The following is a 576716-nucleotide window of genomic DNA, read 5'->3' on the forward strand; positions in this document are numbered from 1 at the left end:
CTCATTTAAAAATAACTTCTCTATAAAGACTAAATTGATATTTGTCATTGTCTTGATCTTTACAAGTAGCTGTTACTCCTTTTTGTCATTTACACCATCAGGTACTTAACACAGAATTGTCTCAAATCAACTATGACATTCCATTGTGTTTGTTTTTTCATATGTCTCTCTCTTATTAAAAGAGAGTGCACTTAATACGCTTCTCAAGAATAAAGATAATGCACTATTACCTTTGTAACCTAGCACAGTGGGTACTCTATATGTACTAAATAAGTATATGTGGAATAAACCAACACATAGACAGTTAGGACTCTGATGCAAATCAATTTGAAAACTGGTTACATGATCTTACCAATATCTATTCTAAAAAAAATAACTCCATTAAATAAGAGCCATATTATCAGAGTCTCTAAAACTTTGATAGAGAACAGTATCTCTTTCAGTTTATAGGATATATAAAAATAAAATTTGAAATTAGTTGTGTTGATGCAGAGATATGATCATAGTTTCCTTTAAATTCCACCAGTGTATCTCTATGACTATATATATGAGAGATTATTTGGAGATCATAGTAAAAGTTGAGATTTGGGAAACTGTGAATCTCAAATTCAGTGTTAAATGTTCCTACTACACCTTGCCTCCATGGTAGACCTTGATTATCATATATGGAAACATAAAGGAAAAGGAATATATTAATCTTTGCACATGTATAATTTTTACTTTTTGAAACTTTTATAGGTTTTAGTGAGAGAATATAAGAATAGATAGGTTCAGATATTTCTTAACACTGTTTTGAACAATTGTCATTTTAATCTAAGATTTCCAAAATTTCTTATCATTTGATTGCCTTTTTACCCCTCATTGTTTTTTGTATGTAATTATTGATTAAAAAACCTGGTTGTTTGCTAAAAGAAATTCATTTTCCCATAATGTTGCATGGAATATAGAGCTATGAATCATAAAGACACATAATTTATGTATTTGGAGGAATGCATTACTGCATGTTTTCACTTGTATTAAATTATACCCCGAAGATAACTGTAAATATTATTCAAGCTGCTTTTTTCTGGTTGACATGAAAACACAAAATTCCTTGATTTATAGTGTGGATGAAGATTAGCATTCAGAAGTAATTTTTATTCTTAAGAAAAAAATAGCTTGCAGAAAGTAATTCATTTGTTTTAAGAGAATTTCCATCTATGAACATAAGAAATTGCAATAGCCATAAAACAGCTCTGCCAGACACTTAATTAAGTTTACTGTTATGGAAATTAATTTCTTTAGGGCCTAATTATTCTCACATTCATGCATTTAAAGCAAAATCTGTTGACAGCTACATATTCTACATGGCATGGTTAACATTATCAATGAGGATAATATTCATTAATCACTCAAGATTATTAAATCTGATTTTGTATCTGTTTCCTCACTCTCTTTTAACCACTGCAAATATGTGTACATTGGTTTTACAAGGCTAATGAGGTACAGCTACTCTGATAAAGCAGAAATTTTCTAGGTAAATTCTTTATGGGAGGGGGCAGGACTTGGGCATTTGTTATTGTTATAACAAATGCCTAAAATATTGGGTATTGAATTTGGGACTAAATGGTGGTAGCCAAGAAAACAGATTCTTTAAAAGGCTCACAAATGGAAGGGATAATAATACAGGAAGCTAGAAAAATGGCAAACTATGCTACCCACTTATAATAAAAATTTACTGCTATAAATTGGAAGATAGTAAATGGACTCAATGAACTTACAGATTTGGGAAGATGACTTCCAGGCAAAATGTTGAAGCAAGAACTAATGGCTTTATGCAGCTTATGATTAGTTACTACAAGAAAGATGGTCTTTTGTGTTAATCAGACCTGAATATGAATCATAGTTTCACTGCTTCACAGGTGAGGCACTATGAGCAAGTTTTCCTCTCTGAGACTTGGTTTGTAAAATTATGCTTAAAATAAAGAAAATAATAACCCCCATCCCAGAGAATTATTGTTCGGCTTTCACATTTAGATAGGTGTGCCTAGCACCTGAAATATCATAATTCATTAATAGTCCCAAAAGCCACAGTATGTTAAATGAATGAATATACTTCAATATGATCGCATGTAGCCTTTACAGTGAAATAGAATAGAAGAATCTATTAAGCCCCACCAAAACCTCCACAAACTACAATGTACTGTCCATGAGGGCAGAAACATGTTCTGCCTTGTTTATTGCTCTATCCCAGGCTCAAAATGATGTACATAATAGACACTCAATACACATATAAACATTGGGTAAGTGAATCAGAGAAAATTTTAATTTCTAGAATTAGAAAAAAGGGGACTGGTGGGACCATCTTTTTGCTTGAAGATGGCTCACGTAATTGCATTTGCCTACGTTGAGTTAATTGCAGAGACTGTGGCCACCTGAAAGAGACATGTTTTCTAAAAGAGTCACTACTACTCACCTCCAACACTCTGGCACTGTTTTAAAATAACAAACAAAAAAAAATCTGAATTTTTATAGACAATCTACCAACTTAAAATATTTGCTTAAAATTCTTGGGGTACACTTGAAAGTCTAAACAAAACATAACACTGGGAACATATGCCACATAGTCCATCAGTTTGCAATGTCTGAACTTTGCCTTTGACTTTATATTACAATCATTTTTATATTCTCAGCATGGCGTATATACTATTACAAGTGTGCATATTTTGTGTCTTAGAGTCTGCACTTGAAAAATGAGAAAGCAACAACTCCTTCCTACAATTGTTAGGAAGATCTGGTGAAATAGTGACTTCAGAGGGAAAGGTTTTTATAAATGATAAAGTGCTCCACAGTAGTCATTGATCATTGGTATTCTTCCACAGCACTTTTAGTTGGCCCTTATGGTTCACCAAGGCTACTAACACTTATCTCTAAGTAATTAATGTGGTGTTTTTGTACTTTCTCATTTATATAATACTTTACATTTATTGTCTTTCCATGAGCCAGAGGCTTACCAGCATATAACAACTTCTGTTTGCATGACAAAAGAACAAAGCAAGTACTTCTCAAAAGTCCTTTTAAGAAGTGAAAGCAAATAAAGCACTTATTGGGGGTTTACTTAGCAAAGCTTCTAGTTGCATTTCGACAGTTTAGGTGCTGGCTCAGGGTGTCTATACATGGGTGAGAGTGACGGCTGAAATCCTACCTTTAATCTGCCTTTATCTGCCCACGGGGTATCTTTTTTTTCTCTAATTCACCTGCCTAAAATGAACTCCTTTTGATTTCCCACCAAAGCTCCCTTCACAAGGCCTTGTGCCAGTACTGAAAGTGATACTACTACTGCTCATAAAAGCAACTTATGGCTCTATTAAAAAGAAAAAAGATGAATATTTTAGGTAAGTCTAGACCAAATTAGGGTATTATGTTATTATTAAAATAAATTAAAATTTAATTCTGAGACAACTGGGTCTCAGCATTCTTCATTTACTTGAATTAGAAAAAAAAAATCTGTAAAAGCTTATAAGATGATCTGAAAAGCTATGTTCTCTGAAACTGGGCAATACAAGAGCAGAGGGTTTGTTGCCAGTAAAGTTAGTGATTAATGTCAGAGAAAACGGTCTTTGCCTATATGAAAAGAGATTTCATTTACATAGAAGGAAATCTGCAAGTTAAAGATTTAAAAATACAAAACCCATGTTTAAAAAAAACCTTGCAATACCCATGTGCCTGTTCTGAGTAAGGCTTTCCTGGAGCCAGGAGGCCATATTTAAATTTCAGTTCTTCAGAAATAGCTGTAATTTTGTGAAAACAACCTCTTCTGTTTATTAATACTACCTTTATTTATACTGCATGTGTTTTTCCTGGATGATTACTCAAATTTTTTGAAGCGACTCAGTGAATGAATGCATAAGAAAATATTTATTGCTGATCACATGCACTCACTTCAGGGAATTTGCATTTCATAGAAGCATGTGTTCCAGATGTGTTTTATAAATTGCTTCTCTTAGAAATATTGGTAGGGAAACAAATCTCAGACCCTTAAGTCACCACCTCAGGACTCCACGTCGTGACTGAGGGCGATGGTACTGGTCTTAGGAGGCAGAAGCTCTTTTGAATTCTGCGTAAGTTCTAGCCTCAGACACAAAGGAGAGCCAAAGGTGGTCAGATGTGAGTAAGTGAGTGGGCAAGACGTGTTCTGAGGATCCAAAATTCTGGGTCAAAGCATAGCATGGCATCTTCCACAAACTATTTCTTAAAAAGTAATGAAAAAAAAATATGGCATGGACAAACTTAGAATACATTGCTATGTATTACCATGAAGAAAACAAAGGCTGATCAAAATTATTTACAATTTCCTAATGCTCCCTCACTTGAAATCCATGGCCGTTCACATCCTCTGGTTGGCACTGGTTCCCTTGCTAAGTAGACCCCAAATGAAAGGCCCAATTTATATCAAAAGTAATAGCAAAAACCACAATTATTTTTGCACCAACCTAATCTAATACAAAATGAAGTAGGCATGTATAAGGCCCTCCAGTTCAGAAGGACTGCTTCTGTCCCAAAGGCCATAATTAACCTAAACTACTAATAGCCATTTTTATTAGTTTCTAAAATAGAACAAGTTAGACTTAATTTTTGATTTTTTTTTCACAACATGGTTTGGTTTAGTGTTAGATTGAAAGGTAGAGTTAAATGGACATGATGCATTGTTTTGGAGTAATATTTATTTTTGTAACCAGTTTTTACTGAGGGAGCCACAGAATGACTGTGTGGTTTAAGATTGCATATGAAGCACAATGTGTCCATGAAAAAAATGTTATAGAAATGTTCTTTCTTTGCCATTTTATTCAATTTCTCCAAAAGCAGGCACTTCACTGAGGTAAGAGGGTTCACTTACTCATACTTCTCTCTTTAAAGTCTCCTGTGTTATATTTTTCAAAGTATATCTGTGGCAAATTACCTTCCATTCCTGCACAACATCTAGAATTTCTGCCACCTCCTCACTTTCTAATCCAGCCCTTAGATCTGAGACTTTGATTCAATCCTTTCCATTTGGATACAGAGAGACAGTGCGGTGTTGGGGAAGAAGTGTTTGTCTTTGCAGTCTTTATTAGTTTTCTATTCCCCCATAAATTTAGTACCTTGAAACAACACAAATTTATTATCTTACAGCCCTAGAGGTCAGAAATCTGTCACTGGTCTAAAATGAAGGTGTGGGCAGGGCTGCATTCCTTTCTGGAGACTAAAGTGGAATCTGTCTTCTTGCCTTTTCCAGCTTCTATAGGCTATCCACATTCTGTGGCTCATAGCCCTCGTACTTCTTCAAAGCCAGTGACAGCTGATGTCATCTTTCTCACTGCACATTGCTGTGACACTGATTCTTGTGCCCCTTTCTTCTACACTAAAGAACCCTTGTGATTACATTGAGTCCACCTAGATATGCTTCCTGTTTTGAGGTCAGCTAATTAGCAACCTTAATTTCATCTGCTACCTTATTTCCTCTTTTCTATGTATGTAATATATTCACAGTTTCCAGGGATTAGAGCATAGGCATCTTTAGGGAGACCATTTGTGTGCCTACCACAGAGTCTGATCCAGATTTGAATCCTTATTTATCTGATACTTGGATAAATCACATTATCTATTGAAGACATAGTTTTCTGATTAGAAAAATTAGAACATTCGTGCCTTGTAGTAATAGTAACTACCACATATTAAATGTGTTCCTGGCATTGTGCACAGTTAGAAGGAATTCAAGTATTTCAAGTATATATGCACTGAGAGTGCTTCTCTATTTATTTCATCATATTTCCCTCCCTCTTTATCTCAGAGCTGGAGGAGGCAGTGATCATTGGTAAATGTGTTTGTCCTCTACAGATTTCAAACATTTCTTGAGTGGGCTATTCTAACACCTAAAGTGGGAATAGGAATGGATATGACAAACAGACAGTATTATCAAATCCAACTGGTCATTCACCTAAGCCACATCTTCCAGTCTAGGTTTTATTGACAATAAATCTGACATATATGTTCCATCACTTTATTTTCTTTTTTTTATTATTATACTTTAAGTTCTGGGTACATGTTCAGAATGTGTAGGTTTGTTACATAGGCATACATGTGCCATGGTGGTTTGCCGCACCCATCAACCTGTCATCTACATTAGGTATTTCTCCTAATACGACCTCTCCCCTAGATCCCCACCTGCCAACAGGCCCTGGTGTGTGATGTTCCCCTCCCCATATCCATGTGTTCTCATTGTTCAACTTCCACTTATGAGTGGAAACATGCAGTGTTTGGTTTTCTGTTCCTGTGTTAGTTTGCTGAGAATGATGGTTTCCAGCTTCATCCATGTCCCTGCAAAGGACATGAACTCATCCTTTTTATGGCTGCATAGTATTCCATAGTGTATATGTGCCACATTTTCTTTATCGAGTCTATTATTGATGGGCATTTGGGTTGGTTCCAAGTCGTTGCTATTGTGAATAGTACTGCCATAAACATACATGTTCATGTGTCTTTATAGTAGAATGATTTATAATCCTTTGAGTATATACCCAGTAATGGGATTGCTGGGTCAAATGGTATTTCTGGTTCTAGATCCTTGAGGAATTGCCACACTGTCTTCCACAATGGTTGAACTAATTTACACTCCCACCAACAGTGTAAGAGCATTCCTATTTCTCCACATCCTCTGCAGCATCTGTTGTTTCCTAACTTTTTAATGATCACCACTCTAACTGGCATGAGATGGTATCTCATTGTGGTTTTGATTTGCTTTTTTTTCTACTGATGAGTGATGATGAGATTTTTTTCATATGTTTGTTAGCTGCATAAGTGTCTTCTTTTGAGAAATGTCTGTTCATATCCTTTGCCCACTTTTTGATGGGGCTGTTTTTTTTTCTTGTAAATTTGTGTAAGTTCTTTGTAGATTCTGGATATTAGTCCTTTTTCAGCTGGTAGATTGCAAAAATTTTCTCCCATTCTGTAGGTTGCCTGTTCACTCTGCTGATAGTTTCCTTTGCTGTGCAGAAGCTCTTTAGTTTAATTAGATCCCATCTGTCTATTTTGACTTTTGTTGCCATTGCTTTTGGTGTTTTAGTCATGAAGTCTTTGCCCATGCCTATGTCCTGAATGGTATTCCCTAGATTTTCTTCTAGGATTTTTATGGTTTTAGGTCTTACATTTAAATCTTTAATCCATCTTCAGTTAATTTTCGTATAAGGTGTAAGGAAGGGGTCCAGTTTCAGTTTTCTGCATATGGCTAGCCAGTTTTCTCAACATAATTTATTAAATAGGGAATCCTTTCCCCATTGCTTATTTTTGTCAGGTTTGTCAAAGACCAGATGGTTGTAGACATGTGTTGCTATTTCTGAGGCCCCTGTTCTGTTCCATTGCTCTATTTATCTGTTTTGGTACCAGCACCATGCTGTTTTGGTTACTGTAGCCTTGTAGTATAGTTTGAAGTCAGGTAGTGTGATGCCTTCAGCTTTGTTCTTTTTGCTTAGAATTATCTTGGCTATGTGGGCTCTTTTTAAAGAGTTTTGAAGTCGTTTTTTTTCAACTCTGTGAAGAAAGTCAGTGGTAGCTTGATGAAGATAGCATTTAATCTATAAATGACTTTGGGCAGTATGGCCATTTTCATGATATTTATTCTTCCTATCCATGAGCATGGAATGTTTTCCCATTTATTTATGACGTCTCTTATTTCCTTGAGCAGTGGTCTATATTCAAGATGAGTTGAATTTGTGATCTCCTAAAACTTTAACACTCCTTCTGTACAGAAATTCTGGATTCACTCTCTAGTCTCCAGCTGGAACTCAAATACAAGCCTGAGACCAAAGGCTTTATTCTTAACTGTTAATAATCTTCACCTTAATGCTAAAATTATCTTAAGGTGTAAATCATGTTATAAGCCAGTGTCTCACAAATACTAAATGTTCTGTAACTGTGAATTCCTTCACACTGCCCTATGAATGAGGGGAAAATCAAATAAACTAGAGATTTTAACCAATTATACAAGGTAATTGTTAAATTAATTAGCTTCCAATGTATAGGGCAAAATAATGTTTAGTTTAATAGGTGATTTGTTTGTTCATTTTATCATTGGTTCCTTCCTTCATATGTATATTAATTTTTATTTTTGAGAAAATATGAGGTAAAATGGATAAGACTGAATTTGATTTTGAGCATGGTGTTCATGTTTTAAAATGAACAACATAGAATGTAATTCAACTGTGCCCTGTATCTCTCAAAACTCGTGTTTCCTTCTTTTTTCCCCTGATACAGAATAACACAATCAAAAGAGATGAAACTGCCTGAAATCTATAATAAAAAATTTTTAGTACCCCAACTTGGTAGTCATGATTTTTACTGTATTGTTCCCAATACAAATTCATCCTTATATCTTATAACAATAACATATTTTGACAAGACCCTAACAGACAACATCTAATTATTACACTCCCTATGGTAATAAGTGGGCAAGGTTAAAATAAAATTGTATCAGTTTTTAAAAAATATTTTTTAGTGGACAAGATAAATCTCCAGTATTATTAGACTTTCTTGGAAAAGCTAGCTACTAACACTTAGGAACTAATGATACATTTTCTCTCTTGAAGCTGGTGGTAAATTTTACAGATCAGTAGATATTTTTCAGAACATCATATGCAGGGCGAGATCAGCCTTCTGCGGAGGGATTAATCAGCATACCTATTGGCGTTTTTGAGAAAAAACAGTGACAGATGTTGTATCATTTACCCTTTTGTTGTTGGGCAGATTTATATAGGCATTGCACTACCACGTAGCTAATGTTAAAACCAGAATTGCCACATGCAGAAATATACACTGTTAGTTTAAGAAGTGTGAATACCTGCTGTATCATCTTATGCTGTAATAGCTAAGTATAATGTGGAAATTTTACCCTTTTGGAAAAATAACTTGAAAAGCCAGTCCTGGTTTGATTTTCTCAAATGAAATTTTTCTAGGCTCTTTCATACATAGGTTCCTTTGATATTTGCTCAAGGGTACTATCATTTTTGATGTAGGATTGTGTACTGATGAAGGGTTTAGGCTCTGAAGTCAGAAAATCTGAGCTTGAGTCTTAGTTGCATCCATACTAGATGCAAAGTCTTGGGGAAGTCATTCAACTTCTGTAAAATTCAGAATATTTACTGTAAGTAATGTGTATCAACCTCAGACAGTTTCCATAAATTTTGTGTGAGAAAAGTCATTTTAATTTCTTAACATAATATGTGGCATATGGTAATACTTATTAGCTATTATTATTACATCTTATTTGTTGGGATTTGAACAGAAACTGCACATTCAAAGTATTGAATTTAAAGGATTAATAAAGAGACTATAAGTTTGTGGCCAAACGATAAAGAAACCAGGTTAGCTGGGCATGGTGGAGTGTGCCTGTAGTCCAAGCTATTTGGGAGGCTGAGAAGGGAGGATTGCTTAAGCCTTGGAATTGGAGGCTGCAGTGAGCTATGATTGTGCTGCTACACTCCAGACTGGGCAACAGAACAAGACTTCATCTGTGGAAAAACAAAACAAGAGGAAGTTGTTGATCATCCAGGAACCTGCAACAGTGGCAAACAAAGACCATCTCTGCAGGGGAAAAGGGAAGGGACAAGGGTTATCAGAATCCAGGGAAAGCTGTAATCTTAGAGGCAGGTGGTGTCACTGAGTAAGTGCTGGTAACAATGGAGTAAGTGCTGGTAACAAAGCTTGATATAATTTGAATCACAGTTGCTGGGAAGAGGAGGTTGAGGCCAATAAATTCCCCCTCTGGCCCTGTTACTTCTTCACAGTGCATCCCATTTTTTAGACCCAATGGAAGCCAGAGACTAAGAAAGCACCCTGACAAAATCCAGAGAGGTCAGCCCTCAGGGCAGAGGACAACACAGATATTAGAATGAAATGATTAGTAGGAGCAAGGAGAGAATAGCCAGCGTGGTTTTGGATTTAGCAGTTTTCTCTTGGTCTCACATCTTCCCATGCATGGATTGGGACAATCTGGGCCTGCTTGCCAAGCAAGCCCTTGCTCTATCCTGTCCAGGATGCAGCTGTGACCTCCACTCAGCCTCATTACTTGGGACACCAGGACTCTCTCTTAACCACATGGAATTATTCTTTGAAGTGAGGGGCCTTAGGGTCACAAGTCTACGCAGCTTCCTTGTACTGAAAATCTTCTCAGCCTGGCCTGACAGTGGAAAACCATTGCCAAATGTGCTTTGATGTAAAGACAAGGCATAGGCCTACTTGTGTGATTCTCTTGTGTCATTTCTGATACCAGCAACTCTGAGACCAGCATCCAAAACATCATCACATTCTCCTCTCTACAGTCTCTCCCAAAGATATATTTTTGGGAACACAAGTAGTATTTAATCTCTTTTTGGGGGTCTTTAATAGAAAACTCTGAATATAATAGGAAACATTTATGAAATATAAAATATTTGTCAATAGTTTCTCTCTGTATCAGTAAATTTTATTTACAATCTCCTTCTATGTGAAATGGTTGGTACATTTAAATTGTTTCATCCACCTAAAAATTTCAGATGGAACAAGATAGTGTCATGGTATGTGATTAAACAGAAAACACATTTTCATAACATCTCTTCTTCATTGCTTTAGAGGCAGCTAAGTATAATTTGACGCAGAAGATTGAAGTAGATTTTTAAGTCAACTATTCGCTAGTTCAGAGAGTGCATTTCACTTCTTTGAGTGGTCATGCTTTCACTGGTAACATCATAATACTAATACTTACCTTGATCTAGAGATAAAATTGCATAACATATAATACTTTTTATGTAAAATTTATTTGGTATGCTCGTTCTATTTTTTCTCTCTTTCTCTTTCTCTCTTTTTCTTTCCTTCTTTTTCTGGCAACATGAACCCTGCCATCTTTTATCTCAAGGAAGACCTGGAGTTTTGGTCATGAGTTATCTGTTGAATAGCTTTGAGGCTTTGAAGAAGATGCATACTACTAGAAGATATATTTTTTTAAAGCATATTGAATAAAATACATTTTCCTTTCGTTTCTAACTGTGAAATTTACTTAACTATGGTATGCATACTAATTCCTTTTTGAGATATGCTTTTTACAGCTCCTTGCTAAGTCAGTAAAGAATGTTATTATTTCAAATAATTTGACTGATTACAGTAAATGACGTTATGCTGTTAGTATAACTTTAATATTTTACCCTCATCATAGAAGAAAACTGATATAATATACCAGGTGGAAATCTACTTACTTCTTGGGCTTCAGGAATGCAAATAAAATAGCTATGTAATAATAAGGTCCAGCTGCACTTTGGGGTTTAGCAGAGGCCCCAGTTGGGATATGACATCTGAAAGATTTTTCACAGCATATTTTTCCAGCTGAAATTTGTCATGTCCAGATACAGGATCTGCCAAATTACAAAACTTTACACAGATGCTAGATTTTGAAAAGAAGAGATTTATACAAGTTATGAATTCTTCAGTAAATGCCACTCCCTAACCCCCTCCAAGAAAGCAGTCCAGCAACTGAAAGAAGTATTGTTCAATGAACATACAAAATAAGCAGATTATACCTTGCTCTAAGAATTCGTCTTTATTTTTCATATGAAACATACCAAAAGCTCCTGATAGAAGGTATTGCATATATGAGTGCATATATATATATATATATATATACACATATATATATATACACACATGCGTGCATGCATGTGTTTGTGTGCCTATTTTCAAAATATGGATGATATTAAAAAGACCAAAAACATTTAGGAAATGCCCATTTATATTTTCACCATTGTTCAACAAACCTTATGCTTGGTGATTCTACATCATTGACTCTTTCATACCACCAGATCAGTCAATTGGTGTAGTGAAAAGTGACAAACTGAGTCATGTGAACTTAGTTAAATCTACATTCTTCCACTTGCTTGCTTTGTGGCCATGGAGACCATCACTCAGCTGTATGGAGTTAAGCTTTTAAAATGAAACAAGATATATAGAGAATCTTTAAGAACACTTTAAATTCCGAAATGTGTTGGGACTTATTATTCTAATTTTAGAATTCAATTACTCTTGGCTTACATTAACAAAAAAAAAGTCTCTAAATAATTTGTTCAAATTTTTGTGGACTTCATTTTATTTTTTTTTTTAAGAGGGAGTCTCGCTCTGTCACCAGGCTGGAGTGCGGTGCCACCATCTCAGCTCAGTGCAACCTCCACCTCCCTGGTTCAAGGGATTCTCCTGCCTCAGTCTCCCGATTAATTGGGACTATAGGTGTGCGCCACCACGCTCAGTTATTTTTTGTATTTTTAGTAGAGATCAGATTTCACCATGTTGGCTGGGATGGTCTCCATCTCTTGACCTTGTGATCTGCTCGCCTTGGCCTCCCAAAGTGCTGGGATTACAGGCGTGCTCCACCACACCCGGCCTGGACTTCATATTTTTAAAAATTTACTTTAGATTCAGGAGGTACATGTACTTGTTTGTTACATGGATATTACATGCATAATGGTGGGAATTGGGCTTCTAGTGTATCCACCACCCAAATATTGAACACTGTACCCAATAGACAATTTTTCAACAATCAACCCTCCTCCAACCCTTCTCCATTTTGGAGTCCCCAGGTTCTATTATCTCAACCTTTATGTCCATGCATACTCATTGTTTAGATCTCACTTATAGGTAAGACCATGCAGTATTTTATCTTCTTCTTCTGAGTTAGTTTACTTAGGATAATGGTCTGCAGTTACATCCTACAAAGGACATGATTTCATTCTTTTTTATGGCTGCATAGTATTCCACAGCATAAATATTACCACATTTTCTTTAAGCAGCCACTGGTGGACACTTAGGGTGGTTCCATGACTTTACTACTGTGAATAGTGCTTTTTATAAACATACGAGTGCAAGTACCTTTTTAGTATAATGATTTCTTTTCCTTTGGGTAAATATCAAGTAGTGAATTGTTGGGTTAAATAGTAGTTCTATTTTTAGTTATTTGAGATATCTCCTTACTGTTTTTCATAGTGGTTGAACTAATTTACATGCCTACCAACAGTTTATAAGCGTTCTCTTTTCTCCACATCCACGCCAACATCTTTTGTTATTTGCCTTTTTAATAATAGTCATTCTGACTGGCATAAGATCATATCTCAGTGTGGTTTTAATTTGCATGTATCTGATGATTATTGGTGTTGAGCATTTTTCGTGTGTTTGCTGGCTGCTTGTATTTGTTCTTTTGAGAAATGCCTGTTCATGTCCTGTGCCCAGTTTTTAATGTTTTTTTATTGTTGATTTGTTTGCATACCTTGTAGTTTCTGAATATTAGTTCTTTGTCAGAGTTAACAGACAACCTACAGAATGGGAGACAATATTTGGACATCTTTTTTTTAGCGAAGTCATAGATCACAGAAAAATTGTGTATAGAGTACAGAAAATATATTCTGTACATATTACTATATATTCTCTTCCCACATAGTTTCTCCTGTTATTAACAAGGGGCTTGATGAATGCATAACACCATGCATCCACCATTACAGTATCATACATAATAGTTTGAACATCTTAAAAATGCCCCGTGCATAGGTAAAACTATCTCCACTTACTCATTCCTGTTTCCCTCTCCCTGAATCTTTGGACACCACTGATCTTTTTACCATCTCTGTAGTTTTTTGTCTATCACAGAGTGCCATATGGTTGGAATCATTTGGAATATAGCCTTTACAGACTGGTTTCTTTCTCTTAGCAATATACATTTAAGGCTCTTCCATTTCTTTTTGTGGCTGATAGCTCATTTCTTTTTATTGTTGAATGATATTCAGTTGTATGGATATATGATATTTTGTGTAACCATTATCCTACTGAAGGACATTTGGTTGCTTCCAATATTTAGCAATTATGAATAAAACTGATTTACAAATTATAGGCAGGTTTTTGTGTAGACAAAAATTTAACTCATTTGGGTAAGTACATAGAAGAATGATTGCTGGATTGCATGTGAAGCTTGTGCTTCATTTTGTAAGAGACTGTCAAACTGTCTTGGGAAGTTGACATATCCTTCTGTATTTCCACCAGCAATGAATGCAAATTTCTGTAAACACATCTTCATTTTAAGAAATACAATCTAAATAAAGTCATTCAAAATAGCTTCTGAGTATGATAGTTTAATAAACATCAATTAAATTATACTTACTTCATGTTACAGAAATTCTTGTTTATACAAGTAAAAGGCATTTGATATACGTCTCCTTGTATTGTTTTGCAGTCTTCACCATCCATTAAAATAAATATCTAAGACATTCCATTTACATGTGTATGTTTTTGCATAAGATCCTTTAAGAATACTTAGCTAAATTTGATAATGCTTAATCCATTTCATGTATATTTATATTACTATAAATTATGTATATGATTGGTGAGTCTCTGAATTTCTATACTTTTGAGATAATCATAAATCATGTTGTTATTATTTAATCTCTGTACTTGGCCTATACTTGGTATGAATATTTTCTCATGATCAGATATGTCTTAGAGAGATTCAAGAATTATAGCACTTAGGATTCCATTTAGTAAGAAATTGAATTTTTTTTAGCATAAAACCCTTTTACAATATAGCCCATGATCTCCTCTGTATCTTCATTTATTTCCACCCATCCTCATACTAAATGCTCCAGATAAAAAGAACTACTTAATAATCTCCACTTACAGTATATTTGCTTTAGTCTCTAAGTTCTAGAGGCCAGAAGTATACAGTGGATTTGAATCTGGGTCCTGCAGTCAAAGAGCTTGTTTTGAGTTCCCTGATTCGTAACTTTGATATTTGAAATTGGGTAAGTTATTTCACTTTTATCAGCCTCAATTTCCCCATTTATAAGAAGTAGTTCATAAAATTGTTGTAGAGATTAAATGACACAGTATCTGCAAATACTTCAGCACAGCAAAGACGTAAACACAATACATATTGAGTATTATAATTATTAATAGCAGACCTGTTTCTTTTGACTGACTGCTTTTCTCTTTCTTTGCCTCAGTTATTTAAAAAAGACACCTCAAGTATTATTTCCTTCTAAGACATTTTCCTTAGAAACCCTTCATTAACAGGCTGAGTTCTTGCAAGGTGGATCCTTCTCTTTCCAATATCCTAAAACTCATTTCCCTTTTATTATTTTATTTTTAATTGTATTTTGTCTCTGCCACTAACATGTAAATTCCTTGATGTTACAGACTCTGTGTTACTCCTTTGTTATGGCTAGCACCAGGCATATAGTCAGTGTATCCCTTAGGAATCTTCAGTAAAAATAACAGAATGCTTGACTCATTCTCAGGCTTAAATAGCAGAACTTAATGGAGCAAGTAACTGAAGACCAGAGGCACGTCAGATTTTAGGTAATATGTAACCCAATGTTGTGATGACATCACAAAAGACTCAATTCCTTTCCAAGTCTCCTTGGCACCTTTCTCAGTGCTCTTTCAATCTAAGGCTTCTTTCTCTTGGGGTTACAAGATGGCCGCTGTCATCTGCCAGTGGTTAAAAGACTTTGCATTCATAGTAAGCAGAAGGAGAATTTTCTTTTTTTTCTGAGGAGCTCTCTTGGGAGAATAAGAAAGTTCTTTCTCAAAAACCCTCAGAAAACATCTCCTCCCATCACGTTGGCCTGATTTGGGTCATGTTCTCATCCCTGAAGCCAGGAACATGGGTTGTGCCTATTACATTAGTTCAGTTAGAACATACCTAAAACAGAAATTATCTTCCCCACATTTATAGGAGCTCCATAGAGAAAAGAAAATACTAGAATAAAAGTAGAATTACTATTACCGAGAAAAAGGAGGGACGAGTGTGCTAAATATAAGAACAATATCCTCTCTTTTCAAAGGCACAAAATAGGATCTGAAAATATCTTTGACCTGGATGTTATAGAGTCTATGAAAGAGGGTGATATACTAAAGCATGATTTGTCCCATTTTTATCTTTTTGAAATGAAATTTAAATTGTGTGCATGAGGGTTAGCCTTCAATATGTACAGTTTATGTTGTATATACTATTTGAATTTTAATATGAGCTTTATGAAAGCAGTGTCCTGCTTTATTTTGTTCACTGCTGAATCTCTAAGTCATACAACGGTGCCTGGCACATAACAGACATGCAATAAACATTTGGTAAATGAATTGATATTTCCAATGTTTGGGATTTACTAATGGAGAGACCACGAATGCGGAAGTTGGGGTAAAAAGAAATTACATTTGTTCTGTCTTATTATTGGGATGGCCAAAGCACTGTGTTTATGAGTAATTTACATGGCACTAAAAAACAGGGATCAAATAAAGACAATGTGTTCCAAAGAACTTGTTCAAATCATGTGAGCAGCTGCATCATAAGATGACTAATGAAGAAATTAGAAGCACTGAGGCAAGGACTTTAGACCTGTGTGATGGCAGAGAGCAGAGTTAACCCATGCTAGACTGTTCTTAGTACAGCAATCTGAATGTTAAAACCTAATGTTCAACATAGCACTCTTCTGCACAAATACTGGCAATGGCTCCTCATTTTCATTAAAAAATAAATAAATAAATAAACATCTCAAAATTCTTAAGAGGCACATGAGGCCATCAAGAACATTCTCCAACATCGTCACCACCACTGTAACTACTACTTCTTCTTTGTCTTCTTCTTCTTCCTCTTCCTCTTCTTCTTCTTCATTTTGTATTACTCGCACACTTATTCGCTCCTGCCTTCTCTTTGACTGAAATACTTTTCCCTTACATTGTGCAGTTGTTTCTTCAGTTACCTTTACAGAAGGTCTAACATGACCACCCAGTTTAACACTGCATCCTATCCCTCCCTTCCACCTTGATACTTAATACCCTTCACTGTATTCTACCTTTATTTCCATAGCATTTATTACCTTCTCACATACTATAGAATTCACATTTATTTTCATTTTATTTTCATTTCATTTTGTAACTTCCCTATCAAAAAGGAAGCCCCAATCAGGTAGTAGTTATTATTTGTTCACTTATTTGTTCTGAATGCATAGAACAGGACTTGGCCCATATAATAGTAACTTTGATATTTGAAATTGGGTAAGTTATTTCACTCTTTTAACCATTTATTCAAATCAGGAGTTCAGGCTTATCCTATAACAGTACCCAAAAAGGCAAATTTAATCTCCTTTATCTTTCCACATGCTATTAGCTTTCTAGGTCTCTTCTATGTTAGAAAACATTGCTGCCAAATAAAATGTATTTTGAACATATTTAATACTCGGATTGTTTCCCTGCATTTTAGTGAAATTCAACTGTCAAATGGAATTAAACAATGATATAATAGGTTAATTCATAACAAATTTTGGATTTCTGAACATTTGTCCAAGTTCCAGACTTAGAAACAATTTTGGGTAGAAGCTCAAATATATGTTTAATTACTTTATTGTATGATCTGTTATGTTTGAAACTTGAGTTTTTCTAGAAAGATCCTGGTAGGGCTTGGGGATTGTATGTTTGACTCTAGAATGGCACATGTCTTTTTCTGTATTACAGGTATCTCTAAAAACTTATGATCCTACATTTATTTTTTTAAATAGCACTAGCCAATAAATAATCCTTACTTTTATGGAATACTAATTTATAAAAACTGTTGCCCAAATAAGAGATACAATTTCTGCTTCCTGGTTTTTTTCTGATGGAAGCCTTTCTTTCTTTCTTTAAATTTTATTTTATTATTATTATACTTTAAGTTTTAGGGTACATGTGCACAACGTGCAGGTTTGTTACATATGTATACATGTGCCATGTTGGTGTGCTGCACCCATTAACTCGTCATTTAGCATTAGGTATATCTCCTAATGCTATCCCTTCCCCCTTCCCCCACCCCAAAACAGGCCCTGGTGTGTGATGTTCCCCTTCCTGTGTCCATGTGTTCTCATTGTTCAATTCCCACCTATGAGTGAGAACACGCGGTGTTTGGTTTTTTGTCCTTGCAATAGTTTGCTGAGAATGATGGTTTCCAGCTTTATCCATGTCCCTACAAAGGACATGAACTCATCGTTTTTTATGGCTGCATAGTATTCCTTTCTTTCTAAATTTATTAAATGATACTAATGATAGCTTCTTATTCAAAAACTTGTCAACTTTTTCATGATTGATGATTATTCACAAAATCAAGTTTTGTTATTTTGTTCTGCATAGTATTGTTCTACAGAGATTCATTCCCTGAAGACATTAAGTGTTTTGTTTTGTTTTATAGGATTCTTGTTTTTCCTTAGACTAGGCCACCATTTTTCTGGGTCTGGCTCTTGGACAGCCTCCTGTCTTCCCTGTGACATCCCATAGTTCTCAGAAATCTCTCACCTGAATTCATCCAAGCTTTGCTCCTCAACATGGCAAACTTTTAATTGTCTTATGTCACTAATCTATTTAATTCTTTTCCTCTTTAATTACCAAAATTTTTCTTATTCCTCATATAATTTACTCATTCCTTTACCTAACATTTCAATACATATTTGGAATAGAAAATATGTAGAGAAGTAATCATATTAAGAAGAGATCATACAAAAGTATTATTCATCTCTCCATGATACTTTATATATTCACATAATCATGTGTATACACATTTATTCTTTAACTCATGTAATATTTATTTTAGTAACAATTGAGAACTTGTTTTATGTCATGCACTAGGCACATGAAATACATTAGTGAAGAAGACGTATTTTACAGAAACTATGAAAGATAATACATGTTTGTAGTGTTATGCTACTTAGTTATGCAATTTGTCTCTGCTGGCCATGATGCTAGCGAGGGTGGCTCATTTTGTGGTAGGGGAAGCAATGGAACATACACTTCCCAGATGGCTTCACTCATATGGTTGCTTTATGGGGCTAGATTATCTTTATCACAGCACACAATGGTTTCAGGATACTTCAAAGCCTTATGTGGTGTGGAGCTTTCCCCAGAGCACCACAGCAGAATTTCCCATCTTTCTTAACCTTTAGACCAACACTGGCATGGCATGACTTCCTTCCACTAAGTCTTGGGTAATTTGTGACACAGCAATAGATGACTAATTTAGGATCTCTACTTCAGACTATTTCCTGCCAATTCCCAAGCTCACATTGCTGCTAGTCTCAGGACTCATTGACAATTTGGTGGCCCATAAAACTGAAGTCTGAAATAAGATAGACCTGATTTCTAGTTACAGATTGATAACTTTCTAGTCATGTGTCTTTGAGCAAGTCAGGCCAGTGGGCAGTTTCAAACAATCTATTTCTTCATCTCAAGAAAGGCCAATGATGTTTATTTCATTTGGATGCTGTGAGGATCAAATAAGACAGTAATAAATGTAAGCTCTGTTGTCATTTCTGTTCACATGATCACATGACCCTTTAGAAGAGTTTCTCTACCTGCTAAGTTGACAATAGAATTAGGGAGTGGAGTGCAAAAGCTGATGTGAGAAGACAAGTTATTACCTGCTCTTGAAACTCAGACAGGTCATGATAGTAGCTCGGAGAGAGAAGGATTAAAGTAAAATATATTGTAAATTTAAAAAGACAGAAATTCCCTTTGATGACATCCACAGACACATAAGTTTTTTATAACTTTTTTTATTTATAACTTTTTTTATTTATAACTTTTATATCCTTTTAACAAAATTCCACATCTCTAGGTTAAATATTTCTCTTTCTTTAAACATTTCTCATAAGCGATGTTGTGTTATTCTTTTGTAAATATATTTTAATCCATCTAAATCCTTCTAAATGAAGGTACTCAGAACTGAAAGAAATAGTCCAAGAATTTACCAACCAGTACAGAGTTGGACTGTGCCGCCCTAGGTTTACCTGTGGTACTGTCCTTAATGAAGATGGATATGATATCCTTTTGGTCATGAAATCATCTGATATTGAATGTTCTGATAACCAAAAAAGGGGCTAAGATATGACCCCTTATTTTGTGACAGTGAATTCAGTTGACTATACATGAGCAAAGGTGTCATAGTTATCCTTGATCAGTTTCACCTCATAACACATCCTATCTCAGTGCATTGGGATCTTTTTGTATATTTTTTGCTTACAGATTTTGTCCACAGACATATTTGTTCTTCTTTACAAATTCCGATTATTTTCAATCAACTTAACCTTATGAAATTTATTGCTAAATGCATGTAAGACTTTATCCATATCTAAATGGAAAGATAGAGATAGGTGTAATATAATCAGCATCAAAAATGTATTAGAACATATGTGAAAAATCATATCAATATGTCTAAACCAAATAACTAGATAGACATGATTCAAATTTGTTGTATTTATGTTTTTTTCATAGCATACACTGATCTGAAATTCATTAATTCATAAATTTGTGTGTGTGTACTATATACTCTGCTAGGTGCTGGGAATACAGCAATGGACAAGGCAGAGTAGGTGTGTGGCATTACAGGGTTAATAACAAGCAAACAATGACAACCCATGACATGAAGGTGATTCTATTTCACTGACTTATTTTTTTGCATGGATTCTACATGTGTAATCAATTTTAATTGTTAGATTTATTGAAACTTCATCATATTAAAATGAATTTCATAATATTTTGTTTTACCACCAAGATAAAACAATTTTTAAAAATAATTTTAGACTGCTTTTGAAATGCCATCAGCCTATTTCAGAATGTTTTCTTTTTACAGCACATGTATAATATTGGAAGTTTTTTCATTGATTTTATATTTATATAAAATATATAATCAATTTAAATCTAGCCTGTACCTCTTATTGTGCATCAGCATTTTTTAAATGTTGACATCATTATAATGGTTGCATAACTGCGGCTAGTAGAACTATTCCATTGCAAGTTCTATTTTATTTTTAAGTTGGTTATAATTTTGCCTTTGTGGTGCAGATAGATTATACCTGCACCAAGAGAAAGGTCACTGAAGATGCAGAGTGCATTCACTGGACTACACTGACCGAAAATATACTACTACAACTTAGTGTGTAAAACAAGATGACAAAGAGAGATTAAAGGTATTTGGTCACACGTGTCCCATGTTGTAGGGGATGTAACTGAGTTATGACTAAATTAAATGCCTTCTACAGGGTAGAGCGAAGACTCAGACTCAGACCTTCTGCCTTCTGTTCAGTGGTGTTTCTACCATTTAACATTTATACTAGAAATGCATAAAATTAAATAAGTGGACAGATAGAGATGAAACAAGATTGGCTGTGTGCTGCTCCTGGGTCACAGTTTCATGGGTTCATTATGCTATTCTCAACTTTTGTTTTTGAAATTTTCCAAATAAAAAATTCCATACAAAAAATTAAGACATAAGCACAAAGAGCTCATTTCTAATTTAGTATGCCATTATAATTTATAACATAGAGGTAACAGAACATAACATATTTTTGAAAAAAATAAGTACAGGTTACAAATATTTACCAATTAAAAACCCCCATAATCATTCCAGGATTAAGAAAGTAGAAGCTATTCTAAGAAACTGTATGCTATAAAGTCACCATTTCAACTTTTAAAGAAAGTTATTTTTGTTTTTCATGTTGGTGGAATTTCAATACTGTTAATAGTATTATTTATATAAAGTTTAATATATGGACATATGTGATTTTTTAATATCCCATATTGGTTTATTTTATGCTTAAGCTGCTAAAAGAACAATCCAACAGAGTTACCTAATTGGGACCCTATCTGGGCAAGAATAGAATGAATCCAAACAGATCAATAGAAAAGACATATTCGTTGAAAAGTAAATTAGAAGATATGACTTGTGATGTCTACAGATTTGGTACAATCTCATACAAAAACTTACAAGAACTGATGGCAAGTTGAATGGTTCTAAGGTTCTACATCTCTAAAGAAAGCTCGGGCTTTTAGGGACCCTAAATTACGCTAAGGCCACAAAGAATATTAATGCATTTTAGGAAGTTACTAGAAAAAAGATTTTAAAAAAAGAAGCTTTTGTATATTTTAACCAACTAAAAACTTTAATAAACAGAACTAATTATTCTCCATGAATTAGGGTTACTCAATTTGTTTCAGTATAACAATACTGTAGAAGTAAACATCTGACTCACACAAATCCCATGCTGATAATAGTCCTGAACACTGATAACAGTAACAGAGTTTTCCTCATGTACCATCTGATGTCTATGGTAGAGAACAAAGGAATGGAAAAAGTTTTGCCAACGATTTTAAAGAAAGTGTATTACCGACATGTCTTTTTCCCAGAAAAAGGACTATTCTTGTGGTATAAGTCACCAGCAATTCATATTATTCTAATTACTCACTTTTAAGAACACGATGTGTCATGAAACCTGTGGCTGTAACTTTGCAGACTTATTTTTTCCCCAGAGTTTACAAAATGAGCAAAAATATACAAAGCCACTGAACATTACTGACTTTGACTTTCCAGAATTATTCTTCAGAACCACAAACCCTCTGTATGTCATCTGAAATGATCCAAAGGTTGCCTGCCAAGTATACACATCCCCAAATTCTCAGTCGCAAACACAGATATTTCATGAGAAGCCAAACCCGGGACAGCACTTCTGGGTTCTTTAGAACATGGAACTGCCTAGAATTGAAACTAATTTTTGCAGGGACTCCAAAACAGGTTACAGTTCTTTTACTCTTCTGGGTTCTCTTAACATTTGGGAAATAATTGTGTTTATTCATCCATTCTTTTATTCATTTTATTCATCTAACAAGTGCTTATCCAGTCCCTCTTCTATGCCAGGTGCAGATAATACAATGGAGATAAGGCAGAAATCAAAGACATTTGTCTTCATGGAATTTATATTCTGGTGGGTGTGGCAGAAAAATAAGCATGTGAGCAAATAAATAAACAAGATTTCAATTAGCAGTAGGTGAAAATGCAATCTCAACTCCCTTTGTATCAGTTGAGTGAACTTGATAATGTTTCTTAACCTTTTTGATATATTAATTTTCAAGATATCAATAAAGCAACATTGATCCTAGACTTTGTGTGAGGATTAAGCCAGATTATGCAGCAAAGTGCTTGAAACATAACCAATGCTTCACTTGCACGTTTGCATAGGATACGTGCTGAGATGTCTGACATGCTATTTGCAACATGGAAAAAAATGAAAATAACCCAAATTCTCTCAGAGGGAAATGGATTAATAATATATACTATATTTATTTGGTCGAATGAAGCCCAGCTGTTAAAAGACAAACCCTAGATTTTAAAAATATAATTTGAGTAAAAATAAAGTGGCAGAAAACATGTATTATGATGCTATGAACAGTGCAACATTCATGAACATATATGTATGTATGCAAAAATATTTTAATGGGACAGGAAAGAGGTATTAAATTCATGATAATGAATGTACGCTCAGGGAAGGAGGAGGCAATAGATAGAACTGGAAAGGTGCTAGAAAGATTCAAAGAATATGGCATCTTTATCTATAATGTGCTATTTTATATTAAAAATAAGGCACATTGAAAAATCAAATGAATGACAGAGAATGTGCTGGAGAGATAATATCAATTGCATGGATAACTGAGATTCTATATTTAAAAATTGTCTGTGAAAGGGAAACTTTCTGTACATTTGTGGCTGTCCTTTCTACATGGCCGTTACTTTAAGTTTGACAGTTCATTTTCCCTGGCTCAGCAAGCAAAGTCCTGTGGAATGAATACGCCATGGGCTTTCTTTAGCTCCTGTTTTGGGGGTAAAACACATTTACTTAGAATAATCAAGTATATTTTCTAAATAGTTCAGGTCTTTCTTTCTTTTTCTTTTTTTTTTTTTATTTTGTGTTTTGTTTATACATTTTTTTCAGCTAGGGACTTCTTCACATCTGGTCACATCTGGGATACAGAACAAAATTCCTGACCGCTGTTTTTGAGCTTAATTCAAGAAGTCAGTCTGTTCCAGGACATTGCCACAGAATAGTTGACAGGATCTTTCCCCTTCTTACATACTACAAAGACTTGATTGACTTTTACAGACAGCAAGTGGTTGTTTTTGGTGGGCTCTTTAAATTACTAAATACACACATTTGTTCAATGTTGTCAGCCTAATTTTTTTTCAGTTCTGATGGTTTTTAACTTTTACTGAATACTCACAGACTGTGCACATAGTCACTAAATGAGGTTAAGTTTTCATTTTCCATCTCATATAAATAGCTACTCAAGTAGATGTGGACTGGGATAGGTGTCCCCCAAACCAAAGCTATTTGGCAAAGATCTGACTTTTCTTTCACAAGCAGAATGAGAGGCTAACATCTTAATGTACCATATTCATTGCAAGAAAATTATATCGTGCTTTAAATATAAGTCATTAATCTCTCATTGCTGTTAAAAGTAATACTGAAATTAGGCAAATCAATCTTTTTTTTTTTTGGTGCAATATCTTTTCCTTGCTGGGTTCTTATCAATATCCAATGGAATACATTTTTTCTCTTTTGGAGGGACATTGCTTATATATATTTTTGATATATCTCAAAAGATTCAGCGAAAATAGGAATATCACTAGGGCATATTCATTTACTAAAGCAAGTTTATAATAATCTATCTAAGAGGAGTGAAAAACTCTTCTCTGTTTTCTTCCAATAACTATAAGACAGCTTCAGACTCCTGACTGTGGAACTGCTTGCAAAAGATTAAGGGCAATATTTAAAAGTATTAAGTTTATTTGCTTGCATGGTTTTTCATTCCACCTCCCCAAGTCACATTAGCCATGCCACACCCAAGACCTTAGTTTTGCAATCACTTAACTCCTGATGTAGCAATTAAGATTATAACAGCCTTGAAGAAGATTCCAGAGCCTTCTGAAACCTCAGTTTCAGACCCTAGTTTTGCAATCGCTTAACTCCTGATGTATCAGTTAAGATTATAAAAGCCTTGAAGAAGGTTCCAGTTCCTTCTGAAACCTCAGTCACACTTTAGTCACTGGAATAGAATTCACTATTAGAAAATAAGCAGAACTCTCTCTCTCTTAGCTCCTAGAACTTTTTAAAAAAATGTTCTATTGAACGCTCATTTCTATCTTGCTGACCCCATATTTTCTTAACTTTCAACATGACTTCTCTCATCAGGCCAAATGACTTTGCTTGTTCTTCCTTATAACTCTTTTGGTAATTCTTACATTCGTGCTATAAACCCTCATGGAATTCCCTCTTCATGATTTTCCAGTAATCCTGATTCAAGAGAATGTTTAAACCCATACCTCATAGAAAATCCTAAATCTTCCTCACTTCTCTAATAAATTCAATGTTTTGCATGCCCACAGCACTTTATATGTACAGATTTCAACATATTATCTGATATTTATTCATCTTGTCCTTAATAATTGTTCTGTAGCTTAATGAAGGCATGTTTGGTTCAACCTCTTATATCCTCATTGTCACCATTAACTTGAGACAGATAGAATGTATTTTTCTTCTGCATAATGCCATTCAAATCACAATTATTGAACACTGATAATCTGTGAAAGAGGCAAAGAAAAATATAATTAAAATTATGAAGAATTTTAAAACTTATAGTCTGAGGAAACAAGATATAGTCTTTATTTAAAAAATAAAATGTTTAAATATTTCCTAATAAATATAGAGAATATACACAATGTGGCCATACAAATCTTCTTAAAAATAAATACTTGGGGGACTCAACATAGGGAGAAATTACTTCTAGATGGAGATGAGGACATACCATATGAAGAAAGTAGAATTTGACTTGGGAGAAGTTTTAACTTATTCATTCAACACATGTTAAGTAGCTAGTATTCATCAGATACTATGATAAACTCTGGGCTGAACAGAATTTTGCTAGATGGAGAGAAAGGAATGAAAAGTTTATTAGCAGACATGTAGTTCATAAAGGTGCTTGAACAATGGTAATGGAGCCAGTCTAGTGTCCATTTATCCATTAAGATATTCAGCAGTTATACTATTTCTATATACTGGAAAAATTTAATCATAGGTTAAAGAGATTGTGGTTAGAGACTAGACTACAGAAGAACATGGGGGCCAGGTCAGGGAGGCCTCATGTGATATCATAGGGAATCTGAAGTTCAGGATACATCTAGTGGGGAATCTTTGGAGAATTTTAAATTGGTCTGAGATTTGATCAGAATGGCCGACTTCAATGGTCAACTTGATCCTTGAAGTAATGAAGATGAAGAATGAGACAGTTAGATAAAGTTAAAAGGTTAGCTTAAAAATAGAGTTAAAATGTAATGGAAGCTACCATAAACATAAGACTAAGCAAGGGAGTCAACAACTTGCTGAATACATGATTCAGTAATTCTTTCCTGGTTTCTTGCCTTTGAGGGGAAAAGCATGAAACTTGAAAGATTATACTTTTGTGTCTTCATCCAAATTCCTCTGAAGAGGAGCAGTGACACAGGAGCCAGGAAAGGCTCCCAGCCATACCACATGGGCACCTGCTGTCTGCAAAGCTGTGACCATAGCTTTGCCCAGATGGACAAAGGGGAAATTGGTTGGCCTAAAGTGATTATAAATTGGCCCTGGAACCCCTTAGTCAGAGTTAAGTAGTAATTCTCTTTTGGGAAATGTACCTGTTATTATAATTGAAACGTAGTCAAGTTCTACAAACAATGGTTCATAGATTCACAGTAAGAAGTTCTGTTCAACATTTAAGAAAGTTCTGCTTTACTTTTCCTGTGCTTCCATTATAGACAATGTTAAGAGATAATTGAAAGTTGTGAAATCTGCATTCTGAAATTCCCTCTTCCTAAGATTTACTGTGAAAATGCTGGCACCTCAAACTGTGTTCCCTTTTCTCCTCTGAAAGCTTCTATGTCACTTTTAAGTTTTAATGTCTAATAAGTCTCTTAATATAATACATCATAACCATTTAATTTGAGGAATTGAGTAACCCCAAATGTTTTAACGTGTCTTTTGTGTTATTGTCATTTTATCACCTTGATTTCACTCAACCTAACTAGTCTTTTCAGTTAGACTCATAATTCTAGTCTTTGATTGTTTTCCTCTTGCTTTTGCCTTGTTTGATTTGTAATACTGATTTCCCTTCACCACTGACAACCTCTTTTAATTACTTTTAGTATATACTGCATTGGGTCCCAAATCACTGTTTTTTCTTTTCCCTTAACTCCTAGTAAAATTTTATCCTGTTAAGTAGCTGTTTCCTAATTTTGTATAATCATGTAAAACTATCTACCAAAACATTCCACCTGAATTCATTCAATTTGACCCAGTTAGGCCAAATGTATTATGCAATTAAATATATAATCTAAGATACAAACACATACAAACATATCTGATATATTTGTAGTCAGTGGTCTTGTTTAATCCATCACAGTATTACCTGTTTAAGGAAAGTAATTATATCAATTTTAATTATCTTAAAGTAATGTAGCACTGATCTATAAATTTCTCATAGATGTGAACTAAATATGAGATAAAGATGATATCATAACTTGGTACAAGACTTGTGTCTCTTTTTCAGTTACTGAGCTAGCTAAGCTTTTGTCTAATTTCTTCTGTAAACATGACTAGATAGGATTACATTTATGAAGGAGAAATATACAGCCAAATTAATAAACATATACAAAAAGTCTCTGATACTACAAATACCATTTTTTTCTGAAAAGAATAGCATATTTTTGAAGGAGTATCTGATGAATATACATTGAATGAGATGAAAACATTCAATTTAGTGTTTCAATGTAAATATTGTAGCACTAAAGAACTACATAAAGTTTTAATTATAACATCCATTTGAAGAAATGCCATTTTATTTTGTTGTACCTTGCAGATGTCCAAGGGGTTGATAAAAATGTGTCAACACGATAAGGGAGACACTAAAATGTTATGCCAAAAATAGACTTTTCCCACTAACACTGGGTTAGTGAAACTCAACATGCCAACATCTATCTCCAACTACAGATTTGATCCATTTTATTTGTTTTTCTTTTTGTTTTTCTTTTTTGGAAGTTAAAGTTGTTATTGACCCTGGCATAAGTATACATTATTGGGGTTTGGTTCATTCCAAACAACATACACTAAGCTTTTCTAAGTAGAGGTTTAACTTGAAAATGATATAGAAATGCCACTTTGGTTATAGACATGTGAGAGAAAAAAGAAGATTCTGCCTTTCCTGTGACAGTGCCTTCCACATCAAGGGCAGTGGGTCAGAAAGGTTGCTGGTGTCTTTCCTTTTTTGTTTTGCACCTCAGAAGACTCCCTCTCACCCTCTCCTTTCATTTTCCTCCATAAATAAAGAGGGTCACAAAATCACAAATTTAAGATGTTTTAGTTTGAGTAATTGTAGGCTTAATCTGTGTGTGTGTGTAAATCCAGGAAGAGGTGTGGCATTTGGCGAGACACCCTACGTAGACCTGATTTCATGAGGATCATGATAGAGTCATCCATCCTGCTGAGATAGTAATCTGTGTTTTCTTCTTGTTCAATATCCGCTCCATTTGAAGAAGCTAGGCAAACACTTCATACTCAGGAGAAAGCCGTGTAGTGCATTCTGCTCCAAATTTCTCTTTCTGACTTTCTTTTTGGAACCTAAGATATGTCAAAATAATATGGTGAGCATCAAAAAAAAAAAAAAAAAAGAAGAAGAAGAAGCATCAGGACAGAGGGGAGATAATTTTGCCTCAATCCAAAGTAGAAGCTAGATGCTCATTGGCTCTGTGAGCGGTGCAGACCAAGAGCCATGAAATACCCAGGGAAATAAACAGGAAACAGATCAAGGAAGACTCTACATTGGCGCTAGTATTCTCAGCCCTATCAAACGTCTCTTTGCTCAGGAAGCCATTGAAAAAACTTTTGGGCAGCAAGGAACCCCTGGATCTTGGACAATTGATGTCTAAATGGTAACTCAGCATAGACAAAGGGCCCTTGGACCTTGAATAATCTGAGTGGGAAGAGAGAAATAAGCTAATAACTAAAACTTAATTTTTTGCCAGAGACAGAGAATCAATGTCAGACTTATTCTGATTTAAAGGGAAACATGACATATGATATTTCTTAACATCCAATTTATGGAGAAAGTATCACATCAGATACAATAATAGTATGTGTCTCTATGCTGAACCCATTGGTAAAATCATAATACTTATTTATAATTATTTGTAATTAACTCATTAGTTCAGGCTAATTATCCTGAATTTTTTTAAGAGGAACAAACACCATGATCTTCCAGTTTGTCCCATGTTAAGGTAGACAATGCCACTACAGTGTGCATTCCTTATGGTAGATACAACACATATCCTGCTTTGCCAGAGGCAGTCCTGGTTCATGCAAATTGTCCTGGAATAATTATTAATAGTATCCACTTTCACACTCAAGAGTGTCCTGCTTTGAATTATAAATGATTTGGTCATCCTACACATAAAATATTCTGGCTTTGGAACAGTTACTTTATTATTATTTTTTTGCTGGATATATGAAGTTGTTCCTACTTCTTCATAGTATGTCATTAGTATTTTCTAACTCTCCCTTAAGCAGGAAATGTGTACTAGTCTGTTATTAATACGTTTAGATATTTATAAGAAACAAGAAAAAAAACAGCCAGAATAGAGAGGCGAAAATGTTGTTATAAATTTGTTAACCTACTTTTTAAGTTTAATAAGAATTAATTTTCTGATCTGTAGGAGAACACAGAAAAATTAATGAGAAACTTCAGCCTGGTACATTTTCTGATTTTACATAAATCAAGTACAAAAATGAAAAAAAGCTTGAAATGTCATTTGATACTATGCACAAATTAGTACAAGACATTGTACAAATTATTTGTATTTCTCCGATAACATAGAACTTTCAATTACTTAAACAAACAAAAGTAATGGGTGGCTTTTTAATGTCAGTGCCAAAAGGGTTAGATGCAATGATACCTTGTGCTCCCATTATTAGGAGTGAAAATTATGAAACATAAAATAATACTGTATAGAAGAGCTATTAACCAGAGGTATACACCAATTTAACCAGAATGATAATCATGCTTCATGAAAGCTCTTGGGGAAAATAAAGAAACATTTAATCATTGGTGGGGAAATTATTTTTAAAAAAAAGCATTATAAAACTGTTTTACAAAATAAAGCATTTAAAATAATAAAAAGCAACAGAATATTTTATCAAAGAGTGTTGAAAAAACAAATGAAAAAAAAACTACTACTCTCAGAATGTTTTCCACTATTAATTATAAAGTTAAAAAGAATACCAATCCAAATGTGTCATCACAGTCTAGATTTATAGTGTCATTTGAACTATGGAATGAAAAAACATTTTGCAGCAAACTTTTGAAATGAGGAAATAAAATGTTGATTATCATTGGCAAAACTTCAACTGTTCCACATAATAATGCTTTAATAATTGATTTTAAATGAAAAATTCATGATTTGGAAGATAATTTAATAGTTTTGTTGAACTTGTGAGCTACAAGAAGCAATATCTGCAATAATATATCAGACTCAACTCATCATTAAATAAACAATGTTATCAGTGAAACATCACTATAGGAAAGCCTCATTATTGTCTGTAGAGGGAAATATGTAATACTCTGGAGAAAGTCTGGAGCTTTGTCAAATTTTTGAAAATAAATTATTGATGTTTTTATTTCTACCGACGATTATTGCATTCAATTATAGAATAATGTAATAAAATACATAAATCAAGTAACTCACTTTAGCTCCATTTTTATGAAAAAACTTGTATGTGTATTTGCTATTATACATCAGATAAACAGCAGAGATAATTAAATAATGTATCTGACAATATGGGAACTGAAATAATGAAAATTGAAAAAATATTAAAATCTGACACACAATGATCTCCTGCTCTCCTGAACTCTACAGATTGCCATTTATTTGCTACTAATCATTTATTACCTTGCATAATTCATAACACATAATATCTTGTTCATTTTATTTACCAATACCAGTAGAGTAAAGTACAATTTATAATAGAAATGTTATTCCAATAGTTCTTTGATATGGTATTATTATGTTTCATCAAAGGACCTACAAAATTAGTTTGCTGATACAAACGTAACTTAGTAGAAGGTGGGTATCATCAAATATCCCGCAAAAAGTCATCTAGGAAATATGTAATTCATATAGGTAGTCTTGCACTTGACACAAATGGGGAGAAGCTCTTCAATTCAAAGGTATCCATGATTCCACTTACAACATTTAATAGATAGAAATTGGAAACAACACACATTTTCAATGACAGGGTTGAGTTAAGTAAATTATGATAAATCCAGACAATACAACAGCAAACCCCCTTGACACAAGTTTATGTATGTGAAAAACATGCACTTGAACCCCTGAACTTAAAAGTAAAAAAAAAAAAAGATGGCTGATAAGAATATTTTATAAAAGTTAACACCCCACTGTCAACATTAGACAGACCAACGAAACGGAAAGTTAACAAGGATATCCAGGAATTGAACTCAGCTCTGCACCAAGCGGACCTCATAGACATCTACAGAACTCTCCACCCCAAGTCAACAGAATATACATTCTTTTCATCACCACACCACACCTATTCCAAAATTGACCACATAGTTGGAAGTAAAGCACTCCTCAGCAAATGTAAAAGAACAGAAATTATAACAAACTGTCTCTCAGACCACAGTGCAATTAAACTAGAACTCAGGATTAAGAAACTCACTCAAAACGGCTCAACTACATGGAAACTGAACAACCTGCTCCTGAATGACTACTGGGTACATAACGAAATGAAGGCAGAAATAAAGATGTTCTTTGAAACCAACGAGAACAAAGACACAACATACCAGAATCTCTGGGACACATTCAAAACAGTGTGTAGAGGGAAATTTGTAGCACTAAATGCCCACAAGGGAAAGCAGGAAAGATCTAAAATTGACACCCTAACATCACAATTAAAAACTAGAGAAGCAAGACCAAACATAGTCAAAAGCTAGCAGATGGCAAGAAATAACTAAGATCAGAGCAGAATTGAAGGAAATAGAGACACAAAAAACCCTTCAAAAAATCAATGAATCCAGGAGCTGGTTTTTTGAAAAGATCAACAAAATTGATAGACTGCTAGCAAGACTAATAAAGAAGAAAAGAGAGAAGAATCAAATAGACGCAATAAAAAATGATAAAGGGGCTATCACCACCAATCCCACAGAAATACAAACTACCATTAGAGAATACTATAAACACCTCTATGCAAATAAACTAGAAAATCTAGAAGAAATGGATAAATTCCTCGACACATACACCCTCCCAAGACTAAACCAGGAAGAAGTTGAATCTCTGAATAGATCAATAACAGGCTCTTAAATTGTGGCAATAATTAATAGCTTACCAACCAAAAAAAGTCCAGGACTAGATGGGTTCACAGCCAAATTCTACCAGAGGTACAGGGAGGAGCTGATACCATTCCTTCTGAAACTATTCCAATCAATAGAAAAACAGGGAATCCTCCCTAACTCATTTTATGAGGCCAGCATCATCCTGACACCAAAGCCTGGCAGAGACACAACAAAAAAAGAGAATTTTAGACCAATATCCCTGATGAATATCGATGCAAAAATCATCAATAAAATACTGGCAAACCGAATCCAGCAGCATGTCAAAAAGCTTATCCACCATGATCAAGTGGGCTTCATCCCTGGGATGCAAGGCTGGTTCAACATATGCAAATCAATAAACGTAATCCAGCATATAAACAGAACCAATGACAAAAACTATATGATTATCTCAATAGATGCAGAAAAGGCCTTTGACAACATTCAACAACCTTCATGATAAAAACTCTCAATAAATTAGGTATTGATGGAACATATCTCAAAATAACAAGAGCTATCTATGACAAACCCACAGCCAATATCATACTGAATGGGCAGAAACTGGAAGCATTCCCTTTGAAAACTGGCACAAGACAGGGATGCCCTCTCTCACCACTCCTATTCAACATAGTGTTGGAAGTTCTGGCCAGGGCAATCAGGCAGGAGAAAGAAATAAAAGGTACTCAATTAGGAAAAGAGGAAGTTAAATTATCCCTGTTTGCAGATGACATGATTGTATATAGAGAAAACCCCATCATCTCAGCCCAAAATCTCCTTAAGCTGACAGGCAACTTCAGCAAAGTCTCAGGATACAAAATCAATGTGCAAAAATCACAAGCATTCTTATACACCTGTAACAGACAAACAGAGAGCCAAATCATGAGTGAACTCCCATTCACAATTGCTTCAAAGAGAATAAAATACCTAGGAATCCAACTTACAAGGGATGTGAAGGACCTCTTCAAGGAGAACTACAAACCACTGCTCAGTGAAATAAAAGAGGATACAAACAAATGGAAGAACATTCCATGCTCATGGGTAGGAAGAATCAATATTGTGAAAATGGCCATACTGCCCAAGGTAATTTATAGATTCAGTGCCATCCCCATCAAGCTACCAATGACTTTCTTCACAGAGTTGGAAAAAAACTACTTTAAAGTTCATATGGAACCAAAAAAGAGCCTGCATCACCAAGTCAATCCTAAGCCAAAAGAACAAAGCTGGAGGCATCACGCTACCTGACTTCAAACTATACTACAAGTCTACAGTAACCAAAACAGCATGGTACTGGTACCAAAACAGAGATATAGACCAATGGAACAGAAAAGAGCCCACAGAAATAATGCTGCATATTTACAATCATCTGATCTTTGACAAACCTGACAAAAACAAGAAAATGGGGAAATGATTCCCTATTTAATAAATGGTGCTGGGAAAACTGGCTAGTCATATGTAGAAAGCTGAAACTGGATCCCTTCCTTACACCTTATACAAAAATTAATTCAAGATGGATTAAAGACTTAAATGTTAGACCTAAAACCATAAAAACCCTAGAAGAAAACCTAGGCAATACCATTCAGGACATAGGCATGGGCAAGGACTTCATGTCAAAAACACCAAAAGCAATGGCAACTAAAGCCAAAACTGACAAATGGGATCTTATTAAACTAAAGAGCTTCTGCACAGCAAAAGAAACTATGGTCAGAGTGAACAGGCAACCCACAGAATGAGAGAAAATGTTTGCAATCTACTCATCTGACAAAGGGCTAATATCCAGAATCTACAATGAACTCAAACAAATTTACAAGAAGAAAACAAACAATCCCATCAAAAAGTGGGTGAAGGATATGAACAGACATTTCTTAAAAAAATACATTTATGCAGCCAAAAGACACATGAAAAAATTCTCGTCATCACTGGCCATCAGAGAAATGCAAATCAAAACCACAATGAGATACTATCTCACACCAGTTAGAATGACGATCATTAAATAGTCAGGAAACAACAGGTGCTGGAGAGGATGAGGAGAAATAGGAACACTTTTACACTGTTGGTGGGACTGTAAACTAGTTCAACCATTGTGGAAGTCAGTGTGGCGATTCCTCAGGGATCTAGAACTAGAAACACCATTTGACCCAGCCATCCCATTACTGGGTATATACCCAAAGGATTATAAATCATGCTGCTATAAAGACACATGCACACGTATGTTTATTGCAGCACTATTCACAATAGCAAAGACTTGGAACCAACCCAAATGTCCAACAATGATAGACTGTATTAAGAAAATGTGGCACATATACACCATGGAATACTATGCAGCCATAAAAAATGATGAGTTCATGTCCTTTGTAGGGACATGGATGAAGCTGGAAACCATCATTCTCAGCAAACTATCACAAGGACAAAAAACCAAACACCGCATGTTCTCACTCATAGATGGGAACTGAACAATGAGAACACATGGACACAGGAAGGGGAACATCACACACCAGGGCCTGTTGTGGGGTGGGGGGAGGGGGGAGGGATAGCATTAGGAGATATACCTAATGTTAAATGACAAGTTAATGGGTGCAGCACACCAACATGGCACATGTATACATATGTAACTAACCTACACATTGTGCACATGTACCCTAAAACTTAAAGTATATTAATACAAAAAAGAATATTTTATACAAGTTTTAATAACACAGGAATATGTTGTTACTCTATGATGTTAAATTGAGCAACCTAAGATACAAAGCCATGTATACAGTATAATGTTACTTTTATATATAAGTGGGCGTGGGGGCATGTTTGTAATTATACAAAAAGTTTTAAATATTAAAGTGAATGTCCTATAGCTGGTAGTTATCAGTGACCATATTATTGTATTTTTCTGTTTGTTTTCTCTTTTATTTTCTACCTTTTCTACAATGAGTATGTAAAATTCCTAATCAGAAATACACATTCATCGGTCATAGACTCTTTTACACACCTATTTGACAAAGCTGGAAAATGAGATGTTATGGTAGGCTGCCCAAGGAGAATCCAACCCACAGGCCAAGGTTATAATTAACAATATAGTTAAAACCTACTACCCACTGTTACCACCAATTATTATCTCATTGCCAACAAGAAAAAATATTTGACCCAGCTCAAAATGTCCTCCTAGGTTTGAGAGCTTGACACTGTAGTCTCAAAATTTAATATGTATTTTCTCTGTTGCTATTTAGATACTTATTGGTGATTGGAATCCTACCTTGCATATTTTTTTGAAAAGCTTAAATAAAAGAACATAGGAAACACACATAGCTAGTGGCTGCCTTATGATAGATGATAAATAAGTGTTAGCTAATCATTGATTTTCTAAAATTTATGCTTAATTGCAGAAAGCTGTCTGATCTCTTAGGACTGAGACTTGGGCCTTCAATGGACCATTTGTTTAGTACCTTTTACATTTCCATTGATATGGCCTTGGAGTTCTAGTAGATGATATATATCAAGCCTGAACACTGATTAGTCAGTGTTAAGATTTTGTCAATTCAGAGTACTCTAGCACAAAGCTACCAGATTGTACTACCTGAGAGTAGTGAGTAGAGGAAATTTCAAGTAACCTCCAAAAAGTAAGGTAAAATGTACCCAAAAGTTAAAGCAAAACTTCTAGTAAAATAACAATAGCAGACTGTATAGTTATGAACTGTGAAAATTAAATAGCCATAGCGTACTTTATCTCTTCATTTAATCATTAATATTATTCATTTTATCATTGATTAAACAACTATTTACTAATTATTAAAAGTGAGGAACATTTGGGATATATTTCTGAACAAAATAGACATTGTTTCTGACTTTGTGGAGTTCACAGTCTAGGAGGTGAATTATCAATAATAAGGTACAATTTTGAGCATGCATAAGAACACTTAAGAACCATGAGTCCAACAAAAAACGATGACAAACTGAAATAGCGAAGAAGAACCTAATGTATTCAGAACAATGTATGCTTGTTTGGACATTGAACTTTTGAGCTGTACCCACAAATAACAAACATTAAACATTCTTTATGCAAACATTTATTAAATCCTAACAATGTACCAGCTGTTATAAAAACAAAAAGATAGAGTTCCTCTGCATTAATCCATTCTTATGCTGCTATAAAGAACTACCTGAAACTGGGTAATTTATGAAGAAAAGAGGTCTAATTGACTCACAAGTTCTGCAGGCTTAACGGGAAGGATGGCTGGGAGGCCTCAGGAAACTTACAATTATGGTAGAAGGACAAAGAGGAAGCACACACCTTCACATGAGGCGGAAGAGAGAGAGGCAGGGGGAAGTGCCACACACTTTTAAACCATCAGATCTCGTGAGAACTCACTATCTTGACAACAGAAAGGCGGAAATCCACCCCTTTGATTCAATCACCACTCAACAGGCCCTTCCTTCAATTCGACATGAGATTTGGTCGAGGACACAAATCCAAACCATATCACCCTCCAATATAGACATAATGGGCATATGGAATAATCATGATTGTTACTATTAGTTTTGAAGATCAAGAATAAAGGTGATGTAGAAAAGAAAAAGATATAGGGAGAAAAAAGGGAAACCACTTTTTATGCATTAAATACCTTGGGCCTGATACTATGCTTAGCACTTTACATATTATTTCACTTAATACCTATAATGGCTAAGGAAGTTATATATAACTATTCCATATTCATGATGAGAAAACAGGATAAGAAGACAGGTACCTTGCCAAAAGCTATCAGCTAATTAGTGTTAAAGCTAGAATTTGAAGCCCAGGCAGGATTATTTTTTCACTTACATTTTTTTTTTTTTTTTGCTTTTTACATTTCTATTTTTATTTTACAATTAAAATAAGCAAAATAGAATGTTGTTTTGATTGCACTTCTTTGCTTATTAGAAAGTTGAAAATTTTTGAAATATGCTATCAGCCATTTCTACTTTTTCCAATGGAATTGTTTGTTAATATCCTTAGTCTCTCTTTTATTGGAGTTGTTAAGGGTTTGTTGTTTTTTTTTTTTTTAATTTTACTTTAAGTTCTGGGATGCACGTGCAGAATGTGCAGGTTTGTGACATAGATTGTATGTGCCATGGTGGTTTGCTGCACTTCTCAACCCGTCATCTAGGTTTTAAGCCCCACATGCATTAGGTGTTTGTCCTAATGCTCTCCCTCCCCTTTCTCCCCACCCTCCAACAGGCCCTGGTATGTGTTGTTCCCCTCCCTGTGTCCATGTGTTCTCATTGTTCAACTCCCACTATGATTGAGAAGATGCGGTGTTTGGTTTTCTGTTCCTGTGTTAGGTTGCTGAGGATGACGGCTTCCAGCTTCATTCATGTCTGTGCAGAGGACATGATCTCATTCTTTTTATGACTGCATAGTATTCCATGGTGTATATGTACCACATTTTCTTTATCCAGTCTATCATTGATGGGCATTTGGGTTGGTTCCACGACTTTGTTATCGTAAATAGTGCTGTAATAAAAATACATGTGCATGTGTCTTTATAGTAGAATGATTTATATTCCTTTTGATATATACCCAGTAATGGGATTGCTGGGTCAAATGGTATTTCTGGTTCTAGATCCTTGAGGAGTTGCCACACTGACTTCCACAATGGTTGAACTAATTTACATTCCCACCAGCAGCGTAAAAGCATTCCTGTTTCTCCACAGCCTCCCCAGCATCTACTGTTTCCTGACATTTTAATGATCACCATTCTCACTGGCATGAGATGGTATCTCACTGTGGGCTTGATTTGAATTTCTCTCATGATCACTAAGGATGAGCCTTTTTTCATATGTTTGTTGGCTGCATAAATGTCTTCTTTTGAGAAGTTTCTGTTCATATCCTTTGCCTGCTTTTTGATGGGGTTGTTTTATTTTCTTGTAAATTTGTTTAAGTTCCTTATAGATTCTGGATATACTTATATCTTAAACCATAGCAATTACATCATTTCCTTTGTGTCTTGAAAACATAAAAAATGTCTAGTGTAATGGAGTGAAAAATTACATACATTGTAAATACTGTGGATAAAAATTGCCAATAGATATTCAATTTCAAAATAATATCTGAGAAACATAGGATCTGTTATAGTTCAGTGGACAAAATAATGAAAGAATAAATGAATGAATGAATGAATGACCAAATACTGAAATTTAGGTAATTTTAAAATGTCTCCACAACTCCCAGCTTAGTTTTATATGGGTTGTCTGGTTTTCACATAACTTTATACTATAGTAAGCCAATTAAAAATATATATTAATAGCACCATTTACACATCTTAGGGCAAATCAAGTATTATTTAATGACCAAGTTAAGAGTTACATTTTTAAATCTAAAAAAATATGTACACCTTTAGGTCATCATTTCCCTTGGAGGAAGAGAAATTAAGCTAACCCCTATATAAATGAAATGTTTTATAATTATCCTATAATTTTCACTTATTATGTATTTTATATTTGAGGCTTTAAACTGGATAAACGAAAATATGTCAGTAGTTGAGGGTTTGAAGAAATCTAAAATTTTAGAGCCTGTTAGTTTAGGCGTAGAGCTATGCAAAATACTTTTTGCTCCTGGCAAAAACAATGGGAAAAAAAGCATTAGTCTCTCCAGTGTGATTTTTTTGGTACATCCCACTCTAGGGAAGTCCAGAAACACAAAGTGAGATCAGAATTTTTTACTAATTTCTTGCCCTTCTGTTTCTCTCCAACCTGGCAATGAGCTGTGGAAAACATATTTGTGCAAGGCCAATGTGAACTTTTTCTGAACCTCTCAAGACATCCACTCTTACTCACAGAAAAACAGTACTTTATGGTTCTTTTTTAACATCAACTATTGAAGCCACGAATGAATGGTACAATGACTTCTCCCAGTCCCTGCCCAATCAAAATTCATTTTCTTTTCTTTACTTATCACACTTTAAATAATATTATGCCAATATCTAGATTTATAGGATGCTTAACAGAAGACATGAAATCAGTTTTGTTGTCAGAATGAAATGGCTGATACTCCTAAAAATGTCTCTTTTCTGTCTCCCAAGCTATTTATGCCAAAACTACATTGAAATAGAATGATGCTTAATTGACTGAATACAATGAATTCTTTTTTAAAAGGTCAATGTCTTTTATCGTGTTTTATCTTTCTTAAACTCCAAAGTTTTTTGATCATTTGAGAGTGGCAATGCAAAAGAGTTAGAGATTGTTTATTTTATTTTATGAATGGAAAAAAACTGAAATGAAGACAAGAGGCAGTATTTGTTTGCACTATGTTTACTAGAGTCCCAGGAGTTTTTCAAAGATTTAATGTTTTTTTTCTAATACAGTGCTCCCCAAAGACCAGTTTGGTTAATAAAAATGATAATCTGCACAATAGCTAATGCAAAATAATTTACTCACATATAAACTAAAAAGAAGGATCCTTCTAGGAAGAAAGTAATACACTGAAGGCAAACCAACAGTATCTCTGAAATTAAGGAAAGGGCAAAGAAAGCAAAGAGGAATTATTCTCCCATCCATCTCTCCACAAATCCTCTGCTGCAGTGCTTGAAGGGATGCTGCATAGTTTTCAGGGATTATCTCTTGACGTTACGGATTTTCAACTAAGGGTATTATTATGCTCTGGAAAAGAGAGGCTTAGACATAGGAACTGTTATTTTTTCCACTCAATTATTTCACAGAAACCTTGGATTTTTAAATTTTATTTTTAGAAGTCATGGGCTGATAGCATTACAGTCAGCATAGTTATTTGTTTGGAATATTTTCAGAAATATCTTGAGATTTATATTATTCTTTGATTTTTTTTCTAAACAAAATGAGTTTAGAGCTTAACATTATAGCACGTAAAACATAAGCTACATGATTTGGGCACCACTGATCCAGACCATATGTTCTACTCAGCTTAAATGTGATATGGGCTGCTGTTTCCATTGTGCTGTGCCTTGAGAAACATCAGGTTTCCATTCCAATTTCCTTATATATTTTCCAGTGCTTACAAGTACAAAGAATAATTGCTTTGGAATTTTTTCTGAAGCTCTCCCGTTTGCTTTCCTATCTTCAAGATATCTCTAAATTCATCCCTTCCTGATACAGGAGCATATATCTTGTTTTATAGTGCATCAGAGAAGATTCCTTTACTTCCTAGAACATTACAAGGTTGAATATTTCTTTATGCAGTTCAATACAGCGTGGAATATCATAATGCAGGGATTAGTAAACTTTTTCTGTAAAAAAATATTTTAGGCTTTGTTACCTCATATAGTCTCTGGTGGGACTAGTCAACTATTTGAATGTCATGCAAGTTTCACATGTCATCAAACATTATTTTTTAATTTTTTATACCTCTAAGTGGTTAAATATATTACAATCATTCTTAGCTCATGGGTCATACAACAAAAGCCTAAGACTATATATTTTCTTGAGTCGTAGTTTGCCAACCTCTGATCTGGTGCATTGGTTAGAAACCGAAAGACTGAAATTAGCCATTCTTGATTAGAACGAAAATTCCACCATTTATTGTACAGCCTTAGGCAAAAAGCAAAAAAAAAAAAAAAACAAACAAAAAAAAAACTCTTGAGCCTTAATGTATCCTTTTTTAAAGGCACGACAATGCCTATTTAATAATGTTAAGAGTTAAATAAATTTAAGTTCTTAACATGTACTCATTGAAGTCACTTTATTGTTGTGCTAAAATGTTTTCAGGTAGAGAAGTAAATCTGTGTCACCTTGTTTCTTTCTCTGTGTAAACAGACAATAGCCAATTCCTACCTTTGGTTAACAACTTTCAACAAAACTTGAAGCTTCTTCCTGTCATTCTCTTTTCTGCCTCAAACCATGCTGATTCTTCTAGCTTTCACTTAAAGAGATGTTTTTCTCCAACTCTTTAATAATAATCTGAGATTCTTTCAAACCCTCTGAAATGTTTCATATTCCTCTGAAATTATGGTGCCAAGAACAGACTGAGTTTTATGACAAAGTCTGCAGCCATGTATTCAAAGTTTTTGCATAACCACATGAAACATTCCCAGAGTAAGCATCTCTGATTAATATTTTCTGAAAATATGAGTATCATACCTAACAATTTCTCTTTTCCGGGGGTAAGGTGCTTTGCATATTATTAAATATTCATCTCGCTATTTATGATTGTAGTGGTATTTACTGTTTTATTTAATTCAAAGTCCTGTTGATGTTTTACAGGCTATACTGTTTGATTTCGTATTTCTTCAATGACTTACCTCAGCCATAATCTTAAGAACTGCCCTTTAGATGGGGTGGCAAGATGGCCAAATAGGAACAGCTCAGGTCTGCAGCTACCAGCGAGATCAACGCAGAAGGTGGGTGATTTCTGCATTTCCAATTGAGGTACTCAGCTTATCTCACTGGGACTGGTTAGACAGTGGGTGCAGCCCATGGAGGGTATGCCGAAGCAGGGTGGGGCATCACCTCACCCAGGAAGTGCAAGGGGTTGTGGAACTCCCTCCGCTAGCCAAGGGAAGCCGTGAGGGACCATGCCCTGAGGAATGGTGCATTCCAGCCCAGATACTATGCTTTTGTTCTCAACCTGCAGCAGGAGATTCCCTCAGGTGCCTACACCACCCGGGCCCTGGGTTTCAAGTACAAAACTAGGCGGCCATTTGGGCAGACACCGAGCTAGCTGCAGGAGTTTTTTTTTCATACCCCAGTGGTGCCTGGAACTACAGCGAGACAGAACCCTTCACTCCTCTGGAAAGGGGGCTGAAGCCAGGGAGCCAAGTGTTCTAGCTCAGCGTATCACACCCCCATGGAGCCCAGCAAACTAAAATCCACTGGCTTGAAATTCTTGCTCCCAGGAGAGCAGTCTGAAGTCAACCTGGGATGCCAAGCTTGGTGACGGGAGGGGTGTGAGCCATTACTGAGGCTGGAGTAGACGGTTTTCCCCTCACAATGTAAACAAACCGGCTGCGAAGTTCAAATTGGGTGGAGCCCACCTCTGCAAAGCGGCTGTAGCCAGACTGCCTCTCTAGATTCCTCCTCTCTGGGCAGGGTATCTCTGAAAGAAAGGCAGCAGCCCCAGTCAGGGACTTAGAGATAAAACTCCCATCTCCCTGGGACAGAGCACCTGGGGGAAGGGGCAACTGTGGGCGCAGCTTCAGCAGACTTAAATGTTCCTGTCTTCAGCCTCTGAAGAGAGCAGCAGATCTCCTAGCACAGTGCTCGAGCTCTGCTAAGGGACAGACTGCCTCCTCAAGTGGGTCCCTGACCCCTGTGCCTCCTGACTGGGAGACACCTCCAAGCAGAGGTCGACAGACACCTCATACAGGAGAGTTCCGGCTGGCATCTGGTGGGTGCCCCTCTGGGATGAAGCTTTCAGGGGAAGGAAGAGGCAGCAATCTTTGCTCTTCTGCAGCCTCTGCTGGTGATACTTGGACAAACAGGGTCTGAAGTGGACCTTCAGTAAACTCCAGCAGACCTGCACCAGAGGGGCGGCCTGACTGTTAGGAGGAAAACTAACAAACAAAAAGGAATATCGTCAACATCAACAAAAAGGATGTCCACACAAAAACCCCATCCGAAGATCACCAACATCAAAGACCAAAGGTAGATAAATCCACCAAGATGATGAAAAACCAGTGCAAAAAGGCTGAAAATTCCAAAAACCAGAACGCTTCTTCTCCAAAGGATCACAGCTCATCTCCAGTAAGAGAACCAAACTGGACAGAGAAAGAGTTTGATGAATTGACAGAAGTAGGCTTCAGAAGGTGGGTAATAACAAACTCCTCTGAGCTAAAGGAGCATGTTCTAACCCAATGCAAGGAAGCTAAGAGCCTTGAAAAAAGGTTAGAGGAATTACTAACTAGAATATTCAGTTTAAAGAAAAACATAATGACTTGATGGAGCTGAAAAGCACAGCACAAGAACTTCAGGAGGCATACACAAGTGTCAATAGCCGAATCAATCACGGGGAAAAAAGGATATCACAGATTGAAGATCAACTTAATGAAATAAAGCAAGAAGAAAAGATTAGAGGAAAAATAATAAAAAGGGACAAACAAAGCCTTCAAGAAATATGGGACAATGTGGAAAGACCAAACCTATGTTTGATTGGTGTACCTGAAAGTGATGGGGTGAATGGAATCAAACTGGAAAACACTCTCTTCAGGATATTATCCAGGAGATCTTCCCCAACCTAGCAAGACAGGCCAACGTTCACATTTGGGAAATACAGAGAACACCACTAAGATACTACCAGAGAAGAGCAACCCCAAGACACATAATCATCAGATGCACTAAGGTTGAAGTGAAGGAAAAAATGTTAAGGGCAGCCAGAGAGAAAGGTCGGGTTATCCAAAAAGGGAAGGCCATCAGACTAACAGCGGATCTCTCAGCAGAAACTCTACAAGCCAGAAGAGAGAGGGGGCCAATGTTCAATATTATTAAAAAAAAAATTTAATCCAGAATTTTATAACCAGCCAAACTAAGCTTCATAAGCAAAGGAGAAATACAAATTTTTACAGAAAAGCAAATGCTGAGAGGTTTTGTCACCACCAGACCTGCCTTACAAGAGCTCCTGAAGGAAGCACTAAATATGGAAAGGAAAAACCAGCACCAGCCACTGCAAAAACATACCAAATTGTAAAGAACATTGACACTATGAAGAAACTGCAACAACCAACAGGCAAAATAACCAGCTAGCATCACGACAGGACCAAATTCACAAATAATGATATTAACCTTAAATGTAAATGGGCTAAATGCCCAAATTAAAAGACACAGACTGGCAAATTGGATGAAGAGTCAAGACTCATTGGTGTGCTGTATTCAGGAGACCCATATCACATGCAAAGGCACACATAGGTTCAAAATAAAGGGATGGAGGAATATTTACCAAGCAAATGGAAAGCAAAAAAGTGCAGGGGTTGCAAAAAAAGAAATCAAAGACCTAAATAAATGATGAGAGCTACTATGTTAATGAACTGTGATTCAAGATATGAACAATCTTCTAATTGATCTATATGTTTAATGCAATTTCCAGCAAGATTTGTATAGACATAATCAAGCTTATTCTAAAGTTTATATGGAAACACACAGATTCAAGAATAGTTAAAACAATCTTGACAAAAAATACAATGGAAGGAATTACTCTACCTTGGAACCAACCCAAATGCCCATCAGTGTTAGACTGGATAAAGAAAATGTGGCACATATACACCATGGAATACTGTGCAGCCATAAAAAGGATGAGTTCATGTCCTTTGCAGGGGCATGGATGAAGCTGGAAACTATCATTCTCAGCAAACTAACACAGGAACAGAAAACCAAACACCGCATATTCTCACTCATAAGTAGGAGCTGAACAATGAGAACACATGGACAAAGGGAGGGGAACATTACACACCGGGCCCTGTTGGGGTTTGGAGGGTAGGGGAGAGACAACATTAGGATAAATACCTAATGTAGATGATGGGTTGATGGGTGTAGCAAACCACCATGGCACACGTATACCTATATAACAAATCTGCATGTTCTACACATGTATCTCAGAACTTAAAGTATAATTTTAAAAACATTTTGCAAATAAAAAACAACTGCCATTTTACTTGTTTCTTTTGATTTTTAATTATAAACATTTATAATTTATAAATTATCACTTGTAAGGATACCTCTGATTGTACTTTTATAACAATATCTACCTTCCTCTACCTGTCCCCCCATTCATAACACCTGGGCATCTACTAATCTGTTCTTTGTCTCTACCATTTTGTCAATTCAAGAATGTTATATCAATGAAATCATATATTTCAGCATTGGCTTTTTTTACAGAGCACAATTTCCTTGAGATTTATCTGAGTTGCTTTGTATCAATAATATAGTTTGTGTCTTTATTGCTGAGTAATGTTTCATGGTACGGTTGTATCAAGCTTGTTTATTCAACAGTTGAAGAACATTTGGATTGCTTCCAGTTTTTTTGCTATTATTAACAAAACTACTGTGAACATTCATATACATATTATTGTGAGCATTACTCTTCATTTCTCTAGAATATACACCCAAGGATTCAATTGCTGGGTCACGAAGTAACTATATATATTTAGTTTTATAAGCAAATGCTAAACTGCTCCCCAGAATGGCTGTACCATCTCACATTCCCAGCAACAATGTATGAGTGAGCTAATTTGTATGTCTCCTGACCAGCATTTGGTGTTGTAACTATTTTTCATTTTATTCATTCTGATAGTCCTGTAGTAATGTCTCATTGTGATTTTAATTTGAATGTCCTTAATACATAATAATTTTGAATATCTTTTCTTTTGCTTATTTGCTATCTGCATATCCTCATTGGTTGAAATATATTTGGCTATTGCCCATTTTCTAATTGAATTGTTTTCTTTTTAATGTTGAGTTTTGAAAGTTCATTATATATTCTAGATACTAGTCCTTTGTCAGATAGGTTTGCAAATGTTTTCTCCAAGTCTGTGGTTTGTCTTTTCATACTCATAAAGGTCACTGTCAAAGGAAAAGTTTTTCATTTTGATGAGGTTCAATTTATCAATCATTTTGTTTTACATTTAAGTCTGTGATCCATCTTGAGTTCACTTTTAGAATAACATGTAATTTAAATCAAAGTTCATATTTTGCCTATGATATACAGTTGCTCCAGCACTGTTTGTTGAGAAGGCTATCCTTCATCTAGCAAGTTGTTTTTGAACTTTATTGCAATCATGTCGGTATTCCTTTGGGTCTATTATTGGATTTTCTACTCTTTACTATCGATATTTGCTTGTATCCCTATGCCATAATATACCCTCTCATTTATTATAGCTAAATAGTAAGACTTAATATCAGGTAGAATAATTCCTTCTATTGTATTCTTTGTCAAGATTGTTTTAGCTATTCTTGAGTCTGTGTGTTACCATATAAACTTTAGAATAAGCTTGATTATGCCTATGTAAATCTTGTTGGAAATTGCATTAAACATATAGATCAATTAGAAGATTGTTCATATCTTGAATCACAGTTCATTAACAGAGTAACTCTCATCATTTATTTAGGTATTTTATTTATTTCAAACAATATATTGGGATATTCAGTGTAGAGATCCTGTATGCATTTTCTTAAGTTTATACATGAGTTTCATTTTATTTGGAGTGATTAAAAACGGTATTGTGTTTTTAATTTGTTTTCACATGCTATTTTTTAACATATAAGAATGAGTTTCTTTGTGTTGGTTTTGTATCTTTCAAACTACTGAACTAACTTAACAGTTCTACTTTTTAATTTTTATAGAGATATCTTGGAATTTTCTTCTAAGACAATCGTGTCATCTGCAGATAGGGACAATTTTATTTCTTACATTCCAATCTGTATAACTTTCATTTCTTTTTCTTCCCTCACTGGAGTGACCAGAACTTGTAGTACTATGTTAAATATAGGAGGTAAGAGTAGACATCTTTAATATGTTCCTAATCTTAGGGGCAAAGCTTTCAGTATTTCACTATTACATATACTGTTAGCTATAAACTTTTTTTTTTTTTTACATTTTGCTATCATGTTCAAGCAAATATTCTGTAATTATAACTTTCTGAGAGTTTTTGTAATTAATGGGTGTTGGAGTTTTTCAAATGCTTCTACTTCAATTAATTAATTAATTATATATATATATGTTTCTTTTCGGCATTTTGATGTAGTCAATTACATTGATTTTTGAATTTTGAACCAGATTTTCATTACTTGAAATAAATCTCATTTATTCACTGTGTATAATTGTTTTTATACATTTTTGGATTCAATTTGCTAAGGATTTTTGCATATATACTCATGAGGGATATTGATCTGTAATTTTTCTTTGTTATTTTGGTGTCAGAGAAATTCTGACCTCATAATATAAATTAAGAAGCTTTCTCTCCTTTTCTTTGTTCTGGAAAAGATTGTATAAAATTGGTATTCTTTAAATGTTTGTTAGAATTTTTCACTGGAACCATCTGGACATGTAATTGTTTTCTTCAGAAGACTTCTAATTATGAATTGAATTTCTTTCATAGTTAAAAACTAATCAAATGATACATTTCTCTTTGGTTGGGATTTTACAGTTTGTGGCTTTCAGTGAATTGATCCATCAGTCTACTTTGAATTTATGAGTAGAAGCTGCTCATAGTACTGCATTTTAGTCTTTATATGGCTGATATTTTTGCCTTGTGTCCTCTCTTTTTAAATTTTGGCCAGTCCTGCCATAAGCTCATCAATTTTATTATTTTTTCCAAAGAATCAATTTTTGTTTTGTTGATTCTTTTCTATTGTCTTCTGATTTCCAATTACATAGATTTCTACTCTTTTACTTATTATTTCACACTTTACCTGCCTTGCATTTATTTACTCTTGGTTTTCTAGTTTCCTAAATTTTGCACAGAGGTAATTGATTTAAGACCTTCACACTTTTTTTTTCTTTTAGCTAACATAAGCATTTTGTGCTATAAATTTCCCTTTCATAACAGCTTTATCTACATCTCTACATCTCACATATTTTGATATGCTGCATTTTTTATTTTCATTCAGTTTTACGCATTTTTATTTCGTCTGATATCCCCTCTGAATCATGGATTATTTAGAAGTGTATTGTTTAATTTTCAAGGTGCAGAGATTTTCTTCTTATTACTATTAGTTTTTAGTTTAATTATGTTATGATTAGAGAACATACTCTTTATAATTTCAAATTTTTTAAAGTTGTTGAGGTTTATTTTATAGCTAGGACTTGATGTATCTCAAGGAATGTTCCATGCATGCTTGAAAAAATGTATATTTAGCTGTTGTTCAGTGAAGTGTTCTATAGATGCCATATTTTTATAGTTGATAATGTTGTTCAGGTCTTCTATATTTTTGTTGATTTGGTTTTTACCTAGCAGTTCTATCAAGGTTGATAGAAGGTTTTTGAACTTCCCAATTATCATTGTGGTTCTGTCATTTTATGAAGATCACCTAGATACTATTTTAATTACTTCACAATCAGAAAACTTAGTGGAATGTGATCATGAAAGTTTTTCTTTCACTGTTGAAAATATCCTTCTCAGAAAATAGAGTGAAAAAGTAAAAGAACGTTGATATATTCCACATAGTTAGTGACAAAGTCATTTGCAAAAATTTGGAGTTAATAGTAAATTTTGATGAGGGGAGAGCATTTGGAGGTTTCCTGGAGTCCAAGAAAATGCTGAAGAATTAAGTTCTGTGTAGTCCCTCTAGTCCTCTATAACATGCAAATATTATGTGAAAATTGCACCACATCCCTTAATAGACAAAGTTGGCTTGACTTTATGGGCTAAGTATTGAGTAATAGTAGTTTTACTATGGCATATAGTGAAGCAATCTAAATTATGAATGGAACCCAGTTTATCTAACTTTTACATTCTGTTTAATAGGTCCATTGGCCTTATATATATATATATATCTACCATTACTATTTAATTATATATATTTCTATTAAATTTAAAATGAAAAGGCTTTTTTTTTTTTTTTTTTTTAGTTCAGGCCTGTGTGTTTTACAGCCACAAAAAAACATTACTAAGGGATAACTTAGAGCACATTCTTCCTGATAGTGTTATTATCTAATGAATCACAGCTGATTTTTTCTTGGCTTAATAGTCTCAGAAGAAAGTTTTATAATGTGTCCCGAGTTCAATAATTGCTGAATCAGTTAATCTTTATATAATAGAAAAATAAGAAAACTCCACTGTAAGCATGTTGAACAAGGTTTTAATTAAAAGCAGTTCTATGGTTGGCAGCAGCCTCTGTCCCAACTGTGTTTTTACAAAATCCTCCAAAATATTTTAAAGTAATCTCTATCTTTACTTATTATAAAGAGAGTTATATTCTTCTGACTAATATGAACAAGAATTGTTTTCAGCTCATATAATTAATAGGGTAACAGATTTCTCACATGCTAAGCTCAGCCAGCAATGGGTGTGTGTGAAATAAAAAGTTCACCCCTCTCTCCCTAGTGTATGACCTCAGCTTTGGACAAGATAATAGAAATGGCTTATGTAAAAGATTAGTTCCTGATGTTAATGGACCTAAAATCTACAGAATGTGCTGTTTGTTCAAAAACAGACATGGAATTTGCTCCTATATTCAGTGTGTTATTTACTTGTATACATTGTGCTATGTTTTTGAAAATGACCTTAAGCATAAACTTTATTAGTAGCATCCAACTTCCACTCCACTGTTGTCTCTGGCAACATTTTCTTTTCATCCTCTCTTACCTATATTTATGGTAAATGACAAACTGGCTTTTTAAAGAAATGGCCAATCAAAAAAAGCCTGCAGCAATTTCAATTTCCAAAAAGAGAGCACTAAGTTTGAGGTTTTACGACCATGGTAAGTGTCTTCAGTTCTGGGGTGACTTTGATAAATTACTTTAAAGGAGTTTTGTTATAAAGAAACAAATCCCCAGGATATATAGTTCTCTCATTGCCTCATATCCTTATTTTTCACATGATTGTCCTGGGACTCTTTGAGAACATCTGGGAGAGCTCTGATTACAAAATGTGAGCTGTTTTGAGCACAGCGCAGTTTGTAATTTTGATTCTGTTTCATGCTGAATCTTGTTGTGCTCTCATCCCCTTTTTAATCCATTCAGATAGATAACATGTTCTAAGATCTCTTTTAAATGGGTTAAGTCAACTTCAGTTCCATGTAGAAAGGTTTTCTCATCACGTAAGGGAAAGTCTGATATAACAGTTTTTATTACAACACAGTTGATACACAGGGCAAGGAAATTTAATATAAAGAAAGACAAGAGATACATTACAGGGATCTTGAGTTGCACAGGCTTTTTTTTTTACTTTATTAATTCTTTTATTGTGGTAAGAACACTTACATGAGATCTACTCACTTAACAATTTTGAAATGCATAAGCTTTTACTGTTGATGTTGTATAGCTGATCTTTACAACTTATTCTTCATGAGTAACTGAAACTTTACCCACTGATTAGTAACTCCCCATTTTCCCTTCCCCTCAGTAATTCCACGACTATTTTAGATAACTCATGTAAGTAGAATCATGCAGTATTTGTCTTTTTGTGGCTGGCCTATTTCACCTAGCATAACATCCTCAAGGATCATATATGTTGTTGCACATTACAGAATTTCCTTTTTTTTAAAGGCCGAATAGCATTCCATTGTATGCATATATCAGATTTCCTTTATTCATTTATCAGTCCATGGACATTTAGATCCACATTTTGGCTATTATAAATAATATTGCTATGAATATAGGCATGCTAATATCTCTTCGAGATCCTGATTTCATTTCTTTTGGATAAATACCCAGAAGTAGAATTGCTGGCACATACATTATTGCTATTGTTTTTTGAGAAACTTCCATACTGTTTTCCATAATGGTGTCACCACTTTGCATTCGCTATTACAAGGATTTCAGTTTCTCCACATCTTTGTCAACACTGTTGTCTTTTTCAGTTTACGTAATATGCATTCTAACAGGTATGTGGTGATATTTCACGTGGTTTGAATTTGCATTTTCCTGAGGATTAGTGACATTGTGCATTTTTTTCATAAACCTGTTGACCATTTGTCTGTCTTTTATGCAGAAATGTCTATTCAAGTCAAAGGCAATTATACCACGAGGTATAGTTCCTGTAGAAATTTGTTCATATACTTATTAGAATCTTTTACTCAAAATCTCAACTTGAAATTTATCAAAGTTAGAGCGTGGATCTATTTATTAATGTACGGATTTCCAGTGCTTGCCACAGATATTATTACACATTTCTCAATAAATTTTTCTTCAACTTATGATTGATAGATAAATAGGATATAGATTAATTCTTAGTAGGAGATAGATAGTAGTAGGAGGTAGATATTTTTAGGTTGGAAGCTTCATTACCATTTCCAAGATATTAAGTAAAATTTAAACACCAAAAGTTAAATAGGCAGACATAATTTTTAAGAATCTGTTTTTGGCAGTTATATATGATATTAAGGAAAAATTACTATTACCAGCTTGATATGTTGCATCCCAGTACTGACTGTTACAATAATAATCATAACTCTCACTTATCTTTTTTCTGTGTGTCTAGAAGTTTACCACTAAGACAATGAGGCAGCAGCCAGCTCTGTGCATTCTCACTTGTGGATTATGTAGCAAATAAGCAACTTATAAAATAAGGCACTTTTAGTTGTATAGGAAATAAAGAAAGTAAAACAGATTTGGGGAAGTAAGAACCTAAGAATTCACCCCTGATATTGCAAATAACAAGGTTTTGGTCCTAAAAAATTATAACTTGCCTAAGCTATATGATTATTTTATTGTCAGAGATGGGACTACATCCAAAAACCTTAGCATGTTTTTCTTTCTATAAAGCAATGTTGATTCCCTTCATGAAGATCTTAAAATTAAAAAGAAGGAATATAAGCCTACATGTTGGTGCACGAAAGCAAAAAAACACTGAAAAATATCTATCCAAAACCAACTCAGTTTATTTGTGCATTCATTCAGCCAGAAAAACATTCATTAACAATCTCAGTCTCAAGACTGCTTACACAAAACATCGTTTCTGGCAACAAGAGCTTCCTATTTAGTGAAGGATGCAGATAAGTAAATAGACTGTTACAAAAATGTTGTAGCAAATTCTCTGATAGAAGGAATCACAAGAACTACAAGATGGCACATCTTATCCAGATTGGGTGGTTAAAGCAACCTCCAATCTTTTTTTTAAAATGGCCTCTAAATTTTTAAAAATAATGTACTACCACACGTCTTTTAATTTTCATATGTAAAATTGGCAACATGGAGTCTTCATTTCATATCAGTCAGTTCTGCATCCATGGATTCAACCAACTGATCTAAAATATTCAGAAAATAAAATCAATAGTTGTATCTATATGGAATACATGCAGACTTTTCTCTTGTAATTATTTCATAAACAATATAGAATAAAACTGTATATCATTTACATTGTATTAGGAACTAATAAGTAATGTAGAGGTGACTTAAAGCATACAGGAGGATGTGTGTAGGTTATACGCAAATACTATATTATTTTATATCAGAGACTTGATCATCCTTGGATTTTTGTGTCCCTAGGGTGTCCTGGAACTAATCCTGCACAGCTATTGAGGGATGACTGTGTACAGATCCATAAGATTTCATTTTTAGCATAATATAACTTTAAGAAAAAATAAAATTATTATATATCTCTTTTAAATATTTCCCCTGAAGTGTAAGCCTTAAAGCAATTCCATATCACCATCATTTATTAAAATGTATGTAAACAAGCTCTTCTTTGGAAGGCAGAAATTGCCTATCATTTATTTTAATCCTTGAACTCATCTTTCCATTTCAATTATAATGCACTTTAGCCCTTGAAAATATTTTATTGATTGTCCTAACATCATTTCTGTGATAAAAATATGTATATAGATAATACAAATTTAAAGTGTAATGTAAACATATAATACATACATAGACTTTGATATATAATATGTAATATAATTGTTACTATAAAATTTATATTAATAATATAAATAAATTTAACTTACTTTTCCAATTTTCTGGAATCATATGGCTCCAGCTACTAAAATATTTTGTCTAGAGTTACCATTGTAATGTTTATTACTGCCAACTGATAAAACAAGAGAAATATGTGACTAAATGAATGAAATATATGAGAATTGTTTTTATCTATTTTTAATGAATACTGTTATTTGAATAAAGCAGATTACAATATTAACTTTATTCCTCTTTTTAAAACTGTTTTCATGAGGTTAAAGCTTATAAATTATTTTACATAAACATATATGTGTGAATGAAAAGAATATTCTAGAACAAAAGTACCAATTTTTAAAACTTCTTTTAGCTTAATATGCCAAAAATTATGTAATAGTCTTCCATCAAATATTTTTAATGAATCAGCAGCTCAACTAGGCATTTCCTCAGTTTTGTTTAAGGCAAAAATTTAAAGCTATCAGACATAAAATGGATTTGTTACCAAGAGAAAATTTGTTACCAAAAGAAATTCTCTTTCTGAATTTCTGAAAACTATACATATGAGGATAATTACTAATTTTGCTTACTATCCTTTCATTTAGAGGATTTATAAATTAGGCTTTATAAATTAGGAATTGGGCCCCTAGTGTCAAGTTTATAATGGTTTATTAATTGTATTAATAATTGTTTTTAATTGTATTAATGGTAGAATTTACAACATTCTATAAATAATTAATAGGAATGAATAATAAACATATATCTGATTGCAATGAATTTGGGGAGTATGGAAATTTCCCTAAATTTAAAAATGAAGATAGCAAGAATATGCTTACTTTTATAAGAAACCACAAAACTTGTTTTCCAAGGGACTCTAGCAGCTTGCATCACCACCAGCAGTGCATAAGAGTTTTAATTATTCCAAGTCCTTGCCAATACTTGCTATCATTAGCTTTTTAAAATTAGTCCTATTAGCTTTTTAAAATTAGCCCTTCTAATAGATGTGTCATATTTTATATTGCATCTTAATTCATATTTTTATGATGACCTATAATGTTGAGCATATTTTATAATTTATTCATAATTTATTTTCCTCTCAGATGCTTTATTTGATCATGTATGTGTTGAATTATTTTGCCCTTTCTAAAAAATATCAGGCTGTCTTATTACTGAATTTCAAGAGTTCCTCATGTATTCTAAAGAGTTCTTTATCAGATGTATATTTTGCCATATCTCCCAGTTTGCAGTATGCCTTTTCATTTTCTTAAGAGTATCTTTTGAAGCACAAAAGATAGCTAGTTTTTATGAAGTCCAATTTATCAATTTTTTAGCAGTCCACACTTAAGTGCTTACCTAAGAGTTATGAAAAGACATTACAATGACTTGTACTTAAATGTTTATAGCATTTTATTTATAATAGACAAAAATTGGAAGCAACCCACGTGTCTACTAACTAGTAAATGGATAAACAAAATGTTGCATATTCATACAATGGAATAATACCTACCAATAACAATAAATGAACTATAGATATGTGCAATAACAGATAAAGCACACATGTATTATGCTAAATAAAAAATGTCCACCAGAAAAGACTACATTCTGTATTATCTATTTATATGAAATCCTGCAAAAGACAAAACTATGTTATAGGAAGAAGGCAGATAATAGCTCCTAGGGGCCAGAGGTGGGGAAGGGAGATTGACTAATAAAGGGCACAAGGGAACTTTTTTGAGGAGATGCAAATATTCTACATCATGACTGTGGAGGTCATTACATGAATGCATGTATCTGCCCAAACTCATTCATTGTATACTGAAAATTGGTGAATTTTATGTTTGTAAATTGAAAAACAGTTTTTTCTTAATTGGTTAAAAAATTAGTATAGATTTACTCATTTTTTATGAATTTTAATCAAAAACACGTATCTTACTTTCAGTATACGTTCCCTTTAATCAAAAAATAAAATTGGTGGAAGCGAATGTATACAGAACTAGAGCCAAGATCATTAAAAAGTCAATGTTTTCACTACCCCTAGTCTACCACATATTAATTTTTAAAAATTCATAGCCCCACTTTCCCCAGAAGAGAAATTTGAAATAAAAGACAAAAAAATTAAGCCATATATCAGGTATTAACCTTGACTAAGGAGGCTTCACTAACACCAACTCTTGTAATAGGTTTTTTTGGTGTTCTAAAGAATCTTATGCCCTGGAGCAAGATGAGACGGATGAGTGACTGAAATTGTCAAAAGCTCTTTTACTAAAATTCCTTACTGGACATCAGATGTATAGAATATCATTGCCTCTGCAACATGATGGGGCACAAGAAGAAAGACTGTGTGTCCTGTTGAGGTGAAGTACCCTGACCTGAATGTCGATTTCTAACAGCTTTCATCTGAAATGACACATCAGCAAGAAGGAGCACAGAACCCTTCAGGACGTCAGCAGAGGCAGAGCTGAAACCACATAAAGCAGGTGTAGAGAAGAGGAATGACATCTTACAGTCTTCAAAAAACTAGCTGCTAAGATGTTTGAAAGAGCATGAGGATACACAATATTGAGCAGAAGATGATACTTTATACTCATATCATTTAACTTAAAAACCATGTATATTCTTTCCTACAGTCATTAATCACTAAGGAAAAAGAGATAGCCCTCCAAATGATCATTAAGGGAGAAGGAGGAATTTCAGCTAAGAACATCACCTGTCCTATTTTCTCACAATTTCAGTGTCTCATCAATGACAGCAGTGTCAAACTCCTATAAACCTTAATAGGGAAGGTACCAGGTTCAAGAGGCTGAAAAAGAGACCCAGAGCAGCAAACCATACATGGGGATTTATTAAGGATTTACACACAGGACACAGAGTCCAGTGATGACAGGTCAGATAGGAGAACTGCCTTACATACAGAAACGGTCCAGTGGCAGCAGGCTAGTCGAGACATCTGCCTTCCTACAGTTCAGTGGCAGCAGGTTAGGCAGGAAAATTGCAACCGCTTTCAAACAGCAGACAGTTTATATAGCCTTTTTGCTTAGCACATTCCCCTTAATGATCTCCACCTGGCAACCTTTATTTAACCCAAAACTCAGGGCCTCAATCCCCTGTACAGCTCACATTCCGTGGGAAAAGCCAGGGGTTCAGTTATTCCTCATAGACAAGGAACAAATCTCCGGGCTGGACATTCCCGGATTCCCTAGCTCAGAACACACATTCAGATGCGTCTACTATACAGGGTCATTCTAAGGGTATGCTTGTTATTGCTTTCAGATGTGTTTACCCTACAATGACCCACATAATGCTGCATTGCTTCCAACTTCATAAATAGAGCAGCCTTCTCTACCTATATCACGGCCATCTTTGGGCCATTTTGAATTAGTTGCCTTAGGGATTTCTTTCTGTCTTTCAATTCCCTGAAATAAAGCAGTTTTTCTGACAGTCTATGCCTTCTGTTCTTTATGTCCTTTAATGTGATCCTTTCTCTTAAAATCCTGTCATGAGAAGCTTAGACAATCTTGCCTTCCCCAGATTCTTTTTCACAGTTATCACAGCATACATGTACTTTATATCTGAGGTCAGCTTGTACTATTCTTACCCCTTGTATCTGTTTTGTTGCATATTATCAGGAAGTAAGTAGATCCCTTTCCAAGTTGAATCTTTATCAGTTGAACACCTGCAAGGATAACAATCATTTGCAATTAACCAATTTTGAAGCACTCTTTCCTCCGTGGGTTAGCCTGCTATGTGAACATAAGCTCAACCCAGTGGTTATGTTTTTCTACTCCCTACCCAAGGTTTGAGTCTGTATCTTCTCCATATTTTCTCACTTATATGCTGTGATTACTTAAGTTAATTTTAATGATTTTTTTCTAATATTTTGGGGATTAAATGAACATTAACATTAATGAAGAATCTAATTTGCCAAAGATTTTGTAACCATCTAATATGTGTAGGATCTGGGTTTACACACTGTCCAGGATATAAAGATAATCAAGATGGAATTCTAATCTTCAAGGGAATATCTAGTACAAATTGGAGAGGACATGTCAAAAATAATTCTAACATGAAATAGGTGATGTATGTAGTAAAAGTATGAAATTCCATGTAAGCAACTAAGAAAAAAGACATCGTAGAGAGGGCTTGTTCAAACACAGATTTCTTTGTCCCATCTCCAGAATTTCTGATTTAGTAAAGGTGGGATAAACCTTGAGAATTTGCGTTTCTAACAAGTACCCAAGTGATGCTGATGCTGCTAGCTGAAGGACCACATTATGAAAACCTCTGATCTGGTTTATGCCTTCTCATTATACAGATGAGAAAATTGAGTGAGAGAGAGTGAAAACCTGCCCAAATGTGCATAGCTTGTTATAGTGGAACTGGAATTAAGATCCAAGTCCCTTGGTTGCAGTTGAGGTTTCCTTTTCTTACTATATGCTTTTTTGGAGCAATACCTGGAAGGAGGGAAAACATTTCCAAAGAGTAAAGTTAAGAAGGGCTTCCCATGCCTAATGAACATGGGCTTTCCTGCAGGTGTGTCAAGTGATTCAGTTTGTCTAATGTGTCAGCTGTGGGTAGAGGCAGACTGTGAGCTGTAACAGTATTGATCAGTTCAGCTGTTGTGTCTTGAGTGAACTTTGGGAAGAAGGCCAGCAGACAGCTAGGATGTTGCTATAAAATCCAGTTCAGAGGTAAGAAAAGTCATAGCTAGTGTTAATGGAGTAACAGTGAAGTAACAACTTGTCTACTTGTGATTAGGAAGTAATCAATTCTTTACCTTTTTTAAGCTAGAAAATATCCTTCGTAATAAACTCAGAATAAGGAACTGAAATTCCTGACTGCAAAAGAACACAAGTGGAAAGGACAGAACAAAATACTTATTCAACCCTATTTTCATTATCAGGATTAACTCTTTAATGTTGCATTAGAAATACACTGTGAATATTCCAGCATCAAAATGAGTTGGAATGATCAATAATTTGAAAAGAAACAGTAATTCTCTAAGCAAAGTCTTAAACCTCTTTATTAATAACTCAAAACAGATAAAAATCATATTCACATCTTCTGGCACCTGATATCCATCTTGATAAGTTACCTGAAAAGAAAAAAACATTAAGGAACACTGAGTTTAAAGATTTAAATATATTCTCATTAAGAGGTCAAAGATTTTTTAAAAATTGTCAGAGACAATTTTTAATGAATATATAAATTTTCATGTTTATACTTTGGCTAAAACTACACAAAGGATTTTGTCCGAGAGGAAATTAAAGGAGGATTTTGTTCAAGAATTTAATTTCCTAAATCTGACTTTTATTCTTTTTTTTTTTTTTTTTTGCCCAGAAAAGGCCAGCAAAAGATTTCAGAATCAGACTCATCTGGCATTTTTTTCTGGGGAAAAACTAGAAACTAAAGGATCCATTGTGTAACTGAAAGCCTGTTTACTTAAGGGGCTTGAATTCATGCCTGCAGGATGGTATCTTGATATTCTATCCCATATTTTGAGAAAGATCAAGGAGTCAGAGGGAGTCATGAGATGGAAATAAGTATCTCTTATATTCCCTAAATTTAATTGTTTTCAACTTTTCTGCAAAACTCATATAATTTCCGCTTGCTCTATGGATGAGGAAGATTTTGGATTTGTCTTTTGGGTCAATTCAGATCCTCCAGATAGAAGATGTCAAGACAGAAGTGCTAGAGATTTTTTGAGGGAAACACTTGTGAATGATAAAGGGTAGATGGAGCAGGAGTAGGCAGGTAGAATAGGCCTGATACTTGGAAAAGGAGAGAGTAGAAAGAGCTTCAGATTATAGTATGAATCCGAGAAAGTCTCAGCCATGCTGATAGGAAATCCCAAAGCAAAGATTTTCCATTAGCAGAATCCCGCATGGGTTAGAAATGGCCCAGCATCTGACATTCTCTATTACTGACATAAGCCAGGTAAAGTATGACTTTGGTATGATCCTTGTTACTGATCACAAAGGTTCAGCAGCTGAAACAACGAACGAACTAACTATACTTTTAGCAGGTTCGTCACCTACAGAGCTGCCCCAGTACAACCTTCACTTGACACAAATCTTCTCCGCATGTATTTGGGAGTAGATCCTCCATGCTGTTCCTGTTTCTCTCAAACTACAACATCTGTTGCTGCAGTGGTCTCAGGGTTGTAACTTATATATATCATCATTTCCCCCCTCCACCCTCCATTCTAAATGTCCCTCTACCTCAGCTGTTGCCTGAGTATGTCTTAGGGAATTCCTGGCATTTTGACCTAAACCCTAATTCTTAAGGAGGCTGAGCCTCTGGTAATCTCAAACTAGTATTGCTGCAAGTGGACATTCATAGTTACAATTAGACATGGGAACATAAAGGGGTATGCAAGTGAATCATCTGAGTTCCATACATATTCCTCTCCACCCTCACTATGTGAAAGCAGACTTAACTCCTCCTGCTAATCAATTACCCTGGCCAAGATGGTAGCCCCTCTCTTCACCTACTGGACCCTGGACACAAGGAGTTCAAAGTGCACAGGGGGAAGCAATGGTTTATAATTCATTGGGGGCAGTGTTGTATGCCTTGGTAAAATATGCCACCTTAAAAGAAATCAACATATCAAAGGGATAGCTGCACTTGCTTGTTTATCGCAGTACTATTCACAGTAGCAAAGACGTGGAATAAACTAAATGCCTGTCAACAGATGAATGGATAAAGAAAATGTGGTACATATACACAATGGAATACTATTCAGCCATAAAAAATGAAATCATGTCACTTGCAGCAACATGGGTGGGCCAGAAGGTCATTATCTTAAGTGAAATAACACATGCACAAAAAGACAAACATCACATGTTCTTATTCATATGTGGAAGCTAAAAAATTTGACCACATGGAAGTTGATGGGAAAAATAGATAACAGGGACTGGCAGAGTTTAGTGGGAGGGAGAATGAAGAGAAGTGGGTTAAAGAGTACAAACATACAGTTAGGAAGAATACATTCAATGTTTGATAGCAGAATAGGATGGCTACACTTAAAAACATGTATTGTACTTGGGTGATGGATGCCCTAAATACCCCGACTTAATCACTACATATTATATAGATGTAAAAATTTTCTCATGTGCCCCATACATTTGCACAAATAAAAAATATTCCACCATTGGGAACCAAGAATTATAACTACAGAGTCAAGAGTTGTGAAGTTGTGAAGACAGGGTACACAAAGTTCCCCAGTTGGTCACTGGGAAGAATATTAAGTGGGGGTCACTCCTTTCTTTTATCCCTTGGTTCCTGGACATATATTTTTCCTAATGGAAACATAATATCACGCATGAGACTCTAGTGTGTATGCTGTATTTTAGAGAATGGCACCCTGTCTTCACAGAGTATTTCCTTCAAGTTGGTGCTTCAGTTGTGTCTTTACTCATCAATTTCAATGCTCTGTCAGGCTAGCTGCTTCTACACAGTATAGGAGTGGTATGTGATTCAATGCACACTATGTGAATGCCACAGTTACTCCTGTATCTATTTTGCTATGAAGTGGGCCTGTTGGTCAAATGTCATTCAGTGTGAAATTCCCTGTTTGTAGATCTGGCTACATGAGCTTCTGGATAGTCATGCTGGTTGAGGCTCCCCTGGGAGATAATGCAAACTCATATCTAGAAAATTATTTTATTCCTATAAAAATCACCACTGGCTTTTCTAGAATAAAGGGAGACCAAAGTAGATGACTAGCCACCAGTAGCAAGTTGGTCTCCTGAAAGAATAGTGCCATACCAAAGTCTCAGCATTAAGTCTGGCTGGCAGTTTGGGTGATTAGGGTTATCTGTAGTCTTAATAAATGAGAGTCCATTGAGCTAGTGCAGTTTCTACCTTTGCCACAGTGCTATTCTTCTCTGTGCCCATTTGACCAGTTCCGGGTTAGCTGAAGACAAAGGTTGGCTGAACCATTTTTTCTATTCATTGCTCACTGCTTCCTCTAGCGTGGATCATTTTTGATAGATAGTAACATGATGACAAAAACCTTCACACTTCAGGCCGATCTCCAGTGTCCATTCACATGACCCCACTCCAGACATCTCTGGCCTCCCAGTTCTTGTCCTTTCAGTGTACTCATCATATAGCCCCATTTATTTTTGGCTTGTACCATAAACCATGATAACCTCTACATAAAACAAGCTTATGCTTTTTCCTCTTCTTTCATCTGGGTGTACCCTGACTCATATATGGTCATAGGTGAAATGTAAACTGAAAGAGGGTCACTGATGCAACTCTGGCAGATACCACTGGGATCTGGGCTGCCTGTCCATGAAGGTTACTCAGGACTTCTGATTCTGCTCAAGCTCAATTCCATTTTCTTCAGAGAGTGATCAGCTACTGAGCCCTTCTGACAATCTACTTGGCAAGTCAAGCAGAACTCAGCTTATAATGAGGAGTTGCAGAGACACAGTCACTTGGTACCATGTAGTCAATTGTTCTATGTCTTCCTGGATGCAGTATTTTCCCAGGAGCTATTTTTCAAAATGAATGTAATTATCTGCTGATGACATGGCCATAATCCAGAACCCCAGAGGCCTCTGTTATGCTTCTTCCACTGGGGCTTGCCATAAGGCCACACTGCATCTCTTCTGACAACTCTTCAAATTCAACTGTGCTGGATTACATGACCCAAACGGCAGAGCTGTTTGCACCGCAAACCAAATTCAATTCAGAACCTTTACTTCTCTTGGCTCTACTGGGAGGTGGTGGCCTTTCATGTCATCTGGCACATAAGCCAGAGCAGTAAACCCTGGGGTCAAATCTGTTGCTTCTGGAACCTAATAGCCCTTCCAAGCATTGCTTCCTTCTCCGTGGTGAGGTATCAAAATACAGAAAAATTATATTTTACTCTTTAGTTGTATCAGCCTGTCCCTGACCACTGGTCCCTTGAAAATGTTGCTGAATTTCTTGGAATCTTCATAGAGTTTATCTCATTCCCTCTGGAGTACTTGGGTCTTATCAAAGCCTCCAGAATCTTCATAAACTCTTGCTCATGCTGACTGAACAGCAAAATGTTATCAATATAATAAATCAGTGTGATGTTCTGTGGAATACCAGATGGTCTGTATCTTTTTGGACTACATTATGACAGGTTGAGAGAATTAGCATAGTCCTGGGGCAAAATTGCAAATGAATATCATTATTTGTTTCACATGAATATGAACATTCTCTGTTGTTCTTTATTAATTCATATAGAAAAGAATGCATTTGCCAAATAAATGACCATATACCGTATACCTGGGGCTTTATTTACTGGCTTTTGCAAGGATTACATGTCTAGTATAGCAACTCTGATTGAGGCAACTGCTTTGTTGGACTTTTAGTAGACTACAGTCATTCTTTAGGACTTGTTCAGATTTTTGCAGAGACAAGAATAGCATATTAAATGAATATATGAGGAGCAACATCACCACTGTACCATTTTAGATCTTCAAGGATAGCATAATCTCCTTCTCATCCCCACCCTGGGACACAATCTATATATTTTTAATTGAATAACTTTGTGTGAAGGCAGGGAGGGGTTGTGGACTTTCACGTGGCCTTCCTTGCTATCATAGCTCTTATTTGAAAGGCCTGAAACCCAATGTGAGGTGACTCTAATTGTCAAGAATGGCAATCTCAATTATCCATTAAGTAACCAGGAAAATAAACCCGGCTGTCCTACTGAAAGCTGTAGTTTATCAAGACTCCATCCTTTATTACCTGGTCCCTGTATGTCACCTCTACAATGGGGGGCTGCAATGAGGTTCCAGATTTCCAGGTATCATATCCACTCAGGATATTTTTCTTAGACTGATATATAGACACCGAAGTAAATGACCATAGTTCCCTTTTCAGACAATAAGAAATGGAAAGCATACAAACAGAAGCATAATAACTATCCCGGTATAAATGGAATAATAACTCATGTTACTTACATTGCTTACCTTAGAAATTCATTTATTCATGCAGAAAAAAACACTAAGAGTCTAATTTGGAATAGACTCTGTGATAGATACTTGAACTTATATGAAAACAATGGAAAAAAGTACAGACATGAGGCCTGGAGGTCCTGAAATTTGTCCAGTTTGTCATTAGAGCGTACAAGTTTAAGAAATAATTTTTTAAAATACTTTTTGGTAATTTAAAAGAATAAAAGCATATTCTATGCATAATATTGGTTTATATTCCCTTAATGTGTAGCAATTTCTCACTTATGTGAATACTTATTTTTTGTATAAAAAAGGACTAATGCTAATGACTTTATAAAAATAAAGACAAAGATACTTAAATAAATGAATTAAAATAATATGGATATTTACTTGTGACTACTATACATGGCTCTGCACCACTTCATGAACCACCATTCACAGGAAAAGGACTACGATGCACTTAGTATTCCCTATGGTTTGCAGTGGCCTGCCTGCACAATTATAGGTAAGAGCCCTACAATTTTGTTGCCTGAAATCATGGTGTAGTCAGAGCCTATTATGCAGAAAATAGTGACAACATTTGCCTCATTCTCACATTTTAAAGTCTGAAGTTTAAAATTTTGATTAATCCAGATGAGGTAATATATACCAATTTTGTGATATACGAACTATAAAGCATGAATTTGTTAAATGAATATATTTAAAACTCATAAGGATTTTTCAAAACATTACTATTGTGATCTTTAACAAACAGAACATAAACAAAACAGAACATAAACAAAATTAAACAAAGCAACAATAAACAAAAACAGAAAGGGTCCAGGCTTCAAAGCATGCCAGTGAGATAGAGCAATTATTACTATTATTATTTCCATCTATCATTTTAAAAAGTCAATTACTTAAGACCATATGCTGAACCACAAAAGCAGCTTTTTTAATGTTAGCTGGAGGTCAAATTACGTCTCCATGGAGAGATAAAGAAAGAAAACAAAAGAATGTTCTATCCTGACAAGGAGGATGCCAGTGTATAGTTTCATCGGTACTTGTGATATAGAAAGACATGCAATTACCCCCTTTTTCATGAGATTCAGACTGGTGAAGGAAGATGTAGTAATTAATTATAATTTTAATGTATTATGTACATAATATAACATGTATTATATACTTTGTACAGTATCATGATGATTGCATAAGCCTACATAAATCACATGTCCATGAAACCAGCACTGCATGGGGGATTCTTCCCTGAAGATAAGCTAAGGATGAGTACCATTGAGCCTATGGTAGCAGGCATCTCATTGGTGCCCTAGCATTCATCCTAGCCCATCTGCTTTGTATAGGATCCATTTTGGTTGACGTGGAACTGACCTCTTCTTCAGATCTAAATGGATCCTACTTGATATAAACGAATTCATATAATCTTATCTCCATCACCTCAGTGAGATATGCAATAACCCAAGTCTAAGCCAAACAGGGTGAAGCCCAGCTTCTAGATTAGACTGATTTATTCAAATTATATTGACGCTCGGAGCTATTATTAATTTGGGAAAGAAAGCCTTTCTCTCGGTGGTATGGTATTTGGAGGTGAAGCTTGGAACTTCTGTATGCCATTTTTCTACCAAGAAAAATCTGAGGTGAACAGGCCCTGAAGAATGACCATGGTCTACTAAAAGCTCAACAAAGTAGTTGTCCTGATCAGAGTTGCTATGCTACACATGTAATCCTTGCAAAAGCCAGTAAATAAAGCCTCAGAGGCCAGTTTGGGGACATAGCTCTCATATATCTGCATGGTTAACTCATTCAAGTCTTTTTTTTTTTTTTTTTTTTTTTTTTTTCTGAGACAGAGTTTCGCTCTTGTTGCCCAGGGTCTCTGGCTCACCGCAACCTCCGCCTCCTGGGTTCAAGCAATTCTCCTGCTTCAGCCTCCCGAGCAGCTGGGATTACAGGCATGTGCCACCACACCTGGTTAATTTTGTATTTTTAGTAGAGACGGGGTTTCTCCATGTTGGTCAGGGTGGTCTTGAACTCCCAACCTCAGGTGATCTGCCCACCTTGGCTTCTCAAAGTTCTGGGATCACAGGCATGAGCCACCGCGCCCAGCTCAAGTCTTTTGTTTTAAGCCAATAAAAATCCACTATGGTGGCCAGGCATGAGGAAAGATGTGAAAGTGTAAATTGGACTACTAAGCATTTTAAAACAAGATTTCAGAAAAAAAAGAAATGAAAAGGCAGAGTATTGGATGATCAATGTAGATACAGGCCATGCGATGTAATAGAAGAAGGGGAAAAAATGCTCTAAGAACAAAACAGTAAGTGACAACTGTTATTTGGCCATTCTCAGGCCTGAGTATTCCCATTTGTCCCCTATTAGGGATGTGTTGAATGTTAACTGTTGAAGAATTTTGAAGAAGAGGGCAAACAGGCAGTCCTAACATTTGGGTCAATGTGGAAAAGGACAGAGGAAAACAAAGAAAGAAAAAAAAATAAGAAAGAAAATGACAAGAGACCACTCAGTTATTTAAATATACTTCTATAAAACATAGCGATAAAAAATGACATAAAGATAGACAAATTTATAATGATTTTGAAAAGAACACTTTCTCTATTTATCATTGATAAACTTTTTTAACATTCTTCCATTAGATATTCCAAATCTGTGCCACCTCCTTAAAGCCCCATTCAGTTCAGGAGTTGCCCATTTGAAGCAAATAGTTTCTTCTAATGCAGAAATGTGAGACCACCGGAGATCAAAAGACTCAATATTCTACAATTCCAATTATAATAGTACCTCCCACAAGAATCTTGTGTCTCATCTCTTAAGTCTCTAAAGAGAACTTTCCCCACATCTTGAGGCTAAAACCCTCATCTGCTCTTTTCATCTCATGTCTAAATCTTGATTTATCCATTTTCCTTTCAAACTTTTATTTTGTACAGGATACTTTTCATCAACTTAGATATATGATTAATCTTCAATTTTAATAACTTTTCCCAATACACTATATTTTTCTAACCAGCATTTTGGGAAAAAAAAAGTCTTCACCTACTTCTTCCACTCACATAACATTACTGAAGCAACATTGGCAGGGATAATAAATGACCTGATGGCTAACTCTGAAGGACTTGGCCTATTATTACATTGTTTTAAATTATTTGTTCTATGCCCTTAGTTTCTATTTTTTTTGTTTTCTTCTTACATGTCTGATTAATTTGCTGAAAATATTTTGCCTATTTAAATTTCTGTTTCTGAATCCAGATCTCTTGAATTTCTAAAACCTATATGCTAACAATTTTCAACTTTGCTTCTCTACTTTAGACTTGTCTGCAAAGTGCCTGACCCATAAAACCTATTGTCTACTAGGTATTTGCAGTCTAATATTAGGTTGGTGCAAATGTAATTGTGGTTTTTGCCATTACTTTTAATATTTCATTGGAAGGTATGTTGTCTCCACTCATCACTGAGCTTCTGTCTCTCATTTTCTCTCTCAGTTAGGGACACTTAATCTCCCAAGCAAGAAATTTAGGAATCAAATAAGCATCTATTCCTCATTACCTATCTTCAGTTAGTTACTAAGCTTCTACCATTTCTTGCATGTTCTACTGCAATAGCTTCTTATTCAACTGGTCTTTTAGTTTCAGCCTTACCTTCCTCCATTCTTTCCTTCACAGGCTGCCAAGAGAAAGCTCTCTAACAAGTGTAAAATGTAAGTCTGATCATGTCATTTCTCATTCAGAATTCCCCAACAGCTTCCCATAAATGAAGGATTGAAACTACATTTTTGCTAAACATCTCTGGCAGGCATACAAGAACCTGCATGCCTTGGTTCCTACATACCTGTCCAGCCACATCTAACTTATTAAATAAACTGCTTAAAATTCTCCAAACACTTAAAGCTGCTTCAAGCACTTGAATGTCTGTGCATGCAATTCCTTCTGGAAAAAAACTGACCACCTTTTTATTTTCAACCTTAGAAAACTTCAGTACATCTTTCAAAATCCAGCTAAACTCATCCAAATATGTGTGATGCTTGTCCACTTTTCCCCCCAACTGTATTATCACTGGATCTTAAACCTACTTCTAGTACTTTTCAAATAATATTGCAATTTTTGTACACTATCTTTCTCCCCTGCTACTCCATGACCTTCTTGAAGGTAGGGACTGTGTCTTATCTAGTTTCTATTCCCAGCACCTATAATAGTTTGATCCATATTTCATCTTAATAAATATATGTTGAAATCAATTCAATTCAATGCATTCAAGATTTCTTTAGAAGAAGACAGGAAGGAAAGAAACTCCCCAGTAAAGGTTTATACAGGGACCTTGATTATTGTGTCACATAATTGAACCAAAGACCATATATGTAGACCAGTGAATATTTTACGTAAGCTTCCAGGGAAGCTTTTATGTAAGCTTCAGATGATGGGAGATCATGGATTTGTTTTGCAGGCTATACAAAAGGATTAGGATTTCTGCTATAAATAAATCAAGAATATAAGCCTCTGTTGCTCATTTTCAATAATGAAACAGTGCATGAAGGCTAAGGAGTGTCCTGGTAAAAACATATCAGAATATATCAACAGCTACAGGAAAAGTAGCAGATGAATTGAGGGTTTGAGCTAGAGACAAAGTATAGGAAAGAGATTTGTTATAAGGAGAAGATGATGCCTTTAACATAGATTCCAGTTATTGTTTTAGTCAACTGATAGTGAGCAATTTTGGTAGAAACTGGAACTAACTTATGAAACCCTACAAATATTGTAAAAGGAGTATACACAAAACAAATTAAGTGCAGGGACTTTTACCTTGTATTATAAAAGTGTTGTCTTTGGGAGTAAATTCTAACTGAATTTTGGTAGAATTTGATAGGATTGAAAATAACAAAATCACATATTATATAAGCAAATAGAAATTAAGGACTTTTCTCCCTTAAAGTTCAGAAATTGAGGATTTGGATAATTAAATATACATTTTCAAATATGGAATTTAAAAAGACACCTGCAATAATATTTATTTTGTATGCCCACGCGCTAAAACCCCTTCCTATTTTTGGTCATTTCTTTGTCTGGTGGGTCTTGGTTGGGGCAGAGACTGACTTCCACAGAAGTGAAAATCTTTTTTTCCTGGCCTCCCTTGCAACTAGAACACTGGTTCTGTTAGGAAGATGCAACCCCACCAAGTTCTGACTCTTTGACTCAAAGGTATTGAATGCAAAGAAGCAATACTGGTCGGAAATCCATTCTTGCAGGAGTAGGGCAGTAAGTGAAGCTACATCAAATTCCAGAAGAGGCAATGGTGGTGATTCTGCTAGCCTGTGCAACTTCCAGCATCCATGGTTTGTGGGGTACAACAGCTGTGCCTGTGCCCAGTGGTGGCTGCATAGGGATTTGTATAGAATCAATTATCTGACATCATTTTAGAGATTGTTTCTGATGGTGTGGCCTCTAAACACAAGTTGTGTAAGTATTCTAGAATACAGTTCTTTCCTGCATAAATTAGCCTGGGTTGGTTCATGATGCTTAAAATTAAGAACTTTGACTAGCCATCTACCTTTCTAACAAATCCAAAACTTTAATCTACTGATATTCACTGAATGCAAGAAACTATGTTATGTGCTTGAGTGAAGGGATAGCGTCAGGGGTAAATACTGAAATGTAAGCCACAGGCCTGCTCTCCAGGGGCAAGCAGCATAAAACAACTGTAAACTGAGAAGGATGATTGTAGGGCTACATCAAAGCACAAGCCTTGCAGTACAGAAGAAGTAACAACCATTTTTCACTGATGGGGTATCACATAAGTCTTCATGAAAAAGGTATATTTTTTACTAAGTCTGGTAGGATGAATAGGATTTTTGGTAGGGCAATGCATGGAATGAAGGAAGTGAAGATTTCCACTGGGGGATGCTGGACTTAAGGGACAACATAATCAAAAGCGAAGAAGAGGAAGTAAAAACTGAAAGGACAAAAATATAGACTACTGCATCACTCAACCCTAATGAAGTACCAACAATATGGTCCATTTTAAAAACAATTAATGGTCCAATTATTTTTAGAATAGAGAGAGTTCACAGGCACACACATGGGGGGTCCTGAGTGTCTCCCACAAGCTTGAGTACTGAAAAAAATGTACAATGCCTCTGGGAAGTGAAAACACTTTGATTCTTTGCAGACCCCAAGCTCCTTGGGTAGTATCAGGTGTGCTAAGACTGCCTCAGCCTGGTCCTTGTCTCATGTTGTCCAGAGATACAAAAGTCCATGGGTCATATAACCATTTTCCACTTTTTCTGGAGTGGACATAATTTCTTCAAAATAAATAATATTAAGGATTCCAGTACTTAAAACAGAACAAGAGAATCTTCTCTGGTGGAAGGGGAGGCAGGGACTCTCACAGCCTTCACCTCTGGGTTCCCTCTTCACCACACATAAATTTAGACCGTTTACCTTGAAACTTCTAAGAATTTGGAGAACCAAAGTTCATAAAACACTGGGTTATAAAGAAAAAAAATGAAATAGCATAGCAAGAATGAGAGCTTGCCTTAGAAAGAGACATAATGGAGGAATCACACTGACATATGTTTGCTTTCTAAATGGGCTAGGTCGAGGACTCTTTGAGTCACTTCCTCTATATTGTGATATAAAGGGGAGAGGGTGAGCAAATATCCTATATATATAAGGAGTTTATGGAGACTAAGTTTAAGAAGAAAATATAAAATATATGTTACAATTGGGGGATAAAGATATTTTTAGACATAAACTATTCAGATTGAGGTAAGGACTGCTCTGAAGGTAATAAGAAAAAGTATGATGTTATTTAGTGTATTGTTAAAAACCAAGATAGAAATGTGGAAAGTTTGTTTTCACTGGTTATGGAAGAAGAATTAAAAATATAGGCATAAATATATTTTTCTTTCATAATAAAAATTATGGTAATTATAACTGAAACTACTTTTTAATGATAACAATGTAATAATATGAATTTCTTTGGGTTCAGGATACTATGAACATTATGAACAATACACTGAGCAATGATTTTGATGATTCTAGTGCCAGACCACCCAGGAGCTATTTGGACTCAGCAAAGGGTGTGTACTCTTTGGATGGTATGTCTGCATTTTCTGGGAAAAAGAAGTTTTCAGAGTGTGGCATCCTAATCTATACACATTTTCCCTGAAGCGTGTAGAGTCCAAGCATGTTTATTTGCTCTTCTATGCCAAACCAGGGAGGGCAAGACATTTCTAAATCTCCTTTAAGGCAACAAATCAAAGGGCTTCCTTGGAAAGGGTCTTAGATTATCACCCAAGAACCAAACACAAAAAAAACTAGCTGTGCATTTTCCCCTTCTGCATTAAGTCTAAGTTGTTCTTCTGCTCAATTCTAGAAGAAATTAGGGGACTAAAATATGATGGTATAGGAAAAAAGGGTGTCAAGATGACAGGGATAAGAGATACTAGTTTTCTCATTGTATTAGAATTCTATTTTTTAAAAAAGTACATGTTTCATGTATTATGTAACAAACCTGCATGTTCTGCACATGTATCCCAGAACTTAAAGAATATTAAAAAAAAAAAAGAAGAAAAAGAAATCTACTCTTTAAGGACCATTAAGCATCCCTTATTTTCCATGGCATTTTCATTAATTAAAAGAATTAAAAGGAAAAAAAAGTACATGTTTATTTATTTAATCTTCTCACCATGTTGCCAACCAATGTTTCAGTCCCAGTCAAAATCCCTACCTTCTAGTAGGGTGAGAAAGCCAGTAAACAGAGAAAGAGCTAAGATAACCTTAGACTTCAATAACTGTTACAGACAAAATAAACTCAGTGATACAATAGTAAGTAGGAGAGGGTTTTCTTGTTTTTAATGTTTTAGCTGATATAATCTTACCTTCATTATAAAGAAGGTTGCCAGGGAATGCCTTTCCAGTGAGGTGCTATGGGAGTACAGTGCTGAATGAAGTTAAGTTTCACGTCATGTGAAAGTTCTAGGAAAAGAATAGTTCAGTCAGACACTTGGCAAATATAGAGCTCTGAGCAGGAAACAGTTGGGCACATTTGAAAGCAGAGAAAGGAGTCCAAGGTAGTGGAGTGGCGTTGCGGAATGTGGGCATAGAGAACTAGGCAGGGGTTAGACCATGCATGACCTTTTGGGTGTTCGTAAAGGGGATGAGTTTAATTCTTAGATTATTTGGAAGACACTTAAGAATTGTAGTTGGGAAATGACTTAGCCTGATTGGCTTTGTAAAAGGACGCTTTGATTGCTGTGTAGAGAATGGAAAATGATAGCCAAATACATGGGAGCAAGGAGATTTAACTAGAGGGTACTGCTAGAAGCTCAGTGAGAGGTGATGGTGGTTTGGATTGGGAGTGGCAGTGGAAAATGAGGTTTATTCCAGAAGTATAATGCTTTGAAGATGAGCTTGAGGGACTTCCTGGAAGCTTATATGGGGCAAATGGGCTAAGTAAGGGCTCAACGGGGGAAGGGGAGAACTCTTAAATGACCATAAGAATTTTGTTTTAAACAAGTACGTGTACTTAGCTACCTTTACTTAAATGGGAAAAGGTATGGAGGAGAAAAATATTTGTAGAAGAAATCAAGAGTTCTGTGTTAAGCCTGAAGATGTTTCCAGAACATTTACCTCAAGATGTCAAGCAAACAGACAGATATCTCGCTCATATACTCATGCAGCCAACTCATAACACAGAGACACCCAGCATCATCCTTCAGGCTCACACCTGTAACTAGAGGGTACTGCTAGAGGCTCAGTGAGAGGTGATGGTGGTTTGGATTGGGAGAGTGAAACTCCATCTCTAAATAAATAAATAAATAACACAAATATTCAGGACATGCTAGAAGCAGTGCTGCCGTGATTTGGGTCCAAATTTTGCCTCAATACTCAAAAGTATTTTCCAAACCTAAACTCCACTGATAGTCTGTAGGACTTATCAACATTAGAATTTTTCCTCTTTTCATGCATCCTAATCTATAACATGTAGCATAGTTCCATTATGTCCAATTGGAGCTACTTTATTCCTTACACTTCACCTCAGGTGGCCTGCCTGCTGTTATTTTCAAAAGATTAATCCTGGTGGTTATATTGCATAAGACTGCTCTTTATTTGACCTGAAACATTCCTTCACTCCTGACAGACAGACAGGATATGGCCTAATAGGAAAGGGTTCATGAAGCTCCAGCCCTAGTACAGCTGGCGTCCATCCTCCGCCTGTCGCTGCCAACAGGGCTGGGAGATGGCCACTCTCCTGAGCACACTGGACTCTGCAGCTGGGAAGGTGCAGTTCTCTGGGAACAGTCAGAGTTGAGCCCCCATGGTGGGTGGCATGTTTATCTTTTCCCTTGAAAAACAAAAGGTCAATGAGGAACACATGTTTCTATGACAACAAGAAATTCAAAGGGGATGCTAAATCCAAGCAAATGTGAATGCAAGGGAAGAGGAAGAGAAAAGTTGGCCCAGTTTGAAAGGAAGTGATTTGGTAGTACATTGAGTCTCTTTTTATTTCAACTTAATTCCCATCTGAATTTACATGTGATGAAAGGCTGGTGAAGAAAATATGTGAAAATAGGAATAATCCTCTAAAATAATGTAGTCTGTACGCCACTGATGAGGGAGGTCTGAATTTGGTAAAACTAGTGGTCTCAGGTTGGTAAATGATACCCTCAGTTTTCAAAATAGGTATTTTATTTGTTAGCATTGGAAATGACTTAATCTAGTCTGCCTTCTGCCCTGTTGAAAAATCACATTTGCAAATACTATCTTTAGAAAAAGTGTATTTTGTCACCTGTGTTTTCAATGGTCCCATCCATTTTATCCTTGCCATGATTTTGTCATGTTTCAGTGTAGGGCCACCAATATATGACATGGGGGAATACTTCACTGACATTGCATAGTGAGATGGGAGGAGGAGAAAAGAAAAAAAGAGTAAAAATGAAAAAATCAAATGGAAGGAACATCCTATTCATAATACTTAATATTTAAAAGAAACAGAGAGTGTGTTATAAACATGAAGAAGAGTAACACCCGGACAGCATTTGGTGTCATTTCTTTCCATGCATAAAAATGGAAAGAAGTACTCCACGGAGTATTCAAAAATATTCTTCTCTAAACTGTCTTACGAGTAGCAAGAAAGGACATCAAATAGAATTTTGTTTTTTGTTTTAAACATCACAAATCCAATGTGTACTTATTGTGAATTATTAAAAGAATTCACAAAAATATGGAAAAGTGAAATTCCTTTCACTTTTGTGCCCTCATTACTGCTCTAGAGAGGTAATCTCTGTTCAAACTTTGTTGTGTCACACACGGTTATTCCAATTGCACTTTACGGGAACTTGGAGAGGAGGCATATGAGGTAGTGGAAAAGTACCAGGAAGGAAAGTTGCGTCTCAGGTCTGCCATTCTGTGGATTTTGGAAAATCTACTAACTTCCTTGGGACTCTGATTCCTGATGTGTAATATGAAGTGGCTCCCAGGAAAGATGGAGTAGAATTTACCACCATCTGAGCGATTGCTGGAAATCCGGAGGGATATTTTGACAACTTTGTTTGTCACTGTGACTATGAGAGCCTTCTGATGCCTGTTTCCCTCAGAATGGGAATGCTACACATCTCCAAAGCACAATGAAGAATTTTCCCACTTCAAGTGTCAGGAGTACCCCTACCACAAAGCAAAACAAACAAACAAACAAAAAACCTCGAACATTGCTATGGTCTCTTCCAGCTGACAAGATCTCACAAAGTAAAGTTGTTGGTGATATTGACCAATACTAACATTTACAAAGCAAATTTTCTTTTTAAAAGAAAATTGTAAATCCCACAATTATCTAGATTAAAATGATTTTTCTTTGTGCTCTAATTCAATAGAAAAGGTAGTTTTTAAGTCTATAAATCGCTTTATTATTTTGGTGATTTCTCAGCTTGCATTTTGCTATAATTTGCATTATTAAAATATTCTGCTGTGGAACCAGTTTTGACGATTTCCCTTTCTTTTTTTCTTTTCATATTATGTACATCTTATTAGTTTCTGAATTTTTCATAGAAGTTTGCCTCTTTTATCACACAATACTAAAGAAAACACTATAATAATACATATAAAGGTACACTGTAGCCTAGAAGCTTCAAAGCTGATACTGCATCCAAGTGATTTTTAAATGATTATTTAATACTTAATTTTTTCTAAATTGCTTCACATGTTCCAGGGAGGCCCAATAGTCCAATCCTTTTCTATTAATTTTATTTCAAAAAAGCCAGGTTTGTACATTGGCCTTATGATAGTCATGATAATAATCAAAATATATAAAACTGTTTTACATTTGTACAGTATAAATGGAAAGTTATAGCTTATTTCTTCACATGCTTTCACAAATATTATTTTTTATGATCCTCCCAACAAATCCGAGAGACTGCGTAGGCCAAATAGTATTATTTTCAATTTGCAGATGAAGAAGAAAAGAACACTGCAGAGTTAACTTGGCTTCCAGAGAATCTTCTTATACCAAACTCATTTTCTTCAGGGGTTTAAAAAACACTCATGTAAACTTTATTTTTTTTTTCTTCAAATACACTTAATCTGGCAAGGTTCTTTCACACAGCAATAAATAGCATTTGCTATCTTTGAGAGAATGCCAGCTGGTCTCCTTCCTAGTCCTGAGGTAAACAGAAGGCTGCCTGCTTGTCTTGAGTCTGCTCTTGCTAATTAGAGGATTTGTGTTCTGTTTCCCTTTAAAAGGCTTCTGGAAAATGGTAGTTCCCTTTTTTCTCAACCTTCCACGCAGTTCAGTGTTAGAATCTTCTCCTTGAGTGCCCTTCTTTCTTTCATGGGCATGACAGTGAGAAAATCCCCAAGAGCTACTGAGCAAAAGCAAAAGAATATTTGGATAAGAAATTAATCCATATATGGAATGAGAGCCATGAGAAGTTTTCATTTCTATTTCAAATCTAAACTAAAGCAAAGACCCAGCAAAATCTTTTTACTTTGGAGGCTTAATGTAAATATTTTTCTAACTGGTGTTTTTAGTTGGAAATCCTGAAGATCAAATAAAGATTTTTCTTTCTCACTCACTTCTGCTGAACCCCTACTATAACTTATTTGGCCAGGGCTAAAATATTAAAGCTTGAGTTTTCACAGCCCATCGTTTCCCCATTTCAGCTAAAGAAGGTTTGGTCTCACCAACAGATTTCTGGACAATTTTATGTAAATGGATGTCACAGCAGGTCAGGGGATAGAATAATGGCAATGGGAAAAAAAATTTGTAAGATCATCATAACCAAAGGTCAAAAGAGAGTTTGGAGTAGTTTAGAAAGGAAGAGGAGAGAGATTTGGGATAGTCACTTATTTGTGGGAGATAGGTAAAACTAAAACATATAAGGAAAAGTTATGTATTAGAAGTTTTTCTATGTGTTAAGAATATATTCTTTATTTTACCCTGTGGTAATTTCAAGAGAGGCTTCATTAAAGATGCAAATTACTTTTAATTCCTTGGGTAACAGGCTGTTGCTTGTTTGAAAGTGATATTGGCACTAAACGCTAAGAAAGCTAGGTTTTATGTGTATTACATTTGAAGATTGACATTTTCTTTGTGGAAGAGTCATCGGTGTATTTATCATATCCGTAAAAACATTAACTGCCTGATTTTCGAAGTTGGATTGTTCTTTTTTGCATGACTGCTATCAAGCAAGACTAAGAAGTAAAATATGTGACAATGAAAGACAAAGACAAACCAGAAAAATAGTTATTATTTTTCCTTTTTACCTTCTGAAACTTTTCTTGGTACTGGTAATCACATGTATTTAAAAATGGAAAACTTGGAAAATAAGAACTATTCATTTATTCGAGCTAATTCAACATTTGAATATTCATTCTGTTTCCAAAATGTAGATAATACAAAGGTAAGCTGAAGCATTCTCTGCCTTTAATAAAAGAAGTTGTATAAAAATTTATTCACACACATTGTATAAAATAAAATAAGGAAAATGCCTGTCACACACACAATAATATAAGTCTGCACAGGTAAGAGAGCTCAAATAAGAAGCCCTTCTGAATTCATGTTGTTACCTTAATTTTTATTCACTGAGTACTGAAAGAGTTTGGGAAAACAAGACAAATGCCCATTTCCCTTTTACTCCATGAGAGTCATCTTTAGGTAATTAGGGTTTTTCCAAAACATAAATTATTTATTTCTTCCTACAGTCACATATGCAGACCAGAAGTCTCAAGTATCCCAGAAATGAAGTAGCTTTCAGTCATCATCATTTCTACTAAGAAAACTTCCTGGAATTTAGGAAAACTGGGTAGAAACTCTCCAAAGTCCTCTCAGCGTCATTTTTTGTCCTGTCCAGATGGATATTCTTGATGAGCATTTTTTACATCATTCCCTCAGGCAGTTTGATAAATTGTTGCTTTTATGCCTGCTATGGCCCCGTTCTGAAAAATGAAGTTAAAATGATATTTATAATTATTCCCATAATTGGAGCAAGGCCAGAGCTCTGTGTATTTCACATTTAGACTAGTTACAAAAACTTGGCATTGATTGTGTCTCCACCTCTAAATCTGAACAAATAAGATAAGTGATTAGCAGGTATGGTTTTAAAATTAAATCTTAAAGGCCAAATCACAAAAACACTTTTTGAAGCTGACAAATCACTGAGTATTTTGTAACTGATTAACTGTCAGTCATCCACAAAATCCCCTACCTTTAACTTTGACTCTGCATTTATTTTATTGCTTTAGTTGAATTGAGTCTCACCTCTGAGAACACTGCTTCCTCTGCAGCCTTCTCAAGTGGTAACTGTTTCTCCCACATCCCTCAAAACCCTAGACCAGGCTTTTTTCTCTCCCCCATCGCTCCAGCCAGTTGTCCTCTCTGCTCTTCTAGAAGCTGCTCATTTCAGGCTATATTCCCTTTCTCCTCCATGAAAATACCTTCCTTTGAATGTCATTTTATCAAAATATAAACATACAGTCAGATGTAAGGATTTCTGATATTCAATAGCACAGTAGGGTGACAAGAGTTAGCAACAACATATTGTGTGTGTGTGTGGGTGTGTGGGTGTGTGTGTGTGTGTGTGTGTGTGTATAAATACACATTTTTTTTTTTTTTTGAGATGGAGTCTCGCTCTGTCGCCCAGGCTGGGGTGCAGTGGCGTGATCTCAGCTCGCTGCAAGCTCCTCCTCCCAGGTTCACGCCATTCTCCTGCCTCAGCCTCCTGAGTAGCTAGGACTACAGGCGCCTGCCACCACGTCCGGCTATTTTTTTGTATTTTTAGTAGAGACAGGGTTTCACCGTGTTAGCCAGAATGGTCTCGATCTCCTGACCTCATGATCCACCCGCCTCGGCCTCCCAAAGTGCTGGGATTACAGGCGTGAGCCACAGCGCCCGGCAACATATTGTATATTTCAACATAGTTGGAAGAAAGGATTTAAAGTGTTCCCAACACAAAGAAATGATAAACGCTTAAGGTGATGGATATCCTAAATACCCTGACTTGATCATTATACATTCTGTGCATGTATCAAAATATGACATATACCCTATAAATATGATTTCAATATCCACATCCATACCCTTTCCAATTTTCTGACCTCTTTCTTCCCTGACATGCACTCCTCCATTCACGTTGCCCTTCACACTATCTCAGACCCTTATTATCATCATACTCACACTAGCTTCCTTGCAATTTCCCAAACACATTAAGCACAACCTCATCTCTGGGTCTTTGTACTTGCTCTGTTCTGCCCTTAGAAATGCTCTTCCTCCTCATATCTGATGGCCACAGTCTTACCACTTCAATTCTCATCTAACTCATTCAAGCTTTCCTCACATTCTTTTTCAAACAGCAACTCTTCCACCCACTTCTCCTGCCCTACTTAGTTACATTGTTTTTATACCATTCAAGACTCTCTGACATATGATTTATTTGCATATTATTCATTTCTCCACCCATATTAGACTTGAACTGCAGAAAGGCAGAGATATTTGTCTGTTTTGTTCACTGCTGTATCCTTAGTAACTGAAATATACAACATATATATGCCACATAGTAGACATATAGTAGATATCTGATGAATAAATTATTTCCCCTTTTTTGAAAAGTGTGGTATGATATATTTTCATGGTTTAAATAATTCCATATTTAAAAATTGGTCTAAAGGTGTGATAATTATAGAAATAATTCCAACCTAGACATGTGAGTGACTAAGATATTTTTTACTCAGATTCAATTGAACATGGTTTTTGCCCTTCACCATGTAAATCCTGATCTCAGATTTTAAGTAAAGTGGTACTTCAATTGTGTCAGATATATAAAATTATTTCAGCATTTTTGCCAATTTATCGTTTATAAAATAGCTAAAATTCTGTCAGTTTTTTTGTTTGTTTCCACAAACAAGTATTGTCTTCTTAAAGAAAGTAAGACTGATTATTCTTTTCCATATCATGTATTGTCTTCTTAAAGAAAATAAGACTGATTATTTCAGAAGAAAACCAAGCATATACCCCATTGTTCCTAAGACTATATTTCTTGTTGAAGTCCGTAAAATAGGATTTTGCTTTGAAGCTGTCTTCTCAAATAAACAAAAGCATGGATTCCTACATGAAGATACTCACTATAATCAAACCATCACTGTCCATGTAATCCACTGCCCCACTACATCTACATATTCTCAAAAGAGCACACAAGTACCTTTTCTCTCTTTCGGAGCACTCAGGATATGTGCATCACTACAGGGCCTGTTAATCATTGCAAACTTTCAATAAATAACAAATCCTTGCTGTGACAACTGTTGGCCAAAATGTTTAAAAAGAAAACAGCAAAGTTAGCCAAAAAAAAAAAAAAAACTTTCATGTCAAATTTCTTAATTACTGCTTGTATACCTTGACTGTGAGTCAGATGTGGCTTAAAACTAATAAGAACTTGGTTAATACTCTAGAATCCCCTTCATAGCTCAATAATAAATTTTTGGCAAAAGCAAAACATATTTCCCTCAATCACTCTAAGTATTATATAAAGATAACCACTACACCAATAATAATATTTATTTTTAATTAGTTTACACTATGTACCAAAAACAATGTTATTTATATACTGCCATAATGCTAATCTTCATTGGAGTACTATGAAAAAACACTTTCAGAAGAATGTAAGATCTAAGCTGAGATACATGGTTTAGTAGAAAACAGTTCAATCACTTGTTTGAACTTTGGGAAGGGAGGAAAGATCCAGGCAAAAGGAATAGCATTTTAAAAGCCTAGTAGTCAGAGATAATATAACAAATAATACAGATTATTTCCTATGCAATTAATGCATACAGTTTTCCAGGGCTCGAGTGTAGGCTATAGTGCAAGAATGTGTTGGAGTGGATGTGGACCAATGGCCAGACGAGAACTACAAACTTAGTCAAAGGGTAAATCATGTGTACCTCTTAGTCAAGAGGCAAATCATGTGTAATCATGGTAAAGCATGTTCATGCATGTGTAAGCTACAGATAATTAAAGACTTTGGATTTTATCTAGGAAATCTGGTAATTGTTGACCTCTGTATTTGTTTTTATGTTTTCTTTTTCTACCCCGCCTTTTGTTTCTCTTCTTGTTCTCTCCTCTGCTTTTTGGCTCTTCCTTTTTTCCCCTTATGTCTTCTTCCCCTCACTCCTATATTTCATTTAAGCACAAGAAGTGTTATTAATAGATTCAAGAAATCATTATTGGACATCTACCTCATGTAAGCCACTCTGCTAGATACTGAGGAAGTTTATTCAGCAAGACAGACCTGATTCCATCCCTCATAAAACTTACAGTCTGGTGGACAAGACTGGCATATTCAGAGAACTGAAATAAACACAGTGTTACTTGGAGTTCAAAGTAGGGAAATGCCATGAGATGAGCCAGAGAAGAAAGAAGGAACAGGTCAGAGGGTGTGTTGCAAATTAGATAAGGAATTTTGGGTTTTATGCTAAGAGCAACGGGAGGACGTTAAAGTACTTTTCAAATTTCCTCTCCTCTTATTCATCCTCTTCATTATGGTTTCCATTCGTTTATGTCACTGAAATCATTTTTAATATGGTTTCAAAAACCTTAATAACACTCAAACTACTGGACATTTTCTACTCTTGACTATGCAGCATCATTAAATTGCCTCTTTCCAGAACACTCTATTCTGTTGACTTTCATGACACTAGATTCTCTTGCCACCTCTGTGGCCACATTTTCCTTGTCTTTTTTTGCCAATTTGGCTTGCACTTTTCTGCTTAGACTTTAAATGTTGCAACTAGTCATGGTTGAATCCTAGGCCCTCTCCTCTTCTCACTCTATACAATATTCCCATGCTATCTTATCCAGAATCATGCTTCTTTTACTTGTAGCTCCATTCCAGACAACTTTTCTGAATTTCAGTCTCAAATCTCACTGCATATGGTAGATCTCTATTATAATTTTACACAAACACTTCAAACTCAACATGCCTATCCGTAGAAAAGGAAGAGAAGAGGAGGATCAGGCTGGGGGTAGGTAGATATGTGTGATTGTGGGTGAATTGCCACTTTGAGCTAGATACAAGGTTTGATATCATATATTTTCTACTATTGATCCTTTTGAATTGAGAAAAGAAAAGAGATGTGGCTGACTGCATTTGAGTACTAAGAGAGAAAACAAAATAAATGAAAAGTAAACAAAAAGTTTTTAAATAAACAGACTATTTAAAACAAGACGTAGGGTAGCAAAATGATCAAGCTATCTAACTTAATATTTCACTAGTTCCATCCATTTAATGATCAATGGAGAAATTAATTTACAAACTTAAAAATGAGATTTTAAGTTTATACTACATTAAAAATAAATTTTAAGATTTGGAGAAAGTAGCTGATTTCCTAAAAATGTAATATACTATTTTTAATTCAGGTAGAAAAAAACTTGAATAAATCAATGACCATAGAAGAGGCCAAAGAAGGAATTAAAAAACAACTTTTTTTGAAAGAGTCACCTGTTGGTCCAGTTGGTTTTACATCTTATTTCTTTCTTTTTTTTTTTTTTTTTTCAGATGGAGTCTCACTCTGTCTCCCAGGCTGGAGTGCAGGAGTGCAGTGGCACCATCTCGGCTCACTGCAAGCTCCACCTCCCGGGTTCACACCATTCTCCTGCCTCAACCTCCAGAGTAGCTGGGACTACCGTCGCCCGCCACCGTGCCCGGCTAATTTTTTTTTTTGTATTTTTAGTAGAGATGGGGTTTCACTGTGTTAGCCAGGATGGTCTCGATCTCCTGACCTCGTGATCTGCCCGCCTCGGCCTCCCAAAGTGCTGGGATTACAGGCATAAGCCACTGCCCCCAGCCTACATCTTATTTCTTAATAACTATATTAGTCTGCTCAGGCTTCCATAGCACAGGACCACAAATTAGGTAGCTTAAACAACAGAAATTTATCTGTTAAAGATAAGACCAAGATCCTATCAAGTTTGGATTTTAGAGAAGCCTCCCTTCCTGGCTTGCACATGGCCACCTTCTCGCTGTGTCTTCAATGGCCTCTGCTCTATGCATGTGTAGTGAAACATCTCTGATGTATCTTCCTCTTCTTAGGAGGACACCAGTCCTATTGGATTAGGACCCCATCCTCATAACCTCATTTAATCTTAATTATCTCACCAAAGAGCCTTTCTTCAAATACACTCACATTGGGGGTTATGAAATAAACACAAAAATTTGGGAGGAAATAAATCAATCTGTAACAATTGCCTTTATAAACTAGGTAATCCCTGTTACTTACACTACTATCAGCCACAAAAGAAAAAGGAAAAAGAGAAGGAACATCTCTATCAAATAACAGAAAAGAACGGTTCCCAACTTCTTTCATGAGGCCAGCATAAACTTAATAGCAAAACCTAACAGAGTCATTAAAGTAAAATGATAGTACAAACCAATCTTATGCATAACTGTCAAAGCAAAATTCCACTCCAACAAAAACAGCAAACTGCATTCAGCAATACATTAAAAACATATACTCAAAACACTGCAAGATTAGTTAACATTTAAAAATGTGTAATAATTCAATTCATTGAAAATAAAAAATATCAACAGGTCAATAGATGGAATAAAAACATATGAAAAATTTCAGCATGGATTTATGATTTTAAAACTCAGCAAACTATAAATAGAAGGAAATTTCTTACTCTGATAGTGATTATGTTAGTTGATGGAGAAATGTTGAAAGCTTTTCCTTTGAAATTGGAACAAAAGGACAATAATTATTTAACATTGTTTTGGAGATCTTGGCAAATGCAAAGGGCAAGTAAGTGAAACAAAAGGGATAGTCACCAGAAATAAAGAAATAAAATGTTCATTATTCGTGGAGAACTTGATTATGTTGTAGAAAATCCAAAATAGTTTACTGAGAATGATGATTTCCAATTTCATCCATGTCCCTACAAAGGACATGAACTCATCATTTTTATGGCTGCATAGTATTCCATGGTGTATATGTGCCACATTTTCTTAATACAGTCTATCATTGTTGGACATTTGGGTTGGTTCCAAGTCTTTGCTATTGTGAATAGTGCTGCAATAAACATACGTGTGCATGTGTCTTTATAGCAGCATGATTTATAGTCCTTTGGGTATATACCCAGTAATGGGATGGCTGGGTCAAATATTTCTAGTTCTAGATCCCTGAGGAATCACCACACTGACTTCCACAATGGTTGAACTAGTTTACAGTCCCACCAACATTGTGCACATGTACCCTAAAACTTAAAGTATAATAATAATAAAAAAAAAGAAAATCCAAAATAATCTAAAGAAAAACTATCAGAATTACTAAAAAAATTTGGCAAGGTCACCAGATACATCAATATGTAAAAAAAATCCATTGTATTTTTTAGTCTAGCAACAAACAAATGGAAAAAAATTAATAAGATTTTCAATAGTATAAAAAAGAAATAAATCTTTAGAAAAGTGCAACATCTGTGAAAGAAACCAAAAAATAGTACTGACAGAAATGAAAGAAGTCCTAATAACATAGAGGGATACAGAAGACTTAATGTTGTTATAATGTCAGTCCCTGAAATTGATTCATAGATCCCATTCAATCCCAATAAAATTCTTAACCAGTTTTCTTTTCTAAGGTAGATAAGCAATTTTCATGACTTTTATATGGAATATAAAGGGCCGAGACACCCAAAACAAGCTTGTAAAGAAGAACCAAGTTAGAGAACATGAACTATGTAGTAAGTCTTATTATAAAGCTACTCTAATTAAGAGTTGCAATATTAGAGCAAAAATAGACAAATCAACAGATGAAACAGAATGAAGAATACAGAAATAAACCTACACATTTATTATTATTCGTTTAACAAATGTAGCACATATACACATATACAGATACATAAATAAACATATATATCCATATATAGATACAGCTAGATATTTCTGTGTGTCTATATATGTGTGTGTGTGTGTATATATATATATATATATATATATATATATATACATAGAGAGAGAATGCTATAAATATGTAGATATAGATATATCTGTCTCCTATTGGTTCCATTTCACTAGAGAACCCAGACTAATACATTTATGATCCCATTTATATTAAATTTAATATTATAAAAATTCTTCCTACAGGGTTATAAGTCAGTTAATTAAATGAGACGAGCCCAGCATATGTTCAGGTCATGTTTTTCTCACCTAGAATTAATTTTTGCATTGCTCTCTTTGTGATAATTAATCAAGATGTATACTTATGATTCATGACTTTACCATATGCAGGTTTACTTCAACAAGAAATATTTTCAAATATATAACTCTTGGAAATAAATAATCAAAACTGATTTTATTTATGTATTATGCTGTCTGGTGTATACAAAATCTAAAAAATCTATAGATAATATATACAAATAGTTTGTGGAGTTTGTTGGTTACAAGATCAATATATAAGAATTTTTTTTTCTAAAAATAAATATTTGCCTGGGCATGGTGGCTCAGGCCTGTAACCCCAGCACTTTGTGAGGCCAAGGAGGGTAGATCACTTCAGGTCAGGAATTTGAGACCAGTCTGGCCAACATGGTGAAACCCCATGTCTACAAAAAATACAAAAAACTAGCCAGGTATGGTGGGGTGCACCCGTAATTCCAGGTCCTAGGGAGGCTGAGGTGGGAGAATTGCTTGAACCTGGGAGGCAAAGGTTTCAGTGAGCCTAGATTGTGCCACTGCACTCCAACCTGGGCAACAGGGTGAACCCTGTTTCAAAAAAAAAAAATCAGTCATAATAACACAAAAATATCAAATATATCTAGGAAAATGCAACAAAGATGATCATGACTTCTTCACAGAAAAATATAGCATTATTGAAATAAACTAAAGAAGACCAAAATAAATAGAGGGATAAATTATACTTATACATTGGAAAACTCAGTATTTTTAAGATTTCGATTTTTCTCAAACCAATCTATAAAAGCAATGTTATTCAAATAAAAATGCCAATGAGTTTGTGTGTGTATGTGAATGTGTGTATATGTGTGATTTGAAAAGCCAGTTCTAACATATATGTGGACGTGAAAAAGGGCAAGAATGGTCGTGACACTCTTAAAGTGGAACAAGGTGTGAAAATTTACTCTGTTAGATCAAAAGTTTGTATTAAAGCCTCATAATAAAGACAATGTGATACTCTTGCAAGGATAGACCGACATGCTGACAAAACCAATGGAATAGAGAGTCCAGAAAACTAAATATTCTTCTATAGATATTTGGTTTATAACGAGATGACACTGAGAAGTAGAAAAACAACTATCTTTTCTTTAAGGGGTAATTGTCAAATGTGTATCCACTTGATCCCTAACAAATACCATACTACCAGTCCTAGATGGTTTGAAGATTTAAAAGTGAAAGTAAATTAATAAAGTTTCTCAAAGGTACTATAGGAGAAAATTCATCAGTTTAGAGTAAGAAAAGATACTTCCAAGAGAACACAAAACGCGTAGTAATTATTTTTTAAAAGAATTGATAAAATTGACTACATAAAATTAAGAATTAATTTTCATCAAGAGACAGAAAATAGAAAGGCAAGCCATGGGGTGGGAGAATGGATTTGAAAAATATGTAATCAATAAAAGAGTTCTTTTTATAATATACAAAGAATTTCTAGAAATCAGTAAGAAAACACAATTGAATGGACAAAAGTGCAAATGAACTTCAGCAGTCCCCTCAAAAAAGAAGTTCGTGTCCTTTGTAGGGACATGGATGAAATTGGAAATCATCATTCTCAGTAAACTATCGCAAGAACAAAAAACCAAACACCGCATATTCTCACTCATAGGTGGGAATTGAACAATGAGATCACATGGACACAGGAAGGGGAACATCACACTCTGGGGACTGTTGTGGAGTGTGGGGAGGGGGGAGGGATAGCATTGGGAGATATACCTAATGCTAGATGACAAGTTAGTGGGTGCAGCACACCAGCATGGCACATGTATACGTATGTAACTAACCTGCACAATGTGCACATGTACCCTAAAACTTAAAGTATAATAAAAAAAAGAAGATATCTAAATGGCAAAAAGGAAAAAAGAAAGAAAGAAAGAAACTCACCTAACATACAAACCAAATAGATATGAAAAGGTACTCAACCTCATCAGTAAACCAAAAAGTTCCCATTAAAACCTCAATTAGACTTGAGGAGTCTGGGAAGATGGTGAAGTAGGAAGCATGATAATTCAGCCTCCCCACCTAGACAACAATTACACTGGCAGAATCTGTCTGATATAATTATTTTGGAATTATAGAGTCTATTGAAGGCTTGCAACATCCAAGGGAAGGCTTGCTTGGTAAACTGCAATTAATTTTGCTTAATTTCCGAAGACATAAATAGGTTTAAAATGAAAGTATGGAAAAAAAAATTCTGTGCAAATAGTAACCAGAAGAGAGCAAGTGTGGCTAGACTAACATCAGACAAAACAGACTTTAAATAAAATAGCTTATAAGAGATAAAAAGGACATTATAAATTAATAAGAGATTTAAGACAGCAAGAAGACAATTATAAACATTAACACACTAATAACAGACTGTAAAATATATAAAGCAAAAATTGACGGAACTGAAAGAAGGAAATAGTTCTACAGTAATATTTGGAAACTTCAGTGCCTCACTCTCAATAATGGATAAAATGACCAGACAAAAAACAAGTAAGAAAATAGAGGACTTGTATAACACAATAAACCAACTAGATCTCACAGATATATATAGAATATACTAATTAAGAACAACAGAATACACATTCTTCTCAATTGCACAGGGTAATTTTCCAGGATACAGCATATATTAGGTCACAAATTACATCTCAATAGATTTAGAAAGATAGATATCATACAAAGTATGTTCTACAAATACAAGATAGTTAGAAATAAATAACACAAAGAAACTGGAAGATTAACAAATTCACAAAAATTGAAAAATGCACTCTTAAAATTAAATAACCAGTGTATCAAAGAAGAAATCAGAAAAGAAATTAAAAAGTATGGTTAACAGTAGAATATTGTATCTTACAAAATAGCTAGAAGAGAGGTTTTTGAATGCTGCTGCCACAAAGAAGTAACACATGCATGAGGTGATGGGTACATTACCCTGAATGGATCATTATACAACATATATATGTATTGAAACATAAAATTGTACCCCAGTAGTAAATATAATTGCAAAGTGTCAATTGTTTAAAATTAATTTAAAAAGAGATGCATCTAATTTCATAAAATGACAAAAACTACCAAAATTTATGAGATATAGCAAAAGCAGTCCTAAAAAGCACATTTATAGCTATAAACATTTACATTAAAAAATAAAGAGGCAGGTGGATCACTTCAGCTCAGGAGTTTGAGACCAACATGGACAACATGGCAAAACTCTGTCTCTACCAAAAATACAAAAAAATTCGCCAGGCCTGGTGGTGTAATCATGCCTGTAGTCCCAGCTATTTCGGAGGCTGAGATAAAAAGGATTGCTTGAGCCTGGGAGGTGGAGGTTGCAGTGCGCTGAGATCACTCCACTACACTCCAGCCTGGGTGACAAAACAGAAAACAAAAAAAATAAGAAAGATCTCAAATGAACAAACTAAGTTGACAACTTAAGGTACTATAAAAAAAGGAGAAACTAAACCCAAAGCTAGCAGAAGGAGGGAAATAATAAAGATTATAGCAGAAATAAATAAAATGGAGAATAGAAAAACATTGGATAAAATGAATGAAGCCAAAAGTCAGCTCTTCAAAAGAGTTAACAAAAATTGGCTAAGCTTTAACTAGATTAACTAAGGAAAAAAATACGAATCTCAGAAATATAAGAGATTATAAGAGAGTACTATTAACAGTTATATGCCAACAAATTGGATAACCTAGATAAAATAAACAACTTCCTAGAAACACCCGGTCAACGTAATACACCATATCAGCAGAATGAAGGAAAATAAACCACATGATCATCTGATATATGATAATGTTTTGTGATCCCAAATTTCTCAAAATGGAGTCACTTATGATAAGTGACTCAGCCTAAAGTGAAATTACTGACCCCTCAAAGTGATGTGCACATGTATGGTAGACTGAGGTTCTAAGATAACATCTGCTGTGGACAGACACCCCCAAGGCTTGACAAGAAAGCAAGGCAACTGAGATCATGGCTATGGACATTCCTGCAGAGGGTCATAAAAGCTTCACATAAATTGACCACGGCCTAGATGCCTGCAGAAGCTCTTGGTGGGGGGAGAACTGTGAAGCCTCTTTTCTATGGGCAGTGGCTGCTGGAAGTTCTGCTGAGCACTTGCCTCCCTACATCTCCAAGCTACTCCCTGTGATTGGTTCTCCCTCTCTCTTATTACTGCCTATGTGTGTTAAATAATGTATGTACACCTATATATTTGTATGTATGTTGTATACCAATAATGCCTATGTATAATTTGCATGTTTGTTGGCTTCTGACAGCCTCAGAATAAACCATGAATTCAAAAGCATTTAATTGGCCATGGAGTCATTATAAAACCTCTGGCCCTGTGGTCAGAATTAGCACAGCTAGGCTGATTTGAACCTGACAAACTATCATCTCATTTGATGCAAAAAAGAAAGAAAGCTGACAAAATTTAACACGCTCTCCTAATAAAAACGTGCAACAAAATAGGAATATGACAAAACTACCTCAATATATTAAAAATTATATGTAAAAACCCACAGCAAACATGATGAAAGTTTGAAAAGTTTTCCTTTAAAATCAGAGACAAGGAAGAATGCCTGCTTTCCCCACTTCTATTCATAGGAAGTCCAACCCAAAGCTACTAGATTCATGCAATACATGAATTTAAACACACAATGTTGACCCAGGCAGCTAAACACAAATAATAAACATTTTATTATTCATTCTATAAGTTGTTTAACAAAAGAAAAAAATACATAAAAAGCAAATATAGAGAAAGAGTTTGAAGTTGCGAAAGTGGCTACTTTGGGGAAGGATGGAGAGGTTGGAGGTGGCATGGGTTTTTGGTGGCGGGCGGCTTTTTACAGTGCTGGCAATGGTCAATTTTCTAAACTAAAAAGTGGTTACTTGGGTGTATATTTGGTGCTAATTCATTGAGGTGTATATTTACATTTTCTAACACTTCTTTAGGGGTACTCTACTGCTAAATTAAAAAGAAAATATTCTACCTGCAAAAAAAATTACAAACATCTAGTGACAAAATTGGTAACACAGGTAAACTGCCTATATGAAATGAACTATAAAACAAAGTCCAAATATGTTGAGAGATGACCTAAGTTTCAGAATATATAAAGGCATCCTACAAATGATGAAAAACAACTAAAAAGGAAAAAACATTCATAAAAAGTGGCCAAAAAGATGAATCAGCAATTCAAAAGAGAAACAATAAAATGGATAGAAACGTTTATTTAAAAGCTGTCACCCACACTCCAAAGTCACAAAACTCAGGAAAAAGCAAGTTAAAACAACAGAAACATATTTTATTATTCATATTTGGAAAATTTTATAAAATACCTATAATATTCAGATCTAGTTACATGAGAAACTTTTTTTAACCACATTGGTCATGGGAGAATGTATAGCTAAAACTTATTTTAAAATAATCTGGCATTATCTAGTATAATTAAAGTTCCATAAGCCTTTTATTTGACTGTACTGAAATGACAGCACTATATATAAAAATACACATACAAGATTTTTGTTTGTTTGCACCATTGCTTATAATGACAAGAATTGGGAACAATCTGAGAGTCCATTATTAATGGAATATTTTTTGTCTATTCATCTGAAAGGCTGTCCATAATACATTACAAAATGAGAATAAAAAATTGCAAAAAGAAACCATGGTAGTATATTGGTTCTGTAAAAAAACATTGCCACACAGTCCCATTTATCTATATAATAGTTTGTAAAAGACACAAATCTGTTATTCTCAGGCATATTGGAGTGGAGGAGGCTGGGAGTCAGCTGGAGATATTTTTTAAAACTTGTTTTCTTCCTCTTCATTTGTTACAATGAGCAAGTGTTTACATTTCTTAAAACTAAGACTATTTAACAAGAAAAATGTTTACTTCATGGATCAAATAGATGGCACTTTTCTTTCTTTTCCATGTAACCTCATTCTTTCAGCTTCACTGATTTAGAGCTCCTGATACCAGTTGTTTCCTGTCGACTTCATTAACTTCCCTTGAAACCGATCTAACCATGCCAGCTTTTCTTTTATTATAATAGGTATTTACATCCTACAACTATTTAAGACATGTTAAGATGGCTCTGCAGCCCATGTTTAAAAGGGAATTCTGGTAAATCCTTTCCACTTACAACACTTTTATCCGCTAATTTGCTGTAGTTCATTGCTCTACTTTTGTTTACTTAAATATTTAATCTAGGTTCTTTATACTTTGCCAGCACCCAAAGGCACACTTTTCTCTTGGTGCATTCCAGTTTCCATAGTACTATTTGCTGGCTTGATTCTTTAAGAGACAGTCCTTTTATTGAATTACAAAAATTCTAGATTTAACCCAAGATAAATGTTGAATATTGCTTGGGGTCCTGGAAAACATTAGATGCTCTGTAAAAGAGTGGCCCTACCTCCAAGTTAAAAGCAGCCTGTTTGAACTTTCAAATACACATTCCACTTCAGTGTACTCTGTCACCATAAGATTTCTGTACCCTGGGCTCACCTTGACAACCTAAATCCTATGCTTACTGGATCAGCTGCTTTCCTCTGGGAATTCAAGTAGAATACAGGCTCTGAGATCACCCATTTTTCTCTTTCTGAAAGCAGTATTATTATTTCCTTTCTATTTTTTCTTTCCAACTTTTATTTTAGGTTAAAGGGGTACATGTACAGGTTTGTTAGGTGGATAAATTTTATGTCATGGGTGTTTGATGTACATATAATTTTGTCACCCAGGTAGTCGGCATAATACCCAATATGTAGTTTTTAAATCCTAACCCTCCTTCCACCCTCCACCTTCAAATAGGCCCCAGTTTCTATTGTACCCTTCTTTGTGTCCCTGTGTACTCACTGTTTAGCTCCCACTTATAAGTAAGAACATGCACTATTTGGTTTTCTGTTCCTGTATTAATTCACTTTGGATTATGGCCTCCAGCTCCATCCATGTTGCTGCAAAGGTCATAATCTCGTTTTTTTAATACCCACGTCATATTCCATGGTGTATATATACCACATTTTCTTTATCCAGTCCACCATTAATGGGCATCTAGGTCAATTCCATGTCTTTGCTATTGTGAATAGTGTTTCAGTGAAGATACTTGTGAATGTGTCTTTATCGTAGAACGATTTATATTCCTTTGAGTATATACCCAGTAAGAGAATTGCTGGGTTGAATGGCAGTTCTATTTTAAGTCCTTTGAGAAATCTCCAGACTGCATTCCACAGCAGCTAAACTAGTTTGCATTCCCACCGGCAGTGTATACATTTTCCTTTTCCTACACCACCTCACCAGCATCTGTTATTTTTTGACTTTTTAATAACAGCCATTCTGACTGGTGAGACATGGTATCTCATTGTGGTTTTGATTTGCATTTCCCTAATGATTAGTGATAGTGAACATGTTTTCATATGCTGTTGGCCATATTTATGTCATCTTTTGAGAAGTGGCTGTTCATGTCCTTTACCCATTTCTTAATGGAGTTGTTCATTTTTTGTTAATCTGTTTCAGTTCCTTAAGATTCTAGATATTAGACTTTTGTCAGATGCATAGTTTTCAAATATTTTCTCACATTCTGTATGCTGTTTTGCTCCTTTGATAGTTTGTTTGGCTGTGCATAGCTCTTTAGTTTAATTAGGTCCCACTTGTCAATTTTGGTTTTGTTTGCAATTGCTTTTGGCATCTTCATTATGAAATCTTTGCCAGTTCCTATGTCCGGAATGGTATTTCCTGGTTTCATTCTAGGGTCTTTGTAGTTTTAGGTTTTACATTTAACTCTTTTATCCACCTTGAGTTGATTTTTGTATATGGCAAAAGGTAGGGGTCCAGTTTCCATCTTCTACAAATGGCTAACCAGCTATCCCAGCACCAGTTATTGAATGGGGATTCCTTTCCCTGTTGCTTGCTTTTGTAAGCATTGTTGAAGATCAGATGGTTTTATTTGTCAAAGATCAACAGCTGTATTTCCAGATTCTCTAACATGTTCCATTGGTCTATGTGTCGGTTAGTGTCGTCCTGTAGTATAGTTTGAAGTTGGGTACTGTGATGCCTCCAGCTTTGATCTTTTTACTTAGCATTTCTTTGGCTATTTGGGCTCTTCTTTGGTTCCAAATAAGTTTTATATATTTTTTCTAATTCCGTGAAAATGTCATTGGTAGTTTGATAGGAATAGCATTGAATCTGTAAATTGCTTTGGGCACTTTAGCCATTTTAACAATACTGGTTCTTGCTACCCATAAGCATGGAATGTTTTTGCCTTTGTGTTGTCTCTAATTTCTTGGAGTAGTGTTTTGTAATTCTCATTGTAGAGGTCTTTCACCTCCCTGGTTAGCTGTATCCATAAATATTTTTTTGTTTGTGGGTTTTGTGAATGGGATTGCATTCTTGATTTGGCTGTCAACTTGGATGTTATTTGTGTTAGAAATGCTACTGATTTTTGTACATTGATTTTGTATCCTGAAACTTAGCTAAAGTTGTTTATTAGATCTAGGAGTCTTTGGGTAGAGACTATGGGATTTTTTTTAAGGTATAGTATCATATCATCTGTGAAGACAAATAGTTTTACTTCCTCTCCTCCTATTTGAATGCCTTTTATTTTCTTCTCTTGCCTGATACTCTGGCTAGTGCTTCCAGTACTATGCTGAATACGTATGGTGACAGTGGACTTCCTAGTCATGTTCTGGTTCTCGAGAAAAATGCTTTCACCTTTTGACCATTAACTATGATGCTGGCTGTGGGTTTGTCAGAGATAGCTCTTACTATTTTGAGGTATATGCTTTCAATGGCTAGTTTGTTGAGGGTTTTTAACATGAAGCAATGTTAAATGTTATCAAAAGCATTTTCTGCATCTATTGAGATTATCATGTGGTTTTTGTTTCTAGGTCTGTTTATGGGATGAGCTACATTTATTGATTTTTGTACACTGAAATAACCTCACACCCAAGGAATAAAGTCTACTTAATCAAGGTGGATTGACTTTTTGATGAACTGCTTGATTTGGTTTGCTAGTGTTTTACTGAGGCTTTTTGCATCTATGTTAATCAGGAATATTGGTCTGAAGTTTTCTTTCTCATTGTTTCTGTGCCAGATTTTGGTATCACAATGATGCTGGCTTCATAGAATGAGTTAGAGAGGACGCCCTCCTCTTCAATTTTTTGGAGTAGTTTCAGTAGGATTGGTACCAGCTCTTTTTTATACATCTGGTAGAATTTGTCTGTGAATCCATCTGGTCCAGGGTTGTTTTCTTTTTTAATTAGTAGGTTTTTAATTACTGATTCAATATCAGGACTCATTATTCATCTGTTCTTATATTCAGTTTCTTCCTGGTTCAATCTCAAAAGGTGAAATATTTCCAAGAATTTATCCATTTCATTTAAGTTTTCTAGTTTGTGGGCATAGAGGTGTTGGCAACAGTCTCTGAGTGTTTTTTCTATTTCTTTGGGGTCAGTGATTATGTCTTTTGTCATTTCTGATTGTGTTTATTTGGATCTTCCCCCTTTTTTCTTTATTAGTATAGCTAATGGTCTATCAATCTTTTTTTTTCTTTCAAAGAACCAACTTTTGGTTTCACTGATCTTTTGTACGGTTTTTCTTATCTCCGTTTCATTAAGTTCAGATCTGATTTGGTTGTTTCTTTTCTTCTGCTACCTTTGATGTTGGTTTGCTCTTGTTTTGAAGTTCCTTGAGGTATGATGGTCACTAATCTGAAATTTTTCTAACTTTTTGATGTGGGTGTTTACCACTATAAACTTTTCTCTTGGGGGAAAGGCCAAGATGGCTGAGTAGAAACAGCTCTGGTCTGCAGCTCCCACTGAGAAGAATGAAAATCGTGAGTGACTTCTGCATTTTCAACTGATGTACCCAGGTTCTCTCATTGAGACTGATTAGATGGTTGGCGCGACCCATGGAGAGTGAGAAAAAGCAGGGTGGAGTGACACCCCACCTGGGAGCTGCAGGAGACAAAAAGATCTCCCTCCCCCAGCCAAGGGAGGCAGTGAGTGATTGTGTGCTACCCCACCGGGGAAACCATGATTTTCCCACAGATCTTTGTAACCCATGGATCAGGAGATCTCCCTGTAAGCCCACAATACTAGGGCCTTGGGTCCCAAGCACAGAGATGTGCAGACTCACAGCAGCCACTCAGGTCAGTGGCAAATCTGGCAGGCACTGAGAATGCAGGGATTTTTGTAGACTTTAGCTCCAGGAACTCCAGTGAGACCACAGAGCTGTCCACTCCTGTAGGAAGGGGGCTGAAGACAGGGAGCCAAGCTGCCTCACTCAGTTGGCCCCACTCCAATAAAAGCCCTCAAGCTAAGACCCACTAGCTTGGAATCCCCACTGGCCAGTGCAGCAGGCTGTAGACTGCTTAAGACAACCGAGTTTCTGTTGGGAGGGAAAGCCACCATCACTGTGGCTCCATTTAGCCATTTTCCAATGCTGGTGCCAGCTATACTGGGTGGTTTCGTCTGGGAGGAATTCCACACAGTGCAGCACAGTGACTATGACAGATCATGTCCAGACTGCCTCTTTAAGTAGGACCCCAGCCTATCCTCTCTCATCGGGCAGGGCCTCCCTGCAGGAATTTCAGCATCTCCAGCCAGGGGTTTAAGGACAGAACTCTGATCTCCTTGGGATAAGCCCCTAAGGGAAGGGGCAGCCAAGGTATCTGGGAATTAGCAGTCTTAGTCTTCTCTTCCTGCTAGCTCCAGAGAGTCAGGGCAGTCCAAAAGAGGAGGATTCCCCCCAATTCAGCATACCTGCTTTGCCAAGGGGCAGCCAGACTACTTATTTAAGTGGGTCTCTGATCCCATTCCTTCTGACTGGATGAGACTTCCCATTAAGGGTCTCCAGGCATGTTATACAGGAGTATTCCTGCTGGCATCAGGTTGGTGCCCCTCTGGGATGATGGAGCTCCCAGAGGAAGGAGCAGACAGCCATCTTTGCTGTTCTGCAGCATCCAGTGGTGATACCTCCAGGTGCAGGAGGGACCCAGGTGAATAAAGTCTGGAGTGGACCACCCCAGCAAACTGCAGTGGCCCTACGGAAGAGAAGTCTGACTGCTAAAAGAAAAACAGAAAGCAACAACAACAAAATCAATGGAAATAGTCCCACAAATATCCCAGCCAAAGGTCAACAGCCTCAAAGATTGAAGGTAGATAAACCCAAGAAGATGAGAAAGAATCAATGCAAAAACACTGAAAACTCAAAAAGCCAGAGTGCCTCTTCTCCTTCAAATGATTATAACACCTCTCCAGCAAGGCCACAGATCTGGGCTGAGGCTGAGATGGATGAATTGACAGAAGGAGGCTTCAGGAGGTGAGTAATAGTGGACTTTGCTGAGCTAAAGGAGCATGTTCTAACCCAATGCAAAGAAAGTAAGAACCATGGTAAAACATCACAGGAACTGTTAACCAGAATAACCAGTTTAGAGAGGAACATCAATGACTTGATGAAAGTGCAGCTTTGTTCACAATGCAAATACAAGTGTCAGTAGGTGAATACACCAAGCGAAAGAAAGACTATAAGAGCTTGAAGATTAACTTGGTGAAATAAGGCAGGCAGACAAGATGAGAGAAAAAAAAATGAAAAGGTACTAACAAAACCCTCAATAACTATGGGAATATGTTAAAAGACCAAACCTCCAACTGACTGAAGTCCCTAAAATAGATGAGGAGAATGAAACCAAGTTGGAAAACATACTTCAGGATATCATCCAGGAGAAATCTCTAATCTAACAAGACAGGCCAACATTCAAATTCAGAAAATCCAGGGAACCACAGTAAGATACTCCATGAGAAGATCAACTCCAAGACACATAATCATAGATTCTCCAAGGTCAAAATGAAGGAAAAAATGTTAAGGGCAGCCAGAGAAAAAGGCCAGGTCACCTATAAAGAGATGCTCATCAGACTAACAGCAGACTTCTCAGTGGAAACCCTACAAGCAAGAAGAGATTGGGGACCAATAATCAACATTCTTAAATAAAAGAATTTCCAACACAGAAGTTTGTATCTGGCCAAACTAGCTTCATAAGTGAAATCCTTTTCAGACAAGCAAACGCTGAGGGAATTCATCACCACCAGGCCTGCCTTGCAAGATTTTCTGAAGAAAACACTAAATATGGAAAGGAAAAACTGTTACCAGCCACTACAGAAACACACTGAAGTACCCAGACCAATGACACTATAAAGCAACTACATAGACAAATATGCAAAATAACCAGCTAGCATCATGATGACAGTATGAAATTTACACATAACACAATTAACCTTAAATGTAAATGGGCTAAATACCTCCAATTAAAAGACACAGAATGGAAAGCTGGATAAAGAGTCAAGACCCATTGGCGTGCTGTATTTAAGCGACCCATCTCACGTGCAAAAACACATAAGGACTCAAAATAAGGAGATGGAGAAAAATTTACCAAGCAAATGGAAAACAGAAAAAAGCAGGGGTTGCAATCTTAGTTTCTGACAAAAAAGGCCTTAAACCAACAAAGATTTAAAAAGACAAAGAAGGGCATTAAATAATTGTAAAGCATTTAATTAAATAAGAACTAACTACCCTAAATATATATACACCCAATACAAAAGCACCCAGATTCATAAAACAAATTCTTTGAGACCTGAAAAAAGACTTAGACTCCCACACAATAAAAGCGGGAGATGTTAACACCCCACTGACAATATTAGAAACATCGAGGCAATATTTTTTTTCTGTTATGAAGAGTTTTTTACTTTAAGTTCTGGGATACATTTGCAGAACAGGCAGGTTTGTTACGTAGGTATACATGTGCCATGGTGGTTTTCTGTACCTATCAACCCGTCATCTAGGTTTAAGCCCTGCATGCATTAGGTATTTGTCCTAATGCTCTCCATCCCATTGCCACCCACCCTCCGACAGATCCCTGTGTGTAATGTTCCCCTCTCTGTGTCCATGTGTTCTCATTGTTCAACTCCCGCTTATGAGTGAGAACATGTGATGTTTGGTTTTCTGTTCCCGTGTTAGTTTGCTGAGAATGATGGCTTCCAGCTCCATCCCTGTCCCTGCAAAGGACATGGACATGAACTCATTATTTTTTATGGCTGCATAGTATTCCAAGGTGTCCAAGGTGTATATGTGATACATTTTCTTTTTTTTCGAGACGGAGTCTCACTCTGTCACCGGGGTGGAGTGCAGGGCATGATCTTGGTTCACTGCAACCTCTGCCTCCTGGATTCAAGTGATTCTCGTGCTTCAGCCTCCCAAATAGCTGGGATTACAGGCACACACCACCACATCCAACTAATTTTTGTATTTTTAGTAGAGACGGGGTTTCACCATGTTGGCCAGGATGGTATCGATCTCCTAACATCGTGATCCAACTGTCTCAGCCTCCCAAAGTGCTGGGATTACAGGTGTGAGCCACCACACCCAACCCACATTTTCTTTATTTAGTCTACCATTGATGGGAATTTGGGTTGGTTCCAAGTCTTTTTTTTTTGAGATGGAGTCTCGCTTTGTCACCCAGGCTGGAGTGCAGTGGCACGTTCTCCGCTCACTGAAAGCTCCACCCCCTGGGTTCATGCCATTCTCCTGCCTCAGCCTCCCGAGTAGCTGGGACTACAGGCGCCCACCAACACACAAGTCTTTGCTATTGTAAATAGTGCTGCAATAAATATACGTGTGTATGTGTCTTTATAGTAGAATGATTTATAATTTTTTGGGTGTATACCCAGTAATGGGATTGCTGAGTCAAATGGTATTTCTTGTTCTAGATCCTTGAGGAATTGCCACATTGTCTTCCACAATGGTTGAACTAATTTACACTCTCACCAACAGTGTAAAAGCATTCCTATTTCTCCACAGGCTCACCAGCATCTGTTGTTTCCTGACTTTTTAATGATTGCCATTCTAACTGGTGTGAGATGGTATCTCATTGTGGTTCTGATTTGCATTTCTCTAATGACCAGTGATGATGAGACTTTTTTCATGTTTGTTGGCCGCATAAACGTCTTCTTTTGAGAAGTGTCTGTTCATGTCCTTCAGCCACTTTTTGATGGGGTTGTTTGTTTTTTTTCTTGTAAATCTGTTTAAGTTCCTTGTAGATTCTGGATATTAGACTTTTGTCGGATGGGTAGGTTGCAAAATTTTTCCCCCATTCTGTAGGTTGCCTGTTCACTCTGATGATAGTTTCTTTGCTGTGCAGAAGCTCTTTAGTTTAATTAGATCCCATTTGTCAATTTTTGCTTTTGTTGCAATTGCTTTTGGCATATTCATCATGAAATCTTTGCCTATGCCTATGGCCATAATGGTATTGTCTAGGTTTTCTTCTAGGGTTTTTATGATTTTGTGTTTTACATTTAAGTCTTTAATTCATCTTCAGTTAATTTTTCTATAAAATGTAAGGAAGTGTTCTAGTTTCTGTTTTCTGCATATGGCTAGCCAGTTCTCCCAGCCCCATTTATTAGTTAGGGAATCCCTTCCCCATTGATTGTTTTTGTCAGGTTTGTCAGAGATCAGATGGTTGTAGATGTGTGATATTATTTCTGAGGTCTCTGTTCTGTTCCATTGATCTATATATCTGTTTTGGTACCAGTACCATGCTGTTTTGATTACTGTAGCCTTGTAGTATAGTTTGAAGTCAGGTAGCATGATGCCTCCAGCTTTATTCTTTTTGCTTAGGATTGTCTTGGCTCTATGGGCTCTTTTTTGGTTCCATATGAAATTTAAAGTACTGTTTTCTAATTCTTCAAAGAAATTCGATGGTAGCTTGGTGGGAATAGCATTGAATCTATAAATTACTTTGGGCAGTATGGCCATTTTCATGATATTGATTCTTCCTATCCATAAGCATGCAATTTTTTTCCATTTGTGTCAAGGCAGAAAAATTAACAAAGATGTTCAGGACTTAAAATCAACTGTAGATCAAGTGGATCTGATAGATATCTACAGAACTCTCCACCTCAGAACAACAGAATATACATTATTATTGGCACCACATGGCACTTACTCTAAAATTGATCATATAATTGGAAGTAAAACAGTCTTCAGCAAATGGAAAAGAACTGAAATCATAACAAACAGTGTCTCAGACCACAGCACAATCAAATTAGAACTCAAGATTAAGAACCTCACACAAAACCACACAACTACATGGAAATTGAAAATCTGCTCCCAAATGACTCGTGAGTAAGTAATTAAATTAAGACAGGAATCAAGAAGTTCTTTTAAACTAATGAGAACAAAGAGACAATGTACCAGAACCTCTGGGATGCAGCTAAGCAGTATTAAAAGGGAAATTTATAGCACTAACTGCACATATCAAAAGCTAGAAAGATCTCAAATCAACACCCTAATATCACAACTGAAAAAACTAGAGAATCAAGAGTAAATGAACCCCAAAGCTAGCAGAAGACAAGAAATAACTAAGCTCAGAGCAGAACTAAAGGAGACAGAGACATAAAAAACCCTTCAAAAAAATCAACAAACCCAAGAGGTGTTTTTTGAAAACATTAATAAAACAGACCTCTAGCTAGACTAATAAAGAAGAAAAGAGAGAAGAATAAAATAAACATAATAAACATAAAAAAAGGGATATCACCACTGAACACAAAGAAATACAAACAACCATTAGAGTACTATAAACATCTCTATGCAAATAAACTAGAAAATCCAGAAGAAATGAATAAATTTCTGGACACATACAGCCTCCCAAGACTGAACCAGGAAGGAATTGAATCCCTGAATAGACCAATAACAAGTTCTGAAATTGAGACAGTAATAAGTAGACTGACAACCAAAAACAGCCCTGGACCAGATAGATTTACAGCTCTATTCTATCAGAAGTACAACTATTCCAAATAATTAAAAAGAAGGGACTCTTCCCTACTCATTTTATGAGGCCAGCATCATTCTGATACCAAAACCTCGCAGAGAAACAACAACAAAAAACTTCAGGCCAATATTCCTGATTAACATTAATCCAAAAATCCTCAATAAAATACTGACAAACTGAATCCAGCTAATCCAGGACAATCAAATTGGCTTCATCCCTGAGATGCCAGGCTGGTTCACATACACAAATAAATAAACATAATACATCACATAAACAGAACTAAAGAAAAAAAACAAATGATTATCTCAATAGATGCAGAAAAGACCTTCAATAAAATTTAACTTCATTTCATGTTAAAAACTCTCAAAAACTAGGAACTGAAGAAGCATACCTCAAAATAATAAGAGACATTTATGACAAACCCACAGTCAATATCATTCTGAATGAGCAAAAGCTGGAAGCATTCCCCTTGAAATCTGGCACAAGACAAGGATGCCCTCTCTCACCACTCCTGTTCAACATAGTTTTCAAAGTTCCAGCTAGGGCAATCAGGCAAGATAAAGAAATAAAGCATATTCAAGTAGGAAAAGACAAATTCAAATTATCATTTTTTGCAGATGACATGATCCTATATCTAGAAAACTCCATCATCTCAGCTTAAAAGATTCTTAAGCTAATAAGCAACTTCAGCGAAGTGTCAGGATACAAAATCAATGTGCAAAAATCAGAAGCATTGCTATACACAAACAATAGAGAAGCAGAGAGTCAAATCATGAATCAACTCCCATTCACAATTGCTACAAAGAGAATAAATTAGCTATGAATACATCTAACAAGGAAAGTGAAGGACCACTTCAAGGAGAACTACAAACCACTGTCAAGGAAATCAGAGAGAACACAAAGAAATGAAAATAATATTCCATAGTCATGGATAGGAAGAATAGATATCATGAAATGACCATACCACCCGAAGTAATTTATAGATTCAGTGCTATTCCCATTAAATTACAATTGACATTCTTCACAGAATTAGAAAAAAAAACTATTTTACAATTCATATGGAACTACAAAGGAGTTCATATAATCAAGACAATCCTAACCAAAAAGAACAAAGCTGGAAGCATCACACTACCTTACTTCAAAATATACTAGAAGACTACAGTAACCAAACAGCATAGTACTGGTACAAAAACAGACACATAAACCAATGGAACAGAATAGAAAACTCAGAAATAATACTGCTTATCTGCAACCATCTGATCTTCAACAAACCTGAAGAAAACAAGCAATGGGGAAAGGAATCTCTGTTTAATAAATGGTTCTGGGAGGATTGGCTAGCCATATGCGGTAAATTGAAACTGGCCCCCTTCCTTACACTTATACAAAAATTAACTCAAGATAGATTAAAGACTTAAATGTAAAACCCAAAACTATAAAAACCCTAAAAGAAAATCTAGGTAATACCACTCTGGACATAGGCACAGGCAAAAATTTCATGACGAATATGCCAAAAGCAATTGCAACTAAAGCAAAAATTGACAAATGGTATCTAATTAAATTAAAGAGCTTCTGCACAGCAAAAGAAACTATCGTCAGAGTGAACAGACAACCTACAGAGTAGGAGAAAATTTTTGCAATCTACCTATCTGACAAAGATCTAATATTCAGAATCTACGAAGAATTTAAACAAATTACAAGAAAAAAAACTCCATTAAAAAGTGGGCAAAGGGCATAAACAGATACTTCTCAGAAGAAGACATTCATGTGGTCAGCAAACATATGAAAAAAAACCAACATAACTGATCATTAGAGAAACAGAAATCAAAACCACAATGAGATACTCTCACGCCAGTCAGAATGGCAAATAAAAAAACAAGAAACAACAGATGCTGGAGAGGTGGTGGAGAAATAGGAACACTTTTACATTATTGGTGGGAATGTAAATTGGCTCAACCATTGTGGAAGACAGTGTGGCAATCCTCAAAGATCTAGAACCAGAAATACCATTTGACCTAGCAATCCCATTTCTGGATATATACCCAAAGGAATATATTCATTCTATTATAAAGATACATGCACGGATATGTTAAATTCAACACTATTCAAAATAGCAAAGATATGAAATCGACCCAAAAGCCCATCAACGATAGATTGGATAAACAAAATATGGTACATATATGCCATGGAATACTATGTAGCCATAAAAAGAAATGAGATCATGTCCTTTGCAGGGACATAGATGGAGCAAGAAGCCATTATTCTCAGAAAACTAATGCAAGAACAGAAAACTAAACACATGTTCTCACTTATAAGTGGGAACTGAACAATGAGAACATATGGACACGGGGAGGGGAACAACACACACTGGGGCCTGTCACGTGTGGTTGGGGAAGGAGAGCATTAAGAAAAATAGCTAATGCATGCTGGGCTTAATTGCTGGGTGATGGGTTGATAGGTGCAGCAACCCACCATGGCACACATTTATCTATGTAACAAACCTGCACATCCTCCACAAGTACCCCAGAACTTTAAAATAAAATAAAATAAAATAAAATAAAAACTTTTAACACTGCTTTATTGTTCTGGTATGTTGTATCTTTGCTTTCATTAGTTTCGACTAATTTATTGATTTCTGCCTTAATGTCATGGTTTACCCAAAAGTCATTCAGGAGCAGATTGTGTAATTTTCATTTAATTGTATGGTTTTGAGAGAGATATTTGGTATTAACTTCTCTTTTTATTGCACTGTGTTCCAAGAGGATGGTTCATATGATTTCAGGGTTTTCTTTTTTAAATTTGTTAAGAATTGCTTTCTTGCTGAGTGTGCAGTCAATTTTAGAATATGTGCCATGTGCAATTGAGAAGAATGTATATTCTGTTTTTGTTGAGTCAAATGTTCTGTACATGTCTGTTAGCTCCATTTGGTCAACTGTTGTGTTTAGGTTCCATATATCTTTGTTAGTATTCTGCCTCAATGATCTGTCCAATACTGTCAGTTGGGTATTAAAGTCTCCCATAATTATTGTGTGGTTATATAAGTCTCTTTGTAGGTATGTAAGAATGTGTTTTATGAATCTGGGTGCTCAGTGTTGGGTGCATATATATTTAGAATAGTTCAGTCTTCTTTTTGAGTTGAACCATCCCCAAGACAGGTAGTCATCAGAGTCTCCAAGACCAATGTGAAAGAAAAAATATTAAAGACAAGTAAGCAGAAGGAGAAGTTCACCTACAAAGGGAACTCCAGCAGGCTAACAGTGGACCTTTCAATAGAAACTCTAAAAGTCAGAAGAGATTGGGGGCCTATGTTCAGCATCCTTAAAGAAAAAAATTCCAACTGAAAATTTTATATCTGGCTAAACTAAGCTTCATAAGCTAAGGAGAAATAAAATCTTTTTCAGACAAGGAAACACTAAGGGAATTCAATACCACTAGACCTGCCTTACAAGAGGTCATTTCCATACTAAACACAGAAATGAAAGACTGGTACCTGCCACCACAAAAACACACTTAAATACATAGACTATTGAAACTAGAAAGAAAATATACAATCAAGTCTACATAATAACCAGCTAACAACACAATAAAAGGATCAAATTCACACATACTCATGTTAACCTTTAATGTAAATAGGTTAAACATCCCACTTAAAAGGCACAGAGTGGCAAGTTGGATAAAGAAGCAAGGCCCCACTGTATGCTGTCTTCAAGAGAACCATCTTACATGCAAGGACATCCATAGGCTTAAAGTAAAGGGATAGAGAAAGATCTATCAGACAAATGGAAAGCAAAAAAGAGCAGGGGTTTCTGTTCTTATTTGAGACAAAACCAACTGTAAACCAACAATGATCAAAATTACAAAGAAAGGCATAAAATAATATTATTTTAAATTACAGGCTTTTGAAGTTGCAATGGTCCCAAAGTATCCCAAGGTTCAAGCACAGATTCCTTCTATGACTCTCCTGATGCAACAAGGATTGGTCAAGCTAGTGAAATTCCACCTAAAATGCTCAATCCAACCTGTTGCCCAAATGAATCTGCCTCCTACCATTCCTCTGCAGTCAATGATTTGAAGAGTCCTAGAGAAAAACGCTCAATCTGAACCCTACTTTCTTCCTTTTCTCAATGATCACTAGCTTGCTTTGGCTATTTTTATGTTTCTTCTGAATAATACAGTAGACTTCTCTCCAGACTTTTTATCTGTAGTTTTCCTCATAACACTAACCCTTCCAACACATTCTGCCAAAGTTATTTTTTCAAATACAAGAATCCAAGCTTCTCACTTTTCTCTTTAAATAATTTTGATGTTTCCTTAACAACTACAAGAAAAAGGCTAAAGATCTTAGTGTTATAAAATAATAATGTTAGGAAAGTCTCTCCAAATGCATTTCTCTCTATCATTCTGATCTTCTAACCAACATTCTGCCAGCATTGCTCTCCCCCAAAAAGAGATGCCTTCCTCATACTCTTTTGCATTTGAATATGCTGTTTCTTTTGTGGCAAAGCCTTTCTAATTCTGTTCTGTTTGGTGAATCCTAACTCATCCTTTAAGACGCCACTCAAGTGTCACAAGCTCTGAAAAGTCCTTTAGGCAATAGCTGTTCTTCATTTTTGTCTCCACAGTACTGTTCAGAATTCTATTTAGCATGTATCAGATTGCATTTTACCCATCTCACTACATACCTGACTTCCCCCTCAAGTTATGAATTCCTCCAGGATAGGGATGATAATCATACACCCACAATGTCAGGTTCATTTTCTGGCATGGAGGAGTTCAGTGTGCCCTTATTCTAGGACTGCAAGAACAACTGAATAAATGGAGTTCTTCCACAGAAATAAGGAGTCTTCACATTCCTGAAAACCTCTTGTTAAAACTTGATTAAGTAAGATCAGAAAATAAATCATGGAGATGCCTTTTTACTTTGTTTAAAGAAGATATACCATGAAATTCTGTGGAAATTCAGTGAAAAATGACATTCAATTTCCCTCCTTTCAATTGTGGGCTAAATAGTATTGCCAATACTGTCTACTCTTAAAAACTGAAAATCTGTTTTTCAGACTGCAAAATATCTCAAATTCTTGACTCCTTCTACTGTTACTAAATCAAATTGCATTTTGTTTTCCACTTAAATTTTCATTTTACTCCAGGAGTTTTTAGAGAAGCCACTTGTATTAGTGAATTTGTGTTCAAAGTGCAAATTCTGCTGCCCAGTTTGTTATATCATCCCCTCCTATAGCTGTGATTTATCTATTACATTCATGGTGTATCTTCTAGATAATTAACATTTATAGGTAGTAGAGTAGAGTATATATCTATATATAGAGAGAGAAGGAGAGATATATTTGAATCTTATCTCATATGTATAAATTCCAGGTGAACGACCTGATGCTTAGAAAGTCTAAGCCACTTATTAGGGTGGACAACCCTCCTGGTTTGCCTGAAATAAAAAGAGTTTCATAGATGTAGGACTTTCACTTTTAAAACCAAAAAAATCCCAAGGAAATCCAGCAGAGTAGGTCACTCTATTACTTATTTAAGTTCACACAATAAGTAGCAGATACAAAGGCCAAATTGAGTTCTACATATGCCCCAAATTCTATATTTATTCCACATGCTGCCACCTTGATTTTTATTTTGCCCGTAACATTAATTTCCACATTGTTCATCATAAGATACAAAGTTTTTAAGAGCAATACACAAATGGAAGAGTCTAGTGAAATATTTTAACAATATTTTAAATTATGAATTAGTAGCACAGTTTGCTTTCAGCTGTAGATGTCATCTTCCATTTACATGCCACAATTACTAGCTAATATTTTGCAAATCACTATGTTATAAAACTTAGAAAGTCAAAAAATAACAGATGCTGACAAGATTGTGGAGAAAAAAAGAACACTTATACACTGTTAGTGGGAGTGTAAATTAGTTCAGCCATTGTGGATCACGGGGTGGCAATTCCTTAAAGATCTAAAGACAGAAATACCATTTAACCCAGCAATCCCATTACTGGGATTTATGTACCCAAAAGAATATCAATAATTCTATTATAAAGACACATGCATGCACATATTCATTGATGCACTATTCAAGAGAACCAAGACATGGAATCAACCTAAATACCCATCACTGATAGACTGGATTAACAAAATGTAGTACATATACACCATGGAACACTATGCAGCCATGAAAAAGAATGAGGCCATGTCCTTTGCAGGGACATGGATGGAGCTGGAGGCCAATTATCCTTAGCAAACTAACACAGGAATAGAAAACCTAATACCACATGTTCTCACTTATATATGGGAGCTAAATAATGAGAATGCATGGACACAGGGAGGGAACAACACACACTGGGGTCTACCAGACCCCAGGGAGGTAGGGGGAGAGAAAGGATCAGGAAAAATAACTAATGGGTACTAGGCTTAATGCCTGGGTGATGGAATAATCTGTATAACAAACCTCCATGACACAACTTTACGTACATAACAAACCTACACATGTACTCTGAACTTAAAATAAAAGTTTTTAAAAAATAAAAAGAAATTTATCTAGTTACTAAGAGACTAGTTGTTAGGACTCTCAAATTAGACTATCACTCCCCTATGAAAATAAGTAGTTCTTAATTCTTGTGAACCTTCATAAAGTTTTTAATGTCCCTCAATGGGCTTCCATTTTTTCCCCAAACCCACCCCTCCAATTTCAATTTTAGAAATATTTAAGACATATGGAGGAAGGGGGGAAAATTATTGTACTTTCACTGATTTGAAGAGAAAGTGAACAAGTTAATGTTTGGGTTGTGGGACAGAGTGTCAAGACAAACTGGATTAAGAGATGATAAAGGTTGAAAGATGATGTCATGTATCACGGAATTATTCTAGTAATATTCTCCAAAAGATATCTGGACTTATGTATTTTCTCTTGTGAATGTTTTTCACCAAGCTCTATGCATTTATAAAGAAATATGGTACTCTTTCTTGCATATGATTTATAAATCTTCAATTTTTTATTACTTTCTCTCAAATTATACTTGATAAAATGCTACTGATGTGACTATATTTCCAATTAGTTTTTGACAATAATGCAGAATTCAAGTGTCCTAATATTTAAAAATTAACATGAATGAAAAAATTGGTAAAGGATTATACATTCATTTAACAAACAACAGCATAGTAATGAAACACATTTTAAACCAAGGGTTAAGGACCTTGCATATGTGTTTTTATTGTACTTGTGATTATCTAGGTGACTCTAAGAAAATCACATCATAATTTTCTCTTTTCAGTTTTTCTGTCAGCAAAATGGGAAATAAAATAATTGCCTTACTTTGTCCATAGGCATGGGAAGAGATTCAGCTACATGATCACAATGCATACTAGGAAGGAGAGTATTTGCTAAATTTGAATGAGGAGAAGAAACATAGAAACCACAATACTTCATGTATAGGTATTTCAAAAGAAACAGCTATACATGAATTCCAAGAGAAATTGAAAGACTTTGAGGCAACACAATTTGGGCACAGATCACAAAACACTTGAACTCACTGAGGTGATTTTCATGTATCCTCCAGTTTGCATATATGTAGTTTGCCAGTGCCTCTTACACTTTACTGTGTAAAAATATTACCTAGAGATCGTATTAAAATGCAGATTATAATTCAGAAAGTCTGCAGTTCAACTTGACTGTGTGCATTTTTAAAAGCACTAGAGCAATGTTAATAACGCAAATAAAGGAATCACACTTTGAATAGCAATGTAGAAGGCTACTTGTTTCCACAGTATTAGAGGGATGATGAAAATAAACAGCCCTATGACATAGTCCAGAGTCACTGTGACATACTAGACATTACAACAAGGGACTGGTTTGAAATTTGGATAGGAGGTGTCCTATTCCATTCGGCTTGCTATTGTATATAGAACACAAGGGCAACTTTTTATAAAGGCCATAAACTAAGCAGTTTATAAATAATAGAAATGTATTTCTCATAGATTTGGGGGCTATGAATTCCAAGACTGAGGTGCCAGCAGATTCAGCATGTGACTAGGGCCCACTTTCTGGTTCACAGATGGTGGCTTCTAGCTGTTTCTTCAAATGATGGAAGGGAGGGGTAAGGGGAGGTCTCTCTGGCACCTCTTTTGTAAGACACTAATCCCATTCATGAGGCCTCTGTACCTATGACCTAATCACCTCCCAAAGGCCTCAATTTCTAATCACATCACCTTGAGGGTTAGGATTGCAACATATGCATTTTAGGGGACCACAATATGTATACCATAGCAGAGGTATATTAATTTGAGGTAGTAACATGACAAGGGAGTTCCCCACAAAAAAAAAAAAATCTGGTAAGAGATAGCCAAGTACAGATTGGGAAAAGCTTCAGATAATTTGTAATTGAAAAAAAGTCCAGGGTATGTAGAACACAGGGGCAACTTTCTAAATGAAAACACCAAGGCAGAGAGTGTAATGCACAAAATTTGTTTGGAGAAGAACAAAGAATAAAGAAGGTGAGCAAACTTCTCAATAATAAATCAAAATGAGTAAAGACAGATGCAGCTGGATCAGTTTCAAGGGCTCAGAATGAAAGGGGAACTTTAAAAACTGAATGGTAACATCTGTACGATGCAAAGAAGACCCAAAAACTATTAAAAGGAAGGGAGACAGGATGAAAAGCTTTCTCAAGGGAGAAGTAAAATTAAGACATTTTCTGGTGGTGGCAAGACAAAAAGTAGAAGGAAAACAGTCATTATGGAGGTTGCAAGTTATCTCTTTGGAAATGGGAACCCTTGCTCAGTAGAGCAGACAGAATAGGAAAGTTCATCAGATTTCAGTGGGAAAGAAAGAAGAAATGGGGGGAGTTATCTAGAGAAGTAATTAAAATAAAGGCTATAGAAAATAAGTGGATGCCTGTTGTGTTTTGAACTAAAGTGACTGGAGAAATCAATGTAGAAGGTGAGGAGGAACAGATCCTGAGTCAAAGGAGAAATGTAGAAAGAGAAGAAAAGTGTCAAAAGAGAAAGAGAAATAGCACTTAAAGGGCGTCTTTATAAATTGTCACAATGTTGATAATTTTTTTTATGATTCACTATGAAGAAGAAAAAAGATGACATCCATTCAAGTACTGACAAATTCTAACTAACTATGAAAGACTAAAGAGAAGGATTGAATTACAAGAATAAATTATTTTTTAAAGTTGGAAGTAGCGACATAAGTAATGAACATAGTAAATTAAAGTGGCAGGGTAAACAGTGAAGACCAATGAACAACCGGTTGGAAAGTATCATATAGAGAACAGAGCTAAGGACAAAGAGGATGCAGATGTAGAAATAAGAACTCCATTCATCTGGGGAAAGATTAAAAGTGTCCACTTCTCTATGGCACACCCAGTTTGGCTTCATCATTTCTTTAAGACCTTTTTTTTTTTTTTCATCATTGCCAACAGAATACTAACATTTTTCTCTTTACTCCTTTTCCTCCAGGTCCTCATAGATAATTTATTGAGCAATCTGATAACTAAATTTGAGTTATGAAACTAATGCTTAAGAGTATTTTCTATTTCATTTCTTCCAGATATGTTGGTAAGACCCGTTCATATTTGTTTCCAAGTCATAAAGACCAAATCATGTTTACAGGGTCATAAAGGAGATAACTTCATTTTGAGAATATTTTCAGTTGTGTGTACTCTCTGAAAAGAAGATTAATTCTATGTGATAGGGACCAGTGTAATTTTTAAACACTAATTGGGCTTGGTCCATATCCAATTCTGCCATTACTCAATGTTCTCAAATTTATTTCAGAGTTTATCAGAGGAAGGGAAAGGAAATTATCCAAAAGCAAATGACTATTGGAATCATTACTGATTATGTTGTATCTCATTAAAGAAACGTTTGAGTAATGCAGAAAAGTAGGTCAGAAGTATAATGGCTGTCATGTTTAGGACATAAAGCAAGATGATCAAGCATGGGTATAATTTTAAAAGTAATAATTTTAGCAGAATGTAGGCATGGAAATAGCTGGTAACTTTTACAATAGTCATTAGAGTAGATATCACAATGATGTTAGTGCTCAAGACATTTTTGAAACACTTTCAGAAAATTTTCATCAGGATCAGTTCACAAGTCATGCAAAAAAAATGTTCCCATAAAATCACGATTGCCTAAATATTTGTATATTCTCACCATAGCATCTCAATCTTTATTTTTAAAAATAAACAAATAAAAATGCTTATTGTTGAAAGTGCACCTGAGTAAACATAGGTGAAGGGATCAACTTGAAGTATCAGAATAAAAGTCTAAGTAACATTGAACAGAGTTTTTAATTTGAATTGCTTTAAGGACCATATTTCTTAACTTCTTACTGGTAGTGCTGCCTATTGCAAGAACTTTACAAGGCAAGAAAGAAAAAAAAAACTTGATTCATGATTTATTTGAAATAAACAGAATAATATATTTCCTTGGTCATGAAAAGGAAATATTCTGCAAAATATTTTGAAACAACATATTTATTAATGCACTCTTGTCAAAACAGAAAGTTGTATAGTAAACGACATTTCTGGCAATATTGAAGAGTTGTTGTTCAAGCTAGAAACCACAATATGTTTCCTTCTCAGCATAAACAAGATGGAATCCTTGTATACGCTTATCACTCTGATGCCCACTATAGTAGAATTTGGGTATTATGTTGCATGTCTATTATTGTGTTAATTAACATAATATTTTTGTGTTCTTTCTTTCACACAAAATGGTGGATCCACAAAAATGGTGGATCAAAACCATTTGATATGAAATTATTTTCCTTTACATAGGAAGTATTGATCATAACCACATGTGTAAATGATTACATCTTTGTTATAAAACTTTAATTACAAATTTCCTGATTGATTAAAAATTATCACAAGCTCAAATTAAGAAGATGTCAATAAAATGTTTATTTATTCAATAAATTCCCCTTAAATATTTATATGAGATGTCCTTCTGACTTGTATTGTACATTAAGATTTTTTGGCAATTGTTTTGGGACAAGCCAAGGAGAAATGGAATAGTACTAGGGGTTTAACAAAACGGCTGTCTTTGCATTTCATCTACAAACAGAGTCTATATAACATTCATCCCTGGCAAAGAAGTTAATATTCCCTAGAAGAGAAAAATATTTAAGTCTTTAATTAATCTTAAGTAGATTTTTGTATATGGCATAAGGAAGGGATCTAGTTTCAGTCTTCTGCATATGGCTAGCCAGTTATCCAAGCACCATTTATTGAATAGGGAGTCCTTTCCCCATTGTTTGTTTTTATCACCTTTGTTGAAGATAAGATAATTACAGGTGTGCAGCCTTATTCCTGGGATCAAAACCCAAACTATAAAAACCCTGGAAGAAAACTTACGCAATACCATTCTGGAAATAGGAACAGGCAAAGATTTTATGATGAAGATGTCAAAAGCAATCGTAACACAAGCAAAAATTGACAAATGGGATCTAATTAAATTAAAGAGCTTCTGCACAGCAAATAAACCATCAACAAAGTCAACAGATAACCTACAGAATGGGTGAAAATTTTTGCAAATTATGTATCTGACAAAGGTCTAATATCCAGCATTTATAAGGAACTTACACAAATTTCAAGAAAAAAAACAAAGAGCCCAATTAAAAAGTGGACAAAGAACACTCCTTCTTTTCCAAAAGAAGAAATACATGTGGCAAACAAATATATGGAAAAAAACCCTCATCATCACTGATCATTAGAGAAAGGGAAATCAAAACCACAATTAGATACCATCTAACACTAGTTAGAATTGCTATTATTAAAAAGTCAAAAAATAATGCATGCTGGTGACATTGCAGAGAAGAAGGAACACTTATACACTATTGGTAGGGGTGTAAATTAGTTCAAACATTGTGGAAAACAGTATGGAAATTCCTCAAAGACCTAAAAAACAAAAATACCATTTGACCCAGCAATCCCATTACTGGGTATATACTCAAAGGAATATAAATTATTCTATCACAAAGACACATGAGTGCACATATTCATTGTAGCACTACTCACAATAGCAAAGACATGAAATCAACCTAAATGCCCATCAGCAGTGATAGACTGGAAATTGAAAATGTGATACACATACACCATGCAATACTATGCAGCCACAAAAAAACAAAAAACAAAAAACAAAAAACAAGATCATGTTCTTTACAGGAACATGGATAGTGCTGTAGACCAATTATCCTTAGCAAACTAATACAGGAACAGAAAACCAAATACTGCATGCTCTCATTTATAAGTGAGAGCTAAATAATAATGAGAACACATGGACATGTAGAGGGGAGTGGGAAGAGAAAAAGGATCAGGAAAAATAACTAATGTGTACTAGGCTTAATACCTGGGTGATGAAATAATCTGTACAACAAGCCCCCATGACATGAGTTTACCTAAATAACAAACCTGCACATAAACCCCTGAATTTTAAATACGTTTTAAAGAAGGCGAGATAAATAGATCTGGGTGTGTGTGTATAATCTGGAGGAATGAAAAGGATATGTACTGTCTTTTTGAGGAGGTGGTGTAACCACGTGGTTGACTACTGGTTTTTGATTTACAGACCGGGTATCAGGCCAACACTTTCCCACTGAGGAGCACTGTGACTTTGAGAAAGTTACTTAAGCTCTTTGAGTCTTGTTTCTCAAATATCAAATATGGGCAATAGCAACCTTCTCAAATTGTCATTATAAATAATTATTAAGATAATACATGAAAAATGCCCACCATAGTACTATGTCTTACCTTTAGCAGAAGCCACAAAACAAAAAACTGATTTCAGGAGTTACTGAGGGAGGGGAGGAAATAGTCATACACACACTTGCCTCTATTTCTACTTTGGCAAAAAGTGGCATATGGTTATAAAGACCAAACATTTCTATGACAGGATTCATTCCTTCAACAGAAAACAGTTTAGGTGAGGTTTGGACTCTATATAAAGGAGGGGTCAGATTGCATTTTATTTAGAAACTAATAAAGGATTTGAAGCAGTCAAGGGGCATGCTATGTTTATAATAATTATTTTGGCTTCTATGTGTAGAAATATTTGAAGGACGGCAAGACTGGAAAGAGGAAGGTAAGTTAGGAAACTACTACAATTGCTGAGGCAAATGATGAAGGCAGTCAGCAGGAAGAGACACGGATAGACCGGAACATGTTCTGGATGTAGAGATGACAGAAGTTACCGGTGATACAATATTGGGAGAAGAAACGTGTGCATGTTCCAGGACAATTCCTGAATTTTTAGCTTGATCCACTGGAACAGATAATGATGCTATTTAATAAAAATGGAAGTGACAGAGAGAAGCAGGTTGAGGAAGAAATTAATTAATACAAAGTTTGAGATGCTTACTGAGTACCCAAAGCTGTCAAGGAGACAGTTGAACATACATTTAGAAGGGGGGACAAGTTGGAAATAAAAACACTGGAGTCATCCAAATATAGTTAGCCTTTTAAAGTCACTCAATTACTAGAGCTAAACCAGGAGGCATAGAAGCAAGTAGGAAATTCAGAATGCTCAGATGTTTAGAGGTTGACAAGCTAAGAGCCAACAGAGGAAATGAGAGAGAAAGTGGCTGGCAAAGAATAAGAAAGCCAGAAGGGCAAGTGGTGTCACAGAAAGCCAGACAAGAAAGTGCCTCTTAAAATAGGGAATGGACATCAGCCTCAGTGCTGTGAAAGGGCAATAAATGAGATGGTATGAGAAAAACACCTATTACACTTCCAGACATGTAGCAGGTATTCAGTAAATGTTACTTCCCTTAACTTTCTGTTTTCTTTCTAACAGTGTTTAGTGGTTAAGAGTGTAGGCATAGGAGCTGATCTGCCTGAGTTCAAATTCTTCCTCTGCCATTCCATAACTGTGTGACCTTAGGCAAGTCATTTAACTTCTCAGTACCTTAGTTTCTATATTTTATTTTTATTTTTTGGGGATGGAGTCTCCCTCTGTCACCCAGGTTGGAGTGCAATGGCACCATCTCGGCTCACTGCAGCTTCGGCTCACTGAACCCTCAACTGGGTTCAAGCAATTCTCATGCCTTAGCCTCCTGAGTAACTGGGATTACAGGCACATACACCATGCCTGGCTAATTTTTGTATTTTTAGTAGAGACCAGGTTTCACCATGTTGACCAGGCTGGTTTCAAACTCCTGACTTCAAGTGATCCTCCTTCTTTGGCCTCCCAAAGTGCTGGGATTACAGGCGTAAACCACCACACCCAACCAGTTTCTATATTTTAAAATGGAGGTACCAATAGTGCTTAATTCACAGGGATGCAGCTAACATGTTGCAATCAATCAGTAATGTTAATTACTATTTCCTTTCATAATTGTTTTTTAAAAGTATACAATAGGTATAATTTTTTTCAATTTTCATAATTTTTACTTGGCTAAGTGTCTTAATTATCTCAATTATATTTCCATGGCCAGTGAGATAATAAGCAAAGCCCACCCTTTCTTTTCACATTGTACAGATATCCACTTTTTAAACATGTTTAATTGACATATAATAATCCTATATTTTTACAGGGCACAATGAGATATTTTGATGTATATGCATACAGTGTATACTGTAGAATATTACAATTAAATCAAGCTAACATATCTATCACTTCACCTATTTTTTATTTGTAGTGAGAACACTTAAAATCTACTCGTTGAACAATTTTGAAATACACAATATATCACTATTAAGTATAGACATCATGCTGTTCAATAGATCACTGAAATGTATTTCTCCTGTCAAACTGAAGCCTTGTACCCTTTGGTCAACATCTCTCCTTCCCCTATTTTCCCACTGCCTCTCCCAGTCCCCAGCTCCTGGTAACCACCATTCTACTCTACTTCTGTGAATTTGAATATTTTAGATTATACATGTAAGTGAGATCATGCAGTATTTGTCTTCCTGTGCCTGGCTTATTTCACTTAGCATAATGTTTTCTAGTTCATCAGTGTTGAAACAAATGACAGAATTTCCTCCTTTTTTAAGGCTATATAGTGTTCCATTGTGCATATATAACACATTTTCTTTATCAGTTCATCTATTGATGGACACTGAGATTACTTTCCTATCTTGGCTATTGTGAACAATGCAGCAATGTACATGGGAATACAGATTATCTTTTCAACATACTGATATTGATTCTCTTGAATATATAGCCAGAAGTGGGATTGCTAGATCATATGATAATTCAATTTTCAGTTTTTTCAAAATCCTGTTTTTCATTATGGTTGTACTAAGTTATATTCCCACTAACCATTTACCATGATTCATTTCTCCACCTCCTAATGTTTATATTTTATTTTCTGAATAATAGCCATTCTAATAAGTGTTAGGTGATATTCTGTTGTGGTTTAATTTGCATTTTCCTGATGATTAGAGATGTTGAGCATTTTTTCATATATCTAGTCACCTTTTATATTTCTTCATTTAAGCAATGTCTCTTGAGGTTTGCCTTAATTCATTTGTGCTGACATAATAAAATACTACAGACTTGATCATTTGTAAATAACAGTAATTTGTTTTTCACAGTTCTGGAGCTATGTAAGTCCAAGATCAAGGCATCAACAAGTTCCATGGCTGGCGAGGGCTGCCCTCTGCTTCCAAGATGGTGCATCATTGCTGTGTCCTCACATAGTGGAAGGTGAAAAGGCAAAAGGGCTGAATGCTGAATAAGCCTCTTTTTAAGGGCCTTAGTCCCATTCAGAAGAGAGAAGGCCTCATGACTAATCACCTTCTACAGGCCACACCACTTAATACTATCACACTGGTAGTTGTTTCAGCATATGAGTTTTGGGGGACAGCCAGACCATAGCAAAGTTCTTTGCCCATGTTTTAATTAATTGGGTTGTTTTCCTGTTATTGAATTGTTTAAGTTTCATATATTTTGGATATTTGTCCCTTATCAGCTATATGGTTTGCAAGTATTTTCTTTTAATCTGTAATTTTTCTTTTAACTCTTTTTTTTTTTGTTGTTGTTGTAAAGTTTTTTTAGTTTGATGAAATTTCATTTGTCTATTTTTGCTTTTGTTGACTGTGCTTTTGGGGTAATATCAAAGAAATCATTGCCTAGAACAATGTTGTGGAGCTTTTCCCCTACGTTTTTCTTCTAGTAGTTTTACAATTCTAGGTCTTAAATTTCTTTCTTTAATCCATCTTGAGTTTATTTTTGTCTTTAGTGTGAAATAAAAATCCAATGTTATTATTCTGCATTTGGATATTCTACTTGTAAAGAATACAGTTATTTTTATTGTCTGGAGTCCTGACAAGAAACAGAACTCACTTCAGATTGTTCAACTGAAAAACAAAACAAAACATTAATGTATTGTACTTTCTGAGGTATAGGAATAGCAAAAGGAGTAAATCAGGGATGGTGGAGCATGCTGAGACTAGCAACAGCTGAAAGTAATTTCCTCTCACAGGACCAAAGAGGCATGAGGAAGAAATGGTGTTACCAGCATTCACTGAGGATTAGAATTGCAAAAATGTTGCTTTCTAGTGGGAAAAAGGAAAAAAAGTTATTACCAAGGACAAGGTAATGTACAACTTCCTCTCCTCCCACCTTCCTATCTCAGTGCACTAGGACCACTGTCTGGTTAGAAGCAGAAGCCAGCTGGCAAAGAAATTACAGTGAGGCAGTTTGCAGAAATTAGCTTTCTAAGGCCCAGATGGAGCGTAGCATGGTGGAGCATAGACTAAGGGAACAATGAAAGACCATGGATGCTTTGATATTCTCTAGTGTCATGTTCATAGTCAAGTCCCAGTAAATAATACCCAGACACAAGTGATTCCTCCCAGTTTCAATATCCTCCTTCCATGCTGGTAGCCTATCTACAGTCAACACCACCAGCTTCTAAACTATGCTTTATGTCACCAAGATTTTTACAGTCATTAACCTACATGGTGTCTCCTTAGCACTTTGCTTCTAATTAAAATATATATACTGATATATGTTGTATATATATTCAGTTGCAAAAGTGTTTACAAATTATTAAAGTTACATGCATGATCCAAACTCTTCTGCAAAATAAGCCAAAACTCTTGTTTGTTTTCAAGATCTGGACAGAATTCCTTGATTTGACTACATCCCACAAGAATGCTTTCATTCCTGCTTTTTACTGGAAACTTTTAAACTGTTGACACCACGGATTTTAAAAAATAAACAGATGGGCATAGCTTCATGACTTCATTTTATATTGTAAATATAAATATTCAGAGAGATAAAAGACAATGTCTCTATTTTTAATGTTTGTAAATTTAAAAATTTGCCGACATCATTTTATCCATATATACTTTGCTTGGCTTTTGTCCCTTAATAGATCTATAACTGTGTTGGGAAGTTGTTTAATCATAAGTCATTCTAGGTAAGTTAGAGTTTTAAAAAAATAAAAATGAAAGAATTAAAAAAAAAATAACCCTGATGTCAAGATAAGTAAAAATGTGAGATTAGCAAAACTGATTACAGTCACGGTAGAAAGAACATAAATCCTTTTCAATAATTTTTTTCTTTATTAAAAAAAACCCCTTTTCTCACTTTACAGGGGAAAAAAAGGGTATTTGGCATACAGTAGTACTGGACGTTATCCAGAGAAGAGTTTTTTTCAGAACTTGGTCCCTTTTCTAATCTGAACAAGTTCAAGCTACAGCAAAATTACAGTTTCCCAGTCTCCTTTTAATTTCCAATTTTTGTTAAAAAGGAACCTCAGAAGATATTGACTTCGTACTACTAAATTTGAGACAGGGCAGGTTAGAAATGTTTGCAATTTAACTAATATCAGTAACCTAATGGTGATGAACAAAATTTATATGTAGATGGAAAAATTTAAGCTAGTAAACACTATTTTGTCGTTTTTAATTGAGATGGATTTTTACATTTTTTTTTGTTCTAAATGGATATTTTACCATCACAAAACGGATGGTAATTATAAATTACATTTTGCCCAACATGGAATCAGAAAAAAGAAAAGACTTTTCATGATGCATCAATAAATAATGATTACATATCAGCTGAGCACAAAATCATGGGTCAAAATTAATAAATACAAATAATTTATGTTTTCATTTTCTGTGTATCAGATTTTGTTGTTGTTGTTCAAGAGTAATTTGTCCAAAATTTGTTTCCACATAATTTGATTACATTTATATTTTAGGGAGAATTCTTATAGTCTGGTTGGTGCTTTGCTCATGTCAAAGACATGTAATAAGCAAGTCATACACTTTGGGATCTCAATTTCTCTACAGAGAGTGGAGCCCTAAAATGGATGAATAATGAGACAAATAGTACTATAACACTGAGCAACAGGTGCCATAAGTATACATAGACTAATGTGAGCCCATATATTCAGTAAAGTTTCATGGATCTGAGACTTCAGATGATCCCACAGTGAGACTGAGTTAGCCAGTATACAGATCACATAAGTAAAAATTTTTTGGAAGAAAATTTTCTAAGGTGATGATCTGACAACTTTGGTTTCTAAAATATTTTTAAAGTAATAACTCAGATTTAGAATTTGTTTCTTGTATACACAATTTTCTTTGAATACTAAGAGCCACACATCTCAGTGTGATCAAGATAGATACTTTTTAAAAAATGTGAAATTGGCTACTTAAAATATGTGATGTGGCTTTGAGAGAGAGAGAGAGACCTGTGAGTTGGAAGCTTGGTCTAGAGAAAGTCTGCTCTGTATCCCTTCTGTCTATGGAAAGATTCTCAAGCCACAGAACAAATACAAATAATTCCAGCTGAAATAACTACAAATAGCATTCTAATTATGCATCCAATTTCCAGGCAAATATTATTTAAGAATATTGCAGTATTTTCTAATGCTATATAACATAGGTTGGGATACATTTTAATAGTAGAAATTTACTCTTCAGCTGAACAGGTATTTTCCCTTATTTTTATAGCTAGTATCAGAATTTGTTTATTTTGTAAAATTTCCAGCTCTAGCCTTTTTAGCAACCATAAAAATCCTCAAGAAAATGACACATTTTATCTTTAACCAAAATATTTTGTTTTCCAAAACTGTTTTCACTAGTGATATTATAGCAAGTAATATTTTGATCAAAGCTTTGTCACATAACCTATAAGAAAAAAAATTACCAACTACTATGCTTTTCTCACTAGATACTTAAAGAAAACTGAGAAAAATAGAATACCAACAGTATCGTTTTATTTTCCACCTAATTTTTCAGATGAGAGTATTAAAGTCCAGTGTAATACAGTATTTTGCCCAAAGCCACACAGCTAGAAAATATTTTCCTATGAAGAAGTCCATTTGTTTCACTATACTGGGCAGTATATGTTAATTGAATGCATAAATGCACTTTTGTTATACAAGAATGGTATATTTGAAATGCATGAATAGAGCTTTTGTTTATGAGAACCTTTGAATTCTAAGATCCTAGAGGAAATCCTTAAAAGAGAGGAGCAAATGAATTGTAGATATAAAGGACAAAATTCTCCAAATTAAAATTGATGGATTGGTAACTATCATTCTACTCAATTTCTATAAGTTTGGCTTTTTAAGATTTTACATATAAGGTAATATGCTATTTGTCTTTCCATGCCTGGCTTATTTCACATAACATAATGTCCTCTAGGTTCATTTATACTGTCACAAATGACAGAATTTCCTGTTTTAGTAAGGCTGAATAGTATTCCATTGTGCATATATATCGCATTTTAAAAAACTCATTCATCTTTTGATGGACATTTAGGTTGTTTCCATCTGTGGCTGGGGGAGGAGGTGGTCAGGGAAAGGGGAGATGTTGGTCAACAAGTACAAAGTTAGTTAGATAGAAGAAATAAACTCAGGCATTCTATTGCACAGCAAAGGTGACTATAATTAATAATAATGTATTGTATATTTCAAAATAACCAAAAGAGAATTTAAACTGTGTCCATTGCAAAGAAATAATACATATTTGAGGTAATAGATATGTTAACTAGTCATTTGATCATTTCACTATAATTAATAATGTATTGTGTATTTCAAAATCACTAAAAGAATTTAAAATGTGTCCATTGCAAAGAAATAATAAATATTTGGGGTGATAGATATGTTAATTAGCCATTTGATGATTTCACAATGTATACATGCATCGAAACATCATATTGCACCCTATAAATATATACAATTATTATTTGTCAATTAAAAATAAAAAGAAAACAAAATTGATAGATTGGAAAGAAAGGAGTATTGATCACTAAAAGTAGAAGAGAGAAGATTTGTGTTGGTTTATTTATTTATTGTTTGTTTGTTTGTTTTGGCAGGAGAGTATGACAAAGTCAAAAGAATGGTGTGATTAGGCAGGCTTCATGAAGACCTGAAAAGAATTTTCTAAAAATGTTGCTGTCAATTAAATCCTGTACAGTGAATTTGCTGATTAGGATAAGAAAGATGGCCACACTCACTATTCACAATAGCAAAGACTTGGAACCAACCCAAATGTCCATCAATAATAGACTAGATTAAGAAAATGTGGCACATATACACCATGGAATACTATGCAGCCATAAAAAAGGATGAGTTCATGTCCTTTGTAGGGACATGGCTGAAGCTGGAAACCATCATTCTGAGCAAACTATTGCAAGGACAGAAAACCAAACACCACATGTTCTCACTCATAGTTGGGAATTGAACAATGAGAATACTTGGACACAGGGCGGGGAACATCACACACTGGGGCCTGTCATGGGGTGGGGGCATGGGGGAGGGATAGCATTAGGGGAAATACCTAATGTAAATGATGAGTTAATGGGTGCAGCAAGCCAACATGGCACATGTATACATACGTAACAAACCTGCACGTTGTGCACATGTACCCTAGAACTTCAAGTATAATAATAATAAAAAAAGAAAGATGGCCACACTATTGGAAGTTTCTATTGATGAAGATAAAGGTAATCTCTAACTAGGTTTATTTTGTAAGTAAATGCAGCACCATCTCACTTTAATACAAGTTGGGACTAAAAGTATTGCAAGTAGCACAGAGTACCCCTTCAAAACATAAAACTTAACATTTGACTGATAACTTGTATGTGTGGGAGGAATTCTCTATCATACTCTTTCTTAGGAGGCCGTACTGAGTGACATATGGTTTATGTGGTACATTTACAAATAATATGGTTCAGAGACAGTATAGGGTTCTGTTAAGGCCACTTGACTGATGGAGTGGTGCCACCAAATTTCCAAGCAAGGAATGTTGCAAAGAGAAAATATATAAGACCCAGAATTAGGATAACATCTGGATTTGGGTGTGCCTAAACGGATCATGCTTTTATGCAGAAAGTCATGGGAAGTGCCCAAACTGAAAAGTTGCGGGTTACTGACGCTGCTCCGATTGCCTGCACACAGTGTAATCCCATCCATCTGCCAATCGACAAGAATTAGATCCATATATATGCATAATATATATACACATATATATGCATATATGTATATGGATCTTAAACATAAATGAATTATCTTTCTCTATAGATATATGGTATTGCTTTCTATATAGAAAGAGCATTCATTTGTGTTTAAGTTCTGACAACCCCTAAGATTTCAAAGTATTTTCAATGTATTGATGGAACATCAGGAAGCACAGATCAGTTCAACCCAGGAGCGTTTTACCACTTAGTTTAGAGCTCCGAAGAGAAGTCTGGGTAAAAAACACAAATATAATTCTGTCTTTATTCAAGAAAATTCTAAAAATTGAACTTACAAAAAAGAGAATGTCGATATATATACAAGGCACGACTTATTCGATAGTTCCTTGGAAGATGTTGGAAAAAATTAGAAAGTTGGCATAAACCAATCTCTACCATGGGGTTGGTAATAGAGAGATTAGAAAGTGCATTGGACATATTGGACTTGAAGTTAAAAACATGTATTCCAGTTTGAAGATATGTTTTTTATCTTCTGTATTTTTATTGTTGTTGTTTGTTTTGTTTTCGGGAGACAGAGTCTCACCCTATCCCCCAGGCTGGAGTGCAGTGGCGCAATCACGGCTCACTGCAATCTCCCCCTCCCAGGTTCAAGCAATTCTCATGCCTCAGCCTCCTGAGTAGCTGGGCTTACAGGCGCCCACCACCATGCCTGGGTAATCTTTATATTTTTAGTAGGGTTTCGCCATGTTGGCCAGGCTGGTCTCGAACTCCTGACCTAAGGTGATCCTCCCACCTCCCAAAGTGCTGGGATTACAGGCATGAGCCACTGTACCCAGCTATCTTCTGTATTATTTTGGGCAAGTCACTTCACCCCTCAGAATAAACTTCCATCTCATCATATACACAGTTAAGCTAATAATACTTGCTTTTGCTACTTCAAATGGTCTGAGGAGATCATTCCTATCTCGGTTGAACTCTGGAGATGTGTTTGCTCCTGCCTGGTTTATTATTATATAGCATCTTCTGTGTCTTCCTTTTTAGTTGCCTGGTACAGTGCCTGTTGTACAGTACACATTTAACAGACACTGCAAAATTTGTATAACTGTATAATTGTATAACACACACAAGAGGAAATAAATAGAGTACTCAAAAAGATTTGTTGTGAACTCTAAAAAGTGAAAAGTATTAGAGAAGTCCAAAGTAGAGAAGAAACAGAGTGGGAGAAGGCATAAGAAGACATTAACCTGATAATTTTCCATGGCTGGTTGTAAATTTTCTTATGAACCCAAACAAATTATGAAACAAATATTTTCAGCTATTACACACTGGATTAGCCTATCACACTATGTAACTGACCTTGTGTTATACTCTCTTTATACTCTCTACAATTAATGATCAATCTATAACACTGCTGTCCAAGAGAGCTTTCAGCAATGATGGGAAGTTCTACAAGCATATCTTGGAGATATTGTAATTTTCATTTTAAAGCACATATTACAGGAAAGTGAGATGCACAATTTTTTCAGTTTTCCAGTGCATATACAAGTTATTTGCAAACTATATTACAGTCTATTAAGTGTGAAGTTGCACTATGTCTAAAAAATCTACATATATTAATTTTAAAATACTGTATTGCTTAAAAATGATAATCATCTGAGCCTTCAGCGAATCATAATCTATTTGCCAGTGGAGGATCTTGTGTCAGTGTCGATGGCTGCTAATCAATCAGGGTGGGGTTGCTGAAGGTTGACATGCCTGTGGAAATTTCTTAAAATGAGACAGCAATGAAGTTTGCCCCATTGATTGACTCTTCGTGTCCCAAAAGATTTATCTAGCATGTGATGCAGTTTGGCAGCATTTTACCCACAGTGGAACTATTTCAAAACTGGAGTCAATATTCTCAAACCCTGCTGCTGCTTTATCAATTAAGTTTATGCAATATTCTAAGTCCTCTGTTCAACAACATTCATAGCAACCTCACCAGGAGTAGATTCCATCTCAAGAAACCACTTTCTTTGAACATCTACAAAAAGTAACTTCTCATTTGTTAGTTTTATTATGAGATTGCAGCAATTCAGTCACATCTTCAGGCTCTACTTCTAATCCTAATCTCTAGTTAACTTCCTCCAGTGAAATCTTGCACTTCTCAAAGTCATCTATGACGGATGGATGAATAAACTCCTGTTAATCTTGACATTTTGAATTATGAATGTTATGGATGGTATCTAGAATGATAAGTCCTTTCCAGAAGGTTTTCAATTTATTTTTCCCAGATCCATCAGAGGAATCAGTTAATGGCATTGATGGCCTTACAAAATGTGTTTCTTAAATGACAAGACTTGAAAATCAAAATTACTCCTTGATCCATAAGCTGCAGAATGAATGTTGTGTTAGCAGGAATAAAAACAACATCAATCTCCTTGTACATCTTCAACAGAGCTCTTGAGTAACTAGGTGCATTGTCAATGAACGGTAATATTTTTAAATGAATCTTTTTTACTGAGCAATAGATCTCAAAAGTGGGATTAAATATTCAGTAAACCATGCTGTAAACAGGTGTACTGCCATCCAGGCTGTGTTGTTGCATTTACAGAACACAGGCAGAGCCAATTTAACATAATTCTTAAGGGCCCAAAGATTTTTGGAATGGCAAATTAGCATTGGCTTCAAATTAAAATCACAAGATGCACTAACCCCTAACAAGAGAGTAAGCCTGTCCCTCGTAGATTTGAACCAGGCATTGACTTCTCCTCTCTTGGTATGCAAGTCCTATACAGCATTTCTTCCAATAGAAGACATTCATCTTCATTGAGAATCTGTTGTTTAACGTAGTCACCTTCATGGATTATTTTAGCTTGATCTTCTGGATAACTTGCTTTGGCACCGTGGCTTCACTTTGTACTTTTATGTTATGGAGATGGTTGCTTTCCTTAAGCCTCATGAACCAACCTCTGCTAGCCTCAAACTTTTCTTCTGCAACTTCCTTACCTCTCTCAGCCTTCATAGAATTGAAGAGAGTTTGGGCCTTGCTCTAGATTAGGCTTTTGTCTAAGGGAATGATGTGGCTGGTTTAATCTTCTATCCAGACCACTAAAATCTTTCCCATACTAGCAATAAGGCTGTTTCACTTTCTCGTATTTCTGTGTTCACTGGAGTAGCACCTTTTTTTTTTCTTCTAGCTTCTTTTTCTTTTTTTTATTTTATTATTATTATACTTTAAGTTTTAGGGTACATGTGCACAATGTGCAGGTTAGTTACATATGTATACATGTGTGTGTAGCACTTTTATTGATTGATGGATTGTTTCTTTTTGAGACAGAGTCTCACTCTGTCCCCAAGGCTGGAGTGCAATGGCGCAATCTCGACTCACTGCAACATCCGCCTCTCAGGTTCAAGCAATTCTCCTGCTTCAGTCTCCCAAGTAACTAGGATTGCAGGTGCACGCTGCCACACCCAGCTAATTTTTTTGTATTTTAGTAGAGGTGGGGTTTCAGCATTTTGCCCAGGCTGGTCTTGAACTTCTGAGCTCAGCAATCCACCCACCTCGGCCTCCCAAAGTGCTAGAATTACAGGGGTGAGCCACCACACCTGACCTGGAGTAGCACTTTTAATCTTCTTTAAGAACTTTTCTTTTGCATTCACAATTGGGCTAACTATTCGGCACAAGAGGCCTAGCTTTCAGCCTGTCTTGGCTTTCAACATGCCCTCCTCACTAAGCTTAATCATTTCTAGCTCTTGATTAAAAGTGAGAGACATGTGACTCTTCCTTTCACTTGATCATTTTAGAGGCCATTTTAGAGTTATTAGTTGGCCTAATTTCAATATTGTTGTGTCTCAGAAAATGGGGGGCCCAAGGAGAGGGAGATAAATTAAGGAGAGGAAGAAAGATGAAGGAAGGGTCAGTTGGTGGAGCTATCGTAACACACACAATATTTACTATTAAGTTCACTGTTTTATATGAGTGTGGTTCATGGCACTCCAAAATAATTACAACAGTAACATCAAAGATCACTGATCACAGTTCACCATAACAGAAATAACAAGTCTGAAATATTGTGAGAATCACCAAAATGGGACACAGAGACACGAAGTGAGCACATGTTGTTGGAAAATGGCACCAATAGACTTGCTCCATGCAGAGTTGCCACAAACTTTCAATTTGTGAAACATGCGATATCTGCAAAGCACAATAAAGTGAAGTACAATTATGCCTGTATATGTGCCCTGTTTAAATAGCAGCCACTAGCTACATGCAACTGCTAAGCACTTGAAATACGGCTAGTGCAATGGATGAACTAAATTTTTCATTTCATTTCATTTAAATTAGTTTAAAATTCAATGAAATACTCAAGTGGCCAATGGCTACTGCATTGGACAGCACAGATCTACAACTTAATGGCTAATGAATGACCATATTCATCTGTGGAGCAGAGGAGAGTGTCTAAAACAGCATAGTGACCAAAATAATACAAGCCTAAATAAAAAAGAATCATGATTTAAAAGACTACAATTTTCAAAACTATTAAGTCTTGCTTTCTGCAACTTGTGACTTAACACACCTCTTTGACAGATTCTTGTATTATTTCACCAGAAACAGAACAGAATTCAGTTGTGTTTCACTAAATACATGGCTTCATCTTTTGGGACTTGGTTTCCTCATCTGTAAAGTGAAGTGGTTGGACTTCGTTAGATCATATTTAAATTTTTCTTTCAGCTACAGAGTTTGGAAGCACATTTAAGTGAATTGCTGGGAAAAACTGTGTGTTTGATTTTAGGTCTCATCTGTGAATTCCTGTCTCATCATCAGAATCTCTCCAACATGTTTTCCTTTCCCTCTGTACTTCTGACTCCCTCTTATCTGCCCATAGTTCAAAAGATTTCTCCTGTCTGATAGATTTATCCTTCTGCATTTGTGCTGTCAAAGAGCTTTGTTTAGACAGAGTCCAGACATACTTGTGTGTTGCTTATGAATTCTAATTAAGAAGGACAACTCCACATGAGTCAAGGTTATCTTTAAAAAAATAGAACTTTAGTCTAAGATCAGAAAGGAAGAAAAACATTATAAAATAAACTTGGCAAAAAGAACTCCAAAGTTTAAACCAAACTAAGATGGGAAGCATAGGAAGCATGTTTTTCTTTCACAAAATCAGATTAATTCTTATTTGAAGGGTTCTTTGAGCATAAAGAAACTGCCATTGCAGAAATGCAGATTTCTGATGTGGCCACCTTGAGTTTGTTGAAGAAAAACAATTCTGAAAATTCACTCAGGTCCCTCTGGCTCCCCAGGTTCTTTGCACCCTGATAAAGAAAAAGATTACACATGCGCCACCTTTTGGAAAAAATGGGAATAGCAGCAAAGAGGTCAGATTCAAAGACCATTAGCTCTATTTCACCCTCAAAGGGAAAAACAAAAAGCCAAATATCATTTATTTTTATTATAATATTTAAAAGTTATATCCCCCAGAGGTTTATTAATCATGTGACATAGAACTATTAGTAAAGTCTGAATCAAAACTTGGATTTGGTTTTTCTCATTTTCAAAATGGTAATAAGTTGATTTTGCTTTAAAACAGTAAGTCTGAAATAACCACAAAATAGCAAAACACTGTCTCAAATCCTAATGTCACAGTTTTCATTTATCCTTGGTCATGGATATAGATCTACGGGGAAAATTAATTGTTTCTATTTATTCTATCCTAGTTACAATAATCCTTAACTTTAAGTATTGTACCTCCCTTTTTCTTAGTACTTAGAGTAGAAAACCAGAGAAGCAAATCCATTTATTTTACTAGAAAGAAAATTCTTACTTGTTTTATCTAGAACCATGAAAAAGAAGTGGTATCACAAATCTGCTTAGTTTTTTTGGACTTGAAGCGTAGAGTCGAAGGCTTTTGAGATTCCACAATGCTTGGGAGAAAATGTAAGTAAAATTACTGGTTACTATAGGTAAATACCTTTTACACATGTTAGGCATTAAGGCGTGCCCTCCAAAGTTATAATGACCACTGAGCAAAATATTCTGCAACTAAACAGTAGACAATGCTGACGTATAAAATGCTTCCAGGATGGAGAGGGGAGACAGCTGAATTTCATTTTAAACAGTACTGACATATCCACAAATCTGACTTAGAGATAGTTCTCACTAGACTTGCATATTGAAGTCACAATCATAAAACAATGCTCTTCATTTATTGTCTTTAAATTCTCATCTCTGTCTGAAGACCCTTTCAAACATAATAGAATAACAAAGCATAGAGGCAAATCTGAAAAATGACTGATAGCTTCTAAGTTTCTGAGTTCATTCTCCCAACATTATTTTGTTTATACAACTGACATGTATAAGAATTAAAGAGTTCTTAAAAATATTCAACTTGAGTCGTAATCCAAATCAGATTTTTCATTATTTCCTAAAAAAAGTGTTACAAAAGCTGCTGTGATTTTAAGTATAAAACGAACGCCACCCTTGTAAATAGCAGCCATAATGTTTTAAAAAATAATTCTCATTGAATATAAATGTACTGTGTTGACTTTTATATCACTCCTTTTCCCACTCTGTAAGTTTTAATGAAATTATTTTTCCTTAAAATAAATACATGAAAGATTGATTACTAAAACAGCATTATGTGTTTTATGTTCTGCCAACAGGGAGATGATAGAGTTGGGTTTAAATTCCTCAGCACGCCCTGCTGTGGTTGTCACTCATAGCTCTCCCTTTCCAAAAACCTCAAAATAGCTTATAATGCCACGTACTATATGTGGAGTAATAATTAGGCTTTCCAGGGTACTTTCTGTTGGACAATCCCTTTGGCACACACAAAAGCCATAAAATCCAGCTCTTCACACAAAGTTCTCCAGCTTTTTTTGAATGCTTTAAAGATCATAACTGTGATATCGCTTGACAACTTGGCATGGTGAAAGCTGACTAATGGGCACTTTTGAGTATGGAGTTTTATGCTTTTTCTTTTCTTCTTTTGGGGACATCTACCAGGATTTGAGAATCAAATTGATAGGATAAACCTACAATGTACAGTCCTTGAACCCTGAAAATTAATTAAAGGCAGACATGTTAAAGGTTTTAAGTTAAAACTGATTTTTGCAAAAGGAATTTGGGTCTTCAAATGAAAAGAAAACATAAAGACCTTCCAAAGAAACTTAACATTTTAAATGAGCTTCCAGAAGCCTGGAGCTCATTCCATAATAATATATTACTTTTCTAATTAGAATCCCTAATTATCTGGTGTATTCCTATGGATGCATAGAACTTTGTAATTTGGCCACTCGCCCACTCCATTTGGGGTTGCTCTTGTGAATTTAAATTGCACCCCGGTCACCACCAGATGCACCTACGACATGTGTCTTCAGAGTCTACCACACTATCAGTATAAAGTAGAGGAATTATCAGAAATGACTAGAGAAAAGAAAGGAGATTTAAATATTTATAGAGTAAAATCAGGTTGGCTTAAACCCAGGTTTTTCCAGTCAAGAAAAGGGGATAGATCTTTTTTCCTTTAGAAACATACAAACACACACAATAAAGCATTTTTATTCCCATAAGCAACTCTAAGACAAGGTCCTTCAGGACTGCCAGTTTATAATGGTGCCCTGCAGAAAATAAGAAAAAAGCTACTCATAATTATTTGTTAAACTCACTTTATCTAACCTGTAACTTCCGCTAATTCCTTGTTTATTTTGATTTATGTTTAATTAAATTTTGTTGTTTGTTTTTTTGAGATGAAGTCTCACTCTGTCGCCCAGGCTGGAGTGCAGTGGCGCAATTTCGGCTCACTGCAACCTCCGCCTCCTGGGTTCCAGCAATTCTCCTGCCTCAGCTTCCCGAGGAGCTGGGATTACAGCATGTGCCACCATGCCCAACTAAGTTTTGTTTTTTTTTTGGTAGAGACAGGGTTTCACCATGTTGGCCAGGCTGGTCTCGAACTCCTGACCTCAGGTGATGCACCTGTCTTGGCCTCCCAAAGTGCTGAGATTACAGGCGTGAGCCACTGCACCTGGCCATGATATATGTTTAATTAAAATTAACACAGGGCATGATAAAAAAACAAAATAAGCATAAATTACTTATTTAACCTATGTACCCATAATGTTCCCAGTTGTTTTCAGCTCAGTTTAAAAATTGGTCTAATTTGTAGCTAATTTTTATGTACTGGCCTGCATATGTTTAAATAGTGGAATAAGCAAACATCTAAACGTGACATTTAAAATCTATTTTGAAATTCCTTGTTCTGCTTTTTAGAAAATGACTGGATATATGTACAAGTGTATATATATACACATATATACATATATACATATATATGACTGCATGTGTGCATGATGTATGTGTATATGTGCATAATTTAGGGTTCTCGTATTTTTCACACTGTGGGCAGGAAGGGTAGGATTTAGACAATCTTGTGGCTGTTACCAGGAAATGTAGCCCTTTTTGATCTTAGTAAAACATTTTACAAATAAATGCATAAAATTAAAAATTATATTATCAAAGGGGAAAATATTAAAATACACAGGTTACTTGTCTTCACATAATTTTACAAAATAGAAAAAATATTTTAATTCTTAAAATTATATAATAAAAAAAACCGGTATAAAATAAGAGAGTTTGAGATTTGAATCTTATTTCTAACATCTTGTGTAATATTCAATATCCAAGAACCTGTGATCTTGGGAAGTTGTAGAGCCCCTGAAGCCCCAGTTTTCTAGTCAGAAACCTTATCGTTACTTTTCAATAAACACACATTCCTTCCTTCCAAAGCTTTGCAAAAAGGCACTTCCTCTAGTAGGTCCTTAGCCATAAACTCCACCCAGCTTAATTAATTATATTTTTCCTAACATACAGTAAATAAATTTAAAGTTCTCAAAAGAGCAAGTCACTTCTAAGATTCTATACAACCAAGGTATTTTATGATAGCAGCTTTCATTCATCCATTCACTCATTCATTCATTCATTCATCATTTAGTTATTTATTCAACAAATGTTCATTAAAGCTTGCGTGTGTGTGAATGAGTGTTGGATTTCTCCGCAAAGGCTGGAGCAAAGTAGAGGATGCCAGCAAGCATACTTGTCCTACTATCTCAATATCTTGTCCAGTTTTCTCTATTCATTTCACAGGACTGCATATGCACTAGGTAGTCAGAGGTGAAGAGGATGATACCCCTATAGCTGTGGGGTGTTTCACTGTTTTATAAGGGACTGAACTCATTTGAAATTGGCAGCTGAAGGAAGTCATTATTCTCAACTCAGAAAAGCCCAGAAACAAGTCCAGGCTGGTAATAAACAAAGCTATCTTCAATGTTCATGCCTCAGAAGTAGATTTTCTCAAAAGACACTGTATCTAATGTTGTATTTGTAGTTTTTTATTTTATTTCATAAAGAGAGCCTCAATATTTATAGCTTCAAGCCATATAAACTGAATTTGCCCCTACCTGTGCTACTTCTTTTTATTTTGTTTTGTTCATTGCACTATATTTTGAGGCCATTACTTTTAGGAACAGTCTTCAAAGTGTACAAACCAGTGGTTCTCAACTATCCTGTTCATAATAGTTGTATGGAGGGATTCTATTAAATGTGAACCCCAAGTTTCCACACTAAGGAGCTTCTGTTTCAGTAGTCTAGTTTGTAGCTTTCAGAATGAATATGTGTGTGTGTGTGTGTGTGTGTGTGTGTGTGTTTGTTTGTTTTATTCCTGTCTTTAGATCATACACTGAATATCAAATACAAAACAAATTTTTTAAAATTTAAGAGAGCTTTAGAATCTATCTGCTATTGTTGTTCTTCATTTTAAGATAAGCTGAAGTTTTTTTTTCTGTTATGTTGGGTGGCTCTCTATTCTGAAATGATGGCAGCTGCAGGGGGTTCGGGATAGGGTAGAAGGCTCAGTTTGGTTAAGCACTTTCTTTCAAAGTGGTTCTGTAAGCAGATATTTGGAAGTATTAATCTTACTCCTTATTGACCTTGCCATTGATATGGCTGGTCATTTAGAATAGTGGATATTAAACTTCAGTTCCAATCCTAAGAGACTACAATAAAAAATGTTGAAGTCATATAGATTGGGCCCAAAATAAAATATAAACAGTCCCCACATCTCCGTGTTGTAGACTTTGATATACAGCACTTTTAATTATATTGCCAACTCACTCTATTTCTTTTTAACCTCTGTTCCTTCCAGAGGACCCCTAATTCCTGCCAACCACCTGACTCTACCTCATTCCAACAGTTCCCAGACACCTGTCTCTCCCCTCCTCCATTCCATCTGCCGTAAAGCAGGCTCTGCAAAACAGTCATTAAAATCTTTAGAGATGCCATCTGCTGCCTAGTATTGTCTATGAATCATTTGAGGTTATAAATATTACATTTGCATTGTGTGGCCTGGGACCTCTGAAAAACTGACTCAACTAATTTAACATCATAATTATCATCATGGCCTAGAGGACTACAATATCCAAATAGTATTTCACTGGTAAGAGCGATGGCTTTTTAAAAGAGTGAAATAGACTCTTTCCTTATCATCCAATGAAACCTATCATCCAATGAAAACCATCATCCAATGAAACCCATCCCTGGATCAAAGATTCTGGAAGATACTACTGTCTTTAAGTTTTACTTAAACCAATTAAGAGCTAAAATGTAGCCAAGATTCAAAATAAATTATTTAGTGACATTGAAGATAGTTGAGTAGGAATATGGATAGATGAGTAATAGAAAATGCATAGTACATTGTAGGTTTAGTAGAAAGTGATTAAAGATAATCATTATATCATCTAGAAATTAAAGAAGCAAAAATAAACATTTTTGTCCATTCTTTTACTAAATAACAAAGATTTGTTTAGTCCCTCCATTTAGTACTATTATTTTTCTAATAATTATAAATTTAGAGTACATTTGATATAAATATTTAATTCTCAATATTAAATCATATTATCAAAAATACATATCAAAATTATTTACATAATTATATGAAGTTCTAAACTGCTTAAATGATTTAAAGGGTATGTATTTTGTATATATCTAATCATTTTCTTTCTTCTAAAATTATATATGAGTATGTAATTTTTTCAAAGAAGTTATTTTATAAAGTAAATCATAATAAGGTAATATAAATGCTTCCAAAATTAAAATACATGTTCCATATCACTTTCAACAACACAGTAGTATCTGTAATTAAATCCTGTAACTTGATAGAATAACCCTGCACCACCACCTGCTGTTGGAAACAAAAAATTTAATTTCATATATTCAACTTATAGCTATGTATAAGCTTGGTGCTAGGTATAAATCTTGGCGCTAGGTATAAATCTTCATGGGGATAAAGTAACATTATCATTATTATGGCTTTTATGGATTTTAAGGCTTCTTCATAATTTCTTGAGCATGTGTGTAGATTTTTAAGTATACTGATTCTACAAAGGAGGAAAGCAAGAAGTGGAACAAAACAAGTAAAGCCAAATAAAATAAATAAACACTTGCAATTTGAGTACTCTGCTGCACTTTGGGAAGAAGAGAACTTCATTTTTCTGCCACAGAATCTCTACAGTTTTTATTCTTAATAATTTCATATACTATCATTATTATTCCTGTGTATATTTATCACTGTTAACAGATATATTATCAATGTTTAATGCAAACGGAAAAAATGGCCTTTTCCATTAGGACAAACCTGTATTTGAATGCCAGCCCTTCTACTTGTTAGCTTCGAGCTCAGTCCGATTATTTAGCTTCTCTGAACACCAGGCAAAAGACTTTTTAAAAATTGAGATATACACATGGATCTTATAGGGTTTTATGAGATTTTTAAATATTATATGTAAAGTACCTGGGATACACATTAAGCACTGAATAAATGGCATCTCTGATTATGTTATTTTTATTCCATAATCTTTGTATGTGTCACTAAAATCTCAAATCTGGGAAGTTCAAATCTGATCAGACCATGGACAGATGTTAGAGAGATCATAAGAAGACATAAGAAATCTTATAGTTGAAATAAATATAAAGAGTGAGACTTGAGTCAGACACTCAACCAAACTTGATAAAAATACCAAATCTATAGTAAGTAAGCCTTACAGTTTCAGTCAACAATCCAACTGGGGATCATCTTGACAAGGAGGTTAGGGGAGGAGCACAGACAGTCCAAACATATGTTCATGAACATATGCAGATTCATCTGATGAAGGTCACCTTAGAAAGCTTGAGTCTCCCTCATAGACAAGCCTCTAACAGATTTTAAAGAATGGACTTTTATGTTTTCTGATATAAATTACTCATTAACTCTATAGAAAGCAGTAGTAGGCACATGTAATGATACATAAATAAAGTAGTGAGCAGGAACATCACTAAGGGAGTCTTTTATGAAAATCTAATTAAGTCAGAGAAATGAAATAAGACTATACATTTAGTACATATGAAATGAAGCAAAGGATAAATAAAAAAGAAAATAGATGGATGGACAGATAGATGAATGCAGAGACCTCAGAAAAGAAGTTTAGCAGGGTAGAAAGTAAAACTCTTCTTTACAATAAAATTCCAACTAACAAAGGTAGAACGAACGATAGAAATAGAAAAATCACTATTTGGAAACCATGCTAGTAATAATTATTTCAGGCAAGACTCATCAAAGAATTATTGCATAAAAGTATAGTGAGAAACAGGATGATTATATAATCTCAAAGTAGCTCACAACAAGATAGTTATTCATTACAAAGACAAAAATGGTAACTTTACATTAAAGAAAATTGGCTGACACCACCTTTACCAAATGGACAGTTAAATTACTGTTTCACTAAAGACAACATGCTGCACTGAGAAAAACACATCACTCCTGTTGTACTCCTGCCAAAAATACATGGCTTAAATCTAATAAGGAAACATCAGACAGACCCAAACTGAGGAACATTGTTCAAAATAACTGGTCTGTATTCTTTAAAAAAAAAGTAACTGTCATGAATGGCAAAGAAAAACTGACTGTTCTAGAGTAAAGGAAAATAAAAAGATATGAGAACTACAGGCAACATGGGATCCTGGATTGGTTTAGAATATTAGTGGTATAAATGGCTGAATTGGAATATGGCTTCTAAGTTAGACTGTAATGTTATTAATGTTAGTTTCTTGATTTTGTTTATTGTAATGTGGCTAAGTGACATAAACTGTACACTAATGTATTTAGATGTAAAGAGTATCATGTTTGTAACTTACTCTCAAGTGTTTCAGGAAAAAAATATATAACTACAGTTATATTTGCATCTATACTTATATCTACATTTGTAATCATACCTATGGAAAGGCCAGGGTTGGAAGAGAGAAATAGGGAGGAAAAGAGGAGAGGGAGAAGAAGGGAGGAAGAGTGAGAATTATAAAGCAAGCAAGAGAGGTAAAGGTTAACATTTGGAGAATCTGGGTTAGGGTATAGTATATAGGAATGCTTTGCTCTAATCTTGCAACATTTTTGTACACCTGAAATTACTTCAAAATTAAAAGTAGAAAATGATAAAGAAAGTGGAGAAGAAGGGTAAAGGACAAGGAGGAGGAGGAGAAGGAGGAAAAGCTTACTTTCAAAAAGATCTTATACCAAAATCATCTCATTTCTAGATGCTCCATAACATTAATAATATAAGTACATACTTACTGAATGAGAATAATTTGTATGGTGTATTAGCCCACGTTCATGGCACTGATAAAGACATATCAGAGACTGGGCAATTTACAAAAGAAATAGGTTTACTGCACTTACAGTTCCACGTGGCTGGGGAGGCCTCGCAATCATGGCAGAAGGTGGAAGGTACGTTTCACATGGTGGCAGACAAGAGAAGAGAGCTTGTGCAGGGAAATTCCCCTTTTTAAAACCATTAGATCTCATGAAACTTAACCATCACCAGAACAGCATGGGAAAGACTAGCCCCCATGATTCAGTCACCCCTCACTTGGTCCCTTCCACAACACGTGGGAATTCAAGATGAGATTTGGGTGGGCACACAGCCAAATCACATCATGTGGGAAAGAGAAAAAAAGATCTAGGAGCGGGAGTTTGGGATGAACTACACGTCTAATTGTACACATTTCCTGTGCTATAACTTCTATGAAGAAAAGAAACAAGCTAATTTTTGTTCACTACTGTTTATGCTGTTCCAATATAATGCCTGGCACACAGAAAATGCTTAACAAATATGTATTTATGGAACCATGTAAGATATCTACTTTATAATTGTTTTAACTCTTATTCTCCTCTTTTGCAATTGTCTTAAAATCTGCCCACTAAACATCTAGATTTCATAAATACATAACTATTCAATCTGTGTAACATTTTTAGGAGAGAACAACTAAATTGTATAAGGCAGAGAGAGCTTATATCTGAGTATTACATAGCAATGAAACATGGGCATCTCTTCACTCTCCAATCCTGACAGGATTTGTGGTTAACTTACATTCTTTTTCCCCTACTGAACAATTATAAATTTCCTTGAGTATTAATTAGTAGCCTTAGCCAGATGTTAAAGTGTGGCTGATAAAATGTAGCATCATATTTCAAACCAAAATCCAAAGTCTAAGCAACATCTAATTTTTTTGGAATGTGGATTGTGAAACTTGAAACTACCAGAGTATTGGATGTGCTAGAGAAGTGTGAAAGGGTCACAACTGAACCAGACACATCAACCAGCCTAAAGGGCAACAGATGGCAAGGAATGTCTCAGAGTTGCCTAGCTTATTTTATCCCTATTCTTGGTAACATCTCCATTTTCTCTTATATTAGACGGTGTACTACATAGGTCCAGCCTCAGAATGCCTGCAAACCAACAGCTCCCTTCAGCCTAAGACAATTACTTAATAGAAGTTTTTAAGCTGACAACAGATGGATACATCACCATACTCTACCCACAGCTGATAAATTCATCAGTGAGCCCTTGACCTGGTGCCAACCAATTCTTACAACCAGTGACACCTATGAGGTGGCCTGGAACAGAAGGTCCAGGTACATAGATAATGGTGCTTATGGTGGAGTTTTCTGTTTTGCTTTGTTTTAAAATAGAATTATTGAAACATGCTCAACATAAATTTTGCACATTTTAATGTGTACAATTTGATTTATGATATATAAACATATATGTATATCAACATATTTATACCCATGAAACCATCACAATGAAGATATTGTGCAGCAAACCACCATGGCACACATTTACCTATGTGACAAACCTGTACATCCTACACATATACCCCTGAACTTAAAATGAAAGTTGAAGAAAATAAATGTTGAATAAATCTATCACCTCCAGACGTTTCCTTGTGCCTTTGCAATCCCTCTCTTACTCCTGTCCACCTTCCTTCCATAGAAGGCAATCGTTGATCTGCTTTTTACCAATCTTTGTTAATTTTCATTTCTTAGTATTTTGTAGAGATAGAAGAACCATACATTGTGTCCTATTTTCAATGGCTTCTTTCACTCAGCATAATTGTTTCACTAACAGTTACATATATGGTGTAGCATAAATTTCTTTTTATTGTTGACTAGTATTCTAGTTTACAAATATACAATGGTTTGTTTATCTATTTATCTGCTCGTGGACATTTGGACTGTTTCCAGTTTTTAGCTATTATATCACAAATAGAAATGATATGAACATTCATGTAAAAGTTTTCATAGGAACAATGCTTTAGTTAACTAAAAATCTAGGAATGGAATAGGTAAGTTTATTTCTAACTGTTTAAGAAACTGCCAAGCTATTTTCTAAAGTGGTTATACCATTTTACATTCATAACGGAGTGAACGGCAATTCTAGATCTTCAATAACCTAGCCAGCACTTAGTGTATAATGTTATCTCATTGTGATTTTAATTTGTATTTCCCAAATAACCAATGATATTGAGTGTCTTTTAACATGTTTATTTAATACCAGTATATGTTCTTTGGTGAAGAATCTATTCAAATCTTTTGCCTATTTTTACATAGGTTGTTTATTTTCTTTATTGTTGAGTTTTACAAGTTCTTTATATATTCTGAAGACACATCCATTGCCATATATATGCTTTGCAAATGTTTTTTCCTATACTGTACCTTGCCTTTTTATTCCCTTAACAGTGTCTTATGAAAAGCAGAATTTTTAATTTTGGTGAATTCTGACTTTATTATAGGCCATGCTCTTGATGTTGTATCTAGTAAATCCTAGCCCAGAGAATCCTGTGTTCTCTTCTAGAAATTGTATAGTATTAAATTTCATATTTAGGTCTAATATCCATTTTGTGTTATGTTCAAATAATGAATTGACATTGATTTTATGTTATGATGACATTTTCATGTGTTTTGCTTTGTTTTATCTTCTGCATATTATTTGATTATTCCAACATCATCTAATGAGAATATGATTCTTTCTCCTTTGACCTGCTTTTACACCTTTTAAAGAATATCACTGTCCATATACGTGTAGCTCTATTTTTGGAATCTCTGTTTTATTCCATTGATCTATTTCTAATATTTGTACAAATACAACATTGCCTTGATTAAAATCACATTATAAGAAGTCTTGATATTAGATAGTGTTAGTCCTCCCACTTGGTTCTTCTATTTCAAAGATGTTTTGGCTTCTCTAGATTACTGCATTTCCCTGTGAATTTTAGAAATTTTTTTTTCATTTTCTGCCAAATCAAAACAAAACAAAAACTAGTACTAAAGACCCATGGGTATAGTATGGGTCTCAGTATACTTAGACCTTCAGTAATTTCTGTCTGCAATTTTAGGCAGTTTTCAGTGCACAGATTTTTTTGGTGTTTTATCAGATTTTTCCTTAATAACTTCATATTTTTGCTGTTAATACATATGGTACAATTTTTTATTTTTAATTTTTGATTGTTGGTTGCTAACATATAGAAATATAACTGATTTTTATATAATCTATAAGTTTGTCAAACTCATAGGTTCTAATATCATTTTATATATTTCATTACATTTTTTATAAAATGTTTGAATAAAGTTTTACTTATTTCTTAGTGACATGAGTGCCTTTAGTTTTAATTTCTTTATCTTATTGCACTGGCTAGGGCCTCTGTTTTAATGTTAAACAAAATTGATAAGACCAGACACCTTTGTATTTTTCCTAATCTTGGGAGAAAGCTTTAAGTCTTTCACTATTAAACAAGATATTAGTTGTATATTTTTTTATATCTGAACTTTATCAGGTTGAGAAAGTTACCTGCCATTTCTACTTTGTTGACATATTGTCAGGAATGAATGTTGGATTTTTTTCAAATGCTTTATCTCATTAATAATAGTGTTGATTTGGTTTGTTCCTTTCAGTTTATAATATGGTGATTTTATCTGATACATTTTTGAATGTTAAAACAACCTTACATCCAGGATAATTACTACCTGGTCATGATGTATTAGTGGAATTATACAGATATCAAAACCAGACAAAAATGTTAACATAAAAGAACATTACATACCAATATTTTTCATGAATAAATATGCAAAAATAGATAGATATGCTACCCAAATTTTAGCAAGTCAAATCCAGTAATATATGATGACTATGTGTGGTTTAACCCAGGAAGGTAAGGTTCAAGAGCAATGGGAAGAGGAATAGAGAGGACTTGAGTAAGAACATGGAGTAAAATGAATTTGTGATGACTTTGATGTTGAATTACCCTCCAGTTCTGCATTAGTGCTATCATAAAACTCAAGTATTCCTTATTTTCTTATTTCAGTAAAATTTCTTTCTCCTGATTTTATATGTATCCTTAGCACAAAACCTCCATTAATTGAGAAATAAAGGTGGGTCTCTGCTCCTTGAAGCCAAAAACTCTTAACTAACAAAACATCCTTGATTATCTTTGTTTGTGATTAGGGTGTGCTTAGATTAAGATGTTTTAATATTCTCCATAATGTAATAGAGTTTATGGATCTTCTTTATGTTAACACTCAGCAGGCCCTCACCGAACAACTGACCTGACAGCTTCCTTGACTCTTCCCAGCCTCCAGAACTGTGATAGATAAATGTTTGTTGTTTAAGTCATCTAGCCTACGGCAAGTTGTTGTAACAGCCTGAACCAATTAACACATAAGGCTTATAAATGGTGATTTTGTGAGGAAAGATTTAGTTCCTCTAAAATTTTGTGAAAGCTTTTTACCATAAGTTGCACTTTAGGACATAAACCCTATTCCCTTTGTGTAAATACATAAAAAGAAGTCAATAAAGCCTCTAGGATTTACACCTCAAACTACTCCCTCTCTATCTTCATTCTGCCAGGTGGATGTCTCCAGGGAGGCCATACCTAATGAGGAGCTCCCAACAAATGGCAACTGATGTTACCTACAACCGAATACGTCAAGAAGGTTAGAAAAACCAATACAAAGTTAGTCTGTCAGAACCTGTGTCAGGCAGAGGGCTCCCGTGCCACATAGTTGCTTTAAGATGTTAATTGATTATAAAGCACAGTAGGCTCCCAAACAACAATTATACTCCAAAATGAAGTGGAAATCTTAATGAAGACATCGAGACACATCATAAGGACTTAAGTAGAATATTTAAAAAGAAAAATTTATCAGAATTCTCTAAAGCAGATTTTTTGATTACACAATGAGAATGAACTATATAATAAGGAGAGAAATATTATCTTTTGAAGAAAAACATCTTCAAAAAATAAAAAAAGTTTTAAACCTAGGTCAAACATCCTTCAAAACCACCCTATTCCATTTATTCTAATAACATACTCAGTAAGTATCACTGTAGTATTTGAGATACACTGAGAAGATTTCACTGGATAATAGATATAATTGTTCAAATTATTTTTCTATTTAGCACATATAAATCAAGCCCCTGTAGAGCTCCAGACACTGTTCTAAACATTGGGAATACAACAGTGAACAAAACATATATAGGTGGTTACAGATGTTATGAAGAAAAAAAAAGCAAATAACAGGGTTATAGGTTGATGGGGCAGGGGGAGTGCTATTTAAATAAGAGGATTGGAAATTAAGTTATAATAATAAGGTGACATTTAAACCGACATGTAGGCAGAGTGATGGAGTGAGCCATATAGAATAAGGCTGTTCCAGATATGGAGAGCAGCAAATGCCAAAAATCCAAAGCAGTTTTATGCTTGGCCATATTCAAAAACCAGCGAGGTGGACAATATGGGAGGAGCAGAGCAGGTTAAGTATCAGACTTCCACACTGGGGATGCTTCAGCCTCCTACCTCCCATTAAAGGTACTTCGTCTCTCATTAAATTCAACAACCTGCTTGCAAAATAAATTATTTAACTTCTGATTCCCCCAAGTACTTATCATCAACTGCTTTTCACATAGGCTTTAAAAGTTTCAACTTGTGTCTAATCTTAACACCACAGGAAAAAATCTTTTGTATTTGCTGTAGACTTTTTTTTATGTCTATGTGGATGTGTCCATCTGCGAAAGGCAATGGCAGGTAAAAGTGTCAGAACTGAACTCTTTTCTGTTCAGATTTAGTTCATTAAACTTCAAAGGGGCTTATATTTCAGTTTTCTATTGTCCACTTAAAAATATAAGAAGGATTTTTAAAAGAGCTAAATCTCCACATAAGAAAGATAAAGTAAAACTGTATTTGGAAAGTTTTCTTGGGAGCCAGTTTAGAATGGTTAGCAATACTTGTCAATGCAAGAGCAAATAAAACATGAACTCTGCGCACTTCTGCTAATTTACTGTAAAACCTCTTGGTAAGAAACGTCAAGAAATCCTTCTTATAAAATTGTCTTCTATAATACATTTATAACTTTTTTTCTGTTTATAAGATCTATTGTAATATTTTCCTGGATGTTTTTCAGGGAAAATAGGAAACAAAACAAACACATCACGCAAATTATTTATATTGGCTAAATTAGGGAGACGCTTGTTTATGCAGAACAATCAGCATCCACAAAGATTATGCAAAACACTGTTCAGTAACACCAAGTTTTTACAAAAATGATACACTGTTTCCCCTGTTCTTTCTCTGTAACTCCTCAGAAAATTCACTGGTTGCGTGTGACCTTAGCCTAAGGCAATTTTATACCTACAGTTTTTAAAGGTATGCTTGGAATTTCATTTGGAACAATTCCGTAATAATACGGACCTATCTTATACAGGAGAAATGATACTTTTTTCTTCTTGGTCATAGATTTTAGGAGTAAAGGAGAAAAGCAATAAGAGGTTAGCGGATGGAAGGTGTATTAGTCCATTCTCACACTGCTACAAAGAAATACCCGAGACTGGGTAATTTATAAAGAAAGGACGTTCAATTGACTCACAGTTCCGCATGGCTGGGGAGACCTCAAGAAACTTACAGTCATGGCGGAAGGTGAAGGGGAAGCAAGCCTGGGCCTTCTCACATGGCAGCAGAAGAGAGTATAACTGCAGGAGGAACCAACAGACACTTACAAAACCATCAGATCTCGTGAGAACTCACTCGCTATTATGAGAACAGCATGGGGGAAACTGACCTCATGATCCTATTACCTCCACCTGGTCTCTCCCTTGACATGTGGAGGTTATAAGGATTGTAATTCAAGATGAGATTTGAGTGGGGATAAAAAGCATAACCGTATCACAAGGCAAATCTTCATTCAAAGATAAAGCAAGAACAAAAAAGGGGTGGATAGAATTAATTATATTGCTGGGTTTTCTTCATGAAGAACATCTGTGCCTTTAGAGCTTTTCATTTAAGACACATGTAATAACAAACAGTTTAGTAATAGTACATTTTGGGGGTAATCTCAGATTAAAAACACCAGCATTTCCTGACCCAGGCAGCAAAGAAGTTATGGCTGCTGTTGAAAACAGGACAAATTTGCTACATAGCCTCTTGTCACTTTAAAAATTCACTTTGGTCAGCCAAGATTAATATGGGAGGCTCACAGTCCACACAAATTCTTCTGGGCCCCTGCTATTTGTCAAAACATCCATGTAATATTAATAGCATTAAGCAGCTCCTAAACATTCATATTAGTGATACCAGTAATACTTGGCCTTAGTGTCAGCTCAGCACTTCCCATTCTCATTGGAAAGGGCAAATATTTATATTAGCTCCACTTAGAAGATGCGTCTTAGGATACTGAAGCATGTAACTTAACCCACAAAATTAAAAATAAAGTCATTTCAATGTGACTTTTAAAGAAACACAATTCAGTTATAATATGGCTTTTTGAATATAAGAAAGAAAGTATAACTAGAATTGGGTTGTCTTATCATCCTGAGAGTTACAAGGATATATATTTCCTCCTGGAAAATAGTTATTTTGGACCCTGCCTGTTCAAGTATTTTCTCTGTCAATTATCGCAGATTTTTCAGGTCTTCAGGGAATTCATGGATCAAAAAACATAAGACAGTCTTTCCATATTGTAGAATATTTCTATCACTAACTATAACTCGGTGCCTATTTCTGCAGTATCCATCCATATTACAAAAGTTTCAATAAACACTGGAGTTGGAAACTTTGGTAGATTCTTGTGAGATTTCTGAGGTTTAGTTGCCGAAAGTCACAAAAGGTTGAACTTTTCTCAAAGATATTGATATTTAGCAGAATTGGAATGAAATTTCATCATGGTTTTGTGGCACTAATATAAATAGAAAAAAATCGTTTATTTTTTTTAACAGTGACTCAAACATTGATGATTTTTTTCATGTTGATATCAATAAATTTATCTGAAAGTAGGGGCTATAATACTGCTAGAGTTATCTAGCATGCTTTTGTTGTTGTGATTGTTTTCCCTTGTCCATAGTTTCTCTAAACATTTTATTTTTCTTATATCTTTACTAGGGTTATTTTACATATATACATCATCTCTTCATTCCACATGTGCCATTTTCATCCCATTTCTGAGTATTTTCCAGTGCACCACTCTCCTGTGTCTCATTTAGCTCTTATCAAATCTTTGTGTTATCACATAATAGAGTTACAGACGGTTTTAGGGCTAAATTATATTCGAAACCTGAGCTATGTTTTTCAATTAACTGTTTAAAATATTTTAAATGAATCCCTTATTTAGTGGTAAATCATTTAATTAGCAATAACCTAGAAGAGTGTATGGCACAGTAATAAACCTGGGGAAATTAGGTCATCCTGACTTGTTTTTGGAGAGCCATTTGACTGCCAGATCCCATGGGTTCCTTAAGAATACTATTTCCCAGAAGTAGAAACATTATTCTTTAGAGGCCCAAGTTGAAAGATATTCCTGGTAAATGGTATATAATTTTAACTTGCAGTGGTCCAGAAGAGAACCTGAATATGCATCTAAGGTGCTTCTCATTTGTACTGTCTTAAAGAACACAAATACACATTTGAGGCACAGGAAAAATGTCAGATTTCTACAAATAAAGTATTTGCACCTGTAAGTCATGCTCAATGCAGGCAAAAGACCTACAAGGAGACCAACATAAGAATATAAAATGTAAATGTTTTAAAAAAAGTGATTTCACTCTAAATTTTTTTCATTACCATAATATATTCCTATGCATATACACTCAGAAACATATCTAACAAGGTCTTATAATATAAATGAAAGAATCTAACATAACATGAAACTGCTACATATAAAACTATATCACAATTAAGCAAAAAGTAACACTTTTTAATCAGAGGCAAAGTGTTCATATATTTGAGATATAGTTTATAAGAAATAAATATCAATTAGACTGCTTCCAAAGAACAATCTCTAGAAAATACGGCATGTGAATATTTTATCCTCCATCTCAATTTTTTAGAGTGTGGATGACGGTTTACAGAGAATTGAAGTTGACAAGGCAAGGAACAGCTGAAAGTGCAGGCAGCCCTTAGCCAAATAAAGTTTCTAAGATGGGAAATATCCCCCACTGTTCTGTTTCTGGAACTGTTGCCGTCGCAGTGTGGGGCAAATAAGAACATGCAAATTTCTTGACAACCTTCTATATGCATGTCATCTAAAAATTGCATGTAGTGCTCACACCAACCACTCAGCTCACTCAGCTATTTTCACAGTGCCTGATTTACTAGCGAGAAAACAATAGCTTAAATAGATTAAATTATTTTCCCAACATCTCCCAGTGGGTAAGTGACAAAGTCAGGATGCATCCTCAGTTCTATGTAATTGTGAAGTCAGCAGTCTTTCTGTTAAATTCCATTGCCTTGCATTTCATAAAGACTGAGGGGGTTCTGTACTATGGAAAACTGATCTTGAAGACTGAGATGCCTATGAAATGAGAAAGACTAAATAGATAACATCCATGGAGAAATAGGAGGATGGGTAGGTGCCTGCCATGCAGGAAGTGAATATGTTATGTGTGTGAGCATGTACATGGTACCTAAGTGAGTACATACGTGGTACCTAAGGCACTGTGGTATACTTAATATAGGGCAGAGTAGAAAACTAGTGGAAGGAGAGGCCTCTCAGAATGGGGCATGACTGAAGAGTTAGAGGAATCTAAGGGAAAACAACAAGTCTGATAACCCAATTTATCCCAGAGTCAGGCTTGGGTTTAAGTCTTCTTGTCTCTATCATGTCTAATGTTTCCTCGGTGGTTGCTGGCATGCCTTGTCTTCTCCATTGATTACAGCAGTAACCTCTATGAGACCGAGGTCAGAGAGAGAATCTTTCTTTTTTTCTGAAGAGCCCCAGGTGTCACAGTGATCAGATAAAGCTGGCCAGATGACTGAAACTTCGAGAAGGCCCAATAACAAATGGAAAGAAATGGTTTGTGAATGGAGGCATGAGTGGCACAGCAAAAATTTCCTTTCATGGAAAGTTGTTAGACCATTGGGTGTTAATGTGCATGACCTCTCCATGCCCATCCCTCCATGGAAAAAGGCATAAAAGGCAGAAATCTTATGTTTCTGGGGTCCTCTGTCCTGGTAGATTCCCATGCTATGGGAGCTGCTGAATCTGACTTTGAAGCTCAGGGCACCGTCCTGTGAGGATAAATAGAGGGACTTAAGAGCCAGGCTTACTTGCCAGCATCCTTGACCATGTATTTATTCTATGCATTGTTTGTTTGCTGATTCTATAGTAAACAAAATCTATTCCAAATCATCATTCTCTCAATGGTCCAAACTAGACCAGCTTTAATGGTCTGGCCTAGTTCAAGCAGGATATAGTAATTGCTGATGTTTATTGTAAAGCACTTTGTAATTACCAAGGTTCTATCATAGATCTAATCTTATTTTTTATCATCCTCTCATGAGAAAGAAGGTATTTTTCTTCCCCAATCTTCAAGGTGTAGAAACTGAGTTCCAGATTTGTTAACTCCTTTCACATCTCACCACTAAGGAATTTGGGGCCAGAATCTATGTATCCTCCCTCCTACTGCCTTCTGCATATTATTTTATAAATAGCATAGGGTTAATGACTGATGGGAAGGTCGCGTGGATCATCACTGTTTTCAAATGAAAATTTCTCCCAATTTTGGGAACTTTTGGCTTCCCATTATGTTTCAGCACATTTCAAACCAAATATAAATAGGGATAAGATTTTACCTGTGGAGAAAAATCACAGAAACTTGAATAAATGTTCTTTTCAAGTTCAAAATTGCAAGTAACCAGAAAACAGTCTTGGGAAATATTCTAAATAGGGGATTGAGAGTGTAAAGAAAATATCCAAAATGCAAACTATATGTCATGTAATAGTCTAGAGGTAAACAAGAAAAGCTGCTTTGGTGTTTAGAAATGAGAAAATCAAAATTATATAACAACCAGCAGCAAAATATTCAATACTTTAACTCATAAAACAAATTTTTAGTCTCTGCTGACTTGGGAAGGAGGTAGGTCAAGGAACAAGGACAGGATCCTGGCACATAGCTTAATCAATGCAAACTGAATGGATGAAGAAATGAAAGGAGTTACTGCCATAAACACAGCTGAGAAGGAGAATGAGAGATGAGTCCCCCAAACACAGATCTTATCCTGTACCTTCCCACAATTTTTTCTTTAACAGTTTTTACAATGTTTGATTTTGTTTTTAATTTCTCCTTTTCCACAGCTCATGAATCCATAAGTTTCACCTTTCCCTGGATAGGATCAAGAAAGGTCCTATTGGAGTATAAGATTTGGATGTGTGATGGTTGTGGTAGAATGGGGTAAAGAGAAGGCACTTGTAGAGACACGCACAGTACTAAACCTAAACCTGCAGTACTTAAAGTTGTCACTACTTCTCTGTGTGCTCAGAGCTTTACTTCTATTAACTCATTTAATTCTCACGATTCTAGAAGGTTGATGTTCCTACTTCCAACTTATTTATCAAAAAATAGAGACAGAAGTAGCACATAGAAAAGGTGGCAGAGCAGAAATTGTAACCTGTATCTGTCTGAAATCAATGCTGTCTGCTGTTTTCACTAAACTATTCTCAGACCATAGGAATAATCCAACTTTTTCAGTTTGCTCATTAATAATGAGTAGTGATATGACTAATAACTGAATATAGCAAAATAGTTATGGACCTAGTTATAATAAATCCTGTTTTGGTCCTCTCTACATTATACCAAAGCTAGCCTTTGCTTTATTAGTTAGAGATAAATTTTGAAAGCATATCGTATACACAGATAGCATTCCCAATAAAAGCACTGGTTGCATAAGTAAAACCCAAATGCATTGCCTCCGCAGAGCCTATGCCTCCAGTATCACATAATCAGGGGTAACTGCTGTTTTTCCCATAAAAGTCCTGGTAGCATCCAATATTGGAAAACCTGGTTAGAGGCTGGAGGCTCCTGGTGTCCTTTGCCTAGATACCTGGCTACTCTAAAGGCCTGAGTCATCAGTTTCAGAAGGTTGCAATCCATGTGCATATCTCAAAATTTCCTTTTATATTAGATGGCATAAAATACAGATATGAATTTATAATTCTTGAATTAATCAAAATCACAAACTAAACTGAATCAAATGTAATGTTTCTTTTTCTTCCCTGCTTCTAAGACTAAAGTCTTAGAATTAAAGACATCCAGAACTGTGTTTAAAATATTCTATCCATCACCTAAATCCATTCAGAATGCAAAATTATTCAACAGCTCTTTAAAAGATTTCTTCAAACTTTACATAATTCTATCCTTTTCTGATTCTCACATATTTCCTAGCATAAATTTGATTGCAAGAGGACGAATATTTTGACTTATTTAGAGAAAGAAAATAGTTTTCTGATTAGTTATTTAAATAATTTTGACAAAGATGCTCTCCAAAACTCTTAACACAAACAAAAAGTGATTTTGAAATACTGCTTTGGATTCTTCCAACTTAAAATGAAGAGGAGAAATAGAAACTGGCATGTGCTTAGAAACATTAGTTGTAGACTTGGGTTGCTGAATATTCCCTGAAAAGTAATATAACATTTTTTTCCTTTGAAATAACAAAATAATGGCATTAACAGCCCATAGCCACAGTGAAAAACTGGAATAACAAGAGAGTGGGAAAAAAATTCCAAGGTGAATGCCAAAATGCCAAGGTAAAATGCAAAGAATGATAATAGCTCTTCATTTTTCTAAGATGAGTTTTCCAGTTCTGCTGGGAATAAGTATGGGAGTTAGTTACAACTGGTAGCACATCACATGGTTGCCACTTCTAAAGTTTGCTAAGAACAATTACAAAATCCTAAATGGTAGTTATTCTTGAATATTTGCTCTCAAATCTCATTCTTTACCAGCTCAAACTGAAGTTACTGCTGCTGGTTGCGAAAATGAGAGGGTTTTCTGGTCTTAGTTAACTCCTTTGAAATCGCAGACTCTTGGAATTCAAATAGATGACACGCATGGGAAATCAAACATAGAACTGTCCTTGTAAGTAGGAAGAGTTAGAAGCCCTTTGCCAGCTTTATGGAGCCTATAGAATTGTGGTGTCATGTATGCCTTCTCATATGCTGGGAAATTTAACCTTTATAGTCATTTGTGTCATAAAAGCATCCCTATTAAATGTAAATATCCCTGGACCCATCATAAGCCTAATAGATTCCATCTCCTGTCATATTAGGAACTGGAAAACTCTATTAGGAAGAAACACTGTATAGAAGATGGGTTGAGAAAGATTGTAAGAGCAAGTGGAGGTTTACTGTGTGAAACATCACTGTGATTAAACAGCCATGTGTGTTGGCTGATGGCAGGGGCATGAGGGAGAGGGCTTGGTGGAGGGTTCAGGGAACAAAGTCATATACAGTGCTCTTCTTCCAGCTCTATTTTACATCATTATTAGTTGATAAATAATAGGAACGTCAAGAATGAGAGGTAAGTTGTTAAGTCTCATTTTATCTATTAATTATTAAAGAAAAAATATTTATAACACTTGTTGAATAGTAGGGCAGACTTTACTCAAGACCATTGCATTAACCATAGGGACCACTGAGATGGGTTTGCGATAGAGGAGAAAGGTTGGGCTCAACTCCATATACAATAAGGAAAACTGGGAATTTATAGCCTGTGAGCCAGGTTGCAGTAGGAAGGTCAGTGAATGGAAACACACCAAGAGGAGGCATCAGGGGTAAGAGGCGATTCTGGTTAAACCAATGTAGCAGAATGCCTGCTGATGGCAGGCCAAGGTGATCAGACACTACATGGGGAATGGTTGGGAATGAGGAAACTGCTCAGATATACAGTGTGATCAGATACTGAGGGTGGAAGGTTCTGGTTAAACTGACTTATCAAGATTGTTTCTAATATTGGACAATGCAGAAACACAGAAGCCCAAAAGTCAGGACCTAGTTGAGAAGAGAGTTCAGAGGCGCCTGATTATGGCACGGGCAAGGAAGAAATATTTGTCCACATTCCTGCACCCAGTGTATCTTTATATTTACTATGTTAATGAAAGTAGAAAATATTCATCTAATAGGCCATAATATAATATTTCTACACCATATAGGAATACATTTTACTTTAATAGAAGTGGAACTGAACAGTCACTGGAAGGATATCCATTATAGATTTTTCCATGGTGGGGTTGAATGGAACTTACTTTTGTATTATAATTTAATGAACAGTCAACCAGAAGACTTAAATTCTAGTTAAACCATGCGAATGTGGACAAGTCACTTCTCTTTTACTTCAATTGTTCTCCTAGAGTTGGCTATGTGCTTTCTACGCAAAAGTCTGCCTCAAGCTTTCACAGGCAACACTTTTACCAAATGGTTTGTCACAGAACAACAAAAGTCACTGGATCTCCAGGCTGCAATATCTATTTGTTTGTTATTCACTGCCTGACTGCAATTCAATTGCCTCATATTTATTATAAAATAATAAATATCCATGCATTAATCTCTGTGTTAGCTAGTTGCTCTATCAAAATTAATTTTAAAATGCAGTAGATTTTACAAGACAATAGTATATTAGTCACTCTCACAAGCAGAGATGAGCTGTCAGGGGTTGGAGGCAGCTACTATCAACAGTTGTCTTCGGTCCTTGCATCTGAAGAGAGAGGGTGATGTGGAAGTTGGCACAATAACTTACATGCACATTCCACTGAAGGGGAGAATTTCAGTCACAAGGCTGCACTTAAAATTAAGAGCTTTTATTACTAGCAGGAATAAAGAAAGAAATACTGAGAGATAATTGGCAGGCTCTTCTACAGTGGACTTCGAGTCCAACAAGCAAAGCTCCATATTTATAATCTTTGAGAATTTTTGTTTCCCAGACACCAGTCTCTGTGCTCTGCCCAACCTCTGTCCCTCAGTTTAATATTCTTTATTTTGAAGTAATTGTTTTTAAAACTAGCCTTGGAGATATACGCACAAGTCGTTTAACAAATCTCTCCTACCAGTTGTATATAATAAATGTTCCCCTTTGTTGGGTGCAGGCTGTTTAATTGGATTTATTAGTCCTATATTTTTAGTTTGTAACACAAAATTTGTTTGGCTTTGTTTTCAGTCCTTGAATGTTTCATGTTATGAGGCTCTTAGTTGACTTTAGACTATAAGTCATGGGCAAAAGGACCTTTCTTTGTTTCCTTCCTTTTTTGCATCCAGGAATGCTTCCTTCATCTTAGGTTGATATCTTTCTTCTAGTTAGGGTTGCCAGAAAAAAATACAATATGCCTAGTTAAATTTGAAATTCAGAAAACTTTTTTTTGTAATATAAAGTATATTGCATGTAATAATTTGGACATATTCATACTTCAAAAAGTTGTTATTATTTATAAAAGTAGTCAATATTTAAAGTTAAGTAGGTGTGCGATGTTTTTATTTGTTAGCAATTCCACTCTTAGAACAAAACTGAAAGCTGCAAGAAATAGCTATTTTCCCCCTAAAATAATACATGGTCTATAACCCAACTCACAATAAGCATCATAGTGACCAAAGGCTTTGCAAGAGCAAAGCAAGGCACCAGCCTTGAAACTTGAATAGTCTAGTCCTCACCTCACTCCTTCAGATGATCCCATCTGCCAATTTCATATCTTAGAATATGTTATGTATAGAATCTCACTTTGGTTACAAAATTTTTACCAGAGAGGATGTTCTGACTGCAAGTGCCAGAAATTCACCTGAAAATAAGTATCGTAAGTAAAAAGGGGAATGGATACTTGATTTGCCAAATGTCCTGTGACAAGGAGGCTCGAGGATTAATGCAGTGGTTGAAGAATAGAATTAGGAACCAGGCTCTGTTCTTTCATACTGCTCTGCCACTATTTTTTTCCTCATTGTCACAAGATGGTTGCTACATTTCAGGGGTCACATGCAGACAAGATCCTATTCAGTGGACCAAAAATGATTATTTCTGAGCTGCTTTATAAAAGAAAGGAAATCTTTTAAAAATGACCTCAACTGATTTCCTCTCACATGTCATTGTCCAGCACTGGGCTATATTTATATCCCTAAATCAACTACTATCCAGGGCAAGAGAGTATGCAATTGGATTATTTATCAACATTTACCTCTGAGAAATATTCAAGAAAGATGGATACCCAATACACATTACCAGTAAGGAAGTAGAATTGGAAAGCAATAACAAAAAAAGGAATTTATAAAGGACTATCAATCATAATTTTAAAAAGTAGGCTTCTAATAGAATAATTTTTTAAGATGCGTCATTTTTCTTGTGAAGTGTCCACAAAAACTGACCATTAAATAAGCTACACAGAAAATCTCAAAAAATTGCAGAAGCAAATAACATATAAGAAGTTAACAAGTGAAAGCCTCTAAAATTTGTATGTGTATAGTTTTAAAAACATATTTATCAGTAAGTCTTAGAGTAAAGAAGGAAATCAAAATAGGAAATTACAAACATTTATAAATACTATAACAAGCATATAATATTTAAATGCTCAAAGAGTAAAGCAATAGTAATCAAGACAGGATGGTATCGGTGAAAGAATAGACAAATATATCAATGGATAAGAAGTGGGAGCCCAGAAATAGACTCATATAAATATAGATAACTGGTCTTTGACAGATAATATAGCTTAGATATTTGTCTCTTCCCAAACCTCATGTTGAAATGCAATCCCCAATGCTGGAGTTGGGGCCTGGTGAGAGGTCAATGGATCTTGGCGGGAGATTTCTCCTGAATGATTTAACACCAACCTCTTGGTGCTGTCCTCAAAATAATGAGTGAGTTCTTGTGAAATCTGGCTGTTTAAAAGTGAGTGGCACCTCCCTCTCTCTCACTTGCTCCTGCTTTTAGCATGTTACGTGCCTGCTACCCCTTCGCCTTCTGCCATGATTGTAAGCTTCCTGAGGCCCTCCTTAGAAGCTAAGCAGATGCCAGCAGCATGCTTCCTATAAAACCTGCAGAATCATGAGCCAGTTAAACCTCTTTTCTTTATAAATTACCCAGTCGCAGGTATTCCTTTGTAGTAATGCAAAAACAGCCCAATACAACAAAGGAGCAAAAGCAATATCATGGAGCAAGGATTGTTCTTTCAGCAAACGGTGATGGAACAAACGTCATGTACTGCAAAAGTTAATGTCAAAAGAATGAGAAAATAAGCCACAGAATAGGGCAAATATTTGCAAAAGACACTTCTGAGAAAGGACCGTTACCCAAAATACATGACGAACTCTTAAAAATCAACAATAAGAAACTAACAACTAATTTAAACATGGCTAAAGACCTTAACAGATACCTCATCAAAGAAGATGTATAAATACCAAATAAATACCAAATACCAAATAAAAGATGTCCAACACCTTATTTGTCTTAGTCTCTTTAACCTATTATAACAAAATGCCATAAATTTGGTAGCTTATAAGCAATATAAATTTATCACAGTTCTGTTTTTTTTTTGTTCAGATAAAATATTATAGGTTTATTTATTTAAAACTTAATTCTCACATTGGGTATGCAAAATACAAACTCCATAAAATGTTCATTTTACTTTGTACTTTACAAATATACAAAATACGCTGGGTGTGGTGGCTCACCCCTGTAATCCCAGCACTTTGGGAGGCTGGGGTAGGTGGATAGCTTGAGGTCAGGAGTTCAAGACCAGCCTGGCCAACATGGTGAAGCCCTGTCTCTAGTAAAATACAAAAATTAGCTGGACATGGTGGTGGGTGCCTGTAATCCCAGCTATTTGGGAGGCTGAGGCAGGAGAATCACTTCAACCTGGGAGTCAGAGGTTGCAGTGAGCCGAGATCATGCCACTACACTCCAGTCTGGGCAACAGAGCAAGACTCCATCTCAAAAACAAAACAAAACAAAAAACAAAAAACAAAACAAAAATATACAAAATAGAAATTTATTTAAATTTATATCATATATTTATTAAAGCAAGGAAGTATACACACACAAAAAATCTGTTCTTGGGAATAAACCATTGTACAAATTATTGCACATCTAAAACCACAGTGCATAGAGATTGTATAAAAATGTCAAAGATGTATGCCAGATGTATTTACCTGACTTAGGTCACAATGTAGATCAGAAGACAAAGATTGGGGTGCCAAGTTCTGATGATCAGGTTCTGATGAGGGCCCTTTTTCAGGTTGAAGCCTGGGGACTTCTCACTGTGTTCTCAGATGGTGGAAGGAACAAGAGAGCTCCTTGAGCCTATAAGGACACAAATTCCATTGATGTGCATTACCCTTGTCATCTCCCACAAAAGCAGGGATTTGGGGTCTGTTCTATTTAGTGATTTTTACTTGAGCATTGTGTGGAATATAGTAGATGCTTTCTAACTCTGTTGTATGTCAAAAATGAATCATTATCATTTTATGGATGACAACATTAAGGCATAGAGAGGTTAAGCACATTTCCCAAGACTGCTCATGAAATAAGTGGCAGGAGTGGGATTAGAAGCTAGTCAGTCTGTCTCCAGAGTTAAGGATTTCAACTTCTATGCCACATTGTCTCCACAGGGCTAGAGTTACCGTACTGGTAATATAGCCAGATTTATGTAGTGAGAACCAAACTGTGGGAAAAAAATCAATAAATATGATACTTCAAGCAATTATATAAATAACAGCTAAAACAAAAGAGAACTGAAATGAGAATGTGGCACCCTAGAACAGCTGACATGGGACAAAAATACCTTGGAACCCACACTCCGAGTCAAGAAAAAAATCAGCATTTATTTCAGAGCCTTGGTATATTATAAAATTATTTTATGTTTCAGTTAATCATACAGCAAATATATTCTAATGATGGCCAAAATTAATTATGCTCCTTGGTAGAAGTGATATAAACTTTTAAAAATAACTATTCTTTTCTGTTTGTTTTTACTTATTTTAAGTTTAGGGGTACATGTACAGGTTTGTTACATAGATAAACTTGTGTCATGAGGGTTTGTTGTACAGATTATTTCATTACCCAGGTATTACGCCTATTACCCATTTGTTATTTTTCATGATTCTCTCTCTTCTCCCACACTCCACTCTCTGAAAGGTCCCAGTGTGTGCTATTTCTAGCTGTGCACCCATGTGTTCTCATAACTTAGCTACCACTTATAAATGAGAACATGCAATATTTGGTTTTCTGTTCTTGTGTTAGTTTGCTAAAGATAATGGTCTCCGGCTCCATTAACATCCCTGCAAAAGACATGATCTCATTCTTCTTTATGGCTGCATAGTATTCTATGGTATATATGTGCCACATTTTCTTTATCCAGTCTATCATTGATGGGCATTTAGGTTGATTCCATGTCTCAACTACGTTTTAACAGAGACACAAACCAAGCCTTGATGAGGGATTCTTGTTATATCATTCTGAGAACGTGTCTCTTTGCCTTCTTTCTAGCCTCTGTATGGGTTGGAGGAGTCTTGCCTGTGAAATGTTTCCAAGAGTACAAGCCCAGTAGCAGCACTGGTTGCAAAAGAGGTAATAAAATGTTCAGGATTAGGGATCCCCAAGTGGGCCAGCTGAAGACCATACTGCCATGAGAGAATTGGTAGACAATGGATATTGTAAAACAAATCAGAAATCCTACTTTTTTCTTTTTCTGAACAAGTGGAAGTGAATTTCAGGGACCAAGGCAAGGAAGAAGCATTGTGCTCTGAAAGTGTCCTTGACTGCACTTCTGGTTATTGTCAGGAATATTATGTGTTATGTTTGCTGGCGTATGCCTTTCCTCTATCCTCAGTGTTCTTGCTTTTCCATTATTGTAAAACCAGGACTCAGTAATCTTAGTAATGGCAGTAATCTTAGTAAATGGTAGTAATCGTAGCAAATTGCCTTAACCTCTTTGAGCCTACTTTTCATTATCTGTAAAATAGGGCTACTAGCCCTTAATATGTAATGTTTTCATAAATATTTAATGAGTTGAAATTTAGAGTGCTATGCATATGCCGTGGCAATTAGCAATCAATAAATAACAAATAATAGTAGCCACTATTAATGCTATTTATCTGAGACCTAACACATGAGCTTGTCACACAATATGTGTTCATTAAACATATGTTACACATATGAGTCTGATTGTGAACTTTTACAGAAGACTGACTACCTCTTCCCTAGACCCCATCATATTGAGGTACTCCTAGTTGGTGCTTAGTGCATTTGTTCATGCTAAATATTTACAGGGATTCAACAGAGAACAAATCTGGTGTTGAAAGTATCGAAATTTAGAGTCTGATGAAGACGCAGTCTCCAATTTTTCTACCTGGTAAAGTTGCCCTGGTGTGGATATTATACTTTGTCTTCCGTCATGTAAATGAGCTTTCTTAGTCTGTTCACTAGCACTGGCCTCAAGTTGATGTCCCTCTTGCTTGATCTTAGGGATGGCTGGCATCTTGAAACATTTTCTCCATGCCAGTAGTCATATTTGAAAAAGGAGGTGGTGAGTTCTCAAATATGACAGAATGTCTATGTTTTAAAATTTGCTGAATATGGGAAATTGCCTTGGGCACGGCTTTCATTAGATGCTGGGGTTACAGACCTGGGTGCTGAGTTAAGCTGCATCGCCATCTCGTGGTCAGTTGATGTGGTGGCCAGAGACAGAGCGTTTAATGAGTATGTGAGTGAGCAGATTTCATATGCTAGAGTTGAAGGGAACTTGGGGGTCACCTTGTAGACCTCTCTTACTTGTACACAAGAAAAATGAATAGAAGAAAAGAAATGACCCAATCTTTTTGTTACAGAGGTTAATCACAGAATTGCCATCCCATTTAGTTGCTATTTCTCTCAACAGTGTGCAATATAGGATGTGTGTCTTTAGCTGAATACTTGAGTTTTCATGTAGTTGCATGACTTACTATGAACATGAACGCTCTTACTTTTAAAATGGGGCTGATATTATTGTTGTAAGTATCAGTTGAATGATGGAGTATGCAAAAGGACTTTATAAATAATTAATTATTGAAAGAAATCTAAATATTATGTTTTAAAATTTTTTTGGTGTGGAAACAGATGCCGTCTCATTCAAAGTTGCATCTGCAGTTGAAAGCCACTCACTTATTTATTCATAAGTTAACTTCCATGAGTATGTATTGGGCAGTTGCTATGTCATCACCACAGGAAGAAAGGACACAAAGAGTAAGAAAACACAGACTTAACTCTTAAATAAATTACAGTCTAATGATGAAGAAAACATTAATACAATGTGCAATGTGTTGTGATAACAGATATTAGAGTAGATCCCAGAGACTGGTGCCAACTTCAGTGCTTGCACATAAAAAGAGAGTGTTCAATTCTGTGAGTTGGGGTGGAGCAGGGTTGCAAAGACAGAATAAGCTTTATATAGGCAAAAATAAACTTGAGTTAAGTCTCAGGTAAATACCAGTAGTATGCCAGGGAAATAGGTGAGGGCAGTTGGGAAAAGGAAATTATGTATATGAAATGCTAAAACCCTGAAAAACAAAACTTTAAAAAGAACAATATTATCTTATAGTTATGAAAATATTTTAGTTCTGGACATATGTCTTAAGGAACTCATGGATCTCATTCCAAACAAATGACAAAATAATTTGGCTTGGGGCCAGTATTTCATAACATATAATAAAATTTGATATTTTTTGAAATTATGAAAACTAAGATAATTTTAAATTGTGGAATACGTTATACCATAAAGAGTCAATAGAAAATGATGAGAATCAAATGCTTTATGAAAGCTCATCTAGACTAATGGTTTTATCAATTTCTATATTACACACTCATCTTTTAGTTCCATGTATTAACAGCTGTTGGAGTTTTTTTCTATTTCCCTTTCATCATACCAGGTATTTGAAAGAAAACCTTAATGGCCTAAAAGTCATACTTTCTCATTTCAAATTCCTTCTAGTTTTCTTCACTATCCTCTGGCATTCAGAGAATTGCTTTGTAGACATATTGATTGACGGCCATCTATCCACACATCAGGCATTCTAAATGGCTCCCTTCTGGACTATCTCAGAAGAAGAAATATTCATTAGCCCTTCAAAACACAACACTGAGGACAACTCTGTCAAAGAAGATATTTCTACGCACAGCGAAAGTCAAAAATTACATTATTCCTGGGTATGTTTTCCTCTACCTCTGCACATCAAGGAGAACAGAAAAACTTAAGTTTTTAGACAGATAACAAGGTCACAAAATAATTTGAAAAGAAAGCAAGCATAGAGAATTTCCAAAATGCATACAAGGCTGACTGTGTTTTAAGAACTTGGTTTTTGCCTCTCTCATTTTTTACTTGCCCACACAAATACCGCACTTTTCAAAGAGGTACTGTGTCCTGACTTTATGCCTGCTTAGGTTACCCATGCCTTTAAGTGCCTTCCCTACCGCTGACTCTCATCCTTACCTTTTCAGTGACAACCATCATTCAAGATTAAGCCCAGAAATTGCAGCCTCTGGGAAAGAGCTGACTTTCTAGGCTGGAATATATGCATGTTCTATATGCTCCCTTGGCACCTTGTGCTATTTTACTGTGGCAGATTGATTGATTGCAGGCATTATTCCTGTTTTTCCTGCCTCTCTGTTTCATGTGTTTTGCAGTGGAACTTTGAACCTCATCCCATCAAGAGGCTATTTCCTCATTCCTTTGAATCTGAGTTTGCCTTGTGATTTGCTCTGGCCAATAGAATGCAGAAGAATATTTGTTTGCCAGTTTCAAGCTAGCACTCAAAAAGATTGCATCGCTTATAATCGAGGACTTATAAGATCCTAATAATTGCTAGGGGAGGGATAGCATTAGGAGAAATACCTAATGTAGATGACAAGTTGATGGGTGCAGCAAACCACCACGGCACGTGCATACCTATGTAACAAACCTGCACCTTCTGCATATGTACCCCAGAACTTAAAGTATAATAAAAAATTTAAAATAATAATTGGATACTAATTAATTGCCCAGTTTCTCCATGCAGTAGTCTTCAGGCATCTGCCATTATGGTGGCTCATAAGAAAGATAACAAAATACAGATGTATTAAGGCTTTTCTACACTAAAGGATTTCACTAACATAGACCAGAAAACTGCACCCTGAGGTCAAGCGGCCTTGCACAGTATCTTTGAGACTACTATCAAGGCTTATCTTGAGAAGTGGGTACTATCAAATATGTATGCCAGCTGAGGGCAAAAGTGAAAGCAAACAACTGATAACATACATACATATCTAGTGAGTTCTTTCAATCTCAAAAGGATGCTCAATTATTTCTTTGACTACTGTCAGTTTTCATTAATTAACAGAAAAGATTACTGAGAAATATATATTACTTTGTAGGGTTAGTTGGTTTAGTGGTGTAATTATTCTTGGCAGAACTCTGAAAGGACACAAGTAATAACACCTTCAGATGCCAGTTGTCTTGGCATTGAAGACTTGAAATTATCCCTTGGTGATTTCCAATCCTGCCAAACCTCTGTGAAAAAACACGCTAGGCATATAGTGTCCCAATAAGGAAAAATCACTGCGTCAGAAAAAGTGCCTATGATCACCAATGTGCTTGAACCTATTAATTATAGGGAACTAAACATTTTCTCTGGGTTTTGTGACTCCTATTGGAGGTTTCATTGACTTCTCAGTTATCATAGTAAAAACCCTGGGACATGTGGTTTAAAGAAGGAAAATGTTAAGTGCAATTGGAGTGCGTTCCTGCTTCTCCACCACCTCCCTGAAGCCCCGTCATATCCCTTGTTAGTTCTACCATGTCTTTCAGATGCCAATTTTTAGTCCACAGGAGGAACATGAGCATGCCAGAAGCTGTCACCATGTGGAATTGTTCTGAAAGTCACACATACTGTCCTCTTCACAGGTTAACATTCCTGGCCCAAGAATTTACCATTGCAGAAAAGTAATATGGATACTTTTTGAATTATGACATAATAGTTCATATATGTGCATACACCAATGCTTAATCAGATAACCAAATGGCAATGAAAGGCAGCCATAGCTGGCCCAGCCTATGGGCCTTCCTGAAAATACCGTATTCAAAATAGTGAAATTATTCTCAGGGAGGAGGTGAGAAAAATCAGGGATTCCAAAGGGATGGTACATATTTCTGAGAATGAAAAGTGGCTCTATACCGTTCTGTAAGCCAAAGCCTGAGGTGCCTCCAACTTGTACCCACAGAGATAGTCCCTCACCAGGTATGACTTTCACTGAATTAGATCACTTCCCATCCTTTCAGTATATAAGTCATGAGTTGTGTAATTTGAAACAAAGACTGGAAAAGAAAATTGTCTATCAAGGAAGAAATGCAATTCTTCCTTACGCAAAATAAATCCAGAGATAAAGCCCAGGGCTCCTAAATTATCCCCATAGAGTCTTCCTCTATCTTCTCTTTTATCATCTTTTGTGTGTGGCTTCTATCCTCATGGTCACCTTCCAGTTCAAAACGGGGAACTCAGACCCTGGCATCACATCTATATTCCAACATAGGAAGAAGAAGGAATAGAGAGGGAAATCAGACTTTCCTAGCTGCACACGAATTTTTTTTCCACGATGCTTCACTGAAAATTGTTACCAAAAACTTAATACTACTGGCCAAAAGTTAGTCATATGTACCTGGCTGAAAGGGATGCTAGGAAAGACAGTCTGTTAGCTGTGAACATTGTTGACTCAAATTACTTTAAGTTCTATTACTAAAAAAAAAGTAGAGAATGGATACTCAGAGGACAACTAGTCAAATCTGCTCTACTAAGTTAAGGATATGAGAGAAGGAAGAGTAACAATGAACTGACCCTGAACTGATAAAAATGATGACAGGCAAGAACTTCCAGGCAAAGGGCAGAAGAGTCAGGTTAGGTTCCAAGAGTGTAAAGTCTTGGCTGCAGATTGGAGCCATCCAGAAGTTATTAGTGCAATGGAATATTAAGAAGTTTAGGATTTAGAACAAGATAAGTGGGAAAGAAACTGTGCTGTTCTGTGCACACCACCTCCTGGTTTTGCTAACTTGTTCAGGAAGAGTGCTTTACAATAAATCTGGGTCAGGGTTTTTGGCCCAAATTGGCAGAAGCTATCAATTGATTCTAAATGCTAGACCCATGTCTCCACATCCAATAGATATTATTATCAGAGTCTACCTGATCTGGAATCTGTTTGTTGCAACAAACCCTTGGGGTTAGTTGTGCACAAATCTCTAATCTTCGGAACCAGAGAGATGAGGATTGTTAATGATGGAATAAATCAACTGTTATAAACAAATTCTGGCTAAACATGTGAACACTTCCTCCTTTGCATTTTGTACTCCTAATGGTCCCTCTTTGGCTGGGGGTGGGAATTCCTTAGGTTCAGCACTGCTCCTGGGTGGACTGTCACCAACCCCCTGCTTTTCTTTGTTCTCCGTGGGTCGAGTTATTTGCCTAGTCAGGCCCAATGTGAGAACCTGTATATTTCAGTTGCAGGTGCTGAATTCATGCACTACTTTCATTCACTCTCTGTGAGCGCTGTGGAACAAGGTGTCAAGGAGGAAGTGTTCACATGTTTAACCAGAATTTGTTTATAACATTTGATTTATTCCATCATATTCTTATATTGACACCAGAAATACTGCCTCTGGATTTCCACTTATTTTTACCATTCAGGAAGACTGGTTTGTTCCTGATCTCTACTTCAAGGGGGATGTAAGAGTAGAAAGGTGTGGGTAAATTTTTCAGTGTCCAGTTTGCTTTAAGATTGTGTTACAGAAATTGAACTGGGTGTATATTAACTTTCCTTTCCCCCATCACTGTAGGAAGAGTTTCCTTTACAGTATCTAGATGCAGATGAAGAGTTCTGGAGCCATGACATTTGGTGAAACTATTCACATTGCACAATGGTCAAGGCTGCATAGTAATTTTCTCCATTATCTACCTACTTCTCCAGTCACATTTAACTCCACACTACTGCTTTTCCCTCTTCCTCTTTCACTGTGCATTTTTCCCTGCTACCACAGGCCATTTGCGTGTGCTGCCCAGCCATCTGCAACACTCCTCTCACCTACTTGCTTGCCTCTGGCACTCCCTCCTCTAAACACACACATTTAGTTTGTATTCATCCTTCAGACCTCAGGTGAAGCAGCACATCTTAGAAGAAACGCTTTTTGAATCTTAAAGAGCACTCAAATCATTATAATATGCAAACTTGAACTGTCATTTCTACAAAAGTATATCTTAGCTTGAAATTTGCATACATTAATATTAATATGATTAATGTCCCTCTACCCTGTTTGGCTCTAATCACACTGACAGCAAGGAGTGGGTCTTTTATGCCAACTATTATATTACCAGCACTCAACATATGCATGGTAAATAGTAGGTGTTCAATAAATATTTTGTGACTGAATGCATGAATCTATATTTGTCCCTGGCATATAATAAGCCTTTGTCACTCTCTCTTTCACATACACACACACACACATCTTAAATAAATATATCAACTAAACAAGTTAATATATGTTAAGTGAATTTATGAAAAAATTGTTTACAATGCTGTGTGGTAGAGTGGAATGAACATGAACTTTACAGTCAGGCATTTAGGACCTAACAGCAGTTCTTCAATTAATGGCTGTCTGAGTTTGGCAAGTTATCTTACCTCTCTGAGCCTCAGTTTCCTCATCTGAGAAGAGGATAAGAGCTTTGAACTTAGTTGTCAAAGTCAAATGAGATAACGTTAAAAAACTGCCTAGCTGAGTGGTGAGTATTCCGTAAGTGCTTAATAAATGGAAGCTACTGCCATGATTGAATTTGTATTATCATTATGTTAAAGCAGGGAATAGAGGTCAGTTTAGTTGAATTACACACACAAAAAAAACAGTGCTGGCTACATAAATTGGTTCAGTAACTAGCTGTAGAATAAATGAATAAATTCATTTTGAGAATCACTTGAAATCTGTACTGTGAACAAAGTATTTTTCAAGAGTATTTTACAACAACTCAGAATCCCACCACTAGGTGTCGATAAATATACACTATAAAAACAAGACCTGGCTTCCTAGATTCTGAATCTGCCGTTAAATTTTCTTGTTAAAATATTAGAGCGCCTCAATTATTTATAAGTAAAATCATGTGTATCATCAATCAAAAGTTTCCAACTATCTAGGAGTGTCTATCAAGTAAATCAAATTTTCACACTCTTTCTTGTTTTCGTTTTCTTTCCTTTTTCTTTTCTTTTTTTTTTTTTTTTTGAAAAATACTAGGAAACACACTCGCTTCAGCCTGCACCAACCAAAATGACTGCTCAAAGGCCATTCAGCCCCTTTATCACTGTGGCTCAACTTTGATTTTCTTCCCAGTTCATCCATGATTCAGACTTCTTCTGTTTCAGGAGCTTTGCCCATGCGTTCTGCCACCTTCTGCCAGGAATTACACCTGTCCCATCCCGTCGTCTCCTGAATGTCCAGGTAAAGATTTATTTTTCCTTTGGGTCTCAAAAATGTTTTATTCTAGTCACCCTTCACTAGATATGGATTCCCTGTTACAAACTATATTAGTTTCCTGAACTTACTGTAACAAAATACCATAGACTGAATGGTTTAAACAACTAAAGTTATTTTCTCACAGTTCTAAATGATGGAAGTCCTAATGTTACCTGAAAGGGTCCCAATCCAGACCCTTAAAGAGGGTTCTTGGATCCCACTCAAGAAAGAATTCAGGGAGAGTCTGTAAAGTGAAAGCAACTTTATTAAGAAAGTAAAGGAATAAAAGAATGGCTATTCCTTAGGCAGAGCAGCCCCGAGGGCTGCTGGTTGCCCATTTTTATGGTTATTTCTTGATTATATGCTAAACAAGGGATGGATTATTTATGCCTCCTCTTTTTAGACCATATAGGGTAACTTCCTGATGTTGACATGGCATTTGTAAACTGTCCTAGTGCTGGGACATAGCATTGAGTGCTGTCATAGCATTGAGGACGACCAGAGGTCGGTCTTGTCACCATCTGTGTTTCAGCAGGTTTTAGCCAGCTTCTTTACTGCAAACTGTTTTATCAGCAAGGTCTTTATGACCTGTATCTTGTGCCGACCTCCTATCTCATCCTGTGACTTAGAATGTCTAACCATCTGGGGATGCAGTCCAGTAGGTCTCAGCCTTATTTTGCCCAGCACCTATTCAAGATGGAATTGCTGTGGTCCAAACGCCTCTGACACTAGATCAAGGTGTCAGCAGGGTTGGTTTCTTGAGGCGAAGAAAGGAGCCCTCTTACCCTGGCTTCTATGACTGTCTTCTCCTCATATCTTCACATTGTCTTTTCTCTGTACATGACTGTGTCCTAAAATCTTTTAAAAAGAACATCAATCATATTGGACCAGGGACCACCCTAACGGCCTCATTTTAATTTAGTTTTCTCTTTAAATATCCTATCTCCAAATGTAATCATATTCTGAGATGCTGGAGGTTAGTACTTTAACATCAGAACTTCAGAGGAACACATTTCAGCAAATAAAAATACACTCTCACACACCTCAAAAGTTCTCAATACTATTTACTATAACTGCAATTATTGATATGTGCAAGTCATTAACTTAATGTCTATTATGTGCCTAAAATCTATAAGTTTCCATAAGGGCAGGAACCACGTCTGTTTGGTTAAAGAGGTAACCTCAATATCCTGCAACTATGCTCAATGTCTAGTACATAGTAGGTTGTGTTTTTCTATTATTGCATTAATATCATCTTCTTTATTTTTATTTCCTACATAACTCCAATGTCTGGCACAAAGTGGCTCAGTAAATATTTAATTAAAGAAATATATTTAATAGCCAGCAGCTAAAAAGAATGCTCTGGATGCTTTTTCCTTTTTTTTAACTGACTCCTTACTCTCATTAGCATGACAGCCCACTGAAGTGGCTACATATTTGGCATCAGCAAAGAGAAGAAAGTTTCCCACAGACAGATAGGTGCATAATAGTAAATTAGCCCCAGCCCAGGTTTAACAGTTGTACTTTGGGTGGCTTGATAAGAATAAACATGTGCCAGTTTATAGAAGCGGACACCCTACAGAGCCATATTCAGTACTTTCCTTAGTCCCAGGTACTGGGGCCTCTGTTCTGGCCCGAACTGCTCCTCTGCCAGCTGCAGCCCTCTCTTACTATGAGAAGTCTGTGTGGCAAGGGTACAGGACTATCTGTAAACCACAATCCCTATTTTTCTAGATCTCTGGCCAGGTACTCAAGACTCTGATATTCCCTGCCAAAGTGGCCCTCTGCTTGCTGCTGGGGTTTGCAGAGTCTTCTTCCCCAGATTCATTCTGCTGAGGCAACCTCAGGCCCAAGAGAAAGCAGGAGATTCCTCATGGTGTGGGACAGAGCCAGATGTGGAGAAAACATAGGGGCAGGACATGCAGGGTTAGGAGCACCCTTCTGATCTCGTGGCTTTGTCCCCCCAAATATAGGGGTAGACCTGGATGTCTTTGTATATTTTATACGCTGATGTTTCACCTAACACGTTCTATTAGAACACATAGGAAAGTTTCCTAAGACACTATCCCAGGAATTCTTATGCCTCTGTAGAGTCATTGTTATTGAACATGTGCGGTGCCTGGAGCCAGACAAGCCTAAGCTTCAACATCAATTCTACCTCCACCATTTGTGTGACTTTAGACATGTCACTTAAACTTTCTGAGCTTTAGTTTCCCCAACTGAAAAAAAGGAAGTTAAATCAAATCATATGTTTATGACAAAACTTTGAGTGTGATGTTTCCTGTTGCCCTGGAATTAATTGCCAGCACCCAAGGCTGAGGATGAAAGAGGTATTATGAATCCCACATTTAAATGAGGCATCAGTGAAATATTCACCAACAATTAAGGCCAGATACCTCCCATAGGACATATGAAGAAACAGCCAAACCCTCTCTGCTACCCCCATCATCACCCAACCTCCTCCCTCAGTCTGTTTCAGTAGAGTCCTGGGAAGAGTAATATAAAAAGCATGAGGAATGCAATAAATAATATATAGTAATTGAAAAACGCATACACAGCAGAAAAGCAATAGGCGAAACACTGGCAAAAAAAAATATATGGAAAATAATAGACCTGGTATTCCTAATGAGCCATAAAGTAAATGGCAGCAATATGAAATGATTAAATATAAAACGTAATTCTTTTCAGGCTCTTGCATCTATGAAGTAAGCCTTCCTTTTTAATCATGATGGGCACGTGCACTAAGAGAAACATGGACCTGTTTTTAACCCTTGATGTTGAGAACACAGAGAAAAGGTGAAGAGATTATCAACTAACTGGGGAAAGCTATGTAAAAAGGACTAAGGAAACAATATTCAGGAAGGAGGAATACAAGAGGAATAGAAACAACTTTTTTCTCTTCTTCAAGTACCTGAAAGTGTGATCTTTTTCAGAGCTCTGTTGTATAGTCTTTTTTTTGAGACAGGGTGTCTTGCTCTGTCATCCACGCTGGAGTGCAGTGGTGCAATCACAGCTTATTGCAGGCTCGACCTCCTGGGCTCAAGTGATTCTTCCACCACAGCTTCCTGAGTAGTTAGGACTACAGGTGCACACCACCATGTCCAGCTAATTTTTGTGCGTATATTTGTATAGAGATGATGTTTCAACATGTTGCCCAGGCTGCTCTTGAACTCCTGGGCTCAAGCGATTCTCCTGCCTTGGCCTTCTGAAGTGCTGGGATTCCAGGCCTGGGCCACAGCACCCAGCCTGTATAGTTTTTGAAAAAGACAACATTGGAGGAATTGAATTTCTTTAGCAGTAGTAGGATTGAGGACAATGATATATAATTATAAACCAGAAATATAAAAGAACCTTTGCCATTATATTCTTTTGGCACTTTCTATGGGACAATTATCTATAAGCTAAAGTACAGAGCAAACTCTCTTATTACCAAGATGAATTGGCTGGAAAAATGCTCTCATTGTAAGTTGTTTGTCCAAATTAGGTAGACGGTTTACTGATCAGAAGATTGAAATAGAGCAATTCAACACCTGATGCTAGTGGAAATATTTCAGCTTTGTGTTCAAATCCTGGCTCTTACCTAGCAGCTGCACAATTTTAGGTGTCACTCGAAATTGCTGGGCCTAGTTCCTTCCCAGAAGAAAGAGAAATCACATTGTCTGCCTAGCAGACAAGTGTTGGGAGGGTAAAAAATGACTCCAAATGCAAAGGACCAAGATTGCATCTTGCAGAGTAGAAATGCTCCCTCTTTGCCAGTTATTCCTGCCTCAGTAGTTTTGAAATTCTACCCTACAAATAAAATGGGAAGTAGTACTGTGCCAATTATAGAACTTATAATATTAATAAATCTTGACATATTAGTATCTTTTATATTAAAAACAAATTTCTAATTCTTATACCTTTAAAAATTGCTGTAATTTTACTTATATATTCAAAAAAGAGGCCTATAAAAGTCCAGTTACTAGTTTTTATTTTTATTTATGTATTTATTTTGCACTACAGATAGAACAAGCCATCAAATCTAGCTTTCTCCTATTTGGAAAAAGTGAGTTCTCCTTTTAATTTGATTAATAAATAATTAAAGAGAAGAAAAATGGCTTTGTCACAGATACTCTCTTAAATTGATCAAGTGGTTACTTTTGATTAACTCAGAGGTTAATAACTGAAGGTTTTGCTTCTCTTTGTGGATGTTGGTGGTGTTGCCAAACCCAGATCCACTGCACCTGCTATGGCACCCCCCCATCAGTTGCTGAGATGACAGCTGTTCACAGCGCACACCTACCCCATCTCTGGAGAATTTCCTTCTTCAAGCCTGAGGGGTTATGTCCATCCCACCCCAGCCTTCTACAACCCACAGCTAATGACAGGCTGACAGGGAGAAAATGGTGGAGCATTTGCCTCAAGGCAGGACCCACCATGAGGTGCAATTTATGCTCCAGAGCTCTGCTCCCCATGGATTGAGGCTGAACCTCCTCTTCAGCTGAGACCACATTCCTGCTTAGCTCCTTCCCCTCCCTGTCCTATTCTCTTCTCTTTCTTCTCTTGAAGGCGCTCCTTACCTAAAACAGCTCCACCTGAATTCCTGTCACAGGTTCTGTTCCTAGGAAATCCAACCTAAGATGCTGGAGAAATGAGATGATTCGTGATCAATTTTATTTTTGTAAAACATTCTAAGAATGAAAGTTAGGATTCAGTTATAATGCAAAAAGAGAAAACACTTAAAACTCAGAGTTCTAAAACAATTTAAATTTCATTTCTGTCATTTGAAATCAGACAAATTATAAGAATTTAAAGGGAATCTTAAAATGTTGAAAGCATTCCTATTGCATTTATCACAGATCAATAATGGGATAAAACAGAAATTTGCCACATAAAACAGCCCATTAAGTTTCTCAATGTTATTAATAACGCCATTAGGGAAAAATATTTTCCCCACCTCTATACCCACCCATGCTTTTCAGCCTCTTGTTTTTTCTGTTTCCAAAGTTTAGAGAGAACAATGGTGACCTCCAGTGGCCAATAAGGCAATTTTTGGTCAAAACTCCCAAATTAAGTCACAGAGATACTGCACCCTAATGTTCATAGATTTTTTTTATAGTTTGCACAGTGTGTTAACCTCTATTGATATACTGTTAAAGATTTTAGAACTCAAATATCCTCTTTTTAATCACAAGCCTAAGGTAGAGTATCGCTTATAACACCATCCAAAGTTTTTAAAATAAACTGAGATTATTCCAAAGGAGTATGGGGTTTTAAACCCACAAATAATGAGAAAATTAAATGAGAGAAATTAAGGTTTTAACATACTAAATTACATTATTTCTAATTTCTATGGTGTTCTGTTATTGGGTGAAAATACATTTTTAAGTACCATGTTACAACTAAACATGAATAACCCATTGCTAAATACTGACCCAAAATACTACGTCTGATTTGCCTACTTTCATTTAACTGAAGAAATATGCAACTGAAACTAATGGTCTTTATTTATTTTCTTTGTAGAGACAGGGGTCTCCCCGTGTTGTCCAGAACGGTCTTGAACTCCTGGTCTTCAAGCAATCTTCCTGCCTTGGTCTCTCAAAGTGCTGGGATTACAAGTGTGAGCCACCATACCCGGTCATAGCGCTCTTATAAAATGCATCATCACATTTATTTTATAAATTCAGAAACAAAAGTCTGTATAGAGAAGTTTTGAAGTTACTAGGGACCTGAAAATCATACTGAAGATGTCTGCAACTAAAAACTCGAAGAGTTCCGAGGCTAGAGGGGTCAGGAGATGAATAAAAACGTTAGCCCCAGCTGATCACAATGAGGTTAATCACAATACTAATTAAAAATACTACAGATCCTAGGACAATGGTCAGAAGAGTGACTATACTTTCCTGTTTGCCCTTGGAAAATCGAGGGCTGACTTTTCTACGTGCTCAGATAACCTAAATTGATAGAGAGAAAGCTAGCAGAGGATAAGATAAACTAGTTAACTGTAAATAAGATTTTGCTGTTGGAGAATCTTCTTGTTGCTCTGGTTTTAGATAGCGGAGGAAGCCAAAAAATATCTGCTTTAAGTTACCAGGAGTTGAAGTTCATCCCTGCTGAAGTTAACAGGTTGCTTCCCTTTTTCTGGTGTATTCTTACTTTACTGGCAAAGAGAAAATAAATTAATACCTTATTGTTAAAAGGACTGTAGTGGGAGAAACTCTTTTATAAACTAGGTGATTTTGTATGATTTTCTGATAGAAAATATTTGATCAGTTAATTGTCTTTAGACTCCGGATTTCCACTGGCCAAATATTGTTTATCTTCTTGGAGTGCTTTGGCGGGCTTTCTTTCCTTAGGAAATGAGTTGGAAAACATCAGTGATACTTCAAAGCCATAGCTTGAGGTTATCATCTGATTTATGAAATGACTATTTCCATCATTTATCAGAACACAGAGTCCTTCCTGTGGAATTGGAATCCTAGTATGTAAATAAAATTGGGGAACTGCTGATTTTCACATCATTGTAGGAAACAACTGAACGAAAAGGTCCATACCAAAATGACAAGAGTTGGATTTTTTTTGGGCGGGGGGGGATGGAGTCTCCCTCTGTCGCCCAGGCTGGAGTGCAGTGGCATGATCTCGGTTCACTGCAACCTCCGCCTCCCGGGTTCAAGTGATTCTCCTGCCTCAGCCTCCCCGAGTAACTGGGACTATAGGAGCGCGCCACCACGCCCACATAATTTTTTTTTTTTTTTTTAATTTTTAGTAGAGACGAGGTTTCACCGTGTTGGCCAGGCTGGTCTCAAACTCTTGACCTTGGGTCAAGAGCCTTGGCCTCCCAAAGTGCTGTGATTACAGGCGTGAACCACTGCGCCTGGCCCAAAATGACAAGAGCCTTAACATCTTTGTAAGGTACGGGAGATAATTTGACGAATTTAACATTTTGGAGATTGGGAAACACAACCTGTTTTTCTTAATTTATGTTCAAGGATATACTTTACCAAATGAGGTCATTAACTGTCTCTCTAACATGTCCATAGATTTTCCCCATTTCTTAATTTTCCTTTCCCTCAACAACAGGAAGTCAGGAAAAGTGGATCTCATTCTCATGTGTCTCTGTCTTGTTATTTGAGCTTTGGAAAGTTACAGAACCTCTGTAGTCTTTAGATTTCCCACCCCTTAAATGAGAATCATAGGTCAGGAAACCTAGACATTAAAAAATAAAATAAAATAAAATAAAATAAAATTCTGATGCTGCCCTGAGAGATTCTGATGCAGGCGATATTCGTGAGCTTGGGAAATGAAGATATATATTTCTAGATAGCTGTCTAGGTGGTATCCATTATGAGCCAGTCTTTGGCACTGCTGGGTAATATTAGATGATCTCTGAGGACTTTTACAGACTTATGAATATAAAGTCTATTCTTCAGTAATAGTAAATTTTGATGTGAAATGGTTTTCTTACCTCAAGAATGTCAATTGTTCAAATGGTAACTTCCAAGTCATTATGCATATTCTTGGTAATATCAAATGTCCATTCATCTCAATGGGAAAGGAGGGAAGAAAGAATAGAAAAAAAATCAAATCAGTTAAACCTGGGTTTGGGGGACTGGCCAGACATTACACAGAATGAATTTTTGATTTTTCTTTAGTTGTGATGTTACGTAAATATTTCAATGGGGGGTCTCATCAGAATATAAATGGTATACTTAACTGAGAGTAACAAAGGAAAGTTTTACAAAAAGACTATTCTGTTCAAATATGGACAGGGTGAAAGGAAACCAGAAAGTGAAGTTGCAGTCCCCTGGGGCTAACATCAAGGAGGAGCTATTAATTACCCTCCTGAGCCTAAGGGAAAAGAGGAAGGAACCATTACCAGGATAAAGAGATTTAAGGCTGCTCAGTGAGAGCTGTTTTGGTCACGTGACAAAGCCAACCTGAAGTAATGTGACAGGAAAAAAGTCGAAGGACTGCATCCCTGGCCTTAATTTTCTCTTTTCCAGTGTGCTTTGGATGCCTAGTGCCTCCCATTGACTGATTCTAAATCTTAGGAAAGGCAAGGGCTGTGCAATGCCTATGTAAAGACAATCCCCTGAGGGCACAGAGGAAGAAGTGGAGGGACACAGAGGGATAGGAGGTAGTTAAGCTGCAAAAAGACCCAGCTCTTCCCCAGTGGTTTCAAACCTCCGCAATGTGAACATTCTTCTGTAATGTTGTTTCTTGACTTATTCACAAGAATGCTTCCTATTTAGCTCCATAACCCAGCTCAGATGACGTCTGATCTATGAAGTTGTCCTCACCCTTTGCCCACAAACCCATCTGTGTATGACCTCAAAACCAACTTTTAAAATTGCTCTTTTCATATCATGTTATAGGCCCACATCTAAATTATTATTGAATTGCCCATATTTTCAATAATCCAGGGCAAAATGTCCTTGAGGATTTGGTTGAGTCAAATTAAGGGGTCTGATAGAATAGACTGTTAATATATTTGTTTTTTGTTTTGTTTTGAGATGGAGTCTCTCTCTGTCACCTAGGCTGGAGTGCAGTGGCACGATCTCAGTTCACTGCAACCTCTGCCTCCTGGGTTCAAGCCATTCTCCTCCCTCAGCCTCCCAAATAGCTGAGATAACAGGAGCACACCACCACATCCGGCTAATTTTTGTATTTTTAGTAGAGACGTATTTTTGCCATGTTGGCCAGGGTGGTCTCGAATTCCTGACCTCAGGTGATCCGCCAACCTTGGCCTCCCAAAGTGCTGGGATTACAGGTGTAAGCCACCGTGCCTGGCCTCTATTCTTCATTTCTAACTCACCATTTTCGACCCACCTTTTTCCCAATCTCCATGAAACTTAATGTCCATGTCACTAAGTTACCCGAAATATGACAATTCTATGTAAATGAAGGATTGCTTTCTTTTCATATACCACATTTTGAGTCATGATTTCCTGTGGATCAATTACTGTTTTATGGGTAAATTCACATCTGCTGAATTTGGGAAGCCTCTACTAAATAACATTGGCAAACCATTTCTTAGAAATAATTATTTTTGATAGACATATTTGTTTTTGTGACTTGACCATTTATTTCAGATACTTTTGAATGATTTTATTTGTAAATTATGGTTAAATGATATCTTGTATGTAAAGACATTAATGTAATACCTGATTTATAAAAAAAACTGTCAACAAAAAAGCAACAATTATTATGTTTGGTAGTGCTAACAATAGCTTACACTTGTAAAACTGTAGTATTTTATGGCAATTTAATAGATATTATCTCATTTACTCCCATGAAGTAGATATTATCAGGACTTTCACATTATTGAAAAGATTGAAACTGATTACCTGCGTTTCTCAAACAAGATTACATAAGAGAAAAGCAACAGATTCCACTTTCAAATTCAAATTCCAAGTTGGAAAGCTGAATTTGAAAGTGGAATCTGTTGCTTTCCTCTTATGTGATATTGTTTTTGATTTCCAAGTCCACTGACATTTCACTATATTGTTTCTCTACGGAGCAAATGGCTTGTGTACTTCCGTGCACATGTTTTGTCCTAATATTATATTTTTTCTCACCCCTTTGAATTTATGATGCCCTAAATATGGAATCAAATTCTTCTCAGCCTCTAGAACTTAGAGAGTCCCCTGTAGGGGGTGCATGTATTGTCATGAGAAACCAGGTTATCTTCTTATATGGACCATTGTTCTAATTATACGACTCTTGAATTTTCTTGGCAGTTACTGCCTCTCTGGGTCTAAGTCTTAATTCATTACAAGGAATTGAATTTCTTCTCAATTTGGAGATCTCACTTGTTGTTGCCATCTGTTATGGCCTGAACTGTGTCCTCCCCAACCCACCAAATTCATATGTTGAAGCTCTAACCCCCAGTGCCTCAAAATGTGATTATATTTGGAGATATGGCTTTAAAGAGGTGATTAAATTAAAACGAGGCCATTAGGTTGGACTGTCTTAATCTGTTTTGACTGCTGAAACAAAAATATTATAAACTGGGTGGCTTATAAACAACAGGAATTTATGTTTCACAATTCTGGAGACTAGGAGGTCCAACATCAAGTTGCAGGTAGATTCTACGTCTGGTGACAGCTGCTTCCTGATTCATGAACGGATACCTTTTCATTGTGTCCCCACATGGTGGAAGGGAGTTGGGTGTGTTTTTGTTTGTTTGTTTGTTTGTTTTTTTGAGATAGAATTTCGCTCTTGTCACCCAGGCTGGAGTGTAGTGGCGTGATCTCGGCTCACTGCAACCTCTGCCTCCCGGATTCAAGTGGTTCTCCTGCCTCAGCCTCCCCAGTAGCTGGGATTACAGGTGCCTGCCACCACGCCCATCTAATTTTTGTATTTTTAGTAGAGATGGGGTTTCATCATGTAGGCCAGGGTGGTCTCGAACTCCTGACCTCAAGTGATCCGCCCACCTCGGCATCTCAAAGTGCTGGGATTACAGGTGTGAGCCACTGTGCCCGGCAGGAAGGGAACCTTTTTTCAGAGCACTAATCACATCCAAAAGGGCTTGCCCATTATCATACCAACGGGTTAGGATTTCAACATACAAATTTTGGAGTACATACACATTCAGTTGACTGCAAACCCCTCTCAGATGTTCAAAAGGTGATGCTGCTTTGCTCTTTTGAGTCATAGAAACATAAAGTTGTGAGAGGAAAATAAAACTTGGGACCCCCAAATCACTAAGCCAAAGGGAAAAGTCAAGCTGGGAACTGCTTAGGGCAAACTTGCCTCCCATTCTATTACTAAAAAGGAAAGCTACTAAGTTAGAAAAGCTACTTTCCTCCCTCTCAAGGAATTTCCTTGTAGACAAAGGACAGACAGAACTCAAAGTCATCCCTCTGCTCACTGAGATAATGTATATCTGATCGCCTCCTTTGGAAAGGCTGATCAGAAACTCAAAAGAATGCAACCATTTTTCTCTTACCTTCCTATGACCTGGAAGCCCCTCCCCACTTTGAATTGTCCCTCCTTTCTGGATGGAACAAATGTATATCTTACATATATTGATTGAGGTCTCATGTATCCGTAAAATAAATAAAACCAAGCTGTTTCCCAACCATGTTGGGCACATGTTGTCAGGACCTCCTGAGGTTGTGTCACAGGTGCACATCCTTAAATTTGGCAAAATAAACTACCTAAATTGACTGAGACTTGTCTCAGCTATTTAGGGTTCACAAAGTGTTGGCGAGCTAGTCAGAAAAATGGGGCTCTCTACCTGATGGTCTTGCCATTTTATGAAAGCCAAAGAAAGATATTTCAAAGAGAAGGGCTGGGGAGTCTGTGAGTCACTATTACTCTGTTTCTCAGTGGTCCGAGAGTACTAATATTTACGTAGCTGCAGCTGAGTCACTGATGTGCAGCCCACTGGGTCCCTGCATGGTGCCCCCTGCCATAATGGGTTGACAGGACCATGAGGTAGAGCTTGGGAGGGAGGCTTGGGGGCCGCAGGGCATATTAAAACTTCAATAAAATCACTCTTGTAAAGCGACTGAGCCCGAAGGTAGTACAGCTGTTTCTGTTCCTCTTGCAATATGTCAATCAGACTGCCTCGCCTGCAAAAGTACCTTTCAATTTTATTTCTTCCATCTCCTAAGCTCTGATTAGCGATTTCAAGTTTTACCAGAAGAGGAATCATGGGTCTTGGAGGCTCCCCTGTTTTACGTTTATTTTCTGACTCCCTTTTGTGTTCATTAGGTAATGATCAGTTTTCCTAATGCCTCATTTCACATTTCTTTTTTTCAGCTATACATCTTACAACATTTCCCTGAGGCAAAATAACCCTAGCCAAAATTCCTATAAAATGGTTTTGTATATATATCAAATCAGTATAAACAACATTATGATTTTAGACACTTAGCCCTTTCTAAATGAGTACTGACACTCCTGTTTATGTACCTTAAATGAGCTTTGGTACAACAGAATCCTTTTAAGCATACTCTTATTCTAAAAATTTTTCTCTGAATGTAAAGAATTCCCATTTGTATTCATTCATGTGAATAAAATGGGAATAACAACACAATTATTTGTTAAATATCTATCATGTTCCTGGTACTGTTTTAAATGCTGGGCGCACAGCAGTTGGAAAGATAAAATACTTGCCGTTGAAGAGTTTACAATTTGTTGGTAGTGAGATGAGAAAAGCCAATAGAAGTACATAGACTATTTATCTAAAGCAGTCTCTCTCAGTGTGGTCCCAGTACTGAAATCTGTATCACCCTGACCCTGCATTATGAGGAACTTGTAAAAAATGAAAGTTACTGAGCTCACCCCAAAACTTTTGTGCCAGAAACTTTGGGTTGGGACTCAGCAGCCTTTGTTTTTAACAAGCCCTCTTGTTGCTTTTGATGCATACTCAAGTTTGATTGTTTTTGTTTGTGTTTGTTTTGAGACACGGTCTTGCTCTGTCACCCAGGCTGTAGTGAAATGGTGTGATCTCCACTCACTACAACCTCTGCCTCCCAGGCTCAAGCGATCCTCCTGTCTCAGCCTCGTAAGTAGCTGGAATTACAGGTGTGTGCCACTGTACCCAGCTAATTTTTGTATTTTTTGTAGAGATGGGGTTTTGCCATGTCTCTCAGGCTGGTCTTGAACTCCTGGGCTCAGATGACTTGCCCGCCTCAGCCTCCCAAAGTGCTGGGATTACAGGAGTGAGCCACCATGTCCAGCTTTCACAATTAAGTTTGAAAACCACTGAACTACAATATAAGACTTAAGTGTTGGCTTAGTACAGGGAGACTTGTTTAAAAAGGGCTAAGAGAGTCTTGTGGGTTCAGGCAAAACTTCTCAAAGAAGTTATTTCTAAGAGGAGGATTGCAGGATTGGTAGAAATTGGCTGGGCAAAGGGAAGGCGGGTGGGCAGAAATGAGAGGATATGCTGAATCAGGCTAGAGGTGCAAAATGGCAGAGCTTATTCAGAATTCAGGAAGGGTTCAGGGAGGCTGGAACTGCCATTGGTGGAGAGTAAGGAACAGTTAACACCTCTTATCAAAGAACAGGCAAAGCCTACCATCTATCACATCTGCAGGTAACAGAACAGTAAAAGTAACAGCTGCTGTTAGCAGTGACCAGTAGGTTTTTTCCATCAGGAAGGTCTGCAAGTCAGAATAAAGTGAGTGAGGAAAGAGGCACAGTTGTGCATGTGAAGTTAGAGGGCCTTTGGAGGTCTATCCATGCAGGAAGACAGGGAGTGAGCAGGAGGGACAACCCAGATAATACTAGGATTCTCCTCAAGAGGATGATGTCTTAGTCTTATTGGGCTGCTACAACAAAACACCATAAACTGGGTGGGTTATGAACATCAGAAATGTATTTCTTATAGTCCTGGAGTCTGGGAAGCCCAAAATCAAGGCACTGGCAGATTTGGTGTCTGATGAAGGCTGTTTCCTGCTTCATGAACAGTTAGTTTTTTTACTGTGTCCTCACCTGGCAGAAGGATGAGGGATGTCTTTAGGGCTTCTATTGTAAGGGCAGTAATCCCATTCACTGGAGATTTGATCTCACCTCCCAAAGGCCCCAGCTACAAATACTCTCATCCTGGGGATTCGTTTTCAAGAACAACAAAAAAATTTTGATGACATACAAACATTCAGAGCATAGCACTAGGCCCTAATCCAATCTGATTGGTGTCCTTATGGAAGAGGAGATTAGAACATACTAGGGGACACCAGAATATGAGCACACAGAGGAGAGACCACGTGAAGACACAGAAGAAAGCAACCATCTGCAAGCTGAAGAGAGAAGTCCCAAAGAAACCAAACCTGCTGACACCTTGATATTGGACTTCTAGCTTCCAGAATTGCGAGAAGATAAATTTCTGTTGTTTGAGTCATCTCATCTATGGTACTTGATTATGGCAGCCATAGCAAAGTAAGACACCATCCTCTTGAGGATGGATTGCATTAGCCTTATGCAATTAGTATGAATGTACTAGAAGATGATGGCATCACTCGAACTGAAATCCAATTTGTGAACATACCGTCTGACTCCTGATACTTCTGCGAAATAATATTAAGTGAAGAAAGATAAAATGCTAAGAGGGGAGTTCTAAAATTGTTTGGATTAGTGGCATTAGATTTCTCTTCCAGATCCCTTATTCCTATATCTGTCCTACAAATTCTAACACAGGGTGAAAGGTTGGAGATCAACATGAATATCTTGCATTTCTCAGCCTTTAGCATAGGGAATGCCTACACATTGTATATCTTCTGTCAGAAAATGTTTCTATATCCAGTTTCCCATGTTGTCTCCTTGCCTTTTGATATTAATGACTACATTTCTAGCAAAGTTTGCAGAAAGTAGGGGATGATTTCTATGGAGATTTAGTCCCAGAGGTTAATGGGGTTGTGCATTGTGTGAAGAGTAATGCCTTTCAATGGTGACAAAGTAATGCTCAACAGCTTTCAAGCCACTGCATCCATCATCAATTTGGGCTGTGGTTTGTTACTGACATGAAGTGTAATATAGGGTCCTCCAGAAAGCATCATGATTCCGTTTCCCACGGTAACCCCAGCAGTGCATGTCAGCCAACATCTGGCTTCACAGCTGTGAAATTTACAAGAAGCCTGTGCCCATGCCTCTTTTCAAAGGTAATTTGCTGAACAGCACATACGCTCATTTGACGGACACACTGTGGCACCACAGGCACCAACCACAGGGTGATGGGTCCTACAAAATACCCAATCAGCTATTTTATTATTTTAACCAAAGGAAGTATAACATTGACATTGCAGTAAGTAAAGGATAGTACAAAACTAGACCCTGACATGGACATCAGTACTTACAGCCAAATTGGAAAACCAGCTGATTAACAAAGGACTTTTCTGAAACAAACCAAGTCATTATGCACCAAGGCAAACTACAGTGGTCATTTTAAAAACTACAGTCGACTTTTAAAGACTCCACAGAAGGCCAGAGGTGTTCCAATAGCCGCTTACCCTCCCCCCACCAAAAAAAGGGTAAGGGATTTTCGCAGCATTTTTTTCTAATAGTCCTGTATTTAAAATGGATGTTTAAAAGCATTCGTTTGTCATTCTGTCAGTTGTAAGCAACAAATCATTCTCACTGAGAAATTACAGAGGCTTTCAAGATGCATGAAAGAGAAAAGAGTTGCCACTGGAAGGAGAGGGCAGCTGTAAATAAGACCCCTTAGGCATGCAGCTGTAATGAGGACTATTCACAGTGCCACTTCATGCCTTTGCTTTCTGCTCACTTATTCCGGACATATTGCTTAAGAGCTCTGTAATCTTTGGGGTTTGAAAAATTTATAGTTATGTGACCAACACCCAGCCCCACCTCCTTCTGGATTGTTCTACATCTAACTATACTACAGATTTTCACATGATGAATGATCTTGGATGCCAATGAAAAGGAATAGTTCACTCGGATCTATAGATTCCCTTACTTTGCTAAAATAATATGCTTCTACATCAAGTTTCAAAATGGTTTGCATTTTTTTGCCCTACCTATGTTTTCCCTCAGCTTCTTTCCATATTTTTCCTTAGTGGAAAATCTATAATAATAGGTTCTGCTGTTTTATTAAAAATATAAGGGATATTTGGATTGTGTTATTTTATTCTGAGGTCTATTATTACACTTTCCAGTATTTCCTTTTGAAAACATAATTAAGTTTATTCTTATAATATAATGTAAATACAATTATTTTCTCATTTGGGGAATATATTTTAGAGTGGCTATTAGCAGTATACAATATTACTTTTATTTGTTTATAAAAGCCAGAGGAATTAAGACAGTACAAATTCCACGTTCCATTTTTAATCTTCATAGTTCTTTGTAGGTTTAGCCACATTTTCCTTCCTTATTTATTTCATAATTTGAAAAACCATAATGACATCTACTTGATCTTGAATTGCAATAAAATTTTCATTTTTGTCATAGCATTTACCTCATTTTAGATAAAATTTGACTTAGATGGTTTGGTTTTAAATTGTTGCTGTTGTTTTCATTTGTAAGCTTCATGGTAGCCTGTACACTAAAAATTACAAATATCACTTGTCCTTGCACAAAGTTACCCTCTAATTTAAATATTTTCCCTCAAACTTCCCCTTATTCTGACTTGGGATATCCTCATGTCATTAAAGATTTTGATTTCCTAAAAGGTCCTCAAAATTTTGTAGAAAAGCACTTTATTCATTACTAACCTAGTATATACACATATGATTCTAATTTTCTTCCCATGTTTTAAGGCTTTTATAGTAATATTACACAAATGGTCTGCCTAACAGCCAATCATTTCCAAGATAAAAATGGGCCAAGAGACAAATGACAGGCAATTATTAAGCCTTTTAAGGAGAAACTGTTAAGCCTAGAAGAATATTGATACAAACTGACTTTCTGCACAGTGGACTCAACAAAGCTAACATAATTCACACCAGAGATTCTCTATGGGACCATAAATTAATCAGATTGAAAAGATGGCAACCCAGAAACACAATAAATTGTTCTATGGCATAGTAAGGCACCCTCCACATTCTTATTTTCAATGGCACAATAAGACACATACACACACACCTGACAAAGAATGAATAATTTTGGAAAAAGCTGCCATGTTTTCAGTTTAATCTAAAGACAGAGAGAGAAAGAGGAGGAGGAGGAGGATCCTATATTCACTCCTAACTGCAAGTTTGGAAGAGGTATGAGGAATTTGGGAGTGAGGCAAAGAGGCCACAATGTAAGGGAGAATTGAAATACAACTCGAAAGCCTGGCATCCATGAGGTGAGAGGAGAGCAGGAGATGCCAGAGTTACCCATTACTGACTTGGCTTACTTTACAGAACACAGGAAACTGTTGCTTCTAAGAAAATATCTATTTCATCATAAAAGAATTACAGCTCTTTTGTACATATGAATTTAGCCTGTTTTAATTTTGCCTGGCATTTTGGCTTTGCAAATCTTTAGGTATGAGTGCTAAAGTGTTATTCCAACCATTTCACTCTTTCCCAGTGAATGTTAGAACAATCACCTTTCGGTTAATAAACATGCAGTTTTTTACAACTACTATCACAAGTAACAGTTTAGTGTGTAGAAAGAATCAATGGTAAATTTTGGTGTTTCCAGTAGCTCAATATCTCATTTATCCTTTAGGTATCTGGCAAGCTGTCTTTCCCTTTTCTGGTCACCACTCCTCTGGGGATGTAGCCAAGTACAAAATTGCACATTTCTCCTCCCACAAGTGTCTCAGCTCCCACAGAAAACAAAATCTACATCAAGCATGTTTAAGATGATCTACATGTGAAGTAGAAAGGTTAACACACAAGAGGAGTAACAGACTCATTTATTTATTTATTTTTACCTTCAAGGAGTTTAAATACAAACACAGAGAGAAAACTGAAAATAAGCATGATTCTAGAATTTGTATTATTGTTATATATATATTTTTTAAGTAGATAAGCATAAAACTAAGGAATTGCTCAGATGACCAAGTCTGGAGCAAAAACATCTGACACAGGAAAGTGAGAAAATAAAATGGGGGCCTTGAGTAGAAAAATTTCAATGGGTTAATTTCTGCTGGCGTTCAACATGTTATGCCATAGCAAACAAATAAGAATCATGCTGGGTCTCAATTTATCAGATTCCTTTAATTTACTAAGACTGCATATTAAACTAAATTGTTAGCAGCTGGTTGACTACCTCAACCTAACTCAACTCCTGGGAGCAATTACAGAGCTTCTCAAAATCTGTCCCTGTGTGCATCAAATTGATGTTGGAAAGAAAAAGATACCTCTTTCTAAAGTACTTTATTTCAGCCTTTCAAATTCACCTTCTGAAACCTAGGTGACATTCCTTCTAAACACTGTATACGGTATTGCTTAAGACAAGGAAAGTTTTCCCCCAAAACTATTTGTGCTCCCTTCACTCTGGTAGAATTTTTGGTAAGTTCTTTGGCCTATGCCCACCATATACTAGGCCGCCCTTGCTCACAGAAGGCCACAGCAAACCCCTTCTGCAAGCCCACGATGGAATCGTAAATCTTTACAACTTATTGAAGTCTTCCAGATTTTTAAATATGCCCATGATCCAGACTTTTTGCTTGCATGTTTAAATGGTTGCCTGATGGCTTGCAACAAGAAGTAGAAAGGCATTTTTCTTAAAATAAGCAAACAACCATGGCAAATGAGGTCATATTCCCAAGCTTGAATAATAAATATTGCTAAAATCTACAACCTGAAACATATTTTAAGAATTAGACATAGATTTGGGTTTTTTCTTTCTTTTTCAGGAAGGGGTCTCCCTTGCTGCCAATAAAAATTGCTTTGTGTTGTAAAATTTGGGTTCAGCTTGTCTCCTCCTTATATAAGCCCAGTTGAATAGACTGCTGAGGGAAAATCAAAGTTTAAGAGCCTGGCTTTTCCCGTTTGGCAACTTTCATTTCCTGATAATATCGGATAATTAACAAATTGTGTGTTTTAATGCCCTGTCTCTTGAAGCGCATTTGGGAAAAATACTTCTTGTGCCCTCTGAGTAATGGCTTAAATGGAAGAACATGCTCAAAAGAATGCTTTTTCTCAATGCATGAAACACACTCAGCATTTATTATTTTAATTGCTACACATCATGTGTATACTCGTTCGTGTAATTATATACATATTTAAAGGGCAAGAGGAAAAGATTATTTTAGGACTCTATAATTCATTATGAGCAAGGCATTGAAAATTTCTAACTCAAGATGAAAATTCATAAAAATTCTTTGGCAAAAACACCTTAGTATTCTCAATACGGTAACTGACTTTTTTTTTTTTGCGTTATGAAATAACTAGATACTACCGTGCGTTGCTTTTGGATAAAAGGGGAATGCTGTTTCTTAGCCTTTCTGTCTCTTTACTAAATGGATAATTCAGGACTGGGAAATGCAGCTCTAAGTTTGTTGTTTACGAAAAACACATGCTAATGTAACAGCGTATGAGGAATTAAAGAGAAAATGTCAAACGCGCCTTGACATCCAAAATGCATTTAGCTGTTGGCTTTTACTACAGGGCCTTTCACTCTCCAGCCGACCCCCTCCAAGACCAAGTGTTTTTGCGTGTTGGGCTAAAAATAGCCAGCCAAGCCTAACAACTAGCTTCTGATTGGCTCAGAGCAAAGGCCACTCAGCCAATAAGAGCTTCTGGGAACAAAAGCAATTCTTTTGTGTGAGATACTCAACCCACGTCAAAACAGCTTCAGGCTGTAGAAATGATTTTGGTTGAGCTTTAACAAGGTAATAATGCATTTCAGCCCTCTGAAAGGTTTGAAGCGGAACAAAGGGAGTAGTGAAATCTACAAAACAAATGGAGCGCTCAAGGCTTTCATGGGATGAATCATCCGGGTGCCTGAGCTACAAACAGTTGCAAGCTCAGAAAAGAAAAAGCGCTAGGATTTTCTTTCTTTCTTCCTGAGATTTTAACTTATTTTTCAAGCGAAAAACAAAACAAAACAAAAACAAAAAACTAACGAAAAGCCATCAAAGGCGTTGTATCTTGACTATGCCCAAATTTGTTATTATGCTTATTTGATGATGAATAAAAAGCAATTCTTCCACGGTTCCCTTAAATCTCACAAAGAGAAAACAAATGTATGTGTAGTAGATAGTAGGTAGTAAAGCTCCCGAAACTTTGGGCTTTCGTTTTTGGGCACCAAAAGCAGCCCATGTTTTCAGAGTAAAGGCAGGTCTTGATTAATGCTGTGATAGTTCTCAAGGTAAGCAAATTACAGCAGCACTTGATTGGAGAAAAGCATTGAAGTTTTGGAGGTTTTGGCCACTTTCAAGGCATTGTGCCTCTAGGGGTCGCTGTTGGACAGCGGACGAACCTCTTCAGGGCATCCTTCCCCCTTTAATAGTCACTAAAAGAAGAAGCTTAGTAGGCGCCTTTCAGGTAGAACAAAAGGGAGTGGGGAGTCAGTGTTTGAGACCCTTGAGCATGGTTTATGGTCATCACTATGGGACAAAGCATCCCATAACAATGCAGATTACTTTATATGGAAATGAAATGCCATAAAGGACAAAATGTTGCTACAGTAACCACTGAAAATGTTACATAACACATAGGAGCTCATAGGCCATTTCATGGCCTTAAACTGGCTTTATTGTATGGAAAATAATTAAAAGATGATGTGGTGCTTTATAGGCTTCCTTTTTAGGAAACAGAAGGACCCACACTTTAACCTCTCACATAGGAAACCTGTATAGGTTACCAAGTCCTGAAGTTGGCAGAGAAATACAGGTCACAAACAGACTGTTCCCATGTTCTCCTCCCAGAAAACTATGGATTCAATGTAACTTTTTCCCTTGAATATAGCTTTTATGATAAACAATTAGTAAATGAATCCTTAATTAAGCTTTATTCCTGGTGTGGCACAACAAGACCTAAGAAAATCAAACATCTCAGTAAAACTGAAACATATTTTTATTATCTGATTGGTTATAATCAAGAAGCAATATTTCTGTAACAGTTACCTGTCTAAGGAAATGCATAATCTGTCATAAAATATTGCATTCATCAATTATTGGCCCCAGCTGCATTTATGAGCCTATAATCTTTTGCCATAAAACATGGATGTTGGGGAGAGGGGCTGTAGAGAGGAGTATCATATTCATTAACCAATACTACAGAAACTAAAAGTGGTAGTAGACCCTTTTTTTTCTATTGCATTCAGTTTATAATAGTTTCCTTTGACAATAATAATTATAATAATAAAAGAAAAAGAAAAATCCACCTAGGAATTGTATTCCTAAACAACGAAATCTCCAGATGACTACGGATATGTAGTTTTCAACATGCAATATCTGGAAAGAATGTGGGTTCTGTTTCTTTGCAGTAATTCTGTGTGTTTTATAGTCTTTGCTTTATCATCCTGGCCTAGAGCCAGTTAAAGAAATTCATCACCAAATGTGCAACAACCCATGAGAGGGAGTCCAGCATTGAGTTTGGAAATAGAATGAGGTGATTGTAGAGGAAGAGGCCGAGGCTGTCAGTGATGTATTTCCCTATCTCCCTGAGCCTGTCAGCTATTGAGTTGCTCAAGTCCCAGCCCTGACACCTAGCTGCCCCTGTGCCACCATCAGGATGCCCAGTGAGAGAAGAAGAGATGGGGAAATGGAAAGAAATCATCCTGTCCCACCTGCCCATGCAGTAAAGAAGACAAGGAAGAATTTGTAGAAGCCAGGGGTGGAGAGTCTTCCCCCAGAGGAGAGAGGCTCATTGGTCATAGGCCCTAGGGCAGTGGAACCACAGCCCTGGTCCTCAGATGAATGTGGGAGAAGGCAGGATGACTCCAGAGTTGAATATTAGATGTCAGGAGCCCGCAGAAGTGAGAGATGGCTACCAGGAGATGGGACCACAGCTGGGTTCGTTCCAAACATGACCAAAGATTCCCACCTGAGACTGGTACACAAGCACTTGAGAACTGCCAGATGTCAAGGGGATCTTCTGGATAGTGAAAAAATCAGAAGTGACCATGTTAGCCAGAACATCAGCTTCTTCCCTATTTTCATGAAGATTTAAGGCTCCCAGTCTCTGGTGCTATTTTGAAAAGGCTAGAGGAATTCTTGGCAATATGGTAGAATTGAGTCTTGGAGTTAAAACTACGTTAGATTAAGATAAATAATACAAAAGCCATTTCTAACATATCTGAGATTTGCATTATACAAAAGACCATAGTTTATATTTTCTAACAACTGTGTTATTTATCACTGCATTCGTTCCTCAGTACAATCCTATAATGGAATTAGGACAGGTGTCCTGATCCATTTATGCCTAGTGTTCCATTATTGGAACGCTAAGCATCTGGGAGTTATTTATATCCTGCTGCTCAAGGTCATCACCAAGATCTGATTGCAAAAATTCAAAAAATTGCAGCTTCAGGCACAAATGGGTTAATTAGCATTAACAAAGCAAGCCCTTCTGACTTTTATGTTATTCTTCACAAAACTCTCTGGGATTTGTCATTATTATATTAAGTAAACATTTTGAAGTTTTGTAAACACTAAGTTGAGGGACTTGGCAAAGATCATTCAGGCTCTGTCTTCTGTGCTGAAACAAAATTGATAATTGAGATACTTTTCTGAGTAATTTTATTATGAAATCCTCCTCTTATCAGAAATACCTGCATCATGTTTCATTGCTAATTTTGGAAACAGAACAACAGACCTTTGAGAGAGCACTGGCTTGGAAACTAGATTTTGAGATTAACTGTTATGTAAGGACTTAGGATTTTGCTAGTTACAGGTGCCAGGGAGAAATTGGTCATAGCTAGGAAGCTAAAAAATGGAAGCCAAGCTATATAAAAGACAAGATCCCGTAGCCATGCACTAGGTAAAGGGTATGGTCATGAGGACTGGAAGCCCAGTAATTCCAAAATTAGGTGGAAGTGATTTTACAAAAAAGTCTATAATTGTGACGGTATGGATAGACAAGAAATCAAGAATCCTGAGTAGCACAGCTAGAACTGGAAATGGTAAGTAGCAAATTTATAAAGTCTAGAAAGTTAGCAGCAAATCTTGGTTATGAATGGCCTAAGTCATATGAAATCCAGATCCTCACAAAGGGAACTGAAGCACCAAAATGGAGGAGGAGTCAATATTGAGGAAATAACTACTTCCTAGGAACCTAGTGTAGAAGTGCAAACAGCTGTGGATTCTCAGTTCTAGATCAGGAATCATAAGTGAGGGGCACTCCTACCATTGTCCTTTCATTCACATTTGTCAGCCACCAGGCATCACCAGTGAAACACAGCACCCTTTTCTGTGACATCTGGAAGCGGCCTTAATATCTTTCTCAATACAGTGACCCAAGAAACCACAGGAAATCAATTGGAATTACAGTTTTGGGTGTATATTAAGCAAACAACTTAATGTAGCCTATAGGAGAATTAGAGTCACAGTTCTATAGAGTAGGGTGACTATACGTCGCACATGTCCCAGAATGTTTTTTGTTTACATCTCTTGTTACAACATAATTAATAGCACCCCATTCACTCTCAAAGGTGTCCCAAGTATGGACTATAAATTATATTGTCCTTCTGTTTATGGGGAAAATAGTCAGACATCCAAGCCCTACTTCTGACTGACCATGTAATCTTAAGGCTATGTAAAACCACTGAATCAAGTTACTGAAGAAAACAGATACCCTGTATATTTGGTACCATGGAGATCACATTTGTTTTATGCATATGCATGATCTGTTTATGGATTATGGGTCTCAAATTCCCTTCTAAGAGAAATGAATACCTACATTCAAAACTAAAAGGGAGTGATCAGTGACATAAAAAATACTCAATGTGTTTTGTGATCCTTGAGATCAGAGGCTATGAAATGAAGTAAAGAATATTTTACTTAATATTGTTATATACATTGCAAGAAACATTACTTCAAGTTTGCTAATGTATTTGTTCTCTCAACAAACAATTACAGAATGCCTGTGATAAAAGAGCAAATGTGTGGGATAGGTACTGCCATTCCCAGTTTCCTACTCCCATAGCCGACATCGCTAATTGATCATGGAACTCTTTCCCTCTCAGAACAGGCTACACATCAGAATCCTTCTCCACAAGTCTTCTTGGCACCCACACCATTAAACAGAACTTATACTTGAGTTGAGCTCAAGTTTCTGTCCATCCCCAGCCCTGCCCTTCTGTCAGGTCCTGTACTAAATGGTAGAAGTACTGAAAAGCAATCAAATTATGATTGCTTTTGAGAGGCCTCTGGTCTACTGGAGGAGACAGACAAGCACATGCTTCATTGCAGGGATAGGACTAGGGGATGCTTGTGCACCAGGTGCCAGTATCATCGTTGTCTGCTGATGATGGACCTATATGCAAAACACTAGAAGGATTTTAGGTGAGCCTTTGTGCAGTCTAATGAAAGCTTGACAGATAAAAGATACTTACGTTGGAATTTGAAGAGCAGTTAAGGATCAGATCAAGAAGTAAGAGAGTCCAAAACAGAAGAAACAGCATACGCACAACCATTGTGAAATAAAGTGAGAGTAAAATCAGGTGGGGCATGGGAGTGGTGGCAGTGGGGGAGGCATGCTGGTGCAGAAAGGCTTGATTTTAGGGATTAATGTGAAATACAAATTAGAGGTATGTCCACATTGAAAGCAAATCAGTAGGAGTAAGACATTCACCAGTTATTTGCCTACGTGTAAAATTGTTTTGATGAAGTATTTTTTTAAAATTAATTAAGCTGTAAAGAATTCATTACATCAACCCCTCCCCTCCCCTCATTTGGCTTAATGTAGCTACAGATGCAGGTTCCAATATTTCTTGTGCAGTCTTTTACTTATTTCTCCTCAAACTCCTTTCTTAAATTAAGGGCAAACAGCCTTGTCTTCCCTGATACATCGGTCAGGTTTTTAGGTTTATTTGTTCTTTTATGTTTCTTATACTACAGCCATACTACATTTAGCTCCCATGTCTGCATCTAAAATCTAAAATGTATACTTGCTGTCTACAAAACCAAAAATGCTGTGGTATTTTAGTACGTGGAAGACTCAGTTCATGATTTTTAATGCCCAAATATTATTGAAAATGCAGCTTGTACGTTTTTCTACCCACAAGCTCTCCAGATCCATCTTTAGAGTATTTTATCAAGTTCCAGTCTCTGGAGTCATTCTGTAGTCTTGCCTGCCTTTTTCCATAAAATTTACTTAGCTCTGTGGACTGGTCCTCTCCTAGTTTTAATCCCTATTTGTCCCAGTATATATTTATCTAGATTGTACAGCTAGCTTTGGGTTCTATGCTACCTATTCCTCTAGTCTACCACTAGAATTATCCAGAATTATCTTCTATTGCACCTCAAGAAGCTCCCATCATCTCCATTGTCCCAAGTCCCATCCCAAGTACTATGGAATTTCCTCTCTTACCTCAAAATTGTGTTCTCTTTAGAAATGTCATTAGTTTTGTAGATCATAAATATCCTGAAATCATTGAGTGTATACCTCTAGGGTGACTATTCATTATTCTGGACTTATAATTTTAACCTAATTATAGAGGCAAAATATTTCTGAATCTATCTATACATGTTATATAGTTGTAGATCTAGAGGTAGCTTTTCTCAAGATAAAAAGTAAAAATAAATCTCAATTCTTTTTTTCAGGCAAAGGTTTCTCTTTTCCAGTTACAATTCTCTGATGACTATAACTGATATTTAAACCTCAGAATATTTTGGGTTCAGTTCAGATAAGCATCTACGACTTTGAATGTTATTTCAACATTTTGAGTACATAAATTAAAAATGTATGAACAAATAGCTCACATCAGATTTTTGCTCTGAGATATAATCATTTCCAGCAACAAAGTATGTGAATGACAAAAGCAGTATCAATTTTATCTGACCTACATGCTTATGAACAGGTTCTTTTCCAAGAGTTTATTTGTAGGTCATTTAGAAGTCCAAATCAGCTTTGCTCATTGAAACAGTGCTAAGCTGTGGTGAGGTGCTGAGGCCAGCCTGTCAGAGCCTGGCATGGAGTGCTAAGACTCCTGAAGGGCTTTTGTAGTAGACCCTGAGTTGGGGAACAGTGATAATGATACTTGACATTGATAATTATTCAGCTCTGTATGCTTTCCATGTGTTAACTCATTTAACCACAACCATATGAGACAGGCACTACTTTCATACGGAGTTAATGAGGACAAAGAGGTTGAATAGCTTATACACAGCACTCAACTTGCAGAAGTTGAATTTGAATCCAGATATTCTGGCTCCAGGGCTAGTGTTCTCAACCACCACTTCTGGAAAGGGGATGGGGAGGATGGGGAAAAGAAACTGCTCAGAACAAATGTGGGTGTGAGGGGAGATGACAACTGGAAGAAGGGATTGAGAAGAATCAGCTGTGAAGGAGGAGATGCTGATCATTAGCAGGGTGGAATTTTGCCTCCATTCCTTCCTCTTAACTTTCAAAATCTTCTTTATTATCTTTCATTATCATGTCCTCATTTAGTCTTCCATTTCTTTTCTTTCTTATACCACAGCAGATTCTACTACTGAAGGTGTATTGAGTAACAGGGAATATGGAATTGGAGATGAACTGGGTTAGGGTAACAATTGTCCTGGTTTGCCCCTGCCTTAAGGGGTTACTGGGAACACCAGATATCCAGTTTTAAGACCAGGAAAGTTTCTGGCAAATGAGAACTAGGTTGGTCACCTTAGTATGTGTATGACAGAACTGTTGTCACAAGACCCTGTACAAACACAAGGAGGAAGGGAAACGGGAACCAAAAAGAATTCCTCAGGAGCAGTGACCATGGGAAATTTGTGAGAGCTGAACTTCAAGCAGCTGGGATGGATTTTGAGCTTCAAACTCCCAAGTGCATTGAGAACATTAAGCAAAAGTTTCTGCTTGATCATTTCTCCCCAGTTCTTAAGTAGTATTTAGACAGATTAAATTTGGCCCCAAACTAGGTCATGAGGTTTTACAAGAGTGTGGAGGACAGTGGGAAGCTGCTTTTATCTGATGAAAGCAACTGGAAAAACAACACTGTTAAAAGTTTACTTGTCCCTACAGGAAAGAAATGTCTTATTCAAATTACCCAGGGCCACTTCATGTTCCTTCCTTGTTTAGTGATTGAAGGAAAAAATAACATTGCTATCAACTTAAATTTCATATACAGATAATAAATAGTTTTTGAAATAACTATTAAACATACTGAGAAACAGGCTGAAATACTCTCTAAAATTCTATGCTGTCTACTGTGTTCAGATTTACTCTATTTCTACAGTTATTAGTTATCAACTGAGTTACTGTCCTTATCTTCTTAAAACTATAATTTGTTGGGTTTATTTTTTAGTATTTAAAATATTACTAAATGATTTAAACAATTGTTTACCATTGTTGATTTTAAATGAGTATTTTCTATCATAAAAATACATTTTGAAGAGATTTACAATGAAAACATTTTCCAAAGTAGCAAAAATATAGCCTTTGACATGAATTAACTGCTTTTCCAAGCACCCTTATGAGACATATTTTTAAATTGTTTTTAGAGGTATTCTAAGTACATAAAGTTTCTGGAACACTCTTAATGAAACGTTTTTGAAGTTGAAAATATAATGGCAAACGAAGGCAGCCTGTCTAGATAAAACTATAAAAAATAGTCAAGTAACCTTTCCACCATGTATAATCAAGACACCTTATACCTTATTATATACCTGATATAATCTATTATATTTAAAATAAAATGCTTCAATTCTTCTAGAAAAAAAAATTTGAAATGCCCATTAATTCATGAGTTTATCATTAAAATTCTATATTACTATGTGAGGCAAAGCCAGATTTTCTACTGATTTCTTTTGGCACCAAAAAAGAAATAGAAAGAATAAGATAATAAATCCATAGGATCCTCAACTTAAATCATGGTTAATTTATTAGTCAAATCTTGGTGCAATGACAAACAACTCTAAGTTATCAGTGGTTTATGACATCTTAGTCTGTGCAGGCTGCTGCAACAGAATGCCATAGACTGTGTGGCCTACAACAACAGAAACTTTATTTCTCACAGTTCTGGAGGCTGGGAAGTTCAAGATCATGGCATTGGCAGATATTGATGTCTACAGCCTTCTTACTCTACCCTCACGTGGCAAAAGGGTTGAGGTGTCTCTCTTGGGTCTCTTTTAAATGCACACTAATCCTATTTAAGAAGGCCCTGACCCCTTGACCTAATCACTTCTCAAAGTCCACACTTCCGAATACCATCACCTTGGGGGTGAAGATTTAAATTTTTGGGGGGACATCAACATTCCACCCTGTAGCATAACACATTTAGTTTTTGCTTATATTATATGAGAATGTGAACTGGCTTCATCTCTGCTACGCTCAACAGGACTCAGCTTGATGGTATTCTTCGTGTCTTACCATTCTGGGATCTAGACTGAAGAAGCACCCACTCTCTGGAACATGCTATTTTCATGGTGGAAAACAAAAACTCAAGCATGGACAGAGCCTAATGCAAATACTTGATGCTATATGTCACATCATCCCAGCCCACTTCATTTTTTAAATTAAATCTAAAATTTGTTATGGGTACATAGTAGGTGTGTATATTTGTGGGGTACATGAGATATTTTAGTACAGGCATATAATGCATAATAATCACATCAGGGTAAATGGGGTATCTATCACTTTAAGCCTTTATCATTTCTTTCTGTTACAAATATTCCCATTATATTCTCTCTGTTATTTTTAAATGTGCAATAAATTTTTGTTGACTGTAATCATCCTGTTGTGCTGTCAAATACTAGGTTTTATTCACTCAATCTAACTATATTTTTGTACCCGTTAACCATACCCACTCCCCCCACTCACCATTCATAGCCTCTGGTAACCACCATTCTACTCTCTATCTCCATTAGTTAATTGTTTAAATTTTTAGCTCCCATAAATGAGTGAGAACATGTGAAGTTTGTCTTTCTGTGTCTGGCTTTTTTCGCTTAACATAATGTCCTCCAGTTCCATCTATGTTATTACAAATGAAATGATCTCATTCTTTTTTATAGCTGAGTATTCTGGTTAGTAATTCCTTGTCAGGTGAATAGTTTGCAAATATTTTCTCCCATTCTTTGAATTTTTTATTCGCTTTGTTGATTATTTCCTTTGCTGCACCGAAGCTTTTAACTTGATGTGATCCCATTTTTGTTTTGGTTGCCTTTGTTTGTGGGGTATTACTCAAGAAATCTTTGCGCAGTCCAATGTCCTGGAGTGTTTCCCCAATGTTTTATTTTAGTAGTTTCATAGTTTCAGGTATTTGATTTAAGTCTTTAATCCATTTTGACTCAATTTTTGTATATGGTGAGAGGGGTCAGAGGTCAATTTTCATTCTTCTGCATATGGATATTCAGTTTTCCCAGCACTATTTATTGAAGAGACTGTCCTTTCCTCAATGTATGTTCTTGGCTCCTTTGTTGAAAATGAATTCACTATAGATGTATGGATTTATTTTGGGGTTCTCTATTCTGTTTCATTGGTCTATGTGTCTGTTTTATGCCAGTACTATGCTGTTTACTGTAGCTCTATAGTATGATTTGAAGTCCGGTAATTTGATTCCTCCAGTTTTGTTCATTTTGCTCAGAATGGCTTTAGCTCTTCTGGGTGTTTTCTGGGTCCATATAAATTTTAGGATTTTTTTTTCCTATTTCTGCAAAGAATGTCACTGATTTTTTTGATAGGGATTGCATTAAATCTATAGATTGCTTTGGGTAGTTTGGACATTGTAGCAATATAAATTGTCCCAATCCATAAACATGAAATATCTTGAGGACTTGTGCATCCTCTTAAATTTCTTTCATTAACATTTTATAGTTTTTATTGCATAGATCTTTCACTTCTTTGGTTAAATTTATTCCTAGGTATTTTATTTTATTTGTAACTATTTTAAATGGGATTACTTTCTTGATTTCTCTTTCAGATTGTTCACTGTTGGCATATAGAAATTCCACTAATTTTTGTATGTTGATTTTGTATCCAGCAAGTTTACTAAATTTATCAGTTCTAATAGTTTTGGCAGAGTCTTTAGATTTTTTTCAAATATAAGATCATGTAATCTGTAAACAAGGATAATTTGACTTCTTCCTTTTCAATTTGGATGCCCTTTCTTTCTTTCTCTTCTCTGACTGCTTCAGCTACGACTGCCAGTTCTATGTTTAGTAACAGTGGCAAAAGTGGGCATCCCCACCTTGTTCCAGAACTTAGAAGAAAGATTTTCAGTTTTTCCACATTCAATATGACACTAGCTGTAGGTCTGTTAAATATGGCTTTTAATGTGTTGAGGTATGTTTCTTCCATAAGCAATTTTTTGAGGATTTTAATCACAAAGGGATGTTGAATTTTATCAAATGCCTTTTAAACATCAACTGAAATAATCATGTGATTTTTGTCCTTCATTCTGTTGATATGATGTATCACACTGATAAGTTCACGTATGTTGAACCATCCTTGCCTCCCTGGGATAAATCCCACTTGGTCAAAATGAATGTTCTGTTTGATGTGTTATTGAATTTGGTTTGCCAGTATTTTGCTGAGGATTTTTGCATCAGTGTTAATCAGGGATATTGATTGGCCTGTAGTCTTCTTTTTTTGATGTTTCTTTGTCTGATTGTGGTATTGGCGTAATAGTGGCCTCACAGAATAAGTTTGGAAGTATTCCCTTCTCTCCTATTCTTTCTAATATTTTGAGTAGGATTAGTCTTAGTTGTTCTTTAAATGTTTGGTAAAATATAGCAGTGAAACCATCTGGTTTCAGCCCAGCTCACTTCTGACTTTTAGTAGTTTGAGTCTGCTGCCAGTATCTCAACTGCAACACTGGCCAGGCTGTTCTCAGTCTTTCTGCCCCAGGGCTTTCTCCATGGCCTTCATAGTCTATTCAGCCTGCATGTAGTGATTGCAGAGCATTGCTTCCAAGCTGGTGCTGCAGCTTCAGACTTCAGTTGGTCATTCCAAAGCTCTATCAGACTATCAGTGTCTAAATGATGTGGCATAAAATATAACCAGTGTATCCTGTCTTCATGTCCCAACCTGTACTTCTCTACTGTGAAGTAAACTATCTTTTATTATTTTGTGCAGAGTTTTGAGTCTGTTAGTGGTGCTGGATGAGGATCTGCAGCCAAGAAAGGCAAACCCACCTAGAATGGGTGTCTATTCCTGGAATAACAAACCACTGGCCCTTTCTATACAGAAAGGGCTCAATCAAGTCAATGTTCAGCCAAGTGGGAAGTTGATCTTCTCAAGGAATAATGGCACATAAGGGCTCAGTTTTGGTCTCTACTGTGGATGGATTAGTCATTTAGAAGTGGAAGTAGTTAGTGGCCTTGATAAGTAAAAATTCATGCTGTTGGGCCCAAGCTTGGACTCGACGTTGGCCACTATGGCTACTCTGTTGATAATTGATAATTGACCCAGGATTCCATATTATTCATTTTAGTTGAACCCCTGTGCCCCAGAACAAGTTCAATGGGCACATCAACAGAGTAGCCACAGTGGCCAACATGGAGTCCAACATGGGGCCAGTGGTAAAGATTGGCTAATATCAATTGGCTGAGACCTTTAAACACATGATTGATGAGTGCCTCTTCTGTGATGAATGGTTCAACATCTTTCCACAGATGATCTCCTTTTACCTGATCTTCCAATAATTTCCTATTCAGGATCCTCCCTGATCAGCTGACCAGGCTATTGGCCCCTTTCCATGAATCCATCTGCAGCCTTACCCCAGGCCACTTCTTGGTTTTAACAAAATAATGACCAAGTGCACTGATTTGCTTTGGATCTCTGTCCCCACCCAAATCACATGTTTAATTGTAGTCTCCGATATTGGAGGTGGGGCCTGGTGGGAGGTGATTAGATCATGGGGATGCATCCTTCATGAAAGGTTTAGCATCATCCCTTTGGTGCTGTTCTCCTTATAGAGTTCTCATGAGATTTGGTTGTTTAAAAGTCTTCACCACCTCCTTTTTCTCTCTCAGTCCTGCTTCTGCCATGTAAGATGCATGACCCTGCTTTGCTTTCCACCATGAGTAAAAGTTTCCTGAGACCTCCCTAGAAGCTGAGCAGATGCTGCTATGCTTCCTGTACAGCCTGCAGAATTGTGAGCCAATTAAACCACTTTTCTTTATAAATTATTCAGTCTCAGATGTTTCTTTATAGCATTATGAGAATGAACTAATACATGCACCATTTAAAGTTCTTCATATTGAGAAAATTTCACTTCACCATTTTCTTTTAAATTCATTTCTGATTATGACTATAATGTAGTCACCATCTATTTTCTGCTTATATCCATATTCCAAGCTCACACATCCACAAACAAGTTCATGTTTTTTCCTCTGCTTCCGTTGGTCTTATGGAACCCCTAAACATAATCTCAGGTGGATGCTGATGGAGGGAAACTGGTTCAACTGGAATGAATAACATGAAAGCCTGGATTTCTTGTTCATGAAGCCTACTCACACTCTCTGACCCTATTTAGATAGATCCCAGATGTATCATTTCAATTTTATGATGGACTGTTGCTGGGCTACCTGAACTGGAAATTTCAAGGTACATGGTCACTTGTTTGATTTGATGGTGAAATATTCCATGTCTACCAATGCCCAGGAGCATGAGAGGAGCTGTTCCTTGAAAGAATTGTAATTTTCCACTGATAGGGTTTGGCTCTGTGTCCCTATCCAACTCTCACCTGGAACTGTAATCCCCACGTGGACAATGAAGTCCAGGCTGAGGTGGTCTCAGATGGACATGAGGAACTTCTAGGGACTTCGAGCAAAGGTCACTCTTGCTATGCTTTAGCAAAGAGACTGGCAGCATTTGGCCCCTGAACTAGAGATCTGTGGAAATTTGAACTGGAGAGAGATGATCTGAAATTGGAACATACATTTAAAAGAGAAGCAGAGCCTAAAAATTTGGAAAATTTGCAGCCTGATGATGCGACAGAAAAGAAAAACCCATTTTCTGGGGAGAAATTCAAGCGCATTGCAGAGATTTGCATAAGTAACAAGGAGCCAAATACTTATTACCAAGACAATGGGGGAAATGTCTCCAGGACATGTCAGTGATCTTGGTGGCAGCCCTTCCCATCACAGGCCCAGAGGCCAGGAGGGAAAAATGGTTTCCTGAGCTGGGCCCATGGCCGTGCTGCTGTGTGCAGCCTTGGGACTTTGTGCCCTGTGTCCCAGCTGCTCCAGCTCCAGCTGTGGCTAAAAGAGGTCAAGGTACAGCTTGGGCTGTTGCTTCAGAAGGTGCAAGTCCAAAGCCTTGGCAGCTTCCATTTAGTGTAGTGCCTGCAGGTGCTCAGAATTTGAGAATTGAGGTTTGGGAACCTCCTCTTAGATTTCAAAGGAGGTATGGAAATGCCTGGATGCCCATGCAGAAGTCTGCTGTAGGGGGTTGGGCCCTCATGGAGAACCTCTGCTAGGGCAGTGCAGAAAAGAAATGTGGGGTTGGAGCCCCACACAGAGTCCCCACTGGTGCACTGCCTAGTGAAGCTGTGAGAAGAGGCCACCATCCTCCAGGCCCCAGAATTGTCGATCCACTGACAGCTTGCACTAGGCACCTGGAAAAACAACAATCAACGCCACCCATGAAAGCAGCTGGGAGTGGGGCTGTACCCTGCAAAGCCACAGGGGTGGAATTGCCCAAGGCCCTGGGAGCCTACCTCTTGCATCAGTGTGATCTGGATGTGAGACATGGAGTCAAAGGAGATCATTTCAGAGCTTTAAGATTTAATGACTGCCCTGCTGGATTTCAGACCTGCATGGGGCTGGTAGCCCCTTTATTTTGTCCAATTTATCTCATTTGGAATGGGAGCATTTATGCAATTCCTATACTCCCATTATATCTAGAAAGTAATTAACTAGCTTTTGATTTTACAGGATCATAGTCAGAAAGGACTTGCCTTTGCCTCAGATGAGACTTTGGACTGTGGATTTTTGAGTTAATGATGAAATGAGTTAAGTCTTTACGCTACTGTTGGGAAGGAATGATTGGTTTTGAAATGTGAAAAGACATGAGATTTGACAGGGGCCAAGGGTGGAATTATATGGTTTGGCTCTGCATCCCCACCCAAATGTCATCTCGAATTGTAATCCCCACGTGTCGAGGAAAGGAAGTGATTGGATCATGGGGATGGTTTTCTCCATGTTGTTCTCATGATAGTCAGTGAGTTCTCACGAGGTCTACTGGTTCTGCAAGTGTTTAGGCCTTCCTTCTTCATTCTTCTCTCTCTTGCCACCTTGTGATGAAGGTGCTTGCTTCCTCTTCTGCCATAATTGTTAAGTTTCCTGAGGCATCCCCAGCTATGTGGAACTGTGAGTCAATTAAACCTCTTTCCTTTATAAATTACCCAGTCTTGGATATTTATTTATAGTAGTATAGAAATGGACTAATACATCTACTGTAGGAGGAATGATCTTGTTCCAGAACTTAATAAATGAATGTTGTAATTTTCCCACTAACTCTTGGTATGTACTCTAGATTTTACCCACAATCAACTCTTCCAAGAGCACAAAGTCTGCTGGATTATATGACCCAAGCAGCAGGGATGTTTGCAATGTAACCTGGATCTGCTAAACAGCCTTTATCTGCTCACATTCTGTTCAAAACTGATAGCCTTTTGTGTTACACAGCATATGGGCCAAAGACTATTCTTAGGTATGGAATAGCTTGCATACAGAGCTTGAAGAGCTACAAAGTTTTGTGCTTCTTACTTTGTGGTAGGGATGCAAGCTAAATCAATTTATCTTTTACTTTTTAAAGGGGATGACCCTATTTACTGGGGGACATGGGATACCTAAAATCTTAACAGAAATGGCAGGTCTCTTATTTTTCAAAGGTTTTATCTCACTCTGAGCCCATGTCTACCAAGGCTTTGAGCTTACTACCTATTTCTTCCTGGATCAGTTTGAGTGCAATGGAGCAAGGCTATGTTCTGAGGGATGTCCTCATAGTTTTGATCTCTTTGGAGTATGACAGACGGCAGGAGACTTAACATAGCTAAGAGACAAAAATGTAAATTTATAGTTGAAGATTCCATGTGAATGAAAACTTTAAAAAAATATTTTTTGCTGATGGCATAGAAAAGAATAAAACTCTCTAGATATGAAACACTCTTCAGTGCCCTCCACTCATGCCACCCATATATGGTCATTGCAACCTCCTAATTTCCAGCAGGTAAGCACTGCCATCTATGCTCAATGTCTTCAGGTCTCTATCATCTCCATTGCTATTAACAAGTTAAGCTATGTGACAATCTCTCCTACTGTCAGCCTTTCAGAAAAGAGCCATGACAGAAAATATTAGTGTATCTGGTATCTGTCTCACCAGCACTTTCCTTATACCTTTTGTGGACTATGCATCCACTGGGCTTTCATGGAGTATATTCCTCTGCTGGGTTTCCTGGCATCACAAATTGTATACTCACCCTCCTGAGCCTTTTACTCCTCCTTCTTTTACTCCTTTTATGCCTCTGCTACCTTCTCTAGTAGTTCAGACATTTCAACTCACCAAGTCTTTCTCCAGGTTTCTGAGGCCTACTCTAGCATCCAATCTTTCCCATGCTCTATGGTCTTTGTCAGGGCATTAAATCCCGTCTTTCAAGAGAAGTCCCCCAAGTTTAAAAAGAAAAAAAATAAACAGAAAACTTTAGCATTTCTACTCATAAGTGCTAGCCCTGGTGAGCAAGTACTCTGTTTTAGTCTATTTTGTGCTGTTATAACAGAATAACTGAGACTGGGTAATTTACAGGAAACATATTTCATACATTTTTGGAGGCTAGGAAGTTCAAGATCGAGGGCTTACCTCTGGTGATGGTCTTCTTCCTGTGTCATCCCATGGAGAAGGCAGAAGGGCAAGAGAGCACATGCAAAACAGAGGGAAGGAAGTAAAATTCATCTTTTTATCAGAAACTCATTCCTGCAATAATGGTACTAATGCATTAATGAGGACAGAGTCTTGTTAACAAGACTACTGAAAAAGAAGTATCAGATTTAAAGAGGCTTTATTTCCACAAGCGGTTTGTGAACGGGGGATACACAGCCTTCAATACAAAACAAAGATGTGTTCTACCAGAACAAAGACAGGGGTTGTCCTTTATAGAAAAAGTTCCTGCTGAGGTTCCCACTATGCTATGCTGTGCAAATGAGGGATGCAAGCTTGCTTAGTTTCAGCTGGTTGAGGTTAAGTTTCACTGTGGGTCACAGGCTATTGGTTAGATCAAAGTGATGGTAACCATTGGCTCAGGAGTATAAACAGAAATAGGCAGATATGAGAATCTCACAGTTATACCAATATGTGGTTTTTCCAAGAATGAAGAGTGCATGTGTAATGTCTGGTCAGCAAATGGAACTCAGCTCCCGTTTGAATTTAGGCCCAGTTAGCCACTCAGGTTCCATCTTAAAGGATTGGCTCTTTCAGGGTTCACAGCCCTCATGATCTAACTACTTTTTAAAGTTCTCACCTCTCAACACTGTTGCACTGGGACTTAAGTTTCCAACATATGAATTTTGAAGGATACATTCAAACCACGGCATACTCAAACATCCAATCTCATGGATACTATTCTGAATCCTGAAAGCACATACTAGCTAATTATTGAACTTAATGAAATGATTATCTCTTTTCTTACTTATCAGTCCCAGTATGTTTTTATCCCTCAGCTGGGTTATGCTGGAATTTAGCCATGATTTTTAGCCTAGAAGCCTAGAGAAAAAGTGGGAGTAATTCCTGATAAACATACCATTTATCTTATGTGAAAGTGGCCTCTGAAGTATCTTCTTGCATGAGAAAATGTCTAGCTCTTCATAGAGAATGGTGGGTCAATTCTTTAGGCTCTCAAGTTGTAGATCCTTGGGGAAATTTACCCAGATGTCCTCTTCCAATATTTTAATGCCTCAAGTTTTCCCAAGCAGATCTCTGACCTTAGCCTAAGAAAATTCCTCTATGAGCATCCAATCATCTTTGCAGCTCAGTGGCCCTAAACAGCAGATCCTGAATTTCCTCTCCAGCTATGGCCACTCTCTCTCTTTGCAAAAGATAAAAACACTTTATAGGCTGCCCAAGATGCCTTCTGGCTTTTACACTTACATTTGGGCTTTTGTTAACAATGCTCAATTTTTCATCATCCCACAAATGCAACGTATTCAATTTTCATTGTCCCACAAATGCAACTTAGTAATAATTAGTCAATTTCATTACCTTTCTATGTTTCTCACGCTGGATTTTTCAAATGCATGAATATTGTCCTGGTTAGGACATTCACCTGCAACATGACATTCTCCAAAGTCACCATTGATGAAATTTTTACCAATTGAACTACTGTCTTGTGCCAAAAAATATTCATATCCCACATCCACTTGAAAGGAATCCTTATTTTCTGGTTGGTGGCAAATGATCCACTTGCATAACTCCAACTTAATCACTGATATCACAGATTGTGTCCAGTATCAATTAATGTCACTTGGTTTTTCTAGAAAGGGAAAGCCAAGATTGAGTTAGAAGTGCAAAAAAAAAATTATTGGAGAATAATACCTTTTAAACATGTAAAGGCAAAGAAGGCAGGAACATCCAAAGGAAGCTTTCACACTGTAGTAAAGGCCTGGCTCCTATGAAAGGTGAGAAGGAAGCCAGAAGATTGGATAGGATGAGCCTCACACAGCACTGCAGCTCTGACAAAATCCCAGCCAACATGATGGGGATCTCCTTTAGGAGGACTGCTCTTTGAGGAGTCCTGTGCCTGAAAATTGAGGTTCTGTTGTACCCCTGCCATACTCATTGGCTGAAAAATGTCTGGGTATCATAAGGTCTTGGTTCAAATTTGAGGCATACTTGCACCTGGAGGCTGTTATCTAATTTGTCTTCCTTTTGACAGGTTTTCTCTTGAAGGTAGATCTGAGCCAAATACCTCCATGACTGCCCTAAAGACGTCTGACTGATAAGAGTCATGGCAATAATTTGTTCAAACAGCTAAACCTTTCAGCAAAATACAAAATAACTCCAAAAGTATGAAATTAAAGAAACCATCAATACCCATTTTGTAATAAACTTCTCACAATTTTTTGCTTTTCTCACTCTTCCTCTATTATTATCTTTTTATCCTTTATCTTATTATCTTCCAGTTTTATCTTATTTTGACAAAAAAGTTTCTTGCATCTTTATATTTTCTTGAAATAAAGCTTGTCATTATATTTCTTTTCTTTTCATAGCTGTGATATTGTTTTTATGTAAAATCTATGTTTCTATTTATTTTTTCTAATGAGAAAAACCTAATTGCCAGTATTAAGAAAGGTTTCTAACACATACACAAACACACACGCATGTACACATTTAACTTTTGCAAACACATGCACAACTTCTAACTTCTGCAAATGAATTATGAGGAATAAAATACATATACTCTTTGATGTCTTACGTCAAGAAGCTCACATTCAGCTAATCATAGTGCAGAATTAGGTTCCCTTTTCTCACCCTGGCTCCCTTCTATCTCCTGCTATCACAAAAATAACATTACGCTTGTGGAAGATAAAGACAGCATCCTCTTTCCAGTTTCCTTTTACTTCCTGCTAAGAGAGATTAGTTTATCAGGATGTGAGGATGTTGATCTTCACGAAAGCTACTCTGTTGCCTAATAAGGTAAAGTTTTCTCATCCATATTACTAGCTGGCTTCCTGCTTCTCCATAATAATAAATAATTTTGTGCGGCATGAAAAAAATGTTTTTTCAATTGTTACTAGAGCAAGCATTCCAATCAGTAAGTACAGTACATGACAAGGAGAATATCTCATCAAAATTCCTACCTATACATTTTATCTTAAGTATAAATCTAAAGTAATCTCATCATAACATTTGAAAACACATTGAATCAAAATTTCTTAAAGATTTTCAAGAAGGGAATCTCAAGTATGTGTTTTTTCTTTTCAAATGCACATTCAAAAAATACTTCTGGATGTATAATGTTATTTTAGGGGCCTGACTTGCTTTCTAACAAAATGATGGTTTTACCATTTGGTCTCAAATCATGAAATAAATTTACTTATATAATCATATATTTGTTTAGGTCTTTAGTATTATATGCCAAACACTGAGCTAAATACTCTAACACTTACATATCAGAAATATTAACTGGATCTATGACTCTAAATATGTAGAAGATGACACTCATTTTCTGAGAGAGAAAAAAATAAAAGCTGCAGATGCTCTAGAATAAAAATGAACAATTAATTTTGTAGTAAGCAGGTAGCTATCATATGTGGTGGTTATGAAAAATACAAAATGTGGAAGATATAGCCCCATTCCACTTTATTTTATGAGTTTGACTTTGCACCTTTGCTTTCCATATCTCATATTGAACAATTTAATGGGTACAGCCAGCCACTCCTCTTGTTTTTCACCCTGCCCCAAAACTGGCTCTTCTAAAATAGAACTAGTCTGACTAATACACTTTAGTTGGAAATGTGTGCAATTATATTGGTTTTCCTAATTTGACTGTGGCCTTGGAACACTGTGTGACAAAAGACTATTCACAGGGAACACACCCTCCCTTTGAAATATGAAATATACTTCCTCCATTAAAGAAGTAAGATGCTCAATAAAGTCAGTAGAATTTCACCAGACTCTTTTTCCCTTATACATATTATTCTTTGGCCAATTTTGCATGCAATCAAAGCTAGAGAAGACCCAAGTCTTAGGCCAAACTGTGAATGGGGATAGCAAGGAAAAAGTAAAATAATAACATCTATTTGGAATGTTAGCCCCTTGAAAACAAGGGAATTTCACATATGGTGAGGGGTAGAGGGAAGAGGTTAAGGCAAAGGACTTTGGATTCATATTGAGTGTGGGGCTTTGTACAGTTTACTTAACTCTTGTAAGTTTCAATTTTCTAACCTGTTTAAAGTATCAAAAATAGCTTCTTTATGAGGTTGTTATAAAGATCGAAATGAATTTTGTAAGCACTGACGTTGCTTTGCACATAGTAAGTGCTCAGTAAATTATTAATTTTTGCAGTATAATATTTTGCTCCAGAATATTACATTTATTACTACAAAAGTATTTGGCTGAAAGATAACTTTTGTTTTTAATGCTGTATCAAAATGTATCAAACTCCAGAAACCTTGTTCCAAGTGGATTACAGCAGTAATCACTGGCTACAAATATGTTAAAGGAAATAAATGTTTGAATCCTGGGGTCCATTGAGTAATTTAAATAAAATAATAATTAATATTAATATCAATCAAATAAAATGGATGTATATCCAAATTATTGTATAGAGTGAAAGGAGATGAGAAGAAAATTCCTGAAGCCATGGAAACATCTGAATATCTCTTTATCTCATGATTTTTCTATCCAAAGAGATATACAAGAAGTTTTAACAATTTGAAACACACAGTACACAGGCTTTGTTTAAAATATTTTGGCATACAAGCCTGCTAAAAGACAATTAAAGGGTTTGTGGGTGAATTAGTCTGCTCACCCTAAAGAGGTACTTCTGACTTGTTCCCGAGGTTACTAAAGACCTGGATCTTCTCTTTGGCCAGGAGAGAAACTTTGGAAGAGACTTGGGCCTTATTAATCTAGGACAATATTCTTTTCTCTGGAAACATGGATGATTCCTCAATGTATATGAATCATTTGTGGTTTTCAGGATGTGGCCTGATGTTAAGACTAGCTTCTGTGAGTTTAAGTTCTAGCCACCCAACCTGATTTTAAGTAAGAAAGATACTAAAAATAAAAGCCTTATATTCATGATCTCAAATGCTGACTGCAAATTGTAAACTTGTGAAATCACAGACCATTGTCTTGTCTTGTCACAATTGTATCCCCCATCTTCTAATGCCAAACATAGAAAAGGCTTTGTATGAATACATAAACTGTTTGCCCCTTTCCTCTGTTGGCGCTAAATGCCTAATCAAGGTATTAAGACTTCGACTCATGTGGATGCCATCTGGCTTTTCTGCTTTTTCTCATGGAGTTCTCAGTTCACTCCAGAACTTATTTTTCTCTGGACCTGACCCCTGGCTCTTGGAACCTCCCCTTTAATCCCTGAGATGCATGATATTTCTAAAAGAAATCAGATGGGTCCAATGGTTAATCAGACCATCTTTTACTTGGGATAAGAGTGCAACATAAAAATTCCTTGGTTCCCCCTCAACTGGTTATTCAAGAAGCACTCAACTTCATCCTATCTCCTCTACCCCCACCATGGGAATGACCGCTGCAGTTTTACAACTAAGAAACATTGTAAACCAACTCCAAAACCAAGTAGATAAAATTTCTATCTTCCCAAAGCAAATATTAAATCATTCTCTATGCTTAGCTAAACCAAATAATTCCTGACTTTGTTATTTGCTACTACAAACATAAAACCTATGAATAAAATCAGCAGAAGAGGATCGCAGGGAGGATATATTAATAGTTATATTTAATTTGACAGAAGCCCACAGTTTGATGAATTCTGGACCAAAGGTTAGAGCGAAGTCTAAATTTAGATTGCAAAGTTAGATGATCCTAACTCGGCAAGAATTAACTTATAGCTCTTATTTTCTAAATTTGTTGATTTTTAAATTATTATCATCATTATTATTTTCCTCTTCTGTTTATTTGCTTACTATACATCTTCTTTGGAGAAACATTCATTTAAATCTTTGGTCCGCTTTGTTTTGTTTCAAATTGTGCTGTTTGCTTCCTAATAATTGAATTTTGAAAGCTTTTTCTATAGTCTGGATACACGTCTTTGATGTGCAAGTATTTTTTTCCCAGCCTATGGCTTTTCTTTTCATTCTCCTAGAGAAGACAGGATCCTGGACCTGAGTGATATTGGTATTCTTCCACTTAGGAGAGTCTCCTCTGTGACTTTTATAAGACAAAAGTTATTCGGTCATTTTTGTAATGCTGATAAAGTCCAATTTATAACTTTTAAAATTAATTATGCATTTGGCACTATATATACAAAAATTCTTAAGAATATTTAATAGGTTTAGATTTTATACTTAGGCTTATGATCCATTTTCTCTTAATTTTTGTATAAGTTGCAAGCTATAAACAATCTTCTTTTTTTTCCATATGGATTGCCAATTGTTCCAGCATCATTTGTGTGAAAAGATTATACTTTCTCCACTTAATTGCTTTTAGATTTTGGTCAAAAATTAATTGAGCATGTATGCTTGGGTCTATTTCTAGCTCTGTTATATTAACCTGTATGTTTACCTGTATGCAAACCCCATGCTGTCTTGATGAAAGTCCATTTATGATATGTCTTGAAGTCAGAGAGTATAAATCCTTTGAGCTTATTACTCTCTTGCAAAGTTTTTATTAACTATTTTTATCTTTATCATTTCCATATAAATTTTAGAAGTATCCTATCAGAGTAATACAGGCCTCATAGAATGTGTAAGGAAATATTTTTTTTCTTCTTCAAATGTCTTGAAGATTTTGTACAGAATTAGCATTTATCATTTCTTCCATAAACGTTTAGTAAATTCATAAATGAAGCCATTTGGGCTTTCACTTATTAACTTTGAATTTCAAGGGTGCTTGATCAAGGAGGACAAGAATTCATTGACTTGAGGGCACTCTCTGCAGACAAGGGATTTAAAACCCTGTCAAGAACAGCCGAGAAAGAGGCAAACTTACTGCTATGGTGACCATAGAAACCATGGAGAGTGATGATTAATACTGAGCAAGTGGAATCGCTTGATTTGCCCTGCCAGAGAGGAGAGGAAGGAATAAAGAGGCTGATGAAAGCGGGCCTGCCAGAATGGATGTGTAAGGCCAGAAGACACAGCAGAGGATAATATTTCACAGGAGGGCCGGAGAACACCATGTACCAAGGTCATCAGGAATACACCTGTGTTTGTGGCACTAGCATCACTAATGAGTTTAGTAATAGGTTTAATCTGTAGACCAGAGCTGGGCTTGCTAATATCCTGGAGATGATAGGACTGCAAAAAGAACAAATAATAAATAAATAAATAGCCAGGTGGCAGCATTTAACTACCAGAAGCCAAGGAACCACAATTACCATTTAGACCCCACCAAGACCAGAGGGGCAGTAAAGGGGCTGTGACCTCCAGGGAGTTTATGGAGATAATTAAAGCATGGCATTCACAAGGGAAGAAAAGACAGACAGCCAAATAGACCTCTGATTAATGTTTACAACCAGAAACTGTCAAGAATTGGGGAGTAGGAGGTTGAGAACAATCTCCCAGATAAAAAGTCATTATTCCTTGCTTAGTTGTTAAACTGATTTTCTGATCTGGAACCCACTAATTGAAGGCATAGCTAGATCTCCAGCATGAAGGACCCCTAAACACAGCAGGAAGCAAATAATGTAGTGATTTCCTCAGTCCTTTCCCAAATAGACTTTTAGTTACTTATTCAAGTGACTGTACACTGGGAAAAGATATTACAAGGAGTGTTAGACCCATGATCTGAATTGACATTGATAGTCAGGGGTCCAAAGCAGCCTCATGGTCCTTCTGTTAGATCAGAAGCATATAGAAGACAGGGAATCATTGGAGTTCTGAATAAAGTCCACATCACAGCGGGACTACTGGGTCATCATTTCCCAAGACCCTAAGCATATGATTGGCATTCATACAATGGGCATTTAGGGTAACCCCCACAGGGAATTCTTGGCTGGTAGGGTAAGAATCATCATAGTGGAAACGGCCAATTAGAAATCCTTGAAATTGACTCCACATGTCCAAGATAACAAATTAAAAACTATATTACATTGAATCATTTGGGAAGAACAGCAAAGAGAAGTGCCATCAATGGGAAAGGAGTGGTGATCATTGTGATATTTCTGCTTAATTGACCAGCCTGGCCCCAGCAGAAACAAGATGGATCCTGAATAATGAACACTGCAAGCTCAACCAATTACTTGTACTGATTGTAGCTATTCCATGAAATGTAGAAATACTGCTAGAGCAGATTAATAAGGCCTCAGGTCTATGGCATGTAGATTTTGGTTTGACAAATGCATTATTTTGTATTCCCATTAGTAATAAATTTACAAACAGTTTGCATTCATGTGCAATAATGTTCATTTAGAGTTTTGCATCAGGCCTGTCGTAGTCCATTTGTGTTGCTGTGAAGGGATGCCTGAGGCTGAGTAATTTATTCTAAAAAATAGGCTTATTTGGCTCATGGCCCTGCAGGCTGTGCAAGAAGCATGGTGCCATCATTTGCTTCTGGTCAGGGCTTCAGGCTGCTTCAACTCATGGCAGAAGGTGAACAGGAAACTGCATGTGCAGAGATCACATGATGAGAAAGGAAGCAAAAGATAGGAGAGGGTAGTGCCAGGCTTTTTTTAACAACCAACTTTCACAGGAACTAATAGAGCAAGAACTCACTAATTACCATGAGAATGTCACTAAGACATTCATGAGGGATTTGCTCCTCTGTTATCCAGAAACTTCCCATTAAGGCCTCATTTCCAACATTGCAGATCAAATTTCAACACGAGGTTTGAAGGGGACAAATATTCAAACCATAGCAAGGGCTATATTAACTGCATTCGCCTCCCACAACATACTATAGTCATCTGAAGAACTCTAGACCACTGAGACATCCAAGGAACAACATATGGATCCATTATGTTGATAACATCACATGGATTGGACAGCAAGAACAAGAAGTGATTGTCATGCTAAAAATCTTGGTAAGACAATATATGCTTCAGAGAAAAGGAGTTAAACCCTATGAAGATTCTTGAACCTATCATTTCGATACAGTATTTAGGGGATTAGTGGTTGTGGCTGTGCTAGAATATTACCTTGAAAATAAACGGCAAATTGCTGTATCTTGAATTTCTTACAGCAAAAAAGATAGCATGGTGCCTGATAGGCCTCGTAGGGTATGGTGACCACACATTATACACCTGAAAATTCTGCTCTGGCCCATTTGCCTGAAGTCATTGAAGGTTGCCTGATTTGTGTAAAACCTAGAATAGGAAAGATCTTCATAGCATGTCCAGTCTGTGGTGCCAGCAGTGCTGCATGTCTTAACAGATCCTATGGCATTAGAGACACCTGTGGTAGGAGAAGATGCAGTGTGAAGTTCCTGACAAGCACCACTGGGAAAATCACAATACAGGTCTCTGAGAACCTGGACTAAGGCCATGCCATCCAAAGCAGAATGTGGCTGGAATTCCCCGAGGTAATCCCCAGTGAGTCATGTCTTTGTACAATCTTATGAATGTGGGTAGAACTTGGGATTTCCTTCTTAGCTAATAGACTCTGGTAAAATTACAGCATAATTATCCCTTTGTTAGGCTATGCTATACTGTGAAGGTGATGAGATAGTCACCCTCTTGATCATGTTACATTTTATTGACTCTGTCTCAGCCAACTGGAGTAAGCCCCTCCTGCTGGCTCTGAAGAAGTAAGCTGCCATGTTATGAGAGGGCCTTGTGGCCAGGAACTGGGGGTATAGCCTCTAGGAGCTGAGAGTAGTTCCTAGCTGACAGCCAGCAAGGGATCTCAGTGTTACAACTGCAATAAACTTAATTTCACCAACAACCTTGTGGAGTTGGAAGAGGATTCTGGACTCCAAACAGGCGCACAGCCTGGCTGACATGATCAAGGACCCAGCTAAGCTGTGTTCAAACTCCTGTCCCACAGAAACTGTGAGAAAATAAATGTGAATTCTTGTAAGCCACTGAATTTGTGCTAATTTGTTATGCTACAATAGGTAACTAATACACAAAGAAATATATGCCTATTCAGAAACAACTTCTGGCATGTTACTCTGCTCTCACACAGATAGAATGCTTGACCATTCTATCTGTGTCAAAACATCTAGAACTTTTCAATATCAGCTGGATTTTGCCAAACCCAACAGCTTATAAAGGTAGACTGGCCTCGCAATGCCCCACTGTCCCATGCAAGTGCTACAGCCAGGATCAAGCCCAAGTTGAACTGCAAAGCATGTATTACCTACATAAGCAGGTAGCCTAGAACCCTGTGTCACCTACTACACTTGTCCTCGTGTCCCTCTCCTAGCTCTGACCTATTTCCATTTGAAGACAGGGTGGAGGTATCCCACAAATCATCTGAAGGGTGAGGAAAAGCCCTGAGGTTGGTTTATAAATAGTTTGCCTTGGTATATGGGTATAAACCAAAAATAGATGGAATCTGCATTACAGCTACAATCAGGGATGCCTTAAAACAGAGTAGACAGAGAAAATCTTCCCAAGGGGCAAAACTGTGAGCACAGAATCTAGTCATTCACTTTTTTGATGAAGGATAAATGGCCCAAGGTAAGAATGAATAGAGATTTCTCTTTTCTTTTCTTTTCTCTTGCTTTTCTCTTGCTTTTCTGTTTTTTATTTTTTTACTCACTCTGTCACACAGGAGTCTGTCACACACTGTCACAGGAGTGCAGTGGCACGATCTCAGCTCACTGCAACCTCCACCTACCAGGTTCAAGCGATTCTCCTGCCTCAGCCTCCCAAGTAACTGGGACTACAGGCGCATGCCACCATGCCCGGCTAATTTTTTGCTATTTTTTTAGTAGAGACGGGTTTTCACTGTTTTAGCTAGGGTGGTCTCAATCTCCTGACCTTGTGATCTGCCCGCCTCAGCTTCCCAAAGGCTAAGCCATCACACCTGGCCATATATAGAGATTTCTGAGCAATGTTCAATGACCTGGCCATCTGATCAGGAGCTTATAAGAAAAAGGATTAAAAGATAGGTGCCTAGGAGATTTGAGGGAGACAGAAGTGGATAGACATACGGAGTGGAAATAAAATACAAAGAGTTTTGTACCATATGTTAATTCCTACTAGAAAACATCCAACCTAGAAATGGCACTGAACAACTAAGTTAACGAAGTGACTTATCCAGTTAATGTTCATTAGCCTTCATCACTGGCTTCCCTGAAGCTGGTATAGTCTCAAGTAAATGAACCAATCACCTGCAGATATTGGAGGGACAACTATATAAGTAAAGGACATAGATATATTTAAATGAAAAGACTAGGGAGTATTTTGCTTTGGAAAGTGATTTAGCCCAGTTGACACAAAATTATAAAATAGTAAATTTTTGTTGATTAGGGGAATAAACACAATCCTTTCAAACCATTTCCACCAGCACTCTGAGCTGGTGCTTCAGCTGGGTCTTTAGAAAGAAGTTCGAGCTCTCTGAGTCCAGTTACTTTTGGATTGTGTGGTATGTGATGTCGTTCATTGCAACACCTTCTTTGATGTGAAATCAGGACAATAGTTTGATATTTTATTTGGGATTCAGTGCCGGTGGATCAGGCTTGGCTCAGATGTCCCTTCAAGAAAGAATCTGCCACATGTGGAACAGTTAGCTCACCACTCTGGCTGCCCTGTTGGTAGGATTTGCTTCAGCTTCTAGTTGCTGGCTTGCTTTCTCTCTGCTCAATATAAAGTGCTGTGCATACACATAAAGTTGGAAAAATAGACAGGCTGATTTATTATTAACATATAACAATATAAAGTATTATATATATATTATACATATATGATTGGAAGTGGCTTGTCAGATGTCTCTGGCTACTGCTAGCATACAACATACAGCTTCCTTGTTAATATTTTTCCAAGAAAGTGCTACTCATTTGCATTTCAACTTGTTTCCTTTTGTAGACTTGGCAACTGAAAGGAAATGTGCATTTAATTGAAACTTTTCTCTTTAGAACATTGTTGATCAAGGAAGACAAAAATCAATAAAATAACTTCATTTGGGGGCAAGGAGTATATTATTTGCATTTTGCTTATAATCCCCATATGCCTGACATACCCTGCCTTCTTGCATAATGTTCTTTACTAGACTTCTAATCAATCTTGATTATCAATCATTTCCTAAGTTTTCTGTTTGTTTGTTTGTTTGTTTGTTTTTTGAGAAAGAGTCTCTGTCACCCAGGTGGGGTGCAATGGCATGATCTTGGCTCACTGCAAACTCCGTCTGCTGGGTTCAAGAAGCGATTCTCCTGCCTCAGCCTCCCAAGTAGCTGGGACTACAGGCAACTGCCACCATGCTAAATTTTGAAGTTTTAGTACAGACGGGATTTTGCCATGTTGGCCAGGCTGGTCTCAAAATGCTAATCTCAGATGATCTGCCTGCTTCAACCTCCAAAAGTGCTGGGATTACAGGCAAGAGCCACCACACTAGGCTCCATTTTCTATTTGTTTCTTATTTTTTCATTATTACAGCATTTTAGCAAACTTGATTTGGGATACATATTTTATGCATCTGGATAAATATGTTTAAGAGTTGTAATATTCACTTTCCACATGACTTCTTGCTTACATTAAAAAAAAAATTTTGTTAAACATATTTTAACACATCTGCTTAAAGAGTGAATTTTCTTTTTAAGTTATGTTTTTCTGTATTTTTATCAGTATAAGATTATTGTACACATTTTGGTGGTACATGTGATATTTTGATGCATGTAAACAATGTGTAATGATCAAATCAGGGTAATTGAAATATCCATTACCTCCATCTTTGTGTTGAGAACATGACAATTCTTCTATTTTAAAATATGAATAAATGATTATTAACTATAATTCACTTACTGTAGTATCGATTAAATTATTTTTAAAATTTTACTTGTCTTCTTCCCCTCTTCGTTCCTCACTTCCTTATGATATTTATTTAGCTGTTGCCTAAAATGCTTGCATTGTTATTTTTTCTTTCTTGCCATGTAACTCAGCGGAGTCTTATGGCTGTTAGTCTCAGGGCTTTGATTATCTGCTTGCTCAGGTAAAATTACATAATTCAATGTTTTTATTTTTTTTTCTTTAGTAACTATAAGTAAAACCCTAAGAAGTAGATCAGCTGCACCATGAAAAAATAGTCATCCCTCCTTACTTTTACTATGAAAAGATAGAAAAATTAAAATATATATATATATATATAGTCAGCCCTCTGTATTCATGAGTTCCACATCCACAGATTCAACAATTATGGATTTAAAATATTAAAAAAAATAACAATACAACAATGAAAATAACAAATATATAAAATACAGTATAACAACTATTATATAGCATTTACATTGTATTATAAGTAATCTAGAGATGATTTAAAGTATATGAGAGGAGGTGAGTAGGTTATATGCAAATAGAATGTCATTTAATGTAGGAGACTTGATCAACTGCAGAGTTTGGTATCTGTGGCAGTCCTTGAACCAATCACCTGCAGATATTGGAGGGACAACTATATAAGTAAAGGACATAGATATATTTAAATGAAAAGACTAGGGAGTATTTTGCTTTGGAAAGTGATTTAGCCCAGTTGACACAAAATTATAAAATAGTAAATTTTTGTTGATTAGGGGAATAAACACTTGCATTTTGTAAGGTAGAGGTGTTAACAAAGTTGTCATAAATTAACAATGTTGCGGATAAAGTTAAACAATAATAAGACAATTGTTGGCCTAAATAACATTGTTTAGCCTAATTATATTTTATGTTTTTTAGTATGCAGATAATTTGCCTGATTAGAGGACTGGTGTACCAAAAGGGCTTTTAAAAATAAATAACCTTGGGAATGAGAATCAGCACAACTATAATCCATCACTTTGTCTGCTTTGAGAACTGAAACCACCTACATCCATATATCTTAATTATTAGGACTCAGAACTAAGCTTCCTTGTGTCAGCATGACTTACATGTTTGGTCCAGGAGAATTCTCACCAAGGCAGATATGAATATGGCCAATGAATAATTTTACTATTAGTTTCATGAAATATGTCAAACCAATTTGGGCAAATAGTTTGCAAATTTAAACAAAAGATCTCCTATCAGGACAATAGATTGCTCACCTAGCAAATAGCTCACTTATCAAACATTTTACTTACCAGAACTACTTGAAGACCCTTGCCTCACTGTGTCTACCAACTGTATGCCACAAACCTTGTCCAATACCCATCAATTTTCTATCCTGAAAGACCTACCTTAAATCAATTATAACCAGATCTCAAACCTGATAGATATTTGGATCTGACCTTCTCCTTCAAAGACAGAACTAACCATACAGGTAATGTTGTCCTGTACTGTACTGCAGTAGGTCTGATAAACGAAACTTTGCCTGGTTGATATATTTTTTGTGTGTTTTTTTGGAAGGGGGAGGATGGTGGTAGAGTTGATGAGATAGCCACAGCACTCGTCCATCACTCTTTCACTGCTACCCATACCATTCCTATGCCACTTCAGTTCCATCATACCTAACTGCTTCCAAGAGAAAAGACACATTATAGTTAACAAGAGTACATTTCTCCTGTATGCAGTTTTTCTCATTTTTCTGAATAAGATTCATTTGAGCAAGTAGATGCTTATAGTACAGACTTTGTTAATTCCACACTAACATGAAGGTTCTGAGATATGAACAAGATGCTAGCAGTTACAGTATCTAAACTATATGACCTTGGGCATGTTTCCCAATCGTTCAAGGTCTCAGCTACCTCATCTGTAAAAAAATGATGATAAAAATGACAATGATAATTGCTAATACATATTTGAACTTAGTACATCTGACGTGAGAACTGAAACCAACATACTTTTCTGTTTTTGTGTTAAAAGATTCTGGGGACCTGGTAAGAAATACATAAACATGGGGCAGAAAATAATTGTCCCTGGAAGATAAATGAACTAAAATAACTTGTTTTATAAGACCAACTACTTACTTATTCATTAATACTTGTACCAATGTCCTTGCCTTACTGTGTCTACCAATCCATAACTCTCAAGTCATCAGCTGCCCAATCCTAATTAGTCTCCTGCTTTTTAAGATTCCTAATAGAACCATCAGCCAAAACTATATATATGTGTGTGCATATTATATATTTTTTTCTGAGATTTCCCATTTTTTTCCTGACATATTTTTTTCTGACATTTTCTATATATTTTCTATATAGAAAATTTTCTATATATTTTCTATATAGAAAATTTTCTATATATTTTTCTGTCATTTTCTATATATTTTTTTTTCTGACATTTCCCATTCTGAGATTCTCCTATCCTACTAGAATGGTATTGACCTTGACCACAGTATGTTTAATAAGTTAGGTTCTGCTAGCTCAGCTGGTTTCTAGCGGTTCCATTTGGGGTTTGGCAGATGGCACAGGCCTTATCCTTAGTACCTTATATGCATTAATTTCTTTAATTCTTAAAATAGCCCTATGAGGCAAGTAATATTATTATCCCCATTTTACAAAAGAGGAAGCTAAGATCCCTGGAGCTTAAAAAGCATATTAGTGCTTTTGTCAAAATTAAATATAAGAAGACATACACATACAAAAAGCCCAGCAAAGGTATCTAGCACAAAGTAAGGTTTATGAAATCTGATTACTATTTTTCTGTTATATTGATAATAGAGGAAAACAATAATTACCTTGCCAAAGAGATCTCCACCGTGAATACTTCAGTGCTATGAGAATTGTATGTATTTTTAAAATCCTCAAAATGTTTGATCATAGAGATCTTAGAAGTTGGGAAATTTTCAGCAAATGTTTGTTTCTCACTTGTGCACAAAATAGCATATATTTATAATGGTCTATGTTTATTTTCTAATAAAGCGTTTTACAAAAATCACTAAGTGTATATATTATTTAAATTTTCTTTTAATCCTTGATCTAAAGTGAGACTATGACATTCAGAGAAGTTTTCTGTTATTTCCAGAGCTGCAAATCTAAGTTCTCAGCCACGTATCACCTCCGTCAGGAGTCAGCAATGGTTTTCTGTAAAGAGCCAGGTAGTAAATATTTTAGGCTTTACTCACCATGTGGTTTCTATTACAACTATTCCACTTTGCTACTGTAGCACAAGAGCAGCTGTGAGTGATATGTAGGGGTGTGGCTGTATTTCATAAAACTTTATTTCCAAACACAGTTGGCAGGCTGTTTCTAGTCTGTGAGCTGTAGTTTGCTGAGGGCTCTTCTAGATGTGACTTTGAGAGCTTCCATGGGGTCATGTGTTTTTTATCCTCTTTGATTTCCTGCTAAGGTCTGACAGCCCTGAGATGCTCATTCATAGATACAGCATTGCATCAACATTTAGATACGCTATCACTAACTTTTCTCGGTAGTCATGACATTTAATATTGTACTTGGGTGACTTCTGTGACAAAATAAAGATATTGTGAGTAAACTCTAGCTGGAAAACAACAACTACTTTACTGTGAGGATCTGAGAATCTAATAATACAATGCTGATGTCACCTGGGGCTCTTCTTCAGAGAAGGCAGTCACTCTACGAGCTTAGACAACAATTTCCCTGAGGATAAAAGAACTGTTTTGTCAAATTCAGCACCCAGTGTGGTTTCATTATTTTAGAATATAAAACTGTTTGGTGATTAACTTTGTTTACACTTGGCAAGTATTGCTTCCTTTTCTGAGGGGGCAAAAGACAAAAAAGCTCATAAAAATTTTAAAAAGCTTTTGACTTCAAATAGTTCTTACAAAACTGCACTTGGATGAGTTAAGTGTGGAGGAATCAAAACCATATGGATTATACTTCTTTTAAAATAAACACTGATTTAAAAATTGAGGGAAAATTCTTAAACATAGACTTTCGTCTTCACAGACTCCAAACAGTCAAAAAGCAACTTTAAGAAATTTGATCAACCCAAAGCACAGCTGGGTTTACCCATTCTTAATTATAGTGTTTTCATTGTATATCATGTAAAAATAAACAGCCTCAGGAGTGGGCTACATTCAGCTATTTTAAAAGAGTGTGGGGGCTTTCATTTAGCTCTACTGCAACTTTTGTCCAAGCCCTGGATTTGAGGTAAATTACATATGGCATTTGAAATGCTAAAATGTTAAGCACTGTCACTCATCATATTTTATTTTTTAATTGTCCAGTCATTGACCCCAGAATTAACAAAATGTTGAGAATTGCCTATTTGAAATTATCCTAAGGTGACTTATCCTGACTAGATTTTCATCTAAATGCTTAGTCATCAAAAAATGTGAACCTGGTACCCTTATTTAGTGAAATAACATTTCTGCATGGGGTTAATGCTCATCACATGCAAACAAAATCAAGTTTTCTTAACCACAGTCTTACTTCAAATGAAATCAATTTAGCTATTTATTCATTCCCTACCAGGGTTCAGGAACTTTGCTAGGCACTGAAAGTTCAAAAACAAAAAGATATCTGGTCTCTTACAGGAACTCAAGAAACAAAAGGTGAAATGTAGTTAGGCAAACTATTGCAATACAATGCAGCATTTGCTATAACACATGTAAATCATGGAAGAGAAGACCTGTTTCCTGGAGGACAGGGTGAAGGCTTCTTAGACAAAGGGAAATTTGAATTGGGTCAGTAAGGGTTTCCCTAATGAAAAAGGTAAGCAAGGCATTCTGTGTAAAGAGAATTGGCAAGAATCTAGAGTGTCTTTGTGTGACATAGAGTATAAGGTGGAAGGAGGAATGGCCAGAGATGAATCTAGAAAGTCAGGCCACAGTCACATAGAGAAGGACTTTGTAGGTTACACTATGGAGTCTGGAGTTTATGGTCACTATCAGATACAGTGAGAAAGACAAATTTCATAGCTGTTTGGAGAATAAGTTTTAGGACTGTGTGTGTTTATGTGTGTGTGTGTGTGTAAGAATGGAGGAAGGGTGGAATGCAAAAATAAAATAGGGAATCTTGTTAATATTCTCCAAAAATGCATACTGCAAAATGTAACATAGTTACACAAAAATGTAAAATAAATGCACAAAAAGTCACAAGCCAGTTTTGGCAAGTGCAATTGCTATAGTGACTTGAGGATAGCCTCTACAAAGACAGGAACCAAGGCTGACTTACTGACTGCTTTGTCCAAGCCCTTAGCATAGCACATGGAACATAAGTTGGTAAGCAGCAAGAATTTGTCGAGTGAATGAAAGACAAGTGTGAAGGTCATATTGTATTGATATGAGCCAATGTAATAAGTCATTAATGAACCTCAGAAGATGGAAGATTCACAGGGGTGATACCTGGGAAAACATATCTGAAAGGCAGCTTCAGATTTTTCAATCCATTTACATCAATCTGGAGGGGAGGAGAAAGAGGTAGTCTGTCTCCTCAAGGCTGGATCAATAGCTGTTGGGGCAGCCTCTTAATCATGTTACCTCCTATGTGCTGCTCACTCAGTTTCTATTCGTTCCCCACTGGTGCTGTGTTCAGACTTCCAAAACTGCCCTCCTAGTTAAAGGGAGCAGCACTGACCTAGGAAAGAAGAGATATTCTGTCTTGTGAACCATTAGTCTCTTTCTTCCACCCCTTCCCTTAAGTGACACACTCACCCTTTACATTAAGGATCTAAAAGCAGCATAGGACAGAAGAGGGAACACAACCATTATTGACTTTGACCCATTTTAGTTATATGAGGTTAGCTGAGCCTCAGTTTTCTACTTAGTAAAATGGGCACAAAAATAATGACTAGTATGAAAAGATTTAATTCGATGAGATCACGATTCTGAGTAAGCACTCACTCTCTTAACGAGATCTCTCCTTTCCCATTCCATAGGCTGCCATGTGCCAGCTCTTGTCTTCCTTTCATAAGGGAAGGGATATATCTTCAGGTATAGGCAATTAAATGGAAACTCATGCTCAGCTTTTCACCATTAGAGAACTTTGTTTGTAATTGTGAAATCAATTTATTAGTTTTTTTGTTGAAGAATAATTGCATGAAAAGTCACCTACCACTTCCAAAAGTGAATAACAATGTTCAAGAAGACTGCAATGTAAAGCTTTAATTAAGGCAGAAAGGTGCTTTAATTCTGCAAGGGCACAAGCCATGTGAAGTGTGTAAGTAAAGACTGTGTCTCACAGACCTTCAACAACATGTAGCACTATCGGCCAAGAGAACAGACACTGCTTTGCGATGCCTCCCACAAGCCAAGACCAGTTACTTACTGACCAGGCCAGGAAGGCAAAAGCAGGTCTTCCTGGAAGATTCAAAATTCTTCTGATGGTTAGCATTCACTCAAGGATTTCTGACGCCCTGGCTGAACATTCTGTAGATGATCTGGCAGTTTAGAACATGTCTTCTCAATTTCTCCTTTGCCAGGGATCAGACCTGCATTTTTTTTTTTTTTCAAATTTCCCAGCTCTGTCCCCATTTTCTCTTACAGTTGTGTTCTCTAATGCAATTTCTGCATATTTAATCCCATCTCAGTATCTGTTTCTTGGAGGACTGGAATAACATACTAAAAGATCCCCATGAGAGTTATCTTCTGCTCCAAATGGTTATTAATTTCTTCACCTTTGGCCGGGCGCGGTGGCTCACACCTGTAATCCCAGCACTTTGGGAGGCTGACGTGGGCAGATCACAAGGTCAGGAGATCCAGACCATCCTGGCTAACATGGTGAAACCGTGTCTCTACTAAAAATACAAAACATTAGCCTGGTGTGGTGGTGGGTGCCCGTAGTCCCAGCTACTCAGGAGGCTGAGGCAGGAGAATGGCATGAACCCGGGAGGCGGAGCTTGCAGTGAGCCGAGATCGCACCACTGCACTCCAGCCTGGGCCACAGAGCAAGACTCTGTCTCAAAAAAAAATTTCTTCACCTTCAAAGATCAACCTTGCTAATGATCTTTAAGTGACATTTTACATTTACAGTATGAAACAAACATGTTGTGTGGCCTGCCACAGCTACCACAACTATACATAGGATTACGTCGATTAAGTCTAGACTTTAAGTCCATTTCATAGCCAGTATAGATACCTATCTATCCTCTCCCACTCACATATCTCACACTCTAAAATGATTCAATTTCACCATTCCTCAAACAGTCTTAACCCGCAAATGCTTATGTCTTTGCCAGTATTGTCTTGGGTCTAAACTGATTTTCACAATGTCAGCTCATGAACTCAAGGCCCACCTGAATGGCTTCCTTCTCCTGATACCTCCTTCCATGCTCCCAAGCAGGAGTAACTCCCATACAATTGCTTCTTCTACGGGCATGCCAGTGGCTGAGTAATAAAGCTATTTATAGGTATCTCTGATCACACTATGTATGATTCTTTTTGGTGTTTTGCATAGTGCTTGAGAGTCTGATACATTGTAGGATTTAAGTTCAATAAAAAGCCCAAATCAGCAATATAATATAAAGGAAACAGAATGAATTTGGGAATAGGACAATTTGGTTTAAAATTCCAGATCCCTCATTTATCGGCTGTGTGATTTGAGACAAATCATTTAATTTTCCTGAGGTATATAAAACGGGATAATAGGCCTCATATGACAGAGGCTTTATGAAGATTCAATGTAAGAAGCCTTCTATGTTGCACTCATTCAACAAACTGAGTGCCTACTATGATCCGTGCACTGTGTTACATCCTGAGGATATTTCAGTGAAGGAGAGAGGGTGCTTTATCTCAGAAAATTTTATTTCAGTTATGTAGAAAGACAGTAAGTAGTTAATTTTTTTTTAATTTGCAGATTATCATGACTTTTAGGAAGAAAATAAACAGGATGCTGTGCTAGATAATGATGAGAAGGAGAGGCTACAGACTTCAGGAAGAGCAGCAAAAGTGTCTTTGAAGAAGAGCTGGACAATGTATACCATATGTGCTCCCTATCGGTTAGGGTTCCACCAGAGAAACAGAAGCAGTGTGACACACACACACACACACACATACACACACACACACAAACAATTATATTGTACAATTATTTCTCACCAAAAAGAAAATAAATGTATTTCAATTTTAGACACAAAATCTAATTGCAAACACACATGTGCATATATAGTGTGTGTGAGTGAGTGTGTGTCTGTGTTTATTTCAAGTAATTGGCTTATCATGGTGGTTAGCTAGGCAAATCCTCAATAGGACAGGCTGGAAAATCTCAGGCAGGAGCTGAGGCTGTAGGACACACATTGAATTTCTTTTTTTTACAGGAAAACTTCAGTTCTTTTAAAACTTTTCAACTAATTGGATGTGGCCCATCCAAATTATCAAGATTAATCTCCTTTACTTACAGTCAAGGATTGTATATGTTAATCACATTTACAAAATACCTATACAGCAACACCAAGATTAGTGTTTAATTGAATAACTGAGTATGGTAGCCAATCCAAGTTGACTCATAAAATTGTTCATCACATGCTCTAAGATGTTAATCCCTTAACCATAAATTTCTTAAAGCATACTTTTGAGGATCTGGATGTATAATCAGCTTTTCCAATAGAAATCTCTCCCAACACTTTGGTAACATCTTTCATATCAAAATCACAGTGAATAAGGATTTTAAAATGAAAGACATTTTGTCTTCCTGAAATGTTGTAAGATTCCACACCATGGCAGCTGAGCAGGCTGACCTCTAGGCCATTTATTGTGGTTAAATAGGCAAAAAATAGTAGAAAAGATTTTATTGCTCTAAAACACCCAGCAGGCAGCACAACTATCAAATATCTTTACATACTTATAAGGAAAAACTATATTTCCTTCCGTGTTACCTCACATTTTTGATTCTAGATAAATGATTTAATATTCATTTTATATTAAATACCTAACTTTTCTATATTAAAACTAAATTGAAAACTTATTTTGCAAGTCAATAGTAAGCAAAATGTGAGTCAAAAAGCCCAAGTTAAAAACCACTGTATAAAGTTTGTTAAATACATGTTAAATGAACACAAAATATAAACTGTTATCCCTCTTCATTTATCAAGCATAAATGCTCTTGTGTTTTATTTTCATCACAGAAAAATATAATATTAAATTAATGGTGGCTTGTTTCCTCCCTCCCTCCTGCCTTGGTTCTTAAATGCCGAATAATAGTGTCTACTCTCTTGGTTTTTTAAATGTGGGCCTTGGTGTGTCTTGCCAACTTTTCCCTTGGGAGTTAGGGAGCATCACTTCTGCCAGCACTCCATAAAGATGTGAGAAACCATATTGATCAAGAAAGGCAGAATGGCCCATGGACTCATTGCAATTCATTATTGATTAGGCCACTCTGTCATGTTAACTGGAAACTAATGCTTTCACTTGAGTTTGAAGTCACCCTCCTTTCAGGTGGAGGGAGTTTGGTTTAACCCAACTGTTTTTCTAAGTGCATATCTAGCTCCAAGTCTAACCACAATGTTCTGCCTGTATCCTTAATGCAGAGTACTTCTAGTCATCTTGAACAGGCCAGCTGTAACCCATAATTGGTACTTTGAGGTCCAGTGTTTCCCTCTGACCACACAATGGAAGGTTGGAACAGTTTTGTAATTCAGAGTTATGCTTTCATCAAAGGTGATTTTGCTTTCTTAACACCATTTTCACCCCTGCTCTCTCTCCTAAAATTATTTTTAGTACACATCATAAACCAAAAGTAATCTCATTAGCTGCTCTGAGGAAAATATCTCTCATGTGAAGTAATATGATGCTGAAATTTCAGGATCATTGTAACTGTTACAAAGATGTGTAGTTCAGTAAAGATGATAAATTATGAATTAATATTACATTGAATAACAAAATGTAATCTAATTTTACAGAAAAAATTGGAAACATGGTAGGAGAATAAAATAGATGAGTAAACTGAGGAATGGGAAGATACCAGAATTACTCAGATTCCCCCTGCTAGGCATGGCAATTTTTAATGCCCCATTACTTGTTATTATATCACCAGGTTGGTGTTTTGAAAAGTATTTCTAAATGTTTCTGCAAAACTCCCCGTGGATAAGATTTTTAAGACAAGTATGTTTGATAAAACCATATATCATAACCCCTGCCAAATAATACATAATGCACATTAGTATATTAAAGACTTCACAACAAAGAATCTTGAGTTCATGTTGCCCAAACTTATTTGAATGTCTTTCTTATTATATTTTTATTATTGTTGTATGTATTTTTTAGGCAATTAATAACCTGAGGATGTAGTATTCTCTGGAACACATTTTAGGCAATATTATGCCAGCTTTTACAGCTGGTGTAAAGGAGTTGGGGGCAAAACCAGGAAAATATTGCCCATGGAATTAAATGGGGAAAAGAAGTTTCAAAGAAGGGATAGACAGTAGTGATTCACAGAAAGTAAAAAAGAGAAAGGGTGGCCAGGCGTGGTGGCTCACACTTGTAATCCCAGCACTTTGAGAGGCAGAGGCGGGTGGATCACATGAGGGCAGGAGTTCGTGACCAGCCTGGCCAACATGGCGAAACCCCGCCTCTACTAAAAATACAAAAATTAGCCAGGAGTGGTGGTGTGTGCTTGTAATCCCAGCTACTTGGTAGGCTGAGGCAGAAGAATTACTTGAACCCAGGAGGCGGATGTTACAATGAGCTGAGATCGAGCCACTACACTCCAACCTGGGCGACAGAGTGAGACTCCATCTCAAAAAAAAAAAAAAAAAAAAAAAAAAAAAAAAAATCCCAGAAGGCTTAAAAAAAAAAAAATTGAAAGGCTGATTTTAAAATTTATAGAAAATGCAAATGACCTAGATTTCCAAGACAATTTTGAAAAATAACAAAACTGAAGAAATAACACTACCTGACTTCTAGATTTTATAAAGGCATTGTAATAAAGGTAGTGCAGCATTGGTGCCATGATAGAAGACAAATAAATCAATAAGTCAATATTCCAGAGACAGAGGAAAACTTGAATCTTTATATTGAGAAACCTTCCTGAGTATTCAGCACAATATATACTTAAGTAAATTTACAATTTTGTTTTCTTTCTAATATCTGGATGTTGAACCTAATTATTAGGAATTAGGGTGGGGATGTCCTAAAATTTTGTAATTTTTGCATAAATATATATTGTGCTACAATAATTGTTGTATCCAGATATGACATCTGGGAGTTCTAAATTCCTAAATTTTTTCTATAAATCCTGTCAGAAAACAGGATTATTTAAAATCAGAAGAAAACAAAGTTTAAAAAACTTTTCTTTCAAGACTGCAAACCAAAATTATAAAATAATGTTTAGAGAAATGAAAATATGCTAAGCACCACCCCACCCCAAAAAGGGGAAGTTTGATAAACAATTTCATGCTGGAGGTTATCAATTTCAGTAAAAGAGTAAAAGCCACCCTAGCTGCAAAATGCTAAAATGGAAATTTAGAGAAAAGAGGTGGCCAGAAATGGTCATCATAGGGTGAGAGACAAGAAGCCAACTACCTTAAAATACAAACGTCTTGGACTAACCATAATGTGTTTCATCTGTGATACTTTGTTTTACTCAGCTGTTGCGTGACCAAAATTAGAATGAATATTGCTTCTTTCTCTGTGAGAAAATACAACCAAGTAGGTTGCCGCTTCCTGGTCTGGATTGGGGTAAGTGGTCCCTTCCTCTGGGTGCCTTGGGTCCTGCTTGTTCATGCTGTAAGACAGCAGAGAGAGTGGGCAGAATGGGATGGCAGCTCAGGGAGTCCTGCATCCTGCCTTTATGACAGTAGATAACAGCCAAGAGAAACACACCTTTGCTCCATGCACAGGCTTAATGTGCACCACAAGGATACTGGGCTTAGCTCTGCTTTGAAGTCAGGATCTAGCTGGTTTCTTTGTTGCTGTTTTTTAAGGCACCACATAGTTTATGAATTGTGTGCAATGTTCAAGGTAATCTATTTAGCACACGTGTTTGGTATTCTCATAATCCCTAATTGCTGGCATTTCCTAGAACTTGGATCACTCTTCATCAGGCATCAGGATTTTTCAAAACACAATTGTTGAGAAAGATCTGAACATCTTTTTATTATGACAGATAGTACTGTTTGCACAGAAATCACATGACACTGGCTCATAGCATAAATTGTGTTCACAAAGAAAAATATTTATTTGTTCAAAAGAGACTCCATGGAGTTCCTTATTAAACAGTGTGTTGTGAGCTGAAACCCCCTCAAAAGAAATTTGCTTATTAATTCATAAAATGTATTAAATTTTAGTAATCAAGGTATATTTATAGAGCACTAAAACTGTGTTTGTCAATATAAGATGTTTGGGAAAAGGCATAGCAAAGACTAAGAAGTGGTAGAAATACAACAGAATATTTAACATAACATGGATAAACTAAGGGTATATAGAAGGATGTAAAAAGTGTTTTAAGAGCCCAGAGGGAGGAGGTTGGGAAAAGTTTCCCTCCAAAGATGACATTTGAACTGTTGCCTGGGGGATAAATATGAGTGTGATTGAGGAGTGGAGTAGATCACAAACAGAAAGGTGAGTATGTACAAAGGTACAAAATTAAGGCTGTGGTGTTTTTAGAGAGGCAAGGAGTTCGGTGAAGCTGAAGAACAGGTTTCCCTGGGGTAGGTGGGGAATGAAGGGCCATGAAATAAGTAAAAAAACAAACAAAACAACTTTTTCGTTTACGAAAAGGGAAACCAAAGGAGATTTCTAAGAGAAAGTGACAACACAATGAAGCAGATGGCTAGTTTAGAAATAGCATGATGGTAGGGTAACAGAAATGGTCTGAAAGGAGTGGTGAGTAGTTGAAGGCAAATAACACACATAGATCTCTGAATTAACATTTTCTCTTCTCTAAATATTTATAATTTTTGAAAGACAAGAGTTTTGATTTCGGAGAAAATGCATTAGGTCTTGTCAAAATCCCAGAGCTGATGGTGAATGCGTTTCTAGAATAATGGCTCTGTAAAAGAACATGCCTAGCAGCCACTGGGGTTTGAGAGTGCTAGTAACCCAGACCGAGGAGGAGGGCATCTCTCCAGAGTCATTCAAAGAGAGTGGGTAAAGCTAATCGTTTTTGCATGTAAATGGTGAGGATTCTGGGTGCATAATCTGTTTTGAGTTAGACCAAAAGAGATTTGCTCTCTGAGACATGTTTCAAGACAAAGTCTGATACTGTTTGGACAAATACCATCAAAGGCTAACCAGAAAAGATTACTGTTGTTTTATGGTGATATATGATAGAAAAAATTCCATAGTGTTCTTTTAAAAAAATTAGATTTTAGCTGATGAGGTTTATGTTTACAGTAAAACCTCACAGAGCTCCAGGCTAGAAGAATCCTTGGCTTGTATCCTGAATGTCAGCAAGCTCCTGGCATTGCCATCTAAAGGTATGAAAAACACTTCTAACACATTTAGTTTGGCCTTTTTAACTCTTAAATTGGATGGACTCTGTGAACCTGTAACCGATTGCACAGAGCATAGTTATCCAAATACCTGGGGACCTGATCCCGTGTGAAATGCAGATCTTGTTTACTTTAGCCTTCTACTTAAACCAAAACCAAATTGCAGTGTGTGAAAAAACCTCATATTTTTGTTTTTAATTTTTTTCAAGTCACTGTTGACTATTTCCCCCAGGATGTTATTTTGGTTCTCTTCTTGATGGTGACATTTTTACTAAAGCAATTCAATTTAAAAAATTATTCTTCACTAGGAGTTAGGCACCATGCTAGATACTAATTCAATGATGACTAAGACATGCCATGAAATTACCTGTAAGTTTCGGGAGGGAATGTGGATGTGTATACCTTCTTGGAAAACCATTAGGCAATGGTGGTCCACAATCTCTTAACTAGAATTCTGAAATCCAGAAAGCCCTAAGAACAGATTCGTTGGCAAAATGACGTGACATGATGGAAATATGGTTATTTATGCTCTTCCTTCAATTGTAGTGAATATTTGTACATTTTGCTGTATTGATCTGTTTAATTACTAAGTGCTGCTCCCCACAAACACTGCTATAGGTGTTACATAAAAAATGACATATATCCTACATTATCTTTTCACATTTTTTTTTTGAGACAAGTTCTCACTCTATTGCCCATTCTGGAATGTAGTGGCACAATCATGGCTCACTGCAACCTTGACCTCCTGGGCTCAAACAATCCTCCTGCCTCAGGCTCCTGAGTAGCCAGGACTACAAGCACATGCTACCATGCCCAGCTAATTTTTAAATATTTTTGTAGAGATGGAACTCAAGATCAGCTTAGTCTCAAACTCTTGACCTCAATTAATTCTCCTGCCTAGGCCTCCCAAAGTGCTGTTATTATAGGCGTGAGTCACTGCACCCAGCCTGTCTTTTTAAAATCTGAAAAATTCTGAATTCTGAAACACATCTGACTTTGAGAATTTTATATAAGGGAGCGTGGATCTATATTTCCCTCTTTCAACATGGTTAAACCTTGTGATATGTGAAATCAGCTGTGTACATACAACTATCTGCATCACCCCAAATCTTTTATTTCACAGACTACTTTTAAAGAGTGAAGGTTCCTCAGACTTCCTACAGTTTTCTTGGTAATGCTATTTTAAAAAAAGCCTCATTATAATGTAAAAGTATTCTTTTTCAAGTGAACATCTCTATAGTGCAAGTTAAGTTTTTAAAAACTGTCTTCTCCCTCTGTGACTTGAATTTTGTACTTTTCTGCAGGTTGCTGTGGTCCTTCATGTAACACTAGCAAGCTGGAGGACTCATTTGAGAACTGTGATTTGAAAGGACTACTTTAGATGGCATATTAAATAGCACAAAAACAAAATTAAATATTGCCCCTCACTTTTGCATATGGCACAGAACCAAGACTCTCCTTCATTCTTAACTGGGCCCTGAGTTAAATTAGTTCCTTGTGTGCCAGGTTTTTTCTTTTTTTTAGTTTTGCAGTTCATTCTGTACAGCCACAGAAATAAATGAATAATAAAAGCCGAACTAAGTCTTACCAGAAAAACACAACAGGATTCAAAAAGGAGGTAATTAAATCTCTCAACTCTTATGAGGCAAACATTTAAAAACTATGAAGATATTGGTCTCCCTTTTATATTTTGGCATACCTCATATTATCTGCATCAGTGAAGCTTCTTCACCAGATCTTAATCATTTGGCAAAACTACTTAGAGGCTCCGTTCAAGGACTCACTCATAGTTCTGAGCTCAAGCCACGGGAAGAATAATATCTGCTTCTCATTGAATTCAAGTTTATGATTTCCAAGACTGGACCTCCCTTAAAATAGCCATTTTGTATATGTGTGTATAGTGTTGAAGATAACATCACCAACTGAGCATTTGTTTACACTAAGAAAATGTATTCATAAAAAATAGAAGTTTAACAATATTGGGTACTATTATCAAGGATTAAAATACTAAAAACTAACCCTGAATTCATTACCTGATATGTGCTATTTATCTCCAAATTTAGTCATATCCTCCTTTTATACAAATTATCTATTCCATACGATAGTCTTACCTTTGCTATTGTCCATCACGAGCCACTGGCTTAGGAATTTCCCATATTTTTCTGTAATCCAATAATTAAAATATACCTGATATATATCAATATGTTTAGGGTTTGTATTGGCTACAGATTTGAGGAATAAGGGTGTGTGAGTGTATGCACGCATGTGTGTGTGTGTGTGTGTGCTGTGTATGCACATTTGATTTCTCTTTTGCTTGCTGACCATCTGATATGAAGATCTACAGGTGAGGCAAAGGTTAGAAAGGATTACAGTTCTTAAATAAGAGGGTTTTAGTTGTGAACATGATGTTTTGAGAGGTGATTTTCAGACTGTTTTCCACAGACCATAGCTCTTAAAGGTGTTTTGAGAGATCCGTTGACACTTGATTCCAATTTAATATTTTAACTGTATTAATTGCTAAGGCAAACATTCAAATGTGTTATATAATACATTTTAATACATTGTAGACCACCAGCATATTGACTTTCGCTGCCAGGTTAATTCATTTTTGTGTAGGCCTTAATGCAAAAATTTTTCTTACCATCACTGGGACTGTATTTGAACTTGAAAACATAAGTCAATGATTAAGATGGTCTTAGCTCTGCGTTGGGTTTTCTTTTTTTGTAACTCACATCTGTGCATGTGTATACACACACACATATACAATACAAGGTTGCACTCCTATTTGTCTGAGAGTTAGGATGTCCTATTTTCTAAACAACCTGGTAAATTATAAAAATAAATTGAATGCCAAGGTTGATGTGACTTCAACAGTCACCTAAATTACTGTCTGAAAGTTTTGTGTGTGTCAAACAGAATTTTCACATATTTTTTTACCTCGTCCACTTCCATGCTGTTTGAACGTTTGCAAGATATATATGCCTTATTATTGTCAAAAAGAAAAAAAATTAAAAATTGTACTTAACAGTCATGTTAATTTTAACTGATAAGTATTCAGACCATGGATATAAATTGTTTTTTCATCTCTTACTACATTTGTGTACCTGGTAAGAAACTTAACATTACCTCTCATCTACCACTTCAGCAGTGAAGTTTGTAATAACGATCTCTCTGTTTGTTGCAGGGTTAATTGTAGAGACTGAGAACAATTCTTAATTTAACAATGATCTTCTTCAATATATGCTCTTTTAATTATAAATACTTTAAAAGTGTTAAAGTATATAAAATAGTTTAAATGTATTAAAGTTACTTTTGAAAACAAATCAATTTAAAATGTATGAAGCTTTGTTGCTTGATACCAAGTAATGTGTTTCAAAAATTATATTACCTAGGGCTTCTACAGCTTTTATTCAAGTCACAGGAAGAAGAAACAAACAACCAAATAAACTTAGAGAAAAATCTGCTTCCCATGGAATATACAACAGATATAAAAGGGTTAAGAGCTAGGTTCTACTGGAAATATGCTAAGATCAATTATATTTTACATTTTCACAACTTCTCTAAATTGACTCTCCCAGTTTGCAGATGGCATTAAGCCGTCTCTGAGTAGTGAAATGTCAGGCTACGGGTGGAGATGGGGGGATGCACAATGTTATTGTGAGTGGGTGGAAAAGCACTTGGATGAGTTACAGAACAGAAGGTAACTGGTTGCAAGGGGGAAAACCGTGCACCATAGGATGCCCATGAAGCTGCCCCAGAGCAACCACTCACAAAGCAGGAGTGAAAAGGGTAGCTCTAGTGGGAGAGTGCCCAATGAAAGGAGCTCTCAGTGCTGCTGACAATAAAATGATGAGCATTAACACGTTTCCTGGAATGTAACACTTAAGTCAGTTATTCAAAACCTGGTACATGAACACCTGGAGCACAGTTTGCAAAGCTAGCCATTTCAACAGGAAAAATAAACAAATCTGAGAAATTGGCAACCAAAGTGATCACATGCCTAAGGGGCTATTTATTTGAATATAAAATTGACAATGCACTTCCATTTTAAAAGGCATATGTACTTACAATCATCATTAAGAGTTGTCGGGAGGCAAAATAATGATATAAACAGAATTTACTCCATCATGCTCTTCAGAAGATACTTAGCAGTGGCCAGCTCTGTGGCAAAACAAGGTAAATTAGACTAGCATCTGACCTTTCACAAAGCGATTGCATATCTATTATCTCATTTAGTTCTCAAAAGAGTTCATAGCAGTACATGTGGAGTGAGAGGAAAGATTGGCTGGCAATATATGAGTTATATTAGACGGTTCTGCATACTATACTCAGCCACTTGTATTCTCAAGCACCATTAATAAGGATGGCATTCTGTGGGAAAATCGAGGCATTAGATATTTTTATAGATGGATCTATGAATTATTTTGGCAATTTTAAAGTGCTTTTAAAAAAATCTGTTTTCCCCCAAGTCCACATTATTGTGTGCTTCCTATAGTATTTTTAGTTTCTCAAATGCAAACATAAATTAACTTATGATAGACAATTACTTATTTTTGCAGCAACTTCTTTTTTCTAGATTGAAATTTGAATGTAGGGAACTTGTCATTTCTTCCAGTTTTACATTTAATAGATAAACTTTCCTATATCTAAGGTTTTCCATTTCTTTATATTGTCAAATATCATTCAGAATGCCCAGTAATAAAATTTTGCATTGTATCAGTTAATTTTTATATTTTATTCCTTATAGTTCCAAGTGATGACATCTGAAATGAAATTAAAACCAATTAACGTTGAAGTCATTGTGATGCAAATCAGAACTTTCCATGATTGGACACATGACCCTAAATCTTGTTTATTTTAATCTAAATAATTGTTGAATATTCTTTTTTTATTTTTTTACATCAGACTGATATAGTCCAAGTGGAACTAGCTGATCTCATTGAATAAAAACCTTTGAGTTTTATTTGAAACTGAGATACTGTCAGAACAAAAAGAGGATATTTTCTGGCATAAAAAAACTGCAGAGATATTTTATTAGAATGCAGAAACATCTGGGGAGTTAACCATTGTACAGATAGGATTCACATATACCTTATTTTCTGTGGGCCTTCCTTCAAAGTTCTCTCAATTATCAGAATTGTACCAGAGTTGTACCAGAAATTCTTTGTTCTCCATGAGCTGAGACAGCAATTGCAACATAACTGCATCTTGATGGTAGTTAAAAATTTCCAGCACAAACACAAACACACAAACCAAGAAAAGCAACAACAAAATCCAGACATAGAATGTCAAATGCAATGTTTTTATAAAAGAAATATACCCCTTACTTTTCTTCACTTATTTTTATCTCTGATTATTATGCCTATTTTCATAAATTTGACCCAATTTTTTACATTAAAAGCTCAACATGTTCCATTTACTATGCGAAGCCTTTCAGATTACCAGCAAAACCATGAGAAATAGATTTCAAACAGAAGAATGAAAAATTTATTATAAAGGTTAGAAAAAAATGAGACATGGAGTGCAGGCAACTGAACTGATATATTCTATACTGAGGATTTGGGAAGTGTTGCATTTGATATTTTGATGAGGAAGTGATCTGTAGAATTAGTTGGCTCCCTAATGTTTCCAGCTCACGTTAATCACATAAGGACAGAGACTGTTAAAGCGAACAAGCCAGTTTTGTGGTCGGGAGGGTATTTAATTCTTTTCATTCTTGAATTCAAGCACACAGCAATAAATAATGCACACACACTTCTGGACAAAGCAAAATTTAATTAGAAAAAAATAAATTTTGTGTCATTCCCTAAATGAAGAATAGTCTATGTAATGTAAATAGTATACATTATTAATTGCCCATGTGGGGATGAAATTAATTCCATTTGGAAAGTTATTTTTCCTCTTAAGTCAGCAGAAAGTATAATTATGCACATTTTGAATAAAGGTATATATTTTTTATTCATGTCCATAGTGTGTTACAAATGATGAAATATTAACATATAAGGAAGAAGGATAACAGCATGGCAAAATAGATAAAAGTATTCAAAATGCCTTGAGTAAGCAACCATTTATGAACAGTATGAATGTAGACCTTTATGCAGAGACTGAAGAAGTACCACAGAGGAGGCTGTAGCTGAACCTTGGTCATCAGTATGAATAACCTGGCTGATGAAGTAAAAGGGTTGTTTCAGGCTTGAGGATAGAAATAGACAAAATATGGAGGGAGATGTGAATGAGAGATTTCACAGCACTAACTTGTTTATTTCCCATTTTCTGAGCATGTCTTGCATTTTCTCACCTCTGCACCCTTACTGGACACAATTCTGTATGCCTCTGATGCTCGCCTATTGTCTCTTAGAGATTTCCCATGTGGAAATTCTATGCAGACATTAAACTCAAGCTTAAATGCCGAATTCCCCACAGAGATTTTCTAATCCCTCAAGCTCTGACCCCTACCATCTCTAAACTCTTTCAACAGTTTATAAAACACCCCATGTTAATTAGTCATTGCTCTACATTAAGAAAGACCTTTATATATATACATTAGCTCAGAGAATTTTTGCCAAAAGCTTTATAAGTCCATTATTCTCTTTTTAAATATGGTGAAATAGGCTTAGCAAAGTTAATAACCTGCTGAAAGTTGCATAGTTAGGAAGGGGAGGATTTGGATTCCAACCAAGCTCCATTTTATTTTATTTTATTTCATTTCCATTGAATTCTCTTTTAGGTAACAATTTTCCGTGAATTCTGTATTTCTTTACCAAGTAAAACACTTTAGGTTGTAAGCAATAGAAACCTTAAACAAACCAAATTAATCATTCATTAAGACATTTTAATAATAAAATGCAGTTATATCCCAGAGCTTAAGCACAAGGAGGGCAATGGACCCTCACAAAGGAGTGGCATCAAAAGTTGACCAATCACAAGGTGGATTGAGAATTCTCCATCTGGGATTGGTTCCCTGCATTTCTTCTACCCCTGCCACGACGTGATATGAGTAGGATAGACCTTAATTCCAGGTTCAGGATGTATCCTGTTGGTCTAAGTCACCCAGGATGATCTCAATCCTAGGTATTAGACAATCAATGTTTGGCCTTCTCTGGCTACAGCAATGATACAGCAATGATTTTTTTTGTTGAACATGTGACCAAGTGGACCCAATCAAAATGGCACCTGAAATTTTTTCTGATAGTTGAGAAAACAGAAGTTCTCTTCTTTTGATGGATGATTTCTGGATATAAGGCTTGGAATGATTGTCAGTTTACTACCACGAGGAAAGCTGATCTGAGGTCAAAGCCAGTAAATGGAATAGGGTGGAGACTCACAGGTAAATAGAGCCAGGCCCAAATCAAACTATTCCTGAATTTTATGTGGTATGGTACATTATCACTCCAAAGTACTTACTGCTTATCCCACTAAGAATTATACTCACCCACCCTTTTGACATCAGTCTTTGTCATGAAACCTGCTTTGGTCAATAATATGTGAATTGAAGAAAATGCATGTGACTTTTGAGAAGAAGCTTTAAAAGCCAATACATAATTCTACCATTGCCACCATACATTTCACTTTGTTTTATGCCACGAGATATCCTTGGTAGGGGCAGCTCCTTTAGCCTGAACCCCAGAATGAAGAAGACACATGGAAAAGAGCCCTGTACTGACATGTAACATGTAAGACAAAGAAATGTTTGTAGTAAACCACAACAATTTTGGATTTTTTTCTATAGGGTAGCCTAGTGAAAGCTGACTACTACTATCACCCCTGAACATTACTGTTAAATAAGCCAGTGAATGTCCTTCATGGTCAAAACTGGTATGAGTTTTATGTCATTTTCTTTTGAAAATATCTTAGCAGAAAAACCCATTTCAATCAGTTAAATAATGTGATCAACCCTAAGCAGTATCAGGAAAGCCTTTTAACATGAAAACTTCCCAAAGATACATCATAATATAGTCTTTCATCTGTAATGCCAGATATGTAATTAAGGGTGGTGATGGCTACAAGGATGGAAGTCACCATTTCTGTGGCCATCTCTGTGGACATCCAGACAATATGGAAGAAGCCTTCCCATTTCCCGCAATTATCTTAATGAAATGAGGTAAAATGAATTTAATATAATGCATAGAATTTTAGCATTGCTCTGTCAATAATTTTTTTCTCTCACGCAGAACGTTTTCCCTCATTAACAAATAAAATCAAAAGCTGAAGCAAATAAGTGAATCTCTTTGATGCTTATTTCAAAGCATTTCAGAAGAATTAATTACTGCAACACTGAGAAATATTTAAGTGCTATTAGTTCTTTTCCATACATGGGAAAGTGGAAATGCTGACAGTTTAAATAGCTTTCCGGTAGACCACACAGCAAGTCATTGGCAGAACTCAGCATTCCTAACCTCGTTGACCTCTGCAATCTCAGTGTGGTCTGTAACCTTTTTACATCAGAACATTCACAGGAAGTGGAGACTTTTTACCAAAACATTCTACCAACAGTAAAACACATAACTTATTTTAACACTTATTGCCATGTATAGCCTGTCTTGAGTCCATCCTTAGGACCAGCAAGATATTAATATTTGAATTAAGTTGCTGCAAGTCCTGCAAATCAGCCAATGTCTGTGCTAGAGGTCTGTGCTAGCATCAACATAAGCAGAAACATACATTGTTCAAGTGTCCTTTAGACACATCCTCTTCTCTAATCAACTGAATTGCCATAGTAGAGCTAGAGAATGAGGGTTAGAGAAACAGCAAAGACCTGCTGAGAATAACAATCATTTTTCCTCAAAAGAATATGTTCCTTCTATCAAAATTACACTAACACTAATAACAAAATCGTCATACCTGTGAATATGACCTAAATTTTAACTTTTTTAATGATTATATCAGATATATTACACAATGTTCTAATAGGCCATGCAAATATTAGTGGTTTAGTTAATATGGAAAAAATGGAATCAGATTTAGTTATCAGGAAAAAAAACGAATTTAATAGAAATTCCAAGTGCCAGGGTTATACTAAAACTTGGAGTCTCTCATAGTGAGCTTTGAAGTGACCTTGCAAACTATACCATTTCTTCTAGATGACACAGCAAAACATGACAATAGGAATTTAAAAATGCATATTATTTTTCTTCATTAACTTTTCCCAAGGTTATAAATATTCTGCATAAGCATATGTTTAATGCTTAAATTGTCAAAATGGTATATATGACAAAAGACTGTAAGTTATAGTATACTAAAATTTGAGATTTCAATTACAAAAGAAAAAACATTTTTATTATTTTAATTCTAAAAATTATCTAAAAATTGCCAAAATTGTACTATTTCACCTACTTTTAATACACCAAAAAAGTACAAGTCTACTTATTTAATTTAAGAAAAACAGAATTGGTCTAATCCTCACTCTTCCTGGGAAAACTAGCACTTTTTCTCAACTCTCATTAATTCTGTGGAACATCTCGTGTGAACATATTTGTGTCTTGCATTATTTTTCCCATTGTGCTAATTTTACAATAACCTATGTTAGTTTTGCCAGCACTATTATAGGAGCCCTAATGTCACAAAATCAGAGAACCTACACATGTGGACAAAAATATAGAAGTCCAAACTCTTAAAGGCAGCAACCACGGTGAACTGGCAAAAACAGTATACCTATTAATCTAAAGAACAACAACAGCTTAAGGTGGGCATGGTGGCTCATGCCTGTAATCCCAGCACTTTGAGAGACCGACAGGGGCGGATCACCTGAGGTCAAGAGTTCTTGAGACCAGCCTGGCCAACATGGTGAAACCCCATCTCTACTAAAAACACAGAAGTTAGCCGGGTGTGGTAGCCCACGCCTGTAATCCCAGCTACTTGGGAGGCTGAGGCGGGAGAATTGCAAAAAAAAAGAACAGCTTAAATATCATTGCTCTTTTCTGATACTAGCTTCTGCTAATCCAAACTGGAATAGTTGACAGAAATAATTACATTCTGCTATGTTATTAAATTTCAATTTTTATAATCAATTTTGAAACAATTATCATTCCTTTGTCCATTCAAATGTGCAAATATTTTATACCATGAAAAATTCTCAGTATGAATATAAGCTCGTCTTAGAAATGTCACTTTTAGAAGAGCTAGATATTACATAATACCTTACTCACTTCAACTAACTCATCCATTATTTATAATCTTTTAAATAAAAATCCAAGCAAAGAGCTCTAGCCTTATGGAAGTGAGGGCTAGGTAACAAAGGTGAATTTTAGAGGAGGCAGGAGGCCTTCTGTCCCATGGCTTTGTCAATAGATGCTTGAAGAATGTTTAGTGTTGTGAACATAGACTTTTGTTTACACATTCCGTGAACTATATGGAACTGGATAAATTATGAGATGGGTTTATGGTATGAAGACAATGTTCTGACAGTAAGCCTGGGAGAAAAACACTGGCCTTTAAAATGAAAAAAAAATTATTGTGATAGTTACAAAACACATCACCAAAATTCCATGTATATTTTGTCAAAATATCTTATCAGCTTTGATAATTGTGGATGCAGCTGCAGATATTGTTCTTTTAGCTCTTTTGAAATATTTAACACTGCAAAGAATAAAGGTTTCTAACATTCACCTTTCAGCCCAGCCCTGAAATGTTACTGTTTATATTTGAAAATAAAGATCATAACACGTTCTCTTGGAAAAAAAATCATGATGTGAAATTCAGTTTCAAAATAACATCCTGTGAATACTGAGCAATTTAAAGAGAGAGATTTTACACACACACACACACACACACACACACACACATGCACACACATACACATGCACACACAAAATTTTATTAAAAGTACTAATTCTTCCAAAATCTGGTGGATATTATTTTTTACAGTATACATTTTAAAGAACTTCTCCACAATTCTCTAGGAGAGATGAAGGTAGATGAAGATGATATTGATATATCTTCTTCATGCATGCATTAATTTATGCATCAAACATGAATTTAGTGCATACTCTGTGTCAAATTCTGGGGATACAAAATGAAACCACACATAGTCCTGGCTTTTGAGATTTCATTTGGGAGAGACTGATAAGTCATTATGAAGAATATAGCATTATGCTATATTCTCAGGAGTTTCTAAAGATTGCTAAAGGGGACCAGAAGAAAAGCATCTTCATCAAATCTGAGTATTAGAGAATTATTCAAAGAAAAGTCATTTTATGCTGTTTTTTTCAAGGAGTTACCTGTATATATTAAAGAGACCCATGAGCGTTAGCAAGAGAGAAGTCCAGTCAGAGGGAACAGCATGTGGAAGATGTGGAATAGCACAATATGACCAAGGAGGTTTAGAGTGATTGTGGCTAGTATAACTGGAGATTAAGCTGAAAGAGAGGCAGCAGCCCTTGCATGCAAAGCTAAAGAGACTGAGACTATGGAGAGGCACTCATAGTCTCTCAGCCCTGTGTTTAATATCAGATTTATGCTTTAGAAAGGTTGCTCTGGGAGAGGAATAGTAGACAGACCATTAGGTGACCAGCCAGCAGTCATCTCTCTGTTTCTGTGATTTTCCTGTTATTAAGCAGCACACTCAGTTAATGACCCAACCTACAAAAGACAGTTCTTTTTTATTTACTCAGTCTGCCTTCAGTGGCACATGTAGCCAACTCTGCATACAAAAGTGTCAAAGGCCTCATTCTTGAAATCTCCTTCATTAACACCAATCTAGAAGGTTAATTTTAAAAAACCTGAGTTAAGGTATTGTGATCTCTAGGAGAGCTGTAAATGAGTTAATTATCATATTTCTGCTCTTGCTAGGCTTCAGAGATCAGAACTTGCAGGGAAGTTAATACGTAGTTCATTTTTTGGCTCACTGGAGTTGCAAAGGCATGAAGAGGGAGAGGTAGAAGAGAAGAGTAGGGAAAGAGGGGAGCTTAGTATCATGAAGTCTCCTAAGAAATGGGGAAAGAAAGAGAACTTGGCAGGGAAACTAGGAAGGGTGGGCCTGAAAGGAGAGCTGGGAAAAGCTCTCAAGGCATGCTGAGTGTCATGGTAGGAAGAGCTGAGAAATTCAAATTTTGATTTCTATTTGAGAGTTAATTTTGATTTCTACCTTGGGCAAATTACTTATTTCCCTAATCTATTTGTTTCTGTACAAGAATGATACAGAAATTAGAGGATCTCTGAAATTCTTTCAAGTTTGAAAATGCTAAAATCCAACTATTTCACAATTTTGCCCAGGGCTGCTCCTAGCACATATACCATGTTCTTGGTTCTTCCCTGACTCCCCAATTTCATTTATGCTCTTCTTCCTGAAAAGAACAGTAGCAGGTTAAAAAAATTAAACTCATTTAGTAAATATTTCAGTGATATGTGTATGTAAAATTGAGCTTGCTTTTAAAAGGAGAGTTGTTGGCTGGGCACGGTGGCTCACGCTTGTAATCCCAGCACTTTGGGAGGCCAAGGCGGGTGGATCACCTGAGGTCAGGAGTTCGAGACCCGCCTCGCCAACATGGCAAAGCCCCGTCTCTACAAAAATACAAAAATTAGCAGGGTGTGGTGGTGCATACCTGTTATCCCAGCTACTTGGAGGGCTGAGGCAGGAGAATTGCTTGTACCCTGGAGGCGGAGGTTGCAATGAGCCAAGATTGCACCACTGCACTCCAGCCTGGTTGACAAGAGTGAAAGACCATCTCAAAAAAAAAAAAAAAAAAAAAAAAAAATAGAGTTGTTGTATAATAAAGAATTTGTCTTTGTCCAGGATTCCTGGGAGATAACTTTTAAATCCCTGGAGTTTCCTGAATGATAGGAGTATTTTTATTATTCATTGTGGGCCCCTGAGACCACACTTGAGTTTATTGTAATTAGGTAACTCAAGGAAGGCCCCTAAATAGTTTCAACATGGAGGCTGGCCATGCCGGAAACACCAATGATTTGAGAGTTGGAACATTGAGCCACATGACATCAGTCTGACCTCTAACTTCTGGGGAGAGGCTGGAGGCTGGTGATTTGAGTTCAATCATGTGGTCAATGATTCAGTCAATCATGCTGATATAATGGAACCCCAATAGAAACTTTGGACACTGGGGCTCAAGTGAGCTACCATTTTTTGTAATAATGCACTGATGGGCCAGGAGAGTGATGCATCCTGAGGACACAGAAGCTTCATTTTTGGGACCCTCCCAGACCTCACCCCATGTGTCTGTCTGTCTTTGGTAGGTTCAGATTTGTATCTTTTACTATAATAAAAGTGTATTCATACATTCAGTGTTTTTCTGAATTTTGGGAGTCATTCCAGCAACTTATTGAATCTGATGGGATAGTGAGAACCCACAAACTGGCAGCAAGTCATCAAAATAGCAGGTGGCCTGGGCACCCTCAAACTTGTGGCTGGTGTCTGATGTAAGGGCAGTTTCATCAGAGACTGTGCCTCTAACCTGTGAAGTCTGTGTTAAATCTGGGCAGTTAGCCTCAGAATTTTATTACAGGGCTTATTGAATATTTTAGCAGATTTCAAAATTTAACTATTAAGACAAATTTAGTGGCACCTTTTTATACTTAAACTCTAGAACATTATGAACTTACATCTCATTACAACATCCATGAAAGAGTTAAATGTAGATACCACAGAAGCACTGAGTCCCTTTAAAGGAAAAAAATTAACATTATTTAGTTGCTGCAAGAAGAAAAGATAAAATTAAGAGACAGTGTTTTTTTGCGACTATCAAACTGGAAAAAAAGGCAGAAAAAACTTTATTTTAAAGAGGAGATCAAACTTCTTATAAGCTTTTATAAGAAGAATTTTAGAGATATATGGTAAAAAGGAAATAAATAAAAGAGTTGATACCAAGATTCTTTAAAATATTATATAAGTTAAAGTATGACAGAAGTTTATAATATGGCTTACTGGAAGAACATCAATTATATATTTTCAAAATCTCATAAATAGGTATGGTGAGGTCATGAGAAATTTCACTGACTTATAAATGCTTGCAGAATTTTTAAATTCATTATAGTGAGATGTAATTGTGACCCACCTGATAGATGTAATACCATTTTTCCTATTTTAGAGATTACACATTTCTAAAAAAAAATAATGCCAGGCCAAGTCAATTGCTTTTTCACACAGCTAATTTGTTCAGTAATGAAAGTAAATTGGTATGATGTATACTGATTTTTATGAGACAGTTTAAGTTTGACTTAAAATTTACTTAAATTATTATGTACTCTTTCAAATGTTAGTCTGTTTTTCTGGGTGACAATATTATGTTTTAGGGGGCAGGATTTAATTCAGATGAGAAGGCAATCCATTTGATATACAATCACACTCATTGAAAAATAGAAGAACATATAGAAAGATAAATCATTAGAAATACCATCAAATTCTGTTCAGGTTTTTTTTTTTTCCAGAGACTTGCTACACATGGCAAGGAAACATGTAGTTATTTTCATCAAAGCACTTAGTATTCAGGTGTCTGTTATCTGTGCTAGAGCACCTGTCAATTCCAGAAGTCTAGTGATCATCCTGGTGTGAGGCGGGAGTGTAGTTAAGTGATTTGACTAAAAGAGAACGTTCGCACGACTCAGATGATGACTGCTGCTGTCTGTAGAGCTACTACCTCTTCCTGGATGAGAGCCTGTGGGGTGTGAAACCAGAGAGCAGTACTTCCTTGGTTCATTACCCTTTCTGGCAAACTCTGATTCATCATCTAAGGCCCAGAAAACCACACTGGCAAAAAATCACTCCATTACCTAGGTTCCTACAGCTTTTTTTTTTTTTTTTTGAGACGGAGTCTCGCTCTGTCGCCCAGGCTGGAGTGCAGTGGTGCGATCTCGGCTCACTGCAATCTCAGCCTCCCGGGTTCACACCATTCTCCTGCCTCAGCCTCCAGAGTTCCTGGAGCTTTTTAAGAGATATTCTAATATAGACATGCATCTACTTACATAGTTTGCTCTTCCAAAATGTCTTGCCTAACAAAAATTTTGCACATTGATCATATGTGTGTATGTCTGTGTGATGGGTAATTTCATGTGTCAACCTTACTGGGCTAAGGGATGCACAGACAGCTAATAATACATCATTTCTGGGTGTGTCTGTGAAGGTGTTTGCAGAAGAGATTAGCATTTGGATTGTTTGACTGAGTGGGGAAGATGCCCTCATTAACGTGGATGGGAATCCTTTAGTCCACTGAGAGATAGAACAAAAAGGTGGAGGAAGGGCAAATTTGCTCTCTCTGCTTGCTAGGAAATTCATCTTCCCCTGCCCTTGGACATCAGTGCTTCTGATTTTTGAGCCTTTGGATTGGCTTCCCTGGTTCTCTAGCCTTCAGGTTTGGACTGGAACTTCGCCACTAGCTTTCCCAGGCCTGCAGCTTGCAGCTGGCAGATTGTAGGACTTCTCAATTTCCATAACTGTGAAAGGCAATCTCTTGTAATAAAATCTCTCTCTTCATATATATATACACACACACACACACACACACACATATACACACACACACACACACACACACACACACATATACACACACACACACAATTGGGTCGGTTTCTCTGGATAATCCTAACATAAAATATGTATAAATTATATATGTGCATAAAATTATACATATATTCTACAGCTGTTAGGATAAAGGCTAACTTTCTGTAACAAAGAGATCCCAAAACATCTCAAGGTGGATGGTTGATGCTGATGAGGCTCTTCTGTTTCAAAAAGTAATTCAGGCAATCTGTCACTGACAAAGTAATTCCATCTCCTTGTTTTTCTGTGTTCTAGAGAGTTACCATTCTTGCATTGTTGAAGCTGGGTCATCCCTGTCATTGTTCCAGCCGGAAATAGTAAAGAAAGTAGAGGCAGAAGAGAGCATGCTTTTTATTTTAATGCTAAAGCTTAGAAGTGCTATTCATCTCTTCACTTAGTTATTAAACATGATCATATGAGTACATCTACCTGTAAAGGAAGTTGATATATGTAGCCCCTAATGGCATGGCTATGTGCTCAGGTCAGCTTATATGGCTACAGAAAAAGGAGAGAATGGCTTTCAGGAGAAGTTTATCAACCTGCCACTTTTATTGCATATATAATGAAATATAAAAGTGGATACAGCAAAAATCCAAAGAATAGCAACAACAACAACCACAACAAACTTGGTTTCTCAATCAGGGCCATTTTGCCCAAGGAACATTTGCTAATGTCTGGATATACTTTGGGTTGGTTCTACTGGCTTCTAGTTGCATAGAGACCAAAGACACTGTTCATCATCCTACAATACACAGGAGGACAGCCACAAAAACTACCTGGCTCAAAATGGCAATAATGTCAAATTGAGAAAATCTACTTTATATTTTTCATATTTTCAAAATATTTCATGTCATTTGGAAAAAATGACATAAAAGTTGTGTGAGGAGAACATGTTAGAGTTATTTATATTGGCTCACCTGTGTCACCCCTGCTTGACTGTAAGCAACTTTATATTAGAAATCTTATTTTGTTCTTGTGTTTATTACAGGGCAATTATTTTATTTTATTTTGTTTCATTTTATTTTATTTTTTTTGACAGAGTTTTGCTCTGTTACCCAGGCTGGAGTGCAGTGTTGTGATCTCAGCTCACTGCAACCTCCGTCTCCTGGGTTCAAGTGATTCTCATTCCTCAGTCTCCCAAGTAATTGGGGTTACAATAGCTAGGATTACAGGCGCCTGCCACCACACCCAGCTAATTTTTGTATTTTTAGTAGAGACGAGGATTCACCATGTGGGCCAGACTGGTCTTGAACTCCTGACCTCAGCTGATCTGCCTGCCTCGGCCTCTCAAAGTGCTGGGATTACAGGTGTGAGCCACCACACATGGTCTATTTCATGTTTCTGAATAAGTAATAATGAGCATGGAATATCTTTTTGGTGCCTTTTTCTATACTAAACTTTGTGGAAATTGCTTCGAAACACATGAACCCTGTTCTCAACGTCCTTGTCATTGCTTTTATTATTTCTCCGTCCTTGTCCTCCCAGATATCAGTAATAGTGCTACTCATTTATCTCACATTTGCTGAGATATCTGTATTTGAATGTTACTTCCAACACCACAGCCACATCACTTCAAAAATCCAACATATAAAAAGGAACGAGATCATGTCCTTTGCAGCAACATGGATGGAGCTGAAGGCCATAGTTCTAAACAAACTAGCACAGGAAAAGAAAAACAAATACTGCCTGTTCTCACTTATAAGTGGGAGTTAAACCTTGAGTACACATGGATACAAAGAAGAGAACAACAGACACTAGGACTACTTGAGGGTGGAGGATGGGGGGAGTGAGGATCGAAAAACTACTGATGGGGTACTATGCTCATTACCTGGGTGAAAAAATAATCTGTACACCAAATCTCTGCGACATGCAATTTACTCATGTAACAAACATAAACATGTATCACTTGAATCTCAAATAAAATTTAGAAAGAATTAAAAAAAAAAAAGGGAAGTCCAACCTAGAGACACATAGCCTTGCCCGTCACATTAAGAAGTGCCTCCCTTCACTTACTTTTCCATGAAAGAGTAAGCAAGCCAAAGCAGGAAGCAGTTCTAAATCATTAACTTCTTAACAACTCAGCTCAGATGGAAACAAAATTAAGATTTACAGGACCAGAAAGGAGGTGGTTGTTATTTACCTATTCAAAATGGGAAATGAAAGAAAATCCCAGGCTTTCCAAGATCCTGTGGCATAACCGGTATACTCAAAAGGCAAAGAAGAATGAATGAGCGAAATGAGTATTTGATGAATTTTCATACGAACTTTTGACCTTCTCAAGGATGGCAAAGTTGCTTTTACATCCCATGATCCAGCCTTGCCAACAATTTCTATTTTTTCTTTGTCTTCTGTCTCTCTCTCCATCTGTCTCTGTCAGTCTCTTTCTGTCAGTCTCTTTCTTTCTCTCTCCCCCTTTCCTCCTTCTCTCCCTTTTCTCATGTTTCCTCCTTCTCTCACTTTTCAAACTGTAGCAGCTTTCATTTTTAAGCTATCAATTCAACATTGCCCCTATCTGATCTAGTGACCTGTTGGGAAACTTTCTTAATCTATGTCAGAGATTATGAAATATGAAGGCTCATCTCTCTCTCTCTCTCTCTCTCTCTCTCTCTCTCTCTCTCTCAATCTTCATGTGCCCTCTAGCTTACACAGAAACAAAAGTTTGATTTTTCGGCATTGATTCAGTGTTCTCCATTGGGGGAAAAAAGTATTATGATCATTATCAACAGCACCATAAGGAATCACATGAAAGGCAACACTGTGCATGGAGCTTATTGAATTGCAAACAGCTTTCTCAGAAATCAAGGCCGCCCCAATGATGCAAATCAGATGCTTACATAATGCTGTTTCCTTAGAGGGTGACAAAGGAGTGATGGGATTTAGATGCCCCTTTGTGGTGTGGCAAAGCTTTTCTGTCTTCTTGCTTCAAGCAGAATATTTTGACATATTAACTGGATCAGCACAAAATGTATCTAAAGCTATTGAATGCACATTTTTTTTTTGATGGAATGTATACTAAACCTCTTTCCCAGGGATTTGAAGCAGCTGGAAGCTGCTATGACATTTCTGCCCTTTTTCTCCTCTTGTCTTTCCATATCCCTTCCAACCCTTTCCATAATCTATAGATATGCATATTTGGAATAACAGTGCTGGTCACAGAATGAATGAAAAAATAATCCATCTCTTTCTTACTGGATTTCATAATTTTGCATGTCATAATATTAGTTGTATACACATGTGCTACAGTGTTTTGTTTTTTTTTTTACAGATGGCACATTGAATTGGGACCATTGATCCAGTAAGTCATATTGTATAAAGCCAGATTCCAGTTTGACATGTGCTATGCATCACCATACATCCTTAAGAAAAATGCTTGCTGTGTATACACGTGTCTTCCCAGCAGCTGATTTCTGAATATGGGCATTGATGCATGGCATGTATTAGAGACTGGAATATATCTCCTACTGTGCAATCCAAATGAAGCTAAGTGTATTTTCTACAAGATTACCCTGCCTTCCTTTCTTTTCTCCTTTATATTTTCTTTGCTATCTCCTCCCTACTTTCTTTCTTACCTCCCCCATAATTCATTCCTTTAATATTTTCCTCTTTGAATCATGGTCTTTTTTTCTTTTCTATTAGTCTAGAGATGCCTTGAAAATATCATGATATCTTTGTGTAATATCTGAGCCTCATTGTCTGGTTATCAAAGAGAGTCGGTAAATGCTTATTAAATAAACTATTGATCCTATTTTTTAGTAGTTACATGCATATTTATCTAAGACGGCATAAGGCTGATGTGTAGAAATTTTATCTTTGTCATTGTTATCACCATCACCACTTCTGTCATCCTTGACATAATCATCATCATCACCATACTGAGTGCTTACTCTCCACACCAAGAGGGTTAAAATTATTCTTTCACTTAATTTTGTACTGACCTTGTTAGTGTCCTCATCTGTAAAATGGAGACGATAATAGCACCTTCTCCATATACTTCTTGTAAGTACGAAAATGGAATGATATACAGAAAGTGTTTCAAGTATTACCTGAATACTAAATAATTCATAAATATTAGCTATTGACATAACAATTATTATTTTAATCTGCACTGAAGGGGAATAGAGAGGTTAGGTAATTTGCTAAAAGTCACTCAGCTATTAAATGTCAGAAACTGGAAACAAGCTCCCAGTTTTGGCTTCATGGTCCAAGCTCTTACAAATACTGGCTTTCCATTATCAGAGAGTCTCTAAATTTCTTGACAAAAGCAGAGGTAATAAGTCAAATGCATACTATGATAGATTTTGAGAGAGAAACGTTTTTCTCATAAAAAAGGAAGAGTTTGAACAAAATTCTAAAAGAAAATAAATAGTTTCAAAAATTTTTACCTTTACCATTAAAGCCTTCTGTATCACAGATTGGATGTGCAGTATAATTATATTTATGTCAGAAATATACTTATGAAGTTACTCTACCTGCTAATGCAATGATATCTCATCTTTATAATTTTATACTTTGAAGTCAAACATAACGTTTTGAACAGCTAATGACACTGCTTCTGTGGTAATGTCCAAACAATGAAACCTGCTCTAAAGAAGAAAATAGCTGGCCCTTCTTCCTTTCTTCTTTCCTGCTTTGATGGTCTCTGGTTTTGCTTAACATTTGTTAAAGTTAGTGATGAAATTTTATGTCAAAGGGACAAAACGTTTAGATTATTATGAGTCAAGGTAAATATTTAAGAATTTATGTAAATATCTAGATGGGGAACAAGGAAACTAACACATTCTAAAAATTGTATTAAAAAGTATTTTGCACAGAAAAAAATTCACAAAAGATGAATAGAAATGAGTCAAATGACTACCTATTGGAAATTGTTTAAAAATTATGACATATGAACAGAACATTTACCAAAGACCATATTTTACTGAGTTTCATACTATTGCTTGTAAGATGCACCTTATTTTTTATAAAGCTAAGAAAGAAAAAAAACCTACTCATCAAATATCACCATACCTTCTTACCCTTTGGACTTTTTAACTTCAAATTCTAAAAGAGCTTTCAGACTTATTAGACAAAAATTTTGGTAATATTTGTCTTGTGTCTACATAAAAAGAAAACATCTATCAACTATTGACTAAGGAATTTCTAAAGTGTCTTTATATTCAGAATCCAAGTCTTTTCTTTTTATCAGTTTTTGAGTCAGTCATTGATGTCCATGTTTTCCCACATGATATTTTCCTCTTTATCAAAAGAATATTAATAATATAACATTTCTCAAGATAATTAATTTAGGAATTAAAGTTATTAATGCTAGTGAATTATACAAACAATGGACTGTCCAAAAAACGGATTAAGAAAACAATTCCACTACAGTAGCATTGAAAACAATAAAATATTCATGAATAAATTTAAATCAGGTGATAAAAGATCTCTGCACAGAAAACTGTAAAACAATAGTGAAAGAAATTGAAGAAGACACAAACAAATGACAAGATATTCATTGGGATTGGAAGAAATTAATATTGTTGAAATGTCCACACTACCCAATTTTATCTACAGATTCAATACAATCCCTACCAAAAATGCCAATGGCATTTCCCCCCAAAATACAAAAAAAGTTAAAATGTATATAAAACCACAAAAGACCCCCAAATAACCAAAGAAAACTTGAGAAAGAAGAACGAAGCTGGAGGCATTGTACTTCCTAATTTCAAATTATATAATAAAGCTATAGTAATAAAAATAGTATGGTACTGGCATAAAAGCAGATCCATGATTTTTTTCAGACCAATGGAACAGACTGGAGAGCCCTGAAATAAACAGAGCATGTAGAGTTAACTAATCTTTGACAAAGGTGCGAGGAATACACAATGAGGAAATGATAATCTCTTCAATATGTGGTGTGAGAAAAGCTATATATCCAGATGCAAAAAAATGAAATTGGAATTTTGTCTTAAACTACATAAAAAATAAACTCAAAATAGATTAAACACTTAAACAGAAGACCTGAAACCATGAATCTTCTAGAAGAAAACATAAGGAAAAAGCTTCTTGACATTGGTCTTGGCAATGATTTTTTGGATATGACCCAAAAAACACAGGCAACAAAAGTGAAAATAAACAAGTGGTACTATTTTAAACTAAAAGTCTTCTTCACAGCAAAGAAAACAATCAACAAAATGAAAAGGCAGTCTATTTACAAATATTTACAAATCATTTACCTTATAAAGGGTTAATATCCAAAATATGTAATGAACTCATACAGTTCAACAGCAAATAAAAAACAAAAACCTGATTTAAAAATGGGAAAAACATGAATAGATATTTTTCCAAAGAAGACATAAAATGGGCTTCAGGTTTATGAAAAGGTGCTCAACATCACTAATCATCAGAGAATGCAAATCAGAACCACAGTGAGCTATGATCCTGCACCTGTTAGGATGGTTACTATAAAAAAGGCAAGGGATAACAACAGAATGTGGAGAAAAGGGAAACTGTGCATTGTTGGTGGGAATGTAAAGTGGTACATCCATTATGGAAAACAGTATAGGGGTTCTTCAAAAAAATAAAAATAGAACTACCATTTTGCAATCTTACTTCTGGATCTATATCCAAAGATACATGACTTCAACGTATGAATTCACAAAGAAAATGTAACAAATACATACACAATGGAATCTTATTCAGCCTTAAAAAAGAAGCATATCCTGCCATTTTAGACAATATGGGTGAACTTGGAGGACATTATGCTAAGTGAAATAAGCTGGGCACAGATATACAAATACTGCTTGATCTCAATTTTATGCAGAATTGAAAAAAGTCAAACTCATAGAAGCAGAGAGTAGAATGGTGGTTGCTAGAGGCTGGGGATGGGAGAAATGGGGTGATGTTAGTCAAAGGGTATAAACTTGTTTATAGATGAAAAAGTTTTCCGGGGAATCTAATGTACAGCATGGTGACTACAGTCAATAATACGGTATCATATACATTAAATTTGCTAAAAGAGCAGATATTAATTGTTTTTAACACACACACACACACACACACACCACACACACACACAAATGAGTACCCATGTGAGGTGATGGATGTGTTAATTAACTTGATTTTGGAAATCATTTCATAATGGGTACGTATATGTGTATCAATTTATGTTGTATCCCATAAATATATACAAACTGTCAATCTTACATTAGTAAAGCTGGAAAAAAAAAGAATGTCAGAAGCCAATAAGCTATCATCACCTTAAAAACCACAAAAAGAAGAAAAAACTATAAACAAAGCAATCAGAATGAAGAAAATAAAGAGGAGAAATGAATGAAATTGAAAAAATAAACACTAAAAACAACCAGACACTATGGCTCATGCCTAGAATCCCAGCACTTTCAGAGGCTGAGGTGGGAGAATTCCCTGAGGCCAGTTTGAGCTCAGCCCAGCTTTGGCAACAAATTGAGACCCCCATATCTAAAAAAATTATTTTAAAAAATAAAATCAAATCAGTGAATCTAAAAACTCGTTCAATCTAATTGATGAAACTATAGCCAGAACAATAAAGAATAAAACAAAGTAGATAAAATTACCAATATGAGGAATAAACAGAGGACATAACTACATGTCTTACAGGCATTACATGGATAATAACAGAATATCGTGAGGCCTATGATAGTAAGTTTGAAAACATGAAACGGATAAATTCCTGCTAAAAGCAGACTACTGAATCTCACTCATAAAGGAGATAAACTGAATAGTATGTCATTTAGTAAGTTATTTGAATTTTTAATTAAACATTTTCTCCCAAAGAAGACTCAAGGCCCAGATGATAGCGTGAGTGAATTCTGTGAACCATTTAAAGAAGAATTATGCCATTTTTATACAAACTGCTTCAGAAAATTTAAAATAAGAATGCTCTCCAATTTGTTTTATGAGACCTGATGATACCAAAGCCAGACAGCAACATTACAAGGAAAAAAAAAAACAAAACTTAAACCAATACAAAAATGGTACCAAAAAATGGAATGTTGACATGGTTCAGTATCCTCACCTGAATCCTCACCTGTAAAATTCTTTAATACATTATTAGCAAATCAAATTTAGAAATGTTTAAGAAGAATGATACAGCATGAAGAGTGGTATTTATCTCTGGGATGCAAGGTTGATTTGTCATGTGAAAGTCAATCATTGTAATTCACTATATCAAAACAATGTAGTAGAAAAGTGTATTATCTGAACAGATACAATGAGTTTTTAAAAAGTCAACCTGTACTCACAATAAAAATATCTCAGCAATCTAATAGCAGAGGGAAACTTCCTTAACTTGATAAAAGACATCTATAATAACCTGTAACTGACAGTAAACTTAATAGTAAAAGACGCCTGTAATCCCAGCACTTTGGGAGGCCGAGGCGGGCAGATCACGAGGTCAGGAGATCGAGACCATCCTGGCTAACACGGTGAAACCCCGTCTCTACTAAAAACACAAAAAATTAGCCGGGCGCGGTGGTGGGCGCCTGTAGTCCCAGCTACTCGGGAGGCTGAGGCAGGAGAATGGCGTGAACCCGGGAGGCAGAGCTTACAGTGAGCCGAGATCGCGCCACTGCACTCCAGCCTGGGCGACAGAGCAAGACTCTGTCTCAAAAAAACAAAACAAAACAAAACAAAAAAAAATAGTAAAAGACCAGCGCATTTCATAATGTGACCAATAAATGAACGTCCAATCTTATCACTTCTATGCAACATTATACAAGAGGTCCTAGATAGTGTTATAAGGCAAGATAAATAAATAAAAAAGTATATAGGTTTGAGAAAAAAAATCATTATTTGCAGCAAACAGCCATCTAGGAATATAATCCCAAGGAATCTACAAAATACTTCACAGAAATTATAAATAAATTGAGAAAGGTTACCAAATACATGGTCAACATACAAAAATCAACTATATTTTCATAAACTAGTACTGAACACTTGAGACTAAAATAAATTTTAAGATCTGCATAATTTACAATAGCATAAAAAGGAACATGAAGCACCTAGTGACGAATGTAACTAACCTACTTTGTGGAATATTTTTACATTAAAAATAGAAACACTGATGAGAACAATTGTAATGATCTAAATAAATTGAGATATATTGTATTCATGGATTAGAAAACTCAAATTATTAACTTATCAAGTCTTTCTAAATTGGTATAGAGATTGGAAGGAATACTAATCACAATCCAATTAGGATTATTTTTAGATATTGGGAAGTGACTCTAAAATTTAAACGGAAAGGCAATGGTCATAGAATAGTCCAATCAATTTTGAAATTAAATAAAACAAATTTGGAAGACACACAAAACCTGATTTCAAGACTTATTATATGGCTTCAGTAATTAAGACATCGTGGTTTCAGTGGTAGGATAGACTTGTTAATTGATAGAACAAAATAGAAAGTCCGAAAGAGACTCACATATCTATGGTCAATTGATTTTCTATAAATGTAATGTGCCAAGGTAATTCTAGAGAGAAAATATATTCTTCTCAATACATTTTACTGGGACAAAAAACCCAACACAAACAAACAAAAACTGTGTCCTCTCTCTGTATTTGTATACACACTGTATACAAATGTTAACTTGAAATGGATCATATAACTTAGTGAGGAACTTAGAAATATATAACTTCCAGAAGAAAATACAGGAGAAAACCTTTGTGAACTTGGGGTGGACAAATATTCCTATACGGCACACCAAAGCACAAACCGTAAGATAAAAATTTTGCATTTGTATTTCATCAAAATTAAAACTTTCTGCTCTCAAAAGGTCTCTTAAAATACAATAATAAGAAGATACACAATCCAATATAATGGGCAAAAGTTTGAAAAGAAATTTCACACACTCATAAAAAATATATATGCCAAATAAGCACATGAAAAAAATGCTTGGCATAATTAATCAGTAGGAAAATTCAAATTTGAACAACAAAAATATATAACTACATACCTACTAGATTGACTAAAATTACAAAAATCATTGCTGGTGAGGGATGCAATGCATGTATTTCTCCCATTGATTGCTAGTGGGAAAGGAAACTGGTACAGTCACTTCAGAAAATAGTTTGGCAGTATAGAGTTAAACATATACTTAACATAAAAGTCAATCATACTACTCCAAGGTATTTTCACGAGAATGTCGAGAACATATCTCCACACAATATCTGTATGTGAACATTTGTAACAATTTCATTCATAATCACTAAAAACTGGAAACAATTCAAAGAGCATCAACTGGTGAATAGATACAAGCTGTGGTATATCCATATAATAGAATATTACTAAGCAAAAAGGAACAAACACTACATCAACAATATGATGCTGTTAGCATTAAGCCAAGTGAAAAAGCCCATGTTTCCAGTTATATGACATTCTTGAGAAAGCAAAATTATAACCACAAAGATCAAATTAGTAGTTTGCAGGGGTCCAGGGTAAGTGGAACCTTCCTCCATGCAAAGATCCATAAAGATAGCTCTTTAGAGTAATGGCAATATTATATAAATTGGTTTGAAATTGTGGTCACACACATTATATATTTGTCAAGCTCAACAAACTGCAAATAAAATAGGTAATTTTCACTGTATGTAAATTATATCGCAAGTAATAATAATGAACAAAAAATTAACAACAAAAAAGAAAAATCCACATAGTAATACTAATGTGTGTGCTTATATATTTTAGCAGCAACTGGAGTAGAAATATTTTGAGAAATAATTTGGCAATATGTATAAAAAGCTTTAAATATTATCATGGATTTAATTTGAACATCTTCATTATGGCACCAAAAGAAAATAATCTAACAGATAAGAAAAATTATGGCCATAAAGATGTTTTCTGCAGAATTATTTATCATAGTGAAAACATGGAAGTAACTTTAAGGTCTAACAAAATATGTGAAATCTGTGAAGGACTGAGTAAGATTTAGAGTGACATCTTGATTAGACTTTAAATGAATACAGTTATTCAATAAATAGAAAAGGTCATGATGCAACATAAATTAAAAAGAGCAATATACCCAATTTTATTTAAGGTCTTCTTTTAAATCATGGCTGACCAAACACACACGTGTACTTTTCAGTCCCTAGAGCTGTTATAGTTGAATCTACAGGAGTAGTAGTGAAACTTTATCCAAATGGTCTTCCTTTTTTTTTCCCGCCTTCAACCTGCTCTCAACCCCTACTTCCACTTTTGAGGCACCTAATCACAAACTAAAATTCTGTGTACCTCTTTTAAAAAATCACCATGGTAAAGTACTTTTCTCAGCATTTTTTTTTTCTGTTTTGAATTTAAATAATAAATCTAAGGTCATGGCTATATTAATAAAACATATTGTTAAAAATTAGTTAACAAAGAAAAACAAACATAAATAGCTGCAAAAATACTACATATTTTTAAAAGTAACTTTATCATGTATAAATATCTATTTGATTGTAGCATTGATTTGATCTGATATTAACTCCTTATTGATGATTAACAATAATAAAAATGATGATATAATAGGTATGTGTGCATGCAACTTATTTAAACCCTCTTTGCCATTTTTAAAAATCTTAAATACTAATGGATGGTTTTCAAAGTTATAATGTTGTGATAAATATTATATTTTAAGGATTAACTACCAGACTACCAAAAAGTATTTAGGACTACCAAGACAATTTCTGAACAGTATTTTAGTATGTTTTAAAATTTCCTAATTATATTCTACATCACTATCCAAACACAGCCTTCAAATGTCTTAGTTTCTATTACACACATGGAATCAATTTTCATTGATTTTTGTTCTATTTGACTGATTTTTAAAAGCAATTTTTATTTTTGAATAAAGATAGATTCAAAACTTACTAAAGAGATGATATAGAATATTAACTACTCTGAATTTGCCTTACATAGAATCAGACTTGTAAAGATTGTCTTTAATTAATTGAATATTAAGAAATATATTTGCTTTATATAAATGTATTTACTATAATTAAGTGTTATAAACTTTCTTTACCATCAGATTCTCTTTATATGGTAATCAATAATCTGAAATGCTACCGATTTGCGGCATTTCCATTCCCTTAACATTATGATTGTTTATGTAACTAATTAGTTCATAAGCTCTGATTCTTAGTTATCATTGTTTTCTAATGCTAATCACAGCTCAAGGAATTAAGTGTTTAAAAAGCAGTGTTTGTTAGACTTAATGGAAATATAGCATTTAACAATATTTTTTCATATAATATCTTGTTCAGTAAGTACTGAACTGAGCCTACATTCAAATTTCATTGCATTCCTTTTTGAAATCTATCCAATTTTCCAGAAAACGCTTGGGGTAAAAATTGACTCATGCTTATGTGGGGTTTTGGCATAATTTGCCCCAGCTTAATATCTTCCAAAGAATCTTCATTACCTTAAAAAAGATACTTAAAAATATACAAAAGTCCCTCTCATGGCTTATCTGTGCCTGTTTCCTCATTTATAAAATGAGGATGATAGTAGTACCTACCTCAAATGATTGTTATAATCATTAAATGAGTATCTCTTAGAATGCTGTTTATGGCACGTAGTAAGTGCTATATGTGTTAGTGGCAATTAATATGGTCCCTAACTACACTTCCACCTCAGTTCTTACCCCAACAACCTTGTACACTTGTACACTTTCCTGAATTCACACCACTTTACTTTCTAACCTCTTTTTACCTTGGTCTTGCTGTTTCATTTACCTAGAGTACACAACTTTCTCCAGTTGGCTAACTCATGATTGTCTCTTCAAGACTCAGTTTAGCATTGTGTGCTTAGGAAAGCATTTTCCAGATCCCCTTGTAGGTGTTCCTACATAGAAAGGGCTTATTATTATACTTAAAGTTCTAGGGTACACGTGCACAACGTGCAGGTTTGTTACATATATATATATATGTGTCATGTTGGTGTGCTGCACCCATTAATTCGTCATTTACATTAGGTATATCTCCTAATGCTATCCTTCCCCTCTACCCCCACCCCACGATAGGCCCCAGTGTGTGATGTTCCCCTTCCTGTGTCCAAGTGTTCTCATTGTTCAATTCCCACCTATGAGTGAGAACATGCAGTGTTTGGTTTTCTGTCCTTGCAATAGTTTGCTGAGAATGATGGTTTCCAGCTTCATCCATGTCCCTACAAAGCACATGAACTCATCCTTTTTTATGGCTGCATAGTATTCCATGGTGTATATGTGCCACATTTTCTTAATCCAGTCTATCATTGTTGGACATTTGGCTTGGTTCCAAGTCTTTGCTATTGTGAATAGTGTCGCAATAAACATACGTGTGCATGTGTCTTTATAGCAGCATGATTTATAATCCTTTGGGTATATACCCAATAATGGGATGGCTGGGTCAAATGGTATTTCTAGTTCTAGATCCTTGAGGAATCACCACACTGTCTTCCACACTGGTTGAACCAGTTTACAGTCCCACCAACAGTGTAAAAGTGTTCCTATTTCTCCACATCCTCTCCAGCACCTGTTGTTTCCTGACTTTTTAATGATCATCATTCTAACTGGTGTGAGATAGTATCTCATTGTGGTTTTGATTTACATTTCTCTGATGGCCAGTGATGATGAGCATTTTTTCATGTGTCTGTTGGCTGCATAAATCCTTCATATCCTTCACCCACTTGTTGATGGGGTTGTTTGTTTTTTTCTTGTAAATTTGTTTGAGTTGTTTGTAGATTCTGGATATTAGTCAGAAAGGGCTTATTCTTGTAATAATCATCTATACAATGTATTGTAACAGTTTGTTTTTCTATCTCACTGTATTAGTCCGTTCTCACACTGCTATGAAGAAATATCCAATATTGGGTAATTTATAAAGAAAAGAGGTTTAATTGACTAATAGTTCTGCATGGCTGGGGAGGCCTCAGGAAACTTACGGTCATTGCAGAAGGGGAAGCAAACATGCCCTTCTTCACAAGGCAGCAGGACAGAGAATGAGTGCTGGCAGGGGAAATACCAGGTGCTTATAAAGCCATCAGATCTTGTGAGAACTCACTCACTATCACACGAACAGCATGGGGGAAACCCCATGATTTAATTCCCCCCACCCCCACCGGGTCCCTCCCATGCCATGTGGGGATTATGGAACTACAATTCAAGATGAGATTTGGGTGGGGACAAAGAGAAACCATATCACTCACCATCCCAACTGAGTAAGTAGCTTGAAGACTTTGGTTGTCATTTGTCACCACTATATTCTTTGCTCCCTAACTTCAACATTTGGCACATAATAGGTGCTCACATAAATGTTTAACTGATGGATTAACTGAATCAAAAGTATTATCAGTAAGAAGGAAATATTTGATGAACAGAGTCATAGAAAAAAGATGAATACCAAGCTAGTTTATAGTCTATAAAGTTCCAAAACAGTGGTTTCTAATGCAAATATACATAAGAATTTTTCTTTTTTTTTTTAAAAAAAAAAAGCTTTAAAAACACAGATTCCTGGGCCATGCGGCTAATCCACTGAATTAGAATCTCTGGTTACAGATATTTAAAACAAATTCATCATAGTTTTTCTAACATGGTTAATAATCTCTGCTCTAAAATGAACTCTTTTATACACAATTTGAAGTGTTCTACACTTTCACCCTTAGCAGTTATATAAAATTCTCTTTAGAATAAGCTTTAGGTTAATTCATTATTTCAGATTTTTAAATTGTGAGCACTTAATCAATGACTTGATGGAACTATGTAAAATTATTCTGAAATATTTCCTATGTAAAAAATTCTACTAGTTTAAAAGATATTTTTCAATCTTTTTCTAACAATTGTCATTTTATTCTCTTCACCCCAGCCCCTTAAAGTAAGTATAAAATTTCCAGATTTAAAATATGCCCTTGCTATGAACCACTCCAAAGTAAAGGGAACCAAGTGAATTCAGGCGATTTCTTACAGTGCAATTGCCTTCTTTTCATACTAATAAAAGTGGTCTCTCATGCCTACTTTCTCTGGCTTGTTCATGTAACATAGGCAACTGTGTCAACATTTAGCAACCTTAAATATATTGCAGTCACTAAGGTGCACATAAAAAAACGTTTCTGTATCCAATAACCATCTTATAAATGTTTCTGTGCTCAATGTGCATATTAAAATGCCAGTTTTTCCCTCCCAACAATGACATGTGTTGAAATGTGGATAAATGTTGAATATCTGTTATGTATGTTGGCAAATGATAAAACATTAAATAGACCGCTCTAAGTGAAATCTAATGAAAAGACCATTTCACACAACTTCTTTCCACCATTGGTACACTCTAACCCTCATTCTGAAAAGATACGACCTCTGGGTGGGAAAAGAAAAACATCACAGTTGGAATGCCATGGTAAAAAGAATCTATAAAGAAAGAGACTGAGGGCATTCATTTTAAAATTTGAATGTAAATGTTACTTTTTCCACTTCAATTTTAATTAGAGAATATGTATCTAGAGTTGACAATAAACAAAATCTAGTAATAAGGGTAGCTGCAGAGCCAGTTATATTGATGGTAAAGAAGGTTACTATTTCTGTAATTTTAAGAGTGATAAATGCTCTTGGTGTTTTTAAAAAAATTAATACAAGAATATATTAAATTTGTATGTATAAAATAAAACATGGAATTCCTGTCTTTGAATATCACTATTAATGAGTCAGCTAAATATGTTTCCAGAATTGTAAATATATAAACACATATATACATAGGCATATATGTGTGCAAGTGTGTGTGTGTGTGTGTGTGTGTGTGTATGAAAGGTGCCCTGTGTTGAAATTCTAATGGCTTCCATAAATTTGGTAGAGCCTTTCTGCCAGTAGGTAATAGAGATATTCACATCACTGAAGGGAGAATAGAGCTGCTCCTAATTGCCTATCACATTACTTTTGGAGCCAAATGGATGTTACATTATTCAGGATTAAGGGATACATTTCCAAAGCACCAAGCAAGATGGATGCTTCAGAATCCCTTCATTGGCTCCAAAAGCTGTTCATTGTTTGCCTTTTCATTGCTTTGTCATTGCCACAGTAAAGGATACCTTTGGTGTACGATGCTGTTTGCAGGGCAATTTTTGCCACAAAAAAAGGATTAATTTTTTCTGCCATTTTCCATTTTCATCACCAATTTCCAACTGTCATGAAAGTGAGCTCTGTTTTTACACGACATTCCACTCTTATTACCGTCTTCGTCCCAAGAATGAAAGTCTGTAATGAGAGCAAAGCCATGGCTGGCATCTGAGGGCTGTTATAATTCACTCTCATGACAAAGATAGTAATGAGAAATGACAGTGGCACAAAATGAAGCCTTTCCGATCCCAGCCCCTTGGATGATAATGAAAACAGAAGATGGCACCAACTTTATTCATCTTCATGACACCTATTGTGACAGGATTGAAAGCTGCAGCAACAAACATATCCGAGATTACAATCTCCCAGTCTCATTCACATATTGCGTTTTTTTAAAAAAACTCCATAACACTATTTCTCCTGGGAATCCAGTTTTGGGGGGTGCTTTCAGAGGTTGAAGAATTTACTGTCCACAACTGAAAGTATGTCAGAGAGGTAGAAGTGTTTCCAGCTTTGAAAAGTATGTGATTTATTATTATTATTATTATTATTATTATTATAAAATCAGCTTAGCAATGCCTGTAAAAGAAATGATGAGGAGGAGGCAGAGAATATGGAAACAAAGCCAATTTTTGAAGTTCTAATTCAATTCTCTGACTCTCCAGAAAAAAAAATGCAAATTTAAGGTGTAAAATATCCAGCTAACACAATGAATACAGGATCTTCCTTGCACTTGCATGTTTTCCCTCTCCACTCCCCTCCCTTTCCCGCTCTCCCTCTCCTCATCCCTCCCTTCCCTTTCCCCCCTCTTTTAGCTATGTTTATATCTTCGTAAAATCTGAAAGGGAATTTGTAGCTAAGTTGATCCAATCTCTTCATTTTATAAATAAAAAAAGAAGGCTTCAGATCCTGGCTAACACGATGAAACTCCGTCTCTACTAAAAATACAAAACAAAATTAGCCAGCCTGGTGGCGAGCGCCTGTAGTCCGAGCTACTCCGGAGGCTGAGGCAGGAGAATGGCGTGAACCCAGGAGGCGGAGTTTGCAGTGAGCCAAGATTGCGCCACTGCACTCCAGCCTGGGCGACAGAGCGAGACTCTGTCTCAAAAAAAAAAAAAAAAAAAAAAAAGGCTTCAGGAGGTGAAGTCACTTACTCACAGTAACCCAGACAGTGTCGGGATGTCTCATTCCCAATGTTCAATCTCATCCTTCTAAAATATAAGTTGAAATGCCGAAGACAAAGACAGCATGGAATATATGTATTACATTCAATTTCTTTGCAGCCTCTCTATAGAGGGAATGTGGCATTCTCTCAAGAAATTTATTTTGGAGTCACAAGACTCCTGGCTCTGTGATCTCCTACCTCTGTGCCCTTTGGTCACTCCTCTTTCTGCATTTCAGTGTTCTTCAACGCAAAACAAGGATAACTAGCATACTAAACAGTCTATCTTCAATAGAGTAAATAAAGTCGCCATTTATTCTTTCTTCTCCCTGCTGACTTCAAATATGACTTTGCTCTCTTTGTGTGGGCTTACTTAGGGCTCATAGAGACCAAAAGTAGAAAAAGCTTTTCTTTCCTGTTCTTGATCTGCTCTGAAAATCTGTTTCTTTTACCTCCTCCTCACACTGCTTCTAACTATTCTGTGGTCAGGAGCTAAGAAAGGGTGCAAAGTAAAGTGGCAAAAGCCCCTCCTCTGTTGCTGGGTATCTCTGCGCTGCACCATTTCATGATGTAGGTAATAGACCCTCTGGGAGACGTTTCACAACTCACCCTTCTCTCCTGGCAAAAAAAGGAAAATGGTCCATTTTTCCTCTTGGCAGGCATCTGAGTCCTTTCAAAAATATTCAAGCCTGCCTAATTTACTAGGTCTTCAGGTGGTCCATGTGAAAACGCATACCAGCTGGCCCTGACAAACTTCAGGAGTGAGGCCAATTCATTGCATTCTTTTTCTACGGGCTGCCATTGAGACCTACTCTAGGCAACCTCCAGCATTCAGAACTCTTCAGGCAAGACACAAGCATCATTCTCTGCCTCTGCAAACTCCAGAAGATAACTCCAAGCTGGAGATATCTGTTCTATATCAACATGAGCAGACTTAGGCATTTTTGTTGCTGCCAAGCATCAAGCAAGGAATTAACAACATGTTAGTGAAACATTAATCTCCCCTTTTAACACAAATTCTGATCTCTCTGGGTGGTTATTGGGAGACAACCTTACCAGACTAGAGAGAAAAGGGAATGTGATAGTCTTATATATACCTACCAGATTTGCTCATCAACTATGCTCTTCAACAACCCTCTAACCTACATTTACATTGGCTACTGGGAGGTATGATGACTGAACTAGTCTGGCCATTTGAGGATAGATCTGCTGCTTCTTTTTAGATAAGTAACAATACTTCTTCGTTGTCTCAACTTTCAGATGTTAAATGAAATTTTGAAACCCAGCAAAAGTCTTACTGCATTTTCTACAGTCCTCTCATGGTTGTTGTAATAAGCATACCATTTTCATATTGTGGTAACTTATTTTGTCTTTCTATTAAATGCTGGTATAACATCTCTTGTGTTATGGGATAACTAAAGCATAGAAAGAGGAAATGTCTTCTTCCAATAAAGGAAATCAGTGATCTGGTTAAATCAAGTATTTAAAATAATATGAAGTAAGAATATGTGCTACAGCACACTGCAGTGCTCAAACAATTAGAACATCCAGGGATCCTAGACTGTCTAGAGCTTTCTATGCCTGGTAATTTGTGTGGCATTATAAAACTCAACTACAGTCTATCTGATAGATCCTCTAAATTGAAGGTCCAGTATACCTTCAACCCGATCCTAGAGTTAGCCATAGCTCTTGTTCTTGGGAAATACCTCTCGTCCTCTGGGATGATGTACACAATAAAGCATTCATGGTTTTAGTGGCAGCCAGAGGCCCACCAGGCCTGTGCGACAATGGTACTTGGACTGAATAGTTTGCAGTCCCCTCAAGATATTGTACTAAGAGCTCTTCCAAATGTTTTGTAAGTTCTTTGCCCTATTCATAGGCTTTTGGGTGTTTATTTTCACAACACCATTCTCCTCTTGCACTTTCCTTTGAACATTTTCAGACAAATGAAGACAACATTCTATTAAACAACAATAGTAATTCTGATGTGAAAAATGCCCCGGATTTGTAGGTATGCCTCATTCACTAATTAATATAACATCCACCCTGGCAACTAATATTTTGAGACTTAACATGTACAAAGCTTTGTGTTCTGTGACCCTCATTTGTGACAAGTTGCTTCATGTCTTCAGGTTTTTGTTGATTTATTTGTAATATGACAGAAACTGGAATTGCATTTGCAGTGTCTTCTGAGGGCCTCTTGTATTCTGTTGAGATGCTCAAGAGCCTACATGGATAAAGATGTAATGGGACACGTGAATTGCATGGGGAAACTCAGTAGCCTCTTACCCAGTCAGTGAAGGAGCTCAGCTTATATCATTTTATGTATAGGGCTTCTACACAAGATTGATTTTTGAAAAGGGAATTCCATTCCAAAACCACAGGATTGGAATTTCCTTCTGATTCTATTTATCCATGATTCTATGAAATAGCATATGGATTAAAAAACTCCTGAACACCAGAATTTAATTCACATATTATTCATGACATGGGGTGAGATTGGAGTCATATGAAATTGCTCTGATGCTTGATATCACCTACTCAATGTTATTTAGTGAAGAAATAATATTAAAAAACAAACCGCCTCTTTCCATACTCATCCCAGACAAGGAAAAACTGGATTTTAAATACATATTATGTGGTTCAAAGTAACCTCAGAAATTGGTATAAACTTGTCAAGTGGGCAAAGAAATATGCTTCAGCCCTTATCACAAGAAGACAAAGAAAGAAGTCAGCCATGATGTAACTAAATATCTGTGATAGTCTCAGTGGAATCTATTTCCATAGTTCCTGATTGCAGCTCCTTTAAGAAAAGAAATGGCAATGTGCAATTTATTTCTATATGAAAAATAGATTTATTTTTGCTTAAGGATAACTGAATTTTTTTCTAGTCATGCATGTAAAGATGAAAATTATACTCAGTTAAAATGCTATTGATATTTTCTATAGTCATTCAAACTATATAGAATTAAAATCAATGAATAATATCAGGACAAACAGATTAAATACATATAAAAATCTTCATTCTATTTCTAAACCTACTGTGGAGTTAAAACAACAGCAAGAAAAAAATTTATATTAGTTTTAATTTTCATTTTTTTCCATTTGTAGATTTACTAGAAGGTATAGAAGATCACCGAATATTTTTGACAAATTAGTCTTACATTTTGTGATTAAGGCATCTGTAATATTAAAAAGATGGTTCAAAAATTCCATTCCTGGTGACTTAAAATGAAATCACAATTACTGCTTTGTCTTCCTGCTTGGTTAAATGCAGTGTTCCCACCACATTTGGATTGCTATAATAAGTGAAGCTTAAAAAAAATGCATATACAAAAACTTGCTTGCAGTAACTTTGCCTGACATTCATGCAAAATGCAATTAAAAGGTTTGAATTGTACAGGTGCTAAAAAGAAGTGTATTACAAAACAAGCAAACCATAATGTCAGAAAATTCAGTTTGGTTATTAACATTTTATTATCTTAATTATGACATTCAAGCATTGTAATCCCAGGTCTATTGCTAAGGAGACGAGGTTATAAAGGTAGGTTGTCAAAATCTTTATCAGAGAGTAATTTTAACATGTTTTTAAAGAGAATTTATTGTTTAATTATAAGGGTAATATAACTACAATCTAGAAAACACGTAAAATGGTGAAAAGAAAAATAACTGCCTATTATCCCAGCACTCAAACCACCATTATTATTATTTTGGTGGAGTTCCTTCCAGGCTTTCTCCATAAGCTTTTATTAATTATTTTGTTTACAATTCTAATGTGTATGCATCACATTTTGTACCCTCCTTCTTCACTTTATTGTATATTGTCAATAGAGCTTTATATTTTCAAGATGAGTCTTGTTTATATCGTAGGAAATTACTTGGTAAGAGAAAGTGGTCAGCATGAGCCTCAGTTCTGGTCCAGAAGGTAATTTGGTTTTACTGTGAGGCTTGAAACAACTAAGTCATTTTCATCCCTTGCAGTCATTTCATGAGAAATGCTTTGCTCTATCCTGAATACTAAATACAGGACAAAGTCTCCACCAATTAAGTCTTGGAATTAGGCCAGACCTAAATCACTGGGGGTAGAATCTTTGCATCTCAGCTTCATGGGGATGGCCATAAAAAGAGACCAGATGATACAGAACACCATAATTGCTGCCCACAGAAGCCAAAGAAGGGCATTTTAATACACTGAAATAAAAGCACTTTTTCCCAAGGACACCTTAAGGATGTCAGGCAACCAAGAGCTGCAAGAAAATCAAAATTGTTTCAAAAACTAACTGCAATGTATAAACCATTCTAAGAGTTAGTGTGTCTTGAATTTAAAAAAAACCACACATATAAGTAATGTAAACTCTCAGGGTCTCTGTATTTTTGTTATTTGAGACAGGAAAGAGTGAATATGCAAACATATGTTAATAAAATAAACTTTATGTATATATGTATAGGCACAGTTTAGCAGACAAAATGCATGGGAACAGTAAGTAATGTTTAATATAAGCCATACCTAAGTAATCAAAAAAAAAAAAAAAAAAGAAGAAGAGGACAAAGATTCATGAAAATATTCTCAAACTCTGAATCTCTCTAAAGCTTCAAACACCTTCATTCATCATTCAGAAACTGCAACAGGTTAATGATTAAAGCACTTTATTATTGGTGTATAGGAATGCTTGTGATTTTTGCACATTGACTTTGTATCCTGAGACTGCTGAAGAGTGAAATCATGAGCAAACTCCCATTCACAATTGCTACAAAGAGAATAAAATACTTAGGAATACAACTTGCGAGGGATGTGAAGGACCTCTTCAAGGAGAACCACAAACCAGTGCTCAAGGAAATAAGAGAGGACACAAACAAATGGAAAAACATTCCATGCTCATGGACAGGAAAAATCAATATCATGAAAATGGCCATACTGCCCAAAGTAATTTACAGATTCAATGTTATCCCCATCAAGCTACCATGGACTTTCTTCACAGAATTAGAAAAAACTACCTTAAATTTCATATGGAGTCAAAAAAGAGCCCATATAGCCAAGACAATCCTAAGCAAAAAGAACAAAGCTGGAGGCATCACACTACCTGACTTCAAACTATACTACAAGTCTATGGTAACAAAAACAGTATGGTGGTACCAAAACAGATATATAGACCAATGGAACAGAACAAAGGCCCCAGAGATAATGCCACAAATCTACAACCATCTGATCTTTGAAAATCCTGACAAAAACAAGCAATAGGGAAAGGATTTCCTATTTAATAAATGGTGTTGGGAAAACTGGCTAGCCATATGCAGAAAACTGAAACTGGACCCCTTCCTTACACCTTATACAAAAATTAACTCAAGATGGATTAAAGATTTAAATGTAAGACCTAAAACCATAAAAGACCTAGAAGAAAACCTTGGCATTGCTATTCAGGACATAGGCACAGGCAAAGACTTCATGACTAAAACACCAAAAGTAACGGCAACAAAAGCCAAAATTGACAAATGGGATGTAATTAAACTAAAGTGCTTCTGCACATCAAAAGAAACTGTTATCAGAGTGAACAGGCAGCCTACAGAATGGGAGAACATTTTTGCAATCTATTCATCTGACAAAGGGCTAATATTCAGAATCTACAAGAAACTTAAAAGATTTACAAGAAAAAAAACATCAAAAAGTGGGTGAAGGATATGAACAGACACTTCTCAAAAGAAGACATTTATGCAGCCAACAAACAGATGAAAAAAAAAGCTCATCATCACTGGTCATTAGAGATATGCAAATCAAAACCACAATGAGATTCCATCTCACGCCAATTAGAATGGTGATCATTAAAAAGTCAGGAAATAACAGATGCTGGAGAGGATGTGGAGAAATAGAAATGCTTTTACACTGCTGGTGGGAGTGTAAATTAATTCAACCATTCTGGAAGACAATGTGGCAATTCCTCAAGGGTCTAGAACCAGAAATACCATTTGACCCAGCAATCCCATTTCTGGGGATATATGCAAAGGATTATAAATCATTCTACTATAAAGACGCATGCACACATATGTTTACTGTAGCATTATTCACAATAGCAAAGACTTGGAAATAACCCAAATTCCCATCAATGTTAGACTGGATAAAGAAAATGTGGCACATATATACCATGGAATACTATGTAGCCATAAAAAAGAATGAGCTTATGTCCCTTGCAGAGACATGGATGAAGCTGGAAACCATCATTCTCAGCAAACTAACACAGGAACAGAAAACCAAACACTGCATATTTTCACTCATAAGCGGGAGTTGAACAATGAGAACATATGGGCACAAGGAGGGGAACATCACACACCAGGGCCTGTCAGGGGGTAGGGGGCAAGGGGAGGGATAGCATTAGGATGAATACCTTATGTAGACGACAAGATGATGGGTGCAGCAAACCGCCATGGCACATGTTTACCTATGTAACAAACCTGCACGTTCTGCACATGTATCCCAGAACTTAAAGTACAAAAAAAACAAACAAAAAAAAGCTTTAAAGAATCTACTACTTAGAATGTCAAAGTTACACCAATATTTTTGACAGCATTTTCAAGAGTGTGAGGGAAAAGTGCAGAATTTCTGGAGAGTAGATTGCAAATTCACATCATAGTCTTAAAACTCATTAACTGTTTGACCCTTTAATTGCTCTTTAACTTTTTAAAAATTTTTCTCCCTCTGGCTGCCTTTCAATATTTCACTCCATTGTTTTCAGCACTTTGCTTATGATGTCCCTAAGTGTGGTTTTCTTTTTATTTATACCATGTGGCGCCTATATATCTTTTTGAATTTATGGCTTGGTATCTTTAATCACATCGGAGGAATCCTCAGCCAGTATTTCTTCAACAATTGCCTCTTTGGTTAAACATGATAGACGTTTCGCTTGTACTTTACATGTCTCGTATTCTCTTCTCTGTATAATTTTTCTCCTTGTGCATTGTGAGGCGTGAAACAACTAGGTCATTTTCATCCCCTGCAACAATTTCATGAGAAATGCTTTGCCTTTCTCATGGTAAATATACACAATGGAATACTATTCAACTACAAAAAGGAAAGAAATCCTGTCATTTGAAATAACATGGTTGAATATGGGAGACATTATATTAAGTCAAATAAACCAGACACAATAGAAAGTATCTGAATACATTTTATTGCTCTATCATCCATATTTACTAATTCTTTTGTGTTTTGATTTGTGATTTCTAATTTGCTAATAAACTACTCTAATGAATTCTTAACCCAAGACACTATTATTTTTTAATACAGAATTTCCATTTGACAAGGTTTCTTTTTAATAGATTCTAGCTTTCTGCTAAAGTTTCCTATTCTTTCCTCTATTTTCTTGAATTGTATCAAATGTGCTTAAAGTCTTTTATAACTTCAATACCTGATTTATCTGCAGGTCTGTTTCAATTGTCCTTTTTCTCCTGTTTTGTTCAGTTGGTCCTGAATCTTAACATGCCTTTAATTTTTAATTTGATACTTAAAATGATAGGGTTTTTGAAAATTGTGTGAGCTCTGAAAAATGTAGTCCTCTAAAGAGGATTAAGTTTTCTTGTGGAAGACAGATATAATATTACACTATCACCTTAGTCCCTTCCTAAGTTGATTTTCTTTCTTTTTTAAAGGTTTTTATGTTTCTATTTTGTCATTATTCTGGCATGGCCCTTCTGAGAGCTCGGTGAAAAGCTCTGTGTACTTACAAGTTCCTCTGAGTTGATAGAACTTGAACTCCAATCTCATTCCTTAGCAGTAGGCAGATACGAAAATCTGCTCAATTCTTTTCCTCCCAGATGCTGGTTTCTGTTGGTTTTATTGCATGCATAACTAAGAATCCACCAATATCTTGCAGAGAATCAGTAGGATTTTAGGGCTCTCCTGAAGCTTCTTAGTCTTTGGGATGTTGCCACTCAATTTATACCTTCTGTTTCAGTTTCAAACTCTGACTCTATCTCTTCAGTGGTGTAAGACTCTTCTGTTTGGACTCTATTCCCTCACATTGCAGAAAATTTCTAAGTACCCTCTACAGAAAAGCCAGCTGAATGTAAAACTCCCCTAGTGCCCTTTTCTCCTTATAATGGTATAGTTATTCTTGTCCCTGACTACTCTGATTGTATGCCAGGGCCTTCAAATTATTTGCATTTTATATCTTGTTCATCTTTAATAATTATAACAGCAGGAAACTTAGCCTAATAAAGTCATTCCATTCATAACTGGAACTCTAATTCTAAAAAAGAAATTAATTAAAGAAAATTATTGATGTGACCAAGGTTTAGCTACATGTATAATCCACAACAGAAATTTTTCTATCAGTAAAAAATTGGAAACAACCTATAGGTCTGACAATATGGAATTATTTAAATAAATGATGATTGATCCACTGTAAGTCAGAATTGCTGCCAACATTAAGGGCTTAACTGAGGTCATGAATTCAAAATGTGACCAAGCACTATGTGTGTCTGTGTGTTTTCTTCCAGTCCTGTTTACTCCACAGGTGCAAACATAACTTACATTTATCATATTGACCCCCAAATCCCAACCAATGTCTACACAAATCAATAAATGTGATACATGACATTAAAAGAATGAAGGACAACAATCCTCTGATCATTTCAGTAAATGCAGAAAAAGCATCTGGCAAAATTCAACATCCAGGTCAGGTGCAGTGGCTAATGGATGTAATCCCAGCACTTTGGGAGGCCAAGGCAGGTGAACTGTTTGAGCCCAGAAATTCAAAGGCAGCCTGGACAACATGGTGAAACCCTGTCTCTACAAAGAAGAATACAAAAATTAGGCAGGTGTGGTGGCGTTTGCCTGTGGTCCCAGCTACACAGGTGGCTGAGGTGAGAGGATCACCTGATTCTAGAGAGACTGAGGCTGCAGTGAGCCATAATCTGTCACTGCACTCCAGCCTGGGAGATAGAGTGAGACCCTGTCTCAAAAGTAAAAATAAAAATAAAAAAACAATAAATAAATACAAATTTAATATCCCTTCATGATAAAAAATGTTTAACAATTTAGATATAGAGGGAATGTAGCTCAACAAAATAAAGGTCATATATAACAAACCCACAGTTAACATTATATTGAATGGGGAGAAGTTGAAAACTCTTTCTCTAAAATCTAGAACAAAATAGGGATCCCCACTTTCGCTGCTTCTATTCAACATGATACTGGAGGTTCTAGCCAGAGCAATAAGACAAGACAAAGAAATAAAAGGCATCCAAATCAGAAAGGAAGAAATTAACTTGTCCCTGTTTGCAAATGGCATGACCTTATATATAGATAACCCTAAAGATTCCAGAAAAAAAAACTGTTAGAACTAACAAATTTAATAAAGTTGGAGGATACAGAATCAACATACAAAAATCAGTTGTGTTTTTATGCACTGAATAAAATTTTATACAGTGAATTATCTGAAAAAGAAATCATGAAAACTATTCTATTTATAATAGGAGATGTATTTTTTTAAAAGTAAATAATTAGGAATAAATTTAACCAAGAAGGTAAAAGAGATCTACATCAAAAACTGTGAAACATCAATGAAAATAATTGAAGAAGGGGTACAAACAAATAAAAATATATCACTTGTTCATGGATTAGAAAAATTAATAATGTTGAAATGTCTCTATGCCCAAAGCAATCTACAGATTCAGTACAATCCCTATCAAAATTATATTCTTCATAGAAATAAAAAAATCTTAACATTCATAGGGAACCACAAATGACCCCAAATAGCCAAAGCAGTCTTGAGCAAAAGAACAAGGCTGGCAGGCATCACACTACTGACTTCAAAATGTACTAAAAAGTTGTAGTAATCAAAATAGCATGGCACTGGCATAAAAACAAGACACACAGACCAATGGAACAGAGAGCCCCGAAATAAATCCATGCATTTACAGTCAGCTAATTTTTGAGAAAGATTCCAAGAATATGCAATGGGGAAAAGACAGTTTGCTCAATAAATAGTATGGGGAAAACTAGATATCCATATGAAGAAAAATGAAATTAGACCTTTATCTCTAATCATCTACAAAAATTAACAAAATAAATTAATTACTTTAAAATCCCAAACTATAAAATTAATAGAATAAGTCAGAGAAGAAAAGATCCATGACATTGGTCTGGACAATGATATTCTGTCTATAACTCAAAAGCTCAGGCAACAAAAGCAAAAAGAGACTAATGGAATTGTATCAAACTGTAAAGCTTCTACACGGCAAAGGAGACAATCAACAGAATGAAGAGACAGCCTACAGAATGGGAGAAAATATTTGCAAACTATACACCTCATAAGGGTTTAATATCTAAAATATATAAGGAACTCAAATAAATCCATAGCAATAAAACAAATAATCCAATAAAAAATGGGCAAAGAACCTGAATAGACATTTCTCAAAAAAAAGATATATAAAGGATCAACAGGTATTTTTTAAATGTCAATATTACTAATCATCAGAGAAATGCAAATCAAAACCACAGCAAGATACCATCTCACTCTTGTTAAAATGACTTTTATCAAAAAGACAAAAAAAAAAAACGTGTTGGAAAGGTTGTAAAGAAAAGGGAACGCTTGCACAATGTTGATGGGAATGTAAATTAACACGGCCACTGTAGAAAACAGTATGGAGCGTCCTCAAAAAATTAAAATAGATCTAGCAATCTCACTGCTGGATATATATCAAAAGGAAACAAAATCATTATGTTGAAAAGATATCTACACTTTCACATTTATTGCAGCACTATTCACAATACTCAAGATATGGAATCAGCCTAAGTGTCCATCAGTGAATACATGGATAAAGAAAATGGTAAATATACACAATGGAACATTATTTAACTACAAAAAGGAAAGAAATCCTGTCATTTGAAACAACATGGTTGAACCTGGAAGACATTATGTTAAGTGAAATAAACCAGGCACAGAAAGACAAATACCACATAATCTCACTTACATATGGAGTCTAAAAAAGTTGATATCCTAGAAGTAGAGGGAGAATGGTGGTTACTGAAGCCTGAAGTGTTTAGAAGGGTGGGAGGCTAAGGAATTGTAGGTAAAAGGATACACATGTACAGTTAGGTACGAGAAACAAGTTCAAGAGATCTGTTGTACAGCATGGTAGTTATAGTTAATGACAATATATTGTATTTTTAAAAATGCTAAGTGTGGATGTTAAGTGTTCCTACCACAAAAATAACTACGTGAAATAATGCATTTGTTAAGTAGCCAGATTTAACTATTTTCCGATGTATATGTACTTTAAAACATCATGTTGTACATGATAAATACGCACAATTGTATATGTCAGTTTTAAAAATATAAAGGTTACAAACTAGATACATTAAAAAAATTAAATAATGCACAATGACAACATATTTTGCCCAGGGTAGGCTGAGATAAAACTAAAAACAAAATGTCAGTTTTATCACATTAAAATGTATTCATGCAATCATTTTATTTATTTTTTCTTCCAACTTTTATTTTAGGTTTGGGGGGGTACATGTGTGGGCTTGTTATACGGGTAAATTGCATGTCATGGGGGTTTGATGTACAGATTATTTCATCACCCAGGTAATAAGCACCCAATAGTATTTCTATCCTTACGCTCCTCCCCACCTCCACCCTCAAGTAGGCCCTGGTGTCTATTGTTCCCTTCTTTGTGTTCACATGTACTCAATGTTTAGCTCCCACTTATAAGTGAGAACATGCACTATTTGGTTTTCTGTTCCTGCATTAATTTGCTTAACTCAGGAACAGAAAACCAAATACTGAATTTTATTTATCCAGTCTGCTGTTGATGGGCATTTAGGTTGACTCCACATCTTTGTCATTGTGAATAGTGCTGTGATGAACGTGTGTACGTGTGTGTGTGTATGTGTGTGTGTGTCTTTAGGGAGGCTGAGGCGGACAGATCACGAGGTCAGGAGCTTGAGAACAGCCTGACCAACATGGTGAAACCCCGTCTGTACTAAAAATAGAAAAACTAGCCAGGCACGGTGGCACACGCCTGTAATCCCAGTTACTCAGGAGGCTGAGGCAGGAGAATAGCTTGAACCTGGGAGGCGGAGGTTGCAGTGAGCCAATATCGCACCACTGCACTCCAGCCTGGGCAACAGAGCAAGACTCTGTCTCAAAAGAAAAAAATATATATATATTCCTTTGTATATATACCCAGTAATGGGATTGCTGGGTTGAACGGTAGTTCTGTTTTAGGTTCTTTGAGAAATCTCCAAACTGCTTTCCATGGTGGCTGAGCTAGTTTTAGTTTACATTATAATCAGCAATGTGTAAGTGTTCCCTTTTCAGTTAACCTGACCAGCATATGTTTTTTTTTATTTGTTTGTTTGACTTTTTAATAATAGCCATTCTGACTGGTGTCAGATAGTATTTTATTGTGGTTTTGATTTGCATTTCTCTAATAATCAGTGATGTTAAACATTTTTTTCCACATGCTTTTTGGCCATGTGTATGTCTTCTTTTGAGAAGTCTCTGTTCATGTCCTTTGCCCATTTTTCAAATGGCTTGTTGATTTAAGTTCCTTACCAAGGCTCAATTATAGACCATTAATAGATGCATATTTTGCAAATATTTTATCATTTTCTTACGGTTCTCTGTAAACTAACTTGCAATAATCCAAAGCATTTTCAGATGGTTTAATTCTGTTTTAAATAATGAATATCACTTATAAACTCTCAAGGATTGATATATGCTATTTGAATTCAAGACATCTATACATAATTCAATATTGACTTTACATATATGTATATGTTTAATTTAATGGATATTGATAAACTTTTTACTACAGGCTTAAAGAATTCAGTTTAATGGATAGTGCCAATTTTTCAGAACTAATTTTTAAAATAAAGTTATAATGAGAAATAACAAAAAAAAGAGAGAAAGTGAGAGATAGAAGCAAGAATGTATTTGAGAAGATTAGATAGCTCACAGATCTCTGGGAGAACCAGAGGAGTAGGAATGGGGCTACACTCCTAGGAATGGCTTCAAAAATCATACTCAGAATTGCTCCATGTAGACACCACAGCTGATACCTCTTGGCAGGGATGCTGCTGCTGATCCCCCCGATACCACCAATATTTGACACTGGATGTTACTGCTAGAAACATCACTGCTGTTTCTAAGGTGGAAACAGCTTTGACCACTGTAGCAACTCATTCCTGAGAGATTCTGTAATTGTTCCTTAATGGCTATGACTCCTTTTTGAAACAGGTAAGTCCTTCCAAAAACCAACTATTCACAGGTAGTTTATGTAGCTGGAGGGCAAACATCATGTCCTTGGTTATCAATAATTCTCCATGTAATTCAGGATTGTATGCATAAATTATTTAGCTTTTAATTCTCTGAGCCATCTGAGACTGGCAGGACAGGATGCTCACCCTGGAGTATTCTTCTCCTCCATCCTGCCTGTTTAAAAGACTGCATTCTGTGGATGTAACCTTCTGTGCATGATTCTGCATTTAGCCTAATCTTCTCTCCTTCTTAAGTTTTCATGGCCAACCTGGGTCCAAACAATGAGTTATCAGATTCTCCCCCTCAGTCTAGGTTTAGGCTATGCAATTTCGTAAATGGGCCTTTTTTTTTTTTTTTAAATATTCAGGCACAAACATTGCCTTTTGGAAACCTTTCATTTCCCTTTATGATAGTCAGTAAATTTAGCAAATTTAGCAGCCCTTTCACATATTTAGGATATTTTATTTGTTTACTGCTGTACATTTCAACTCTGTGACAGCACTTGGAGACTATAGGGTACCCCATAACCATTCTAAAAACATTTTATAACATTCATATAATTACTGAATAAATCAGCTCTCTTCCTAGTTTTTTTAGAGATTCCATTTGTATTTCTATCGCTCATTCTTCTGATGCTTTAATGTAGCTTCCTAGAAAAAAAAGGATGAAGTTGCCATCTTTATTATTATTATAAAACCACTAAAGTAGCCAATTAATAAATTTTTTTGAGCTGAACTAGTAGATATGCAAAAACAATGCTAAATGGCTGTCTGTAGGATATATCTAGGGACAAATACATTTATATCTCTAATCAAAAATTAACGTGACTGCTTATTGAGTTATGCATTTTTCTTTACTTTTATCTATCCTTAAGAAGGAAAATAAAATGGGCCCTCAATATTCCAATCGTTCAGTGTTACTAAAGTGAGACTGTGGGGATAAGAAGTTTAATACAAAATTTCCGTACCCTGCACAAATGGGAATTTGAGGGATCTGTATTTGGGGTTTATAACTTTCCTCTAACTATATAACAACAAACAAATTGTCAAACTAAATTCATCATCAAGCAATCTGGAGACTGTTTACTCTGCCTTTAATTTTGTGAAGTCTGATGGAAGCCAGAAAGAAACAAACCAGTAAAAGCAATAAAATAAACCTGAAGAGGTGAGTAAGGTAAGACTTGTACAGAAGAGGAAATCACAATTATAGTTGTGGAATAAATATGCCATGTTAATAATTTACCCGTTAAAAAAGATATCTGATGGAAAACTACAGAAACATCATGGCTTAGCCATCAGACCCAGAAACAAGTTTCTCTTTGGATACAGTATCCTATTTGCCTTCTGTAAGAAGCAACATGGAAGAACAAATCTCTTAAATTTTTTTTTTTTTTTTTTTTTTTTTTTTTGAGATGGAGTCTGGCTTGGTTGCCAAGGCTGGAGTGCAGTGGCGCAATCTCGGCTCACTGCAAGCTCCGCCGCCCAGCAAATCTCTTAAATTTATATCCCCCTTAAGTGATTCTACTTTTGCCAAAACTTGGTATTGTCAAACTTTATATTTGGTCTTTCTGATGGGTCTGTAGCAGTATTTCATTGTGGCTTTCATTTCCACTTCCTTGATTACTAGAGAAATTGTTTTCCTTTTTATCTGTTTATTTGACTATCTTCTCTTCTAAAATATTTGTTCAAGGCTTGCATAATTTTCCATTTGGTTACCTTTCTCCTTACCCATGTGTAGGGGTTCTTTACATATCTTGAATATAAAATCTATGGCAGTTATATGCATTGCATTTTCTCTCACTCTCTGGTTTACTTTTTTGCTTTCTACATCTTATATTTTCTAAGGTGAATTTCTTATTTTTAACTAAAATTTGAAAATATTTTCTTCTATCATTAATTACTTTCGTATCCTCTTTAAGAGATTTCCCATTTCAAGGTCTTTAAAATGGTGTCTTATACAATTATTTAGAAGCATTGTTTTGTTCTTCACATTTGGAAATCTAAATGTACCTGAAATAGATTTTTATTAGTGCTGTGAGATGAATGCTGTTTTTAAAAATACAGCTATCTAAATACTCCAGCAGCATTTGTTGAAAAGAGCATGTAACATTAGCTTTGTAACAAATAAAGCATCCCTAAATATTTGGTTCTGTTTTTGGACTCATTGTTTTTCTTTGGGCAGTTCATATATTTTTTGCATCAATATTGCATTGCATCAGTGAAACTTTATAAGTCTTAATGATAGATAAAGCTAGTCCTTTATTGTTGTTATTGTTTAAGAGTGCATTGGCAATTTTTATTTTTTATAAAATTTGGAATATTTGTCATGTTTCTTGTAAAATTTTTCCTAGCATTACATTCGATTTTAATATCAACTTGAATAAAATAGATATATTTGCAATAACGAATCTTCCAAGCCATGAACATGGTATGTCCCTCCACTTATTTTTGTGCTCTTTATCTCAATAATATTTTGTAGTTTTCAGTGACAAGGCCTTGCAAGTTTTTTTAAGTTATAGTTAGTAATTTGAGATTATTGGGTGATCTTTTAAACAGAACCTCTTAAGTAGGTAAGGAGTATTGAATTATATCATATCTACAGGAAAGGAAAAATTCATATGTCCACAGCTCTATGGATATTTACAAACCCATCATACTTTTGTAATAGGCAAACAGATCAAGAAACAGAATGTAAGCAGCAGCCCGGCAGCCTCCATCAAGTGCCATTTTAGGCAGTATCATGATTTCTAAAACAAAAATAATTTTGCCTGTTTAGGGTTTACATAAATGGAATCATACAGTATATGTAGTATCTTGTGTCTGGATTTTGTCCCCCAAGGTTTATTTATAAGATTTCTCCATGCTCTTGTTTTAGTTTATTTATTCTCATAAAAATATAGTATTTTGTTAAATAAATACATGATAATTTATTATCCAAATCACTACTTACAGACATTTCAGTCGTCTCACATTTTTAGCCATTATGAATATGGCAGCTATGAACATTGATGTTTTCCTGTGTTGGTCTTGGTCTTGAGGGTATTTCTTTTGGCTGTTGGGAATGATGTTATTATTTATAGATTTTTACATGTCTTTTAGTGAATACATATGCATTTTCATTGGACATATACCTAAGAGTAGAATACTGTATCATACATGATTATGCACATATGTACCTTTAGCCCACACCTCTAAACTGCTTTCCAAAGTGGCTATGCTGATTTGCATTCCCACCAACAGCATATGAGATTTGCAATATCCTTTCTCAATATCCTTGTCAAAACTCCATAGTGTATGTCTTTTTTTTTATCTTAGCCATCCTGGTAGGTATATAGTGGTATTTCATTGTGATTTTAATTTTATTTTCTTAAAGACTAATAGTGTTAAGCAACTTTTCATTTACTTATTATTCAATTATTTTACTTTATCATGAAGTGTCTTTTCAAGCATTTTAAACATTTACTATTGGGTTGGTTACATTTTAAATTGATTTGTAAAAGTTTATATATATATTCAGAATAGGAACCATTTGTTAACTATATATTTTGAAAATATTTTCTCTCACTTTGTGGTTTTTCTTTTTTCTAAGAACTTCTTTTGACAAATGGATTTTCAATTTTAATGTAACCCAGTTTATAAATTTTTCTTTATAGTTAGGGTTATTATTTACTATTTAAGAAATTTATGATCACCTCAACCTTATAAGACATTCCTTATGTTTTCTTTTAAAAGCCTTATTGTTTTACTTTTGCTGTTTACTTTTACACTCCATTTGGAATTAAATTTTGTGAATAGTGATGGTTATTGAAAATACCCAACTTTCCAGTGTACTGCATTTAAATCAGGTAGCTGCATATGCATAGTTCTGTTTTTGCCTTCTCTATTCTGGTAAGTTGGCAAATGTCAAATTATATTAATTGCTCTAGCATCTATATTGATTATTATTTTTCTTTCTGAGATTCATTCTGGATATTTTTTAGCTTCTCTTCCACTCCACCAATCCCCTTTTTACTCAGCTCTAATCTGTTAAACTCATTTCTAGAGTTCTTAATTTTAATTCTTCATCTCTAAATTCTATGATGTTTTTAAAATATCTTTTCTTTTCTTTAATGTGGCACATATATACCAGGGAATACTATGCAGCCACAAAAAAGAATGAGTTCACATCCTTTACAGGGACTTGAATGAAGCTGGAAGCCATCTTTCTCAGCAAACTAACACAGGAACTGAAAACCAAACGCCACATGTTCTCACCCATGAGTGGGAGTTGAACAATGAGAACACATGGACACAGGGAGGGGAACATCACATAATGGGGCCTGTCAGGGGATGGGAAGCAAGGAGAGGGAGAGCATTAAGACAAATACCTAATGCATGCGGGGCTTAAAACCTAAATGACGGGTTGATAGGTGCAGCAAACCACCATGGCACATGTATACCTATGTAACAAATCTGCATGTTCTGCACATGTATCCCAGAACTTAAGGTCAAATAAAAAAAAAAAAACCTCAATAATCCTATTTACCTCCATCAACACAATAAGCAGTTTTTCCTTAAAATATGTATCTGACAACTGCAAATACTGGTTCCTCTTTTTCTTCTTTCTTTCTTTCTTTCCCTTCCTTTTTCTTTATTTTTTTTTTTCTCGAGACAAATTCTAGCTTTATCATCCATGCTAGTCTCAAATGTCTGGGCTCAAGGGATCTTTCTGCCTCAGACTCCCAAGTCACTGGGATTACAAGCATGAGCCATCATGCCCCCTGAAGCTCCTTTTTCTGCTCATTCTGGCTCATGCTGTCCAGTCCCTTTATGTGTGTGGTTAAACTGCTTTTTTAATATTTTGTATCTCAGTATCTCAGAACATAATTTTCCCTTCCATACTTTGAGGTATAGAGCTCATTAAGGTATAGAGCTTATTGGTATAAAGCATATCTAAGAAGTCCTTTATAACAATACTAAAGCAAACTTAAATGTCCCAATAACCTCCCCTTTCTCCACTTTTTTATCCACAGACCTGGATATTGTGTGTAAAAAAATAATTTGAAGTCAAGGACAACGTTCTCTTTCTCCAGAAATGATGGGCTTTTCTTTCTGTCAGAGGCCTAACTCTTGAAATCTATAATCTCTTTAATCTGATTTCAGAGATTGGCATACTTCAAAACTGGGCTTCCATCTTTGTAAGAACCAGATGACTTCCTAGTCAACCTTTGCAGTGTGCATATTGCTTATACCCACCCTCATGGGTCTGCTGCCCCATTTTCATATGGATCCTCACAAGATGCTCTAATAATACCATTCAGTTTCCCAGATGTTCAGCAACTCTTTCAGAATAAGCAAATATCCACAGGGGACAAGCACCCTGAACACCAATCATTTACCTGCGTACATCTCTGTTTTCTTTCTGATCACAAACTATTCAATGATTATTTAGCATTCTAAGCCTTCAAGCAAATTATGTTTATTTTTTTCTAAGTTTTCAAGGATTTCTTCAATCAGAGAATTGCTTTGAATTACTTAGTGTATAATTACAAAAACAAAGTCTTTTTCAAACACTTTTAAAGGCATTTTTTTAAACAAAGCAAGTTTCTCCCCATAGCATTCCTAGGAATGCTACCGAGTTGCAGAACAAATACCCTGAACATATACATGTGCAGGCCTGTGTGGAATAGAGGGAAGAAGAAAAGATTGCCCTTGCTGTGCACCTGGAATATTTTGAGAAGAGAATGGGCAAAGGTAGTCAACTGTTGGGATATGTGATCAGAATTCTGCTTAGCTTAATTATATTTTAGCTGTAGGAAATGTTTTTTTCCCACCTGTTAGGGAAATTACATTTAAACACAGCAATAAATGAAATAATCTTCCCAGAGGATTGGACGTTAGCATAGAAGAGGGTCATAGAAGGTGGGAGGGCTTCAAAATCAGAGCATTTTAGAGCTTTGGTGAGTCTTGTGGTACTCTGTTGTGGTCTAGAAGTAATACTGGGGCCAGAAAGTGTCATGGTGGGGAGAATTCAGCCATACTTATCAATGCTGTTGTCCACACCTGCTCTATTATCCTTCTCTGAGCTAGTGGACTAGGATAGACCTGTTAACAATGACGCAAATGGATATCTGCTATTAAAGAGGTGAATGACAGTCTCCAATGAAGGTGGGAAGAGGGTCATGTCTGATTTTATTGATAATTGGACTGCCATGCCCAGTGTGATAGGTAGAAAAAAAAAAAAGAAAAGAAGAGAGGATGGAAAAAAACAAAAGGAGAAAGGAAAGAAAAAAATGTTCAGTAATTCCATTAATTTTAAAACATCTGACTTAATAAATTTATTGCTGAAAAACAACCAAAGAAAAGAGAATCCATGAATTGTGGGTCTTCATTCTTGTAATAAAATCAAATGCTTTTGCTTATTACTAATATAAGAGGTTTTTATTTTCAAAAATAGCTGTACTATGACTTCAGGCCATTCTGTGGTGCTTTTCTGGTCAATGCAATACATTGCTAATTTATATAATAAAATCAGTATCTCAGAACATAATTTTCCCTTCCATACTTTGAGGTATAGAGCTCATTGAGGTATAGAGCTTATTGGTATAAAGCATATCTAAGAAGTGCTTTATACCAATACTAAAGCAAACTTAAATGTCCCAATAAACTCCCCTTTCTCCACTTTTTTTTCCAAATTCCCCACCCTGCCCACACACAGACACATACCTATTCTCCTATATCCTATTATGCTTTCTGAAAATTATATGGTTTTCTATATGAGTAAGAAGGCAAAACAGGCGCCTCAGATTCCAGAAGATTTTATAAACTCTGCCATCTGCACATCTGGTATGTAAGATGCCTGTAGTGCTCTTTAATCAGCAACACAGATGTATGCGCTTTGGGCACTTGTCAGAGTTACTTCACAAATTGACTACAAGTAACCAGGTCTTGTCAAAACTTTACTTGAAAATGGGATGATTTAAAGAGACAAGCTAACCACCTACTTAAACATTTTCTCCAAGCTCTTACCTATGTTAAGAAATACAATTAGAAAAAAACATTGTTGAATGATGCCATTCATTTTCCTGAAATTAAAATTGGTTTGGTCCATAACTTTAATTATGTATAATAAAAAAGAATTCATCTTTATAAAGATTTCTACAATTTTTTGGTGAACTATGTTTTTACCTATTGTCTATTATCATGTACACAGCTTTATATAATAATCTATGAGATAAAATTTTTTTTCATATACTGATTTGTTGGTTGGGTAAATGTCTATCTCCCTCACTGGAACTTAAGCTGCATGAGGGGCAGAGACACTGTCACATTTATAGCACTCGAAATGGCATTTGGTATATAGTTGGTACTCAATGATTACTTGTTAAAACTTATTAGCCATGTCTGATACAATCTAAAACTATAGAAAATTTAAAATTCATTAGACAATATGAGACTTTTGTAATATTTAAATGTTAAAATAGGGGACAATTTCCTAAATTTTTATTTTCATTGATAGAAACTGAGGTTGTTATATTGTCTAAAGTAACACCCACTGAAAATGGAAACAATTAAAATGTAAATATATTAAGTGGCAACTAAAAAGCATGCTTGAATTATTTTTCCAGGAATAAAGGAGTTGCTATGTGCAAAGAGTGTTTCTCAGTCAAAACCTAGAGTCATAGTCTAGGCCTCTGACCTTTCTTCCACCCAGACCCTCCAGCTAAACCTTGCTCATCCTCTCCCTTCCTGCCTCTGTATTTTGGCTCACACTCTTCTTTTATCCAGAACACCCTTGCCCAACATCTATGAGATAAATTTATCCTAGAAATCAGAAGCAAAAAAAAAAAAAGGCTTTTCAAGTGACCTTATTATGTTTTATTCAGTGGACAACTAAAAGTACATTCTTTAATTTCTTTTATCATTTTTTCCTTTTTTTTAACAACTTATCTCCAAGTTCTATAATTCCTTTTTTTTTTCTTTGTTGTCAGGAAGCTCAGAAAACAGTTTAGTATTAAATTCCCATTTACTACAATTTAACAAATATAAAGTGAATAATAAAAATAAGGAAGCTTCTGTACTGGATGCTGCAGAAGAGAGAGAGATAAATGGTTCAATCCATCCTTTAGGCAGGGGGACAGTCCAGAGTTCTTGTTGTAGGGAGAGAAGCTAAGGCCAATGAACAAACAAGGTGGATAGGACAATAACCATTGATGGTTCCTGAAGACAGAATTAAGGGGAGGCAAAGGAGGAAAAGAAACATTCAGGTCTGGAACTCTATAATCTGTATAAAAGAGATGAGCGTTTTGCATGAACATTTTGGCTGAGTTTTCGTTCAAGTTTTGGGGTAGGAAGAGAAAGCATTTCAGGTAGAAAAGAAAAGCAAATGAGATATGTAGGGCTTATCAAATGGTCTGCTTTGATTGGAGCAGAAGATGTGTGTTAGGACAAAGTGTGAAATAAGCACAGAAAGGTAGGTTTTGCTGTATGTTGTGCATGACTTTCAAAGCTATGATGAAGAACTTCAGTTTTTACTTCATGCCAGTTGTTTTCTTATCTTCCTGCAGAGATTTATTCTGTATGTTAATTTAAGTATTTTTTAATAAATGTTTCCTGTTTTTCTAATGATTTAAATTACCTCAAATTCATTTTGATGGTAGATAGATATAAACACTATAATGTATAAATGTTGCTAAGAAAAAAAACTCTAATAACTTTCATTTAAAAATATCATTCAAAACAGTTATCTGATGTAGGATAGAAAGGACATAAAATGACAACTCAGTTTGTCTAGAGCATCTGCAAGTCACTGTATAATGTATTTTTCCATGTTTTATTTAATCAATGAAAATCTGATTAATAAGCATTTTTATCTTAATTGTATAGAAGATATTCTAAAGTTCAGAAAAATTAAATGGCTTTCCCAGAGATACAGAGCTCGTAAGTGTTCAAATTCAGATTGGAACACAAAACTCTCTGACCCTGAAGCTCATTTTTTCCCTATGACATTGTGCCATAACCAATATAACAACTAAGTTATCAATTCACTCTGATTTTTACATTTTTGCTGATTATCCTGACACATTTCTGCTTTTATCCATAAGAGTATTTAAATATGGATATAATTCGTCAACAGATTTAATGGAATGGTACAGAATGGAATGGTACAGAATGGAAACTTGGATGATGGTCGTATTTACTATTTTATTTTTTGAAACAGCTGAGATCATTTATTTTGAGAACAGAAGCTGCCTAGGTATGTAGTGAGGCTGTTTTGTCATTGTCTCTGCAGATGTTGATTGACAATAGTTGTCCTGAAAGTAGCCACACAGACCAGTCTTCTTGGCGAAGACATCATAGCAATTAACAAATTCTAGACCTTAGAGGAACACACCTAGAAAGACATGAGAATTCAAGGTTCTTTGGAATTCAGAAGATGGTTGTTTCTCCTGTTAAAGCTCTATTCTGTTCAACAAGGCAAAGTAACATCAATGAAATTTGTTTATATAAACCCCATAACTATAAATTGAAAAAAAGAGCTAGTTTCTCTCAATGTAGTATATATGTCATGACTGAAAGACTTAATTCCTTTTCCTGTGCATGTATTTACATTTCAACATAGGGTGAAGCAAAATATAAGCTACAAAATGTGGAAGACTGAGGGACCCGACATCCCTCTGTCAATCTCCTGGTCAAACACCTTCAACAGCTACCAATTACTATGGAAGAAAGCTCAAGTCCTTACGGTGGTATTCGACATTCTCCACATTCTATTTCCATCTGCTCTTTCTAATATTCTTCTCATTACAATTTTTCATGTACCCAGCATACCACCTAAATGGAAATATTTGACATTTCCCCAAATAGTCCTGTGTCTTCTGGGTAATATAATGAAACTAGACAGGCTTGGGCCCCGCCCCCATGGAGCTTACAGTTCACCTTCCATTATATAAGCAGGTCTTGCTGGGCTTTACCAGCCTGTGAATATAAATGGGACCAGACTAGTAGCAATAATAGTCTGCTCCTGCTAAGTAGCAGACTCTTTAGCTTCCTTCAAAGTCTTTCTCGGTTCCATCTGAAGAGTCTCAGATGGTTCTCACTTAACACACAAATCCTCTTTTCTAGCATGTGGCACTGGCCACATTCTTTATCAGCACCCCTTCTTGACTGCCCCAAAGCTACAGATCAATCATAGGCCAAAACAGCATTGTATTTCCCAAAATCCTCTGTGGTTCACACAGAAACAGAAAAATGTCCCTGTTTCCCTCTGCGTGTCCAATTTCCCACCTAGGCATGAAAGTATGTAACTTGTGAACATGTATTGTAGGATCCTGCATTAAATCCAGCAACTTCCTTTCCTGCTCATAGCTCGTCTCAATGTAGCTGAAGTGATTCTCTTTTGATAGTAAGTACAGAAGATATTTTCATAAGAGACATTTCTGATACTGTTAGGGTAATATTAAATATAAGTATTCTTCTGAAAATTATTCTATGCTTTGGTTACCAGCAGTCTGCTCAGCCTTCAAATCTGTGTTCATGTGTCAGGAAAATTATTTTCTTTTTCTTGACTAATTTTAGAATAACTGTAGAACAAAAACTAGAAAGACTTCCCTGTAAGGAAAGGATTTAGTGGAAAATATATGCAGTCATTTGTGTATATTATACTCCATAATGTCAAATGGTCACTTATTGTTTGGAAAGTCAGTGGAGTCAGTCTTGGGGACCAGTCTCTGACAGACTCCAAGCTGCTCTTCCCGCTCTATCCTCCTTCATCTTCCCCTCAAACTGTGAGATCCTGCGTGGGGTCCTTTAGGCTCCTTCAGCCTCAACTCCTTGAGTCAAGTGGCAAAATATAGGTCCTGAGAATTCATCCTACCTGCTAAAGGAAGTCCGCACTGCAGCAGGAAGCAGAGACCAGGCCATAGCTTGGCCCCCTGTTTCGGTTTTTTACCTATGTAGCTTTTCATCCTTTTTAGTTTTAGAACCTTTAGAAAAAATAACCAGAACTAGGTTCCCTATAAATCCTAGGACTCCTTGCACATAGTATTCACTTGAAAAATGATTGTTGAATTGAATTTTTAGGGTCAAGTTATACCCACTAACCTCAATTTGTTCTAAATTAAATATTACCACATACACTTTATATCTAACCTTAAGTCACTTAGGAAGGAATATAATCTCATAAATAATTTCAAAATATAAAACTGATTGTTTTTGTTTCAAAATGAAATAGATTTTCCTGCTCTTTATTCAGAAGTATGATGTTGTGTAGACACTGCCTTGAAAGTAGTTGTAGAAAGTACCTGAATTATGTTACAAAGCCATCTGATAGAAAAACAATTATATTAGTGTTACTCACATGATATTTGACAAGGAATGCTTAAACCATTAGTTCCCTGGAGTACTTCTAAACTACTGTTGCTGGAGACAGAAAGGAAATATAACAGTGGCTATATTTTACACAATGAGGGATTCATTTCTGATGGGAACTTTTCAAGGGAAATTATACTTAAAACAGCATTCTCATCAGAAATAATAAACCTAATAGAGAATGCAGATAGCAAAGAAAACTGAGACTCAGAATTCTCAGAGAAAGAGAAAGCTTAAGTATCACAGTCTTTGCAACATTTCATAGAATGTATTGGAAGAGAGCAAAGCTTTCAGCAGAAATCAAAACATACAACTTTTGTATTTAGAGATGGTATTTTGACAGCAGGCATAAACAAAATCAGACTTAGTTAAGAGATACCGTACATCAAAAAGTAGACATCCTAGGAAATATGTAAGTTGGGACAAAGTAAGCTGTGATTCACAGGAAATTTCTCCCACCTTAAATGAAAATACCTGTAGCCATTCTGGACACCCACTTATCCTTATTGAAGAAAAAATAGAGAATGGTCTTGCGTAGCAATGATGTAGTTCAGAATAGTCCAAATTGTAAACTGCATATATTCCTTATTACAGTGTATGGACTCAGTTTTATTAATGAATGCTTTCTTTGCCTGCATAAAGTGCTAAGCTGACAAAGCCATCTGGTTATTATTATAAATACATAATGGACTGGTGGAACTATGAAAATTTCTAGAGTCAAAATTAGTGTGGCTGAAGTTATACAGTGCCCCTTAAAGAATTATGTCTGAATGAGGCCCTTTCTCTCTGAATGTAACACATTTTAAATTTTGACACTAAATATTCTTCACTTTACCCATAGGTGATCCCTCAGTACCTCCTTCAATAAAGTAGGTCAGCAAAGATCATTCTTCAAAGAGTCTGAAGAAGCTGATGTAAAATTATTACATAAAGCCAAAAGAAAAGAGTTATATAAGATGTAACCCAGAAGCAATGTGCTGTGGAGAAACAAAGTCTGAGAGGGAGGCAAATAATGAATTCTACTCTTGGCTTATCTCTAGCTCTTTCTTTGGCTAATTCAGCAAACTGCTCTTGACCAATGCCTTCCACCTCAGACCCCAATGGAGCACCACCCTACATGAAGCTAATGGTTAGATGGCACGTTTAAAAGTAAAACAAAGCATTATTGTCTTTTTATAGCACCCCTGAGCTGGGCTCCTGTTGCCTGATTTGAACTTGTTAAAAACATTTAGGATAGAAACACTCTGGTGGCACTTTGAAAAGGACAACTGTTAAAATGATGACTCACAACTCCAAGAGTATGAAATTAGTAGTGGTTCCCAAGTGAGTAAACAAATATTATATAAAAATTTTTCTTGCTTGCATATTAAAAAGTATTTAGTTTGGTGCTATGTAAAAATAATTTTCTTTTCTAAAATAAAGTCTAGATTTTTTTTTTCCAAAAGCAAACCCTAGACACCAACACATATGGATTTTTTTCTATATAACTAAAAGCAAGGCATCTGGATATTTTAAAATATTAAATTTGGGGCATTTAGCAAAAAATCAGAAGCTTTTTAACATGAAATTATAGAATCAATAGCATATTTGAGGGATAATAGTCTAAAAAATAATCTTATCTGGCCATTTGCTGTTATAGATGAGGGAAAAAATTCTCTCATCCTCCCTGAAAGATTTTTATTCCAAATATCCTATAGGTTTTTGTCTCCTGATTAACCCAAAATTTCTAAAAACCTTTAATATAATAACAGTATTAATTTCAAAGAGCATTTGTTGTGTAACCTTAACTAATTGGACACAACTGAGAATCAGTCATTTAAAAGAAAAATAGCACAAAGAATCCTTGATGAACCAAAATTGTCTCTTTAAGTTTTGACAGTAAACTTCTACACTTATCATAGGTGATCCCTTAGTCCCTCCTTCAACAAATATTTATAATTATTTTAGGCCCAATGACGATAATTTCACCTCTCATCTTTTGCAAATCACATTAAATTTAAAATAGCAAATATAAAAAGTCAATTAAGCACATACTAAGAAAAGGCCTGCAGTGGTGCACAGCGGTGATGTAAACAACGATTACTCTTGTTTTGTGGAGTTGATAGTTCAGGATAGGAATACAGAATGCCTGAAAGAGCAAGCTGACTGACCACGGAAATAGAGTTATCTGTAGAATGACAGAAAGAAACAGAACAGAAAATTTTAGAAAAATAGATGAAAGAGCTGGACTATCATCATTTGTTTGTTGAAACTTAATCCCTAGACTTAAGGTCAAGCTGCTCTGCACATATCAGGAATTCCTGAGCACATCATCACAATACAATATTTTGTAGTCTGTGATGTTCTAAATCATGGACTTGGTCATCAGGAAAATACTCAATAAGCTCTATTTTAAAAGGCAGAAAAATATGTGCACATTGTAGATTTCTAAGAGGGATCTCTTCCTGAGCCAGGTTTTTGTCTAGTGATGAATGTTGCAAGATATTTGGTTATTTCTGGAGAATGATTGAGGGATTCCCACAATGTCCACTCACTGGAAGGAATGTCATATTTTGTACGAAGTTGGCTCCTGCTGGTGGGTTCGTGACCTCACTGACTTCAAGAATGGAGTTGTGGACCTTTGCGGTGAGTGTTACAGCTCTTAAAGATGGCACAGACCCAAAAAGTGAGCAGCAGCATGATTTATTTTGAACAGCAAACCCGAGAGGGTTGCCGCTGCTGGTTGGGGTGGCCAGCTTTTATTCCCTTATTTGTCCCCGCCCATGTCCTGCTGATTGGTCCATTTTACAGAGTGCTGATTGGTCCATTTTACAGAGCACTGAGTGGTCCATTTTACAGAGTGCAGCTAGATCCATTTTACAGAGCACTGATTGGTGCATTTTACAAACCTCTAGCTAGCTACAGAGTGCTGATTGGTGCATTTTTACAGAGCACTGATTGGTGCATTTTACAAGCCTCTTGTAAGAAAAGTTCTCCAAGTCCCCACTCGACCCAGGAGTCCAGCTGGCTTCACCTCTCAACATAAGGGATCTCAGAACAAAAATGTAGCCAGGTACAATAAATGGACCCAGTAATAAACCTTAATCATGGAGTAGAAATCTTGAGAAAAATATGATAGTTATTATTTTAGCTAGCTTCAGGATTCTATCTCATTTCAAAGAGGCATACAACAAAGATTGAAGCTCACCTTGAAAAATTTAAAAGCACTTCTCTGTATTAATAACTACCTAGACGACATAAAAATATGAAGTATACCTCACAATAGAAGCAGAACCAACAAACTGTACAGGAATTAATAGAAAACAAAATGATCTCTATGGAAAAAAAAATACTCTTTTCAAAGGCATAGAAGCTGATTTGATAAATAGTAAGGTATTCCATGCTCTTTAATAGCTCTTTAAAAGGAAATGTCAATCTCCTCCAAGTTGTCAATAAATTTAATTAAAACTAAATTAACATTTCAGTTAGGTTTTTTCTTTTTTGAGAAATATGAAATTAAAACATAATATAAAGCCACCTTTGAAAATAAAAATCTGTGGCACTGGTGGTAAAGCAGACAAATAGGGTGTCTTAGCTCATTTGTTCTGCTATTAATAAATACCCAAGACTAGGTAATTTATAAAGAACCTAAATCTATTTCTCACAGTTCTGGAGGCTGGGAAGTCCAAGATTAAGGCACCAGCTGGTTTGGTGTTTGGTGAGAGCTGGGTCTCCATTTCCAAGATGGCACCTTATATATACCCTGGAGGGGAGAAATGCTGTGTTCTTTCACAGTGGAAGAGTGAAATAGCAAAAACGGACCAAACTCTCCGTCATGAGCCCTCATGTCTTAAATACCTCCGAAAAGGCTCAACCTCCAAATACTGTGTTACTAGGGATTAAGTTTCAACATGAATTTTGGAGGGAACAAAAACATTCAAACCACAGCATGAGCCAGCTGAAAAGAACAGAGATCTCAGAGCAGAATTATGTAATAAACAATTGTGGCACTATAAAGCAACTGGAGTGTTTAGTAGATGTTATTGGCAAAACTTTTTCATATTTATGTGGAAAAAACTAGATTCGTACCTAAACTACTCAAAAAGACAGCACTAGAAAGATGAAATAAAAATGTGAAAATTAGGACTGTGCTGGTAACAGAAAGAAAATAGTGTAAATATTTTTGTAGCTTAATAAAAAGTAAAAACATTTTAACTAATACTTCAAAAGCAGAAACTATAAAGCAAAAATGGATCAATTTGATTACATCAAAACTCATGATTTCTGTTTACAAAGGACAGCTTGAACAAAGTTAACAGATGAGACAGTGGAAAGAGATATTCTGATTGCCTAACAAGAACTAATGTCAGAACATAGAAAAAAATCTGTGCATAAAATTTAAAAATAAATCGCAGATCTCCAGGTAAAGAAAAATGAATGAGAAATAAATGCTATATTGAGTAAAGAAGAAAACAAAAGGACTAAGAAATACATGAGAAGGTGGTCACAGCCACTAGTTATCAGAAAACTATAAATTAAAATTACTTAATTATTACTTTGTGCTTCCTATACTGGCAAAGTTTAACAAGTTGTATATGTGAGTCAGAATGGGTTAGGTTATGCTGTGGCAAGAAGCAACACACAAATTCTAATGACTTCCAAAAGAAGCTTTATATTTTGCTTATGCTGTTTGTATATATTAGACCAATGGGTCAGTTTGGCTCACTTCATCTTCTTTTAGGCCTAAGACTTATGGGCTGTCCACAATCTAGAATGTTATTGGTTGCAGTGTCAAAGGCAAAGAAGACAACTCAGGCATCAGCTCTCATGCTACTTCTGTACATATTCCATTGCTCACCTAGACAAAGGAAATAAATGACACATTGAGTAAAGGAGAAAATGAAAAGACTAAGTAATGTTGTGAATCGGAAATACTGGAGAACCTCAGTACATTGCTAGGTAATTCCAGGTGTTAATATAATGTGAATATAGATAGGATGTAGCGGTGGAAATGTACACTGATATTGATATTCTAGAGGGAAACCTGGAAGCACATAGTCAAAATAGCTGTATTTATACTGTATCACCCAGCAATTCTTGTTCTAGGTATGTAACTCAAATAAATCCACACAACGGACCCTGAGGTGGTGTGATATGTCATGTAAGTTTTGGCATTATTAGATGAGCTGGCTGCAATCTAGGTGTCTATCACTAGAAGTGGATAGGCAAAAATGCTGTACTTACACACACTAGAGCACCACGCAACAGTCAGAAGGAATGGAGTAGACATTCATAAAGCATACTCGAAAGCATAGTGTCAAGAAGAAAAATAAGAAATAATTACAATATATGGCATGATATGACATTATGACATTCATTCAAAATAACAATACATGTTTCAAAAGCGTAGTTACAAGACCAAATAGATATGCCTTAAACATGTTAGAATTATTGAGCATGAAGAGAAGGGAGAAAACAAAGTGAGAAGTGGACATAAAGGAGTGTGTATAAATGAATACATCACAGAGGGACTTTGTGAAAGCCAGTGATGAAAGAGATAAAATCAATGACCTGGACATACAGTCCAACAGAACAAGACAAGCAAGCAAAACAACCAGTAAAACTTCAGAGAATTATTTCAACTAAATTGTAAAGCAAACCTCCACACAAACATCATTGTCTTGAAATTTCCCACACTGTCATAGGACAGCTTTTGCCTTTGGCACAATGAATATTTGGGCAGCTATCAAGGAGTCCTTGGAAGAACAGCAGTAAAGTTTCTAATACTCCAAAGAGCAGCATGTAAAACTGGTGGGGACCTCCTGGAACCTAGTAGAGTGGAAACACTGGCAGGGACTGGAGCTAAGGGAAATGGAGAAGGCAAAATTCATTTTGCACTGAAGGGGCAATGGCATCGTTGTTTCGCCACCTGGCAAAAACTTTGTAGGCCAGTGAAGCGAAGCCCAGTGAAGAAGCAGTCACAAGGGCAGGAACCTAGAGGTTCCAAGGAGTTCAGGGAAGAACACAGCATTTATTTGAGTAGTGTGAATGCTCTGGTAGATCTCTCAAATACCTAAAAATAATTGGCAAAACCCACAGGAGTGCAGGTGGGATGTTAACAGCAAGGGATAAAGGAGTCTAAAAAACTCAGGTGTCATATTAAACTAATATCTCTGGTCACTGGCTTGGAGATATTTGGGTTACATATAGTTAAAAATGGTGCCTAAAGTAATATATTCTTCAAATATTCAGAAAATCCCCTTATATAAATAAAATTCTCCATTTTGATGTTATTATGAATATAAAGCATTAATGTGACTGAATAAATGCTCCATTAATTCATCCTAATCTTTTCAGTTAAATGTGAATGTGTAGCTGTTATAGTGAAACAGTAGCAAACAGTTTGTGTAAGATTACAATAACGGGAGAGAAAAAGTTGAGTCTTTCCTGAGAACATAAATATATACAAGCTGGGTGTCTGTCTCCAGATTAGTATTTCAGAAAAAGAGGGAGAGACAGCATACCAAGAAATACTGTAAGAAAAAAATGATTGGTTAATCCATTCTGTATGTCAAAAGAAATTAAGAAAGGGTCTCAAAATCACACTGAGGCTGAAATCTTCAGAGACAGGAAAAATAGTGCCATCATTACCACTAACGTGAAAACAAAGAAGAGAGAATACTTGGAGAGAAATATTATAATTTTAGTTTTTTAAAAAATTGTCAATATCTGAGGCTCAGCACATTCAAAAATCAAGGGATAATCGAAAACACAAGGACAGAAAACCAAACACCGCATGTTCTCACTCATAAGTGGGAATTGAACAATGAGAACACATGGACACAGGGAGGGGAATATCACACATGGGGGCCTGTCGGGGGGTGAGGGGCTGGGGGAGGGATAGCATTAGGAGAAATACCTAATGTAGATGAGAGGTTGATGGGTGAAGCAAACCACCATGCCATGTGTATACCTATGTAAGAAACCTGCACGTTCCACACATGTATCCCAGAACTTAAAGTATAATTTAGGAAAAAAAGAATAAAAAGAAAACACAAGGGAGAGATGTCAAAGAGACAAGATATCAATGTGAAGTGATGAGTTCCATTCCTTGGTAACTCTCTGCTGCCACAGATTTTAATATTATGAAGTTGGGAAAGAAGTCTTCAATCTGCAAAGTATGTAATTATACATGTAATTAAATATGTAATGTATGCCTTTACCAATTCAATATTACAGGCTCTAATTTATATATAAAGAATAGTGGAGAAGCAGAAGAAAAATGAGACAAGAAGCAAAAGACATAGATTTCACCATAGACCAAGACTTGAGTATCTTTTGGCAAAGAATTTTGCTTATAACCTCCAATTTCCTGGGCTATGAGATGGAAATAATGGTATGATTATATATGTCAGGGTTGTTAAGTACTCAAATAAAATCACCTGTTTTGTTAAAGTCCTTTCTCAGTGGAAATGTGCTACAAAAACATTACTTATTGGTATTATTCTAAAATGTTCTTAACAGTGTTTCTTCTCCTATAAGCTGTATTTAGTTGGAATGTCAAATCCTAGGACTGTCCACTGCATAGCCAGAGAATATTTAATAAGCCAAATCTTAGATAGTATAATATAATCGAACGTGCTAATAACTATTACAGAAATTGTTCCTGTTAAAGAGATCACTGGAAACGAGGAAAAGATAAAATCAGGAAAAGTGTTTACACCAGACTTCCACAGACAAATAAAAGGTGAGATGTTTAGATTCTTGAGCCAAAATACAATAATATACAGGAGTTATAATTTTTTAAATAAAATCTAAGATATATTTAATTCTGAAGTTTTCAAACTGAACTTTAGAATCATATTGACACTTATAGTTGAACATTTACATTTCAATCAATTTTTAAATATCCTAGATATGAAGGAAAGCATTATATTTTAAAAATGAGTGTGGTTGCTGTATTAGTTTATTCTCACACTGCAAGAAAGAAATACCTGAGACTGGGTAATTTATAAAGGAAAGAGGTTTAATTCACTCAGTTCTGCACGGGAGGCCTCAGGAAACTTACAATCATGGTGGAAGGAGAAGCCAATATATCCTTCTTCACATGGTGGCAGGAAGGAGAAGTGTGGAGCAAAGGGGGAAAAGCTCCCTATAAAAGCATCAGATCTCACAAGAACTCACTCACTATCACGAGAACAGCATGAGGGTAATGGCCCCCATGATTCAATTACCTCCCACCTGGTCTCTCTCATGACATGTGGGGGTTATGGGAACTACAGTTCAAGATGAGATTTGGGTGGGGACACAGCCAAACCATATCACTTGTTAAAGTTGAATTTAAAAAAAAAAAAAAAAAGGTAATGGCCGGGCGCAGTAGCTCACACCTGTAATCTCAGCACTTTGGGAGACCGAGGTGGGTGGGTCACGAGGTCAGGAGATTGAGACCATCCTGGCTAACATGGTGAAACCCCATCTCTACTAAAAATACAAAAATTAGTCAGACGTGGTGGCAGGTGCCTGTAGCCCCAGCTACTCAGGAGGCTGAGGCAGAAGAATGGCATGATCCCGGGAGGCACAGCTTGCAGTGAGCCGAGATGGTGCCACTGCACTCCAGCCTGGGAGAGCAAAAGTCCATCTCAAAAAAAAACAAAAAACAAAAAACAAAAACAAACAAAAAAAATCAACCAGGTAATATGTTAGGCAATCACTTGTCCCAGAATAAAAATCAGTAGAATAAGTGGTTTTGACAACCACAAACTACAGAATTAACTGTAATGCCAGTCTGGCAGATTGTATGAAAATTAATAATAATAATAATAAAACCAGCAATTTAAATAAAACTAGTTGAGTTGATTTACATATTGATTACATATTCCAAGCAAAATAACATGTGATTGAAATACCTGACAACTTTAACCGATCCAATTTCATTTATAAAATTAAAATATAATATTTTCATTTTAACCCATAAGGTCTTGTTGGGTCTCACTTGTCTATGCTATTCCATTCTCAATACATAGCAATATCACCTTCTCTCTCTTAACTCCAGTCATAATTGCCTTTGCTTAGTGCCCTGTGTGCATTAGCCTCTTTCTGCTATTCAGAGACATCCAGCACACTCTGCCATGTTCCTTCTCCCATGCTTTGCGTTACTAACTCCGACGTATCTTCCATGTCTTGTCTCAAGATCATTTCTTCATTGAAGTCATCCTTAACTCTCCAGACATGGCTGGCATCTCCTCCTATAATATTCCATATGTTTGTTTCTGGTATTCATTTTATAATTATTAATGTATATCTCTCCTACAAAATAATAAATTCCTTAAGAGTAGAGAACATGTATATCCTTCTCATTACTGTAGCCTTAATATCTATCAAAGTGCTTGCCCATAATAAGGAGTATATCCTCAAATATTAAATGATGAACTAAATATCCTCTAAGTGGCAGAGATGCCATACAATCTTCAGTTCACAACTAATTTTCTTTTATGTATTACCAATAGAGAATCCAAATGCTAAATATCATTATGTAATATTTATTTTGTTGGCCATGTTGAACTAGTTATACAAAATTAATAGTAGAAGGGAAATAAGATTTACATTCAAGGGAACATTTAAGCTCAATTTGTAGAGCACGTGTGGACTGGTTACTCTATTCTCTGTTCACATTCATTCCCATCTTCATTACCCTGTGGTGGGTGAGTATTCCTATATATAAGCTGAGGACAAAGTTGTTCGAGTAAGTGTTTCAGCTTATGGTCTGCATGTGTGACATGTGATACATAAATTAAATAATAAATATATAAATAAATCGCCTATATAAAACCCTTACAATGATTTCTCAAAGCAATTTGCACTTCCATCTGTGTGAAACTCAGAAATTCCCAGAGCAGTCAGCACATAAGAACTAATCAATACCTGGCTTCGTTCCCAATATCTGCTCCTGAATTTTATTACACTGTGGAGCTGTTGTGATCAGAGGAAAGTAAGATGCCCTATTTATAGGTGGGCTCATGTTTTCAGACCCCACCAGCCCTGTTGGTATATGATTGCTTTCAGAGAAAAGAGTGATAAGACAGTACCAGTACCATGCTTAAATGTGATTAGTCTTTAAAATTTCAGAAGGGAGAAAGTCTTTCTAAAACAATGGAGTTTTGGAAAATGTCATATATAAAGCAAGTCTGAGAAATATTTCAACTGAGCCCAGTCACTTATGGTGTGAATATAAGTAGGAAGGCAGCACAGTGAAGCAGGGTGTACTTAGAACCACATGATCTAATTGAATCCCTATGTTCACTTTCGAATAGTTGCTTGACTTCAAGTATATTTTTGAGCACTTGAGCTTTACTTCCTTCATGTGTTAAATTGGGAATATAAAAATTACAATCTCTCAGGGTTCTACTTTTTCTTTTTAAAATACAGTCATCTCTCAGTATCCCTGGTGGATTGATACCAAAACCTCCCTCTGATAACAAAATCCATGGATCCACAAGTCCCTGATACAAAATGGCATAGGATTTGCACATAAACTACACACATCCTCCTGTATACTTTAAATTATCTCTAGGTTACTTATGATACATAATAGAATGTAAATGCCATGGAAAAAGTTGTTATACTGCATTTTTCATTTGTATTTTTTTATTGTATTGTTTTTTATCGGATTTTTTTTCCTGAATTTTTCAATCCACAGTTGTTTGAATCTGGGATGTGGAATCTGTGGATACTGGATACTGAAGGCCAACTGTACTAAATAGTACCTTCCACTTGTTGAATCCTAGGTAGTGCTAGGTACATTTACCTGTTTTCATCTAAACTTCCTGTAAAGTGGTATCAACATTTCCAGTTTACAGTGAGGCTCATAGAGGTCAAAGTCTCACAAAGAATAACTATCAGAGTTCATGATATTGAATGATATCTTTAGGGGGCCTCTATCAAAGCTGAGACCTCACAGCTGTTGCCACAGCTATTGAAGCTATGGACCAAATCCCAGCAGCTCTGAACCAAAAAACGGTTCTCAATGGCCTCTGACCTTGGACAACAATATTGTTAGCTTTAATGTATGCACCATTATGATTATCAGAGGATGCTCCTTTGTGATTTTGTAACCACCAATTCCAAGTTTGGTTTCTCCAAACATAAGGTAAATCGACAGGAATACTCTCTAAATATGGATATTATGATAGTTGTCATTGTTCCCCTTCTACATGTATGTCATCATGTTAGAGATGTCGCAGAATTGAATTTTAAAAAAATTTACGTAAAAGGATTGTGCAACCTTGGGATCTTGAGAGGCCAAGCTCATCATATTTAAAAGTGCTCAGGGTTCGAACAAGCTCTTTCCTCAAAGCCATCTCACCTGCATATTCCCTCTCTGTATCCTAGCAGAGACAAGGCACATGATAGTTAGTAGCACAGAGTAGGAGAACAATATGTTCAGTTCCCTCTGTGAGAAAGGAGAAAGTTATTCTAAAAGTCTGAACCCCAGAGTTTTTACATAGAAAATTTTCAGAGCACACATGGCATGTGACTAATATTTTTAGATTTAAAACAGTTTAGGGGGGAAAGTCCTGGCCTGGTTGTTAGAACACCTGGCTGTAAATCCCAGTTCTACCATCTATGGGCTGTGTAATGTTTTCCATTGTCACAAAACATCAGCCTGCTTCCTCATTGTGAAACAGCCATAACAATGCCTTCCTAGCCACTTTCCAGAGTGTAGTAAAGTCCAAGTGAATAAGAGAGCGTGGCAAGGATATGATTCCCATATTTTGTTTGATTTTATATAGTAAACTCTTTTTATTATAGGCAGTATCTTCCAAAATGTGTTTTACAGAACACAAGTTTTGTAAGAAAAGCAATGGAAGTTATTTTTATAAGGGGTTTTGCCCTCAAATATGTAAAAAAATTCTGGGCTAAACAAACTTAACCCCTAACCTCAGGAATTCGCAGAGCCTCTGATGGGCTAAGGTAAATTTCCAGAAAGGGAAAATTCTATTCAATACTTTCCTAAATTCATTTAAGTTCATACCTTTTACCTTTAAGGACTTGTATTATCTAAAACATATGAGAAACTTAGTTCTTTGAAGAAATGGATAGGTCTGAATTAGATTATCAGATAAAACCTTTCTATACATTAAAATAATGGCTCCATGCATGATTTTCTGTGTGCCAAAAACTGTACTAAATGCTTTAAACCTTGTAACACAGTTATAAACATGATATAAACAACTTAACAATCATTTGAATTTCATGCCTTAACCTCATGTTATGTGAAGGAAACAAAAAGGTCAAAAGTAGGCCCCTGTTTGATGAGTAACTGTGACATCATCCAAGTACAATAAAAAATGGCAGAACCTCAAAAGAATATTGAGATACAGATTAACCTTTCAAGAATATGTATTCAAGTCAATTTAACAGTTTTATACAGAATTTCAAGATTTTAGGGATTTTTTTTTCACATAAAGCTATCTAATTTTATCTCATCCAACTCAGTTTATTTTTACATTAAATTATTTAAGAATATTGGTGTGATCCATAAAAATAGAATAAGTGAATATTATAAAATCTCTTAAAACATACCGAATGTGGCTGGGCACTGTGGCTCATGCCTGTAATCTCAGAAATTTGGGAGGCCAAGGCAGGCAGATCATGAGGTCAAGAGATAGAGACTATCCTGGCCAACATGGTGAAACCCTGTCTCTACTAAAAATACAAAAATTAGCTGGGTGTGGTGGCAGGCGGCTGTAGTCCCAGCTACTCTGGAGGCTGAGGCAGGAGAATCGCTTGAACCCAGGAGGCAGAGGTTGCAGTGAGCCAAGATCGCACTACTACACTCCAGTCTGGTGACAGAGCGAGACTCTGCCTTAAGCAAAACATACCAAATATATCTATCTGTGATCTTATCATAAAATCAAAAGTTTTAAATTCAGTCATTTACAAAAAACACCAAATAGAGGCATTGAGTATAGAATTATTCCATTACTAAGACTGATCTAACGCCAAACAGCTTTGATCAGCAGTGTTCGTACTTTTTTAACTAAAAAAATACTCTCTTTAAATAATATTTTACAAAGATATCTATATGTTAAATGAAAATAGACAGAACTTGTCTGCGAGAAGCAAGAGTGGAAGGCTGGAAAAGCTACCTTCTCAGACTATCCCTTTTACCAACTTCTCTAGCCCCTGAAGTCTGACAAAAGGCCCCAGGGTCCTCTATGAGCCTGTGAACCACTGATCCACATAACATTTCAGACAAAAACTGGGGAAAGGTGATTTTTCTCTGTTACTTAAGCTGAAACATAATACTAAGCACACGCATAAGGGCATGAAAAAAGCATTTTAAAGCTGGAAAAGATCTTGATAATCAAAAAGTCCAATGTCTACCAATGTTATGAATGATGAAATATGCCCAGAGAATTGTACTGATTTGTCCAGGATCACACAGCTAATTAGGGGCAGAGTCAGAAATGAAATATCTGCCTCCTGACACAGTCTGGTGCTCTCCTTAACACACTACATGGACGTGCATAAATCATTTGGAGGTAGAATAATTTTCCAAAATGCTTTATCATGAGAGAAAAGGTATAAAATATATTAAGAATGTATCAGACCGTTCCTTCAATTTGAGGCATAAGTATAATATCTCCAGTGAACCAATACAGTAATCAGTGCATGTTTATGCATCCTGAAGTCTCCTTCTGGCGCCATGACATTTCTCTGCACAGAAAAGCACGGAGAGGGGATCTACATATCACCCCCTCACCTCTACTATAGTGGGGAAGCCACTACTCAGCTGAGTGCTTTTGTCATTAGTCCTTCTCACCATCCAGAACACATGCTGAACAACTGCCCCAGAGACGATCCTTCAGCATTTCCAAAGGTTTACATTGCACATAATCAAAGTACTTCAAATATCAAGGATCATAGCAATTTAATATTCTCAGCTTATTCCAGAATGTTCCAAGTACTTAGAAAATGATTCCGAAAATAATGACATTTTTCATGAGAACATTTTCCTTTCCACCTCTTATATTTTAATGTATTTAATACGAACATATGCATGTGCATTCTTGTCATCTTTTCTGCTCTTATTCCATTTTTTTTTTTCTGAAGAAAGAAGATCCCTTTGGAGAAATCAATAAAGATCTGCTACCTAAGTGAGGATAAAATTTTCTTCCTTAAAAGTATCACATTAACTCAAATTTCAGAAAGATGATACAGTGGCAATATTTTGATCATCCCTTCGGCTCTAAACAAATAGCAATGATAGATAAAATATAAAAAAGATATGCCTTGGCTCAAACACAAGATAAACTACTTTGTGACAAGAAATGAGAGAATGTGCAGAGATGGTACTGTGGAATGGTCAAGGTTCACATCCAGAAGCAAACAGTGGAAGCCAAGAGTTTGACTCCTGTCAGAATAAGAAAATTAAGAGTATTCTTTGTGGTATTTGGGAGCTGACTTCTGCCTTTCTCAGTGAAGCCAGAGTCCTCACCTAATAAAAAGAGCCTGAGAAAGACTGTTCCATTGCAGGGGCTGTGGCACATGGTGTGATCCAGGTCTACAGGGGCACATGGTGAGCGGCAGGCCTATAGGGCAGGAGGATATAGACAGCTTTGAGCTGAACCAACCCAAACCCTCACTGGGTAGCTTCATTTGGATTTTCCCTCATACCTTCAGGATAAAATATCACAATTAGAAGAATGGTTTTTAATTCAGCCCCTGAAAGGAAGCCTTTGCTAGAAAATGATGGATGAGGGTAGAAGAGCAAAGAGAAAGAGGAAAACAAGAAGATAAAAACAAAATAAAAAAAAAACACACCCCCCTCTACACGCTATAAAAAAGTCTGTTAAACTGAAGGCAGAAACACATATTTGCAAAGCTTTCAATAAAACTTTCAGTGAAACTTTATTTATAAAAACACACAGTGGGCTGGATTTGTTTCACAGGCCATAGTTTGCCAACCTCTGACTTGGAAGATTATTATGAAAAGTCCAACAAGTAAATGCTAAAGTCCTGAATGGAGCTTTGAGCATTGTGATCTTAATACCTTGTCCTTATTTACAAAATATCTGAAAATGTTTCATAAAAATATTAGTTAAAAAAGTTTTAAATGGATGATGAAGATTGCAGTGAAATAAGCTATCCCTCCTCAGGGGTTAGAAAACTGGGAGCACATATCCAGAGATAACATGACCAGCACCTGCTAATCCTAACTGAGTTTCATTTTAAATGGTCACACAATACAAGGAAGAAAAGCCTTGAGTCTGTTCATGGTGAGAACGTCAGACAGAGACTCCCACATAAAATGAAGACTCTCAAAGACATAGCCCTTGTATAAATTGTGACTCATTAACAACAATGACAAAAAATTTCCACAAAAAGGACCAGGGCGGAAATTGTTCTATCTGGACTTTAGCTCTTGGTGGAGGAGACATATCAAGTGTTCTTAAGTCAACTGTAATACTTTTTTTGTATTATGAATTCACACTACCTAAAGGATATAAAAAAATCTCGAGTAGAGAATTGGATTTAGGTTGCTGCTGCCAGGTTGGTAGTGCCCCTTACCCCATGTTCTTTGAAAAGAGAAAAATAAACCCTTTCTGAATAATGCATTTTAAATACAGGTCTTAAAGAAGGCCCACAAATAAAATTTTAATATGTATGAAATCACTAATTTTTTTTAATTACAAAGCATGCCCCCAAAAAATACCAAGAGGGAGAGTAAGCAGAAAAATAGCTTAAGAATGAGGCCTGCAGAGACTTCATACATTGAAATTAACAGAAAGATGATATGCTTAATATGATTGAATAAATAAAAGAAGAAATTAAAAGCATAGATAAGGAGTAATAATCAATAAAAAATAATCACACATATTTGAAAAAGAACCAAAGATATATAGATGGACAGATACAGATGTAGACATGTAGGTCTTTCTATCCATGCCTATCAACACGGCTAACTATGGAGCTGTTTCTACTTCAACTTATTGCGGATTACAAAAGCTATGGTTGAGAAGCTTTGCAGAGCTGCTAGTAGACATATGGAGCTGAAGAGGCAAAAACTGGCATTCAGAGATCTACAGGTATAGAGTCTCTCAGCTGGGAACCTTTAAAAGCTATGTCCTAAGATAAAGGTGAATTGGAAGTAGACCAGTCCTCCCCCAAAATCTCAAAGCCTAATTTCATGCCCTTTCAATCCATCATAAAGAAATTTTCATCCAAAAATTTTCCCACTCTGAATAAAGATAACATCCTGTGGATATCATGTTATTTCATATTTTTTGTTATAATGTTTCATACTTTTTAAAAAATGGTTAGACAAATAAAAAGCTAGTCTTGAGCAAAAACTAAAAGAAAATAAAGCAATACAAGAAAGAGATCCAGATACTGGCATACTCGAACACAGATTCTTAAATGACTACAATTTATATACTAAAAGAGTTAAATGATAAGATGGATAATTCTGGTGGAGAATTGGAAACTATCAAGATGAATCAAATGAAATTAGAAAATTAAAGTACAATACCTAAAATTAAGTACTTGGTGGATGAGTCTACTAGTAGTTCAATCACAGCTGAACAGAAAATTAGTAAAACTGGAAGATACCCAAAATAAAATACTGAGAGATAAGATGGAAAATACAGGAAAAAGTACTATAAACCGATAGGCTCTGGTGAATTCAAAATGACTAAATTAACTAGCCACAAAGAATCTCACAGCATATTACTGAACATAATAAGAGTAATTCACATAAATACTTATAACAGTATTTATTTATGTTGTAAAATTACAAAACTGAAAAAAAAATTTAAATTTTCCTTACTAGAACAAGTCTAAGGAAAAGAGAATAATATATGCTCAATTCAGGATAGAGGTTACCATTGAGAAGTAAGAGGGATGAGCTCATGGTGGGCCACACAGGGAGCTACAGCAACATTGTTAACCTCTATGGTGGGTACAGAGATCTCTGTTATATTATCTTTAATATAATAAAAGATAACTTAATTTTCTGTTACATATGAAATATATTATACTAAATAAATGCATCCAACAAAATTAACAATAGAAACAGAAGTTTACTCTAGATAAAACAACATAAAATTTAAAATAAAAATTATTGGTATATACAAACAAATTAATAAAAACAATGAAATTCAAGCTAGCAGAAATGAAATAAGAACATACAGCTATGTAAAATAATTAGAACTCTTGAAAATTTTAAAAAATACTGTAATTAAAATATTCAGAAAAATTCAGATTGGACACAAAGAGTTAACTGGTTAATTGAAACATAGTGAAAGGGCGCTCACTTGGAATCTGGGGCAGACAGAAAGGAATAAAACTATGAAAGAACAATTAAGAGTCACAGAGGATAGATTGAGAACCTTCAGTGTTTCTTATTTATGAAAATGGAGGCCGGGGGCGGTGGCTCATGCCTGTAATCCCAGCACTTTGGGAGTCCCAGGTGGGTGGATCACAAGGTCAGGAGTTTGAGACTAGCCTGGCCAACATGGTGAAACCCCATCTCTTCTAAAAAAAATACAAAAACTAGCCGGGTGTGGTGGCATGCACCTGTAATCCCAGCTACTTGGGAGGCTGAGACAGGAGAATTGCTTGAACCCGGGAGGTGGAGGTTGCAGTGAGCTGAGATCAGGACACTGCACTCCAGCCTGGGTGACACAGCAAGACTCCATCTAAAAAAAAAAAAGAAAAAGAAAAAGATAGTAAATGACAAAAATGAAATATATTGATTAAACTTTAAACTAGAAATAGTAAATAGTGAAGATGCTATTTACTGTGTTAATAGTAAATGAAACCCCATCTCTACTAAAAATACAAAAATTAGCCAGGTGTGGTGGCGGGTGCCTGTAATCCCAGCTGCTGGGGAGGCTGAGGCAGGAGAATAGCTTGAACCCAGGAGGCAGAGGTTGCAGTGAGCTGAGACCGTGCCACTGCACTCCAGCCCGGGTGACAAAAGTGAAAATCACCCCCCCTCCCAAAAAAAAAGCAAGAAAAATGAGAACATGAGGAATACGATCGTCACATGGGCTACATTGTTTCCTCTCCAAATATTGAAATCCTGACTCCCAGTATCTCAGAATTACACCTAATCCCCAAATAAGGCTAAAGGAATAAACTGAATTCACATGGGGTCATACTGGAATAGGCTGAGCTCCTAATCTAATATGACTGTTGCACATATAACATCATATTATACTACATAAATACATGCAATTATTATTTGTCAATTAAAAATAAAAGAAAAAATGTAAAAATATGACAAATATCCCTTTGAAAGGGAAAATTTGGACACACAAGGAGGACGTCATATGAACATGAATGCAGAGATCAGGATGATGCCTGTAAGTCCCAGAATGCCAAAGATGGCCAGCGAACCACAAGAAGCTAGGAAGGAGGCTTGAAATAGATTCCTCCTCACAACCCTCAGAAAGAACAAACCCTGCCAACACCTTAATATTGAACTTCTATCATCGAGAACTATGAGACCATGAATTTCTGTTGTTCAAGCTACCCAGTTTGTGGCACTTTGTTCCAGCATCCCTGGGAAACTCATACTATGATCCTGTTGGCTTGATTATATGAAACCATATTAAATTGTCATTTTAAAAAATAAAAAATGGTCAAATAACGGCAATTTCCTAAGATTTAAGTATGCATGGAGCTGCGTACTGACAATTTTTATGGCTTGTTATCTACAAAAGAAGTTTTGCAATTTGGAGAGAAAGAAATAAGCAAACTTTAAATCACACCACTGAAGTTCTTCTTACATAAAGGCATGTTGGAAATGCAAAAATCTCCCGTTATATCATTATACAGTTGGTTTTTTTTTTCCAGTATGTGGCCTGCTCAGCATCACAGAAATGCATCTATTACTCTGAATTGTTATATACAATAGACTTATTTCTGAGCCACTTTTGCCTTCACCAATCCCATACAAAAGAAAACAATTAAAAATTTTTTTTTCTCTCTGACCTCATGATTGATCATGAATCACTGATTTGCCTTCTCACCCACTGAATCTGAAATTCTCTCAGTTTTTTTAAATCTGAAAATGTCTTTATTTATGGATATCTAGTAGACTGTACTGTTTAACTATTTAGTACTTTGCAGTATACAAAATGAGATGACGGGGTACATTGAATGGTAGATAAATAATTAGCAAAGAATAAGGCCCTCAAATACAGCTGTCACTGAAGAATTTCTATAAGAGAGTAGGACTGGTAATACAAGATCAATTTTAACTTTCAAAGATAAAATGAAAAGAGTTTACATAGATCATATTGTTACAGCTCAAGACATGTTACTGCTCCCAGTAGGGATGCAATAACAATTTGTAATAACATTCAAGTTAACCAGCAGCAAATTAAACTGGGCTTTGAATAAATAAAAAAGAAATTGGGGCATCCATTCATTAATATTTATTATTCCCTAATAAAAATGAGAAACATCTAGGCCATTTTTCTAAGATTTCCTGAAATATTTCTAAAAAAAAGTGACATATTCCTTAAAATCTATTTCAAAGGCTAAAAAAACTTACTGTTAAAGGTATTTTTTTGGTCTCATCTAATTCCCTCCAGCTGCAATTTAAGCTTCTTTTTGTCAGTCTGATCTTTCTCATATTTGAATTGGCATTAACAAAGGATATTCTTACATGGATTTCCAAGTGACCGAATTGCCACTCAAGAAACCTTGGAAGCCTGAATGTGAAAGAACTCCAAAGTAACTCTGAAAATGGCAAGACTGTGTTTGTGTTATGAGATTATAAGGAAGAAGAGAGAACAAATGATCATAAACTTCTAGTAGGAGAATAAAAACATTTCTCATGAACTATGTATTAATTTTTTTTCTATTTTTAAAGTCTTTTTCTCCATAGTATCTTAGCAAAGGAAACCATTTAAAATTTTGCTTATGGACGAAATTTGAAAAATGTTCAGCCTCCAAATACAATCTACAAATGTTTTAAAGGTTCTTTGAACACAGAAGCTATTGAGATTCTACAACTTGCCAGAGAAAGAAATACCTTCTTGAGGTCTTCAACACTGTTTTTAAATTTTTGTATGGCTCATAATTTACTTCCGAAATGTAGGTGGAACCTGACCAAATACTGAAGTCTTCAGAGATTAAGAAATTCATTTTAAAGAACAAAAATTAAAATTCTTGATCATAAAACAGGCAAAATTAAGGTTTCTGGAAAGAAGGAGAAGTTTTGTTATCTTGAAGAATGATCCAGGAATTGGAATTTCTGAATAAGAAATGTTTCTGAAATTGTAGCCTATGGAGTAGTAAACATACTTTTCCTTAAGGAAGCCTCACCCAAAGTGGTGCTCTCATTACCTCATAAAAAACTAAGTCTCATATACAGAATTGCTATTTTGCATATTTATTATGTCCAAAATATTTATATATGCATTTTTAATCTGATCTTTTTAATAGCTCTGGGAAACAGGCATTTTCTTATTTATTTAAAGGATATGAAATTGTAAAATTACAGAAATTAAGTAACTTGACCATAGTCACAAAGACAATGAGTAAACAAACTAGGACTCAAATCCATATGAATTTGTCTCATTTCCATTCTATGAGAGCAAGCATACTGGGTTTGAATTAGATCTCTAGAAATAGAGACTCCTGTAATATTATATAAACATATTTAAATACAATTAGCCTGTGGGAAAGAATGTATTAGTCTTGTCCCTTGAAATCTTTATTATTAAGGGGCTCTGTTTTCAATGAATGAGAGTATTTTCATTGTCAATATTCCAAAACTTTAATTTAATTCTCATTATACTAATTTACATAGTAATTTTATTCTAGTTTCTACTTTGCTTAATTTGACAAGAAAATTCTAGTTGTAGTAAAATTTACATTAGAACTCATCTAGGAACACAGCTCATCATGTTGATAGCCCCAGGCATCAGCTGATATATTAAAGAATAGCTTTACACAAATATTAAATATAGAAACCTAGGATACAGATCATACTGAAAGATGGTAAGAGGCTTTGTTCATTTATTGATAGGAAAAATCAGTTGTGTTAATGAAACTAAATATTAGGAAGGAAAACAAAAGTGTTACTGAAATGGGAGAGTTCCCTGATCCCCCTTACAGGATGTGTAACAGAGGTGTGGCTTGCCTGTTGGTCGCTGCTGCTACTCAAACCCCTGATGGGAGGCAGACCACGCAGATGGTCAGGTGCAAGAGGTGGGGCGAGTGCTTTGGGCTCCAGCCCCGTGGCAGTATCTAGGGGTGGGTGCCTGCAGCCCCAGTGTTACAATGCTCTTTTAGCTCTTTTAACCTTGCTGTCCACAGACAGCTTAAGTGTTAACCAACTCAACAGACCCTCTTTTTGCAAGGGCAGAGGGCTAGTGTGACAACTTTGCAAGGGCAGCGGGCCAGTGTGACAACTTTCTGTATCCTGAACTCTTGCCCAGAGTCCTGGAAGAATTGGGTCACACATGGGCTTGAAGGATGAAATTGGGGTTTTATTGAGTGGTGGAGGTGGCTTTCAGCTAGATGTATGAGGAGCTGGAAAGGGGATAGAGTGGGAAGATGATCTTCCCCTGGAGTTTGGCCATCCAGTGGACTAAATCCTCTCTGAATGCCCTCAGCCAAACTCTTCTTGGTGTTCAGATGTTACTTCTCTTCTTTCTCTTTCTCGGCTGTGCCATTCTGCCATTCACCGGCTTGTCTCCTCATCTCTTTGTCTGCTTCTGGAGCCTGGAGTTTGGGGTTTATATGGGTACAGGATAGGAAACATGGTGGGCCAAAAGGCAACCTTTTGATGCAAAAACAGGAATGCCTGCCCCCATTTAGGGCCACAAGTCTCCAGGCTTGAGGGTGAGGCCTTTGCTGAGGAACTGCCCACTTCTACCCAGTATTTCCGTGTCTCCTGCCCATATCATTATAGTGCCTTGAATAAATAGCTCCTAAAAAAGTTATACCTACAAGCATATGTGTGTATGTGTGTGAGTTGTACGAGTATGTGTGTATCTGTGTAATGGTAATAGCTCTGGTAAGGGGATAGTACAATGAACACTCTAAATAATGTCAGTGAGAATATAAATTGTTTCAGTATCAATGAGAATGTAAGATGCTTCACTACATACACAAGGCATTTAATAACGTTTGTCAATAATTTAAATATATTTAAATCCTTTGTCCACACAATTTCTAGAAATATTTCAGAATATAAATAATAAAAAATATAGACAGAGCTTATGCACCAGATTGTTGATCTGAGTATTATTTTACATAGCAAAAAGTTGAAAACAATTTTATGTCCCACAATAGGACAATGATTAAAAATTATGCTAAATTTGCTTCATAGATAATTACATATCAAGTTTAAATGATATTTTCACAAATTGTTTGATACTATGATGAAGAGTAGACTATAAAGTTATCTACAGTAGGAGCTCAATTATATGTGCACATATGCTCATAGAGAAAATAGAAAATATATAGCAAAATATTAATAGAGGTCACCTGTATAAAGTGTATTTTCTTTTTGTTCTTGTCTACTTTTACTAAAAAAATTTATAATAATTACGTGTTATATTTTAATAAAATAAATCATCTTTAGAAATGAGCACTTGAGAGGTGGTACCCATAGAAGTTAGAGTGGAGTTCTCAACACCTCAGTAGGGTGATTCCAAGGAAACCAGCACCCCATATGAATGCACATCTCTGTTCAACTCCACATGCAATGGTATCACCTTGTGCCAGTCAGATAGTGTGTTTCAACACTTTTCACCTGCCTCTGTTTGGGGTAGTTCTATAGGAAATAAAGCTTTCGGTTGTGATTATTTTCTTTCTTATTTATCTCAGAACAATTTTAGATGCAAGTATTATAATCCACCAGGCATTTAGAGGTAATGGACTGGGCAGAATGGTTCTAAGAGAAACTTATTCTGAGTTTCCAGTTGAGATGACTATGTTACATACATTACCTTTTTAACATTATCTTTACAATATCCCCTTTTGCAGATGTGGAAGCTGAAGCTCTTGAAGACTGTAAGATTTGCCCATGTAAGCATGGTGAATGAAGAGCAAAATTAGAAGTCTGTACTCTTTCTACTGCAGGTAGTGGGTTACTGCCTCGTAAGAAATTACCATAGCTTTTAAGCTGCATTTGTACTTAGAGTAATAAACATAATCAACCTGGTATATAACTTTTGGGATAAACTGAATTTCAAAGATTTACCTGAAGGGTAAAATTCAGCCAAACTATGCTTTCCTCAAACAATCCTTGTGTTCCAAACAGGGAACATAGAATGCGTTGAGTTCGAAGGCATAGTGGAAAGAATTCTGAACTAATTCATATGTTGAATAGAGGCAGACCTAATCACTTTGTATATTTTTGGTTTCATATGTGCAAATAAAATATATTTAGACTGAAACCAGTAATTAAGCAAATGGATTACATTTTACATATATAAATCCAGACAGGCCTTAATATAAAAATATATAAAGATACCATTTGTATTTATTTATCCTCACAAATTTATAATAAAAATACAAATAAATTCTAAACTATTACATTGAAATAAGAGAAATGATACACAAGATGGACCACAAAGAGGAAGGTTATATTACATCTATTAGAAATATGCTTTGGAGAAATCTATTTTTCTATACACTGTGGGGTTCATTCCAGGTAGCAATTCAAAGTTTTATTTATCATTTTAGAACAATCACAAAAAAAGTCCCTGCTTGCTAATTTTTTTTTGTTTTTGAAAAAAGTCATCTTGTGTTTTTTTTGTTTTTTGTTTTTGTACCAAATAAATGTATATCCAGCACATTAAGGAGCCACTAGCTCTAAATTCACTATTTTAATCAATGCTGTGCAGCAGCACTGGGCTTAGTCCAAAGAAACTTACTGTTATAGTAGAAAACCTCCTCCAACTCTTCCAGAATGTTATTTTAAAGGTCTCAGGAATTAAAATTAAAACAAATGCTTTAAGCCTTTTCAAAACTCTGTCCAAGAAAATAAAAGTCAAGTGCCTGCTCTCCAGAGCATTATGAAGAAATGCATTTGGCTGAGTTTGAAAATGTCTCTTTAATGTGAGCAATTAGAAAAACTAGGATTGAACAATGCTAAGTAACTTCCTTGAAAGATTAAAAAACAAAGTTAGGATTATTTAATCAGCAATATTCATTCTAAAAGAGAAAATGACCTTACACATTTAAAAATATATACATTACTTTTAAAATATAATTTTGGACATGTAGCATTATGAATAAGAAAAATTAAGTCTCCATTTCTGCTCTAATACTCTTTTAATAGATCAAAACAAAACAAAACATGACCTATCTCAACCAACAATGACTTTCATTAACTTCTTTTCAAGAGCTCTTAGGAAAGGAAAGCTATAAAGAGGTTGCTTTCTATTGATAGAATTTTGGACATTTATGTAAGTACAAATGTTGGTTTTGACATTAAAATATTAATGTAATTAAAATCTAAAATGCTCAATGTATATAAAAAATAAAACTTTTAAGGTTCTGAGGCATTTTTCCCATCTTATACTTTAACAGACTTTTTTTTTAAAAAAATTATATTTCAAATATGTTTATTTGAGAACTAACATTAAAGTTGAGAATAATTGTAATTAACCTTTTCCACCAAAATATTTGTGGAAATGGTTTGGGACCAGTAAGTCCAAATAATTGTCCTCATCTAACCCACTACTTTAGAAATGAGTAAACTGAAGACTTTTTAGTGACAAACACAAGAATGTAATGTCAGAGTCTTGCCCTCCACCTAGTATTCTTTCCTTTCTCATCTCCCGCATTGTCTCCATCTACACAATAAATACTAAGAAAAATGCTAGTTACATTGACTCAATTTTTGGAAGTAAATGCTTTAAAACTTCAAAAGCCCAAGCTTTTGCTTTGTTTCTTTAACATTGTCCCCCACCCCTTGACCAAAAGGAAGGAGCTGAAAAACAGATTTCATAATGCATGTTCATTACAGAGACAGTCTATAAACCCAAATTGAGTAAAATATGCATTATTTCATTTCAGGATTTGGGTTTAATGCAGAACTCAGAAAGGGACCAACTTTCTTTTACTCTTTATTCATTCTTATGTCATACTAAAATAATAGATGTTAAAATGGTAACATTTTCAGAAGATGCTCCTCAGTGGAGTAGATTAAATTGATATCTCAAGACTAGTAAAATGTACAATTGTTCTTGTCCATATAGGAAACTATAACATCTTCATAGTATTTTTAAGGAACTCTAGTTAAGATATAAATCAAGGTGACCATCTCAGTGAAAGACCTATGAATTACTTGGTGGTTGTGACTTTTCCATTATAATTAATAAGACTTCTATTACGCTTAGACTAGTCAGTGGTTGTCATGCCGATGCAAATATTAGCTTATCTCCATGGCTATATCCACCTATTTGATCAAGTAACAATGGCTTATCTAACTCCAGATATAAAGCTTTCAGAAAGAGAAACATGATATATTACTCACTTGTTTTTCTGTGGAACTCTCAAAGAGTAAATGGAAAATTAGCTTTGTGTTTTTGTTTGAAGAAGACTATGTAGAGGAGAGTTATTTGAGCTCTTAGCAAAGGAAGCTCCATTTGCCTCTTTTCTTTTCCTCTGTCTAGTTTTTCCATGAGATGAGGATAATTGTAGGAAGCTGGAAATAATAACACAAAACTTCATTGATTTCTGATTTTTAAAAGTGTTTTAAGCATTAGAACTTTTTCTCAAAGCAAATCTTAAGCAGATTTCCAATATATAACAAAGGTAAGTGTCAAGCTTTTAGCTATGAAGTGGATTTAGAGAGCTGAGAGTAGGGAAATTCAACCCCTCACCTCTCTCCTGCATTATCAACTTGACAGAATCCCAGGGCTCTGCAGAACACAGCTTTGAAAGTATGGTTGTGAATGACACAAAAGAGTAGCAGAGTAAGTGAAAGAGTTAGTCTACAAAGTGGCATTACTTTGCTAGGTTAATAAAGATTATTTATGATAGGAAAACATGTCTGCACAAGGTCCGATGCATAGGGACAGAAATTTCAGCTCAAATAGTTAAATACTTTTTACTAAACCTAGAACTGAAAATGAATTAACAAGAAACATTTTTAATGAAGTACATATGTATCATGGTTTGATTAAGTTTTAAAAGAAAGAATAATGAGAATAGAAATTACTACTTACTTTAAAAGTTGCTCAATAATTTTCTTCCAGTAATCAAAGAGTGCACATCTTTTATAAAACTATGTGCTTGAAAATTTGGACATTTGTATGTCTGGAAGTAATTGGATGGAGAAAAACAAGGGTGAAGGTCTTAATATTTGCAAGTAATTTGTGTCAGTAGACTAATGAAAAGCTAAGCTATAAAACTAAAAATATATGTGTTGATGAATAAACAATGTTAGTATTCATTTCAAACAATTGATGAAATTATGAATTTCTTCACCAATAAGAAGAGAAAGTCTTCTCCAGATTAGAAATGAGTTATAGTAATGGGAACTGACATAGTAGATTTAACCAGAATATTGGTATATTAGCCCATATAGTTGGATCTTAAGAGGACCTTTGTTAATTTCCTCCAAAAAAACGGTGGAAAAGAAGCTGTGCCCTTCAGTATCCTCTGGTTTTCTAAGTTCTTCTAAATTTACTTTGGTGAACAGGGCATGTGACCATTTAGCTAGAGACTGCCTTCCTGTCCTTCCTTTTAGTCAGTGACTATATTTAGGCCAGTGGGGCATGGCAACAATATGTAAAACTCCCAGATTGTTTTCTTAAAGATAAGACTGCTGGCCTAATACATTTTTGTTTCTCCTACTCTTGGCCAAGAGTAGGAGATTTGCAGCTGTAGAAGATCTTGGACCCAAAGATGGAAGTCACATGTTGAAGATGATATATTCATTGTGTCAATCAGGGTCCTTGGGGCCCACACACTTATCACAAGAGAGGAATATTTTATCTAATTAAAGATCCTGTATTTTGAGGTTTCTTTGTGATAAATCTTTAGCCTAAGTCTCAGCTAATGAAAAACTTGGTACCAAAGTGGTGTACTGCCATAGAAAATATGTGGCATTTTCTTAGTAGTTGAGTTGCAGACTATGAGGACATAAACATTGCAGGCTGGAAAGCTAATGACCTTTCTTAGGTCACAGCAAAATATTTACTAAAACTGTTTTCTGTAATGAAACGAAGATATATCTCTGAATTCTCTTGCTCTAAGGAAGATTATTAGGTAAAGGCAAAATATTTGTCTATGTTATCTGCCCCTTGATGCTTTTAGCCATATACAATGAGAGAGAATAGCTTGGGTAAGTATTGCCAATGTGCAAGTAGAAGTAGAAATAAATAGACCTTGCAAAGGGAATCAGTCTCTGACAGAGGTCTAGACTTGAACAAAAGTGGTACATCTTACGAGAGGAAAATCTCCTGCTTCTATGTCTTAACTAGCAGAAGATAACAGAAGATAAGACTATTGCTCAGAGACTTTCTCAAAAGCCTCTCATATGTACTTTTCAGCCAGAAAATGGAAGCTCTACTCAGCTACAAAGGTAAGGTAAAATTGTTTTAACTTCTCTCCAGAGTCCAGTCTCAGAGAGATGGTTCTAGTACAGAAGCAGAAAACAAGAGTGAAGAAATGGGAGAGATCATCAAGTATGGTAAATTTCACACAGAACTGAATAGAAAGCAAATAGAAACTTCACTACGTTTTGGAGTAAATTAATATTGCTTTCAGAAAAAAAAAAAAAAAAAGAGACAAAAGCCTGGCCTACAAGCAATACAGCTAGGTTCCTAAATGCGTATCATCAAAAAAACAGTGTGTAAAAACTATACAGCCCCTAAACACAGCATAACCCCAAGAACTCACTTCAAGTTTGTCCACAAAGTATAGCATGTCAAGAAAAATTTTCAGAGGGCTTCAGAAATCATGGAGGACAATGGCCAAGAGAGTCATCCAAGGGAGCAAAACCTGGGGTAAATTAAGCAAAGACTGGGATATTTCTGAGTTTTTACATGTCAACATGTAACCGCCTTGGACCACTGAGTGCTCTGTGTTTTCTATTTTTATGTCTATTAATACATAATTTTCTATTAATTAATTATAAAATTATGAATACATAATTTTACATTAAGTGATGAGGATCGGTGGAAGAGATAACGTGTCTCTTGGTTTATAGATGAGGGTGTCACAAGAAGAGGACTGCACATTAGTAACAGATTCTGAACTTTAAACTGGATGCAGAAAATATAAGGCGTATGTGTGTCTCCACTGAGGATGGTGAATACATTCTGTATATGCAAAAACGATATACAAAGGGAAGGCTATTGTCAACAGTCTCCTATATCTACTCTGTTTTATCTCTTTAAGCAGAAATGTACATATGTTTAAGGCCTAAAGATGGACACAAGAGACCATATTTCCCAGCATTGCTAACAATTAAGGTAGCCATGTAATTCAGTTTAAGCCAATGAAACATGAATGACGGATATATGTGAACGAACCAATGATGATTGAGAACTGTCCCTAATTATAGGGGGAAAATTGCTAAAACTAAAATAGAAAGGCCTACGAATTAAAATTATGATATAATAGGAAGAATCACACCTCCCCACTCAAGATTTCAATTATTCTATAACATTTTCCATAAAATATCTTCGAATCTCCACAGTGAACTAACAATCAGTTGATAATTTAGATTAATTCATATAATTTGAGTTAATCCTGATTTATAACTTTAATCCAATTAGAGGAAAAAGTGTTTGATTTGGAATTAAAGATTTTTATTCTTTTTGCCTCTCCATGCTTCACAAATTGAGTGCAAATTAGGGAGGAAAGGCATTCTAACAATTAGGTAGTTGATCCAAATTAGTTTTTGCTAGTTCAAATTTTAGAATATCTACCCCAGCTTTTATGTTCCATATTGTTACTGATTTTTAAAACTTATCAATATACTTTTTTCATTCCACTTGACTTGGCTTATTTAGTTATATGTTTCTGCATTTTAAATTACAAGACTTGCACAGTATGTTCTTTTTAAATTTCATAGAACACCACAGGTACAGATGGTCCATTAATAGCAATAAAAAGGCAAATTAAAATTATGCAAAACTCTTTGGAAAGCAATTCATTCCACAGCTATTTCAAGGAAAGTGTCTGCATTTTAAATCTAATGTGATAAGACTTCCTGCTGATATGACAAGTCATCCCAAAAGAAGTGTGTATCATCTGAATTATCTTCTTTTGGCAAGAAGGACAGACTATTTAATTGATTTTAATAAACAATAGCTATGAGTAGGATTCCAATCTGTCAGGGTTACATCCTAACTCTTTATATGATTTGATAGACAATGACATTCAAACTCACACATTTCTGATTCATATATCTACTATTTACTAATGTATCTCTATCGATATGATAGAATTTTTCTATTATCTAGAATTATTATGCTCACTAATATTTCTGTAGGGGTTGTGGTTTATGAAGCTTTTGGTTGAATGAGGCACTATGTTGCAACAGATACCAAGAAACTTTGGAACTGAATACACACATGGGTTTAAATCTGCTTTTTACTCTTTGTTATTTGTATTTATTTGAAAATATCTATTGGTCTTATTTTTCACCTATAAAATTATAATACTTAATAACAAGCCTTTAAAATGTTGTAGTCCATTATTATAAATGTAAAAGTACATTACATATTTTAAGTCCAAGCAAATATTAGTGTTATACATCTAGATAGGGAAGAGAGAAAGCAAGGTATACGAAAAGACTTCCATTTAGGATTTGATGTAACTAACTGCCATTTAGTTAATTTTCTTAGAAGTGTAAGGAATGACTTAAAGAAAAACTTGTGTCAATGGCAGAAAGGAAAAATAAATAACAATACATTTCTGAAAAGGAATAGATGAATGCAGTAGCAAATTGGAGAAAGATCCAGAGAAGAAAGAAAAGAGGAACATACCTAAAAAAGAATATCTGAGCAAATGAAGAAAGCCTTCTCCGGTGATACATGGTCAGAATATTAACAAAGGGAGAAGCAAGATCAGGCACGGTAAAGAATTCTGATAGATTACTCTCCAAAAGAAATGTATTTTATGGTAACCCCCAATTGTAGTCTTATCTATATGAGTGAATGAATTAGGTTAAAACCATACCAAACAAATCCCCATTCTTAGTCATTAGTTATGAAAATGTCATGCTTGAATGGGTATTTTTGGAGGTTAAAGGACCAGAGATACTTCAAGCAAGGAGCATAATCAGATTGCATCGGACCTATAAAAAAGAAAGCAGGGTACCTCTAAATTTTTGGAGCAGCTGTGCAATAATTATGCCACAATTAATTTTGTGTGCATCTGTATGTGCGTGTGTGTGTGTGTGTGTGTGTGTGTGTGTTTTAGTCTCAGGATTACATCTTTATCTTGTCCAGCAGTTTAAAATAATCTTAATTTCCTGGAAGGTGTTTGGAGTTTATTATGTGCCAGGATGCTGAGATATTGAGTTTAGAGCAACTTCCTATGTTATTTCTTATAATGCCACAGATGAGTTGCATTCTTTGTACAAAAATATATTTGAGGTAAAATTCTTAAGGACAAACCATTCTGTATTCATAGCACAAAAGGAACTGTGTATACTAAGCAACCTCATTTATGATAGGACTATAAAATTTTGATGTTTTTCCTGGGGCCCATTTTCTCTTAACTTACCACTTAAAACCCTTTGAAAGGTTTCCCAGGGATTAATGGTCAGCACCAGGGAAGGAATTGGGGCTGCTTCAGAACTGCTAGGCAAAGCTGACACAGACTTCATTCTTCAGTGTCCTGGGGTACCAGGTACACACTTTTAGGCTTCATCACCATCCTAAAGAGATGAAAGCCCCTTGAAGTCAGTGGGAGATTCATTTTAAAATTAGTTCTGTAGGAAGCAGAGTAATCTGAGAAACTGGGCTGCAGATACTATTTGAATAAGGCTGATATGCACAATGCCAGCTTTGTTATTTGAACTCCTCTCAGTGTAGGTGGCTCTGTGTGTGTGTGGCAGGGAGGCGGTGGCAATGGGGTGGGGGGATACATTGTGGAAAATGTGCATTTGAGACCTTACTTTGTTTCAATAACTTCAATAGTTTAGGAAACTTTTCATCATTTGTTTCTAAAATACCTGTGTGCACATAATTGCATAAATATAAAAACCAATGTCCATTAAGAACAGATTGCAAGTAAGCTGTGTGCTTACTTATGTTTACCTCCTCAAAATATGATTTATTTATGTTAGTGTATGGTGTGGACCTCATTGGAGGCAACTGAAATAGCCAAAAGGGGTTTTTGAGACTGGATTTTAAGAACCTAAAATGAAAAAAAATAAGGAGCATCATGCATTGGGGAGAAACCAGAACCTGTTGCCAATCTCGTACCACAAACTTCCAGCAATGACTAGGATGAGGAAAGATACTAGAAGTCCATACATAACACAACTCTCCTTTTGCTACACTGTAGGAAACAAATGTCAAAACAAAACAAAAAAACAAAGTGAAATCCCCCAGTAATTGGTATGCCATGGAAAGATGAGAGGCACATTACTTAAGTACTGCATCTCATCATTGATACATTTGCTTTCACAAAAGTTGTAACCCAGCATCCTGGAGCCAGTTTAGTAATTGCAGCAGGGGCTTCCTCAAAGGGTGAGTTCTGGAAGGAATTGTAATCAGTAAGGGAGACCCTGGGGAAGAATTATATGAGATAAATTTTCACAGCTGCTTACTATAAAAACAAACAAAGGTGGCTGTGACGAGGAAAATGTGAAGGTTTCCACTAATCAGATAATTAAACTGCAGATCATTTTTATAATCTAACCTGATGCCATCTCCTGGCTGTGACTAGCTCACTCTGAAGAGAGGAACAAATTAAAACTTAAGGATTCATGTGATTATGTGTGTGTTTCCCCGATCAGGTTTCTTGAAGGATTTGCGTCCAAGGAGGAGGATTGAAGGATAGGAGAGTGTTACTCTGAGAAGAATGGGTCATTGTGAAGGACTTTGGAGTTAAAGTAGATGGTATATGCATGTCACAGAGGCAGGAAATTGGGCACCAAGCAGTTCCATGCTACTGCAAGGATGTGGCAAGAGATTGGGTTGCAGAGTCAGAAGCCTGATTATCTGTCATATGTATATTTATAGAAATGTACAGATTCATGCATATGCATATAAGTGAGTCAAGAAATGTGTGCATATACAAGGAAGCAGAGCACGCATAAATTTGTACCTTTGCTCTTGCACCCCAGCTCCAAGCAGAAGAGCAGCATGATTCACTTTGTCTTTGACATTTCTTGCATAGCTCTTGCATAATCTTTGTCTACAGTGGGACTCTCCATCAACATGTGTTTAGTAATGCTGTGAGCAAAGTGTTTTCAAACCATATGGATTTAAACTTGGGGACAACAATGCAGTGGGCATGCATAGGAACACCACATTGATAAAGAAAAATCAGAGTCATTAATTAGTTTAATAAGACACATGTACAACTAGCTAACAGCATGACCTGACTCCTATTATGGTCCAGGGACGTGGCCGAACTCCTTGCATCATTACCTCATTTTCTATTTGTTATTCTATTATTTGGAAGATTACCTGCTTTACTTGTAGAAGCGAATGGGTACATTTAGAATAATAAGAAAAGAAGTCAGCCTAAGGGAAAATAAGAAAAAGGTATGAAAGCTTGATTCGAGGACAGTGATTCAGGTTTGAAAGTGGCAGACATTTGTGAAAACGATATGAATATATAATGAGTAGAAACAAGTGTGTGTTACTGCTACAGTGAATCTAGTTTTCTCTAACATGGTTCTGTGTACTGGGACAGCTGGATTATAAATATCGACATAACCAAAACCTTTAAGGAAAATTATATTATGATAATATTCCTGCCATGTACATATGCCTTTTTCTGGAGAAGTTAAATCCCAAAAGGTCTTCATTGGTTTGTTCTTTAAGCGAAGGTGGCAGGGTAAATAAAATTGTAATGTTAACGGCTGGCTCAGAGTTCCCCTTAGAGAGAACACTGTCTTTGTTTAGAAAAACACCTTGCTATTTTGCTTTAGATGTGTGAGCCCCGAGGATGTGTTCTGAAAGGATCTCAGAAGAAAAAAAAAAAGACATCTTTTTCTGTCCAAAAATTTAATAAGAATTTAAAAGAACACATGAAATAGGAAAGGGCAGAAACTCAGACATTACCCCTTCCAAAGTAAAGATAGAGATGAGAAAGAAAGAGAGAAAGAGAAGAGAGAGAGGAGAGAGAGAGAGAGGAGACAGAAGAAAGAGAAAGAGACTAGAAAAATGTAGCAAAGCAGGAATCCAGAGATGCAGGAACTCTGTGATTACTAAGAAATTTCTAGTGGGTGGCTCATGGACAAAAGCCTCTAGAACAGGTCTAATGCTCAGTATTAAACAGTTTGGAAACTATTGCTGCTATACAATACTCTTCTTGGTAAAATCTGATGCACCTGCAAATGACTTGTGTGGGTAGCATTTTGGAGAAAGCAGAGATGAATAGGTCAGCATAGGACCACATGTCATGAACAAACATTGGAGATGAGACACTCTTGAGAACTGGAGTTCAGTGGGAATCGGAATTCAAGGCTAGAGGCAAACCATGAGAATGTCAGCCATTGGAACACTGTTGAGAACCTCAAACTTACCGTCTGGGAAGGGAGATTGTTGCAAATTTATGTAAACGTTGAATGATGGTGCAAACTCAGTTGATATTAATGTTGTTTAGGACAAGATCATGAACTAGGCTGGATAATTTCTAGTTAGTTCCTTGGAAAATCACAGTAAACAAGAAGTGAGAGAAGAGGAGGAGGAGGAGAACAAGGAGAAGGAAAAAGAGGTATACAAGGCATGCAGAAAAGTAAAATAACAGAAAAGCTGTTATAGCTGAATCCAAGTATAAGGACTAATGAGGTAAAGACTGGAGAAACTAGACTCCAAATAATATAAATTGGGCATTAGCTGCCTAATAATTAAATAAAAATGGTCCTAGGAAGAAGACTGAGAATTTAGGCAGCTTTAGATGTGTGAGCCCCGAGGATGTGTTCTGAAAGGATCTCAGAAGAAAAAAAAGACATCTTTTTTTGTCCAAAAATTTAATAATAATTTAAAAGAACACATGAAATAGGAAAGGGCAGAAACTCAGACATTACCCCTTCCAAAGCAAAGATAGAGATGAGAAAGAAAGAGAGAAAGAGAAGAGGAGAGAGAGAGAGAGAGGAGAGAGAGAGCTGTAGCTGCCTAAATTCTCAGTCTTCTTCCTAGGACCATTTTTATTTAATTCAGAGTAATCCAAAAGTTATTATAAATTCAGCCTAAGCTAAATAGCCATGACTTGATTGCCAGCATAAGGATCATATCTGGCATGAAGGTCATAAAAGCTAAAACTCCATTATTATGATTCTTACAATCAGTCAATTCTTTTTAACAGGAGGTAAATTCTAAACCATTTCTAAAACAAAGCAAGGGCAAATTAGAAATATGAGCCAAGTTCTTCCTAATATGTTTAGTCATTGACATTAAGTAGTTCTACCAAAACATTTTGGTCATGGTCACAATCAGATTCTAAATAAGCAGGTTTATAATGGGGGTAAATGGGGGTAAAGAATTTGCATGGATCATGTATGTATAGTGCATTTCAGGAAATACATTTCATGCATATACCTTACACGGAATTATCCATTCTGCCTACCACTAGCCATGTATGTAAAAAGAAGTTCTCACAGGGCTGCAGCATCAGATCAGGGAGACTATAATTCTACTACATTGAGAATGAGTGAACAAATTAGGAATATTATACTCTGACAACATTTTAAGAACATTAGAAAAGACTGATGTTATCTAACGCAATCTCTAGTAATAGCAATTAACATTCATTGAGTCCTTTATGCTACCCTAAGCACTTTTCGTGTACTATCATAATTCATTCTTACAAAAATCCCATGAAGTAGCTCCATCTTATAAAGGCAGAAGCTGAGGCTTAGGGGAGCTTAGAAGAGTTTAATTACCTATCCAAGGTCACCCAATTAAGAAGCAGCAGGCAGAAACTCGGGACCTTTATACTCATTTGCCTATGAATCATGTTATTTTTACTTACTAAAAATGGATGTCAGCTTGGTTCATCTTTTGGGAGTTTTTTCCTAGATTCCTAACTTTGGCTTAGCTTGGCCACCTATTTAATTCCTGTGTGTAGCTAGTCTATGACGTTTTTTATTTTTCTTCTCACTTTTGACTCTGTGTTTACTTTTGAACTTAGGCATAGATTAGCCTATTTCCTTATAACTCTTTGATATATGGCTTGTTCTTATCTTTAGCTCTTTCTCCACTTAGCTTTTCAGCGTTCTAAACATTGAGAATTTATTATGTTCAAGATATTTTGTCAGTCTCATAAAGGGAAGTGCCAAAAGAAAACACCACAGATAATAGTTATGACTGAATTCTTTATTTTAGGGAACTAATCTCTGTATAGGGTGGGGGTAGTTCTAAAAGTCTTGGGACATAAGAAAAATTGAGATCTGGGTGATATAGACCATCACATAAGAAAGAATGACCTATCCACTGGAGTCTCTGCATAGGATGTTGATCAGGGCAAACCCCAACCCAGCTAGTCATGTGCACCTGTGTATTAATCCTGACATCCTAGAAGTCCAAGAGTCCCAGAATTCTACTGTGGTCACTTGTTTGAAGTAAGGCACATAACCATGGCCTTGGCCTTGTCTAAGCCTCCCAGCAAAGCTTAAATCCTAGACCTGCATAAGGAAGGATATCAAACAGTCTTAGTCTTTCATCAACAGAAACATTTATTTCCCTCCAGTGCTGGGTCATTTTATTATCAACTTAGTTAAGCTGAAATATGTTTCCAGAATGTCCTTCTCTGTGTGGTGCTGGGTTAGTCTTGATAAAGAGGGAGAGAAACAGACAGAGAGAGAGGCACATACACAGAGAGAACTTTGAAGAGATTTGGGAGGCAAAACTAAATCAGTCTCTCAGTAACTATTACTCTTGGACGGTTTTCATGGTGATATGTGATATCACTATGAAACTCATTCTACTGCATTCACAATACAGTAGAATGAATTTGAGAATCTGCATTTGAGAATCACTTTTCAAAGTGATAGACAGGCAACTGTCCATTGCAAATGTGCCTGGTGGTTTCCTCTTCGTCCTTGTTCTACATCATTCTACAGCCCCCAGCTCTTCATCCTAATTGTTGGACATTCTGACCAACACAAAGGCAACAGCTTCCAATAGATCTGGCCACACCCATCTCTTTCATGGTTCCACTTCAGTGGCTGGACTTGCTTGGCTTTTCAGATTCTGCATGTGAGTTCCAACTTGTCATCCTGCACCAACTTTTACTCCCCAGATCCTTTAAAAATTATGTAAGATCTAAGTCTTGTAGTAAATCCCTTAATGTTTAATACTCCAATTGATTCTGTTTCCTTGACAGAACCCTAACTAATTCAGGCTCTTAGGAGTGGGGTGTTCCAGAGATAAAGCCACACACCTACAGCCATCTGATTTTTGACAGAGTGAATAAAACTGAGCAATGGGGAAAGAACCCCCTCTTCAATAAATGGTACAGGGATAGCTGAGAAGCCATATGCAGAAGAATGAAACTAGACCCTTCCTTACCTTTCACCATATACAAAAATTAACTCAAGATAGATTAAAGATTTAAAGTTAAAACCTCAAACTATAAGAATCCTAGAAGAAAACCTAGGAAACACCATTCTGAATATCAGCCTTGGGAAAGAATTTATGACTAAATCCTCAAAAGCAATTGCAATAAAACAAAAATTGATAAATGGGACCAAATTAAACTAAAGAGTTTCTGCACAGGAAAAGAAACTATCAACAGAGTAAACAAACAACCTACAGAGTGGGAGAAAATAGTTGCAATCTATGCATCCAACAAAGGTCTAATGTCCAGAATCTATAAGGAACTTAAACAATTGATCAAGCAAAAAGCAAAGAACCCTATTTAAAAAGGGGCAAAAGACAAACAGACCCTTTTCAAAAGTAGACATATACGTGGCCAACAAACATATTAAAAAATGTTCCACATCACTCATCATCAGAGAAATGCAAATCAAAACCACAATGAGATATCATTTCATACCAGTCAGAATGGCAATTACTAAAATATCAAAAGCAACAAATCGCTGGCGAGTCTATGGAGAAAATGGAATGGTTATACACTTTCGGTGGGAATGTAAATTAGTTCAACCGCTGTGGAAAGCAGTTTGGAGATTTCTCAAAAAACTTAAAACTACCATTTGATCTAGCAATCCCATTACTGAGTATAGATCCAAAAGAAAATAAATCATCTGCCAAAAAGACACATGCACTCACATGTTCATTGCAGCAGTATTCACAATAGCGTGGACATGGAACCAACCTAGGTGCCCATCAATGGCAGATTAGCTAAAGAAAATGTGGTACATTTACACCACAGAATACTACACAGACATAAAAAAGAAAGAAATAATGTTCTTTTCAGAAAAAATGGATGCAGCTATAGACCATTATCCTAAGCATTTAATGTAGGAATCAAAAACAAAATACCACATTTTCACTTACATGTGGGAGCTAAACATTGGGTTTCCATGGACGTAAGGATGACAACAATTAAAACTGGGGACATTTTTTCATGTGTCTGTTGGCTGCATAAATGTCTTCTTTTGAGAAGTGTCTGTTCATATCCTTTGCCCACTTTTTGATGGGGTTGTTCTTTTCTTGTAAATTTGTTTCAGTTCTTTGTAGATTCTGGATATCAGCCCTTTGTCAGAGGAGTAGATTGCAAAAATTTTTTCCCATTCTCTAGGTTGCCTGTTCACTCTGATGGTAGTTTCTTTTGCTGTGCAGAAGCTCTTTAGTTTAATTAGATCCCATTTGTCAATTTTGGCTTTTGTTGCCATTGCTTTTGGTGTTTAAGACATGAAGTCCTTGCCCATGCCTATGTCCTGAATGGTATTGCCTAGGTTTTCTTCTCGAGTTTTTACGGTTTTAGGTCTAACATTTAAGTCTTTAACCCATCTTGAACTAATTTTTGTGTAAGGTGTAAGGAAGGCATCCAGTTTCAGCTTTCTACATATGGCTAGCCAGTTTTCCTGGCACCATTTATTAAATAGGGAATCCTTTCCCCATTTCTTGTTTTTGTCAGGTTTGTCAAAGATCAGATGGTTGTAGATACGTGGTATTATTTCTGAGGGCTCTGTTCTGTTCCATTGGTCTATATCTCTGTTTTGGTACCAGTACCATGCTGTTTTGGTTACTGTAGCCTTGTAGTATAGTTTGAAGTCAGGTAGCATGATGCCTCCAGCTTTGTTCTTTTGGCTTAGGATTGACTTGGCAATGCGGGCTCTTTTTTGGTTCCATATGAACTTTAAAGTAGTTTTTTCCAATTCTGTGAAGAAAGTCATTGGTAGCTTGATGGGGATGGCATGAAATCTATAAATTACCTTGGGCAGTCTGGCCATTTTCATGATATTGATTATTCCTATCCATGAGCATGGAATGTTCTTCCATTTGTTTGTGTCCTCTTTTATTTTGTTTAGCAGTGGTTTGTAGTTCTTCTCCTTGAAGAGGTCCTTCACATCCCTTATAAGTTGGATTCCTAGGTATTTTATTCTCTTTGAAGCAGTTGTAAATGGGAGTTCATTCATGATAAGTTCATTCATGATATGGCTCTCTGTCTTTTATTGGTGTATAAGAATGCTTGTGATTTTTGCACATTGATTTTGTATCCTGAGACTTTGCTGAAGTTGCCTGTCAGCTTAAGGAGATTTTGGGCTGAGATGATGGGGTTTTCTCTATATACAATCATGTCATCTGCAAACAGGGATAATTTGTCTTCCTCTTTTCCTAATTGAATACCCTTTATTTCTTTCTCCTGCCTGATTGCCCTGGCCAGAACTTCCAACACTGTGTTAAATAGGAGTGGTGAGAGAGGGCATCCCTGTCTTGTGCCAGTTTTCAAAGGGAATGCTTCCAGTTTTTGCCCATTCAGTATGATATTGGCTATGGGTTTGTCATAAATAGCTCTTATTATTTTGAGATACGTCCCATCAATACCTAATTTACTGAGCATGAAGGGCTGTTGAATTTTGTCAAAGGCCTTTTCTGCATCTATTGAGAAATTCATGTGTTTTTTGTCTTTGGTTCTGTTTATATGCTGGATTACGTTTATTGATTTGCACATGTTGAACCAGCCTTGCATCCCAGGGATGAAGCCCACTTGATCATGGTGGATAAGCTTTTTGATGTGCTACTGGATTCGGTTTGCCAGTATTTTATTGAGGATTTTTGCATCAATGTTCACCATGGATATTGGTCTAAAATTCTCTTTTTTTGTTGTGTCTCTACCCAGCTTTGGTATCAGGATGATGCTGGCCTCATAAAATGAGTTAGGGAGGATTCCCTCTTTTTCTATTGATTGGAATAGCTCATCATCACTGGCCATCAGAGCAATGCAAATCAAAACCACAATGAGATACCATCTCACACCAGTTAGAATGGTGATCATTAAAAAGTCAGGAAACAACAGGTGCTGGAGAAGATGTGGAGAAATAGGAACACCTTTACACTGTTGGTGGGATTGTAAACAGGTTCAACCATTGTGGAAGACAGTGTGGTGATTCCTCAAGGATCTAGAACTAGAAATACCATTTGACCCAGCCATCCCACTCCTGGGTATATACCCAAAGGATTATAAATCATGCTGCTATAAAGGCACATGCATATGTATGTTATGATGTTATGTTTTTTGTTTTGTTGTTTTTTTTTTTTTTGAGACGGACTCTCGCTCTGTCGCCCATGCTGGAGTGCAGTGGCGCGATCTTGGCTTACTGCAAGCTCCGCCTCCTGGGTTCGCACCATTCTCCTGCCTCAGCCTCCAGAGTAGCTGGGACTACAGGTGCCCGCCACCACGCCCGGCTAATTTTTTGTATTTTTTTTTTTAGTAGAAACGGGGTTTCACTGGGTTAGCCAGGATGGTCTCGATCTCCTGAGCTCGTGATCCACCCACCTCGGCCTCCCAAAGTGCTGGGATTACAGGCGTGAGCCACCGTGCCCAGCCCTGCATACGTATGTTTATTGTAGCACTATTCACAATAGCAAAGACTTGGAACCAACCCAAATGTCCATCAATGATAGACTGGATTAAGAAAATGTGGCACATACACACCATGGAATACTATGCAGTCATAAAAAAGGATGAGTTCATGTCCTTTGTAGGGACATGGATGAAGCTGGAAACCATCACTCTCAGCAAACTATCGCAGGGACAAAAAACCAAACACCACATGTTCTCACTCATAGGTGGGAACTGAACAATGAGAACACTTGGACACAGGAAGGGGAACATCACACACCGGGACCTGTCATCGGGTGGGGGGAGATGGGAGGGATAGCATTAGGAGATATACCTAATGTAAATGACGAGTTAATGGGTGCAGTACAACAACATGGCACATATACACATATGTAACAAACTTGCACCTTGTGCACATGCACCCTAGAACTTAAAGTAAAATAAAAAAGAAAAAAAGAAAAAAAAACAACAACAAAAACTGAGGACAGAGTAGAAAGAGAAGGAGGGGGACAAGGGCTGCAAAACTAACTATTGGGTACTATGCTCAGTTCCTGGGTGATGGGATCAATTGTACCCTAAACCTCAGCATCATACAATATAACCAGGTGACAAACGTACACATGTACCCCCTGAATCTAAAATAAAAGTTGAATTTTTTTTCTTAAAGAAGTAGGGTGTTTGTAGTCTCAAAAACCTAAAACGTGTGGCAGCGGCTAGGAAGTAAGTGCTAGACAGAGACTGAAAGGCAGCTAGAAATCTACTAGGAAATGCTTTCAAGAAAATGGGCAAGATGTCTTGTAGGTTAGAGGAAGGATGATCCTTACTGCGTTACAGAGAAGAAAAAATGCAAAATGCTTCTAACAATGTGAAGGAAAGAAAATAAACCTAATGAGTTTGTAGATCTGGCCAATTTTACCTTTACATAAAATGTTGAAAGTGCCAATTGGCTTCTTCTAGCTGCATATGACAAGTTATGTGAAGATAGAAATGTGTAAAGGAACTGTTCTGTTTATAAGCAGAATGCTAAAGGAAATACACGAAGGCCAGGACTTACTGGGCTGAAAAATAAAACTATATTTCATCCCAAGTACTACCAGCCACTAAAAAATTCTCAAGGTGATACGAGGCATGAGATCAAAGATCAAATCTAGGGTTTATCTCTAAGACCCCTTGTGAAGATCTCTGGAAGATTTAAGGCAGTGTTACACATGTAAGCCCAGGTGATTTATGGAAGATCCACCCTGTCAGCCCACATAATTGTGAGAAATAATAAGTCATCGTGTTTTTAAGCCACTAGAAGTTTTGGGATAATTTGCTGTGCAGCTCACAAATATAAGAGTTATCTATAATTAATATCCTTAACATATTTTAAATCAAAATTTACTCAATATGTAAATCTAAACATGGACAACACAACTCTCCCTCCAGACAAATTAAATAATTTGGTGTTCATTAAGTTATTACTCATAATTAGTAACCCAATTTCTGCCAAGATAACACTATGAAATTCTTTATCATGATGTACTTCTTACAGGTAATACATATTTTTATTGTAATGAAAACTTTCTGGAGCTTACTGTACATAGTGGTTGAATACATCATTATTGAACAGAATAATTTGAATTCAACTACTTGATATTGAACAAGATACCTCTCTGAGCTTCAGTTTTCTTATCTACATAATGAGGATACATGTTTCTCAGGGTTGTTGTGAAGAATAAATGAGGTTATGCCTGGTATAGAGTAAAACTTAGTATATGTTAGCTGTTATTAGTTTTCAGACAATGATTTACCCTCTAGAATGAAGGTCAAGTGGCATTAGGCATCAGACCATATCCAGAAGAAGAGCCCAGTTCTGACTTTGGACAGAAGAAGGGATGTATAGTTTTAAATCCACTGCTGGTCCTACAAAAGCAATCCAGAGGGCAGATCTGCTATGGGCGCACTTTCCTTCTTTCTGAGTATCTATCCAGAGAGATATATTTACTGTTAATATTTCTGGAAATGCCAAGAAATTATCAGATGAATTTACGAGATCCAAACTGAAGATGTAAAACATCCAATGATTATTTGTCCTGGCAAGATATAGGCTGATGTGAAAAACTGGGAGAAAAGTCAGGCACATTTTCCTTGATTGCCCTCACCCATTTCTAATTTTTAATAAAGAAATACTTTTGTTTAAAAATGTTCCCAGTGTGCTTTTATTATGTCTTTATAGTTTTAATTCTTTTTAGAAATGTAGCTATTTATCTAAAATCTTAATAAGTATTCATTATTGGATTACTCATATAACAAATATTTATTAAATGCTTGCTATGCTCCTATCACTACGTTAGATGTGGAAATACAACAGCGAACAACAAAGACATAGGTCTTGCCCTCTGGGAACTTTCAGTTTAGTTAGAAATATAGAGGAATGAACAGAAAATATTACACAATATTATAATTATTGAGAGAGGGAAAATATGTGTTACTAGAAGCTCAAAGAAATGGTATATGGCCCCAACGTGGGAGTAAGGGATAGTGAAGTCCCATGTAGTGCTAAAGAGTACAAGCACAGCAAATAGGAGAAGGTATTGGAGGCAGTAAAAAGGAAATGCACAAGAAGACACTCAGAGGCAAGGAAACATAAGACGTCCGTCCTGCCAGCGAGGAAGGGAGATCCCTGTGGACAAAGAAGCAATTGCATAGATACCTGGAGTCTAAAGCACAAAGAGCCCACATACCTTATTATGAAGGCTCCTGTTTACCTGGAGGACTATGACCTCCTACTGGGTTTTGGGCAGGGGTTTATGTATTTAAACAATCACCCTGGGATGTAGAGAATGGCTTGGAAGAGAAGCAGAAGAAAAAGTGGGAGACAGGGAGCTTTGTTAAGAACCAGCTTCAGATCTAGGGGAAGTATCTATGCCAGAACACTTAGTGGAGACAGAAAGGTGGATGGTTAGAGAGTTATTTATAATGTAGAAACCATAGAACTTCTGGCTTAATTAAATGTGAGATACAACAGAGGTAGAAGAATCAAATTTTAGACTTTATCAACCACAAAAATAGTGGCATCTTTTTGTGAGATGGGGAATATAGGAACAATAGGGGAGAAACAAGTGTTTAGGATGAGATAAATAATTTACTTTTGAGTATGATGAGGTATAAGTTTAGAGGCCCAGTGTGTAAGTGGGTATAGTGGTCTGAATTTTAGGAATTTGGCCAACAGAAGAGGCAGACATTCACTTAGATATCCAGAGGTTTTCTTCCAATAATCTGTTTTAAAATTAGCATTAGAGATCTCAAGTATCTTGAAAGTGAGATGAAGATTTTCGCTTCTTGAATGAGTTCTATTAATCAAAAGCCTGTGGATGCCACATGTAAGTATTGCCTTCATATGAAAACATTTCCAGCTGATAACAATGGATATGTTGCCTTGTCGTTTACTCAATCTGTTTATTTCTCTTGGCAACAGAATACATATGGAAATTTACAAACCAATCCCAAAAGAAAAAAAAATCATTTGATTGCTTACTTTTTAATTCTTAAATATGATTAGTATGAGTATTAAATAATGGGTGAATGAATGGTATGAACAAGTTGATTCTCACTTGGCAAAACTTTTTTGTCCATCATTGTTAATCATTCAATATTGGATTCAACTTGGAATAACATTACAGAAAATGCAGACAGAAGGTTATCAGTGCTATCTGAAAGGTATGAAGTATGTAGCTTGCTTTGTGTTTTGTGTATTTTTTATTACCTGAGGCTTTGCTATAATCAGGCTGGCACTTTATGTTTCATGATGAGCTCATTATACAAAGGCAAATGGCAGCTGAAAATTGGCTGACTAGTGTATTTCTACAGCATAGAGATGCTTTTTATTAATGAGGCTGATAAAGAAGTTAATTCTTTGTGTTTAAAATAAATCATTTCCAAAAATAAATAGCAAAGAGAGCCATAGAAATAGAGGCAAGATGAGAAGCTTTGAGAATGATTTAAGAAGGAAGAAGAGAATTCACACATGTTCATGGTTAGAAGTCAAAGTGTTATCAGAGACAGTCTTGGCCAGTAAAGTTCCATAGTTATTTCAAAGCCTCTGCTAGTTTAAAAACAGTTGAAAAAGAAAAGTTAACACATACTGGATTAGAAGATGTAGAAATTTAGATATACAGCCTTTGATTTGAATTCTTGGAAGAGTTTAGTTCCACTTCCATATAGTTTCAATATTACTGGATAGAATCTGTCACTTAGTCCCCTGGAAAAGTCTAGGGGTAGCATTTATAAAAATCCCTTATCTTAAACCTTATTTTGTTTGAATTGGCTATAACAGCAATAATGAGAACTTAGAAATCATTCTCTTGAAAGATAAGCACAATTTTTCCCTTGAAAATTCAGCTAAATTTCCAGAATTATCTTAGACTAAAGCTACTTAAATAATGAGCTGTTTATAGTTATGGAAATATTTATGATCATAGACTTGAGAAAAGAAGGGAAAATTGGAGAAGATGAGGGATTAAAGTGGTGATGTCAATGAAATTAAATAAATTTATGAGGCATCCATTCTTTGAGGCTTGGCTTACCTTTCTGCAAATATCAAGAATGTTCTCAATAATGGCAGAATCCTTTTATGAACTGTATATCTACTAATTAAGGGTCTTCCAATACTATATTATAACCCTTGTCTGGGAAAATTAAACTTACAATCAAATAAAACGTATAATTGGGTGCACATCAGCTGTGCAACTGCAGGCAAACGACCTAATTTCTCTGAATCAATTTCTTTACCCCCAAAAATGAAACAGTAATGCCCACATCTGAGGATTAGTGTAGGTATTATGTCATTTTGTCTAGACTCTTTAAGCTAGAGGAGTAAGCTGTATGCCAACAGTAAGCTGATAAAGCAAACAAGGTCGGGCACAGTGGCTCACGCCTATAATCCCAGCACTTTGGGAAGCTGAGGTGTGCAGATCACTTGAGGCCAGAAGCTCAAGACCAGCCTGGCCAACAGAGCAAAACCCCGTTTCTCCTAAAAAAAGAAAAAATTAGCCAGGCATGGTGGTGCTCACCTGTGGTCCCAGGACTCAGGAAGTGGAGGTTGCAGTGAGCCAAGATCACACCACTGTACTCCAGCCTGGGTGACCAAGCCAGACTTTGTCTCAAAAAAACAAAACAAAGCAAAATCAACAAGTAAACATGACATATTACTCAATGGCAAATAATTTATACCACATTTACCATGTCAGTGATTTCATCAGGCCATACATAGCTCCTTCCCAAAATTATAGGGATGTGGAACAATAATTATTATGATTTATTAAGATAATTTTAGATTAAAAATGAAAAGTATTGTTTTATATGTACCTGGTACACAGTAGACCTTCAATATCTTTTTTAAATTATAAGAAAATCTCAGATATCAGAAAGTAGATGTTGAGTACATAATAAGTGCATATAATAAGTATACTTACTATGCATGGATTATTTCATTGAACTTCATAACAACCCAGGAAGTAGGTACAATTATCATTGCTACTTGTAGGTGAAGAAACTGAGAAAACAAATGTAAAATAATGAGTCTAAGTCCTGGAGGCTGATGAACAGGGAAGACAAGATTCAAACTCAGGTCATTTGGCTCCTAAATTTTTGCACTTTACTACAAGGCAGTAGTAAAATAAAAGGTGAAATCGGTAGTCTACAAAACCCCTGGAAATCAGGGATTCATGGAAAGGCCGGGAACACCTGCGAGAACAAAGTAACGCTAGGAAACAGTACATCTTATAACCCAGAAATGGTCTGGTTCGAATGATATTGCATGCACAAGGTCACTGCTGAGCCTCTCTTTGCCTCTCTCAAGGCCACTTCTGTTAATATTATAAACTTTTTCTACATTTCTCTATTTAATTTACTGAGTCCTTGGAAGATATGTATGATTGGCCCAGCCTGAGTTACGTGTCTGAATCTTGAATTTCAGGATGCAGAAAGACAATTTTTTGTCCTTTGACATTCAGTAAACTGAATGGTAGCCTCCACTGAATCACAGAATTTGGGTTATTTCTCCAAAACAGGATGGAGCAATTGATGCTGAATAGTTAAAAAGATTCTGTCCACAAATTTTCCACCTAACATGATAAAAATATTCTTGGTAAAGCTCAATAGAGACTCATTTGTTTCCCAAAAGGAGACAATCCAAGTATTAAAGTCAGCATCACCATGTAATGTACGTTTGTCCTTTGGTTCTGTCGCATCTCCTTTGAATATTTTGCAACCTCTAGACCTACATTTTCCCATATGAAAGGCACAAGTCACGAGAGTGGCTCTTAAGCACTTGAAGTAGGGCTAGTATGAATTGAGATGAGCTTTAAGTGTTAAATATACAGTTGATTTTGAAGACTATGTTTAAATGGTAATATTTAAAATATAATTAATTTTAATTGTTTCCTTCTGAAGGTTCAAGTCTAAACCTTTTTAAATGAATTGACAATAAACAAATTAACAGTATAGAAATTTACTGCATAAAGGAAAACAGTATAGTATTTATTAATGAGCATAAATGTGGGAGCCATATGCACAATATGAGACTCCAAGAAGGCTGGATGGTTAAAGCTCGAACACCCTCTTCAGAACCGAGAGAAAACTGGGGGGCTATAGGCAATTTTAGAACATTAGTAAAGCATTTTAGGAGAGATGAAAGGCCCCATGAGACAGAAATTAGCTTGTAAATAATTCTTTTTGTAAAGTGAATAGGACATGAAAGCAAACAATAGTTTGGGCTCTAGATGTGCTGTTAAATTTTCAGTCTTGTTCTCTGTGGTATGAAATTTAATCTTCTCTGGTTAATGAAATTTTAGGGATGGGATCAAAGGCATTTGTGTTCCTCTTTGTGAGGTGGGGAAGGTCAGAGAGATCTTGAGGCTGCATGTTTAGATCAGTATGTCAAAACACCATATTTGGAGGTATAATTTTGATCCCCTATAGTCTGAAGCTTTTTTTTTGTTAACAGTTTTAGGGAGGTATAATTTACACAATGAACTCATTTGAAATGTACGGTTTGATAGTTTAATATATATGCAACCCATTAAACCAGCACCACAGTCAAGATACTGAACATAAACTTTTCCACCCAATAATTTTCTCATACTTCTCTGTAATCCCTTTTTCTCACTCTTCTGTGAACCCTCATTCTCAGGCAACTACTTAGCCACTTTCTAGCATAATAGGTGAGTATGCATTTTCTAGAATTTTATATAAATACAGATATAGAGTAGGCCATCTTTTAACCTGGCTTCTTTCACTCATGATCTATTCATATTGTTGTATGTACCTGATATGATTTGGCTGTGTCCCCACCCAAATCTCATCTCATATTGTAATACCCATAATTCCCACATGTCCAGGGAGAGACTTAGTAGGAGGTAATTGGATCATGGGGCCAGTTTCCCCCATGCTGTTCTCATGACAGTGAGTGAGTTCTCATGAGATTTCATGGTTTTATAAGTGGCAGTTTCCCCTGGGCTTTTTTCTGTCTTTCCTGCGGTCTTGTGGAGAAGGTACTTGCTTTTCCTTTGCCTTCCACTATGACTGTAAGTTTCCTGAGACCTCCATAGCCATGTGGAACTGTGAGTTAATTAAACCTCTTTACTTTATAAATCACCCAGCCTCGGATAGCATCTTTATAGCAGTGCAAAAATGGATTAATACAGTACTAATAATTCATTTCTTTTTATAGCTTAGTAGTATTCTGTTTTATAGATGCACTACAATTTATTTATCCACTAGTTCACTGACATTTGAGTTGTTTCCAGTCTTTGGTTTTTACAAATAAAGCTGCAAAGAACATTGGTGTAAAAGTCTTTGTATGGAAGTATGCTTTCATTTCTCGAGAAATACCTTGAGATAAAGGTAAAATCACATGGCAGGCATATGCTTAATTTTTAAAGAAGCTGCCAAACAGTTTTCTAAGGTGATTGCACCATTTTGTATTCCTTCCAGCAATACATGACAGTTTCACATGTTCCACATACACAGTTGAAATGACAGGACTTTTTAATTTTAGACATTTAATAGGTATATATTAGTATTTCAAGGTGGTTTTAATTTGCATTCTCCTAGGGAGTAATGATGCTAAGCATCTTTTCATGTGTTTGTCATCAGTATATCTGTTTTAGTGAAGTGTGTGTTAAATACTTGACTGTTTTTAATTGGATTATTTGGTTTCTTATTAAGTTTTGAGAGTGATTTATCTATTCTGGATAAGCCTTGTCTTAGATATATAACTAGCAATTTTTTTTTCCATGTCTTTGGCTTGACTTATTTTGTTCAGTCTTTTAACAGTTTTTGAAAAGAAAAAGTTGTTAATTTTGATGAAGGCTATTTTTTTCTTTTCTGGATAGTGCTTTTGGTGTTATATTTAAGAACCTTTGCTTAAGCCAATGTCACAATAATTTTCTCCTATACTTCTGGAAGTTTTATTCTTTTGGGTTTTACATTGAGATCTCTGATCCATTTGAGTCCATTTTTGTATACGGTATAAGGTATGCATCAAAGTTTATTTTCTGCACATTGTTACAGGTTAAAATGTATTCCCTGTAAAGATGTTGAAATCTTAACCCTCATTATCTGTGGTGCCTGTGAATATGACCTTATCTGAATACAGGGTATTTGCAGATGGTCAAGTAAAGACAAGATTCATAGAGTGACTAATAGGTTATTAATGTGACTGCCAGCCTTATAAAAACAGGAAATTTAAACACAGAGACACACACACACAGAGGACCATGTGGACATAAAGGCAAAGTTTGAGGTGATGCCAAGTTATGCCAAAGATTGCCAACAAACTACCAAAAGATAGGAGAGAGACATGGAACAGATTCTTTCTTACAGCCTTTAGAAGGAACCAAGCCTGGTGGCATCCAGAACTTTCAGACAAGAAATTTCTGTTTAACAAGCCATCCAATATGTAGTACTTTGTTATGGCTACCCTAACAAACTAATATACTCATGCATATCTTGTTCTAGAATTATTTGTTAAACAGAAAATTTTTCCTCCACTTAATTGCTTTGCATTTTGTCTAAAGACAATTGATTGTACAGTTGTGGGTCTTTTACTGGATTATCTTCTGTTCTATCAATGATTTGTCTATCAATAGCAATACCACAGTACATTGATAGTGTAGAATATATATCTTGAAGTCAGTATAGGACCTCAATTTTGTTCTTTTTTAAAGTCGTTTAGCTATTACAGATATTTTGCATTTCTATAATATTTTTAGAATCAGCTTTCCAAATTTTACCCAAAAGGCCTGATGGAATTGTATCAAGATTGCTTTGAATGCATAGGTCAATTTGTGAATTGACATATTTTCAATACTGAGTCTTCTGGTCTATGAACATGGTATAATTTTCCATTTATTTAGGTCTTTAATTTACTTCAAAAAGTTTTGCCATTTTCATTGTACAATCTTTGCATTTCTTTTGCCCATGCATTTCTGGGTGCTTCATATTTTGGATTGTATTATACAAAAATAATATTTTAATAAAATAATTTTCTGATTGCTCACTGCTAATGAATTTTTTGTATGTTGATTTTGTATGCTAAAACCTTGCTAAACTCACCTATTAGTTCTACTAGACTTTTATTGATTTTATAGGATTTTCTACTCACATGATTATATATCTTCACATATAGTTTTACTTACTCTCTTCAAATCTGGATGCCTTTTATTTCTTTTTCTTGCCTTAAGGTACTGAGTAGAATCTCCAGGAAAGTATTGAGTGGAATGGGTGAGAGCAGTCATCCTCTTTTTCCTGATCTAGAGGGAGAGCATTTAGTCTTTGTATGTTAAGTATCATGTTAGCTACAGATTTATTTTAGGTGTCCTTTATCCAGTTGAGGAAATCTCATTCTATTTCCAGTGTGCTAAAAATTTGTATTAAGATTGTATGCTAAAGTTTTTTTTTAAAGTCAGAAATTTTGCATTTATTTTGCAACTATTAAAATGACTGTGTTTTATATGTATATACATATATTCCTTATATAATATCTAAGTGTGTGTATATGGGTGTGTATATATATATATATATATATATACAGACACACATATACACACACATATGTACCCATACACACACATATAATACACCCATAATACAATAGACCCATTTGCAATATAATACACCCATATATATAAGGGTGTGTGTGTGTGTATATATATATGCATGTGTATATGTGTGTGCAGTGTATATACATAAATATGCACACACTCATACACACCCACCCATATATATGTGTATTATATAATATACATACACCCATATATATGGGTGTATTATATTACATACACACACACACTCATATATATGTGTGTATATATGTGTGTGTGTATATGTAATATAACACATCCATATATATGGATGTATATAATTACATATACACATACACACATATTATTAAGGAATTAAATTGATTTAATATTGAGTGGTAACCCAACCATTCCTGAGATAAACTCTAATTTGTGATGATGTATTATCCTTTTTATACGTTGTTGGAGTCTTTTGCTATCATTTTCTTAAAACTTTTCTAGGTATACTTTTGGGTACTATTTGTCTGTAGTTTTCATTTTTTGTAACATTTTTGTTTGGTTTTGGTTTAAGAGTTAAACTAGCCTAATAATTAATTGGTAATTATTCCCTTTTTGTCAATTTTCTAGAATAACTTAGACAGAATTTGCATCATTTATTTCTTCTTTGAATATTTGATACCATTCACCAGTAAAACAATCTGGGCATTTAGTTTTCTTGTAAAAATATTTTTAAAACTAAGTTCAATATCGTTAATAAATATATAACTCTACAAGTTATGTATTTCTTGAGTGAACTTTTTAAATTTATGTCTTTCAAGGAATTTTTTCATTTCATCTACATTGGCAAATTTATTGGCACAGTTTTTTTATCATTATAAATTTAATACCTGTAGAATCTATAGTAGTGCCACCCCCTTCATTCCTGATATTGATAATTTATTTTTTTCCTTATCAGTCTGGGTAGAGGTTTATCAATTCTATTGATATTGTCAAATAATCAACTTTTCATTTTAATAATTTTTGTATTATTTTTATTTTTTTAGTTCATTCATGTCTGCTTTGATCTTTGTTGTTTCCTTTATTCTGATTTGTCCAGATTTTATTTTTTCTTTATTTGTTCTTAGTTTTTAAAATTTTCCTTATGCAGTCATGAATTTTTAACTTTTTTTCTTTTGTAATATAGGTGTTTAGTGCCATAAATCACCCACTAAATATTGCTTTACCTATATCCTACAAATGTTGATGTGTGCATTTTTATTTAGTTCAAAATTTATTCTAGTTTACCTTTCAGTTGCTTATTTGGCCTACAAATATTGTGATATTTAATTTCTAAATCTTTGAGGCATTTTCTCTAATATCTTTCCCTGATTTCTTTATTAATTTCATCATGGTGAGACAATATATGTTCTATAACTTAAAATATTTCTATCATTGTGAGAATAGTTTTATGGCCTAGAATATTATTTATTGAAGTTTTACTTATTCCTTAGATCTTTGTTCAATTTCAGTAAATGTTTTACATGCATAAACTTTGTTCAATTTCAGTAACGTTTTACATATACAAATTTTTCATGTGTTGCTATAGTCTCAATAATTATATGTCCCTAAAATTTACATGTTGAAACCTAATCACCAATGTGGTGGTATTAGAAGGTGGGGCCTTTGGGAGGTGATTAGGTCATGAGGGTATGATCCTCATGAATGAAATTGGTGCCCTTATAAAAGAGGCTCAAGGGTACTGCAGGCACCTTCCACCCTATGAGGACACAGGTGTGAACTATGAACCAGAAAGTGGAGTATATGTCTAATACTAATATCTTCACTCCAGCTTTCTTTTGGGTAGTACTAGCATGGCATTTTTTTAGATTATTTTGCTTTGCATCTATTATGTCTTTATATTTAAAGTAGGTGTTTTATAAGCTGCATATTAAACCCTCCATCAATTAATGATGGAGATACATTCTGAGAAATACATACTTAGGTAATTTTGTCATTCCACAAACATCATAGAGTGTACTTACACAAACCTAGATGGTATAGTCTATAACACAGCTAGGTTACATGATATAGCCTATTACTCAAATCATCATCATATATTTTGCCTGTTTTTAACCAAAATGTTATGCAGCACGTGGCTGAAATTGGGTCTTGCAATTTTATACAACTTTATAGTCTCTGCCTCTTAATTGTGATATTTATATCATTTATATGTAATGTAATTTTTGATTTAGAAAATTTAAAACTTACTCCATTTTTTATTGAAGTTTTACTTATTCCTTTAGATCTTTGTTCATATTTTGTTTTCTTTTTTTGCCTTCTTTTATATTAAGTACTCTTTATGATTGTGGTTTTTCTTTTCTATTGGTTATTAGCTACAATTTCTGATTAGTGTTATTTTACTTTTTCCTTTATGGTTTAGGGCAAACAACATTAGCCTACCTCAGTCTACCTTCAAGTGATATTACACAACTTTCTTTTTTGTTGTTTGTTTTTGTATTTAGATGGAGTCTTGTTTTGTTCCCTAGGCTGGAGTGCAATGGTGTGATCTTGGCTCACTGCAACCTCTGCCTCCTGGGTTCAAGTGATTCTCCCACCTCAGCCTCCCTAGTAGCTGGGAATACAGGCATGCACCACCATGCCTGGCTATTTTTTTTTCTTTTTTGTATTTTTAGTAGAGTCTTGGTTTCACCATGTTGGCCAGGCTGGTCTTAAACTCTTGACCTCAAGTGATCCACCAAACTTGGCCTCCCAAAGTGCTGGGATTACAGGTGTAAGCCCCCACTCTGGGCCCATATTACAAAACTTCTTATATAGTATAAGAACTTACTAACATTGGACTCCTAGTGTATTGACTAGGAGTCCTAGTGTACTTCTTCCCATTCCTTGTCTCTCTGTGCTATTGTTGCCATACATTTTATAACCCCCTTGAATAATATGTTCTTGTTTTGTGCTTTAAAGAGTAAATTCTCTTTTAAAGAAACAAATAATAATAATACATTTCTTCATATTTATTCAAGTAGTTACAATTTCTGTATTATTCATCTGTTTGTGTAGATCCAGATCTCCATCTGGTAGTATTTTTCTCTTTTTTTCTGTTTCTTTTTTTTTTTTAAGACAGGGTTTCACCATGTTGGCCAGGATGGTCTCGATCTCCTGACCTCGTGATCTGCCCACTTGGCCTCCCAAAGTGCTGGGATTACAGATGTTAGCCACCGTGCCCAGCCAGTATTTTTCTTCTGCTTGGAAACCTTCCTTTCGATATTTTCTTATAGTTCAGGTCTCCTAGTGTTAAATTATTTCAGCCTTTGCATGTCTAAAACTGTCTTTGTTTTACTTTTTTGTCTGTAAGTTGTTTTTTTCTGAGTTAAAAATTCTAGTTTGACAGTTTTAACCTTTCAGTACATTAAAGATATTGCTCCACTGCCTTCTGGCTTACATTATTTCCAAAAACAAAACAAAACAAAACGAAACAAAAAAACCTCTGTTATCATTACCTTTGTCCTCTTCATAATGTCTTTTTTTCCCTGTCTTCCAAGATTTCCTCTTTATTATTGTTATAAGCAATTTGATTATTGCATGCTTTCATGTTTTCTTCATGTTTCTTGTGCTTCTAGTAACTATACCTTTATAGCTTTCATCAGCTTTGGGAAATCCTTAGCCATTATCTTTTCACACATTTTTTTCTCAACCCTCCCTCTTGATTCAAAACTCCAATTGGATTCAGTACTCCTAGTGTATTGACTATTGTTTACAATAATCTCTTGTATATTTCAAAATAGCTCGAAGAGAATAATTTCAATATTTCTAGCATAAAGACAAATATTTAAGTTCATGGATATATATCCCAATTACATTGATTTGATGTTTTACAAAGTATATGAATATATTAAATTATCACATGTTCCCTGAAAAGATGTACACCTGTTATGTACAAATTAAAAAAAAAAAAGCTTAAAAGAATTTTTTTTAAAAAAGCTTAAATCTTCTTGGGCTTTGTACTGGATGCAGTTGTTACTTGCAAATTATTTAATCCTTTCAAGTCTTTATATTTTAAGCTTCATTAAATGGACCATATTACTGTTTATTCTTGGGTTAATTTCCCCCACTACTGAGCCAAGACCTTTGTTAGTGCTCTAATTGATGCCTCATGAATTGTGGTTTTCTACTTTGGGTGTTAGGAACAGACACTATTGTCAACCTTTTGGAACTTAGGACACTCTTCTTTCTAATTCCTTTGGATAGTTATTTTTTTTCTGTATTAGCTAGCTTTTTCACATGAGTGTGCAAATCAGTACTTAATTGAAACCTTCATGGGTACCTTCTTCAGGTCCTTAGAGTTCTTTTTCTGTGCATCTCTCTTTTCTCTAGCACTCTGCCCTGAGGGCTCTAGACAACTTTGCTTCCTCAGACTTCCAGCTCCATCTCAACTCAGGGAAAGCATCAGATTCAGCCTGGATTCCCTTTCTCTACACTGTGGCCCAGAATATTTCTCCATCTAGTAATCTGGATCAATAATAATGAATTCTTTATTTCTTTTCTTCTATAAAACATCACTACTCTTTATAGAATGATGTCCAATGTCTTGAGCATCATTGTTCTATGTATGCTCTTACTATTATTATTTTTTAGTTATTTCCATTACTGTATCTGAAACAGATGCATCCTGAACTGGAATTCTTAACTACTTCACCATACAACTTTTTTCTTCATTTACTATTTGCTAGTTTAGTAAGATAACACTCCCCTCTTTAAAGCACCCACTACTTTGATAGAAGACAGATAAATAATTTTTTCTCAGTTGGCATTGTAACAAGTCTAACTAGACTATTCCACATTTCTATAAAACCACAGATAAGTGATAAGCCCCATGAGTCTCATGGACATCAGACTACTTTGTTTTGCGGTAAATGAAGTTCCTTGGTTGAAATGGACAAGGACTGCCATATGCAGATTTATTAAATGGAAGTACCGGTGGGAAACAAGATCAACAAGGAAAGTAACTATAAATTTGAAATAAATGTCTATTTTAATGAAAAAACAATAAGTAGTTTTTCCCAAGCTTAATGGTGTTTCAGAAAATATGTTTTACACTAAGAATACTCTCTTTAATGAGACCACAATAGTGGCTTTGTATTGACGTAAATGGAGCATTACCTGTGGCATGCCACATTTGGCCTTGTTGAAGGGATATCTCTCTGCCAACATAGCCATATTGTTCTTGAGTTCTTTGAGCATATCATATGACAGTTGCAGAGGAAAGTGGCTGATAATTGCAAAACAACTAAATTATCAATATAGTTATTTAAATCCTCCTCTACAAGATCAACTTTTTGTTGCATATTTATGTGGTAATCTAATACTCTTATACTAGAAGCACATTTTGAATGGCCTAGACATGTGCAACCTTCTCTCATTATGACCTTCGAGCTATAACATAACACCACAGAATTTTAATTCCAAATGTGATCACTATATCATGAAGAATCACCTATAACTTAGGTTTCATTTTTTTTTCTCCTTAGCCAACTTCTCAAAAAAAAAAAACCAAACAAAAAAACTTACCGCAAAGCCACAAGTATGGGTTAAAGAAGAGCCATCATTATGCCTAGCATAGGCACACAATGTGTGTGGTGTGTGAACCACCCACTCATTCAACTCAAAGGTGTCTTCAGGAGCTCTTGATTTAGTTTTCATAAACTAGATTATTTATATTTGATGGTAGATTGCTGCTGGGCATGTGCCAAAGTAATTAACAACACATATTTTATTATTAAAACTTGGATTGCATAATCATTTGGTGAACCTATGATCAAATACCCATCAATGCCTCTTAAATAGTTGACCATATAATTTATTAACAAAATTAGGATGCAAGGGTAAAGCAGGACTGTGCCAGAAAGCAGAATGTATAACCACTTTATAATACTTTACAACTCTAAGCAAGCCAAGGTTAATTTTTTTTTTTGAGATGGAGTTTCACTCTTGTTGCCCAGGCTGGAGTGCAATGGCACGATCTCGGCTCACTGCAACCTCCACCTCCCGGGTTCAAGTGATTCTCCTGCCTCAGCCTCCCGAGTAGCTAGGCTTACAGGCACCCCCCACCACATCTGGCTAACTTTTGTATTTTTGGTAGAGATGGGGTTTTGCCATGTTGACCAGGCTGATCTTGGAACTCCTGACCTAAAGCGATCTGCCTGCCTTGGCCTCCCCAAGTGCTGGGATTCCAGGTGTGAGCCACTGTGCCCATCCACAAGAGTTAATTCTTCTTCTTTTTTTTTTTTTTTTTTAATTATACTTTAAGTTCTGGGATACATATGCAGAACATGCAGGTTTGTTGCATAGGTATACACGTGTCATGGTGGTTTGCTGAACCCATCAACCCCTCATCTACATTAGGTTATTTCTTCTAATGCTATCCCTCCCCAGCCCCCAATCCACTGACAGGCCCTGGTGTGTGATGTTCCCCTCTCTGTATCTATGTGTTCTCATTGTTCATCTCCCACTTATGAGTGAGGCCATGTGGTGTTTGGTCTTCTGTTCTTATGTTAGTTTGCTGAGAATGATGGTTTCTAGCTTCATCCATGTCCCTGCTCCTCTATGTGCTCTTCTGTGGCCCTACTACTATTCCCTCTCTAGAGTAAACTGGGCAGCTGGAAGCCCTAAATCCTGCATGTCTCCCTGGAACAAAAGCTGGTGTTCTATGTCTTGGACCCTTATCATGGTGTTCCTCAGTCTTGAGCCTCCTGTCTGCCAGGTTCCCATTGTTCTCAACCTGAAAGGGTCTTGAGACATTCATTGTGATTGCCATCCTCTGTCTTTCCTGTCAGACTCCCTTCCCCCGCCACCAAAAGAGGCAGAGATGTATGATCATTTTTCAATTTAAATAAAATACAATTTTAACATCAAAATGAAGAATGAAGGGAATATAATTCTTCCCTTCTCATTTCTTTCTTAGAAGCTGGACAACATCCAGTTCTTTTTCCACTCCCATTCCTCTACTCAGATGAGAGGATCCAGACATTACCTGGTTTAGTAACCAGGCATGCATTTGGAAGATCTGTGTTTTTATCCCAGCTTTGCACTAAAGGAAGTCATTTAATTTCCTTGAGCTTCATTTTTTACCTCTAAAACAGGAAGTCGAGCAACTTGATGCTTACTATCTCGCTGGCCCATAAGTAGAGTCATATCCTAAGGTCAATTAATCTAAGCTAGAAACAACAATCATTTTTAAAAATCATTAATTAACACTCGTAAGAATCTCCTCTGACCAGTGGCTCCAGGTGTTTATACAGATCTCTAGTTATTGTTTGAGTCGAAGCCAATGTCTAATAATCCCCTAGATGTCTGTCTAGATCCTTTTACCTAGTATTCACTTGCTGTCACAGGTGTTTCTACATTTCCTCAGGGAAGGCCACCTCCGCAGACATATTTACAGTGTTATTTTAAGGTTCTTCATAAAGGATGTCCACTAATACTTTGAGAGTCAGCTCTCAGATATGGGGAAAGGTCATAATTTTTTAAAGTGATGGGTGAAGTCAAGTCTCTCTTCAAGTCAGGGTGGCCGTCCATTTCACATGCTAAATAGGACCTTAGCAGGATGCCTATGTATGTAGCTCCCATACATGGGATTATGTTCTGATTAATGTCATAACCATTAATCACCAACAAATCTCTCTAATTACCATGTAGGCTCTGCTGGCTATTTTAGAAAACATGACTAATTTGCCTTAGCCAGTTAAATGCTACTTCACGGTCTTAGCTACCTCACAATCCTCTTTTCTTCAACAGTACTTGGGACCCTATTCTAATTACAGGATATTTCAACTCCCATCCGCATTGTGATGCTTCCTTTATTGATGTAGGTCTCTAGGTCATGGTGAAATGAGTGACCTGGATTCCTGAACAGAACATAAGTGGTGGGAACACGATGATTCAAGCATTAAAATTATACCCCAGCCTCTATCACTCAAAGCCCTTTTATTTCATCTAATATATTATAGCAGAGAAATTTCTGTAATTTCATCATCATTTAGGGTGGACCACCATTGAATCCCAGGTTTTGTTAGCCAAAGCACACAATTCAATTAAGAATCTTTGATAAATTCATCAGCTACCAATACTTTCATCCAGATTCTTTATCAAGGACCCTAGAAATTCATTCCCGCATCCTATACTGAAATTTTAACTAATAAAAATTAACACGTATATATCTTTCCTTCCTGGATTCAAATTCATAATGTCTCTCAGGTTGTGCTTGCATTTTTCTCCAACTAAAATATAAGCCACAGAAAAACAAGATTTGTTTAGTTTATTGCTATATAAAGTTGGCATCTAAGGAATATTTAATTAATAAAATAGTGAATTAGTTTTTTGAGTTTTAGATCTGGAAATAATACAAGCTGGTTATATAAGAGAAAAACTGACTCCTTCTCCAGGTGTGACTCCTTCAGTGAAGAGTAATCGCAATGTATTCGCACTTTGTACGAGTTATATACTGAATTGTCTCTGTGATGAATCCTAGTATGATACCCAGAACATGTACAACATGTTTTTTTCTTATTACTGTAGATTAGTCAGTCATTATATTTGGTAGTTTTGATCCCAGTGGCTTTTGCTCTCTGTGAGAAATAGATTAAGTGATAATTTTCTTAATAAAATGTAGCCTTATAAGTTTCCAAGTAAATGCAATATTAGTATTCAGAGCAATAGATCTAAAAATTAGAATGACTCTTTCTCAAAAAATAGCCTTTGTATTGAGACTCTCCTTAAACAAGCTTTGACGCACACTCCAAGATGATTAGTGGAGTACATTGAACTACTCCTTCATGTTATATATTAGGAGCACACTTTTGACTCTCCGCTGCCTTGCAAGATTCTGCAATGTTTTCCAGGGCTAAGATCTGCAGAAAGTAAATTTTTGACTTCATTAGTCAATTGCTATATTTAACAGAAGTTCTTAGATGAAAGAAGCGGCAAAATGTCTATTTTTCCTCATAGCTCTTTTACTAAATTAAATTAAAACTGAGCTGTAAAAACTAATGCTTTTACTGCTTCTTTTTCTACAAAATGGAAGCATACACTGGGAGAAAATTAACTAACAAATCAGAAGTAGGTCTTATCTCCTATACTATTGCTTGCCAAGTTGCCTAGGCTTGTCCCAGCTATTTAGTGGTAAAAGGGAATTACTCTTTAATTTCACCTCATCTAAAACCAAAAAAGCACTCTGGTTTCTTGGAATACCATTCCTTCTTACATCAAATAAATATGAACACCTTTATTATAAATTAACCAATGCTTCCCCTGAAGCCTCTCTCTGGAAACTCCCCTGTTTAGAAGATAATAGATAGTATCTTCAAAAGCATCATCTTCCGTGAAATTTCTTTTCCAATCCAGGCAATCTTTCTTGTGATTTCTTCTTGACTAAATTGGTTTTAATTACATTCCTGTTTGCTTTTAGTCTCATTGTCTAAATTAAATTTAGCATTAATATGATGTGTCCAAGACAGCCATGTAGTTTTATTACTTTTCCAATCTGGATTTTTTAACAGAGGTGAATTGTAATGGCTCATATCTCTTCTTACCTTTATCTCTATCAATGAACACTTCAAACCCTTTTTGAATATACAAAATAAAATAGTATATGAAGATTCAGAGATGTTTCCACCATTAGCTAAAAATTAAAACATTTAACACTGGTATTAAAACAAAAAAAAGTACTCCTTAAAATTAACAATAACTGAGAAAAAGATAATTTTTAAAATCCAAAATAAGAAGTTCATTTGGAATATTTAGTACAGATTAGTTTAAGCTTTCTTAGGGGAAAAGAGGAGCATTAGTTTCTATTGCTATGTACCAAAGCATCACACATTGAGCAGCTTCAAACACCACCTGTTTATTAGCTCACAGCTCATTGGGTAAAAAGCATGGCATACCATTGCTGGTTCTCTTTTCAGGCTATTGTAAAGCTAAGTAATGATGTAACACGGCTAATATCTTTTCTAGAGGCTCTGAGGGAAATTCTGCCGTCAAGTTCATTCTTGTCATTAGAAGAATTCAATTCCTTCCTTTTGCAAGACTGTCTGTCTTTTCCTGCTGGTCAGCCAAAGACCACTTTCAGCAACTAGAGGATCCCACCTTCATTATTTGGCATCTGGCCCCCTTCATCTTCAGGCCAGCAACAGCACCTTGAATCCTGTGCTCTTCTGACTTTCTCCATCTCTGTCCCTCTAGAATCAGATTTGGAAGGCCAGCATGATGAGGTCAGATCCACTTGCATGATCTCCCTATTTTAAGGTCAACTGATTTGGGAACTTAATTAAATCTACTTACATATGCAAAATGCCTTTGCCATAGAATGAAAAATAATCATGACAGTAATATCTCTCAATAATCACAGATTCCACCCATACTTGAAGAGAGATTATGCAAGAGCAAGGGTCTTTATAACTCATTTCAGAATTCTGCATCCCACAGGGAACAACGCATAATTTGGACAAAAACTACTGAGAATTTCCCCTATGAGAAAAAGAAAAAACTATTTTGTTTCTTTGTTAAGGCAATACTAAATTTACCATTTACTATAAACCATTACTGAATAATATCGATATTTACATGGCTATTAAATACTAAAGTAAAATTTTAGTTTTGGTTTTTATTGTGAAAGGAGTAAAAATCGAAATCATAAAAATATTCATAGATATGTAGCCACAAGGCCCTTCAGGAATCAATTTTTTTTAATTGTTTTCTTATAAAGTGTGTGAATCATACTGGCTTCAGTCAGCCTTGCAGAGAAATAAAGACCTTGACAGCCAAGTAGCTAATGAAGGCAGTAGAATTTTCAGCATCTTGTCATTTGCTGCCATCTCTGCCACCACCTCTGTGCCCCAGGGAATTAGCTATTTGAAGAAGGGTCAAAGGGCCTCAAATGGTGTTGGAGCTTGCATGTAAAATGACACCATCTTGACTCAATGCTAAATGTGCTTGAAGAGAGTAAATAGCCAGATATAATCAGCAGTTCAAAATAATAAATTTGAAAAATAAGGCAATATAAGTGCTGTTGTGTTAATAAAGATGAAAAAGCCCATCATTCCCAGCACCATAAGATTCATTTTAAAAAATAAAACAATTTACAGACAAGTAAGAAATGCCACTACGTAAATTTCAAATTTTATTTAATAAAAATTATTCTGCCATCTATATTTTTAATTTTTTTTTAAATTTTGACAATTAGTGAGGTATTTTAGTCCTTTCAGCACATCAGGTATTTTCTACGTGAATATTTTGAATCCATCCACCTATTTCCAAATTCATTTTAGTTACTGTATTATAAGAATCTGATATCAAAATGAAAATCCTCATTTGCCTAAAATGTTGCTTCAGAAATGAAACTAAAATAAATAATATTCATTACTTATCCTCTTACATTTTGTAGGGTGTGTCTGTAGAGAGATGTTAATGCAAAGATTTTCACTTTGCAAATTGTTAAGCATTTACAAAGCATTTACAAAGCAGCAGACAAATGTTTACAAATACTTTCTTGGATTTAAAAACATTTTCTCCTTTGCATCAGAAATTGAGTTCTTTCCAACCTCTTTCCAACCTCCTTGGACTCCTAGAAAACTGCTCAATAGCTTGAGATTGCAGGTACCTCGTTCTTAGTCCAGGCATTATAATATCTACTACTGACTGAATATAGATGGTCATCAATTTACCATGGTTCAACTTACAAGTTTTTTACTTTACATTGCTGCAAAAGCAATATGCATTCAGTAGAAACTGTATTTCGAGTACCCATACAACCATTGTTTTTCACTTTCAGGGAGGGGGATGAAAGGAGTGAGTAAATACGGCACCTTCAACCAAAACATCCAGGTACTTGCGTTGGGACTAATTAAGGAAATAACTTGACCCATGGAGAATGAGAAAAACAAGGCAGGACAACAGCCCACCCCAGAGCCACAGGAAGCCAAGGGAACCTCACCAGTCCAAGGAAGCAGTAATTGAATGTGCAACCTGGGAACCTACGCTTCTCCCACAGATCTTTGCAACCCTTGGGTGAGGAGATCCCCTCATCAACACACTTTACCAGGGCCTTCAGTCTGACACACAGAGCTAGGTGGAGGCTTGGCAGAGCAGCCGCTCAGGCACACACAGAGAACTGGGAGCTTTAGATACTCAAGCTTTCCAGGCTTCCTAGCAAAAGTAGCTGCAACTCCAGCAAAGCAGGAGGTTAGACCCCCATACATATCCCTTGGAAAGAGGCTGAATCCAGGGGGCTGAGCAGTGACAGTCTGCAGGCCCCACTTCCACAGTACCTCACAGGATAAGACCCACTGGCTTGGAATTCCAGCCAACCACTGGCGGCAGTGTTGCGCATCCCTGGGACAGGGAGGCTGCCATCACTGTTGTATGGGCAATTTAGCCATTAAGGCCTTCTGGCTTTGGAGAATTCAGACCAACTGGGGGCAGAAAGGTTCCCCCAGCACAGCACAGCTGCTTTACCAAAACATGGCCAGACTCCTTCTTTAAGTGGGTCCCCGATTCCATTGCTCCTCACTGGGTGGAACTTCCCAACTGGGTCCTCGAGCCACCCTTGCCCCTGTTCTCTGGCTGACAGCGATTTGAAAATTATCTGGGACAGAGTTACCAGAGGGAAGGGTGGGCCACCATCTTTGCTGTTTGCGGGACTTAGCGATTCCAGCTTTCAGGTTTTGGAGAGCCTAAACTGACCAGGGGCAGAAGCAGAACCCCAACACATCAGATCTGCCCTATGAGAGCATGGCCAAACTGCTCTTTTAAGTGGGTCCCCAATCCCATTTCTTATCACCAGGTGGAGCCTCCCAACTGGGGCCTCCAGCTTCCCCCACTGGTATTCTCCAGCTGACAGAGGTCTCAGTTCTCCCCAGGATGGAGTTCCCAAGGGAAAGGGTAGACCACCATCTTTGCTTTTTGGGAGACTTAGTTATTTCAGCTTTTGGGCTTCAGAGTGTCTGAGGCCACCAGGGGCAGAAGCAGACACCCAGCACAGCACAGCTGTTCTACAAAAATGTGGCCAGACTACTTTATAAAGTGGATTCCCAGTCCCATTCCTCATCACCGGGTAGAGCTTCCTAACTGGGGTCTTCAGCCACCTTCTACAGATGTCTGGGCCAGCAATAGGCCCATATCTCCCTGGGATGGAGCTCCCAGAGAGAGGGGAAGGCTGCCACCTTTGGTGTTTTGCAGCTTTCGCTGGTGATACTTCGAGTTACTGGAAAATTCAAGGTGACTAGGGACTGGAGTGGACCCCCAGCATACCACAGCAGCCCTATGGCAAAGTGGCCAGACTGTTACGTGGGTGCTTGTTCTCACATCTCCTCTCCAGGCAGGTCTTCCAGGTTTAGGCCTTTAGCCAGCCCCCACCAGAGTTATGAAGCCAGTAGCAACTTGCCACCCCCTGGACAGAGCCTGCAGGGGCAACTGAAAGCTTTTCTGCCACTGCCTCTGCAGTGGAACTGTCCTTGCTACCCTTGGACTAACAAAGGAACAAAGACCTTAAGTGTCTTATCCATATCTTCAACAAGCTGCAGTCGACCCAAGGAGAGGAGGCCAGTTTATCTCCTATGGGTCCCACACACTGTCCACTGCTTGTCACCAGAAAGGAAACTCCTGGCTTTGGCCCACAGCACAGACACTTCGTCCTGGGCTAATTGCACTGAGCAATTGTTAACCCACATCTCTCTGGGGAGAAGACCCCAGGAGACAAGCAAAGTGGTGGAGCAGTAAGCCAGCTGATGTGGAGCCCAGAAAGTTCGGTGCAGGAGCATCTATCGTGGAACATGGCCAGGGACGGCCATCCCTCTAGGCTTGACTTGCTTCCATAAGAGACCTTAGCCCTAAGAGAACTGTTGGATCTGATCTTTGCCAGGTGGTCTTGCACATCAGACAGGTCTGATCTGACTTGAGTACTCCTTGGTCTGCTCTCTCTCTCCATGGGCCCAAGTCTGGCCATGCCTACTTACAGGGCCCTGGTGAGCCAACACCATAGCTTCTGCAGTGTACTGTGCCTAACCAGTGGAGAAGCTCCAGTGATGTGGCCCTTATGGCCATGCACCAGCCTGCAAGTCCCATGCAGCTTCCCTCGAGCCCATGGAAACTCCCCACATCACTTTGCTAGCATGTGTCTGCAAGGTCAGGTTTTGCTTTATTTGCCCTGCCAGCATGCAGGAATGCACTACATCCCCCAGAACCCTGCTGACCACCTTTGCAGATGGAGCCTTGGCCAGCACAGAGCTAACAAGCCCCCATCCCTACCAGAATGCTTCTCTTGCACTAATGCCATGCAGAGAACAGATGATTCTCCTACACCCTGAGCCATCACTGCTGCTTTCAAGGTGCAGAGAAGGCACCCAGACCTGCACCGGCCAGCAACCATCCCCCAAACCATCACCACCTCCAGTGCAACAATGCAGTCTCTAGCAGGGGCCCCCTACTTTCCCCCCAACTGCCTTGTCTTTGCCGCTATGGTAAAAGCCCACAGAGAGGAAGGCATCCCTGGATCCACTAGTACTCTGCTGCAGCTGCCACATATTGGTCTTCCCAGCACAGTAGACTCCAAACCTTGAGGAGTCAGAGAACAAAATCGCAGCCCAATACAAGTCCCCCAGAGTCAGAGCATGCAGTCCATGAGTGGGGAGCTGAACATTGGTGCCCTAAAATCACCCAGAAACAAAGCCAGTTGGTTGAATCCACGTTATACCATAATCAAATCCTCAAGGTCATCACAAAGGATTAAAAAAAAAATCCCTACTTAAAAGTCAACAACCTCAAAGAATGAAGGTAGATAAGCCCAGAAAGATGAGAAAAAGAATCAGTGCAAGAATGCTAAAAACTCAAAAAGCCAGAATATCTTCTTTCCTCCAAATGACCGCGTAACCTCTCCAACAAGGGTTGGAAACCAGGCTGAGATGGCTGAAATGACAGAAATGGAATTCAGAATATGGATAAAAATGAAGTTCACTGAGCTACAGGAGGAGTGCATTGTAACTCAATGCAAGGAAGCTAAAAATCATGATAAAACATTGCAGGAGTGACAGACCAAGTAGCCAAGTATAGAGAAGAATAAAGAAGAAAAGGAATGAACAAAACCTCCAGGAAATATGGCATTATGTAAAGGGACTGAATCAATGACTCACTGGTGTACTGGAAAGGCATGGGGAGAATATAACCACCTTGGAAAACATATTTCAGAATATTATGCATGAGAACTTCCCCAACATAGCTAGAGGCCAACATTGAATTTTGGGAAATGCAGAGAACCTTAGTAAAATATTCCATTAGAAGATCATCCCCAAGACACATAATTGTCAGGTTCCCCAACGTCAAAAATGAAAGAAAAAATATTAAAGGCAGCTAGAGAGAAAGGCCAGGTCACCTACAAAGGGAAGCCCATCAGACTAACAGCAGACTTCTGTAAGTTTCAGCAGAAACCCTATAAGTCAGAAGAGATTGGGGGCCAATATTCAACATTCTTAAAGAAAGGAAATTCCAACCCAGAATTTTATATCCAGCCAAACTAAGAAATAAGATCCTTTTCCAGACAAGCAAATGCTGAGGTAATTTGTTACTACCAAACCTTTCTTACAAGAGCTCCTGAAGGAAGCACTAAATATGGAAAGTTTTTCCATATTTAGTATGAAAAGTTCATTACCAGCCACTACAAAAACATAATGAAGTACATGGACCAATGACACAATAAAGCAACCACATAAGCAAGTCTTCAAAATAACCAGTTAGCATCATGAATGCAGGATAAAATCCACACATATCAATATGAATCTTAAATGAGCAAAGGCCCCAATTAAAATACAGAGTGGCAAGATGGATAAAAAACCAAGATCCATTAGTATACTGTCTTCAAGAGACTTATCTCACATGCAGTGGCACATATACACTCAAAATAAAGGATGGAGAAAAATCTAAGCAAATGGAAAACAGAAAAAAGTAGGGGTTGCAATCCTAGTTTCTGACAAAATAGACTTTAAACCACCAATAATCAAAAAAGAAAAGAAGGGCATTACACAATGGTAAAAGGTTCAAATCAACAAAAAAACTAACTATTTTAAATATATGTACACCCAACACAGGAGCAACCAGATTCATAAAGTTCTTAGAGATTTTCAAAGAGACTTAGTCTCCCACACAATAATAGTGAAAAACTTTAACATCCCACTGACGATATTAGACATATTATCAAGACAGAAAATTAACAAAGATATTCAGGACCTGAACTCATCTCTGGACCACATGGACCTGATATGTATCTAAAGAACTCTTGACCTAAAAACAAAAGAATATCTATTCTTCTCATTGCCACATTGCATGCACTCTAAACTCGATCACAAAATCAGAGGTAAGACATTCTTCAGCAAATGCAAAAGAACTGAAATAGTAACAAACAACCTCTTAAACCACAACACAATCAGACTAGAAATCAAGACTAAGGGATTCACTTAAAATCATACAATTATATGGAGCTTGAATATTCTGCTCCTGAACGACTTTTGGGTGAATCATAAAATTAAGGCAGAAATTAAGCAGTTCTTTGAAACTAATGAAAACAAGGATACAACACACCAGAATCTCTGGAACACAGCTAAGGCAGTGTTAAGAGGGAAATATATAGCACTAAATGCCCACATCAAAAAGCTAGAAAGATCTCAAGTTAACAAACTAACATAACAACTAAAAAAACCTAAAGAACCAAGAGTAAACAAATCCTAAAGCTAGCAGGAGACAAGAAATAACAAAAATCAGAGTTGAACTGAAGGAGATTGAGGCACAAAAAATCATTCAAAAGATCAATGAATTCAGGAGGCATTTTTTTGAAAAAATTAATAGATACGTTTCTGGCTAGACTAATGAAGAAAAGAGAGAAGATTCAAGTTAACACAATCAGAAACAACAAGGGAGTAGTACTACCACTGACCCCACAGAACTGCAAAGAACCATCAGAGAACATTATGAATACCTCTATGCACATAAACTAGAAAATCTAGAGAAAATGAATTCACTACTGGACACATACGCTCTCCCAAGACTGAACCAGAAAAAAAAAATTGAATCCCTGAGGAGAACAATAATCAGCTCTGAAATTGAGGCAGTAATTAATAGCCTACCAACCAAAAAAAGCCCAGGACCAGATGGATTCACAGCTGAATTCTATCAGATGTACAAAGAAGAGCTGGTACCACTCCTACTAAAACTATTCCAAAAAACTGAGAAGTAGGGACTCCTCCCTAATTTATTCTATGAGGCCAGCATCATCCAGGTACCAAAATCTTGCAGAGCTACAACAAAAAAAGAAAACTTCAGGCCAATATCCTTGATGAACATTGATGCAAAAATCCTCTACAAAATACTGGCAAACTGAATGGAGCAGCACATCAAAAAGCTTATCCACAATGACAAAGTAGGCTTTATCCCTGGGAGGCAAGATTGGATCAACATATGCAAATCAATAAATGTGATTCATCACATAAACAAAAAAGATGAAAGCCACACAATTATCTCAATAGATGCAGAAAAGGCTTTCAATAAAATTCAACATCCATTCACATTAAAAACTCAACAAACTAGGTATTTAAGGAACATATCTCAAAATAATGAGAGCCATATATGACAAACCCAGAGCCAATATCATACTGAATGGGCAAAAGCTAGAAGCATTCCCCTTGAAAACCAGCACAAGACAAGGTTGCCCTCTCTCACCACTCCTATTCAAAATAGTATTGGAAGTCTGGCTAGGGCAACCAGGCAAGAGAAAGAAACAAAGGGCATCCAAATAGGAAGAGAGGGAGTCAAACTCATCCTGTTTGCATACTACATGACCCTATATTTAGAAAATCCCATAGTGTCAGCCCAAAAGCTTCTTAAGCTGATGAACAATTTCATCAAAGTCTCAGGATACAAAATCAATGTCAAAAAATCACTAGCATTGCTATACACCAATAACAGTCAATCTGAGAGCCAAATCATGAATGAGCTTCCATTCATAATTTGCCACAAAAAGACCAAAATACCTAGGAATCCAGCTAACTAGGGAGATGAAAGATCTCTACAAGGAGAACTACAAAATACTGCTCAAAGAAATCAGAGATGACACAAACAAATGAGAAAGCATTCCATGCTCATGGATAGGAGAATCGATATCATTAAAATGGCCATACTGCCCAAAGGAATTTATAGATTCAAAGCTATTCATATTATACTACCATTGACATTACTCAAAGAACTAGAAATAACTATTTTAAAATTCACATGAAATCAACAAAAGAGCCTGAACAGCTAGTACAATCATAAGCAAAAAGAACAAAGCTGGGGGCATCATGCTACCTAACTTCAAATTATATTACAAGGCTACAGTAACAAAAACAGCATGATACAGGTACCAAAACAGATACATAGACCAATGGAATAAAATAGAGAACCCAGAAATAAAACTGCACACCTACACCTAACTGATCTTTGACAAACCTGACAAAAACAAGCTATGGGCAAAGAATTCCCTACTCAATAAATGGTACTGGGATAACTGGCTAGCCATATGCAGGAGACTAAAACTGGACCCCTTCCTTACATCACATACAAAAATTAACTCAAGCAGAGTAAAGATTCAAATGTAAAACCCAAACCTATAAAAACCCTGGAGAACAATCTAGACAGTACTATTCAGAACACAGCCACAGGGCAAATATTTCGCTATTAAGACACCAAATACAATTGCAAGAAAAGCAAAAATTGGCAAATTTTTACAAATCTAAAATCTAACATATCTAAATCTAATTAAACTAAAGAGCTTCCACACAGTGAAACAAACTATCAACAGAGTAAACAGACGGCCTACAGAATAGGAGAAAATACTTGCAAACTAGGCATCCTACAAAGGTCTACTATCTAGCATTTATAAGAAACCTAAACAAATTTATAAGAAAAAACAACCCCATAAAAATGTGGGCAAAGGACATGATCAGACACTTCCCAAAAGAAGACGGCCAACAATCATATGAAAAAAAGCTCATCATTGATCATTAGAAAAATGAAAATCAAAACCATAGTGAGATACCATCTCACACCAGTCAGAATGGCTATTATTAAAAAGTAAGAAAATAACAGATGCTGGTGAGGTTGTGGAGAAAAAGAAATGCTTATATACTGTTGTTGGGAGTGTAAATTAATTTAACCTTTGTGGAAGACAGTGTGATGATTCCTCAAAGACCTAAAGACAAAAATACCATTCGAGCCAGCAATCTCATTACTGGGTATATACCCAAAGGTATGTCAATTGTTCTATTATAAAGTCAAATGTACATGTATGTTCACTGCAACATTATTCACGATAGTAAAGACATGGAATCAACCTAAATGTCCATCAATGATAGACTGGATAAAGAATATGTGGTGCATATACACCATGGAATACTGTGCCACCATACAAAAGAATGACATCATGTCTTTTGCAGGGACATGGATGGAGCTGGAGGCCATTATCCTTAGCAGCTAACACAGAAACAGAGTACCAAATACCACATGTTCTCACTTATAAGTGGGAGCTAAGTGATAAGAATACACGGACACACAGAGGGGAACAACACACACTAAGGGCTATCAGAGGGTGGAGGTTGGGAGGAGGGAAAGGATTAGGAAAAATAACTGATGGGTACTGCTAGGCTTAAGACCTGGGTGATGAAATAATCTGTACAACAAACCCCCATGACATAAGTTTACCTAGGTAATGACCCTGTACATGTACCCCTGAACTTAAAATAAAATATAAAAAAAAAAGTAAAGTAAATTACATGAGATATTCAGCACTTTATTTTAAAATAGTCTTTGTGCTAGATGATTTTGCCCAACTGTAGGCTAAGATAAGTGTTCTGAGCATGTTTAAAGTAGGCTGGGTGATGTTCAGTAGATTAGGGATATTAAATGCATTTTTGACTTAACGGTATTTTCAACTAGATATTAAAGGAGGATTATTGCATCACTGTTTGAAACTTATGAAGAGATACAAGGTAATAATTTATCAAAAGAACAAATATTTTTAAAGTTATCTTGTGCCTGTACAATTACATACTTTACAATAATAAACAAATAATTTGCAGTCATTTAAGAGAAAAGGTCTACCTATTGTTATTGACATGGGAAGTTTTTCAAGAATGTGTTGAGGAGTAAAAGTAAGATACAGAAAATAATGCATGGCATGATCTTATTTGCTTAAAAAATTGCAACTCCACTTATTTGCAATAGTAGAATATAAAAAACCAGCAATAATCACACTAACCACGTAACTGTAGTCAACTCTGGGTGGAATTTGGAAAGGAGAGAAAAGAAGATGAGAATTTCACTTTTTATCCTACACCATTTACTTCATTTACTATTCTACTGTTTGACTTCTTACAACTGGAAGTGTTAGCGATGGGAGTTATTTGAGTCACACGGCACCAAAATATGTTAGTGGTGGTGAATCCATACAAGTCTGCAACAACCTCAATTTGTGTCTCCTTAGAAGAAATAATTTGACTGAGGGGCGTAAGGCAGAAGGAGAGACCAAGGGAAGGATTAGAGAAGTGAAACTTTATTAAAAAAACTTTAGAGCAGGAACAAAAGGAAGCAAAGCACACTTGGAAGAGGGCCAAGTGGTCGACTTGAAAGACAAGTGCGCGGTTTGACTTTTTGACTTGGGGTTTTATATGTTGGCGTACTTCTGGGATCTTGTGTTCCCTCTTCCTGGCTTCTTTCTTGGGCTGGGCTGCATGAACAGTAGCGGGCTAGGCCTTGTGAGGGGAGCATGCGCAGTGTTTACTGGCATTGTACGCATGCTCCCCTGAGGTGTTCTTCCCTTACCAGCTGAGTGTCCCTGGGAGGTCATTTAGCAGTTAAACTCCACCATTTTGCCTCTTAGTGCGCATGTGTGAGACCACTTGCTCAACTCCTAAGATCTTATTGGGAAGTTGCCGATCACCAGTTTCAGGTTTTTTTTTTATCTATAGGGAGACTGACTATCCCTGGTGCTGGCTGTGAACAGTTATTATTTCAGAAAGACAGTGTAACAATTGCCTGACCATCACCTGATGGTCGTCTGACATTTCTGGTGGTGGCAGACACTCTTCTGTCCCTGCTCATGCCTGACTAGCTACCTACTGTAATAGAAGGTATGATTTTTGTAATTTAAAAAATATGTACTGTAAGTATTATATATATATATACACACACACATATATATAGAGAGAGAGAGATTCTATATGTAGTTTCTAATTGTAAAAGGTAAAGTTCATAGATTTAGTAGGGCCATGTAGTTGACTTCATCTGGCTTTGCAATTAAGTACTGATGTTTCAACATTGGCAATGTTGCCAAGATGTTTTATTCTCCACCCTCAGCCACAACTTGTTTATATAAAAAACTAATAATTAGATTAATCAATCATGTGATTTTTTTAAATGAAATGATAGTTGTACTAATGGATATTCCTGAAAACTCTTGTTAGAAGTCAAATAAGTAATATTGTTAGAGGAGGTAGCTAAGCAGACATGAGCAGGGCAAGAGGGGTTCCTCTCCTCCAGGATTATCAGGCTACCATCAAGTGATAGTCAGGTGGTTGTTAAACTGTCTCTCTAAAATAATAACTGGTGGTAGCAAGTGTCAGGGAAAGGCAGTCTCCCAATAAATAGAAAACACCTCAGGCTGGTGATCAGAAGCTTTCTGAAAAGATCTCAGGAGTTGGGCGAGTGGGCTCAAATATTGCATTAAGTGGCAAAATGGCAAAGTTTAACTGGCATATGACCTTCCTCTAGGAACACTGGACTGGTAAGGGAAAAATGCCTCAAATAAACATGCACACAACTTCAGTAAACACACTGTGCATGTGGCCCCTCCTAAGTGCTGGCAGACCACTGCACATGCAGGCAGCTCACCCCAAGAGAAAAATCAAGGAAGGAGAAATGGAAACCCTGGAACCATGTCAATAGATAAAACCCAAGTCAAAGTGGGACGGAACACTTGGATCTCTCAAGTCACCCACTTGGCCCTCTTCCAAGTTTACTTTACTTCCTTTCGTTCCTGCTCTAAAACTTAATAAGCTTTTACTCCTGCTGTAAAATTTGCCTTGGTCTCTCACTCTTCCTTATGCCCCTCAGCCGAATTCTTTCCTCCGAATAGGCAAGAATGGAATTTACTGAAGACTGGTATGGATTCGCCACTGGTAACAATATGCATAATTTGTGTGTTTTCAGGTTGCTATAGTCATTTCAAAATGAAAAATTTTAAGTACAAACTTAATACCTTTTGAACACATATCAAACTTACAATGTCTTCAGTAGGCTTAAAAATAAAATATGAAATTGCTCTTCACTAAAAGCAAGCAACTATTTAGTAAAATAAACCCCATGGGTTCAGGTTTTAGTTTTATCTTATGTAATGTTTGCATTGAGTTTTTAGTAACAGTTATTTCATGATATATTCACTGACATTAACCAGAAGAAAGCACAGTACCAGTCACATTATAAACTCTAATATTGCTTGATTTATCCACTTTTATTGGCCATCCATAGGGAACTGCCTTTAATATCCTTGGTATTAATGGAAAGTATACTTCATTAGAGAAGGAAAAATCATTATAAACAAAATAATAGAAGTAAAATGTTTGTCTAGAGTAAGATATAGGATCATGAAAATAATAACTTAGAGGATCTATTCTGCCTTCACCTAACCATAGCTCTCATACCCATGACTTAGAATTTAATAAGAATTAGGCTGAGTGTGGTGGCTTACTCAATCCCAGCACTTTGGGAAGCCAAGGTGGGAGGATTGCTTGAGCCTAGGAGTTGAAGACCAGCCTGAACAACATAGTGAGACCCTGTTTTCTCTTCAAGAGAAAACTGGACCATGCTGGATGTGGTGGCACCTGTAGTCCCAGCTACTTGGGAGACTGAAGCAGGAAAATGACTTGAGTCCTGTAGCTTGAGGTTACAGTGAGCTGTGATCATGCCACTGCATTCCAGCTAGGTGACAGAGTGAGACTCTGTTCCCAATAAATAAATACACAATTTTTTTAATTAAATAAGTAGTATGCCAGGACTTTATAGCAGTGTATCATGTCCCTTTTCTGTTTAAAATTTTTAAATTTTCCTTGACTTCCTACTGTCATCAATAAAGGTAAAACTTCTTGGCATATCAACCAGGGCAGATTCATGAACCTGCCAAACTCTTTAGCCTCACTTTACATCCAATCCACACCATGATAGCTGCCTTCTACCCTTGTGCATATTGCTGCCGTAGTTCCCTAGGTAAACTGAATGCCAAATGTAGGCATCTGGGAATAAAAGGAAACACACATCTATCTCATCTCACTTCCCCAAATGATAAAGATTAGTTTAGATGAATATATCTAGAATGTTGCCAATAGAAAATCTAGGAAAATAAAAGTATTTTAATTTCAGCATCTACAATATCTTGTGTCATTTCAAAAAATAGTGTTTCATTTTGAGTTTCCACCTAAAGGTCTTTCTCTAGCCCTACCTCACTGATTTCACACATGCTTTTCCTTCTTGAGATGTCCTTCACTCATCTCATCTCACTTCATTTCACCCAGGCTATCCTTCATCTTATCCTCCACCTGATTGACTTTAATTCATTTACCAGAAATAGCTGCTGACATCATCTCTGCCAGGAAGGTTTTCCCAATATCTTTCCCTTGGGTTAGGTATTCTTTCTTTGTGGTTCCCAATATGTACCATGAAAACACATCTACTGCAATATGGACTCATTTTATTATAATCATTTATTTATATGTCTCTTTCCTCTCTACATATAAGCTGGTTTATTGAATGAATGAATAAATAAATAAATGAGTGAATAAGTTTGTGGAAGAATATTTCTTTTTTTATATTTTACATTTTTAAAAAGAATTGTTTCTCAAATCCTCACATATATATGTTCATATAATTTATACTGTTCATAGAATATAGTGCTATCCAATGAACTGAAGAACAAAATAGAATAAATTATGATCACCCTTCTAGTAGAAAGCCATTAATTTATCTTTTAGAAAATGCCACTGACAAGGTCAAAATTGCCAAAAGAAAGAATGGCATTGAGCAATGTTCACCACTAAGCAGTCTTTATTTAATTGGCATTTAAGGGATTTTCAAAAGGTGCCTGGTCAAAGAGATGTATAGTAGCCTTATGCTGAGCACTATTTAATTATTTCAGTCCTCATCTGTCACATTCGCACTCTCCTGTCTCATTTTCAGTGTCCTCAAAGCAATGCAGTTGATAGATTATGGAAAATAAATCTAGTGTGGAAATACTCATAATTTCCTCTAGGTCAAAAGAAAAAAAAATCACCACATTGGCAAGAGTAATTTGCAACTACTAAATTGCTAGATATAAAGCTCTGGCTTGCTGCTCTGCAAAAGGTGGGAGGGGGCTTGACGAGAGTCAAGACTCTTTAGAGAAGTATGCAAATCAAAAATTTACCTCCTCTTTAAACCTTTTTAATTCTTCAATTAATCTCAACAATGACCCAGTTTTTAGAACACTGAATATGCGTGGCCACCTAATCACATTATCTCACTTCTCTTCAGCAAACTTTGAAGTGGGAAAGATACATGTATAAATGAAAACATTGATAAAGCACAGCTGCCTGTCACATTTCCAGTCTTCTCGGGAAAACAAGTGATTTACAGCATGATGAGATCAAATCTTCCTCTACGGCATGCCATTGCCTATATTTTAAAACTCAGTTAGGGGAACTCATGCAATAGCCCAGGCTGATGACATTAACGTCAGATCTTTGAGCAAATCTAGTTAACGTAAAAGCAAGAGAGAAAGATGATCTCATTTTGGAAACAACAATAAAAATGATGCTGTTCAGTAAGAATTGAGACCATGAGGGTTTAATGCTGTATCTTTGAGCTTGTCTTTTATTAGCCAACTTTCCACTATAAAATACATTAAAAATTCATTTATGGAGAATATAGCTCAGAACTGTTATAAAGTGGATGTTTTGTTAAAGAAAAAAGATCTGGGTGGGGTGGCTGGCAAGATGGCCAAATAGGAACAACTCCCGTCTGCAGCTCCCAGCAAGATCAACACAGAAGGTGGGTGATTTCTGCATTTCCAACTTAGGTACATGGCTCATCTCATTGGGACTGGTTAGATAGTGGATGCAGCCCACGGAGGGCGAGCCAAAGCACAGTGGGGCATCACCTCACCTAGGAAGCACAAGGGGTCAGAGAACTGCCTCCCCTAACCAAGGAAAGTTGTGAGGGACTGTGCCATGAGGAACGGTGTGTTCCATCCCCAGAAACTAGGTTTTTCCATGGTCTTTGCAACCCACAGACCAGGAGATTCCCTCGGTGCCTGTATCACTAGGGCCCTGGGTTTCAAGCACAAAATTGGGTGGCAGTTTGGGCAGACACGAAGCTGCTCCAGGAGTTTTTTTTGTACCCCAGTGGCGCCTGGAATGCCAGTGAGACAGAACCGTTCTCTCCCATGGAAAGGGGAGTGAAGCCAGAGAACCAAGTGGTTTAGCTCAGTGGATCACACCCCCATAGAGCCCAGCAAGCTAAGATCCAGTGGCTTGAAATGCTCGCTGCCAGCACAGCAGTCTGAAGTTGATCTGGGACTGTCCAGCTTGCTGGGAGGAGGGGCATCCGCCATTACTGAAGCTTGAGTAGGCAATATTCCCCTCACAGTGTAAACAAAGCTCCTGGGAAGTTTGAACTGGGCAGAGCCTGCTACAGCTTGGCAAAGCCGCTGTAGCCAGACTGCCTCTCTGGATTCTTCCTCTCTGGACAGGGCATTTCTGAAAGAAAGGCAGAAGCCCCAGTCAGGGGCTTATAGATAATACTCCCATCTCCCTGGGACAGAGCACCTGGGGGAAGGGGCGGTTGTGGGCACAGCTTCAGCAGACTTAAACGTTCCTGCCTGCCACCCCTGAAGAGAGCAGTGGATCTCCCAGCACAGCATTCAAGCTCTGCTAAGGGACAGATGGCCTCCTCAAGTAGGTCCCTGACCCCCATGCCTCCTGACTGGGAGACACCTCCCAACAGGTGTGAACAGACACCTTACACAAGAGAGCTCTGGCTGGCATCTGGCAGGTGCCCCTCTGGGACAAAGCTTCCAGTGGAAGGAACACACAGCAATCTTTGCTGTTCTGCAGCCTCCGCTGGTGATACCCAGGCAAACAGGGCCTGGAGTGGACCTCTAACAGACTCCAGCAGACCTGCAGCAGAGGGGCCTGACTCTTAGAAGGAAAACTAACAAACAGAAAGGAACAGCAACAACATCAACAAAAAGGATGTCCACACAAAAACCCCATACTAAGGTCACCAGCTTCAAAGACCAAAGGTAGATAAATCCACAAAGATAAGGAAAAACCAGCGCAAAAAGGCTGAAAATTCCAAAAACTAGAACATCTCTTCTCCTCCAAAAGATCACAACTTCTTGCCACCTAGGGAACAAAACTGGACAGAGAATGAGTTCGATGAATTGACAGAAGTAGGCTTCAAAAGGTGGGTAATAACAAACTCCTCCGAGCTAAAGGAGCATGTTCTAACCCAATGCAAGGAAGCTAAGAATCTTGAAAAAAGGTTAGAGGAATTGTTAACTAGAATAACCTGTTTAGAGAAGAACATAAATGACCTGATGGAGCTGAATAACACAACACAAGAACTTCATGAAGCATACGCAAGTATCGATAGCCAAATTGATCAAGCACAAGAAAGGATATCAGAGATTGAAGATCAACTTAATGAAATAAAGCATGAAGACAAGATTAGAGAAAAAAGAATGAAAAGGAATGAAAAAAGCCTCCAAGAAATATTGGACTATGTGAAAAGACCAAACCTACATTTGATTAGTGTACCTGAAAGTGACAGGGAGAATAGAACCAAGTTGGAAAACACTCTTCAGGATATTATACAGGAGAACTTCCCCCAACCTAGCAAGACAGGCCAACATTCAAATTCAGGAAATACAGAGATGACCACAAAGATACTTCTCAAGGAGAGCAACCCCAAGACACATAATTGTCAGGTTCACCAAGGTTGAAATGAAGGAAAAAATGTTAAGGGCAGCCAGAGAAAAAGGTGGAGTTACCCACAAAGGGAAGCCCATCAGACTAACAGTAGATCTCTCTGGAGAAACCCTACAAGCCAGAAGAGAGTGGGGGCCAATATTCAACATTCTTAAAGAAAAGAGTTTTTAACCCAGAGTTTCCTATCAGCCACACTAAGCTTCATAAGCTAAGGAGGAATAAAATTCTTTATAGAAAAGCGAATGCTGGGAGATTTGTCACCACCAGACCTGCCTTACAAGAGCTCCTGAAGGATGCTCTAAATATGGAAAGGAAAAACCAGTACCAGCCACTGCAAAAACATAACAAATTGTAAAGACAATCAACACTATGAAGAAACTGCATCAACTAACAGGCAAAATAACCAGCTAGCATTATAATGACCTGATCAAATTCACAGATAACAATATTAACCTTGAATGTAAATGGGCTAAATGCCCCAATTAAAAGACACAGACTAGCAAATTGGATAAAGAGTCAAGACCCATCAGTGTGCTGTATTCAGGAGACCCATCTCACGTGCAAAGACACATATAGGCTCAAAAATAAAGGGATGGAGGAATATTCACCGAGAAAATGGAAAGCAAAAAAAAGCAGGCGTTGCAATCTTAGTCTCTGATAAAACAGACTTTAAACCAACAAGGATAAAAAAAGACAAAGAAGAACATTACATAATGGTAAAGGGATCAATGCAACAAGTGGTAACTATCCTAAATATATATGCACCCAATAGAGGAGCATCCAGATTCATAAAGCAAGTTCTTAGAGATATACAAAGAGATTTAGACTCCCCTACAATAATAGTGGGAGTCTTTAACACTCCACTGTCATTAGACAGATCAACAAGACAGAAAATTAACAAGGATATCCAGGGCTTGAACTCAGCTTTGGACCAAGCAGACCTAATAGACATCTACAGAACTCTCCACCCCAAATCAACAGAATATACATTTTTCTCAGCAGCACATCTCACTTATTCTAAAATTGACCACATAATTGGAAGTAAAACACTCCTTAGCAAATGCAAAAGAATGGAAATCATAACAAACAGTCTCTCAGACAACAGTGCAATCAAATTAGAACTCAAGATTAAGAAACCCACTCAAAACCATGCAACTATGTGGATACTGAACTACCTGCTTCTGAATGACTACTGAGTAAATAAAGAAATTAAGGCAGAAATAAATAAGCTCTTTGAAACCAGTGAGAACAAAGACACAAATACCAGAATCTCTGGGAAACAGCAAAAGCAGCATTTAGAGGGAAATTTATAGCACTAAAATGCCCACAGGAGAAAGCAGGAAAGATCTAAAATTGACAACCTAACATCACAATTAAAAGAACTAGAGAAGCAAGAGCAAACAAATTCAAGAGCTGGCAGAAGAGAAGAAATAATTAAGATCAGAGCAGAACTGAAGGAGACAGAGACATGAAAAACCTTTCAAAAAATCAATGAATCCAGGAGCTGGTTTTTTTAAAAGATTAACAAAATAGACCACTAGCCAAACTAATAAAGAAGAAAAGTGAGACGAATCAAATAGGCACAATAAAAAATGATAAATGGACTATCACCACTGATCCCACAGAAATACTAATTACCATCAGAGAATACTATAAACACCTCTATGGAAATAAAATCTAGAAAATCTAGAAGAAATGGAGAAATTCCTGGACACATGCACCCTCCCAAGACTAAACCAGGAAAACAGTCAAATCCCTGAATAGAACAATAACAAGTTCTGAAATTGAGGCAGTAGTAGCCTACCAACCAGAAAAACAAAACAAAACAAAAAAAAACAAAAAACCCAAGACCAGACAGATTCACAGCTGAATTCTACCAGAGGTATAAAGAGAAGCTGGTAACGTGCCTTCTGAAACTATTCCAAACAATAGAAAAAGAGGGACTCCTCCCTAACTCATTTAATGAGGCCAGCATCATCCTGATAGCAAAACCTGGCAGAGACACAACAAAAAAAGAAAATTGCAGGCCAATATCCCTGATGAACATTGATGCGAAAATCCTCAATAAAAGAATGGCAAACCAAATCCAGCAGCACATCAAAAAGCTTATCCACCATGATCAAGTTGGCTTCATCTCTGGAATGCAAGACTGGTTCGACATACAGAAAGAAATAAATGTAATCCATCAAATAAACAGAAGCAATGACAAGAACCACATGATTATCTCAATAGATGCAGAAAAGGCCTTTGATAAAATTCAACAACCCTTCATGCTAAAACCGCTTAATAAACTACGTATTGATGGAACGTATCTCAAAATAATAAGAGCTATTTATGACAAACCCATAGTCAATATCATACTCACAAGGGGTTTATTGGGAGGTCACCCATCATAAGTTGTGGAGCATCTGTATTGTTCAGTGCCAGAGACTGCTCCAAGCTTTCCTCCCTTAAACTATAAAATTATTATAATTCTATGTAAAAGGTGAAAAACTAAAAATCAAAAACATTTGGCAATTTGCCTAGAGTAGTAAGTGGCAGAATGGAAATTAACTGAATTTGGGACTCCCTAAATCCTTAAGTAACCATTCATATAGAAAGCATGAAGGTCTAAAACAGAAGAATAAAAAGTAAAAATCAATTCATCTCTCTCAGTATGACAATCATCATTTTTAGTAAACATTTTAAGCATCAGAATCACCACTCATTGTCCATCTGTACATTTTTTTCTTCTTCAAAAATATTTTTGGTTTGTGTTGTAGCTGCTGCCTCACTAAGTACAGTATATTTATTTCAGATCTTAGAAAACTCTTTTTTTTTCTGGAATAATCAACAACGTGAAAATTCTTATTTAAAATAGAATTAAAGCACTCTAGAAGCAAGGGACACAACAATTAGTCTCTATAGCAACTGGATATTATACAAGGAAAACGGTGAGCATGAAGGAGAATTTGGGAAGAGGTAAGAACAATTCATGTGAATTGTGAAGAGTCCTACAAGAAAGCCAGATTGTTCCCTGGGGTCTCTTTGAGGGCAGGGAGAGAGAATGAAAATACAGATAATGAGGATGACTCTTGGCAGGTAAATGTTTGTAAAAGTAATGTCATTGTTTATAAAAGTAATGTCATAATGGAAAGGCTGCAGAGGTGAGGGGTTAAATCCAGGAAGGGAGGTGAATGGAAACTTGAAATTTGGAAATTTTGAATAGTTTGATCTTAGCACAAACCATTTACAATAACTTTCAATATAAAAATTGAAACATGATATATAAGTATATGACTATTTTTCAGCATATGCTATGCATTATAATTTGGAAGAAGGCCTAGATCTCTATGTAATAGTAGAATCTCGCCTATAACTATGTCTAACATGAGAGGCAGAAGGTTTAATAAAATATTTTTAAATTGCCATTAGTCCTGCCTTCACTCATTTAGTTTCAATGAATGACATTTCTAGTTTAAAAAAATAGCATATGAAAATTTCCTCCAATGAAATACCATATTTAGTCCATAATATAAGATAAAATTTAAAAGATTTATGAAACCCAATTTTGGCAATGATGCAGGGAAATGAGTACTCACATACATCATAAATTGTCGGTAGGAGTATCTTTCAGCTTAGCAACACTTAAATGGTGTATGGTTTTTAACTCAGCACTTTCATACCAGAGAAATATTTGCACTTATGTAGTACAAGGATCCTTAAAAGAGGAAAGAGAGAGGCAGAAGAGTGAGAGTCTGAGAAGAATATGTGACTGTGCAAGTAGATGATGGGATCACCGTTCACTTTGAAGTATGGGGCAAGGAATGCAGGCATTCTCTAGAAGCTGGAAAAGACAAGGAAAGGAAAACTCCCCTAGAGCCTCCAGAGGGCACAGCTCATTCTTTATTATTTCAGCCCAGTGAGATCTATGTTCAATTTCTGACCTCAATATTCTAAGAAAATAAATTTGTGCTGTTTTAAGCCTTACATTTGTGGTAATTTGTTATAGCAGAAATAGGAATGTTGTGATTTTTAGTGTGCAAGAGATGTGATGTAATCTAATTGCCAATATATGGTTGGCTGCTTTCCTCAAAGCATGTTACCCCATTTGGGGTTCAGTTTCACTTTCTGTTCCTGGAAGATCAGACCTGCACTGGAAGCAATAGTTAGGCCAGTGCTGGTGAGAGGGAGCCCAAGCTGTTGAGTCAACGAATAGCCTCTGTCTCTACCATAATGAGAACAATATTCATGAACCTATTTTGCTAGCATTAAGATGGCTGAGGACAGAATCCAGCTGACATCAGCTAGTGAAGTCATTCTCTCCACTTGGTTGCTTAGTGCCTCTTCTACAATGGCATTAAGAAGTAGTATAGTGATGCTAATACTTTCTGTTCATTTCCATAAGTCCATACACATTTTTCCCCTCCTTGAACTTCTGATTTCACTCATTATAGGCTCTTCAACAGGGAGCTAAGTTATTTATTGCTCATGAGTTTATGTATACCCTTACTTAAGGCTGCTTCTCTCTCCACATTAAGTGAATGACCAGATGTACTTTCCAATACTCTCCCAGTTGATAGGATTTTCCTCCATCACTATCTTCCAGGACCATCCTTGCCTGGAACTTTGTTGCAGAAAAACAAAATTCCATCTTACAAACATATTTTAAGTTGGCCCTTTCATGAGCTCAGTTTGGGCCTTTTCTTCCTCTCGCAGCTGATAGCTCATGAAGCCACAGGAATGAGTCGAAAGAGTGGTGTCATACAGTTGGCATAAATACGTGGGTCATCTTTTTGTGAAGATTACTGTAATCTCTAGCATGTTCAATTCCAATCCTTCATGTATAATAGCCATCTTATGATAAATTGCTGATTAGCCTACCTCACCTTGTATCTTGGTTGGTCTTATAGTAGTCAGTACATGAAGGTTACTTGAGTTTCCATAGTCAGACATTTTTTTTTTTATCATGGCATTGTAGCATGTCATGAGCTGCTTTTCAAATGATACATAAGTTCTTTTCTGCAGATGGCAAGGCCTAGTTCCATAATCTCAGAGGTCTGTGCTGTGATTCTCCTACTAGGCTTGCCAGGGGCTCCATTTGGTATTTTTGTTTCCCACAGATGCCGCTAACCATGGCACTGCCAGGTTATATGCCTTATGTGGCATAGCTCCTCATATCTGTTAAAGTGGTCTTTCTTCCCTGGCCTCACTCAAAGTGAGCAGTTCCACATCTTTCCCAATACATGTGTCAATGCAATATTTACAAGTTCAAAATATGCTATCCACCAATGGATGTCAATATCAAAGGGCAAAATTTTGAAGAGAAACAGTATGTTGGCATAACCTCGAAGTAGCTTTCCAAAGATATTTATCAATTATAAAGAGAATGTAGTAACTTTATAGTGGTGAAACTCAGCAGATACCACCTATACCAGATAATCAAGGTTAACACACTAGCAATGCGGCACATCAAAATATTGTGCTCCCTGGTATAGCGTACTGACAAAAAGACAACACTTCTGTGGTATCCTTGCCAAAAAATGCATAATCTCCGTATGATCATGACAAAACATCAGACAAATCCAAATATTCAACAAAATGACTTATTAGAGCTCATCAAAAGTGTCAAGGCCATGAAAGATAACAAAACATTTACAAACTATTAGTGATTGAAGGAGACAAAGGAGTCACAATAATTAAATGCATTATGAGCTCTTAAATTTGATTCTAAAAGGGTAAAAGAAACGTTAGGCAGAAAACTGATGAAATTCAAGTAAGGCTTATGGTTTACTAAATTTATTTAGCATTCTACCAATTTTCTGGTTTTGATAATTATACAATGGTTGTGTAAGTTAACATAAGGGTGTCAGGGTATAGGTTATATGTGAACTCTCTGTATGAGTGTTAACTTTTATGTAGATCTAAAAATATTTCAAAATACAATAGTGAAAATAAATTAAACATTAAAAATGTAATTGGATTAAATATTCTATTTTTTATTCCAAAATGGATGAAAGAATCAGACCCAATTTATGTCGCTTTCCAGAAACACATTTTAAATGTAAGCTAAAAATAGGTTGAAGTTAAAATGATGTAATACTAAGCACAAGAAAGCTGATATAGCTAAATTAACATCACACAAAGTAGACTTTATGACCAAAAAATATTATTACTAGAGACAAAAAGAGATATTTCATAATAATAAAAGTGTAAATTTTTCAAGAAGCTACAAAAACCTTAACTATGCAAGCACCTAATAAAAAAGCTTTAAAATAGGTAGAAAATCAAACAGAAAAAAGTCATAGTTGAAGATTTTAATAACCCTTTGTCAGTAATTTGTAGAAGAAATGGGTCAAAATACCAGTAAAGATACAACCCTATTAAACAATCGACCTAATTGACATTTTTAGAATACAATACCCAACAACTGAAGAATACATGCTTTGTTAAAATTAGGAAGAAAATCCTAAGATGGAGAAAATTTTAAGAGGCTGACAATGTAGAGCTTTCATATTAAGGTAACAAATTAATATTTAACGTGAAGGGCAATGAAAAGACAAAGAAGAATTTTAGCAGGGAAGTGGATGATATAAAACTGACAATAAATTTTATATTGTTGATTTGCCAAAATTTATACCAAATGTCATCAGGAGAGTGCTAAGCAAAACATTTAAATAGGTTTAGGCCATGAAGAAGAAATTTCTAAAAATAAAATGAAACATAAAGATTATCAGAGCAAATAATTTTTAACATATAAAAATAAAATTTACAGAATGAAGAAAGGGGATGTTTTATAATACTTAGATATGCATTAGGCCTAACTAAGAATAAGCAACAACAGAAAAAGGAATTCTATCATAATGCCATTCCCAAAGCATCCAAACACTCACACACACACAGTCACACCCACACACACCCCCACACACAGAGCTGAGTCAGCAGGAAGAATTTGTTCTGGTTCAGAATCTTTCAAGATATTCGTGTAGGATTAAAGCGATTTTCTAGTTTCCTTGGTCTCTCTTGACCACAAAGTCCACGATTCAGTCACTCTATGATTTCTATCAAACGTTAGTCTTTGATACAGGAAAGGAATGTAAAGATAGCATATTTTATTTTCAGCATTGTTATGTGCTTTGAGATTTCTCTTTTTAAGTACTAGATATTTCTACACCATCAGTCACAGGGAAAACCCTACAGGCTACTATGTAACCTAGAGGCACAGGTTTGGGCCAAGAACAGTTCAAAAATAAGAGCCGTTTGAACACAGAGATCTAACAATGACAAGTTAAAGTTAGTTTTTTCACCCTTTTGGTCTCATAAATTTAAGGAAAGACCTAGATCACAGGAAACATTACTTCTTTCCTATAATTTTTCTTGCCTCTATTTTAGTCTCACAGTTTCTTGGGGCTACCCAAAGAAATCCATTTTCTGTCTTGCTTATCATGTGTCTGAAATCATCTTTTAACCTTTAGATTTCCAGGCTAAGAAAACTGACAAAGCAAAATCTAACCTGACTTGAAATGTAAATGTTGACCCAGTTTTCTCTTTTATCTTGTTCCCTTAGTACTGATTTGTGTGAAATGGGAACAGATGGTAATGTGTTACTTTTGGGAAAAAAAACACAACAAAAAAACCTTACCTCTAAAATGCCCCCCTTCACTCAATAACATATTGCCATCAATAACTGTCTCATTTGCTTCATTTAATTACTTTGGTCCAGAATCCTTCGGCTATGCAAGTCAAATAAAAACTCAGAATAGATGGTATTATTCTGGAAGGAAAGTGAAGAAAGTTATGATAATATAAATTATTTTGATAGAAAAATTTAGAGACTGAAAGCTCTGTATCTCAGGCTGAAGGGCCGCTGAAGAGATGGTCTCAGGGGCAAGTTTCAAAATAAGCCATGAAATTAGTAACATATAACTTTGTATATTCAGCAGCCAACACAAAGCAGGCTTGAAGCAAATCGAGGACTGAAGAACAGATGAGAGCCTCAGTAGACTGAAGGTGTGCAAATGTTGGCTGACCAGCACAGACACCAGAGTGTGTTATTATGTGTATAAAACAGTTTACTGGAAAACAATCCTAACACTTCAAATTTGCAAATAGAACTGAAAAAAAAATAATTTTGAGCTGCAAAATAAAAGAGTTCTTTTGGAGTAAGAGATGAGTTCCCACAGGGACTGACTAAAGACAACAATCAGCTGCTTCTATTTAAAGTCTCCCTGTGTGTATGATTTTCCCTCTAGAGAAAGGGCATGAAGAAATGCTTTAAAACCTCCAGTTTCACAGTGATCACGCTGGGGTAGGAAATTGGGTTCTTTCCTTTATTTCCACTCTTCTTTCCTCCACCTTCTTTCCCTTCCTTTTTCCTTTCCTCCCTCTTTTTCTCCCTCCTCCCCTCCTTCACTTCTCTACTTTCTTTCTTCCTCCTTCCGTTCTTCCTTCCTTATCATCCCTCTTCCCCACCTTCTTCGTTCCCACCTCCCTTCCCTCCTTCCCTCCCACCTTCCTTCCTTCCCACCTTGAAGCTTATAAATAATCCCCTTGACAAAATATTAAACAGCAGTATCTCCCCCTGACCATTGGACATAATGGTCGTAAATTTTAGGTGATTTATGTCAATATGGATCATGGTGGAAACTGACTTCTCCCCAGCTGGTTCAGATGAAGTAGGTTTAAAGAAAGTACTACTCTCAAGAGTTCCTGAGGTTGGATCGCATGACAATGGTCCCAAGATTGAATTTTCAAAACTGTTTTTTTGCTGTAGAATGAACTGGCATTGTAGCAATGCAGTTGTATCAATCAGATCATCATTGACTCATCATTCTTCTGGCATAGTTTCAAAAACACCTTCTAACATAATGTGCTAATTTTATTTAAGCTACTGAGAAAACTCTTAATGAATTATTACAAAAGACACTGGTTACACAGAGCATAGCATGATGTTTTAGCTATCAGGAGACCTGGGCTTGATCGCTCTAACCCTTCACAAGATATTGAACCTCAGGAAGGTCATCTAAACTTCTATGAGCCACAGTTTCCTTATTTATAAAATAGTAATAGCATTAGTTTTTCCCCCAAAGGGTATGAGTATAAAATTAGACAAAATATGTGAAAGTGCTATGAAAGCCACAAGACACTTTGCCTATACTAAGTATTGTTACTGTTTGCCTAATGGAGACAGAATTAGAATATTGATCTTAATCTAGTGTTTAAAAGGCAGACTTCAGAATCTACCTGATACCTTTGATTTCTCAGTCTACCATCCAAGGGATTATTTTGATTCTTGACTGTTAACTAATTGTACTTACCCTTTCTATTCTCAGTATTTCCATCCACAAATGAAGGGTAGTTCTGTGAAGTTTTTTTTTTTTTTTTTTTCGAGACGGAGTCTCGCTCTGTCGCCCAGGCTGGAGTGCAGTGGCGCGATCTCGGCTCACTGCAACCTCCACCTCCTGGGTTCAAGCGATTCTCCTGCCTCAGCCTCCTGAGTAGCTGGGACCACAGGCATGTGCCACCACACCCAGCTAATTTTTGTATTTTTAGTAGAGATGGGGTTTCATCGTGTTAGCCAGGGTGGTCTCGATCTGCTGACTTCATGATCCCCCCACCTCGGCCTCCCAAAGTGCTGGGATTACAGGCGTGAGCCACCACACCAGGCTGGTTTCGTGAAGTTTTAATGAGATAATGCATTTAAAGCTTTTAGGACAGTAACTGGCACATATTTCTTCTATATACATGTCATATCTAGAAATCTATACCTAAAACAAATGACTCTTCTGCAAATATACGACAATACATTTTATATATGTTTTAAGTTCCCATTTTAGACTCTACCATAACTTACATTTTGTACTGCAAAATAAATATTTTCCAACAAATTCTTTTGCGAAACTACTCAGGGGATCTCAAAAATTTAGACCAGAGAATTGAAATTACACTGGGATGGAGCTAAGCATTGGTTATATAAATTCAGTTCAGCTGGTCAGGAGATGAAGGCCATGTATTTTTCTGCTGTGTCTGCATTCTCCATTCTCCAGCCATCATAGCTAAAAAATTCTCTCCTATGTTTTCACCTTTAAAAAAAATTATAGAAAGCTTTTCCTCTTAAGTTTTGTGTCTCTGATACATCACTTATTTGATATTTTTGAGAATCTGATTCTACTGTTTACGTTTCTAATGTTGATTTTAATCCTGCTGCTTTTAAAGGTTCTTATAACGTTTCTCTACCTCAAAAAATGTCAAGTTTTCTATCAGCATCTGCCAATTTTTCAGCTCCCTGTTCAGCTGACCCTTTTTATATTATCTCATTTTTATCTTTTGTAATCTACTATTTTAGAATGTTATTGAGAGCATATGGCCATTGTTTTAAATTCTGCTGAGAGGTCAGACTCAGACTACCTGGGCTTACACTCCATCTTTGTCATTTACAAAGTCATACAACTGTGAGCATGTTACTAACTTTTTGTTTCAGTTTCCTCATCTGTAAAATGGGAATAATCTCATAATTTATGTGAATTATAAGATACACTGTATATTAAATGTTTAGAACTCTGTTAAGCAATAGCTCTCAATAAGTAACTATTATTTTCTTAAACTATCATTTTTCTAAAAAATTATTTTCCCTATAGTAATTACCTATAGCTCTAGATCTAAATATAGATTTAGAGATCTAGATGTGATGATTAATACTGAGTGTCAACTTGATTGGATTGAAGGATACAAAACAGTGATCCTGGGTACGTCTGTGAGGGTGTTCCCATAGAAATTAACATTTGAGTCAATGGGCTGGGAAAGGCAGACCCACCCTTTATGTGGGTGGGCAACATCTAATCAGCCACCAGCACAGCTAGAATATAAAGCAGGCAGAAAAACATGAAAAGACTAGACTGGCCTAGCCTCCTACCCCCTACATCTTTCTCCCATGCTGGATGTCTTCTGCCTTCAAATATCAGACTCCAAGTTCTTCAGTTTTGGAACTCGGACTGGCTCTCCTTGCTCCTCAGCCTGCAGACGGCCTATTGTGGGACCTTGGGATCGTGTGAGTTAATACTTAATAAACTCTCCTTTATATGTGTGTGTGTGTATGTGTATTCCATTAGTTCTGTCCCTCTAGAGAACCCTGACTAATACACTAGATTTCTCTCTTTTTTATTTCACAGTAAGCTGTTGGCTTAACCTGCCCCTCTTCTATTTTAGAGGTATTAAGATATTAAGATTCAAAAGTGGGAGCTTATTCCTGCCCCTAAATTCTGAAATAAGTATGAATTTCAGTCCACAAATATAATTGTTGAAGTAATAAAACTTGGTTTACTTTCTATAATTCAACTTAAATTTCTTTTTTTTTTTTTTTTTTTTTTTTTTTTTTTTGAGACGGAGTCTCGCTCTGTCGCCCAGGCTGGAGTGCAGTGGCGGGATCTCGGCTCACTGCAAGCTCCGCCTCCCGGGTTCACGCCATTCTCCTGCCTCAGCCTCCCAAGTAGCTGGGACTACAGGCGCCCGCCACTACGCCCGGCTAATTTTTTGTATTTTTAGTAAAGACGGGGTTTCACCGTTTTAGCCGGGATGGTCTCAATCTCCTGACCTCGTGATCCGCCCGCCTCGGCCTCCCAAAGTGCTGGGATTACAGGCGTGAGCCACCGCGCCCGGCCTAATTCAACTTAAATTTCTAACTCTAGATCTAGAAAAGATTTAGATACCCAGATCTACAGATACAGATATAGACATATATACAAAAACAAAAAAAATATACATACACATATATTTCCTCTTCTGCATTGAGTATGTTATTTGTAGGCTTCTTCATATTGCAGATTAAATATGTAATTAAAAACTTTTCCACAGACATTATAAAAAAACTACAGATATTCCTCATGAAAATATATGCTGCATTTTAATAAAATATGCCAATAAAAACTCTATAAATGCTTGAATAGCTTTGTGTTAGAGATAGAGAAAAGAGTGGAACTATCATGTTAACATTGGTTTCTTCAGAGAGATTAAAGGTGGTAAGGAAATCTAGTTCTTCACCTGTGTATTGCTTGAAAACAAATACACATACATTCATTTTAAAAATTTAAATATTTTTAAATTAAATTTTTAAGTGATTCTACTTTATCATTTATGACAATAGGAAATTTTGAATTCAGCATACTTATTTAACACCTACTAAGTCTTAGGCCTTATATATGGTGCTTGGGACACAACAATGAATAAGATACAGTATCAGTCTTCAATGATCCTCAATGTAACTGAGTGAGAACACATACCTAAACTACAGCTGCAACTAGTATGCATGGCTGTGAAGAGCATAAACCTCCTTCCTCAGTATGACAGCACCTCACATAGCATCTGGCACACAGCAAATATTACTTAATAAGTGTTTGATGAATGAATAAATGAATAATGTGTATGGTGCGGTGGGACACAAAGGGAAAGTGGACCATTCTACCTGGCAGGTTGTGGGGAGTACAGTTTAAGGGATGCATAGAGGAGATGCTTTAATTCGCCTTTCTGAGTTGTCGGTGTTCATCAGAGCTGCTATGGAGTAGATGTAAAGAACTGCAGGTAAAGTGAGCTGCATATAAAAAGGTGAAATCACACAGCATGATTAGGGAATGGAAGTTCCTCACCACAATTGCAGCACACAGTAAAAAGAGATGGCTGGGTCTGAAAATCTGTCAGGAAAGGAGATAAGGGATGGCTTCATTTGCTATGATAAAGCATGTGTGTTAGAGTGAAGATCAGAGAAAGCACAGGAGGAGGATTGTTACAGGCAAAGGAGTATTCCTTCCTCTGATTACATATATATGGATATAAATTCATATGTCTATATTATATCTAATATTGTGTATATATGCATATTTGCGTATGTTAGGATCATGATTGTTCATCATACTCTTTCTCTATTAAATAAGAGACAGGAGGAGAGTAAATGTGAGGTTAGCTTCAGCTAAGGTGCTTGAAGACAACGTAGAGGATTTGTAATTTCTGTATTCATTGTATAAGTCTCTTGGGTCTTTAGGAAAAGGTACCAAAAAAGAAAATCAAAGCCAAATGGTGGTGCTTGTATTCTTATCCTGGTGTCTAGTTATGGAAGGAATGACAGAGCAGTTGCCTGAGAAAACAATGTCATGGCTGCCCCTTTGAACTTCAGGCTTTTATGATAATGGCCTCAACACTTGCATTGAAGTAGAAACTGTCTCCTACAAAATACCAACTCTCATAAGTAAATATGAATGTGCAAACTGGAGTATCCAGAATTCATTTTTATTTATCTTACACAATTTTACCTCATTCCAAATGGCACATATTTTGACACTGATAACGTAAATTCTATTGACTTGAGAGTTTCAGGAGGGGAAATGAGAACATGAGGTATTTTGCCAAATGATTTCTCTTTTTATTTCACAGTAAGCTGTTGGCCCAACTACCTCTGCCCCTCTTCTATTTTAGAGGTGTTGAGATTAAAGAGTGGGAGCTTATTTCCCCCTGAACTCTGAAATAAGTATGAATTTCAGTTCACAAATATAATTGTTGAAGTTATAAAATTTGGTTTATTTTCTGTAATTCAACTTAATTTCTTACACAGAGCCCTTACACCACCACTGATGGGAACCTTGATCACATAAGCTTTGAGGACTTCTTTCCTGTGGTTCAACTCCAGCTTCCCTTCCAGAATCTTACACAAGGCATGGTGGTTGGGGAATTCAAGTGGAGGAAGGGGAAGCAATCTGCTCTCTAGTCACTTGGATATGATGAACTTCTCTGGAACATCCATTATCTCCATCTGCCTGAAACCAGATTCAGATTCAGAGAATCTCCAGATTCAGAGATTCTCTGCTATTCTGAGCCACTATTCAGGCATAAAAATCCTTTCCCATACTGCATACAGGGGCCATTTTTTCCCTGGACCTTGTTGTTTTGTAATGTACAGTTTTTCCTCTGCATTTGGGACACAGACCGCTCTATTTCATTTCTCATTTCTCCCCCACCCCAACCCAGAGTTCTCTTTATAAGGATATTTGGTGTATGTGTGTTGGGGGGTGTTGTTTTGTGTACTAGTTTATTGCAAAAAAACCCATCTATGCTTTCAAATTCCTTCTTCCAAGTGTTGAGATATTTTTTTTTTAAACCAAAACTCAGAAAGACTCATGGTGAGTTAGGGGATAAGAAAAAGAGAGTACCTCAAAATGTTTACTCACCATGTTTTTGTCTATCATAGCCTTCCGTTTTGCTGGACTATAATAAAATTGGTAAAGAACTTTGGCATCCATAAATGTCCTTTTGTTGGGAGAAGGACTCCTATCATACACCTACTGGCTAAAGCTCAGTTTGATTTAACCAATGCTTACTGAACTTTTCCTGTTTGTAATATACTTTGCATAACACAAAGTTGAAGAAAAATAAGATGCTTGTCCTAGAGGAATTTGCAGTCTAGTGAAGAAGAAAGACGAGAACATAAATAACAGTAACGCAAAACCTGAAATGATTAATTGGCTCACAAGAGTCATAAACAAAGAGTTCTGACTGTACTGAGAAGGCAATTAATTTAAATCAGGTAATTGAAGAATACTTCAGACCAGCATTGAGTCATAGTCTACCAGAAAGAGAATATTAACAACTCTCTGGACATTTCTTCTGCTCTATGGGTAATTTGGAGCTGGGGTACAGAGGATTATTCTGGTTCTTCGACCCCTGCATAACAGCATTTGTGTGCTTTGGAGAGTCCAGAGCTTAAAGGTAGTTTTATGCTCAAGGATTCTTCTCATACATCTTCACTCACTGTTAGAGGTCCCTCTCGCTCCCACCTCACCCCATCCATCAGTCATTATCTGCTATTCTAAAGCTTATGCATTTCAGAATCTAGGTCAGTCCTTCTCTTGCCATCTTGTCTTTTGGTGGTGGTGGTAGTATGTGTTTGTTTCTCTCTGTATTTTTTGTGTGTGTGTTTCCATTAGCTCTTTTTTTCCCCACCTGAAAAATTGATTTCAAATTTTGAAGAAGTTGGTGCTTGGCATTTTCTGCTAACAACACTTTGGTCAGAAGCCTTTGGAAAATGAAATGTTCACATGACAGAAAAGGAACATGAGATTTCCTTTAAAAATATGAAAACCTTAAATGTATATTACAAAGTGAAAGAAGCCAATCTGAAAAGTCTACATACTGTATGATCCCAGCTCTGTGACATTCTGGAAAGACAAAACTATGGAGACAATAAAAAAAAAAAAAAAGAAAAAAAAATCAGTGCTTGCAGAGGTTAGGGTGGGAGGATGCAATGAATACACAGAGTATAGACAATGTTTAGGGCTGTGAGACTATTCTATATAACACTACAAAGATAGAAACGTCATTATACATTTGTCCAAACCCATAAAATATGCACCAAGCTTGAACCCTAATGTAAACTATGGACTTTGGGTGATCATGATGTATTAATGCAGGCTTACTAATTGTAGCAAATGTAATAATACTCTGGTGGGGGATGCTGATGGTTCGGGAGGCTGTAGCGGAAAGGGGTACAAGGGAACTCTGTACTTTCTACTTAATTTTGCTATGAAACTAAAACTTCTCTAAAAAATAAAGTCTGTTCAAGAAGCTAAAAAATTAGTATGCACTGTTCTCTCTGCCCCACTTCTCACAAATTAGTGATTGCTCTCACACTCACCTAGTCACAGTACTATCTTCTGATTGTGTATGAGTCTCTGTTGTCTGTCAACCTGGGTAAGTGAAATTGTCTTTCACTTGGCAGAACATAAGTGGTAAGGAAAATCTTTGACTATCTTGGTCCACATGAAAAAAAAAAAAGATTCACTTGATTTTGCTTCCTACAATAAGTATTGTGCCTTGATGTATACTTCAAAGAGACATGGCACAGATAGAGAAAGGGCAAAAAGAAAGAAAAAAAAATCAATATGGGAAAATATCATTTCTGATTGCTGTGAACCATTTCAATGTTCCCTATTTGTTTTATCAATCAAAGAAAGACTCTGATGGTATACAGGCTTATTCAGCACCATAGAAAATGTGTGTTTATGATGTCCAGAGAAGACAGTGTGTCCTGGCCAGTCACCATGGTAACCTCTAAAAGCAAAGATTATGTCTGATTAGGTTGCCCTTCTCAGGAGGAACTGACCAGAAAAAATCTTTTGAAAAGTTTAAAATGAAAGGTAGGAAGATACTGGTACTAATTTTGCACAGCTGTTCTCCTCCCTGACTCCCTTAATAAGAGTGACTCACGCTATTTTCTAGAACCTTTTTTCAATCCCATAGAGAGCTTCCAAAGACATCCTCCCCTTGTTGAAAATGTACCTCAGCTCAGTCCTTTGTGGTTATTGTCACCACAGCCCATAATCAGAATTCCTGATACCTTTGTGATTGCCTGTAAAGAGATTAATGAATGTTCCGAAAGAAACAATTAAGGAAATAAAAGAAGTGAAACATAATCTGCTCTGAAAAAGTTGTGAAAGGAAGCAAAAGCTCAATCATGCCTCTCCTTCAGTGATTTGGAAGGCGAGCAAACGCCAGCAAGGTGGAAATATTGAAGAAGCCGGAAGACTACTTAATGTCATAGTTAATTTGTGGAAGTTATTAGTGCTCTTTGTATTAAAAATAATCCTTTTTGAGCAAGATTTGTGTTTTTCTCAAGCTTCTACAGCTAATACTAGTGCCTTTAAAGCAGAGGGTATATCAGCTATTCTGCTTTCGATTTCATTTTTTACACAATGTAATAAGTGAAATTATTGGGGAGTTACTAACATAAAGAGAAGTATCAAGTAGAGGAAATGATAGGTGTACTCCTACTTAACTGAGATGGTATATTCTTACTGGACTGATAGAATATTCTAGACTGGCAATATAATTTATGTAAAGTCTGCAAAATATTTGCAAACTTTTTGGTGTTTAATAGACCTAAAAAATGGGTGGCATTAAATGTCACTGTAATCATTTACATGGTAAATGTGATTATTTATTCAATTTATTGCATTAAAAAATCTGCATTTGAGCAAAAGATAAAAGCTAAGAGTCATTCTTTTCTCTCTTTTTATTGAAAGTAAATAGCTTTTTAAATTATACATGATTATTATAATAAATCTGTGGGAAATGTGGTAATATATATACAATTAAAACTGCACAACCCCTTTGCCTACAGGTTGATTTCCACGTGTACATGAAAATGTGTTAGATGATTCTCATTGAAGCAAAAGATACAAAGCTATATAAATGCCCTCTGTGGGCACCAGGTTTAAAAATTATGATGTATCCATATGATGTAACACAATGTTGTTTTCAAAAAGAGTGAGAACCTGCTATATAGGTCAATAAGGAATATTATCCAAATATCTTAAATGATGATGCAGCAAATACATAATGTCTATGATGTGTCAGATATATTCTAAATGCTTTTTGTGTATCAAATAATTTGATCCTCACGACAACTCCATTAAGTAAATACCCTTATAAGTCCCATATTATAGAAGAGTAAAGAGAAGCACAGAAAAGTTAGGTAACCTGCCCAAGGTAACACAGCTAGCAAAGGGTAATGACAGGTTTTGATCCCACAGTCTGACTTCAGAGTCTGCTGAGTAATACTGTAAAGCAACTGTCAGAACAGTGCGTGTAATATATTGCTAGTGTATGATTAAAAGAATATACATATACATACACACATACATATAAATACATACATATATATACAGTTGATCCTCATTATTCATGGGTTCTTCTACTTGCTAAGATATATTTGTATTAATAACTCCAAAATCAATACTTGCAGAACTTTCTAGGTTAAAGAAGGCAATGCTCTGCCCTCTTATTTCAGCTTCCATACTATAAACAAGTGTCCTTTTCATGGTCTATTTAGTGCCAAATGTTTCTCATTTTTGTGCTTTTTTGCTGGTGATTTTACTGTTTAAAATTTCCCCCAAGCATAGTGTTGAAGTGCTGTCTACTGTTCCTAAGCACAAGAAGACTGTAATGTGCCTTATGGTGAAAATATATGTGATAAACTTTGTTTGGGTATGAGCTATAGTGGCTGTGAGTTTAATGTTAATGAATCATAAATAAGATGCCTTCATACACAAAAACACACAAAACAAAGTTACGTATAGATCAGATGATGACACTGTTGTGACCAAAGGCTTTCAGAAACCTAACTCTGTATTTCCCATAGGAGCAATGGTACAGTAGTGACTAATTCAGTGTTCACAAAGACTATAGAACACACCTACTGAAAACAAACATTTTATATTTTTATATATATATATATATGTATGTATATATTGCCTAGCAAAATCTTACAAAAATGATGAACTATAAACTGTGGGTGTCTTTGAGAGGGAAATTAAGGTACTGGAGTTCAGAAATGGAAGATTTACCTTTCACCTTAAGAAATTTTATCATGTATATTCTTCATGAAAATATTTTTATGTAAACCGTACAGAGAAAGAAAAAGTTTTCCAAACTTCTGCCTAATCCCAACTTCCTGCAAATAGTTTCATAAATAATTTTTAGGCTTTTAAAATACAAATAGAAATATATTATTATATTCTATAGCATCTTTCTTTTTGAAACTTTATATGCTGAACTTCTAAATCAAAACATAAATGACTACCTATTTCTCCCTTTCTATGTCCCACCAAAAAGAAATAAAGCCCCACAGTCTCACACTAAGAAACAGAATCATGGATTTCTTTTTCCAGACTGTCCACCTACGACTGGCATTTCTGCAAGAGTCCTGTAACAACATTTTGAAGATAAAATCATGCCATGACTCTGAAATTGGAAGTACAGAACATATAAGAAAATAAATCAAGAAATGAGGGGAATCTCCCGAAAGGTTTTGCTAATTTTTATATTTTCACTTCTTAGCTCCAACCAGAGAATTTTTATTACAATAGAAGAGAAAATAATTTACTCCAAGTCAGTCACATATTAAGCATTTTCTAGATTTTACTTGGTCTTCATACTACTAAAAGGTGATATAATTATTCCTATTTACTGATAGAGAAAATAGGCTCTGAATGATTAGGCAGCTTTCGCAAATCAAATCATTCATGTCTCTTGAAAGCAAGATAAGGAGCCCTTTCCTATGCTCATCTTCAGGTGAATGTCCATAAATATTTTTGTACCAATTCTAATATTTGACTGTCATATCTGCAGGTTACTGGACCACTTTTTATTGTGATACTTAATTTATACAACATTAAATGGCCTCCAGTGTCCTCAAAGACTGCCTAGCAGATGTAATGTGGATATCCCAGAACACAATAATTAGACTTTTAGAGTCACAAACACACACCGCTCATTATATTAGAAACTGAAACTCTAACCATTTCAGTACTGCTCTTCACGAGGGTTAAGATATTGATTTTGTTGTTTAAAAAAACAAAAACAAAACAAAGCAAAACAAAACAAAAATGACCTCCTTAAGATACTGACACCTAGGTTTAAAGGAAAAAAGTGCTGCAAACTTAGAGCTACTTAAGATAATGGCTTCTAGAACTGAGTTAAGTTGAATACAAATGAAGTCAAGGAACAGTTCTCAGGATCGTGCTGTATTTAAATTAGACCTACTGGCATATTTAATGTTTGAATTGTAATACGCACTGATATCCTCTAGAGGGAGAATGAAACAAGAATAGGCAAATTATTTATTTTAAAAAGTGGGTGAATTTGAATAATCCTGAAAATTGTCCCGTAACAGAAAGAAGTCATTTAACCAAATCTGTCATAAACAAACCACAGACTGGTTAATTTTATTGTGGTATATTTTCTAAGTAGCTGAATTAGCTTCTATAATAAAGACCCTATTTTTAGTTTTCTATTAATTTTGAATTAGAAAAAAAAGCTACATGCACACACCCACAAAATTTCACCCACTTTACTACTTATAAATTGCAAAAACGTCTATATTATAGCGTAGATAATGACCTGCTTAAAACACTTTCTAAAAACTGTGCATTTCATTCTTAGTATTCATAAAATAAACACAATGCCCATCTACCCAAATATAATGTGACACAGCCTAAGAAAAGGAGGCATTCTGCAAAGCAAATTACCAAAGGCTACATAAAATACTTCATAAGGTTAAATATCAGAATAATTATTCCTCTTCCCGTCACAATTTTCTTAGGATGGTCAATGTTCTGCTAAAATCATCCAATCTTTTAACGTTTGGAGACCCAGAGAAAAAGCACCAAAATAAGTGTTTATGTGCATTGTACAAGAACTGAAATCCAGGTAGCTTCACTGTTATTACAGAATCTGAAGAAATAAACATCCCACAGAGATGAGATCACTATCTCCAGAAATAAAGGTTTCCAAAAGAAAAACAATTGTGAAAGGAAATTATCCTCTTTACTAACAATATGGTGATCAGCCATTCCCGCTTTCTCCTGATGATGAGGTGATGTCACCGGTCAGAAGCACTGGCCTATTTTCTGTACTGCCTATGGTGGGTTGGATTGGATGAAAATAAACATCTTACATAACAGGCCGGCTGTGCTCTCTGTCTTTTTTTTTTTTTTTTTCCAAAGAGATTTTCCCAGCATGAATTCAGTGTGTACAATTAACATTGGCCAAATTTCAGCTGAAAAATCTGTTAGGTTTATAAGCAGATTCACAAATACAGCTTATGTATGCTGCCTCCCATTCCTCTACTAGCCTAGCTCCTTTTTACGCACACACACACACACACACACACACACACACACAGGCACACACACAACACCACCACCATCACCACTGACATCACCTCACCCCCACCACCTCCACCCCTCCTGTAATCAAAACAGCTTTCTACCAACAGAAAAGGGACAACAGGCAAGTTAAAATTGAAATTGGTCTTTGAACAGCAGAAACAAAATAGAAGATTGCAGATTAGAGCCATTGTCTTGTCCCAGTAATATAAACCAGACCCCCCTCAGTGCTTATTTTCTCAGAATTGAAGAAGATAAATCAAAGATTATGAGCCTAACCAAAAAGAGGCATCCTTATGCTAGTGGCTTTTACAGTCATAAAAAGAGCAAAGCCAGAAGTGAGTATTTTCAATTGTCATTTGTAATAATTAGTAAAAATACTGCAGTTTTCTGTCATAAATCCTGTTGTACGTGGAGGGATTTATTAATCTTTAAGCTTTGGTATTTATTGTAGACGCTACTTATACAGAGGAAACATAAAACTAAAGGACTCAGCTTGATTTTCCTAATTCCTGAAGGTAGAATAAAATCAGAGATGCCAAAGATCTGAAAGAAACATGTGCTTGAACAGCCTGGATAGAAGCTCATTTAAAATCAGCAATATAATTCACAGTGGGGTTTGGATGGAATACTTTAACTGACCTAGTGGTCTTAGTTTCAGAGAAAATCCGTCATACAGTCTAAACTTAGTAAATATCTGAATATCTATCATATGCCTAACAAATGGCAAATATTGATTAACTTAAATATTATAGAGTTGAACTTAGATGATGAGATAATTCTTTGCATTGTTAAGCAATAAAAAACATTACTAATTTGTAGGCCAAGACAGAAAAATGATTCAGAGTGAATGCAAAGGAGATGATGAATTAAGATGATCTGATCCTTCCTGTCATAAAAAATAATCACCATTTTTCTAACCCAAATAAGAGCCACACTGAAAAGGGCTGAAATGCAGCTCTCTTTTACTTGGTGCATATACTTAATGTCAAGTCAAGAAAGCCAGTCCTGTACCTGTATATGCCTTACTGTGTATCCATTTACAGTTGCTGATCTATGTTTACAGGCTACTCTATCTCTTAGAATGTGCTTCAGTATGTTATATATGTACTTAATATATACCAGTAATACCCATTTGTTTGAAGATAGAATATGCATGTGAAGAATTAGCTGTAATATTTTGGAAATATAATTAAATTTGCATTCTAAATACTTGCATTTAAATCTCAGCTTTGATTGTTACTGACAGTAAAACCTTAGACAATTAATTGTGCTTCTCTAATCTTCAGCTCCCTCATCTGTAATGTGAAGACAATTATGTTTTTAAGAGATGTTGGGAGGAAAGAAAGAAAACACGTACAATGGATCCAACACAGTGCACAGCAAATAGTTGAATATCCATGTATGTGTGTATATGTATGTGTATATATACATAACTTTGAATGATCAAAGCAATATATATTCATTGAGTAATTTTGCAAGGAAGCAATATTGAATTATTTAACATTTAACAATAAAGGAAAAATATAGCTTTTTAATTTCTTAGAACAATTACTTATTTACTTGACTTAAAGGATGATAATGACCCATAATTTTTGTATATGTATAGTTATTTGCATTGAATGGGTAGTATTCAAATTAATTTTCAATTGTTGAATCAAACAAATATGTTTGAATGCTTATTTTATGTTTAATAACAGAAGAGGGGAAAGAATTATTTCAGCAGTTTATTGTCTTCCAGGAGATTTCAAAGTTTTGGGAGAGATGATACATTAAAGAAACACTTATAAGACACTTAGTAATTATCTTATTATATCAGATGTAAGTGTTCTAGGAGGCAAAAAGAAATGTTGGTAAATTAAGAACAGTTACTGCTTTTATGTGCATTTATAAAATGGCAAAAATCTGTTTATTTTATGAAAGAAAATTCTTTATGAATATCTAATATGAAATTATGATCTCTTGAAATATCTTCTATACATTTAGGAGAATAATGTTTCTTGAAGTAAGTATTTTTTGACAGTGCTAAAAAACTCAAATCTCAGTAGGTTTACAGTTGAAAATAATTTAAAAGAAACAGCAAAAAAGATGAACATCTTCAGAGAAATATACTTGTAACAAGTTAATATCTTTAAAAACTACATATACAAAATAGTAATGTATAGAACATATTTTCAAGTTATAGTTCTGTGAGAAAATTAAAAATGTGGAATCACGGTCCTTTTTTTACAAGCTTTGAATTACCATTTTTAAAACTGGTGGTGAAAGCTGATTGATTTTACTAGAGTTTTAGTTTGCTATTTTTGAGAAAATTCTGACTGAAGGAAATATAGGTTTTATATACTCTGGACAAGAAGGAAGAAACCCAGCTTTTTCTTTGTGTAGAATCTCAAGTCCAGATGCTGTTTTTTTTCTTCATGAAAATTCATAGTGTATCTATTATAGCTTCCTAATTAAAGTCACACATGTATGAATAATGTTTTGAAAATCAGTCACTATCCACTTTACATATGTTAACATATATTATGTTTTAGAGTCATTTTTTGCCAAAGAGCTCAGGGTGCTACATAACTTACATGAAGTAGCAGTACTACTAATGTTTTGCTCATTGATTAGCTTCAGGAATTTTATAATGATGAAAAGTGAAAAAGCTAGAGTTTAATATTTTCTAAAACCCAATTAAATTCTGTGACTATAAAAGTGTTGTTTCATTTTCTTATGCTTCCAAAAAGCTGTACCTTTTAATTAATTCAACAAATATAATTTTTAAATATCTAGTTAATGCCAGTCACTCTTGAAAACATCTGGACTATATCTGTGAAGAAAGCTGACAAAAACGGCCGAGCGCAGTGGCTCACTCCTATAATACAGGCACTTTGGGAGGCCGAGGCAGACAGATCACCTGAGGTCAAGAGTTCAAGACCCGTCTGGCCAACATGGCGAAACCCCGTCTCTACTAAAAATACAAAAATTAACTGGGGGTGGTGGTGAGTGCCTGTAATCCCAGTTACTCAGGAGGCTGAGGCTGAGGCAGGAGAATCGCTTGAACTCGGGAGGTGGAGGTTGCAGTGAGCCGAGACTGGCCACTGCACTCCAGCCTGGGTGACAGAGCTAGACTCTGTCTCAAAAAAAAAAAAAAAAGAAAAAAGAAAAAAGAAAAGAAAGAAAGCTGACAAAAATATTTCTACTCTAGCTTCCATCCTGGATCAATGGTAAGTTAGAAATACAACAAATAAGTTAATTGTATAACATATTCGAAATTGTATAACATATTCGAAATTGTATAACATATGTAACAAAACTGCACATTCTACACATGTATCCCAGAACTTAAAGTATAATAAAAAAAAAAAGAAAAGAAAAGAAAAGAAAGAATTGTGGTGAAGAGCCGTAGAATAGGGTGAATGGTTGGAGAAGGAAGTGTTATTTTAAATGAAATCTTCAGGGTTCGCCTGATTGAGAAATTAACATTTGAACAAAGATGTAAAGGAAGTGAGAGAGGTGAGATTTGAATGTTTTACTGCTATTAAACAGCGCGGTATCAATTATCAGGAGTCTGGCTCAGTCACTAACTGAAATTGGTGATTCTGGCCAAGTATTTTACTTCTTTACCTGTAAAACAAACACAATAAAAATATCTACTCAAGATTGAGGAGAGGGAATATAAGACCATTTATTGCACAAATACATTGCTCATTGCCAATGGGGGCTAGGCACGCAAAATGAACAGTACACAATCTCGTCCCTTCAGGAACTCATGTTCATTTCAATAATGATTACACGCCAGCAATGAACAATGACAGTGTATTGCAAGGCTTTTTGGAGACTGTCATGTATTTTGCAATTGAATGGATATTGGAATGCAAAATTGCCTTTCTGATTTGTCCTTCTCTTAGAGCTGTGTATCACTGAATCTGACTGACTGGATCTTCTTAAAGCTTCTCATTGGCTGTCTCTCTCTTTCTGTAGCTTCTCCTACCTCTCAGTCACTCATTCTCTATTTAATTCACTGACTCTTCTTATTCTTTCAGATCCTTTATAAATAATATACCTTAAGAATTCTTTCTCAGTCCTCTTTGTATTTATTTGTGCATGCTCTCTGTGGATAATTGAAATGTTATTGATTTTAAATATCAGCTCTAAAGACACAGCTACCTCTCCATCTTACCCAAATTCTTAATTGAGATGTAAGACAAGTCTGCAGATAGAGAATAAAATAACTTTTATATTGCTACAGTTAAGAAGGAGGACTCAGCTTTATATGGGGAGCAAATGAGTCAGCTAAATGGCCCTCGCAATTCCCTGCCCACTTACCACAGTTGGGGACCATGTCAAGTCTCTCCATTTTGAGTATCCTCCTGGGACCCCAGCAGGTAGTGTCAATTTGATCTGTAGCCTCTGTACCAACAGCAAAAATTTTGCTCTGTATTCCTTTGTCCATCCCAAATTATGTTCAGCCATGTTGTGCAACCTAGCATGTTGGGGATTCTCCAGTAAAATTAAAGAACCACGTTAGGATACCCATATGATAAAAAAAAAATAAAGATTATCTAGTAAAAAATTTAACCCCAATAGATAATCAAAATGTGAATATAAGCTCCCTGACATTATAAAATTACCAGAGAGAGGCTGAAGATTCAATAAAATTTCAATTTCAATAGAATTAAAATCAAAATCAAATTCCACATGAATTAAAAGTTCACAGAAAAGAGTCAAAAATTCATCTCTGTATGACCTACTATTCATGGTTGTGGTTGGAGATGTTCTCGATGCCTGGGTAGATTTCAGGCTCCTTTAGAAGTTCAAGCCTAGGGTGGCATGGATATGGTTCTTTCATATATCAGAATTTTATGCCTCATTTTTTAATGTAGAGATTATTTATTATTTATGTTTCCACTGAGGAGTGATTTACAAATAGTGTCATGTGCAGATGTTAAGTGTACAATTCAAGCAGTTTTGACAAATATATACACCCACACTTGCATTAAGTAGTAGAATGTTTCTGTCACTCCAGAAAATTCCCTTGAGCCACTTGCCAAGAAATTCCTGTCCATCAAGAAGGGGCCATTGTTCTGATTTCTCTTACCAAAGATCAATTTTGCCTGATCCAGAAATATGTATACACAGAATCATAAAGTGTGTACTCTGAGGTGTCTTCTTTCACTCAGCATATTTTTTGAAATTCATTTATGTTGTTATATGTATTGATAGTTCATTCCTTTTTATTACAGAGTGATATTCTACTGCATAAATATACCACAGTGTAATGGTTTTTTTAAATTAATTCTCCTGTTGATGGATGTCTGAGCTGATTCCAGCTTCTTGGAGTTTATGATATGTACATAATGTACTTTTGATCTAAATACTTTCTGTTGGTATAGAGCCTATATATATATATATATATATATATATATATATATATATACACACACCCACACTTGCATACATATATATATGGCAGTGTTGTACAAGGATTCTAGTGAGTAAATTTTCATTTTTCTTGGATGAATACTTAGGAGTAGAATTCCTGAGTAATATGGTAGAAACATATTTAATTTTACAATAAACTATCAAATAGATGTATAATTTTATACTCCTATGGTAATACTGAGAGTTTTGGTTATTAATTGTCTTTTTAATTTTATCCACTTGTAGGTGTGTAGCAGTATCTTATTGTGAGTTTAATATTTTTACCTCACAGTAATGGCGTCCAAACTTCCAAGATTATTACAGCACTGGCCTCAAGTCAGTTAGTTTTTTTCAGACAGTACAGTCCCCAGCTCCTAGAATAGCTTTTCTCTTATGTAAAATTAGAAATTCAGTACTCAATGATATATTAAAGAAATAGCAAATCTCTTTCACATTATTTGAGTGAAGGAAAGCGTGGAAGGGGACATTCTGCTTGTTTCTAGTGTCATTAGGATGTCAGTCTAATCGATCCATTATCTATAACCAATGGACTTAATCTCAACTGATAGAAACCTACCAGCAAGATGATAAATTAAATCCTAAGCATTTACTCTTCAGGGGGAAGCAAGATCTACTATGTTTGATACTTCTGAATTTTCTCCTTAGTTCCACCATCTTCCCCAGGTGGCTTTCAAGGTCACCTTGTTCAGCTGACTAAGCTGATGGAGAGGACTAAAGCAGAGAGGAAGGTACCAGGAAGGTTTATATGAGGCAGGGCTGAAAATGGTACACCACCATTACCACTCAAATTCCATCAGCGAAAACTCAATCATATGGACCCAGCTAACTGCAAGAGAGACTGGAAATGGGATCTAGATGCAACCTGTAAGAAGAGAAAACAGGTCAAAACTAGCTAGTAGTCTCTGCACACCTCATTCTAGCCTGCAGTGCCAAGCCTTATGGTGACTGTAATAGTGCTCTACACCAGCCCACACATTGAAATTGCCTGTTAATTGCTAAAACCATCATCGGTTTGCCAAAATCTGCTTGGCTGAAGTCCTTTGACACAATCTAAAAAGTGTTCAGACCTTTACTGAACCTCCTTTATGCACCTTCACCACCTGAGCACTTTTGGCAAGCCCAAGTATCTTTGCTGTGGTCTGAAAGCCTTTCTTGAGGTCTGTGTGTACTCAGGTTGCTGCCTCTATAGAAAGACCCCACTTGGGTGTGACAAACCTATTATAGTCTGAGGTCACTCACCTAAGTAAAAAACCTTTGACCCAAAGTTTTAAGCCTTCATTCAGGCTGCAGCAGTTTAAAGTGGATCCATATAACATTTCAAAAGCCACCAACATCAAAACATCCTGCCCGCATATAAAATTTAAAGCCCTAAGCCATATACTCTGGCAACACCAGATGCTTCATCACTCGCTATGTATATTTTGCCCCCCCAAATTATTCATTTCGTTTTTCAATGTTCCCAGCCAACATATATATATTTTTAAAAATGCTGGATCTTGATATCGCTTTTTCCAAAAGCCACAATTCTCAAATCCTCACCCTCAGCAGCAGAGGCTGTCTCAGCACAAGGATTAGTAGAGGGGAAAGTGACTGAAAGCACATACTGACTTCCAAGGATGGAAAAGGGCCAAGCATGCCGAGTTTCTTCTCACATTTAACAACCATGCCTCCATTCCCTGGTGCTGAGTACATGGAGAGATAGGAGACCTTACGAGTTCTTGTAGTTGAGCTTCCGTAAAATGGGAGTTAACACCAATGAAGAAGTGGTTCCCTGGCCCTTACAAACAAGAGCAGTGTCTATTTATCTGGCCCTTATCTCTTTCCTAAACTGGTCTAGAACCCTTTTTAGAAATCACTCAGTGACTTCCCATTGCTTTTAAAGGTCAAAATGCTTTAACTAGGCCGCAGGCCCTGCATAAACTTTCCCCAATCTGGCTCAACTTCATTCCTTCCTCATCTTCCCTGTCGCTACCACACACCAGCCAAATTGACTTTCTTTCATATCCTTGAGCTAAGCAAGCTTATTTCTGCTTATTTCAGGACTTTTGAATGTGCCTAGAACAATCCCTGTGTCCCACTTCCCTTCACCCATTGTCCAAACTTTTTATCTAATTAATGTCCACATATCTTTCAAGTCTCAGCTTGAATGTCACTTATTCAGATGAGTCTTTATTGACTCCTTAGAGAGTATCAGGCTTCCCTTCATATTTAAATATCATCGTTAATTTCCTGAAAGAACTTAACACAGTTGAAACTACTTAATTCTTTAATGATTTGTGTTTACTGTGTCTTTCTCCCATAAAATCTAAGCTTCACAGTGGAAAACATGTCTGTCTTAGTCATTCCTGTTTAAGACAATACTTGGCATTTAGTGGATGTTCAATAATTATTTGTTGAATTAATATATCTAAACTTAACGGGACTCTCATGATACGACCCTCAACATAGATCATCAGTTAAAACTTACAAAAAAGACTAAGTTTTCCCAAACACACTACGCTGTCCCACAGTGATAACGTTACTTACAATTAATCTAGTACTGGAATATTCTTGTTGTCTTACCTATGTCTGAAAGTGCCTTAACAAGCCTTCTATGCCAGCCTGTAGGATTATTATTTTCTCCATAAATCCATTCTGACATCTTTCATAGGTTGTCATCTCTTTCTTGCTTCTTTAGGCTAAAACAAAACAATGTACTTTGATACATTTTTCATTACAGTACAATTATGCGTGTCCCCTTTTTTAAGCCCCGATAAGACTATAGACTTCCTTAGAGGGGAGACTTATTCTCTCTAGCTACATCAGTGCCTGCTACAGTGCCTCATAAAGATGTTGTTCAATAAACAGTACTGAATTTAATACCACAGGATATAAGTCTAAATCTCACTGCCATAGATCTAAAAAAGAACGGATGAAGATCATGATATAAAAGCCACAGTCTCAAAAATTTATTTATATCAGTCCATTGATATAAGCTTGCTATGAGCTGAGCCTCTCTCCCTTGTAAGGCTGTCTTTTCTTTTTTTTTTTCTTTATTTTTTTCATGTTCTTTTAGAGCATAGATAACAATGGTGCACTTAAGCAATCTCCCTGAAGTAAGGAAAATCTGTACTGAAATGTTAGTTCTGCCCCTTACAAGCTTTAACCATGAATTGTCTCCTAGACAGTGTCAAACCGATACTTTAAATTCCATATCTCTTGCATTTGTAAAGCACTCTAAAGTGGATACACTGCTTTTATTGACATTTAATGGATTCTCCCCTAGATGCTATGCAAATGCTTTAAAAAGATCAAATTGTCTTTACCTAAAAACCAGCTGGCTATACTTACTAATCTATTTTTTTCAATTATTTTATTGTCCCTCAGGTACTAAAGAAAGAAAACTAGTGTCTTACATCTAGTAAGTACTCAAGCTCGATAAACTGTTTTTAAGACCTCCATGTCGTTATTTGATCAGTTGTGTGATATCACAGAAAAAGCATAGAATTTTCATTCAGAAGATAAACTTTTATGTATCTTAGCTCTACCACTTTCTAAAAACCACGTAGTTTTGAGCAAATCACTCTAGTTTTTGCTTTTGTAAAATGGAATTAAAAATAACACCCACCCTATTTCTTTCACTGAAAACTTTTTCCTAAAGTTTAATTGCATGTATCTACGAATACTGTAAAACCCAATTCAAATAATCATGATAGAAGTCGTAAGTATTGCTGTTGTTCTCAGTATATAACTTGCTTATCATTTTTGATAATAAATTTATGTCAGATTGTACATTCTACCACCAACAGTGCTATACAGAAAGCAAATTCTCAATATTATAAATACTGTTTGAATTTAAACATAAATGTATTTCTGATGGAAAAATATTAAATACATATATTTGTATTTATAAATGTAATAGTAGGTATTATGTGTATATTTATCCCTTTTTCTCAACTAAAATTAAGAATGTAAATATTTCAAGTATAAATTTTTGAGAAGCAAATGTCTATATTTAGAGTAGTGGATTTTAAACAAAACATGAGTTTTTGTCTTTTAGTGATTAGAAAAAGTAAACATAACTTATCCAGATAATTCTATCAATTCTCTCCACTCTGTCCTTATTCCAAAATTTCTAAACTAACTAGATGTGAGGAAAAATTGCATCCAAAATAGTTTTAGGTGGAGATAACCAAATATTCAATTCCAGGTGTTTTTATGTTCATTGACAGTCATTCTATTCACTAATCTGAAATGGTAATGATTATTACAGATTTTTTTCTTTCCTGAATTTTGAAATATTAGATTTAAAGTTGATGGTTTAAAAATCCTCATAGGTCCTTTTCCAGCAGTTCATTCTCAGTTGTAGGGAATTTGCAGAATCTGCACTAGTAAAAGTGCTGAAATTGACTCTCTCAGGGTCACAGGAGAAGGCTGCATGTGTGCATTCAGGTGCTCAAGGAAGTATGCATTCTACTCCAGCAAGATGACTTGGCTTAATGCAACTTGCCTCGTTAATAACAGAGCCCACAAACACACAAGTCAGGGCTGAAGGCTTGCAATTGGGAGCAATATTCAGATTAAGTAAACACCGTCTCCTGGAAAAGATAGGAGTTGAAATCAACTCTGAGAGAACTCTCAGAGGATTCCAAAAAAATTCACCTCACTTCCTCTTTTGGCTCAGAGGGTTCAGAAAAGCAAAGGAAGTAAGATATGACTCTATGTTCCAGAGCAGAGAAAAAAATATGCACTTGGCACCTTTTACCTTCAAAGTGCTGCACATGGCTTAGAATCAGGAATTGGGCCATTGTTTTATCTTTTTTCTACCTTAGCACAAAACAAAAGATTTGAGAATAACAGTAAATCAAGATCCTAAGGGTAGTTCAGTAGGCTGGAGAAGATTTTATGAGATGAGAGAAGAGGTAAGTAAAATTATTCCCAGAAGTAGAGCGAAGAAATGAAATCATCTCTCCTTGTCTCTTGTGGGAAATGTGCCTTTTAATTCCTGAGAATAAGTGCACACAAAAGCTAAAATAGAGTTTGGTTTCTCTGAAATAGCAATCTTCAAAATATGTTCAGACTGCTTGACATACTAGTAAATGAATAACTGTGAAGAAAATTAACTAGAACATGTAGATATGTCTAGTAGATTCTTAACAATCTGCTTAGCTCCAGGTAAACATTTTGTTCAGAGTGGCATTGAGAGGGTGAGTTAGTCAAGCAATGGTTTGCAAATGCTTCCCATGTGGAAAAGAAACAACAGACATTTGCCCCTGGTATAATATGGCTCCACACACACGCACACACACACACACACGCATGCATATATGCATAAAGATACACACAAACATATACATGCAGTTGTGTTTGAATATAGCACATATTTAGGTGTATACCATGTACATTATTTGTAAGCACAGATTACATAAATGATAAAAACGCTTCTGTAGCTGGTGATTACTTCTCAGACTGAGTGAAAAAATATTTCATGTGACACCTGAGTTATATCAATACATTAAAATTTGAAAAATATACAAGTCCTACAATAGAGGAATGAGGTTCAAGAAGAGTTAATTAAATAAGCCATACATATCATATGTGTGTCTATGTGCACATATAACCTACATGTACATATAATATTTGTATGTATGTATGTGTTTATGTACGTTGGTTTTATATATATACTTACTTACATGCATATACATACAGATATATTATCAGTAAAGACAACTTTAACCATTAAGATAAACAATGTTTCTGAGGATAAACATCCTCAGATTTTCAAATTTGAGGCATTAAAAACATATTTTCCACTAAAACAAAGAATTAGCCCCAATTCTCCCCCAAAACACAGACATTTATATACAACTGAATTTTGTTGTTGTTATTGTTTGCCTAGTCTCTATTTCCCATATTCCCACTCAATTTATGTGATTTGAATTGAGCTGGCCCTAATCCCAACCCCTTAGGAAGATAAAGTGATACAGAGCTGAACCATAATCTTTGTCATTGACAACAGTGATTGGTTCAGAAATGGTCCATGACCCTATATGGGAAAATTAGTTTCAAGCCCAAGGCTGGAGTCAAACTGTTACTATCAGAGAAACTGCCTGGAAATGGCATCAGCACAGAGGAAAGTAGAGCGGAGACCTAGAGAGAGCAAGGGAGTCAGTGTGTAGGTTTTAGAGTGGGTACCACAAATAAGGGAGAAGCTGCCATCTGAAATGGATACTTAGCAAACCAATATAATGTGAATAATCTAGGCCATGTCAATGCTATAGACTGAGAGGAGGCTTAGAATTGTGTTATTGACTGGGCTGGGATCGATATATATCTTAACGACTCAGTGCTATTGCATGTCAGACATACTATAATGATAAGGTGACTGATTTTTTTTCAAGGGATTGGGGAATAATTGAATAATATTGTCCATACTCTTTTATCCTTAAACCTTCCTCCAAAAGAAGGGCCCCATTTAATGTCATATAATGAAGCTGTCAAGGAAATGGAAAGACTTGGAAGGGATAATAAAGTTTCACCATCTGTTTTCCTCTCTAAGCTGTAGCAGAGCCTGAGGGAGCTGAGCCTCCTATGAATGAGCAGGGAAGGATTATAAAAGCCTCTTCTTGCCCTAGGTCCTTTCCAGTTGTGGGCAATATTAAAGAGGTAGCACCATCCTTATTGGGGTTTGGAGTGTTGTCCTTGGGAAGGGCACTTGGTATTTAAGTCACAACAAGGCATGGAACTAGAGGCTTAGGACTAATTCTGGACTCTGGGTTTTAAGGGGTGGATGAGTAAAAGGATAGGGGCTTTCCTCTCTGTTGTTTGGCTTCATTTAGCAGCCTAGGAAATCATATCAAGAATTTGTGGCTGTATTATTTTATATGTACAATTATGCATTGCTAAGTCATGGGGATAAATTCTGAGAAATGCATCATTAGATGATTTCATCATTGTGCAAACATCGAAGAATGAACTTAAACCAATATGGTCTAGCCTACTACACACCTAGGCTACAGCCATGTACAGCATGTTACTGTACATGAATACTGTAGGCAATTGTTAACACAATGGTATCTGTGTATCTAAACATATCTAGACACAGAAAAGCTATAGTAAAATACAGCATAAAAGAATTTAGAAAGGTACAACTGCATAGGGTACTTAGCAGGAGTGCAGCTTGCAAGACTGAAGGTTGCTCTGGGTGAGTCAATGAGTGAGTGGTGAGTAAATGTGAAAACCTAGGACATTACTATTCAGTACTTCAGATGTTATAAACTGTGTATCTAGGCTACACTAAATTTATATTGAATATATTTATATTTCTTCGATAATACATTCATCTTAGCTTACTGTAACTTTTTTACTTTATAAACTCTTAAATTTTTCAGACTTGACTCTGACAATAACACTTGGCTTTAAACACAAACCCATTTTACAGCTGTACAAAAGTATTTTCTTTATATCTTTTTTCTATAAGCTTTTTTTCTCAATTTTATTAAAAAATTTTTTTTTTTACTTAGAAAAAAATTGTTGACAACTAACACACAAACATCCATATTAGCATAGGTCTACACAAGGTCAGGATCATCAAGACATCACGAGAAGATAGGAATTTTCCAGCACCATTTTAATTTTATGGGACTATCATTACATACGCAGTTCATTGTTGACTTCATGTTGTTATGCAGCACATGACTGTATTTGGCTGCATGTCATACAAATAGATAATGGCCAACTTAAACCGCAAGGGGATATATTACAAGTATGCTTGGATAACTCATAGAATTCAACCAAATACAATGCTAAATCTCTGGAAGAGTATAAACTAGTTTAGGTCAGGGAGTCTCAGCAATAGAAATTTGTAAAACTTTTCTTTAGACAGCTGGCATTAAGGTGAATTAGTGTTGCATTTTCATTCAAGATTCTCAATTTGAGGGAGAAAGTTTTTTATTAAATCTTAAAGCTATAGAAGGAGGTCAAAGTCACCTTCGGCCCACCTTTGGGTATCAGAAATGGTTGCATAGGTGAGAAATTATAAATAGGGCAAAAATGGCTTAGATTATAAAAGAGAATATTTGACCAAGAAGAAAAAAAAGTGTACATTTGGCCAGAAAAATCCAACATTATATTTGGGAAACCCAACTGAAGTGATAGATAACTGGATGGGTTGCAAAACTAATAGATAAGAAGGGAACAACCCACCCTTTCCCACTGAAAATAAAAATTTAAATTCTCATGTGCTGATCTTCAGGGATACACATGAATGGGAAGATCTTTGAGTTGAATTTAACTCACTTCATAAGTGTTCTTGAGTGGAGGGAGCCTACAAAAGATAGAAAAGTGTTTAAAGAGAAAGCAACCTTAGCCCTTGAGTGTAGCAGAAATGAAGACAGAAAGGTACAAAATATGTCAGGAGCTTGGTATTAACTTGGGATTTAATAGATTAAGGGCTCCTGATTCAATTATGATTATGTTGATTGAAACAGCTTAGGATATAGTGCAAACCACTGGGATTTTTCAGACCCTGTTTGAATCATCCTTCAAGATTATCTGAATCCCTTTGCTCAATCTGTATATTTACCCCAAACCTTCAGATGGCTATTTTTCTCCTGAGATAATAGTAGAATAGAAGCAATACAGGCCTTTTAACATACACTAACTGAATTCTGCTCTGAACTGTATTAATTGCTTGAGGATTTAATGAGATAACACACGTAAAATTCTGGAAATACACTAGGTTCTCAGCAAATATAATTTTCTTTTCCTTGACTTTCCCCTTGATACTGTGAAAGAGATACTCAGGATGTTAGATATTTGCATTCTAATCTCTGCAAAGGTACATTCTTATTGTATATAGAAAATTTGGGGATAAATTTGTTGAGAAATCCCTCCTGAATTTGCTTACCATTCATCAATCTTGCAGAATATCTGAGTATCTAACGGAACTGGGAGCATCTAGTTTCTGTATGCAAACCAAGATCATTCCTTATCCTTTGTGGCTGCAAAAAGGCTTTGCTCATAAAGCAAGCAGCAAAGCAATATTCTTCTTTAAACATCTTTTAATACAACACTGTCCAAGAGGCATGTATACTCCTGGATTGTTCATTCATTTCAATCACTGATGTGATCATTTGAAACTGGAGGAAGGTAGCTCTTTAGCATATGGTCTCATTTTTCTTCTTAGCTTAAGTCAGAAACAACTTGGCTTCTCCTAGCAAATGGTTACTTGTGAATGATACTGGAGCATTTCCTAGGTTCTAGAAGTAGTTAAATATACCTATGTGTGTACCATATAGTATACAGTTGATGTATACCTAAATTTTCGCTAAGAAAAATTTTGGGGGGGAGATAAATCAACTCATTTGAAATGCATGGGCAAGTTTGTTCTTTGAAGACACCCACAAATAAATCCCTTTCCTAAATGATAATTTTAAATACAGATTTTTCATATATTGGATTTTCTAAAATATATAATTCATTCTTTATGTGAATCTATAAAATGTAACTTCAAAGGCAGAGTGACTCCGTAGTGACCATCAGCACACACATGCACACACACTCTCAGAGACATACACACACTCATTCACTCTCTAAAAATATCCATATGTAATTGACTAACAAATAAGTTGAAAGCTTTGGTAGTTTGTATGGCCACTGGTGAAGAAGCTTTGTTCTGCTACTTCAAATAAATATAACTAAACTCCTGCCGGGGATTGTATCAGACAAACAATAGTAACACTGTCTCTTTACTATAAACTCTGCCAGGGTAGACACAGGTCTTTGAGCTTTTAGGAGCTGAGCAGAAGGAACTCTTCACCATGTCTGCCCCCAGAAAGCATCTTTTTTATGACAAATGGCAACTTGTATTTATCGTTCCCCACTATTGGTGGTAAGGGAAACAGTTCAGCCTCCATTATCAAAAGAAAAATTAAAATTTAAACTGGAAAGAAATCCATGGTTTATCTCACACAGTGCTTTTCAGACTGTCGAATTTCATGGACTAGCAGCATTTGAAAATATAACCCAAAATTCTAAAAAGTAAAATAACCAGAAGGAGGAAAGATACTGATATAGAACTTTTATACAGTGAAAAAAGTATTAAAAAATACCACTGCCAGTTTGAAAATGGCAGCTTAGATTCAACATCTTTTTCTCTTTTTTTCTTAGAAAGCATTCAAAGCAGAAAGAAGACCATGAAAAAAACGTACAAAATACACTTTCAGTAAAATTGGGTGGTATCTGTATCCTCAAATTGTAGAATAGGAAGGCATTTTCAAGGGCAGTGGCAATAGAAGAGGAGTGTCACAAAGAACAGGAAAGCCACAAATGTCAGAATAGCAGAGTACTTTTCTAGAGCTACTTTCTGAAAAGTAAAACCTTAACCACCTGTTAGCAGCATCAAAAATGGGTGTACACATTAAGAACACACACTTCAAATTCATATATCTATATATATGAATGCCACAGCTACTATTGCCATTGGTTCAAGAAAAGTATAAACTTTTCACCCCAAATATTGAGTCTAAGGAAAGTTTAGAAAAACTCTAGTTTCTCCTACTCATGAGCCCCTACAAATAAATGATAAAGTACACACTAACTTCAAAAATAAGTATTCTACATATAACCCAAAAATGATGGACACAAATATTCTACAATAATCAAAATAAAGTAACAGAAATGCAGACATTAAACCTTTATAAGAAAATTATGTTCACGGAGTATCTTCAAATTGAGACCATATATTTTGTCATCATTAAAAATATATTAAAATTTTTCTTTATGAAATATAAATACAAAGAAGAGATGTAGTAGTTCAAGGAGGATATAACAATAAAACAGGAGGATATAAAACAGGAATTAATATAGCTTGGGAACAAAGTGGAATAAAAAAATGGAAACAAAAAAAAGGCTGGGTGCAGTGGCTCATGCCTGTAATACCAGCTCTTTGGGTGGCTGAGGCGGGTGGATCACTTGAGGTCAGGAGTTTGGACCATCCTGGCCAACATGGTGAAACCCCATCTCTACTAAAAATACAAAAATTAGCCAGGTGTGGTGGCAGATGCCTGTAATTCCAGCTACTTGGGAGGCCGATGCAGGAGAATCATTTGAACCTAGGAAGCAGAGGTTGTAGTGAGCTGCAATCGTACCACTGCACTCCAGCCTGGGCAACTAGAGCGAGGCTCTATCTCAAAAAATAATTAAAAAAAATAAGTGAATAAAAATGAATTTCGAAGGTCTTATATATATTATATAAATATATAATTTATATTTAATAAATTTAATATATATTATATAAATATACAAATATAAATATATGAATTTATATTATATGTATATGATTAAAGCACCAAAGAAAAATGTAGTTGCACACTGACTAAATATGTAAAAAAACTTTAATCTAGCACATGAATAGGTGCTCAGACTTATTAATTATTAAGAAAATATAAATTAAGACTTCAATCAAATACCACTACACAGATACTAGAATGGTTAAAATTAAAAGACTGACAGCCCCAAATATTGGGAGGACATGGGGTACCCACACTTACTGGTTACTGGTTGGATCTAAGGTGATCCAACCACTTTTGGAAAAGGTTTAGTAGTCCTTTACAAAGATAAACATATATGTGCCTTAGACACAGAAATTCTAATTCTTGGTATTTATTCAGTAAAAATAAAAAACATTCACTATAATAACCATGTATAGAAGAATATTTATACTAGTTTCATTAATAATTCACAGAGGAAAAGATATACAAAGAATATAGTGTGGAATGATACTAAGCTATCAAAAGGAACAAATTACTAACATACCCAATATCTAAATGAATATCAGAGACAATATGCTGGGTGAAAGAAGCTGGATTCAAAATATCATATACTGTTTGATTCCATTTATGTGAAGTTCTAGAACAGGCAAACATAACTATATTTTTAAAAAATTTGGGCTAGGCACGGTAACACATGACTGTAATCCCAGCACTTTGGGAGGTTGAGGCAAGAGGAATGCTTGAGCACAGGAGTTTGAGACCAGCCTGGGCAGCATAGAAAGACCCCTTCTCTAAAAAAAAAAAAAAATCAAAAAATTAGGTAGGCATGGTGGCACACACCTGTGGTCCCAGCTACTCAGAAGGCTGAGGTGGGAGGATTGCTTGAGCCTAGGAGGTTGAGGCTGCAGTGAGCTGTGATCACACTACTGCAGTTTAGCTTGGGCAACAAAGCAAGGCCCTGTCTCAAACAAACAAACAAAAAATTGAAATAGCTGTTGTCTTTTGTAGGGAGACTAATTGAAAGGGGGCATAAGATAACTTTCTGGAGTGATAGAAACATATTTTATCTTGATGGGATTTGGGTTAAGAAGTGTATACATTTGTCAAAATTATGCAGTTAAGATAAGTAAATTTAAATGTCTGTACATTTAACTAAAAAAAAAAAAGACAGCCAATACTAATGAATAATCAAATGAGAGTTACAGAGTAGGTGGAAGCACAGATAGAGCAAAAATGGCAAAATTTTGTTTCTGTTTTTGTGGCTTTTTTTCTTTTTTAATTAGTCATTTTTAATTTTAATAGGTTTTTGGGGAACAGGTGGTGTTTGGTTACATGGATAAGTTCTTTAGTGGTAATTTCTGAGATATTGGTGCACCCACCACCTGAGCCGTATACCTTGTACCCAGTGTGTAGTCTCTTATTCCTCACTCCCCTCCCACCCTTTCACCCAAGTCCCCAAAGTCCATTGTATCATTCTTATGCTTTTGCGTTCTCATAGCTTAGCTCCCACTTATGAGCGACAACATACAGTGTTTGGTTTTCCATTCCTGAGTTATTTCACTTAGAATAATGGTCTCCAATTCCATCCAGGTTGCTGAAAATGCCATTATTTTGTTCTTTTTTATGGCTGAGTAGTATCCCATGAGATATATATATATATATATATATATAATATATATATATATATCTCATATTTTTTTTATACACAACACATATATATATAACATATATATATATGTATGTTATATATATATAACATACATATATATATATAACATACATATATATATCTCACATTTTTGTTATCCACTCATTGATTGAGCTGGTCCATATTTTTGCAATTGTGAATCATGCTGCTATAAACATGTGTGTGCTGGTATCTTTCTCATATAATGACTTCTTCTCCTCTGGGTAGCCACCCAGTAGTGGGATTGTTGGATCAAATGGTAGATCTACTTTTATTTCTTTAAGGAATCTCCACACTGTTTTCCATAGTGGTTGTACTAGTTTACATCCCCACCAATAGCGTAAAAGTGTTCCAGTTTCACCATATTCAAGCCAATGTCTATTACTTTTTGATTTTTTGATTATGGCCATTCTTGCAGGAGTGAGGAGGTATCGCATTGTGGTTTTGATTTGCATTTCCCTGATAATTAGTGATATTGATCATTTTTTCATGTTTGTTGGCCATTTGTATAACTTCTTTTAAGAATTGTCTATTCATGTTCTTAGCCCAGTTTTGGATAGGATTGTTTGTTTTGTTCTTGCTGATTTGTTTGAGTTCCTTGTAGATTTTGGATATTAGTCCTTTGTCAGATATATAGATTGCAAAGATTTTCTCCCACTCTGGGTTATCTGTTAACTCTGCTGATAATTTACTTTTGCTGTGCAGAGGCTTTTTAATCTAATTGAGTCCCATCTATTTATCTTTGTTTTTGTTGCATTTACTTTTGGGTTCTTGATCATGAAGTCTTTGCCTAAGCCAATATCTAGAAGGAGTTTTTTAATGTTATCTTCTAGAATTTTTATGGTTTCAGGTCTTAGATATAAGTCTTTGATTCATCTCAAGTTGATTTTTGTATAAGATGAGAGATGAGGATCCAGTTTCACTCTTCCACATGTGGCTTGTCAATTATCCCAGCACCAAACATGGCAGAATTTTGATCACTGTTAAAGCTGAGAGATGGCTTGATGGGGATTTATTTAGTCATTCTTTCTTTCTCTGTATAGGTTTGAATTGCCCCCAAATAACAGTTAAAATTTCTGAAATAAGAGAAAACTTCATTCTACTTGTAGAATTGGTATAATGATGAAAGGAAAACAGGTTTTGTTTTTTGTGTTTTTTTTGGCCTGAATTTCATTCGTCTGTTATTAACATTATGGCTGATGTATTTTTTATGCGCATTTGCCTATTAATTCTTCGCCAATCCTTTTCATTGTAACAATCTAAATTTCTTTATTTTAATTTTCATACAGCCTTGAGCTGCATTTTGTTTTGTTAGCCAAACTGAATTTTTTTTTCTTTTAGTGTGTGCAATAAGCTCACATTGATATGAGTGATTGGTTTAGTCTTAGTTCTATGACATTGTTTCATATTATCTTTTCAATGTCTTTCATATTGTGGTTTGAGTTCTCTGGTTTTAATATTTCTTTTGATATTTAGAAAGTATATCTTTTTTCTCTAGTTGTTACATTTATATTAATAATTGTACATAACACACTTAAGTCACCTCTCTTTGGAAGCTGAGTTTTTACTATTAGCAATATTGAAATTAGGCAATATCTATTTATTTTCTTCTTTCCTCTTTCTCATTTTCCAATTTTAACCATTGATTTTAATTTTAATGTTTTTATTCCTAAATATACTAAACTACTCCATTTGTGAATTTTAGCTAATACCCTTACACTCCCTATTAAAATCTATGAAAATATCAGAGAGCTAATTTGACTTTACATTAGTTCTCCTCGTTTCATATTTTTGTTAGTTTTATAATGCCTTTTGATACAGTTTAGTTATGTGCCCCCTCTAAATCTCATGTTGAATTGTAATCCCCAATGTTGGAGGTGGGGCCTGGTGGGAGGCGATTGAATCATGGGGGCAGGTTTTTCATGAATAGTTTAGCACCATCCCCCAGGTGCTGTCTTATGACAGTGAGTGAGTTCTCATGAGATCTGGTCGTTCAAAAGTGTGTGGCACCTTCCTTCCCCCCAACTCTCTCTCACTCCTGCTCTCTCCCTGTGACGTGTCTGCTCCCACTTTGCCTTCCACCATGAGTAAAAGCTCCTTGAGGCCTCCCCAGAAGCCAAGCAGATGCTGGCGCTATACTTCCCTTACAGCCTGCAGAACCATGAGCCAATTAAACCTTTCTTCATAAATTACCCAGTCTCAAGTATTTCTTTATAGCAATGCAAGAATGCACTAAATACACCTTTTATTCTTAAAGCATATTATATTTATATACTATTCTGCCAAGGTTTATCTTCCTCTTTTTGTCTCAGTTCTACAGTTAAATATGTTCAGTTTACACCTCACAGACCTTATAAATGAAGTTTCTCCAGTCATTTTGTAGTGGCAGAAGTTTATTCTCTACTACATTCCTGAGCAAATACTCATGCGAATGATATTCCCAGGTAGCTCGCCTGTTCAAAACTTCCTTTGATTGGTTGTCAATGGCCTTACACTTGAAGGATATAAAAATTCATGTCTCATATTTCTTTCCTGAGTGTTGAAAAATATGTTTTATCACTTCCTAACCTAAAAAAATGCATTTTACTGTTTTCCTTTTTTTCTTGATTGAGGTAAAATTTATAAACATTGAAATTTACCCGTTTTATTTTATATTTCTGAAGCTTCTAACTATGTTTATTAATGGGTTGTAAGAATTCTGTTCCAAGTAGACTAAAGTCCCCATTTCCTTACTTGCTGTGAGCAAAGGGTTGTTTTTAGTTTCAACAGGCTCCTATATTCCTTGGCTCAGGGACCCTTTCTCTGTCTTTGAAGCCAGCAATGACCAACTGAGTCCTTCTCGTGCTTCAAATCTCATTGACCTCTCCTTCTGCCTCCTCTCTCTTGCCTTCCTCTATTACTACACATCTGACTGACTCTTCCATTTTCTGTTCTGCTTTTAAGGACTTTGTGATTAGACTGGGCCCATCCAGGTGTTCCAGGATAATCTCCCTATTTTAATGTCAGGTGATTAGTAACTTTAATGGCATCTGCAAAGTCATTTTACAACAGTATGTGAAGTCATGTTTGATTATATTTTCTTTACAACAGGAATGAGAATCTTAGGGGGACACCTTTAGAATTCTGCTTACCACATACAGACATGAAAAAACTCACTTGATGTTACTTACAAGGAAAGTATAAACTAAGCATACAATGAGATACCATTGTTCACCTTTCATTTAGGCTAAGATCAGCCAGTATGATAACATACTGATGAAGGATAGGAGTAACAAGAACTTGGGTATATTGCTACTACAAGTTTTAACTGTCATAACATTGATAGAGGGTAATGTGGCAAAATCGTAACTACAAACATAAATTTGTTTGTCCAGAAATTCTACTTCTAGAAGCTTTTCTACAGATGTTACATATGTATGAAATGAACAAGGTTGTTTACTGCATGTTGATTTTTGTAGCAAAATATTGAAAGCAAACTAAATACCCAGGGGACTAGTTAACAAGGTAGCGTCACTTGATATCAATAGAACACAATACATAGACTGCAATAGAATACATAAAAACAATGATGAGCTTCTTTATATACTGTTAGAAATGATATGTAAGATATATTATTTTTAAAAGTTATAGAACAGCAAATATTATACGCAACCAGTTGAGCAAAAAAAAGGAGTAGTAGAATATATACACCTATGTGTATTTGCTTACATCGGCATAAAATATCTCTGAAAGTATATGAGAGAAACACAATAATAATTGATGCCTTCAGGGAAGAGGAATTGGTGGTACCTGGTGGAAACTTTTGGGACTGTTTGCATCTTGAATCATGTAAACGTATAACCCAGATAATAAGCTAAATGAGTAAAACAAACTATGTAAAGTTATTTCTACCAACACCACCGTTTCTTGAAAGTAAATATTTTTACAGGAGAGGCAGGCATCTAATGAGTATCAGTCAACCAGCCAGCAGAGCAACTTCTGAATATCATGTTTTTCCATCTTTAGTATAGTTCGTATGATTAATGGTAGTCTCCCCATTTTACAGTTGAAAAGACTGAAGCCCAGAAAGACGTGCAATTACCCAAGACTGCAGAAGTGCTAAGACATTTGTCTAGGGTTCAACCCGGGGCAATTTTCTATCACAATTTTAACCACTGCATGATAAGACCATATTTTTTTTTAAAAAAAAAGAATATTATCTTAGAACAAAGAATATCCTTTTTTAAAAAAATTTATCTTTACATAAAATTAAACCCATTGCCTATTTTCCATTTTGTGTGTACAGTGGCACTGGTCTCCAAATTAAAGTTTAAGAAATACTGATGGAGGCCAGGCATGGTGGCTCACGCCTGTAATCCCAGCACTTTGGGAGGCTGAGGCGGGTGGATCACCTGAGGTCAGGAGTTCCAGAACAGCCTGGCCAACATGGTGAAACTCCGTCTCTACTAAAAATACAAAATTAACCAGGTGTGATGGTGCATGCCTGTAATCCCAGCTACTTGGGAGGCTGTGGCAGGGGAATCGCTTGAACCTGGGAGGCGGAGGTTGCAGCTAGCCAAGATTGTGCCATTGCACTCCAGCCTGGGCAACAAGAGTAAAACTCCATCTCAAAAAAACAAAACAAAACAAAACACTAATGGATTTCAGTCTGCAGCTGGATACTGCAGTCCCTACTATAACACCTTCTACAGGAAGACCCAACGCCTCTCTTTGAAAAACTTTATTGACAGTGAACTTTCCCATAAGGTAACTTTCTCACAAAGCAGTCTATTCCTTGTGTTGAAGCAAGTTTCAGTGCTACAAAGTTTGTGCTACATCAGTCTGAAATAGGCTTTCCTTGCAACCTTGGTGTCTTTGTCCTAAATTTCCCCTGTGGAGCCACCATGAAAGATTGAATTGATTCTCTTCCTTAACATAGCTCTTCAAGCATTCAAAACATTTCCATTTCAAGTTCAAACCTTCCAAGCTTCTCTATGTCACATAAAACAGGATTTTTTAAAGTCTCCTAATCTGCATAAACAAATAATTATCCTCTGAGGCCACTCCAGTTTATCAATGTTTTTGATAGAATATTTTACCAGGGAAAATTGGCCAGCATTAAAGCAGGCAGGGGTTATTGCCACCAGTTTCTATATACCATCCTGTTAACACAGGCAAAAATAGATTATCTTTACGACAGGAAGATCAGCCTGTTACCTGTTATATCAGCCTGTAAAGCAAGCAGACATATACAACTTTTAATTATTTTTCACATTTGCAACTTAGGTTTCCCAACACACACACACACACACACACACACACACACACACACACAGAGAGAGAGAGAGACACAGACAGAGACAGAGAGGGATAAAGAGAGAGAGAAAGAATGTATTCCTTGCCTTAAGGGCAAGATTTTCATATTTCCATTTAATGTTTTTCAGAGTCAGGTTGTTGAAAAACAAGAAAGCTAAATTCAGGGGAATAAAATGGAGAAAGTAGAGAAAAGTTAAAAATGGAAAAAAAAGAACTTGAAATATATACCAGTATGACTTGGTGTATTATTTTTTCATTAGATTTATCTACTGAAGCTCCTGGCTTTTTTTGCACAAAATATTTAAGATGCTTTGTTAGCATCTAAATTTCAGACCATTAATAAAATTACATCATTACATGTTATAAATAGCTAACATTTACTGAAGCACTTGTGTACCAGGAACTATTACAAGGGCTTTCAATGAAAGACATGTTTTTATTTCACAACCCTATGACGCAGATATTATATTCTATTTTTAAAGATGAGAAAACCGAGGTCTGGAGGAGTTAGCTTATTTGCCCAAGCTCATAGAACAAATGATCAATAAAGCTGCTATTCAAAGCTAAGAAGTTCAGTTTTGAAACAAATGACATGCTGTTAATTATATAATAGTTCTGGAAAGGGCCATGCTTGCTTGAGTTCCTTCTTGAAAAGGGGAAAAATATTGAAATTCAGAATATGCAGAATCAGTAATGGCTATAGACCAGGGGAAAGCTGCAGTCAGATTAGCCAAAAATTCACTCATAGAAGGAAAGCAATAGGTTTAGTGGTTAGGTGCAACACATATGCTTTGAAATCACATAGACTGAACTTGAATTCAACTCTGCTGTTTACCAAGGTAAGGAGATGGACAAATAGCCTAACCTGAAGCCCCAGCTTCCTCGTCTACAAAATGAAGCCAGAATCTCCTTCAAAGGGCTCTTACCAAGAACAAATGTGATAATGCATGTAAATCACTTCACAATACTGGACACATAGTATGCACTTAATAAATGATGGCTATTATATTATTATTATAGTCAAGTTTGAGTCATGACGCCGGAGGGAGCTTATGCCTGGTAAATTCAATTTTCTCCCTCAGTGAAGTTGCTAGTGTCCCTAACCTCTAGTAGTGCCTAATTCAGGAATGTGTGCTCAATAATTAATCATAGATTATATTTTATTGCATTAGCTGATGTTGCTTTCCACTTTTAGCTGTTTCATAACTTAATCATGGGGAATTTGTCGTTTCTTTCATTAACAAAAAGAAGACGTAAAAAGAGAAATCTGGAGAATATTCTCATTTCTACTATTTCTAAATTGTATTTTTCCTTCCATGATATCATTTATTGTTTACTATAAAAGACTATTAAAATGTCAGTAACAATGGCAGTTTCTGTGGCTGGAGAACACATATTGTTTAGAATAAAAATTCAACAGAGTATGTAGCTGAGAGCCTGGGATAGTCATAGATTTTTATCAGAATCATCATAAGTGGAAAAAGTGGAAAGAAAAGAACCATTTGTTTAAAATAAAAATGTTATTTTTATTATTTATCTTGGGTATCAGTACTTTCACACTATTCGCAGTTTTGTTTTGTTTTTTTTTTTTGAGACAGGGCTTTGCTCTGTTGCCCAGTTTGGGGTGCAGTGGCGCGATCCCAGCTCACTGCAACCTCCACCTCCTGGTTCAAGAAATTCTCATGTTTTAGCTGGGACTACAAGTGCGTGTCACTATGCCTGGCTAATTTTTTGTATTTTTAGTAGAGATGGGTTTTCGCCATGTTGTCCAGGCTGGTCTCGAACTCTTGACCTCAAGTGAGCTGCCCTCCTCAGCCTCCCAAAGTGCTGGGATTACAGGGTTGAGCCACCTGGCCTTTTCAGGTTTCCAAGGACTTGTGTCTCCCAGGAAAAGTCCCTCCAGGCACAAATGACTGAAAGCCCTGGAAATGACCAATTCTAGCCAATTTTACTTCTCTTCGAATAGCAGATTGATATAATTATATTCAGTACTTTTCAACACAACACAATTTTACTAATGGAGACTATATTATTGAAAAGTGAAGTTGAAATTGAAGTCAGATCCTCTGATTTTTTTTGTCTTAAACTGGATTATCTTCCTATCGAATTCAGAATATAATCTACACTCCTTACCAAGTTCTTTAAGGTCTTCTGTAGATTTGTTGTTGCCTCTTTCTCTGACCACGTCTCTTTTGCATCTTTCCCTGTGCCCTGTCCTCTAACCACACTGACATTCCTTCACGACTCGAGCTTTCCTGGCTTTCTGGCTTTTTGCCAGGACTCTTCCTGAAAAATTCACTTCTTCCAGACATTTACTTAAAAGGCCCCTCATCATTTAAGTCTCACCTCAAAGCCCTGCTCTGAGATATCCCTACCTTGATTATCCAATCTAAACTTGATCCCGCATTCCTACCTTGATTATCCAATCTAAACTTGATCCCGCATTCCAGTCATACACTGGGCAAACTGTTACATTTTATTTTTAAAGATCGTTATCTGAAGCTATCATTGTTATTTTCATGTTAATTGTCTGCCTCTACTAGAATGTAGGAATTGTGAGAGCAATAATTATCTGTTTTGATCACAGCTGAATCCTCAGTGCTCTAGAGGAGTGCCTGGTACATGATAGATACTCAAGACATATTTGCTCAATTAAATTATAGGGACTTAAAATATATACAAATTAGAACAATAGCATAGTGGCTACACCTACTCTGGAATTAGTCTGCTTGGGTTTTCATACCCCATTTCTGCCACTTGCAGCTTTTTATTATTCTATCTGTCAGACTGTATCTATTAGATTGGGGCAAGAGTTATTACAGTTTTTACCATTACCTAATGGCAAGAACCACAATTACTTTTCCACCAACACACTATCTTATGGGATCACTGAAAGGATGCCTACAATAATGAATGAATGTATTCAGTACAGTAAGTTCTCAGTAAATATTAACTATAACTATGCATTTCTTTTGTATTTTGAAAGCCTTGTTTTCTTAGAGGTTTTACCATATACACATTTAAAGTAGAACTGTTAAGAATCTCCTGACTAATGTGGGTAATTCTTCATATTATTAAATCATATGTGCATTATTCTAGGATTAGCAAATGCAAGATAGCATCCCCTTCTCTCTTTGAAATTGTTGTGTTATAGAGGCTCTTACCCACTCTATGCATGTAACTTTCAATTTCTGTGCCAACAACTTTCACAGCTTCATACATGCATCAAGTAAATGAATTTATCTAAAGAAGAGCTTTATGCTAGAAACTAGAGATATTCTCAAGCTATATGGGAGGGCAGGTAACTATAAAACACATTAAAAATTATATAATTACAATCTGAGATAAGTCCTATGAAGGAATTACAGAGGGTGCTGTGAAAGTGTATCATAACAAGACTCAATTAGATTTAGAAGTGGGAACAGTAAGGGAAGGCATCTTGCAAGAAATTATATTTGAGCTGAAATTAAAGGCTGAGTGCAAGTGAACCAGGCAGAATCCAGAAGACACAGAGTTCTAAGGAGAGGAAACCAAATTTGCAAAGTTCCTGAGAAATAAGGCAGTTAAAAATTTAAAGGAAACAGAAAAGGCTTGATATAAGGTGATGAGTGGAGAGCAAACTGTTACAGATGAATCTGTAGCGGAGACTGAGGCCAAGTCCTAAGTACCTTAAAGATGACATCAGGAATTAAGGATTTTCTCTTTCATGCAGCTGAAACCCATGAAGATTTAATGGAGATGAGTCAAGACAACATGTGCATGTTTAGAAACTCACTTTGACTGCATTGTTGAAGATGGATAGGAAGGCAGGCAGAGGTTATCTCATTCAGGTAGAGAGGTGTTGGCTTAGAATAGAGGAGAGATGGTGAGAGAGAGAAGCGAATAAATTCCAGAAATATTCCACTTTTAGTCGTGAAGCATCAGAAATTAGAAGTATGTTGAGTATCAGAAGTCTTTAATTAAGTAATGATGACAATGAAAAATCATCTAGCTGAGGTCACTGACCAGTCTATCAACAGGTCCTTGTTTCAGCTATCAGCTGTTATCTTAGGTATGCACATGACAATGGTATCCTTCATTAACTCCAGTAAAACAGATATGGAAAGGAATCATATTAAATAGCTGACCTCTTTGAAAAAGTTTAAATTTAAATATAAAATATGAGTTTTGATTGGTACATTTTCCTAGATACACAGTTGTATCTGAAACCTGTTTCTTTCCCATTTATCTACAAATAAATTGCCACCACTGTTGGATGTGTATTCTCCAGCTATAAGAAATAGGATGACAGTTCATTTTAACAAACATGTATTCAATATTGTCTGTATGCCAGCCACTGTGATATGTAGTGGCAACATGAAGATCAAAAGACATGTCTCTACTAAAGAATACAACAGATGCGCCTTCATTCTAGTACTTGTAATTTTTTATTATCATAAACTGGTTTTAAGGAACAGCTAAACCCACCAGCTAACTATGGTCAGAATGGCATTTTTACAGCTAGTGTGCTATAAATAAAAGCACTACATTTGTTGAATGTTCTCCAACACTTACGTGAACAAAATAAAAGATAAGTAGGTATTTAGATCCAATATCATCAGTTCCATGACAATAGGTGCTATATCCATTTTGTTCAATATTGTATTTTCAATATTTAGCTCATTATCTAGGACATGGTAGGTATCTGTCACGGTAATAAATGACAAAATTAAAATGCTTGAATTCTGCTACATGGAGTAGAATTGAAAACCTCTACATTTAGAAGGGCCCATCAGATACATAAATATTCAAAATCAGGTATTACACAGGGACTAAATAATTAGTAAGAGTTGTCCTTTGGCTTTTTCCAGATAAAATTGCTTTCCATCCTTTGCAGCCAAAAACTCTAGGGTTTCTCCTGAGAGTTCATTGAAACAATCAGCAAATACAAAATTTGTATTTCTGATTATTTCAATGAACTCTCAGGAGAAACCCTATTTGTATATATATTTGTATATGTATATGTATATATTTCTACATATGTATTACACATACATATATGTATACATGTATGTATAATACATATGTATAATACATATATATGTATGTATAATACATATGTATAATACATATAATACATATATATGTATGTATATAATTTTCACTCAACTTACTTATACATGTCTCTCATATATACAGTAGTCTCATACCTGTACACACTCATATATATACACACTATATAGTGTATATATATATAGTGTGTATATATATATACACACTACATATACTACATATGTAGTATATATACACACACTACATGTATAGTATATATATGTGTGTGTATATATATATAGAAGTATATATAGAACTCTCAGGCAAAACTATTTGTATATATATATTTGTATATATGTGTATTATACACATATATGTATATATACTTGTATGTATATATGTATGTATAATTTTCACTCAATTTACTTATACGTCTCTCATATATATAGTAGTCTCATACCTGTACACACTCATATATAAATATGCTATATATATCATATATACTCATATATATACTGGAATATATATGAGTGTGTATAGATATATGAGACTACTATACATATGAGAGAAATGTATTTATAGATTGAGTGAAAATTATACAAACATATTATATATAGTGATATATAATACATATTTACTATACAGAGAGTGAAATGTCCTGCTCATTGGTTTTGCTAAGGTCTACTTCTATGTAGAAATCAACTAATCTGTCTGGGAAAGAAGTTAGAACCTAAGCTTTCACAGAACTTCCCTTCCTTGATGTCTGGTAATCAATTCAAATCAGTTGCAAAATTCTTTCTTAACATCTACTATGCCTTGGGTACTTGCAGGTTGTTGGGAAATAAAAATAAACAAAATAAGGCCTGCACTCAAATATTTTCCATTTGGGGAGAAAGAGAAGTAAGCAAACAATTATAATGCAGTATGCTATGTGCTATAAAAGAATGACATCAGAGCCTTGAAAAAACATGTCCCAGTCAGCTTGGGCTGCCATAGCAAAATGCCATAGATTGGGTGGCTTAAATAACAGACATTAGTTTTCTCAGTTCAATTTCTAGTGAGAGCTATCTTCCTGCTGGCAGACACCTGCCTTTTAGCTGTGTCTTCACATGACAGAGAGAGGTAACAAGCCCTGGTCTCTCTTTCAGTTCTTATAAGGACACCAATCTTATGAAGTTAGATCCCCACCCTTATGACATTATTTAACCTTTATTATTTCCTTAAAGGCCCTTTCTCCATACACAGTTGCATTGGGGGTTAGGGCTTCAACATAAGCGAATTCTGAGGGATACAATTCAGTCCATAGTAAGGCATTGAAGGCAGAGTGGGGGCTGACAGACATCACAGAGAAAGAGCAGCCAGGAAGCAGTCCTGTTAGGAAAATTATTACGACTTTCTATTAACATGAGGAGGGGACAGTGTGAGCATATATGAAGGCAAGAACTTGAAGAATGATATACAGTGTGAATGAGAGTGAGGCCATTGTTGGAGGCTAGAAATACACATTCGGGAGTCATCAGCATGTTAGACTGAATGAAACCACCAAGGCAGATAGATGAAAGTCCTGGTGATTAATCTCTGGCATGGCACATCCACAAGTAGAGTTTGCTGAAAGGAGGGGGATCCTGCAGAGGAATCTGAGAAGGAGTTACCAGCAAAGTAGGTGGGGGGGAGATCCAGCAGAGTGTGTGTTTCAGATACCAAGAGAAGCCTGAGTTTCAAAGACAAGGGTCAAAGATCAAGGGTGGTAAAACTACTGATGAGTCTAGGAAGATACACACTGAGATTGACATTAGATTAGCAAAGGGAGAGATTATTATTTGTAACTTGAACCAGAGCAATTTGCCTGCAGTTGTAAAGACTGGGCTGACACAGGTTCAAGAAAGAAGGGCATGAGCCCCAGAGAAAGCAAATATCAAGGCTTCAAGGAATTTTGCTGTAAAGGGAAACAGAGGAGGAGTATATAATATGGGATAGCTCCAAACAGAAATAGAGCCCCCGGCACCCCAATACATCTACCTGCTCCAAAACCCACATTATTCAAGTGTAAGTTTACATTTATGTGTAATACCACCTGGAAAAGGTTTGACTATGATAAAAACAAAAGATTAACTGAGAACAACTGAACAAGCCCACATTTTGAAATATGAACTATAGTTTACTAAACAGCTTTCTAAAGCTTATATATTTAACAAACAGGAAATTACATGTCTTTGGTTTTAATTTTGACTTCCAATTCCTTCTTTAGATAAAAGTATGTAAACTTCTCAGCCATATTAAGTTAAAGGAAGTGTCTCTGCTCTAGCTATATTGAAATCCACTTCTTTTCATATTCAGTGGCTTCATCACCTACTTTTTATTTGTTTTTACTATTTATTCCCTTCACTTTATGAATGAGAATGGTAATTGTTTATAATAGTGACCTCCTTTTCTCTGTTATTTGTTTGTTGTTTTATGTTGGCTCTGGAAAATTTGTATCACTCTGAGTATTATGCAAAAGTTTAACTAAATATGTACTATCAAGGGTATTTTTAAGGTTTATTTTCCATCTGTCTGCTCTTTGATAAACCTCTAGGTTCCCTGGCCGTGGCTTCTTCTGATCTGCTTTAATTCTTGTGGCTTTATGAATTTTTATTTTACTCTCAAGTGTGACAGAGATATCCTATGGTAACACCCCTACTGATCCACACCTTTGTGTAATCACCTCCCTTCAATTGTGAGTAGACCTCTAACTTGCTTCCGTCCAGTTGAATATAAAAAAGGTGATGAGATATCTCTCCTATGATTATGTTACATTATATAAGACTCAGACTGGAGAGACAGACTCCCCTGCTGGCCTTGAATAAGCCAGCAGACACACTACGGTCTGCCCCTGGAGAAGCACACGTGACCCAGTTCTTGGGTGAGCCCTAGGACCTGTATGACTGAGGCAGCTTCTTACTGGCCATGGCTCCAAAACTGAATGAGCTTGCAAGTGGATTCCTCCCTAGTCCAACATTCAGATGTGAACAAAGCCACTTTCACCTTGATTGCAGGTTTGTGAGATTTATCAATGGACCCAGTCAAACCATGCCCAAACTACAGACTCAAAGAACCTGTCAGATAATAAATGTTTGTTGTTTTAAGCCACTAAATTTGTGATGATTTGTTGTGATGCAATATAAAATGAATACACAATGCTTTCTTTGTTCTCTAAGACTATGTCTCTTTTTATGTACATATCACTGGATGTTTTTAGACCCAATTTAATAGTCTCTATCATTAAGAGATAGTTTTGACAAATTTCAATGTATTATATTTATAGTCATCTCAAATTATTTTTATCATATTTCATATTGTTTATTTGTAATGCTTTCTTTTTCTTTTTTTCCCCTCACTCCTGGTTCTTGGTTAGATAGCTTGAGTACCCTTCAAGTCTCTTAAAAATTACATATTCTATTTTTGTTTATGGCTGGGTTTCTTGTATATACTTAAAATTATTTAATCCTATTTATTCTTAAAACGATTAATATGTATATCTTTCCCCTAGTAAAATAAGTATTTTAGCATATTGCCATGCCAATATTGTCTCCCCTTCCTATTATATTAGTAATGTCTCAAATTTTAATTAGCAATAAGCTATACCACCTCAACTTCACACAGCATCTTCTGGACCGATTAACTAATGAGAATTTCCTTTGAATATGTTTTGATTTGGGTCTTTGGCAAAGCCTGTGATGTTTCATATGCCTGAGAATATTTTTACATTATGCCTTAATTTTGGAATGACAAGTTTGTAGGCTATAAATTTGGTTCACAGCTTCTTTTAAAAACTTAAAGATGTTGTTCCATTATTGTCTAGGTTGCAATGTTTCTATTAAGAAGTCTGAATCTAATTTTTTTGTCTCCCCTAGGTAATCTGCTTTTTCCCCTCTGGAAGCTGTTAGAATTTTCTTTTGGCCTTTGGTATTCTTAAATGTCACTCTCAGATATCTAGATATAGGTTTTCCCCTTGTCCTGCCTACTTAACACTTCAGTTCCTCTTTTAATCTAATGTGTTTATCAGTTCTGGAAATTTGTCTCCAGTATTTCTCAAAATATATCCTTATTTTCATTTTTATTTTTCTCTCCTTCTTAAACTCCTGTCATTTTCTCTGTACCTGTTAGGTTTCTTTTATCCTTTCCTTCTGTCCTCTGATCTTCCAGCTCACCATTTTTTTCTCTACTTAAGTTCACTCTTTAAAAAAATCTTATCTACTGTTTTCTCAATTTCAACTATTACAATATTCATACCTAATGTTTGCAATTGCTTCTTTTTTATGATTTTTGTACTTGCTTGAAGATGCTAATATCATTCTCCATATTTCTCCATGTTCTTTCTCATATTTGTCATGACAACTTTTAATTGTTGGTCCATGTGTATCAATAGCTCTGCTTCAGGTGGGATGCTAATTCTATTGTAGCTAGTGTAGGTAGTATATGTTGTTCAGCTTTTGCCTTTCTTTTACAATATTATATAATATTATTTCTCAAATGTCAATTTATTTTGTCTTGTAACTTCACATTTAGCTTCTCTCTTCGGCTCCTGTATGTTAGGAAGGGGCCTAAGCCTAGGCCCTAGATTATGACAGCAGCACTAAATTCAGAGAGAGGGAAGATAAAGCCCAATGTAGAGAGCTCCTAGTACCACAAAGCCACTCCCCTGGGGGAAATCCTCCAACCTGACTTTAATTCTAAACACTTTAGGAGAAGCAGGATGGGGAGATGAAACCTCCCTAGGCTATAATCCATCAGACTTGGAGGTTTAGAAGGGAAGGAGAGGATGCTCAGGGGAGTTACTTATTCTGTATCTGTTTTTATCAACTCCTTGCCCCAGAAAGGCTTTGCATTGCTTTGAAATTACCCCATGGACACCAGGAGCAACAGCTTGATCTACATAGGTTTAAGAATACATGGTAGTCAATGACTGCCAGCCGCCATGTGCCAGCCACCAAGAAGCAAGAGCAGATCCTCCAACCAACGTTCTGTCTACAGCGTGCAGCATCCTTCTCTTCCTCCTCTCTCCACATTGCCCCTCCCTCACACTTTCCAAAAGCACCAGTTCCAACAGCTTTCAGAGCTGGCTTTCAGGAAGAGTCAGCAGCTTATGCTAGCTCACTGTCTTCATTGTATGTTTTTTCTCTACTTGGTCTCAGGCCTGTCCATATACCATCTCTAAGCTTCAGCAAAGAGAGGACATTTTTAGGAAAAAAAGGAAGAAATTTTCCAGGTTCAGTAAAACAGAAAAGTACTGCCAATCCCACTAAGCACATACATTCTAATATTTCTGGTACTACAACATCAAACCCTTTTTGGTAGCTGTAGCTACCTGTGATGTTATTGTTTAACCAGTTAGTTCATTTGTGTAATGATTTAATACAATTGAACATTCATATCCACCTTTATCAACCTATAGAAAAAACACGAAGTCCTAGAAAACAGTGGTACAATTCATCCATTCAGTTAGTCAAAAACCATTTAAGGAGCATTTTCTATGTGCCAGCCTCTAGGCTATAGCAACAAATGTGACTAGAATGAAGTACTTGTCTTCAAGAGACCCTCACTAAATGAATCCTAATTGAGATAAACAGTCTTTTAAAAATAAAATTAAATATATTCATAGACTTTGTACAAAGTCCCAGTGGAGTCCAGAGAAGGGAGCTCGTAACTTACTAGGTAGGAGTACAAAGATTTCCTGGAGATGAGTCAGCTGAGGATGTGCCACAAAATCAAGGTCATGGTGTTCTGGACTCTCAGAAACTTTTAATTTACAAGATCTACCCTTAACTACTCCAAAATCTCTAAGCACGGACTTTGCCTGCCATTGCAAAAAAGTAAAAATAAAACTGGTCTGACGGTTGCTGCCTGAGCCTAAAAGTTGTTTGCTAATAGTTTGTATTGATTACAATTATTATAATATATACAGTTTAGTATATACTGATTCTGAATGCGAGTGTGGTTATGTGTAAGCCAGTGTCTCCCTATCTAGATGTGGGCTTGCATGTATACCAACGGGTAAGCACCAGGGCTTTTGAAACCCTGACATGTGGTCATGTACATATTCAAGATGAGGATGTGAAGCCATGAAAAGTTTATCTCCTGCCTTGTTGCTACTTACTTTTCACCATTTCCTCTACCTAGGACCAATGAACAAATCAGTTCTGGGAGCAAAGTTAGAAGTTTCAGCTCTTAAGCCTCCAGTAGGTACCTTATTACCAAATCTACATGAGCTCTATCATGATGGAGCAAGGACTATCTCACTTACATCATTTCTTACGCTAAGTCTTCATGAAAAGATTTTACAAACAAAAGGCATCAAAGGCTTATTTAGCAAATATGCATTTGGCATTGCTGTGTTCCAGGTATTGGTGTAGGTGCTAGGGATATAGAAGTAACCAACACAGAATTTCTACTTCATAAAATTTATACTCTGATGAGGCAGGGAGACATTGAATAAGTAATTACAAATATGGTGAATGCTATAAAAGAGAAGTATGGGGTGCTGTGGAAGCATAGAGCAGGGTGCTTTAACTTGTCACTTCTAAAGAACTACTGTGGTAAATTGAGATTTCACATTAAAACCAATAGGACTAGAATTGTATGCCTCATTTTTCAGAGGTTGTATTGTGAATGGTTTGTGCTTTTTATACGTGATACTCACGGAGGAATCTTGAGGCCACAGGATAAACACAATGCATATTTCTAGGGTTTCAGTTTTATTTGAAGACTTCAGAAAACAAACATTTTATATGAAAACAAATATAGATATACTATGGAGTAGACTGTATGCATGTTAAAGATAAAAGATGAAACTTCAAAGAAATTTCACACTTGCTGTGCTTCCCTTTGAACTATACCCCCATACTCCCTAGGGGTGTATATTCATTCTCGTCTGCCTTTAGGGGTACTTTATAAAAAATAATGTTTAGCAAGCGACGGATGGAAAGAGCATGGAGTCAAAGAGATTTGGATTTGGGGTCTGGCGCCATTCAGAATAAGTGGGTAGCCCTCATCAAGCTAGGTAACCTCTGTGACTCAGTTTCATCGGGGATAACATAGAAATAATCTCGTACTTCTCTACATTGCTGTGAAGATTTAGTTGTAGCAAATAGAAAAATTTCAGGACAGTGTTTGCTTCAAAACAGGCACTTAAAATATTAGTTACGTCTTCCCAATAACAGTGAAATAAATGATTGTCTAACAATCTTATTGCTTAAACTCAGCACGGCTAGAACTATAGAAGGAACAACTCAAGAAAGCAGGTTTTAGAAAGCCCCGTGTTATGTTACCATCTGTTTATCCATTCGCATAATAGCTACTGTAATAACAGCTAACAAATGTGAGTGTATGTGTGGGGAATCTGAAATGTTGTAAACTGTAATTTAAGGAAACAAAACAAACAAACCTATCCATGTTCCATATGTTGATATATTTTTATTCTACTGCTATTTTTAACCATTTCATATATAAAGGGAAAAAATAACAACAACCAAAATTATATTCATCCCTGTTATGAATGAAATACAGGATTAAAGAGTATAAGAGTCTTTGGTAAACCCTCTATCAATATAAAACTGTAATATGTGGTTCTATAATTACAAAGATAGGCTAATAAAGGGCTTCGTGATTCTTGATACTAGGTACTCTCAAATCCAGGCAGTTGTCATATTCATTTTTTAAAAATTCAGTCTCAACTGAATTTTGTTCTCTCCTTTAACATCCTAAGCCCCAGTGAATGAGGCAAACTGAAAAATTAGCTGATTATATCTTGATATTTTTCATATATAGAAATAAATATATATAAGAATGATATATATGTTAAAATTCATTTTAATTTTTCCAATTTTGTATCTAAAATAGAATTCAGTGTCTTAAGATTGCAATAGACTAATTAAATAAAGAATTTCTACTTGCCTTACCTAATGGAACCAAGAAAAAAGAAAACATATCAGGGTTGTGTTTAGTCTCAAACTTTGTTACTTAAAATATTTTATAATAAAAGTGCTGTGACATAAACCTGAGTTGCTGATTAAAGGCTTCTTTATCAGTAGCCGCAGTGAAGCAAAAAGCAGCTTCATAGGGAGCATGGTGGGCCTGAGCCACGCCGCCATGGAGAAGGTCGCAACAGTTCAGCAGGTATAGATCAGGCAGCGCTCCTGGCCTCACTCAGAGGAGGCCCAGAGAAGTGATTCCCAGTGAGGAGGAGCATGTGTATGTCCTTGACTGACTGCCAGGTTCTAAAAGGTACAAAGGGAGGCTTCAGCTCCTAGCAGTCCTCAAGACTGGAGTGATGGAATGATGGTTTTAATGTCAAAAAATCCAGGAATTCTAGTTGCCTCAAGGTAAGACAATGTCTTTGGACTACTGTAAATGGGTAAGTGTCTGGCATTTTTTTAAGGTTCCTGGTGGCTATTTCACATTATTGCTTAAAGACAAGACTGAATTACTCTTACCAACAACTAAGTGTAGGGTAGAAATCTTTGCCTGCATTGGACATGCACAATCATACCAAATACATTAGCTTATGACTCTAATTTAGCAATGTAAACAGAAGCTACTGCCAGCATCATTCTAAGGCTATATGGCCAGCCCCAATTTTTTTTTTTTTTCTTTAAGTTTGGGGCTCATGGAAAAGTGGCATCTCACCACATGTCCCACCAACTTCCCTGTTGCGGTGGATCCTGCTAATCCCTGCAACAGACAGATCTGGATCCTCCCCTGACGGGAAGCTTCCTGAGAAAGCCTCAGGCCCACAGAAAATGGCACAGCTCCTCCTATTAAAAGTGAAGAGAAAGAAATCTGACACTTCAAGCTTCTGCAGCTGCTTTCTCTATCAATTTATTTTCATGGATATGTGAAACACCAAGTTCTTTAACATGACTTTTCAGATTTCTAGCAGCTCTTGAATTTATTTGACAACTTTAATTGTCTAAAATTAAGACTGATTTTTTTTGTTGTTGTTTCTAAGATTCATCCTAGTATCTGGTAGACAGTACATGTCTTTAGTAATGCTAAGATTCTTGGTGAATGTGCCTTTCTTCTCTAAATAAAAATATCTAAGAGGGCTTCATGTTATTCTCTACCTCTATGCATCTCTTACAGTCAAATTGGTCCCCTTGGATAAAAGATCAGCTCGCTCTCATTCTGAAGCCCCAAAATACTAAATCCACATTTTTCAGAGAGATTTAGCATAAAAATTAGTTAGGGTTCTCTAGTTGCAAAAAACAGAAACCAACTCTAGGTAACTTAAGCTAAAGAGAACATCAGGGGCAGGGCACAGTGGCTCACGCCTGTAATCCCAGCACTTTGGGAGGCCGAGGCCGGTGGATCACCTGAGGTCAAGAGTTTGAGACCAGGCAGGCCAACATGCCAACATGGTGAAACGCCGCCTCTACTAAACATATAAGAAATAAAATAAAAAAAAAGGTAACCGGGTGTGGTGGTGGGAGCCTGAGGCAGGAGAATCGCTTGAACTCAGGAGGTGGAGGATGCAGTGAGCCCAGATCGCACCACTGTACTCCAGCCTGGGCAACAAGAGTGAAATTCTTAAGAAGCAAAAATGGATAATAGGTTACTCATACATATTATTTTTCTTTATGAATTGCAATATTCCTGACAGACTGTACAATAGATTTATTTGTACCCTCAGTTCTTCCACAAAACTGGTGCTGGATACAGTTATTGATATTAATAGTGATCAAGGTTTCTTAAGCATTAACCTTTAACTGCTGTCTTTTAACCAGAACTGGTATCTTTGATGTCTATGGTTTGCCATAGCACTCCCTGTTTTCTGAAGTCCCTATTATCCTCACCAGAGTAATATTTCCAAGTAAAAATTATTGTGAAAAACACCAGGAGTTCTTGCTTTCCTATAACCACAGGCATAGACCCAGGACTTTATTTAAAGCCCAAAATTTTTATCACAAATATTCATTAGTGAATTAAACAAATGCCTGCCTGTGGTATTACCTTTTAGACTTGATCTAAAGTTTCAGAAAGATATCTAAATTGAATAAACTGCAACAAGTGTAAACCCAAAAGCTGCAGCAACATCCTTTTTTTTTTTTTACCTACTGCATTTCTCTGTTCTTGAAGTAATGACTCATTTCTTGAGAACCTCTGGTCTCCAAGCTCTGAAATTCTCCAAAAGTGATTGGCACATGCCTAAGTTTCCAATTACACTTTCTATGTGTCCCAGATGAAAGCTTCTCCTTTTCATTTACATTTTTCCTCAATTATTTTCTCATTCAGGGAAGGGCTCTAGAGAACGACACAACCAAAATTATGTCCAGTTAATTTGCAGTTCTTGGGTTGTTCTCATGCTGTATTGGCAGTAATAAATCTTTGTGTCTTTGTCCTGACATAATTTGGTCCTTAAGGTATGTGGAAAGTTGACTTCTTTTTAAGGTGAGATGGAAATATACTGAGTAATGTAGTTTAATTTGAACATTAATCTAAATATCTGTTCACTGTGGGGAAACATTTGAGAGGAACCATCATTGACGGAGATGAAACTAGAAATTGTGTGAAGAGGCCTGAGTCTGACCAGGTGTGATTTTAGAAAGCTAATTTTACTGCCTTGAAATTCCAGTGATGATGTCACTCATCTTACAAGGTGGTTATGTAAATTATCTGATATGATCTATTTACTCAATGATTCAGCAAATATTATTTGTGCTCCAACTACATGGCAATCCCCATGCTAGGCACTGGAAACACAGAAGTTAATAAAACAGACAAGGACCCTGCCACGTGAAGCTTGCATTTTATTGGAAGAAGAAAAATATTAAACAAATAAATACAATAAAGACGTATATAATAGCATAGTATCAGATAATGATAGTTGATTTTAAGAAAATGAAACAGGATAACAGAATGGACAGTGAGGGCAGGTATTTGATTAGGATGGTTGAAGAAGACCTCTCTGAGAAGATAACATTTGAATAGAGGTGTGGATGATAGAAAGAAGCTGGCCAGGAAAAAGGGATGGAAGAACAGCTTTCTGGACAGAGAGACCAGCTAGTGACGAGGCTTAATAGAAAGAGTTTGACATGGAGCAGGACGGGCAAGGAAATTAACGGTAAGAGATCACCCAGGAGAGGTATGCAGGGATCAGACACTGGTGGATCATTTAGGCCATAAGAAGAAATCTTAATTTTATTCTAATTGCAATAGGAAACCATTGAAGAGTTTCCACCAGGGAATAATAGATTAACATATTAATATCTTATTTTCTGCTATTTTAGAATTGGTTGTAGAAGGGAACTGTAGAAATTGAGAAAAAATTAGGATGCTATTGCCCAGAGATTTGAATAAACGGTCATGAAAATAGAAGTGTTGGGATTTGGGATATATTAGAGCTGACAGGATTTGCTGATAGATTGGATGTAGGGAGATGATGCTGAAGAAAGGAAACCTGGATGATATATTTTGGGGCTGGGAAACTAATGGAATGAATGGTGGTACAACGAACTGTTTTGTGGAATATTGGGGAAAAAGTAGGGTTGGAGGGTTGTGGGAGTGAAGAGACGCAGGTGAGCAGGGTAAGAAATTAAGACAGTTTGGATGTGTTAAGTTTGAAACACTTATTAAGCATCAAGTAGAAACACCTATATGACTCTAGTGCACAGGGTAAAATGAGAGCTGAAGGAATAATAAATCATCATCACTCTGTATGTAAAGTGAGTGTTGAATTCATCCATCCATCCATCCATCCATTCATCCATCCATCCACCTATCCATCCATCCATCTATCCACCCATCCATTTATCCACCTATCCAATATTTTCTAAATGTTTACCTTCTTATTACTTACAAATTATAATTGCTTGTTATTACAGATGCTCATTAAATGTGAGTGGGGCCTGAATCATAAACTTTTATGAGATATAGTTTCCATCATGTTTCTTATATATAATCCCTCTTTGTGAAATCTGTAGCCAACAATGTAAGATACAATTTCATATTCAGGAAAATTTAATTTGGTGAAGGACACCACTGAGTACTACTTAAGTTTTTTTCCCCATTCAAGTAACTCCAGAGAATCTCTAATTTTTCTTAATATTTCCAAGAGAATCCATATATAAACAATTGACAAATAGTCCTAAACTGGACTCCAGTCTAAAAAACTAATTTACCTGAAAAATATGTAGAGTTGCTAAGTCTTATAATCAGTTTCCATTTGTTTCTTTTTGTCGAGATTCCTTTAGTTTATTAATAGAATTAACAGATTAGAAAATGACCTGGGAAAGTTGCTCAGGAAAGAGGAGAGAAAACTGAAAATAGCTGTCACTTACAAGAAAGAAAATACTACATTTGAAAAACCTTAAGATTTGCCATCAGCTTAACATTATAGATATTCTAAGGAATTAGAAATTCTTGGTACTATACAATAAAAAATTTGCAATGTTTTGGAGAACGTTTTATTTCTGAGACAGAGAACTAGAGACTGGGAAAGAATAAGGGTTGCATGACTGAAAAGTATCCAGAATAACAGGAAGAAAGAAAGAAAGAAAAAAAGAAAGGAAGGAAGGAAGGAAGGAAGGAAGGAAGGGAGGGAGGGAGGGAGGGAGAGAGAGAGAAAGAAAAGAAAAAGAAAGAAAGAAAGAGAAAGGAAGGAAGGAAGGGAAAGAGGGAGGGAGGGAGGGAAAGGCAGGAAGGAAGGGAAAGAGGGAGGGAGGGAGGGAAAGGAAGGAAGGAAGGAAGAAACTAATTTTATGTGGTAAGCTAAGGAGATTTTTTTGTTAACAAAACATGTAGTAGTTACTGGAATTTTCTTCTGCTACAAAATTTCAGCTTTCTTGGATTCAGAGAAGATAGTATTTGCTAATCATTTGAACCATAAGATAACATTTTAATGAGAATTATATAATTTCACTGGAAGGGAAAATGTTCTAAAGCCTCCCAGTAGAAATTGACGGCGTGTATTTAAAACTGTCTGACACGTTCTACAGTCAAACATGGATTCAATACTGGGAAAGAAAGGCTGGGGCCTCCTTTGTCAGAATTTTTGTCTTTTGGAATTGCATTCTTTGATGTTAGAAGTCTAGATTTTTGGTGTAGTTCTACTTCCTCACACTATGGCAAGGGAGTCTAAATAATTGAAAGTAATGGAATCAGAAATAATCTTTCACACTTTGTTCACAGTCTGAGCCCCATGGGCAATAATTGTTCCTGTACCGTCTGCACAGTGTTTCTCAGGCTGCCTATCAGACTGTGAAACGCTTTTACGGGAGAGGGCGCCTGAGTGAAGAGCTCGCAGGCTGAGAATGCATAGGACAAAGCACATCATGGGCGAAGTGTAGAAAAGCATACAGCTGCAGAAACAAATGAAGTGTGATTAGAGGAGCCACAGTCACTGCTGAGGGGGCGAATATGAAAAACAAGGGATGAATATTCAGAGACAGTAAGTCCTCGTGGTTGAGAGCTCAGGCTTGAATCAGACTGACCCATCCCATGCCAGCTCTTCCCCTGAATAGCCGTGTGACCTAGGACAAGTGGCTTAACACCTCTATGTCTTGTTTCTCCATTGATATAATGAAGATAACCATAGCACCTAATGCATAAGCTGCTGTGAGGTTTGGTTGTTGCTTATTGTTGTTTGAGACAGGGTATTGCTCTGTTTCCCAGGCTGGAGCGCAGCGGGACGATATCGGCTCACTGCAACTTCCACCTCCTGAGTTCAAGTGATTCTCCTGACTCAGCCTCCAGAGTAGCTGAGACCACAGGCGCTCGCCACCATGCCCGGCTAATTTTTGTATTTTTTGTAGAGATTGGTTTCACAGTGTTTCCCAGGCTGGTCTCAAACTCCTGACCTCAAGTGATCCACCAGCTTCAGCCTCCCAAAATGCTGGGATTACAGACATAAGCCATTGTGCCCAGCCTATTGTAAGGTTTAAATGAGTTGGTGTGTTAAAAAAAATAATAATAATAGAATAGTATCAGGCAAGTAATAATCTCTTGGTAAATATTTAGCTTTATTTCCAAGCCTTAGGAGAGTTTAAGAATGAGTTCAAAAATCACACGAAGTGAAGCATGGGCTAATATTCACAACTACTCTTTATCCTTACCCAAGGACATTTTTAGTAGACACACACACACACACACACACACACACACACACACACAGTGTCAATCCAATCATGGACCTGGCTGGGGTAGGGTTAGGAATACATTTCAGGAGAAGCCTAGTACGTTTCAACTGAAAAATAATAACCAGAGATTAAAGAACTGTGTTATGGCTCCAGAGGGGAAAAAGTAGAAAATTCTTCAGGGCACGTTATTGATATTTTATGAGAATTTGATAAAGCAGAGCATTAGAGAGTGAGTGCTAAATTTGTGCAGGGTAATAAAGGCTTCAGTAGGTAATAAGAATCTTGGACCCTGCACACATAAGTTGCTCTAAGAGGCTTAGTAATTGCCTAAATGAAAGGACATTGCCATTTCTGCAATCACAATTCAAATCCAGGGGTCACTTATGGTTGACAATGTTATTGATGCTGTTCCTTCTTCTGTGGCACAGGAAGCTTTTAGCATGAAGCAGTTTTCAGCTGTTTCCTGTATATTGTTCATTTCACCATCATTTCAATGAGATATTTTACCTTTGTTTAGAAAACATTTTGAATACTAGAGCCTTCTCATATAAAGCTTTGTGGTCTGAATATAACATCAATGATATGAATGTGAGCAACAAAGAAAATTTGATGAAAACGAAGTCCAAAGTACTTACATCAGTGACATTTTTGTTTTTATACTCCTGGAGATTATCACATGCAGAATTATAATTCTAATCATACTTTCATCTTCTTCAGGTGAATCAAACAAATTCAAGATATATTAAAGGGATGCACTCACATTTGAAATTGTCCTAAATAATCTTGACCCAAAGTACATGACAAGCTCATTACTCTCTTGAATTATAATATTGATAATCCATGTCCAATGCCTTGTTAGAGGAATAACTCGGGTGACAGCAAGATAATGTTCCCCAGTAATTTACTGTGTTGGGGATCCCCAAGACCACCCCCTGGTTTGATACTTCCCTATAAGGACTCACAGGACTCAACTTATAATCATGTTCATGGCAAAGATTGGTTACAGGGAAAAGGAACAAATCAAAATCAAGAAAGGGAGAAAGCACATGGGGCAGACGTCAGAGGAAACCAGGCATAAGCTATCAAGAGTTGTCTTCCAGGGGAGTCACACAGAACGTTCTTTATTCCCCCAGCCAGTGATTTGTAACAACATGTGTGAAATTTTATCTGCCAGGGAAGCTTGTTAGAGACTCAGCACCCTGGGTTTTTATTGGGGGCTGGTCACATGGGCACTCTCTATGTAGCTTGTACCAAAATGTCAGGTTTCCAAAAGGAAAGCAGATGTCTAGCATAAACCATATTGTTTATGTAATTTAGGCACAGTGAGCCACTCTTATTATTTAGGGAGAGTTTTATATTAGTGCAGGGAACCATTTGCCACACAAGCTCATAGACACCAGCCAAGAGACAACCTTGCAAGCAGATGTCTCCAAAGATAGCAGTTCCAGGCTCTTTTCTGCAAATATGCCAAGGTAAATTTCTGGACTATTTTTTAAGACTGAAGAGAAGAGATCTTAGCTTTTCTGGACAACCCTGAACTTGACTTATCTAATGAAACTGTCAGAAATGGTAGCAAGGCTCCATAATATAGGTCACTGCCAAGTGACAAGTGAATAGGCTCTTTGAACATATTTCATCACTGCCACCCATCCACTGCTTTTTCATTTCTTTTCCGAAGAAACCCTCATCCCCACTTCCCATTTTAAAGAAAAGAATCTGATAAAGCATTCAGAAAGGTCAGAATCCCGTCTACCAAAAGTATGTTTAATTCTACAAAAGGGCATCTTCACAAATATCAAAAAAGAGGCAAATATTTTCTGTTAGAGATTCAAGAGTCTTGAAGCAATTAAAGTCAATTCTTTTTTCTTTCAAAACTATAAGTTTGAAAATGAGACACAAAAACATGGAAGTCATTTTAGACATCACCCCCTTTTCAGCCATTATATTGTCAATTACTAAACTTATAGTGTCAATGTTAGTTCCTAAAATATTTCCCAAATCTGTCTACCTTTCTCTATGTCCACTCTGTGACTCTAGTCCAAGCAACCATTATAAAATGATGATATAACAATATAGACCCCTAATTGGCCTTCTTGCTTTCCATGTTGATCTTGCTTTATCCATTCTCTATTTTACAGAATGATCTTTCGATAACACTGATCATTTCAGGATACGCTTAATGTCTTTCCATATATTGAACACCCAAATTATTTGTAGGTCTTATCTGGTTATGCATCATCTCAACATTAGCACCTTCACTTTATGCCTTTTGTTTTCTAAATTCCAGTCATACAGACTTTTATACAATGTTGTTTCTGCCTATCAGCTGCTCTTGCCAACACCCTCTGTTCTTACTTGGTTAATTTCTCATCATCCTTTTGGTCTTGACTTAAAATGTTACCTCCTTTGAAAAGCCTTTCCTCATTGCTGTTTTCTTTCAAAGTACACATGCCTTGCTCCTTTCTTTCAAAATGTACCTTTCAAAGTGCACACGTGCACGCACACACACAAACACACACACACACACACACACACTCTTGGTTGTATTTCCCACTGGGTATTCTTTAGCATGTCATAATTCTCCTTTAAAGATATATTGGAATTAAATCTAATTATGTGCATACTAAGTTGTATGTTGGATGTCTCTACCTTTACAGTATAAGCCACCTGAGGGCCGCGACTCCTTTTATTTTGTTTATTTCTCTATCCCCAGTATCTAGCACAGTACCTTGCAGACACTAGATGCTAAATATAAATGGAATGAATCATCAATCAATATATCATTATTTCTATGCCTCACAGGATGTGTTTTCCCACTTTTTTTTTAACTAGATGCTTAGATGAAATTCATCTCTCTTTCTCAAAGAGCTTTTCCTGCATCTGAATCAGACATCTAGTATGCACCTGTGGCTTCTTCTCAGTTTCCATCTAAAAGAAAAAAAAGGAAGAGTTCTTGCCTTTGATTATCAATCACATTTCATTTACTCACAGATGTTGAACTTTGAATGTTGTTCTTATTTCCCTGTCTATGACATCTTCCTGTTTATTCAGTCTTAAAATCAAGACATTCAGAAATTTTCTTCCCATTAGCTCGGGTAGAGTTGGATTAAAAACTTTTGAGTTTAGCTTTCATACAAATGTAATTCATAAAACAAACCATTACTAACTATAAAGCAATGAACTGTGTTGGACTTAAAATAGCATCTTCCTAGATGTTCTAGTTGCAAAAATATAGACAAAATTTCTCCATCCTGTTTCTCTCTCCTTCTCTTTGGTAGTTAAATAGGAAGTACATAAGACACAATTTGTTTGTTTAGTTGGATAATACAGCACTGGATGTAGCCCTGAAAATATGCCATACCCATTACCCAAACTTCCCTCCCAAGGACTTTTTCTACCTGACTTATATGGAATCCAATCACACGCCATGCTGACACAGAATTTTTCAAGGTTTTGAGGTTTATCTAGCGCTTTAGTTTTTATTTTATGTAAACACAATTCACTAAACACCACTGCCACTTTTTTTTAATGCCTGATAACCTTTTGATAAGTGATATAACTGACCCATTTTCCAGCTGTAAAAACACTGGATCCAGGTGACTGACAGAAATTACTCACCAGCCAAGGCCAGGCGCGGTGGCTCGTGCCTGTAATCCCAGCACTTTGGGAGACCGAGGCGGGCGGATCACGAGGTCAGGAGATCGAGACCATCCTGGCGAACACGGTGAAACCCCGTCTCTACTAAAAATACAAAAAAATTAGCCAGGCGTGGTGGCGGGCACCTGTAATCCCAGCTACTCGAGAGGCTGAGGCATGAGAATGGCATGAACCCCGGGGGCGGAGCTTGCAGTGAGCAGAGATCGCGACACTGCACTCCAGCCTGGGTGACAGAGCGAGACTCTGTATCCAAAAAAAAAGAAAAGAAAAAAGAAAGAAGTTACCAGCCACAACATAGCAATAACTGGATGTGAGCATCTATACTGATTCTCCTAATTTTGTAGTTTGTTGCTGTGCTTAATTGCCTGGGAGTGCGTTTGTTATTCATGGTGGACCCCTCTTACCACACCTAATAGTTGATGCTAACAAGGTGACTCATGGCGTGCTCCTCTTGCCACATGGTATCAGCTAGACCTCTTCAATACCGGCAGAATGTGGCTGGAGACTGAGTTCAATCATGTGGGCAACCAGTCAATCAATTAAGCTTATATAATGAAGCCCCAACAAAAACTCTGGACACCAAAGCTAGGGTGAGGTTCCCAGGTTGGCAATTCTCTTTGCATATTGTCATATATCTATGCTGAGAGGATAGAACATCTTGAGAAATCAGGAGCTTCATCTTTAGAAACCTCCTATACTCTGGCTTATACACGTTTTATTTTCACTGGTTCTAATTTATATCCTTTCCCTGTAGTAAACCATAACTGTGAAATAACAGCTTTTTGTGAGCTCTGTAAGTCCTTCTAGTGAATTATCCAGCCTGAGGGTGGTTTTAAAACCCCTCCAACACAAACTTGCAGTTGTTATTAGAAGTGAGGGCAGTCTTGGGAACTTTTCCACTTTTCCATTTTTCTAACTCCAGGTATCATCTAAAATCAAAGTAAAACAGAAAACACGAACCTACACAAATAGTATAAATATGAGAAAGCCTGTATTAAGATTCACACACCAAAGAATGAAAAACTTTGATACTGCAAATTAGTAAGTGTAATAGCCACAGGATGCCCCACAAATAATTCCATACTATGTAGCCTTTTTCAATATACTATTTAAGTTGGCAATGTGTTAATTTGTTTCACTTGTCATTGATACTTGTTAAACACAATCCACTAATGCTGACAGCTTAGAACCAAATATTTATTGCCTGGACGCTTGAAGAAAACATTTTCTTATCTATTAGCATCTTCACCCCAGTACCTTTCTTACATCCATTACCTATTTCTTAACAATGTTCTTTACCTTACTATGGATATCACGCTTTCTTAGTCACATACTTATCTTTCTTCCTGGAATAATTGTCTTTCCCACTCTTTGTCAAATAGCTACTCATCTTTAAGTTTAAATTAACTTAAGTTTCACTTGTTATATGCTCTACTTTTCCTCCATTAGGTTTCTTATAATTTGTAGTTATATTTGTATAAATGCAAATATATTTACTCACATATTTTAATATAATTGACTATAAGCTTTGGTCTGTTTTGTTTACAAATATAATAATAATTATTAACAAACTTTATTTTCAGAGCAATTTTAGTTTCACAGCAAAATTAAGTGGAAGATACAGAGATTTCTCATATACCCCCCGCCCTCCACCAACACATGCATAGCATCCCCCATTGTCAACATCCCTCACCAGAGAAGTACATTTGTCACAATCCAAGAACCTACACTGACACACCCACAGAGGCTGTAGTTCATGTTAGGGCTCGTTCTTGGTGTTCTGCATTCTATGGGTTTGGACAAAGGTATGATGACATATATCTACCACTGTAGTATCACAGAGAGTAGCTTCACTGCCCTAAAGATCCTGTTTGCTCTGCATATTCTTCCCTCCCCACTAACCTCTGGCAACCACTTATCTTTTACTGTCTACATAGCTTTGCATTTTCCAGAATGTCATATAGTTAGAACCACACAGTATGTAACCTTATTAGATTGGATTCTTTCACTTAGCAATATACATTGAAGTTATTGCCATGTCTTTTCATAGTTTGATAGCTATTTTTTTAGCAGTAAATTATAGTCCATTGTCTGGATGTACCGCAGTTGATTTATCCACTTACCCACTGATGGACATCTTGGTTGCTCCCAAGTTTTGACAATTATAAATGAAGCCAGCATAAACATTACTATGCAGGTTTTTGTGTGGACATAAGTTTTCAATTCATTTGGGTAAATACTAAGGAGTATTGTTGGATTTCATGATAATAAGAGTATGTTTAGTTTTGAAAGAAACTGCTGAACTGTCTTCCAAAGTAGGTATACCATTTTGCTTTCCCACCAGCAGTAAATGAGAGTTTCTATTGCTCTCCATCTTTACCAGCATTTGGTGGTGTCAGTGTTTTGGATTTTGAGCATTAATAGGTGTGTAGTGGTATAGCATTGTTTTAATTTGCAATTTGCTAATGACATATGATGTTGAACATCTTTTCATATGTTTGCTTTCCATCTGTATATCTTCTTGGGTGAGATATCTGTTCAGGTATTTTGCCCATTTTTAAAATCAGGTAGTTTGTTTCCTTATTACTGAATTTTAAGAGTTCTTCATAATTTCATAATTTTTGGATGATATTCCTTTATCAGACGTGTCTTTTGCAAATATTTTCCCTCTGTCTGTGGCTTGTCTTCCCATTCTCTTGATTTCCATTATAGCTTAATGTCTTTTATGTGATAATATGGGTGATAAGAGATGCTATTTTTAAAAAAAGCAACTTACTTGTCTTAACTGTGATCTTTGCAAATTGGTTTTAGGTATGTGAGATATTTGATTGGCAGAAGATAAAGGAATAACAAATTAGGAAGCTTAGTATTTGATTAGCCCCAAAGGTGAACAGATGGAGGGTAGGGAACAAGAAGAAAACGTCTGCAGAAGATGATGAGGAAAAAGATTTGGAGATACAAACATTCTTTTGTGGTAAGATGACCAGAAATCCAATAGTAGGGTGAATTTGACCGAGACAGAGAGAGGATGTCTAACGAGCTTCTAGGCAACAGATTCATGATAAAGCAATAAACAGCTCAATGCAATGCAATTGCTGGTGGAATTTATCCATTTAGATCCAGACTCTGTGGGTGGATTGAACATCATTCTTTCCCAGGGCCTGGAGCTTCTGAGAAGAGCCTGACTTGGGCACAAATCCAGCCAAAACTATGAAAAAATACTTCTGTTAAGCCAGAACAAATTAAATTCTGTGACACAATACGTGCACTTATCCTTTACCACCTGTTGATAATTTGTGCCCCAAGATTAATCATGCAAAAGACACTTGAAAAAAAAAAAAAAAAACTCACTCAGTCCTTCTTTCAGTTTCCTGATGTCACCAAGCTCATTACCATCCAAGAAACTTGCATATGCTCTTCCTTGTGATCTGAAAGATCTCCCCTGCTCTGTCTTCTAAATTCCTGTGATTTGATGTACTCCTTTTAAAAGGCTTTCTCCATTTCACCCAATTTAAATCCGTATACTGATGGCTTTATAAAATAAATTCCTAATTAGACATTTATATAAATTGTTCTTATATAAATTCATAATAATTTATGTTTTTTTGTGTTTATATTTGTTGAACAACCTACCTCCTCTACAAGAATATTAAGGTTAGAAATGTAAGATTAGAGTTTGTCTATTTTGTTATAACTGTTTCTCTCTTAGTACATTGACCAGTACGGTGATTAATAAATACCGATTGAACAAATGAATGCCAGTTTATGAATATGCACTGGGCTAATAATCCCATATGGAAGAGGAATAGGAAATTGGTAAAGGCTGTGAGCACAAAGTCTCAAACTTATATGGAAAATTCCTACTAAATTGAAACATAGTCAAGCATGGGTACCTTTCTGCTGTGGGTGCCTTGATGGTTTTATTATAACTTATCTATGCACTTTTTTTTTTAACTTAACAATATCTTTCAGGGCTGCAGACACTAGGTTCACCTTAATTGGTCTGGTTGTAAATTAGTAAGTGCATTAGGTCATTTTTATAATGTACTATCCGAAAGAAGACAGTCTATCTGGTGAAAATAAATTTAATTAATCCCACTAAACAAAATCAGATGATCTCAAAAATAATCATATTTTGAAAGAGGCTTCGTTTATACTGAATACATAAATTGCCCTATAAATATCCACTAATTTTCAAAAAAGAATAAAAAGAAAAAACATGAGTACATATTAAGTTAGATGATTTTTTAATCATGTTTTTTAAAAGAAATAACTGAAGATGTGGAATAAACTTGATCCTTTTTTTTCTTAAATAACCATATACCAAAAATCTGCTTTGAGCACCCTATTGTCATAAGACCCACATTAATTTCTACTAACATTGATGAACAGCCAATAGTGGGTGGGACTAATGGAGCCCTACCTTCTGTAATTAGGGATGCCATCTAACTTTGTTACCGCTTTAGATTAGTTCTTAACTGAAATTGCTTATATGTGACTGTTATCGTTAATGAGAAAGGATATTAAATATGGATTATGGCTTTCATAGTCTAGCTAGCTGGGCATCTTGGACTTAATTCTCCCCATCTGTGACCCTTTACAATACATTAAGCACACCTTTTCAGCAGCAGCCCTATTACAGTTAATCATGCTGAGGAAGAGATTGCACTAAACGTATTATCAAGACACCGACATTAACCAAATGCTAGTCAGATGGGTTAGGGAACAAAGAGCTAAATCTGGGCTCTCGTTTTCAGTGGACTTTGAGCTTTTAAATCAATGGTATCTGAGTCTTTCCATCCATGAATATGGGGATTTCTGGCCTCTCAGATGACACTGACATGTGGCCACAGGTTTTGTTACTAAAACTACAATATTCAACTCATTTGCTTGTTTAGCAAATTAGATGCAAATTTTGCATTTATTTCTCTGTAATATGTATATTATTTTAGTAAAAAGCAATATGTAGTAAGTACATGGAGTTCCAAGAAAGAACATAAGGGTTTTAGATTCTTCAGGAAAAAAAAAAAAAGTCAAATAGTAAGTATAATGATACTCTTAACAACATATGGACTGTGCTGTAGTGGCATTTTTTATTTTTGGAAACTTCATTGCCTCATGTAAACATTATATAGGCGATACAGCCTTATGGTAAGAAAAATGTAAATGTTGATGGGATGTATTAAATGTCTGGAGGAGAATATGCTGCTGAGAGCCTTGAAACATGGAGAGGAAACATGGAACTGGTTCCTGCATCTATCAAAGATGTTTGTTAAGTTGAATTGTTCTTGCTTGCCTTTTATAAAGGAAAGCGGCTAAAGGTCTGAAGGGTGGGCCTGACAGATGGGCTTGCCTTACATCAGAGAGAGCCTGAGATCCAGAAATAAGCTTTTTAACAAAGAACAAATATTCCTACAGTTCTGTGTGGGTCATAGGCCAGAGTGTAAAGAGGAAGTTGATTAAAGGACACTGCAGATCTGGTCTTATTTAGGACGAAAATAGTACTGAAAAAATGCTGAGCTGTCCACATGTGACTGAGGGCTTCATCAGTTCCTTACTCTTCATTAGAAAATGGTGCATGATCTACTCTATAGAGTAATTTTAGCTCCTCTCAGGGAATCAATTTAAAAATACATTTCAATTTTGCTTTGTGTATTAAAAGCCTTAATATTTGTACAACCTCTCACTTGAAAATTCTACTCCCAGAAATTTTTATGTTTTTAATCATGAATTATTAACCTATATATATATACGCACTCACCATGAGCCAGCCATAGTCTACACATTTTGCATGCATCTAAAGCCTCAATTAATCCACACAGTTACCCTGTAAGATAGTTACAATTACATTTCACACAGGAGGACACTGAGATCCAAGATGTTTAAGTAGCTTCCCTAATGTCATACAGCTTTTGGCACACATGGCAGTAAATCCATAGGGTCTGGATAGGGTCTGGTTCTTGACGACTGTACTTTTTTTTTTTTTTTTTTTTTTGTAGATGTTGTCTCACTCTGTCACCCAGGCTGGATTGCGGTGGCGCGATCTCGGCTCACTGAAACCTCCGCCTCCTGGGCTCAAGCAATTCTCTTGCCTCAGCCTCCCAAGTAGCTGGGATTACAGGTGCGCCACCACACCCCACTAATTCTTGTAGAGACAGGGTTTCACCATGTTGGCCAGGCTGGTCTCAAACTCCTGACCTCAAGTGAACCGCTCACCTCGACCTACCAAAGTGCTGGGATTACAGGCCTGAGCCACTGCACCTGGCCGAGGACTGTGCTCTTTAACACTAGGGAATATATCTTCTCACAGGAATGGGAATATCAGGTAACTAATATTGTGAAACCATCTAGATGCAATAATTGGGGATTTGTTAAGAAAGTTAGGGTGTATCTACATAATGGATGACATAAAATATTATTTTATGAAAAAGAAAACAATCATGTTATATTGATTAACCAGAAGAGTTGCCTTAGCCATGGAGCATGGATGCTGAGGACCAGAATCCCCAACTGACCAGCAAAGGATATGTAACACAAACAAGAATTAGACCTGTGCTGCTTTAAGCTATTGAGATTGTGGGCTGCTTGTTATTGCAGCATAATATCACCCATCCTAATTAATACAATTAATGCTCTAAATACAAGGACAGAGTCTGAAGAAACAAGCAAAGCATAGTGGTGATGATGAATTCTAATCACACAGAGGATTACACTAGGACAGAATAAGGCACAGAAGGACTTCAATTCATTTATCATGACCTCTGAAATGAGACACATACATTTTTAAACACCACCTTTTAACTGTTGCCAATACTTAAGCCTCAATCCCCTTGTCTCAAAATGTGAATAATTTGCTGTGAAAATCAGATAAAACAAAAAACTTCAGGCACTTAGCACAGAGCCTAGCACACAATCATAACTCAAACCGCAGTAGCTTTCATCCATCATTCGTGGGATGTCCATCTTAACAACATAACAGAGACACAGGTTGGAGCTAGAGCTGCCATAAGAAGGGATCAAATTTCTATTGTCAGACAAGGACTCATTTGTCTTTATCTTTTAGCCACTTTTAGAGTCTAGGCAGAAGTGGGACGTTGTGGGAGGGCTTGCTCCATACCCCATTTGTTATTTCCGATAAAATGATTATAACCTTTCATATGATCCACATTTCACAAGTAAGGAAGCCAAAGTTTCTTAGACAAAGTCAAAAGCCAGTAATCCACAACTATCAATTTCTTTTTTAAAAAATACAACATGGTGGAACATTTTTATTTGATGTCCGATCTCATCAGCTCAGAGGGAGAGTCATGATAACCTGCCTGAGAGGCTGGGACCCCTAAGAACTCACTGAAAAATCATGAGAAACATCTCTAGTCCACAGAGCTCCACCAGGGTGGCCACAGTTGTTTTTGGCCATGAGGAAAGAGAACATGTTGAAGAATAGCCTATCTTTATTTGACTGAATACTCCTACTGTTTGTGTGACATAAGAAAAGATTAAGTTTGCTCTGAGCAATGGGAAATTCTTAGATTCTTGTTGACTTCACTGCTCCATATGACTTGAAACAAACAGAACACCCTATACTAATCATAACAGACTCAGGAAGCCTGAGGAGGGGTGAATATTTTATATTTATATAACAAAAAACAAAGCAGTGGCAAATGGAAACCTACGTTAATAATAAGATAAAATGAATGTCATAATATTAGAATATACCACCTTCTACTAAGTTTAACAAGTGTCACGTGACTTCGAAGAGAAGATAGTAAGGAACAAAATGCTGTTGACAAATTCTGCTATATTACCATCATGCTTCATGAAAGCTGTTTTATAGAGTTTTCATTTTTTGCTGAATATTAATGAGACAAATATTTTTGGAATAGATTTGCTCCAGAAATATTGGGATAGATTCCTTAGATATCTAGGAGAAGAAATAAGAGATCAATATCAATTCATTCCCATCTACTAAAAAACATGTTTTCTTACTTCTCAAGGGGTCCTCTTAACAACTGTTTTGAACTTAGTAGCTTGAGCCTCTTTAAAACAGAATGAACTCTGCTACTGAGAATTTAAGATTATATCCCTACCTTGTTTATTTATAAAGCAGATCCCAGACAGTCATAGTGAGAGGTGACAGCATGCTGGCAGTCGTCGCAGCCCTCGCTCGCTCTTGGCGCCTCCTCGGCCTGGGCGCCCACTCTGGCCGCGCCTGAGGAGCCCTTCAGCCCGTCGCTGCACTGTGGGAGCCTCTTCCTGGGATGGCCGAGGCAGGAGCCAGCTCCCTCAGCCTGAGGGGAAGTGCGGAGGGAGAGGCACGGGCAGGAACCGGGGCTGCGCGTAGCCCTTGCGGGCCAGCTAGAGTTCCGGGTTGGCGTGGGTTTGGCGGGCCCCGCCTCCCTGGGCAATGAGGAGCTTAGCACCCGGACCAGCAGGGTTTAGCAACCGGGCCAGCAGCTGAGGAGGGTGCGCTGGGTCCCCCAGCAGTGCCAGCCTACCGGCGCTGCGCTCGATTTCTCGCGGGGCCTTAGGTGCCTCCCCGCGGGGCAGGGCTCCGGACCTGCAGCCCGCCATGCCTGAGCCTCTTCTCCCCTACCCCCACCCCGCCGTGGGCGCCTGCGCGCCAGAGCCTCCCCAGGATCGCCGCCCCCTGCTCCAGGGCGACTGGTCCCATCGACCGCCCAAGGGCTGAGGAGTGCAGGGGCACAGCGCAGGACTGGCGGCAGCTCCATCTGCCGCCCCAGGTGCGGGATCCACTGGGTGAAGCTATCTGGGCTCCTGAGTCTAATGGGGACTTGGAGAACGTTTATGTCTAGCTAAGGGATTGTAAATACACCAATCAGCACTCTGCATCTAGCTCAAGGTTTGTAAACACACCAGTCAGCACCCTGTGTCTAGCTCAGGGTTTGTGGATGCCCCAATCCGCACTCTGTATCTAGCTAATCTAGTGGGGACTTGGGGAATCTTTATGTCTAGCTAAGGGGTTGTGAATACACCAATCCGCACTCTGTATCTAGCTCAAGGTTTGTAAATGCACCAATCAGCACTCTGTGTCTAGCTCAGGGTTTGTAAATACACTAATCAGCACTCTGTATCTAGCTAATCTAGTGGGGACATGGAGAACTTTTGTGTCTAGCTCAGGGATTGTAAACGCACCAATCAGCACCCTGTCAAAACGGACCAATCATTTCTCTGTAAAATAGACCAATTGGCTCTGTAAAATGGACCAATCAGCAGGATGTGGGTGGGGCCAGATAACAGAATAAAAGCAGGCGGCCAGAGCCAGCAGTGCCAACCAGCTGGGGTCCCCTTCTGCCATGTAGAGGCTTTGTTCTTTCAGTCTTTGCAATAAATCTTTCTGCTGCTTGCTCTTTGGGTTCACACTGCCTTTCTGAGCTGTAAGGCAGTGAAGGTCTCATCACGAAAGTCTACAATTTCACTCCTGAAGTCATGGAGACCACGAACCTACAGGGAGGAACGAACAACTCCAGACAGGCCGCCTTAAGAGCTATAATTCTCACCGCGAAGGTCTGCAGCTTCACTCCTGAGACAGTGAGACCACAAACCCACTGGGAGGAACCAACAACTCCAGACGGGCCACCTTAAAAGCTGTAACACTCACTGCGAAGGTCCGCAGCTTCACTCCTGAGCCAGTGAGACAACGAACCCACCGGGAGGAACGAACAACTCCAGACGGGCCACCTTAAAAGCTGTAACACTCACCGCCAAGGTCCGCAGCTTCACTCCTGAGCCAGCGAGACCACGAACCAACCAGAAGGAAGAAACTCCGAACACATCCAAACATCAGAAGGAACAAACTCCAGACACGCCGCCTTTAAGAATTGTAACACTTACTGCGAGGGTCCGCGGCTTCATTCTTGAAGTCAGTGAGATCAAGTACCCACCAATTCCGGACACAATAGTACGTTTTTTTAAAAGTTTATATACAAAGAAATAAAATTATTTGTAAAAAAATAAAAACTTAGATATTGAAGTTATTGTGAAAGATGACACGTTACTTGTTATTGTGTATTTTTACACTAAAATTGAATTTAATTTTTATTTCTAATTTCGATATTACTGCAGATCTAGCGCTTATTTACTACAGAAAACAGACATTTGAATTCAAACGTGCTTTCTGAATTTAAGTATTTTTACACTAAAATTGAATTAAATTTTTATTTCTAATTCCGATATTACTACAGATCTAGCGCTTATTTACTACAGAAAACAGACATTTGAATTCAAACGTGCTTTCTGAATTTAAGTGTGTTTATGAGCAGCACATTTAGAGTCTCATTGGCATATTTAAAAGTATAGATTCTTTCCATCTAGAATTTAAAATAATTCAATATTTTTCTATGTCCCGAAAATTCCAAACTTTACTCCTTAAAACCCTTGAAATCCAAAAAATTACAAGTTGCTGAAAAAGGGGTGTCTTAAAATATTATAGTGTTGCCTAATTCTTATTTTTATCTCTTTTATGCTATGGGGTAGATTTTCTCCTATGAATTTGATCCTTAAGTTAATCAACCTACTATATACATACATATGCACACACATATATACTTACAATGTAGACATATTGTATGTATCACCTAGCTGTAATTATTCTATTTCAATAATATTTTTTAGGAAGCAGAACAAAAAGTTAATCATTACTCCCAGGTATTACTTGTTTCTGCATGCCACTGTTTTCTAATCTTTGAGAGTGCCTCAAATTTAAGTATATCATTCTGTCCAGTTTCTGTTTGCAATATTAACAAGAATTCTTTCTCTTTCTACTTAATGTATATATTTTAAAAAAAAAAATCCATGCAGATTTTGGTTAAAATGCCATTTTAGCAATGGAAGTCCTTCCTTTATTTTACTCATATCGTTCTAAAAAGGTTAGCAAAGTAATTACTTAAAAGAACTTGCAAACTTTAAGCTTTCTTAAAACTTAAAGCAAACTTTAATTTTGAGTTCACGGATTATATTGTGAACCACTTATTTAAATAAAAGTGTTTATATTTTTCCTAATAGAGTATCGCTTCTGACACTGAAAATGTTAATAATTGGTACACAGCTTTTAAAGCTTATTTGAAACAAAACACACTGATATAGTTTGCATGTGTGTGCCTGCCCACATCTTATGTCAAAATGTAATCCCTGATGTTGGAGGTGTGGCCTGGTGGGAGGTGATTGGCTCATGGAGGTGGTTTCTCATGAATGGTTTAGCACCATCCTCTTGGGTGCCCTCCTCTCAATAGTGAGTTCTCGAGAGACTTGTTATTTAAAAGTGTGTGGCACTTCCCCTCTCTCTCTCTTGCTCCTGCTCTGGCCATGTGATGTGACTGTTGCCCCTTCGCCTTCCACCATGATTGTGTCTTGAGGCATCCCCAGAAGCTAAGCTGATGCCAGCATCGTGTTTTCTGTGCAGCCTGTAGAACGATGAGCCAATTAAACCTCTTTTCTTCATAAATTACCCAGTCTCAGGTATTTCTTTACAGCAATTTGATAATAGACTAATAGATGCACAAATGTGTGTATGAACCATAGGCAAACACAAGATTTCCATGAAGTAAATATTTTCAAATGAACAATTATGCCTAGCGTTTTTTATTTGCACCCATATATTTTATGTCGTATAGAAAGTATGAAAGATAACACAGAGATGAAACTGCAATCACACAGTTAAAAACATGTAATTCTAGTCTGAAAAATTTTCCTCTTGGTCACAGTATATTCAAAAATAATACCAAAAAGATTAAAACTATTTTCAAGATGGCCCATTTCCAAGGGATTTTTTTTTTGAGAATTTTGGGGTTCTTGTCAATTGATCTGAAATAATTCTAAAGGCCCTCTATATTCCTATTTCTCCTTTCCCTGTTCCAACAGGGTGCTATGTACATAATTATGCAGTATTGCAATTACCCATTCTAATATCGATTTGATGTACTATATTGAAAACTTCATAAGCCTAGAAATATATTTTAATTGTGCTTTTACTCAGTGGTGTATTTATAATAAATGGGTTGCTATAGTAACATTATTTGATAGCTGGAGCAGATAATTTTTTAACAACCTCCCATTTGACCAAATTATTTTCAGTAATAGTGTAACAAATATATTTTATCTGTAAACTAAAATTTGTGCTTACCAACCAAAAATACTACACCTCAAAGTTTGCACTCTACTTTAAGAACAAATACAAATTCCAAGTGGCCCCATAGGATAAGAAGATTGTGGCAACTCAAGTTCCGTTTTTCATCTATATAATATGCTACCTTTGTTTGCTTAGAAACAGCTGTTTAAATGAAGGAATATTTATATATTATAAAAGCTGGACAGTAGTTGCAACACTGGTTTCAAATATTTATACTAACAAGATATTGGGGTAGGTAGAGTACTTTATGACTAATTTTGCTTACAATTGCCAGTATATAGCGATAATAAAAAAGAAGACTGACTTTTGGTTGCGTTTATGATTGTCTTCAAATTCTCTATGAACAACACACCCCCTAATTGCCTGCACCTGGGACAGACCATTCCTTACACCCTGACCTTGGCACACCTTGTATTGCTTTTATTCCCAGTGTCTAGACTGTGTCTTCTATATCATATAGGCTAAAAAATTTTTTTATGAATGGGTTATTAAGAAGTACGCTTATGCTTGTTATTTTATTTTTTCATAGACTTTTGGGAAATACTATTCGGCACAAGAATAACTAGAATATGGCTCTGGTTCTTGATATGATTGTTCTCTGTTACAACTAAAAGCCACAAAACCACGCGCTTTACTTCTCATAGTTTAAGAATCAAAAGGGCATCTAACACCAAGTGAGAATCACTTCTTACTGTAGTTTGTACAGCAGGCTTGGGCATCCCCCCAAATATATTTCAAAATGAAAACAAATATGATACTTATATTATACCATTAGTAGACTATCCAAAATGCTGTGCACATGGAATACATGTGAATTCCCTTCTGCTTGATTTATGATGCCGGCCACTTGGAAGAGCAAAGAGAGATAAAGGAGGTAAGAAGCCATCACATTACTATTACCAGACTTAACTAGTATTAGACTTAACCAGTCTAACCAAAATTAAAATAGTTTTTATTCATGTCATTGGAATAGTGAAGACTCATAAAAAAATGTATTGCTATCTATATTCTCTTGTTGACTGCAGAAAAAAAATTAAAAAAAACTTTAAGTATTTACTGCCAGATTGGTAACATAATATGTTTTACTGCATATTTCTTCATACCTGTTTTATAATATAAAAGCAAAACTGCTATTTTGAGCTTTCCCATGTCAGTTTGAACATTCTCTATTCCTTATAGTATTTAAGGTTTAAATCAAGAATAAGAAGTGTAGTCCGAAATTTTTTCAGGATTTAAGATGATAATGAAAAGTATATTTGGATGCTGTCTATTTTTTTCTCAGCAGAATACTCTGCCTCAATTTGATTTGTATATCATAGAGTGTATTCAGCAGAAAAAGAGAGGGTTACCAACAGACAGTTAATATTGCAGAATTTTTTAAATAAACATTAAGGTGGCTGCAATTATTTACTCTTTCAAGCAGCTGTCTTTTAACTAATGTTAATTAAATATTGATTAATAAACACAGCATGTACGTTTCTAGCAGAATCTCTGCAGACAGCTTAAATCATTCCCATTCATTTTTCCAGGGCCCTGGATAGGCATTGGCCTTCCACATTGAGTCTGGGCTTGGCCATGTGACTAGGTTTGGTCAATGGGATAGTAGCAAATGTGTCACAAGCTAAAAATTGCAAACTTTTTGTGTGTGCATTGACTATTGCTCTCCCTTGCTGCTTTGGTAAAACTGTCATCATCACTATATCAAGAAGCCCAGGCAAGCATGCTGGCTAATGAGAGATCAAGACCCTGTCATCCCAGACACTTCTGCTGCCGTGATCAACAGCCTGCTAACTGCCAGTATACGAGCTACCACCTGACTCCCCAGCTAGACACAGGTACATAACAGAGCGTGGCAGAGACCAGCCAGGCCTGCTTAGACCAGAAAAACTGTCTAGCTGACCCACAGAACTGTGGGCTAAATAAAATGATTGTTGTTGTTTTATTTGACTAAGTTTGGAAGTAGTTTGTTCCACAGTAAATATAACAAATACATTTTTAGAAAATTTCCAAACACACAGCCAATACTGCTGGAGCTAGCAATTTCATTCAAAGAGGAATTTGTTTCAAACTTAAGAATATTGACTATATAGGCACAAGATGTCTTTGTACAAGCACCTCTAATTGCTGTCCTTTTTCTAGTAAAACTACAGATACCACACCCTTTTTGGCAATATGATGAATGCAATGATGGTCAAAAGCTACCAACAGTCTTTGGGAAAATGAGCAGCATGAAACACGGATGTAATAGGAAACATCTATTGAATATTTATTAAGTGCTGGGCATTGAACTAAGTACTTCTCATTCATTATTACCTAATTTATCTTTTTAAATATGTTGTATTTTTAATCTCCATTTTAAAGACAAAAAATATACAGAATGACTAACTTATTAGCCCAAGGTTACCCAACTAATAAGTTGATGAATCAGGCTTCAAAAGCATGTTTGACTCAAAAGGCGTTTAAATATTTCTCAATCTGCAAAACATCTCACAGGTGTTACAAAGACTTAAGACTACTAGAGTTTAAAGATACTTTAGAAATATCTAACACTGCTTTTAAAAACGAGGAAGCAATGATCTAAAGAAAATAAATTCAAGATTTCACAGCAAGAGAGAGGCATAGTGGGAAGAATCTGCATTACAGGAAATTAGAGTCTTTAATTCTAACATGGTTAAGTATAATTCCTGGAGAGTGATAGTGGATTGATGGCAGGTGAGGATGGCAAGGATATAGAAACTATCCCATCGAAATTTTTGAGGCTGGCAGGTGAGTGTGGCAAGGATATAGAAACTATCCCATCGAAATTTTTGAGGCTGGCAGCTGCCAATTTCCCTGTTAATACGCCAGCATCACATGATTGTTTAGCTATGGAAAGCTCAAATTTCTTGGTTTTCTAACTTAAGAAATTTTCAAGGAGACAATTACATGAGCAGTTCCCTAAATATAGCAATATACTTTCTCTCATTTCCTTATTTGGGATAAAAACACCACTGGTATTTTGACTTGCAAGGCTAAGGCAAATTCAAACAAGATTCTCTTTAATCAATTCAATAAGACCTAGAGCCAGAATTAACTATTTTTAAAGGAAACACCTGAAAAGACTCTTTTAGTATTCAGGAAAATGAAATGTCAGTAACAATGTTTCGGCACAAGAATGTCTCCTATTAAAGAGTGTATGTAAGCTGTTCCTTATCTGACTTTCAATCACCTATCCTAGATTTCTGCCTTACCTCTGATTTTGTGTGTCCTTAACTTTTTTTATAATTGCATGGTCCCTATTTACACTATTATGTTGGGTAGTATAATTTCATTCAAACAGGTAGAAGAATTGCGTGATTTAGGAATTTCAACATTTAAAATGGAATTTTATTTCTGATCTTACCCACGACTTATATTATTTTGCATGCTGTGTTGAATATACCACGACTAAGGCATTGCTGGAATCAGAAGGTTACATTGTCTTTGGAACCATAAATATGTGACAACACCTTATGCTTAGGCACTGGGGAATCAAGTGTTAACCAACCACATTTATTCAGACTTTGGTTTGCTAACCTTATCAATCCCTTTAACAGTGAGGACTTCCATTATATAAAATAATGTGGCTTGCCCCACCCTGCCCTCTCCATTCTCTATTCCTCCAACTTTGTTCCATTTTTCTCTGTAGTACTATCGCCATCAGATATAAAACATACTTATTTAGTTGCTAATTGTTATCTCATGTAAATTCCATGAGGTCAGTGACACTTTCTATCACTGTTTTATCCTCAATGCCCAAAATGGTGCCTGACACATAGTAAGTGCTCAACAAATATTATTTGAATGGGTGCATTAATCCTCTTTCCACCTTTTCTATTTATAGAAAATATTGCAAAATTAGCCTTTTAAACTTCAGTTTCTGGAATAATCTGTTAAAAGTGTGAACTGTATTCTTCAGCTACCACTGGGTAGTCAAATTATCATCTTCTTATCTCTCGCCCCTCCACACTTATTTCTGGGGTTTCCCATGATATATGTTATGTGCAGTGTCTACTATATATATTTTCTACTATATGTATCTACTACGTATATGTCTACCATATGTATCTTCTATTGTTTTTTCTTTCCTATTTCCTTCCCTTTCCTTCCTTCCTTTTATTTTTCCCTCGCTCCCACCTTTCTTTCTCCTTCCCTCTAGTCTCCCTCTAATCTCAGCTATTGCCTTTGGTACCCACAGACAAGCTGCTACTACTAGGTGTTGCTATTTCTCCAGGTTCCTGCAATTCTCAGAATGGCCCTAGGTTCTTAAGACACACAACTTAGGCTTTATCTGGGCTTTTGGATGACTTCTCTACTTGAAGACATCTAGTGCACCAATTCAAATAGAATCCTTGTAGTTTTGATTGATGTTCTTATCATGTATCTTCAATCTAAGCAAGGGACACAATATAGGCTGACAAACTCCCACTGAATTTTCTCCTAAACTCCTGGGAGACAGTAGGCAGCAAATGAATATTAGTTTCTGTCCAGAATCTAGAATGGAATTACAGTTTATTATTGTGGATCTAAAAGGGATTTAATTATTATTCATTACAGTTTCCTAATTTAATGTATGAGAAAACTAACCCATAAGAGGCCAAGAGAGAAGCTTAAAGTCAGTGAGTAGTAGGAACAATGGTAGTTGAGACTAAATAAGGCAAAGTAAGCATGAAGGGGCAGCGATTTTGAAATATTAATCAATGTATGTCTGCATGTGTGTGTTTCTGTTTCTTGGAGTTTTCTTCTACCCTAGGCTCTTCCTCTATTTAGACAACACATACGTTCAACAATTATTTGACACAGAAAGGAAATTACATAGCAGAAACAAAAATGGAAAAAATTTATAGCTTTTGTGTTTTAAAAGCATAAAGTCTAGGCTTGGAAAATGGAAGATGTGTGTTCTTAGGCAAGATGTATGGGGGAATGTGCAAAGAATAAGAGAACAGGTCACCTCTCCTAAAACTAGGAAGATATCTTTGGTTACACAAGAAAGTTGAGAGACAGAAGAGAACTGGCCTAAGGGGAGGTCAGTGGGGCCTGAAATGAAGGAATAAGAGCTGGTGGGACCACACAAACAGGAGGAAAGTGAGTGTCCAGAGATGTAGGAGCACTGTTTGCCCCTCCTACCTTAGCACCTCCATGAGAAGAAATGCTTCCAATTCTCAATAGACACTAAAAGTGTTTGGGCTCAGAAACCACTTTGTCTGTCCTTTCTATTGACATCTAGATTTAACTGTAGACTTTGACCACTGACCACTAGGAGTTATGGTCATCCTTGATTCTTTTCTTCACCTGAATATCTACATGAAACCTTTTGGCAAACGTATCAGGTCTCTTTCATAAGCTCACCTCCACACCTGTCTACTTCCCTCCACTTTGTGCTTCAATTACTTTGGTGCAATCCACCCTCATATCTTACCTGGAATCCTATAATAGCCTCCTCACTAGTTTCCCAGTGGCCTACTTTTTCTTCTGTTCTTCTAAAATCTATGCTTTATGTAGCAGCCACAGTGATTGAAAAAATCAAAATGTAAAGCAGATTACTTCACTGCCTCCCATGGCTTTTCCTATCCTCACAGTAACATCTAACTGTGGGATCCTGGCTTATCAAGCTCTCTTTAGTCTAGCCCAATTTCCTTATCCCATACTCCCTGTCATCCTGGACTTTTCGATTCTTCAAAAATTTCAAGCTCTTCACATGTTGGGTGGTTTTTGTCTAACTCTTCCGTCTCAAAATGCACTTTCCTCTAATCTTTCCATAGCTACTTCCTTTTTATCATTCAGATCTCAGCTCAAATGTTCAGAATGGCCTTTCCTGATCACTAGATTTAAAGTAGTCAGTCATCCTCCATCACACAGTTCAGTCCTTTATACTGATACATATTATGGTTTATTGTTCGCTTGTGGTCTTTCTTCTTCATTCATGGAGTTGTAAAGTCCATGAGAGCAGATAACCTTTTTTTTTTTCTTTTTCAGTGCTAAGTCTTCATGCCTGGAATAATGTCTTGTAGACATAGAAGACAGAAGACAGTCAATTTGAGAGTGGATGGTGAAGGAATAGGTGGCTGAATCTTTGCACATTGTTAGGATATCATCTGGCTCATTATTTTCAGTGTCTCTGGACACTGATAAGCACTTTCTAAGAACGCTGCTGGAAGGGTAGGAGAGGTTTGGAGGGGATCTCCTCTCATTACACCATTCGCCCATACACAGTACACACATGTATTAACTGATATCAGAAGAAAGCAGCTGAAGATCTGCTTCCAGATGTCTCAGTGGGGAAACACAGTCCCAATGCAGAATAAAAACCCCATTGAGCATAGGTACAGCCCAATAAATGGTAGTTACTTTTCCCCCCAAAGACTTTTTTTTAAAATCAGTTGTAGGGTCACAAGAAATGAGCAGGAAGTATAGAGTTTCCATATACCCCTTCCCCTGCCAACCTCCTCCACTACCAACATCCTCATTAGAGAGGTACATTTGTTACAACTGACGAACCTACATTGACACATCATTACCACCCAAAGTCCATAGTTTACATTACAGCTCACTCTTAGGGTTGTACATTCTATGGGTTTGGACAAATATATGACTACATGTATCCACCATTGCAGTATCACACAGGATAGTTTCACTGCCCTAAAAATCTCCCTTGCTCCACTTTTTTTGCCTTTCCTCCTAACCTCAGGTAACCACTGATCCTTTTACTATCTCCACAGTTTTGCCTTTCCCAGAATGTCATATAGTTGGAATCATACAGTATGTAGACATTTTCAGATTGGCTTCTTTCATTTAGCAATAATGCATTGAAGTTTCTTCCTTGTCTTTTCATGGCTTTATAAAGTTATAGAGTTATAACTCATTTATTTTTAGTACTGAATAACAGCTCCTTGTTTTGATGTACCACAGTTTATGTATCCATTCCTCTTCTGAAGGACATCTTGCTTGCTTCCAGCAATTATAAATAAACATCCATATGCAGGTTTTTATGTGTATAGTTGCCTTTTTAAATTTGTTTTTGAATTATTTGCTTAAACTCAGAGGCAAAAACATATAATCCCTCACATTTTGGAGTTAGACAACTTCTGCCCAGTGCTGCCAATTATTGGTCATATAATCTCAAGCAATTTATTTTTTCTTTCTTGACTTTGCATGATCAAGCATCTGCATAAGGAAGAAACTAGAACCATGGTTAAGAAGGTTTTTCTGAAATTAGAAGAAGTAATGCTTAAAAAGTAATGACAGGTGTCATGTATGATCACTGGCTAGAACAGTTATAAGAAGTTATCATGAATGATAAAAATTACCACTGAAAATAGTTATCGGTAATGCTAACATTAGCATTGTTATTAATTACTAATATTAAAATTATTATTTTAATGCTAATAGTTGTTACAAGTGATAATAGCTATTAATTGTTATAGTTAACATTAATGATAATATTTGTAAGTCCTTAAGATGTACTAGTCAACATTCTCAGTGCTGTCCATGTAGTAACTCTTCACTCTTACTGTAAGTGGTTGGTTCTATGTATTATACAGGTGAGGAAATTAAGACCCAAAGAGTCTAAGTAACTTCTCTAAAGTTCTAAAACTAGTAATTTGCCAGAGCTGGAATTTGAATCTGCCTCTAAAATCTGTGCTTTTAGTAGAGAATATAATTCATAATAAATATTAAATTAGTTTTAAACCCTATTGTATCATTTACTTATTTATTTATTCCTTTGGACATTTTTAAGTGTATGTATAACCTTTTTATATAGCTTTTGTCATATTTAGTACCAGGAAATATCTTTTTAATATCACAACAAAATATCAAGTATAAAATGGCAGTGTCTATTTGAAGTCTTTAGTTACTTAAAACTAGAAAGAAGTAAGGCTTTTTTGGGGGAGTGGGGAGTAGCTTAAATCTAAACCCTTGATAATCATGTGAGCAATGTAAGCTACATAAGTAGCTAGGCTCCCTCAGTTCTGCCATCCAAGAACAAAGCTCAATGTCACTGGCAATTGTAAAACTGCCATTTTCATTTTAGGGTATAATTTTTGATCTGTGCATTGGTATCTTCTAAATCTGAGAATCCCAACGATCACAGAAGTGAGAGAAGTTAAGCTGCAGCTGCAATATCTCACCAAATTAATTCTCTTTCACAGATTTAGACTCAGTGGCCTCTGTTAAGAGCATGTTGTGTCCGGTATTTGTCTCATTATTTTCAAATTGTGCTTTAGAAAATGCATCTGGGCATTTTGTGGCTCCTCACGAAGGGAAAAGATATAATTTGCTGGGCTGATGTGACACAGTGGGAAGATGGACCACATTCTCTACCAATTTCAAAGGATGATGGCAATAAAGCTTTTTATGAGCTTTAGCTATCCTGCACTGCAATGATCAGCTTCCGTCCTAGTAAAGAATATTGTTACACATGGTTCTAATAAAAAATAAAGCTACAGGCAGTTCAAGGTCGGAGTGGAGATGGGGTTTACAGAAGAGAAGAGAGACATCTTTCTGAATTTCATAACATTTAAAATATAAAACCCTAGAAATTAGAAAACCAAGAGCCTTTTCTTATTCTTTATTCAATAGAGTAATCAGGCATACAGACATTTAATGTACCTCCAGATTTTGGCTGATTTTCCAGGATATGCTGGCTTCAAATAGTCAAATATTCTTTCTAGTTGTCTCCATCCATTTTAACCACATGTTGATTTTTTGTTCCAAAAATATGCTGTATACCTCGTACGCACAGTTAAAAAAGATTAAGATGTATTTGGTTTATAATCATCACTATTTTGTATCTAACAGAAGATCAAGCATATATATATATATATATATATATATGCCCATCTTTATAATGTGAAACTGAAGACTCAGAATGTGAATAGTATTTGCCTTCTTGAATATGGTTCTTTGAAAATACAGACAGGCCTCAAAGACACTGGACAGTGGGAGGGATAAAGCTATTTCAGTCTGCAACACATTGGAAGAAGTAAAAATATGATTCTTAAATTATGCATTATTTCTTTTAATGCAGTGAAAGATAACATGTGGTACGCAGAAATTAACAAAACAGGAAAGAAAACGGCATTTTACATGATGATTATTCCTTTACAAATATGGAAAATATTTTTCAACATTTGAGACACATGAAAATATACTTTATCTCTAAGGAAATTTTTGTGTAGTTACCTATCTTTTGGTTTTCAGACATTAGTGTGCTAATAACAACTTGAGATGTTGGTTTAAAATGTAGATTTCTGAGTTTGGTTCTAGGATATCTGACCTGCTAGGTCTGGGGAAGGGCCTTAGGATCGTGCCTTTTTAGCAAGTACCCTTGACCCTGCTTAGGGAAATACTACCCATATCTATATTTTCCACCTGTGGAAAGAAATCTCACTGTCACAGAACACCCATTGTGTGTCACTTTTACAAATGATCTGTATTTTTACTCTTTACGCCAGTCTTTTGAGTTAAGTATTATTACACACATTTTATTGACAAGCTAATTGAGGTGGAAGGAAGATGTTTCTCATGATTACAACTTACAACAATTACAGAGTGGACTTCAAGTTCAAACAGAGTTTGATGAGTCCAAAGACCCTGATCTTTCCTATGTACTATCTATCATGATAAAGACACATTTAAAATCAAAACTAAAATTAAAGCTTTTTTCCTACTTTGGAGAGAAAAACATTAAAGAATAAAACAAAATGTGAAGAGAATTACAATATTTTTAAAGATTTCTTCTAAATTCTCATCAGAAAATCACAAACCATTGCAAGGAAAAGATTAAGCATTACATTAAGAGAGTAGTTTAAAATGAGAAAACAAATTACATTTTCTGTAAGTTGGTGCAGAAGTAATTGCAGTTTTTGCCATTAGTTTTAACGGCAAAAGAAAAGAAGGAAAAGAAAACCAGGAAAAGAAGAGTAAACTCAATGCCACAACCACTTGGAACTTAATTCTTCCAATAGCTATATGAAGTTAAAACAGGATCCCAAGCTCCAGAAAATAGCACAGCCCAGCAGATATTTTGATTTCAGCCTGATGAGACACTGAGCAGAGAATCTGCCTCAGCCATTGGCTAGACTTCTGACCTGTGAAACCATGAGAGAATATGTCTGAATTGTTTCAAACCTCTATGTCTTCTTTGTAATTTGTAACACATGAAATAAAAAAAAAAACTAATACAAGTACCTACTATATGCCAATGCTAATATAAGCACAAGAGCACAGCAATGAATGTGATAGACCAAAATCTTTGCTGTAGTGGACCTAAGATTGTAATGGAGTGAAGGTAACAATACAATTGTGAGACAGAATAAAGGTATACATAGGTATTCAAGAGTGGCAAGAAGTGCTACAAAGAAAGTAAAACAGGATGAGCTGGATATTGGCTTGGTGGGGACTGGGAACTTTATCACAATAAGAGCAGGAGGAGGCCAAGAAGTGGAAAGGAAGAGGAAGGTGGAAATTTTGTAACTAGTTAGAAAGCCAAAAAAATCGACCTGATGTTTTTAATAAATTAGTAGAACAGAGGAAATTGAACTTTAAAGCTTTAGCCAAAGTGATCAGAGAACAACTGTCTGAAGAGATAAGAGATGTACCAAGGACAAAATGATGAAAAGAAAGCAGCACATAAAGACTGGAGTTTGGATCTTATTATAAACCCTTTGAAGAGTTGTAGACTGGAGGAACGGTGTTTATCTGAGTTACACTTTGAAACGATGTCTCAGTGGAGAATGAATTGAAGGGGTCAGGTGTCAGGGGCAAGTGTGGAATCATCCAAGTGGAATACTGTTCATTGCAAAGATTTTGCCATCACTCAGAAAAGATCGCAAAGGATTAGATTGAAGAGATAATCACCAGGCTTGGAAGAGGGATTCCACCTAATGTTGTCATAAATCACATATCATAGACTCTTTCTTTCATAATTTATAGTACAGAAATTTTTCTGTAGGGTATTTCCAAATCCAAATAATGCAGAATTTTATCACAGTAACAGCAGGAGGAGGGCAAGATGGGGAAAGGAAGAGGAAGGTGGAAATTTCGGTAACTGGTTAGAAAGCCAAAAAAATTGACCTGATGTTTTTAATAAATTAGTAGATCACAGGAAATTGGGCTTTAAAGTTTTACGTGCTTAAAATATTTCTAAAGATTATCCAAAGCCACGTTCAAAGCCTGGTAATCATTTTTTTTTTCCTAACGATAGATCACAAGAATTCAGTTAACGTTTTTTGTTTTGCCAAGGACATAAATGTTGAAACTATACTGTGAATCCTGCTTAGTTCAAAATTAACTTATTACAATCAGTATAAGTGTTAGACTCTAACAATTGGGGGCTCATTAACATATATTCTTCTTTATTACATGGACAGTGTTCTACAATGAAAAAAATGTAGATATGGCATATATTTAAATGTGAGCATTTTCCTCTACATATCAACCTCTCAGACTAATAGTAAAAAATAACAATTTGCACAGAAAAGTAAACCTAAGAAATTTTCTTCAGAATTAATTAACTCCAACATGCAAAATTTAATACATGCTTTCAAATAAAATTCCCAGCTCTAATTAGTCCCACAGAGAGAGAGACAGAGAGATTATAATGGAGTAGAATAAAATTTTCTTCTCTCACTCATTGTTTTCGTCTATCTTTCTATTTTCATCCTCTGGGAAAGCTGAATTTAACAATTAGAAAAAAAAATATAATCGCACATTTAGAACACCAGTGATATCATGAACTTTAAAAGAATTTGAGTTTTACACAATCAAATCAACATTCTTAATCTTCCAGCTAGTTAGTCTGCTTTCCATTAGACCACAAATATGGGGATCCCTAATCTTTGAGAGTATTAATGTTACATTGGCCATTGACGAGAACTTTTGTTTTTAATGCCTAAGATTCTGACCAGTTTTAGTGAAATTCTTAACAAAGTTAAATTTGCCCTGTTCTGAATTGAAGATTAGTTTAGGCAAACGTATTATTCATGGAAAGCAATTTTTGTATTAAGATAGTAGGCATTGACTAAAATGACTAAATTCCCTTTACTCCTTCCAGAAGGAATTGTCTTATCTCCATATTTAATTGACAACAACAGCGAACAAACAAACAAACAAAAATTATGGCCATATTACTCTTCTCAGGAATAATGGCTGAGTGGCAGGAGTAGTAATAAGAGTGGTAGTAATAGCTTAGGGTTTTTCTCCCTCAGCCCAAATGACATTTTGGGCCAGATACTTCTTTGTTGTGAGAGATGCCTTGTGCATTGTAGGATATTTAGCAGAATCTATGGCCCATATCCAGTAGATTCCCCCCAAGTTGTGACAATCAAAAATGACTCCAGAAATGAACCAATTTTGCTCCCCTGGTAAAGCAAAATTAATGCCTCATTGAGAACCACTAGTCCTAGCTCATATTTGTTCAGAACTGACTATGTCCTAAGTGAAGTGTGGCAGTATATGCAATCCCCAAAATATTGTTTTGATCTAAAGGCACTTAAAAAACAGCAGGTATAAGAAGGGCCCCTATGACCTCCCCTGCTTTTCCTGAAAACAAACAAACAAGCAAAAAACACATATGGAAGATGTTCTCCTTATACCAGGAGGAGAGTCACATTCTTGTCATCCAAGGACTAGAAACTGAGGCTGAGAGAAGTCTGTGCAAACCAGCCTTGCAAACTAACCCACTCCTTTCCAGTCACTTCTCCACAATTAACTGCCCTAGTCCAAGTCCCCTTGCCTTGCAAAATTTTCATAACTTACTGCACTTTGTCCAACTCAGTATATAAGTGTTCAACTGTAACTGCTTATTTGGGTCTTCATTTTCTTATGGGGGCTCCTGTGCCATGTAAAACTTTTATTAAATAATTCTGCATGCTCTTCTCTTGTTAATAGGTCTCAGGTCACTTTAACTTACAGGCCTACCAAAAACCCTAGGAGGATAGAGGTAAAATTTTGCCTACGCTACATAAGTAAAGTTTAAGCACGTTTACAAGTATAAATTAACTTAATCCTCAAAATCTTTTTATAATGGAAATATTTTTATTAACTCCATTTTAAAAATTGCGGAAATTGGGGCACAGGAGTTAGCTTCTTGTGGCTACACAGCTGACATGCATTTAGTAGAGCTGGGATTTAGACCCAGACAATCTGGTACACTTTGTAGAGGGAAGCTATAATCACTCATTCATTTAATACATGGAATTGATTGAGTTTAACATGTAGAATATGAAGAAGGAAAATAAGTTAGAAAAAAGTGAATAAGTCTTGATTCTTGTCTTCAACTTACTCATAGTTTAATAGCAAATGCTAGGAAGGGCTGTTGGTGTTTAAGTATGTAACAATGGGGTGTTAAGTCTTCCTCACTCTTCTGGCTCTTCATCCAACATAATTCCCTTCTTGGTCATTTTCCAGCCCCAGCTAAACTATCTGGCAGTAAATCCCTGAATAGATGCTACCTGATGGTTAAAACATTAGCTAAATGGCAGTCAAGAATACCATTCCTTGCTAGTAGTATTTGCCATTCAGTAAGAAAAGTATATGGAATCGATGACTTTCACATTCTACAAGAATCAATCTTATATCTGTGGAATGAAGGGTAAATCTTTGCAAAGAGAAATACTGAGATTTGTGAAATGAACTTTATAAATCTTTAGACTGAGTTTCACTTGTAGCACTACCCAAGCTAACTAGATAACTGGGAGCATTTAGGCATCTGTCTCAGGATGTAAATTTAGAGGATAGGATTAAATAATATGTAAAATCAAGTCCAGTTCAAATACTCTGTGGATCTCTGGATTATACAAGTAAAAGACATACTTACCTGGATTATCCCACATTTATCTGGGAATAAGTAGTTACATAAATGTTGGAGTTGGTTTTAGAATTTACAGATTGTGGAGAATTTGTTTTATGATTTAAAGATTCGAAAAGGCTGTATGGCTATTTTTCAGTCTTCTTCTGTAGGCCAATAAGATGAATATAATTTGAGGACACTTAGTTAATGACAGCTCAATGTTAATTTTAACAGCTTCTGAGGGCATGTTACATAGTCTGTGAAGCAGTTTATATGCTTGGTATATTTTAGTACAGTACTTTAGAGCTATTTTTACAAGCAATTTGATATCTCCCTTATGTTTTGAATGAGGAAACAACAGAGGAACAACAACTCCAGTGTCTAGCTTGAGGTCAACTAGCAAAGGAGAGAGAAGAATGCAATCAAACTTACAGACCAAGCACATTTCAAGAGTCATTTTTTTCAAAAACAATAGGACAAAAAATTATTCTCTGGGCTTTATTTTATCAAACTTATGAAGCAATTGATTTGCCAATTTACATTCATTTTGTTAAGCCCATTAAAATTTATTATAACCATAATCAAAATAAGAAAAGACAATAATAAACCAGTCCATTTACTTTTTAATCAATTCTGTAGACAAATTAAATTTAAAATTCTCCATGAACTGCCATTTTAAGAGACATATCCAAAGAACACGAAGAATAAAGACAATCCTCTAATTCATTTCATTTCTCTTTCATGCACTGAAAACTTATATTTGAATAAAGGCAGACAAACAAAATATATCATGGTTCAGCAGGACATCTAATCTGTGGAAAATGCTATAGGAAAAAATACTTTCTTTTTAAATGTGTAGAACTCAGTTTCTCAAATATATTTAGATTGTGGCCAAAGTTATTGAATACCCTGTAATAATGGTTTTGAAAAAAGAAAAAGAGACTCTTTTTATTTAAAGTTTGGGTAATGCTACCATTTCTATTTTATTGTTTTCTAAGATAATTTTATCCTCAATTTGATATATTGCTTGTTAAAGTAAAATAGTATGTAATATTATTATGACTTATACCTCTTGATGTATCTATATTTGTGTACAAATATATATTTGTGTGTATATACACGTTTTATGACAAAATGTTTTAGTCTTGATAATAACTTTTCAGAACTCCAATATAATAGCTACTTAATATGAAAAAGACATGCATATTAGTTTCCTGTGCTTGCTGTAACAAATTACCACAAATTTCATGAATTAAACCAGCATGAGATTATTACCTTAACTTTCTGGAGGTCAGAAGTCCAAAAGTGGGTCCTACAGGAATAAAAGCAAGGAGTCAGGGGACTGTGTTTATTCTGGAGACTCTAGAGGTCCCAGCCCTTATCTTTTCCAGCTTCTAGAAACATCCTCTACTTTTTGGCTCCTGGCCCCTTGCAGGAATGCCACCTCTCTCTCCTCTGCTTCCCTTGTCACATTTCCTTTTCTGACTCTGACCCTTCCACCTTGCTCTTACAAAAAACCTCATGTATACCTACCTAACAAACCTGCAGGTTCTGCACATGTATCCTGGAACTTAAAGTAAAATACAAAAAGTTAAAAAAAAAAAAAAAAAAAAACGTTGGCCAGGCGCAGCGGCCTCACGCCTGTAATCCCAGTATTTGGGGAGGCTGAGGCGGGTGGATCATCTGAGGTCAGGAGTTTGAGACTAGCCTGGCCAACATGGCGAAACCCTGTCTGTGCTAATAATACAAAATAATAAGTTGGGCTTGGTGGCACACGCCTGTAATCCCAGCTACTCAGGAGGCTGAGGCAGGAGAATTGCTTGAACCTGGGAGGCAGAGGTGAGAACCGAGGTCGCACCACTGCACTCCAGCCTGGGCGATAAGACCAAAACTCCATCTCCAAACAAAACAAAACAAAACAAAACAAACAAACAAACAAAAAGAGTTAGAAAAAAAAAAAACCCTCATCTGATTCCATTGGCCTACCCAGATATTCTAAAATAATCTTCCCATCTGAAGATCCTTAATCACATCTGCAGTGCCATGTACAGTAACATAGTGACAAGTTTGGGGGATTAGGACCTGAACACCTTGGGGGAGATGTATTATTTTGCCTACCACAAAACCTCTGCCATACTATTTTCTATTTATTATGTGTGTTGGTGTGTAGGATTTGAAGACATATTTAACTGTGTATAGTTCATGCTGGAGAAGACAATATAAAACATAAAGTATGGCAATGAAAAGAATGTGTAAATTTTCAATTAAGATTGGTTTATTTTTTCTAAATTTCTTCTGTGAAAAATGTTATATTGATCTAGAAAAGATATCATCTCACACAGGATATACTGCAACCCTAAAATCTTCAAAGGCCATTATAAAAGTACCTTGCCAAATCTTACACCTGGAAAAAAGTTATTCAAAGACTGGTATGAGATGTGTTGACAAATAATTAAAATAATTAAGGGGGAAGATTCTTTCTATTTGGGACACTTGCAATTGTGCTCTAAGCTATATTATCGATATTGTGAGAGCTACTATGTTAATAATAAAGATCAATGATGAATTCTTACTATGTGTTAACAGCCATACTACACCCTTTACATGCATATGCTTATTTTGTGCGATGTGCATTTTTATGATCCCACTTTGTAGATGAAGAAACTGAGGTTTCAGTTGCCTCAGCTATTACACAACTTTCTTGTTATTACATAAGTTGTGCTAGTATTCCAAGTCAGTTCTGTTTATAAGCATATGATAAAACAAAATGGCTTCAGTTAGTACAAAATGCTCATCATAAAAAGTACTGATATTTCCCAGTTGGGCGTGGTGGCTTATGTCTGTAATTCCAGCACTTTGGGAGGCTGAGGTGGGTGGATCACTTGAGGTCAGGAGTTCGAGACTAGCCTGGCCAACATGGTGAAACCCCCTCTCCACTAAAAATACAAGAATTAGCCCAGCATGGTGGCGGGCACCTGTAATCCCACCTACTCAAGAGGCTGAGGCAGGAGAATTGCTTGAACCCGGGAGGCGGAGGTTGCAGTGAGCTGAGATCATGCCACTACACTCCAGCCTGGGCGATAGAGGGAGACTCCCTCTCAAAAAAAAAAAAAAAAAGAAAGGAAAAAAAGTAACGATATTTCCCAACTGCTCAGTAACTATTGTTTTTCATGTACCTTTCATAATATCCCTGGGAAATTTAGATTATACTTTTCATCTTTTAAAGTAGAAACTTGTGATCTAGCAATTTTATTTCAATCATTCTCCCATTTTTTAACTTTCTAAGTAGTAGCATATAATGTATGAAAATAATGAACTAAACTTCAAGTCAGATCCTAATAATAAAAAATGTGTTTTTTCTTTGAACCTATGGTAGATATTTTGATCTCTTCTTAAATTTTGAAACTGGTCACATGTTCAGGAAAGACCATTGATTTTGGAGAAAGTACAGATTATATTTGTATCTGTATTTTGCAAATTACTCTCTGTGGGAAATAATTAACTTCCCAGAGCCTTGGATTCCTTATCTTTAAAATGGGGAAAACAACACTGGCACCATGGATTGTTATAAACTCTCAAAAAAGCTAGATCCATTCTCTAATGGAGTATTATTTTTACAACATTCTCAAAAGGTAGAACTCTCCTCTTTTCCTTGATTATTTTGCTATTTATAAAGATATTCTGAAGCCTGTGGGGCTGAGTATGGAGGAAAGCTACATTTTCTTTTATTGTGTTGAGCAAATAGTTTCCCAACTCCTGTTTTTTTTTCTGTTTCTTTTTTTTTAAACAAACAAAAACACTACATTCTTGGTTGCTTTGAGCAGGGCTGGTTATTATTTCATTATAAATCAATCGAACATTTTCACAATGACCAAATTACAATGGGATTCATTAGGAATTTTCAAGTTTGCCACTGTTCTTTGCATTCTCTCTTTCTCCCTTCCAAGAGATGCCAACATACTTACTGCGAATAAAAAGCCAACATGTCTCTGATTAGTCGAGTCCAATACTATGAAGAACATATAAAAGACCAATAATAAATAACCTTTTTAAAATGCTGCTTTTTTGAGATAATGCAGCTTCATGTTTTAACAAACCCAACCTGGAGTAATAAAGGTCTCTTCTGACACCCAAGACTAGCAGTAACTTGATTCCATCGAGGTCCAACTCTAAGTGGGTGTCAAGGCAGGAAGGACAACATTCATAGCAGTAATTTTAGAAATATTTTATTTAATTTCGAAACCCTTCTAGACACATTTACTTCATCTCCCATTTGCTTGGTGTGGAAAACCAATTACTTCGTGGTGATGATGCAGTCAAATCTGTAAACAGTTATTACATTTCAATTAGAGCTGCATGAAGCTATATATTTGGCTCGCAAGAAATTAATGCAAATCTTTTTTGATATTTCAATACACAAGGGGTCATACCCCTACACATTTGGCTTTCAGTGTAACATTCAGAGCCATTCAAATATCAAAGACTATTTTCCCAGCATAAAACATCTGGCCTGGAGTTAAAATCTCCTATAGCATTCATCTGTATTTAAACTCCCACCTACAAACTACACCAGAAACTTTGCCAAAAGACGTCAACTTAGACCGGCTTTTTACTATAAAAGAAAATTTCTGGTGAATCTTTTACTATAAAACATAAACTTGATCACATTTGTGGTCTTGGTTGAACACTCATAAATCATTGAAACACAAACAAGAGTTTTTCATCATTGATAACAGGAATTACAGTGAGATGGAAGGATGAGAATAAGGAAACAAATACTTACTGAACACTTTCTATGTTCTAGTTACTGTTCTTGTATTATCTTACTAAATTCTTTCATTAGCACTGTGAGGCTATTTACCACCATTCTCCATCTAAGAACATTCAGATTCAGATTAAGAAACTTGTCTCGATCACATAGGTAGGTGGTGGTACTGGGAATGAAGCCAGATCTCTCTACTTCCAAAGCCTATGATGATTATCCTGTCTCCCATTGTGCATAGATTTGAGGAATATAGTTAATGTTTATAATTACAGTTGACCACTGAACAACATGGGTTTGAACTGTGTTGGTCCAATTATATGTGGATTTTCTTCAGCCTCTGCCATCTCTGAAACAGCAGGACCAACCCCTCCTCCTCATTCCCAGGCTACTGAACATGACGACCATAAGGATAAAGACCTTTATGATGATTCATTTCCACTTAATGAATAGTAAACATATTATCTCTTCCTTATGATTTTCCTAAGAAAATTTTATTTTCTCTAGCTTACTTCATTGTGAGAATACAATATATAATACATACAACATACAAAATATGTATTGACTGCTTATGTTATAGGTAAGGCTTCTGGTCAACAATAGGCTATTAGTAGCTAAGTTTAAGGGGAAGCAAAAGGTATACATAGGTTTTCTTGATTTTTCCATTGACCATTGCTTATCATAAATGCCTTTCAGAAGAACTGGGTTGGCCTGTCAACTCTTTACACAAGTACCTCTGATCCTCTTTAAAATCTCCATGTTACTTGAGGAAAAACGGAAGCTACAAAAGTCAAACGATAAAGGAATTATTCTCTTCATTCCCAAGATGTGTTACATATGGTGGCAGTGGGGGGTGGGGAAGTGGGGAAGGAGAGAAAGCGTGCAGGCTGAATTTATTGAGGAGGACTTCACACTTCCATCAGTTACCATGAAAAATAACATATGGACTGAACATTTATTCCAAGGAACAGATTTGTTTCTAGTTACTCTCCAGCAGTTGAAAGAGAAAGAAAAAAAAAAACATTTTAAAAGCCATCTGAAAATACTCACCAAATGAGAGAAATAAGGTTGATCCCTTTTCAGACTGCAGAATTAACATTAAGAAAAATGAGTCATAACAATTCAATTTAAATGTATTGACTGAGCTACTATTATCATGAATCGACTTCTCCACTAGGGATGATGTGGTGCCTGTTCGCAAAAGTTTAAGTTCTAATTTTTTGGAGAAAAAGTGTCTTGCTGTATTTTTTTTCTGTTTTCAAATTATTTCCTTTCATTTATTTTCATCATTATCTTATACTTCGTCAGCCTTTTCAGTACCATGACAAAAATACCCCCAAAATTTATATCAGCAAATGGGGACACCTTCCTGTACCCCATCATTTGTATACAATCAATCATTTGCTTCATGTCACCCCAGCTACTGGTTTGAGTCTGGAACTATTCATAACTTTTGGCATTGTGAAATTCCTCAGGCTCAGTAAAAAAGCTTTGTCAAGAAACCAAAATTAAAAAGTTAAGTTTAAAATTGTTTCTACCCTTCAGGCTCCTGACATACAAAAGTATTAACAGCATATGTCTACGTTAGATTTTTAAACCACAGGAGAGTTAAATAGGATGAGCTTTTTCAAAATACAGGGGTTTTTGAAAATAGAAAGCAAAAGAGGATAAGAGAGAAAGCCTCTAATTGCCTTCAAAAAAATACATGAACTTTTCTCATGCACCCAGGCAAACTAATCTTATAAATGGGCCTTCCTTTTATGTGAGCTGTCACTTCTTTTAAAGCCAAGCTGAAGATTCTTCACCTACAAGAAGCAGTCTCTGACAAACTCACTCCTTCTCCCCATTAAGACTTTCTCTTTTTTCCAATCATTGTCAGTGTGTGTAGTTGAGGTTATGTCTTGCTTTGTAATTGCTCCTTTAAATAGCTATTTATCTGACCTTCTGGGGGGGGGAAAAAAAGTATCTTTTGGAAATTCTTTTCAGTGAGGGTTGGTCATAGAAAAAGAGGTTGCAAAATTTAGACCTCCATAGTCTGAAAAGACAAATGCTCATCAAAACATAAAGTAGGTTTAGAATGAAAGTGAAATTATCATCAAATCCTGTTGTTAAGAAAAATAAAGGAAGTATTCTTTTAAATTACAGTAATGAGGAGACATAAAAATTACATTTTTAAGATACAAATAAATTTAGACTTGGGTGATCCAATATGCACTTTCATGTGCTGGTGGATATTTTGAAAACATTCCCTCATCTTGAGATTGCTTTTTTCCCAAGTACGCCAACCTTCCCAGTCAAATTTTATTCCTTACACCACCTTAAGATGGATCATGGCTCTGATAGGCTGAGGTTGCATTCCTATCTTCAGTCTTAGAGAGACATCTGTTTACTAGAGCCTCATATTTTCTCCAGTTTCATTAAATCTTACATCATGCAAATCATATATAGACATCCCAAACCTAACATGTAAAAAATTGAAGTATTTATCCTCCACCCCAAATCTTTTTCTACCATAATGGCAACTTCCTCTTTCCAGTTGCTTATACTAAAATGTTGGAAGTCTTGATTGACTTCTGTCTTTCTCTCAGACCACTTATTCCATGGCTAAGAGAATCCTCTTGGCTCAACTTATAAATGTTTCTAATATCTGATAACCTTTCCCTATGGCCAGACTTACTATGAAGGTCCAAGCCACCACTGAATCTCACTGAGCCACCTTCTAACTGTGCTTTCAGCTTCAACCCTGGGCCTTTCTATTTCCATATGGTGGGCAGAGTGGTCCTTTAGAAATGTAAGCTATATCAGGTCACTCCTCTGCTCAAAACATTCTACTGCATCCCTCCCCACTAGCAGAAAAAGCCAAACCCCTTAGAATCGCCTAACAGTTCCACATGATCTATGCTCCCATCCATAACTCTCCACTCCTCATCGTCTCCTGCTTTCACAGGCTCACTTGGCTCTGGTTCACTGGTCTTCTATTTGTTCTTCAAATACAACATGTACAGTCCTGGCTCAGAATTTTTGAATTGGCTTTTCTTCATTCTCCTTAATGGGCCTCACCCATAAATGCATGTAGACCCTTTCCAAATCTCCTATACATATTTGATCAATTGTCACCCTACCAGACAGGACCATCTCCACTACTCTGTTGAAAATTATAATTTCTCCGTCTCTTTTCATCCCCTTCCTTGCTTTATTTTTCCACATCACCTTCTAATAAACCACAGAATTATTGTATTTTATTTTTTGTTTTTCTTCCACACTAGATAATAAACTCCACAAAAATAGGACTTTTGTCTATTTTTTTCCACCACTGTATCCAAGCATCTAGAATTGGGCCTACTACATCATAATGATAAATATTAGTAGAGTGATGGATTGCAATGCTATATACTTGCTTAGGAAAATCTTTCGAAGGGTCTCATTACAAATATAAAAATCCTGCCAAAAACAAGAACTTAAGATAAAAACATACATAAAAGGTCATAGTAATTCTACTGCCTAGACACAGCTCATTAAATATGCACCTAATTTATCTATTGCCATGATGGAATTAATATAAGAGGAGGATAAAAATGAGAAGAAATATATGGAAGGAAAGATAAAAAGAGGGTCCCAGAAAGAGGAAGAGTCCATAGCTACTTAAACTAATTTAAATAAATTAGGATATGATTTAAAGTCTACTGACCTAATTTCTCATATTAGCTCTTCTTTGTTGCGTGACATATAATTTGCAATTTTATTACTTTCTCTGTAAAATGAGGCTCATAAAACCTAACTCTATAAAGCTTCCGTGAGAACAAGATGAAATGAGAAATAATAAGTGTCTAATATGGTGTCTGACATATAGAAGACACTCAAAAATAGAAGTTGTACCTGGTTTCCTATATGTGTTTATGTTTCCCAGGTCTCTCTGCAGAGAGGGCCTAGAAGCTGCGACACTCCAGGGCCAATGAATACAACTAATGCTCGGATCTTGATTTCCAATATCATTCTCCAAACAAACAAACATGTAAACAGCTCCTTGAAAAAAAATACTAATTCTAGACTTGGGCAAAAAAAAAAAAAAAAAAAAAAAAAATCAAGATAAGCTTAGAATATTTTGTGGGGTCAGAAAGCAAGAAGTTGTTAAAATAAAAAAAAATGAAAAAAAGCAGCAGCAACAGAGGTAGATGAGGGGAGGGGGGATGGTCATAAGAAAATAGGCAGCAACCTGAAAGACTTTTCATTAGCTACCTGGATCAATTTGAATATTAACATAAATAATGACAGTATTGATTATAACCAAAAATATAAAACACATACTCATGAGCCTATGTTGATATATAAACAAATGATTGACTGAGTAACTAAACAGAGGAGAATGGAGAGACTTTTCTAACAGACCAATTCCTGTGAATAAATGTAGAAGGAATGAGGGGACTAGAAACTCACTGTTAGGATACCACAGCAAGATCCACTGATGGATGTTAAAATTAGTGGGCAAACCTTTAAAAAGAAACAGGATATTTGCATAGCTTCAAGATACCTCACCCAAAATGTTTACTAATGACTATGATGGCTTTAACTTACATTTACAAAGTCTTTGGAGCTTCTCCTTCCAGCAGGTAGAGTTTAATTCTTCTCCCACTTGAGTGGGATTTAATGACTCACTTTAAAAATATAATTTTGAAATGAAAAACCAGTGACTTTACAGCAGAGAAACCTGCCAGCACCATTACCAAGTAATCATGGTTAACATTACTAGTAACAATAATGCATATTGCTATCATAAAAAGGGCACATCAATTCTACGGTTTTGTTCCCCAAAGTCCAATACCCTAAGTCTAATTAAGAGAAAATATCAGACTAACTCAAATTGAGGAGCTTTCTACAAAATATCTGACCAGTACTCTTCATAAGACTCAGGTCATGAGTGACAAGAAAAGACTGAAGAATAGTCACAGATCAGAAGAAATTAAGGAGATATGGTGACAAAATGCAATGTGGTATCTCAGATTGGAATCTAGAACAGGAAAAGGATGTTAATGAAAACACTGGGGAAATCTGAATAAAGCCTATAGTTTAGTTCATTGTATTGTATCAATGTTATTTTCTTGGTTTTGACAACTCTAGTAAGGTTATGTAAGATGTAAACAACAGGAAAATCTGGGTAAAGCCATAAGAGAATTATTTTTATTATCTTTGTAATTCTTATTTAAAGTTAATGCCATTTAAATTATTTTAAGAAGTTAGAAAAAAATAAAGTTGTGATCAAATGAGATAATGCCTGTGAAAATATTTATAAATACTATAATGTTATTATTATAAGCTAGGCACTATTATTATGTAAATAGTGGAAAGCAGTGTTTGAGAAAGTGATAGTGTGCTTAAACTAGTCAACAACTGTATAATTTGAATTGACCAGTCCATTTAGCCAAATCAAACAATTATCCTAAATGTAGACATGGCATAAGTTTAAGTGACAACAATTGTGAGGCCAACTTCCAAGATAGTTCTGGAGGATCCTCAACTCTTGGTCGTTACACCTTGTAGAATCTTCCCTCACATTTAGCAGGGTCAACCTCTATAATTAATAGAACAATGAGGAAATGACTTACTTACTATTGAGTGACTTCCAAGGCTAGGTCATTAAGGACATTCTAATTTCCATTTTGCAGTCCTGGATTGATCATTCTGGAATAAGTCAGCCACCATATTGTGAGGACATACAAGCAGTCCATAGAGGGGTCTACTGGGGAGAAATTGAAGCCTCCTGCCAACTACCAGCATCACGTGAGTAAGCTTTCTGGGAAGCAGATCCTCCAGGCCAAGCCAAGTCATGAGGAGATGTAGCCTCAGCTGACATCTTGACTGTAACCTCATGAGAGATCCTGAGCCAGAATCATCCAGCTATACCACAACCAAATTCTTGACCCAAAGAAAATGTGAAACAAATTCTTACTGTTTTAAGCCACAAAGCTATTGGGTAATTCTTATGTTCCAGTAGATAACAAATACAACAGTCTTTGAAAAATAAGCAATAAACATTTGTGTAGGAGACCAGGGCCTAAAGCCATTAGTCTCAAAATAGAAGCAAATGATATTCTGTCATGAGCCTGATGAGAAATGTAGTAGACTCTTTGTTTTCTTTCTTTCCTATTCTTTGTTTTATTTTTATAATAGTCCAGGTTTACATATATTTAGAAAGTAGGTTTTTGCTACTTTTCTGATGCAGCATTATGCCACAAAACAGAAGGAAGCATGGCAAACTACAAGGAGGAGATTAGAATTGATGTTATTTGAATACAACAAAGACAGCTTGCATAGGACATGCCAGTAACAGGAAAGACTAGCACTTGAAGGATTTGTTTCTCTGTGTGGGAGATCTTTTTATTGCTGTTGTTTTGTTTGTTGGTTATTTGTAATCATCAAAATATCAAGGGTCCCTTTCTGGAAATATTAGTCAGAAACCACCAACTTGATATTTTTCCACTGAGAATTTGAGTGGAAAAAGGATAGGGTTAGGATTTAAAATTCTGGCTGCTGCTTTACCACCTCTAGACATGTGGCTTGAGGGAGTCTCAAATTCTTCTATCCTAAATGCTTTCACTGGTAAAATGAGGATGTATAAGTCAAAGGCTAAGTTTTCTGGAGCTTTCTAAGTTCTCAGAACTATTTTAGAAAATTAAAAGTGTCATATATGTTGCTTCTTTTGAATGAAATAATTTAGCTGCAATGCCTCCCTTAATTCAGATAAAATATGGTAATGTTCCAGAATAATCATTTATTGAACACAGTTCCCAAGGAAACAGGCACCACCACAGTATTACCAAATATGTAAATGTTATAAAGCTATATCTGGTGGCTGCAAAAACAAACCTTTGTCTCACTGAACAACCACTATTTTGTGATGCCGAGGTTCTACATTTTATCCTACATAATTCTTCCTGGAATTGATATTTTAAAATTGAGAAGCAATTTATTGTGCTGCATAGCCCTGCTCTATTGGCCCAGGCCAACATTAATGACACATTTTAATAGAAAAATGGGCAGTTGGGCACCTACACTTTACCCGGTCGTGGATCATTTTTGGCAGCTGTGCTTTTTATTCATCAGTCTGATTGAAACTCCCTTCCTGACTGAAGCAAATATATTCTCCTTTGTTCAGGATTTCCATAAAAGGCGAAATGGAAGTCTTTGCACACAGGCTGTCGTGCCTGAATAAATTTATTTTCCTAGGCTTCCAGCCATAACAGTGAGCAAACAAATGCCACTTACCTACATCTTTATGTACACCATAGGATAGCAAATTTATAGAGTTAAATAATGCTCATTTATTTTGGCTTCTTTCTTCTCTGTTTTAAATTACTGCCCAAACTTGCGTTTTTAAATCTTTCTCTCATAATTTTAACCTTTACCCTTGGGCTAGTTGGGCAATATATGGCAGTGTGTGTGTTTGTCTCTGTGTGTACACATACATTGTCTATGATGTTATGGGGTGGGAGGACCGGGCTTTCTTTTTAATCCTCTTTCTTTATAGAGAACAGACCTCAAAGGGTTTCCTTTCCTAGCTTCTTCACTTCTCTTCCAAGCATAATGATTCTAGACAGACTGAACAACTGACCAGTGATCCATCGTGTTTTTAATCATTTACAGTCTGATTCCTGCACAGCCGTGCCTGATATTTGGTTTTGAAGAATGCTTTCCTGGGGAACACATTCAATCCAGTATTTCTGAGCAATAAATTACTCATGTTTGGGGGCCCTCGACAGCCTATATTACTTTGCCCTGGTTGAAAATAATAGACAATTTGGAACAATGTTCCCTTTTGAATTAAAATACAAAGGGTTAGATTCTTAGGGTTCAAGATGATGCGTAGGCTCTCAACAGACTGGATACAAATCTCCCCAAGAGAGGAAAGATTTGGAGGGTGAGGAGGCGAAGACATAGGGTAGAGGAGACAAAAGCATGAGCATTTGTACAGACACATTACTTGTTTTTTCAGGGTTGAAAAACTCATTTCGCATCCCTCACTGTCCCAGATGTTCAGTCATCTATATAGTTATAGTTATACTAACAGGAGGCAGAACAGAGCTCTGTGCAATGATTATGATCATCCTGAATCATCTGGAAGAACTCTGTGGTCTATCTAATTGGTGAGCTAACCTCTATCTATCCCCAACTGGGAGGTTAGGGTAAGGGAGTTGTAATGGTTGGCATTATGGATAGATCTTAGGAGAAACTGATTTTTAGCTGAAAATGGATCTGTTTGCACATTGGTACAAATTAATCAACATTGATTAAATTGTCACGCTATAGTTTAAATACTTATAAAAGAAAGAAACATGTGTTTTCATATGTGAGCGTGTATTTACACATAGGTAGTCCCCAGAACAGAAAATAATCCCAAGGTGAGGATGAGGTTTAGAAATGGGAATATCTTTTGCCATATAAATAGTGCATTTTTAATAAATAGTGATTAGCTTTCCATGCTAAACAAAGGTGACCTCAGTTAAACTAGAGTTTAAGATTTAGATAAGATAACTGTCCAAGAGGCAATATACTATAAGAGTTAAAAATCAGAGGTGTTTACTTTTGAGTCCTGGCTCCCCTAGTTGTTGGGGCAATTGCTTTGGAAACGTTCTGTGTTCTCTCTGAACCCCAGTCTCCTAGACTGTATTCTACTGGGGTCAGCAAACTATGGCCTATGGGCCAAATCTGGCCTGTTCACTGCTTTGGTACTACTTGTAAGCTTAGAATGATTTTTGTATTTTTAAGTGTTAAAAAGGTCAAAGAAAGAATAATGTTTCATGACCTGTGAACAGTATATGAAATTTAAATTTCATGGTGGATAAATAAAGTTTTATTGGAACATGGCCATGCTCACTTGTTTGCATACTATCTGTCTGGTTTTTATGTTGCTTTCATACTACAACAGCAGAAAGTTACAATAGCGACCATATGGCCCACAGAGCCCAAGCTACTTAATCTAGGGTACCTTACAGAAAAAAGTTTGTCTACCTTGTTGTGATGCTTACCTTGCAGCATTGTCATAGGGACTGAATGTTATATAAAGTGCTTGTCACAGGGAATTGCAGTGAGGAAACAGAGATAATGCTACTTGTGAAAATGAGTGTGGCTGTGTGGGAAGACTTCAAAAAAAGACAGACAAAAAGACAAAGCAGAGAAATAATTTCAGCATACTAGAGTCTTTCTTCAGTTTACAAGAGTGCATGATAATGTCAAACGGTATTTATAGAAAAAATGGAAATGTTCCAATTTTGTCAATCTATTTTAATCTACTAGCAACTGGACTATAATTGCTGATAGCGAATTCAGCATCCATTTCAGTAAGAAGTAAAATTGTGCCATAGATAATACTTCCTTACTAGTTATTGTTGTTCTTATTATTTAATATTTTATAATGACAATCTATTTAAATAAATAGAGGCACATCAATATGTCTAACAATTAAAATATACATTCTAAGGATAGTTTTCATGGTCAGATGCTTCATTACTAAAGTAAGGATGATGAATGAAATGTAAGAATACTTTCCATGACAGAGGTTCTTTTCCTGTGTTCTTAACAATAATGAAAGCTACCCTACATTTAGTGCTTCCTCTGTTAAGTGCTATGTGAACATTTATTTTTAGTTTTAAACTGGGACTAAGGATAGCTAATTCCACGGATTTGGAAATTTCATACATATAGCGACCAAGAGAGAGCATGATGGAACCCTGTGGAATGTATCCTCCTCACTCCTCAGCACTTTGGTGGGGCCACAAGGGGCCTACAATCAAGCCAGAAACTCACCTCTAATGGAAGCATCTAGCTTTGCTTCGAAATAAATTTCTATTGTAATTGTAATGTTATTATTAAATCAATACCCATAGCAATATTGGTAAGAATACCACTACTAACAGTAATGCTCACTTATTGGTTCATACACAAATAATTATGGCCCACAATGTAGCAGACACTGGATTAGGCTCTGGGTACACAGTGGGAAATAAAACAATGTCTCCGCCTCATGCATCTTACATTTAATAAGTGGAGGCAAAGAGAAATCTAATAAAAACAAACTAGAAAATATCAGAAAATACTAACTCCTATGATTGACTATGTCATCAGGAAGTGGAGAGCAACATTTTGATTGGTGGTCAGGGAAGACCTCTCCAAGAGGTGATATTTAGGCTGAGATTTGAGTAACCAGGCTTCCTCCATATAAATATTTGTGAGAAGAGCATTCCAGGGCGAGGAAATGGCTAACGCAATGGCCTTAAAGTAGGAATGAGTTAGATATATTCAAGGAAATGAAAGCAGGCCAGCATGCCTAGAGCCTAGGGATTAGTGAGAAGAGACAGGATGTCAGAATGGGAGGCAGAAGAAACATTATGTAAAGTCTTGTAAGACATTTTAAAAATGTGATAGAAAACCATTGGAGAATTGTAAGCAGGAAAGTTGCATTATCTAATCTGTACTTTTTAAAGACATTCTGGCTACTGGATGGAGAATGGATTAGAGGAATTCAAGAACATAGAGACACTAGAGTCTCCAGATATGCTGTTGGATTAAATAGAGAATATAGGGAATGTGGGAGTCTTTAGTGTCACTGGTCTCCAGCTGGTCAAGTTTCCTGGTATCGATGCCCCTTGTATGGTGTCTTCCCTTTAAATCTGGCCTGTCCCTAGCTATGACTCACTGGAACCAAAATAAAGTGATCACTTTTGATGGCAAACGTGATGTTATACCACTTGCAGGCCTAAGCCATAAAGGGACCTGGTAGTGTCTACTTCTGTGCTGTTGGGATCCATGAGCTGCTTTGTAAGAAGGAGAGGTCACACGGAGAGGGAGAGAGTCATTGGAGTGAGAGAATATGAAACCTCCCCGACATCCTGCCTAAGCCAACCCCAGAAGGTCTTTCAGTGAAATGGAAACATATAATAAGTACCTGTTTGCAAGACTATCACAATAACCTCCAAATGGAGATGATTCTTTGCTGAAGAACTTTGAACAAATAAAATGATTGTGGGTTTAAGCCATGAGGTGTTGAGTTGTTTGCTGTGCAGCAAGAGATTACAAAAAAATTGAAATAAAATAAAATTTTGGCTCAAAGTCAATCACGTGCCACTGAAAATAAGTGAAATTTATTTGTTTTGGAATTAGGTGGTTCTTTCATAATTCTTTCACTTTTCAGAATATAGTGATTACTGAAAAGGTGGTAAAAAACTTGCTGTTGGGGACTACAGATAAGAGGATGTGAATTGTGTACTGGTAAAATCATTAGGGAAACTGCCACCTGCAATAATGTGAAAGAAAGAAGATGTGCCTAAGGAACTTGTGGATATGGCGAAGGAAATTCCTCAGCAGAACATCGAAAATACCATCTGGGTTCATTTAGCTGCTTATGATAATGTATAGGAGGACTGAGATGAGCAAAAAAAGGGGCTGTTCCATTTTCAAGCAGAATTTAAAAGAAATACAAATGAACCAGGAAATGATGGGTTGAAAATGAAAATTGTTTCTCATCTCCGTCTTTCCTGTGAAAGACTATAAAAGTAATAAATAGTCTCAGGGCAAAGATCAAAGCTAGGACTCTGCCAATAAAATATAGCCTCAGGGTAAAGGTCATATGAAAAGGGACTATAAGACCTCTTGCTGTGACCTCAAAGAAATTTAAGATTGCATCTCAGAGATCATCTCATGTAGATAAAGGGCTTTAAGAATCTTAAAGGTCTTGTCCAGAAGACCCTTATTTCTGCTTAGCCCCCAGTAAAGTGAAACCTGTCTCAAAGAAAGAGTTCTGTGGGTGTGGCTTGGTCTAATGGCATAAACTACAATAAGAATTTATAAGAAACTCAGAAAGCTTTTAAGAGAATTGTATTTGTGGAAGTGTTTCCAGCTTTGATTGAATTAAACACAAGTCATTTACCTTGAAAAAAAAGTGCCCGGCTCCCAAACTTTTATGAGCAGAAAACAGACTGAGAAAACTACTTAGCTGCAAACACAGGCCATTTCTAAAGAAAAGGAGGGTGACTTACGAAAATACATGGAAAACCACTTGCAAAAGGTAGAATGGAGCCCTAATCGAGGGCTGGAAAACAGGGGCTTGATTGGAATTTTTAATTGTAATTGATTAGTGACTTCTTTGGGCCTTCTATTTGCTGGTTTTGAATTGCAATTATCCAATCACAGTGTGTGTGTGTGTGGAAGGGGTAAAATGGGGGAGCTGAGGGAAGTCAAATAACAGGTCTCTTAGTTCACGAATCTTCAAATCAAGAGAAGCCATTCTCAAAAAGCTGCAACTGAGAAACTTTTTCTGAGAAGCTTCTTCTGATCCCATTCCACCTCAAACAAATTTACGTGATGAAATATTCTGGACTTGAACCTAAACCTTACCTTATAATGGGATAAGATTGGGAAAGCATAAGTTCAATCTGAATGTGGGAGAATTGTCAATCATTAGGGCCTAGAAATTCCTTTTTAGCTCATTCCTCCTCCCCTCCCCCAAATTTCTGACAACCATCAATCTTTCTACTATCTCTCTAGTTTTGCCTCTTCCAAATGTCATATAGTCGGAATCATACGGTATGCAGGGTTTTCAGACTGACTTCTTTCACTAAGTAATATGCACTTAAGTTTCCTCCAAATCTTTTCGTGGCTTGATAGCTCATTTATTTTTATTGCTTAATGGTAGTCTGTTCTATGGATGTATCATGGTTTATTTATCCATTCACCTTTCGAATGACATCTTTGTTGCTTCTAGCTTTATGGCAATTATGAATGAAGCTCTTCTAAGCATTCATGTTTAGGTTTTTGTAAGGACAAAAGTTTTCAACTCATTTGAGAAAACACCTAGCAGCACATGGCTGGATCATATTGTAAGACCAAGTTTAGCTTTGTAAGAAACTGCCAAACTACTTCCCAAAGTGTCTGCACCATTCATTGTTCCCAACATCAATGAATAAAATTCCTGTTGTTCCACATCCTCACCAACGTTTGATATCGTCAGTTTTGTTTTTGTGATTGTCAATTCTTTGGGATGTTCTACGGAGGTCATGTAACCTGTGGACAATGACAGTTTTATTTTTTCCTTCCCAATCTATTTACCTTTCATTTCCTTTTCTTGTCTCATTGCATAAGCTAGGATTTATATTATGATGTTGAATAGGAGTCATGAAAGGGGCAACCTTGCCTTGTTCCTAATCATAAGGGGAAAGCATCTAGTCTCTCACTATTAAGTATAATGTTAGGTGTGGGTTTTTTGTTAATTTTCTATATCGAGTTGAGAAAGTCTTTCTCTATACCTAGTTTCCTGAGAGTTTTGTTTGTTTTGTTTTAAATCATGAATGGGTACTTTTCTGTATCTATTGATATAATCATATAAATTTTATTATTTGGCTTGTTGATTTGAGAGATTACATTAATTGTTGAGCCAGCCTTGAATATCTGAGAAAAATCCCACTTAATTACATTGCATAATTCTTCTTCTTCTTTTTATTTACTTATTTATTTTTATTTTTGACACAGGGTCTTGCTCTATCACCCAGACTGGAGTGTAATGGCATAACCATGGCTCATTGCAGCCTCAATTTTCCAGGCTCTAATGATCCTCCCACCTCAGTCTCCTGACTAGCTGGGACCATAGGCATGCACCACTATGCCTGGCTAATTGTTTAAATTTTTCTAGGGATGAGATCTCATCATGTGGCCCAGTCTGGTCTCCAACTCATGGGATCAAGCAGTCCTGCCACTTTAGCCTCCCAAACTGCTGAGGTTCATAGTGTAAGCCACCGTGCCCAGACAATTCTTCTTATATATTGTTGGATTTGAGTTGCTAATATGTTGTTGATGAATTTTGCATCTTTATGAGAGATATTAGTCTCTAGTTTTCCTTTTTTGTACTGTCATTTTCTGGTTTTAGAGGGTCTGGAATTTATCCCGAATTCTTCTTGGCATTCTAGCTTTGAGTATTCCTCTTGAAAAGTCTATTTGGATCCTAAATTATTTTCTTTTGTATGTGAACTTTTAAACTTTTTTATTCGAAAATTTTTACATCTGCTTATGATTGTCAGTATTTTAAAGTTTCATGCTGATGAGCATAGTGTGTTAATTTTTAAAAATCATTAAGCTGGACATTTGCTAGGCTTTTCTTGTTTGGAAACTTGGGGGCTTATGTTTGGGAACTTTTTCTTCCTTATTTGTTTACTAATTCCCTACCTTCTCTTAGCTTTATAAAAAAGACAAAATCTCTTTTTGATCAGTGTTTGGACCTCCTGAACTGATCTACTAATATTCTTACCTATGGCAGTTTCCATTTCATTTTGTTCTGCTATATGTGAGGATGCTTTAATTTTATTATTTAGCTCTTCCAATAAATCTTTTACTTCATCTTAATATTTTTAGTTTTCAAGAACTCCATCTGGCTAAACTGACACTCCGTTTTTATGGTAGCCTATTCAATACAATGACTTTTCATTCATCTGAGAATAAAAATTATAATTTTAATTTTAGAGAGCAGAATGAATCTACTTTCTGCATTCCCTGTTTTCTATGAGTTCCGTTTTTTCTCTTTGGTCTTTGGTGTTTTTAATCTCTGGTGGGGCTTTCCTCAATAGCCAGTGATTTTTATTGTCCATTTATTTTTAAAATTAAGGCATTAAAATCCGGAATGGATGCCCTGTATGAGGAGATGGGGCCTTCCCGCTTAGGGGCTTCTACATGATGGTGATCTATTGGGAACCTTTTCATTTCATATTGGGAATTTCACCCTACTCCTTATCCACAGGCTTGCCATTTTCTCCAAAAACGAACCCTCTAAGGATATGCCAAGTAACAGTAGGGGCTAGTGGCTGCACAGTTTGGTATGTAGACTTTTACTTAACTCTCTGTGTTCAGTTTAGCTCCTTTCTTATGCCTTCTGCTTTACCTCCTGAACCTGAGCCCAGAGCCTGTTGTTCTGATTCAAAATAACAGTTTTGAACTCAGTTCAAAACAACCGAGTCAATTGGCTATCCACACGAGGAGAAGAGATCTCATCTCACTGTCTCTAAAGAAACTTAACCAACACCTTCTTGATTGTAGCCCCACCCCTTCCCCTGCTTTTTGTGATACTCAATTCCAGAGCCTGTACAGGGTCTGGAGAAGGAATCAAGTACAGGTATCCTTGCCTTTCTGCCCATCCAGTGTTGTTATGCATCTTTCTGTGCTCTGCTAACTCCTCCATCCTCTTAATAGTGCCATTTCAGTCTACTATTGTCTCCTCTTGCATTCTTTGTGTGTATTTACTATTTTTATTTTTTTTATTGTTTACTTTCATTTTAATGAGGTTTTGGGAGGAGCAGAAATGAGAAGCATGTGTTTAAGCTATGTTTAATCAGAAAGCTACTGAATCATTACAAACATACCAAAAACATTTTTAAAGGACGTTTTGCTACTTTATACTAGCTATACCAAGAATATATTATTACTAATCTAGACATGCAATTAATTTAAACAAACAAAATCTTGGTCTAAACATTCATGTTATTAAATACCAGATTCCTAAACTGTATAATTTTATAATCCTCACTTCCTAAAAATGCTATAATCACTATAGGAAAAATGTTTTCCTGGGTGTTAACACTGACAATTTTAATTTTTTTCCTTCATATCACTTATATGAGATCTTGTGAAAGTCTATTGGAACTGAACTTAGGAATATTAGAGCCAATACAAACCATAAAGTAGGGAAATTCTTTTCATCCCCAGCCTCATCCCAAGCTTGTGTTTTCATTCTAGGGGAAAATGAAAGCACAAGTAAACAGCAAATGTCATCTTTCTTTTTCTGGGCATGCAATGAATCTTTTTCAATATTTAAAATCACTTCTAATTACCCTGCCCCCATTTTCCCTTCTGGATTATTCCCCACTGTGTGTAGTACACGCCTTCCAATTGCAGAATCTATTCATGAATAGAGACTAAAATTTATCTGGGATCTGCATGCAAAGCCTGGCTCCTATAAGGCTGCCTCTCCCCAGATGAGATGTCATGTTCTAATTAACATAAGGACTCCAACTCTTTTCTGACTAGCAATAGTTGTGGTCACTCAGATCTTGCTTCTGGGGTTTTGCATAAAAGGTGCCCTCATATGCATCTCAGTTATAGTAGCTTGTGGACCAGATAGATTCTGCAGCATCACTTTTAATGTGGTTTCTGATGTCCAGCCCTTAGGTGTTTCCAAGTTTTATCATCTTTCTACACTTGATCTCCCATTAATATTGTGAACCCCATAACAGCTCAGTAAATTTCACTTTAGCTGAAGATAGCCAGTGTTGATGTCTACTGTTTGAAATCAGAATTGATAGAGTGTATAAATGCATCAGTGGAATACCATCGCCTATCTTTGGGGTGGGTATGGGGGTGTGGAATAGAAAGGGTGGTTGATAAATTATTGAAAAAATGCGAGCTCTGATTCTTTGTAATATTCTATATCAAATACTTCCCCTCCACTACCATCTCTCTACCTTGTCTGCCCACCCCCACCCCAACTCCTTGACCTGCAGCCTCGTGACAAAGATGTGAAGTGTCCAGCACTTTAGACCTAGGGGCAATTGCTTTGGTAGGCTTTATTCTAGGGACGACTGTCGACACCAATAAGAACAGACAACAGTAATAGGAGTGAATAAGATGGTGGGAATGTGAACATCAAAGCAAAGAACAATATTCAGCTTGAAACAAGGTCACTAGCTCTTGATGTAAGGTGAGAGTGGGAGGAGGATCTCAGACCACAGATTTTTAAGTTAGCAAGAAACCAAATAGCAATGCTTAAAAAAAAAATTCCTTCTTGGCAGAAGTCAGTGAAATGTAAGTTTGCAAAGTGAAATAAAAGAATCAAGAGTCTAAGTTTTTTTCTTAAATCTGAGGCACCAAAGGAATAGAAGAGGCTAATTAAAATGAGCTACTTTATCAGATACACACATTATTTTATTAATTCCAGTGCAAACTATTCAAAAAGGAGAAAAACAAAGCTCAGATGAACACTCTTAAAAGCAGTGTGAGCTTGGTTTTCTGGGTAATGTAACCCATAAAGGGAAGTATAGATAAGCAATTCAATTTGGAAAATAATGACCCATACTATGAACTGGGCCCCATGTGACAAGCTGTTGCTACAAAATACAGCAAAAGTCTGTCATAAAGGCTTATGGAACTGGAACCTCTCAAAATGGTAGAGTACTTACTGTTTACTTTTGTTAGCTTTCCCCCCCTAGTCCATAAGCCTCACTGAACAATAACATACACCAAGAAACTTATTAAGAAATGTAATATTTCAAAGTAGATTTAACAGCTGCCTTTGCAGTGTTTGAGAAGATGAAAACATAATGAAGGGGACGGAGGTGAGGTGTGCACACAGTTGAGTGTACAAGGGGGTCTCCCTGGTTTTACTCTATTAATTGCACTAAGGAGATCCCGTGGTAATTCACACAGAAGCTGGATTGAAATGTTCTCTACATTATTTATTTCACTTAAAAGCTATTTGTGATCCTACTAATGGATTTGATGATGTTTGCTAAGTAAATCAATTCAGAAGATGCTTGAAAAATGTGCAGGTGAACCATGCAAGAATGAAATTGAAGACCTGTATATAACATATTGTGATTTATTTTGCTGAGACACAAATTTGAAATATGGACTCTACAAAGCTGGAGATCCTAAGCAATCACTCGATATGATATATTTTTGTTGTTGACTACATATCTGTAAATAAACAGTACCTCTTGCCTTTACATAAAAATCAAGATTTTGTTTCACTCCAGGAAAACTTGCCTTTTACATAAAAATCTTGCCTTTACATAAAAATCAAGATTTGGTTTCATTCCAGGAAAACAGCTGGATGTTAATTGCCTACATCTAGGGAATACATTGGAATAATGGAATTTCACTTTGGGATGCTTTGGCGGTAATTCAAAGAGGTAAGGTATTATCTTCTAGACCAGGTGAAACTGAGGACAGATTTTTGTACCAAATTGTAAGAGTAAGCCTATCCTGATCTGCCATAAAGAGCTGGGTTTCAAGTACACACAAAAAGCATTTGATGGGGTGAGAATACCAACACATAAGCATGGTTCTCCAGGGGAGCTGGAGTAGGAGCTCCTGTAGGGAGCTGACTAGAAGACCAGCCATACGTACTGAGCCCCACATTGAGACTCACAAGAACAGATCCTCTTATTTCCAGGTTTAATTTGCAGGGTAGCTGCTGCTCACATGAGAAGCTTCTAGTAGGCATGTTCCAATGTTGAACAGCTCCAAGTAGTTCATTATTTAACAGTGATTAATAACTTGTCAGAACAATTCCATATATGTCATCTTTGAAAGTGATAAAAAAATTGGTCCTTTATTAGAAATGGTCAAGAAAATAGAAGACAGTAGTTCATTTTGTTGGTAGTAGTGACAGAAGATGAAACAAAAAAAGTTTTTTTCAACTTTTAAGTTCAGGGATGCATGTGCAGGATGTGCAGGTTTGGTACACAGGTAACCATGGTGGTTACAGGTGCCATGGTGGTTTGTTGCACAGATCAACCCATCACCCAGGTATTAAGCCCAGCACCCTTTAGCTATTCTTCCTGGTGCTCTCCCTTCCCACTCCCCTTCCCACAGGCCCCAGTGTGTGTTGTTCCCCTGCCCTGTGTCCATGTGTTCTCACCATTCAGCTCCCACTTATACATTTAATATTTAGTGCAATAGTTGCTCACCGGTGTGATGTGATGAATTACATTAAAGGCACTAATAGAAATTAGAAATATAAAAAATATGTTATTTGTGAACTTAAAGATTTTTCTGTAGTCTTAGGGTATGACTGTCAGAATGTCAAGCAACTACCATAGTGTAAACAAGACTTGATAGGAGGTGTTTCAGCTACTTATGGGATTAAATGGATTTCAGGTAGCCTTTGGCATTAGAGTTCACACACTTGACATTTGCCTCTCAGGCCTTCAGCGAGCATTCTAGCCTGCAATCCTGAGCTAGTTGTTTAATATCTCTCAGCTTCACTGCTTCATCAGTAACATAGAGTTCAAAATGCATTCCTCATCTACCATATAGGGGTACTCAGAGTATTAAAAAGAAAATAATATTCGAGAAACTTTTTGTGTGATCTCTAAATTACCAAAAAAAAAAAAAAAATTATCATTACTTCACCATGGAACCATGTGCTAATTTCTTACTATTCCTATCTGTTCCCTGAAACAAAACAACAGTGCTGCTTAGGACTATTTCCAGCTGTCTTAGTTCTAGTTACCCCTTCATACCCAATGCCAAAATACTGCTTTTGTAAACAAAATTCTGTAATTCACACTTTCCGCTAATGTTTGGCTCCTTTCTTCAATTCATCCTAATGGAATTTGATCATATTTGTTGAAAGATAGTATCACATTTCTTCATTGCCTGTGCTTGGTTTATTTTCTGCCATCCTAACTAATTTCTAAAAAATGAAACATGTTTCAGATTTATTTTTATCTTCCTATGATATTTTGGTAGGCAAAATAATGGCCTCCCAAAGATGTCTATCTGCTAGTTCCTGGAACCTGTGGATATGTTCTTTTACAATGCAAAAAAAATAAAACAAAATTTTTGTCTATGAGATTAAGGACCTTGAGATGTGAGTACCTTGGGTTTTCCTAGTAGGCCTATTAGAATCACAGGATTCTAGTAATGAGAGGCAGGAGAATCAGAGTCATAAAAGGCCATGTGAAGCCAACATACATGGGGGGCCTCTAGAACCTGGAAAAGGCAGGGAAATGGACTCTCCCCTAGAGCCTCCAGAATGAACACATCCCTGCTGGCCTATTTTAGACTTCTGACCTCCAGAACAGTATGTGAATAAATTGGTGCCAATTTAAGCCACTAAGCTTATGGTAATTTGTGACAACAGCATCAGGAAACTAGTACAGCTATTTTTGTGGGTTATTTATTATTTGTTGGAGGAGGAATATTTGTGTTGGTGATATATGTTTTATAATTGAGTCAAGAAATCAAAGATGAAGGAAATGCCAGGATGGGAAGTCTACCAAACCAAGAGCGCTATTACAGCTTCCCAGTTTCTCACATAAGTTAATAACAATAGACAGGAATGTAGCAATTTTAGAGACTCAAAGAACTTGAGAAATAATAAAAATTAATACTTAGTTACTAAGATATTATCAGCTGAGAAATTTGAGGAAGTGCAAAAATGGTGTTGAAATATTGCAAACTCCAAATTATTTAAAACTTTAATTTTTTTAGGTCATTATTGTCTGTTTTCTTGTTTGTTTTTTCACTATATAGAGTTTCCATTTGTACCAGGCAGTCATATCTCATTTGCCTCTTCAAACAACTCTGGAGGTGTATATTGTTAATATCCTCCATCTTAATAGGGAAATTGAGGCAGGGACAGAATGAGTAACTTATGTAGTCCACATAGCCAATAAGCATTATATCTCCTCTATAGCCCTAATTACAGCAAGTTGAAATTACTCAATTTGTTGGTTGAATAAATAGATGCCATTACTATGCTGTGGCTAATTCTTAGGTTGGAGAGTGAGCAATTTATTTGATCTTTGGACCCCTGTTACAGCATGATATGGTTAGACTTTGTATCCCCACCCAAATCTCATTTTGAATTGTAATCCCCATAATCCCCACATGTTAAGGGAGAGACCAGGTGGAAGTAGTGCAATCATAGGGGCAGTTTCCCCCATGATGTTCTTGGGATAGTGAGTGAGTTCTCACGAGATCTGATGGTTTTATAAGGGGCTCTTTCCCCTTCACTGGGCACTTCTCCTTCCTCCTGCCTTATGAAGAGGGTACCTTGCTTCGCCTTCACCTTCCGCCATGATTGTAAGTTTCCTGAGGCCTCCCCGGCCATGCTGAACTGTGAGTCAATTAAACCTTTTTCCTCTATAAATTACCCAGTCTCGGGCAGTTCTTTATAGCAGTATGAAAATGGACTAATACATAGCATCTCATCCAATAATTATTAAACAATCTTTTGACCTTCACTTCATGAGACCTGTGAAAATATAAAAAGACCTTACTGAGATTTTTTAATGAATCACCTAATATACAATAAAACATATGGCTATTTAATTTTAAATGGGTTTGTGAAGGTCAATATTATGTTAAATAATGCAATAATAATGATTCCAAAAAGAAACTAACAAAGATTCTTCAACAATGTGGTAAGTAATTCCCAAGAATTAAATATTTAATCAAAAACATTTAATAAAAGTGAAATTGCTTCTGAAAGCCAGGCTGCATTTTTGGTAGATTAACTGGACAGATTCCACAAACATTTGTCTAAGCCATTTGGAAAATCACTTTCAACCCTAATACAATGAAAATATATTATCCATGTTAGTAACAATGTCCCATCTGTTTAAGCATTTTACAACCAACTGAAAGCCATACCTGCAGAGAGCCTTATGGCTCTGAATTCAAAAACAGTTGCAAGTTGAATGCATGTGACAATATTACCTGGTAAACAGGCCCTATGAACTTCCTTTTAAAGGACTTCAATGATACTGTGAACCAGCCTTTCAAAATAAACCCACTGAATCAACCAATTTTACGGAGAAATAGAATCTCTCCAGTCAATGATAAGTGACTTCTCAGTTTTGAAGATACTTTAATGGAACTGCTTCTTTAAAATTGAAGCCTATCTAGTATGAACACCAAAAGGGTAGGCAAGCCACACAACCGCAAATGAAATGCATTTATAAGCCATCAGTGTTTAAATGTCCAATATATTTAGAATATCTATCAACCCATATAATTAATGATATAAAAACTTGAAGGTAAAGATAAATGTTTCATCCATTATTTCAGCTTTAAAATTAAAGAAGGAAGGTTGACATTTCTGTCTTCATTGAATAGAGAGACTAGAACTAAAATATTCCATTCCGGAAGCAAATTGGGGATTAAAAAAACAGAAATATTCAAGAGATAAATTAACCAAATGAGGGGTTCGTGTGTAGATATTAGATAACCAGTAAATATAGCTAGATTTTTTAAATAATAGTTTCATTTACAAAGCACTTTGAATATGGTATATGATTTTTATGATATCCATGTGTAATAGGTAGGTTTAGAATCATCTTCATTTTACAGAAGATTAAGGCTCAAGGTGACTTATTTATTGCCTAATGCCACACAAATTTTAAGAGGCAAAGTGGAGGCTTTTGGCTCTAATCCAAGTATACATTTTTCAATATTTGCCTCTTCTTTGCCATCTCCACCAATTCAACTATATTTATCACTAGAAATTTTAAAGAGATTACCTACATATTACATCTGAGAATAAAAGCCTTAATATTAAGGCTGTAAATTCTAGAAACATTACATACATCAAACTCAAAAACATTCTAGGATCATTTAGACATAAAAAGCTACTTGCTATGTTAGATGGCAGTGTTCCTTGTGGTAGACTCAAATTTTCTAAAGCCTGAGTAATTTTCCAAAGCCAACTCAAAGAAAGCAGTATAAAGGTGATATATCAGGCTGTTTAATCAGTGTCCAATTTACTAACTATAGGGCTACAAATCGCACCACCACACCCAGCTAAATTTTTTGTATTTTTAGTAGAGATGAAATTTTGCCATGTTGCCCAGGCTGGTTTCGAACTCCTGGCCTCAAGTGATCTGCCCACCTCAGCCTCCCAAACCGCTGGGATTACAGGCATGAGCCACTGTGCGTGGTCACAAATTGCAATAAATTCTGATGGTGTGTATGTACAATCAAACAAACCCAAGCAAAAATTTTGGCAAAATGCTGAAGGACAGGAAAAGTAAGAAATCAAAGGAAGAAGTTTCAGAGTAAGTAAATAATAATTTGGCTGTGTCAAGAGGCATTCCAATGGAAAGAAATTAGAGCTGAAGGGGATATTCTAAGCACTGATCCAGAGACATCTAACTATCTCCAGAAATGTGAACTTCTCTCCACAATATTTAAGATTGATGAATCAGACAGCAGATAATTGTTCATGAAAACAAAAACCTTGTGGAAAGTGTCCTGATCCTGGTTTACCATCCAAAGACCTTGATAAGCCTACTTGCAAATCAAATCTTCAGTGAAAATTTTGGACAGATGATAGTCTCTTTAAGTGCAGTTCTAAGAGCTTTGGAGCTCTGAAAACTCAGTTTTTACTTCGGGGGAGATTCTGACCAATTTTTTTGTTTGTTTGTTTTTGTTTTTTTGAGATGGAGTCTCGCTCTGTCGCCCAGGCTGGAGTGCAGTGGCGCCATCTCGGCTCACTGCAAGCTCCGCCTCTTCGGTTCCCGCCATTCTCCTGCCTCAGCCTCCCGAGTAGCTGGGACTACAGGATTCTGACCAATTTGGTGTGTTCAGCTAAACTTCACTAGATTCATATTTTAAGAAGCTATGGCTGATCCATCTCAGGCGGAATTTTTTTTAAAGTGAACATTCAAAATATAGTTTTTAAATTGTTTAGTTTTATTTAACTTATTTATTTGTAACATCAGTTGTTTATATTTTCATAATATAAAACATGTTATTAGGAAAAGAATAGCCAAAGTACAACATTTTGTTATTAAAAAATACGATTACTATATGGCAACATGGAAAAGCTGGTCAATTAGTTGAAAAATACCCATATGAGATGATCCAACAGTGAACTTTCTTTCTTTTCTTTTTTTTTTTTTTTGAGATGGAGTCTCCCTTTATTGCCCAGGCTGGACTGCAGTGGCGTGATCTCGGCTCACTGCAAGCTCCGCCTCCCGGATTCAAGCGATTCTTCTGCCTCAGCCTGCGATTCTTCTGCCTCAGCCTCCCGAGTAGCTGGGACTACAGGCACGTGCTACCACACCTGGCTAAGTTTTTGTATTTTTAGTAGAGATGGGGTTTCACCAGATTAGCCAGGATGGTCTCCAGCTCCTGACCTCGTGAACCGCCCGCCTTCGTCTTACAAAGTGCTGGGATTACAGGCATGAGCTTCCGCGCCCGGCCCCGAAACTTTCTTTCAACAAGAGTTAGAGGAGTACAGAGAAGAGAATAAATTGGTGAGGAATTTCATGGAAGAGGTGAAATTTAAGAAGAATTTTAAAGAATAGGTAGAATTTGGTTATGTGGAAAGGAGTCAAAAAGTTTTTCCAGGCAGAAGGAAAATTGAGTAAAAACTTTGAGTCAGAAAAAAGCATGATCCAGAAATGTGAGAAAACTAGTCTGGGACACTGAGTTGTTTTTTTCTTTGCATGTATTCAACAAATATTTATTGAATAACTACCAAGTTTCCAGCGCCATACTAGGTGAGCAAGAAACAAGATAAATAATGCGTAGTTTTGCTCTCAATAATCTCATTGTCTGGCTAGAGAAACTCTATTAGTAAGAAATTATGTTCAGCTGCCTGAAAAGGCAATCTTAGCCAAGATTCCAAACAGGTGTGCTATATAATTGCATTCTTGTTTTGCCAATGTGTTACAGGTGCGACAAGATAATGAACCTCCATTCCTCTGAGAGAAGAGTATTTTGAATATTCGACTTTGCCCATGAATTTCCCTTTCCATGCAAGTATTAAATATTTCAATTTTTTATGTATTTTGTGATGTTAAAAGAAAATAGAAACACTGGCTTCATCAAACAGGTTGATATTTTATTGTATTTAAAAAATCTGTAATACATACCCAGGCATGGTACAGAGTTTCATAATGTCACTATAGCTTCCTTTTTATCTTGTTTCGTCATCCTTCATACATGGCTTTTATTTTCATGGTTACCACATGGCTCCAAAATGCATGCTCTGTGTCTAGCCTCTCATCAAAATTCCAGTTATGAAGAAGGAGGCTATGCCTATATTAGGAAGCCAAAATTTATCTTAAAACCACCAGCAATATTCTAGTTGTTCTCATTGATTAGAACTGTGTCGAGTGGGTAGCCTAGCAGCAAGAGGGTCAGAGGGAATACAGGTTTTTAGCTGGATAGAAAGCTATTCAAAATAAAATTATAGTTCTTTTACTAAGAACAAAGTAGAGGATGGCAATTGGGTCTCTTGGTTCTGTTCCAGGTGCAAATACATAAGCAAACAATTATAGTGTAATATATTAACTAAAGCAATGCATAAAAGATCTTGAAGGAAGAGAAGAAATACAGGGAATCTGAGATGACAGAGTAGGAAACACCAAACATCTGTCTTCCCACCTATCCAGCAACTGCATTTGCAGGATCTGTCTAATGTAACTGTTTTGGAACTCTGAAGTCTATTGTACATTTGCAGCTTCCAGCGGGGAAGGCCTGGATGGTAAATTGCAGTTAATTTTGGTCTATTTTAGCTCTTGGCAAAGGAGCAGCTACCCATTCCCCACTCTTCAGCCAATGGCAGACAGCTGTGCATTTGCTCTAGGAGCGGCTTGCACACAGCTTGAGGAGGCCAAGGTAGGAAAAGTGGACTCAGTCTTCCAAATATCAGGGATTTCTGCTCTGATTGCTGATCATTGCTTCTGATCACAGAGGTGCAGATAGAGAGGTAGTGGTCATTGTTGCATCTCTTACCTTTGCTGTAGGCCCCTCCTACTTCGGTTGACATATTCCCCAGGGAATTTAAAGGGTCAGCATCTTTTTCCCCTTTTATTTCGCACCCCCTCCGCCCCGCCCCACCCCGCCCCACCCCACCCCACCCCGCCCCGCCCCGCCCCGCCCTGCCTTTTGAGAGTGAGACATTGAAGAATAAAACATTCAAAAGCAACCGCATATATGGGAGTAAGTAAAAAGTTACTGTGCGTGCCTAGGTAAAGGAGCAGGCTCAGAAAAATACCTGAGAAGACCTAAAGTTTATATCTCAGGCTGGTGCTGGGCAAAGAACAATAAAATACAAAGATGAAAACAAAACAAACAAACAAACAAGAAACCCTGGGGAAAGGGAAGAATCTGCTATTCAGAGTTACCATATTATTCAAGTCAAATGTTAACACTTTAGAATATAACTTTAGGATATTTTGCATGATGCAAAAATGGTAATCACAAGAAAAATTACACAAAAGGAAATGAGAAAGGAATTTAAAGTTTCACTACAATAAATTGGAGAAACACAAAAGAAAACAGTAATTCAATAAATGAAGATGAAAAACCTATAGGCATATAGAAAAAAAATCTAAACACGACAAAAGCAAATTCCACCATATCAGTAATCACTCTAAGTGTAAATTGCTTAAACTATCCAATCAATAAACAGACTGGCAGAATGGATTTTTTTAAAAAATGAGCCAACTATATGCTGTCTACTCACATGAGATCCAAAGACACAAACAGGTTGATAGTGAAAAAATGGAAAGGGATATTCCATGCCAGTAGTAATCACAAGAAAGCAGGGTGGCTATAGTATGTCAAACAAAATGGACTTTAAATATAAAAAGCTTATGGTTTGTATAATTTGAGGTCTTACATTTAAATCTTCAATCCATTTTGAGTTAACTTTTGTATATGATAAAAGGTAGGGGGTCCAGCTTCAATAATTTTCATATGGCTAGCCAGTTATCCCAGCACCATTTATTGAATAGGGAGTTCTTTCCCATCACTCGTTTTGTTGGCCTTGTTGAATATCAGATGGTTGTAGGCTGTGGCTTTATTTCTGAGTTTTCTCATCTGTTCCATTAGTCTGTGTGTCTGTTTTTGTACCAGTACCAAGCAGTTTTTGTTACTGCAGCTTTACAGTATAGTTTGAAGTTGGGCAATGTGATGCCTCTGGCTTTGCTCTTTTTATTTAGGATTGCTTTAGCTATTTGGGCTTTTTTGGTTCCATGTGAATTTTAGAATTTTTTTTTATAATTCTGTAAAACATGATGTTGGTAGCTTGATAGAAATAGCATTTAATCTGCAAGTTGCTTTGGGCAGTATAGCCATTTTTACAATATTGATTCTTGCAATCTATGAGCATGAAATGTTTTTCCATTTCTTTGTATTGTCTCTGATTTCTTTCAGCAGTGTTTTGTAGTTCTCCTTTGTAGAGATATTTTACCTCCTTGGTTAGCTATATTCCTAGGTATTTCATTTTCTTTGTGGCTGTTGTAAGTGGAATTGTGTCATTGATCTCAGCCTGGACTTTGTTGGTGAATAGAAATGCTACTGATTTTTGTACATTTATTTTTAGATCCTGAGGCCTTACTAAACTCATTTATCAATCTAGGAGGCTTTAGGCAGAGTCTTCAAGATTTTCTAGGTTTAGAATCACATCATTGGCAAAGAGAGATAGTTTGACTTCTTTTCCTATCTGTATATCTTTTATTTCTTTCTCTTCCCTGATTGCTCTTTCTAGGACTCCCAGTATTATGTTGACTAGGAGTGGTGGGAATGGGCATCCTTGTCTTGTTCTAGTTCTCCAGGAACATGGTTCGAGCTTTTGCCATTCAGTATGGTGTTGGCTGTGGGTTTGTCATTGATGGCTCTTATTATTTTGAGGTATGTTCCTTCAATGCCTAGTCTGTTGCCAGTTTCTGTCATAAATGGGTGTTGAATTGTATTAAAAGCTTTATCTGTGTCTATAGAGATAATCATATGGTTTCTGCTTTTGGTTCCATTTATGTGGTAAATCACATTTATTAATTTGTGTATGTTGAATGAGCCTTGCATCCCAGGAATAAAGCCTGGTTGATTGTGATATATTAACTTTTTGATGTGCTGCTGGATTTAGTTTGCTAGTATTTCATTAAGAATTTTTGCATCTATGTTCATGAAAGATACTGGTCTGAAGTTTTCTTTTTTCATTGTGTTTCTGCCAAATTTTGGTATCAGGCTGAGGCTGTCTTCATAGAATCATCTGAGGAAGAGCCTCACCTCCTGATTTTTTTGGAAATAGTTTCAGTAGGATTGATATCAGTTCCTTATACATCTGGTAGAATTCATCTGTGAATCTGTCTGTTTCAGGGCTTTTTCGGTTGGTAGGTTCTTTATTAGTGATTCAATTTCAGAAATTGATATCAGTCTATTTAGGGTTTCAATGTCTTCCTGATTCAATCTTGGGAAATTGTGTGTTTCCAGGAATGTATCCCAGGAAATACGCTTCTCGACATCAATCTTAGTAAAGAATTTTTGGCTAAGTCTGCAAAAACAAGTGCAACAAAAACAAAAATAGACAAGTGATACCTAATTAAACTAAAGAACTTCCACACAACAAAAGAAACTATCAACAGAGCAAACAAACAACATACAGAATGGGAGAAGGTATTCACAAACTATACATCCAATAAACAACTAATATCCAGGATTTATAAGGAACTTAATCAACAAGCAAAAAACAACCCTTTTAAAAATGGGCAAAGGACATGAATAGACATTTCTCTAAAGAAGTCATATAAGTGGCCAAAAAACATGAAATAATACTCAGCATCACTAATCATCAGAGAAATGTAAATCAAAACCGCAATGAGATACATCTCACAGCAGTCAGAATGGCCATTATTAAAAGTCAAAAAACAATAGATGCTGGTGAGGTTGTGGATAAAAGGGAATGCTTATACCCTGTTGTGGGAGTGCAAATTAGTTCAGTCACTGTGAAAAGCAGTCTGGAGATTTCTGAAAGAACTTTTGACAGAGCTACCATTTGACCCAGCAATTCCATTACTGGGTATATCCCCAAAAGAAAACAAATTATTCTACCAAAAAGGCGCATGCACTTGTATGTTCATTGCTGCATTATTTAAAATAGCAAAGATATGGAGATTGGATAAAGAAAATGTGTGAGATATATATAATATATATCATGTGCTATGTAATATATATAATATATTATATATAATGCATATAATGATATATAATGTGATATATAATATATATAATGTGATATATAATATATATAATGTATATAATGATATATATGATAGATCTCTCATGTCTTTATCCAATCTGTCATTGATGGGCTCTTGGGTTGATTCCATATCTTTGCTACCATATATATATATATATATATATATATATATATATATATATATACACACACACACACACACACACACACACACACACACACATACATATATACACCATGATATATCACCACCGTTTTTTTATATATGTATATACATACACACAAAATTCTCAGGACGCAGCATTTTTTAGCAATAAAATATTTTTAAGGTATGACCACTTTTTAAGACATAATATACATAACTTTTATATGCACTGGGGAAACAAAACATTTGTGTGGCTCACTTTATTGAGACGTTTGCTTTATTGTGGTGCTCTGGAATCCAACTTCCAATATCTCTGAGGTATTGCCTGTATGGTCTCAATTAATCCTTACAACTCTTCCTTGAGGTAGGTACCTACTCTTAACGTCCCACTTTTACAGATGAACAAAGTAAAACTTGGAAAGATAAAGTAATAGTTAATATTGTAAGAATAATTTTGTTCAGGCAGCATAGGATTGACCTGCATGTTCCCTGAGGGTACTGTCTTTTAGGTAAGACTATTGAGCTTCCTGTGAGGTTCACTTCAATTTAGCCATAGATAATGCATATTTATTGGGTGCATGGTAATCTAAATAATCCTTTACATATGTAGAAAAGTTACTAATCACAAATGACTTTCCAGCACTAAAAAACAGATAGGTAGGTGAAATTCTTCCCAACCTATAGGGTCCCATTTAAAGAGGTTAAGTGAGTTATCAGAGAGCTATCAGTGCTGCAGGTATAATTTGAATCTAAGTCTTTTATATTTTTCTACTAAACCTTATTTCTCTCTCTCTTCTCTCTCTCTCTCTGTGTGTGTGTGTGTGCGTGTGTATATGTGTTTCCTTTTATGTATTCATCATCACTTTACATGAGTCAGAGGGCATGGGACATTGTTGTTTGGTCTCCTTAGCAATCTTTTCAAATGCTTTCAAGGTAGATCCTGTCTCTGACATGAAAACTAAATCTACAAACGCTCCACATGGTGATTTCTATTGCTAATGTGCCTTTTAGACTAACTAAATGCCCAACCAAAGCAAATATGTGAGTCCATTTCATCTCATCTCAGCAGTATCTTTAACTTTACAATATTAATCTATGTATAACTCCTCTATATAATTATATTAATGTTTTAATTAAATAAGAAATTATCAAAAGGCTTTACTGGAACTCTGATGAAATATATAAAGAGCTATTGATCCAAATCCAATTTAATATAGAAGAAAGAAGAAAGAAGCAACATAGGATAACTAATGGATAGTTGCAATTTGAATAAATTGAATTGTTTTAAAGATGGGGAAGCATTATTGAGAATTAATGGCAAAATCAAATTATAGAAAAATTTAAAATATGTATGTTAGATCACTTAAATCCATCCATAATGAGCAGATTTTAATTAAGCACTTACTATGCATACACCAAGTAATAAGTTAAGCACTTTCTATCTCCAAGCCTGGCTACAGAATTGCAGGGAAAATGGGAACAGAGGGAGTATACTAGACAACACAGAAGGCAGAGGAGAGGAGCCAGTGTTACGGAGCCATGTGCTGTTTGACTCAAAACATATGCCTCCCCTCACCTCTAACCAGGCAAGCATAGGAGACAGAGTCCCTGGAGTAAACTGAAATGCAACAATCTGAGAGGTAAGAAAAAAAGTTAAAACAAGAGAAAACAGTATTTTGGATTATAGTAGTCTCCAATTATCCACAGGGTAATGTTCCAAGACCCCCAGTGGATACCAAACCCAATATATTCTATGTACTATTTTTTTTCTATACATACATACCTAGGATAAATTTTAACTTATGAGTTAGGCACAATAAGATATTAACAGTAACTAATAACATAGAACAATTATAACAATATAATGTAATAAAGGTTATATGAATGTGGTTTGTCTGTCTCTCTCTCTCAAATACCTTATTCTACTGTACTTACCCTTCTTCTTGTTGTGATTTGTCAATCTGATAATGAGATGGCTCCTGAGTGAGTGTCTGGCCAGTAGTGTACACAGGGTAGATACATAGGACAAAGGAATGATTCTTGTCCAGAGGTGGGATGGAGCAGGAGGGAGAATGACAGTGCAGGAATGCAATATAAAACATGACTTATTTCTGGAATTTACAATTTAATATTTTAGGGTGACAGTTGACCTCAGATAACTAAAATCATGGAAAGCAAAACAATACATAAGGCAGAGACTACTGTAGAAGGAAGAAGAGAGATAATGAGTAATGTTGACTGCCACCGAGATCAAAGGATGGTGGTTGAATTTGCCAGTTGGAAAGTCGTCATTGTTTTAATGAGAACCTTTTCTAGTAGTGCAGTGTGGCTAGAAGCTGGTTTGCAGTAGGTGGAGAACAAACAGGGAATGAGGAAGTGGACTGTGGTATGGTTTCCTTTACAAAAAAATTTTTTAACAGTGAGAGAGAACATTTGTGAGGGTTTCTGCTTATTATGACCTTTTATCTTTTCATACCATAGGGAAAATGTTATCTGTTGAGAGTAAGGATCATGGAGGTGGGACAGGCAAGCCAGATAATGATTGGGAACCAGAGAGGAGATATGAGCTATGCATTGGGGGTGAGTTAGATGTACATCAAGATGACAAGAGAATTGCTCTGTGTTCATTCCTTAAAAACAAGATTTGCGGTTGCAAAGTGTGCCTATGCTGCAATGTATTTTAATGTGCTCTCTAGTACACACTTTCTAGAGGCAGGAGATTCATTGTTCTATGTGCCACATAGATTCCTGTTCCATTAAAGCTATTTTATCTCCAGTATTAAAGCAAATAGTCTGAGATGCACAATTCCCAGAGACGAAGAGCACACTTTGACAGACACATGTAAGCTTGTGTAGCAGAGGGCAGTGCCTACTCTATATTATCAAAAGTATATGTCCACACTGGTCTCTCCAGAAGGAGGAAAGAACTTTTCAATGCAAATTGATGAGGTTACAGACACTTCTTTTAAATGACAGGAAGAATCCATTTAAAACAATTTTATTAAACCTGTTTGATCTCAGAACCCTCCCAGAGCAAATGCATTGATTCATTCATACCAATTACCAGGTCCTAACGTGGGTAACTGTGATGCATTCCACATCCCATGAATTGTCTTTAATCTGACCTTGGAAATGCACCAAAGTGCAACAATGACTCAAAATGGAAAAAAATTGTCTTCAAGTTGCACAGCAGACCAAAGTATGACCTGGGAAATGCCATGTTAGCACAAGCCCATTCTTTTAGATACTAACCTGGGCTAGAATTGCATATTGTGAATTTTCTTACCATTTTTAAAAATGATCTCCATGCCATGTAAACGCAACCTTATTTTATGAATAAATACTTTTCTATTTGAGTATTTCATGCCATCACTGTGGGCTACAAACCTCTGTCAATCAGGGCATCGTACCAGATAATCTGCCTTTCCCACTCCCTCTTGTAAAACTGTCTTGAATTACGTAAAGTTGCAATTCTCCTCTGTCCACAAGATAATGATCTGGCACACATGGCGGAAGGATCAATGTCAAACAGAAGGGGAAGATAGTTTTGTAGCTATCACTTTCAGTTGCCATGTGATTCCATTTGCAGAAATCAATCTCCTCCTCCTTGACAACTCTGAGTATGCTATCACTGCAGCTCCAGTTCATCGGACAACCAAGTGCTCCCTTTAACTCAGGAGAACATTTTCTATCAGAGCCAAATGGAAATGCAATATTTTTTTGCAGCAGTGGAGAGAGAAGGAGAAAAAATAAGAATTCTATTGTATGTATGACAATGGAGTGTGTTCGAGTGTGTATGTGTAGGTGCCATATGTGACTAGAGTGGCTACTCCTGTGTATGAATATAGCTACAAAGTTGATGCCATCAACCATTACGCACTTAGAAACCAAAGATACCCGCAGCTGGGTCACAGCCTATTGTGGAAATATTCACAAACATACCCACGTGGATAACGGATGTAAGTCAACTTTTGACTCACTGTGCTAGTTCGAGGGGCAGAAATAATCTAATACCTATCACTTATGCTTGGATTTATAGTAAAGTTTTAATATTTTCAAAAGAAAAGCCTGGTGATCTAAAAATGTGTAATACTGCAAACAAAATAATGACCCCACATGCAAGCATTCTAACTACTGAATTTGGCAGGAGCTGATACACAAAGAATAGGCTCCAATCAAAACTTGGAGGATCACAGCATTCCCACTACCGGGTATTTATCCAAAGGAAAGAAAATCAGCACATCAAAGAGATACCTGGTCTGCTCCCCCATGTTCATTACAGCCCCATTCACAATAGCCCAGATATGGAATCAATGTAAGTGTACATCCACAGGTGAATGGATTTTAAAAATGGTGTACATATACAATATAATACTATTCAGCCATAAAAAAGAATGAAATCCTGTCTTTCAAGGCAAGATGGATGAACCTGAAGAACATTATGTTAAGTGAAATAAGTCAGGCACAGAAAGATGGACACAACATGTTCTCACTCAAATGTGGGAGCTTCAAAAGTTGAGCACATTGTAGAGGGTAGAATTATGGTTATTAGATGCTGGGAAATGTATAGGGGAGAAGAAGATGGAGAGAGGTTGGTTAACAAATACAAAATTACAGCTAGATAGGAGGAATGAGTCCTAGTGTTTTATAGCACTGTTGGGTGACTACAGTTAACAATAAATTATTGCATATTTTCACATAGCTAGAAGAGAGGATTCTGAATGTCCCCAACACAGAGAGATGACAAGTGTTTGAGGAAATGGATATATGCTAATAACCCCGATCTGATCACTATACATTGCATACCTGTCACAACATCACTATGTACCCCATAAATATGTATAATTATTATGTATCAACTAAACATAAAAGAAAAACTTGAAGCATCATAATTGCAGAAGCCAAGGGCCAAAAGAAGATGTAAAGGATTTCCTCTGGCAGAAGCCCTGCTCCCGAACACCTTTGGTAGCACAGTGTGAGAAGAATTAATGTGTCTATTGGAAAGGCCCTGAAAAGGAAAGTATAATTAGGAGAGGAACTAATCCATGCAGAATTGAGAATTAAGACATTGATATGGGTAGACGATCAGACCACAATGGTGTAATGAAGAATGAAAGCACGAAGGCAGGAACAGAGCATGAGCCTTGGATGTGTAACATCAAGTTTCACAAAAATTCAAGAAAGGTTAGGATGGCAAAGAAGGTAAATTCTTTCTTGTGGTCACTTTCAAAATTAGGTGCCATCCATCCACCTTTCCTGGGGTAAAGGATACACTTCCAGTTCTTAAAGTGATCTGAAACTGGCTAGGGAAAGAGCTATGTGCCTGTTAGTGCCAGCTTGTTTTAATCACCCCACTATTCACTTCCATTGGTGATGGAGAAATTTCTACCTCAGAGCTATGAGGATTTCTGAACACAGCACACCCAACACTGGACAGGTGATATAACAGCAGTTTATTAGTCACATATTCCCACAGTCCAGGGAGAAGGACACAGCACACATGCAGAGCCACGCATGGGTGACTCTTAACAGAGTGAATAACCAGGGCCTGTGGGAGGCAGGTTTTGTAGTACCAAGGAAATGCGGTGGTCCCTGGTTCTACGGCAGTATGTGATTGGCTGTGTGGATATTCCATGAGCTGGCGGGGAACTGAAATCCACCACTCAGGGATAAGCAGGCACTGTGCTTAGTCCCCATGATAAGCAGGGTTGTTTGGTGAGAGGACCTGATTTATGGGAGAAGAGAGCTGTGGTTAGGCCATTTGACATTCTCCTTGCTTCACCCAATGTCAAGGCAGCACACAATATTGGGCCTTCATTGTAGGTCTTACACCACACATCGGAGGAGGGACAAGAAAGCTGGCAAATGGACCATCCCCTAGTTATAGCTGTTTTAGAATTTGCCTTGCAGATCTGGTTTTTGCGGGAACACCCACCTCCAAAACTAAATGGAGCCCTCCTGCTTCCTCCATTTAGGGCTTCTTTCTTTCTTAACTGTGTGCTAAGAATCTGTAACCTGTCCGACTGAGGAAAACTTTCTACCTAATCACTCGTCTCTCCCCCTAGACTCACAGCTTCCAGAAGGGCACAAGAAGCAATTAAACTTTTGGTTTCAAGCAGTTTGCCTGCTGCTTTCAAGGCTATATGTGAAGCAGAAACAGACAGAGGTAGAACAAGAAGTGAACAGAATCCTTAATTAAGTAGAGTAGGTAGTAACAGCAGTAAGCATTTGGAAATAAGATTTGGTATATATGAGTTGCCAAGACACTACCTGGAGGATGTAGGTGCTTATTACTATTTTAAAAAATATACTTTGAAAAATTCTCACTTGCCTAGACAATAATAAAGGAGATGGAAAGGAAATTGGCATCCCTTCAATTACTCATTGGAAAATGTTATCCCCCAAAACGGTGCTAAAACTAATCAGACAAAATACAACATGTGAAAAATGTTTTTACTTTCCGCACATGCAGTGCATCGATTCTTCGATTTGTCTCTATTTGTATTTGAGGTAATTTGTATTTGGGATGATTCCCCATGGTCTTTCTGAAGATATTACACTTAGCTTTCAAAGACCACATGCGCATTTACAAGATTATTTTCAGAAATTTTACTCTAGTAACTTGGCATCATATTTGCACTAAAGATAAAATACTATCAACGTCAAAATTTTAGCAACTCTGAAAATGTCATTCCTCACTATGTCCTTTACCAATTCCTTTAAGCAGAAATGGTCATGCCATTGCTTTTTATTTAAAGTGCTCTGTTTCTTTCTTTATTATAGTACTTATTGCACTATATATTGATAGTAATTATGCATCTATATGTCTGCTTTCCCCATTAAAAAAAGAACTTTTTTTTTTTTTTTTTGAGACAGAGTCTTGCCCTGTTGTCCATGCTGGAGTGCTGTGGTATGATCTTGGCTCACTGCAACCTCTGCCTCCCGGGTTCAAGTGATTCTCCTGCCTTAGCCTCCTGAGTAGCTGGCATTACAGTCCCGTGCCACCACGCCCGGCTAATCTTTTGTATCTTTAGTAGAGATGGGGTTTCACCATGTTGGCCAGGCTGGTCTCAAGCTCCTGACCTCATGATCCACCCACCTCGGCCTCCCAAAGTGCTGGGATTACAGGTGTGAGCCACCGTGCTGGGCCAAAAAAATGATAGTAACACCCCCATCGCTAGCAGAGTTAGCTAACATACAATAGTTTTCTACAGGTTTTTGTGAAATGAGTGAATGAGTTAATGAATGGCATCCTTGTAAACACTACATTTAGATACACAAATGTCTATTTGATATTTCCACTGGAATAACCATTAGCTACTTCAAACGTAAAATATCCAAAAGGACATCTTGATTTCTATTCCCTCAAATTATCTTCTTACTCAGAACTTTCTATCTCAGGAAATGACAGCACTATACACAGTTGTTGAGCCCAAAAATGCACAAGTCAGCAGGAGGAAAACATTCCTTAACTTCTTAATCCAATCCAACAGCATGTTCCACGTCCAAAGCATAACAGGTACCCACTCACATATCTCCACTTCTGTTACTATTGCCCTAATCTAAACCACCACCATCTTTCACCTGACTACCTGCTTCTTCTCTTGCCCTAGCCTAGTATCTGGGATAACCTTTTAAACATATAAATCATATCATATCACTATTTTGCTTGACACCTGCCAGGAGATTCCCATTTCTCCTACATTAAAGTACCTGGGCCTAAGGTGACTGATATGTGTAATCTTTCTACTCCTCTGACTTCATCTTCCACTGACTTCATTTCCCTTCATCTTTACCAGCCTCACTGGCTTCAGAAATCCTCAGACAGCCCAAGCTCATTCACTCATGTAGTTTTATTTAGAAGTTGTTTCCTTTGCACAAATTATTTGTCCCCTAAATGTGTTTGTGGCAAATTCCTTTTGGTCACTGAGGTTTTAACTTAAATGTCATCTTCTTTTTAATAACTTTCTGACCTCCCAACCTAAAGCAAACCCTATGGCATTGTCTTTCACATCATCTGGCTGTATGTTTATCACAATATCAAAGGACCACATATTTATAGTGCTCTGATATTTTCTTATTTGTTTTCTCATGCCAGTGTTTATTGTTCAGGCTAATTTTCCAGGGCCTTGAACAGTGCCTGACACATAAAAGATCTTTATTAAACAGTGGTTGAGAATAAATAATTTCATAAGTACATTAAGAAACTGAATCAATGAGTATATTAGTTTGTGAACAAATATATGAATAAAGGAGTTTTATTTCTTTATATTTGTTATTTATATTATCTTGATTGTATCAATACAAATATGAAATATTATATATTATTAACCATAAGCTATCCATATTATAAACTTTATACATGATATACATATATTAATAAAGTCTAATAAAAACCAACCTTATAAAACTAGGAGTACAATCAGCCCTCTATACCTGTTGGTTCCACATCTGCGCATTCAACCAACCACAGATCAAAAATATTCAAAAAATAAAAGATAATACAAATTTTTAAATGCAGTATAACAACTATTTATATAGCAACCTAATGAAGAGAATCTGTAATAAACCTACAACTAACATCATTCTCTCTTTTTTTTCTTTTTTCAAGACAGGTCTTGCTCTGTTGCCCAGGTTGGAGTAAAATGGTACAATCACAGTTCACTGCAGCCTCGACCTCTCCAGTTCAAGTGATCCTCCTGACTCTGCCTTCTGAGTGGCTGAGACTATAGGCATGCATCATTATGCCTGGCTTTTTAAAAAACTTTTTGTAAAGATGGGGTCTCCCTATGTTGCCCAGGCTGATCTTGAACACCTGGGCTCAAGGGATCCTCCTGCCTTGGCATCCCAAAGTATTGAGATTACAGGCATGAGCCACCATGCCTGGTCCTAACATCATTTTTTGGATACTGCGCTTACTTCCTAAGATCAAGAACAAGGTAAGGACATCACCCTACTCACTTCTATTTAACATTGTACTGGATGTTCTGTCCAGGACAATAAGGTAAGAAAAAGGAACAAAAACCATAGAAATTAGAAAAAAATAGGTAAATTCTCCTTATTTTTAAGCAACATGACTGTCTGGTGTAAATCCCCATGGATTTTACAAAAAAGTTATTAAAACTAATAAGAGAGTTTATCAATTTGAAAAGTTACAAGATCAATATAGAAAAATAAATTTTATCTCTATATACTTTGCACTGAGTAATCTGAAATAGAAAATTTAAAAATATTAATTACAATAATATCAAAAACATGAAACACTTAAGAATGGATCTACCAAGACATATATAATATCTGTCCACTGAAAATTACAAAGCATTGCTGAGAGAAACTAAGGAAGACTTAAATAAGTGAACATATTCATGGATTGAAAGTGTCAATATTGTTCAGATGTCAAATATCTCCAATTGATATATATGCTCAATGCAATTCCAATCAAAATCCTAAGTTTTTTGCAGGAATTGACAAATTTTACATTTAGTATGAGAATGCAAAGGACTTAGAATAATCAAAACAAATTCGAAGATTATGAAAGTTGGAGAGCTTATACATCTCTATTTCAATATTTACTTATAAAGCTATAGCTGTCAAACACTATGGTATTGACATAAACAAATCAATGTGACAAAATAGAGTTGAGAAATGGACCATCACATATGTAGTCACTTGATTTTCAACAAAGGAGAGATGATTTAGTGGAAAAAAAATGATTATCTTTTCAACGACTGGTGATGGAATCATTGTATTTCCGTAAGACAAAAAATGAAATTTAATTCATACTTCACACCACATACAAAAGTTAACTCAAAATAAACCATGGACCTGAATATGAAACCAAAACCTATAAAACCTCAAGAAGAAAATACAAAAGAAAGTCTTTGTGACTTTGGATTGCAAAAGAATAAGAAGAAAAATATCACAGAACCTATGGTTCTTATTTAGAGGGGAGTTAAAAATGGGGTCAATTAATTCTTCCCTAATGGAATAAATTTGCAGATTTTAATGATTCATAGTAATAATAAATCACTTGAATCTTTTATTATTATTATACTTGAAGTTCTGGGATATATGTGCAGAAAGTGCAGATTTATTACATAGGTATACATGTGCCATAGTGGTTTGCTGCACCTATCAACCCATCATCTACATTAGGTATTTCTCCTAATGCTATCCCTCACCTTGCCCCAACCCCCTGACAGGCCCCAATGTGTGATGTTCCCCTCTCTGTGCCCATATGTTCTCATTGTTCAACTCCCACTTATGAGTGAGAACATGTGGTGTTTGGTTTTCTGTTCCTGTGTTAATTTGATGAGAATGATGATTTCCAGCTTTATCCATATCCCTGCAAAGGACATGAACTCATTCTTTTTTATGGCTGCATAGTATTCCACGGTGTATATGTGCCACATTTTCTTTATCTAGTCTAACATTGATGGGAATTTTGTTGGGTTTAGTATTAATAAAAACTCTGCTGTAAGGTTGATTCGTAAGGAATTTCTAATTCTTCCAATTTGTTATTGGAATTATTAACTGAACGTATATTCAATAAGGGAAAGAAAGACCTTTAACATATGTATTGAGCAGGATAAATTCTATTTTTTTCCAATAGATTCTACCTGGATTATTTTGTTCATGTTTACTTTTTGTACTCACTAGAAATTGCCTAGCTCTTTCTTGAGATATATCCATGACACGTCTTCTTCAACTTACAGCTTCTCTTAATGACAACCAGGACAGGTAGGATACCTACCATCCAGCAATGTTTCATGATGAAAACCCAGAGACAGTTGATTTTCCAAAGCTATAAAGAATATGGCATTGAGTAGGGCATCGACATTGCTGAGAAGCTCACCATCTGGTGGTGGAAGGTGCTGTTACAGAACTGATATGAATGAGACATGATAAGAACTCAAAATAATAGAGGCCAGCTGGTTGTGTTTAACTGTGAGAAGGCAGGTGGCTGCAATTATAGAAATAAGCAGCAAGGTCTGAGTGGGGCAGCAAGCCAGAAAATGGTGGTGGTGCTGACCTTCAGAGAGATATAGGGATGGTCATATAGAACACAGTGCCTTAGAGACAGGATGGATGGGCAACCTACAAGGATTCTTGCTCAATCTATACAATCAAAATAATTCAAGGATGGATGATCAGGAAGCTAGGGCATCCATTTCAATAAAAATCATGACCCCTTCCCACTTTCTAGATCTAAATCAGATTTTAGACCCACAACAGAATGGCGGAAAGAGAGGCCAGGTCCTCAGGAGGAAGAACTCTGCAACACCACTACAGGTGTGCATTCTCAGTCCTTCCTCCGTGGGATTTGTGACCATTGATACAACTAACTGTGCACCGGGGAAAGGAGAATACTCAGACTGCTAAGACATATAAAAATATGTTGGACATAGGATATGAACTGATACTGATTCTTGGAGACGTGAAGGATAATCATGATGCCCCTTTTAGAATAACGATGTATGGGGGCCAACCTTACGTAGTTCTGGTCTAGGTTCAGCTTACAGTAGGTCCATTGAGTTCATGGATCCACTCAGTGGTCATTTTTCCAACTAAAAAGTGAATAATTTGAACATACTCGCTGGTTGGCAGAACTGCTATATTAATTCCTTGGTCTATAGGGTAAGAGCTGTAAGACTGAGGAAAGCCAAGAGGAAGACACACAGCCTCAGTACATGGTATGCAGACATCTATTTGGCAAATACATTATTTTCCATTCTTATTAGGAAGCATGACCAGAAGAAGGATCAGAAGCAGATTATGGTTCACATGGGATGGGCAACATTGTGTCAACTCTCTCATCCTCTGTTATAATTGAAGCTGAAGTGACTTGAACCATGTGTACATTTTACAAAATTTTTTAATAGTACATTCTATTGATGCTATAATGTTAATCAAACTGGATGTGCTAGAAATGGCAAGTACATTCGAGGTCTTGGTAAGATACATGTGCTGTAGAAGATGCAGGGGCTCACTACGTCAGTGAAGATTTTAGGAGCATGCTGGTTTGGAGAATGCTGGAGCATCCCTTCCAAAGTAAAGAACTTATTCAATCTCATATCTCCTGTCACTAAGAAAGACACACAAAGATCTACCAAGTGACACTGCAGTCAAGTTTGAATTAGGCCTAGAGTAGGAATAAACTTTGCAGCAAGTCTTTATTGGCCCGTTCTTATGCTGTTAATGAAGACATACCCAGGATTGGGTAATTTATAGAAGAAAGAGGATTAATTGACTCACAGTTTAGCATGGCTGGGAAGACCTAAGGAAACTTACAATTATGGTAGAAGGGGAAGAAAACACATTATTTTTCACATGGTGGGGAGCAAGGAGAAGTACCCAGCAAAAAGCAGGAAAAACCCCTTATAAAACCATCAGATCTTGTAAGAACTCACTATCATGAGAACAGCATGAAGGCAACTGCCCCCATGATTAAATTACCTCCCACTGGGTCCCTCCCATGACACATGGCCATTATGGGAACTATAATTCAAGATGAGATTTAAATAGAAACATAGCCAAACCATATTATTTCTCCCTTGGCCCTTCCCAAATCTCATGTCCTCACATTTCAAAACACAATCAAGCCCTTCCAACAGTCCCCAAAAGTCTTAACTCCGTCTAGCATCAACTCAAAAGTCCAAGTCCAAAGTCTCTTCTGAGACAAGGGAAGTCCCTTCCACCTATGAGCCTGTAAAATCAAAAGCAAGTTAGTTACTTCCTAGATACAACGGGGGTACAGGCGTTGCATAAATACACTCATTCCAAATGGGAGAAATTGGCCAAAACAAAGTGGCCACAGGATCCACCCAAGTCCAAAATTCAATAGGGCAGTCATTAAAGCTTAAAGTTCCAAAATGATCTACTTTGACTCCAGGTCTCACATCCAGGTCATGCTGATGCAAGAGGTGGGCTCCCATAGTCTGGCTGCTTTCACAGTCTGGTGTTGAGTGTCTGTGGCTTTTCCAGGCACACGGTGCAAACTGTTGGTGGATCTACCATTCTGGAGTCTGGAGGATGGTGGCCCTCTTCTCACAGCTCCACTATGCAGTGCCCCAGTGGGGAATCTGTGTGGGAGCTCACACCCCACATTTCCCTTCTGCACTGCCCTAGCAGAGGTTCTCCATGAGGGCTCCATCCATGCAGCAAATTTCTGTCTGAGCATCTAGGCATTTTCATACATTCCCTGAAATCTAGGCGGAGGTTCCCAAACCTCAATTCTTGACTTCTGTGCACCTGCAGGCTTGACACCAGTGGAAGCTGCTAAGGCTTGAGTCTTGCACCCTCTAAAGCCATGGCCCGAGCTGTACCCTGGTGTCTTTCAGCCATGACTGGAGCAGATGGGAGGTGGGGCACCAAGTCCCTAGGCTGCACACACCACGGGGGCCCTGGGCTTGGCCCACAAAACCATTTTTTTTTTTTTGTAAGCCTCCTGGCCTATCATGGGAGGGGCTGCCATTGAAGGTCTCTGACATGCCCTGAAGACATTTTCCTGATTGTCTTGGTGATTAACATTCTTCTCCTTGTTACTTACTCAAATTTCTGCATCAGGCTTGAATTTCTCCTCAGAAAATGAATTTTTCTATTCTATTACATTGTCAGGCTGCAAATTTTCTGAACTGTTATATTCTGCTTCCCTTTTAAACGTAAGTTCCAACTCTGAACCATATCTTTGTGAATACATAAAAACTGAATGCTTTTAACAGCACCCACGTTACACCCTGAATGCTTTTCTGCTTAGAAGTTTCTTCCAGATACCCTAAATCATCTCTTTCAAGTTCAAAGTTCCACAGATCTCTAGGGCTAGGGCAAAAATGGCACCAGTTTCTTTGCCAAAACATAGCAAGAGTAACATTTACTCTAGTTCCCAATAAGTTTCTCATCTCCATAGCCTGGACTTCATTGTCCATATCAGCATGTTAGTTAAAGACATTCACCAAGTCTCTAGGAAGTTCCAAACTTTCCCATATCTTCCATGAGCCCTCCAAAGGGTTCCAACCTCTGCCTCTTACCCAGTTCCGAAGTCACTTCCACATTTTCAAGTATCCTTACAGCAGCACTCCACTCTACCAGTAACAATTTACTATATTAGTCTGTTCTCACACTGCTAATAAAGACATACACAGGACAGGGTAATTTGTGGAGGAAAGTGGTTTAATTTACTCACAGTTTAGCATGGTTGGGGAGGCCTCAGGAAACATACAATCATGGCGAAAGGGGAAGCAAACGCGTACTTCTTCACAAGGTGGTAGCAAGGAAAAGTGCCCATCAAAAAGGGGGAAAAGCCCTTTATAAAACCATCAGATCTCATGAGAACTCACTCATTATCGTGAGAACAGCATGAGGGTAACTGCCCCCATGATTAAATTACCTTCCACCAGGTGCCTCCCACAACACATGGGGATTATGGGAACTACAGTTCAAAATGAGATTTGGGTGGGGACAGAGCCAAACCGTATCAAAGTGCAAGCTACAGAACAAACATCCCTGCCATTTGGGCCATGTAAACTGGCAGAATCTATAGTATTAAAGGTATCCGTGATGAAAAGAGAAAAATGCCTTGTAGTGTTTATGAAAAGCAGCAGTTGGAAAATCATAAAGTAGATCTTTAGAATTCTGAAGCAAGGCCATGTCATCTGTAGCAGAAAATTACAAACCATCTGAAAAAACAGCTCTTGGAGTGCTTTCTTGCTCCAGTAGACATGGAGCATCAGAGACCTTCCAACCTCCTTCAGTTCAAAGTACTCAGCATGCCAAGATACCAGACTTTGCGGTGTCCATGTCCTGAGCCTCATCAATACACATTTAGGGTATATGTATTTAAAGAAAATATTAAATTCTACTAAATTATTTACTCATCCTTGATTCCCAAAGTTCTTGTAATATCCTCCTGGAATTCTTATCCTTTATAATGAAATATTTTTTCTAATACTTTTTCTAAGATTCCTCTTAAAATTAGTCTTCCTGTGGTAAAACTGCTGGGGTCTTATATGCCTGGGAATATTTATATTTTACTCTTACATACTCTTACAGAGGTAAACAAATATAAAATTTGACATTAGGGTTTCTATTCTTGTTATTTCACTGTATTCTTTTTTAAAGTTTTCGAGAAGTCTGAAACCAAGCTGTTTCTTATTCCTAATGAAGTAATCTATTTTTTCTCTATAAGCTTTTATACTCCCCTCACCACTTCTTTTACTGATATTTTTAAAATTCAGCTTAATGTTTTTAGAGGGTTTTTTTTTTTTTTTACTTTGTTCAATTTGTTTATTTTTGTTTGGCATTCTATGGGCTTCTTCAAAATTAGGGTTTCTTTCCTTGAATCTGAGAAAGTAAGGTAAATTATTTCTTCAACTATTGTCTCATTTATTTACTCTTTAGTTTTTTTCTCTCTTATGGAAAATCCATTATATAGCTGTTGAGACTTCTAGCTTCCATGTGTCTTAACTCTCCATTTTGATTTTCAATCTCTCTAGTTTTTACTAATCCCTTCCTGAGAATTATTTTAAAAGTTTCTAAACATGATCTTTAAATTCACTAATTTATTCTTTGGTTGCTTTCAACCCATTCACTGAGTTGTTTATTTGAATTATTTTATATTTCATACCCAGTATTTCAAATTAGTTCTTCTTTATAACTGCTTACTCCTGCTACACCAATGTCTTTATCTCTTTGAAAATGATTTTTCTTTGTTTTATTCCTTTTTCCATATGGTCAAGTACTTCTGCTTCTTCTGGTATAAGCTGTGGAATGTGTTTTTCTGTAGTGATAATCTTTCTCAGATAAGTTATTGTGGTTCCCTGTGGTCCCCTTTTTCCTGGACAAGTCAGCATCTGGGCTGATAAGGACAATAGGAAGGGGAGCAGCTGAAACAGCCCCATCCTGTTTTAGCAATCTCATATACGTTTAGGGCTTGGAAAGAGATAAACCTCAAAATAGCCTCTTGTTTTACAAACTTTTCCACACTGGGCATATCCGTCTTACAAGGAATCTTCTTGCACCCCTACCAACATTATGTTACCTGGATTTAACTTTCTTACTTTTAGGTTTTGAGAAAGGGGTGGGGAGAAGAAGTAACAAATGCTTCATGGCCAGCCAGTCTACCTGTACTTATTATGTGCAGCTCACCCTAGCTAGATGACATTACCTTACAAGCCCACCCCTGAAACTGAACTGAAACTGCTATTTTTCTATCTTGCATTAATACTGGCTGCGTTGGCCTGTTGCGGTGGCTCACGCTTGTAATCCCAGCACTTTGGGAGGCCAAGGTGGGTGGATCACTTGAGGTCATGAGTTCAAGACGAGCCTGGCCAACATGGTGAAACCCTGTCTCTACTAAAAGTACAAAAATGTAGCCAGGCATTGTGGCATGCACCTGTAATCCCAGCTACTCGGGAGGCTGAGGCAGGAGAATCACTTGAACCTGGGAGGCGGAGGTTGCAGTGAGCCGAGATTGTGCCCTTGCACTCCAGCCTGGACAACAAGAGTGAAATTCTATCTCAAAATAAATAAATAAATAAATAAATAAATAAATAAATAAATAAATAACTGGCTGTATGATGATCTTCATGAGACAATACTAGTGGAAAGCAAGGGGAGGAGGGGATGAGGGAATATCACAACTAAAAGCCTGTCTATCTACCTCTCTCTCACTCATTGTACCTGATGCTCTCTGGCTTTGGGAAACTATTCTCCTCTCATACTAGACATAGCCAATTTCTAATTCCTAAGGCTTTTTCATAGTATGTGTATATCACATCTAAATAATGAAAAGTACTGAATATTTAATTAATGTATACCCACACCAAAAATCAAAAAGTATTTAATATTTTATAAGTCCTGTAATGCAAATATCCTACTTATACCCATCAACCTTCTTGCTTCTGTGCATCTCCAGGGCTAGAGAAGAAAGGCGTAGCAGCCTGTTCTAGTTTGTCTCCCTGTCCCTCATCACTCAATCTGTGTCATTTAGACACTGTATTAGTCAGGGTTCTCTGAAGGGAAAGATCTAATAGGATAGATGCATATATGAAGGAGAGTTTATTAAGGAGAATTGACTCACATTATCACAAAGTGAAGTCCCACAATAGGCCATCTGCAAGCTGAGGAGTCAGGAAGCCAGTCTGAGTCCCAGAATCTCTAAAGTAGGGAACTCAACAGTGTAGCCTTCAGTCTGTGGCTGAAGGCCTGAGAACCCCTGGCAAATCACTGGTATAAGTCCAAGAGTCCAAAAGCTGAAGAGGAGTCTGATGTTCAAGGGCAGGAAGCAACCAGCACGGGAGAAAGATGAAGGCCAGAAGACTCAGCAAGTCTGCTCTTTCTATGCCTGCTTTTATACTGGCAGCTGATTAGATAGTGCCCACCTAGACTGAGGATGGGTATGGCTCTCCCAGTCCACTGACTCAAATGTTAATCTCTTTTGGCAACACCCTCACAGACACACCCAGGAACAGTACTTTGCATCCTTCAATCCAATCAAGTTGACACTCAGTATTAACCATCACAGACACATTTCTTAAAAATCAGATTTCTGAAAGCTCTTTCAATTTCTGAAAATACATAAAGAGCTGCCTTATATATGAAATTTCAGTTTTCTAACTGAAGATGCCATAACATTCATTTCTGTACCTTATTTAGTAGGAGTAAGAACCAAAAACAATAGCAGCAAAACAACCTGAGGCTCATTAACCATAGGGTATCTCAGGCTTTCATTCTGGCATCATTTCAGCTTTCAGTTCTTTGTTTATAATTCATATAATATTTTGCTTTAGACAAATCAATTAGTTGTACGTGTCAAGCTAGTTAAATGCATGCTAAATATTTTCCCAAGAGAACTCAGTTGAAACTGGGTGCTATTAAAACCTTCAAATGAACAAAATCTGTTTTTAACAAGTCACACATTATTAATTGGAACTGGATAGTGAGGCATATTTTTGAATGCTTGCCGAGAATAATTATGAAACTTCTTTTTTTTTATTGGAACAAGATGAGTTAATCAAGAAAAATATTCCAGCTCATGATGGCCAAACTTAAAAGCATGGCTGTAAACTAATTCAGCTTATCGGTTTGGTATAGGGTTAAGTGGAGGTCCAAGGATCATTCTTATGCTGTAGTTGGTACCTTAAAGAGATCTTTGCCCAATTTCCTCATTTTAAATATTCACAAAATCGGATACAGAAAGGTAATATTATCAACCTAAAGTCACATAGCTGGTTGGTGGCAGAATCAGAATCAGGAACTAAATTTATATTCCTACTATAGCTAAAAATGGCTAAAGACATTGCTTATTATGTACATTTTATTATATGTCATTCCACTTTAAATTTAATGGTACATTATCTTTTTGAAAAATTATTACAAAATCTGTATAAAAATTTGCATGGAATGTGTTTGTAAATAATTGAGTCATTGCCAGAAAGAACTCATTGCCTTCCATAATGAATATTTGTTTTTTCCTGATTTGTGCTTGCTTAGCATCCACTTACTCTTTTTTTTTTTCTTGGTTTGGCAAGTTAAGAAATTGTCTTGCTTCCATGATTCACAGTGACAGTGGGACTTTAATTTGATGTGCCCTGCCCACTCCCTGCCCTCTAACCCAAGTTAGTTCAATCAGATTCTCTTTTTCAAGACTTTAAGTCTTTAGAATTATGATGTAGTGGCAGGAAAAATGATCAACTGAAGCATATTCATCCTGAGTAGTTTTTATTATTTACAGCCATGGATCTTCCCTGACTCTTATCTTTTTAGGAGCTTGGTTCACTAGTCTTCTCATCACCTATCGAATTAGCCTGCCTGTTGCTCTTCTCATCACTGCTCTTTTCATCACTCTGTACTCTGTGTCTGAGGGAGGATACAACCTTGACGAGGTTGTGTGCATGGCCAGGAGTAGGGTTGTTCCCAATAAGAATTGAGTTTGCATTCTTCATTTTCCCACTGTTTCATTTAATTACATTTTTGTAAAAAACATAAAAGTTTACATAAACTGTCACTTGTTAGCAGAAATTATCTAAGATTACTGGACCTATCTAGCCCTAATACCCACTGTAATTCACTAACCAAGTGAAAAGAATCAAACGCCCTCGTACTTGAGGCTTAAGAGAAAGATAAATGTCTTAATAGGACTCTCTAAAGAACACTACTAAGAATAAAAGTATTGGGCTTGGAGGACTTTAATACATTCTACTTCTACAACTGAGGCTTTAAATTTGGTGTCCATGATGATATATATTTTGAAGAAAAATAAAACTGAATACATGTGTTACCAGGGGATTATTTTATTACAACTAAGCTGACCGAGGAGCAACAGAAAGACCATACTAAGCCTATAAGAGCACTCAATGATTATTTTAGGTGCTGGGAGTAGTTTATTTGGGAGGTATGGATGGCAGCATGCCAATGTCAGCAGATGAATAATGCTTTTGGAAACTCCCAGACATCCTGCTCTTTCCATTCTAATTGAAAAAAAAAAAAGAATGAAAAAAGAGTCGGGAAAATAGAAGAAATGAACATTACTGATGTTAAGGACCTATTATTATATGTCAGGTGTATTCTAGGTGATTATATTAATCATCTCACTTATTCCTAACCATTCTGTAAGGCAGACACTCTCATGCTTATTTTTTAGTTAAAAAAATTAGGGCTAGAGGGGATTAATTAACTTCCACAAGGTCACACAACTAGTGAGCAGATGATCCAGTCTTGGAGTCAGATTTACCTGATTCTGAATTCCATGCTTACACTGCTACTATTGCTACAGCTGCTGCTAACCTAGTACTGTCACTATTACTGTTAGAACTATCATTATTATTAGGGCATAACCTAGAAAGACTCCATAAAGAGAAAAGTTGATTAGAAAGCTTTACTAAAAGAAATTTGTCTTCCTTTAGTGTGTCTTAGTTGTTCATTAAGTTTCATTCATGTGTGGGAATCTGAGATACTCTGGTTGAATTCCTAAGTATTCTTCCTTCTTTCCCTTGTTACTCTCTTTATCAAATGAAAAAAAATCATTTTATTTATAATTAGTTGATTACAGCCAATTTCTGCAAGGTAATATTTGCTACAGAACCATAATCAGACTCCATTATGGATTCTATTGATGCATTTGCTCGTTTTTATTACACTGAAATCAACATAGAACAGAGCAGAGTTTCAAGGCCAGCATAAGGATACTGGGGAGGATGGAAAGCAGATAAATCCTTAATTGCATTTGTCTCCTAAAAACGTGGTCAAAAATGGAAGTTTAGTTTTACTTAAACTTCCTTTTCTCTACAGTATGGTTAACAGAGATGAAACAAACTACTTGATTTACATCCATTTGATCTTAGCCTGTCTATGCCTCAGGTTTGTTTGTTTTTTTAATCTGCAAAGTAAGATACATAAAATAAAATAGATTAACACAAACAAAATGTTTGGAGCTTTCATACGTGTATTCATACATGTATTCAGTTTTATTTTTCTTCCAAGCATATATCATCATGGACACCAAATAAAACCTCAGGAGTAGAAGCAGAATGTATTAAAACAGAATGTATTAAACCCCAGACACTTTGGGCTGGCATATGGAAACCTCTTAATAAGTTAGCCATTATTTAAATTGTGTTAGAAAATAAAGCCTGTGATTCTTCTACTTTTTGAGGGGCCTTAGCAGACCTCTAGGGGAAAGTAAGAATAGCTGGCCTCCACCTTTCTATGTCTTCTGGGTCATAGAAGGTGACCCAGAAGTTGAGCTGAGAGTGAAATCTAATTCTTTATTTGAGTCTTTATTTGAGTCTACATGTTTACTGCGCATCAAAAGATGGTGAGCGGAATTAAAATGTGAATGCATAGAATAGATTAAAAGGGGAGGCAAGATTTGAATTAATCTAATTTTTAAAAAAGCATCTGAGTAAAAGAAATATAAATAAAATCTGCATCTGCATAGATGAAATTTTAAATGCGTCTTTAAAAATGGTTCCAAACTTTTATCCATTCTCCACATCAGAAGATCTCAAAGATAAAAGGACACACTAGCAATTTACAAGTACGCCTGTACTGGAGGGCCTTGATGATTCTACCAACGCAGCCTTTGAAGTAGCTTAATATAAAGCATGTACACTGTCTATAGACACAGCTTATGGTTGGCAAATATTCTAATAAAATTGATTTGCTCATACCAAGGGAAATAGCCTAGCAATGAATCAAAAGGCCTTTAAAAACACAGCAAGATATTTTAGTTTCTATATCTGCTCTCCCAAATTTGAAAACATCAACCCAAAGAAATAAGGTTTTGTATAACCAAATCTCTTTATGAAGTGTGACAGGAAAAATATGCTATTTTTGTGTGTCATCTTGCTCAAATAGAGCAATATTGTTGGCACCACAACATCCATTTGCAATGGTTTTTAAATATCTATGTTTACTTTCAGGACAAAAAGTCAAATAATAGAAGAGTATTGGTCACCGTGGATTGAATAAATTATGAACAAAGACTCTTCCAGGAAAAAACATTTAGCTGTGTCTGACAACTTTTTGCTCTATGATAATAAAAATCTAACAAATATGAAAAGAAATTATGATAGTCAACATTATCTAGGGTATGGGGAAACAAAACTCTTGGTGGAAACTAAATAAACAAAAATCTTTTTGGAAGAAACTCAACATTTTCAATGTGCCAGTCCTTTGACTTAGCAATTTCATTTCTGGGAATTTATTCCTACAGGAAACATTTGTACTGGATAAAGTGCTCATGTGAGACCCCCTGATTCAATCTTAGATCTGTAACTTAAAAGTTAGGGAGACTCTCAGGGCCACCCCTGGCCCATAAAATGCCTTGGTGCAATTTAGAAAAAGTTAAAAGAACAGGAGATAAAGAGAGAGAGGGACAGAGAATCTACAGGATTATCCTCTCAGCATCGGTTTTCTGGAAATCCCCTCTGTTCTCTTGCATTGGTTAGTGTAGAAGTTTCCTGGTTAGAACAATGTGGCATGGTGCAGTAATAGTTGCTACCTCATTATTATGCTAATTAAATAAATTAATGTTTGCATAGTTAGAACACTGCTGGGCACTTATTAAGTGCCACAGAGATGTTTTCTCTCCTTGATAAAATGAATTCTGAGAAAGATCTTCCCAATAGGTGTTCTTTAAGATAGATAATGTGAGGTCAGGCAAAGGCAGCTCACGCCTGTGATCCCAGCACTTTGGGTGGCTAAGACAGGAGAATCGCTTGAGACCAGGAGTTTGAGACTAGCCTGGGCAACATGGCAAAACCCTGTCTCTCTAAAAATTTTTTTAAAGAATTAGCAAGGCATCGTGGTACACACCTGTGGTCCTGGCTACTCTAGGAGGCTGAGGCAGGAGGATCCCCTGAGCCCAGGAATTTGAGGCTGCAGTGAGCCATGATAGTGCCATTACAGTCCAGCATAGGTGACAGAGTGAGACCTTGTTTCTAAAAAAAAAAAAAAAAAAAAAGAAAAATAGATATGTGAATAATAGCTACTTAGGACCATCCTTTTAGTTGTCTTGGTATTATAAAACTGCACTTATACTGCTAGTAATAAGGATAAAGAATGAAAACAATGACAAAAACAATAAAAGTAACAACTAATATTTCTGGAACATCCCCTCTGTGGCAGGTACTGGGTCAATGCTTACCCAGCATTATCTTCTGTAATTTTCACAAGGCAATGAGATAGATACTAATATCCCTGTTTTGTATGTGAAGAAATTAAAACTCAGAGGTTAAGTAATTTACCCAATATCACATGACTAATAAGTTTTAGCACCAGGATTCAGAACCAAATGTGTCCTTTTCCTAGAGGGGCTTTTAAAGTTATCATTAGACATCATGAACACAATAATATATTGTATATAAATGTACACACACTTGCACAGGTTGATCTCAAGCTCCTGGACTCAAGCCTTGGCCTCCCAAAGTGCTAGGATTACAGGCGTGAGCCATTGCACCTGGCTTGTGTAATTGTATGTACACTGTAATGTAATAAAGTGTTAGAAACAGGTTTATGCCAAGTTTTATTTATTTTTTTTTATTATTATACTGTAAGTTTTAGGGTACATGTGCACAATGTGCAGGTTAGTTACATATGTATGCATGTGCCATGCTGGTTCACTGCACCCACTAACTCGTCATCTAGCATTAGGTATATCTCCCAATGCTATCCCTCCCTCCTCCCCCCACCCCACAACAGGCCCCAGAGTATGATGTTCCCCTTCCTGTGTCCATGTGTTCTCATTGTTCAATTCCCACCTATGAGTGAGAACATGCGGTGTTTGGTTTTTTGTTCTTGGGATACTTTACTGAGAATGATGATTTCCAATTTCATCCATGTCCCTACAAAGGACGTGAACTCATCATTTTTTATGGCTGCATAGTATTCCATGGTGTATATGCGCCACATTTTCTTAATCCAGTCTATCATTGTTGGACATGTGGGTTGGTTTCAAGTCTTTGCTATTGTGAATAATGCCGCAGTAAACATACGTGTGCATGTGTCTTTATAGCAGCATGATTTATAGTCCTTTGGGTATATACCCAGTAATGGGATGGCTGGGTCAAATGGTATTTCTAGTTCTAGATCCCTGAGGAATCGCCACACTGACTTCCACAATGGTTGAACTAGTTTACAGTCCCACCAACAGTGTAAAAGTGTTCCTATTTCTCCACATCCTCTCCAGCACCTGTTGTTTCCTGACTTTTTAATGATTGCCATTCTAACTGGTGTGAGATGGTATCTCATTGTGGTTTTGATTTGCATTTCTCTGATGGCCAGTGATGATGAGCATTTTTTCATGTGTTTTTTGGCTGCATGAATGTCTTCTTTTGAGAAGTGTCTGTTCATGTCCTTCACCCACTTTTTGATGGGGTTGTTTGTTTTTTGTAAATTTGTTTGAGTTCATTGTAGATTCTGGATATTAGCCCTTTGTCAGATGAGTAGGTTACGAAAATTTTCTTCCATTTTGTAGGTTGCCTGTTCACTCTGATGGTAGTTTCTTTTGCTGTGCAGAAGCTCTTTAGTTTAATTAGATCCCATTTGTCAATTTTGGCTTTAGTTGCCATTGCTTTTGGTGTTTTAGACATGAAGTCCTTGCCCATGCCTATGTCCTGAATGGTATTGCCTAGGTTTTCTTCTAGGGTTTTTATGGTTTTAGGTCTAATGTTTAAGTCTTTAATCCATCTTGAATTGATTTTTGTATAAGGTGTAAGGAAGGGATCCAGTTTCAGCTTTCTACATACGGCTCGCCAGTTTTCCCAGCACCATTTATTAAATAGGGAATCCTTTCCCCATTGCTTGTTTTTCTCAGGTTTGTCAAAGATCAGATAGTTGTAGATATGTGATGTTATTCCTGAGGGCTCTGTTCTGTTCCATTGATCTATATCTCTGTTTTGGTACCAGTACCATGCTGTTTTGGTTACTGTAGCCTTGTAGTATAGTTTGAAGTCAGGTAGTGTGATGCCTCCAGCTTTGTTCTTTTGACTTAGGATTGACTTGGCGATGTGGGCTCTTTTTTGGTTCCCTATGAACTTTAAAGTACTTTTTTCCAATTCTGTGAAGAAAGTCATTGGTAGCTTGATGGGGATGGCATTGAATCTATAAATTACCTTGGGCAGTATGGCCATTTTCACGATATTGATTCTTCCTACCCATGAGCATGGAATGTTCTTCCATTTGTTTGTATCCTCTTTTATTTCCTTGAGCAGTGGTTTGTAGTTCTCCTTGAAGAGGTCCTTCACATCCCTTGTAAGTTGGATTCCTAGGTATTTTATTCTCTTTGAAGCAATTGTGAATGGGAATTCACTCATGATTTGGCTCTCTGTTTGTCTGTTGTTGGTGTATAAGAATGCTTGTGATTTTTGCACATTGATTTTGTATCCTGAGACTTTGCTGAAGTTGCTTATCAGCTTAAGGAGATTTTGGGCTGAGACAATGGAGTTTTCTAGATATACAATCATGTCGTCTGCAGAGGGACAATTTGACTTCCTCTTTTCCTAATTGAATACCCTTTATTTCCTTCTCCTGCCTAATTGCCCTGGCCAGAACTTCCAACACCATGTTGAATAGGAGTGGTGAGAGAGGGCATCCCTGTCTTGTGCCAGTTTTCAAAGGGAATGCTTCCAGTTTTTGCCCATTCAGTATGATACTGGCTGTGGGTTTGTCATAGATAGCTCTTATTATTTTGAAATACGTCCCATCAATACCTAATTTATTGAGAGTTTTTAGCATGAAGGGTTGTTGAATTTTGTCAAAGGCCTTTTCTGCATCTATTGAGATAATCATGTGTTTTTTGTCTTTGGTTCTGTTTATATGCTGGATTACATTTATTGATTTTCGTATATTGAACCAGCCTTGCATCCCAGGGATGAAGCCCACTTGATCATGGTGGATAAGCTTTTTGATGTGCTGCTGGATTCGGTTTGCCAGTATTTTATTGAGGATTTCTGCATCAATGTTCATCAAGGATATTGGTCTAAAATTCTCTTTTTTGGTTGTGTCTCTGCCCGGCTTTGGTATCAGGATGATGCTGGCCTCATAAAATGAGTTAGGGAGGATTCCCTCTTTTTCTATTGATTGGAATAGTTTCAGAAGGAATGATACCAGTTCCTCCTTGTACCTCTGGTAGAATTTGGCTGTGAATGCATCTGGTCCTGGACTCTTTTTGGTTGGTAAGCTATTGATTATTGCCACAATTTCAGATCCTGTTATTGGTCTATTCAGAGATTCAACTTCTTCCTGGTTTAGTCTTGGGAGAGTGTATGTGTCGAGGAATTTATCCATTTCTTCTAGATTTTCTAGTTTATTTGAGTAGAGATATTTGTAGTATTCTCTGATCGTAGTTTGTATTTCTGTGGGATCGGTGGTGATATCCCCTTTATCATTCTTTATTTCGTCTATTTGATTCTTCTCTCTTTTTTTCTTTATTAGTCTTGCTAGCGGTTTATCAATTTTGTTGATCCTTTCAAAAAAACAGCTCCTGGATTGATTAATTTTTTGAAGTGTTTTTTTGTGTCTCTATTTCCTTCAGTTCTGCTCTGATTTTAGTTATTTCTTGCCTTCTGCTAGCTTTTGAATGTGTTTGCTCTTGCTTTTCTAGTTCTTTTAATTGTGATGTTAGGGTGTCAATTTTGGATCTTTCCTGCTTTCTCTTGCGGGCATTTAGTGCTATAAATTTCCCTCTATACACTGCTTTGAATGCATCCCAGAGATTCTGGTATGTTGTGTCTTTGTTCTCATTGGTTTCAAAGAACATCTTTATTTCTGCCTTCATTTCGTTATGTACCCAGTAGTCATTCAGGAGCAGATTGTTCAGTTTCCATGTTGAGCAGTTTTGAGTGAGATTCTTAATCCTGAGTTCTAGTTTGATTGCACTGTGGTCTGAGAGATAGTTTGTTATAATTTCTATTCTTTTACGTTTGCTGAGGAGAGCTTTACTTCCAAGTATGTGGTCAATTTTGGAATAGGTGTGGTGCGGTGCTGAAAAAAATGTATATTCTGTTGATTTGGGGTGGAGACTTCTGTAGATGTCTATTAGGTCCGCTTGGTGCAGAGCTGAGTTCAATTCCTGGGTATCCTTGTTGACTTTCTGTCTCGTTGATCTGTCTAATGTTGACAGTGGGGTGTTAAAGTCTCCCATTATTAATGTGTGGGAGTCTAAGTCTCTTTGTAGGTTACTCAGGACTTGCTTTATGAATCTGGGTGCTCCTGTATTGGGTGCATATATATTTAGGATAGTTAGCTCTTCTTGTTGAATTGATCCCTTGACAATTATGTAATGGCCTTCTTTGTCTCTTTTGATCTTTGTTGGTTTAAAGTCTGTTTTATCAGAGACTAGGATTGCAACCCCTAGGATTGCAACAAAAAAAGGCAGGGGTTGCCAAGTTTTAGAAAGGTAGCATTGGTAATTTCTAGGACGTGGTCTGAAGATACAAAGGGTAAACTTCATATTTCTGATTGTGTTATTTATTTACGAGGAGTCTCTTTTGGACAGGTACAGTTGTTTCTCATCTGTGTATACCTCTGTTTAACAAATGGTTAGTGTATAATAAATTTTACTAAATTTTACAATATTTAAATAGAACTTGAAATCATTTTAAAATAGCAAATCTCATAGAATCCATCCTGCTTACATTTTTGGAATCAGACTTTTGTCATTGAGCTTTGCCCCACAAGATGAACTGCCACTGTCTGCAACTTCCTTAGGATCACTTTTCTTGTAAATTTTCTGTACTAGTTATATACAAGGTGATCTATCTGCCCTGTCCAGTTAGAGTGACCGAGTCTCACTGAGACAATTCCTAAGAAACCTTGGCTTACTCAACTCAATAATTTATTTTTTCAAACTAAAATATTAAGATTAATCCTTTACCACTAGACTGAATATCAATATCTATTTATTTTTTTATTTTTATTTTTTTGAGACGGAGTCTCACTCTGTCGCCCAGGCTGGAGTGCAGTGGCACCATCTCGGCTCACTGCAAGCTCTGCCTCCCAGGTTCACGCCATTCTCCTGCCTCAGCCTCCTGAGTAGCTGGGACTACAGGCGCCCGCCACCACGCCCAGCTGATTTTTTGTATTTTTAGTAGAGACGGAGTTTCACTGTGTTAGCCAGGATGGTCTCGATCTCCTGTCCTTGTGATCCGCCTGTCTTGGCCTCCCAAAGTGCTGGGATTATAGGCGTGAGCCACCGTGCCCGGCCCTGAATATCTATTTTTAATTTAAGAGTGGGCTTATATTGTAAAATACCACTAGACTAAACCTCATTTCTTCAAATTAACATTATATAGTCATTCCTTCATCTTCACTCCAAATTGTTGTCTTGTATTTTAAAAGAAGTCTTCCATATCCTCACATCTTCAGCTCCATTTCAGAAGCTTCACTACAGTGTAAGGACAAACCTTTAGAGATAACTTCTCTGTATCTTTGCTCTTTCTCTTGAATGACTGTTTCACAATCTCCTTCTGAAACTTAATCAGAAGACATGTTTCATATTCTCTTATAATTTCTCTGCTACCCCTCTGCTGTTTTTTCTCCTTCTGTAATATACATCAGAAAGACACAAAGAAGATGAAAATCATACTCACACAGGTGCGTAGTAAACTGGATTTCTGCAAACACGTGAATTCCCATTTCCAACGCAGGAAGACTCCCACACCCACCTTTGTGACTCTTTATACATGTTGGCTACGACTGAATAGGGCCTTCTGTTTATATTCTGTTGGCCTCATTAGACAGCCTATAGAAATAAACTTTGCTCAGAAAGTACAATGTTTAAAGATAAATATTTAAGTTTAGAGTTAAAAATGCATTCTAAAGCAAGGAAGAAAAGGATTTTATCTAGCAGCATATCCAAAAAGTATGAGTTATAGTGGTGATAATAATAACAATAAACGTAATAATCTTCTTTTTATTGAGTTCTTAATCTATGACAACCACAGTGTACATATCTCCATTAATTCTTACAACTTGATTAACTAAAATTAAATAGTATTATCCCCATTTTGTTGTTGAGAAAACCGGACTTGAAGAGGTTGAATGACAAAGGTCACACATCTAAATACTCACCAGTGAACCCAGGCCTCTGACTCTAATGTCTATATTTGGATTCGTTGTCTGGTGAGAGCCTGTTCCTCATGGATGGTACCTTCTCTGCATCCTTGCATGGCAGAAGAGGTGAACAAGCTCCCACAGTCCTTTTATAAGGGTACTGATTCCATTCATGAGGGTACCTCTTAATTAATACTACCACCTGTGGATTAAATTTCAGCACATGAATTTGGGGGAGGGGGAGACACAAAATTTTAGACCTATAATATTTTCCTGATACTGTGTGATGCTATATATTTACTTATTAATTGACTACCTGTCTCTCTACCACATAAGTTTCAAAAGGGAAAGTTTTGGTCCATTTTGTTCAGCTCAGTATTCCCAGCACCTGGAGTAATATTGAGAACATCCAAGAAATTCAGAACGTATTTGTTGAATAAATACATTAATATAGAAATGTATCCTAAAATCTGGTGATCTCAGGGTTACCAAATAGCTCTTTCATCAACTAAACGGAGATCCCTGAGAAAATCCACAGGTTGCCACAGGATGTGGGAAAATCCATGCTTCCTAAATTTTATCCCAGCTCTAACTTGTTCTTTGCTTTCTCCTTGCTCCTCTAACATGTTAGGTGACTAAGTGTAGATACTAGCAGCAATGAACAAAGTAACCCATTCCCTGCGTTTGCGGGTTTTACCCTCTGTAAGCTTATAATATATTAACAAACAAGTCAAGGCAAACATTTAGTAGGTATAGCATGATACTGTAGAATTTGATGACAAATGATAAGTCCTGAAGAGTTCTTTCAGTGGTTTCCCACTTATTCGGATAAGTTTGCTATTTAATTATCTTAAGGACATGTTGAAATAATTTAATATTTTCAGCTGGGCACTGTGGCTCACACCTGTAATCCCAGAAGTTTGGGAGGCCAAGGCAGGCGGATCACTTGAACTCAGGAGTTCGAGACCAGCCCAGGCAACATGGCAAAACCCTGTCTCTACTAAAAATACAAAATTAGCCAGGTGTGGTGGCAGCACCTGTAATCCCAGCTACTTTCAGGGCTGAGACAGGAGAATTGCTTGAACCTGGGAGGTGGAGGTTCCAGTGAGCAGAGATTGCACTACTGCACTGCAGCCTGGGTGACAGAGCAAGACCCTGTCTCAAAAAACTTAATATTTCTTGGGGTTTTTTTTTGAGGATGGTACTGGCTTGTGATGGTATTGACTTCTGGGTGAAAACACAGCTCTATTCATTTTATTAATTTCAACTTGAAAATGCAGACCTTTATGGCTACACAAAGAATGTGAAATAATTTTGCCAGAACTGCTGCATTTCTTGTCTACTAAGAAAATTGCACTAAAGCTACAGCTGAATAATTATGTTGAAATTCCACTTCACATTGTGGCAGCAATAAACTCTGATGATGCTTTGTTTTCCCCACCAATAGAGTAGGGCAGTCTTGGGGAGAATGTTTTAAAACCACTTAGGCCTGTGATATTTCTCTACTACCTGCACCTATGGCAAACTAATTTTGTCTTTGGATTATCCAAATTTCTCTAACATTCCCATAGCCCTTGATTTAAAGAATGAATAAAGGCATTTTTCTAATGCAAATTATCTTCAGACTCTGCCTATATAAACAAAATCAATGTCTGAGATACTTAGCTAGATAATTCAAATTTAGGACACACTTTGACTCTTAGAACTTATTTTTCATAAATGGGAAAGAGAGCTAAGACATACGAAAAATTAGTAAAATATAAACTATGTTAGATGGTGATAAATGCCAATGAGAAGACACCGAACAGGAAAGGAAATATGAAATGAAGACGTAATATAGTTTTAGGGAGAATGGCCTAACACAGTCTCACAGAGAAGGTGCATTTTGGTAAGCACATGAAGTGAGGGATCTGGGTGTTCAAGTGTTTGGGGGAAATGATTTCAGGCAGAGAAAACAGTAAGTACAAAGGCCTCTCAGGAGTGTGCCTGGGCCTTCAAGGAGCAGCAAGGGGATTAGTGGAGCTGGAACAACTTGAGACAGAAGAAAAGGGGGTCAGAGAGATGGAGGAGGGAGGTAGCGTGCTGCAAATGATAAGGATGGTGTAGGTTGTAAGTAGGACTTCATTGAAAAATTTCGTGCAAAGAAATGACATGATCTGATTTACATTTTAAAACAATTGCTTTGCCTGCCATATTGAGAATAGACCATAGCTCAGAACAAGGGTAGAAGCAAGGAAAGCAGGTAGAAGGCTCTTGCATAACCCAGATGCAAGGTGATGATAGCTCTGCAGGCAGCGTTAGAGTTAAGAAATGCTCTATTTATGAAAGTAGAGTCAAACAAATGCACCAATGGGCCACACATGGCATTCATGGGAAAGAAATGGGTCACGAATTACACAAAAGATAATAGCCTAAGCAACTAAGAAAAATAGAGTCCCATTAACTTAAATGAGGAAAAATCCAGGGGCACACAGGATTGGACAGTAGTAATATTATTAGTTCAGTTTTGATCATGCTGAATTTGTGATGCTTATTTGATATCCAAGTGAAGATAACAAACAGATAGGCAGATATATAAGTCTAGAGCTGAGAAAAAAAGTCTAGGCAGGAAAAATAAATGTTTAGAATCTAAATGGCATTGAAAGTCATGAGAGTGGATGAGATCACCAGGGGGGTGAATGTAGATTGAGAAGATATCCATGGCTGGATCCCAGGGGCACTGTAGCCTTTAAGAGACAGGGAAATGATGAGGAAGCACTAAGAGAGGAGTTTCTATAAAGGTAGGAATATGCAGAAAATACATTTCCTGTCGGGGATTGATCATGTTTCAAAGATGAGGATAGGTAAAATGAGGTCTGAAAAAAATGAGCATTGCATCTTGCAAGCTAGGGCAGGTTTTCTGCATAAAAAGAGGTTATCTATCCAGATGAATTCACACATTACTGTAAAAATGAAGCTCCAAAGTTACTATGAAAAGAGAGATGGAATTATTCAGTTAATTTTTTTTATTATATCTACTGCTCCCTCAAATTTACTGAGCCTAGACTCTGGGCATAGTGGCTGGTAGATTAGCGTTAGCATCAGAGAATTGCATACAAATCACCATCTTTAAAATAAACTATTGGTATTTGTAGAATGCTCAAAGCTTACAGTGGGTTGCAAGTGCATTATTGAATGTGTACTATTCAATATATAGGAATAGTAAATATTGTCACAATTAATGTGATCTAAAAGATATGGTGCCCAGTCTCACTTTGCATGCATTAGAAATGAAATTTAAATCCTGTCATCTTACTCCAAAAGCCTTTCTCTTCCTCTTATATTACGCAGCTGCTTTTGCATAAGGATGAGTCCACTGATTCAAAAAAAAGTATATGTGTGTGTATGTGTGAATATATATGTATATGTATGTGTTTGTATATTTGTGTATATGTCTCTGTGTATGGGGGTATTTGTTGTTGTTGTCAGTGTTTCTCTGCTTTCTAGTGATCTGTCCACATTCTCTCAATCATTTTCCCCATAACCACCAGCAAGCAATCATCTGGGAATGAGAAAGTGGTTGGTCTGCTGCAGCAGAAAAAGCAAGAGCTTTGGAAGCAGAAATTAAAACTTCAGCTCTTGCAATTTCTACAGTGTGACCTTGGTCTCATCACTTATCATTTCTAGCCTCATTTTCTTTGTCTGCATGATGCAGATTGTCATATCTACTGTAAAAGAGTTTAAGCAGTCAAGACACACAATATGTAAAGTCTTCCACCTAACCCCTTGGAGACTAGGCTGATTCCCATTCATATGTTCTTCCATACCACTGATTCATAGCATTTATCACACTCCATTGTAGCTGTGAGACTCCTGCCTTAGCATCTTGAAGACAAAGATGTTTTTTCCTGATTTGTCTCAAGAATTTAGTAAAATGATGGCTGAATAATAAAAGTATAAAACTCATGGCATAATTAAGTTTACAATAAGTAATATTATTAATACCATTGTTATAGTATCTAGATCCACAAAAATCAAGCCTATGACTTTGGCCTCAATGACAAGGGAAGTTGATGATTAGAATTGCATTGCCACAGCGTTTTGCATCCAATTTAGATCTTATATCTCTCATATGCCCATTATAACTAATGATCTCCTAAAGATAATTGAGTAATGCTGCTAGAATAAATCACTTTCCAACTAATCCTACAAGTTGGCATGACTCAAATTAAAGGTATCTAACTTCAGTTAGACACTCACTCAAGCTTACCATGGAACCTCATCTTTTCTAAGCTTCTGGGGCTACTTTTTCCTTTAATAACTATGAATCTCTATATCTGCTCATTTTAAAATAGAATCGAGTACATACTAATTGCTAAACAAATGCTTGTTAGGAGAATTAAAAAATAAACGAATGATTCATGAATGTGGCAATGATAATTATTACCAAAAAGCAAAATTTTTAAAAACAAATATTTTTTGTCGGTTATCAAATTCCAAAAGAATGGGGTTCCTGATTTTTTTCTATAAAGAACATAATCTTTTTTTCAGTAGTGCATGCATGCTGTGAAATGTTTTTGCTTATTAATTTCCTCTTTACATTCAGTTTTTAGACAGCTGAAAATTATGAGTTTACAGAACAAGATGTACCTTTGGTTCTTATTTTATGGCCTAGTACTATGGAATGCACTATTACGAAAACAATTCTAAACTGTGCTTTATTATATTATATTGTGCAATTTATATTCAGAAGATACTATCAGCACCAGGGAACAGACAAATTTAATAAAAGACACAGTGTTCCTGTTGTCCTAATAGTTATTAAAATGAAACTCTTTCCAGAAGACATTTATAGTGTCTTTTCAGCGATATTCTACATGCTTTGACAGATCAATTGGGACCTATAGTTAGGAACAGAGACATCAGGGATGTTAGAAACATACTGTACTAAGCTAAAAGGAGCCTGTATAATCATCCAAACTAACTCCTTCATTTTACAGGGGAGGTCATTAGGCTAAGAGACACAAATTGATGCAATGTAATTTACACTTAAGTATGGCTAGAACTGAGGGCCCTGACATGTAATCAAGGATTCTTTCCACTTTTATTGTCATTAATGTTAGTAATCTTATAGGATATCCAGGCATTGCCAAATATAGCCATATCATCCCTAAAACAGCTCCAAAAGGCTCAGAGGAAAGATCTAGTTTTTACCGCCTTTTAAAGGAGAAACAATAGTCTTGAGAGGACAAATAACTTAGCAACTATCCACTATTACCTTTATTATTTACTTGTTTATGTATTTTTATCTATCTTTTGATAGAATATAAGTTCCATGAGAACAAGAGTGTGCTCATTTGTGGTAATGCTTAATTCTTTATGTTTATAACATGTCTAACACATATAATTTATTCAATAAATATTTGTTAAATAAATATGGACTTAGAGGCTGTAAAAATTTATTAAAACTTAGGACCAAGCTCTAGGATGTAGTCAGAAATTATACACATACAAACACACACACATAAAACATAAGGCAGACTATACTAAATGGCAAAAGCAAATTGTAAGATCCTTGAAACAGTCACCATGATTCTTGCAGCAAGAAGTATACAAAAATTGCTAAGTACCTATGAAACTTAAGTGAAGTTACAACTTAAGAAAAACATAGAGAATACTACATCATAATTTTGTGACATCCTTCAGCTATGCTGAACGTCCTGGTACTGGAGGGTAGGGATTGGTAGAGTTGATATTGGAAAACCGAGTTCATCTGGAGTCTGTAGAGCGAATGGAAGCCATGGTAAATGTTGAAAGTATCTGAAAAAGTAACAAAATGCAGCCTGAGAAAATGATTAAGAGGTGTTTGAGGAAAAAAAAAAAACACCGTTTTCAGAGATGTAGAGTAAAAATGATGGATAAATATTAAATAAGGAACTACTGAGAGTGAGAGATTGGTCTTGATACATGGTCATACCTTTGTGAAGAGATGATAGAAGAAAAGAAAGGGAGGGATAGAAGGAAGGGAGGGAGGGAGGAAGGAAGGAAGGAAAGAAAGAAGGAAGGAAGGAAAGAAGGAAGGAAGGAAAGAAAGAAGGAAGGAAGGAAAGAAGGAAGGAAGGAAAGAAGGAAGGAAGGAAGGAAAGAAAGGAAGGAAGGAAAGAAGGAAGGGAGGGAGGGAGGGAGAGAAAGGGAAGAAGGAGGAAGTAAGAGTAAAGGGGAGAGTGAAAGAGAGAAGAAACAAAGGGAGGAGTGAAAGAAGGAAGAAAACAAAAGAAGGAGGAAGGGAGGGAGAGAGGAAGAAGAGAAAAGAAAGATGAGGCGAGAGAGAGAATAGGGAGGAAATAAACTATTGGGGAGATACCTACTCTACACCCAATGCTGTATACACAATGCTTTTACATGCACTTTTATTATGTTTTTACATACATTTTTATTTTAGTCCTCGCTAAAACTCTCCGTTTTTAGATAACATTAATGCTCAAAGGAGCTAAGCTTCCAAATATAAACAGAGGTGGAGTAGAGACGATATTTATTTAGAGTCAATCAGCTCCAAAGCCATGTACTGCACATAATTTCAATTCATTTTGTTCAATTGCTTTATACAGGTTTACTTTTTTTAAGTGAAAGGAAGTTTATTAAGAAAGTAAAGGCATCACATTTTGTTTTTATTTAGGCTTTAGTGATTACAGAGCATTTTCACATGATAACTTTGTTGTATCTTTATAATAATCTTACGAAGACATGTCCTTATCTCTATTTTACAAGTGAAGAATCTGAAGATCAAACAGGTGATTTACTTTGTCTAAGGGTGCATACTTATCAGTGGCAGAATAAGGATCAAACCCCTGTCTATGGCTCTCAATTCATGATCCTTTCTATCATCATCCATAAGGAAATCCATCACATGATTTAAAGCATATCCACACCCACACAGTGCCATGTATCTTTTGAATTTGGTCTTCATAAATACTCAGGAAGGAAATATATTTTCTCACCTTTCATACGTGACCAAACTGGCACAGATCTCTACTAAGAATACTATTTAAAAGGGGAAAGTAGATAATAAATTTGAAAATCCAAAGACAGAGGTAAAGATAGAAAGAAATGCTTCTCAGGATATAAAGGGCAATGTTTTTCTTATTTAGAAATGTCATGTCATTCCTTATTCCAAAATTAACTAAAATATTACTTTATGCTTCTCTTCACCACTCATAATTATCCTTTAATTATATTCAATAAGTCAGAAAATATTGAGGCGTTTTTATAGAACAGTAATAAACCCAGTCTGTGACTATGAGCTTAGGTCTTTCACTAGCTCATTAGATGACTCTGAGATAATTTCTTGGCTTCCTTCTCCCTCATCAACTTAATGCTACTTGCCAATATGCCCAGGAAATGCATGGAAGAAGTAGGATGATTGTGAGACTCCTCGTTTACAAAATGCTCTTAGAAAATCTGTATAGATGCCAACATTAGCGTGGAATTCTTTCAACAATGTGTTTTTAAAAGTTAGAAGCAGAATTGAATTCATTTTGCCAGTTTAGAAGATACAACTTTTCTAAAAACACAAACAAAATTAACATTTACCTGAATATTCCAAAATATTCACAGCATGTGTCTGGAACTTTAGATTCTTCTCTATTGTAATATTTAGGGTATTGTATTAGGTTCTCCAGAGTAACAGAAGGAAAGAGGAAACTATGTGCATATATATGTGTGTAGATGCATTTTGCATGTGCATATACACATATATATGCATGATATGTGCCCTTAAAGTAAATTACCTGTTTGGTTTTCAGTTTCTTCACTTGTAAAATAGAGATAAGGACAGATCTTCATAAGATTATTATAATATTGATACCAAACATATTTAGTACTTGACAAAGGTCCAAAGAATTGATAATCAGTAACATTTATTTGTTAGAATAACTCTATAATATTAATGTTCCTTTTATTTTTACTATTCATTAATATTTTACTTAAATCACCACTGATTAATTTTTTTCTTTTTCTTTTTTACTTTTTTCAAACCTTGTGGCATCTGGTGATAAATTAATTATGTAGAGATATATAATTGTATATATAATTAATGTATTTAAAACATATTAATAATATGATTATTCCTATTTTATAAATGAGGAAACTGAAAGAGAAGTTAAGAAGTTTGCCCAACATTCTAGCATGGCCAGGACATGGTGCAAGCTGCCATGATAAAGTTGTTAAGTTTGCCACTAAGGCCAATTTATGCAGCCCTAGCACTCTTGGACAGGTGGGAAAGAGCTTTCAGGTGCCTGAAGCATACCTCTTCTGGAAACAAGAGAGCAGTAGTTTAGTGTATCATAAGGTTCCTCCTCCTATTAAGCAGCAAGATTCTTCAATAGTTGCTATTCTTTACTTGTCATCATCAAAGCTAAAATGCTGGCTAGAGGCCATATTTTATGCAGATTGCTTGAGTAAGCCAGTTTCTATGTTCCATCCACAAGTGGGGCATGGGGAATGTAACACAGAGGAAGAGATGAGCAATACCTGTATTCCACCTCAGCAGTCTGACCACAATCTACTCATTACTTCAGGCCTGACAACCCCCAGTTCTGGGAGGCCTTAGACTTAACCATGTCTGTTCCTACCTTGACATTTGGATGGAGGATTAAAATAGTTCTTTATATAATTGTATCTATGATATAGAAGAATAATATTCTATCATTCATTCATTCATCTATTTACTCAACATTCTATGTGCATAGAAGTTGATGAAGAGCTTTCACTCATAGCTAAGAGCATTAATTTGCCCATTCTATGCCCATTCAGTTGATTAATATGCCCATTGATTTATTGTAGGTTGAGTGTTTATCACTTAGTACTCTACATCCATACAGTTGGTTAACAGCACAGGTTTTATTATTAGACAGTTTCTGATTTTGGCTCCACTATTTTCTAATTATCTTATCTTGAACAAATTTCTTTCTGACTGTCTCTAGAACTCATTGTCTCACCATAAAACAAAGAAAGTAATATTTTTTTCTCATAAGATGGTTTAACGATTAAAGGAGATGATACAAATAAAGCCCCTAACACTATCTGGAACCTAGGTAGCACTCAAGAAAGTATACCTATGAACATTAGTTACTACCTACTTTTCAAAAATCATAACAGTAAGAACACTCTTAGATAAATAAAATAAAAGATAAATTGAGACACAGTCTCTGACTGCAAGAAATTTATGGTATAGCGTCACTAGACCCCTAGTGGTTCTCCAGCCTGGAAAAAATTGAGAGGGAGATTAACTGATCAGAGACCTTGAATATTGACCCAGCTTGCAAATATTTAACAACAGAATGTAAGATTACAGATTAATAGAAATAAAATACTTGGACCTCTAAAGAGATAAACATATGTATAGCAACATTCTGAATGTTAATAAAGACTATTTTTGAATTGGTTGGTAATAGTAAAATGGAAATGGTAGAAACACAAAATATATTGTACATTAGATGTCATAACTCACTTGATTATGAAAGAACACATTCTTCACTAAAAATAAGTCATGTGCATTATCTATCCACTGATGTGCAATGTCATTTAAGACATTCCATCATTCTCTGCTTGAGCACTCTTCTGTAATCTCATGAGGTGTCCAGGGAAGAGACAATGATAGCCAAGACATTAAAATGTAATCAAGATATGCAAATTCATATCTAAATATGATTTGCTAGGAAAAAGAAATTAATCTGGGCATGGTCAAATAAACAATGTGTAATATGGATAATTAATCACCAAATTAGCAGCTGCAGTCCCTTGAGGAAATTATGCAAATTGAAAAGACCCCCATCCACTGACACAATTACACCACTTAATGGCAAACTCTCAACAAAATAACCCTTGGGAACATCACAAAACAAATAGCCCAATCAACCTTAGTGTCCCAAACTCCACTGCAATATTTAATATCATCTAATATTGTTTCTTCCTAGTTTGAGCTTATTCAGAAGGGCTCTATTACATTTTGCTAGAAAATATTCTAATTCTACATCATGGATGATCCATTATGTGGTCTGCTCAGAGTCTAGTTTTCCCCTATGAATCAAATATCTTTTTATTGAAATCTGAAATATTGCAAATGATAGGACTTCATGAATCAAGAAAGACCAATTATGTATTTCCTGTCAGTAACACAAAAGCAAGAAAATATTGATGCACCACCAAAGTGTACCCTCTGAGGCTTGATGTCACCCATTTATTATGTCAGCAGCAAAGAAAGGATTCCTACCCTTCACCAATAACTAATATCATCATCTCAGGCAGGAATATTTTGTCTCCAAGAATATTAGAATGCTGTCCTATGCCTGCCCCTAAAATATATATAGTAAGTAATCCTATCTTTAGTTTCCCTACTCCACCTACATTGAAGTTAATGACAAAATTAGTCTTATAGAACTCTTTGAGATTGAGCCCAAAAGAACTTATTGGATTCCATTGCTACACCCACCCCCCCAACCCCCAAATATGTGATACCACCTCCAGTGAGATACCAAACCTTCCTGGATAGAAATAAAAGATCCTTCGCTTCCAGAAAAGGATTTATTAGATATTTTATTATTATAATTTTGCTGATGAAAAGACTAATCCTAGAGAACAAATTTTATTAGTACTGTGGTTGCTGCTGGTTTTATTGTATGCATCATTTTTAGATGCCATTTATATGCCTGGCAATAAGGCTAGTGATGCCGTGTATTTCATGTATTTTCCCAACCAATCTAATATGCCCAAGGTCAAAAACTCAGAATTGACAAACCTGAGCTGAAGATTCTAGGTCTTCGGAGTCTCCAAGTAGCATGCTACATGCCATGCCAATCATTATGTCAAGTGATACGCCCAAGATACTGCAGCCAAGATCTCAACAGCCAAACTGGGAATGAAATGCAGCTGTGTTGTCCACTCATTTTTCCATGTGCAGAAAGCCATAACTGATATGAAAGCAGATTCTGCTTATACTGCCAATATTCAATTCCTCTGGCTATCTAGAGGACAGGATTGGACCTCCATAGGAGTCAATGCATTACCTTACCCTGAGAAGAGGGAATTGTAGCTTTCACATATATTTTGCCCTCATTCCTTTATTGTGTTCCTAAACTTAAGAGTGCAATAAAAGCCAGATGAGGACTGGAATCTATTTCTCTGTAAAATTGTTATTTAGGAAGCCATAAACAAATGTTATAAACATTAGCAATGGCATACCCCTCTACCCTTGTTAATCAAATGTCCAAGTCTGTCTGCATCTAGAACCACAAACTACTAGTGTTTTTAGCAGTGAAAGTGTTTTCTGAAAGTGGTCAGAAGTCGTCTAATCTAGTGATTTGCAAGCAATCCTCTGCAGAACATGAGGGAGTCTAAAATGTACCCCAGGGGCCACTTTGGAGTGATACAGGTGAAAGGAGTGTCTTTTATTACTCAAAACAAGCCCCTCTCAACCTCAGCTGAGTTGATGTTAATAAGGTGATATTTTGAAAAGCCCCTAAAGTTGGGCAGCTGGTTTCCAGGGGAACCAACATGATTAGAGGGTTGGAACTTTCAGCCTCACCACACCCCCAACCTCTGGGGTTGGGAGAGGGGCCGGAGATTGTCCTCAATCACCAGTGACCAATGATTTAATCAATTGTGCCTATGTAACAAGGCCTCTGTTAAAATCTTAAACTATGGTGTTCAGATAGTTTCTGGGCTGGTGAGCAGGAACTCCTCTACATGCTGGGAGGGCGGTACATCCTCAACTCCACAGGAATGGAGGCTCCTGTGCCCAGGACCCTTCCAGACCTCATGGCTTATTATCTCTTCATCTGGTTGTCCATTTCTATCCTTTAACTTATTCTTTTTAACACATTAGCAATAGTAAGTAAACTTTTCCTGGGTTCATTGAGCTGTTCTAGCAGATTATCAAACATGAGGAGAGAACTTCTGATTTGTAGCCACGTCAGAGAGAAGTTGTGGATAACCTAGATACCCACTATATGAGATTGGCATCTGAAGTGGGAGGCTGTCTATTGAGGGCTGGGCCCTTAATCTGTGGGGTCTACACTAACTCTGGGTAGTTAGTCTGAGAATTAAGTTAATTTGTAGCACACCTAGGTTGGTGTCCTCTGAGAGCTAGTGAATTGGTTGGTGAGGAAAAATGCTACATACACATTTGGCTTCAGAAGTGTTCCGTGAGTAAGTACAGAAGAAACAGTTTTCCCTTATAGTCATCCTATGTAAGTCAATTCCCTAAGGTCACACCTGAGTGACCAGTGTTCCAGCACTTTGTCAGTGCCTGTTGCCACCTTGGTGTTAAATCTTCCCTATGAACCAGTGTAATCTGTGACTTTTTTAATACAAATTCCATCTGTGAATCACCACTATGACCTCTTTCCCAAATGTCATCTTTTAGCTCTTTGGAGTCAGTCAGGGTCAGATATTGATTTAACGAAGTCGATCTGATAATGAAGTTCTCTTCCTGATAAAATTCAATACAGAGAGACAGCATTGTCTGCTCTGACCCTGAAGCTTTGTACCAAAGTGACCTACTGACTTAGCACACCCCCAGTTCATAGCCTCTACTACCTTTCTACAATAACCAGGAATCTTCTGCTTGTTTGAGCCACTCTTGTCTTATTACCAGATCACTCTGATCACTACCTCTATTACACATTTATTATCTCACTATAGTCCTTTGAACCCCATGTATATGACTGGTTTTCCAGTGTCGAGTTTCCATTCTTACTCAAAAACTTTGGCTGGAAACATTAGAGTCCCAGTTCTGCTCCGGTCCACCTGCGTAAACTTAGACTAGCATTGTTTGAAATAACACTAGATTAGATAATTTATAATCGTATATCTATTGCTAAAATTTTAAATTTCAAAATTATTTAAAATCTTAATTGTGATTTTATTGTTGATTAAAATTAAAATATCTGCTCCACTTTTTTGGGTGAGGGGATTTCTGTAAATACAACATGAGCTCATACGTTTGAGTGATTTTTGTTAACTGTATATAAAACCAAAGAAATATATTGTGATTTCTGGACCTGGTTTCAGTTACATTATCTCTATGTTATAATGTAAAGTTGCAAGAAACACCAACCTACAGAGAGTTGCATTATTCAGATGTTTCTTTAAAGTTTTCCTGAGCTTCATACCCTTGAATTTTCTGTGCACTAAGATGTGAAATCCCTGAGCTTTGTGACATTTCTGTGATCAAGAAAAAGAAAATAACAAGAAATCCTATCTAAGGAAGGAGGCAGAAACATCAAAGCAGATAAGTAAAGGAGAAACATCCATATCCCAAACATGTCGACCGATGGTTTTTATTGTCACAAAATAGTGATATCAAGCACATTCTTTCAGAGCAAAGTCTAAAGACAGCTACACAAAAATGAAAGCTGAGTGGGAAAACTTAATTGGAGATTTGATTGTGTCCAATCCCTAACTTTTAATCTTATTTTTCATTGAACTCTGCACATACAACATACATATCAACAAATATATACACATACAGATATATAACCCCGGGTTTGCTTAACTACAGAATATGAAGTAAATAAGAACCAGGCAACCACTTCACACTTGCCACTAGACACATTATTTGAGTAAGTTGTGATGGACACTACGTTGTTCTTATATGTTAATCGGGTCAAGGCCATCTGATCTTGATTCTAAGAGTACTTAGCAGAAAAAAGTTATGTAAGAGGATCAGTTTGTTTATTTTAGCCACATAATGGCAAACGTAAGACTAATTTTCTTATTTAATTGATAACAGCTAATCAGTATTTTTGGTATCTGCAAAAAGATGCAGACTAGAAAATAAATGCTGCAGTCAGACTATTGGAGAAGAGAAAGGTAAAGAAATACCTGGCTAGGCGCAGTGGCTCAAGCCTGTAATTCCAGCAATTTGGGAGGCCGAGGTGGGCAGATCACCTAAGGCCAGGAGTTTGAGACCATCCTGGCCAACATGGCGAAACCCCGCCTCTACTAAAAATACAAAAATTAGCTGGGTGTGGTGATGGGTGCCTGTAATCCTAGCTACTCAGGAAGCTGAGGCTAGAGAATCGCTTGAACCTGGGAGGTGGAGTTTGTAGTGAGCCAAGAGTGTGCCACTGCACTCCACACTAGGCAACATAGTGAGATTCTGTATCCAAAAAAAAAAAAAAAAAAAGAAAGAAAAGAAAAAGAAGAAGAAATACCTAGTATCTTAGTACCATTTATTTTGCTATTAAAAAAATACAGTAAGCCCCCCACATCCTTGGAGGATTAGTTCCAGAACCCCCCAAATATACCTAAATCCAAGTATGCACAAGTCCCCTATATAAAATGGCATAGTACAGTCAGCCCTCCATATTTGCAGGATTTAGTCTGTGGTTGGTTGGTTGAATCTGCACATGTGAAACCGCTGGTACAGAGGGGCTGACTATACCACAGACTAAGTAATTTATAAAGAAAAGAGGTTTATTTAGCTCATGTTTCTGAAGGCTGGGAAGTTCAAGATTGGGTGACCACACCTGGCAAGGGTCTCTGTTGGAAAAGAGCCTCTGTTGGCAAGGGTCTGTTGGAAAAGCAGAGGAATCACAAGGTGAAAGGGAACATGAGAAAGCCAGACTTGCTTTTACTGGAATCCACTCTGGAGGTAACTTACCCATTCCCATAAGAATTAACCCACTTGAGAGAAATGCATTAATCTTCTTAATGATTGAATTGCCTCTTTTTAAGGCTGTACCTCCTAACACTCTGAAAATGGCAATCAATTTCAACGTGAATTTTGAGAAAACAAACCATATTCAAACCATAGACATTGGAAACCACTTAACTAATTGGTAGTACAATTCTCCCCTTAGTTTTTCTTCCTTTGGCAATATGATTCCTACTTCTTCCCCTTTCTTTCTTACTTTCTTTTGTGGTTCCCATCTATTCTTTCTCAACTGTGGCTATTCAATATACTTAGTAGTAGTAGTAGTAGTAGTAGTAGTAGTAGTAGTAGTAGTAGTAGTAGTATTGGAATTATTATTACTATTGTTTAATTGTATTTGCTTTGGGGAGAAGATAAAGAAGAAATCTTCAAGGATGCCCAGTGTTTGGCTTAGTCTTGAGTAGACCACAAGGCTCATGGGAGGAAGACTCTTTACAGTTAAAGTCAGCCTAATTCCTACAATTATATTTCTGTCTAATAGATGCTTTGGCTAGGGAGATGAAATAGCAACACCATACTCTGTGGGTAAATGATGAAAAAAACTCCATGTAGTACAATTTTTTTGTATGCTTAATCTGCAAAGGTGCTTTTACTGGAAGATAAAGATTTAGTAAAGGGGTTTCTACACCCCAGAAATGACTACATGATAGCAGAATCTACTGTGAACTTTCAGGTTGCTTAATGAATAGCCTGGCTCACTTTATAGTTAATTAATACATACTCTATTGTGTATTATGTGAAAATGACTTAGAATCCCTAAGGAAATGGTCAGTGTGGATAGACCATGGGAGGAAGGGAGGTCAATAAGAGAGTTGTCATAAGAACAATGTTTTTTGTTTGTTTTTATTAGGCAAATAACAGATGATCAATCCGCAAATAAAAACTCCCTCATATGGTTCAAAAGTAAAAGTGTCTGTTAGTTTTCTAGCTTTGGAGAAATTGATTTTCATAGCTTTATATATCTCCTTTTACATTTTAAAAGCTTAGCTATTGTATTGAGATGTTTAGGAGTCCCCAAGCATTCCACGTGCTTCTGTGTATTTCCCAGAACCATCTACCATACCCTTCAGGAATGAAGGTTCAAATTGCGTCACCAGGTAAAGAACCATGACTAGCTGACGTGCTTGCTGAAGGCAAAGGGAATACAGAATGGATGGTGGTATAAGATAGTTATAAATACCAGCTATGCTCAACTGATCAGTTAAATAAATAAGGACTGTAATTGTTACAAGCATTTATTTCAGTATGTTTAGCTTTATGTCGTAATACTTAAGTTATAGGATATGAGATATCAGAAAGAAAAGTGAACAACACACAAACACTTTACCTCCGCTTCTGGGGAAGGGATTAGTACATTTTCAGTAATATGCAGGATAGTTGTATTATGTTAAGCAGAATTATGGCCTGGTTATTGTCTTTATTTGGAGGTTAAGTATGAGTTACAGAGATGAATATGGGTGCCCAGTTGACAAGAGGTGGACTCATGATGGTTAACTTTTGTCAACTTGACTGGGCCACAGAATGCCCAGATATTTGAACAAACATTATTATGGGTATTTTTGTAAGAGTATTTTTGAATTAGATTAACATTTAAATCCATAGACTGAATAATGTGAGTGGGTCTCACTCAATAAATTGAAGGCATGAATAGAACCAAAATGTTGACCCTCCTTCAAGTAATAGAGCACTCTCTCTGCCTACTTTTGAACTGGGACATTGGCTTTTTTCTGGCCTTTGAACTGAAACTACACCATTGGCTTTTCTGGGTCTCCAGCTTGTTGACTCACCTACAAATTCTGGGACTTGCCCACCTCCATAATTATGTGAGCAAATTTCTAATAATCTCTCTGTCATATATGTGTGTGTGTGTGTGTGCGCGCACGTGTGCATGGGGGTGTGTGTGTGTATCTTATTAGTCTGTTTTTCTGGAGAACCCTGACTAATACAAAGTTTGATTCCAGGAGTGGTGTGTCTCCTCTATCTTTCTCTTCTTCTGTTGCACTAAATGTGGAGGTCATGGCTCCAGGTCATCTAGCTCAAAATGTTAGACACTCAACCTGCATCATACTTTACCTAAGTGAGAAACAAATCTATATATGACATGTCAGTGAAAGAGCTAACAACTAGTATCCTAACACTATGATAATATTTGGGGGTTTCACCTTTGTTCTGACTATGTCCAGAGCCATGAGATTAAAACTATAATAGGCTTTAAAATGTACAACCCCCAATAATGGAACATACCATCTGATGGGTACAAATGAACCCACAATAAAATTAATAAACTAATGTCTCTATTCTTGCTGCTACTTGTGTGTGTGAAACCACTAGGCTGTTGATGATTTCCATATGGTTATCAGGAAATTCCCCCAAAGAATGTTTCAGGTGTGTTTGCAACGCAAACCGTCAGCTATGGTACACCGGTAGTACCTATTGTGTTCTGCTTCTGCTCTGACTCTCCCTTTTGAAACATATGCCCAAAAAGTCACTTGAAGAGCCTGTTTTTTGCTGCTACTTATGGTAACAACATTTGTACCAAGAAGACTGCCTCTCAATGCTATCAACATTGTTTTAAGCATCGGTGGTGAGAATTGCCTTCTTCAAACTCTTTACTAGTTTTTGTCATTTGGACTCTAAAACAAAATGTGTTATTCACAAGTTTCCAGGGTCATTCATCAAAAAAACAAAAAGCTTCTCTAACACTAAATGATCAAAAACAACATAAAATCAGAGGGTTTGAGGGAACCAAAGGTGCACATTTCCCTCCACTCATATCCCTTTCCACTTCAACGAAATACGTTTTTTTTCCTGATTTGCAAAATGAAAGCCCATATACACTTCAATGAATGCACACAAATACTTGTACATGGTACAGGTAATGTAAGAAATAAAATAACTATTAGAATTTTTCTTTTACAATGCTAAAAATTAGCTGTTTTTTTCCATTAAATTTATGTGATTGGCATGATGGTTTTCCTTAATTACTCTACATTTTACCTAATTCTTTTTTACACATGAGTATCATCATAATAAGCTAAACTTTCCTCATGAAATGAGTCACTTTTCCTATCAGTGTTCTATAACATATAAGAAGATGCTTAGCTACCTACACATTTTAATAAATGCAAATTATAAAAACATTAAAAAAAGTGATAGTTAATGCCCCTAAACACCAGTAGGCAGCACAATTCTAATTATGTCCCTCAATAATTATTTCTAATGAGTAATTCCAAACAAAAAGTAAAATCTGCAACAGAAAGCACCAATTCAACATGCAACCTATAATAAATTTATCCATGATACAATTATAATTACTGCATTTTTGCCTAAATATTACTGAAAAGATAACAGCACCCAGAACTCAGGAACACTAAATTACTTGAAAGTGCATCCCTTCAGAAAAATCTTTTAATTGATATGAAATTGCTATATTTTCTCAAAAATTTCTGAATGATGCTATTATGCACTAATGATCTATATAGACATGTTTTTGAAGCATGTATTAAAAAGCACAACAGTTAATCTTATTATTGGTCATGAATGTGAAACTCGTTTTAGAACATTGATGTTTTATTTAATACACGACTCACCGGTTATACACAGCAGTGTACAGCAGGGGATAAGAATGTGGAAATCAATGTTTCCCAAGTGGTGTTCTCTCAAAAAACTTACCAGATGACTATTGCACCATGACCACTTTTTCTTGTTTTCCTCCATCTACTATCCAAAAGCATACAGCACCAGCCCCTGCAGAAAGAGATTAGACATGATACAATATCTAGGAGCTTATTTAACAGGAAAGTACATAGTGACAGAACAACAATGATTTATTTGTAATGGTGGTGCTTAATGAGTCGTGATTTATTCAGATGACCTCCCCTATGTTCCCATGTCCTCATTCCTCCCAGCTCATACCCACAGCCTTCTCTTTTCAGCATAGTTGTGGGGAATGAAGGCTGATGACTGCATTTGGTTTTAACTATGCATTAATGTTGGAATCTGATATTCTAGGAAAATTTGGTTATTCTGATTGGCTATATTCACTTCCAAGATTCTACAGTTCAATCAATGTTTCACTGAAGTAAGTCTTGAGTATTCTTAAAAAATGTAAAAAAAAAAATCTATACATGATTTTGTAGAATTTCTTTCACTTTTAAAAACTGCAATACCTCAGAGTAGGCTTTCAGGGCTTTTCACATAACATTTCTTTTTACTTTTTCTTCTAGTATTTTACCCCCTCTCACTCATCAAGACATAGGATGCCTAGAATGTATTTCTATTTATGATGATCTTAATTTTTATTCTGGACTGTACAGAAAGAAAGAGTGATCTCCACTAGGAAAATTAGTTGCTGTTTTGAGGGAAGCTACTTTCTGATTTCACTTAAAATGGTTGCTACATGATTTTCTCAGAATGTGTTAAAAGTTTTGTGGCAGCAGAGTTTAGTATCTTTAAAATTAGGTGGCAGTATCTTTAAAATTAATATCCACATTATAGATGATCATTTCTCAGAAACAGACAGTGGAAGTAGAAGTTAACAAAATGGGCAAAGAACTCATATGCCAAAAGTGTTAACTACTTTTTACTCAATTAAAGGTTGAGTAACTATATAAAAAGCGCCTCAAAGGAGATATGCATCAAGCTTTCAAACACCACTAGCTCCTGAGCACAACACTGAAAGGCTTATTAACTTAAAAAGTTGAAATCCGGGTATGGAAATAAATTTTGAGAGACTATCAGAAGTTCATACACACACACACACACACACACACACACGTGGTTGAGAGTAATGTAAATGCACTAGTCTTTGCCTACACAATTGTAATTCCTTGAATCTTGAACCATTTTATCTGTTTTCCTATACCTTTTCTTTAGAGCTTACATTAGCCAATATTTATGCTGAATATTTTATTTAGAAGTTTTGTGTTTATAGGAAAGCACACTTGATTATGGAAATATTGTTTTTAAATCTTACTTCCTAATCAATGATTAGTCAGATGGATAGTAGCATTTAAGTCACTATCCCAAATGGTGACAACAAATTAAATTTTAGGCAGAGTTCCAGGAGGTCATGGCTTGTTTTAAAGATAACATATTTTCCAGCTTCATCCATGTCCGTGCAAAGGACATGAACTCATTCTTTTTTATGGCTGCATAGTATTCCACGGTGCATATTTGCCACATTTTCTTTATCCAGTCTATCATTGATGGGAATTTGGGTTGGTTCCAAGTCTTTGCTATTGTGAATAGTGCTGCGATAAACATACTTGTACATGTGTCTTTATAGTAGAATGATTTATAATCCTTTGGGTATACACCCAGTAATGGGATTGCTGGGTCAAATGGTATTTCTAGTTATAGATCCTTGAGGAATTGCCACACTATCTTCCACAATGATTGAACTAATTTACACTCCCATCAATAGTGGAAAAGCATTCCTATTTCTCCACATCCTCTCCAGTATCTGTTGTTTCCTGACTTTTTAACGATCACCATTCTAACTGCTGTGACATGGTATCACATGTGGTTTTGATTTGCATTCCTCTAATGACCAGTGATGATGAGCTGTTTTTCTTATGCTTGTTGGCCATCATTCTCAGCAAACTAACACAGGAACAGAAAACCAAACACCACATGTTCTCATTCATGAGTGGGAGTTGAACAATGAGAATATGTGAGCACAGGGAGGGGAACATCACACACCCAGGCCTGTCAGGAGATGGAAAGGAAGGGAAGGGAAGGGGCAGCATTAGGAGAAATACCTAACGTAGATGATGGATTGATGAGTGCAGCCAACCATGATGGCACATGGATACCTATGTAACAAACCTGCATGTTTTGCACATGTATCCCAGAACTTAAAGTATAATTAAACAAAATAAAATGAAAAAAAAGATAACACATTTTCAGTTATTACAGGAAGTTGTATAGCTATCTGGCAATCATAAATATGTTCCTGCCTTAATATGATTAATACAGAGCAATTATAATTTTACAGTCTGTGCTACTGACAGTTTTGTTATTTGCTAATACAGATGATGCTGTCTATTGAAATGTGATTTGGGGGGCTTATGAAGTCATGCAAGTTCCACTGCAAGCCCAATATGCATTCTGAGAGAAATTTTGTTAGTACAGTAGAGATCTGGAGTTCTTCAGCACACAGTATCTAGAGAGACTGGCCTTAGAAGGACTATATGTCTGCATATTATGTTCTCATATAGGACTTCTTTCAAAACTAGTACTCCATTGCCTCATATTTTTCCTGAGGGATCGGAGAAAGATACTTGTGGTCAATGTCATGTCCTGCTTCCAACCCTACCTCCACTCATCAAATGGCTACCCAGTACTAAACACAGTCATTATATTTCAGGAGAAATAACACAGGAGTCTTTGCCAAAACATATAGTGTTGTGATGTGGGTTCTCTCTGTGCAGAAAACCATGTGTACCCTGTGTTTCTCACAAGCACACCAGCTTTTGAAATGAGATAGGACAAAATATCAGCTGTGAAAAATACATTCCCAACAGTCTTGAGGAAACTCTAGGCTTTCTTTAACTTTTCCCAAACAGTTTTGAGAATTCTATTTGGGTTTATTCTTAGTGTAGCATTCATAACAGTGAATTGAAATTACCCCTTTCAGTGATGTCTCCCATTATACTGTAAGCTCTTGATTTTTTAAAGTCAATCCCTCATGAGAAAGCTCCATCATCTCCATTTCAAAAATACTTCTATATCTGTCTTCCAATTGGTTCCTTCTCATCAATTCCACCACTCCACCCCTGCTTCAAAATGTCATCATTTTTTGTTTGGATTTATAGAATAGCCACCTAAGTGGGCTTTCTGATTCTGTTCTTATCCCTCTACAGTCTACCCTATGGAGCACACGTTCCTAAAACTTTTATATTCAAATCATGCTTCTTAATACATCTTCAAGGTAGCTTGATGATAAAGGTCAAACCCCTTACCCACTTGTTTCTCTAACATGTTTCTTTTTATTTTTCCTTTGGTTTATACACTTCAGGGAAATTGATTTTCATTCTCTTTCTGGAACATTCTACATTTATTCCTCATGAAGGCCGTTGCTCTTGGCTACCCTTCTGCTTGGATTCTCTGCTTCCAGATCTTTGAACGGTTGCCTTGTTGTAGTCACTCAGTTCTCAGTTTCAATATCCCTCCCAGTTTAAATTCCCTCCCAGGAATGACTTTCCTGACTTTTTGGACAAAATTGCCCAACCTTCCCTAGTCACTCTTTCTTATAGCTCCTTGCTTATTTTTTTTTTCATAGCACATTTTAGTCTCCAAAATTATATTTGGTAATATGACTTTGTCCTGTTCGTTACAATAGTCTTAGCTCTGGGACCTGTGCCTGATTAATACTACATGCTGAATAAATATTTTTGACTGTCCGATTGATTGGCAGATAATCTGTCTTATTACCTACTCTATCTCCAGTAGCTAGCACAACAATAGACACATTGTAAGTATGCTAGGCTGCTTTTGCATTGCTATAAACAAATATCTGAGACTGAGTAGTTTATAAAGAAATGTGGTTTATTTTGTCTTATGATTCTACAGACTGTGCAGGAAACATGGTGTCAACAACTGCTTCTGGTGAGGGCCTGAGAAAACTTACATTCATGGGGGAAAGCAAAAAGGGAACAGGCATATAGATGGTAAGAGCAGGAGTAAGAGAGAAGAGGGAGTTCCCAGACTCTTAAACAACTGGATCTCATGGTAACTAACAGAGAGAGCTCACTCATCACCAAGGGGATGACGCTAAGCCATTCCTGAGGCATCCACCCCCATGATCCAATCACCTTCCACTAGAACCCACTTCCAGCCTTAGAATTCATAGTTCAACGTGAGATTTGGAGAGGGCAAACGTGGAAACCATATCAGCAGCAAGATAAGAAATATTCATTGATTGGATTTGTTTTTCCAAATAATTATCTCCTTGAAAATTATGTGGCATTGTTGGTTGAATTGTGTTTCCTAAAAAGATATGTTGAATTCCTAATTCTTGATGCCTGTGAATGTGACCTTATTTGGAAACAGGGTCTTTGCAGATGTACACAAGTTAACATGAGGTCATACTTTATTGCAGTGGTTCTTAATCCAATATGACTAGTGTCCTTATAAGAAAATGAGAAGAGACATAGAGACAAACACACAACGAGAACACTATGTGATAAAGAAGGCAGAGATTGATGTGTCTACAAGTCAAGGAATGCCAAAGACTGCTGGCAACACCAGAATTTAAGAGAGTGATATGGAATACCATTCCATTCTCAGAGCTCTCCAGAAGGAACCAATCTGGCTGACACACTGATTTCAGACTTCTGGTCTCTAGAACTATAAGATAATAAATTTCAATTGTTTTAAGCTACCCAGTTTGTGATGCTTTATTAGGTAGGCCAGGAAACTAATAGATGAGACAAAGAAAGTAAGAGAATGTCAGATTAAACTGTGAGTGCCAACTGCCTTTACCGTCATTCCCCTTATGAGATGCAAGAGAGTGCTTCACTTTTCATTATTTACTATTCATGTGACTTTGGCATACTTTTTAACCTCCCTAAACCTGTTTCCTCATTTATAAAATGGGATTTATATTGCCCATCCTATAGGGTTATTGTGATATCAAGATAGTAAACTCATGCAATGCACTTAGAACAGATTGCGATAAGTAATGAATATTCAGTAAAAAAAATGACTATTATTCTCATGCAGGGGTGAAGTAACTGTGGCTGAGAGTAAAGATTTGTGCAGTAACCATTAGCTACATAAACTCTATATTTCACACAACCATTTATTCTTCCAGCAAACATGTATGAGTTCCAAGCATTGTATTTGTCTCATTTTGTTCCAGATGGCAGGTTGAGTTCTTTAGCAGAGTTTCTTCAGAATCTTCTCTATTCAAGGATTAATGAATCTGGAGTTAGATTTCAGCTTAATATAAACCTCCAAATAATAAAATAGGAGTTATTTCTGAATAAACTTGGATGGAGAGACTAATGAGGAAGTGACTTAACTGGAGTCTACATGGCCATTTGTCAGGAGATGTAGATGAGATTCATAGTCTGGTAAAGTAGGTACATCACTATCTGTAGTAAATGCTGTAATAGCTCCCCAGGGCCCCTTTTAGTGCTGAAGGACATCATACCCAAGCTGCTAAGAGTGCTTCTGGCTGTCAGTCCATTCTGGGAATTGCTTTGTTTGAAGAGAGGCCACTCACCTAAAGTCATGCCCTCTTCTTGGGGCAGTATGCATCCAAAATTGGTTCATATAGTTACAAAGATTCAATCCCTTCTCCCCTGCTAGGGTCAATAGGGGCTATCCTACTGTAGAGTTCCCCATGGGATCAGCTGAGACCTTTCCTGAGTCTGATTGAGGCCAACTTTTTCCTCTGCCCAATCCTACATCTTTCCCTTCTTCTACAGATGTTGAACCCAAGAGCACTCCTTCACATATCTGCTTCAAAGTCTTCTTCTGAGAGATCCCAACCTAAATATCGTCTGAAACCGATCAACCAACCTTCATACAACTTATTTATCTCACATGAACTTTTAGAGCCAAAATACTTGCCAGAAAGAAATTTGAAACTTTGGTTTAAATATGAATAAGATGAGACCATTTGTCCTAGAAAAAAAGCAAGTATACAGGCAATTGTCTACAATTTATTCACATAAGAATAACACGTGAATGTATCCTCTTTTCATTGTATCACTTAACAGTAGAGCCTAAACAGTAAAATTTGCAAGTTGAAAATTATTGGTTGCTATGTTGATAGACACACTGAAATTGGATGGATAGAAAGAAATTAGAAGATGTCATAACTCTTGTTAATATCACCTTTACATTTCTGTACACATTGGTGTTTATAAAGCCTTTCATATTTTTGCTTTCATTTGGATTTTATTTTAGTGCTGACAGAGGAAGAAAAGGTATTATTTCCTTTTTAGAAATGAGAAAGTCCAATGGAAGAGCTAAGAATCCAGGCTGGTTTTCTAAGAGCCTGTTGCTCTTTGACTCTCTCATACTGCCTAAAGCAACTGAAACTGTAGAGACAACACGTTCATTCAAAAAATAACTAGGGAATAATTAAAAGGTTTTGATGACATGGATAGACATCTGGTAGATGGTACTGACTTTGGATTTATTAGTACTGAAGGAAAGTAAGGGAACTTTTGGAAGGGAATTGAAAAACAAAAAAAGTTACCTAGGAAGTATGTGTTATTGCTGCTGTATCCAAGTATTCAAGCTAGCATCTATTTTCAGGTATTTTTGCTACATATTTTACAAACATTATATAAATTCATCCCCAGAACAACCTTACCAGGTGAGTGCTAATTATCATAGTGGGAGTTAGTGCTATAATTAAGATCAAGTATTATGGAGGGCTTGCTTTAAATCCTGCCTCCATGGCTGTGTGGACCTGGGCAATAGTTGAAATCTCTAAGCATCAGGTATGTCTTCTACAAATGAAAGAATGGGTACATTATTATGCCTATTTTCTAATGTTATTGTGAAGATTAAGAGAGGTAAATCATTAAAAATGATCAGCACATATTACAAACTCAATACATGATCATAGTATCTATTTTACAGATGAAGAAGTATGGGCACAGAAAAAACTGATAACTCTCTTTAGATCCTACAGTTTGCTGGTGACAGTGGATTTTCTAGATCATCAAATCCCCTTAGCCTAACATCTCTTTTGTGACAGAATTTACCATCAGGTAATTTTCCTGACTTCTTTAAAGGAGACACAATTGTAACACATGGGAGATAATCCCAGTGACCATATTGTAAGTGGGACTCAGTTCAATAGGAAGTAGTCGATGGACCCTTGTGCTGTGAATTTCATGTCTAACTCAGCAAAAAGCCTGCATTCTGCAGGGCCTATCTCTCCAATGATGTTCCAGGATGGGCAGCCACTGTCTTAAACTATTGATGTCACAGATATATGCAGAGGCAGGGGAAGGCTGACAGAGGAGGACAGGGTCCTTTGTGGATTGACAGATGGATTCATACTCAGGAAAGAGAGAAATCCAGTTTGCGAATGATGATTTGTTTCAGAGGTATTTCATGGCCAGTATATTCACTTTCTAGTAACCCCAGCTTTTCAGAATGGAAATGTGGTATTCAAATTAAACATTTTTAATCCTCCAAAAGCACTACCATTAAACTGATCTTAATTACCACATTTTTTATTAGGTAGAATGATCTGAAATTCTGAATCCATCATGCAAGACACGAACAGAATTGGACTGCACACTAAAAATGTGCATACTTCAACGTTGTACATTTGCCTAGATCACCTTTAAAACAATTAAATGGTGAATATGTGACTAAATTACCACACCATGTTCTCTGTTTAATTTCAAGGTTGAAGTGTCTTACCATCACAAACGTGGGTAAAACCCTAGAATGCTAGGGGATAGAATGGGAATTAATGGCTCTTTCTGTTGTTTTGATTTGCACAAATTTGATGGCTTTGTGTAATTTGAATAATTGTAAGCTTCCAGCATGCTGATAAGGTTCACCTACATTATTCATTTGCATGAAATGCTGATCAATTACAGCTGCTCTCAAAAAAAAAATAACCATTATTAAGTGTTCTTGCTCCCTACCATCCTACATCAGCAAAGTTTAGGTTGCTATCATCTCTTTCTACTCTGTTTTACTAGGGTATCTCATCAGTGAATGTCTATCAATCTTTTTCTTTCTGTTCTTTTTATCTTGACCTCATATGTGTTCCCACTTTTGGTCTATTCTCATCTCACTCTTCCTATCTGACTACTCTATCTTTAACATTTATTTCAGGAAAGCCTTTAATTAACATGATCATTATTGGGAGGAGGTTGTTGATTACATGGTTGCTGATTTACTAGCAGCAACAAAAATGCATATGTCCAAATTCACCTAGAATAAAACACAGAAAGCATTACTTTTTAAAATGGAAAAATTGATTATCTGTCTCTGTCTTGTCCTATAAGAAAGATCTGATTGTTAATTTTATGTATCAAGTTGGCTGGACAACAGTGCCTAGACATTGCCCAAGCATCATTCTAGATGTTTCTGTGAGGCTGTTCTTGGTTGAGATTAACATTTAAATTGGTAGATTTTGAGTAAAGCAGATTGCACTCCATGATGTAGGTGGACTTTTTCCAAACAGTTGAAGGCCTGAGTGGAATAAAGACTGACTTCCTCTGAGCAGGAGGAAATTCTGCAGCAGACTGCCTTTGAACATGAACTGCAACATCAGCTCTTTCCTGCATCTTTAGCCTGATGACCTTTAGACTTGAACTGCAACATTGGCTCTCTCTGAGTCTCCAGCTTGACAGCCCCTCCATACAGATTTTGGTTGTGCCAGCCTCCATAACCTCCTTGGCCAATAGATCTCTCTATCTCTCAAATATATATATATATATATATATATGTATCTGCAGAGGCAGTGGAAGGCTGAGAAAGGAAAACAGGGTCCTTTGTGTATTCATAGATAGAATATATATATTTTTTATATTGTGTATTGATAGAATATATATATATTTTATATATTATATATGGAGAGAGAGAAAAAATATGCATGTATATATTTTGGGGGGTCTTTTCTGGAGAACACTGATTAATATAAAAAGTAATCAACAGAGAATAACTACATTATTTTACATCTTGAGAAAGAGCAACTGGGGTAGCTTAAAAGTCTAAAATGTATTCCCAAAGAAGGTAATAGACATTTCATATAAAAAGTATGTGGTCAAGTAAGTTTGAGAAATGTGGAATGAAGCAAAGTTGATCATATTTTTGTTTGTTTGTTTTACAGTAGAAGTCCAGAGTCAAAAATGATCAAGATGAGCTGGGAAAACTGGGAGAATTATGGAGAGGGATCCAGTTGGGAGAATACCACATACAAAGGCAGACAGGAGTGATTAAGTATGGGAACCTGCAGTTAGTTTAGTCTCTCCAGAACCTGGACCAAGGGGTTAGATCATGTTCCTCCCTTTGGAACCTGTTCCAGTGGCTTTCATTGTGCTTGGGTATATCTCATCCTTCTTGCTGTGGATGATAGGATCTTTCCCTTGTCTTCTTCTCTGACCTCTCTTCCTATTTACTTTTCTCCTTTTTGGATTGTGTTTTTCTCCTCCATCCCCCAACTGGACCCTCAAGTCCACTCCTATCTCAGAGTCTTAGTACACCTCCATCTTGCACACTCCATCTCCATCTTGCACACTCTTTCTCCAGATCTTCTTGTTGGTTCCTTCTCATTACACAAGTCTTCCCCTCTCAAAGAAATCTTCCCCATCTATCCCAATAGAGAGTACAACCCTCTTGTCTCTCTCTCTAATACTTTACCCTGTTTTGTTTTCTCCATACAAGAAATCAGGAATCAGTATCTGAAGATTGTATTTATGTGTTCATTTTACTGCTTCTCATCTAAGCCCTTAAAAGCCACCTAAAATAAACTTGGTAGTTTTAAATCATTTATCAATTTATTAATCAACCAAACATTTTACTGACACCATATGAATAAGGGGCAATGTGACTGAAGGCAATTTATAAGATGCCTATGTGAAGTAAATGAAGAGAGCTTGTTAGGATGACTAAAGGTGCAGAAATCCAAACAGTGCGGCTAAAATTCAGCTAGAAATATGACCTGGGAGAGAAGTTCAGCAACAAAAATGAAAGAAGGCAAATGGAGGTGCTGGAGAGGGTGACCCAGGCCGCACCACTAGGAAAGCTGTGCTGAATAGGCTAAGCCAATAAATATGATGGTTTTAGATCATGCAGACAGGTCCTAGACAATGGGGAGCTGGAAAGTGATGGAAAGAAGCATCAAGCAAAAGATAAAATGTGTAAAAGTATGATATCTAAAGTGCAGTACATGTAGTACCACTGGCAAGATAATTGTAAATAGTATGCAGACATACGTTTTAAGAAATTTTAGTTGAATATTTGCCAATGTGTGCTACAAAAACTCAACATATCAAAGTTATAATTTTGTGATATGTGTTAGAATCATGCTACATTTAAAAACACATACATTTAACACAAAAAGGTTGGATATATATTTTTACAGCTAATATGCACCAGAGATGTATGAAAAAAAATCCATGAAGGGGGCAAATAAAAGATAAGCTTAGAATACCGGATTAAAGAACATGAAACATATTTTGCCTTCCACACCATTTTCCTGAAAGATGTCCTTATCTCAACATATAACCAAATCAAGGCCTGGATCCCAAACCACGTTGCCTACTTCCTGTAACCTGCCATCCAAATTCTAGCACATTTCTATTCCAACTGACTCAACTTACTAGATATTTAGCTTACAGGAAGATACTTACCTCCTCTGATTCACAGCCCCCTTATTGGTAAGCACAGAATATGTTCCTGGTGAATTCAACTTCAATCCACCTACTCCCAGCTTGTCTCTGGTTTGTCACTGCCATTCCATTCATTCTACTCTCCACGGCCTCTACTCAGGTCATTCTTAAGTTCCAACATCTGTCAGAATCACCTAGGAGCTTGGAAAAATGCAGCTTCCTGGACCTCACACCCGGAAATTTTGATTCCTGTAGTCAGTGGTGGGGCCTGATAATCCACATTATGTTTCTTAAGCACAGGTCCCATGTTAGGAAGTACTCCTCAGCTGGCAGTATCAGTATGAGAGTTATTTTAAAAGGTATATAATTGTCAAGTTATTATCGTTGTTAAGTCACCTCTGAATCAGTGGTCCCTCCCTATCTCTCTATTCCTACCTAGTTCATCTCCCACTTTCTTTTTGCTTTTCATGGTGGTTTAGTCCAGCCACATATCCTAGTATTTCCAGCTCAGCTATTGAACCTTTAATCCTTTGGCTGTTTTTGTCATTCCCTCTAACTCAGAAGACTCGTGAGAAAAGGAAAAGTCGTTACCATTGTAAAAGACACACAATGAGCTACCCAGTCCTCTTCTGACCCTGGATTGAGCAATAACAGACACCCCTCAACCCAGGAGCTCCAGTCTATGGACTTTGTTCCCAGAGTCTGAATCAAACCCAGTTACCTCCAGATAATTATTCAGCTGCCCCTTGCAGCTGCTCTCATGGCTCATGTGCGGATAATCAGCGATGCACTGTTCAAAAAGCTAATAAGGTTAATATCTACTTTGGTTGGGGGGAGGAATAAAATGAGAGCGAAGCAGAGGAGAGCCATAATTAAGGGACTGGGGGAGTTCCTTTTTTCTTTCCCCATGACATAATCTAAAACTGATTAGGGAATCCTTGACAAGTGCAGGCTGAGCTGCTGGATTTTGAATGTTTGTTATAACGCAGCACATACAGGGCAGAGATAGCCTCTCTTCCACCTCCCCTTTGTTGGAGCATGTTCTCCCCTCCCAGAAGATCTGAGCACAAGCTCTTTATATGCACATGTATCATGCCGAGGGCTGCATAGTCACAAAACAGCCCAGGAAAACAACATCCTGCGCACAATATGTTCATTGTTTTGATTGAGACATTGCTGTTTGAAATGCATTTATTTCTGCCTCTCGTAAATACTCCTCCGCAGTAGGAAAAAATAATACTAACAAATGCATTGTAAATAGGCCCAGACATCTTACACTTAAATTACAGTCACGTCATCCCAGTTTTATCCCATCTTTCAATTATAGTCATTAATTGAGGATGTAACCCAGAAACAATTACATCCATGAAATTCTAATGAGTCTCCTGTAGTTAATATAGAAAGAAAACAATGAGAAATGCATGCTGATGCTGGAGTCTAATCCAATTCTGTCGATTAAAATAAAGAACAGCATTTTTGTAACATGTAAATCTGACTCTCTTTCTCTACCCAGTTTTCATTTCTCAGAGAATGACAGACTCTGCATAGATTTGCTTATCTAACTAGTTTATCAAACTTCCCCTTCTCAATTTTGTCCAGAACATGTCTTGAAAATTCCCAAGTGGAGAATATGTTTTGCTCAGGGAGACATCTTTTAAATAATCTTACACTTTCATATGAAAAGTCCATTCTACTTAAGTGGGAATATACTTCATATTTTACTACAACAGAAACAATTATTTTAATTACGATTCTGGAAGAGCACAGTGGCAGCTAAATTCTGAATCTTTCTGCTTCCCCTGGAAATAGACCAGTGAGATAATTAAAAGGAAAATAACAAAAATATCACAAACTCCCTTTTTAGTTAAAATAGAAAACAAAGAAAACCCACAAATTTTAAATTATGTATACATGCTGCCAAAAGCAACTAAGACCAGCAGAGCCAGACAGGAAGTCCCTAATGCAACCATGATACAGTGGCAGAAAGACGGGGGAGTGTTGACACTGCAGATGCAGGTCCCAGACACCAAGCAAAATATCCACTCTCATATATGTGAAGGCTCCACACTGAGGGCAAACTGCTGTGAACCGTGTGGAGAGATAAATAGGAATAAGCACTAGGGGTAGAAGGAAGACTTAAAAATTACCCAGAAAAGCTCAGAGATGATATTTTGCAAGCATCAGTAAAAATCCACTTTCTAAATAAAAGTGAATGGTTCGCATTCGCTCTGTCCCTTGGTAGAAGCAGCAAACAGAGTCAGCAGGAGACACAAGTCTGGAAGATGGAGCCCTCCAGAACCAAGTTAGGTTCTGAAAAGCAAAGGAAATGTGCCGACATGGAAATACCACAACCATAAGGAAACACTTTGAACCCAGGGCTGATTTTCAACAGAGACTCGCTCCTGTATATTTTAATGTTTTCTTTACAATATAATGGCTGGCTGGCTGTTGTAAATTGGTCAGTTTCCCACCATACCACTGCCCATACCATTCCAGCTTGAGCTGTGAGGCAGAGAGGTCATCCTTACCCACCCTCCTCTGCCTTATACTCACATCCAGGGATATTCTGCTCTCATCTAAATATGAGGACAAACAAAGAAAAAGGTAAATTAAAAAAATGCAAAAATAGGATAAAACGTGAAAAATGTTGGAAAATTATAGATAAATTTTCCAACAGGAAAGGAATACACACTAAAATTATCTTACACAGCAGCTAAAATTGTAATCTAATGTTCCAATATTTTTTAAAAAATAAGAGTGAATTATTTCCAGCTATGAAGAAAAATCACAAGGCAAAAACACAAGAGTTCAAGATAACATAGTCACACAGTAAGAGGTGATGGCCAGAAAACTGAAAAAGGTAGAAAAGGAATTGGCAAAACTCATGAGAAGAAAATTACTAAATTATTCAACAATGAAAAAGAAATTCCAAGGCTTACGAGGAGAGGGATGAATGATGGCATGAAAACCATAGTAATGGCTTTGATGAAGTAAGAAAGAAGAAAAAGAAACATATAAGGGGATAGAGATAAAAATAAAATAATAGATTTAGAAAATAGGTAAAGGAAAGGTAATTGAAGGTCCTAAAAAGGTAAAACAATGGGAGAGGATAAATGTTTCAAAATATCATTTAAAAATGGAACCAAATGAAGATGTGAATCGATATGTAGATATGAATCTATACATTGACTCTACATATTTACTACCAAGTAAAATCAGCCACAGTCAACATCTGATGAGATTATTAGTCTCCAAAGATGAATAAATAATTCACTAAGTGAATTGGCAAGAACATTAGTACTCTTTGAAAAAGAGTTTAGTATCAGACTTTTTCTACCTTTTAACACCAGAAGAAAGTGGAGCCAACACCAATATGATGTTTAAGGAAAGAAAGTGTAAGCCATAAAACAGAATCAGGGTTGGTGACCTTAATATCAGAGCAGATGAAATATAAGACCAAAAATTATTTTTAAAAACATATTTGATAAGCAGAGATTGTTATTCAAAATGAAAATATTATAATGATTCTCCAGAGATCAAATACCATATCTAAAAAGCTATAAGATGTATGTCTTCTTTTCAGTTGCACTATTTTAATTAATGTAAAAGCACAGGCATTTATGCTACAGTCAGGAAAAAAGTGAGGATGTCTACGGTCACCATTACATTTAACATTATACTGAGGCTCACAGCCCACACAATTATGAAAGAGTAGAACAGTCAACAAAGTTGGAGTGGAAAATGTAAAACTCTTTGTTGATTATCTCGTAATAGAACTATACCCAAAAGAATAAAATACAAAAAAAGGGAAGTGGCAGAACTCAATAAGGTTATATGTATTTGCATCAGCAGATGTAATATACAGGAATCAGTAGTGTTCATTAAATCATAAACAGTTAGGATATAAAATGAAAGAAAGGACCCAATTCGTAAAAAGCAACAACAAAAAAAAAATCCAAGAAAAATATTGTGACACATTAAATTTTCTAAAAATGACTGCAGCAATATCTTTTACTCACATAATCTCAGTGACATACATCCCTCCTGTCAAGAAGTGATATCTATGTTCCTCCTCTTGTTGCTGGGTGACGCTGGGTATGGTAGAAGTGATGCTATCTGATTCTGAAGCTAGGTTACAAAAGGTGATACAGCTTTCACCTGGTTCTTTTGGACTACTTGCCTTTGGAGCCCTGAGCACCAGGTAAGATGTCCAAGGCCGTCATGCTGTGAGGCAACCCAGGCTACATGGAGAGGCCATACATAAGTTTCCATGGGACAGCCCCAGCTGAGAGTCCTGACAACAGGCAGTATCAACAGCTAAACATGTGAATGAAGATGACTTCAGATGATTTCTTTCCCCAGCCATGGAGACACTCCTGCCTTTGATTCATCTGCAGTCTTCAAGTCTTTTCAGCTGACATCATCTAGAAGAGACAGTCATCAGTGTTCCCTTTCTACATTGTTGACCCACAGAATGCAAGAGCATAATAAAATACATATTTCATATCTCTAAGTTCAGGTAGTGTGTTCTGCAGCATTAATAAGTGTTACAAATGCCTAATAAATAGTATTCAAATCCTTTATGAAAAAAATTTTAAAATAATTCTTAAAGACACAAAATTATACTTGCCCAATGTAGTACACTATTTTTTTTTTCTGAAGGGGTTGTTATTTGTATTGCTTTGGAACTAAGGAAGCTGATTCTAAAATTCATGTGGAAAAATAAAAAGTAAAAAATATTTTCAAAAATATGAAAAATTAATAGAAAAATTATTAGTACTAGCCCAAATAGGTACTGAATTACATTAAAAGATTTTATGGCCGGGTGTAATGGCTCACACCTATAATCCCAGCACTTTGGGAGGCCAAGGTGGGTGGATCAGCTGAGGTCAGGAGTTCAAGACCAACCTGGCCAACATGGTGAAACCATGTCTCCACTATACAAAAAAAATTTGCCAGGCATGGTGGCAGGTGCCTGTAATCCCAGCTACTAGGGAGGTTGAGGTGGGAGAATCACTAGAACCCTGGAGGCTGAGGTTGCAGTGAGCAGAGATCACGCCATTGCACTCCAGCCTGGGTGACAGAGCGAGACTCTGTCTCAAAAAAAGAAAAAAAAAAAAAGCTTTTATATTCAAACAGTAGAACAGAATATAATGTTCAGAAATAGATCCAAATATGGAAATTTAGCATGTGATAAAAGTAGCATTTTTAAGTAGAAGAATAAAAGTAGACTTTTAAATACATGGTACTGTGACAATTGAGAAGCCATCTGGAAGAAAAGACAAAATTGGATCTACACCTTTAATCAAACACCAGAATAATGTCTAAACATATAAAAATGAAATATCAGAAGTAAAATCAGAAATACTAGAATAAAATATAGACTCCTTTATATACTTCTTTATAATAAGGAAGAAAAATTTATTTAACTGTAATTTAAAAATCAGAAATCTTAACAGAAAATATAATAAATTTAAATATGTAAGGATATGAAAACCTGCATCACAAAAATACCAATGCAAAGACAAAAATAAATAACAAAATGGAAAAAAATTTGCAACTTTTAACATAAGGTTAATATCTTTAATATACAAAGAGTTCCTAAAAAGAGAGGAAAGATCAATAATCTAAAAGAAAAATATGTAAAAGGTACGAAGCAAAAATTAATTTAAAAATAACTACAATGGTTTCTAAACATACAAAAGGATATTCAACCATTATTATAATTAGAAATGTGCAAACTGAAATTATACAGAGATCTTATTTCTTACCTACCATATTGTAAACAATACAAAAGTCTGGCTGCATTTTTGTTGATGAGTTTGTGAAAAAGCAGGCAGTCTCATATATTGCAGGTGTGAATGTAAAATGAACGATATAATCCACATGGATTGACATTGGCAATATCTATGGAAATCATAATTGCTTTTACACTGTGAATTTATCTTGTATATATTCTTCCGTGCATATGAAATTATTGAGATGGCAAAAGATGATGGAAAGAAAAGAACAAATATGTATTCCATTATATGCTCACAATGGAATACTATGTAGCCATAAAAAGATGGAATATCTCCATTAATTGTTATGGAAATGTTTCCAGCATACATTTAAGTTAAAAAAAGAAAGAGGCAGAAGACTAAATGTTTTATGCTTTCTTTTGTGTAAAAGAGATAAAATATATATAATATATGTATGCTTATTTCTATTTGCTTAAAAAAATGGAAAACAGAAATGAAAAAATCTACTACCTTTGGAGGACAGGAAGAATTGAGTGAATGGAAGCAGGAGTAAATGTGATACTTCTTAATGTACACGTTTTAAAAATATTATTTTGAGTTTTGAGCCATGAGAATGTATTATCTAGTAAAAGATTATACTTATTGTTTAAACACCAGCCAGTAACCAGAATTAATTCAGAACTGTATTTCACTAACATATCAACCAGAACGGCTCAGAAGCTCAAAAGTACAGTTTCTTATAAAAAATTATGAAAATTTGAAGGGAAGAGAGAACAGTATCATAATATCCTATTTTAATCATTATCAATATTTTTGCCCATCATTCTTAGTTTAAGCAACTCTTTTTTGTTTATTTTCTTATTTTGGTTGAAATAGTTTAACTTAAATGCCCCAATCGTACCTTTCCATCTATAAATATATTGGTACAGGAAAAGATAGTCTTTATATAACCACAATGTGATTATCAACCTTAAAAGTTAACCATTCCTTAATGTCATCTTATATTCAGTCCACATTTAAACTTCTCTGATTGCATCCACAACAGTCTTTTATAATTAATTTGTTTGAATCAAGATGCACTTCACGCCCTCTTATTGCATTACATTTGTCAGCTGTCTCTTCAGTCTCTCTCTCTCTCCCTCCCTCTCTCTCTCTCTCTCCAACACCTCACCATCATATTCCATGCCATTTATTCGTTAAAGGAATGGGTCATTATCATATAGTGTCTCATATTCTTTTTTTATTATTATACTTTAAGTTTTAGGGTACATGTGCACAATGTGCAGGTTTGTTACATATATATACATGTGTCATGTTGGTGTGCTGCACCCATTAACTTGTCATTTAACATTAGGTATATCTCCTAATGCTATCCCTTCCCCCTCCCCCCCTCCACAACAGGCCCCAGTGTGTGATGTTCCCCTTCCTCTGTCCATGTGTTCTCATTGTTCAATTCCCACCTATGAGTGAGAACATGCGGTGTTTGGTTTTTTGTCCTTGTGATAGTTTGCTGAGAATGATGGTTTCCAGCTTCATCCATGTCCCTACAAAGGACATGAACTCATCATTTTTTATGGCTGCATAGTATTCCATGGTGTATATGTGCCACATTTTCTTAATCCAGTCATCATTGTTGGACATTTGGGTTGGTTCCAAGTCTTTGCTATTGTGAATAGTGCTGCAATAAACATACTTGTGCATGTGTCTTTATAGCAGCATGGTTTATAATCCTTTGTGTATATACCCAGTAATGGGGTGGCTGGGTCAAATGGTATTTCTAGTTCTAGATCCCTGAGGAATCACCACACTGACTTCCACAATTGGTTGAACTAGTTTACAGTCCCACCAACAGTGTAAAAGTGTTCCTATTTCTCCATATCCTCTCCAGCACCTGTTGTTTCCTGACTTTTTAATGATCGCCATTCTAACTGGTATGAGATGGTATCTCATTGTGGTTTTGATTTGCATTTCTCTGATGGCCAGTGATGATGAGCATTTTTTCATGTGTCTTTTGGCTGCATAAATGTCTTCTTTTGAGAAGTGTCTGTTCATATCCTTCGCCCACTTTTTGATGGGGTTGTTTGTTTTTTTCTTGTAAATTTGTTTGGGTTCATTGTAGATTCTGGTTATTAGCCCTTTGTCAGATGAGTAGATTGCGAAAATTTTCTCCCATTCTGTAGGTTGCCTGTTCACTCTGATGGTAGTTTTTGTTGCTGTGCAGAAGCTCTTTAGTTTAATTAGATCCCATTTGTCAATTTTGGCTTTTGTTGCCATTGCTTTTGGTGTTTAAGTCATGAAGTCCTTGCCCAAGCCTATGTCCTGAATGGTATTGCCTAGGTTTTCTTCTAGGGTTTTTATGGTTTTAGGTCTAAAATTTAAATCTTTAATCCATCTTGAATTGATTTTTGTATAAGGTGTAAGGAAGGGATCCAGTTTCAGCTTTCTACATATGGCTAGCCAGTTTTCCCAGCACCATTTATTAAATAGGGAATCCTTTCCCCATTGCTTGTTTTTCTCAGATTTGTCAAAGATCAGATTGTTGTAGATATGTGGCATTGTTTCTGAGGGCTCTGTTCTGTTCCGTTGGTCTATATCTCTGTTTTGGTACGAGTACCATGCTGTTTTGGTTACTGTAGCCTTGTAGTATAGTTTGAAGTCAGGTAGCGTGATGACTCCAGCTTTGTTCTTTTGGATTAGGATTGACTTAGCAATGTGGGCTCTTTTTTGGTTCCATATGAACTTTAAAGTAGTTTTTTCCAATTCTGCGAAGAAAGTCTTTGGTAGCTTGATGGGGATGGCATTGAATCTATAAATTACCTTGGGCAGTATGGCCATCTTTCTTTATTCAGCTGATTGTTTTCACATGGCATGTTAGTACTTATTTTTCATCCTCTATATTTCCTATAAAATGCTAGAGACTTGATTTGATTCCTAAGGGGATTTTTTGGATTATTATTATATAATAATACATATCTGCCATTTTATCTGTCTTATCCAGAGGTAAATAATATTTGGCTGTTCCAATCTGATGAATGTTAAAATTGGTCAGAATTTCCAGTTTTGTCATCCCCATCCATCCATAATGATGTTTCCCATCAATAGGCTTTAGCAGACATTGATGATCATTGTCTATTCAAGGATTTTTACCTTCCCCACTTAATAAAAATACAAACAGTTAAAAAAATGCATTTTATTGAAGCATGATTGTCATACTAAAATCTTTACTTGTTTAATGTATACAGCTTGATAAGTTTGGAGGTAAATGTGCATCCATGGGACCTACATGACAACCTATGTCATAAACATATTCATTAACTCTAAAAGTTTCCTCCCCCTCTTTATTAATTATTATGATTATATGTTAAGCACTATTATCATGAGATATACCCTCTTAGCAAATTTTTAAGTAGTATACAAATACAGTACTGCTAAGTGTAGGCACCTATGCTGTGCAATAGATTTCTAGGACTCATGCATTGCACTACTGAGATGTCTTATATTACTAAAGTTTCATAGCCTTTGAAAAATTCTTCTCTATTTTATTCTCTCCCTATCTTTTGGCAACCAGCATTCTACTGTCAGCTTCTATGAGTTTGACTATATTAATCATATAAGTGATACCATGTAGTTGTATTTGTCCTGTGTCTGGCTTATTTTCCGTAGCATAATGTTCTCAAAGTTCATTCATGTTGTTGCAGATGGCAGGATTTCCTTCCTTTTTAAGGCTAAATAATATTCAATTTTATGTATATATCACATTTTTCTTTATCTGTTCATCAATCAGAGTACATTTAGGTTGCTTCTATGTCTTGGTTACTGTGAATAATGTGGCATTTGGGATGGAGGTACAGTTATCTCTGAGATCCTGAATTCAATTCCTTTGGATATATACCTAGAAGTAAGATTCTGCATCATGGTAGTTCTCTTTTTAATTTTTTGAGGAATTTTCAAACAATTTAACATAGTGGCTCTATCAATTTATATTCTCAACCAATCGTGTAAAAGTTTTTTCTAGCTTTTTCTTTCTTCTTCTTCTTTTTTTTTTTTTAATTTAAAAATAGGATCTTACTCTGTCTCCCAGGCTGGAGTGCAGGGTCACAATTTTAGGTCACCCCAGCCTCAAACTCCAGGGCTCAAGCCTTCCTCCCACCTCAGTCTCCTGAGTAGCTGGGACTACAGATGCGTGCATCACCACCCCAGCTAATTTGTGTATTCTCTGTAAAGATGGGGTCTCTCTGTTGCCAAGGCTGGTTTCAAACTCCTTGCATCTCTCTGAGGCAGGTGATCCTCCTGCCTCAGCCTCCCAAAGTGCCAAGATTATAGACATGAGCCACTGCACCCATCCCAATTCCTCTTTCGTTCACATCCTGGCCAGCATTTGTTATCTTTATCATTTATGTGTGTGTGTGTGTGTGTGTGCATGTGTGTGTGTGTGTGTGTGTGTGTGTGCTTTAATAATAGCCATCCTAACAGGCATGAGGTGATATCTCATTGTGGTTTTGATTTACATTTCCCTGATTAGTGATATTGAGCTCCTTTTCATATTCCTATTGGCCATTTATATGTCTTCTTTGGAAAAATGTGAATTCAGTTCCTTTTCCCATTTTTTAATTAGTTTATTAATTTTTTGCTATTGACTTGTTTAATGCTGAGCTCTGTTTCATATTCCTATTGACCATTTATATGTCTTCTTTGGAAAAATGTTGATTCAGTTCCTTTGTCCATTTTTAATAAGTTTAGTCATTTTTTTGCTGTTGAATTGTTAAAGTTTCTTGTGTATTTTGGATATTGACCCTTAGCCAGATATATGTTTTGCAAATATTTTCTCCCATCCCATAGGTTTCATTTTCATTTTCTTGGCTGTTTCATTTGCTGTGCAGGAGCTTTTTAGTCTGATGTAATCTTATTTGTCTACTTTTGTTTCTGTTGCCTGTGCTTTTGATGTTATATCCAAGAAATCATTGCCAAAGCCATTATGAAGAAGCTTTATTCCTATGTTTTCTTCTAAGAGTTTTATGGTTTCAGATTTTACATTTAAAGTTTGAATTGATTTTTGTGTATGGCATAAAATAAGAGTTCAATTTCATTATGTTGTCTGTGAGTATCCAGTTGTCTCAATACCATTTATGGAAGAGACTATTCTTTCCTCATTGCATGTTCTTGGTAACTTTGTTAAAAATCAATTGACTGTATATACATAAGTTTCAATTAGTTTCATACAACATAAGTTTCAGGCAACCTCAATCAATTGACTGTAATATACATAAAAATCAATTGACTGTATATACATGAGTTTATTCTGAGCTCGCTATACCGTACTGTTTTGTTTACTGTAGCTTTGCAATATATTTTGAAATCAGGAAGTGTGATGCCTTCGCTTTGTTCTTGCTCAAAATTGCTTTGGCTATTTGGGTTCTTTTGGGGTTTCATATGAATTTTATGATTGCTTTTTCTATTTCTGTAAAAAATACCATTGAGACTTTGATAGAGATTCCATTGAAGCTGGAGATCACTTTTGGTAATATGGGCATTTTTAACAATATTAATTCTTCAATTACATATTTTCTTCTGCATGTATAAACTAAAATTCTGCTAAAAAGAACTTTCCATCCTTAAATAGCTCTGAGGAAATAAAATTGATAGTGAAAAGTTAAAATAAATGCTTTTTATCTTTATCAACTTTTACAGTAAAGAGTTATAGCCAAGCAACCACCACAGTAAGGACTTGTTGAGGATCATTATGGACTCGCGAATGTCTATGTATTTAATATGTCTTGATTGATCAAGACAATATTTTTCAATGTCAAATGGTCTTATTTTTGGCTAATGGGAGTCCTTTAAAGTTAGCCTCTGTGCTTTTGACATGACCTCATTAGTGTTTGAGAGCTTCCTTTTTCTCTGGAATAAGATGACCACGATTCACTTTATACATTTATACAGTTCAGGCCCCACACTTAGCCTAAATCAGCCTTTAGTAAATAAACATTTTTACATGCTTTTAAAGAAAATACTATCTTCATGTGCCACATAATGTTTTTGTTGATAATTAACCACACATACAATGATGGTCTCATAAGATTATAATGGAGCTCAAAAATTTCTATGACCTAGTGACATAGTAGTCATCGTACCATCATAGTGCAATGTATTATTCATGTGTTTGTGGTAAGGATGACATAAAAAACCAATTGTGCTGCCAGTTATACAAAAGTACAGCACACACAATTATGTACAGTGCATAATGCTTGATATGATAGTATACAACTATATTACTGTTTGTGTATTTACTATCCTATACATTTTATTATTTTAGAGTATACTCCTACTTATTAAAAAAATTATTTTTAAACAACCTCAGGCGAGTCCTTCAAGAGGTATTCCAGAAGAAGGCAGTGTTATCATACAAAAGGACAACTCTATGTGTGTTATTGCCCCTGAAGACCTTCCAGTGGGACAAGATGTGGAGGTAGAAGGCAGGGACATTAATTATCCTGACCCTGTGTAGGCCTGGGCCAATGCATATGTTTGTGTTTTAGCTTTTAACAAAAGAGTTTAAAAATGAAAAAATTAAAAACAGAGAAATGCTTATACAATAGGGATATAAATAAAATATTTTTGTACAGCTATATAATTTGTGTTTTAAACGGTGCTATGACAAAAGAGTCAACAAATTTAAAAAATTAAAAAGCTTATAAAGTGAAAAGGGTACAGTAAGGTAAGATTAACTTATTAATGAATAAAACATTGAAATCAATTTAGTGTAGCATATATGTACCGTGTTTATAACGTCTACAGTGGTATACCATGTTGTCCTAGGCCATCACATTCATTCACCACTCACTCACTCACTGACCCAGAGCAATTTCCAGTCCTGCAAGCTTCATTCATGGTAAGTGCCCCTATACAGATGTGTCATTTTTTATCTTTTATACCATATTTTTACTGTACCTTTTCTGTGTTTAGATAGGTTTTGGATACACCAGTGGTTTCCATTGTGTTATAATTACCTGCTATATTTAGTACAATAGCATTCTGTACAATTTTGTAGCCTAGGAGCAATAGGCTACACTATACAGCTTAGACGTACAGTAGGCTATGCCATTTAGGTTTGTGTAAGTACACTCTGATGTTCACACATGATGAAATCACTTAAAGATGCATTTCTCAGCACTCTCCAACATTAAGAGACATGTGACTGTATTTAGAGTGCTCATAGTAGGTATCATTGCTTTCTGGTTCTTCCAGTGGACACAGTGAATATATATATGACATATATATAATGAAATATATATGCCATATATATAATGAAATATATATGCCATATATATATATATGCACACAAGTTTGCATTTCAAATGATAGATTTTAAATTTTTTTATTTTATAATGTTTTATACACTGAAAATACTGATTCCTGTAAAATTAATCACGTGTTCAAATTAATAACAGAATTGCTAAAATTTGAATTCTGCCAAATATTTTAAAATAGATTATTGTCTTTAGAATACATCTTGTTAGGATTATACAGTACAAATAGTGTATTTTAAATCACATGAAATAATCAGTGTTTTTCTGTGTGGTTATTCTACACACAATATAAAATTTAGATCCATTTGCTTAATTTTCATTCCATTTTAGTGATTATTTTGATTTTGATTTGACTTAATTTTGTAAAATATCAAAAGATTTCAAAATAAAAGCATAACATAAGGTATACCCAGTAAAACCTTTCTTCTATTCTGGTTTCTCCATTATTTCTTCTCTCTCATCCTTTATCATATACACTAAATGATGTTTTGCATTTTCAGTTTTGTAGGGTTTTTTCACTTTCCAATTACCTTGGAGTCACCCAATATCAATATATAGAGATCTTCCTCATTATGTTTTACAGAGGATTGGTACTATATTATGAGGACATATTATAATTTATTGAACCAGTTCACTATGGATAGACATTTAGGTTGTTTCCAGGCTTTTGCTATTTTAAATAATGTCACAACCAGTATCTTTGTACATAGATCATTTTACATTTTTGCAAGGGTATCTTCAGTTAGATTCCTGAGAGGAATTACTAGGTAAAAGAACAAAGAGATTTATTTTCCGGATATTTCTAATTCCTTAGAAAGGCATTTTGCAATCCTACTAGCAATAAATGAAAGTGCTTGTTTCCCCAGATCCTTGCCAAAAAGTTTATGGTCAAAATCCATGATTTTTAGCAGTCTAATAAATGAACAATCTTATCTCAGTGTGGTTTTTATTTGCAAATTTGTCATTATGAACAAATTTAAGCTTCTTGCTCCTATGTTTTGGAGTCATTTGTATTATTTTTATCGAGTTGTCAATTATTGTTATTTTTTCCTCACTCTAAAGAAACTCTTTTTATATTAGGGATTTTAACCATGTGTTAGTTAAAAATATTTTCCCAATTTGTCATTAATTATTGTATTTTGCTCATCAAGTTTTATTTATTTGTATGTAAAATGTTTTCAAACTATTTGTTGTAAATTTTCAAGTTCTCAGAAAGACTCAAAGCAATTAGAAAAGGTGAGAGAAATTGAGAAAAATAAATTAGTCTGCAATATATTAGAAAATACAAACCAAGCTGCTTGAAACCCCAAAATTCATACTTCCTAAAATATCATATCTATTATAGCAAGAATTTTGTCAACTTCACCGCTGATTAATCCTCACTGCCCAAATGTGTATTTGGAATAATAAACAATTGTCAAATTAATCAACTAGTAATATTCTGTTAGTGTTTTATTTGTGTAAGAAGAATAGTAGGAATAATATTTTTGCCTATTCATCTTGCCTATTTTAATTTATTTTTTATGAAAGCATCAATTTTATTCTTCCTCTATTAGTGGAAGTATAAACTGGAACCCTATTTATAAAGGAAAATGTGAAGTATTAGCTAAACTTTTTATGTTCATATCCATCAACTTTAATGATCAATATTGACTCTAGTGTACTACTCACATAGATACACGAAAAGGCATGCACAGAATATTGGTTGCATAACTGTAAATAATAGCAATAAAATTGAGAACAATCTAGGTTTCATCAAGAGGGTATTGGATATAATATCATTCAGCAGTTAAAAGTACAAGCGAGCTCTATATAACTAACAAACTCTATGTAAACTTTCCAAAATCGATTTGAAAATTAAAAAATAATTATGTAACACAAAAAATTTACAGTAAAATGCCATTTTGCTTAAAAAAATTTTCACTCACGCCTGTAATCCCAGCACTTTGGGAGTCCGAGGCGGGCGGATCTCGAGGTCAGGAGATCGAGACCATCCTGGCTAACATGGTGAAACCTAGTCTCTATTAAAAATACAAAAAATTAGCCGGGCATGGTGGCGGGCGCCTGTAGTCCCAGGTATTCGGGAGGCTGAGGCAGGAGAATGTCGTGAACCCCAGAGGCGGAGCTTGCAGTGAACCGAGATTGCGCCACTGCACTCCAGCCTGGGTGACAGAGCGAGACTCTGTTTCAAAAAAAAAAAAATTATATATATATATATATATATATGTTTTCAATTTTACTATGAAGGTATTCTGCCAATAAAAATGGCAAAATCCAAATAAAATAATTTTAGAAATCAGTTTAAAGGTATAAGACAGCTACCAAGGCAGTAAGAACTTGAGCAATCAAGAACTCAGAGAGAATGGAAACAAAAAGAAGTAAATATAATATTTAGCTCTGCTTTTCACCATAAAAAATTTGTAAGTTCTAATATGATAAACAAGAATCTAAAAATCTGAGCAGGACTTTCAAATGTCTTAAGAGATTAGGGTAATGGCAGTTGAAGTTTAATATGTGCCAAGGAGTAAGGACGCTGGCATAAAACTCTGGGTTTCCGTTGGGGTCTCTGAAGGACTATGCCCATGAATAATGGTGAACCTGGACAGACCAAGTCTTCACAAATACTGAAAACTAATTTGAATCAGCTTAATCTCGAATGGAATAATCTGATCTTTCTCAAGCTAAATTACCAGATGAAGAAAACAAATTATTTTTACAGAACGATAGCATCATTCAAGACTTCAATCTGCCACTATAATTTTTCAAACATTATTTCTGGCTGCACACACACGGGCACCCACACACTTAGTTTCTGTGTGTGTGTTTATGTGGCAAACCGAGAGAAAACCAGCAGTAAAAACACACCCATAAGATATCCACAACTGTAGTTATCAAACATGGAATTACATAATTATGGTTAATATGTGTTCAAGAAATACAAGACAAGGTAAAAAAATTCATCAGAGAAATGTAAGCCATTTTTAAAAAGCAAATAGAAATTTTGTAACTGATTAACACAGTAACCAAATTACAACTTTAATGTGTGTGTTAAAAGTACACAAACCAAAGCAAAAAGATTAGATTAAAAATGAAGAAAAGAGAAAAAAATATATAGAATATATTATTTTCTTAGTCTGTTTAAGCTGCTATAACAAAATACCAGAGACTAGGTAATTTGTAACTACCCGGAAATTTATTTCTCACAGTTCTGGAGACTAGTAAGTCCAAGATCAAGGTGCCAACATCTGGTGTCTGGTGAGGGTCCAATCTGCTTCCAAGATGGCATCTTGAACACTGTGTCCTCCAGAAGGGAGAACACTGTGTCCTTGCAAGGCAGAAGGTTAAGGGCCAAAAGGAACAAACTCCCTCCATCAAGCTCCTTTATAAGGGCACCTAATCCCATTCATGGGCAGAGCCTTAAAACTCAATCACCTCCAAGGATTATACCTCTCAATACTATTAAATTGGAAACTAAGCTTCATAAATTTTTGGAGGGTACAATAACATTCAAATTGTAGCAACAGTCAAATGATCTAACACACATATTAAACTCCCAAAAAAGAGTAAAGAGAGATATTGGAACAAAGGAAGTTTAGAAAAATGTAGTGGTCAAGATTTTTCCCCAATCAACAAAAGATATCAAGTCACAATTTCAAGAAGGGATATAAATCTCAAGTGAAATAATCATAAGGAATGACACATTTAGACACACTATAGTCATACTGCTAAAAACCAAAGACAAAGAGAACATCTTAAAAGCAGGCAGAGAGTGCCAGGAATGTAACTCTTCCATAGGATCAATAAAATAAAAACCAGAAGTCAATGGAATGAGATCTTCAAAGTACTGGGGGAAAACACCAATCTGGAATTCTGTATCTGGTAAATATTCATATTTTATAAGTAAAGGTAAAATAGAACACTTTCATAGAAATAAAAGCTAAAATAATTAATCATTAGTTCCACACTAGAGGAAATACCAAAAGACAAAAGAAAAACAATCCCCAGTTAGAAGCTTATATATACAGAAAAAAAGGAGAGCAATGATTTTGGTACCAGGAAGTACAACTGTAATGAAACAAGTATCTAACAATCTGGAAGTGGCTTTGGAATTGAGCAATGGGTAGAGGCTGGAAGAATTTTGAGGGGTATGGTAGAAAAAGCCTAGATTTTGGAGAAGGCTCAAAGGAAATGAAGAATATAGTAGAGAAAACTGTTATTATCTTAGAGAATACATATATTCCCATGAGCACAGTGTTCATGGTATAGACATGAATATTAAAGACAGGTGCTCAGAAACAAATTATGAACATGTTGAAAACTGGAGGAAAGGTAATCTTTATTATATAGTGGCATATCTTGTCTAAGTTGTGTCTTAATGTTGCTTGGAAAGCAGAAGTTGTAAGCCATTGTTTACAACTTACATGCTTATATATTTAGCTGAAAATACTTTCAAACAAAACTTTGAAGGTGTGACCTGATTTCTTGTTGCCATTTAGAATAAAATGTGAGAAGAAAAAGATAAATTGAAGAAGAGACCATTAAGCACAAAGAAACCAGCACTTGATGATTCAAAAAAATCACATCTATTCAGATTCCAAAACGTGCTAATGTTATTCACTGTTAGAGAAACTGTGCTCTGAAGACAAGGAAAAGACGAGGCTGAAAGATTTTTGCTGAAGAAATTAAGTGTGTGACTCTTGGGGTCCCCTCAACCATCTCAGCAGAAGCCAGAAACAGAAATGGAGTTATCTAGGAAAGACCTGTAGAGGATCCTCTTGTCTAATGGTGTGAAACCTTATGGTATATGTGGGAGACCGACAATGTTGTTGAGAAAATTATATAAGCAGAAACACTGCCAACTTAAACTAAAAGGGATTTCACAAAGTGAAAGAAGACTATCAGACTTCCAAAATTTTACAGTCAGGAAATGGACTGATAGAGCTACTCAACTGCAAACATGTGCTACACTTTAATGGTAAGAAGAACTCAGAGGTCAGAGGGGCAGAAACAGAGGCAGAGGCCAATAGAGCTGCCATGGAAGCAGAGCAGAGACTGTGGAGTAAAGTAAGCCCTGAAGATAGAGCCTTAAGCCACAGAGCTTAAGCCTCAGACCTTGAAACATAATGAAACTTAGCCTGCTAGATGCCAACTTTCTTGGAACCAGTGATCCCTTTATTTCAATTTCTCCCTCTTGGGAGGTTAGTGTCTATCATATATCTGTTCTACTGTTATACTTTGAAAGCAGATGGCTTATTTTTAGGTTTCACATATCCATAGGTGGGAAGAAATTTTCCCATAGGATAGATTATGCCTAGAATCTTAGCCATACTTAATTTAGGTTATTTAAATAATTAAGTTTTGACTTTTGAACTGACAATATTTAGATGAGATTTTTAACTAAGAGTAGATGCTATAAGTTGAAACTTTGATGAATGTTGGATGGGATTAATGTGTTTTGCATGTGGGATGGACATGAGTATTTGGGGGACCAGAGAATGGACTGTTATGGGTATAATTTTGTCTCTCCAAAATTCATGTCCTTTTTTCTTTCTATACCCCTCTCCTTTGGTGATCTTGTGGCCTTATAGTGGCAATACGGTGATGACTTTCAACTTCTAATCTCCTATCTAGGCTTCCATTCCGAACTTCAGATATACACACATATCTGTCTACTCAACATCTCCACTTGTCTAAAACAGCCTTCCTAATTTTCACTGACCTCCTTCAGCCTTTCCAAACAATTAATAAGAATTCTATTCTTCCAGTAGCTGCAGATTTTAAAAAATGGCTGTCTGTCCTTTTCCTTCCCACATGTAATGCATCAACAAGTCCTCTTGCCTTTAGCTTCAAAATAGCCTCTGTATTTGTCTACTTTTCAGTCTTTCCTGTAACATTTTGGTCTAAGAGCACATAATCTCTTACTTGCATTATTGAAAAAGCTTCTAGACTTTGTTTACACCTTTGTCCTCCCTATTGTATATTCTCAAGAGAGTAACTAAAATAATTCTGTTTAAAGGTTGATCACATTTTCTTGTTTTCTTGCTAAAACCTTCGAATGACTTCACATTTCATTACAAGTAAAAGCTAATATCATTCCATTGGCTTGTAAGACCCTTCACAATCCAGTGCACTCCCTCATACCTCTCTGACTTTATGCCTTGCTACTCTCCTCCTTGCAGACATTTCTTCTAAAATGACTGGTTTCCTTCATGTTATTGGAATATAGTAGGTAGTGTTCTTTAGGGTCTAATTGCTCCTCACTCTGACTGGCTTTCCTTTCTAAAAACATGAACACAATTCATGCGCTCATCTCTATTAGACTTTTATTCTATATTAACCATATAAATGAGGACTTCATATCTACTTTAGGAAAATTGTAACACCAAACTCCAAATTCTCGCTTTCTGAGCTTTTTTCTTCTTAACATGAATTGTCTACATGGACTTAACATATTATATATTTATTTATTTTGCTTATCAGTGTTTATACACACACACACACACACACACAGTTCTAAGAACTGTTAATTTCTGTTTATTTTCTGACTACTGCCTATATTTATTTCACCTAGAGTAGTGCCTGCCATGGAGCATATATGTTGTTGAAACAGTAAATATATATTGTTGAGTAAATGATTGAAGGAATTAATAAAGTGAATAGAGGAACATCTTTTTCTGGACAGTCCTATTACATTGAGGGTTTATTTTTGTGTCACCACTCCTAGCCCTAAAGCCATATTATTTCTCATTTGTTACTTTACTGGTGAATTCATATTTTACGCCTCTTAAATTACAATTACTGTGATTTATTTTTTCTTCCAAACTAACCATAGTGAGGAACAAACAAAAACTTATTTGGTTCAAGAAAGAAAAAAAAGAACATATTGCACAATGAAAATAACTAACACGAACCAGGCACAGTGGCTCATGCCTGTCATCCCAGCACTTTGGAAAGCCGAGGCAGGCAAATAGCTTGAGCCCAGGAGTTCGAGATCAACCTGGGGCAACATAGTGAAACCTCTTCTCTACAAAAATTAGAAACATTAGCCGGGTATGGTGGTACACACCTTTAGTCCTAGCTACTCTGGAGGCTGAGGTGGAAAGATGGCTTGAGCTTGGGAGGTGGAGGTTTCAGTGAGCTGAGACCAAAGTTACATAGCCATTCTGTGGTAAAACATGAATTTAAACTTAGGAAATGTAGCCCCAGAGTCAGTGTACTTAGCATCATCACTATAAGGCCTCTATATTTTTATGTTATAGAAAGTATTATTATTCTCATCTTAAAAATGAGCAAATTCAGGCATTAGATGTTAAAAACTTAAACTTTTATAAAGCCAGTACATATAACCAAAGATAAACCCAGGCTTTTATCCACAATGTATACCAACTCTCACTACATTATTCTTTAGGAAAATATGAACACTGTAATGTGCTTTAGTGCTTGATAAATTATTCCATCCATGTATCCATCTATCTGTTCATCCAGATAGTTATCACATATTTATTGAGCACCTATTATGGCAGCAGACTCTGTGCTTGATGCTGGGAAATCAGAAGTGAACAGAACAGACATAATCCTAGGCTTCATGGTGTTTATAATCTAGAAAAGTAATATTTGGGGGTATTTAAACAATTGAGAACATGGCAACTACCCCAAGCACTCAAAGTAAGCTATTTATCATAATGGCATATTTTTGTGCCTAAAAAAAGATTCAAATTTATAACCCTCCCACACTTATGTTTTCACATAAGCAGCTACACTAATCATACATTTTGTGCAATATTGTCTTTTTGATACATATAGGTCAACGATTAACCTTCACAGAGAATAAGACAGTAACTGGAAAAAGCAATATATTATTTTATTTCTGGTTAAAAAAAATCCTAACTGGAAACAACAACAGGCTCCTGAGAAACTGCATGTTTAAGCCCTGAGTACATCTATTTTCAGAGCATTTTCACTCATGGAAAATTAGATGCCTTTCTGTAGTAACCTCTGAGAATGGACATTGTAAATATAGTACAATGACACTTAGGATTCCTATGAAAAGAAAAACAAATAAATAATTTGCCTTCAGCTAAGGGTATCAGTAGATAAACGGATTGCATAAAACTATGTGCAATTATAGCTCTTCTGATATTTTGGAACTCTTCTAAATATTTATGTTCTTATAGAGGTCAAGAGGTGAAAGGCATTACATATGTTGTCCTACTGCATAATCTTATCAAGGCAGTGTTACTTCTAATACTGTCCTGTGGTTGGCGAAATGTGGAGGCGAACCATCTGTCATCAATAATGCTGTCAAGAAGATTTGGAAAGCATTTGATCGGTTTTTGGCAGTGTACTATCTGTTAAAATATTGTTGGAGGCAAACCTGGGAAGTTCTGATGCATTTAAAGGAGACACAAATGTTTCAGCACATGGGCAGCCTGATACTGGGAAGGCAAAGTGTTTTATTTAGAAGAGGCACAGATTTCAGTGCAAGTCAATAAAGAAAAGAAGTAGTGCTGTGTTTGTATATTCAAGCATATATGCTAGGCTCCACAATGGAGCACTTTTAGGCGCTCTGAAAAGATGGCATTGGAAAGGAGCATCTGTTGAACATATTAGGGAAAACTCCTTTAGTACTTAAGAGAAATCTGGCCCATAAGGGAGATTAGAAAGAAGGCCTGATGAAAAATTGGCTTAAGGAGTCACAGAAGTAAGGTTCTGCTTACCAGCCCCAGAGAAAGGATTTTGGTGAAATTATGCCACTTCAGACACCAAGGTGCTAACACCAGGTCAGAAGAAAGAGGAGAAAAGTTAGGATGGAAGTTGGGTGGGGATAAAAAGGAGGGATATGAAGAATGAAAAATCCATTTAAAGGTGAGACATGGATCATTTATAAGAAGGGCTCTATGTCACAGCCAAACTAAGCCGATCATGGACACCAAACAGCTACTTACCTCAGCATCTACTGGGCTCAACCTTCAAAGGATTTCTAGGTTTGTTTCTTAAGTTATCTGGAAGTTGCAAAAATTCACCAGATGCATTTACACTAGTAAGCAAGCCTAATAAGCACCCGAGCACAAAGGTTTCAAACCAAACTGATTTTTATATACAGAAAACTGACAGTGAGCACCTAAATTAATCTGTGGTTCCTATGTTGTATCAATGGACTGTGATTATAAGCAGTTTATAATTAAATGTTAGAGACATTTTTGATGAAAAAAATGAAGTGTGAGAGAGAAAAATTTTGCCACCTGGGGATTTTCCTCCATTTATAATGGCTTTGCAAGAAATCATTTACACTCTTAAAAAGTAACTTGGATTGATGGGCAGAACCCCAGCATTAAATAAGGGAACAAAAAGCAAACATTGTTTTTGTTGTTGAAGGGGTATGGTTAACCCTCTGTGGAATGTACACAAGTATGTATCTCATTTTTTTCTTTCTATAAAATGGGGATAATAATACTGATTTTATTGATTTTTATAGTAAAGATTTCCTATGAAAAGTTTTTAAGCAAATATTTAATGCAAAGTCAAATCATGTTAAACCTTGATTTGAATTTTCTTAAATAGCATATGTTATACATATGTATATATGTACATATGTAGGTAATAATTATCCTTTAAATGAGACATCTTTCTTCCTGGGAATTTATAAGAAAGGGATAAACACTCCTCAATCTGTATTGACTTGATGAAGCCTGATTGGAAGACGGAAAATGACTTAAATGCGTTCAGGAATACGGGCCCTTCTAGTTTATATTGCGTTATGCTTAATTTATCATTCATATTTATATGTCTTTCAGATAATTATTAATATATTTCAGGGAAGTATATTTATGTATACTTATAATTAAATATGTATATTTCTAGATCCATTTGTAAATCAGAAAGTCTTTTGCCACTGATAAAAAGAATGAGGATTGTTTCATCTACATATTTCAAGTGCATTTGATTGCCAAATCATTAGTAATGATCTAAAGAGAGAACTACATGAGAGAAGATGGAAAATGTCTCTATCATCAATCTTTCACATACTCAAAGGGAGGAAAAAAGAATGTTTTCTTTCAACATTAGTATATACCTTGGGGACATGATGCTTTAACAAGTAAAGGCAAGAGGAATTCAATATCACCAGTGGAAAACAGAAAGTAATGAGGAAAAAGCAATGTCTTGTGGGATTTGCACGTGACACACACACACACACTCCCCCCTTCCTGATTAACTACCTTTTCTTTTAACACAATTCTGAAACACCTTCTTAAGTAATGAGTAGTGTGCTAAGAAATAAAGATTAATGTTACTCTTGTTTTAGATTAAGTGTTAAAACACACACATGCTCACAAAATAAATCCACCAACTGCCCCCAAATTATGTGCTGCTGCTGCACTACCAAATCAAACAAAATTTATTTTGAGATTTATTTTTTTTGAACTACTGTTTTCTTCCAGAAGTAAGAAAAACCCAGGGTTTGCTCTACTTATGTATGTATTTGCATATGTTACAGTAAAGACAGAGCTCTAGCCACCCCTTGGCGGGGAAGAATCTTTAACAAACTCAAAAACATTTCTATTCCCTTAAGTAATTACTTAATTAATGCCTTCTGTCTTGATTATAGCTTTAGTAAATGAAAATACCTTTCATTTTTACTAGTATATTTGAACTTCTTACATTTCCTATATGCTAGAATCAAAATAGACAGTTTTGTTTAAACAATAAGAAACCAAGAAACATCACCCTGAGACTACACATATAATATTACTACATCAAGCAGCATAAACCATCCAAAAAATTTATAGTTGAATTTTATTGTAATGAATACATTGTTGTGTATCACATTTCAGACTGCAGGAGCTGAAGAGCTGAAGGCAAGCAATCAGAATCCATATTTTTCTCAGTAGTAGATTAGCAAGGGGAAATGAATGAACTGAAGCAATTAGGCAAACAGAGGAGATTTTATAAACATGACAGCTAACGTTCAGTGAGCACTTACTATGTGCCAGGCACTGTCTTAAGCACTTCACATGTTTCCATTGATTTAATCCTCACAACAACAATCATATAAAGTCATAGAAAAACAAAAGGGCAAGTAACTACATCAAGGTCATCTAGTTGCTAGAGCCAAGATTCAAACTCAGGCGCTGGGTGATTCTAGGACTTCTGGGCCACAAACACACCTTTGCAAGCAAACATTTCCAAATTCAAGCTCATAAATTTTATTTATAACTTGTTTTGTGTTGTTGTGTTTTAGAAATGTGTGTGTAGAGAGAGAATCAATGAAATGTTTCAGATGAGAAGAGATATTTGTCGACTGTTGTAGTAGTCAGTGTTCTCTAGAGAAACAGAATAAAGTGCATGTGTATGGAGAAAGATTTATTTCAAGGAATTGGCTCAGCAACTGTGGAGTCTGCCAGAACAAAATCTTCAGGGCAGCAGAGCAGGCTGGAGATCTAGGGAAGAGCTTCAGTTTGAATTCAACATCAGGGTGCTAGCAGAATTCGCTCTTCCTCCAGGGAGGTCAGTCTTTTTCTCTGTTAAGGCCTTCAACTGATTGGATGAGGCCCACCCATGTTATAAAGGGCCATCTGTTTTATGCAAAGTCTACTGATTTAAATGTTAATCTCATCAAAAAGTACCTTCACAGAGATGTCTAGAATAATGTTTGACCAAATATCTGGGTACTATGGCCCAGGCAAGTTGATGCATAAAAGTAGCCATCACAAGGGTTTACATGTATTATTTGCATGTATTATGCTATGTAAGTAAATTTTTTTAAAAAATAGAAAATCAGTGTGCAGATGGGTGGATAACAAATAAAGAAATTTTTAAAAACACATATTTGATGCTATGCCTAAAAATAAATTCACAAACTCCTTAACAGGGAAAAAAGAGCCACCTCTGAAAGGACACTTCTAATTATATACTCCTTTCAAGAGAGTATGCTGGATATCCAGACTACAAAATGGATCCCAAGTTTTAAGGCTCTCACAGTCTAGATAGGGACATATCAGGGAGGGAGAAATAGTCATATTTACACTCAACTCAGCTCTGATATGCTAAGTCAGCACATGGTAGCATAGCTGATTGTAAGTAGCATAGTTACATGCTTCAACGTAACATGATGTAAACATAGCTGGGACAGAGTTCTTCAGGAAGATAAGGAGTAATGTACTTCCTTATTTCTAGTGCAGGCCTGAGAGGGATCTTCAAGAAAAGGGGATGCTTTGGCACATTAAGAAGGAAGAGGGGCCAAGTGTGGTGGCTCACACCTGTAATCCCAGCACTTTGGGAGGCCGAGACGGGCGGTCAGGAGTTCAAGACCAGCCTGGCCAACATTGTGAAACTCTGTCTCTACTAAAATACAAAATTTAGCCAGGTGTGGTGGCATGTGCCTGTAGTCCTGGCTGCCTGGGAGGCTGAGGCAGAATTGCTTGAGCCCGGGAGGTGGAGGTTGCAGTGAGCTGAGATCACGTCACTGCACTCCAGGCTAGGCGAGCAAGGCTCCATCTCCAAAAAAAAAAAAAAAAAAAAGAGAGAGAGAAGGAACAGGACTCCAGCAGAAGAAGAAAGCTGAGGAACAAAGATATGAAGACACAAGCTTGGACAGGGCTTTAAGGATTTGTGGGAAATCTAGTGAAATTGGAGCACCACATTCTTGATGGAGCAAGAAAGATTGGAACAACTTTATAAGTCACATTATAAAGTTTGGACTTTGTTCTAAAGCCAATGGGTAATCACTGAAGTTTTCAGCTGCAAGAATGATATAATTTTTTATGAGTTTCAGAAAGTCCTATTAATGGCAGAAGGAGAAACAAGATAGACAGGGAGATGCAAGCAAGAACACTATTCAAGGGAGGTGATGACTAGAACCAAGACAGTAGGACTGAGTGGAAAAACTCAAAGGTAACTTTTTAAATTAAAATTGGCATAAGTTGGGTACAGTGGCTCATTCCTGTAATCTCAATGCTTTGGGAGGCCAAGGTGAGAGGATTGCTTGAGGCTGTGAATTTAAGCCCAGCCTGGACAATGTACCCAGATCCTGTCTCTAAAAAAATTAAAAAGCATTAGCCAGGCATAGTGGTGGTGTGTGTCTGTAGTGCCAGCTACTCAGGAGGCTGAGGCTGGAGGATCGCTTCCCAGGAGTTTCAGGTTACAGAGAGCTGCACTGATTGCACTACTGCACTTCAGCCTGGACAAAAGAGCAAGACCGCATCTCTTAAAAAATGAACAAACATTTAATTATATGTAATATGTAAGAAAAAAGGGATTCTGTCATTCAACAAACATGGATTTAACACCTATTATGTGTGTGACCCTGTGCCAAAAAATATTGGACTATAAAAATGAATAAGAAGATATTAACAAGAAATTACGATGTTTAATAAATACAATAGTAGAAGAAAATTCAAGACATGAACATGACAGAAAAGAGTCAAGAAGGACCACACAGATGAGGTGACTCCTGGGCTGGATCATGATAGATGACTAATTGCACAAGGAAGACAAGACTGATAAGGCCATTCCAACTAGAGAGGCAAAAGTCAGAAAGGACTTAGATGTGGAACAAAAATTGTATTCAGGAGTCAATGATGCAGGAAATAATGTGGAAGAGAACAAAGAAAAGAAGAGAGGCCAGGTGGGAAGAACCTTGCTTGTGTTTGATTGAAAGACCTTAATCAGAGACATGGTATAGTCTGAGAGTTCTGGTGGAAGCACAGAAGATGTGTTGAAGGGGAAACTAGTTGGGAGGTGTCTGAGTTTCCTAGAGCTGCCATAAAAAATCATCATAAAATTGGTTATTTAAAACAAGAAAAGTTTAATCAAAGTGTCAACACAGCCATACTCCCCCTGAAGGCTTTAGGGGAGCATCTTCCTTGCGTTTTCCAGCTTCTAGTGGCCCCTGGCATTGCTAGGCTTGTGGCTGCATCACTCCAATCTCTGTCTCCATCTTCACATGGCCTGCTTCCCTGTGTGTGTGTCTGTGTGTCCTTTTGTCTTTCTTATAGGACTCTCTCACCAGATTTAAGGCCCACCCTAATCCAGTATGACCTCATCTCAAGCCTTACCTTAAGAACATCCACAAAGGACCTATTTCCAAATATGGTCAAATTCTAAGGTTCTGGGTGGATTTGCATTTGTATGAGACATTATTCAATCCACTACAGGAGGCCATAGCAATAACACAAACAGGAGATAAGATCTGAGGTAAAACAGGGCAGAGGTAGGCAGGAGGTCACAGTAAAACAAAATCGGCCGAAGTGGAGGAAGAAATGAAATTAGGAATTGAGGACAATCCGTGTTTCTAGCTGGAGAAACCAGTTGTATTTCAGTAGCACTGATGAACATAGAAACGACACGAGTAAGAATGGATTTGAGAGATGGATTCAGATGTGTAGAGAGTGTAGATGTGTTCAGTTGTGCACGAAGTAAAGTGCTTTGAGTGAGGCTGTTCTCAAGGAAAAAGAAAAAGCTTAAAAATGACTTAGGTAGTTGGGTGGGTGGTAATGCTATTAACTGTGATTGGATGAATAATGTAGAGACTTTTTTGGAAGAAAATAAGGTTAGTATTGAAAATCTTACACTTGAAGGACATGTGGTGTATGCAAGGGAAGAAGCAGAGCACAAAAAAGGAAATATGCATTTGGTGTTCTAAGAATTGACAATATTTAGCAGTTCGACGGCAAAGAGCATATGTCTTATGGGAGACTAAGACACGTAGAAAGGAACAATGAAAGAACAGTGTCGGTAAAGTTAAGAAAGGAGTTTCAGTAAGGGAAGGTTGGTAATTAAATACTTCAGGAAAGATGTGAAGTGGGACAATCTCATTGCATGTTATTAGAGATGATTTGCCTTGGACAAAGTGGCTGAATTATAGCTTAGTGCCCATGCCATGTTGCAGGTGGATGGAGTTTAAGTAAAGATTTAAGAAGTGGAGACACAAAATACTGTTAAGTGAGAAAACAAGTTGTTAAAATAATTGATACGGCAAGATTGCAAATAAAAAAACAATTTATATATATGGGCAAAGACTATAACTAAAGATGTCAACAATAAAAAATTAGTAACCTATAGTTTTAATTACAAGTGCCTGTTACCATAACTGCTTTACATGCACTTCCACTAACCTGTTAAATTTTCACAGCAATTCCCTGCTATCATACATTTTGCACAAAGGGAAACAAAGGCACAGTGAGGTGAGGTTACTTGTCCAAAGTCACACAACTGGTATGTGATGGTGCCAGAATTTGAAATCAGAGTCTAATTCCAGACACTGCTCACTTAAGCCTCCGTCATTCTAGCATTTTTCTCTAGGTGGTAGGGTTATAAATGGTGATCATTTCTCTTTTTATAACTCTGAAACATTTTGCCAAATTTTCTATATTTATTTGTAATAAAAGATCCAAATAATACACATATATTTTTATGGCACTATTGCATGCACGTCTTTCAAAGAAATGGAGAGAATAGAGAATTATAGTGATTTGATGAGTAACATTAAAGAAAAGTTATTGATTTTTTTTTTCACTTTTTTCTTAAGGATGACATCTTTTTGAAAGCTAAAGATGTAGAGTCAGCAGAGATAGGGAAAACGAAAATACAAGAAAGAAAAGACATAAGGTGGGTTTTGGTAAGTGGGTCATGGTGTTTATCCAGGACCAATGTGAAAGAACATCCTAGGCTGAGTGGCAGAGTTCAGAGAGGCATGGAGTATGCAAGAGGCTGGCTGTGTGGATCAGGCTGGATCATGAGGAATCAGAGCCTAAGCATGAGAGAGGAAATGAAAGATAAGGGTGGCTGAGCATAGTGGCTCACGCCTGTAATCCCAACACTTTGGGAGGTCGAGTCCTTGAGGTCAGGAGTTCAAGACCAACCTGGCCAAACTGGTGAAACCCTGTCTCTACTAAAAATGCAAATATTAGCTGGGCATAGTGGCGCAAGCCTGTGATTCCAGCTACGTGGGAGGCTGAGGCTGGAGAATCACCTGAACCCAGGAGGCAAAGGTTGCAGAAAGGAAGGAAAGGAAGGAAAGGAAGGGGAAATAAGCCTTGGAAAGGAAAAGTGATAGCATCAAAAGAAAGGAGCTGAGTAAAGTTAGTCTAAGACACAATTTTTGAGATTGAGAGAATCACAATTGAGGAAATCTATTATTTTGCATGTCTATTTTTTTCAGAGGATTAAGTCAGTTGTAAGATCCTTTGATAAAATTGTAGAGGGCAGTGGTTTGCCTGAAGATAAATGAGAGGTAGAATTTGGAAAACCTTTGAGTAGAATGGGTAAGTCAGGTGCTTGGGGATGGATACCTGTGTTACAAAGGGGTAAAAAGAGTCCATTCTTCCCACTGAAAACAGTGATTTGTTTTACTTCCATGTAGATTCCCCTGCCAGACTTTGAGTTCTCTCAAAGTAGAAATTCTTTTTCACCCCTGGGACTCAATGTTCAAATCACCATCTAGAACAAGGCAGTTACCATTAATTGTATAAGCATGAAGTGAAGTTTTTCCTACCGTTATGAGTTTCCGGATAAAATGGAGCACAGTGACTTGTTTCCCCGGTTCTTGCTCTCAACTGCTAAATAGGATGTCTCTGTCAACATTATGGCAGTCATGAAGAACCCCAAAAAAGCAGGTGTGATGCTTACAGAAGACTCAAGTTAAAGATGTGTAGAGGAAGAAAGAGCCCTAATATTGTTCTCAAGGCAGAAGGCCAAGCTTGCGTTTCTTAGTACCTTGATAACCTAATATGTCTGAAAGCCTACTCAACAGGCTGACTAACCTAATTGCTATTCTATGTCTTTTCCACTGTGTGTCATAGAATCATTTTCAAGGAAACTTGTCCACCTTTATCTGACTTCACTGCCACCAGCATGTCTAGAAATTGTTGAGAGGGCCAAAATAATGTTTCATGGCAAGGCTGATTGGACATGAAGTCAGAACAGATGACTTAAATTTTTTTTGTCGTATTTTTTTTTGAGAAAAATAAGAGAATTGTCCAATGTCAAACAACCAATACATCTGACTGTGGCAGGAATTGGGGACACTGGATGGAAGAGGTGAGGAGAAGGCCTCAGCCAGTTTGTATTATTTTGTTCTCGCATTGTTATAAAGAAATACCTGAGAATGGGTCATTTATAAAGAAAAGAGATTAAATTGGCTCACAGTTCGGCAGGCTGTATGGAAAGCATGGCTGGGGAGGCCTCAGGGAATTTACAATCATGGAGGAAGGTGAAGGGGAAGCAGGCACATCTTACATGGCTGGAACAGGAGCAAGAGAGTTAAGGGGGAGGTACTACACACCTTTAAACAACAAGATCTTGTAATAACTCACACATGATCATGAGAACAGCAAGGGGGAAATCTGTCCCCATGATCCAATCACCTTCCACCAGGCCTTGCCTCCAATATTGAAGATTACAATTTAACATGGGATTTGGGCGGGGACACAAATCCAAACCACATCACAGTTTCATTGGCATATTCTTTAATTAAATAAGTAAAATCAATAATCAAATCACTGTTGTGTATCTTGGGAAGGAAGCCTGAGGAAGGAAGGCATCCTGCACCATGTAGCTTAGTTTCTTTAAAAGGCAATTGTAAGGTCAACATCTACTTAAACTTTACAATTTACTGAGTAATGTCGAATTCAACATGGAGATTAAGATTCCTTTATTAGCATATGGCCACAAAAGCTTTCTGCTAATAAGGGTTTATTAAATGTGACTTATTTGAATTTGTAGCCAGGGCCCTGATCCTAAATTGTAAGCCCGCAAGGAAGGCTCTAGAAAAGACATTCTAATTAAACATGCCACATCAAGAGTGTGTCACAATGTGCCTCCAGGAATACTTGCTTCTAGGGCTTGTGAGGTCCCAGAGATAACAGGGGCTTCTGAGCATGCACTATGCCTTCATCATTGCATATGATTCAGTCTCCAAAAACAATTACATTTTTAGAAGTTATAATCTCCCTTTGGAAAAAAAATATTTTCCAAAACAAGGTACACAGACCTTGAGCACTGATTTATGCCTTTTTCCTTTCAAAAAGGCTAGGGTGGGAAGGTGGGAGTGGGCTGAGGAGAGAGAGTTTAACTTTAGAAATGTACTCAATTCCCAGTTGCCACATTTGTTTCCTTCCCAGCCTGAATTTCTGTGACCAGTCATAAAAGGTACAGTCAACCCATCCTAAGTAACAAATGCTGGAAACATTTATTATACCTAGTTCTTTAAATTATGAAAATGGAAAGTACATAAAATTTTCTACGCAAGTGCTTCTGTGATTTACTTCTCGAGCATCCTGAGCTAAATAGGCACTGAATGGGTTCTACTGCTGAGTTACACACATCAAAATTTAATTAAATCTCTGACCTAACATCCCCCTGGTTTCATTGATTAGGGAAGTCACGGGTGGACCACGTCATTCTCAGGAGGTTTATGCAATTGTGAATTCTGAGGAGTCTCTCTCTCTCTGTATATATTTTTTTGCCTGAGTGTTCTTTTCAGGTCTCATTAGATTATTATGAGTGTTATAGCTGTGCTAATCTTTTTCCAAGAAATGAACTTTTAAAATTGCACATTTTTTAAAGTGACTTCTGGAGTTACCATGGCAGCTTCATTATAATACACAGAGATGAACATTATCACAGCTATGCCTGATCTATCCAGGGTTGTCAGGAAATGAGAATTCTGCATAAAGTGCATTCTCCGGTAGGGTTTGTAAAACTTGCCAGATAAAAAGCAGAGACTTTCGCTTTAACAGTTTTACATGAAAAGCTTTCTATCATGTACTACGTGCTGCTCTGTTTCTTTAAATGCATTCTTGATGACTCAAGGTCTCTGTTATCAACAATTTACTGTGCTGTTGCGTTTTTGGCTCCTTTTTTGGACTCAGAGTGCCAGCTGCTTGTAATGACCAGGGACAGAAAGAATCATTTAAGACCCTATGAGAGTAGTTTTGCCTTCCACCACCTAGCAAGGATAGATTTATACCGATATGCCACCTACATAGTCCAGGTGTCTTGTGTCTTGCTGGGGGCTTGGCACCCGGAAATGGCAGATGGGTACTGAGATGCAATGTGGTTAGTTCCTGGATCATTTTTCTAGAAGCAAAGCTTTAATTTTGTACTGGCTTCTTGACCCTCATAGTCTAAGATATCCACCACTGCTTGCTCCTCTTAGATTTACCATATGCTGATGGACTACTCCTTAACTGCTGTGAATTGAGTTCTTTAAGTAATTCCCTACACAGAAATTTCTATGGTTCTGAACTAGGGGCTAGGACTCAACATTCATTATGACACTTAAGGTAAAGTTTCCATTTAACATTTATAGACTTCAGTTTTCTCTAAAATAGTGTTATTAAGACAAAATATTATACATGTGGAATGTATAGTGCAATCTCTAACTCACGAGAACAATTCAATAAATGAAAACAACTGGTCGGGCACGGTGGCTCATGCCTGTAATCCCAGCACTTTGGGAGGCCAAGGCGGGCAGATCATGAAGTCAAGAGATTGAGACCATCCTGGCCAACATGGTGAAATCCCGTCTCTACTAAAAATACAAAAAAATTAGCCGGGTGTGGTGGTGCACACCTGTAATCCCAGCTACTTGGAAGGCTGAGGCAGGACAATCGCTTGAACCCGGGAGGTGAAGGTTGCGGTGAGCCAAGATCGTACCACTGCAATCCAGCCTGGTGACAGAGAGAGACTCCATCTCAAAAAAAAAGAAAAGAAAATAAAAGAACCATATGTGTAGAACTTGATAAAGGTTGTGGATAAAATGATTAATAAAAAGTTATAGTGTATAGACTATATTAGGATCTTGAAGTTTTATTTTGGTATCAGCATCGAGCTGCCATGAAATGACTATTGACCTGTCCAGGTGGCATCTTTTTTATGCTTGTTGGTGTGTATAAAGTCTGCTAGTAAGAAATTAGTTGATTCCGCCCTATAAACATTTTTAAATAAAATTAGAGATTGCAGGTGTCTAACAGAATGCATTGAGCACAAATTCTGGTGTTGGCTTAGTAAAAAGATTGTGACTTTGACTTCAGAGAGAGGCAAGTTCAGTTCTTGCCCGAACCACAAAAACAGCTTCCTAACCTTGGAGCTTGGCTCTTATAATCTCAGATCCTCTCTTTTCTTATCCCTAAAGTAACGATGATAATACCTCCTTCTAGGATTAGAAAAAAATAATAAAGTTTTATACATAATAAGCACATAATAAAGTTATTGTAATGAATTTAGTTTCTAGAGGTTATTATTATACATTTAAAATAAGAATGTACTTAATGTGGATTCAGATGCCACAGAAAAATAAAATCTGAGTTCACATGTAGCTGAATGCTTGGGTCACTAGAAACACTAATCATAGAGCAAGGTTCCCCACTATTGCTAAAGCAGTGGATCATCAACCACATTACAAGTTAGAAGAAGGGCATTACCCTCCCCTGCTTGCTCTTCCTTAATGTCAAAAAACAATAAATACATAGAAGAGACTGACATCCATTATCCTCTGGCCAAAAGAATCAAGCCTTCCCTGCCTTTTCCTGCTTTTCTAGTTTCCTTCAAATTTCCCTCCAAACTGATCTTAAAATTGCAACCAACCCTGCTCTCTGGCTCTTATCGCTTCCAGTCTAATATGCAATTTACTTTTCCTTTTGGTATTTATTTTCTGTGTTCTCCTCACAAACATGTAAGTTCCACAAGAATACAGATTTTTATTCACTGATGTATTTCAAATACCTAAAACAGTGCCTAGTATTGAGTAATATTTATTGAATATAGAAATAAAGTTTTAGTATTGTTTTGCAAAGATTCTATTTTGAAAAAAAACAGCACAAAATAGTATTTTTGGGCTGAATTCATAAAAATTATTGAAGACATTTTAATTAATGATAAATTAGCAGTTTAAATACAGTAAACTAAAACAAAGCAAGCCTATCTTTTTCATTGTTTTGAGCTCTTGATTTTGTTTTTACCTAAAACTGCTTGTTTTAGTTGAATCATGCTCTGTTTTCCTTTGGTCGTTCAGCAGTGATGTTTTCTGCACACAGGTCTTCAAATAGCTATGAAGAACTTGGTTGTGTGTTTGACTATCTTTTTTCAATTAAATTTCCTCAAGAACACAGTCTTTCATACATGTCCTGCTCAGGGAATAAACTTGAAGTTCTGCAGCCTTTTTTTTTTTTTTTTTTGAGACAGGGTCTTACTCTTTTCCCCAGGGTGGAGTGCAGTGGCGTGATCTTGGCTCACTGCAGCCTCAAACTCCTGGGCTCAAGCAATCCTCCCATCTCAGCCTCCCAAGTAGCTGGGACTACAGTCATGTGCTGCCATGCCTGGCTAATTTTTTTTTTTTTTTTTTGTAGAGATGGAGGGGTCTCACTCTGCTGTGTAGGCTGGTCCCAAACTCCTGGGCTCAGGTGATCCTCCCACCTCAGCCCTCTAGTAGCTGGGACTGCTTGTGGGAGCCACCATGCCCAGCTAATTTTTGTATTTTTTGTAGAGATAGGGTTTCATCATGTTGCCCAGATTGGTCTTGAACTCCTGGGTTCAAACAATCCTCCCACCTCTGCCTCCCAAAGTGCTGGGATTACAGGTGT

The 576716-nt window shown here is 36.2% G+C and overlaps 4 long non-coding RNA genes across 4 annotated transcripts, besides 6 other annotated features; 2 read left to right on the forward strand and 2 right to left on the reverse strand.

Annotated features, from left to right (window-relative positions):
- Positions 1 to 51717: 51717 nt before the first annotated feature.
- Positions 51718 to 52871, reverse strand: LOC124903075 (uncharacterized). Its single transcript, XR_007063579.1, has 2 exons — positions 52798 to 52871; positions 51718 to 52101 (listed from the first exon to the last, which is right to left on the reverse strand). It is a non-coding gene; the product is annotated as an uncharacterized LOC124903075 (long non-coding RNA).
- Positions 71716 to 72269: an enhancer, noted in NCBI's record as "OCT4-NANOG hESC enhancer chr12:91666219-91666772 (GRCh37/hg19 assembly coordinates)". NCBI's record gives its function as "activates a minimal SCP1, AML or CMV promoter by ChIP-STARR-seq in naive H9 embryonic stem cells {active_cell/tissue: H9 hESC(naive)}" and the evidence as "EXISTENCE:reporter gene assay evidence [ECO:0000049][PMID:30033119]".
- LOC105369896 (uncharacterized) lies at positions 75499 to 436668 on the reverse strand. The gene is made up of 9 exons (XR_001749251.2): positions 432999 to 436668; positions 305985 to 306155; positions 198383 to 198653; positions 196988 to 198111; positions 169147 to 169223; positions 166262 to 166324; positions 164614 to 164948; positions 152359 to 152509; positions 75499 to 76109 (listed from the first exon to the last, which is right to left on the reverse strand). It is a non-coding gene; the product is annotated as an uncharacterized LOC105369896 (long non-coding RNA).
- Positions 108661 to 115728, forward strand: LOC107984544 (uncharacterized). Its single transcript, XR_001749252.2, has 3 exons — positions 108661 to 108748; positions 114730 to 114841; positions 115620 to 115728. It is a non-coding gene; the product is annotated as an uncharacterized LOC107984544 (long non-coding RNA).
- LINC02823 (long intergenic non-protein coding RNA 2823) lies at positions 126200 to 167880 on the forward strand. Its single transcript, NR_183611.1, has 4 exons — positions 126200 to 126494; positions 138821 to 138906; positions 161484 to 161687; positions 167205 to 167880. It is a non-coding gene; the product is annotated as a long intergenic non-protein coding RNA 2823 (long non-coding RNA).
- Positions 180166 to 180999: an enhancer, noted in NCBI's record as "OCT4-NANOG-H3K27ac hESC enhancer chr12:91774669-91775502 (GRCh37/hg19 assembly coordinates)". NCBI's record gives its function as "activates a minimal SCP1, AML or CMV promoter by ChIP-STARR-seq in primed H9 embryonic stem cells {active_cell/tissue: H9 hESC(primed)}" and the evidence as "EXISTENCE:reporter gene assay evidence [ECO:0000049][PMID:30033119]".
- Positions 181000 to 181831: an enhancer, noted in NCBI's record as "OCT4-NANOG-H3K27ac hESC enhancer chr12:91775503-91776334 (GRCh37/hg19 assembly coordinates)". NCBI's record gives its function as "activates a minimal SCP1, AML or CMV promoter by ChIP-STARR-seq in primed H9 embryonic stem cells {active_cell/tissue: H9 hESC(primed)}" and the evidence as "EXISTENCE:reporter gene assay evidence [ECO:0000049][PMID:30033119]".
- Positions 187826 to 188120: a silencer, noted in NCBI's record as "tiled region #7828; HepG2 Repressive non-DNase unmatched - State 24:Quies". NCBI's record gives its function as "represses a minimal TATA promoter and a strong SV40 promoter by Sharpr-MPRA in HepG2 cells {active_cell/tissue: HepG2}" and the evidence as "EXISTENCE:reporter gene assay evidence [ECO:0000049][PMID:27701403]".
- Positions 205491 to 206690: an enhancer, noted in NCBI's record as "P300/CBP strongly-dependent group 1 enhancer chr12:91799994-91801193 (GRCh37/hg19 assembly coordinates)". NCBI's record gives its function as "activates an origin of replication core promoter dependent on BRD2, BRD4, P300/CBP, MED14 and CDK7 cofactors, with strong dependence on P300/CBP, by STARR-seq in HCT116 cells {active_cell/tissue: HCT116}" and the evidence as "EXISTENCE:reporter gene assay evidence [ECO:0000049][PMID:35650434]".
- Positions 206159 to 206478: an enhancer, noted in NCBI's record as "active region_6717". NCBI's record gives its function as "activates an Ori minimal core promoter by ATAC-STARR-seq in GM12878 lymphoblastoid cells {active_cell/tissue: GM12878}" and the evidence as "EXISTENCE:reporter gene assay evidence [ECO:0000049][PMID:35858748]".
- Positions 436669 to 576716: the final 140048 nt, after the last annotated feature.

Source organism: Homo sapiens, chromosome 12, assembly GCF_000001405.40.
Source record: "Homo sapiens chromosome 12, GRCh38.p14 Primary Assembly".
In the NCBI taxonomy this organism is placed as follows: Eukaryota; Metazoa; Chordata; class Mammalia; order Primates; family Hominidae; genus Homo; species Homo sapiens.